A 576,716-nucleotide genomic window follows, 5' to 3' on the forward strand; every position below is an offset into this window, starting at 1 on the left:
GGCTGTGTAGTCGTGGCACCAGTGCTGGGAGAGAGCTCTCCTAGCGCTATAAAAAAACCCAGCCCCACGAGGAGAGTAGCTACCAGCGCTGGTGCACTGTCTACACTGCCACTTTACAGCGCTGAAACTTGCATCACTCGGGTGTGTGTGTGTGTGTTTTCACACCCCTGAGCAAGAAAGTTTCAGGGCTGTAAAGTGGCAGTGTAGACAAGGCCTAAGTATTGCTCTCCACCAGGCACTAGGAAAGCAAATATGCTGCACCATCTGGGTTTGATGGAAAAGAGGCATAGAACTGTGTGTGCCATGTGCATTTTGATAGAACTACAGCCCAAATTGTTTTATTTTTTTCCTCAGCATGACATACAAGCAATTGATCAAAATCACATTCTCTGATCTCTTGGGGCCAAATCCTGTTCCCACTGAATTCAAAAGAAGTTTTTCTATTGAGTTCAATGGGAACAGCCTTTGACATTTGAAGAGGAAAGAACAAAACCACTCAAGCAAGGGCTATATTGCGTATACCACTGGCATCAAAGGCTGCTGACTCATGTCAGAAAGTCAGCAGAGATCTGGTCTTTGTCCATTACAAGGGAGAAATCAGAAATCAATGAGGCTAGAACAGTCTTTGTACCATATACAACTCATAAGTCCATCTGCAAAGGATCAAGGAAATATGAAGGCTCCAGATTACGTTAAAGTCCTCAGTTCCTTGGTTAGAATGCTTCCATCAGTATATGTTCATAGTCTAGAGGCTGGAGCAGGAATCAAAACCACTATTTAAACACCTTCCGTCCCCCCAACCCCTCCCTTCTTGAGGACTTCTGCCCAACTTAACAGCACAATATATCTGCTAACAAACTTAAACAAAGCCTTTAAGTTTGTTAGTATATGTATTGTGCTGTTAAACCCATATAAAGAATGAATACCCTCCCTAGCCCCGTTCTGCTCCTTTAAGGAGCAGAATGCAGCTCCACACACCCCCAGGGGGGGGCTGCTAGCTTCCCCAAATCTTTCTGGTACCCTGTACCTGCTAAAAATCTCTTGCTGGTACTGCGTACTGGAGCATACAACCCTACTTGCACTCCTGGTTCCAACTCAGGGCTCTCGAGCTAGGTAAGCAGAATCAGGATTCTTTGACTCTGACAATGCCCTGAGCTTTTTTCCCTATGTTCTCCTGAATCTCTGCAAGCTCTCCTGCCTGTCCCCTCCTGGGCTGTTGTCTTTGGGCAGCTCTTGAGTAGCTTGCTGGCAGGAGCTCCTTTCTCCATTCTGCTCACTCCTCTGGTAGCCACCATGCCTCTCTGCTTCCCAGCCCTTTTAGCCTCCCAGCTACAGTGAGGCTTCCAAATCAGCAGTGGCCAGCAGTGCCTGTATTAACCCTTTGGTGGTCCAGCGTGGGGTATATAAACCCCATGACACAGGGATATTAACAATCTTCACCAGCTATGGGTAGACCACAGCAATCGTCACCTCACAAACAGCCATCCATCACACCACCAATGGTTGGTTTAATATCCAACTGGTTAGCCACCAACTTGTAGAAGTTTGGGGCAGCCTGCTTCCAGATGCCAATGGCAACCACTTCTGGATTGGTATGGGTGCCCCCATGTGTCTCCTGGTGCTGAAGGGTCAGGCCAAGCTCCTCATGTAGCTCCATGAAGGTGTCCTTCCTCTTGCAGAAGTTCTGGAGCCACTACTGGTCATCCCCATATGCATTACAAGGTATTCCCACCACTCTATGCCTGTGGTTCTGCTCCAGAACCACTGGTCAGCATGGGAATTCCATAGCTATTAAGCTCACATTAGATGTCTCTGCTCCACCATGTCTGCATGCAGCCCGCATGATCTCCTAACCAAGACTTGCTGCTTCCTTCTCAGGCAACTGCAGAAGTCACTGCAAGTCACTGCAGAAATGCCTTCTCTCTGCCTCCAGTTGTAAAAACAGATGTTGCATTAATGCCAACAGCTAGAATAGGTCATGGTCCTGAGCTGGAGCCATGACTTGGCATCTGCTGGAATGGTGGCTGCTGACAGAAGTGAGGATCATACAGTGGTGGAAGTACTTTAGTTACTGCATTTGTGGCTATGAATTCTTATGCACAGGAGCCCAGGGAGGATACAAGTCCTCTCACAATACACTGGGAAAAAATTCATAAAGCGGAGCAGACTAGGGCAGCACTAAGAACCATGGGATATGCCCCCAGAAATACTAGCATCTAGCCTGGGTTAGTGCAGTGCCAATGTGGACACAGATATGTAGGTATTATTCAAGTGTTGCTTAGCAGCATGGACACGCCACATCCAGGCTTCTCATATCTTGCTGCTCAGACCCAGGTGAACTGCAGTGAAGACATACCCTTAGACTCCAGAGAGGCAATAAGAACATCTATTCTGTTGCTTTAAGGAAAGTAAGGAGGAAATTAAGAGAGAGGGACATAAGATATGGGGGGAGGCAAAGGGTAGAGAGGGTCCCGCATCAAAGTACATGATCAGACCAGAAATTTCTCATCAAAGATCTCTGAGAAGGGTTGGAAGTAATCTGGGAGCATTTGAATGAAAGAGAAGACTAATACTGTTTCTACAGCAAACTTACAGTTGACAGAGCACAAATGGAAGCAACTGCTAGAGAACAAAAAAAGAACGGTGAAGCTACATTTGGTTTTTTTGTTTCTTTGTTTTAGAGATGTCATGAGAAAATATTAAGGGAGTTAAATAAACAAACAAACAAACAAACTGATTTGCAGTTCCATTAGCATGCAGACAGAGGTGGGATGGGTTTCCTTTAAAAACAAATATATGCTTAAGCACTTTGCTGGATTAGGGATCATAGTCTTGAGCACCTTGTAGGACTGAGACCATGTAACGTCTCCTGTGTAAAAAGAAAAGGAGTACTTGTGGCCACTCTATGCCTGCGGGAGAGCTCTCCTGCTGGCATAATGAACCCCCCACGAACAAGCGGCAGTAGCTATGTCGGCGGGAGAGCGTCTCCCTCCAACATAGTGCTGTCCACACCGGCATGTGCTTTTTCACACCCCTGACTGACAAAAGTTTTACCAACAAAAATGCCAGGTATTCTTATATCTCATGTGCGTACTTTTCTATAGATTATCATGACCTTGCCATTGCAGAATTCAAAAAGCCTAAAATGTCTAATAAGAACATATACACATTGTTAGTTACCATAAAAAGCATCCTTACATCTTTACTTTTTTCTTATTTCAACCTCATTTCCACCTAGCACAAGAGAAGAATGTTGTCCACTAGGACAAAGTGTGAATAAGTAAGCAGGACTTTGCTTGAAAACATAATTTGTCTATAGTGCAAAGAAACCCAAATATTTCTTACGTTCTGAAGCCTGTTCCGTCAGCAAAACACTCGACAGTAAGACAATGAGAGGTAAGAAGTCGCTGAAATTGGGCATTGTGAAGCTGTTACAGTAAGAGATGACTCAAATTCTTCTCCTCTATTTGTTGAGCAGCTGTTAAAGGTAATAGCTGTTACTTTTGTTTATATCATAGCAGATCAAAGATCATGGATTTTGAACTTGTTTTACAGCATCCTTCCCTGTACATAATTACTAATTAACCTCTCTCTAATAAATTTACTGGCATTTTTTCTAGCATATACATCTTCTATGGTTACTAAATAGGTCAATAAAAATCTTTACTATTAACCCCTTTCTTTCTGAACTCTTGAAATCATATGTAAATAAAATCACGTTAGTGGCATAAAGGGTTAAAGAGATTCAATAAGAACATTTATTTGTTTAGCTTTGTTCTTTCTTTAATGTAGCTTTTCACAACAATTTAGTTTTTTGAGGACTGAAATACCATGGGTGAAATTTAATGGCCTATGATATGCAGGAGGTCAGAGTAGATAATCTAATGGTCCCTTCTGGCCTTAAACTTTATGAAATCTATGAAACTGAAGCCTTATTAACACCATGAATATAAAGCATTTCATTAGTAAACATTTTTAGAATTGACAAAAAGATGTAAAATGACTGTAGGAAAAAAAAAATCTATCTTCTTCCTATTTGGCACAACTTCTGTTTAGCAGTTATCAAATAAGAGAAGAGAAAAAGAAAAAAAACAATGTCAAACCTAAAACATTCAGTAACACATTTTAGTATATAATATTTCATTTTATGATTAATATTTGTATGGCAAAGATTCATGTATCTTACTTCACTGACACAAAGGCACCCAAAAAGTCTGTAATATTTAATTTCATTGGACTGGAAGAAGAAGAACACTGAAAGAATATCGTGGCCTGCACCTATCAAGACATCTTGATGTTAGCTATAGAGCTAAGGTGATTCTGGAGGTCATTGATCAAAAAGCCATTTACGCAGGAATAAATGCACTAACATGGCACTGCTGTCAAGCCAATAATGGGTTCCAAACATTTTCCCACTTGGAGTTTAGAAATGCTGAGAAATTTTCATGTAATTATATTTAAAGGAAGTGGGCTAGCTCTTTAGGTGCAATTGAGCTCTGCTTGATGCAGTACCCAGGGGAAATAAAGGTGGCTTTACTTTATCTTTTAAAGCACACTCCTTTCAATCTTGGGTTGGCTGGGCTCATTTTGGCCCCGAGCACAACTTAGAGCAGCTCAAGGTTGCTCTCATATGTACCTTACTGTAATGGTCCTTAAAGGACCTTTCTGGATGCCAAGCATTGTTGGAGTATAGTACCACTCTATCCATATCTTCTTCCCCTGGCCATACTGAAGGACATAAATCCACACCGTGTAGAGGTCAAACATAGGAGTTTATTACGTACAGCGCTGACGGAGTGTCACCTCACTTATTAGGCTCAGAGACACCATCAATCAATTGATTACAATGGAATGTATGGATTTTCCATGGGTGGGGAAAGTGACAGGGTATGCAGTCCCACACCCCCGGATAGGTTTAGCTGCAAGACATGATAGCACAGTAACCAATGGTCAAAAGGTTACATATGTTGGATTCAATTTGGGGTCCATAGGAACGAAGTAGCTCCTTTGATTGTCCAAAAGATACATATCTAGGGGTAAAAGCAAAGAAAAAGTGAAAGTATATGGCAATAAAGATTGTCTTTCAAGTTGCTTATTTGTGTTTTAAGGCAGGCATTGGTGCCATGTGAAAGGGAGGTGGAAGGAGGCCATATCTTATACTGACATGCTTGAACCTTTCATAAACTCAAGGATGGATGTGTGGGAAGAACATCTCCCTACAGAAGAAACTGACACAACAGAAACAGGGCTTCTTTGTTCTATTTGCAACTTTGAATAAGACACAATTATTGCCCCCAACATCTGGCATTTTGCTGACCAGGCATATCTTAGCAAAAGCAAGGTTATCTTTAGTTATTCTGCTTTCTCTTAGCTATTGCTAGGCCTCTGACCTCTTGACCAAACTCTGGACTTTGGGCCTGTACACAAATCCATATACCAGGTTATTACATCAGCAATGGATTTTAACCCTTCACACACCATAGTTTGGTTATAAAACATGTTCATGACATGTTCAATTTTTTGCTACGATTTCTATGGCTGACAATATTTGCACTTCGATTTTACCATCACTTCTCCCAAAGTTTAAAATGAAACACCTACATCTTTACTTTCTAATGCACATACTATCATCCAAGTTTATACATCTTCAATTCTATTTCTGAAGGGAGGTATTTACAATTCCATGTTCTTTGCCCTGAAGTTTCCAGTAAGAGAAGTTGATAATTTCTGTTGCGTAAGAATTTCCCCTGAACTTTGTTCTTTCTGTACATGAGGAAATAAACTTAGATTTATTTCAGACTGAACTTTAGCTTTATTCAGGTCACTGTCCCAACACTGTAGCCCTATTGACTTCAGATGGAATAAACAAAGATCTTACACTTATAATATGCCTTTCATCTCACAGGTTCACATAGCACTTAAACTGACATGCAAACTATAGAGAGGGATCATTTATCCTGCACTGAAAAGCAGCCACAATTTTAGCAGCACACAAAGACACTATATAAAAGTGAGTGACAGTAGGCCACTACTGAGCCTGAAGTGCAGAGGGAATGCAGGGAGGCAGAATGGACCAAGGCAGAATGGAACCAGATACACCTGCAGGAAAACTGGAAGGACACACTCATGATTTTCCTGGGTTTCTCTTTTGGAAAAGTTAATGCAGGGGTTGGGCCAAGGGGAGTTGTACCAAGAAAGATAAAGGTGTCGATGCAAGGGTTCTCATAGGGTATGTCTATACTGCAATAAAACACCTGCGGTTGGCCTATGTCAGCTAACTTGGGCTCACAGGACACAGACTGTGCCGCTATAAAATTGTAGTGGGGACATTTGGGCTCAGGCTGAAACCTGGGGTCTGGAACCCTCTGTCCAGCCCAGAGCCTGGGCTCCAGCCTGAGCCCAAACATCCCCATTGAAATTTGATAGCACCACAGTCTGAGACATGTGAGACCAAGTCAGCTGAATCAGCCAACCGCAGGTGTTTTATTGCACAGTAGACATAACTAAAGAAGTCTGATCAGACCCAATGTAACATCCTTAAGTGAAATTTGGTCTGGACTCTGGGATTAACAGTCTTACATGATAAAAAAATGCCATGGAATCTTTAATGGTCACAAGTGGTCAGGAACTTGATTTCATAAATCCCATCTGCAAGACAGAACCTCTTGCTACACAATGCCTCCTAACCTCCATCCCAGCACATTGGTTCAATAGCAAATAAGAGAAAATGTGCCAGCTACAGTGTGGACTGTACCAACACTACTTCCTGCAGTTTCCTGGCATTCCTGTTAGGCCTCTTATCCAAGAACTGAGCCAGCTTAATGTGGTTTAACATGTGAGATCTGATGGGATCACATCACAAATGGGAATTGATTGGGTGTCCTCTAGACTGAGTTTGTTTTCTAAATTTGAGGAATTAAAGTCTCTCTAAAAGAAGAAAAAATATATAGTTGATGGGGAAAAAAATTTAGCAACTATTCAGAAATACATTTACTTTGGCCCAATGATACAAGCTGCTCTAACCAGGAAAGTGGTGTGCAAAGAATGATCACAACTTGGCAGAGACCCTTTGGCAGTCTGAAAAAAAATCTCTTGAAGGGCAAATTCTCTTAATTCAAAAAAGTTGCAGAGATGTGCATACTGCAGCAAATAGAGGAAGCAGAAGCTAAAAATCTGCACAAAGACACATGGAAAGATGTATACTCGGTATGAAATAGAAAAGAGAGGAAAACAAGCAGAGAACTTTAAGACCGAGAAAAGCTAATTGCCTGATCAGGCTGCAGGGAGGAAAGACAGATGTTGGACTGCCCTTATTGTCCTTTTCCTCCCACACCTCCTGGCCAGCCATACTCTCCCTTTCCATACATCTCCTCTTCTCCGAGCCCTGAATCATCTTGCACACCCAAGACATCACTGCTCTCCCCTTCATGCCTAATGCTCCCAACATACTGGCATGTCTCCCAATTCACTTATCTTTGTGATAGAGTCTATCCCCTCCCCAAAGAAATTACAGGAGACAACACTGGGGACAGCCTCTGGTATCCCCTTCTGGGCAGAGAACACAGAGCTGGTACGACGGAAAGCAACTGCTCCCCGTAAATCAACTGAGTCTAGCTTCCCTGTGTCTTTCTTTTTCCAGTTTCAATGACTGATTTCAGTGATCCCAACAGCCTACTATGGCCATGAACCTGAGGCAGGGGAAATGTGAGTATTGTGATGATGATTTCCATTGTGACTACCCATCTGCTCAGGGGCTGTTGGTTTAAACGAAAGTAGTAGGTCACAAGGATAAGTAGGGGTAGGATGTAACTAAGGCAGAGCAAGGAGTGGAGGCTAAATTACCACTTTAGTGAAGGAAAGAAAGAGGAGGAGGAAGAAACATTTTTGTTTCTTCCCTGTCCCAAAGTGCTTTTTGAAATGGTGAATGAGGAGGAATATCTCCCAAACAGCGGCCCAGCAGTGTTCCATCTCCCTCCTGGGAAGTAATCAATTCTCTGCCTCCTGCTTTCCACAGGTCTCGCCTTGGCGCTGGCGTCATGAGCTGTTTCCGAATCCGCCCGGCAGAGCCCCGGGACTGTCCTGAAATCCTGCGCCTCATCAAAGTAAGAGAGGGACAGAAGTGTGCAGGCATCTTTCCCTCAGTCAGTGTCTTTCCAAGTTTCCTTTTTAAAGCTTACTACTATTTCCTGTGCTAGGCGTAAACCCCAGTGAGCATGTTTATTAGCTACTTGTGTTAATGTGCTGGTGGATAATGGTACATAAGATAAATTAGATAGATGTCTCAGACAGTTAGAAGTAGAAGCATGAGGTGTAGACGTAACTCTTGCCTATCCTCTCTGATACCCTGTCTTTTTGTTCCCCCAATCCATTTTCCCTTTTCACTCCATCCAAACCACATGACCACCTGCCCCCTTCATGTGTTTCTCTCGGTCCTGTTTCCCATCCTTCCTCCAAGCTGCACCCTCCCGATCCTGGTCTGCCATGCTTTAATCCTCTCTGCCTTCAGCTCCTTTCATTTCTTCCAAAAGACCATAAACCATAATCCTCCCTACAAGATAAGTGACCTGTTAATGAGACTGGGAAAAAAAAATCAAACTATAATCATGGAGCTACCAAGACATACAGCCCTATGCTAAACTTCACCCATTCACTCATACTGCTTTTCATTACATCTGGCCCCTTACAATGATTACTATGCTATATCTTTACACTGTAAACTCTGAGATAGGGGCCTCATCTCTAAACACCTAGCAGACTGTTGGCTCTGTACAAATACTGTAATCAATTATGATAAAGAATGGGAAGAAATTCAGTTTTCCCTGACAGGTAGACTATAGAGATGATGTTCGCTTATGTTGATATAGAAATTTGCTGAAATGTAAGTTGGCCGAAAAATCTATTTCCTAAAAATACACTTGATGATAGCTCGGCAAGGCCTGGTAAAATACGAGTAACGTGAAGTAAAGTGAGACAATTTAGAAAAGCAAGCTAGAGATAAGTTATGGCCTAAACCTAGGTCATGCTGTAAATGTATTTTGGTTCCAACTGGTTTTTACAAGTATTTTAGATAAATTGTTAATGTTTTGAACAATGCAATCTATATTGTTAGTTATGGGTATGGTATTTACGCAAATATTAATTAAAACAATGCTTCATGTTAACTAGCCAATGAGAAAGTAGAAAATATTTAATTATAGTAGTGGAAATACAGATATGGTAAAAGGTGGATTTAATGTTAATTAAGTGCCATTATTATAGTTGATTATGAAAAGGATAGCACACTATTTTTATATTAGAGGTGACCATCCTCCATCAAGGTTACAGAAAGGATTATGCCTCGTTTAGGAACTAATCACCCTAAATGCATCAATTCATTTTAGAATACAAGTATAAATGCATTGCAGGGTTATAACGTAATGCCTGTTTGCTTAACTATTTTATATTAAATAAAGTTTTTAATTTTATCACTCATTGTGCCATTCACAGTCCGCCCTTAAATTATATTTTCTGTAACCACCTTGGAGGCTTGAACCTTAAAGAATTCAGTTTGATTTTATTCTTTATTTTTAAATTACTAATTATGAACACATACATCAAAGGTTACATATGTGAGATTCATTAGTTGTTAGTCTCCCAAGGAGAGTAATAGAAACCTCATCACTTGGCATTTTAAAATGCAGACTGGATAAAGCCCTTAGGATGGAATTCACTTCTTCGCGGATGGCCTATACCAGCCCCTCTGTGCTGTCAATGTCCCATGTTAACCGAGTGTGTGAAGGCAAAGTGACTCAGAGGAGTCCTTCTCTATCTGCTGTATACCATGCAGATGGGCTCCATGACAACTCTAAACATACCAGAATAGAGAAGCAGCCTGGGGTTTGGGTGTGTCTCTTGGATCCACACTTATGTGGACCAGTAGATAGGACCAATTACCAGGTGCCAACAGATTGCACTGCAGCTCTGAGTCTTGCCCATGTGCTGGAGGTGATGATAGATTCCATGTCCTCAATCCTACACACCTAGCTCCCCCTAAAAAGCTTGTTTATTCACCTTCTGCATTGATCTTCTTTACAAGACTGCACAATGTACTCAATTTAATTCAGAGTTTGATTTTTTTTAACTGCCCTTCCTAAGATCTGTGCTTTATATATATTTATAAAATCTATACAGGTTTACCAATGCCATAAAAATATTTCTCAAATAAAATACCCAATGCCCACAAAAAATATGTTCCCCTGACTACTTCTCTGTTCCCCTTTCTTTTTGATCACTCCTGAACATGGTTATTCTACCTATGCTGCACAACAAACTGCCCTTCATTTCCTTCTCTGTGCCTTACTCCAGGATACCTGCAATTACCTCCCATATCTGGTCGGAAATGCCTGCACTCTCTTCACAGACCTCTTTAAAAGTCCTTTCAACATGTTGAAAGCTATGGTGTTCTTCTGACAGAAACATTAAAAAAAAAGGGGGGGGGAAAAGGAAGGGCAAAAGGGGCACTAACAAGAGTCCTGGTTAGCTTCAAACACAACCATCTTTCTTCTTGTTTCATACCATTTCCCATCCCTCAGTTGCACATTTTCTCACTAGATTGTAAACTATTTGGGACAGACCTTGTCTTCTTCCTCATATGTAAAGTTCCTAACACATTTTGGCTGATAAATAATTAGTAGTACTAATACTCTGGCTTTGGGCATGGAGTGATGAGTTTCACTTTAAGATTGTGGCAGGTCCTGACTGGTGCATTAAGAAATGAGAGCCTGCAATATCCCCACCCTCTTTGTGCCCCTCTGGAAGGGCTAGTCTCAGTTATTGTGGATAGAATTGGCCACTGTGGGAAGAGCTGAGGTGGGGACACAACCATGTCCCTGTCCCTTCCTACCAGTTGAGTTGACCCACTGTGAGTGCAAAAGCATATACTATCCCATTTCAAAGACCAGAGTAACTTCAACTTCAGTGTGTGATACCCCTTAGACACAGAAGGAGTTAGGTAGAATTCGCACAGTGACAACCACTGCACGATAGCCCAAGTACAATCCCCACAATGTGGCCAATGGCTTACAGGCACAATATGGCCCTTACTATTCATATTTCTCTCTTCTATCAGGCCTTTAAAGACATCCTCTTCTCCAGAGGTGATGTGTCTAAGACTTACATCTAGGGAAAAAAAAAACCTGATCTTGTTCCCAACTGAGTCCTCCAGTTGCCATTTTAACTTTTTGTATTTATTCCCTATCTTCCCTTTCTAGTTTTTGACTGCATCTCACCTGCAAGCCAGGGAGGATATTACATCACGTACCCACAAAACAATGAAGGGCTAGTAAGGTTAACATGCAAAGGAATGATATAACATTCCTCTATGCAAGAAATAAGGCCAGATACTTGTAGGCTAAGCTAATATGCTTCTACACCTGTTGGAACAGTAATCAGACTTATGAAGTCAGCGCAAGTGATACAGCAATCCTTCCCACAGATAAAAGTTTGCCACCTTTACAAAGTGTTCATTCCTCAATGGTCCAAGAGGAGAGTTTCCTAATCAGTTCTGAAATTCAGGTCTTCTGCAGGGGTAGCTAAAATACTGCCATCTTTTGGAGTTAATTTTCACTAATATGGCAGCAGGTTTCCGGAAAATACTGAGCCAGCCTTAACAGCAGCAATTTTTCATCATCATCATCTATAGAGTTCTGCTGATGTGATAAGACAGCATGCTACATCCTTCACAAAATACTTAGGAATGTTCTTTCTAACAACAAACAAAAAGTTCCACTAATCTGCTCAACTGCTAGTGATAACTGGGACCCCTGTATCGTGTTTCTATCCAACTTACTTCAAGACCGTTGAAGTCTTGGATGTAACTACTCTTTCCTTCCATTTACCTGTCTCACAAGTGTTGTGAAACATCATTAGTCAAAGGGACATCATCAAGTTAAAAAAAGTCACAAAGTTTTTACCACCTACATGCCGTAAAAGTGACACCTAAAGTTACTATAAAACAAACTAAAGAAAAATATTTTCTTTATTTTCCCAGGTAGTGTATAGTCAGTATCACTATTTCTTATATGTAGTTCTCCTGTTTGTTTATGTCTTTCAAACAAGGGAGATTTTGTTTAACAAAAAAATAAAAATGGAATTGTAAAATCACAAAAATTGGAAGGGGGATTTGGGATGGGGTACTCCATGAAACTGCTTCTCTTTTTAAAGCTGACTAGATTTCAAGTTGACATCCTTTAATAATAAAAAGTGCTTTACTATTCTGATAAAATGGTGCTATGTAAGTGTAAAAGTATTATTATGGTCAGATTGTGCTCAGTTTACAGGATAACACATATGCTGCAGTTTTTTTCATTTCCATAGTGAATTAGAACATAGCAGATATAGAACAATAGTTTCTGCCTACCTCATTTGCAGAGCTCATGGCAGGATTGGGGCCTAAGGTAGCATTTTGCATCGAAATCCAAGTGTAGCCTAAACATTAATATTTTGCATAGTATTCTGTAAAGACTGCAACTATTGATGAAACCTCAAACTCCAATTTGTTCATCTGACAGGAACTAGCCGCATATGAAAATATGCCAAATGCAGTAAAACTAACAGAAAAAGGTAAGATTATACTCTAAATAAAAACACCTATGGAAACCCATACATTATACAGTAGAACACCAGAGTTACGAACACTAGAGTTACGAACTGACCGGTCAATCACAGACCTCATTTGGAATTAGAAGTACACAATAAGGCAGCAGCAGAGAAACATGCCCCCCCTCAAAAAAAAAAAAAACAACAAAACCCAACAGTACTGGGTTAAACGTAAACTACTAAAAAAAAAATAAAGGGAAAGTTTAAAAAAAGATTTGTCAGGGTAAGGAAACTGTTTTTGTGCTTGTTTCAATTCAAATTAAGATTTAGCTGCATTTTTTTCTTCTCCATAGTAAAGTTTCAAAGCTGTAGTAAGTCAAAAGTTCAGTTGTGAACTTTTGAAAGAACCACCATAACATTTTGTTCAGAGTTATGAACATTTCAGAGTTACAAACAACCTCCATTCCCAATGTGTACGTAATTCTGAAGTTTGACTGTATATAAAACAACTATGTACTGTATATTTCTGAAAGATTATGATGAATATTGCTGTTGGAGGCAAAGTGTTATAGTAGTTAGGACAGACAGAAAAAACTAAGTTCTATTCCCATCTCTGCCATTAGCTTACTGCTACTTGCAGTTACACTTAGGCTATGTCTACACTAATACCTATGTTGGCAAAACTTATGTCACACAGGGGTGTTAATATTCCACCCTACTTGAGCGACATAAGTTACGCTGACATAAGCCCAAGTGTGCACAGCGCTACGTTGCTAGGAGAGTTTCTTCCGCTGACATAGCTACCGCCACTCATTGGGGGTGGGTTAATTTTGTCAACGGGGCATAATTATGTCTCCCGTGGGCATAGAGCGGCTACATGAGAAATCTTACAGCAGTGCAGCTGCATCGATACAGCTGTGCCACTGTAAGCTCTCTACTGTAGACACAGCCGTAGTCACACAGTCTGTCTCCTCATCTGTTAATGGAGAAAAACACTTACCTCATTTAAAAGCTGCAAGATCTTCAGCTGCAAGATTCTTAAAAGTGCTGCATAAGTGTAAAGTATTTTATCCCTTCCATGTACTTTTCTTTTTGCAATTGGCTTTGTTTCCCCTGTCTGGTTCCATACTGAATTTGTACCAAGAGAACTGGAAATAAAAATTGAATGCTAACTTTTAAAACACAGAAATTTAAGTTTTATGTTATGTGACAAATGGCATTTCTTCATCTGCCTCAGCCTAGTTATTTCTGGCCTTGATTAAAGGAGAGGACAGCAAACTAGGGTCCTGATCTTGTAGCCTTTACTCATGTGAGGAGTTCTACTGAAGTAAGCAGGAGTACTCATATGAGCAAGGGTTGCAGGATTGTTAACACTAGTTTAGGAAAATATCTTCCAACTTAGTTGCTAACTGAAACAGTAGGTGAAATAGTCAAACTACTTTTAAAGCTCCAGTTCCAGGTCAGAAGTGAAGTGCAAAAATTGAGTTTTTATATTTAACACTTTACTGCTCTAAACAAACTACCCCAAACCATGACCCTTTAATGTTTCTTTGAAGCACTGTTGCAGCAGAATTGGAACTGCTCATCGTGGGCCTGATCCAAAGTTCACTGAAGTCAACAGAAAGAATCCTATTGCCTTCAATAGGTTTTGGATCAGGCCTCATGGAAGGGCCAGTTCAGCTGTAAATTATAGTTTCTCATATGTATGTTTTGATAGTCCAAGAGCAGACACATGTTAGTACTTCCCACCCCAAATATTGATGTTTGAACATTTTCCATTTCATAACCTTAAATTTTTCTTTAGCTTTATGCTTTTTTATTAAAGATTTTTACAAATACAATCTAGTGCATTAATATCTTGACTCATGCTCCTAAATAGCTTCTATTCTCACCCTACCATACCTATTTCTTTCTTCTCTTATTCCAAGCTACCCCTTTTGAACACTCCATGCATTTTTCCGGAAAAGGCTGATGGACTGTAATTGTACAGCCAGCAGTAACTATTTCCAAGTACTCCCTCAGATGGAAAGCTACTTTACAAATATTCTTATTTACTATTTTTTTTTAATGTGGTAAGCCTGCCATTAACTTACAGGTTTTAATTTTAATTTTAGATTTGCTTGAAGATGGCTTTGGAGAACATCCTTTCTACCACTGTCTAATAGCAGAAGTGCCAAAGGAGGGAAAAACAGGAAGTAAGCTAAACATGTTTTAAATATTTATCAATTGATTACCTCTAGCAATCCCTGATTACACAAAGAGTGACATAAGGGATAACAATACTGAGACAGCTGAGGCTGCCTATGGACCCTTAGCTGACCACAGCAAGGGAACTTCATGGATTTTTCTTCTAGATATTTTAATAAAAAGTTCACTGCCATCAATGGATGAATGAACAGAGACTGAATTATCTTCTCTATCTAAAAGGTGTTCCCTGCCTGTCATAGCTGAGGCACACTGGTGATGTGATGTTCATCCACAATCCACATTCCACTTTGTTGGTCTTTAGAGATTGACAAGAGTGCCAGTTAGTGGTACTAATTCTGTGGATGTGATCAAATGGTAATAGAGATTAGAGTATTGTTAGTAAGGCAAATGAATTTAATCTGAAACCTGTTCCTTATGAAGAACCCCTTCACCCAGTACCTCCATTACCTTTGATAATACATTCTGCCTTCTTGATTACACCTTAGTATCAGTAAGTATCTGAAGTTTCCTTCCTAGTTTCTCAGATTTTAGAAGTGCCTTCTGCGTGAAAAATACCCAAGACTTTTAAAAAATCCTGCAGTTTGGAGTGCATGCCTTTCGATACTATTAAAACAAATAATGGCTTTGTGGTGCTTGTTTGGTCTGAAATCTATGTTTGTTGCATTTTAACATGATTCAGTATGCAGGGATTTTCACTGAGAGCTATCTGAGTTTATATCAAAAGTTTCCTTTAAAAGGTTGAAGGATAGCTATAAAGAATTGTATTGATATACTTTACATAAGCTAGCCAGGTTTCAGAGCAGCAGCCATGTTAGTCTGTATTCGCAAAAAGAAAAGGAGTACTTGTGGCACCTTAGAGACTAAAACTTATTGGAGCAAAAAATTTCATGAGCTACAGCTCACTTCAATGGATGCATTCAGTGGAAAATACAGTGGGGAGATTTATATACATAGAGAACATGAAACAGTGGGTGTTACCATACACACTGTAACAAGAGAGAGTGATCACTTAAGGTGAGCTATTACCAGGAGAGCAGGGGGGAAAAAAACTTTTGTAGTGATAATCAAGGTGGGCCATTTCCAGCAGTTGACAAGAACTTCTGAGGAACAGTGGGGAGTGGAGTGGGGAGGGAATAAACATGGGAAAATTGTTTTACTTTGTGTAATGACCCATCCGCTCCCAGTCTCTATTCAAGCCTAAGTTAATTGTATCCAGTTTGCAAATTAATTCCAATTCAGCAGTCTCTAGTTGGAGTCTGTTTTTGAAGTTTTTTTGTTGAAGAATTGCAACTTTTAGGTCTGTAATGGAGTGACCAAAGAGATTGAAGTGTTCTCCAACTGGTTTTTGAATGTTATAATTCTTAACGTCTGATTTGTGTCCATTTATTCTTTTACGTAAAGACTGTCCAGTTTGACCAATGTACATGGCAGAGGGGCATTGCTGGCACATGATGGCATATATCATATTGGTAGATGTGCAGGTGAACGAGCCTCTGATAGTGTGGCTGATGTGATTAGGCCCTATGATGGCGTCCCCTGAATAGATATGTGGACACAGTTGGCAACGGGCTTTGTTGCAAAGATAGGTTCCTGGGTTAGTGGTTCTGTTGTGTGGTTGCTGGTGAGTATTTGCTTCAGGTTGGGGAGCTGTCTGTAAGCAAGGACTGGCCTGTCTCCCAAGATCTGTGAGAGTGATGGGTCATCCTTCAGGATAGGTTGTAGATCCTTGATGATGCGTTGGAGAGGTTTTAGTTGGGGGCTGAAGGTGATGGCTAGTGGCATTCTGTTATTTTCTTTGTTGGGCCTGTCCTGTAGTAGGTGACTTCTGGGTACTCTTCTGGCTTTGTCAATCTGTTTCTTCACTTCAGCAGGTGGGTACTGTAGTTGTAAGAATGCTTGATAGAGATCTTGTAGGTGTTTGTCTCTGTCTGAAGGGTTGGAGCAAATGCGGTTGTATCGTAGAGCTTGGCTGTAGACAATGGATCATGTGGTGTGGTCAGGGTGAAAGCTGGAGGCATGTAGGTAGGAATAGCGGTCAGTAGGTTTCTGGTATAGGGTGGTGTTTATGTGACCATCGCTTGTTAGCACCGTAGTGTGCAGGAAGTGGATCTCTTGTGTGGACTGCTCCAGGCTGAGGTTGATGGTGGGATGGAAACTGTTGAAATCATGGTGGAATTCCTTAAAGGGTTCTTTTCCATGGGTCCAGATGATGAAGATGTCATCAATGTAGCGCAAGTAGAGTAAGGGTATTAGGGGATGAGAGCTGAGGAAGCGTTGTTCTAAGTCAGCCATAAAAATGTTGGCATACTGTGGTGCCATGCGGGTACCAATAGCAGTGCCGCTGATTTGAAGGTATACATTGTCCCCAAATGTGAAAAAGTTATGGGTGAGGACAAAGTCACAAAGTTCAGCCACCAGGTTTGCCGTGACATTATCGGGGATACTGTTCCTGACGGCTTGTAGTCCATCTTTGTGTGTTGGTGTAGAGGGCTTCTACATCCATAGTGGCCAGGATGGTGTTTTCAGGAAGATCACTGATGGATTGTACTTTCCTCAGGAAGTCAATGGTGTCTCGAAGGTAGCTGGGAGTGCTGGTAGCGTAGGGCCTGAGGAGGGAGTCTAGATAGCCAGATAATCCTGCTATCAGGGTGCCAATGCCTGAGATGATGGGGCGTCCAGGATTTCCAGGTTTATGGATCTTGGGTAGCAGATAGAATACCCCAGGTCGGGGTTCCAGGGGTGTGTCTGTGCGGATTTGTTCTTCTGCTTTTCAGGGAGTTTCCTGAGCAAATGGTGTAGTTTCTTTTGGTAACCCTCAGTGGGATCAGAGGGTAATGGCTTGTAGAAAGTGGTGTTGGAGAGCTGCCTAGCAGCCTCTTGTTCATATTCCGACCTATTCATGATGATGACAGCACCTCCTTTGTCAGCCTTTTTGATTAAGATGTCAGAGTTGTTTCTGAGACTGTGGATGGCATTATGTTCTGCACGGCTGCAGTTATGGGGAAAGTGATGCTGCTTTTCCACAATTTCAGCCTGTGCACGTCAGCGGAAGCACTCTATGTAGAAGTCCAGTCTGTTGTTTCGACCTTTGGGAGGAGACCACCCAGAATCCCCCTTTTTGTAGTCTTGGTAGGAAGCTCTCTGTGGGTTAGTATGTTGTTCAGAGGTGTGTTGGAAATATTCTTTGAGTCGGAGGCGTCGAAAATAGGATTCCAGGTCACCACAGAACTGTATCATGTACTTGGGTGGAGGGGCAGAAGGCGAGGCCCCGAGATGGGACAGATTCTTCTGCTGGGCTAAGAGTATAGTTGGATAGATTAACAATATTGCTGGGTGGGTTAAGGGAACCACTGTTGTGGCCCCTTGTGGCATGTAATAGTTTAGAGAGTTTAGTGTCCTTTTTCTTTTGTAGAGAAGCAAAGTGTGTGTTCCTGAAGCAAATACTCACCAGCAACCACACAACAGAACCACTAACCCAGGAACCTATCTTTGCAACAAAGCCCGTTGCCAACTGTGTCCACATATCTATTCAGGGGATGCCATCATAGGGCCTGATCACATCAGCCACACTATCAGAGGCTCGTTCATCTGCACATCTACCAATGTGATATATGCCATCATGTGCCAGCAATGCCCCTCTGCCATGTACATTGGCCAAACTGGATAGTCTCTATGTAAAAGAATAAATGGACACAAATCAGACGTCAAGAGTTATAAACATTCAAAAACCAGTTGGAGAACACTTCAATCTCTTTGGTCAGTCCATTACAGACCTAAAAGTTGCAATTCTTCAACAAAAAAAACTTCAAAAACAGACTCCAACTAGAGACTGCTGAATTGGAATTAATTTGCAAACTGGATACAATTAACTTAGGCTTGAATAGAGACTGGGAGTGAATGGGTCATTACACAAAGTAAAACGATTTCCCCATGTTTATTCCCTCCCCACTGTTCCTCAGAAGTTCTTGTCAACTGCTGGAAATGGCCCATCTTGATTATCACTACAAAAGGTTTTTCCACCCCCCGGCCCCGCCTCTCCTGCTGGTAATAGCTCACCTTAAGTGATCACTCTCTCTTGTTACAGTGTGTATGGTAACACCCACTGTTTCATGTTCTCTATGTATATAAATCTCCCCACTGTATTTTCCACTGAATGCATCCGATGAAGTGAGCTGTAGCTCACGAAAACTTATGCTCAAATAAATTTGTTAGTCTCTAAAGGTGCCACAAGTACTCTTTTTCTTTAAGCTAGCCAGTTATTTCACTTTTTATGTTCTTTCTTTTCAGGTAGTTGCATTGTAGGCTATGCTATGTATTACTTTACATATGACCCTTGGATCGGCAAGTTACTTTACCTGGAAGACTTCTATGTCATGGAACCGTATAGAGGTAACAAACAAGCTCGTTAACAAGCCTCACTCTTGATAAAAAAAAAACAAATAATTACTCGTTTACTCTTTCAGTATGAATTAGCTTCCAGCTTTCTCTTTCAATACCTCTAGGCAATATAGTTCTGTAAATAAATATCCTGCAAGTTTTATAAGGGAACAAAGCATGAATGTGTTTCCAACCGTTAGAGGACTTTGTCTTCTGAAACATAATATACTTGAATACTATTATTAATACATTCTGTGCATGATTCTGAGAACTCTTCAAAGAAATTATGTTGCAGAATTTTTAAACTTTTAAGGTGAAGCTAATATTGTTTTCTAATGTCAGTGAAAAAAGTATATTTTAATTTCTTATGTTTAAAAGTAAATTTTAATGCCTTTAAATTTAATGTAATAAAAGGATTAAGAGCTTGACCTGCAATAGAAGTGATATTGACACAAAATATAAAATAATTAACTTTTTAAAAAATTTCTCATGCTATCCCTTTATTTCAAGTACTTATGAAAGTGCTAAAATATATCACAATTACTCACAAATAAAAAAAATCAACAAATTTAAACAAATTCCAAAATTTCATAGAAGTACAAGTAATATCAAATGAAAATATTTTATGCAATAGTTTAAAAGTAGTACTACTTCACTGTAAATCAACATTTCCTTATGATCCAGTCAAAACACACATAGCTTAGTTCAATATATTTATATTATATATATTAAATATAAAATTATGATACAAAAATGTATATTTGCTCATTTCCAATGACATTTATTAGAAAAGTAATTCTATTTTCAATATAAAAGTTAAATTAATTTGAATTTCCAGTTAAGTATTTTAAAATGTCCAACTACAATTTCATAAAAATATATCTTGCTATGAAACTGTGTGTGTGTACTGATATTTTTAATGTTTGCACTATTTAATAGGCTTGGGCATTGGCTCGGAAATCTTAAAGAGATTAAGCCAGGTATGTATCATTTAAAACAAAGACTTACAAACACTACATAATTTAAATGGTCATCTCCCTCATTTTATGACCTATGACAGTGTAAGATTTTGATTCACAAAGTCACTGTAGAGTATGCTTACTACATATGATCAATTAATGTAACACAAACATGTAGACTTGTTTTCATATATATTTTTTTTCCTGCCAATGCAAGTCTGTTCTCAGCAAAATTTTATCAAGTGATTTTTTTGTTTGGTCTAGTGGTAAATGGACTCTTAAAGCAGTAGGACTTCTACATCTTCCACAGGGAGATTTTCCCTTAACTAAATAGACTCTCACAGTTCAGTTAGGACAAGCCTTCTGATATTTTGCTTAAGTTTCCCTATGCTCAATTTCACACTGTTATATACCCTGTTGTACCTCTTTAGGAGCACACTAAGTAATTCTTCTCTGGCCTTCATACTTACTTTCAAATAATGAGGGGAAAAATCTTACCCCCTGCTCAGTGTGTAAAAAGGTCCCAGTAGGCAGCAGAGCTTGTGTGATTATGCTGGAATACAAGAAGCCCTTCAAGGCGTCTCCATTTATTGTGTTCCAATGACCTGGTCTGCAGAACAAGAGGGGTCTTAGATATGTGTCTAATGAGCAGACTAGGCAGAGTTTAATGGGTAAACTAAGCACCCCTGTGGAAATCAGAAGAGCAGCTGCAGCTTTCCCATTGTAGTAATAGATGTGGATATGCTCCAAGGCTTATGTTGGAATATGTCCCTACACTAACTAGGAGCAAGCCTCCCAGCTTGGGTAGACATGCTTGTGCTAGTGGGGCTTGCACTACCATGTTAAAAATAGGTGTGTGAATGTTACAGCACCAATGGAGGCACGGGCTAGCCATGAGAGCTCAAGCGACTAGCCTGAGCCTTCACCAGTGCTGCAACATCCACACAGCTATTTTTAGCACACTAGCACAAGCCCTTCTAATACAAATCTGCCTATGCTGGCTGGGAGACTTGCTCCAAGCTGTCATGTAGACATACCCTTGGAGTTGCCATCCCTGGCCACCTGAGAATCCCTCTGCCAAGCCCATATACTAGTGTATTGCAGAGTTTCCAGGAATTGGACCATAGACTAGTTACACTGCCTTTTTTCCCTCAGTTTAACTAAGAGTGATCTAATCTAGCAGACTACTCACTTGTTGGTCCTGTGAATGTCACGATGACAAAAGAGGGTAAGGCATCTCTGCGGAGAATTTTGGCTCAAACTGTTGCTATTTTCTTGAGTTCATCACTATAACATGTGCAAAAAGGCACTAGCTTGTTAGAGAACATGAACTGCTCTGGCATCTACTGTGTGTGCAGTGGCCTTTTGCAATGGTACCACTGGCCCTTTTCATAGATTGCTCTTTCTATTTGTAGATGAGTATCTGAACTAGTATTGGAGAAGGCATCCCAAAATAATACCTTGCAAGTAATACAGAATGTTTACTTTTCAACAGATAGCAATCAAAACAAACTGTAGCTGCATGCATTTCCTTGTAGTCATTTGGAACAAGCCATCTATAGAGTACTATATGAGACGTGGAGCTTTAGACCTTTCCACTGAAGAGGGCTGGCATCTCTTCAGATTTAACAAAGAGAATCTTCTCAGAATGGCATCTGGAGAATGAAGGAAGTTCCCATTCACCATTCCAAGATTTGTGAGAGATTAGATTTTTAATCTGCAATCAGTTTGTTCTGCTTTTGGTTTGGCACAATACAACATCTGCTGCTTACACCCTGAAGTTCTAGTTTGTTATTCATTGAACAAGATTAATCAAGTTTATGTAACTTCTCTGTTTTATGACCAGAAGCCTTTATTACTATTAGGTACTATTAGATTTACTAAAGTTTCTTTCATTGGTTTGTTACATAGCTGGACACTATTCAAAGAGACCCCATGTTTCATCTCCCCACCTCACATTAAATATAAATAAGCCTGTGATACAATGCATACAGTACAGTAACACTTTAACAAATAGATGTATATGTTAAAGTGATCCTGCCTGCTACAAAAACAAGTCTTATGTTACTAACCTTTTCCATGATGTGACATTATCAGTTTGATGAATGATTGTGTCCTCATCTTTCAGGCAGGTAATAGCCAATCAGAATTAGAATTTTTCACCCAGTTCTTCCTCATCTGGGGGGTGCAAGTAGGCATCCCCTGTTAATGAGCAATGTAGCCAGAGAACATGATCACCATCTAAGCTAGTCACTTTGTCTGAAACTGGTCATTCACTGTGGCATTCATGGTTGGTTTTCATACTGGTGCTGCTACATCACAGAGAGCAAGGCGAGAGACATTTTTTTTCTTGTGATGCTGGTGCTACCATTAACGAATGATGAATGGATCCAGTTACCAAGGAGGAAGGAGTAACTAAGGAGAAGTTAAGATAGACTAGGCTAAAGTGACAAGAGGAGAAGATAATCATGAAGAGCCTATTAAGATGAGCAAACCTCCTGAAGGTAACCTTTTAGAAACTGCTGAGGAAGGACCACTATGGGAACTTGACGATCGAAGGCTTCTTCAGCAGACGCAACTCCAGCCAGTACTGTCTCAAACAAGTAGCAGCATGAAAAAGTTCCTCAACTAAGGCCTCCCGCAACTCTGCCCAGGACATGGCCACAGTTAGGATACAGTGAACTCAAAGCTCCTCTGGGGTAAGAAGTGAGGCATGGAAGGGAGCTGAAGTGCTGCATGCAAGTTTGGATCCTACAGAAAAATATATATTTACATACCTTCTCCTCTTTATGAGCCCCTCCAAACAGCATGAATGGAGACCTGGACTTGGGGAATATTTTAGATAAGGTAATGCATATCTCAAACTCTAGGGAGATCCAGGTACTGCCACCACACCAAGTCTTGGAGTCATGGCAGAAGTTGGGAAGCAAGATCTCATTGCTAAGGATGAAGGCTGAGAGGCCATCTTGAAGAGAAAACTGGGGTACATCCAGAGAACGTTTCCCCCTGCAGAAGATTACATATGAGGGATTGCAAGCTACGGCTGCAAGTTTCCTGACTCTTTGGGCTGAGAGCATGACAACCATAAAGGCCACTTTCCTTGTCAGGAAGACCATTCAGAATGGTAAAGATATGTTCCAACAGGTCAGAGTAGATGATCTATGGAGGGGAACTGCAGACTTTAAAGTAAGAGACTGCTTTCAGGAAACTGGCTAACACAGGGTGGGACCCCACTGGGAACCCTTTGATGGAACTTCTGAGGACACTACAGGAGGAGGCCTGGACCCTAGGGCAGCGAGTAGAGAACCTTTTGTCAAACCCATTCTGAAATAATTTCTGATTGGAAGGGATATTGGATTTCCTGGTCAAGTTTCCATTGGATATGCAATACTAGGAAAAAGATAGACCACACAGCTATAAGCAGACATACCACTCTTCTTTCAGGAATAGATGAGGCAACACAAAACCAGTCGGAAATCCCTAGCTTTGAGGAGCCATCTCAGCCACTCCGTGGCTATGACAACAGGAAGACATTGATCTCTTTCTGCTTTTTCCCCTTTTACCTAATTCTACAAAACACTTAAATAATTCTTTTACAATTGGATAATGCATTGAATTTAGTAGGAAAGACAACTTAGTTTATTTTAAAATAAGATTTGTAGAGAAAAGGCAATCTGTAATCCTTTGTGTTAGCTTCACACTTTTTCATAATCAAAAGGATTAAGAAGCGAATGAATGATGGTGAATTGTGTAGGATCCAAATGCAGATTCTTTCCTCATAAGCCATTGATTTGATTCAGGGTAAACTTTCAAAGTGTCTTTTTTGTGAGTGTTACATGGTACCTGGGGACATAAGCATATGACTCCCAGTGACACTAATGGATATCTTGCAGCTAAATCACTATCTCTTTAAAAATTTAACTCTAAGTTTCACATAGAAAATTGAACTGCATTTCTTGCACTCTTCTAATCTATTATTTCCCTCAGTTAGGTGAGATTCAATTTCAGAAGACCAAGAATAATATATATCTTGTATCATCCCACTGATGTAGACTCTTAGGGCCTGAGAATGCAAAGACACATGAATAACTTTATGACTTTGAGTAGTCCCAATAAATTCATCTGATCCTTGCCTAGCCAGATATTGAAATCACTACACTTTCATGTTGGATTCAGTGGGAATACTCATGGTTTGTAAGTTATGCACACAAAACAGCTTGCAGGATTGAGACCTTAGTCACTTAACAGGAACTCAGTATTTTAGGTATTTTTGTTTTCTTTACTGAAACAGCCATGTTGTTTGTTTAAAAAGAGGCTGCTATCCACAGGCACAAATTACTTTTCACATTTTTTTAAAACTATATGTTGATATAGTTGCTGTGACGTTGCCATAACTACTAATAACTAGTTCAAGAGGCAAAGAATTGTGTATATGTTCTGCTCCAAAAATGATAGCAATAGCGGTATTGTGCCAGAACATGCTATTCTTCAAAAGTCAAACAAACAGTCCTTAAAAAGGATTTCCAGTTTGTCTCAAATCACTTTATGTCATGTCAAAATTTTATCAGAATGAAAAATTCACTCTAAATATTTGCTCATTCTTATGTTCACAGAAATCCCATTGAAGGCAATGGGCTCTGGGTATACATGCTTCAAGACAGACTCTGGACCTTGGTTTTATCCCTACTAACCTCCACAACTTTTTATTCTTTTTTTTAAGTTAAGCTATGAGAGCACTTTCATCCAATAGTATAACTGTCTCCTTTAACCTCTGTGTCACTAAAATGCCCAACTTTCCTGCCATAATTTGCTAATAAATTCCACATGAGCACAAACAGTACCAGTAACATGGGTTAGAGCTGATGGAGCTGAAAAGAAACTAAATAAACTATGTTATTAAAGGTTGACTGAAAACTAATGTGTGGTCTACAAGGGATGCTTTGAAGACTAGCTCCAATTTTTCCTTTTCATTTTAAATGGTTACTTTTAAATTAGGAAAGCTACACACATACAGAGCAAAATTTATTTTCTATTCTAGTTACCTTGGTGGAAGAGGTTAACAGCAGTGATTTTTACAAAAAGAGTTAGCTTACATAAATCTTAAAGCAACTGAAATTGAGAGAGTACAATTATCACAGCTGGTTTCTTTTATCTTATGAGCGCTCAGACTAATAAGATATTTGAGCCAACATAGATGCCAAATACTATCATTTGCCCATAACATTCCAGAGCTGGGAGTGAGTGAGAAGGGGGACAACAATCAAAAGATGACCAGATTTCTCTTTTACTGTCTTTGAACAACTAAGGACCTGAAGGACAGAAATACATTTACACTTTCAAACAGTCCCTTATAAAAGTGATTTATGTTTATTAACAACTTGACACTGACAATCTTGATACACCCCACTGCAAGCACATATTGAGAGAAATACAATTCTCAGTGTCAAACAGCTAATTATTATTCAAAGAAATGAAAATATTTAATTGCTTATAGGTAGTAAGAAACAATATACAATAAACAACAAGGACAAAGTAGATTGACTGTACATATTGGGATTTAAGAAAATACCTGATTAAATTATACCACATTTGGTACAATCATACATTGCATAATCCATTTTTCTTTGCTATTGTTAGTACTTCCCAATATTTGTAAATTGGTGCCTTAGCTTCTAGTACTGTACATATCCACATCCTCTGGGTTGGACTGACCATGGTCCATAAGTCTGGGGTCAAGCTTAAATTTTGTTGTCTTCGCTACATCTGTTAAAGATATTAAAATGAAATAAAATGATAATAAAGGCATAAAAGCTTTTTTTAAAAAAAGCTAATGCTTATTCAGAAGTTATACATACTGATAGTGTGAAAATTCAAGCATTATAATAAAGTACTCTACGGTTATAAATTAACTGTAAATTACATTGGTGGGAATAGTGCAGGGAAGTTGTTGCCGCGCAGTGAAAAGTCGCATCAAGTAAGAAAAACATTTGAAAGATCTACAACCTCTCACAAACTCATCACTAAATTGTTTTCACAATTAAAAAGTAATCTATTAAAAGCCTGATCATGGCATGCCCTGAGCACTGGCACAAGGGAGAAGGGGGTAGTGCGTAAGGCTCTCCTTTACACCATACTGTTGCTTCCTGGGTCAGCAGGCTCTGCAGAGCTGCTACATCCCTCCCTCCTGCAGGTGGGAAGTAATAAATGAGAAACTGGGAAGCAGGCAGAACCTTGACTCTCCCCCCAGCAGCACAGTTAGATCAGCACACTGTGCAGAGTATGCAGTGACAGGATCACAGTTTAGTACCTTTCCAGAGCAGTGGGGAGACAGAGAAGCAGATAGTGACTGAGTCACTATCTCCCTCACAGCTGGTCCAGGGGGCAAGCTGAACTCACTGCACCATACTATGAGCTAGATCACAGATGGATTATCTGGGCCTAAATTAGTGCAAATAAATTCACACCATTTGACTTTATTGGTGATTTCATACGTTTATTAAAATGTGGAGGCAACACACACAGTACAGGGAGGTGAGGCAAAGGGAATGCCTTGTATGAAGTGACTCTCCCAAACAATGTGTAGAGTTTATGGGAAGTGAACCCCATCCAGCCCCTCTGAGCCAAAAAGATAGAAATCTGTTGGCTCCACTGGGGACACGGAACGGCTTCCACCTGGAAATATGGTGACAAATAGGAAAAACTTTATTTTACCTTCTATAAGTATTTATGTTTAATATGAAAGGAGAAGTGGGGGCTGAAGGGACTGAGAAAGTTATGTATAAAGAGACCCAATAATTCCACAAACTAAAAAAGAAAAAATAAGGGAGCAACGGGATTAAAAAAAGGATTCATATGTTAAAGATTGTATAGCAGGAGATGTCACCCAGGGACATCCTGGTGCCAACTAACAGAGGGCACAGGGGTGCACAGGAGTACATAGATCCCATGGTTCCAAATCTCTACATAACAGTTCATCAAAGAGAGTCATGTAAAATCTCTACTGAAAGCTTATGTCACATTGATCACTGTAATCACTGTGGAATGTACGTACAGATAACATATAAAGACTTATGTATATATACACAAGCAAAGTTATGCTCTTAGGTATGCGAGTTGGGGCTGGTCACCAGAAGGCAATAAATAAGTTTCTTTCAGGCAGAGATGCTTATCTACCTGTCCGGCTTTATAGGATTGAGTATTGTATACTTCACAATGAAAGCCTATTTGCAGTCTGATCAAGGGAAGAAAAGTCTCCAGGGGAGATGCTAGACAGGAAAAAATAAGCAGCAGGGGATACCCTGTTTACAAGTGAAGACAATGGATCACTGGACATGTCTAGGGGTGCAGAGGTACACCCTATTATGCTTCACCTAGGCTGACAGTATATTTGCTTCATGAAAAAAGGATCACAACCAAGTCTGGCTGAAAAGACTTTAGGGTGACCTAAACTTGATTTGACAAGGGTGTGTTTTGTTAATTAAATCTAGGCTCTAGAATGCGTGTTAGGATTTTGTTTTATATGTAACCATTTCTCTCCAATAATGCTACTTGCTATCACTTGAATCTTTGCTCTTTGTTAAATAAATCTTGCTATCACTTAAATCTTTGCTCTTTGTCTTGTTTTTACCATAAACATATCTAAGTGCTGTGTGTTAAGCGGAGCTGTGATAGGGTATAACTGTTAAGCTGAGTGTACTGTTCCTTTCGGTAGCAGAGGGTCTGGGAATCCTGTAAGTGTCCACTGGGTCAGGGGATGGGCACGCCAGGGAGATGCTCGGAGGACTCAGAGGTTGGAGTGTGCCTACTGTTAACCTGTAAAGAAAGAGTGGGTCATGCAGAGGCCTGGAAGGCAGTGCTTGTGGTGTGAGAGGCTGAACCACAGGAGTCACAGACCAGGCTTCCTCACACTGAGGACAGCTGATAGCAACGTGCCTCAAAACCATGGGTATCCCTGCGAATGTAATGGGGATAAAAACAAACAACAAAAATACACTTTAATAGTAAGCCCCTAACATGTTATGTTTGGTTATATAAAGACAGATGGGCATGCATAAAAGGTGATTGGAGGATATTGGAAGAACTTAATATAATATTTTCAAATTAAAATTAATGTTATCAGTGGTAGGGGAAGCTCTGTTTTACTAGATAAGGCCAATACCACTTTTCGTGATTACTAGGGAAACTATTGTTACTGACAGAAGGACATGAAAATTTCACTTAAATGTCACTATATAGATTAAGTTGTTAATTAAGAGCACATTCAAAGATTTTTCATTATCAGCATGCCATGCAATGGATCCCTTATTGATCACTTAAGATGCATGAAAAGCAACACAGTAAAGAACTAGTGAAAATAAAATACAGTGCTTCACATACAAATTGTGTGTGCTTTGTCAATGCCCTGGGCTAGTACCTCTCAAACCTGTGGCCCCTAGACAGATGGCTAATCACCTGGTGCTGGATCTCCTCTTTGTTTCCAGCTGCTTTTACAGATACCTAGATTTCACACTACAGGAGAGCCAGGATGCCTGTAAAAGCAACTGGAAAAAAGGAGAAGCCACACTAGTTGCCTTCACAAGTAAGCTGATGCTATATGTGAGGAAACAGACGTTACCTTCAAGGAATATGATCCTTTAACAAAAGCAAATGCTGCAGTTTCCATAGAGAAGATGTGCAACTGACAGCAAGAAGGATCCATGTGATTGGGAATGGGAAGATAAGTGGTCCACAATACATATTCTTTATTGAGGTGTGGTCTACGGTATGGGATCCCCTATCACCTCTTTGGGCTCTTGATATAGCATACTAAATTGTATGAAGTTTACCACTCTAGGAAGCTAAATTTGACAGCTAGATTTCTAAAGCTAAATTTGACAGGCCTGCTAGAGTTGCTTTTTAAAAAAAGAATAATGAAAAATAATATTAAATAATTCACAATTCACTGCAGTTGATGCTAATTTGAGTTTCGTACCTGAGATGACATTTGGCACTTTTATTTCTGCTGGCAAAGGCACCAGACCTTTCGAACTCTGAATCTTCATTACAGGAGAATCTGTTACAGCAAGTGGTTTTGACTTAACCTCAGATTCAGGGGTTGTTTTATGAATCTCTGCACTTTTATCGTCTCTTACAGCTGGTTCTGGAACTTGTTGCAGGTGTGAACTAGGCTAAATTGCAAATGAACCAAACAAACAAAATAGAACAGTATTTATGTGTATGTTTATTACATTGTTGATAAAGGAAACTACAAAAGAGCTGTCACATTTTAATAAATGATTTCCAGATATTCATTCAGTGTGTACAAAGTTTCATAGTGGATACACAGAAATATGCCAGAAGAAATTAGTGTACTATATGCCTCAATTCACTTCATGTTAGATTCAAATAATTGACAATATTTCCTGATGATGTTGAGATTGTTTGCATAAAATAGGCACCACAATAAGGGGACAGAAGATGCATTTCCTTATACTATCAAGATACAAGGAACTTCAATTTGGACATATAGAAGCTTGTTTAATGGTTAATGAATACTACTACTAAGTTTTGATATACCTCTTTTTATCCAAGATATTCAAAAGACTTTACAAAAAAGGGTACAGGTCATTATCTCCTTTTACAGAAGGGAAAACTGAAGCACAGAACAAGGTTAAAGGAATAGGTGGATTTACAGGATAATTGTCAGCCTTATCAAAGTTATTAAGAGACTTGGAGTTTGAATTATCACTAACCACTTTGACCAAGATAACTAACAAACCTCCTGCAGATTATTCTTGATTAGTGATGAGCAACTGTTTAGTTTGGGGCAGGTCTACACTATGGGAGGGATCGACGCTCTGAGATTGATCCACTGGTGGTCGATTCATAGATATTTAGGTCAGAAGGGACCATTATGATCATCTAGTCTGACCTCCTGCACAACGCAGGCCACAGAATTTCACCCACCACTCCTACAAAAAAACCTTCACACCTATATCTGTGCTATTGAAGTCCTCAAATCGTAGTTTAAAGACTTCAAGGAGCAGAGAATCCTCCAGCAAGTGACCCGTGCCCCATGCTACAGAGGAAGGCGAAAAACCTCCAGGGCCTCTTGGGCTAGTAAAGACCCGCCAAATCGACTGCAGATCGCTCTCCAGTTGACCTCTGTACTCTACCCCAGATGAGAAGAGTAAGGTAAGTTGACAGGAGATTTTCTCCCATCGACCCCGCCCACAGTGCAGACCTCATGGTAACTCAACTTAAGGTATGTTGACTCCAGCTACGTTATTGACGTAGCTGGAGTTGCGTAGCATAGGTCGACTTACCACGGTAGTGTAGACATAGCCTAGGAAACAACTGATCTTATTTAGCAAACTCTGACAGTTTATAATTCTTCTTACCACCCAGTTCTTATTTCCCTAACAGTTTCTCATTATTCAACTGAAATAAAATACTCTTCAGTCAGAATTCTGCTCTTGGTTCTTAATGGAAATAAAACTGAGGATTAACAAAAATGTCAAAATATATCAGTGTTTTAATAGATATATCAAAATATTTGTTTGCTGGAGTAAACCGAAATGTTTAATTTCTAATCAATTAAACATTCAACTGTATTTCCATATAGTAATTCGATGCCTCACGGAAGTTGTAGTTTGGGCATCTTGTGCCTGCACTTTCTCCTACTGGCTTGACTCTCTAACCGTCTGAAGTGGGTTTTTTACCCACGAAAGCTTATGCCCAAATAAATCTGTTAGTCTTTAAGGTGCCACCAGACTTCTCGTTGTTTTTGTGGATACAGAGACTAACACGGCTACCCCCCTGATACTTGTTAACCAGACTACATCTCCCATGATGCAGTGTGGTCTCCTCCTTTGACTGAGCCATGTGGTGCACCAGCAGAAATATAGTCTGGACAGTGAGCTGGGTGCACTGCAGAAAATGGAGCACGAGATGTCCAAAACTATAAGTTTCCTGTGTCTGTGTTCTCATAGGGAAATGCAGTTTCATGTTGAACTGATTCAAAATGTTTTGTTTCTATCAAAAATGCTGAAATGAAATATTTCACCATTTCTGAATCAAAAATTTGTTTTGAACTTTTCATTTGTGAAAAATATTGCTTTCAACTTTTCATCCTAATTCAGGATTTTTTCTTTTTTTTTTTTTTAAATGTTGAAATATCAACATTTCCCTCAGGATAGAAATTCCAATTTTTGCTCACATCTAATTCTTTATTTATTATTATTATTATTATTAAGGTATACAGAAATATTCTCATAAGATTTTTTAAATTGTAAACTGGCATTCAGAACACGCATGTTTCCAAACTAGAGTAAGTCAAATTCACGAGTACCTGGAATCTTCAGAACCAATGGAAAAATCTGTATCTTTTTATTCACTAAAATGAAATGTCTTATTTATACTTTGTAATCACAATAAAATAGGTGTGTTCTCGCCAGCTGCCACTTGATTGCCATCCACATGCTAAAAAGCATCACATTTTTCATAAACTGGCAATCATGTTAACAATATCAACAGAGGTGCCAATAGGGTGACCAGACAGCAAGTGTGAAAAATCGGGACAGGGTGGAGGTGGGGGGTAATAGGTGCCTATATAAGACAAATCCCCAAATAGAGGGACGGTCCCTATAAAATTGGGACATCTGGTCACTCTAGGTGCCAAGGACTTATCCTGCAAACATTTACACATGTTCTTAACTATATTACCATGAGTAGTCCTACTGAAATCAATGAGGCCACTTATAGATAGAAAAGATAAGCATGTCTAAGTGTTTGCAGGTCCATGGCCTAAATAAGGAAAATTAACTATTTTCTTATGGTTGCATCTCCAGATCAATGAGGTGTATTAAAAAGGCAGTAGAGGGAAGCTCACCTAGCTGTTGTGCATGCTGAATATGTTGTATGAGTAAACAGATATCAAGGTCTATAAATCTGAGATTTGTCACAAACACTACAGTCAAACAAAATTTTTTTTAAAAAAATCACTCTGACTGTAAGCTCTTGGGGCAGGGACTGTCTTTTTGTTCTGTGTTTGTACAGCACCGGGCATAATGGAGTCCTGGTCCAGGACTGGGACTCCTAGGTTCTACAATAATACAAATAAATAACAATGGCAATAAAATATGAGGACCTTTGTGCCTCCTAACACACTTCATTGTGATATTAAATAATATCAACAAACACACCTGTATCTTTTTGCTTAAATTTGCATTTCAAAAATCAATCCAAGGTATTGAACTGAATGACTTAAGTGATCATTCCTTGGAAAAACCTACCTTGGTATCTTCTTTCTGTGTGAGTAGCACTTCTTTCATAGAGGAGTTTTTTGTCCATAGTGATCCTATTGCTTCATAGGTTTGATGGCTTGTGACATATACCTTTTTCCCTGTTATCTAATTTAATTAGTTAAAATGTATTATTTTAACAAGAAGCTTTAAAAATGGTAGGGTTCACAGAACATTTCAAGTAAAGCAAATATTCTCCTTTAATAAACTGTATATTAGCTCCAATACTGGAAGACAGAAAATCTGCATTTCACAAATTTGATGCATCTCAGATCTCCCCCCACTCCCAATCTTATATTATAAATCATGTTTAAATTGTAAATCTGCTGCAGTGTATCCATTTACACAAAATGGATTTAAAACTTAACAAGGGAATAGTGGTTTGAATAAATGAATGCACTAGAAGCTGGAAAAGCAAGAAAAGTCAGACATATCATATGCTACAAACTTGAAACAAAAACGTGACTCATTTAGCTAGATTTTTTTCATTCATGCAAAGACAATCACAGCTAAATTTATGCCCCGTTAAAACAAATCCCATGGTGAGGAAAGATACAACCAAGAAATAAAAGGACCTGACTGAAAGTCGCGAACATTGCTGTTTTGCTTCACATAGGTCTGAATTTATAAATTCTTATTCAGCCCGTAATTATTCAAACTCTGTGAGGTTGCAGCAACATCTGTGGAGCGGCTCTGTAGATAAGCTGCAGCCAGGGAGGATTCTATTTCCTCATTCACAGAGAGCTATGCACAAAGTTTTGGTACTATGGCTATGTATACACTATCCTGCCGTTCGGACTATAAAAGAGCGTAAACAGCAGTGTGCACCAAAGTGCTGTGCTGAAACTCCCCCATGTGGTCACTGAGTGCACAAACTAAAAGGTTCCTCGTTCGCTTTAACATAGTCTTGTCTAAAGGGGACATTTATGCAAACTAGGAACATTTTAGTTCACGCCTACAGCATCCATGCAGGGGAATCACAGTGCAGCACTTTGGTGCACACTGCTATTCACACCCTTGTAGCTGAATTGCGGGGCAGCGTAGTTAAGCCTATAAAAATCAGTATTTTAAGTAGCTAGCAAACAAGCTAACTTCAAGATCACAGTCACAAGAAAAGAGTGAGGGGGATTCCCTGTTTCACATGGATCCAGCACTGGACGTACATTAAAAGAAAGAGCTTCAGAAATGTCACCTGTGTATCCATTGGGCAGTTTCTTGTACAGTATTATTTTAATGCACTGAAATGAGCAGATGTTAAAAAAATGCAATTTTCTGTTAATTAAAAATGTTATTGTATTGTATCTAAAAATGAAACTCTCCTTTCTCCAACTAAGAATTAAATATGGAAAGTAATATTGTATAGGTCAAGTAAATTCAGCCATATTATTTGTTTCTGATGGACATGTAATTAACAACTGTGATGCATCACACACACATAGCGTATAAACTGATGCCAACTCCAAAACCCTGGAAATTAAATACTGCAGATGTGTTGAATATTTCAGTCTCACTCAGTTTAAATATTAATATGTTGATATTTTCACCCTATGAAAGAACAAAACAAAACTTACCTTAGCAAGTACTACTGACTGAGCTGGGTAACAAACGGATACTGCTAAAGTGGCAAGCCCCAGCGGGTAAGCAGTTTTCTTAACTCTAGAACCTGTGTAAACAACACAAATAATTTAAACAGGTACTAGATACAAATGGAACATAGTATTGGATAGCTATATAATTTTAACCTCCGACTCTTGGCAACTACCTAGATCAAAATCTATCGCAGGTCTGATTGGCGTAGAGTTGTGTCTGTATTCCAATGGGTCAACTGATGTTTCAGTAAAATTTACTGAATTAAAAAAAATGAGGATATATCTTCAATTATGAAATATTATTAAAATCTTCTATATAACTAGTTCAAATTCCAATGTGTATTATCTTGCATTTATTAAAGAGTTTCCTCTGCTATCATGCTACCCAACTGCCAGGCTCTCTCAGGTTTCTGTGAATACTCATACCCTTCTATGCTCCTCACTATCCTACATAATTTTGTGTTATCTGTTAATTTTACCACCATCACTGTTCCCCCCACCTTTTCCAGGTCACTAATGAATGTATTACACATTTGTCCTATTCCATATCTTTGAGGCAATCTATTGTTAACACTGATCACTAATCCCTACTCTTTGTTTACAGTCTCTTAGCCAATTTCTAATCTATGACAGTTCTTTCATACCAGGACTACTTAAGTTTACTTTAAGTTTCTTTGAAAGCCCAAATAAATTATATCTGTTAGTTCTCTTTTACCCACTATTTTGTTGACACACTTAAAATCTAGCAGACAACAGAAGGACAACATTTTCTTGAATGAACTGTACTGTTTTGTCTGTATCATATTCACCTACTTGTAGATGTCATATAACTCTATGTAAGTACTGTTTCAAGTATTTTACCTGGTACTGAAGTAAAAATAATTTGTCAGTAACACACCCCAACACCTGTTTTAAAAGTAAGTACTTGCTACCCTTCAGTGCATAGTACATTACATTAATGAGGCTGCATATTTTAGCTAGCAGCTTAACAATTTCAGTTCACCCTTGGATCTACACTATCCACCCCAGTGATTTGTTGTCCTTTAAGGACTCGATCCTGCCAGCTGTTTCACATGGAACACGGTCTGATTTATCAGTTTGTTCTAGCACTTTTTCTTTTGACCCTTCAAACACTCACAGTGGCTCATTTTTATTACCCATTACCTGTCATTCTATTGTGTTTTAAAAATGCCTTTTTTCCCCAAGATCACCTTCCATTGCCAAGCATTTTGGTTCACCGGTTTTGCTTTTAACCTCTATATATCTGATTCCCCTCTGAAATCCCACCCTTAGGTCTAGGCTGTCCTTTCCCCAATTCATTTTGTGGTGCTTAATGCATTTAAATCCCTCTTTTTTATTATACTACCATTGTATAATTCAAACTGTGGGGAATGATTTAGATTTGGGGCTATTTAAAAATCCAAGGAAATAAAGATCATTTGCAAACGTGATGTTCCAGTTATGCCCAGTATTCTCTTTTAATTTGTTGGCGGCTTTACCTAAAAATCACGTTGCTGTAAATTTCTACAATTTAAATCATTATTTTCCCTGACATTATTCTTATGAAAATTTCAGAAGGAAAGATTTGTAAATTCTACAGTACTATAATGAAATACAAAGCCTACAATATTATTTCATAATTTTACAAAAATTAAGTCTGGTGATTTTGAATATATATTTCATAATTTTATGAAAATTAAATCCAATGATTGTGGAATACATCACTTTTCTCAAGCACATCTCTGTTCCTGTGTCAGAGCACCCAATTCCCCACTGTCTTATACAGCTCCATTTCAACATTCCATATCACAACTACCATCACTCTGGTTCAGGAGCACTGAGAGAGACTCTTCAGTGTTCACTAGAAATACTTCTCTATTGGCCAGGAGGTTCACTGAGAAGTTTGAAGTGCTCCTTCCTCCAGGAAGACACCTACAACTTATACTGATCCTTTTAAGGAATGGGAGAGGTACTATGTGATGCAGAGAGTATTGAATCTTTTTCATGTGGCTCTAGATTTGCATACCTTTCCCCTGACTGTAGAAACTGTGAATATCATCATTTACATTGTGTGCTGATTTAAATTAATTATCAAATAATAAATTACCAAAGAAAATTAAGGCATTTCTGATGGCACCAAAGGATCCTATATTTCCAATAAAATAATTCTTAAATGATAGAATTAAATATAAAATTGTTATTTTAAATGAATAAATTAAACAAAGCTGAAAAAATAAATGAAAAAAAAAGTCTGTTGGTATCCCCTCTACATAATATAAAGATCTGAAATCTTGGCTTGTTTGTTTTTAAAACTACGTAACTGTTCACAAGTGTTCAAAAGGTTTGTTACCAAAACTTAAGTGAAAATTTCAGAAAGCACAAAATAAAGTATTGTTAAATTAAAGACGTGTCATACAATTACCAATCTGACAGTGTTTGAAAAAACAAAAAACAAAAAACCATACCTTTTCTTGCCAGAACTAAACCAGTTAAACCTGAAATTGTAATTACAGCAACTTTTGGAAGAAATTCTGGAGGTGGATTCTTCAGATAAACGTACGTATCTTTAAAAAAAAATGAATCAAAACAGCTATGATATAACAATTGAAGATTAGTCAATTTGTTCTCTCCCCCCCCCATTTTAAGAGAGAGCAGTAAAGTCATGTCTATGAAAATCCGAATGCTGAGGTAGCTCCATCTCACAACTGGATCTGCTACTGCGGATACGTGCATCCGTGTCAAGCTCCACTGACTTATTTTGCAGGTGCACACATGGGAGTCAGCACTGCAGTATCAGGATACCGATGTGTCATTCATAAAATATACATTTTACAAAGTTCACAGTCATGCTCTTTAGATACCTTTTTGTATTTACTAAAATGTTAGCACTTGTTTCTAATGCAAGTGACAAAGTTTTTAGTTTTCAATGCATGTTAAAAATGTATTTAAAAATTGGTGAAAGGAGATGCCACTATGCTGGTGTTTCTTGATTTTTTAAATAATACTACTACTTGTATATAGCGCTTTTCATCAGTAGATCTCAAAATCTTTCACAATCTTTAACGTATGGATTCTTGCAATGCCCCTTTGACATAGGGAAGTTTCATTATCCCCATTTTTACAGAACTGAAGCCCAGAGAGACTTGCCCAAGGTCACATAGGAGGTCTCCAGTGGAGCAGGGAACTGAACTGTGCTCGTCCAAATCCTAAGCTAGTGCCCATAGGTGCCGACTCCGTGGGTGCTCTGGGGCCAGAGCACCCACGGGGAAAAATTGGTGGGTGCTCTGAACCCACTGGCAGCCAAGCTCCCCGCCCCAGCTCACCTCAGCCTCTGCCTCCTACCCTGAGCGTGCCACGTCCCTGCTTCTCCTCCGAGCGCTTGCCGCCGCAAACAGCTGTTCCACAACATAACAAGCTCTGGGAGGGAGGGGGAAGGAGTGGCAATGTGGCACGCTCAGGGGAGGAGGCGGGAAAGAGGCAGGGCCTGGGCGGGGATTTGGGGAAGGGGTTGGAATATGGGCAGGGAGTAAGCGGAGTTGGGGCGTGGACGCTGGGGAAGGGGTTGGAACGGGGGCGGGGGAAGGTCAAGCACCCACCGGCGCCAGCACAAGTTGGCGCGTATGCTAATAGTGCCCTAACCACTGGACCATCTTTTGTTTCTTTTTAATGAAACTTATTTTCCACGGGTAATTTCAGAAATGCATCTTTAATACAAAGAGTATTTTTTAATCTTCAATGCCAGAATTAGGACCAAACTGTGAAGTGTAAATGAGAACTAAAATAAGGAAGCAAGGGAAAGGAATTCTTCTCACTTATACAGCAGTTTGGTGTACAGCAACTGTGTAGCCTCCTCCCTGCTGCTTACGGTTGCCAGGTGTCCGGTTTTTGAATGGAACACGTGGTCGAAAAGGGACCCTGGTAGGTCTAGTCAGCACCACCGACTGGGCCATTAAAAGTCCAGTCGGCAGTGCTGCAGGGCTAAGGCAGGCTAGTCTGTACCTGTCCTGGCACCGCACTGCACCCCGGAAGTGGCCAGCAGGTCCAGCTCCTAGGCAGGGCGGCCACGGGGCTCCACGCGCTGCCCTTGCCCCGAGCACCAGCTCTGCAATCCCACTGGCTGGGAATTGTGGCCAATAGGAGCTGGTGGGGCAGTGTCTGCGGGCGAGAGCAGTGCGGGGAGCCTCCTGGCCTGCCCGCCAAGGAGCCAGACCTGCTGGCTGCTTCAGGGGCACAACATAGAGCCAGGACAGACAGGGAGCCTGCCTTAGCCCCACTGCACCACTGACTGGGAGCCACCCAAGGTAAGCCCGCACCCCAACCCTGAGCCCCAACCCTGGAGCCCTCTCCTGCACCCCAACCCCCTCATCCCCGGCCCCAGTCCAGAGCCCACACCCACTGTCCGTACCCCCTCTTACACCCCAACCCCCTGCTTCAACCCGCAGCCCCCTCTCCTATTGCAAATCCCTTAGCCCCACGCCCCAGCCTGGAGGCCCGCCACCCCCCTCCGCACCACAGACCGCTCATCTCCAGCCCCACTCCATAGCCTGCACCCCCAGCCGGAGTGCTCACCCCATCCCACACTCCAACTCCCTACCCCACCCTGGACCCCCCTCCCGCACCCTGAACCCCTCATTCCTGGGCCTACCCGAGAGCCCGCACCCTCAGTTAGAGTCTTCACTCCCTCCCACACCCCAACCCTCTGTCCCAGCCCAGTGAAAGTGAGTGAGGGTGGGGGAGAGCGAGCCTCTGAGGGAGGGGGAATGTAGTGAGTGGGGGACGGGACCTCAGGGAAGTAGTGGGCAAGGGTGTTCAGTTTTGTGCAATTAGGAAGTTGGCAACCCTACTGCTGCTATCACAGCTATGGATTGTAATAAGAATTGGACTACTTATACACCACCTATGTGGAGGTTTACACATGTGATGCCACTCCCCAAACCATGCTCTGTGCTGCTAAGAGAAAGCACTAAGAAGAAAAGTTCTTCAGCATGTAGCACACTGGGGATATAGAGACACTCGGGACGTAGAGACACACTGTATCATCAGCTTCTTGCTCCATTCCCCTTTTATCCAACCCTGCAGTAGAATCATGAAAGTTCTATGATATTTAGAAGCTTCTGAACCTACTGAGGGATTGGGTAGCATTTGGCCTCAAAATGTCATCTAATATTAAAATCAAAGGAATTACAGACAAGCTAAGTTGGTTGAGTCATAATTACAAAATGACATTCGGAACTTCCTTTTCATTTTCAAACAAGAGACTATGGTAAATAGCATGAAGCCAGCTTCTAGGGAAGGCATGTGTGCCCCTTCTGTTTTATTGATTCTTGTGTTTGCTCTAGTACAATATCAATATTTTTGATAGAATTTGCTGTTCTCCAGTATAAACCAGCTTTGTAACTTTCATAGCCAAACAATGAGCAAGAAGAGACTAGTTTTAAATTTTGACTATATGACTCACCTACCTTTTCCAAACTGTATGGAATCCATTATCCCATTTTTAACAAAGACATAGGCATCCTACACAAAAGAAAATTTAGATAAAGTGAACTCTGTTTTTGAGTCAAAGTCTTCAATGCCATTGATACAACACTAACACACTGGACTACATACTTTTCCACTCTGGCCAAAGAGAATTGAGTAATTACATAACACATAAAAGAAACAGATCACTCAAAAAGCTTTTAGAACAAAAAAACGTAGAGATACATTGTCTGTACTGGGAGCAAAGTAGAAATGTATGTTTAAATTATATATGGATGGTGTGACAGATATTGCAACCATGTGGAATATCTTTGAGGACCACATTGTATTAAGCATATGAATGGTTTATATATATCACTGTGGGCCAGGGACTGAATTCAGCTCCAGGGGGAAACGGTTGCTACAGCTCTGTCAGGACCAGAGCATGTCCAAGCATGTGAACAAGAGGGATCCAGTGGATATAGTGTATTTAGATTTTCAGAAAGCCTTTGACAAGGTCCTCACCAAAGCCTCTTAAGCAAAGTAAGCAGTCATAGGATAAGAGGGAAGGTTTTCTCATGGACTGGTAACTGGTTAAAAGTTAGGAAACAAAGGGTAGGAATAAATGGTCAGTTTTCAGAATTGAGAAAGGTAAATAGTGGTGTCCCCCAGGGGTCTGTACTGGCCCCAGTCCTATTTAACATATTCATAAATGATCTGGAAAAAGGGGTAAACAGTGAGGTGGCAAAATTTGCAGATGATACAAAACTACTCAAGATAGTTAAGTCCCAGGCAGACTGCGAAGAGCTACAATAGGATCTCTCAAAACTGGGTAACTGGGCAACAAAATGGCACATAAACAACAAGGAGTCCAGTGGCATCGTAAAGACTAACAGATTTATTTGAGCATAAGCTTTCGTGGGTAAAAATCCACTTCTTCAGATGCCCATGAAAGCTTATGCTCAAATAAATCTGTTAGTCTTTAAGGTGCCACCGGACTCCTTGTTGTTTTTGTGGATACAGACTAAACCAGCTACCCTCTGATACTTGTCACCATAAAATGGCACATGAAATTCAATGTTGATAAATGCAAATTAATGCACATTGGAAAACATAATCCCACCTATAATATAAAATGATGGGGTCTAAAGTAGCTGTTACCATTCAAGAAAGAGATCGTGGAGTCATTGTGGATAGTTCTCTGAAAACATCCACTCAATGTGCAGCGGCAGTCAAAAAAGTGAACAGAATGTTAGGAATTATTAGGAAAGGGATAGATAATAAAACAGAAAATATCATCTTGCTTCTATATAAATCCATGGTATGCCCACATCTTGAATACTGCGTGCAGATGTGGTCACCACATCTCAAAGAAGATATATTGGACTTGGAAAAGTTCAGAAAAGGGTAACATAAATGATTAGGGGTATGGAACGGCTGCCATATGAGGAGAGATTAATAAGACTGGGACTTTTGAGCTTGGAAAAGAGATAACTAAGGTGTGATATGATAGAGGTCTATAAAATCATGACTGGTGTGGAGAAAGTAAGTAAAGAAGTGTTATTTACTCCTTCTCATAAACACAAGAACTAGGGGCCACCAAATGAAATTAATAGGCAGCAGGTCTAAAACAAAGAAAAGGAAATCAACCTGTGGAACTCTTTGCCAGAAGATGTTGTGAAGGCCAAGACTATAACTGGGTTCAAAAAAGAACTATACAAGTTCCTGGAGGATAGGTCCGTCAACAGCTATTAGCCAGGATGGGCAGGAATGGTGTCCCTACCCTCTGTTTGCCAGAAGCTGGGAATGGACGACAGGGGATTCAACACTTGGTGATTACCTGTTCTGTTCATTCCCTCTAGAGCACCTGGCATTGGCCACTATTGGAAGACAGGATACTGGGCTAGATGGACCTTTGCTCTGACCCAGTATGGCCGTTCTTATTTTCTTAACTAAGAACAGTGTGTGTGTGTGTGTGGGGGGGGGGGGTTAAAGGTGAATCACACAGTTTATAAACACCTCCAGAGAGGTACCACCCATTGGGAGGCTTCCACATACTGGTTACAACTGGGTTTTCCAGAGTCCCACAGATAGGACCTACTGTCCTGTAGGGGCCCTAATCCTTGTAGTAAGATTAGAAAGACTTTGGCCGATGCAGGCCCCAAAATGCTGATGGGCGACTACTGGTAGATTTAATCACACACTAAACATATTTATTGGGTTTTTTATGCTTTCTCCTTAAGAATAAATGGGCTTGCTTAGAAAGAGTGGTGTGGTAGCTTGTGACAGCTGGCAATACCCCGTTCATAGCCCTGAGAGAGAAAACACCACACAAGTGCTGGCCTTTAGGCTGACTGCCTTGCTAGGGATATTGCAGTGTAAGGCAGGGAGCTGTGCAGCTTAAAACTTCACAGTCAGAAAGGAATGGGACAAAGATCCCTGCCCAGAGATAGGTAACAGGAGACTTGACTGGGCACTCATGAAATGGACCACAGATGGGGATACACAGGCACTTTCCCTGAAACCACGAAAGATAGTACCTTTTAAAATACCCACACACATACACACACAATAGCTCTTGTACATACTGAAAGTTTTTCCAAATTTCACCACAACCAAGGTATTCTTTAAAAAAAAAAATTGTACAGTAATTAAAAAAAAAAATCTAGGGAGCAAAAAATAGAGCACCAACTGTAAAAAGTTATTCTTCATTGAATTTGAAATATGTAATATTATTCAATATAATAGTATTCAAAATTGATTTTTCCCCATATAGTAAAATTATGCTGGTAGGGAAAAATTCCAACTTTTCTATGTGCAGTTATACCTAATGTTTAACTCCTCTATAAACTTAAAGATTATATGATGTACAATAGTGATTCGTATTGAGTTATTTGTGTTCAGTGATATAGCCTAGTCAGATGTGCAACCTAGCCTCAGAAAGTAATTTACCAGTTAATTCTGTTGACATCCAACAAGAGAACAATTCAAATGTACTAGTCCACAGCAAAATTTCAGCTTGGTCAAAAGTCATATTTAAGATTTTTCTTGAAGTAATAAAGGAAAATATAGTCCGACAGCCTATAGTTTGAATCATCATAGTGATACTTACTAAGCATAGCAAGAATTAGTATACTGCACATGCTTCAGAACATCGATTAACTTCAGATTGTAAGGTATAATTCTATTTCTTTTATGAGAAATTTTGTTGCAATCAATTTTTGAATTTATACCACAGGGGGTCACTGCTATTCAAGTGCTGAAATATTAAAAACCACTTTAGAAACCTTTTAATCTAATATATAGAAAAAGTTTGATATTTTAATTGTGAATGTTTTAGGACCAAATCCTTGTTTCAGTGAAATCTCCCATTGATTTAAATGGAATGGGGATTTGACCTTGAGTAAGTACTCAAGACAACGATTATGGTTACATTTTCCAAAGTGCCTACATGATTTAGAGGCTTTTTGAACATGGGACTTGTCATGTAGATGCTTTTGAAAATTTTGCCCCAAGAATCTAAATAAAAAAATAATATATATCAAATGGAAGAAAGGGGGAGTTGATAGTAATGAATATAAATCAGAAGTTAGGAATTGCAGAAAATTGATAAGGGAAGTCAAGGGACACAAGAAGAAATTTATTACCAGTAGACTTAGGGACAATAAGGAGTTTTTAAAATATATTAGGAACAAAAAGAATCTGACAATGACATTAGTCCATTACTAGATGGGAATGGTAGAATTATCAATAATAATCATTTGTTCTGCATTTGGGGAAACACAGATGACACAGTTTCATCATATAGTTATAACATACTTTCCATTCCACCAGCATATCTGGAGAACGTTAAACAGAACCTACTAAAGTTAGACTTTTTAAAATCAGCAGGTCCAAATAACTAACATCCAAGAGTTTTAAAAGTGATAGTTGAGCAGCTCACTGGACCATTAACGCTAATTTTCAATAAGTCTTGCAGCACCACAGTTGTTCCAGAAAACTGGAAGAAAGCCAGTGTTGTACCCATTTTTAAAAAGAGTAAATGGGATGATCCAGGTAATTACCGGACAGTCAGCTTAACATTGATCTTTGGCAAGATAACGGAGCGGCTGATACGGGACACGATTAATGAAGAATTAAAGGAGAGTAATGTGATTAATGTAAATCATTATGGGTTTAAAAAAACTAGAACCTGCCAAACTTACTTAATATCTTTTTTTAAACGAGATTACAAGCTTGGTTGATAAAGTTAATAGTGTTGTCATAATACACTTCTTTAACAGGTTTGACTTGGTACCATGCACCATCTTGATTCACAAACTAGAATGATGTAAAATTAACATGGCACACATTAAATGGATTAAAAACAGGCTAACTAATAGGTCTCAAAATGTAACTGTAAATGAGGAAATCATCATCAAGTAGGATTGTTTCCAGTGTGGATCCTGCAGGGGATTGGCTTTTGGCCCTATATTATTAAACATTTTTAACAAGGACCTGGAAGAAAACAAAATCATCACTAAAAAATCTGATTAGAAAAATTGTGAGAGTGGTAAATAATGAAGAGAAGAGCTCACTGACTCAGAGCAATGTGGATCGCTTGGTAAACTGGGTGCAACCAAACAATTTGTGTTTTAATATGGTGAAATATAATGTATACATCTAAACAAAGAATGTAGGTCAAACTTACTTGATGGGGGACTCTATCCTGGGAAGCAATGACTCTGAACGACATCTGGGAGTTGTGGTGAAAAATCAGCTCAACATGAGCTCCCAGTGCTAATCTGTGGCCAAAAAAGCTAATGCAATCCTGGGATACATACACAGGGGAATCTCAGGTAGGAGTAGAGAGGTTATTTTACCTCTTTATTTGGCTCTGGCAATTGCTGCTGGAATACTAAGTCCAGGTCTGGCACCCACAATTCCAGAAGGATGTTGATAAATAGGAGAGTGTTGAGAGAAGAGCCATGAGAACGATTAAAGGATTAGAAAACCAGCTTTACAGTTACAGTGTCATGGATATAGGGGGAAGGATAGCAACCTTTATGCATCCTTGGCAGCTTTACTGGATTGCCTTACCCGTAAAGGGTTAAGCAGTTCAAAGAAACTAGCTGGCACCTGACCAGAAGGACCAATGAGAAAAGAAGACACTTTCAAACCTGAGGAGGAAGGATTTGTTTTTGTTCTGTGTGTTGTTCCCTCTCTGGGCAGAGGGAGAAGCCAAGCAGGTACAATGTCTCCTGAAAAAATATACCTGGAATAATCCATGTAAAACCACAGAAACTGTGAGTAGGGCAAGGAAATGCATTAGGTTATCTTTTGTTTGGCTTGTGAATTTTCCTATGCTACAGAGGTAGTTTCATTCCTGTTTCTGGAACTGTGAAGCTGAGCCCAGAGGGGAATCCTCTGTGTTTTAAATCTTTTTATTACCCTGTAAAGTTACCTTCCATCCTGATTTTCCAGGTGTGATTCTTTTACTTTTTTCTTTATAAATAAAGTTCTTCTTTTAAGAACCTGATTGATTTCAGTGTCCTGAAGACAAAGGGTCTGGTCTGTGCTCACACTGCTAAGGCAACTGGTTGGTATATTATTCTCAAGCCTCCCCAGGAAAAGGGGTGAAGGGACTTGCGTGGATAGGGATTCCAAGTGACCCTTCCCTGAATTGTTGTGTGAACCACTTGGTGGTGGCAGCAATACTGTCCAAGGACAAGGAAAGGAATTTCTGCCTTGGGGAAGTTTTAACCTAAGATGGTAGAATATAAGTTTAGCCTAAGATGGTAGAATATAAGTTTAGGGGGTCTTTCATGGGGTCCCCAAATCTGTACCCCAAGAGTTCAGAGTGTGTGTGTGGAGGAACCCTGACAGACCATCTCAAAGAGCTCATTATATTTAGCTTAACAAAGAGAAGGTTAACAGGTGCCTGGATTACAGTTTATAGATATCTACATGGAGAACAAATATTAAATAATGGACTCTTCAATCTAGCTGAGCAAGGTACAACATGTTCCAGTGGCTGGAAGCTGAAGATCAACAAATTCATACTGGAAATAAAACGTACATTTTTAACAGTGAGGGTAATTAACCACTGGAACAATTTACCAAGGGCTTTGGCAGATTATTCATCACTGACAAAATTTTAAATCAAGATTGGATTTTTTTCTGAAAGATATGCCCTAGCACAAGGGTGGGCAAACTTTTTGGCCCGAGGGCCACATTGCGATTGCAAAACTGTATTGAGCGCCGGGGAGGGAAAGCTGTGCCTCCCCAAACAGCCTGGCCCCCATCCCCTATCCTCCTCCTCCACCTTCCCACCCCTGACTGCCCCCCTCAGAACCCCCAACCCATCCAACCCCCTCTGCTCCTTGTCCCCTGACCACCCACTCCTGGGATCCCCTGCCCCTGACCACGCCCCTGGGACCCCACCCCCTATCCAACCCCCCATTCAACCCCCCTTGCTCCCTGTCCCCTGACTGCCCCAAATCCTATCCACACCCCCACCCCCTGACAGGCCCCCCAGGACTCCCATGCCTATCCAACTCCCCCTCCCGACTGTCCCGACCCCTATCCAAACCCCCGGCTCCTGACAGCCCTCCCCCCCAGGACTCCCATACATATCCAACCCCCCTGTTCCCCATCCCCTGACCGCCTCCCCAGGACTCCCACGCCTGTTCAACCCCCCCGTTCCCCACCCCATGTCTGGCCCCCATCCAATGCCACCGCTCCCCACCCCCTTACCATGCCGTTCAGAGTGGCAGGAGCTCGCAGCCCTGCCGCCCGGCCAGAGCCAGCCACGTCGCCCGGCAAGAGCGGTGGGCCAGAGCACTGGCAGCGCAGCAAGTGGAGGCTGCGGGGGAGCGGGGACAGCAGGGGAGGGGCCAGGAGCTAGCCTCCCAGTCCGGGAGCTCAGGGGCCAGGCACGAGGGACCCATGGGCTGTAGTTTGCCCATCTCTGCCCTAGGAACGATTTGAGGCCATTCTAGACATGTATTATACAGGCGGTCAGACTAGATGATTAGAATGGTCCAATCTGGCCTTGGAATCTACGAATTATCCCTACGTACATGAATAACCATACTCAGTAGTACTCATAGGTATACGTGTTTACACAACTGGGGCTTAAAAGTAACAACACTTACGAAATGTAAGAAAACTCTACTTTGCACAGTTTCTTCAGGTTATTTACTTCCCTTCCTTTAACCTGATTATTTAGTATCAAAGATTGTTTTGGCTGATTTACTTATTATGGAATCTTTCTTTGTCTTAAAATAGAATCATACTTAAAGCATATCAGAGGTAGTTCATGTTGTGCTATAAATGCAAACAAAATTTACATACCTTAAATAAAATAATCTTGCACTACTTTATAAATATTAATTAAAAATCCTCATGACAACAGCCCTGTGGTGATGAGAAAATGGAACATATTTTATAAAATAAGCAATATATTTATTGGCATTTAATGTATATTTACACTAGAAGATCACGAGATCATATCATATTGCCAAAGTTAACATCCACCGTTAATTTGGTTAAGGGACACTGTGACACTCTGAACCTCAAAGTAGCACCCTGGAACCCCCATATTCACCGCTGTAATAGTATTATCCTATGTTTTGAACAAAGTATGCCTTGTATGGTATCATTTTGTAAGTCTTGAGATGTTGAATAATAATAAACTGTTGAATTGTACATACTATCATTGTATGTGAAGTTATGAAGTATTTCTGTGTGTGTTATTGAAATACGTTATGAGGTTGGGAACACCCAAAACCAGCCTTTAAATTACAAAGGAATAGTTATCAATAGCCAGACAGTTGTTAACGGCTCATCAGTACACAATCTGCTATCCCAGAGGCTTCTTGGAGGCGGCATGTACATAATAGAGACTGCTTGACCAATGGGGATTGCCTGACCCCCACATCAGAGCAAGAATCTTTTCAGCAAGCTAGAAGTACAAAAGAGACACGGTGACATCACTTGGCCTCCCCCCTCCAACTCAACTTCTGGAAGACAAAGACTTTGAACTGGGAAAGTTCGGTCTTAGGCTGGAAGGGAGTCCCAGTCTGTGTATTGAGGAACTGTAACCTACTTGTACCATCTGTCAGAGTGAGAAAAGCTGTTTGATTCAGACCTCCCTTAGACTGAAAGTTTAGGATTTAGAATGCATATTTACTTTTTATTTTCTTAAGTTAATGATCTCTGACCTTTATGCCTACTACTTATAATAATTCAAAATCTACCTTTCCGCAGTTAATAAACTTATTTTAAAGTTTTATCTTACCAGTGAGTTTGTCTAAAGTGCTTGGGAAATTTCAGCTCAAAATGACAAAGGCTGGTGCATGTCCACTTTCCTATGAAGAAGTGGCAAACTAAGTAATGAACCTACACTGGTCATGCTTCTGACCAGTGCAAGACAGAACAATTCTGGGGTGCAAGACTGGGGAACAGGAAGAAATTGGCTGGAGCCTCTCTATTGATGGTTCATGAGTGACTGGGAGATCATTCATGTAACAGAGTTGGGTGTGTCCCTGCCTATGATGTCTGTGTAAGTGCAGTGCAAATCAGAGGCTTGTAGCTTGACATCAGCATCACAGTGTGAGAAGCAACCCAGGTTGGTGGGACACAGGGCTCAGTAGTCCCACAATACAGGTTTCAACCCAGGGACCCCGTCACAGTACACACTCCCATATCAAATGGCACGAGGGAACCAATTTAAAGCTTTAGCAGCTTTTTACCTTTTGGCATGCATTGTACACAACTTGAAAGCAAGGAGTGCTGTGGTTTCCACAAAGTGCTCAGCAAAACATCCTGAAGCTATATCTATGGGAAAACTACAAATTATGGAGGATTACATGGATTCACTGAGAGTTAGACCTGGTGTACACTAGGAACTATTGCCAGTATAGTAATGTTGCTTAGGGATGTGATTATTTTTATTACATTTTTATGCTGGCAAACCTCCTAATGGAGATGCAGCTTATACCAGCAAACAAGTGCTTCTGATGGTATTGCTTATGCTGATTTCCCAAGCAAAATAAACTATGCCAGCAAATTCACATTTTGCCAGAATAACTGCATCTACAGTAGAGTTTTTCCAGTCCAGAAGTGTCATAAAAAAATAAATAACCCAAGCAACATTTCTATAGCAGCAAAACCTTAAATATACACCTGGGCCTGGGTCACTAGTTTAGATCCAACTCAGGTCAGTGTTATTGAAAAGATATTAAGAGTTCTGATAGTTGTTCAGTATCTTTATCCAAGATCAGTTGGTGGTTTCAGTCTAGCTGCTAAAGGACCAGGGTGCACTTCAGAAAAACTACCATAAAAATTGTCACCTTTGTGGTTCACTGACACCTTCATTTCTAGAAGTGGTTGCAAGGACGTGGGGAAAACTCATACTGAGGTACCTCCCATGCTATAACTGTTATATGGATTAATTGATGAGAGGACTTTAACTTCCAGGACTATCAATCTGATGTATTTTATGAGCACTACACTCACTTGAAATGCCTGCAGGCTATTCTTTAGCTGATAGAGTTATATATATATATGATATCTTGCTGTACAAGTGTCTGTTCCTTTTTGATCTAGATTCTAAACAGCAGAGGCAAATCTCAAAGTGGCTAGCGAAAGCCCTCTTATTAAGGTAAAAAAAAATGTAAAACATGAGAACAAATATCAAAACAACAGTGTTCACCATTAAGAGTTATTATTTTTGTTAATGGGAGACCATCATAGCTAAGATACTACAGTTTTACTCTATACTTAAAATATTAAGCAGCTCTGGTAACTATCTGGTATTTATCACCAAATTATTACTTTGTTTTGGAAATCACTACATGTTTCAGGGATTCTAACAACTTAACCCCTTCTGTCACTGTTTCTTAAGTTACATAAACCAGTGTAATACTGACTGGCAGCAACAGAGAATTATTCAGGAGTAGTATGTGAAATGCAGTTGCTCTTAAGTGTTAAAGATGAAAATGACAAGGTGATCAAGTCAAATCTGAGTATCACCATTACCGTCTGTTGAAATAACATGCCTTCTCCAGATTCCTTCCAAAAGGGTGAAGTTTTTGTTTTATTTTTAATACAAAAAAGCACTACACGGTGACTGATGACACGCCTCTTAAAGGGACAGTCAGCTTGAAATCTAACCAATTTTAAAAGTGTTTGAAATATTTTCACGTACAACATTCATCCTTAAAATCTGCCAGTTTTTGTATTTTATAATCATGTTTTCCTGTTTGTAAATATTTTCTCTTCCCTCTTGCTATATGAAAGGTCCACACAAACAAAAAGGAAAACAAATTGACTATATAGGGGGAAGTTGTGAAGTTGGCTATATACAAAATGCTGTCAAATCCATAAAGTAAACAACCCCCAGGTGTTCGGTTTTCAACCGGAACACCCAGCCAAAAAGGGACCCTCCACAGTCCAGTGAAAATGAGCGAGTGCGTGAGGGTGGGGGAGAGCAAGCAACGGAGGGAGGGGGGGTGGCGTGAGCGGGGCGGGGCCTAGGAAAAAGGGCAGGGCAAGGGTGTTCGGTTTTGTGTGATTAGAAAGTTGGCAACCCCAGAGTCCAAAAAAGATACATCTTTGCTAACTCTCAGTTGTTATAAGCGAGATGTTAAAATTAGCCAGAGTATAAATCTTAAGTCAGTGTCCCTTGAAGAGACATACAAAGGACACTAACATATAGAAAAGAACAAGACAAAGAAACATCCCTACGCCACACAAACAAAAGTGACTGTGGGAAAACGGGGCACTCAGATATATAACTTGCACCACCAGTCCTCCTGTGATGCTATACAAAGACAAAACTATTTAGGAAATGTAAAGCTAGAACTCCATATTATGTAGACTAACAAATCATGTAATGAAATTTTAGCTAACTCTGAGTAACCCCTCAAGTGTGTCCCTTGGTCTTACTGTACTGTACTCTTACCTACCCCACTGATCATTCAGCTCATCCAATCTCCGCATCACTGAATTTCCTTCTCTTAAATCTTTTTTTCCTCGTTAGCTAACATTGCACTTTTATCTAGCATGGGGCTAGAATGTGCATGAAAATGAAAGCCAAGGCAATCTTCTACATAAAGTGTATGAATGTGCAAAAAATATATCGTAGTTTGATGAGGACCATACCAAAGACAGTAATAACACAGATTCTTTAAATAGTGAGGTCATGAGGTTAATGGACGAAAAATTATTTTAAAATGTCAAGAGCTCCAAGGTAGACATCATAAGAAATCATACAGCTTAACTGTACTAACAATGGCAGCTGAAATAACAATGGTATTAAATATAGTTCCTTGGATCCAATTAGAAATCTGAATTATTAGCTTCTTAAACTGTAAAACAGGCTTTATTCTAATGAAAAAAAAACACAAGAGAAAATGTTTTATTCCTTTTATTTTATTGAGCTAAAACAATTTGCAATGCTGAACATAAGAACATAAGAATGGCCATACTGGGTCAGACCAAAGGTCCATCCAGCCCAGTAAACTGTCTATAGACAGTGGCCAATGCCAGGTGCCACAGAGGGAGTAAACCGAACAGGTAATGATCAAGTGATCTCTCTCCTGCCATCCATCTCCACTCTTTGACAAATAGAGGCTAGGGACACCATTCCTTGCCCATCCTGGCTAATAGCCATTAATGGACTTAATCTCCATGAATTTATCCAGTTCTTATTTAAACCCTGTTATAATCCTAACCTTCACAACCTCCTCAGGCAAGGAGTTCCACAGGTTGACTGTGCGCTGAGTGAAGAAGAACTTCCTTTTATTTGTTTTAAACCTGCTGCCCATTAATTTCATTTGATGGCCCCTACTTCTTATATTATGGGAACAAGTAAATAACTTTTCCTTATTCACTTCCTCCACAACACTCATGATTTTATATACCTCCATTATATCTCCCCTTAGTCTTTTCCAAGCTGAAAAGTCCTAGCCTCTTTAGTCTCTCCTCATATGGGACCCATTCCAAACCCCTAATCATTTTAGTTGCCCTTTTCCGAACCTTTTCTAATGCTAGTATCTTTTTTGAGATGAGGGGACCACATCTGTACGCAGTATTCAAGATGTGGGCGTACCATGGATTTATATAAGGGCAATAAGATATTCTCCATCTTATTCTCTATCCCTTTTTTAAATGTTTTTTCCTAACATCCCGTCTGCTTTTTGGACTGCCACTGCACACTGCATGGACGTCTTCAGAGAACTATCCACAACGATTCCAAGATCTTTCTCCTGATTAGTTGTAGCTAAATTAGCCCCCCATCATATTGTATGTATAGTTGGGGTTATTTTTTCCAATGTGCATTACTTTATATTTATCCACATTAAAATTCGTTCGGCATTTTGTTGCCCCATCACTTAGTTTTGTGAGATCTTTTTCAAGTTCTTCACAGTCTGCTTTGGTCTTGACTATATCTTGAGCAGTTTAGTATCATCTGCAAACTTTGCCACATCACCGTTTACCCTTTTCTCCAGATCATTTATGAAGTAACTCTTATTACTCTAAATTTCTTAACACTGACATCTGTAGTTTGAGATGTGAACTTTTAAAAATATGGAACTGACCATGTGGTCTTAGGAGTTAGTATTACTATTTAATGACTGTGTTCATTGTGTAAAATATCGCTATTTGAATGATTTAATCAAGCAAACCATTGGAAGTCCTAGAACTTGCATATTCCCAGGCGTTCCATTTTTCCACAAATCCATTTCAACCAATGCAGTTGGGGAAAAGTAAAGTTACAATGTAAATTCAAAATTGGGCCCCATTCCAGCAAAGACTTATGCCTCAGTGAATATGCCTATTCAGTGACGGTGGACATAATACTTTATTTTTAAAAGTCATTTAGATTAGAGAGACAAAAAGTAAAATGTAATAGCATTGGAAAAACAATATATTAACATATTCCACTCTTGTTTCAACCAAGTAGTGATTCTGAATGCTGCCATTAGATGCTGTCATAATTGTGAAATCCAGGGGCAGAAGGAAAGGGACCTGTTCGGGGTCACTGCTGTTTGGTTTGGACTGCAGGGAGAATGAATAGGTCATCTCTCTCTCTGAACACCTTTCTTGGCTCCCTGCTAAGCTTAGGCCAAGCATATCATTCATACTTGTCCCCTACATACCATGGCAATTCTGATTTAATGAAGTGCCCAACAAATTGGATGGAATATGCTGTACTTTAATGTTGAACTCAAGTGTTAAATCAGGAATTCCAGAAGATTTTGTCTTCAAGCATTAATCAAACTATATTTCTTACCTTGCACCACTCAACATAATGACTAGTTGTCTTTCTTAATGTAGAAAACCCCACCTGCAAACGACCAGGGTCTTCTTCAACGTATCTAGATTTCAGAGGTGGCACACAATAAATGGGAAGCTGAAAGGAAAAAGAATCTATTCTAGTGAGCTAGTTTCAGAAACATATAAAAGTCATTAGATATAAATACTAAATTTTAAAAACAACTTTAAAGAAAATAGCAAATGCTCTTTGTTCCCATAATACAACAAAGCCTCCATATCATGTTATATCTATAAACCTACAAAACTGTGGTGCGGATTAATTCTTATAAAGTTCTTGGAGATGAGAAGAATTATATAAGCGTTAATTAGTAGCCTTATTACTGAGTATGATATAGTCTCTCTCTCTCACACACACACCCCTACTTTAGAAAATGAGGGGGCAAGAATTGGAAAACCAGTCTTTTTAATATTAATACATATATATCTAAGTGTGTGATATTACTTAAAATTGAACTTTAGAGCAATAGTAACATGCAAGTCTCAGTAAATACTGTTGTGATGAATTGAGGCTACATCTGTGCAACTTATAACTTCTGGTTGATATTGTGAAGCTGTATTATGAAAAAATGGGGGCCTATATGTACGTAGTTCCATCAATGCTGACACGTCCTGTAGCTTATACACACCAGATACGGACAATGGAATATACTTGAGGTTAATGACAGTATTACAGCCACACCAAAAAGTTATAGAGAAACACAGCTGTATCCTTGGAAATCAAGTTTAGTGGACTCCTCTGAAGGTGGGGGGTGGGGGGGGAGGAAGGAGGGAGGGAAGATAGGAGCAGTGGAAAGTTACCCAAAAGACAAAACAAAGGCAGTGGGGCGGGGAAGGTTAATAACGAGCCAAATGAGAAGAGGAAACAGGGAGGCAGGAAACAGCAAGGTCACAGAAACTGAGTAAGGTACTTCACGAGAGGGAGAGCGCCTCTATGAAGCAGGAGACTTCCTGCCTGCCTGCTTTTCTGAACATCTGTGATCATAGAATCCCCAATGACCCGCTAGAAAGTGAAGGACACTGCAGTTTAAGATGTTTATTGTTCTGTATGAGCTGTACTCGTCTGTGTTTTATATGATTAAGTAAAAAAACAAATGTGTTAGACTCTGTGCAAAGTGTGCGTGCAAATTAACTGCTTCACAACTGCTGCATCCCCCTGAGAATTAACCACGAACCAGAAGCTTCACACATTTTGGGTGGAGTTTTGGGAGAGGATGTGTTTAAGTACAAGGGAGTTTGGAAGAGCCAGTATTAGCCCAAGGGGCCAGGCAGATGGACAACGCCTTCCAGTTCTCTGAAAGGGATGCCACATAAAAGGTCTGTGCCCTGACAGTGCGACTAAAGTTCCCAAGATTGGGGCAGTGGCTGGACTCTGTTCAGACTCCAGGGGCTTAACACAACTTGGGAACCCAAGGACAGAGAGGCTTGGATTCCCCTCATAGCAATCCTAGTGAGTGGCCAGGAGGGGTTACTTGCTAGGATCTGTGACAACTGTATTCCCGCCTGCTTGGCCTACATCTGTAAAATCTATTATTATATTAAACTTTAAAACTATTTTTTCTGTAATTCTGGCTATATTTTGATCATTTGTAGCAGCATATAAAGCAGTGCTATAGCATTCCAAAACATCTTCTAAATATTATTATTATGTTTTCTCTAGGATATAGTGTACAATAAAGATTCACTGGTGTTTGTATACATCCACTTATTGTTAAAAAATGCATGAGACAATAGCAAGAATCTTACCTGATTTGGCTTCACTGACTGGGCTTTTGATTCTTCTTCTGTTGCAGCATATATATTAATAGACACAAATGCCAGACCAGCAGGGATAGCTGCTAGCTTTGCCATCTGGGAGAGAGACAAAGATTAAAATATATATCTATATATCCTTATTTGGAAACTCTTTTCTCCTCTTCACTAAAATCCAGAGGTCATTCTAGTAACACTGATGTGACTGATCTAATAACAGACCAAGCATGTCAAATGATTTTAAATTAAAAACCATATGAAGAAAGTACCCCTTAAAATCCACTTCTATCACACAAAAAACATCAGAAACCTTTTTGATACAACAAAAGTACAAGAGCATTCACTTTGAAAGAGCTCCAGAGCCTGAAAAGTGCAGTCCACTGTATCGGTATGGCCCTACTACTAGTTTTTTAGCAGTTTTTTATTTATCAGAATTACCTCTGAGATGCAGTTTAAGATTGCACTGTTATATCAGCTAGTTCAGTTTCAGAAAGCAGCAATACTGTTTCCCACAGCTATTATTACGGACAGTACCATAATGCTGTGTTTGGGTACTTCTCACTATACTCATCTTATTTAAAGTAACATTGACAGAATGATTTTGTCAAACAAAATCAATAATACATCAGAAAGAATATGTATTGCAGTAGCATGTAGGAGACCAAGTCATGGTTCAGCCTCATTTTGCTACGCGCTGTATAAACAAAGAAGAAAGAGGTGGTGCTAAAGAATATATATTTCCCTCACCGCAAAGGCTTTCTATTTAAAGACAGCTCATACCATGTATATTAATAAACTCTGCTTCTCAAATATTGGATTTTACTAGTAAAATCTCAGTGTTACAATACATACACAAGTAAATACTAAGAAGAATTTTATGGAGAAGGTACGTTTTCTTTTTGAGTTCTATTTCAGATTCTGCCATATACTGGCTGTGTGACCATGGGCATGTCACTTGTGCCAAAATTTATAGTTTAGGCCTGATTTTCTGAGGTGCTGAACACCCACATCTCTAATGTAAGTCAATGGGAACTGCAAGTGGTTGGCACCTCAGAAAATTAGGCCCAGTATATCCAAGACAGATATCCAAAAGTCACTGGCCACTTTGAAAATCTTGGCCTTAAATCTCTAACAGTAAAAGGTTAATACTTGCCTGTCTCACGGTTGTGTTGGGTTGCTTAATGTTTTAGATACATGTTAAACACTGACTTATGTAACTCAAAGTGGGTTGCTGTAATCTCCACTCCCAGTAGCCTACCGGCCTGGTTTTGTTTAATGCTTAAGTAAAATATGGAAGGTGGCATAAGCAAACAGATAACATTTTTCTTTTTGCAAATGTTGTTGACAATATTAGATAATTCTGTTCAAATACAATACATTTTCAACTGACTCTTGGGAGATAATAGTATAGTCTGTTTACTGTTTTACAGTAAGAAAAAAAGAATTTAAAAAGGAATGTGCATATAGCATCTTGAATACCTGTTCACTCTCAGTGCCACTGGCTTAATTTATTAACTATCCTTTTCATTTTAGCATTTGTTTCATTTGATATTCATCTTCACATGACTCTGTTGATGTCTGGTTCAGTCAGCCTATGTACTTTCTTTGAAAAATCAGTTTGAAAAAAATACAGATGTCACTATACAAACACACACTCAAATATGGGTGCAGCTCTACCAGTAGAAACCTACTCTATACAAGAAACACTACACTGACCATAATATAAGGAACAGGAAAAGGCTTTTGATTTCAATTTCTTTATTGAAATTGTCCATAAAAGTTATAAAGCATTCCAGAACAGAAAAACAGACATTTAATTTATTGTAGCGGGGTGGTCACCCCACTCCGGCCCTGAAGGGGTTAAAAGCAGCCCTGGAGAGGGCTGCGGCTGGGAAAAGCTGAGTGAGTAGCTGACCACAGGACCCACGTAGATGTTCTCCACTGAGTGAAGATGTTCTTCATTACTAAACTGTGTAACTTCCACTCATAGTCAGTGACAAAGTGCCTGCTGAGGCTGTCCACCAACAAATTCTGGGTTCCTGGGAGGTACAATGCTGATATGGTTCTTGATACACCAGTTCCATAAATTGACCACTTCTGTACACAGAGGAATGGGTCTTACTCCTTCCTGTTTGTTTACATCAGATATGATTGTCATATTGTCTGACATTATGAGAATGTGATGAGACTGGATTAATGGTAAGACTGCTCTGAATCTTTCTTGGGCTGCTCTGAATTCCAGGATGTTTGGATGCCCTAGGAAACTAGAATGCATATAATCACCCTGTACTGTGTGACTGTCCATATGAGTGCCCCAAACTAACAAGGAAGAGTCCATGATTACTGTGCTGTCAGGGATGGAGCACAGGAAAGGAACTTGTGCAGGAGCTTTCCACCAAGTCAGAGAATCCCTTATCTTGATGGGAAGTGCCACTATAATGTTCATGCTGGGTTTGCTCAGTATATGTACTGTTCGAAGCCAAGCCTGCAGGCAGCACAGGTGGAATGTGGCAAATGGCATTACACAGGTACACGACACCATGTGACCCAGTACAGTAAGGTAGATCCAGACCCATGTCCAAAGGTTGTATATAACCTGATCTACCAGGTTTCCCATGGCTAGGAATCTATACATAAGGAGATACTCCGTTGTTCTGACTGAATCTGTGGTCACCCTATAGAGGTCATTTTGGGGACTAGAACATGTTTGGAATAAAATCCTTTTTTCGTTGATGCTGTAGATGTACTCACACCATTGCAGAGACTGGAGAAAGGAGTCTCCCTACTGAAGGAGGACCTCCTCATGAGAGTGGTCTCTGAAGAGGAACAAGAAAGTGGGTTTGGAGGCGGTGGGGAAGGAAACTCGATGATAGAGCCGGAATGGATGATATCCAGCATCCACCTGTCCACAGTCATTGCCCTTCAGTCATGGGGAAATTGTACTAGGTGTCCACCACAGCATATCTCGGAATTAGGTGGGGATGGAATCAACACTGGTACCATGGACGGGATGAGAGATGGGCTTCTCCCTAAATCCATGTCCTCTACTGATACAAACTCCCTGCTACGATTGGTCCCAACAACAAGGCAGATTGCAGGTCTGGAAGGATGAAGATATCCTCTGGAGTTCTGCAAGATACTGGAACGTCTGAAAGCTGCATCACATCAACTTGTGCCATCAGAGTCAGTGTAAAGGGACTCTTAGTAATCCTTATAGGGCTGTGATGGTACCTCCAGTAAAGAAGTGTCTGACTACATGGTCTTTGTCTGTACCAACCATGCCCGGTCCCTCAGCTCCGATGCTTTGTTTTAGTTGGTACTATGGTCAGCATCAGTGGCGATGCAAGGAATGGCACTGATAGAGCCTTCCTCCTGTGCACCTTCTAATCAACAGTCATGAAGCTTAGGAGAACCTAAATCCTTGTGCTCTAGGCACGAAGTCTTGCTTTACCTGGACAGGATCAGGGAGGGATCTCTTCTCTTAGCAGAGGATCTGCTCTTCTGTTTATGAGTGTCTCTTACTCCTATGAGAAAGTCCAGATGAAGGGTCCTTCACTCTAGTCATTACATTCCTGAGTCAAACATCAAGTTGGGAGGAGTACTCCTCTAGGGCTCAGGCCAAGGTACAGGGGGGATCTCTGTAACCTGGATCTGAGTGAGGCCTCATGGTGTTCCATAGGTGCTTTTGAAGTTGACCTTCTTATGCCTGCCATGTTCAGCTGGGGAAGGCGAGGCAGACACTGAATTTAACATAGATATGAGCTTTTCTGAGGAAGTACAGGCAGCCCTGGTGTCACTGCTGACTGAAAAGGAGCAATAGCAGAAGACGTGGTTCCTGAAGCCAGGGCATAATCTAATTCCCCCATTTAAGAGACTCTGCTGGCATAGCCACCTCCTGTGCCAACCCTTTCCCACAGTTCTGGAGTAGACGGACAAATGGGGCTTAGCATAGCAAAGCACACCTATCCTCCACTGGCTTAAGGTCACTAGAGTATGTCTACATGGAGATAAAATACCTGCAGCTGACCCCGGTCAGCCATAGCCATGCTCTGGGGGCTTTTATCCCTGTGTAGGCATACACTTATGCTAGTGGTATAATTAGGCAAGGGCCATGCAACACAGGATTGGAAAACTGTAACCAACTCCTTAATGTCCATCCCCCCACGCCTAACAGAAATCTGGCATGGAAGTGAATTAAATACTCTATCTTTTTGTTCCTGATTTTTTAAAATAAATTAATTTTCTTCCCCCGTCCCTGCTTTTAATAATCGTATCAATTTTCTTCCAGAATTGAGGGTATAATGCATGACCCTATCCAAAGGCACCATCAATATTATACTCATTAAAAAGTAGTTTGAAAAATAGTGCAGCCTGTAACCTTCTAGTACCACTTCCACACTGTCTACCTATCACTGGTTTTCTGCTTAAAAGCATTCACCCAGCAGAGCAATCCAAAGGCCCAAGAGTTTTGCTGTCACTACTGAAAACCATCAGAAAAATGTTCCTTCCATACTCCCAAATCTCACAGTCGTTGTAAAAATAGTCCTGAAAAACATATATTTTGAACTACATAAAAGCAATGTCATGGCTACGAGATTAATCATAAGGTAGATCTGAATTTAACATTAATTAAAATTTAGCATGTATTTCTGATATATAACAAGCCAATGACAAACTGCAATTAGTCATCAAAATACTACAAGTGGGACAGTCATTAGTGCCTTAATAGAACTTTTCACACTCCACTGTTCTTTGATTAGTTAGCCCATAATCTGATTTTACAATAATTTGCAAGTAAATACATATTTCTGACCTAAGCATCTCTCTAGAAATCACAGATAGAGGAAAAGCTTGTAGTATCCTTTTCAATGACATCAGTGAAAACCATATGCTCAGGTTGAAATATCTAGAGCTCTCAGATCATCATAATCAAATCAAAACAAGGTTGATTTCTCCTTTAGACTTCTGAGTGAGGTAAATTATGTCCTATGCAATTTATTGTATGGATGTTTCAAGTGCATGAGGTCCTCTCTATTCTGTTTAAACAATAAAGTTTTCACAGCATTATTTGTAAGAACAGGAGATTTCTCTCATGTCACTGGCCAAAATTTCTTCTTCTCCTCACACCACTGTGCAATGAACTACAATACTGTTGGTTTAAAGAAGCTGCCTTTTATTAGCAAATGAGTGACAGAGCAAGGATTTGAATTTAGGATTGTGTGATTTCCAACTTCATGCTCATCCCTCCAAATTATGAAACTTACCATATAATTGATACTGTTCATAGATATGATTAGAATGGCAAGACAATTTGTTCTGAAAAATATATATTGCATTCAGCTTAAGTCCAAATACAGCTGAATATTCTAATAATCAAGAGTATTATTATTTAGCATTTGTATTGCAATAGCACGTAAAGGATACAATCAGGACTCGGGATTCATTGTGTTAAGCACTGCACAAACATGAAATGACACTGTCCGTGTGTCAAGGTGTTTATAATATAAGATAGCTGAGGAAATATAAGGAACAGCAAGAACTCTGATTCTAAAACTGACATTTTTAGATCATGATGGTACTGTAATAGCACACATTATTCAATCAATTTTAACTCTAAATCTAACTTATTTTTTCTTTCCCTTTCTTTTTCATTATTGCATCCTTTCATTGTCACCCAACTGTAAACTGTCTGCTATAATATTTACTATACTTTTGTTTGTGTCTGATCTTTTTACTTCTCCTCCATTTCCTTTTCTCCTACCAGTCACTTTCCCCAACTCTGTAAAGGGTTCACCAAAAGCATATTTGATTCTTTATAAATATGAAGAAAAATATGATAATGTAATATACAGTATTCCTGACATCTACATTTGAAAGACAATGCAGGTGAGGTAATATCTTTTACTGAACCAACTTCTCTTGGTGGAAGGAACAAGCTTTTGAGTTACACAGAGTTCTTCTTTAGGTTTGCAGACGGTAACCAAGGGGTCTGAGATAAATACAAGGTGGGACAGATCATTAAGCATAAGAGATTCACACATGCTGTAGGAGACCACTTAAATGAAGTGGGCAACTAAGACATTTGATACATGCTTGGATGCCGTGAGTAGTGGCAGAATGTCTGATTTCAATTCCCTAAAATAAATTAATAGTACATACTCCTCGTCTGTTGTCTTGAATTCCAAATGGCATAATTCAACACATAATTATTTTCAATGGCATGGATTTGTTCCACAGCATTTTTTTGAACTGCTATTGGAAAAACAGTTTAAGAATTCACGTTGATCGTGAGCACAAAGCCAATAATTTTAATTAATTTGGACAACTGTTTATTCAAATACAGAACACAGTGCTTACAATACAGCACAATCTATTTTTTGTATAGTATGCTACACCCACCACTTTAGAAAGAGTCAATATATCCAGAACAAAAATCAAAGTAATAAGCCAACAGATAAAGACATGAACTGACTCACTGTATTGGAAGACAGGTAAAGAGCTGCTAGGCAGATGAGGCAGGCACAAATGTAAGAGAAGAATGCAAAGGTTAAAAGTGTATAGTGAGCAGAGAGGGCAAGAGGATATAAGGCTAGAGAGCTAAAGGATGGTAAAAGCTCAAGGAAATTTAAAAAAAAAATGGTAAGCCTTTTTCAGTTGTGTTCCAATGACAGACAGTGGTGGTGGTGGAGGAGGAGAAAATAATATGGTCTCACTTTCTGAAACCTTGTGAAGTATTGAGAGTAAAGATTTAGGGAGACTATCAAGAGAAAGAGTGGCAGCAATCAAAACATGAAACAAACACCACATGAATAACTGTCTTTGTTATAACAAGTCCTGGAATAAAATGCCATGGTCTGAGATACAGAAGATAGTTTATGAAAGGTTGTGAACCTCTAAAAAGTGTATACATATTTCTATTCAGCCATTGTAGATATGCTACATTAAAACAAACTTTCTTTAAATTATTATATTTATTATTACCAGTGGAACATTCTCAGAATTTGTTTTAATTGTTTCAGAGTAACAGCCGTGTTAGTCTGTATTCGCAAAAAGAAAAGGAGTACTTGTGGCACCTCAGAGACTAACCAATTTATTTGAGCATAAGCTTTCGTGAGCTACAGATGCATCCGATGAAGTGAGCTGTAGCTCACAAAAGCTTATGCTCAAATAAATTGGTTAGTCTCTAAGGTGCCACAAGTACTCCTTTTCTTTTTGTTTTAATTGTGACATTCTATTCCAGGACTAGTGATAGTAGGTTGCAATACAGAGGAAAGGGGAACCACAGTCAAATATTAACGTAAGTGAGAAGGGTGTAGAGAGGATACTGTTCATTAAATAAAGCTAGTTTTGTTTAATTCAGTACGTATACCATTGTGTTTACTGTGGTAAATTAAAAAGGAGAGTGTTATATAGTGAATAGTGAAAATAATCCAATTCTTGAATGGCACTAACTGCTTTACTTTGGATGCCTATTAAAGACAACTGTATAATTACTCACAAAATGTAACTGATAATCACTTTACTGTCCAATAATTATTATTAAGAATAATTGAATCAAATGACAACAGCAAAAAAACATCATGCTTGTGCTATATTTAAGAGACTTCACCATATCCACTGATTAGTTTGTCCTCCTCTTGAAGCCTAATAATTAGGTCAAATATAGTAAAATAAAAATTATTGATAATTTCAAAGCATAATTAAACAAAGTAAAACACAATTAAGATGAAATGGAGTAAGATATGCAAATGAGCCCTAGAACTTTCATATTACACTGGTAAAGTCAAAACATTTCTGGCTTCTTTAGGATTTTACATCTTCTCCTATAATAAGTTATTAAAAATAGAAAGAAAGTATGATCATGAAGTCTCTTCAGCTCTTGCAGACTTGCTAAAAGCAGTACAGAGGGAAACTTCTGTACACAAGTCAAGGCCATAAAAATCAAATTGGAATTTCATTGTTAATCTGGAGAATGACTTCAGAAAAGCAGTAAAGTGCCTGTGTCTGATTTTATGCCAGTCTTGTTCTATTTCAAAGAACTAATCACAAGAATTGCAAGAAATGCATTTATATTGAAAAATATCCCTTGTCATGGAAAAGCATGAAATTCTAAAATAAGAATTCAGTTACTCCACATTTGCAATGCATTTTTGTGTGTGCTCTTTTTTATTTTTACTAAGGGTCTGATCCAACACAAAGTCAGTGGAAATCTTCCCACGGGCTTCAATGGAATCAGGCCATAAATGAAAAGCAGCATCTAGTGAACAATTGCTCACAGTGAACAACTTCTAATAGTTCCTAAAGCAACACTTTATAAAAGGAATGAATTCAAACACTATTTTCTAGAGATGAATACGGGGTGAGTATTGATCCAAATTTCACTAGGATTATAGGGTATTCAGAGCCACTATTTTTGGTTCCTGAGTTTTTCAGTGACTTTGGCATTCTAGACTGAAAGCTGGTCACTGAAAACAATCAGAAAGTGTTTCCCTACAATGCCATCCAGCAAGCTGGCAAAAGGAGATCTCAGTACTGTGTAGTACATCACAGTGTTCTTCTTAGCCTGCATTAAATTCTTTAAATTTTTTAATTTGCAGGGAATTTTGTTTTATTGTGGGAGGGCTGGGGGCAGCAGTAGGTTCTGCCTCTAGGAGTGGGGGCCTGTGGGAGGCCATGGGAAGGAGAATGGGTGACCCCCCGGGTGGGTGCGAGGGACGAGGGATCAGGTCCTGCTCCCAGGGTCGAAGGGGTGACCCTGGGGGAGGGTAAAGGGTCATGCCTATGGGGATGTGTGTGTGAGGCCCAGAGGAGGTATCAGGTCGGGTCCTTCCCCTGGTGGTGGTGGTGTGTGTGGAGGGGGGAGAGTTGGGAGGCAGGTCCCGTCCCTAGGAAGAGATAGGGGGAATCCCTGGGGGATGAAGTCCTGCTCCCAGGGGACTTGGGGGGAGGACACGAAGAGGAGGTGGTTGGGTCCTGTGCCCAGGGGGTAGGAGGGGTTTGCAGAGTGAGCCTGCTTGTACTCAACCTGTAGCAATGGCTCCTGTCCCACAGGGCTAGGCTTAGCCTCCTGCTCCAGGTATTGCATAAGAACATAGAGTATTGCATAAGAGCAGCCATACTGGGTCAGAGCAAAGGTCCATCTAGGCCAGTATCCTGTCTTCCAACAATGGCCAATGCCAGGTGCCCAGGAGGGAACGAACAGAACAGGTAATCATCAAGTGATCCATTCCCTGTCACCCATTCCCAGCTTCCGGCAAAAATAGGCTAGGAAAACCATCCCCACCTGATGCACAGGGTTGCGGCGCTGCTCAAGTTTGGCCCAGCCACCTCTCCTTCATGACCAATGGAGCAGGGTTCAGATGGGCCAAATTTGAGTGAGTGGTACTGCGACTCTGTGCACCGGGTCACAAAGCCTGGAATGGGGGACTAGGCCCAGCCCTGTGGGACAGGAGCTACTGCTGCAGGCTAAGTTTTTCCTTTTTATAGGTTGTTTTTGTTTCATTTTGTGTTATTTTGCATTTGCAAAAAATCACGGGGCTCTAGATGTCTCTTATATAGATAAAAAGCAGATCAGCCATCTCATTCCAAAGGACTAAACTATTTTTATAAAACAGAACAGACTGACAGTCTTGACGTTATTTTTGGTCACAGAACCATGAATAGCAGATATTTTGCTTAAGTGGAAAAATTCTGGCATAGCTATATTTTCCAGGGGAAAAAACTGTTAAAAGCATAATTTCTACAATAGAAGACCTGGGGTAAAACACATCAAAGTATAATAATAAAGCTGTCAAAATATACCTACAACATTTGGGCTTTAAGTCTCTGCATTTCAAACAATCTACTTCCAAGTGCTGGAATAATATCAGATCAAAAATACAGATTCTGCAAAAAAGTATGAAAATTAAAGAGCTACAGGACTACAAAGCATACAGTGCCTTACTACTCAAAGACTTAGGACTCCATTATGCTTTAATCTATGTTCCACATTTATGCGACTCTCCTGGAAGAGCGTTCTTCTCATTAAAACTCTGCAAACTTGGTGTTCTCCCTCCAAAAATGTGGTGTAAAGCTAAGGAAACATACCCAGCAAGTAGGGATAAATCTCAAGTGAGAAAAGGTAAAAGACTCAAATAAGCAGGTTACACACTGAAATCCTAAACGTTACTTTTAAAAAAGTGTCTGTCTTTAATAAAGTTGCCTTCAGCAGCTCTCTCTCACAAAACCAGCACTTAACAACCAGATCAAGATAGGTCTAATTTTAGCAACTGTTGCTTGGGTCGTAATTTCACATAGGTGAACTCTTCTTAAAGCGGCATATCTTTATATCAAGCACGGATGCCTTCCATGACCACTTAAGTTTTCTATATCTAACATATAGCCATATCCTACCTTCAAACTCTGTGCAGATATCTTGCTGCTTTAAACAGGGATTCGAGTGCTATCGGCCACCCCTGACCTAAGGGAGGGCGTGAAACTGGAAGGGCCTGGTGTAACTCCTACCAAGGAATGGGAGAGATGCTGGGGCATCCATGGGAACGTTGGTGGCTTCGAACTTCCCCAGGTCACCGGCTAAAGTGACCCCGCTCAGTTCGATCTCGAAGTGGGGAGAGATGTGACGAAGTGGGACTGTTCTTAATGTTTCCTCTGAATAGTGTGGGGGTGCCTCAGTTTCCTCTAGGCAGTTCTTAAGTATCTAGGGGGTGGGGTAAGGGTGTATGATCATTGCAGAGCCCTAGAGGGCAGGTGTGTGCAGGAGTCTGGACACAGAGAATGGCCGACACCCTGTTTCCTGGCAACTGATGGCCTGGGCCCTTCCCCCCCTGCAAGGTGAGAGCTGAAGGGTTGGAGAACAAAGGAATCAGGTGACCACCTGGCCCGGGAAAGGAACAAAGCCCAGAGGAGGAGGGGCTGGAGGGGGTTTTCAGTTTGGGGCTGGCTGGGACATGGAGTGAAGGGCAGACGTGGTTGTCTGGCTCACTGCCCCCCAAAATGGACCCAGCTGAGGGGTCCCGTTCTCTGCACCTGCAAGCTCTGTGTTAGACCATGTTCCTGTCGTCTAATAAACCTTCTGTTTTACTGGCTGTCTGAGAGTCACGTCTGACTGCGAAGTTGGGGTGCAGGACCCTCTGGCTTCCCCAGGAGCCCCGCCTGAGTGGACTCGCTGGGGGGAAGCGCACGGAGGGGCAGAGGATGCTGAATGCTCTGAGGTCAGACCCAGGAAGGTGGAAGCTGTGTGAGCTGTGTGTCCTGAAGACAGGCTGCTCACAGAAAGGCGACTGCCCCAGAGTCCTGACTGGCTTCATGGGGAGCAGTTCCAGAGCATCGCCCAGGGACTCCGTGACTATACAATTTGATCAATTGCAGAATAGTGGCCTTAGATTTTTTTTTTTCACTAACACTTCAAAACCCCTTATCCTTTTGAAAGTATCTCAAGGGAACAGACTGAAGATGTTATTCCACACCCATATGAGGTCTGTTTGGTTCTCTTAATAACTACAGTGCAAAAAAACAAATGATACGATTTATTATTATTTTACCAACAGCAGTTGTGTTTTTGAAGGCAAATCAATTCAGAATGTTCCCATCTCCGTACAATGCATATGGACACAAGCCGTACATGTGGAAGAAAGCAAATTTTACAGGAATTGGGAGTGGTAGAGACAGGAGAACAAACAATGAACTAGAAAGTTCGGCAGCTTATTTACCATGCATTCAAGTAGTCCTTGCACACCACACTACTTGAGGCCCTCTGGTTAAGACAGTAAAATAAGAGCTAAGTGCTAAGAGCGCCTGCAGTCTATGCATTCAACCTGCTCCACAAACACTTTACATGAACAAAATACACAGACACATGTAAGCCATAGATAGGACATGCATAAAAACTATGGTGGCAAGCTCTTCAAAAATACATTAGCAGGGTGGATAAAAATCAATTCTTTAAAAAAAAAAATTGGATTTTTTAACTTTTAAAAAATAAAGCCATTTAAATTAAATTTGAAATTATGACCTGTTTTAAGACCTAAACTTACTATACTGTAATAAAATAAATAAAACAAATAGTATTAAGCAATACATTTGCTACCAAGTTTTAAAGAAAGCCAAACCACCTATCTGGTAGAAGTCCCTGGCTGAGCAGCTGAACCAGAATTTGCTGGAGTGCTAAACTAGCTTTTAACAGCAATAGTCTCTTCTATAGGGGCAGAGTGAATATTTTCTTCATTCCGTTGAAGTTAAGAAACTAGTGGGAGTTGAAAAAAAGCAAAAAAGATTGTTTTCTAATCTCTGAATAAAAACAAGGTGTGAGAGGATGAGATCTGCTAATTCTAAAATCCTGAAGGGCATGGTGACCACAAACTGTTTAGTTCACTAACATATGATACTTTCTTTGTTTAATAAATCTGTTAGTTTTAAATTCAAAACATGCTTTGATAATTTTTGTTTAATGTATTCAGGAGTTTTTTTAAAAAAATAAAAATATTTTAAAATGCTGTTTTTGTGCATTTAAATTGAATTTCCATCCAAACAGAGCTTGACACAAAACACTAGCAAAACAATTAATCAGCTAGTAAATAAGAAATGCATCCTTCACCATTTTCAAACATTAGAAAAGTGTGAAAATTAAGAATCCAAATAAACATAAGCAATCTAATGGCTTAAATAAATATGCATACACATAGTGTATCCTCCTGGTTGGCAAAAAGAAGCAAATTTAGTGTAAAATCTATATTTAGCTGCAAATCAATGTATTTTAATTGTTATGAATCAGTTTGTTTACAAAAATAGCAAAATTGACTAATGCTAAACAAGATTAAAATCAGTGATTTAAATAACTGATTTAAATCAATCCATCCTGTACATTAACTTTTTCTTTTAAATAAAGAAAACAGAACTCTGGGCCAAATTCTGCCTTTACACACAATCACATACCACCCTCTGACTTCTATGGAAGATGCACTGCGCACACACACACACACACATATGAAGGCAGAATTTGGCTCAGAGGATTTTATATTCAGAAAGACTCCAATTTTGCATCTGGAATTAACTACAGGTGAACATGACAGCCGTTAGATAATTCTAATTACCATAGCACACCTGCAAAATTGGAAGCGGTGTTGGAAAAATTAAGTCAGAGGCACAGTGTCCACTGACAAAAACTGAAAAGTTATCATTCTTATATGGGTCTTTGACAAATAAAATTCAAAGCAAACGTTTTCCTTTATAATGAATCTTTTCATCCACCAACATACTATTTACATATTTGGATTCTCAAACTATGCATATCCACATTTTGTGTGTGTCTGTACAATATAACTACTACAAATATTATAGAAAGTAAATTAATAAAAAGTGAAAGACTTTAGCATGAACAATAACCCATCCAGATTAGTAGTACATGCTACTCCCAAACACTCTGGTAACCTTTTCACTTCTAAATAGCCTGGGATAACAGGAAAGTCAGAGGATCAGGAGAAGCGGAAATAAAAAGACCTTCAGTTACAATCCTAGCCAGGTAAACCAAGGGACTGAAAGTTTGTGCTCTTCCACGGTTCTCGGACAGACAGATCATTTAGGGCAGGGGATCTCAACCATTTTCTTTCTGAGCTCCCCCCTCCCACCCCCACACGCTATAAAAACTCCATGGCCCACTTACGTCACAATAACTGGTTTTCTGCATATAAAAGCCAGGGCTGGTGTTATGGGGTAGCAAGCAGGGCAGTTGCTTGGGACCCCAAGCCAGAGGGATTCCTGCAAAACTACATTGCTCAGGCTTCAGCCCCGGCCCTGGGCTTCAGCCCCACGTGGTGGGGCTGTGGCTTTCTGTCCTGGGCCCCAGCAAGTCTAAACCACTAGCCCTGCTTGGCGGACCCCCTGAAACCTGCTTCTGGCCCCCAAGGGGCCCCAGACCCCTGGTTGAGAACCACTGATTTAGTGTTCTGTGATTCAAACCAACATCTTGAATTCCATATGGAAACAAATCAGAAAGTAGAGCAAACTTTGGAGCACTGATGCTCCAACGTTATGGAGGATAGGTCCATCAATGGCTATTAGCCAAGACAGTCAGGGATGGAACTCCATGCTCTGGGTATCCCTAAACCTCATAAGCTGGGACTGTACTAGCAAGGGATGGATCAGTTGATAATTGCCCTGACTTTTCATTCCCTTTGAAGCATCTGGCACTAGCCGCTGCAGGACGACAGGATACTACGCTAGATGGACCACTGATCTGACCCACTATAGCTATTCTTATGATGCTTTATGGAAGGATCCACATTACACCACTAACCTGTCAGTCTCATAAGCAGACTTTGCACCTCAGTCATATTCATATACCAAATACTGTTGAGACAACACGACCCATGTACACAGGCTAGCTGTACACAGATCCTTTTTAAGAAAATGCATCTTAACTGAATTTTAGGTAACAAACCTGATTTTCATCCCATTGACTAAACCTGTATGAATATGCACAGTAAGGGTGCACGTATGCATGCACACATTTGCTTCAATGATTTTGTAGGGTCAAACAACCCTTGCATGTGAGCAGGTACAAGAACTATGCAACAGTTTGATTCATGCTTGTACTGAAAAGTGTTCACACATTTGTTTGCACACCTGAATGGAAGCCTAGCTGAGGCCTTTAGGTATAGTTTATGTCTCATGTAAAATTATGCAGCATTTAACATCTGTTGTCTACAATATATTGTATGTATTTAAAACATTAATTTAATTACTTATAATATAGCATGTTTTAATGTCATGTTTTCTTATGTGTAATTGCATCTTCCAAACATTACTTCAACTATTTATAAGGAACCCATTTCTATTGTACTTATAGGCTGTTCATAAAAATATTAATCTTGTTTGTATACTTTTATGAATGCAAAGTGAATATGTTATGTGAAATGCTGTAGTTATTCCATGGTACTGTACATCTCTTTTAAATTAAGTAAAAGTCAAGCTGCACAGGGCATGCATAACAGGTTGGGAATGGCCAGGGTGTGAAACAGACAATCTTACTGGTAAAATTGTGTGTGATTATACTTGCTCAACTGCATACGGACAGGTTTTAAATTTGCTGATAGTCCATTTGTTATTTACTTATCAAGCATTTTATCAAAATAATGTTTTTATTTCTTAATACATCACTGTACTCTGTGTTTTAATTTCAAAGTAAAAAGGGTGCAACACACCCTTTCAACACACGAGTGGGAGCCAGGAACTTTGGAGTGCCAAACCTGGCTCTTAGAATGATTTCTTCTGTAGCTTTGGGCAAGGCATATTGGGTTTGACTGCAAGTATCAGCATCTTGCATGATCAAGTTCTTAACCTCTGCTTTGATTTCACCTATCTCACAGGGGTGTTGTGGGGATTAATTTAGTCAACATCTGCAAAATGTTGTTAAGGTGAAAAGGACTGTAAAAGAATAATTATTAACAAAGCTAATTTTCTCTGCAGTCTTTTTTCATATTTTAATCAGACACCACTTCACTTTTGTCAAGAAGCAAGGCTAGCAGCCCTCAAAGTGCAGAAACCAATGTTACTGAGCAGATAAGAGGGGCTAGCTAATAGCTGGAACTCTACCCTTGAGAGGGGAAGGGTAATCACAGTTTACTGCTGTCAATCTGGAATAACTCCATTGAAGCAAGTGCCTCAGTTACAATCAGATGTCAGATTACATTCCCATTTTAAGTAAGACTACACATTGTAAATTCATTTCCTCCCACTGTTCCTCCAATAAGTAAGTGTACTTTGCTTCAAGTTTTATTAAGAATAATTATTTAACGGCTAGATACGATTATATGAAACATGGCTGACAAGAGGTAGGTATTATATTTTTAATATAGAGGATTTTTTCTTCTCAATTTTCTCAACAACAAAATTTTAAAAATAATAATCCATTAAACGAAACCTGCCCGTCAAAATTATCAAGGAGCAGATTCCAAAATAGCAAATAGTATTTCTAAGCTCTCTTAAAATTCCTGTTCGCTTCCACATTAAAACATACAAAGTGTTTAAAGAGAAATGAGCACTAAACCTCAAGAATTTTCAGAATCACTTTGATATTACTCTTTTAAAACCTTTATTTCAACTTTACCTTTGTAATTCAAAAGAGAATCTTTTGTATACTTGTAACAAGGGAACATTATGACAGGCAACGTATGCTCTATAACTGAGGACAGAGAAAACATGAAGTAATTTAGTAAAAGAAAAAAATTCAGAGTATCGGGAATATTACTCTGTTAAACATCTATGATGCAAGAACATCAGCATTACTAATTATATACAATAGTGCATCAACTGATAACTTTATTCCTGCCCTCCATTTAGAATGTGTATATACTGGTTGAGTTAAATTTTTAGAAATCAGGACTCGTGTGTCTATACCCAGAGATGCCATTATCTTGTTGTGATACCTTGGTCGTGTCACTTTACATCTCTGATGCCTCAATTTAAAAAAACAGCATTAGAAATATTTTATCTACTTTACAGGTTGTTGTGATGCTCCATGATGTCATTATGGAAGCTTCTGTCTCAACTCCACTTAATGGTTAGGTTTAGACATTGTTCTAAGCTCTATTTTGCATTGCCCTCTAAGTTTTGATAGAAGTAACTGATTAGTATGCAAATTGGAATGTTTAAAAAGGACGGTAGAATTATTTTTTGGAGAATTTGAAAAGTGAAGGAGTCTTTCTGCTATTTAATCAAAAAATTAATATGTTTTACATTCTTCCTCAGTACCTCAAGCTTTTTTGGCACAGTAGTGGTAGATTAAAACTTCACACTCAAGAGTCAGTTCCTTACCCACTTGTGAAGGGGGAAGTTTCAATTGGTAGGGCATTTTTAAAGAAACAATTATCTAGCAGTATGTAGTCCTTAGGAGCTGAGCCATAGACAATAGAAGAGTCTGCAGCATCCACATTCAACCCACACTGTCGTCAAAGGGGCTCCATGTGGGCATAGCAGTCCATCCCCATGCAATATACTGCAGGATCTAGGGCTTACATTTGTATTTGACACCTATTGCTTTTACACCTGACCAGCCGTTAAACACTAGACCTTAAACAACATTTTTAAGGCCATCTTAATTCCCACACTTCACTCTGTGACATGCTTTTAGCACCCAATATCTTACAAACCAATTTAAGCATAGAACAGAGAGGTGTGCAAGATCAGAGGTGGGGTTTTTTATTTTAAAGTTAGTATACAAGCTTTCATAGGGAACAAAACTATAACATTGGTTTCCACTAGCCATTTAATTGGGCTTTGGTCGAATGATGCAATATAAACGTGAAGTTTCATTTTTATTTTCTTGTGGCAATGGGGGGAGGTTATCTGAAATGACTATCAGCTGTTATTTTTAATCACTAATATTTAAAATTGGTGTGTACACAAATGCTGCATTAAATGCATTATTAAACAGAACATAAGAGGAAAGCCAATATTTCCCTGCGGATATAAACTCAATACAAGACACCTACAAGCAGAGTTACATTTTAAAATGTTAAGAAAAAATGTGACTCAGTGACTCCAACAGATAATTTTGGCACACCCTAAGAGATACACAGATAATCATGAGTAAGGAATCCGTGTCTTCTGCAGACCTCCATGACTTCAGCCTGCAGCCACTGGGAGCTTCAGGTTATCCCCACTACCCATGTTGGTCGGGAGATGCAGGATACCCCTGCTGCCCGGAGTGGCGGGTCCCCAGCTGCCTGCGGGGGGGGAGGAATCCCCCAGAGCTCCCCAGTCCCCACAGGCACTGGGGGATCCCTGGCATGTCCTCAGCCACAGCAGGGGGTCCCTCCCAGCCACTGGACACAGGTCGCAACTCCCAGCCATAGCAGGGCAGGGTGCTGGGCCCTCCTCCCTCCCCATTTTGTCATGGACATTTTTGTAAAAGTCAGGGACAGGTCACTGCTTCCGAGAATTTATTTATTGCCCATGACTTTTATTAAAAATATCCATGACAAAATCGTAGCCTTAATCATGAATGAGCAGGACAAGTCTACAACACTGAACCCCATACATCTGTCATCAAGACAACGTTAACCACCGTAAGGCAGGGGCTACAAGTGGCCAAGGCGGAGACACAATCGGTGCGTGGAGAGAGCCAATGAAAAAGTGCAGTGACTATGACTACACAGACCCACGTCATGCCATCTGCGCGCCCTAGGGTGCAGGGCCCCACCGTCCCCATGGTGGGTACTCCACCCAGCCACAGGCCCTGGGCCATCGGTACGAACTAGCCCCCATGGGCCTCTTCCGCCCGTGCTGGAGGCTCAGAGACCATCCCAGGCCGGTGCCGTGCAGACCAGCCAGGGCAATGGCAATGCTTCTCCCAGCCGCACGCCCCTGTCGACTGGGGGCCCCATTCCGCAGCACCGTAGGAAGGAGCGTGCGGCTCCCCGCGCAGCCAGGAACCCCGAGAGGAAGCGTCGGCGCAGCAGGCCGGCTAGGATCCCTGGCGAGAGGCCGCGCCCCCGGGCTCTGAGGGGAGGGCTGGCGGCAGACAACGGCTGTGGGAGGGAGTCGGGGGGCACTGCTGTCCCCGTCCGATCCGCTCTCGCCTCTAACGTGTCCCGGGGGAAGAACAGCTGCCCCCGCCCCTCGGCAGTTAGAGCGGGGACGGACGCTCACCTTAGCCGCCATTTTAGTGACCCCTCCTCCTCCTGGCCTGTCCCCCAGCAGCGAGTTTGTACGGCACGCGAGGAGGCCAAAATAGTGCTCGTCTTCCGCGGGGCTGGCACCCCTCCCCTGAGCGTGAGAGACGGGGGCGGGGCTAGAGACACCGCTCGCCAGAGTCTCCCTCTCAGACTTGGGTGTGAAGCGCGCCCAAGGCAGCGAGCTGAGCGCTTCGTCTCGAGAGGCTGTAATAAGGTTTTGATCATCGTTTCTAATCGCTTGGCCGTTCCCCATCTGCTAGCCTGGAGTTCGCCAGGTTTCCACTTCAAAAGATTATGTAGCAACGCAACACGCTCATGCACTAGCTGCAGGGGCTCAGCGTGACACCTAAAAATAGCGGGGTTTTGCTACAACATTTTCCAGTGGAGGTAAAGAAGCTAACGGGAAAATGAAGGGCAGCTTCTGACCCCTCCCCCTCCCCCCCCAAAAAAAAACAGGCGTGGGAAAGAAAAGGTCATCCATTTACCAAACGTATGTCCTCTGTGAAAGGGAACCCGGAGCAGGGATACGTTTTTGAACAGTCGACCAAGTCCCTCATGACCCTGAGACATGGTGGCAGAAGCTCTGAAAGTGACTGGACTGATTAATATGAGCGTGTCTTCTCCCACTGAAATAGGAAACTTTAATCATTCATGTTTCTGGGGAGCAACAGAGCTGGAAATATAATTCAAGCTTCTGGGAAGGAATAACGTAGATAAAGCTGTTTCAGGATTCTTAGAAGTTATGTGCTACTGACATGCATCATTTCAAAGGGGGCGATTTTCTGGAGGAAATTAGTCAGAGAAAAAGGAAACTGGGTGTTCCAGTCTGAGCTGGCTGCTTTGTGCTGAGCCAATGAAGCAAAACAGCCAGGAAACCAGCTTAATCTGTGTAGGAATCCTGAGATGGGGTAAAATTGCTGTAATGACTTGGTTTGTATGCCACTCCCCTTCCCAGCCTCTACCATAACAATGCTCAGTGTTGTCATACCTAACTTATAGGCACCTTTAAAATCAATACTATTCACAAAACCTGAGTTAGGTTTCCTACAAAATAAATGTCCGGAGATAGGCACCTATGAATGGGATTCATAAAAACCAAAATGCTAGGGGGCACCATGCCTAAACTTCAATAGCTCAGACATAGGGGAGAGGTTTATTGCAGGAGTGGGTGGGTGAGATTCTGTGGCCTGCATTGTGCAGGAGGTCCGACTAGGTGATCATAATGGTCCCTTCTGACCTTAATAGCTATGAGATGCCAAAGGGAGGAGTGTGTGATCAACCCCACCGCTCTCACGGGGTTCAGTCTCTAAATCTAGGCTGGAAGCAGTTGCCTGTCTCTGGTTAAGATTCGCAGCTGTGAACCCGAAGCCAGGTGCCTAAGGTGTTTCTTGCAGTAAGCTATGGGGGAGGAGGACCTTCCTCATAACTTTTAGTGATTAAGGAATTTACCTGGGATGTGGAAGACCCTCCCACCCCCCCTTCAATTCCCTCCTCTGCCTGAGAGGGAGAAGGGAGATGCTGCCTCTCGGGAGAGTACCTTAATGACTGGGGTATGGTATATTCTGAAGGGGGAAGATGATGCCCTCAGTCTCTGCTGTTAAATCTGTTCCACTTTGGACAAATAATTGGAGAATCATTGTAGCCAAGGGATGGGATCCTGGGTCTCCCACATGCTGGGTGGGTGCTGTCAGCACAAGGCTATGGAGTCTTTCTTGTGCATATGCCAAGTTGGCAACCTTATACTATACCATTCCAAAGAGCATGCAGTAAACTAATAAAACTGTTTTACATAAATGAGAGAATGTTGGAATAATAGAGTTTTATTAACTAATGAGAAATGATGATGAGGCTGGTCATGAACTTGAAGCTGTGTGTGAGCTTGCATGTACACACACAGCTGAAAAGTAACTGAGTACATTTTAGATATGGTCCCTTATGCATTCTTAGAAATTATAAAAATGTGCTTCAATTCTTGGTATAGTTTTTCTCAATAATGTGTATTGACTGAAACTGAAATATTGATAATAGGGCTGTTAATTGCAGTTAACTCACATAATTAACCCAAAACAATTAATCACGATTAATTGCAGTTTTAATTGTACTGTTAAACAATAGAATACCAACTGAAATTTATTAAATATTTTTGGATGTTTTTCTACATTTTCATATATATTGATTTCAATTACAACATAGAATACAAAATGTACAGTGTTCACTTTTTTATTTATATTATTTTTTATTACAAATATTTGCACTGTAAAAATGATAGATAAAAGAAATTCAGCCAATAGCTAAGACAAACAACTTTGTTTACATTTACAAGAAATAATGCTGCCCACTTCTTATTTACAATGTCACCTGAAAGTGAGAACAGGCGTTCACATGGCACTTTTGTAACCGGCATTGCAAGGTATTTACATGCCAGATATGCTAAACATTCATATGCCCCATCATGCTTTGGTCACCATTCCAGAGACATGTTTCCATGTTGATGACACTCGTAAAAAAATAATGTGTTAATTAAATTTGTGACTGAACTCCTTGGGGGAGAATTGTACGTCCCCTGTTCTGTTTTACCCGCATTCTGCCATACATTTCATGTTATAGCCATCTCGGATGATGATCCAACACATGTTGTTCATTTTAAGAACACTTTCACTGCAGATTTGACAAAATGCAAAGAAAGTACCAATGCGAGATTTCTAAAGCTAGCTACAGCACTCAATCCAAAGTTTAAGAATCTGAAGTGCCTTCCAAAATCTGCGAGGGATGAGGTGTGGAGCATTCTTTCAGAAGTCTTAAAAGAGCAACACTCCGATGCGGAAACTACAGAATCTGAACCACTAAAAAAGAAAATCAACCTTCTGCTGGTGGCATCTGATTCGGATGATGAAAATGAACATGTGTCGGTCTGCAGTGCTTTGGATCATTATTGAGCAGAACCCATCCTCAGCATGGACGCATGCCTTTTGGAATGGTGCTCGAAGCATGAAGGGAAATATTAATCTTTAGCACATCTGGCACATAAATATCTTGCGAAGCTGGTTTCAACAGTGCCATGCGAAAGCCTGTTCTCACTTTCAGATGACACTGTAAACAAGAAGCGGGCAGCATTATCTCCTGTAAATGTAAACAAACTTGTTTGCCTGAGTGATTGGCTGAACAAGAAATAGGACTGAGTGGACTTGTAGGCTCTAAAGTTGTACACTGTTTTATTTTTGAATGCAGTTATTTTTTGTTCATAATTCTACATTTATAAGTTATTATTCACCCAGATTATGATTCGTTGACCATTCTTCATTTTAAGGACAGTATTCTGTGCTTCATTAGCCTTTGAGATGTTCTAATTCCCATTGTTTTTTGGTGGCACTGCTTTGGGAGATTGCTTCCTTCTCTCCGATAAAAGTTGTGTATCATTTTGTTTCGAATTAATGTATCTAGGGCAGGGGTGGGCAAACTACGGCCCAGATCCGGCCCCTCAGGGCATTGGATCCGGCCTGTGGGATTGCCCCCCTTGATGCCGCAGGCCCCGTGCCACTCTCAGAAGCGGCTGGCACCACGTCCCTGCGGCCTGGGGTGGGGGGGAGGGCAGAGGGCCCCATGCATTGCTCTTGCCTCCAGGCACCGCCCCCCGCAGCTCCCATTGGCTGGGAACGGGGAACTGTGGCCAATAGGAGCTTCGGGGAAGGTACCTGGAGGTGCGGCAAGGGCAGCATGTGGAGCCTTGTGTCCCCCCGCCCCCAGGGGCTGCGCAGGGACGTGGTTCTGGCCGCTTTCTGGAGCGGCGCCGCATGGGGCCAGGGCAGGTATGCAGGGAGCCTGCCCTGGCCTCGGTGTGCGCTGCTGCCACCCCAGAGCCGCTTTAGGTAAGCAGCACTGGGCCGGAGCCCAAACCCCTCCTGCATCCTGCCCCCCAACTCCTTGCCTGCACCTCGCACCCCCCTGCACCCCAACCTCTGCCCTGAGCCCCCTGCCGCACCCCTCCTGCACCCCAACCCCCTGAGCCCCCTGCTGCACCCCCGTGCACCCCAACCCCCTGCCCTGAGCCCCCTGCCGCACCCCATACCCGTGCACCCAAGCCCCCTTCCCTGAGCCACCGCCGCACCCCTGTGCACCCCAACCCCCTGCGCTGAGCCCCCTGCTGCACCCCACACGCCTGCTGCACCCCAACTCCCTGCCCTGAGCCCCCATCACACCCCGCACCCCTCCTGCATCCCAACCCCCTTCCCTGAGCCCCCTGCTGCACCCCCGTGCATCCCAACCCCCTGCCCTGAGCCCCCTGCTGCACCCCATACCCCGTGCACCCAAGCCCCCTTCCCTGAGCCACCGCCGCACCCCTGTGCACCCCAACCCCCTGCGCTGAGCCCCCTGCCACACCCCACACGCCTGCTGCACCCCAACTCCCTGCCCTGAGCCCCCGTCACACCCCGCACCCCTCCTGCATCCCAACCCCCTTCCCTGAGCCCCCTGCTGCACCCCCGTGCACCCCAACCCCCTGCCCTGAGCCCCCTGCCGCACCCCATACCCCGTGCACCCAAGCCCCCTTCCCTGAGCCACCGCCGCACCCCTGTGCACCCCAACCCCCTGCGCTGAGCCCCCTGCCGCACCCCACACGCCTGCTGCACCCCAACTCCCTGCCCTGAGCCCCCGTCACACCCCGCACCCCTCCTGCATCCCAACCCCCTTCCCTGAGCCCCCTGCTGCACCCCCGTGCACCCCAACCCCCTGCCCTGAGCCCCCTGCTCCACCCCATATCCCGTGCACCCAAGCCCCCTTCCCTGAGCCACCGCCGCACCCCTGTGCACCCCAACCCCCTGCGCTGAGCCCCCTGCCGCACCCCACACGCCTGCTGCACCCCAACTCCCTGCCCTGAGCCCCCTGTCACACCCCGCACCCCTCCTGCATCCCAACCCCCTTCCCTGAGCCTCCCATACACCCCGCACCGCTCCTCTGCCCCAATCCCTTGCCCTGAGCCCATTCCTGCACACTGCACCCCCTCCTATACCCTGCACTCCCTCCCGCACCCCAACTCCCTGCCCTGGCCCTTCATACAATTTCCCCATCCAGATGTGGCCCTTGGTCCAAAAAGTTTGCCCATCCCTGATCTAGGGAGTCTGTCATTCTTTCTGAACAGGGCATAGCCAAATGTGACTCCAACCTTGACTGGGGTGTCTAGCTGCTACTGCAATACAAATAGAAAATAACAATAAATAATAAAGTGCTAACTCACCTTGTTTACGAGAGGAATCTGGTGTCATATGCTAATCAGTGTCAAAGTTAATTGGAAACTGATTAATGTGTGTCAAGGTTCCTCCCCCACTCTGAACTCTAGGGTACAGATGTGGGGACCTGCATGAAAAACCTCCTAAGCTTATCTTTACCAGCTTAGGTCAAAACTTCCCCAAGGTACAAAATATTCCACCCATCGTCCTTGGATTGGCCGCTACCACCACCAAACTAATACTGGTTACTGGGGAAGAGCTGTTTGGACGCGTCTTTCCCCCCAAAATACTTCCCAAAACCTTGCACCCCACTTCCTGGGCAAGGTTTGGTAAAAAGCCTCACCAATTTGCATAGGTGACCACAGACCCAAACCCTTGGATCTGAGAACAAAGAAAAAGCATTCAGTTTCTTACAAGAAGACTAATAAAAATAGAAGTAAATAGAAATAAAGAAATCCCCCCTGTAAAATCAGGATGGTAGATATCTTACAGGGTAATTAGATTCAAAAACATAGAGAACCCCTCTAGGCAAAACCTTAAGTTACAAAAAAGATACACAGAAATAGTTATTCTATTCAGCACAATTCTTTTCTCAGCCATTTAAAGAAATCATAATCTAACACATACCTAGCTAGATTACTTACTAAAAGTTCTAAGACTCCATTCCTGGTCTATCCCCAGCAGAAACCAGCATATAGACAGACACACAGACCCTTTGTTTCTCTCCCTCCTCCCAGCTTTTGAAAGTATCTTGTCTCCTCATTGGTCATTTTGGTCAGGTGCCAGCGAGGTTACCTTTAGCTTCTTAACCCTTTACAGGTGAGAGGAGCTTTCCCCTGGCCAGGAGGGATTTCAAAGGGGTTTACCCTTCCCTTTATATTTATGACAATGTGAGATGCAATTTTGTGTAAAATTGAAAATCATAGTATAATCATAGAATCTCAGGGTTGGAAGGGACCTCAGGAGGTCATCTAGTCCAACCCCCTGCTCAAAGCAGGACCAATCCCTCAATTTTTGTCCCAGATCCCTAAATGGCCCCCTCAAGGATTGAACTCACAACCCTGGGTTTAGCAGGCCAATACTCAAACCAAAATATGCTTTAGTATTCCCCAATGACCTTTAAGGTGGCAGACCTAATATGCTTTTATGGTCTCTTCCCACCATCACTCATACTTAAAAAAATTCTTCTCTCTTTCTCCTTTAACAGCTGTAGGGTTTGATTCTGCGAACAACTGACAATCATGGGTAACTTTACTCACCAGAATAGTTCCATTGTACTTAGTGAACTACTCTTGTGCATAAGTGTTTGCAGGATCAGGCCCTTAGATAACACCAAATTAAACATTAAGGTGTATTTTTCACATACAATTTCTTCCCTTCTGTTCTGGAGCATGCAATAAGACCGTTTGATGACTTTTTTTCTGAACTAATTTAAGTAAGTGGGTAGTATCTCTCACTTGAAAGGAATGGAAAAGCTGATTAAATTAGAATAGCTTTGGCCAAAAAGCTTGTTTAAACAGTCGCCTCAGGGGTGCCTAATAGTAACCACACAAAGTTTCAGATAATAGCTAACAAAATGAGGCTCAGTGCTACACCTGAATCCACACAGGATCCTTATGCCTGCACAAATCCTCTTGCGGGACTGAGACCTAGGTTGAGTAACCCATTTAAATTACATTATAGGACACAAAGATAAAAGAAGAGAGAAGCACAAAATTAAGTGCAGAGAATTCAGTTTATTGAAGTCCAAATTTACAACTGAAATTTACAACTTATTTCCCCCAAAACAAAAGCTACTTTTGAATTTAGGAGGAATAAATGTCCTTTTCATAATGTACAGACTATATCTTTTAAATAAGTTAATATCTTTGAAAAAAGAGCAATATGTTCCTTTTTTAATGTTGCAGTGCAACTTACAACTTACACGTCTGTGCAATGTACCATGAGGTATATGCCCAGTGAGCAACACACAGTGAAATTTTCCATTCATAAATTCTCATTGTAGACACACAAAAAGATAACCTGTGATAGAAAAAATGCAGCCAATTACAATAATTCACACAGAACTAATCTGAAAAGAGAAAAGAAAAATAAACTAACATTCATAGCCTATATAAATTAGTGGATCACTTCCCAACATAGGACAAGTATAAAATTAAGTATACTGTTGGGAAACGGGAAAAGTACTGTATTATCCAGGGGTTGAAATTTAGTTTTAACTGTATGAGTCCAGAGTAATTCACTTTCTATCTCTGTAGCATCAATGAGCTGAAGGACTTTATCTACTACAGAATCTAAATGGTGTCTACTCATAAAAGGGACCTTCAGATATAAATATGATGGTAATTATTATATTGCAGTCTCAAAATATCCAACCATGTATAAACTGTAACACAATCCAGGATTCTTCCCTGGCTCAGATAGACATTTTATCATCACCTCTCAGTTTTATTTCACAGCTAATTATGAAAACATACAGCAGGTGGGGCTGAAACATCTGTAATGTGGACATACTGGTATTTGAAGCTTTGAATCTTCAAACTTCTTTTCAGGATGGCTCCCATAAAATACTTTTTTTCTCTTTATGACAGAAAACATACATTTTCTTTTAGAAATAATCAACCACAACATAGCTTTGTGATAAATAACAGTTCTGCCTCTAATACATATATATACATTGTCTGTAAACAAAAATGCCCACAAATCATGTAGTCTCCATGATTTTTATACAAGGCGCTATAGAATTTTTTGTTGTTGAAAACAGTCCTAGTGAAAGTTTGGTTTATAACCTCCTATTGCTACAGAAATAGTAAGAGTGTTCGTATTTACAAAAGAAAGACCATGGAGACTCCATAGCATTATTTGCTAATGATCATAAGTTAGCAGGATTTTCAAAATACACTTTGTGAGCTTGTTCAGATTAGATTAACAGTACAGGTTGAACACCAGCATTATAATACTCTAGTGATTTGGTATTTCAACCCCTGAATATACAAAGACATTATTACTACAGCCTACTTCACAGTTTATATGCAAGTAAAGTGCAAGCCATAGTACAAGGGTGTCATACATTTAAGCATTATCTAAAATAGGCTCTCTATTTGTACAAGTTTTAATATCTACTTTAGTAAACTAGACAGATGTCATCTATGACCCAGCAATTAATGGTGTTACGAGAATATTTTCTTTGTAATTAATACAGCGTCAGTGTCAAATGCAAAAGGATCCTTAATACTACTGCCTTCCTCTTATTGTCTATACTTTTCTCTTCCTAGCTTCTTAGACTGAAATGCTTCAATTTCTTGGTGAAACAGAAGTCCTTACTGGATACTAAGCCTAATTTAGCATTTATAACAGGTCTCACTGTTACTTTGACCAGTGAACAGAATTTGTTGGTTAAGACGTGTTTTGTAGTTGCTAGTGACAAAACGCAAGAGAGACTCAAGATAATACGGAAATGTAAGTTATTTGCAACATTCTGCCAGATGCATTTACAATACGTAAAAACAGCTGAATTGAGACCCCACAAATGCCTCAGACTGTATAATACTCTAGAAGCTTGGGGACAGAAGTTTATTGGGCATTTCCAGTCAAGTAACATAGTTCTCTACCTATTTTCTCTCTCCTATAACATCAGCACTTACATCAAGTACTGCATATAGAGTGGCTGTAATGCACACTGTACAGTACTCAGCTGTCACGTTTAGTGCATGCAGTGCACGTACATATTTTAATAAAAACAGACAGTTCAATTTGTTTATTCCAGCACTGGCCTGTATTAAGAATGACTATAAATATTTTCTGAATAGAGTGAATATAGTCAGTATTCTTTTTAATGAGGTGTGTAACATATTCATTAACACCAGATTGCAGTAGTATATGAGCCATCTCAAAATCAGACAAAAGTTAAACAATATTAATTTTAATCTTCCTTCCAAATATGGAAGTATGGCATAAATTGTAACATGTAGAAAATAAGTTTAATCTATTAGTTATATTAAGATTAGAGAATCAGATGCCTATACATTAATAAATAGAGCTGATCATAATTAAAATACTGGTTCTGCTTATAAGAAGCTAAGGAAATAAAATCTTTTAAAAATCAACCATAAAAATATTATATTTCAGTAGCAGTTACTTAAATAATAAGAAATATAAAACAAATTTCCATTCACTAATGGATAACATGGCTGAGATTAGATTTAGATACTAAGTGGTATGTGTTAAGACAACATCTTTGCAGGGCCTAAACTACAGTATGTAAATTTATTTGGGTGGAAAAGGAGATAAAAGACAAAAGCAAAGAGAAATCTAGGACACCTATGAAAGCTTCTTCGCAGCTGAGGTTTAATGAGAAAAATCTGAAGAAGAAGTAAAAGCAGGCAGTTTAATAAGATCTGATGGGTCAAAAAGGAGCTATAATGCTTCTCCTCACATAAAAGTAACAGTCCACAAAAAATCTAAGGCCCCAGCACAGCGATTAACCACAGGGTAAACCTTACACAAGTGCGTAGTTCCACTGACTCCAGTGGGACTTCGCATGTGCTAAAAGTTAAGCACCTGCTTAAATGTTTTTATAGATCAAGGCCAGAGTGCTCAGCACCTTGCCCAAGTTATCTCGAGCTGAGTTAATATTGCTATCGCCACTGTTATCCAGTTTTTGCATTCCCCTCTTGTGGGGTCCCAGAGTCTGGGCTCCAGCTCGAGCCCGAATGTCTACTCCGCAATTTTATAGTCCTGTAGCCTGAGCCTCACAAGCCTAAGTCAGTTGACATGGGCCAGCCACAGTTGACATGGGCCATACCCCTTATGTCTTCCCTACAAATGCCTAGTTTCCATATTTTGAAACTTAAGCCAATTAAATGCCACTTTAGGAAGTTCTCCCTTGTAGATATTACACTAACATTTGCACAGTTTGAATTGTGGTGTGCTGTGGCGGACATTTTAGAGGCACAGGTCCCCAATCCTGCAGAACAAACCAGGCAGGCAGATCCCTGGTATCCTTGCTGACCCTTTTCAGGATTGGGTTCATGATAGTAGCCCAGTTTTCTGATTTACCTGCATCAGTAAATTGGTGTTTAGTCTGAAAATTAAATTATACTTCATATACCATTGGTCAATTGACCTCATATAGTCTCAAGTCTCACAGGTCTTTCTGGGACACTTGTGTCATGGGACAACTAAGCCTTTGGGCTCAGATTCTCTGGAGCAGCTGAGTGGCATCTGGCACAAATCCAGTATGTTTAAAGGGAGCAAAAATTGCTTTCTCATCTTTGTGACTCCCTGACCCTAAAGCCATTAAATGTTGACTGAAACTTTAGGCATTCAGCTCTCACAGTGACTTCCAACAGCTCCAAGAGGCTGACAGCCAGGGTTTTCCAGGATGTAAGAAAGCCCCAGCTATGTACCCTTTCTCACATGCACATGCACTGTGTTGATAAGTGAGAGGGCTTTACACATCCTTCATGCCACTGGAAGATTGCAGGAGATTGCATGTTGAGATAGTACTCAGAGACCCAGATCAGATGGTCTTAAGTGTGCTTTGTGTCACTGGAGAAGCACAAAAGCAGATTTAATGGATCTGAGTTTAATGGCCCTTGGAGTTTAATAATTTTCCTCAGAGATGTACTGTACTTTAGGCACATGATATGGAGTTTCTGCCAGAATCTTAATTTTGATGTCAACACTTTTGTCACCACTGAAACATTCCCAGTTTCTATGCTATCAACAGTCCAGTCTAAATTCCCTTTAAGTCAATAGTAAGACACCTATTGACTCCAATGAGAGGTTGGTCAGGACTCAAGATTTCTGGAGAATAACTGGAGAACTTCCTTAGTAAAAGCTTTCAAATGGTACCCTTCCCCAAACTGCAATACTTTGACCTAGAAAACTATAATTAAAGAGGAGAGTTGGGGTAAAGTTAAGTTTTCATCTAAGGTTCTTCAGAACTGAGAACTCCCTGCATCAGTTGTATGGATGCTATTCCCTCCCCTGCTTCTCTTGTCACCTCCGCTCAAAAAAAAAAAAAAGAAAAAGAAAAAAGAAAAGAAAAGAAAAGACAAATGGTGCACCAGTTTTCCAGTTTAATGGGTAGTGGCCCAGCTCTGACAATGGACTGATGATCAACATTCCAAGTTCAAAATTCTCTGTTTGGCACAGTGGCCACCTGAGTCTTTTGATAACAAATGATCAGGGCTGCCTTGTGGCAATAAGACCTATCCTAATCCAAGAGCTGCTTATGGGCGGGCTATTTGGGAAAGAAGGACCATAAAGTTGGCACGAGAGCAAGATGATTCTTAATCCTAAAGAGAAAGAAAGAAACAGTCTCCTGTCAGTGTTTGAGAAAGTGCAGCCCAGGGGGATGTGGGGCAAAGATGACTTTAAATCATCTTTGAACCCTCAGGATTGCAGGTTACTTTGGGGTCAGTGCAGGCCCCAAAGCAAATTAGAGCTGCCAAGCGCTACTCTAATTTACAGCAGCCTCCTGATGGCTTGTCTAGCAGCTGTGTCACAGCCCAGAATCTTCATTGCACTATGGAGATAATGCCTCTGATACCCATGATGACAGCTCTACACTATTGTGTCCACCCTTTGTGTGACAGCTATGGCCCGTATTTGCTTTTGCATGTAGGAACTGGGATAAGGGATAGAATCTGACTCAGCATCTCTGCCACATGATGATAATAAAGAATACTGATGCTGCAACTTGTTAGAGCTTCTCTTTTCCTTTGATTATTTCTTTTTATTAAATAGAATGAATTCAGGGACATTTTCATTTGATAATATGACAAAATAAAAAATGTCTCAAACCCTTCAGGAAACGCTACTGAGATAGATATTGGGATCATCAAAGGACTGTATTTAGAGGAAATGGAAGAATAACAATAATAAAAAAAGAGGGTGGCTGGTGAAAAGCATACAATCAGTTGCAAAAAGAGCATCTAGCAACAAAAAGACTTACTGAAGTTTGTGGAGTTGCAGGAAAGCCATGCTGATTGAGTGACGTCTTTGGTTAAAAATATTACTGGCAGAAAGTCTGAATAAAGGCTCAAAGTGTTTGAATAACTCTGAAGACATCTGAATAAATAAAATACATCCAAACACATTGTTTATGTGGTTGAAGATAATACAAATACAGGATTTATCTGAGTATTCAGGCAGGAATTCTATTGAACTAATAAATATTATATATTTCTTCTGGGCTTGATTTTGCTCCACCACTGAAGTCAAGGGAGCGCCATTCCTGCCCTTACTCATGTGCAACCATGTTGATTTCAGGAGGACTATATTGGCTGTTAGGGCAAATTTGGATCAGGAAATTTTGCCACTGATTTCAATGAAAATATGATCAGGACCATTGTTTATAAATTAAATCTTTGGATCACAACTTGCATTCCAATTGGCTTACAAGCCACAAACCCCAAAACAATTTGTGCTAATGCAGGTTTGTGCACCATTTGTATAATATATAAGATCTACAACAGTATCTGTAGATGGATACTGTGGAAGCTGGATTTATTTATTCATCCGAGACAGACTATGGACTCCAAACTTCATTGCACTGGAGCAGAGCTTGGCACAGCTGAAGCAGTGGGGAGGCACATAGCTCAGTCTAAGGCATCTTTTGTCTTCCCTGAACCTCACGGCTGGCTAGGAGCTAAGCCAACTATGAGCACAAATTTCAACAGCCTCAGTGCCATTATGCCACAAGGTTCACTGAAATGCTGTGTTCCCTAGCCCTGCCCTTATGACACCTTTTACACTGGGAGCAAGAGCTGGTGGAGTAGATCTGTCTATATTGTTTTCTTCCGAGATTCTTCTATGCCAAGATAAATCTCTAACAGCCTCTTTTTGGGTAGCTTTTTGACTTTCTTGCACAGCCTGAGAAGGCAAAATAGGCAGAAACAGAGCCAAATATCTGACCTCATATGTCAAACAAAATGTCTAGATTAACCAGCCTATTCATTTATTTTATCCATGAGAAAAGATGGAGGCTATTTTTAAAATGTAGGATGTATAATTCACATTTTTAAAACAATTTCTTGTTTTAACTTAAAGAACTCCACATCTTTATTCTCAAGTGTTTTTTTTTTAAACCTAAATACAGAAAGTCTTGTCTTGTTTGGTTTAGAAAGTTAAACTCTGCTTCTCCTAATATTAAACAGAAATTGAGAGGCATACATTAGTTGACATTTTCTTAGGAAATCAGTTTTAACCGATTCTTATTTATTGTACAGACTTTTGTATGCATGTAAGTAAATATGTCAAAATTATTCTGAAAATACTTTGTCTCTATTGACATGTTAGTGATATTTGTAAAAGCTAAAAGAATAAAAATACTGTTTTAGACTTAGAAATAATTTTTTTGTTGTTCTAGGGGCTAAGCTTTGCTCCAAACCTATCTCCCAGTTTGTCTCAACCCCAGCCATGAGAAACCTGTCCAATGTATACTAAAAGGAAAAACAGTTCATTTTCCTTATTAGCTCACTTTTTTAATCCTGAATAACCAAAACACATTTTAGCTTCTTTAATGGGGATGGCTCTCCAAGAGTAAAATACAGACTCATATCACTAGAACTTCAAAATGAATAGACTCATGCCAAGGAAAGCTTTTTAAGAAAATATGATCAAAAGAAGTTGTGATCTCTTAGCCATGGGAGGGATTAGTTTTATGGCCCAGACTAATCTCAGCCACTCATTAGCTTTCAGAAATATCTTTGATTATTTTTCTTTTAATTATACTAAACCCTCTGAGAAATGAAGGTTGCGATCCAGTCTTTTTAGCTACCATTTTTGTTTATTTTTGGAGGCACATATCCACTAGAAAAAAAATATTCTTTCTATTTTAGCTCTATCCAATTAATATTTGAGAAGAAGAGTGTAAGTTCACTTTTGAATGTTTACCAAAGACTTCATTTAACATATTCTCCAGTCAAGTGGCATTTTCCGATCTTTGGGTTACAATACAATGGAATCCCTCTTGAGCATTGTTTTAAAATCTTAGTACAAAAGCACAGACTGTGGTTTGGGTTTGAACCAAAATGCAGATGAGAAAATCTCAGTAAGAACACCAAAAGCACAATCCATTTAATTAGTATTTTGTGACCATCTATAGCTTCTTGTTAATGCACGTACAGTATGCAGTACAGTTTCAAAGTGGCTTTTCCACCTTACACCATTGCTTATTTCAATACATAATACTCCTCCCACACCATATGGAGGACAGGAATAAAAAAATAGTGAGATACATATTTATATCTATATTTATAGATCTGATATGAACAAAAGTTAGAAAGATAAGAACTCTCTTCTCATGCTCTTTCTATTCAGTGGTGCACTAATTAAAATGTTCACATAGTAAATACATTCAGATTTGTGTTTACTGTTTGCATGAATATCACAACTCTGATTTTGGTGAATGTATGATGGCAAGTTTTTCTCTGTCTATTCCCTGCACCTTCATTATTGCTGCAATTCAGCAAAGCACTTAGGCACAGGATTAACTTTAAGTGCATGCTTAAATCCATCACTATTCAGCAGAGCATTTAGGGTTTAATCCTGCTCCTCTGAAGACAATGGGAATTTTGCCATTAATTTAAACAGGAGCAAGATCATACCCTTTTAAGCCCATGCTTACGGGCCCATTGACCTGAATGGGACCAAGCATGGACTTAATTGCTATGCACTTATTTTGTATGTTCTATCCAAATGTAATTATAACTGTAGTGCAATGATTTCATGATTCAAGAGCTGGTGTGATGCCGAGAACCCAATATAAAGGTCAGTAATATTCTTCTACTAATATAACTATATCCTGGAATTATTTCAGGGTGAATTTTTTTACCACTGTGTCCACTATGGTTCAAATAAATGGTGGTATAATAGTGATAGAAAAATAAGTCTGAGTAGCATTCCTTTTTTTCAGGTACTGTATCATAAATGAACCAAACAAAAGGATGCTCTCTCACTAAATTCTTGTCTCTATAAAGTAAATTTATCTCCTAGAGCCATCTTTTTCCATTTCATATCACAACAAATAATTTGAACTTTACACTTTGATTCCCTCTGTGAAACTAGAACTGGGCAAATACATTTTTCTGCAAATATTTATTCAAATGTATATATGAAATTGCTTTCTGAGAATATTCTAATAAATAAGTTTACTATCAGGAATGTTTGCAGAAACTTGAGTTTTAAGTGCGTATTTGAGAATATTTATGGAAAGCAGATTTTGTTTTCATAAATGCAAATATTCACTCCAAAAACCTGAATCTTCAAGTTTCTAAGCAGAGAACAGAAAGAAACCATGTGATTTTATGCATCCATTTAAAACTAATTAATACAAATTGAGTTTCAAATACTGAATTGAACACTTGCAATTAACTTGTTCATGAAGTATCTACAGATAAAGAATTATATGGTGAATAATTTTGAACAATATGAATTCTTTACCCAGCTCTATATGACAGTCTGATATACAAACAACTGATCAGTTCAAGAATCTTTTACTTAATTCTCAGTCTTGAAGCATCAGATAACAATATTTTAATAATTTTATGACTCACAGGTTTGTGGCACTAAATTCACAGTGGTGCGATTTTGAAAACTGCCATAGCTACCATCTTCAGAAGCAGATGTTTTTCTTTTTCCACAAAACACTTCAAAGTAGATAGAAAAGTCAGTTCAAGTGACAGCATCAGTGAACAACCAGCTTTGTTCTACTTGTGTCTTAACCTCTTCTGTGCCACGCTTGCGTGCCTATGGCCACTCCTTTTAAAGGAAAGCTCATTGTTTTAAAAATAAGCACAACATCAAAGTGGCATGTACAGTATGCTCATAGGGCCAAAGGAGAGTCTATTTGCTGGATATATACACTATACATTGTAAGGCACCCGAAAGTGGTTAAGTTTACTTTTTTTATTACTCTGGTCTTCTCTAATTTCATAAAGATGGTAGCTACCACTGCTTGGAAAGGCTGGAAAAAAATGTGCACCCCTAAGAGTGGCCAGTGTATTTTTTTTTTTATATATTTCCTTCAAGAAAAACTTGTGAAAAGGTGAATTTTAGGGTATTTTAAAAAATAAATATAAACTACTATGTTACCTTTTATATACGTAGATATGTTTACATATAATATATATCTAAATATATAAAATGGTTGTAAGAACTCATTACTATAAGCTTAGCTTTAGTACAGTCCTTAAATAAATATACTGGTATATATTTTCCATTACACTCCTGCACTGCTTCTTTCTAATGCAGAACTTGATAAGCATGTTGGTTGATAATAGCAAACAAAGTAATTCAGAACAGAATAATATTTCTCATGCAATGTAGTAGGCATCCTGTGGCACTATTCTCTTATCCAAGTTATTTACAATACCGCTGAGTACATTTACAAATATTACAGTGTTTGCCATATTGGATTTCTCATGGCACCCAGCAAGGGTTCACGGTGCTACTCCTGTCAGACATGTGTTTCAATGAATGAATGTGTGTGTGTCAGCAGCGGTGCAGGGGTTACAAGTTCAGCGGCTCCATTTTGAGGTTTCAGAGCAGCGCTGTACTCACAAATGTCCAGGAAAAATTCATAGTTCTTTAGCTTCCACTCTTTGAACTTCTTTGATGTCAAGTTGGGATCATCCAGAAGATTGTTGATAGTTACCAGGTCCCCTTCCTTTGCCTGTCAAATGCCAAAAAAACCACAGCACATTTCAGAAATACAATTTAAGTGACATGTTATACTGGGCCTTTTATTTGTCCTTGAGTGCTAACAAAAGGTGCTAGAGCAACTGCAATGCACACTAAGGTCCTTCATCTATACCCAGAACTGTTACAGCTCACACAGTGCAAGGCAATCTTCCCTATATCCATTGGCATGATTCCACAGTGACCATCTGTAATTGTAAAAGCGTAGTAAATGAGGTCTTCTTGACAATTCAGTCCTTGGCATCCTCCATGACACAGGAAACAAGAGTGTCAAATACTGGCAATGGTTGTGAGGTTGGCAACTGTCCCCTATCTTCTGTTTCTCTCAGTACGGCCAAAGTTTCCTTGTGACCTAATTCTCTCTCTAAAATAAAAGTCCATACACTGAAAATTTTAAGAAGCTATACTGTTACAATTTCATGTTGAACATAAACATTAATGGTAACAGCTTACTTTTAAAGTGCTCTTGAGAACTCTGATGTGATGAAGTTTTTCATTGATAATTGGATCATTGCACCTCTTTACAAAAGACTTCCGGAATTCCTGCTTGGTAGAAGGACGCTGCTCTCCAAAGGCTGACAAGCTGGCTTGTTCCAAAGACTTGTACAGCTCTTGCAGACCATCTGTACTTTCCCTGATTTCCTTTATGTTTTCTGGAAAAAAAATTATAATTTTTTTAACAATCCAGGAAACTTTGGATGGGAGGGTAATGAAAGATCCTGAAAAGCTCAAGAATTCTGAAAGTTTCCTATGGAATAACCACCTAATATCCTTTCCCGATTTGAGAATTGATAAAACCAAAACATTCTGATCAACAATAAAGTTGGAATCAGAATGTACATACACTTTCTGAACCAAAATTACGGTGTAGTAACTAATGCAATCTCCATATTTTCATTTTTCTTGGAAATTATAATTCTGCCACAAAGATACTCATATAAAGCCTGATCATTCATCAATGAGGTCAATGGCAAAGCTCCCATTGAGGTCAGTGGTGAGTACTGGTGCCAGAGTCCCTTCAAAATCTTACCTTCTTCACAGAAATTATTTTGCTTTTTAATAAGAAGTTTCTCTTCAGGCTTCTCTTCTGTTATGCCTGAAGACTTTACACGCCCTTTGCCCCTGACATCTCTGTTTCGTGGAAGGCTTTGACTACGTTGCTTCTGGGGCCTGTTATGTGAACTATATCCCCTTTGCCACTCCACCAAAGGGAAAGGTCCATCTCGTTCATGATTGTGATGTCTTTGGACTGGTAATGTTGCCTGTCTTCGCCTCTCTGGTGACATTCCAGGTCGGCCACTCACATATTCTGGTTCAGGAGGAACAGTCTGAAGAAAATGGAGGCCAGAACTGGTTAAAGGGGTCTCTATCAGGTCCTGCCATGAGCGCCTTTCTCGATAGGGAGGTCTGCATCCTGATGAGTGTGTACTTCCTGTGGCATCTTGTCGGGAATCCTCCGCAGAAGAATAGGAGTAGGTAGATTCGCTTGAAAAGTGTCGACCATGTTTCAGTTCAGGGAATGGACTTGAAGAATTCACCTAAGAAGGAATGAAAATATCTGATTATAAAGACATAATTGTGACTAGACATTGACAAACCACAACAGATACAGTTCAGTATATGATTAGTACTAACCAAATGATCTGATTTGTATATTTTGGTATGTCACACTATAAACTCTTAGCAAGCAAGACATAACTAACTGTGTAATACTTTATGTAAGCACTACATTTTTAACCACTCCCTATTCTTGTTTTGACACATTCTCTGCCCAAGAGTAACTCCTGCTGGAAAGGACAGGATAGCACTGGTATAGGTTTTGCAAAGACCTACCCAGCTTACACCCAGTCCAGCGGTGTGTTGTGAGAAAGACATGGAAGCCCTCAAAAGAAACCATAACTGGATTTCCTTTCTTTTCAAAGGGCAGATGTTCCAGCCAAACAGGGGAAAAAAAAAAAGAGACACTTCAGCACCCAAGAAAACATTTAAATTTTAGGGAACTGCTGAGCTTATCCAAATTATTTTAATTAAATTCTGCTTGGTCTTTGTACTATTTTAATTTAAAAAAAAGAGAAAGGCAAAAAAGTGGAAAAACAGAAAGGGAGGGGCTTAACCTGTATCCCGGTTGATAAAACAGCATCACATGGGTGAAAATCAGTCTGAACTTCACCCATGTGATGCTGTTGCCTCAGTCACTCTTTCTTTGGTTCTGGTTGTGTGTGGATCATGTCATTCACGCTGAAGAAAAATCTGAAAGAAAAATAGAGAACAGTCCTATCTGCACTTAGAAACAAAGGTTAAATATCACAGCCTACCCATGTACTGTATAGCAGCAATGCTTTTATCAGCTACCAGAACCTGCCCATACACTGTACACAACTTTTATCAGCTATTTTTTGCTTTAAAACACCTCTTAAGAAAAATATTGCAAATACCATGGGTATTTTACACAATGCTATATACTGAAAGAAACTTGTCTTTAAAGATATGTTTCTAATAAATAAAATATTTTTCCTCCAGATGACTATTGTATGAATACAATCTAAAAATCTTAATTTCCAGTAAATATGGAACACTGTAGATACAGTATAAACTCTCAGTTAATAGAGATGACCCAAGTACAAAACATTTTATTCATAATGGAGTCAAAATCTATATATTCCTTTCATATTGGATTTTTTTTTTAAGAAAAAATTGACTTAAACACACTAGGTAAACACAGCAGAGTAAGACGGCAGTAGCCTCTTCTTTCTATGTGCTTCCATTTCTTATTTTCAGAACATTCACTCCAGCTCTTAGCCATTAGAAATGATAATATTCTCATAATTTACAGCTGAGAACCACCTCTGTTCTGCTCATGATGTAATTAGATGCCATTACAAAGCAAGCAAAATACTAATCAAAGAAGCATGGAAATGTATTTCTTGGCCTTATACAGCATGTACTATTCATGACTTACTGAGGGTTTTCGATGGTAGGTGTCACATAGTGTTGAAGGACCTTCCTGTTTCAGGGTTAAAGAGCCATCAATATCATCCTGGTCACTTTCACTCCAGTAATCTGGTAACAAAATGTTCTCTGTTTCATTGCAATATTTACTCATAAGATAGTATTGGCAACATTTTCAAAGCATAAATGACACACTTTTTCTCTGATATAGACAAGGTAAGTCCCATTCTCTGAAGTGTCTAAGAGGTGGATTTTCTAAGATATTTAGATGCCTTAAGACAGTGGTCTCCAACCTCTCTATGCACAAGATCACTTTTTGAATTTAAGTGCAACCCAGGATCTACCCCGCCTCTTCCCTGAAGCCCGCCCCACTCAGGCCATCCCCACTTCTCTATTGTTCGCTCTCTCCCACCCTCACTCACTTTCACCAGGCTGGGGCAGGGGTGTGGGCTCTGGACTGGGGCTGAGAGGTTCGGAGTGTAGAGGGGCTCTGGGATGAGCCTGGGGCAGGGTGTTGGGGTGCAGGAAGGAGTGAAGGGAACAAGCTCTGGGAGGAAGTTTGGGTGCAGGAGGGGGTTTCGGGCTGGGGCAGAGTGTTGGGGTGCAAGAGTGGATATGGGGTGCTGGCTCCAGGAGGGGGCTCAGGGCCGAGGGCTGGGGTGCAGGAGGAGTCGGGCTCCCTCCAGGTGGCACTTACCTCAGGTAGTGGCACAGCAGGGCTAACACAAGCTCCCTGCCTTCCTCGGCCCAACACCGCTCCCGGAAGTGGCCATCGCATCCCTGTGGCCTCTGGTGGTGGGGGAAGAGGTCTTCGCATGGTGCCCGTCTCTGCAGGCATGGCCCCCGCAGCTCCCATTGGCTGCAGTTCCCAGTTCTTGGCTAATGGGAGCAGTTCCCCTTTCTCAGCAAATGGGAGCTGTGGGGGCAGTGCCTGCAGGCAGGAGCGGCGCGTGGAGACCTTTGTCCCCCCTCAGGAGTGTGATGGTCACTTCTGGGAGTGGCGCAGGGCCACGGCAGGCACGGAGCCTGCCTTAGCCCCGCTGCACCACCGGACTTTTAGCGGCCAGAGATTGCGATCGACTACCAGAGGCTCCAGGATCAACCAGTCGATCACAATCTACCGGTTGGTGACCACTCCCTTAAGACATGGATAGGTGCCTGGTGCAATTTTCAAAAGAGCCGAGGCAGGTTAAGCCCCAAATCCCATTGATTTCACAGGGAGTTAAGTACATAACCCACTCAAGCACTTTTGAAAATCCCACTAGTTACCAATCTGCATCTTCAAGCCCCTAAGCACCTTTGAAAATCTGGTCCTCAGACACTTATGGCACATTTATATTGCAAAAAATCCCCTACAGCAGTGAGTCACAGAGCCTGGTTCATCTGATTTGGGCTCTGGGGGCTTGAACTATAGAACTAAAAATAGCAGTGTAGGCCTGGAGTGGAGCCTGGGCTTTGAGACCCACCTGCCTTGCCACGTCTCAGAGCCCAGGCTCCAGCATAAGCAGGAATGTCTATACTTCTATTTTTAGCCCCATAGCGCAAGCCCCACAAGCCCAAGTCAGTTGACCATGGCTCTGAGACTTGCTGCCATGAGATTTCTTTTGCAGTGTAGGCATAACCTTAGGAACCTCAGTCCCACTGACTTCCAGTGAGACTTGGGCCCTGCAGTGACTAGGTCACTTTGGAAAATGGAATTCAAGCTCCTAAGTTACTTAGGTACTTTTGAAAATTTTACCCCTAGACATATACACAAGCAAGCATAAACATTTCAAAAGTGTTTTTTAAAAATGCTGGCTTGAGTTTTTTCTTTTAAAAAAGCAATTTATAATGAATGAGCCATATTGTGTGTATCACTGTGTTCATTAGCTGGCTATGGACATACTTCGTGGATAGTTGAAAGGCACTTCACTTTCAGCCCAATGCCTCAAAACTCACCCAAGGAGTATACCAGTAGCCTGTCAAATCAGGCAGTCCATGTTGTACTTATAGTAGAATTCTCTTCCCCAACAGTAATAATCAGAAAGGAGTTCCATATTCCTCCACAGAAGACAAAAGCATTTACAAACTGCAATATCAAAATATTCAGTTAATCAATCAAGTCATTCTATTGTCGAAATGTTCCTTCCTGGGTATTTTATCATAATCTGTACGTGATGATATAAAAGACTGTATCTGGACTGCATAATGTAAAAACAAAGTACACTTTTTCTCCATTCATTTTTCTCTCCTGTTTACTATTTTCTCTTTAAATGAGTACATTCTCCTCACCCCATCTGTGTGTGACCTGTTCTGCTGGCTGATGGAGAAATGGGGGGCAGGGCTACTACTCTGTCTCTCTGTGGAGAATGAGGGAGTTGTTTGTATTATTTTTAATGAAGATCATATGTGCTTGCATCTGAGTTTATTGGCTTGATATTATCCTGCCTAATTTTGAGGAGTTAACTTAAAGAAGACTGTTAGGGGGGAAACAAACAAGAAATGAAACAATGGCAAAAATAAGGTACTGTCAGAGAGCAAGGTTTATTCTTCTCAGGCCCAAACCTGAGACCAAAGGGGATACTAAACCACCAATGTCTCAGCCTCGGGAGGAAGAGGCGGCTGGGCGGCAGCAGTGGCAGGAGGTGAGCCTCTGACAGAGAGACAGACACACACAGAGAATACTGCAAAGGCGATCGTCTATCACTCCCAGCCAGGAGTAGGAATGGCTGGGTTGAGTGGATCTTACCCAGCACTTGCAAGGAAAGAATAAAGTGATGTAAGAATGAGGTATATAGACCTTTTGTTGTTTTATCCTTCTTACTATGTATCTTTGGGTGAACAAAAATATGTTTGTTTTGATGCAACTTTTTAAGCCTCTTTAATCAGTTGCTGATCACAGACTCCTAAAGAGAAAATTCCTTGCAGGTGCCAAGTACATTTAGGCCTGCTGTGTTTACACAGTTTGGAATCAGGGCTGCAACCCAGAAATCTAGTCCAAGGGTGGTTGGACTTTGGGGTTCCACCCCAAGAGAGGTGAAGGAGTCACCTGAAGAGTGCACTCAAGAGGAACTAAAAGGAGTTTAAAGTGCAACTTGCCCTATGCCCATGTCACTCTCCCATTAGGGATTAGCACAGCTGATGGCACTAACAGAGACCTATGCAGAGCCATCTGCTTTCACTTAGCATTCTTATACTAAATGTAAAATAGCAATTCTATTAATCATGCTTGTTTTCCTAAAGACTGCCTTAAGACTGTGTTCTTTGCTTTTTCAAATGATCATTCTGGATTTCATTTTTTCTTCTGTTTGCACAGTTAAATGTATTTTCTAAGGGATTACACATATCTATGAAAACAAATAGTTAAAAGGTACTGCCTACATTAATGAAGAACTCATGAGATATCTGTGATTTATGACCAAATCATGAGTTGACTCAATAAACAGAAGCATTTTTGGAGCCTTTCTTTCTTCTCAGACCTCTCTAAGTCAATTTTGATTAAAATCACGGAAGCCGTACCTTCATCTGGCCGAATATCCTTGTCATCAGGTGTATAACCAATGGCTGCAAGTCCCAGACGGTTCATCCATCTAATAAAATAATAGACAAGGAAGAAGAATATTTAAAGGACTCTTCAGTGGTAAATGCTGTGGCCTACATTCTCTTATAATGTAGAAAAAACAGAGGAAAGAGAAGTAGTAGTGTAAAAACCAATGGTTTTCAAACTGAGAAAAACTTGACTTATACTTTCATCAGAGTAATGAGGTTACATGGAGGATGCAGCCACTGAAGTACACAGAGTCCGAGGAGCCATGGAGAAATCTGATCTCAATCCACAGCTCATGGAGAACCAGAGCCTCTATGCGTCTCTCTGTAACTCAAACTGTGCCAGCCTAGCACTGTTGAGAGCCAGGATGCCAATGGTCTATCACGCCACCAAAATGGAGCAGCAAACACACAGCGCACCAGCTAACACTGCAAATAGCAGAATTAATTAACACCTCCTTTTTTATACATATTTCCATTGGATACTTAGGGGAGCATGCTGTATAGAGCAGAGGCTTCCTAAGTTTGCCCCCCTTCAAGTGTAATCAAATATCCATTGAATCCTAACTGCATAGTGCTTGTGTGGAAGGGCTTCCATGGTTTCGGGGAGGGGAACATACTACATTGGTTCTGAGGCCCCCTCTGCTTGTTTCTGGGCCTTTGCATCCCTTTATGGCCCCACAGAACTGGCTCAAAGACAGATCAATTGCTGGTGCACCTACTGCCAAAGTAATAATTACTTCAGAAACCAACAACAGTATTTTCCATGGTGACATCCATGGTACATTCATGGTGATAATACAAGACAGTATTAAAATAAAAACAGAAAGATGCTCATGATTTCATACAGACATAAATTATGAAAGAAAATTCTGTACTTGTAGAATCAGAAAGCTAAAAGTGAAAATGAGACTGTAGTATATGATTGACTTCTGAAGTATCAGTCTAGGTGTACATACGATTGGAATCATGGAAGAAAATTTTGATCTCTGTTATCTTCTGTGATTATGGCTTTGCTTTTATCCAGAAAGAAATATACCCTGACAGCATCAATAATAATATAATCTATAAAGGGATATTACCCTGACAACATGCTACAATTTTGCACACACATTTACTCTTTTATCCCTGAGCAGCTCCTTATTTAACAAGATGATCTGGTATTTTCAAAACCAGACCATTAGATAAAGCATATTTTGGGACTAATTCTCCAAACTCCATCCTCGCTGAAATACACTAAGTTTGTATTTATACAATATATTTACTTGAATCGTATAAAAAGAAAAAAATGAACAGAATTAGAGAGAAGGTAAAGATACTTGATTGAAACAGACTTCCTTCTGGAGAGTTCTATCAAGTGTAATTCATTTCTTTTTGCCTGCATATAGAATGATCATGTTACACTGAATGAATCAGCCAATTTTCAGCAATAATGAAACATCAGGATCACAATGGATGAAGCAAAAACCCTAATATGAACATCAGTGTTTTCTATGCCAGATTTCTCTTGATAACTAAAAAGCATTCTCTCATTCAGAAATATTAAAAATGTGTTCATAATAGAAATTGAGAACAATCAGGCTGCAGCCTCAAATATTTCCTTAATCAACAAAGACTTAACAGCTGTCTAAAAGATAGCAGTTTCCTTATACAGTGAGATTACATGCTTTTTGGAAGCAATTCTGCCCTTTTTTAAATAGCACAACTTGACACTGATACAGTTAATCAACCAAGGATAAAATTATTAGCCATGTGACAAGATTACCCTTCAAGGGCTTCTCATAAGACAAACGTTCATGAATAACATATGTATTACAAGAACGTTGATTTTTGTGTAAGTTACATGAAGAAAGATAGTTTAATATACTTCTTTCCTATTTAAATGTGAACAATTTTCAACAATAAATTTCTAACTCACTGAATCTGTGAGTATTCTGATGGTACAGCATATGAAAGGGGATATAAAATGAGGGAAAAGTCATTGCTACCATAAAAAGAAGGCAATGTAGAAGTGAGATAAAATGGTCTAATGGTTTAAGCAAGGACTTGTAAGTCAGAATGCTTTTGTTCTAATACTGGATCTGTCACTGACTTACTATGTGGTCCTCAGCAAACCACTTAATTTAGCTGAATCACAGCTTTCTCAGGTATACAATAAGGACAATGACCAACTTAATTTTCAGACTTACAGGGGTGTTGTGAAAATTAATTTGTTTGTAGACCTGTGAAGATATGAAAAACTACCTACTAAAACGTTAAGTATTATTGTTATTAAATGAAAAAAGGTGGAAAATTTAGAAATAGGAATGAAAATGCAGATCACTTTTCACAAACATCAGGTGCAAATGTTAAAACTGCCTACAGAGATCTAATTTATTTGCTTTGCCATCCCAAATAACTGATCTCAAGAACATACAGAAGTAATTTTTAAACAATGAACAGTTCTTTAACATTTTCTCCACTATAATACCCAGCAATACAAGTTCATTCAACAAAAGGCATGTTTATAATTTGTGAGATACTTGCTTTTCTTGACAAAAGCTATTATTTATCGCAATAACTGAAATCACATTTCCCCTTGTTTACTAATAATTAGTGTTGGTAATTTTAAAATTGTGTTCCTGAATCGTGAAATTACATATCATAATATGGCACTGACTGTGAATATAAAAGTTCTCACTTATGTAATTATATGAGAGGTTTGTCACGTTTCTTTTCCTTTAAAAATTTTATTGGTGTCTTGCTTTAGAAAAATACTGTTACTGTTTGTCTTTAGACACTTATGACCTGATACTGATCTCATTTTTTTGCTAGCTAAGTATAAATTATCATCCATCAGTCCTTACTCAAGCAAAATGACCACTCACTTCAGTTGGAGTTTCACCTGAATAAGGACTGCAGGACCAGGAAATATAATTGATATGACTCAGAGAAGGAAAATTATTCAGTCACAAAGGCATAATAATTTATTTTTGTTGACATTTACCAAAACTTTAAACTTACGTTAAATTCACAGGAACACCATGAATGTACTGAATAAAGTTACTAATATGAATATGTATAGTCTATGCAAAACTGGCTATGTGAAGGAGCAGAGAGGCAGCTGCCAGGCACAGCAGGGATTAAAGAAAACCTTTGCGTTCAGTTAGCCTCACCCGTTATACCTGAAGCCAATGCCAGGCCTGGAAGGGGGAGAAAAGAAGGTAGCCTGGCTCAGTTAGGGGCTGACTGGTGAAGAGGTAGGAGCTCTCTGTGTGTCTGCCTGAAGGCACAGATGCAACCTCCCTGCCAATGCAGCCACTGGAAGCAAGTAAGTCTTCCCCTGCCAAGGGGGATCTCTACTGCCAATCGCCAACCATGGGGAAACTGGACTAGCAGGGCCATGCCCCAAACTAAAGGATTTACAACAGGTCCTGAGCCTCCCACTCATGGCTGGGAGCAAGATCCAGCTCCCCTGTCTAGGGGTGTGAGTGGCCCAGGACTCTAAGCCAGGACCTCAGGGAAAGGAGGGCAGGTTCTGCCCTCCAGCCCCTATCCAAATGCTAGGCTGCCCGGCCACTGAAGGCCCTATCACAGGCTACAAACATGATGATAGTGAAGATCATGCAGAGGCATTAAAATTTCCAAAAGAACTGTAAGAAAACTGAAAAATTTTCTCTTAAATTGACAGAAGCAAAACTGTAGTTACAGATGTTACCCCATTCTACCTCAATAATCTAAACATTGGAAGGACTGCCATTTTATTCTTTTGTAGTCTGAATAAAATTAGGTTTTTAGATTCAATATGAGTAGATATGAAACAACTTACATTATTTAATATTATAGAATATATCAATTTTTTTTAATATTTTGGGACTAATTTTGAATTAAGACAGTATGACCATCAAGTTTATCAAAAGTACTGTATTTAGATATATTCTATTACAGACCATGTCACTATATATAATTCCAAAGAAAATTGAGAGATTTCTAAAGAGAAAATTTAGACAATTTAAGCAATTCAGTTTTATTTGTACTACAGAATTACAAAATTGAAAGAATTAGAATAAAAAGTTATCAAGGAGTAGTCTATCATTTGCTAGCTACATGCATTAGATTTGAGGTAAAAATGATGTTAGTGAAAGTGGACTATAGCTTCAGTCTGATTAACTTCCTTAGTATGCAGTGTGTACTAGTGTCAAAGATAATCATGAAGGGGAATTTCCATAATTCTTATTAATGAGACAGTGTTCCAGCATCTGATTTTATCAACCTCCCCCATCCTCCACAATAAGAAAAGGTTACTGAACTGGTGGAATGCTATTTATTTATTACACCACAAAATCCCTAGTTCCAAAACTTTGCAACTAAGTCAAACTGGCTGTGCAGTGGCAACCTTTACAAACTGTGTATGATAAGTGGCAACTGCCTGAGGTGCCTCTGTGCTATGGGTAGCAGCATTTCCATGAGTTACCTGCTGCCTGTTCTCACTCAGCATAGGGCATTTATTCCTCAGGTGCTCCGTGGAATTACAATGATAGCACCTTCTGTGGCTCTTCTGCTTTTACAGGAGATTTGGGACAAGGACTGGAGGAGTTAACGTGGGGAGGTGAGTGTCCAGCCTCCCATCCACCTTCCCTCTTCCCAGTGGAAAATTGGGAACCTTGCTTCCCACCAACTAAAACCCCTCTGCCTGTGATTTATTCCAACTAGGTGCTTGAGATTGTTCACATTTATCTGCAAAAGTTGCAAGTTCTTCAATCATCTCTACCTTTTTATCCCCTAAACACTGTTTTACATCATCATTAGACATACTCAGGAACTGTTCCTGAGCAACCAAATCACACATTGCTTCAAAGCTTGTAATACCTTTTCCCCTTGCCCACTTATCCAGCAGATCTCTCATTTGATTCACATAAACCGCATTACTTAAACCAGACTCTCTCTTAAGTCTTCTAAATTTTACTACTAAATTTTGTATGTTTCAGGTGTAATCTGAAACCATTTTAAAACCAATTCCTTAAATTTACCATAATCCGCAGCATCACCAATTGGCATCTTATTGATTATGTCCAGACCTCTCCCAGTCAACTTTGCAACCCAAGTGATCACCTGTTGATCCTCAGGAATCACATGGAGCATACACAGTCTCTCAAAGGTGATGAAATATTCAGCAATGTCCCCAGACTCACTGTATGGAGGTGTAATGCGGCTGGATGCACCACTGCAGTGCTTCCTGCTGGCCGTCTGGGGAATTAGCTTGGGGATTGCCAGTACGCCCTTCTCAGGTGGTGTCTCATCCATCATCTCATCTGTCTCCACCTCCAAGACCAGGGTCACGCCCCGGACCACGTCATCCTCTTCTGGACACAGCCCTCCAGTGGTGTCCAGGTCGGTCCTTTCCCCCCTTACAGGGGACCGACAGTCCTTAGTCCAACGACTTGCCTCAGTGGCAAACCGCAGTTCCAACTCTAGCCGCTTGTCTCAGTGGCAAACTACAGTCCATTCACTGGCCACTCCCCTCAGTGGCAAGTGGGGGCAACGGGGAAGGGGGGGAAGACACCCGGGCCTACCCGCTACTCTGGAACTTGACCCAGGGACCCTATAGCTGGCCACCATGTGTTGCCCCTCCTCCAACTCTGTTGTCTCCTTCCCTGGGCCACTTCCCCCGCAGCCCCAGAACCAACTCTGCCCTTGTATCAGGGCCTCAGCTTGGCAGCCATCAGCCTGGAGCTGTCTCATACTCTGCTGACCCTACCCAGCACTGCTCTGTCCATGGTCCTCCTCCCTCAAACTCCAGGGAGTTTTCTCTGCCCTCTGCTCTGCTCAGCAGCACCTTCTTATATGGGCCAGCCTGGCCCTGATTGGCTGTTCCAATAAAGCGTCTTCTGATTGGCTGGCACTATAAGCCTTTTAGTCATTGGCTGCCTCCTGTGCAGCCTCCCCAGGGTGGCTTTAACCCCTTACCTACCAGTGATGGGCAGCCATCCATCAAAGGAGGGCACAGCTTCTCCCATTGGGGATTTTTGGAGAGGTGGAGCTCGCTGGTGTAGGGTTCTGTCTCTTCCACTCCATCATAGCCAGTTGATGCTTTTCCTCTTTTTCTTTTTCCTTCAGTTCTTTGTCTTTCAGTTCCAGGGCTCTCTGATGTGCTGTCTTTTGTCTGGTATTTTCTGCTTCCCATTCTTTGTCATCCTCCAGCTTTCTCCATTCTCGGGCTTCCTCAGCCTCTAGCTGTCTCAGTTCCATGGCTCTCTCGTAAGCTAACTTCTGCCTGGTTGCTTCTGCTTCAGTTTCCATCTGTTTTAATTCCACCTGTCTCTTATGCATTTCCTCATTTTCTTCTACTTGCAATCTGTAGAGCTCCAACTTTTTGGTAGCTTGACTTTCACTCTTCTTACTTTTCTGCCCCTATTTCCCTTACCCAAAATAAGCAAACAGAAAATAACAAACCAGTAACCACTTTGTCTGTTCTCCAGCCAACACACTTAAAACTCACTTAAAATCTACACCAGTATTTCAAAGCAATAAGCTGTACACATTACCCTGCTTGACTATGCTGCTGTGACAGGTTAGACCCCCCCCCCCCAGCTTCTGGGTTGCCACCTGAGGTACTGGGGTTTCACTAAGGCCCTCTTGCTCCACCAGCCTGGACTCCCTCTTCCTGTTTTGCTGAATTAGGCTCTCTGGCCTCTTGAGCACACACACAGGTAGGGCCACACCCAACTACAAACACAGACTGAAGTCATCTGTGTGAGAGAGGATTCGCCCAGTGCTCATGGGCACACCCCTTTTGGGGAATAAACCCAAAACAATACTGTCTTGTGCTGTATAAAAAGATTTGCACAGCACAAGCTCATAAAAATTCGCCCTCTCCCTCAAAATGAAGAGAGATATGCACAACTTCTTACCCCTGCCCCAGTTAGAAATTTCACAAACTGGGTTTAATAATAAACAAAACAAATTTATTAACGATAAAAGGCAGATTTTAAGTGATTATAAGGGATAGCAAACAGGACAAAACAGATTACTGAGCTAATAAAACAACACATGCATACTAAGCTTAAGATCTTAAAGAGTCTGGTTTCAAGAAGTAATTTCTTACCCTAAATGTTATTTTAGGTAAGTTGCAGAGTTTCAGTAGCTTAGAGTTGCAGTTATTTTTCTTATAGACTGGACCCCCGTCTCAGTCTGGACTCACCCCTGCTTTTCCCTTCAGGTTAGTTCCTTTGTCCCTTCAGGCTCTTTAAGAAAGTCCTTCTTCTTGGTTAGGCAATGGAGGAGAGTCCAGATTTACCCCCTCCCCAGCCTTGAAAAGGATTTACCTAAGGTGGGAAACCTTTGTTTCATCCCCATCCGCCTACAGAGAAAAAGTTCCAGCAATGTCCAAGGTGGTATTTTGTATCAAGTGACAGGACCACCTGACCTGGTAGTGTCACAGCTACATCCGAGGACATCTCTCAGGAAAGAGAGAGATTAGTATCTTTAGAGTTCTATTGTTCTTCTTAAATGGGTCATTCAGGAGGCAATTGCCTATGGCCTGGTGAGTGTTCCCCCAAGTACACAGACAGTTGTAATTGTTACATAGTCAATATTCCTAACTTTAGATACAGAAATGACACATGTATACAAATTGAATAATCACATTCAGTAAATCATAACCATTCCAATTATATCTTACATGAGCCATCTTGCATGAAATATATCATAGTTATGCCATATTCATATCATAACCATATTTCTATGAAGAATATGGGGTGTAACGTCACAATATGCTCTAAGAATTATTTTAGCGATGTTCTATGGCCTGTGTTATACAGGAGGTCAGATAGATTAGATAATCACAATGGTCCAATCTGGCCTTGGAATCTATTAATCACTTAAAAATTCTTCTTGCCAAATTTATCACATTGTCCATGCCTCATAATACAATATAACCTGAGGTGGGTGAAAAGAAGAACAGTAAATACAGTAAATTCTAGGAACAAAGGTGCAAAATGCATACATCTGAAATATTCTAGGTATTTCAGTTATTCTTATAAACAATACAACTTTCCTCAGTTGACACAAAGTATTAGATTATTATGGCTAGTCTGTCAAAGCCTTTACTTAGCTACAGAGGGGAATAGGGGTGAACAAGGCTGCCATTACTCTTTTGCTAGGCCCCCTGCTCTGATTGTGACTTTGGCCATGCTGGGGAGAGCAGGGACTCTTTGCCTTCTACTCCTTTCAGCAAGCAAGTGGGGTGGGGAGGTGGAGAAGAGAAGCAGGAAGTGGGAGGAGCCCAGATTCCCTCTTTCTTTCAGCCCACTTGCCAACTAGAATAGCTCAGAGGAAAGCAAGCTGCTCCATGGAAATAAGTGAATTTACTCCTCCCCCAGAGCAAAGGGTGCCCAGGGCCACTTTGCAGACCTCGTGAAAAAATATAGATATAGAGATAAAACTTGTTGAATGTGTTCTGAGACTTGAAGATGGTGTATTTCCAGCCTTTATATAACCTTCTAAATTAGCATATCTTATCCATTTGAAAATGGTTGTATTAGATGTTTTGAGGCTTTTTTCATGCCAAGATTAAGAGATGAACATGGCATCTGACTTCCTAAAGGATTTTGTCCTGTCTAGAAAGAATTTGATGATTCTGTAGACAACCAGACAAAGCCATTGGGACTCTTGAGGATGAGCAGGTTTAGACAAAAGATGTTTTGATTGAAATTGTAAAGAGAAACTACTTTTGGCAGGAATTCTGGGGTAGACCTGAGTACTAGATGATATAAAGGAAGTTAAAGAAAAAGGCGTTTTGATACAGAATGCAATCAACTCATGGATCCTTCTGGTGAAGATGATTGCATTTTAAAAAGTAACCTACATTGAAAGAGACAGAAGGTCTTCCAGATATGATCCACACTCTTGGAGGTTCACCCTCTCAAGTTCCAATCTGTCAACAGGAATTTGACTGGATCCTGCACTTTTGGACCCTGCACAGTAAGATCGTCTTTGGTCTTCCCAGGAACACACAGAGGCATCTCTTGTAGATGAGAGAACCAGAGCCAAAAGAGAGCTATAAGAATTTACCTTGCCCTACCTCACCTGATTTTATTGGCTTTTCTGGCACAGAAAGTCAAATCATGTATCAGATGGCCAGTCCATCTGAATGAGATGTAGGAGTTGCAAGATATTTCTTCTGGTGTCTGGAGCAGAAGAGATCCATTTTTAAAAATTATTTTTGGCTCAGTTTTAATGATGCTCCACCAGAGGAGAAACAGATAAAGAGAAAACAAGGAAGCTGGAAAAGAGGAGAGGAGTAAGTGTGATCCCTATGGCTCTCGGATCCATCCCCTTGAGGCTCCTCAATTCTGCTGGAGGAGACCACTTGCCTTGATATAAGAGCAGTGCTTTTAAGATACACTAATTCAGGAGCTGGTTTTTCAATTTCTAAGTTAAGGGTAATAAAAAGACTGCAAGGAATGGCCCTGCCAGCAATCAAAAGAAAACAATGAAGTAGAGAAAATCAGAGACATTTAATGAACAATTTCTGGTAGGTCCAATTATTCAGTCCTAAAGGAGATATCAGAATCAAGGAGAAATTTTACTATGTCATTTTATAGCTTAAGGGGAGTTATGACAAAATCAATTACTATAAGATGGTTCTTTCTCCTGATTCAAAAAAAAAGCTCAGTGACCTGGAGCTTTAATGCTGGTGGGATAAATCCCACCTTCAGGTTACAATGCAGTACGAGAAAAGTCACTGACATACAGAATTACCATTACTCATGGAAACAAACTACCACTGACATTTTTAGAATCCTCTTTTCTTCCTTTGGGGTTTGAACAAATTCACTATATAAGCTATTAAACTGTCAGCAGGGGACTGGACGAAACAGTCCTCTATGTATGGGTCACTAGTTTATATTTGGCTCCAGCTGGTAGTGACCGATAGCCATTGCCTTCTGATAGCTGTTTTAGTGGGCCACAATGAGTGGATGGTCTCAGTCCAATTCTTAGTGGATAGCTTTATAAATAAAGCATCCATATATTCTTCACTTTTTACTTCAAGTGCACTCAAGATGCTACATTAGTAATAAAATCCATCTCTCTACATTTTAATAAATTTCATTCCTATGGTATCTGAGCACCAGATACAATGTAATACTCCTGATACAATACAAGATAAATGATCATAAAATAGAAAATTTAAAACCAAATAAAACACCAGAAAGTTGTCATAAAAATGACCATCACCATTGGGACTAATTGTCATACTTTTGAGCATTTTCTCAATAGCAGCCAATAAGTGAATGGAAATAAAATCTGAACAATTAGAAATGTTCTTTTTGACTATTAGAAATGGTTCCTTTTGGTCTGGGAAGAGACAACATTGGGCTAACATTTTAGAAGTTTAAAAAACAAATATTTTAATGGTACATATCTGAACATGAGCTATTTTCTTTTAAACTTGAATAGCAAGAGCTATTAACAGCAAATTTTGACAAACATAATGTATAAATATGGTCTAGGACTCTATGAGTACTACACACTGTGTCCTCTTCAGATAATTCTATCCTTTGAAATCACCATTTTTATGTTTCATAGTCACTTTATAACATGGAAGACTGTGACAATTTCATTAGGGTAGGAAGGAATGATGAGTGTATTTGGCAGTGAATGTTAGTGTTTCAGTGTAGTTGCTGGTTATTGTGTTTTAAAAACTGGAAGAAGTGCACAGATCATGGGATGGACACTCCTAGTTAGGTATGTTTTAAAAATGGAAATAAATAATTCTTCCAAATGACAAACCATCTCCTGAGAAACAAAACTAATTTCCAAGAACAGTATTACTATATTTGAAGAAGGTGTGGTATTCTTAACTATAATGACCTGTTTGAAATTTGCAGCTAGTACCTTTAATTAAAAATTTAAAAAATTTAAAAAATAATGTGTTCCTTGAAACTTTATAAAATAAACTACCTTTCTGGTTACTAGATTTCTGAATCTGTTTCTAGTTTACTCATTACAAAAATATGCAGGGTCTGCACCAGAGACTAAGTGAAGCTGGTCTTCAGCTGGTACTGAAGTGTGGACACTGGGGATCTTTTCGGTGCCTGAGGGACCTAAGTCATCCTTGTGCTGCCCTTAACTGAGGTAGGATGAGGCAATGTCTCCCTCTTTTTCTTGCTAGGTACCTCAGATGGTGACCTGTGATTGTTCTTTTTAGAAGAGTGGTGCTGAGCCTTACCCCGTCAGCCAGTGAAGAGGACTTGAAACGAGGAAACATAAAGGAATGCTTTGAAGCAGCTGGAATCCTGGTACTGGCTGCAGAGCCAGTGCTCATCACAGCAATTCTCGAGGACTGTTCAGATCTGGGCAGATTTTGTTTACCCAGATTAGAAGTGGTTTCATAGACTTGTCCAGAAGAAAAAGTTTTAGGAGAGTCTCTCTTCTCTGTTGTGGGTTTTTAAAAAAATATGAACAGCAAATTGAACATTTGTCCATGATGTGCCCCTTACCAAGGCAAAATAAGCATTTTGAGTGACTGTCATTGAGGGTCATACCTGCTTCACATGAGGCGTGATACTTAGAATCTGGAGTTTGTTGTTCAGTTATGAAGGCTGAAGAAGCTTGGTAACCAAAAAATGGAAACTTAAGAAAAAATCCTACACTAACCTAAGTACTAAACTAGCCTAAAGGAACAACTGTTTACAAAACTTTTTAAATTCACAAGTGCACAAGAGTAAAAACACTGCTCACAGTTCCATCTCATGGCCACAGGTGGTAAGAAGGAATGGAAGGATGTTGACCCTGCTCTACCCTTTATGCAGGTGAATGGCATAAAGGCACTCTGTATGCAGGTGTGGTCCGATGGACACTGCTGACCAAAAGATTCTGCTCTTGATGCATGGGCCACATGCAAACCAAGAGTGGAATATATATGGCTAATCACTTGTAGAAGAAACAAACATTTTCAGATTACAAGGGTTTCCTTCAACGCCAATTACACAGTTGCTAAGAAATGTGAGATGCTGGAAGTTTTCCTTCTTATTATAGAAATATATATTCCTCATTATAAGTCTCCTGGGAATCTTCCCCACCCCCCACTACCTTAGAGAGACTTAGGGTATGTCTTCACCACCTGCCGGATCGGCGGGCAGCGATCAATCCAGCGGGGATTGATTTATTGTGTCTAGTCTAGATGAGATAGATTGCCCCCCCCCCCAGAGTGCTCTCCCGTCGTGTCCTGTACTCCAGCACCATGAGAGGCGCAGGCAGAGTCGATGGGGGAGTGGCAGCAGTTGACTCACCGCGGTGGAGACACCACAGTAAGTAGATCTAAGTACGTCGACTTCAGCTACGTTATTCACGTAGCTGAAGTTGCGTAACTTAGATCTATCTCCTCCTCTGTCCCGCCCCCCCCTCCCCCAGTGTAGACCAGGGCTTAGAGTAAAGTGATTTAACTGATTCTGTCCAGGTTCTTATTTTTTAAAGGTTCATAGTAATGATGGACAATTTGTTGTCAAAAGCATTATTTATACATCACACTATAGTAGAGTAAAATGGGTTGTAGGCTGTATTTGACTCATTGACTAAAGTATTGCATAACATAGTAAGTCATCCGAAAAAACCCAAAATCTGAATGCATATAATCACAAAACATAATTCCCTCACAAAGGAATATAACTAAAAAAACTATAAAATACATCAAGGTTTTTTCTGAAGCTTAGCTTACAACCTATTATGCTGCTTGAGTGATTTCAAGACAACAATATAAATTAACAAAATATTGCACCTTCTGCATATTTCGAAAGCAGCAGCCAGTGAATCAAAACAAAGAGAATAACTGATCACCGGAAGGCTCTCAAAGCAATAGCAACACACACACACATATGAAAGGCAAAGATAAATAATTTAAGATGGAATCATTTATGTAATAGGAAAGCTTATACAACATGATGAATTTAGTGTGGTAAATTTCTTATTTCAGTCTAAGTAAAGATTCAAGTTCTGCAACACAAAGCTGTAAAATAATACTGGAGAATATAGTGTACTAATATACAATTTGTAAAAAATAGCCTGTGCTAGTCATTGTTAGATTTCTAAACTATAAAGTCCCTGACAGCAGTTCACAGTGATTTTTATCATTTATTTTTTCAGATACATATGGTGCACAGATGATAGCTTGTTTTACAACATAATGGCAGCATCAGTCTTTCATTATAAATAATTAATTGTCAAACTCTTAAGGGATAAAAAGTAGTACATGCTTTGTTTTTCCTTAGTATTTTAACCTATTAAAAAGCATATAGCTAATACCTTAAAGAGATAAACATATATAAGAAGTTAGGGCAAATGCTGCAAAGAAAATTTGACTCTACTGCTAACATTTGTTAGTTCTTTCACAATAAATATAAATCAAAATCAGCTCAAACAACCTATTGAATAGGTCAATAAGAGCTTCTTTAACTCTCTTTCACCTCACACATGCATCTTGCTTTTTCCTAATAATGTTAAAGAATGCCCTTTATGTAACACAGCTGATGAATAGCCTTTAATCTTCTTGACAGGATCAGTTCATTCCCTTAGTCCATTGAATTCAGTCAGTAAATCCAGGGTTGCAATGTGTATGTTTGATAGAGATGTTACAGGAACAGGCCTCTACAGGAAACAGTAAATGTGAATGGTATTAAAATTTTCCTAGAATCCCAGTATTGTGTATTTCCACTGTAATGTTAGTTACCTACAGGGCACTGGAATCTACAGCATGAAAACGATAGAATTCTGAAGAATTTAGAGAGGCTGATGTGTCTTGGAAATTAAAAAATAAACTGTATTTGGAAAAAATTCATTGAATAAATCATTGGTTTACTCTGGGCAAAATTCAGGCTCTTATGTGTACTTCCCTTCGAACAGGTGGAAAAATGTAACAGGGGAATCCCAGATTCAATACCATCATGTTACTGTTGTGGTACAGGTCACAGGTAAAGTAGGAGGAAGTAGATGCATTCTTGCTTCTCTGTGTGGGAAACACTGTTCCAAAAAAGTGTTCCCTCTGGAGTTCTGCTCCACGCAAAGTTTCTTTCATTACTTCCTTTGTGTTTCTGACACAACCCAGTTGTGAATGTAAAATTAGTTCCTCCCCTTCTAAACCACGAACATAAAACTAATCCGATTCAGAATGAAGTCAGGATATAATGATCTCATCGTCATTTTTATCTTTTGGTTTTGACAGCTGTGTTGGCTCTCCTCCTTGCTGAAGTTTGAACTTTTCTGGAAGCTTGGAAGCTATGGGGTCTTGCTTTCGAACTCTCCTCATTGCACATTTTGTACAAAAATGGCAGGTCTTAAAAATGCAGAGGGAATATATGTCAGAATTCAAATCTCTAGGGAATAGCTGGTTGCATGTCTAATCAAAGATCAGGCAATGAAATTATCTATGCTATACCTGTCAAACAGCCACAATAAAAAACCAGGAGATAGTTTATTCCACTTGCTTAATATGGGTGCTTCTCAACTGGGCCCAGAATTCTATGTGATCACAGGAAGAAGAGAAGTGTTTTGACAGGTCTGCATATGTCAAACATACATGTGTCTGTCTGAATCTCAGCTCTCTGAAGCACAGACGTTCACCTAAACAATGAGGAGTCCCGTGTCACTTTCAAGACTAACAGATTTATTTGAGCATAAGCTTTTGTGGGTAAAAAACCCCACTTCTTCAGATGCATGGAGTGAAAATTACAGATACAGGCATAGATATACTGGCACACGAAGAGAAGGGAGTTACCATACACCTCTCTTCCTCCACAAAAGCTAGTTGGGTTTTATTGTTCTCTTTGATTCGCTTTTCATCCCACAGGATAGACAGAGTTCAACATACACCTTGTACCGTGCAGGGCACACACTTTTCTATGCTATTGAGAATTTATGTCTATGCCACTCTGTGTCATACAGTCTGTGTTCAGGTCACCAGTCTGCTGTGTCTGCCTTCTGAAGGCCCACATAGGGGAAGAGACTGCCCAGGTTGCCAATTAAGGGTTAATTAGTAAATGTACACTGGACCTAATAAAGGTCACCCAAGTTTAGTTAGAGATGGCACTCCTGAGGAGAGAGGAAACTTCTGAGAAGGGGAGCTAAGTTGAAGGTATGCTCCAAGAGACAGCAAGCTCTCTGGGCACCTAGAAGGGATGCTCCTAGAAATGGGAGAATTCTACAGAGAGAGCTGCAGTTGGAACCCCCAAGCAACAGCCAGAAGCCTGGCCTGCCAGAGGTATGAGGTCTCATGGGGAAGAGCTGTCCTGGGGAAGAACTACTCTTGACAGACCTCCATAAACCCCCCTGGACTCCAGACGAAGACTCTAGCCCAGAAGCAGCAAGAGACCTGACTCCAGAGTTGGTGACCTGAGCTGAGTGAACCCCAGGTGAAGAGCCTGGATGGAGATGAGTAGTGGAGTAGATGGATTGGGACTGATTTGGTCTCTCAGCTTGGAAGCTGGGATGAAGGTTTTGTTTAAGCTTTGTGGTGGACTGTCTGTTAAATAAATAAGACCCTCCAAAGAGGGTCCTCCTTAATTTCTAATGCCTTCTTGGACTTGTTTATACTTGGAGTGAAGGGAAACTGAGGCAAGCTTCATCAAGCAGCATCATGCCTGACTATGATAGATATACACAGAGGATAATAACTGAAAAACTGAATTACATAATAACTGAATTAACTGATAATAACTGAATTACATCTCCCCTCCTCCCTTAGCTTTCCTTTCTATCTATTTTCCTGAGACTCTTCCTGCCTCCTCCTTTCCCCCAGCCCTAAGAAAACACTCAGCTTTCCCTCGCCCAATCTTCCTACCTTAACATGAGTTGGTTAAATACATATATACACACATATATAGGCTGTGTTTAAATAATTTTGTGAAAAAAGGAAAATGTATATTGACCATATATTGTTATATCATTACCAATATGTGGCTTAATATCGGTAATTCTGTATTAAGATATGTATCTATACATGTCAAGACCAATGTAATTGCAATGTTTTATTGTAAATTACCCAAGATAGCAATACATAAAATCTTTCCCCAGAACAACAAAATTATGAAGATTGTATATCCTGTCTCCAATGACGATACATGCCTTGTTTTGCCAACCTGGGAGCCCAAGACCAATGGAACACTAAACAGTTAAAAAGCCCTTTTCTGTAAGGAAAGAGGGCACGGGGGTCAATTGTCAGGAGCTGTCCAAGAAGACAGGCTCACACAGAGAATCTGTGGAGGGAATCTTAAGAAGTTGGAACTTCCCCCCTCCAGATCCAGGGAACAGTAAGCCTTAGGGAAAGCCAGGCATGCACATATCCCAATTTTGGATGTACTTACATTAAACAATGGATAGTGGGAATATAGAAGAAAGAGTTTAAGTCAGCTAAAAAAAGTAATTAGTAGACATAAATTAAAGAAAGATCTAAATTCAAGAAATAGTCCCTTCCTCCTTTAATTGCTTCTTGCTTTTAGAATGCTAATTGCTTCAGAATGGAAGCCTGCAAATAAAATTTCAGTCAATAAATAGTCTATCAAATTTTGGGGTATGTAATGTAAGGATAAACTCACTAGCCTTAAATACCTCTACATCATCATGCCTCCTAGCTTCATCCTCCTTACTTTTACATCTCCATCTACCCTGACCCTCCACACCCTTCTCTTCCTCCTCACACCTGCTGCATTTCTCTGTCTGCTATCTCCTATTTTCACACATTCCCCCTACTGCCTCACTCATAGCACCATAATTCTTTCTTTCCAAAACGTACACATCTAAAAACCAATATAATTGGTAAAAGTACCTACATACATATTGCTACATATCATGGGATTCCAAGACATGCACATGATATACCTAAGTAACCACATATCTGTATATTCTCAACCCATGTGTTTTGTTCCCCAATTCCCCTTACACTGATTGCAACTCACTTGTGTGGCTTATCTCGTATTTGCATTGTAAACTAGCTCTTTAGGGAAGATAATACATCTGTTTTATTTGTTTGTGAAGTGCCTACCTTGCTTTGGTGTGTTTAAAAAAAATTCACAGAAAGTTAGAATGGAAAAAAATAAACATGAGTAAAGCCAAATAAATACATCTTTAGTATCATAAGGATTCCCTTGATTCATTTATTTAGTAGTTGTAATTTATTCTATACATTTTATACTGCCACTTTGACGAAACTTTATATTGCATCCTTGCACTACAGCAAGGTACTTAAGTACAATATGGTGTTAACTACAATGATCTATATGATATAGCAGCACTTTAAAATAATTGATTGTGTATTGTGTGTCCTGGCTTGTCACTAAAATGTTCTTTTTTTTACTTGAGATTAAAATATACATTCAACAAATGCATGTCAGGAAATTAGGCAAATATTATTTTGACCATTTCTATAGGTTGTTTATACATTTGGTTGAATTAGCATTCATGTAATATGTAAGGCTAACCTGGACACGTCTTACAAATATTCAGTCCTTTGTTTTCCTTGAAGGAAAAAAAAAATCATAACTGACTTTCCACTCAGAAATAAAGGGGTAAACAGACTCGCATTAATGAGCTCATCTATCCAAATACATCAACTCTCAGTATGCAGCATTTTTGCTATTGTATCTGTCACAGTTGCTTGATTTTGATAAGTAAAGTCACTCATGGGATAAAACTAAGTATTCTCTCCGATTTGATAATTTCACATGAGTCTGTTGATCTTGTTTCATGCAGTGTCTACTTAAATTTGTCAGGCCAGCAACAGATGAATAAGACCCAGACAGCTTAACAGATGACAAGTGAACCATAACAATTCATGGTCTCTTTGTGTGTGCGCATCTATTTTATGCATTAAATAGGAATCTTTTTTAAATTTCACCCAACAAATGAAGGCACAGTTATGTTGTTTTAGTCAGAAGCCTGTTTTCCTTCCCTGCTGGCACTATTAAGCCCATTATCTCTATAGGGGAAATTACTGCTTTGATAGCACAAAAACATCTTCATATTGCACAAAAATCACAAGTGTGCCACAGAAAATACACTAAAAGTAATTTTCTAACAAACTGTGGCTTTAAAAATCTGACAACAGTCACGTGGCACTAAATCAACTGGGATCTCATTATTATTATTAATATTTATATATTTGTTTTGGTAGAACTCACAATGTACTGTGCACTTTCAGGACATCCAAGAAAGAATGGTCACTACCCCATGGGGCAGGACTCTAAGAAACATGAGCTGTTCCTTAAAAAGAATTTGTTAAGATAATTTTTTTTATATTTTTAAAAGTCCTTATCTGTACTCCTAAATAACAACTTGGACTCCAATGGGAAACTGCTGAGCTTGAATTAATATGCAAACTAGATACCATTAACTTGGGTTTGAATAGAGACTGGGAGTAGCTGGGTCATTACACATATTGAATCTACTTCCCTAAATTAAGTATCCTCACACCTCCTTGTCAACTGTCTAAATGGGCCATCTTGATTATCACTAGGAAAGGTTTTTTCTCCTGCTGATAATAGCCTCTTACAGTTTGTATGGCAACTTCCACCTTTTCTGTATATCTATATCTATATCTTCTTACTATATGTTCCATTCTATACATCTGATGAAGTGGGCTGTAGCCCATGAAAGCTTATGCTCTAATAAATTTGTTAGTCTCTAAGGTGCCACAAGTACTCCTGTTCTTTTGCGGATACAGACTAACACGGCTGCTAATCTGAAACTGAAATTAAATAACAGCAGCTTTAAAAATGAAAAAAAAAATCACTTATTCTGTTTGGTTTTGCATTTCACTTTGATTAGATTGGCCAGTTCTATTCTGATTTTCATTACCACAATAGGGGAAATGCTTAATTTAAAATACAAGTAAAAACAAACATCACCACCATTCACCTGATTAAATATTTCTGTTACCCCATTTTATTTTATATCACCAAAGCACCAAAATTAAATTTTGGGTTTAAGGTACTTGACGCAGTCCCTTTTACAAAATTCTTCCATATGTTTTTTTTTTCACTTTACTGACATGAAACACTTTCAGGCACTCAGAATGCAGAGATATTGTTTAGTTACAGAAACATAGCTATATTTTCCCCTTATTTATGCAATTTTGTGCCCTCTCATTCATTACAGGGTGTTATTTATATAATCACTTTGTTTTATTTTCAGTTAATTCCTCAATATCTATGCAGTTTACTATGACTGGCTCGCAAAATAACTCGATGGTTACTACTCAGTAACTATACTCTGAATATACACATTTCTCTCCTCTGACTATAATTGCTCAGCTTTGTTTCCTGTATTCAGTTCTTTAAAACTGTTTGCCAGCAACAAAGATGTTACCTCAGCTTCTCACTGCCTTCAGCTGAAGCAGCAAAGACTCCAATATTTGCATAAAAAAGAAAAATGTTTATAAAACAATGTTCAAAAACTCAAGACTTATTCACTTCCCTTTTCCTTGCCTAATTACACTTCATGTGAAGTCAATGGGAGTTTTGTCTACACATAAAACTGGTGCAAACCCCGTTATGACACACTGAAGCCAGTTATAAACTGAGTGAAATCGATGTAGCTTAATTCAGTAACAAAATACGTGGTGATTTCATTAAATTAATTTTAGTTAAACCAGTGCAAGTTTTGTATGCAGCTCAGCCCTCATATGGAAGCAGGATAGGACCTTTCTTGTCATCCTACTTCCACACACAATCCTTCTTTCCTCTCTACAAGCTAAGAAGGGACCTTGTTCCCACAACATTAAATATTTATGTACTGGGAGTCTGTCTACTTCAAAGTCTCCATGATTACCTATTGGTCGCGTAAGGACTCTAGCTGTCAAAGAAGACCTGGAACTGTATAAAAATGTCTTAGGGTCCTGATCCTTTTTATCTCAGATCTGCCTGATGCTTCATGCATGGAAAGCGTAAGTCCTAAAACTGAGATCTCCAGTCCTAATCTGGATCACCCTCAATATGAATTTTGGACTATAACCTATGGACTAATTCTGAAAGAACTCTTTGGAACTACAAAGGTCACCATCTCTACTATGAATCTAATCTCAGAACTGTACTCATGTCTGTATGTATACTGATCTCTTTCTCTTTTCTTTTAAAATACATTTTAGTTTAATTAGTAAGAATTGGCTGTAAGCGTGTATTTGGGTAAAATCTGGAATACTCTTTAATCTGTGAGGTAATATGTCCGATTCTTTGGGATTGGTAGAACTTTCTTATATGATCAATAAGATTTTCAGTAATCCTCATTATATCTGACTTGGGTGTCTGGGTGGAGGCCTCAGGCTGGGTTGCTTTGAGGGAACTGTGTTGCTGGCTTCTGGATAACCAGTGAGGTATTATAGAAGCTGTTTTGTGCTGGCTTGGTAAATCAAAGTGTTGGAATATCCACCAGCTTTGGGGTGGATGGCCTGCCCCATTCTTTGCAGTTCATCCTAACAGAGTGACATCAGCGTGGCTCCCTGGGATCCTGGTCACAGGGATACATCCTGAATATAATGAAATATCATAGAAAATAGCTCATTTAGCAAACGTAAGAGAATCTCAGTTTCAATATAGTAGGGCTAAATGGAGCACTAATAAATATCTGCAGGTGTTACATAACGTGCAGGCTACTAAGACAGTACATCTAAACGAATACACTAAATTTAGAGTTAAAAAGAAGATACATCAATAACAGGCTTTTTTGCAAGTGAAACCTTTCATGCTGCTCAGTGCTTTGCGTAAAACCAGTGTGTGTGGAAGCCATAATTTGGGGCAGAAAGCTGTTGTATATTTCCTCTCCACATTGAGGGAGGGGGTAAATTTCATGAGCTTACGCTGTATTGTTCTCTGTGCAGCGCAAGATGGTATAATTTTGTGTTTACTTTCCAGAAAGGAGGTGTGTGCCTTAGGAACTGGGAGATGCTCTAGCTATGCCTCCCCATGCAGAGCTGAGCATCTGTATGCACTGCAGTTGGGTGTGTCCCTACCTGTATGCGGGCTGGTAAAGTGCAGGCTGGAGCCTGGGAGAGGGCTTGGCAGGCTGGTCATAGCAGTACAGTGTAAAGGGAGCCCAAGCTGGTGGTCCAGGGAGGGGCTCAGTTCCAGGTGGCACCCTGAGGGGAACCCGTCACACATACATCACACAAGGTGTATTAAGAGTTATGAATATATGTTGGCATTATGACTCAAGTGTGTGTAAACCAGGTATGTAAGGGGGAGTTGGTAAACATGTCTATCCAAAACAAAGGAATGTGTGTTCCCCTCAATTTACATGTAAACAGGACCATCAAGATAGCAGTGGGCGGAGATGGCAGGAAACAGAACAATCGCGGCTCCACTAAATAGGTGGGTGGCCCTTCAGTCTCTTGAATGTGGCCACCCAGGTGCGCACCTTAGAGAGAACTATCCGCGGACCACCTGAATGGAACTCATGGACCACTGGTGGTCCACGGACCACAGTTTGAGAACCTCTGACTTAAACTATGTCCTATTGTTCATAAATTTGTTTTATTTTTACTGTAAACCAAGTCAATGCTGTTTTTAAATGAAAGTTAAGTTAATAAGTTTGTGACTCTAGAGGAACAAATGGACCATATGTCTTTGAACTGTCCAGGAAAGAGGTGGACATTACAGAGTGCATGGTTTTGAAAAATTTGGGATTGGCAGTGTGTTCGGTCACCTCATTGGTTGTCACCAAGGCTAGTGGAAGCCAGAGAGGGGCTGTAGACAGGCTGCTTGGGTCAGAGCTGCTGAACCAGGGCTGTCTAAGCACACAGACACTTGTAAGCTAGTTCGGAGCATCCCAGGCTGGGAGCTACAGGAGCAAAGCATTGTGAGGCATCCAAGGCTACAGGGCTAGTGGTGACAAAACCCCCTCACTTATCTGGATTGCACCCTTGAATCATCACTGTGGCATGAGGCTTTTATCAATCTATAAGCCACCAAGTAACCAAGCCAAGTGAGAGATGCGTTAATTAATTTCATTAATTCATTTTTAAGAACACAAGTGTACTCATGTAGACCTGACAAAACTGCATGTACGCATTAATTTTGCAAAGCAAAGTCTGTCTGCAACAAGTGACACAGCAGGAACAATTAATCAGCAACAGAACAACTCTATGTGCTGCAAACAAGTCAATCATTACTGATCAGTACATAACTCTTTCAGGAAATTAGGACATGGTATTAAAGAGAAATTGAATAATTGCAGTGTGTAAAAAATACATTAATTGCTTTTCAAGTGAATAAATACTGAATCTGGAGTGAGAACCTGAAGTAAAATTAACTGTCAATGAGAGCCCATGCTAACAGCCATTGACTAAAGTGGATGTATTTTCTATGTTTTGGATACAGAAATTCTATTTTCATGTTTTTCAAATAAGAGAATCTCAAATGATATGGTTAGATTGTTCCTTCTGCCTCCATGAAAAACTCAATGGAATCCTACAGGTATAGCAGGAGTGGGTAGTGATAACTCTGTAAGATAATACTTCCTCATATTTCATGGAAGCCCCTTTGTTGATGGTGAAGGAATAGAGCTGAGGGGATAGATATTTGCTGTGCACTAACCTTAGTCAGCTCCAAGCCCTCTCAAGAATACCCTCTAAGTCTGTGGTGAAGAGAGAGAGAGAGTGTGTGTGTGTGCGTGTGTGTGTCGGGGGGCATAGAGTCACCTAAGCCAGTTTTTGTCCATAGTTGGAATTCCCAACCTGGCATAATAGGTATAGAGCTAGGGTTAGCATGTGAGCCAATAACTGCTCCTTTCGTAAGAATGGAGCATCAACTCTGAAGGCAGTTAAGTGTTAGATGAGTTACATGTCAACATTGTTAACTATTTCATTGTTGTTAACTCCAGCTGAAATTTTGCATTATTCTGGGAACATGGACAGAGTTTGAGCAGAGTACTATTATTTTCCTCTCCAAAACTGATCCCACTGCTTTTATCAAAGGAGCTGAGTCTGAAATTTCAACTACAAAAGCAGTAACAGTGAATTCAAGTTTTGAAATAAAATTTCAACCATGGCATGCAGAGATTCCTTGAGCATTATATTTTAAGCATGATTGTTAAAGTGAGACTAGAATTTTGGTGTTAGTACCAACAAAAACATAGCAGCAAAGCAAGAAAACAAAACATCTTGTCTAGCCACAAAATTTGGAATTATACTGGGAATTACGAGGATAGGAAAGATCTTGAAATAAAGGAAAGGCTTGACATTTTAATAACTTATACAGTGCAGCTGTTTAGAGACTTTTTAAAGCCTCATGGGAAACTTTAAGACATATTCAATTTAGAGAAAATTCTGTTAATATAATGTATACTTTTCACTTAAATTATTTTAATCTCCTGCACAAAAAGTGCCATTTGACCTTTTTGCTGGAGCTTTCTATAGACAATTTTAATCAAATACACACAATTTCATTTGGATGACTTTGTTAAAAATTCATTAACAAAAGGAGATTTTTCAGACACTACTTTTAAGAATGTGACGATTACAATGGAAGTACAATGGCAGAACCTATCACTATACTCTGAACATTTGCAATGAGAGTAGATCATCAGGCAGGCCGATGTAGAAGAGCTCTGCTGTTAGTACTTGCCCATTGCAGACTATTATCTAACTGGGAGTATATTTTTATATTCATTTCATGTGTATGTTTAACTTTGGAACTGAGAGACAGTTTTGGCACAGGAGTGCCTACATTTGTGGGGGAGCCAGGAACCAGGCTGGTGCTCACCTCTCTTATTACCAATGTGCAAGTCTTATGCAGCATATTAGTGTAAAAAAATTGCTGAATTATAACACAATATATATAGTATACATTCATCTGTCTGTATCCCTGACTCTTGAGGTTTTCAAATATTATTGCATTATTTTAAACGTCTTGTTCACTGCCTTTTTAAAATGTCTTTCTTTACAGTCTGCTGCTACTGTAATAGGTGATGTTTGTCAGAGGAAGGTGAGGAAATAATTGAGCATATGGAACATCAGCAGTTTAAGATTGAGATGGAATCCAATTTGTTCCCAAAATGAAAACGGGGGCATATCCTCTATGTTTTCTCCTTGTGAAGATGCTCTCCAATTGTGTAAGCTAGTGTGGTTTCAACAATAAAGTTACCTTTTGAGGCTGTGGAGGAAGCTTCTCATCTTGTATTTGATATTTTGGGAACTTCCTCAAAAATAGTTTCTTTCCCTATTTTGGATTTAAAAAAACAAACAAACAAAAAACAGCCTGCAAAATCTAGTTGGGCCAATCCAGCTTCTTGTCCACCCATTCTAAGAAATCTGATAAACTGTACCAGGCCGTCATATCCCATTACCATTTTATTTACGTGATAAGACAGAGAAGGTTCTACCATTTAGTCTGAATCAGGTGGCACATTCCCAGGAGTGGGAATATGCAGAGGCCACTCAAAGAAGAACCTGGGGTACACCGTATCCATAGTTCACAGGCACATAAAGGTATAATACATTAGTGCTCCAGTCCTGGTCTATGGACTTTAATGGAAGAGTCAGTATCTGTAATATACATGGCCCTAGTTTTCAAAGATGTGCATGTTTAAGTGGCCACATCCAATCTGGGCATATGAATCCTTATTGTATGCAAACAAGGAGGGATTACACACACACACACACAACAGAATGTGCAATAACAATCCCCAGCTGTTGTGCATGCACCAGGGATGTGTACACCAAGGTCTGCACACTCATAAGGCAAACTCACCTTTGAGAGTTTGGATCAAAATATGTTGTTCTAAATTGTTAAGTGTCAGTTGTAAAGATTAGGGAGGACAAAAGTGACATTAAACACAATTATAAAATAGCATTTGTTGGGGAAGCAATCACATTTGCTGACAAATGATCTGAAATGTGTGGTTTTTAATGCACAGGGCAAATTTTGTTTTCAGGTACACATTTGTAGCCCCACTGAACTATATGGGGTTGTATGCATGAAACTGACAACTGAGTTCAGATACACACCTATGTATTTTAAGACTCAGGTAAAACATTAAACACTGTAGGTGAAATTTTCAAATATGAAAATCCCAGACACTTATAATTGTGATAATTGTGATAATAGCAGCACAGTTATGGAGTGGTATGGTCTCTAAGTGTACAGTTTTGGTTTAAGATATACAGTTCTTGGGCACTGGAAGCATTTGGCCTTGAAATGTTGGCCTTAGTATTTATATGCCTAATCCTGCAAAATTTATGCACAGAAGACACTTTACTCATGTGAGAAGGTTCATGCACTTAAATGAGATCACCTCATAGAAGCAAAGTTACTAACATGCATATTTAGAGGATCAGGCCCTGTGGCATTGCAAAGACCCTTTCACATGTATTGTTTCAAGCACCACATAAAGAATAAACTGAAGAATGAGGCATACATTATAACACTACAGGCAAAGGCATGAAGTCACATAAATCAGTAGCAGTCAGGAGCATATATTAAAAGCGCTATATATTAAAAGGAAACATTATGATGTTTCCTAAGTGACATGCGTGTTCCTAGAAGAGCTGATATAGTATTTTCCTTACATTGTGCTATTCCACATATCTCAGTAAAATTATTAGGGTAGTCCTATGAAGAATAGAAGTAACTTACCTATTCATTTCTTCAAGACAGTCAGTTGCAAAGTAAAAGCTCTTAATTTTTGGGTGGCATGCTTTGAAGGCACTGTAAAACAAGCAAAGGAGAAAAATGTAGTTTTTTTTTCAAATAGTTTGTCTATAATGACTTTATTCCCCTTTGTTGATAAATTTACATGATGAGGTTGAAAAGTCCTCCTTAGACTTACTTGCTCTTGGGTACTTTAGAATGTTTTAGAGTTACACATACATTTTTCTATGTGAGTTCAATGAAAAATGATAAAAGAGAAAAACACCTTGTCATCTATGGATGAAAACATTTCAAAGTGCTCACTCTTTAACTGACCTCTCAAGTCCTCATCCTCAAAGATAACCAGAACAACACCTTCAAAAGATGAGCCTGGGAGCTTAAATTCATAACTTTGATAGACACTAAAAACCATGGACTTGATAAAGACACTGGATTTATGGCTCATTACAACAATCTGTAAAATCATTAACCACCCTTTTCCCCCTATGACTGCAGAGGTATTAACTTGAATGTTCTCCTACAATATGTATTACTACTGCTGATGGTTCCAATGTGTGGAACTAAACAATCAGTTCCACCTTATATTTAGCTGTGACACTGAGTACATTTCCCAGGCCTGACGGAGAGCTCTGTGTAAACTTGGAAGCTTGTCTCTTTAACCAAGATAACTTGGTCCAATAAAATACATTACCTTGCCCATCTTGTCTCTCTAATATCCTGGGACCAACATGGCTACAACAACACTGCAAAACAGATCCGGTAGCACCCAGAATAAATTTACCAATTCCCTTCTGCATTTGTTCTGTCTCTCTAATCAGGGACTTTTCATTCAAATTGAACTTGATGGCAGCAACCTTGTCACTCTGGGGGGACATAAGACATAGAACTGCTTCACTGACAAGTGAACAAAAATGTGGAAGCTCTCATTAGTGGGGGCTACCACTCCTGAGTTCAGAAACAGCTTCTAAGAGTGAAACTGAAACCAGTCAAACCTCAAGTGGTCTTGGGGTTTGTAATTTATTAGCTTTGATATTTTTGTTTGTTTCTTGTAGTCACAATGGGCCCAATTAACCCCTGGTATAACTTCATGTAAGTCAGTGGAGTTACATCAAGGGTGAATCTGACTTGATTTCTGAAGCTATCATCAGCTGTGTGGTCAATGTCTTATCTTTCACATACAACTTTTTCATAGCTGAGTTTTCTTGCTGTGCTTAGTGTCTAGATTATTTACCATTTCTTCAGTTTTGGGACCAACCTCTGGCTAGTGGTTCAGGATGTGTATATCTCTTTGCATCTATTGTAGCATCACTCTCTTATAAAACTCCTGGGAAGGCATTCAGCCAACAGTTTTCTGTTCTTTCACTAAAGAACTCATCCCAGGTCACTGCAGAGCCATAGATAATATCCCGCAACTTGTAATCTTTCATTTCCTGAAAGGCTGTCGTTTCGGAGTAGGTATCCATGTTCGTGTTGGGTATTTTTTGTAAAAAAGTCACTTCCTCTGTTACAATTGCTCTGGCATTAGTTAGCAGAAAAATGAAAGAAATATCTTAGTCTGTAGTTTTCACTAATAAAATGGATAAGATGAAGAGTTGTCCACCAGCAAAATAACTTTGGAGGGTAGAATAGGTGATGATTCTGCAGGTGAGTATGTGACTACAGAGACAAAACTCTGTACTTTACATAATTTATTAACCCTATCTTCAGTTATTGATATGCTTGTTGAGTTTACATACTTTGCTGACAGTATTATGTGCTTAAAGCATGTGGGATTTGCATACAGAAATAATAATCTCATTTTATTATTATCAATACAATCTGCACTAGCCTTAGGCATCATTATGAACAGTCCATGCAAGCACTGATCTTGGATCCAGTTTATGAGGACTTCTGTGAATCCTGTTTTGGACTTCATACGCAATAAACTGTGGAAGTAACATTTTGTCCATGATAGTTAATAAATATAAGAAGTGTGTTTGTCTTAACAATACTATATACTGTATGTTATTCCATAAAATTCCCCTTAAATATGTGCCTTCCCCATAAAAAAAAAGTGTGTGTAGAGGCAGAGATTGCAACTGTTGATTTAGAAAAAAAGAATCATGCTGATATTTTCATTTTTAAAACACTATCTTAGCTCTATTTTAATAGAAACTCAAGGTGCTGTGAAAGAAACAAGACTGACAATGTTACAGACTGACACCCTCTAATTATCTACAGAACAGGCAAGCTTCTTGCACCCAGCACTAAAAATATATCTCAGATGTGGTCTATGGGATCATCTCTTGAAGTGGGACAGTAGATCATTATTCTTGCTTATTCAGCCCTTGGCTTATGTTTTGACACTGCCAGCATGGGTGCCAATAACATGGACAGCTGTCCACTGGGAATTGGATTGAGAACCCCAAATTATTTTTCACGCAGGTCCTTAACACAGGTATTTGATAAAAATAAGTAGACTATAAACCTAGAGATGAATGGCTTTGCATCCTATTATTCATTTCAAAATCAATTATGTGGAAAACCATGGGGAGGCTTAGTCCTTCAAAGTTAACGGATTCTTATCTAAAAGCACCCATTAAAATGATGTATTTTGGATATGCTCCCTAACTTGAAAAGTGTTCTTCTGCCAATGTCCTGATCCATCTACCAGAGTCACAGGCAAGCATCATGCTCCAGAACAGCATTTATCAAACTGTTGTCTGCGGAGCACTGGTGGTCTGCAGAGAGCTGGGTGGTTACATGGAGCTCCTTTTTTCTAGCTGCTTTTACAGGCTAAAAGTGCCCACTTCACTTGTCCATGTACTTCACTGAAAGAACAGCTTAGATGCCTAAAAAAAGAGTTGGAAAGAAGGAGTCCTCGTATTTGTTGCTGTGTAAGAGGATGCAAAGAAAGAGGAACTGCTGTCAGGAAGCAAAGACACCCATGGGACAATAAAAATTAGCTAAATACTCTATTATTTGTTACCACAGGCGTGTTGCACAGTAAAAATTGGAAGGCAAGTGGTCTGCCCAAGTTAAGGGGCAGGTGGCTTGCACAATATTCATCTGAGGTGCCCATCCGAATGGGAGAAGTGGTGGTTCACAAGACACTGTCATTCACACTACGAAATTATGTGACAAACCCTGGTAGTAGCATGTGTTCAAGGCTAGGAGCTAAGACTGCTTAGTTCTAATTCATTCTCTGCCATTTACTATGCAGCCTTCGGCAAATCATAAACCTCTCTGCCTCAGTTTCTCTGTCTACAAAAAAGGGATATTTACCTCACTTGATTCTTGCAATTAGATAACATTTGTAAAGTGCTATATAAGTCCTAAGTGTTCTTATCATAGTCATACCTCCACATCGTCCCACTTCCTTCATATTACCGGATAATTCTTTCATTACTGATTATCGTTAATAGCTGGATTCTGGGTTAATGGCTTTGAAATTGTTTCTACAACATCTGGACCAGAATTAATTTTATATTTAATTTGTCTATTTAATTAATTTATATTTAGGCTCCCCATTTTTATTTTTAGTAAGATGTCCAAGGACATGATTTTGATTTTATGTCTGCAGGTATGTCTTCACAAACACTAGCAGCTCCTGTATGTATTCAAACTTAATGTTAGAAGATATGCAGGAAAATGCCTGTGACATTAATCAAGCCTAGCCTGATTAAAAGATCCAGTAATACTGCACATGTGGAAAGATGGCTGAAACCAAAATTCACACAAGGGGACTAATTCATATTACCACTTAAATAAATGGAGTTACCCCAAGGAATAATTTGGCCCACTATCTCATATGTATTTTGTACAATTAACTGAATAAAATTTTTAATAAAAGCAAAGCAGTCTATTTACACTTTAACAAGAGGAAATCTCCTTTCCTTCTGTCCTCTTCAGAATCTGATCTTATATCTGATATCGTATTTGTTACTTCCAATGTTATTTCATTGACACGAAGGGGAGTTGTATTAGGCCTTGCAATAATGCCATTTATGATGCATTTTGATGGTTCCAGATATATTTAGCCTCTTTTATTAACAGTTTCCCAGTATCAGTGTGGGGGTTATGTGTATGCACATGTGTACATTTTACTGCAGCTCTATTTATGTGATGTTATTTCTTTAGCAAATATATATGCTCATTGTTGAACTCCTATAATGGTTCATCATAATCTGTACTGTAGTGTATCTAGAAAAAGTTCCTTTAATAAATATGGTAAAAAACCAAGCAAACAAAATGAAATTACTATTACTTTATAGCTACATTATAATTTATTACGGGCTTTATCACAGAATTTACTACCATAATAGTGAGTTTCATGTCTTTTTACCGAGTTTCTGGTATCATAGACATCCTCTTGCCCTCTGAGGAAGACTGAATGTATTTTTTCTGGCTCCAGGTTTGTGCAGTGTGCAACTTCCAGGTCTTTACTGAACTACAGAACAAGTTTCTTTTAGAAGTGTGTGCCAAACTCTTTTGTTTGGGAAAGCCATTGGTGTGGCATTAAAGGAGTGTCTTAATATTTGTACTTGTTTTATATAAGTGGAATTTTAAATAGAATTTTGGCTGCACTGTTTTACTGTGAGATGCCTAGATGGCATGAGGGAAAAGCAGCTGTAAGATTACAGGCTCTGTCCTATATTCCTAGATCTCTCTCAACTCCCATTAAAGAAAATGGCCCCAGCTCCTTGGCTAGTGTATGTCAGCCATGCTTCATTGACTTCAGTGGACTGAGAGATTTATATTAGGCAAGGACTGTAGTCAGTAGGTCTGATTCTCATATCATGTTGGCATCAGACGGATTTAACTCCATTGATTTAAATGGAATAACTCTCCTGAGGTCACAATCAGGCCCAATGGGAATTGTGAACATTCAGCACCTTGCAAGACTGGGCCAATATAATACATATAGGTATGCATCTTTAAAAAAAAAAACCTCTGTTTTTCCTGAGTCATCCTCTTTTGAACTGCAATAAAATAGCTGTTGAGAGCGATACTAGGTTTGTCTAGCTCACATTTCTATAGCTGTACGATAGGGGATATTCTTGACAAAGAAACCAAGTCCTCAGGGAATGAAGGCTTCTATTATTTTGATTGTTTATGATATATTCCCTGATTAATAATATTTTGCAATATCTAAATTAGAATACCCATCCTTGCATGATAATTAATAGATGTAAGAATTGGATCAGGAAACAGTAAACATAGAGTTATGAAAAAAGCAGAAATGAACACTTGTGCTATTAATATCCTGAATGTAAATCACACTGTAATATTTACCATTATGATTTATTCGGACTTTCAGAGACACAAATCATAGCTATGGAAATCCCAGTTTGGCTGATTTCTTTTACACCCCATCATTAACATTAATACATACAGTAACAGAATTTTCCAAGACAAATGCATTCAGAAGAGGTAAATGTGGAAACAGCGTAAGAATACAAAATCCTCTGCCTGTACAGTTTCCTCTCTGTTGGCAAATTAATTATTCATTGGGGTGACTGGGCAATGGCTCAGCATAAAGCCAACTTAAGTCTCACTTCAGCCTATGAAATAGGACTTAAGTGATTTACAGGCCTTGAAGTAAGTGTTCCTTTCACCCATAGACATTTTATACTCTCATCTCACTGACTGATTACTGGTTTCAGAGTGGATGGGTCATTACACAAAGTAAAACTATTTCCCCATGTTTATTCCCCCCCTACCCCCCACTGTTCCTCAGACGTTCCTGTTAACTGCTGGAAATGACCCACCTTGATTATCACTACAAAAAGTTTTCTTGCTCTCCCCCCCCCCGCTCTCCTGCTGGTAATAGTTCATCTTAAGTGATTACTCTCCTTACAGTGTGTATGGTAACACCCATTTTTTCATGTTCTGTGTGTATATAAATCTTCTCACTGTATTTTCCACTGAATGCATCTGATGAAGTGAGCTGTAGCTCACGAAAACTTATGCTCAAATAAATTGGTTAGTCTCTAAGGGTGCCACTAGTACTCCTTTTCTTTTTGATCATTTGCTGATGATTTAATTGTATCACAATCTGTTATTACCAGAATTTGATGTTTTAATGAAGTTATGAGGACAAAACAGCCCAGAGAAACGAGTTATTAATACCAGTTGGGGAGATGATGTAAAAGTTAAAGTAAATAAGCCAAAGGACAAAAATACTGTTAATATTGTAATTGTTATAAATATTACTTGCGAATTGAATTAACTGGAAAAATTCTGTTTTGCAAATGTAAATAGTGAATTCCAGGACAACCTCTGAAAAGAAATGGAACATTCTTCTGGTGCCCCACTAGATGGCGCACACCGACTAATTATATGTATTATAAGTCCTCGGACTTACGATGCCAGACTTACGTCGGATGCCACTTACGACGCTTTTCAATTGACTGCTCGTTTCACCCCTAGGTTAATCGATTTGTATAAAGTTGGCTTGAAATCACTTCCTGATTGCGTTATGCTGGTAAGCAGTTGGAAGGGGTTGCTTCTGATTGGCTTCTAGGCAGCAGGGTAGCTTGTCGCCAGGTAGGGTTGCTGCTTGCTTTTGATTGGCTCCCGGCCCCGGGCTCAGCCAATCAGAAAGCTTGAACAGTGATTGGCTGAGGCTCAGCACGTGTGCCATTCTCCTTGGCTTTCTGAGCCTGTGTTGCTGGCATTCTGAGCAGCATATGTGAGTTTATGTGTTTATTTGAATGCTGTTTACAAAACACAGTGTACAGTAAATACATTGATGTTGCCACATGAGTCATCTATAATTCATTTAGTACAAAACTATGGGTTATTGTGGTGAAAATAGTGTATCGAGCCTTGGTTCAGGAACCAATCCCACCTTCATACCATTGATTCCTATGGGAAAAGTAGTTTCGACTTACAGCGTTTTGACTTACAAAGCAATTCTGAGGAACGAATTGTGTCGTAAGTCCAAGGACTCCCTGTATATTAAAAATAAGGTTCCAGTGCAATGGCTTTTTGGTTCTCGTTACATATAAGAAATTATAGGTGGCCTGTGATCCATCTGTTGACTGCTGTGGTGTTTTTAGTTTAATATTTTTAGTGGCAAGTGGCCTAGCTTCAGAGCACTGGAAATGTCCAGGTTATTAATCTTTGGCTATATCTTTCACTCTCTTCCATGCCAAATGACTACCAGAATTCCTATGCATCTCTGGTAAGATAGATGGGACTTGTACCTTTCTGGGGTCCAGATATCAAATGCATGTGTATATATATAGTGGTGCTCAAAAATCTGCAATTAATGGGCCATTAAAATGTGGATAATGCCACTCCCTCACCTCACAAGGGTGATGTGGAGAAAAATTAATGTTTTTGAAGCAAGGTGGGTGAGATAATATCTTTTATTGGACCAACTACTGTCGGTGAGAAAGAAGCTTTTGAGCTTACACAGAGCTCTTCTTCAGGTTTTGAAGCACTCAGATATTCTAGTGGTGAGCACGATAGAGAAGCCCATGAGGAAATTAATAATTGTCTTCAGAACAGGGTTTGAATAATGCAGAAGGGTATTTTTCATTCTGTGGCTTCAGGTTAGTGCAGTGCCAGAAGTCAGTATCTGTTAGAATTGTGTTCAGAGTCTCTTGGTGTGGCATCCAAGGTGTATATTTTTACTTATTATGTTACATAGGTAGAATTTTAAATAGAATTTTGACTGTACTGTTTCATTTTGAGGTGTCAAGAATACTCTGGCAATAAACTTCCATTAGATAAAATGCCCAAACCTGTAATTCTTACATATTCAAAACTCATACTGAATTGAACGGCACTTTTGGGTCCACAGGGAATGTAAGATTGAGACCTCCAATGTTTTAGCATTATTCTGATCAACAGTGATTCATTACAGATGGATCCCCACTAATCCCAGCTCTCAGAATTAGTTTTATCAAAGGCCACCATGAAGTAGCAGCATATTTAGATTATTTACAAGAAACTTATAATAACTGAGAAACTGCTGACACTAAGCCTACTAAACACACTGGCAAACTTCATGTCTTATGTGAACATAGAAGTACATTTTTTATTAAACTGGGTGGGAAAAGTGCAAAATAAATCCGATGAAGTGCTTATACTTGGAAAAGTAACATGAATATATGAATGATACATACCTGGCAAACAAAATGACTAGTATACTAGCATATATTATGTTTAGAATTAAATGTTATTAAATTTTTAGAACATGATCCTGCCCCCATTGAAGGCAATGGGTTTAACTTTTTTGTCATTGATTTTAATTGAAGAAGGATCAGGCAGCCTTATGCATTTACCCTTTACCACAGAACTGACAGTGTCTTTGAAAAAAGAGCATTTAAACAGGTGATATTTGTACTACCTCATATGAAGATTTAAACTACTTCGGTTTCTGTTTGGGTTCTTATATTTCTGCTTACTCTTAAAAAATTTTTTTTTTAAATATGGTGATGGCGATACTGCCTAAAATCAATGGAACATCTTTCAGTGACATCAGCTATCCAAACTCCATTGGTAGCACCCAGGACATCTTAGCACTCAAATATAGTGCCTGAAATCATTACTTTTACTCTGGAGGAGAGCTAAACCTTGGTGAGATAATGCCATGACTCCTATTTATAAAATTAAGTACCTTCATTAATGGTATGAGTGAGACAATTATTCAAATCACATAGGACATAGTAGTCTAACAATTACGCATTTTTGTCAAAGTTTCTCAAGGGTATTCCGTTCAATGTGTAACATGGGCAGCAGTAACAATTATTCAGTAAAGCAGCTTCCCCATGATTGATAAGAATACTGGAAAGAGAGACACCTATTTATTTTTGCTGTTGGACCCAAGTTTCCTTTGTTCACGTAACAAAGGTCCAAATCCTGCACTCCTTACTCTTTGAAAACTCTGCATTATGGCAATAGGTGCTTTGAGAGAAGTGCAGGATCAGCTCCTCAATGACTGACCCTACTAGTTTTGTCTGTGCTCTGAGATAGAGGAAGCAAAATTAGTGTTGTTATCTCAGCTACAGCGATTTATACACTAACACTAAGAACTCTTTTTAAGACCATTTTTCTTCTGTTTCCTTAAAATAAATTGAAACCACAAAACAAACAATTGATCAAATAGTTCTTTGAGCACTTGTTCATGTCCATTCCAATTAGGTGTGCATGTGTGCACGGCAGCCAGAATTTTTTTCCCATAGCAGCATCCACTGGGTCGGCACCAATGGTGCAAGTAGAAATCATTTCTTGCTGGTACTGCCCTCATGGGAGAGACACAAGGGGGGGCACGTGACCTCCCCAGGTGACCTTCCATGTGACGCCTCCCTGCCCTGCCCCCAGCGCAGGCCATCCACTCTCTCCCTGTCCCTTCCGACACCCTCCTTTGTATATACAAACATGAACATGCTTAACTATTCACTTTCCCCCTAAATATGTAGTATTCAGTCGGTCTATATGGAATATGAGAATTGGGTGAGGAGCCATTGCAGCATACATATGATTTATTAAAAGACAAATTTTAAGTAGAACTATATCCTAAACTTCTTTATGGTATTGTACCCAAACATTTCATTTTAATGGGGGATTCAACTTCCTTTATAGGAACAGACTTCTGAAACTCTTACCAGTCCATAAAAGTGGTCCATAGTCATGCAAATAGTTCCATTGTCTTCAGTGGGATTGATCAAATGATTAAGGGTTTACAGGATTAGGTTCCACGTTTGGAAATTGTTCTGGACGAAACTGACAATGTCTGAGCTGTCAGATCAGAAGGAGCTTCATTCAAATAAAGGTGAGCAGATGTGTGATAAGTCTTAGCTCTGTTGCTAAGATGAGAAACATATTTTCAGCAAAGTTCTTGGCAGATTCCTGAGGCAGCTGGTTTAAGACCGTCAGTGTCCAGCATTATAATCTTCACTTATAATTCTCTCACCCACGAAGCTGGAAAATGAGGCATTTGTTTTCTTTGTTTTGCTGCTCCAGTTCCAGTTAACAAAATGCATGTTAGACTAGTTTGGCTGCAAAGAATAATTCTGTGTACACTGGGGACAATACCTGATTCCCACCAGGATTCAGAACTGAGCTGACATCAGAATCCAAACATCCTCTGGTCAGTACAAGCAGAGGCATTCTTCTAATGATTTGGACTTGATGTGATGCAGTATTGATGTCATGGATAATTCAGAACAATGGGGAGAAACAGAATAAAAAAACACTGCTTAAACACCTTCTGTCTCCCCTTCCCCTCTCCTCTTGAGGACTCCTGACCAAGGTAACAGCACAATACGTATGCTAACAAACTTAAACAAAGCCTTTGTTTAAGTTTGTTAGCATACGTATTGTGCTGTTAAAGCGATATAAAGAATGAATGCCCTCCCTAGACATGTTCTGCTCCTTTAAGGAGCAGAGCGCAGCCCCACACCCTCCCTGGAGTGGGGGGCGAGGGCTAGCCCCAACTCTTTCTGGTACCCCGTACCTACTAAAAATTTCTTGCCGGTACTGTGTACGGGAGGGTACCACCCTACTTGCACTCCTGGTTGGCATGTGCCCCCTCTGGAGTCATGCCTTCATGGCACTCAATATAGAGCCCTGCCGACCTGTGAGGGGCTTGTTGACTCCTGACCCAGAAGGGCGGTTGAGTCCGGCCCCACCCTGCTTGGCGGATATCAGGAGTCAGCAGCTGCAGCTCCCATCAACCCCGTAGGCGTTTAATGCGGCTCAGGACTTGTTGCACCTCATACCTGCGTCGACAGCACTGGTCCGCCCTGCAGTACAATAAAGAAGGAAACCAGCTATGCTATCCCAGTGCTTGCATTCTCCACAGTGCCCTCTGACACCAGTCGTTCAGGAACGAGAGGCCAGTCGGTCCTCTAGCTCCTGATGCTCGGTGCCCCGAAGTGCAGCTCCTCTGTGGTGTTCCTTCTTGGAGACCTCAGGGTCAGAGTCCAACTCCTATTGCTCCAGCACAACCAGGAGCAGGAGGTCCAGGTCACAACGGGAGAGATGAGCTTACCTGGCACTGTGGCCCCTGCAGCGGCAGAACCCAGTGCAGTGGTGCTAGACTTGACCCAGGCCAGGGCATACCTCCCAGAGGTGAGGTGCAAGCTCTCAGCAACATCATTTGAGGTCTCAGGCAGTTCCCCACCACTACAGCAAAGAACTGCCTGAAACTTCTAGGACATATGGCAGCCTGTATGTATGTGGTGCAGCATGCCAGGCTCAGACTTCGGCCTCTTCAGTCATGGCTAGCATTGGTGTATCAGTCAGTCTGGGACAATTTGGACCGGGTCATAACCCTGCCACACCAGGTTCTCGACTCCCTTCTGTGGTGGCTCAACCCATAGGTAGTATGTGTAGGGGTCCCCTTCTCCAGCCCTTAGCCGCCTCTCTCCCTAGTGATGGACACATCAGCTCTGGGCTAAGGAGCACATCTGGGGGACCTCAGGACTTAAGGCATCTGGGCTCAGGCAGAGCTTGCTCTCCACATCCATGTCAGAGAACTGAGAGCAGTGTGCCTGGCATGCAGCCAGGGAAATGTGTATCGGTGATGACAGACAACACCACGGCGATGTTCTATACCAACAAGGGGAGGGGGATGCACGCTCCTCTCCTCTGTGCCAGGAAGCCCTCATGTTGTGGGACTTCTGCATAGAGCATTCAATACACCTGCAAGCATCATACCTCCGAGGGGTACAAAACGAGTTGGCGGACTATCTCAGCAGGTCGTTCCACGGCCACAAGTGGTTCTTACGCCCGGACATCACAAATTCCATCTTCCATCTGTGGGGCTTTCCCCAGATAGACCTGTTCACCACATGGCACAACAGGAAGTGTCAGCAGTTTTGCTCCTTCCTGAGTCACAGTCCAGGTTCCATCGCGGACACATTTCTCCTCTCATGGGGAGACCATCTCCTTTACAAGTTCCTGCCCATTCTGCTCGTTCACAAGGTACTCCTCAAGATATGTAGGGAACAAGCTTTGGTGATATTGATAACTCCAGCCTGGCCCCACCAGCACTGGTACGCATCACTCCTGCAAATGTCTGTGGAAACCACGGTCACCTTGCTGCTCTTCCCGGACTTATTGACCCAGGATCACGGTAGTCTCCTGCACCCGAACCTCGAGTCACTACACCTCATGGCATGGAAGCTCCATGACTGAATCCAATGGAGCTTTCCTGTTCAGACCCAGTCAGACAAGTCCTCCTTGGCAGTAGAAAGCCCTCCACCAGGGTTACCTACCTAGCCAAGTGGAAGAGATTCCCAATCTGATCGATGCAACATAGTTTGTCACCCACTCTCACCTCTATACCGTGTATATTGGACTAACTTCTCCACCTTAAGCAGCAGGGGCTGTCCATGTCATGAATAAGGGTTCACTTGTCCGCTATCTTGGCCTTTCATCCAGGTGCTGAGAACCAGTCCGTCTTTGGCAACCCTATGGTTAGCCGTTTCCTCAAGGGTCTCAACAGGCTATACCCGCATTTCCGACAGCCGGTCCCAGCCTGGGACCTCAATCTGGTCCTTTCCAGGTTGACGGGGCCATCCTTTGAACTACTGGTGACATACTCCCTGCTCTCTCTCTTGTACAAGGTGGCGTTTCTGGTGGTGATAACCTCAGCCAGGAGGGTGTCTGAGCTCAGAGTCCTAACATCAGAGCCTCCCTACATCATGTTCTATAAGGACAAGGTTCAACTCAGACCACATCCAGCTTTCCTCCCGAAGGTGGTTTCCCAATTCCACATCAACCAGGACATTTTCCTCCCAGTGTTCTATCCTAAACCACATTCAAGCGGCAGGGAGCAGAAGCTGCACTCATTGGATGTTCACAGAACATTAGCCTTCTACATTGAGAGAACAAAGCCGTTCTGGAAGTCTATTCAACTCTTTGTAGCTGTGGCAGACAGGATGAAAGGTCTACCAGTCTCCTCCCACCATATTTCATCGTGGATCACATCCTACATCCAGGAGTGCTACAACTTGGCAGGGGTGCCTGCTCCTCCGCTCACAGCATGCTCTACCCGAGCGCAGGCTTCCTTGGCAGCATTCCTGGCACAGGTTCCCACCCACGACAAATGCAGAGCGGCGACATGGCCCTCCATACACACATTTACTGCACATTATGCGATCACCCAGCAGGCCAGAGACGATGCGGCCTTCGGTAGAGCAGTACTCCAATCAATAGTCAACTCCGACCCTGCCTCCAGAATTTAGGCTTGGAAGTCACCTAATTGGAGTGGACATGAACAAGCAGTCGAAGAAAAAATGGTTACTCACCTTCTTGTAACTGTTGTTCTTTGAGATGTGTTGTTGATGTCCATTCCAATACCTACCCCTCTGTTGGAGTAGTCAGCAAGAAGAAACTGAGGGGGTCAGGAGGGCTCTATATTGAGCGCTGTGAAGGCATGGTTCCCGCGAAAGCCCAGGCCGACATGACGGACGCAGCTATGGGAAAAAATTATTTCCGGCTGCTGTGCATGCGCTCACACAGACACCTAGTTGGAATGGACATGAACAACACATCTCAAAGAACAACAGTTACGAGAAGCTGAGTAACCGTTTTTTTTCCATCCACGACCAAGTCCCCAATGAAGTGATCAGACAGCAGAGTGGCGTGCAAGATGTCGTTGTTGAAAGCACGTACAGTAAAATGTGATGGCTTAGGCATATAGCTAGGCTCACTGACAGTCAATGGGCTACAGCTGTCATTGAGTGGTATCCACGGAAACTGAAAAGATCACTTGGTCAACCTCCAAAGAGATGGGAAGATTTTATTGTGAAAAGGCATGGCTGCACATGAAGAAGGAAGGCAAGGATAAGAGAAAAATGGAAGATGTGTTGTGACTGGCATAATCTATATGAAGGCTGAAGGACCGATTGATCAAGCTGATCAAGGTGAGTTAGTTTTCTTCTTCCCTGTCCTTATTTACATCACATAGGCCTGATGCTCTTCTTACTTAAAACAGTTAGCAGTAGTGTAGTTTCAATATGCTCACTGGAGTTACTCATGAAATACAACAGTGTGAGAGGAGGATCAGGTGCTGATTTTTTCAGGTTTCTTGGTTCTGGGCTGAACTTAAAACAAGTCTCAAAGATCTCTCGTGAAAAAAGCCCCATCTAGTGAAAAAGATCTCCTGAAGTAGAGGGAAGCAAAAGCAAGTCCTGTGAGGGCTACCTTCCTTAATCCCTCCTGAGTGAGATGCTGACCTTATGCTGGAGCTGAAGCCATAAGCCTTAGCAAGAAGCAGGTCCTCAGTGGTGGACTCAACACTGTGAACGTGTCTGTCACCACTGATAGACATGAAGGGAAGGGATTTGGACATATGAGATAGTGCCTTAGCTTCCTCCAGGCCTCCCCTGGGTGATGGTGACCCCAAAGGGGGCATTTTTGAAACTCACGCTCTATGAAGGTAATAGTGCAACAGCAGGGAAGGTATAGAGGACTTTTGGCACAACAAGTGGGCTTATCCTTTTGATGACAACACCCCCAAGATGGGGCTTTGTAGGGTACTGCATCCCTATGTGTGATGGTGGCTCAGTGGGTGAGTGCTCTGGGGGCCTCCCACTCTGGATAAGTATATTCAGAGGGGAGGCTTTCCCCAGGCTTACATTATATGGGAAGCCACAATAGATTGGTTCTGCTAAAGGCCCTCAATGTGCTTGAACCATCCATGCTCCAGAAGGAGAAGGAAGGGAAGTCAGCCATGAAAGCAGAGTTTACTGGCACCCCATGGAGCCTGGGACTTATTGTCTTTTAATCTTTTTTCATTTAATATTTCAGAATAATTTTCAGATTGTAAACTAACAACAGATTCTAGCTGCCTACAGATGTTATCACACAATCAGAAATGCTGAGAAATGATTCTGACCCTTCAGGTTTATAAGCATGCACTACTATCTGGATGGACATGAAGGACCAGCCTTCTGCTTTTTTACTGAAGACAAAGACAGTTTGCTACTGATGTCACTGAGGCAGGAACAGACCCTAAATCTGATTAATTTAATAAAAATATGGGGAAAACTGGAATTTAGAGTCAGAATCTCTCTCTCTCTTTTCTATGGGAATTGTTCCCTGGGAAATGTTCTGGAAGTGTTCTCGTGTTTAGACCAGGGGACTGGAAGCCATTCCCAGTTCTGCACACTGACTCACTGACACCATCTGTAAACTGGGTATTATCCTGCCCATATTTTGGCTAAGTATTGTTGTTAGTAGTTACTATCTTCTCTCATAGGGGTATTATGAGTAGACCTAGGCAAAAGTTTTGAATCCAAACTTTTTTCAGTGAAAAAAAGCAGATTCAATCACACTGAAATTCATGTCAGTTTTGCCAAATTGTTCATTTTGAAACCTCACCCCCAAAATTGAAACATTATGTGTTGACACTTTTTAATGAAACATTTTGATTTTTCCATTCAAAGAAACTTTTTGTTTAGAAATTTCCTTTAATTGTATTTTAAAAGAATAAAAATAGTTTAAAATGCTCAAAATTGAATTCATTTTTTTTCAACTTTTCAGATCATTTGAAAATCTCAACAACAAAAAAGAAGGTTTTGGTTCAACCTGAAATGTAATTTTTTCTTCAGAATTGGCAGCAAACTGAAAAATCTATAATACCTGGCTGTAATTGTGAGACTCAGCTAAATTTTAATTTAATGCACCCTGAGATCCTCAGAGGAAAGGAGAAATAAAAGTGCAAGTTGTAGATCTGGCTTCTGTTTATGAGACTTTAATAATATCATGAGATTATAATAAAAGTGACTAAGGAAAACTTTTATCCTGATCAACATTCCTTGTCCTAATGAATATTACCAGTGGTTTATTATTCATATGATCACAGTTGTATGAAGCCTGCTTTTGAGAGACCAATGCCATGTTCATCATTTGAAGAGGCATGACAAACAAACAATACAGGACATTAAATTATAACTAGGAAAGCTTTAGTAAGAGAATATAATTAATGCTGCTCTCTTCAATTCCCAAAGGCAGAGGATTTTCAATATTTTACAGGGAGTGTGAAAAAAAAGTGATGGGAATAAATCAGGACTTCTTGAGATGTGTTAGTCTCAAAGCACTAGAATTGTTGTGTTAAACCTGCTGTATTCAGCAGCTGTTAGTTCCAAATGCAGCACTGCTGGCCAGATAGAATTTTCAAGTTCTGTCAATAAGTATCTAGCATTAAATATGCCACAAAGATGGGTAAATTTATCATATGCTTTGTGCCAGGAGCACAAGCCACTAATAGTGATGAACAGATGGCCAGTGGAGAGGCTGAGATACCCAAGCTTCAACCCATTAACCTTTGGAACCTAAATATTATAACAGCTGGGAATACCTTTCTCCCCTAAAATAGGGTGAAAAATTACCACTTTCAGCATATTAGCACTCTCTCCAAATTAACAAGGATAGCAAGTGATATGATTCTACTCTGGGACACTATTTGCTCTGCAGAAGGTGGTCCCATTCTTAAAGACTAAATTGAATGTCAGTCGATAGCCAGCTGGCCTAGTAGTCAGGCAGTAGCTCCACAATACTTCCTGTCCTGGTCATTCTTGAAGGGGCTTCATCCAGGTCATATGCAGTGGGCCTCAATCCCTCCTGAGTGTTTCTTCCCCTCCTCTTAGTGTTCTGTCATAGGAGAAGTACAGGGGAGCAAGGTTAGGGGACCCAAGTCCCCCCACTCCACTGGGTTCCAACACAGACCCCCAGAGAAGCATTACAGTGTCTGGACCACTCGTTGGTCCACCCCAAGTTATACTATCCCCTGGGTTGCTTCCTGTCGGGCTGTGTATCCTCTGTTTGAGGCATGGTCACAGACTTAGAAATAGCCACTTAATTTGCCAGTGGGACAATGTCCCATTCTTTGTAGTCTTTTGGGAGTTTTCAACTCCCAAAGAGAGGGGGAGAATCTGGATCACCGCTTCCCGGAAAGTCTTAACAATGCTGTAGCCACTCCTCATAGCACCAGGCACCAGCCTCACTTCCTGGTGCAGCCTGTAGCTCCTTTCCCACTTCCCCTGGGCTACCAGTTTCCTTTTAAGCTATCCCTCCACCTAGGGCATGCCCTGCAGCAGCTGGGGAATGGGGCATCCCAAGCCCACTGCTGTCTGTGCCTTGCCCTGGTTTAGTGTGGGGTTGGATGATCGAGATGCTAAAGGAGCATTCAAGGATGATAAGGCCACTGTGGAGAAACTAAATGAATTCTTTGCATCGGTCTTCACAGCTGAGGATGTGAGGGAGATTCCCAAACCTGAGCCATTCTTTTTAGGTGACAGATCTGAGGAACTGTACCAGATTGAGGTGTCGTCAGAAGAGATTTTGGAACAAATTGACAAACTAAAGAGTAATAAGTCAACAGGACCAGATGGTATTTACCCAAGAGTTCTGAAGGAACACAAATGTGAAATTGCAGAACTACTAACTGTAGTCTGTAACCTATCATTTAAATCAGTTTCTGTACCAAATGACTGGAGGATAGCTAATGTGACGCCAATTTTTAAAAAGGGCTCCAGAGGTGATCCCGGCAATTACAGGCTGGTAAGTCTGACTTCAGTACCGGAGAAACTGGTTGAAACTATAGTAACAAACACACAGATGAACATAATTTGTTGGGGAAGAGTCAACATGGTTTTTGTAAAGGGAAATCATGCCTCACCAATCTACTAGACTTCTTTGAGGGGGTCAACAAGCATGTGAACAAAGGGGATCCAGTGGATATAGTGTACTTAGATTTTCAGAAAGCCTTTGACAAGATCCCTCACCAAAGGCTCTTAAGCAAAGTAAGTTGTCATGGGATAAGAAGGAAGGTCCTCTCATGGATTAGTAACTGGGTAAAATATAGGAAACAAAGGGTAGGAATAAATGGTCAGTTTTCAGAATGGATAGAGGTAAATAGTGGTGTCTCCCAGGGGTGTCTGCTGGGCCCAGTCCTATTTAATATATTCATAAATGATCTGGGAAAAGGGATAAACAGTGAAGTGGCAAAATTTGCAGATAATACAAAATTGCTCAAGATAGTTAAGTCCCAGGCAGACTGCGAAGAACTACAAAAGGATCTCTCAAAACTGGGTGACTGGGCAACAAAATGGCAGATGAAATTCAATGTTGATAAATGCAAAATAACGTACATTGGAAAACATAATCCCAACTATAATACAGGGTATTTTCATCTTGGAAAAGAGACGACTAACGGGGGATATAATAGAGGTCTATAAAATCATGACTGATGTGGAGAAAGTAAATAAGGAAGTGTTATTTACTCCTTCTCATAACACAAGAACTAAGGGTCCCCAAATGAAATTATTTGGCAGCAGTTTTAAAACAAACAAAAGGAAGTATTTTTTCACATAACGCATAGTCAACCTGTGGAACTCCTTGTCAGAGGATGTTGTGAAGGCCAAGAGTGTAATAGGGTTAAAAAAAGAACTAGATAAATTCATGGACGATAGATCCATCAATGGCTACTAGCCAGGATGGACAGGGATGGTGTCCCTAGCCTCTGTTTGCCAGAATCTGGGAATGGGCAATAGGGGATGGATCACTTGGCGATTACCTGTTCTGTTCATTCCCTCTGGAGCACCTGGCATTGGCCACTGTCAGAAGACAGAATACTGGGCTAGACGGACCTTTGGTCCGAATAAGTATTGCCATTTTTATGTTCTGTAAATCCCATCACAGTAAGAAATCTTTATCTACTTCCTAATTAATATACTTTCCCCCGGGATTCTTTCATTTCATTAAAATAGGAATTAGGTATCTGGATAGCTAAGAAAGAGTTTTCTAATTGTTTGTATTTGCATTACAGTTTATGCCACTTAATTCAAGTTAATTTTTTTAAGTAAATAAGAAACACTGGTGCCCATGAGGCTGTAAAACAGTATCGGTCTGTTTTAGGGTTTTCTATATAACTCCTTTTCTGGAACTTTTTGCATTCTAGATAAAGACAGACAGACTGCTTTCCCCAGAGCCATACTTTACACGATATCCTTACAAAGGTGATCCTTTCATTTGTAGAACAGTGTGATTCATACTCACTGTTTCCTTCTGCATTCAATGGCTCTATCTATCCTGAACTCAGGTAAACTGATGAATCCTTCTGCTTTTTCATCCTATCACAAGAGAAGAGGAAGTGCAGGTGAAGATGAGTACATTATTGAGGAAGAGAGAAACAGGAGATGAAAACTGGACAGCTGTGACTTATGGTCAAAAGCCAGGTCAAGTCCAATGAATAAAGATAAAGAATACATTGTTCCCACACTGTTAATTCATGAAGATAGTTTACTTAAACATATGCTGTTGACAGTTTTTTATAAAGTGACCGACTTGTCAGTTCACTAACACCAGTAACCACAGTAACACCAGTCCTTCTGTGTTAAAGACAATACAAAGCACATTCAAATGTGAAAATTACTTTCAACATCATAGCAGGAATCTGAACCCATTTGTTTAAAGAGTATATTACATCTTAACAGTTATTGTATTGCGGACACCTCCCTTCCTAATGGTGACTGAAAACATTACTGTGGCAATTTCAACAATTGTTTGCATGGAAAAGTAATATTAGGAAAATATTTCATGTAATTTTCATTTCCTTAAATGTCATTTAACAGTGGAAGAAGACAACCGGCACAATATGACAGGCCAGCTTTCTGAAGACCACCCGTAAGTGCTGCGCAGATCACTGGTGGTTTACGTACCACACAGCCTGGGAACCACTGGCACACATAAGGAGTACCATCTGACATTTGCAGACACATCAATAAATATATTGGTATACACACAACACAAGCATACACTCACACTGTTTTATTATTACCCCCAACATAATCATACATACAAGCATACATTCAAACAGTTTTATTATTGCCCTCAGCATAATCTAAGAAAATAAGTCTCCATGACTCAAATCAACTGCTCCTCTGAGTCAGGTTTTCACTTTGGTTTAATTTTTAGACTGTAGGGATGAACTCATCCCAGGTGTAACTCATGGCTGAATTTCCCCACACTGTTGATAGTAGGGCAAGATGACAGCGAACATCTTGTTAACCTAATGAATAACAAATATGGAAAAGAAGTACTGTTTATTTCTGACACTTGTAGTTCTTGAAGAATGCCATGTAACTATTTTATTGTTAGACTTGCACATAGATGATTGAAGACTTCAACTGAATCATTGCAGCTGAATTTTTTCCCATCCAGACCCATGTATCACAGACCCATGTCCAAGTAAACTCTGCGTATTTAACTACTAATTGGTAAATATTAGCTTCCTTTATTTAAAAAGTAGCAAAATTTAATTTAGGCTGTTTTTTCTTTCTTTCCAGTGTAGCATATACTTACATTCTGGTTTGTGTACCAGTACAATGAAGAATCCTTCAGAATAAACCAGTATTTTTTCCATTTCTGTGTAAAGTATCCTTTGGCATCTTTTTTCTTCCACAGCCAGCCCTCACAATCTCCATGGCCCAAGTCTTTGCAGGAAATCCGTCTCCTGCTCCCACTAGTCAGAGAGCTCCCTGTAAATGGGAAGATAACATGAGAGACTGAGGGATCCTATTGCTACAAAAATAAATACAATAACTTACTTTTTAAAACTAGTGATGAGCCAAAACAGGAACCTCTAAACTGAAACCCTTCAAATTTCAGGGTGGAGGGTGGTTCAGATTATAATTCCTGAATCTAGACATGTCCTATGATTTTGGTTTCCAGATGGATGCAAAGATAGAAGAGGCGTGGTTTGTAATTCTGGTTTGGATTGAATAAAATCTTATCCAATTATTTATTCTCAAAGGAGTTCTGCCATATGGGGCCGAAATCTCATTAAAATAGTTTGTGATATTTTGGCATCATCAAATCCAAACCAAAAACCTAGTCCTGATTTGGTCTTTAAGTGGCATAAACTTAAATCTTGATCCAAATCCAAACACCACTTCCTCAGTCCGTTTTTAGCTCTTAATTTTAGCTGCCCTAAAATAAGTCAAATTCTGGTAAGGAAGTTTATTGTCAAGAAAAAAGGGAGTATCATCATTCCATAAGAATCATGGAGCAGTATATGCCCACAATACTTGTACTCTGATTTTAATTCATCAACAATATTTTAGATTTACTGAACTTAGTTTAAATGCTCTGTAACAGGAAAATACTTTGTCTTCATTACTTCAACACATCCTAGTTGATAACCCTGAAATGTCACTCTGTCTTACAGATATCACTATCAAACAGAATTTTTTCTTAATATTGTATAATTTTTCCTTAAAAGCCTACTGCAAAGTTAATTAAAACATTAGATGTTTTACTGTGAAAAATCAAGTTTACATTGTTACATACATTATATTTGTCTGACAGCTGTGAAGCAGTGCCAGAAGGTTAGATCACATTAAATTACTACCCTTTTCTTGATAGTATTCCATTGATCTTAACATTTTCTTCTTTTCAAAAGAAGATACTGCATCCTGCATACAGCTTTAGAAATACTATAAATTTATTGACTGAGTAAAGGAGAAGTCTTTAGGCAGTGAGTTAAAACTGCGAACAGAATAAAAAGACCAGTTTGCATGTACTATGTATAAATTATACCAGATTATAGAATGACAAAAGAAGTGCCTTTTTATTTTATAACTTTTTATCAAAAGATTGTTTTCTTGATATTCACAAATTGTTTGTTTTTTTTAAAAGAATAAAGTGGTAAGAAATGGCATAATAGATGTCTTTCTGCCACTGAAATCAAGGGAAGTTTTAACACCTATTTTAATGGGATAACAGGTCCACAGTACGGTCCCCTTGAGTATTTACAAGCAAACTTGTAGATAAATGTATATGATATCTGGAAATACATGAATTAGGTCTGATCCCGACAGTGGATCTGTATACGTGACCCACACTCCTCCCATTGCCATAATAGGGCCTTCATTTTCTAAAGCCATAATAGGGCCTTCATTTTCTAAATTTTGAATATTTATCAACTGAAATGGTTTACCTTTTGACCATTTTTTGGTTTTTACCCTCAGGGAAGCGTAGTGGAAAGACTATAAGGAGAGAAAAAAATATGGATGAGTACCAGTCCATGCAGTATTAAACCATGTTATTCTGTTGATATACAGTAATCTCTTCATTAATGATTGTCTGTGTCCATGATCTTCTTATCTTTGCCATTTCAAGCACGAGAAAATCTTAATTTTTAATAATCATATTATAAAATATTGTAATAAAAGTAACACAAATTGTAGTTATTAGGCAGCAAAAAACGGTAGTAATCATTGGTGGTACTGAGCAATCACAATAATCTCCTTTGGTGTTATTTTGTTTTATAATAATAGGAGGATAAAAACAAACAACAAACAAGCAGAACAATGCAATGCTAAATAAATAAACTAACATCTGTATTTTCACAGAGCTACCTGGAGTATTTAGCCACATGCTTCCCTATCAAGTCAACAGGAGCTCTTGACTGAATCCTTATGAAGTAGTGAGGAGATCATTTCATGGGGGTTTCACAGGCATTATATAATAACAAAAAGTCACATAATCATTCATTTTAAAAATAAATTAAACTGTAACACACAACTAATCAATTCAAGGGGAAATTTCTGTCCTGAATCTTATAAAGTTAATATGTGACTTTAGTCTTTGTTTAATGCCATATTAGTGGGAACTCATATACAAGTCCTCTAATTATATCCAGGTACATGCCTGCTGTAGCAATGAAATTACACCCAAAATTTAGTAACATTCTTTTGTGATCGCAGAATATACCATTAATTCGGAAAACAATGGAAAGTAAGTCATTTTTATTCATTTTAAAACATAAGTATTATTTAATGGAGAGTGGGGAGATTTTTTATGCATGGGAATGGCACGGGAGAAAGAACAGGCCAGCTTGAAGGAGAAGTGGACTGCTGGCTGCTGCGGCTGTAGTCATTAGCAGAGCAAAGGCAAGGAGCTTGTGGCATTGCAGACACATATGTAGGGCAGGTTTCAGAGTGGCAGCCGTGTTAGTCTGTATCAGCAAAAAGAACAAGGAGTACTTGTGGCACCTTAAAGACTAACAAATTTATTTGAGCATAAGCTTTCGTGGGCTAAAACCCACATCACCAGATGCATGCAGTGGAAAATACAGTAGGAAGATATATATATACACAGAGAACATGAAAAAATGGGTGTTGCCATACTCACTATAACGAGAGTGATCAATTAAGGTGAAAAGAAAAGGAGTACTTGTGGCGCCTTAGAGACTAACAAATTAAGGTGAGCTATTATCAGCAGGAGAAAAAAAAATCTTTTGTAGTGATAATCAGGATGGCTCATTTCCAACAGTTGACAAGCAGGTGAGAGTAAAAGTGGGGGAGGGGGGGAATAAGCATGCGGAAATAGTTTTACTCTGTGTAATGACCCATCCACTCCCAGTCTTTATTCAAGCCTAATTTAATGGTGTCCAGTTAGCAAATGAATTCCAATTCAGCAGTCTCTCATTGGAGTCCGTTTTTGAAGTTTTTTTGTTGTAATATTGCAACTTTTAGGTCTGTAATTGAGTGACCAGGGAGATTGAAGTGTTCTCCAACTGGTTTTTGAATGTAGGGCAGCATCGCATGGTGAATGAAAGGCATACTTTTTCATCTGTTTTGTCCTGTCTGACATCTAGATTGTGAGCTCTCTGGATCAGGGACTGTCATCTTTGATATTTGTCTGTATAGTGCCTAGCACACTGTGGTCCTAATCCTTAACAGGGGGTTCTAGCTGGTACCATAATACAAATAAATAAAAAAATAATATAATGTCTACATCCATCACATAAATGTACACAGTATTTCAGGTGTTTTTACCATATTAAACATCTATCTGTAACACTCTAGTAACTAGAAGTTACTGTGGTTAAGCAGCAGTTTTTTTAAGGAAGTTGATCATAACCATAAGCAATAGATACAATAATGTAAGCAAATCAGAGTACAAGAAACTCTACAGCTATTGAGACTTAACTGTACAGTGGTTGTTTCCCTTTTAGTACAACTCTTTGTGCTCTGCTTGCCTCCAAGGGGTTGATTTGTCTCTGTAGGCCTATTTCTCAATAACCACACAGTGTGTGAATTCTTGTACTGGGTGAAACCCCTTCCTGTCAGCTGTGCAGGTATTTGCATAATCCCACTGTAGTTATTTCTCAATGACCACACTGCACTGATCTTTGCTCTGATTTGCTGCTATAATCCCTTTCTGCCCAGACTGGTTCTTGTTCTCAGGATTTTCAAGCTGATTACCAGCAAAAATGACACCACCTTAGCTTTTTATTTCCTTCACATGAAACAGAAAAACATCACTACTAATATGAAAAGGAGAAAAAACAAAGAAATTCACCTTTTCCAAAAACAAATCAAAGAAACCACTCAAATGCAAAGAGAATGGGGGCTGAGAAAATGTTTAAAGGGAAACTGTTTTCTAAATATTTTTAAAAACCAAACCCCAATCCCTTTGGATCATTACCCTCCCTCAGGCTGCATTCTGCTCCCACTGAAGTCAATGGGAACTTTGCTACTGTTCAATGGGAGCAGTTTGGGGTCTTTCATCTCATTTCTATTCCTATCTCACCCTACAGGTCAGCAGGGCTCTTCTTGTTGGTTTACATAGTCTCTTCCTCCTAGTTTAATTCTGGAACAAAATGAAAACAAAATATACTACAATCTGAGAGGCAAAGAGCCTGGCTGGAACACAGAAAGAAAAGGGAGTGAGGAGAGGAAAAAAGATCTGCTGAAGGCTAAAGGGAGAGAAGGGGGATGGGTTGGAAGAAAGACTCAGACATCAGGATGATGACCATGATATGCATGCCTAGACGTGAATTATATAATTAGTACAGTATTCCAGCCCAGTTATTTATTTTGATATTAAATTAATTTTATGTCTTCACATTTTCATTTTCAACGTGAATATTTTTGAATTGATAATGCCTTATTTCATCTCAGAAATTATCATAGGGCTAGATGACATTTTTGCAGATGGGTAGGACATGGCTATGACTTCTGGTCCCTAGACAAGTATGGGAAGAAGTTTGAGATTGTGAGAAAAGCACATTAACTGGATATTTCTCCTAAAATGATAATCAGTGAGACAGTTATTGTTAATATTAAAATGTTGTCCTTAAGCTTCAGAGTTAACAACCAAGTGGAATACATGGGGCAAATATTACCTAAGACTACAGTTTCAGCCTATATGCATATGCAGGCAGACATCAGTGTGTACTCCATCCTGTTTTCAATGTTATCTCTGCAACCAGTATGGGCTAAAAATATGGGGTTTTTTAAAAAGAAAATTTAGATTCTGAAGCTCAATTGTGCACAGCAAGTTCCGTAGCCATGAATTGCAGAACACACAAAGCTCTGAATATAATATTAGATCATAATAATAAACAAATGTTTAATTTAGACGAACTGCTTGCCATTTTATATGTTTTAGACCACAGTGAAAAGTTTAAGATAGTACTCTAAATTGGTGAACTTATATTTTTATTTCCACACAACCAATTTAAACATACAAAACTGAGTATTCTTAAATTTGTTGCAAAAATATTGCTTTTGGGTTGAAACTTTGTGCTGAATTTCAGTATTCATAAAATTCTCTCTGTTCAGTTATTTCCCCCTGAAAATAGACATTTATTACAGGAAAACTGGCAGAACTCGAACTATATGGCCCAGATTCCTTCCATTACCATTTCTTCTCTATTATAAAAATTATATAAAATGAGACATGGGCATTTGGTGCTTTTATTAGCTTAGCAAGATCTTTCTGTTCAGGGAGGACATTCTGTAAAAGTAGCATTTTTCTGAATAAGTAGACCACATAAAAGGCCAAACAAATACCACTGCAAATATACCCCGTTATGCTGTTCTTTTCATCAGAAATTCCCCTGACAGTGTAGCCTGAAATGAGAGACAAAAATAGCTGAAAAGTTACTCAATAGTGCAAGACTGTTTGCAGATACATCAGATATTCTGAGTTAGCTCAGCACAAAGCAAAGATTAAGTATAAATCCCAGCAAGATGGCATTATTAGACTGTGACTATAGTTTGGGCCACAGAGGGAAGCTGTAAATACCAACAGTCCTTTGTAGATATGAAATAACAATGAGAACCTGAAAAAAATTGTGCAGTTACAGTGTTATGATAAGTGCAACAATATTTTACTACTTTAAAAATTTATGATTTTATTCGTTAGACAGGGGTTTAGTTACAGAGGCAACTGCAATTTAGTGGTTAGAGCAGAGGACTGGGCATAAGGGACTTGGGTTCAACTGACGATTCTATCAGTGACTCATTGTGTAACCTTGTACGAGTCACTTTTCTATGTGTCTCAGTTTATCCATATGTAAAATCAGAATAATGCTTACTTATTTTTGTAAAGGGCTTTGAGTTTCTATGAGAGAAGGTGCTGTAATAAGTGCATAGTCTAATTATTATTCATTAAGGAACATCCTTCTTATGAGTAAGGGTTGAATGTGGAATATAGATTATAAAATGTACAATAATTCATTTAAAGATATGCAACGAGGGTTATAATTTAAACACTGCACAAGCATACCACATAATAGGAGCATCTGAAGAGAGGACTCTGAATGCTGGAGAGGCTTAAGCAAGGCATAATTTTAAATGACAGTGGTGGATGGGAGGGATTGTCTCAGTATCATCGTAGGCCTGCTCGTTGTCCCCTTAAAATTCAGCCAGAAGTGACCTGCCATATTTGGCAGCATGAGCACTTTCTGGCCCCGAATCTCTCGCAGGAATCAGCTACGCCGTACTCTTGTGAAGCCTGGCTCACTGCACACCAGACCGAGTACCCACAGACTGCCACTGTCTATAGCAATGCTCCAGGGGCAGCTGTACACTAACGTGTGTCCAGAAATTCTTCTAGCCTCTGAGTCATTCTCCCATTTTTCTAGGCCTGCTCCATTCTCTCTTCTGTTCTGGCCACTCTCCCAGCCAACAACAGTACAATGTTTGACGTGCTGCAGATAGATAGAGTTGAACTCTGAGACTGACAAAATCCATAAATGTAACAGGTATGATATCATGCAAAGACTTAGTAAATTCTCTCCATCTGCTGGATGGGGGACCTGTATTTCAAGCCTGTGGAGTGGCATGGAAGATTGAAGAGAGAAAGGCCAGCAGTCTGTTGCTGTTTGTAGGAGAAATATTGGAAACGAGGACATAGAATGGCTGTTAAATGGGAAAAAGTGGCAAAAAAATTAAACAATGTATTGTGGCTTTTACGTATTTATTTTAAACCAGAGCAGCGAGTAAGATGTGCTGTGCAACCAGACTGCCCAAAGAATGATTATGCTTCTTGTGAATGGGGATGAATCAGAATGGAGCAGGCTGCTCCCTCTAACACAGTGGTTCTCAGCCAGGGGTCGAGGATCTCCTGGGGGTCATGAATAGGTTTCAGGGGGTTCACCAAGCAGGACGAGTGGTGGACTCATGGGGGCCCAGGGCAGAAAGGCTAAGCCCTGTCATGCAGGACCGAAGCCCAGGGCCCTGAGCCCTGTTAACCAGAGCTGAAGCAGAAGCTTGAGCAAATTAGCTTCATGGAGGCCCCAGGCAATTGACCTGCTTGCTACCTTCTAATGCTGGCCCTGGCTTTTATATGCAGAAAACAGTTGTTGTGGCACAGGTGGGCTGTGGAAATTTTATAGCAGGGAGGCTCAGAAAGAAAAAGGTTGAGAACTCCTGCTCTAATACACTGTCCCTTCTCTGTGGGCCATTGCAGGTGACTGTCTCATAGCCCTTGCTCCTCTCCATCACATTTTCAGGACCCAGAGTGTGCAATCCCCAATCTGCTGAGTGCTGGGAGCACAATGACTGCTATTTATAGAAGCCTTTTCACAGCCATGTAGCGGTGACATAATGACCCTGGGTGGGTCATATACAGTAAGGAATAAATCTTTTATCTCAAAATTTGTAGCAGACACATAAATCTGTAAGTGGTCTAGTCACTAGAGTTAGGGGAGTGTGTGTGCAGAGGGGCGGGGGGAAGAGCCATACTCTGTAAGCATAGGTTACAAAGTTTGAGCTGAAATGTACATTGATAAGACATGACATTTAAAATGAATAAATGATATCGTCAGAACATTTTTAGAAATAGCTTGACTGCTTACAATTCCTTAAAAATTCAAACAGAACAGGTTGAGAAGTAGAGTAGTAGTTCCTTAGAATGAGCTGGAGAATGCCTATATCAAATTATTCATAATACATTACAAATCTCTAGATCTGATTCAACATAAAAATGGTGAGAATAGAAGCACAATAGATCAGAGAACAGAAGAGACTTGCAATTTTAAATTATGAGTCAATCAGCCTCATTCTCCTACTTCTGTGTATTGAACAGCATATAAAATTATGCCAGTTAAAAGAACAAGGAAAAAAGGGCATGAGTGAATACACTGAGCAATGAATGCTTTGGTAACTTACAAAACTCTAGATTCAAATTTTAAGATGCAATGGAACCAAATAATCCACTTTAGGCTACACAGTATAAGTAGGTTTCAGAGTAGCAGCCATGTTAGTCTGTATCCAGAAAAAGAAAAGGAGTACTTGTGGCACCTTAGAAATGAACAAATTTACTTGAGCATAAGCTTTCGTGAAATACAGCTCACTTCATCAGGTGCATGCAGTGGAAAATCCAGTAGGGAGATTTTATATTCACAGAAAACATGAAACAATGGGTGTATGGTAACACCCATTGTTTCAAGCTGTAGCTCAACGAAAGCTTATGCTCAAATAAATTTGTTAGTCTCAAAGGTGCCACAAGTACTCCTTTTCTTTTTACAGTATAAGTAAACATTTTACACTTGCAACTTCAAAATGATTCATAGAGTGGCTATGGGAACCAGCCAGAAGATGAGAGAATGTACCATGGTTGTCAGCATTTATGGCCTCTTCTCAAAACCACAGCATGAAGTGTGATGTTAAAAGAGTAGCACAAAACATAGGCTGACAACAGTCTGCATTCGTGAAGTTCCAGCAGCGACACAAACCTCAGCATAACCACAGAGAGGAACATGTTTAGCTGACACAAAATTACCTAACTGAAAAGTTGCACCTATGTTTAAATAATACAACAGAGATCAGTGATTTAGACTAGCTGAAAAGATTTAAGGAAACTAATATGTTGAAGAAAATCTGGTTGTTTACACCTCAGCTATTCTCACCCTCAAGGGTTTTTACCTTAATCCAATAACTGAGCGCAATAAAAACATTGAAAACACACAAGTAGATGCTCCCACCTGCAGTGCAGCCTTAGAGTAAGTATGTGTACATTATAGTGCCATATGCCTGGGGAGCAGCAGTAGAAGTGCTGGCTAACCTAGTGAGGAGGGCTTTAAACTAGGTTCACCGGGGGAAGGAGACCAAAGCCCTGAGGTAAGTGGGGAAGTGGGATACCGGGAGGAAGCACGAGCAGGAGCGCACAAGGGGGCAGGGCTCCTGCTTCATACTGAGAAAGAGGGACGATCAGCGAGTTATCTCAAGTGCCTATACATAAATGCAAGAAGCCTGGGAAACAAGCAGGGAGAACTGGAAGTCCTGCACCTGGCACAGTCAAGGAATTATGATGTGATTGGAATAACAGAGACTTGGTGGGATAACTCACATGACTGGAGTACTGTCATGGATGGATATAAACTGTTCAGGAAGGACAGGCAGGGCAGAAAAGATGGGGGAGTTACACTATATGTAAGAAAGCAGTATGACTGCTCAGAGCTCAAGTATGAAACTGCAAAAAAACCCGAGTGTCTCTGGATTAAGTTTAGAAGTGTGAGCAACAAGGGTGATGTCGTGGTGGGAGTCTTCTGTAGACCACTGGACTAGGGGGATGAGGTGGACGAGGCTTTCTTCCGGCAACTCACAGAAGTTACTAGATCGCAGGCCCTGGTTCTCATGGGAGACTTCAATCACCCTGATATCTGCTGGGAGAGCAATACAGCGGTGCACAGACAATCCAGGAAGTTTTTGGAAAGTGTAGGGGACAATTTCCTGGTGCAAGTGCTGGAGGAATCAACTAGGGGCAGAGCTCTTCTTGACCTGCTGCTCACAAACCGGGAAGAATTAGTAGGGGAAGAAAAAGTGGATGGGAACCTGGGAGGCAGTGACCATGAGATGGTCGAGTTCAGGATCCTGACGCAGGGAAGAAAGGACAGCAGCAGAATACGGATCCGGGACTTCAGAAAAGCAGACTTTGACTCCCTCAGGGAACTGATGGGCAGGATCCCCTGGGAGAATAACATGAGGGGGAAAGGAGTCCAGGAGAGCTGGCTGTATTTTAAAGAATCCTTATTGAGGTTACAGGGACAAACCATCCCAACATGTAGAAAGAATAGTAAATATGGCAGGTGACCAGCTTGGCTTAACAGTGAAATCCTTGCTGATCTTAAACACAAAAAAGAAGCTTACAAGAAGTGGAAGATTGGACAAATGACTAGGAAGGAGTATAAAAATATTGCTCGGGCATGCAGGAGTGAAATCAGGAAGGCCAAATCACACCTGGAGTTGCAGCTAGCAAGGGATGTTAAGAGTAACAAGAAGGGTTTCTTCAGGTATGTTAGCAACAAGAAGAAAGTCAAGGAAAGTGTGGGCTCCTTACTGAATGAGGGAGGCAACCTAATGACAGAGGATGTAGAAAAAGCGAATGTACTCAATGCTTTTTTTGCCTCTGTCTTCACGACCAGCACAGCATGGGGAAGAGGTGACCAGCCCTCTGTGAAGAAAGAAGTGGTTCGGGACTATTTGGAAAAGCGGGACGAGCACAAGTTCATGGGGCCGGATGCACTGCATCCGAGAGTGCTAAAGGAGTTGGCAGATGTGATTGCAGAGCCATCGGCCATTATCTTTGAAAACTCATGGTGATCGGGGGAAGTCCCGGACGACTGGAAAAAGGCTAATGTAGTGCCCATCTTTAAAAAAGGGAAGAAGGAGGATCCCGGGAACTACAGGCCAGTCAGCCTCACCTCAGTCCCTGGAAAAATCATAGAGCAGGTCCTCAAGGAATCTATTCTGAAGCACTTAGAGGAGAGGAAAGTGATCAGGAACAGTCAGCACGGATTCACCAAAGGCAAGTCATGTCTGACTAATCTAATTGCCTTCTATGACGAGATAACTGGCTCTCTGGATGAGGGGAAAGCAGTGGACGTGCTGTTCCCGGACTTTAGCAAAGCTTTTCATACAATCTCCCACAGTATTCTTGCCAGCAAGTTAAAGAAGTATGGGCTGGATGAATGGACTATAAGGTGGATAGAAAGTTGGCTAGATTGTCGGGCTCAACGGGATATGATCAATGGCTCCATGTCTAGTTGGCAGCCGGCATCAAGTGGAGTGCCCCAAGGGTCGGTCCTGGGACTGGTTTTGTTCCATATCTTCATAAATGATCTGGAGGATGGTGTGGATTGCACCCTCAGCAAGTTTGCAGATGATACTAAACTGGGAGGAAAGGTAGATACGCTGGAGGGTAGGGATAGGATACAGAGGGACCTAGACAAATTAGAGGATTGGGCCAAAAGAAATCTGATGAGGTTCAACAAGGACAAGTGCAGAGTCCTGCACTTAGGACGGAAGAATCCCATGCATCACTACAGACTAGGGACCGAATGGCTCGGCAGCAGTTCTGCAGAAAAGGACCGAGGGGTTACAGTGGACGAGAAGCTGGATATGAGTCAACAGTGTGCCCTTGTTGCCTAGAAGGCTAATGGCATTTTGGGATGTATATGTAGGGGCATTGCCAGCAGATTGAGGGATGTGATCGTTCCCCTCTATTCAACATTGGTGAGGCCTCATCTGGAGTACTGTGTCCAGTTTTGGGCCCCACACTACAAGAAGAATGTGGAAAAATTGGAAAGAGTTCGGCAGAGGGCAACAAAAATGATTAGGGGAGTGGAACACATGACTTATGAGGAGAGGCTGAGGGAACTGGGATTGTTTAGTCTACGGAAGAGAAGAATGAGGGGGGATTTGATAGCTGCTTTCAACTACCTGAAAGGGGGTTCCAAAGAGGATGGATCTAGACTGTTCTCAGTGGTAGCAGATGACAGAACAAGGAGTAATGGTCTCAAGTTGCAGTGGGGGAGGTTTAGATTGGATATTAGGAAAAACTTTTTCACTAGGTGGGTGGTGAAACACTGGAATGCGTTACCTAGGGAGGTGGTGGAATCTTCTTCCTTAAATATTTTTAAGGTCAGGCTTGACAAAGCCCTGGCTGGGATGATTTAGTTGGGGATTGGTCCTGCTTTGAGCAGGGGGTTGGACTAGATGACCTCCTGAGGTCCCTTCCAACCCTGATATTCTATGATTCTAAGCGGGGGATCAAGTGTTTGTCAGCAGTGGTGATATTTAAGCTGGAGGGTAGGGGTGAGAAAGGAGGAGGTGTAGTGAGAGTTCTTTGTAGACTGTATGGAAGGTAGTGATGCACCATCAAGGGAAGCTCCTTCCAGCATTTCTTACCTTCCTTAGCTTGACTGGGGAGATAGCAAGCAGGTGGAAGTGACACCTGGAAACAATTTGTCAATAGCACAGGTTTATGCCTTTAGTGAGCAGAGGTCTAATTTCCTCAGTGCAGTAGGTAGCAGCAGGAATGGGCTTCTGGGCCAGGAAGAGAGAACGAAAAAAAGAGAGGGTTCAAGAGGTCAACCCATCATTCCCACCCATCTCAAACATGTTCCACATGAAAGATTTTCTAAGAACATGTACTTCAAGGGGAGGCCTATAAATCACCGCAGTTAGTTCTCCTCCTGTATTTGTGTACTATCTCAGTCACTGGAATGGATGTTTCATTATGCATACTGTGATAGGGTCGTGCCAGATGGCTATCGGAGAGTAATAGAAGGCAGATATATTAGCCCCAGGCTAAGTAGGTCCCTTTTCCCTGGGTAAGATAACAGGGAAGGTTCCAGAACAATCAGGAACCTTCTGGAGACAATTAAGACAGGCTGATTAGAACACCTGCAGCCAATCAAGAAGCTGCTAGAATCAATAAAAGCAGGCTAATCAGGGCACCTGGGTTTTAAAGAGGAGCTCACGTCAGTTTGTGGTGTGCATGTGAGGACTTGGGAGCAAGAGGCACTAGGAGCTGAGAGTGAGAACGCGGACTGTTGGAGGACTGAGGTGTACAAGCATTATCAGACACCAGGAGGAAGGTCCTATGGTGAGGATAAAGAAGGTGTTGGGAAGAGGCCATGGGGAAGTAGCCCAGGGAGTTATAGCTGTCGCACAGCTGTTCCAGGAGGAACTCTAGACAGCTGCATTTCACAGGGCCCTGAGCTGGAACCTGGAGTAGAGGGCGGGCCCGGGTTCCCCCCAGATCCTCTCAACTCCTGGTCAGACACAGGAGGAGTCGACCTGGACTGTGAATTCAGAAAAACGGCCAAGCTGAGGGCTGCCGTGAAGCTCCAAGACGAGCAAATCCGCCAATAAGCGCAAGACCCACCAAGGTAGAGCAGGAACTTTGTCACAGTACCAATAGCTTGTGCATAGCTGTCACTGTAGAAGGGAGCCTCTACTGCTACTATATCAGCAACAGCACAGCTACCCGGGGGACAGATCAGTACCGGTAAGAAGTGCTCCAGCATTTATCAAGGGCCAGGCATATGATGCTGAGAGAGTTCTGTTTGGAGGAAGTTCAAGTGGCCTACCAGGTCCAGGAATCACAGCAAGTACCTCTCATCACATATTTATCTGCCATCTGACAACAGAATAGGTGTTTCATGAAAGATCAGTGTTTGCTCCACATGCATCTCATTTCAAACACCTATTTGTTTACTTCTTCCTTCAGTTGGACAATTAGATGTAATGAAAACTTTTCAATCAGTACAGTTGTTTGATAAACTTTCCTAGCTTTCCCCCTATTTTATCACAAGTGGCATCTCACTTCTAACAGACGAGAGAAAGACTCACTGGACAGCTTCATGTGAGAGGAGGCCAGTATGATGCTGTCCAAAGTCAAATGTAAGCAATTTCATTCATAACTGTGAAAGCCAATCAGCACTGAGTTTTTGAAAAGTGTGGAGTGGGTTCAAATTGATATAATTTCCCATTCTGATTGTCTATTCAATACTCTTTTGAGGAACTAAAATTTTGTCTTGCAGAAGAGGTAGTACTCTTCTCTCCCACTGTCTTCTCTGGTGCATAAAGTGTCAAGAACATGCTGGAGGCTAAGGTTTTACACAATTTTTAAAATGGCTAGTTTAATGTAGGGTTATTATTCCTAAATTCAGGAGTTAATATCTCATTGGTACTAGAGACAAGAGTGCCTGAGTAAGTCCCACAAAGATTTATACATGTGATTAACTTTATGCACTATGAGCAGATATATAACAACACTCAGTCAAATACACATTCACCATATGGGCAGGATTGCTGCCTAAGTTAGGAATTTCAGACAGTAAACTATCAATTATGTTTACATCTTACCAACATGGAACAGCTTGAGCAGCTTCTATCATGAACTAGACAGATACTCAGATATAGCTCCTCAGCTTCACTGGAGCTACACCAGTTTACACTAGCAGAGGACCTGTCTGCAAAACCCTGATTCTATACTGTTAAAAACTGGAAATCTGGCCACAAAAAAACATGTCATCTATTTATAATCTTCTAGCTACTTGCATACATGCCTATCCTTGCAGATGGCATGTCCTCTCTCAGGTTTTTCTAATCCTCATTCTGAGATACAGATATTAAGCAACAATGAGTTTAATTGGGAAGTCTTTCATTCTTATAAATGGTCAACATACTTACAGAAAATCCCATTTACAGGGACTAGCCCTTTATACCTTTTCACAGGCCTTATCTAGACTCAGATTTAAAGGTGTGATATTATCAGTCAATTCGTAGGAGCCTTTAAAAGTCTGTTTCTTGTTTCAAAGCTTTAAGAGAACTTTAATCACCAAATCCACTTGCTTATACAATTTGATACAAATGTTCATCTTAATTTGAACAGAATGCAAATTCAGGTAATAAGCAAAAAGTGACTGGACACCAAGGCATTTTGTCCAGCGCATTTCAGTTCTGTTTATTAAGAATGTGTGCTACGCAGCGCATACCCAGAAGGAAATGGAAATTCATAGCAGTCTGTCAGAAGACTATATTCTGCCCTCAGTTACGTGGATGCAACTTCCATTGAGTTCAACAGCATTTTTGCATGTTGTATATGAAAGTTGAATTCTGTCCAAAGAAACCATGGACAAAAATCAACAAAGAAAATCAAATATAATTTTCTCTTATGTAGACATAATTTTAAAGCTACATAGGTGGATTAAAACTAAAGTGTTTTAAAAGAATATATGTAGCCTAGTGGACAGATTACTGGACTAGAAATCAAGAGAACTGGGTTCTATTCCTGGCTTTGCCACTAATCTGCTGGGTGACCTGGGTCAAGTAGCCTCATTGCTCTATGCCATTGTATAGTTTCCCTGTCTGTAAAATGGGATAATGATACTGACCTCCTTTGTAAAGCACTTTGAGATTTACAGATGAAGTAAGTACCATTATTTAAATTCAACCCTATTATCTGTTTATTACATTTAAGTAATTAATAAACAAAATAAACAATGTAGGGCTTGATTGTATAGTTACCACAAGGTCTGGGGCAGCATAATTACGTTAACCCAGAAAGAGACTTGGAACTGAATTGTGATGCAAAGTCAAAATTTCCTCTTCTTCATTGCTCCTGGAGGAAGTAACTGGGCACAGATGTGCCAGCTGGTGTGTTAGGAGGAAGAGTTAGGGTTTCTCTTATTTGCAACCCTCTTTTGCACGGGGTGGGAGTGGTGAATAGTGGTCTTGCAGGAGCTGCTCCCCAGCCCTGCACAGTAATCTGCAAGGCAGATAGATAGTGTAGGGGACGGAGGGGTCGTTTTTTGTTTCCTGAGTCCCTGGCAGGGCATACAGGGCAAGCCAAAACTTTGGCCTAAAGAAGGGAAGAGACACATTTTGATATAAAAATCCTGTCATTGTTTAAAAATCATACACAGTGGAGATTCTTAGAAATATAAGGACAAAATAAAGTAAACCCCTCTCCCAATACTCATGTGTGCCTTGGAAAATTTACAAGATTCCTTCCAATGCCTAATCCACCATCTTTGCAGGTAATTTGAATGCACTTTCAATGCTTTGAGCTTTAAAGCATGCCTTGGACTACTCTTTTTTGTAAATATAATGTTGTCCATTGTTTCTGTATTACTTGAGAAATCTTGAAATTTCAGGTCTTTCATCAGGATAGACAAACCTCAAAGACTATAATATCCTGAGTATCCTTTACATCAAGATATGACTGTGAAACTTAGATTGTAAGATCTTTGTGGCAGGGACTGTCTTTTTTGTTCTGGGTTTGTACAGCGCCTAGAACAATGGGGTCCTAGACCATGACTGGGGCTCTTAGGCATTATTATAATACAAACAAACAAATAAATACTACATAATAATGAAATTAGATTGGTTGGCATTTTTTTTTTTGTTTTTAAAGTAGTGCAATAATTATTTACCTTCCTCATGGATGTGCTCCCTTGACGGTCACTGGCAGAACTAGCGTACCTATGACAGAGATGAAGAAGATTTTAGAGTATAAAAGAAAACAAATAGAATCCGAATAAAAATGACATATATTCAGGCATGCTTAGTGATTTAACTGAATGACTCCCAGTGATGGTAAATGCAAATCATGTAGCTAAATTCCTGTGCAGCACTTTGAAAATATACCTAATATGTGCACTTTATACAACTGAAGTATTAAAAATGGATCCAGGTCCATCTTCAACATTCTGATTTACAAACAGACAAATTCAGTGTAAGAAAGTCTGATCCCTTTGCAAGTCTTTGTCCTAACAATCTTCAAAGTTAATTAGCTGAAGTCTAGCTAATGCAAATATTGACAAAAATAGATTTAAAAAAATGATTTGAAGTGATTCTTTCCTCTGTGTCTTTAGGGAGTCTTGTATGTCCTAGGTTGCAAGTTCTTTGTAGTATGCATCACCTTGATATCTGTCTTGTATCAATGGGAATTTATATGGCTGGAAGAGGGCCATACCAACCATTGCAACCTTCAGGCCGAAAGAGGGCACCAGATGATATAGTTGGTAGGTTAGTGTGATGCTGGCAGACCAGGTTCCAGCTCATGACAAGGCTCCAGGCCTCACTGAACACTTGCAAATGCCTTGCTTACCTGTGTGTTAGCGTTATCAAAATAGATATTAGATAAACACATTCTGATCAATGTAACAGTGTTTAGACTTGATAAAATACTTGTAGGATGCGGCATGTATTAATCTCATTTATAATCTCTATAGCCCATTGTATAAAATTATATTGAGAGTTTGCATTGTAAACCTCTGATATTGTGTAACTCACTGAACAGGAAAAGAAGTACTAATGTAAAGGGCTCATCCTTCGTACAAGATGGCCTATTGAAGGCAAATGAGGGATGGTGTAGCATCAAAGAAGAGAGTCCCTGTTGACTGCGTTCCTAATTACCTCCAAGGAGGACAGACCTATGCATGAACTCATCCCATCAGTTTTGCCCCTGGAGTGGAGGGGATAAAAATCCCTGACTCGGAGAAACTGAATCTCTTTTATGCTGTCTGTACTGGGAGGGGCAAAGATTTCTAGACATAAGCAAAGAGATCCCCATGCTGCTTGGCATGGGTTAGTCCTGAAATAAATTTTGAACTGACAGATTACTACAACTGTTACCTTTAGAATCACAGACTGAAACTCATTGTATATATATGCTTGCTTGCTTGAACCTATAAATAACTTTTTCTTTTTCCTAGTTAATAACTTTTTACTTAGTTTACCACAGGATTGGCTACAAGCGTTGTCTTTGCTGTGAGATCTAAAGAGATCAAATTGAGCTGGAGTAAATGACTGATCTTTGGGATTGGGAGCAATCTGAACATTTTGTGGTCTTTGGTGTAAGTGACAATTTATCACATAGTCCATTTTACCTGGGTGGCAAGATAGCCTGGAGTATCAAAGGGGACTGTTTGTGACTCCATTATAAGGCTACTGTAGTACTTCAGGAGTTCACATTTGTTACTGGGTTGGTGAAATCTAATTATAGAACATGCAATCAGTTTGGGGTGTCTGTCCTGCTTTTTGACAGTCTTCCCTGAGGTTGGCACTCTCAGTTATGAACTATTCCAGACATCATGACAGGTAGATAGAACATTTTTATTCACATAAAACAGCATTTTCTTGGCTTCTTCAGAAAAAATACAGTAATATCAGTTGAAATTGTGAGTTTTGCTTTAAATGTCACCTATGTTTTATGACGTGTTAGTTTGTAGACGTGTGTTTGAATTGTGCCCTGTACAAGTAATTTATTCAACACACTAATCTGTGTAAATTTGTCATTTTCTCCCGTATAATTATACAGTCATAACAAGGATAATTTGTGTTATTTCCTGTGCCTTTATTTTAGCAACATGTAAGGACACTTACATATACACTGATACTAGCGATTGTGGTGCCAAAACACTAATCTGACAGGATTGGTAGGTACCACTTTTGTCACTGAAAGGAGATCCTTAACCTTTTCTCTCATTCTTATCATCCTGTGTCATAAACCCTCATAATCTGTTAGAGAGTCGATACTTCTCTAATGTGCCATTCAGCAACTCTTCCCTCACGTTATAGCTGCTAAACCACTGCTTAGTAGGACATGTAATGACACAGATGGTGACTGTCATAAATGTAAAGGGAAGGGTAAACCCCTTTAAAATCCCTCCTGGCCAGAGGAAAAATCCTCTCACCTGTAAAGGGTTAAGAAGCTAAAGGTAACCTTGCTGGCACCTGACCAAAATGACCAATGAGGAGACAAGATACTTTCAAAAGCTGGGAGGAGGGAGAGAAACAAAGGGTCTGTGTCTGTCTATATGCTGCTTTTGCTGGGGATAGACCAGGAATGGAGTCTTAGAACTTTAGTAAGTAATCTATCTAGGTATGTGTTAGATTATGATTTCTTTAAATGGCTGAGAAAAGAATTGTGCTGAATAGAATGACTATTTCTATCTGTGTGTCTTTTTTGTAACTTAAGGTTTTGCCTAGAGGGATTCTCTATGTTTTGAATCTAATTACCCTGTAAGGTACCTACCATCCTGATTTTACAGGGGTGATTCCTTTACTTCTATTTACTTCTATTTCTATTAAAAGTCTTCTTGTAAGAAAACTGAATGCTTTTTCATTGTTCTCAGATCCAAGGGTTTGGGTCTGTGGTCACCTATGCAAATTGGTGAGGATTTTTACCAAACCTTTCCCAGGAAGTGGGGTGCAAGGATTGGGAGGATTTGGGGGGGAAAGACGTGTCCAAACTACGTTTCCCAGTAAACCCAGTTAGAGTTTGGTGGTGGCAGTGGTTATTCCAAGGACAAAGGATAAAATTAATTTGTACCTTGGGGAAGTTTTAACCTAAGCTGGTAAAAGTAAGCTTAGGAGGTTTTCATGCAGGTCCCCACATCTGTACCCTGGAGTTCAGAGTGGGGGAGGAACCTTGACAGTGACCTCTCTGACTTTTTCTCTCTAAATCTTTCAGTTTGACTTTTCCAGAGAATCATATTATCACACCAACAAGACACGTAAAAAGCACTGACATATACCTAAAATAAGTTCTCTGTTCTTTCCCTTTTCATAGTAAATAAACAAGAATCTGTGTATGCCTCTCAACTCCTTGATAGAGAAATTGGCAATAATGTAAAACAGAGAAATCAGAATAAGGAAGTCCAGAGAGGGAAGAAAAATCTAGAGATTCAGAAAGCCCTAAACGTACTCTACCACTGATGAGCTATTACCAGCAGGAGAGCGGGGTGGGGGGGGGCGGGGGGACAGGACTTTTTGTAGTGATAATCAAGGTGGGCCATTTCCGGCAGTTGACAAGAACATCTGGGGGGGTGGGGGCGGGAAAATAGACGTTCTTGTCAACTGCTGGAAATGGCCCACCTTGATTATCACTACAAAAGGTTCCCCCTCCGCCCTCCACCCCCCCGCTCTCCTGCTGGTAATAGCTCACCTTACCTGATCACTCTCTTGTTACAGTGTGTATGGTAACACCCATTGTTTCATGTTTTCTGTGTATATAAATCTCCCCACTGTATTTTCCTCTGAATGCATCCGATGAAGTGAGCTGTAGCTCATGAAAGCTTATGCTCAAATAAATTTGTTAGTCTCTAAGGTGCCACAAGTACTCCTTTTCTTTTTAATTGGTATTCAGTATCAGTTAGGATCCTGACAAGGATCTGGCAACAACAAACAAAGCCAAATCATTCACAGAATTAGGATTTAAGCATGCTGTCAGTCACTCATGCTTTACTACTTGGGATGGCATTGAAAAAGAAACTGACTAACATGAAAATATGCAATACCTGGTGGTCTGTGCCCTCAAATATCCACATATACATGGGCATTTTAAATAGCCATGTTTTCATGCCCTTCCTGGAAGCATCACTTCCAGAAAGAGATGCTTTCAGTTAGGTTATTGCAGTGCTAGCCAAAAAACGTTTTTACGCTGCTTCCCTAAGAATCCCTATCAGCAGCAATATTTTTATGAACGACATAAACAAATAGAAGCCTATGGTAGGTGGTGCAGATAGTTTTCTGATTTGATGAATTCAGCTGTTATGAGAAGACAAATTTACCAATCAGAACAAAATTATCCAGTTCTTGTAGATAGGGATCCATCAGTCCTGAATCACTAATGGAAACTGGCAGGCAGTAGTCAAAAGTGACATGGGGTAGTTTGACTTCTATATTTCGGGGAGGGCGGGGAGAGGAAGGCTCCAGTCAGGACAATGGAGCTGCACGCAGGGATGCAAATTCTGCGCTTGCCCAAAGATTGCAGTTTAGGGTGGGCAACGCTCCCGCCAAACTACTCCCATGAGTGGGAAGGTTGAATACGAACAAAATTTTTGATAAAAAGAAATGGAAGTGTAAAGGAAAGACTCAGGAGATCAGAGCAGCCTGCAGATTTTGGGGGTTGAAAGAGGCACCTGGAAACGAGGAAATGCTCAACGTGTGGTATTTGATAAAGGAATGTGCAGGAGCCCAAACTGCACATAGCACATTTTGTCTTAAAATGCTTCTCTTCTCTCTACCCATGAGACTGCTATAAAATACTTCAGTCCTGCTGGGAAAAGTTTCCCCTGACTTCTGGATTGTTTTTTAAAGTCACTGCTTTGACCCATCTGGAAAATGTCAGTGTCAATATTTTATCTCCTCTTATGGACAACATACAATATGAATAATGAATCTGTTTCTTGAACTGAGGAGTCCTGTTCAAGTAAAGTTTTAGAGTGTCATACAACCAGAAAATAAAGCTGGACCTTCTTAGAGTGATTTTAGGAATATTATCTGAAGGCACCTTGTGAAGTTTTAGGGCAAGTCTATAAACAGATGTTTTTAGGTGCTAGCTGTCCAGGGTCTACAATATCCTCTCAGGTTCAGGAATACTTGGTCATCATATAGGTGCCGACTCCGTGGGTGCTCCGGGACTAGAGCACCCATGGAAAAAAATAGTGGGTGCTCAGCACCCACCGGCAGCCCCACTGATCAGCTCCTCCCTCTCCCTCCCAGCACCTTCTGCCTGCTGTTATCAGCTGTTCAGTAGCATGCAGGAGGCACTGGGGGGAAAGGAGTAGGAATAGGGGTGGAGTGGGAGTGGGAAGAGGTGGGACGGGGGCAGGGTGGGAAGAGGCAGGTTGGAGGTGGGGCCTTGGGAGAAGGGGTGGAGTGGGGTTGGGTCCTGGGGCAGAATTGGGGAGGTTGAGCACCCCCCAGCAAATCACAAAGTCAGTGCCTCTGGCTGGTCAACCTTTTTTTTCTTTTGTTTTCATTTTTGAAGGGTCTTCTTTGGTACCTTATCAAATTCGCCCTCAGAGTCAATTTCTAGGGCTTTAATAATCTGCAGGATAATTATTTAAGGTCTTATGTGTATGAAATAATTTTCCTCCAATTAAAATGATTCCTCAGACATTCTTATCCAGGGATCACATTGGAAGAAGAGGTGGCCTGACTTCTCCTCCACTTCAGAGGAGGAAATTCTCTCCATAGAAGTTAGGGAATCAAGGAAGTTAGAGATGAAAGAGACCTACTATGTTAACTAGTTCAGATTCAAGTAATCTATATAATCTCATTTTGGTTGAGTTCTTCTTAGTCTTCCTTTTTCTGAGGACAGTTGTCAAATAAGAGAAGGAGGAAGAGTTGAGGGGGAAGATATCCTTATTTTAGCCTGGAATCATTTTTCTAGCGTATTGAAAACAGCTGCTCTTCTAATTAGTACACTGAGTGCTTAACTTCCTTTCTTGTTCAAAGTGTCAAACTGTTTAATTACAGTGCAAACAGGAAACACTTGGATCTAGAAAAGAACATCAGATGTTCCAGTCAGTAATAAGTAGCACCTGCTTTTATGGATTTTAAAAATAAAATAAACAGAACATCATATGATGTCTCCTTATGCACTACTACTACTGGTATGGCATTAAATAATGTAAAAATAAAATATAAAAAAATTGAAAATAAAAATGGTTTTAAAATGAATTTTCCACATTTTTCTGAAATAACATTTTGTAAAATTTCTATTTTGCAGAAAATTTCAGAAATATTTTGTTCGGTTCCAATTCTGAATAAAAACAAATATTGTATTGAAATTTCAAATTTCCCAGGAAATTCCGAGTTTCAACTAGCTCTAGCCAGCATACCAATGGTACAGAAGGGGTGGTGTCCAGCTAAGGATCTGTTGTGATAAAGTGGAAGGAACTGGAGATGGGATGAAGAGTGGAGATGCTGAGAAAGATGGAGGCTCACAGGGGTAAAAGGTAGACCTAATCTTGAAGCCTCAGAAGGGATATGAAGGACAAGACACATACCCCCTGGTCTTGAAGCTCCAGAAGGACTCCTCAATAGTAAATGTCTTCCTGCAGGAGGCACATCCTCTACTTATGACTAGCAAAAATGTCTCTCTTTTAAGTGGGTCCATTGATTGCAATGGTGGGAGTACTGGGGCATACTATGACAAAATTAGGCTAGACATTTCTTAAGAGGGGGAGCCGATGCAAGAAGTCTGCATCCCACTTCTCTCCTCTGGCAAGGAGTCAGTAGCTGAAGACCAGGCCTGATGCTGACTTGGCTGCAGCCAATGCTCTTTCGGGTTATGAGCCTGAGGCATTAGTGGAGGTAACCCAGATGTGCTTGCCACAGCTCTTTTCCTCCAAGTTAGTTCCTGCTCCTCTTGAGTCTGATGTTGCTGAGGAGACAGACTATAGGCTTTTAATTTGATGGATTTCTGTGCATGAAAAATTGGAGCAGTAAATGCTGTGGCTTTTCCCCACAGGTTGTACTGTTAAATTTGGTTTCCAAAATAGTGACTTTGTTAATTATTGTTATTATATTAAATGTTTATTAAAAATGTTTAATACAATTTGTCTACATAAAGCACAGACACAAATTTGCCTTACACAGGAAAAATACCATCCTGCAACACAGTCTTATGTGGAGATTAAGAATCTTTTCTTAGATTCTTGACTGGATTCAGCTTGAACTCCTTGAAAGATCTTTGATCATGTTCAGCCTCACAAGTTATATAAGAAACTGGAATAAAAACTTAGGGCCAAATTTTACTCTCACTGAATTCAGTAGGCTTCCACCAGTGTGAGAACAGAATTAGTCCCTTCACCTTTATCTCATTGAGTTGTTTCTACATGTTGCAATGCATTTAATTGCGTGACGCCTTTGAAGACAGTTTATGTGGATCTAATCTATACCTTCAGGAGTATATTGAGAATGGAGTCCTGGATCTATTCCATTCCTTTAATTCCTTTTTGACTTTGGAGTTTTGATGATCTCAGTGGAAGTGTTTAAGAAACTCTGTTATTTGAAAGTACAGTTCTTCCCTGAAAAAGTGACTAATCAATCTGCTCTCTGTGCATACTTAGAAATATATCTACCTATTTTATAATTATTTGTATTATGATTAAGATAATTTTGACTACGAATTAATTCTACAGACTGACCTAGATTCTCTTTTGGCTTGCATATCAACAGTATTTCTAACTAAATTCTGATGGCAAAATCTTTATTGTTGGTAATGTATGAACCAGAAACAACTCATTTTGGCGTTCAGATTATAGCTTGAACCTGCAAAACTGGCATTTAGAAAAAACATCTCTTCATGAAGCAGGTTTTTAATAAAGTTACTTTTCAGAGTAGAACTATACTTGAGGGATGTTTCTTTGAGATCTCATAAAGGACACCTCTTTCACAACAAGAAAAGGAGTACTTGTGGCACCTTAGAGACTAACCAATTTATTTGAGCATAAGCTTTCGTGAGCTACAGCTCACTTCATCGGATGCATACCGTGGAAACTGCAGCAGAGTTTATATATACACAGAGAATATGAAACAATACCTCCTCCCACCCCACTGTCCTGCTGGTAATAGCTTATCTAAAGTGATCATCAGGTGGGCCTCTTTCACAACTGAAGTCAGTCTTACATCACACTGCATTGCTAACCTTTAGTCTTGTAATTTTGCTTTCACCTACAGTAACAATTATTTTACATCTGAAAACTTAATGTGATAAAATACTTTGAAAAACAGTCAATTCACACATGAACTAACCACTCCTTATTAGTTTATATTGTCCATGTTAAAAGCAGGGTATAGCCATGAGTATGCCTGGTGGGCCATTCGTTAACATTTTTTTTTAACAATGCACCCTGGGGTGCAGTGCTACCAAAGCAGTCTGGAGCATTGCTCTGGCACCTAAAATCCAGGATGGAGCTATGCTCCAGTCCTTTGGAAAGCTACTCTCTGGCAGCTCTGCCAGATCCTTCCTACCCACAGAATCCTTTGGCAGCGTGAGCCCAAGGAGAGCTAGAACCTTGGCAGCAGCCCCTGGCTGCTTCCTCCCTCGTAGGCAGCGTGTGTGCATGCGTTGTCCCTGTAAGTATGTGTGTATGAGCTGTCCATGTATTTGTGTGTGCATTCTCCCTGCATGTGACACAGAGCTGTCCCTGTGTGTGTGCATGTTTTCCCTGTATGCGTGTCAGCTGTGTGCATGTGTGTATGTGTTTTCACTGTACGTGTGTGCATGCCACCTGCCCTGTGTATGTGTGTGTCGTGTGTGTGTGTGTGCGCGTGTGTGTCCCTGTCCATCTCTACGATGTGGTGGGAGGGACACTAGCTAGGCAATGTAAGTTCTTTATGGACTTTCATTTAATTTAGTAATTGGTTAAAATTTGATCTGATGACACCGCTTGCTTGACTTTTCTAAGTACATTTACTGCAGATTTATATAGATGCTACTTTATGTTATGTTAAATGGCTGTGCATGGACAATATTTAATGCATGTGGAGATTTAATTGTTTTAAGTCACTTACAACATAAATGATTTGCTGTGACATCAGACCTTTGGTCACTACCCATCCACCATAAATTGGGGCCCACCTAATTTTCCATTTCTAGCTACGTCACTGATTAAAAGTAATTTCTTTTCACATTCAGTGGCAAAGAGACTCATTCACTTTAACGACCAGGGTGAACAGTTTCAAAAATATATGTAGCATGAATTCTACATAAGTCCTGAAAATTTACCATCACGTACAATTATGTAGGTGAAGTTTCAAATTGTTTTTTTTCTTTCCTTTTGGCAACTGTTCCTTAGTCACAACACTGCTTATAGTGAAAACAGTACTATCTTCTCTCCTAAAGTCAGATTATTATGAGTGTAGAGAGCCCTGTAAGAAAAAAACCCTACACTTTGGAAACGAAACCAAAAGCATATGTAATGTATTGGCGAGAAAAATAGAAATGGCAGAAGCTTAGCTACATAGGACATAGGACATAAATTTCTTACAAAGAAAGCACATATAAGGCAAATTGCAGAGACAACTCTCACAGTATGTAAAATTCACATACTCTGAAGCAAAACATCCATAGATAAGCTGAAGAAAATAGAAAAGCAGAGGAATAAAGGTAAAAGGAAAATTATTTCTGATATTTAAACTTGATAAATTAACAACATTTTGACTCATACATGTACTAACAGCAGCTTGGGATAGACAGAAGCAGAGGATAATCCTTATTAGAAAGTCATATAGTAACATTACATCCAGTTACAAAGTACTATTTTTAAAGTAAATGGTTTAGAACAGAATTTTGTAACTTTAAAGAAAATGTCCTAAATCCATTTAGTCACAAAATTTAATCTTTCATTTTTATAGCAAATACTCATGGAAAGATACTGAATTAACTAGTTAGGGGACTGAAATCTTCCATGTATTCACAGAACCTAATACAACTTGGGCAGGAGCAATAAAAGCTTCCCTTACCATAGCTCACTAATGTGCCTAATCCCTTCTCCATACAGATTGCTGTTCAGTCTCTATTACTGGGCCTCTCTGCTGAGACTTACAAGGGTACCATTTCTGATGATGACCAGTGCTGGTGCTAGCCCACTGGGGGCCCTAAGCAGGAATAGTTTTGCTACCCTAATACTAAAACAGGCAAGTTCTTATAATAAAAAGCTAATGGGGGCCAATGAGCTGCTTGGGGCCCCTAAGCAATTGCTTAATCTGCTATTGCCTACCGTCGGCTTTGGTGATGACCCCTGTCCACTACAAACTGGACTAAGACCACAAACACTTTTCACATAATCCTCCAAAACTCAGGCAATGGTGAGATCTTTCAGTACATGTTGCTGGGTGAGCTTTAAATGTTTTGAATGTTTAGTACAGGAAAGCCCCCTAAAACATGGATCTGAGGCTAGTCATAAAGGAAACGCCACTAATTCATTAAATTTATTCTAGTGTATTGCCACCAGTTTTATAGACAACACCAGTGTCATCAATGATGGCAATAGAGTTCTAGGAACCGTGTTCGTTGGCATTTTAAAAAAAGTGTTGTGGGAGCAAAGGAAAGAAGAGGGATGGAAGAAGGAAGTGGTTAGGTGAGGAGGACGAGTGATAAGTGGCCATACAAATAACTATGTCAAAAACAAGAGAAAAAGCAGAGAGTAGGCCTCAAAAGATATAGCTATATTACTGTATAAGCACCCAAAATTTTACAGGATCTATTAGAGCGATACATCCAAACCATGTGATTTTCACCCACAGCTAATAAATATACCCAAACATATTGAATCCAGGAGCTAGATTGCCAACTTTAGATATAAATGTTTTCATACAGACCAAGTTACATGCAGCTCTCCTATAAAGGAAGGATGTAACTTCGTCCACAGCTTCTATAAACACACAGGACACAATGCTACAATCACATTTGGCTTCAGTTTCAGTTTTGCCTAAGTAATGAGTGTAGGATTGGATCTGCAGTTTTTAATGCTGATGATTTAAAAACTATTCTATCAATTGTGTCCTCTTTAATCCGTGGTAGTGACCAAGTCAGTTCTGTTGCTTTGTGAGCCAAAACTTAGCACATCCCTGAGGCAGGTTAATGAAGTAAACAGTCACAAATAGTTATGTAAATTGCTAACAGGATTAGTTCAAATGACTCCGGCCATCTGAGCTTTCACCTAGTAAAATTTAGGATATAACTGAATTAGTAGTAGTAGGGATTTTTCAGACTTCTGCAATATTATGTTTATTATGATTAAATAACAACATTTGATGGGCTCCAGTTGTGTTCCATTCCTTCTGAGATGAAGGAATAATTAGTGACACAAAGCCATAAATGGACTAATAAAAAAGAAAAAGTTGTGAGGATCCTCCTGAGCTTCTGTGATTAAGAGAAAATGACAGCCTAATTTGGGTCAAGTCAGCATGATTTTAGCTTTCTTCTACTATATCTTATTCTCCACATAATATTGCAGAAGTCTGAAAAACATCCCTACTACTAATTCAGTTCTACCATTTATCTAGTATTGGTATGTAGATTGGATGATGGTAACAATTTATCTTGTTGAATATACATTTTTTTATACCTCTGGTTAGCTACTGCCTACTCCACTGGTAATGGATAGAAGGTTAAATGATTATTAATTATTGTCAGTAGTAAAAAAAAATTGTGGTGCATTACAAACAGATAAGATATGTTCTCCATTAACTCTGGGATCAAACTGGAGGCTAATCCTTTCTCTTATTTTTATTAAATTATTTGACCAATGAGCAAGATCCAAAAGTATTTGCTGATGACTCCACCTTGTAGTTTTCTCTTATTTATGAAAGTCACAAGGAGAAAAAAAAAGGGGATTTTACATTTGTCAAAAGCTGCTACTGGAGGTGAAGGTGACTAAATGTTATGTGATCAGCTTTTTAAAGATACTGGTTTTGTTGCATAGTTTCTGAATGGCAACACTATAGTACAGGGGGCATCTGTTGGAAGAGAGAGAATGGAAAATTGGCACACGAAACTGAAATATTTCAGAGTAACAGCCGTGTTAGTCTGTATTTGCAAAAAGAAAAGGAGTACTTGTGGCACTTTAGAGACTAACCAATTTATTTATAGTTTCTAAGGGCAATGTTGGTGAAAAAGCAATCTTGGGTCAGTGGACCCATCACCTTTCTAGCTTTTATTTATACAATTCTATGTTCTTGAAGCTCGATGTATCATATCTGGGTGTGGTTGCAATAATTTCAGATAAAAGCTGACAAGATTTTTGAATAGAAGAATTCAGTAATTTTTAAAAATGGAGTCAGTGAGCACTTTTAAACATTTTCCAGATCTGATAGCATATGGGGGGTTTCAAGTTCTCATGGACAAGTAGGCAATCATTTCAGACCAGTCTCTGATAATAGAATTGGCTATAAAAATATTGGTTTCACAGGAAGAGTCATAGCACAATGGTAAGATATGGATGATTCAGAGGAAGACTTAGATATTATTGATAAAATATGGTTGACTGTAGTGAGGGCTGCACCCAAAAGAATATGCATTCTTGGCCACTACTGCTACCTGGGCATTTAAAGAACTAAAACATGGAGGGCAAACTTCCTCAAACAATGGAGGTAAAATAAGACTACAAGCTTTATCACGGTCTAATCCAGGTTGAGTCTCAACCCAGTGACCACCATCTAGGACAGACAAAACAGAGATGTTGAAAAGGGTAACAGACACACACTGAAGGCAGAAGAACCACTTCCTTATATCATAATAGCCTCATATTGTCATGACTTGGAAGGGTTACAGAACAGATTCCTGTAAAACCCACCATAAGATAACCCCTAGGGCAGGTGACTAATTGCCTAAAACTACTCTGGGTTCTATCAAAAAACAAAGGTCAGAGCCAATAAAAAGCTAATGTCAAGAGATGGTTTCTTGAGAAGAGACCTAATAATTGCTGCTTTAAGAGATGCTGGCATCTTGTTCTCCCAAAGAGAGGCAATGACAATCTCCTCCAATGGTGGATTCAGTACATTCCACCTACAGGCCTTCACTAAGTGAAGACGTTCATGGGTCCTTGCTGAACAGGCCTGCATGCGTTCCTGTTGTTTGTATGCAGGTGGCTGTTATGCAAAGGTGAAAGTAAGCCAGCACGGTACAGCGTACTCGCAAGAGCGGGTACACAGCCAATCGTACCAGCATGGGGCAGCTTCTAGGCCCTTTAAATCGCTGCCAAAGCCCTGCTGCCGGAGCCCTGGGGTAGCAGTGGTAGCCGGGAGCCCCGGGGCTCCAGCTGCGAATCAAAGGGCCCGGGGCTCCACTATGGTAGTGGCAGCTGGAGCCCTGGGCCCTTTAAATTGCCACCGGAGCCCCGCTGCCAGAGCCCCGGAGTAGTGGCAGCAGCTGGGAGCCCTGGGGCTCGGACGGCAATTTAAAGGGCCTGGGCCACTGCCGGGAACCCCAAGCCCTTCAAATTGCCGTCTGAGTCCCGGGGCTCCTGCCTGCCGCAGCTACCACTACCATGGGGCTCCTGCGATGATTTAAAGAGCCCGGGGCTCCCAGCCGCTGCTACTGCAGCCGGAGCCCTGGGCCCTTTAAATCTTGATTTAAAGGCCCTGCCCCTTCCGGTTGAGGCCCCGCTCCCTTGCTCAGGACTCCAGCATACCAGTAAGTCCTTTAAGTTACTTTCATCCCTGCTGTTATGTGTCTTCCTTCTCTACAAGACATCAGCTATATCAATGGCTAATACAAGTTGGAAATAAAAACTTGCCTTTTGATCTGAAAATATATATCAGATGGCCAGCAAGTTAAATGCTGGTGACCAACAGAAGGTAGGCTTTAAATTTCAAATCGGGGAACAAAATGGTGCAATGTGACTTCTGATCTGGCAATGGGAAGTTGTTAGGGTTTATCAATATTAACTGTGAAAATCAATGTTTTTTCCCTTTAACTTGGTATGAAAATTAAAATCAAGTGACAGGAAACAAACTGTAACAAAGGAAAATCAGAGCACCTATTTATATATGATGTGGAAAAATTCAACTGCATTAAAACTGGCAGAACAATATACATCTCTGGGCCAGATCCTCTGGTTCGGTAAGGCTGCTTGTGCTGTTCCAAGAGCAAAAGGCAACACTCATGCTGGCTTAACTGGCAGTTCAGGATTCCCCATCAGTGGGAATCCTTAAGTGGCACACAGTCACCATAAGATGGGTATGGCTGAGTTGTCCCTGAGCCCTGGTGATCCGCTGATGCCAGAACACCCCGTCCCTTGAGGCTATCGGAAACCAATGTAAAATTGTGCATCTCTGAGTGTACTCTTTTATACAAGGGACCAGACTTGTGACCAGATGGCCCCAGGTTAAGGGTGTGTGTGCAAAAGCATTCTCCAGCTTTTGTGCCTCATCTCCAAAGCTATACCAAGTGCAGTTTGGTCCCAGCTGAAGATTAAGACCCTTAAATTTAAGTTAAGAGATGTACAGATAGGTTAATATGCACTTTCAGTTTTTCATTTCCTGTGTAAACTTTGCTCTAGTCAGATATAAAACTGACAAGGGATCTAAGAAGAAAAATTAACCTTTTAACATTAGGTTTATTTGTGCCAGAAGTCACAAGCAGGGCCGGATTTAGGGGCAGGTGACCAAGGCAACCGCTTGGGGAGCAGGGCTTGGAGTGCTGTTTTTGTTGTTAGCGACAAAAGGGAAAATAGAATGTTTGAAGGAAAATATTTCCAGTATTCCATATGTGGATTAATTTTTCACTATCCTTCTAGAATGTTCTAGACCTATATTAAGTCTTGTGGAACCTTCCAGACTTGGAGAACTACATTTTCCTCGAACCTTCTAACATGTTGTCATCCATGCCCCCGCAGGTATATAAGGGGCAGGGCGTCGGAACTCAGTCAGTGAGATATAAGAATGAAGTGAAGTTAAGTGAGAGGCCAGCTGTGATATTGTGAACCTTGTTTTATTGTGTAATTGTGAAAGTGTAAATTTATCGTCTTATATGACAGGGATAGATCATGCATGCCAATAGTGCATCAAAGTCATGAAATGGGCTACAAATGCAATAAAAATAAGGTATTCAAAAGTTTAACAAATGGAGGGGGGAGGCGCCGAAGATGCTCCTCACCTGGGGCACCATTTGGTCTAGGGCCCTGGTCACAAGCACAATCTTAAATAATTTAAAACTGCTAAAAATATCTGAAAGGACATAGAAGATACAACTTTGTCATTTAAAACCTTCATTGCAGCCTATATTTCAGGTTTTCAACTTTTGACATTGAACGTAAGTAGTAACATATTGCCCACAGCACTTGATACCAAATGTTTTCTTTCTGCCTTAATGGATCTATGATTGACTGCACCAGTCATTCTAAAGTGGTGAAGTGGAACCCATTAAAGTACAGACAAAAGGGACCAAATTCATCACTGGTGTGACTCCCTTGACTTCAAATTTCATTATACAAATAAATGTTTGTAATGAGAGATACTGTACTGTATGAAATTTTACTTCTTGCTCGGAGGAACAGAAAATAGCAAAGGTGCCTCATTTTTAAAATGCAAATATAAGAAAATACATGTAAAAAAAGGCTACAAAATATTTCTCCCTGTTTTTCTCCTGAACATTAACTACAATGATTTAAATAACTTATTTTTTTAAGCATGCAATATTTACTGAGGATATGATTAATACCATTTTTAGATGAACACCAGTGAGTAGTTACTGATATTCACTGAATACAAACACTAAGAACAGTTGCTATGGAACTTCTTGCTGGCAATGATTTTCCAACACAACTGAGCATTCCTTTCCCCAATAAACAAGATTCCTTGTGTGTGGAATGACAGTTCATGAGAGCTTTTTGGAGACTGTGGCATCTAATTCTATAGCTGAAATTGGAAAATGGGGATTCCACTGCACTTTTGTTATTTGCAGCTACATTGATCTGTAACATCCCCATGCAATTTCATGGACAATACAATTTTGTTTCCTTTTGGTTTGAATACTTGGGCAACAAATAAAGGAGCATCTTCTGCTTTTCTATCTGGGTGTTTAGCAGCATGAAGAAACAGAGGAGAATGATGATGGAGGATGAGGAGAATCATAGTCTCAACGATCCAGACATAAAAAAACAAGACCATATGTAACTTTCCACTATACTCTGCAAAGAGCAGCAAAATGAGGCAGGAAAGCCTCTCAATAGGTGGAATGGGGAGCTAGGTGAAATGGTAGAGCTAGGAGTAAGAGGGAATGGAGACAAGAAGGAATTCCTAGTGAGAAATGTTCTATAGTTTTTATTTCTCTAAGTAGAAATAACTGTTCCTCTGTGCCTTCTATAACCCTAACAGGGGAGACAAGCAAAATAGCTCTGAGGGGCTCTTTGCCTATACTCTTTGTAGTGATGATGGCATGGCTCTGTGGTCACATTGCTCACAGAGCACTAGGATACACAGAAACTGAGGATTCCATTCCCTATCCTCTCAATGGACATGCAAATTTCTCCCCTTTGAAAAAAGAACTAGGTAGGACCTCTGAGTTACATTCAGTGTTTTCTACTGGGTTTTTACCCTCCTACAGTTTTTTCCCAGGGAGATTATTTTGTGGCCTCATGTCTGCATCAGCCTCTTTCTGTCAACAATCACAGCTAGAAAAAAAGAGCAACCCAGGATCAACCACAAGGAACTGCAGCCTTCTCCCTTGGGCCTCTGGCTTCCACAAATTGGCTGTTATATAGATATCCACACATAGGGTTCCAAAGCTACAAGAAATAGCAACAAAAGGGTCAGAGCACTTTCCCAGGCCCTTCTTGTCAAGGGAAATCAGCAACTTAGGCTCACTTGACAGCCTACTTACTTGAAATTGTTTTCTTTAATGGATATATAGTGCACTATATTGTAATGAGTCTCATATTTTGCACATAACAGGAGTGTTTTTCAACATATTTGCATGTGGGTTTTTTAATATGTACCTACTCTGTTATATATTATAAACAATTTGTTATAAAGGTCAAAGATCTGCCTGGGCAGATGTCTATGACTGCGCAGAGCCCAAGTGAAGTCAATGATGCTTTCCCAAGGAGCCTGGGTCTCATCAGGCAGTTGTCTTTGAAAGATCTGACCCATAGTTTATATAGCAGATGAGCAGATAGTTTTGAATATATTTGGGGATGGGCTTGTCATTTGTAATAATTATAGGAGGAGCCGGTAGTGCTGCTGGAAGGTAAGGGTGCCTGACACTTTCCATTATAAAATGACTCAAGTTGGGCGTCAGTATAGTTCCATGTGATAGAGGTTTTATTTTTGTTTTAAAATAATCACATTAAAAAAAAAACTTTGTTCAAAGAATGTTAAGTTGCAAGGTCAAGCACCAAAAAGTTAGGAAATGCCACTATAAAGGTTACCTGTGTAACCTTAAGTTGGCCACTTTGTGTGTATGCATTATGATACAGTCTTTAATTCCATGATCGTAGTTTTTTTTTTATCACAAGTCCTGTCTCATTCAGTGCACAGAATGGACAGTGCTCTGGAATGAAGCAGGGTATGTAGTGAATGAGATTCTTTTCTGTCCCATTTGTTGCAGAAGTTGGAAGGCAATGAGGCAGGGGACTGCACTAGAGAAAGGACAGCCTCCTAATTAAGGAGGCTGAATGCCACCTTAGAGAACTGGAGTCTATCCCTGCCACAGAGTTCCTATTTGATGCTAGACTTAACCACTTATGCCAAACATTTACACCACAGTTGGTGACAAATTATGCGTTCTTCCTTTTATGAGTGTATAATGTGAGACAGCTGAGGCCAGGCTTGTAGAAGTGCTAAGTGCTCATAACTGCCATTGAAGTTGTCTTGGAGCTGTGCTTTGAGCAGAGAAAGTGCTAAAAAGAACTCTGAAAAGTGTCTCAAGTTAGGAACCCCAAATTAGTGGGTACTTTTGACATTAATATTTCTGTGCTTCAGTACTCAAACTGTAAAATGGGGATAGGAATACCACCAAATCTAACACGGGTGTTGTGAAAATAAATTCTTTAGTGCTTATTAGTGAAGCATTTGTATACTATTTTGAAAGCACCATTGAAACACCCATGAGAAAATTAATTATTTTTTATTCAGCGGAAGGTTTGGATGGTTAAAAAAGGCTTAGTGGCACGCAATGAATGAGAAGGATAAAAAGAAACACTGAATAATTATCCATAGGCTGAGTGAGGCAGTGTTTCTATGGAAAAAAATAGGATGTGATCATATAATTAAAGACTATCATAATGCATATGCAGAAGGGGACCTCAATTAATGTCACATGGACAACCTTAATTCTGGCATTTTCTAATGTTCAAGTATCTGACTTTGCAAACAATGTTATTTTAATGTAGTTTACTGGATGTAATCTATTATATATTTTGTGCATAATCAGTCTAATTGTAAATGAATCAGAGATATTGCCACTATTATTTGTGTTTCTCTGTATTCTATTTGACCAAATACAAACACTAAAGAGCAAATTGAACAATAATTGCTTAGCCCTAGTATATTTATTAAATAGATACTAAGAAAGATAAACATTAGTTTACATATTTGTGCAGATGGGGTTAGCATTTTAAAAATGTTGATGGAACAAAAATATTCACAGAAAGGACTATTTCATTGTTGATTTCCAAAAATACTACTACTAAACATTTATGTGACACTTTTCATCTTCAAAGTGCTTTTGAAATGTTAATCCTTATAAATAAGGAATGAGAAAAAGAAAGGAAAGGGGAAGACATTTGCTCTCTCAACTTTGTATTACAGCTTTAATTTATTTTCATTTATATCTGATACTATTTTAGTTTAAAAAAAAGTTCAAGAAACCCTTTAAGTCTAAAACCTATGTTCATACTTGAAGCAAAAGGGGAAGCCATTAAATATATTCACTGAGATCAATGTTTTTCTCACTAAAATCTGGAAATTACTTCAGTCTCTCAGAAAAACAAAACAAACTATACCCCTACAAAAGTGAAAAGCACAACTAATTTCTTAAAATATAATGAATATGAACGCAACAGTTTTGTACATTCAAATGCAAGATGACAAAAAAGAAATTACCTTTCAGAATCTCCACCGATTGTCTCCCCTGCTCTCTGTAGAGAAGAATAAAAAGTAGTATTTAATATCTGGCTTGAAAAAAATACTTCCTTCTGTGATCAAAACCACACTATCTGTAGGAAAATGAGGTCACAGATATAAACCATAACAGCAGCTCAGTAACTCTAAGAGAAAGGAAACTGAAAACTTAGTTAAATTTCAACTAAAAGTGATTTCACCACAGAGATATAATGTTAAAAAATTCTGCATTTATCAAATAAACCTCAGCTGATGAGGTTATTGTAATGAAGGCTCTTTAAAATACATAATGTGCTTTAGGATTAAGAAATTGTATTTTCTTCAGAATAGGGCATATACTATAATATTTGCATTTCCAATTAACTGAGTGGGGATTTTAAGGAAAAGGAGGAAACTGTCAATTTAACTTACTTTGCTGCACAGAAATCACCCATATGAGGATTTAGATAACTATTTATATTCCAGAAGTAAGTGATCCGTGGATTAAAAAGAACACCTTTTGCGAAATGTTTTGTTTAGTAGAACTTAAACCAAGTTTCCCTGAGGGGGAAGAAGTTTTCTCACCAGTTAAGAAACCAATAAAATAATTTATTCTCATGAAATCAACCAAACAGCTTGAAACCACAAACATATACATTCTAAATTTTTCATACCATTTATGTATTTGGAAACACAGATATTATGTGAAAGTTTTAAAAAATGAACCCTGAAAACTTTTACCATTTAATCAGCAACAGTGACAAACAGTATACTGTAAGAGCCTAGGCACGTACTAGTTTTCTTCCTCTGAATTTCCTATGTAGGAAGATGTGTATGCATCTTAATACCATTACATTAAAGTTTTACCATGACGATACCAAGCATACATGGGCTCAGAGAGGAAAGAAATTTTTAATCTGTCCTGTGTGCATATTTCAAGTGTAGGGACAGGAAGTCTTCAAGTGCAAGGCATATTTCTTTGACCTTGCCTTCCTGAACGTAAATACATAGCAATATGAATATTTAAAAAACAAACAAACCAACCAAACTAACCTACCAAGACAAGACATTCCACAGCATATGCAGTGGGAAGAAGAAGAGAGAACAAACAACAAGTGACAGATGTGTAGTCATGTTGCTAAATGCCTTACTGGAAGGCACTCACATGCTATGGTCATGAGCACCGCATAACAATCTACACAGAATAAAACAAAGTCTATTGGTTTTCTTTAACTATCTAGGTTATGAACAAAAATGTCAAAGAGAATTTTTGAATAATAACCTTGCTCCTATATATATCCTACATATATAGGATTTATATGTAGAAGCAAAGTTGAGGAATTTGTGCAAGCTATAAAACCTACACCACATTGAAGGAGAATCTAGTTTTGTGTTGAAACTACACAAAGTTTCACAGGATTTTGATACAAAATTCTAAAGGAACAAATCCTGCTCTTTTCACCTAGCTATGCTGGACCAGATGCTGACTTCTGTTACACCAGTATAAATCTGGAGTAATTCCACTGAATTAATAGAGTTACTCCAGATTTACACGGGTGTATCTTAGATGTGAAGATATTCCTTTAGGTCTGCTCTGCTTTTTAAACTCTACATAAGGGGACTTCCCTGGAAGCACAGAGCAGACACAGTGGCTGTCCTTGTCCCTGGATACAGGGGAACTGCCTGAGTGCCTCTGCACTCCAGCCATTCCCAGCTGATGGAATGGCCTTCTGGAGCTAGAGGCAGCCAAGCATAAATTAAAAGAGCCTTCAGACTGCTGTAACTTACCCACAGAATCCAGGGGATACAAGGGTGACATACAGCCAACTTTGCCCTACCACCTTGAGCTGGGCTGTGCACTCTTTGGATGCAGCTTAAAATCTGGGCCAATGCCTACCAAGGCTCCCACAGGAAAAGTGCTCTTAACAGGAACCATGGGTCACCCAATGAAATTAATAGGCAGCAGGTTTAAAACAAACAAAAGGAAGTACTTCATCACACAACACACAGTCAACCTATGGAACTCATTGCCAGGGGATATTGTGAAGTGCAAAACTATAACTGCCTTCAAAAAAGAATTAGATAAGTTCATGAAGCATAGGTCCATCAATGGCTATTAGTTAAAATGGTCAGGGATGCAACTCCGTGCTCTGGGCATCCCTAAGCCTCTGACTACCAGATGATGTGCCTGGATGACAGGAGTGGATCACTTGATGATTACCTGTTCTGTTCATTTCCTATGAAGCACCTGACATTGGCCGCTGTCAGTGGCCATAAGAAAGGATACTGGGCTAGATGGACCATTGGTCTGACCCAGTATGGCCATTCTTATGTTCTCCCTGACTCTCCTGTAGTGCAGCACAGCCTGATAATGACTTAATATAGCCATAAGAGCTCAATTCTGTCCTCAGTTAAATTGGTGGGACAAATGATAAAACTAGACTCTTAGATCTTTATTAACATCTTTGAGCCCAGTGTGACAGAGTGCTGGGAGCTAACAGATGAGCCAGTGCTCTGATCTCTTAAGCATTAGTCAGCTCCACTGGAGAAGGCTGATTGGGGATATGCAGCTAATTAGCTGATAAGGTTGGGAGGGCTGATGAACCAATTAGCCATCATCTGAGGGGGTATAAAAAGGAGAATCTGGGCTAGCTGAGTCCAGTAGCTATGAGATCTCAAGGCAGGGAGACCTCTGTTCCCCCCCGGGCTGTGTGCTAAAGGACAAAAACACTATAAATATTGTGTTGGTGGTGGAGATGGATATATAAATAAATTCACATGAAGTTGCCACTTACTGGAGAGACTAAGAGGTTTCTGGGACATCAGAGGATAGTGATGGAGTTTCCCCATTTACACCCAGCTATCAGTAGTTTTATAGCTTTATAAGTACCTAACACAGTATAAGATGAATTTACAAAAATGGATGAGCAGATTATTTTAAAATGTTACAAAACATCATAATTTATGGTTCATAAAATTGTATTTAACAAACAGCAAATTGTGCCATTATTTACACAGAATGGGGCATGGTTCCGATCTCACTTACACAGTCTATGTCAAATGGAATAATGCTAGTCTGACTGAGCTACACCTACACACAGAGAGAGCTCTATATTATTGCAATTTCTAATGATTTGCTTAAATTCAAAAGTAGGTGAATAATGAATGGGATTGCCATTTGAGTTCCAATGTCAATTTGATATTTAAAAATGGGCTTGTCTATTCTAAACAGTTTTTATACTGATTAAATATATGGAAATAAGCTTCCCATAAAGCAGTAAAAGCTTTAAAAGCACCTTTATACAGGTATTACTGCACACACACTATGAGGGTTGCACCAATTTAGCTAAATGGGTTTCTAAACTGGTATAAAAAGTGAGTGTAAACCAGCTCAAAGACAGATGATGGTTCTTGGTGAGATCTATAATTACCCACTTCATTACATTCAGGCATTCCTTGGGCCTGACTCTCCACTACTCTGTTGCTGCTTTGAATATGGAAGGATTCTACCAGGATTTATGGATTTATTAAAAGAATAAGCCAACAAATATGTCACTAATTAATTTCCTTCTAATTTCTCTGAACTAATCAAATGATCAAATTAAGGTTACAACTGAAATTCAATCAATAAATGAATGATTCAATTCATCTGGCTTGTCAATTAGTACACTCAATAATTAAATCAATGTATAAGATGAACACAAGAATTATTTTAATACTTTGCAGGAAAGTTAAAGAAGAAGAAGAGTCTGTTAAAGACACAAGCTGTCCCTTGCCTTTCTTTTAAGGAAGTCCAGCTCTTAAAATTATCTTTATGGCATCCCATTTTGGTGTCCACCTTAAGTTTCTCTGAACATATTGTCTATATTAGACTATTTACTTAGCTTATTTCTCATCCCATATTAATATGTCTGCATCTTTCTGACACACTTACACAGATGCAGAAGTGATTAAGTGAAGTACATAGTTTTGAAATAACACACTTTTAACCCAAAATAATTTCTTACAAATTAGATAAAAGACTTTGGGAGTTTTAGTGCCTACCTGGGGAAACAGTAGCATACAAAACTGCACAATCAGGGGTGCAGTGGTAGAGGTAGGGGTGACACAGGTGCACCCGACTCCACTGCGTCCCGGCCCAGGGCCCTAACAGTGGCGGGATCCTGACCACAACGCGCTGACCTTATCTCAGGCAGTGCTGCAGCCAGACTAGGGTCAGCTGCCCCTGCGCCACTTCCTATCTCCCACTCGGGATGTACCTGGATCTGTAGGGGGTCCTCTGGGTCATCAGGGTAGAAAGCCCATGGCAGTCCTGGCAACTCCTCCGTGGCTTGGCCAGTGGGTGGCTCTGGCAGCTCTGGCCAGTCCTCAGCTGCGCAGAGGTCTGCAGTAGTCTCTCAGCTTGGGAGCAGCCGGAAGGCGTCTGTCTCCTTTGGCAGCTGCAGCCTGACTGAGCTCCAGGCCCCACCCTTAATACTTCCTGTTCCGCTCTCTGACTTCCGAGGGGCAGGCACGGCTCAGTGGGAGGCCATGGCTTCCTGCCCCTCAAATTCCTCTGCTGCCCTTAAGTCTGCCTCCAGCTCCCCACTCAGTCTCCCCATTCACATTTTACAGTGCTCAGCCTGCTCCTCACAGTCCCAGTGTCCTAACAGTGTCTTGTCTAGCCCTCACAAAAATAGAGTGGCAGCCATTTTGCTGTGGTCATGGTTTCTGTCTCATTGAAAAGAGTAGTCATTGGCAGTTATCTTTATTGGGGCAGCCTCACGTCCACATAGATTGTAAGGAAATAGCAGTCATCTTGCTGGCTTCAGCTTCATTGAGAGTAATGGGAGATTGCAGCCATTCTGAATAACGGAAAATCCACAACTTGGCAGCCTTTCATTGCGTTTTCATGAGACAGATAAACAAACAACCGAACATCACTACACTCAGAAAAACATCGTGAGAGTTTGCAACAATGTGTTACAATTTTGAGTGTCTAAAGTTAGCCAAAATGGATTTGGATGTCTAATATGTTTTGCATTTCTATAACACCTTCCATTTGAGAATCTCCATATTCTTTTCAGACTTTAAATAATTTAAGCTCACAATATTTCAGTGAGGTTGGTAGTATTATTTCCAACTTACAGATGAGGAAACTTAGCCACAAAGAAGTTAAGTGATTTGCAAAAACTGGAATAAAATTGAGGTATCAAAACTTCTTATTCTCACCTTTAAGTCTCTTCTGTCTACATCTCATCTCCCACATTCTCCTAACTTGTCATGCCACTTTGCTCTACTCCTCTCACCAGCAACTACAACTTTCTCATGCTATTCCCTAAGCTGGCAAAATCTTTTCAGATCCTTTGTACCGTTCATTCTCCTTCATTCTTCAAAAGTAACTTTACTTAGCTTTCCAAAGCTAACCTCCTCTCCACAGCTCCTGCCCCACTTTACTGTCTCAAACTACAAACATATTATATTAATGTACAAAAAATAGGAAACTACAATGTCTACCCTCATAAAATTCTAAAATGTTCAAGTAAAAAAATCACGTAACACAATCCTTTACACTTGTAACTCTTTTTGTTCATATAACCCATCATCATCCACCCACCCAACCATCCTTTGTTTGTTACCCTTTACTGTGCCATTTCTACTAGTAAATTTTAGATGAAGTTGCTCAGGAAAAGGAACTTTCTTTTATTATTTATCTGTAAAGCACCATGTTTATCTATCGTTCTATGTAAGAAATAAATAGCAATAAATAATAAAAAGCTACAAGACTGTCCTTCATCCCTGTATGATATTGTTTTAAATTTCAATTAAACATTAAGAAATGGAAATGATAAATCAAATATGATTCTTGAGCCTGAGTTAGGAATGTGTTAATATTACGTTATGAATCCAATATAGATCCAGGCTACAGATCTGTAAAATTATTTTTTTAAAGGAACACCAAAGCTCAAATACATCCTATGTATACACTTTCAAAAAAGTCATTCATTCTAGTGATATCCAAGTAGGGTTTAAATATTCCAGACATGTATTGCAAGTTGTCACTATCTAGAAAGATATCAGTCTGAGGCTATCCTGATGTTAGATGTAAGAATTTGTATACTATATCTATTGGAATTGGGTGCCAATTAGGTTCATTAATTTTCCTTTCTGACTGTTTACTTTGGTAAGGTTTGAAAGATTTCAGCGGGGAGATATTTGCATTAGATATATATTTTTTGCAGTGGCTCTACTCACCACCATTTTTCTTAATTACTCCTCCTGTCATGTCCATAATACTTCAGACAGACAGTCTCCTTCAAGAGCAAAGTGTGCAATGAATACACATATAAATGGCACTTGCTATCACGAAGGCATTAACGACATTGCCATTGCACTTGTTTAAAATATGAGAGTTGACAGTCCATACCAAAGACATGCTTGGGGTTCTAAATCAGCATGTGAAGTTTCACAAAGGTTGCACAAAGGTTATCAGGATTAATAAAATGTATCCATCTTGGAAAATTTACATCTTTCCAAGCTGGAATGTTCTCTTAATGATTAGCACATAGGACCGGGAATTAAGAGTCCTGAGCACTATTGCTGGATCTGCCACTGCTGAACTCTAAGACCTTGCATAAGTTACTTATGCCAAAAATACCAAACTTTTGGTGTATAAAGTTAAGCACCTAAGACATTATTTAGGCACCAAAATAAGTTGCCTGATTTTTACAGTGACTTCAGTTACTTCAATGGTAGCTGCAGATGATCAGCATCTCTGAAAAAAGAAAGACATTTATTTAGGTTCTTAACTATAAGTACACAATGTTAAGTTTTCAGCCCTGAACTCTGTCCTTTGCTTTCCCCATTTTTAAAGTGCAGCCAAAAAACTGACTTCCTTACCTCACAAAGGTGTTATTAAACTCTATTAATGTTTGTAAAGAGTGCTTGGAGATCCTCAGATGAAAAATAATACATAATTGCAAAGTATTATTGTCATTCTGTACCTACATTTAAATAAGAAATCATACTCACCCTCTGATAAGGTGTCCATTTCACAAAATGAGAGTGAGGATTGTGCTATTTACCTTTACATAGGTAGTGCGTTATGGTGAGCAGAAGGATACTTTTTGCCACCTGCATGCTACATGTATAAAGCATTTTAAAAAGTCTTAAATCTTTGTTCAGTAAAGCAAGAGAGACAATTTTGCTGAACCCTCCAAAGACGCCAAGTCACATGTAAATGTCTCTAGAAATTGCATGGAAAAGATGTTAAATTTAAATGTTAATTTCTTGCACATCTATTTCCATTGATTGACACAACCACCTTTGAGAGAACAAGCAGGACGATTGCAATCAGTGACTGGTATTGATACTCTATATTTCAACTGCACATTCTGCTTCAGATGTGATTGACTGACATTCAGAATACATGGTAGTGACAAATGTAGCTGCATACTTTGCCAAGATGTTTCAAATATTCTGAGGAGATCCTGTGTAATTATTATACATTAGTTTTCATATTTGATTTATGGAATGACTTTTGGATTAAAATGTTGCTATGGTAAATATGTATTTTTAATCAAAACCAGAATACATGCCAGTATAACAACATCTGTAATACAATGTAAATGGCAAGACAGTAAGTATCATCTTTATTTTATATCCTTTCCCCCCTCTTAGCTTCCTAGCCATTTTGCATTATATATTGTTAAGAGTGATGGGTCTGTTTCCTCTTGTTGCTGCACACAATGCCACTCTCTCTCACTGATCCAGTTACAGTAACTTATCTAATGCTGATATCAAAGACGGCCTCCCTTCAAATAAGATTTTATAGCGGATGAAAAGTATGTCTATGATAACAATGTTGCACCCTTGCCCTAGGACGTGAGGGAATTTCATTGTCTGAAATGATTGCTTAGTAATAATGTATGAGCCGCCACTCAGCATAAAATTCTTTAATAGGTTTTCCATTTTAAGCAGGTGAATACTAAAAGTGACTTCATTCCTCCTCCTCCCCCCACCCCAAGTAAATTAGGAGGCACAAGCCTCAGTGCCTACCAGAAAAGAAAACTTATGTTGGAGCTATCTATAGGAAGAGTAAAGTATTCATCTACATTTTCTTGAAACAATGTGAAAAACCATTCAGCATACCATACCTGTCAGCAGCACAGTATCAGTTAAAAGCGTTACAATAAAATCCTGATTAATAAATGTCAGAATTTCTACTGCAGTAAAGTGTTATTAAAATATGAATGAACCAAGCTGATCTCCCTAGAATTATACTGGACAGCTAAAGCAACCTAGTAAAAGAACTTTTAGAGACAGCGGCATCATCGTTTCAACCACACTACTGCCATCCATCTATGATTTATTCATATTAAAAGATGAAACGATTTTTTTCCCTCACATGCCTCTTCATTCTGGAGTTATTAATTCAAGACACTGAAAAATGGAAAACTCGTTCAGTCCGTTTAACTGTTTCCTACTCTATATAATAATCAATGAAGCATTTTTTCCAGAAGTGTTCCCAATGTACACAAAGCATGTACATGCTGGGATGGTAAGGTCCCAGCAATGGGTTGGTTGGGGGACATGGATGGAAAAAGAGGGGGGCTGGCGGAAGCCCCCCGGCTAGATATGAATGAACATGGGGTATCTGCATTTCTAGATTTAGAAACACATTGAAATATTGAACAAGAAAGTAAGAATATTACAAGTAATGAGGACGGCCTCAGTGAAATAGATCACCCTGGAGCAAACCACCTCTGATAAATCAACTGGTATGTGGGTGTGCTGCTGACATACCTACAAAGAGCATACCGCTGTACACAAGCAATGCTTCCTGCACCTGTAATATGTATGTATTTCTTATTTATTACAGGATTCATATGGTTTTTACAATAATAAGGAGCTCATCATACACTCATTGACATTGATGACAACACTCCTGTTGATGTCAGTGGGTACAGGATCAACATCTACATATGAAATATGCACCTAACTTTCAACATAAGCACCACATCACTACACCATGTCTCTCCTTACTTTGAGATAAGAATTTATTGTCATTTTGGTGAAGCACTGCTTTAATCTGTAAATGAACAATCCATCTCAGGTCACAGAAAATGATGGTACAATGAAGTGCTGGCTGTACTGTTCACTACAAATAAACACATGTATAAATGGGCCCTAACTAGAACTCCTTTGAACTTTTGGAAAATTGAATCTGCATCTGAGCTTTGCAGCCCAGGCTAAACTTTCAGAAATTGCTGTACACTAGACCACACCACACCTTTAAGCAGAGCAGAGAGGCGTTGTCCGGATTTCAGGGGAGAGGGAATAGCTCCTTACAGCCAGAAGGGGTGTGAGGTTCAGAAACTGATGCAAAGTGGGGGAGTGGGTCAGCGTTGCAACGCTGACTCATCCCCGGGACTGGAATGGCTGGGGAGTTCAAAAGGGGCAAGGCCAGGGGGGAGAAACCCTTTTCCCTGGACCAGGAGGAGCAGCACCCACCTTCCCTCCCCTTGAGGTGTCAAAATAACAGGTTTGGTAAGGACCTACTGTGGGCACTGTGCTAGCCACTCCTTTCTAGGGGGGCTGGGAAGGAATTTTTCCCTCACCACTAGATTGGCCTAGGTGGAGTGTTTTTTTTTGTTTTTGTTTTGCTTTTCCCACAGTGGGTTCAGGGAGAGCTTTGTTATAGTGAGTAGGGAAGGATGTTAAGTTATGATATCACAGCTCATTATTTAAGTGTGTGGCAGAGGTCCAGTGCAAGTACTCCATAGGGAAGGGATACAGTGACTGGACAAATGGCTTGATTAAAGGACTTCAAAAGGAGGTGTTGGTTAAAGGAGGGGAATGCGGGGGTGGGGGGGAGGCGGGGGGCAGAGTTGGGCTCCTATGACTGGTACAGCAAGGAGCCAACCTCCCTTTCTTATAGTCTACCTTAACCCTTGTTTGGGGTTGGGGGGTGGGAATGGTAAGGTCCTAGCAATGGGTTGGCTGGGGTCCTAGATGCAAAAAGAGGGGAGGTGGCGGAAGCCCTCTGGCTAGATACTGAATGAACATGGAATTACCTGCATTGTACATTTTTATCTGCCAGGTAGTCCCAGACATCTAATAATAAAGTTGCAGCCTGATTAAAACCATATCTAGTGTTTCCTGCCCTTCTTTCGGTAGAGCCAGACAATGAGGATGCATCCTCTAGCATAACATACATTTCTCACCCACGTATTACCTGGTCTATAATTTTGAAAAAAAAAACCCTGCATAAATTATGTTTTATTTCCATGATCCAGAACTAGTGATCTAACTGGTGACATTCAAACTTTACATCAGATACAAGAATGCACTGTAAAATTGAAGTCAATGGATGTGTACCAATCTAACACATAATTCACTTGCATTGAAATGCTGCATGCATATGAAACCCCTTTTCTCCATGTGCACAAAACCAAATCGAATTGGTGACAATCCAGGTAAAAAGCCCTACATTTCACAAGAGTGGGTGTTTTGAAGTAAAATTAGATATGACTAGCTATACCTATAGCAACCAGAAAAAAAACTTCATGTAATGCACATGTGAGCTATTAAATGTAGGCGCTATTAAATGTTTGCTTCACAATTATTAAAAAAAGCATATACAAAATAAGAATCACAATGATGAAAATTTAATCCCATGCAAGTTTCTCTACAGCAGATGAAAGATCAAGATTGACAATAGGGAAAGCAGGTCTGTGCAGGGAAAATCGTGTTTTAAAATGCACTCTACTACTTTCCCTTGAGATACCAAATGTTCTAAAGGGCACATTATCACCTAATTCTAATCAATCTTTTAAACTAGAATTGAGTACAAATAACTTTTTCACAGCTCAAGCTTAAAGTTTTTAAATTCTGGGGAACAAAATAGTAGATAGTACCCAAGCTTACAGAAAAGTCTGCAAATGAAAACCATCAGTTTTATTCAGTCAGCAGTCAATGAGATAAATTAAACCAAGTTTGAAAATGAACATGGGGAACAGGATAGAACAGGATTGGTAACAATACAGTCTTTAGTCTTGCGGTCACCAGTTCAAATACAGCTAATGGTGATTAGGGCTCCGTCCTGCATAGATGTATGCATAGTTTGTGCTTAACTTTACATGGCTGTGAGCAGTATGTAAAGTTAAGCACTTGCTTAAGCCTTTGCAGGATCAGGGCCTAAAAATTATTTTAGTCAAAAGGTTGTTTGGTAGTTTATACAATTCAGTCCATTTTTTAGTGGTTTTTTAATCTGGTCACATCCACCAGCACAGCTGGCACTAACTAGAATCCTTTTTGGTTACGGTTTGACTTAATTTGGAACCCTCTATCATTTCAGGGTGTGTTGACACTGCAAAAAACGTGAGTTATTAACTTGGGTTAGCTAACCTGAATTAGCTAATTTGGGTTACAACAGAAATGAAGACATGGCAACTCAGATTTTAATTTGGGTTAGCAACATGCATTCACCTCAGGCTGACATATAGGCTCTCTCTGACACTGCTAATCTGCTATTTTAACTGGATTTGGCTAACTTGGATTAGCTAACCTGAGTAAAGACGACACTTTTTTTTTGTATTGGAGACATATGCTTAGAGATAGTCCTCCCAGAACACGATGGAGACACATTGATGGTTCAGCGTAAGGTAGATGGCACTGTAGCTACCTGTGCTGTAATCTTTTTTTAACAGATTTCATTTTCCAGCACTATCTGTCACCTTTCACAAGTACTAAACTCTCTTTTAAAGAGAGATTAGTGTAACAGAAATTGGGACATTACACTCAAAACACCAAGCTTTTTTAGTTGTTCTGCATAGTCCTAATCACTTGAACATTACATAAAGAAATCATTTTAATGTTAATAAGTGCATTATTTGTGGAGAATAATAGGTAAAATGTTAGGAAATAGACAAAAACCATAGATTAGGCTTTTATTATTATTATTAGGCTTTTAATTTTCTATTATTTAAATGAGAAAAAAAACTAAGTTCAATATGTAAAGTTTGTATGCACTTGAATATTATCAAAATAATTTGCATTGCTAGAGCACCTTCCATCTTACATTAAAAAAACATTTTATTGATACCAGCAATTTAACCCCAGGATGCCCTGTGAAGAAGGTATTCCAATTTTATATGTGAAGAAACTGACACAGAAAGAGATTATGAGGAAGGCTAAGGCAGAGCTAGGTAAAGAACCCTCCTGCCTCCCACTGTTGTGTCTTACCCACAAAGTCTACCTTTCTTCCATTGGTATGAATGAGGAAATAGGCTTTGTTTGACCACATATTAAAACATAAATAATGGCAGCTCTATCCTGATTATTTTATTTATGTTTCTATTGAGTTTAGAGAACAGAGTAGTTCTCCCATAACTCATTTAACATATGTAATTTCCCACAAGTCAAAATTAAAAATGATGCATGCTAGTAGAAACATAATTGCCTTGTGGTTTGGCAGAACATGGACCTATGATTCTGGGGATCAAGAGAAGTGGTTTCAAACCCTGTGGTGGGTCGTATATTTATATTATTCATATATTGTCTAATTTTCAAAAGGTCCTGAGAATTCACCACACACATCGAAGTCAGAGCCAAAAGCACACCACAACTCTGAAAATCAAGCCAATATTTTATCTCATTGTCAAAAGAATCAGTCTATTTCTATTTGGTTGTACCTCATAATTTAAATGGCTCCCACTTGTTTAATGTTGCTGATATTCTAGATATCACTTCTTCATATGGATGATTGACTCTTTGCTTACGTTGGCTTCTCCACTCCACTGCAAGTTAATTGTTTTTATTTCATATAACCTCAGCCACTGAAAAAATAAAATACGGTACTACATTTTTAACATACGTTCAGATTTTTTAATAAACTACTACTAGTCTTGATCAATATTAATATGACTGTTCTATTATTAATTAAAAATGTAAACTTCTGTTCTAATCAGGTTCTTATACAGCCCCAGCACTGTAACAGCTCTGTGTCTTGAAGCAATATGACCAAGCTGAGCAATATGACTAAGCTGTCACATTTGTTCCCTCATCCTCTCCCCAAAAAGAAATTGTGTGGAGTTTGTTTGGAGTTTTATTTCAATAAAATTTTTCTTAAATTATAATTTAATATATTATATGTACCATGTGCTACCTGTTTACATTAGCAAAAGCAAAGTCCAGGAAGTGCACCTTGCACTTTGAGCAAAAGGTGATGAGGTTTGTGATGGTCCTTATTTCCAGTGTGAGTTTGTTCCACAGACTTGGAATATTCCCAGAGAAAGCTCTGTCTCCTGCACAGGCAAAATTTGTCCTTACAATGGACAAATTTTAGGGAGGGGGGAATGTGCCTGAGGAGCACAGTTGTCTTCTGTGGTCCTTGTCATGGAGCTTTATCAATTAGGTAACCTGGACGCAGACAGCTGCCTGCCTTGAAGATAAGAATGAACACCCTGAATTTAACCTGGGAAGGAAAGACAGTGTAAAAAGCAGAGGACAGATATGATGTGTTCATGGTAGCCTGAGTTATTAAGGAACTAGGCTGCCATGTTCTGTAAGGCATACATTTTTAACAGTGAGGGTAATTAACCATTGGAACAATTTACCAACCATCACAGTAGATTCTCCATCACTGACAATTCTGAAATCAAGATTGAATGTTTTTCTAAAAGATCTGCTTTAGGAATTATTTTGGGGACATTCTATGACTGGTGTTACATATGAGGTCAGACTAGATGATCACAATGGTCCATTCTTTGGAATCTATGTATTAGTTTGAGTTTTCTAAGAACGGCTGGTTTCATGACCAGGTAAATAGCATTGCTCTAGTTCAGATGAGAGGTGACAAGAGTGGATATAAACTGAGGTTAGGTCATCGTCTGCCAGGATGGGATGCAGTGTCCTGGTTTGCTGTAGATGACAGAATGCATTACTTGCAGATACACATCGCTGAGGAATGCAGGAGCACTCAAACTGCAGATTGAGCTGACAACTGTGGTTGTGCATCTTCAACCAATGGAAACACATTGAAAAATCTGTGCCACATCTGAAAAATGCTCAAAGTGCTTCCATCTTGCTTATATTCAGTTTTAGCCAGCTGTTTTTCATCCATAAGCTGATCTCATCTAAGCACTATGCCAGGTTAGTGGTGCTGTAATATGCTGTGAAGGATAGGTATAACAATGAGTCATCTGCATATTGTTGGCTCTTGGGTTCACAACATCTCCCCAGTTCTCTCAGTGGCTGGATTTAGATGTTGAAATAAAATTAAAAAGGTCGTAGAGCAGTTTTAAAATTAAGGACAGGGGGAAAGCCAACAAGTGCGGAGGAGCACATGGTTCAGACAGCAACATCCCTTCGGGGAGGATCTATAAATGGAGATTCTCTATGTCCTAGTAAGGAGGAGAGGATGGAAGATGATAAAATACAGGTAGGATCTGATGAGAAACAGTCAAATGAAAAAAAGTCCTACTCAATTACATCATGTAATGGCAGACAGCTAAAAAGTGACAAATTTTCAAAGTGCTTATATACCAATGCTAGAAGTCTAAATAATAAGATGGGTGAACTAGAGTGCCTCATATTAAATAGGATATTGATATAATAGGCATCACAGAAACTTGGTGGAATGAGGATCATCAATGGGACAGTAATATCAGGGTACAAAATATATCAGAAGGACAGAACAGGTCATGCTGGTGGGTGAATGGCACTATATGTGAAAGAAAGTATAGAATCAAATGAAGTAAAAATCTTAAATGAACTATACTGTACCACAGAAACTCTATAGATAGTAATTCCATGCTCTAATAGTAAGAATATAGCAGAAGGGATATATTACTGACTATCTGACGAGGATGGTGATTGTGACTGTGAAATGCTCAGGGAGATAAAAACGGCTATTATAATAAAAAACGCAATAATAATGGAAGATTTCAACCGTCCCCATATTGTACCATCAGGACGGGATGCAGTCACCTCAGGACGGGATGCAGAGATAAAGTTTCTTGACACCTTAAATGACTGCTTCTTGGAGAAGATGAACATAATTTGTTGGGGAAGAGTCAACATGGTTTTTGTAAAGGGAAATCACCAATCTACTAGAATTCTTTGAGGGGTCAACAAGCATGTGGACAAAGGGGACCCAGTGCATATAGTGTACTTAGATTTCCAGAAAGCCTTTGACAAGGTCCCTCACCAAAGGCTCTTAAGCAAAGTAAGCTGCCATGGAATAAGAGGGAAGGTCCTCTTATGGACTGGTAACTGGTTAAAAGACAGGAAACAAAGGGTAGGAATAAATCATCAGTTTTCAGAATGGAGAGAGGTAAATAGTGGTGTCCCACAGGGGTCTGTACTGGGCCCAGTCCTACTCAACATATTCATAAATGATCTGGGAAAAGGGGTAAACAGTGAGGTGTCAAAATTTGCAGATGGTACAAAAACTACTCAAGATAATTAAGTCCCAGGCAGACTGTGAAGGGCTACAAAAGGATCTCTCAAAACTGGGTGACTGGGCAACAAAATGGCAGATGAAATTCAATGTTGATAAATGCAAAGTAATGCACATTGGAAAGCATAATCCCAACTATACATATAAAATGATGGGATCTAAATTTGCAGATGATTACATGTTCTGTTCATTCCCTCTGGGGCACCTGGCGTTGGACACTGTCGGAAGACAGGATATTGGGTTAGATGGACCTTTGATCTGACCCGGTATGGCCTTTCTTATGAATAGAGCCAGAGAGAGAACTGATCCTTGTAAAACTCAACAGTGTGTGTGGAGGGGATGGGGGTGTCTAATAGTGGAGTTTCCCATATTACTCCTTGGGTATCTGCCTACAGGAAGGACTCAGATCATCTTAGCACATTCCTCTGAAACCCTGCTACTTACCTCCAGTGGGAAGGCAATATCTCATAATGCTCTGTATCAGATGCTGCATGGGTTCAAGAATATGAGAACTGATCTCTGCTCTTTGTCCACCGATATAAGAAATCATCCATTAGTGCCACCAATGATATTTCCATTCCATGTCCTGGTCTGAATTGTGCTGGTTCTAGGATATTTGCTGTAGCAAGATGAGTTTGAAAGTGGCTTTTGTTCAGCTTCTCTGCGAGTTTGCTCAAGAATGGGAGGTTTGTGAGCATTAATTAGCTAGGTCAAATATATCCAGGGTGAATTTCTTAAGTGTTGGTCAGATTATTGCTGGAAGAAAGGAAGGAAGATTCCTTCACAAAATGAGGCACTGTCTATTTCAGTCATGAGTGACCAAAGTTGCTTCTGACTCTCTTTCACCAACCAGCAACAGTATATATAATTGAGACTCACAGGTATTTGATCAAGTCCTCTTTAGATGCCCTATAGGTCTTATGGAGTAAATGGACCAAACTCAAGGAGTGAAGTGTAATTGGATCCACATGTCTTGCGAAATCATCCCAAACATGGGTGATCTCATCAATAAAGTAGAAATGACAGTTCTTGTAGTGCTTAGATTCAAAAAGCCAGATTTTTCATATTAATGTATCATTTGAGAAAGATTAGTGCACTAAAAGTTTTTGACAGCGCATTAACATTAGAAATGTTGGCATTTAAAATAATTATGTAATGACCTGATCCTGCTCTCTCTGAACTCAATGGCATAAAACCTTTTGCTTCAGTAAGGGCAGAATTGAGCCTAAATTGTAATTTACTAGGGTAATGAGCTTCATGCATCCGATGAAGTGAGCTGTAGCTCATGAAAGCTTATGCTCAAATAAATTTGTTAGTCCCTAAGGTGCCACAAGTACTCCTTTTCTTTTTGAGAATACAGACTAACACGGCTGCTACTCTGAAAAAGGTTAAACAGTGTCTTTTGAGATCAGATCTAAGCAGTATGGCTTTGATCTGTAAATCATGGCAGTAAATTGAAAGAGTATCACCTGTACCGGGAAATAATTACAGTTATGTGAGTTTAGTCCAAAAATACTGAGATTTACATTGAGGGATCAAGGGGTTTCAAGTCAGATTGATCCAGGTTTCCAGATACAAGTTAATGCATTTCAAAAGGATTTAGAGTGAATGTTTTACTCCCCGTTTAGAATTTGAAAGAGAAGAGAGCTGGAATAATTGACCCTCCACAGCTGTATTCACCAGGGGGATGTCAGCCCATGAGTGGGGCAGAATGTATGTATGTATCACATGTGAGTTGGCTATTCTGAACACTATTTGCTAGCTGTCAACCTGATAACCTAACACCACTAACATTCTTTCCTTAACTGCTCATCTCCCTCCTATGGACAGATTCTCTTCAACAGTCTTTTAACCCATATTTACCCAGTGAATCTGCTCCCATTCTTTCCAAGGTAGCCTTGGCTGACTGCCTCCCCTTCTCTCCCAGACAAAACTTTTCCAGCCCCACTCTTCAGACAGGGTTAACCTGCTCCTCTCCCTTGGTACAGGGCTAGCCAGCTTCCTCTATTTACACAGAAGAAGTGTTCATTGCCATTGTGAATTGATCCATTTATTTATTGAGTTCACTTTTTAATTTCAAAGAGCACCTACACATAGCAGTTCCAGGCTCCCGTTTGACTAAAGATATTAAATTCTTAGGATAATTAACCAATTCTTTGGATAAAGTAACAGAACTTAGACATGCAGAAGACAGAATGTAATATGAAATGTGTTGATATTAACAATACTTTTTTATTTCTGTAAGTATTTCCTTGAACTCTTTGTAATCTTTTTCATAGTGAAGATCAAATATTATTTTTAAAATGTTTGGTGCTTTGAACAGTGTAATTTAATTAAAAACTGGCTGTACTAGAGAAGTACTGAAGTCAACATTTTCCACCTAAATATATGAGTGCTGAGCCCTCACAATGTGCACTGATTTTAATAGGACATGCAGAATCTCAGTGCCTCTGAAAAACATGTATTTAGGGACCTAAAAATGGATTTATGTGGCCAACTAAAAGTTCTCAATGTGCTTAAAGTTAAGAGCAGACTGGGGTCCAAGTCTGTATACATCTGAGTATTTAAAGATTACTAGTTCTTAAAGCCTAGAGCAGTGGTTCTCAAACTGTGGGTCAGGACCCCAAAGTGGGTCGCAACCCCGTTTTAATGGGGTTGCCAGGGCTGGTGTTAGACTTGCTGGGGCCCGGGGCTGTAGCTGAGGCCCAAGGGCTTCAGCCCTGGGTGGCAGGGCTCAGGTTACAAGGCCCCTGCCTGGGGCTGAACTTCTTGGGCTTCGACTTTGGCCCTCCCACCCGGGGCGGTAGGGCTTGGGCTTTGCCCCCCTCCCTTGCCTGGGGTGGCAGGGCTCAGGCTTTGGTCCCTCCTCGTGGGGTTGTGTAGTAATTTTTGTTGTCAGAAGGGGATTGCGGTGCAATGAAGTTTGAGAACCCCTGGCCTAGAGACTCCACTCTTCTACTGCTCAGGAGTGGGTGCACCAGTACGTAGGCCATTAAAAAGGCACAAAAGGTTATATGTGGTCCGAGAAAAAATGAAGCAGAATTTCTTGAATGGAATAAGGAACACTGTACATACATCACAAGGACTTCTTCATGTGTACCTAATAGACTTCTGCATGAACATATTCTCTCTCAAATCTGACTATTGATCACAGACTTAGTATAAGGAAATGAGTTTTTAGAAGTAGTGGAAGGAAATATGTTTTTTTTTTCAACCAGTTTTTTCATATCAGTTACAAAAAGGAAAATTATTTAAAAAATATATAGCAAGGTCATTCTTGCCTTAGATAAGAATTCCATGAAAAAGCAAATACTATTTGTATTAAAGATCTACACAGTTAAGCTTTAAATTGCTGAGTTTCTAACTGGCAGTTGAGTGAACCCAAGATGTGTACAATTAAAAAAAAAATCCAGTTTCAAATAATGAATCAGATTCTGAATTCACTTACATTTGTGTAAATTGAGAGTAACTCTTCTGACTAACAGAGTTATGCAGGTATGTAGCTGAGATAAAAATTTCACGCAATGACTACAAGATGACATTTTGTAATTTTTTTGTTCTGCCAACATTAGGATAATTCTTGTCCAAGTGTTAATTAAGAGCACAAGTCTTCACACACGTATCTGAAAATACAATACAGAGCTTAATCAGAGGTGAAAGTAAGCCGGCCCGGTCTGGTCCGGAGTATCGGCAAGAGCCGGGGTGCCATACCAGACCGGCTTGCCCAGGCAGCCTTTTAAAGGGCCTGGGCAGTAGCGGTGGCCGGAGACCTGAGCCCTTTAAATCGCCGTCCGAGCCCCGCTGCTGGAGCCCTGAGGCAGCGGTGGCAGCCGGAAGCCCCCGGGGGTCCTTCAGCAATTTAAAGGGTCTGGGGCTCCGCTGTGGGTAGCGGCGGCTGGGAGCCCCTGGCCCTTTAAATCACCACCAGAGCCCTCGGCTGCTGCTGCTACCCCAGGGGCTCTGGCAGCAGAGCTTGGGCAGTGCTTTAAAGGGCCCAGGGCTCCAGCCGCTGCTACCACAGCAGAGCCCTGGACCCTTTAAATCGCCGATGGCTCTGGCAGTGGGGCTCCAGCAGTGATTTAAAGGGCCCGGAGTTGTAGCAGTGGCAGCTGGGAGCCCAGGGGTTCCTTTGGCAATTTAAAGGGCCTGGGGCTCCGCTGAGGGTAGCGGCGGCCAGGAGTCCCTGGCTCTTTAAATCACCGCTGGAGCCTTTGGTCGCTGCTGCTACCCCAGCGCTCTGGCAGCAGGGCTCGGGCAGCGATTTAAAGGGCCTGGGGCTCCACAGTGGTAGCGGCAGCCGGAGCCCCGGGCCCTTTAAATGCCCCCAAACCCCGGGGCTGGTAGCTCCGGTGGTGATTTAAAGGGCCTGGGGCTCTAAAGGCCCCACCTCTTCCGGTTAAGGCCCCACCCCTTGCTCAGGACGCCGGCATACCCAGTAAGTCCTTTAAATTACTTTCACCCCTGAGCTTAATTCTTATTTGAGGAGACTGGTCCAGAAACTGGGAAGATGCTCAAGAAGGTGTGTTTGGAAGCACAATTATTTCTCTGTGTATTGCAAAGTGCATTCAGATATCTTGTATGCTCAAGAAAATTTAATCAAAATTACCCAATAACTTACTGGTAGGCCTGTAAATGTGTATACACCACCATTGGTTCATCCTGGTCCCAAAATCAGGTAAGATTAGAAGGGAGATAAAGATATTATTGACAGGATAACAGCAGAATGGAGTTCTGCCATTTGGAATAAAGGGCTTACTGCTCAGCTAATTCATGGAACTAGAAATAGCTCTATTCTAGAAGTCTGAGACAGAGACTTGACCTGGGCTCTGATCCTGCTCCCACTAAAGGCAATCACAAAAATCCCATCGAGTTCAATGGTACAAGGTAACCTTTGGAAAAACTAATAGCCAGTCTTCAAAGAAAATAAGAGAACCATGACCTTCAATGGTAACACTATGGATTAAAGTAAAGCACAAGAATATGCCCCCATCTACAAGGGCTTACTACACCTATCTTTGATAGTTGCCTCTTGTACTTCATTGGTGCTTGCTGTAATTTGATAGGTTTTCGGATGCTGAATCAGGACATATTCTCTTTGGTTTTGTTTGCTCAGTTTGTTTCCTCTGATTTATTGAAAGTTAAAGTTTTATTTTTAAACATGACCAAGTAATTATAAAGTCTTGCTGTTTGTCCTGTAAATACTGTAACACATACAAAATAAAATGTTTAGTTTATCGTAATCCCAAATTTTTGCCTCTCTAATTGAAGCCTACTTTTTGTACAATAGTAATATTGGGAGTGGGGCAGAAAATCACTTTAATTGTTGTAACTTACATTTTTGCTCTTAAGAGATCCTAAACAAACTTAGGGATTGTTCTTGAACAAGGAATTGATGGTATAAACTACATAATATCTGGTCATTTGACTTCTGCCATTTAAAAGACAAAGACTACGTATAAATCAATAGACGTTACATATGGTGGATGTGACTGTTATAAGTATACCCTTGTATTTGTGTTGATATTTGCATAACTGATTCTACCTTTTTTACTGGCTTCTAAATTTCTAACACTATATTTTCATGTATTTTAAGAGGATTCTGAAATTGTATTTCTGTATCTGAAGAGAGGATTCTGATTCAGTTGCTAACCCACAAACTACTAACCATATAAAGAAATGGCCTCTGATTACATATGTCCATACATCCATCCAAATATATTTACACAAACATGTGTGTGTACAATTGTACACTTAATTTGCATGTGCAATTATGGCAACAGCATGTAGAAATTTGGTATTTGTACATACTAATGACCAATTAGAAATCTGTCTAATTGTATGACCATATTATGTGAGCAACTGTGAGCACATTTTTATTTGTGGTCCTACATTTCTGATCTTTTGAAAATAAGAAATAGCTCATCCTAGTTCCCCCACTGTATTTTGAACTCCGCCCATCTTTCCAAAGAGGCCAGTCTGGGGATCAGTGGCCACCAGGAAGCCCATGGGAACACAATTCCTGCATAAATCATGCTGCCATGAGGATTAGGGCACTAATCCCTCACCATCCAAATTAATGGGAGTTTTGCTATTGACTTTAATGGTTGTGGGATAAGACCCTTGGGTGATAGGGAGGCAGTGGCATTTTAATATGAATATTAGGGCCGTCAAGCGATTAAAAAAAATCAATCATGATTAATCACACTGTTAAACAATAATAGAATACCATTTATTTAAATATTTTTGGATGTTTTCTACATTTCCAAACATATTGATTTAAATTACAACACAGAATACAAAGTGTCCAGTGCTCACTTTATGTTTATTTTTTATTACAAGTATTGCACTGTAAAAAAACCAACAGAAATAGTATTTTTTAATTCACCTAATGAAAGTACTATAGTGCAATCTCTTTATCATGAAAGTTCAACTTATAAATGTAGAATTATGTACAAAAAAAAACTGTATTCAAAAATAAAACAAGGTGAAATTGTAGAGCCTGCAAGTCTACTCAGTCCTGCTTCTTGTTAAGCCAATCGCTCAAACAAGTTTGTTTACAATTGCAGGAGATAATACTGATGGTTCTTGTTTACAATGTCACCTGACAGTGAGAACAGGGGTTCTCATGGCACTGTTGTAGCCGGAGTCGCAAGATATTTATGTGCCAGATGTCATATGTCCCTTCATGCTTCAACCACCATTCCAGGAGACATGCATCCATGCTGATGACAGGTGCTGCTCAATAAGAATCCAAAGCAGTGCAGACTGACGCATGTTCATTTTCATTATCTGAGTCAGACGCCACCAGCACAAGGTTGATTTTTTTTTGGTGGTTCAGGTTCTGTAGTTTCCGCATTGGAGTATTGCTCTTTTAAGACTTCTGAAAGCATGTTCTACACCTCATCCCTCTCAGATTTTGGAAGGCACTTCAGATTCTTAAACCTTGGGTCAAGTGCTATCTTTAGAAATCTCACATTGGTACCTTCTTTGTGTTTTGTCAAATCTGCAGTGAAAGTGTTCTTAAAATGAATCATGTGCTGGGTCATGATCCAAGACTGCTATAACATGAAATATATGGCAGAATGTGGATAAAACACAGAAGGGGAAATACAATTCTCCCCCAAGGAGTTTAGTCACAGATTTAATTAACACATTATTTTTTTAATGAGCATCATCAGCATGGAAGCATGTCCTCTGGAATGATGGCCAAAGCATGAAGGGGCATACAAATGTTTAGCATACCTGGCATGTAAATACCTTGCAATGCTGGCTACAAAAGTGGCATGCAAATGCCTGTTCTCACTTTCTGGTGACATTGTAAATAAGAAGAGGGCAGCATTATCTCCTGTAAATGCAGACAAACTTATTTGTCTTAGCGATTGGCTGAACAAGAATTAGGACTGAGTGGACTTGTAGGCTCTGAAGTTTTACATTGTTTTGTTTTTTGAATGCAGTTATATAACAAAAAAAATCTACATTTGTAAGTTGCACTTTCACAACAAAGAGATTGCACTACAGTACTTATATGAGGTGAGCTGAAAAATACTATTTCTTTTATCATTTTTACAGTGCAAATATTTGTAATAAAAATAATATACACTTTGATTTCAATTACAGCACAGAATACAATATATATCAAAATGTAGAAAAACATCCAAAATATTTAATAAATTGGTATTCTATTGTTTAACAGTGAAATTAAAACTGCAATTAATTGCGATTAATTTTTTTAATCGCGATTAATTTTTTCAAGTTAATTGTGTGAGTTAACTGAGATGAATCAACAGGCCTAATAAATATTAAAAGTTCTGCAAAAATGATAACATTTACTATACTTATCAAAATACTATACCCTTACAATATCATTATAAATGAACTGTTTCCTTCCCACAATATTAATTATTATTAATAGTAAATTGATATGGAATCGCACCATGCCTCCAGTCAGGCTAGGAGTCCCATTGCGTTGAATGCTGTAAAGACACTAATGAAAAAGACAGTCCTGCTCTGGACAATCTCTGGTTAAAAGCCTCATGACTGGTACAGCAGCTACAGGCCTGATTCTCTCTCCACAACAGTTTCACATCAGTGTCGCTTTATTGATTTCAATGAATTTACCTCTTCTTTACACCACTATAAGTGAGAGGAGATTTAGGCCTTACATTTTCCTCTATGTGAGCCTAGCAACTAGAGTTGTTTGTGGTGTTCTAGTCAAAGCCTGTGAGAATTCTAATCTGCCTGACACGTCTGTAAATTATTAACATCCCTTACACTCATCACGTAAATTACAAGGATTTTTATGAAAAAAATAAATGTCCATGCTAAGAAAAAAAAAGTAACCCCATCATAAAATAAAGAGCTGAACCTTAGAGATGACCTTCCATGGTCCATTCCCTGCTCACAAAAACTAGAATTCTATGGAAATGAAAATTTGCTAGCAAAAAGCATCTTGATCTGCCATACAGACAATCTGAAATGCAATATATTCTATCTAGATATGTCCTTTGCTTTAGATGCAGATGTAGCTTTGCTACATCTTTATATACTCACTGTTCTGCTAGACTTTGGCAATACATGCTCTACAAAAATACTTTTTTTATTGCTTTGAAACCCGTGTGTTCTTTCTCCTAAGCATTTTCTAAAGTAGACTTGTTCAAAAGTGAAGCAGCAGCTTTAGTCCCAGAAGCTTTACATATCTCTCTGGTTCAGTAAGCTGATGCTTAACCCATCAAAGATACAACACTGGCAAATGTATTATGCTCAGCTAAAAATAAAAGCTGCCTTTGAGGTTTTTCTTCTACTCGCTCATGTAGAGGGGTTGGGGTGGAGACAGGAAGATACTTTCCCGCAAGTTGCATATATCTACAATTCAAAGAGGCACTTAGTTCTTTTTGCTACATTTCTATTTTTTAGCATAGAAATTAAGAAAAGAACAAAAGAAAAGGATCCTTTAAAAATTCCTAATTATCAGATATTTTATACATATTATGTTAGTCTACAGTAGGTAATAGATTCACCAGACGGAAGCATCAAAAAAGAAATATTTAATTTCTTTTGATTTTTAAAAATGCACTCCATCCAGTTCTCTGGGTAAATTCACACTTAAAGCATAGCAACTATTTAGGATCAAACTAATTATTCCCAATAACTTTATCTCCCATAACCCTCCTGCCCCCACAAAAATTATTTCACCCCATCCACTAGCTCAGCCTTCTTCCCCTATATCTCAGGAAAAACATGAAAGAACACATGAGATTCACAATGTGATCTATAACAACAAACTAGGGCTTTGGTGAACCAAAGAAGGAAATGCATTACACAGCCAAGAAGAACTGTGAGAACACACTGAGAACACACAGCTCCCAACCTTATCCAGTATTATCACACTTAAACTAGGGATTAATTTGCCCCAGATGATGGCAATCGTCACAGTCTCTCACAGGGATATAGATGGGATCTGAAGAAATCAGGATGCAACTCATCTAAAACATTTTAAAATAATTTTGCTCTAATGAAGTCAAACTTTTCTTTGTCACCACAAAATATCATCTCATGTGCCTGGTTTTGATTACATTCTATTATTCATCAGAACTTCCCACAAATAAATACATATTTTTCTGGGCTATGGAGATCCTCGAAAATTTCCCACCTCTGTTCCATTTTTAATCTGATTTAAGATGTACCTGAAGATTCCAAGCATCTGTTTTATGGTTGGAGATTGCACTTCTGGCAGAATATGCTCTCAAAAGTATTTCAAACCTTCGTTATGAAGGGGGTGGTGTGCATTGAGAGTTCAGAACACTTGGTTTGGAAGGTCATTGCTAGAATTATATTCCATTTTCTTCACCTCAATCCACTGATTCGAACATGCAAAGCCATTGTGACACATCTAGGTCTCCCCTTAATAGTTTTTATTTTGAAACATCACATCATGATCCACCCTACTACCTGCTATATTTTTTCATGGTAGGAAAAGTTGATACAGTACATGGGCAACAAATAGATATTATCTCAAATAATAAGTATGGATATGGAAAATGAAACAATAATTAAAAAAGGGTTAAAGGAGGAGTGGACACCAATGTCTACCCAAATTAGTAAAATGTATGCAGATCATGAAAAAATGCCTAAAATAAGACAGAGAGAACAGGCAGGATACTTCCCAGCAATGGTTAAACTTCATTTTACAGTAAGCAAAAGCCTAGTTTAGTCACTGATAACCAGAAACACTGTTTTAAACAAATTCATGTGCATATGAGGTCTGGAAACATGAGTTTTGACTCCCTTCTTCAGGGAACAATGATAAAGAATGCATTCCCAAATAACAGACATGCCAGGCTGGGTTGTTTTGGGCAGCTGGAAATGGCACAAGAACTTGTAACCTGGTCTCAAGTCTGTTCTTTAACATGATTGGAACAGATAAGAGACATGTTTGTGTTACAGCAAATTCAGCAATGCACCAGTGTTTTGTGAAATTCACAGTCTATCAATAGAGTATATTATCAAAATAAACCCCCGCAAAGATTGAGGAGGAAAGGAAAAATAAAGATTATTCATCCCTGGTGAAAGCCACAGATATTTGCATTTAATTGAAAACCTAACAAATTATCTGAATCTGTAAATGGAAGCCAAAAGACACTTTTATAGTGCTCATATGAAATATTCATCAGAATTTCGAGAACAGGCTGTGGCTTGATCAGAGAAAAGTTAATAGGTGGAATTTAGTGTCCCTTGGTAAGATGCAGTAAAATGAACACACAAGCTGAAGGAAGAGAGATATTACACATGGAAAATGGAGAGCAGAGCTTTTCAACAGAATTTATTGCCATACATGGGAACCTTAAGCATATAGGTGCTCTAAGTAAAGACTGCTCTTGGAAGCTCAGCCACATGGGATGTTGCTGATACTTACTGTTACTAATGGAATAAGCCTCTGAACTGCACCTGCACACAATCACACTCGCAAGAAACATGCGTTTTACTTTGTGAATGGGATTAACAAGAGCCAAACATGCAGCAGTCATACTTGTATTTCTTTTGGGTATTGGGCCCAGTTCGGCTTAATTTTATTGTGTACGCTGTCCCTGCTGCTAAATGCTTCATGAATTAATCAGTCGACAAAATATGAAACTGAAATTTGTTGTTAGACCCATATGATAGCTGGCATTTGCTTTCTTCGATTTTAAGGTTTAGGACAATTTTAAAAGTACTACAGCGTCTAGACTTCCATCACTTGCAATGTCAGGTTTTATTTTTAGGTACATATGTAAAATAAGACCTACAGGGGAATGATAGTGTGCCTGTACTTGTAATTTAAGTATTATTAACAAACATTTAGATTACTTCATGTGGCTTATGGCTGCCCTTTAGCCTGTTTATAGATAGTGAAGTTCAAATGTATACTTTCACTTTCAGCTTGCCTTTTGTAGCCTGAGGTAGGAAATAATAAAACCGATTAAACATTTTATTAGCCTGCTAACATAATATACAGTAAATCTCAGAGATCTATAGACACTTTCATCCCAAAGGGCTCTACAATGCTTGCCACCTCTAGGGTGGAATACAACAATTGTTGGCACTGCTCAGCAACACTGCTCTACAGTTTGGGATGGGAAGCAAAGAACAATTATAAAATCAGATCTGCCACAGAGTTCTCTCACCATTTAAGAAATCAACATATTATAGGCATTCACAAAAACAGTTTTGTGTTCAATCTAGAAAAAGTGAAAGATCTTTTCTCAATCTGTATTGCACTGTATTTCTCTGATTCTCAAGTTAGTCTTTAATGCTCCGATTCAGCAATTAGACTACTTAAATGTTCAAGTTACGCAAAGTGCTATGCTTAAGTGCTATGCTGAATTGGTGCCACAGTCATTTTTAAAATGTAGACTTCCCCAGCACATTAAATCAAATTTTAAAAACAAGTTTATCACCTATCCCCCTTACAAAAAAGGAGTATTTATCAAAAGCTACCAAAAGATTTTTCTGCTTAAAAAAGATTTAATTCTAAGCGTGTGGAGACTGAAAGCTTTCTCAGACTGCAATGGTTGCATTAAGGAATCTAAAGAATATATGCTAAAACAGAACCTAGAACTCCCCCACTGCAACTTGTTCTGTCATCTGCCACCACTGAGAACAGCCTAGCTCCATCCTCTTTGGAACCCCCTTTCGGGTAGTTGAAGTCTGCTATTAAATCCCCATTCACTCACTCTTCTCTTCTGCAGACTAAATAACCGCAGTTCCCTCAACTTCTCCTTGTAAGTCACGTGCCCCAGCCCCATAATCGTTTTCGTTGCCCTCCTCTGGAGTCTCTCCAATTTGTCGACATCCCTTCTGTAGTGGGGGGGACCAAAACTGGACACAATACTCCAGGTGTGACCTCACCAGTGCCAAATAGAGGGGAATAATCACTTCCCTCGATCTGCTGGCAATGCTCCTACTAATAGAGTCCTATATGTCGTAGGCCTTCTAGGCAACAAGGGCGCACTGCTGACTCATATCCAGCTTCTTGTCCACTGTAATCCCCAGGTCCTTTTCTGCAAACTACTGCTTAGCCAGTCGGTCCCCAGCCTGTAGCAGTGTATGGGATTCTTCCTTCCTAAGTGCAGGACTCTGCACTTGTCCTTGTTGAACCTCATCAGATTTCTTTTGGCCCAATCCTCCAATTTGTCTAGGTCACTCTGGACCCTATCTCTATCCTCCAGCGTATCTACCTCTCGTCACAGCTTAGTGTCATCTGCGAACTTGCTGAGGGTGCAATTCACCCCATCATCCAGATCATTGATAAAAATGTTGAACAAAACCAGCCCCAGGACTGACCCCTGGGGCACTCCGCTTGAGACTGTTATCAAAAGCTTTGCTAAAGTCAAGATATATCACATCCATGCTTTCCCCATATCCACAGAGCCAGTTATTTCATGATAGAAGATTGGTCAGGCATGACTTGCCCTTGGTGAATCCATGGTGACTTTCCTGATCACCTTCCTCTCCTCCAAGAGCTTCAAAATGGATTCTTTGAGGACTTGCTCCATGATTTTGCCGGTGACTGAAGTGAGTCTTTAGTTTCTCGGGTTCTCTTTCTTCCCTTTTAAAAATCTGGGCACTATATTTGCCTTTTTCCAATCGTCCGGGACCGCCCCCGATCACCACAAAGTGCCTAGGCTCCTCTATATTCTGGGAGCGTCCCAAGCTTCAGCGACTTCCCATTGAAATCCTGGCTGAGCCATCACTTCTAACACCAACAGACCCCAGTTGTGGGCGGGTGGGATTGAACCTGGGACCTTAGGAGCTTAGTGCATGAACCTCTACCGCATGAGCTAAAAGCCAACTGGTTGTTAGCTAAGGGTATAGAGCAGACTCATATAACTCTAAATGGTCTCAGCGCCACTAGATGGGACAGAACGCCACATCCAGGAGGTGTGTAGGTTACAAATATTCACGATTAATTAAAATCCATTTATAGTGACTTTAAGGATTAAAAATCTGCCCTAATCATTTCAAATTCACTCAGAGACTGTTACCATCAATGCTTTATGGAAGAGGGTGGCTAACCTTCTGGATGTGGATGATAAGCAACAATAAGACACTGCTTTTCCTACCCAGTCAAATTCTAATTTAGCAGCCTCATTTGAGGTCAAGTGTGTCTCCTGCAAAAGCTCTTAACATCCTTTTGAGCTTTCTTTCAAAGATTTTTAGAAGAACTGAACACTAAATGTCTTGAAGATGAAATAAGACAGCAAAATTACTTATGAAAATATGGCATAAGTTTGGATCAAGGCAGATTCACATTTTATGTGTTGCAATGTATTTTTCCAAGTTAGCATTGCCTGATAAACAAGGTATATCCTACAGGACTGAAAATAAGGAAAACTAGATAACCTCTATTATTGTAGCAAAGTGGCCAAAGCAGGGGACCTTCCATTTTGTTGCTCAAAAGAAAGTAACTCAGTCCAAATAAACTATTTTCTTTTGAAGTCAAGGATGGGTATATTTCTGAATTAGCATTGTCTAGGGCTTTCTCTCACTAGACAGATGATGATGATCAAACTTCTGACCATTTTACAGATATAATATCACGGTAATTGCCATTGATTAAAAATTATACTTTTCACTTCTGCCATACAAGTCATCAAGGATCTCCAAAAGAAAGTGAATGCATGCAGACATTTAAAGATTGTTGATTGTATTCAGCTAGCCCTAATCACTTTACTTCTTTCTCTTTCCTTTCCCTAATATTATAAAGGGTGAAAATTATTTCCCTTTCACGTCTAAGCATTTGTAATTTCATGCAGAGTCTGATTAATAAAATGACATTTTTAGCTAAGTTGCAAGGGGGCTCTGTGTTATGGAACAGGCTGAATGGAGGTACCACCTTACTAAATTGAGCCAAATCTCTGAAGGCTTGTACTCCTGCTAATTCAAGCTCTCATTGACACAGTCATGGTGCTCTACAAATGTAAAATAGGATCATCATGTCATAGTCAAAACAGCCAGTAAGAGTCACCTTTTGATTTAGTTGCGGATTGGTCCTGCTTTGAGCATTGGGTTGGATTAGATGACCTCCTGAAGTCCCTTCCAACCCTGATATTCTATGACCTTGTAGTTATAGGGCCTGGAAAAACTCACATTAATTTAAGCGGGCTGTAGATCAGGCTCCTAACCACCTTCTAGAACACATGGGATATGATGGATAGATGAACTTCAAATCTCAGCAATTTAGGAAAGTGGTATTAGCCATGTTATAGAGAGTTTAACTAAGGCACAGAAAGGTTAAGTGGTTACCTGAGGCCATAAAACAAGTTCCCAATTAAACTTGAAATAAAACTTAGAAGTGACTCTCAGTCCCAAGCTTTGACAATGAGACAGTTCTCACTTCTTTTGTGAAACAAGAAGTAAGAAATGAAGGGCCAGCACTTTTCCAATCACATGGAGCTGAACACACGAATATGTGATTTCCTTAGCCCATCTTATTATTATAATATATATTATGGTAGTGCTCAGGGTTCCCATCACCCAAAAGAGATGTTTGGCGCAGCTGGGACATCCCAAATTGCACATGTGAAGACAAGACCGAATTCTAATTTTTTTTCAACTATTTTACTGTACATGTTTTTTGCTCTCAGCATGTGCCATTAAACTGTATACCGTTTGTCAAATTGGCTTCCGGCAGCTCCAGAAATAGTTTTGTAGCTTTTACTCCATTCATCTATAAAAGCTCTGTGCTAATGGGCATGTATTAACAGTTCTGCTTGGTCAGCAGACAGAAAATAAATTGGAAGTTAAGCAAGTGCAGTGAAACAATGATAAGCCCTAAACCATTTTAATACTGTGACACACTTAAAAAATTAACAAAGGCATTTCTGATGTACTATTTACAGCAGGGGTTCTCAAACTGGGGGTTGGGACCCCTCAGGGGGACACAAGGTTATTACATGGGGGGTCAGGAGTTGTCAGCATCCACCCAAAACCCCGCTTTGCCTCCAGCATTTATAATGATGTTAAATATATAAAAAGCTGTTTTTAATTTATAAGGGGGGGTCGCACTCAGAGGCTTGCTATGTGAAAGGGGTCACCAGTACAAAAGTTTGAGAACCACTGATTTACAGTGACTCTGTCCTAGAATGGACATACTCTCAATTTCACTGTGTAGGGAGAATAGTGAAAGTATCTGTCGTAAAATCTGTCAGTAGCCGAAATCATCTTCCACACATTACATATATAAATCAAAAACATGGGAAGTTTTCATTTTTTAGGAGCTGGTTTCTTTATTATGAAATACAAGTAAAGTGTTACTCGGTGGATACTGAGCACAGATATTGTATTGTGAAATGAAAACTTGTGACCCCTCAACCTTCTTATTTAGGGGCTTGATGCCAGAACAACTCAATGAAATTCTATAGTCTCTGTTATGCAGGAGATGAGACTAGGCGATCATAATGGTGCTTTCTGGCCTTAAACTGTGAATCTATGAAAAAAAACTTCAGCAATTCCAATATAAATGTTTTAAAGGGTACTCATTCACTTTGTGGTTAACCTTCTGTCTGTGCTCTCTCTTGCCTTGTCTTACTGTTCAAATTTTTGCCTAGCACCTTTTTCTTTCTGCTGCTGTTTGTTTACTTGCTGTTTCTTGATGCCACACTATTCTTCTCTGTACTGCAGCATATCTTTGCTTTCTCCCAGTCTCTGGAGCCCAGTCCCATTATTACTACTCTTTTTGCTGCAGACCCACAACATGACCAGTGTGTTCTTAAAACCCACTTTAACGTAAAGGAGATGAAACAGTTTTAAAATAATTAAGTAATATGAAGTACTCAGACCTTCAAAACTAGCTCATCTTGAAAACTGATCCAATTAATCAAGGAACTGATCACTACTTTAAGATACGCAATGAGTGACTTCCAACTGAGACAAACCTTCCTTTTAGTTTTCCTGGTAGAATTGTAAGAATCAATAAAATTAATTAATAAATAAGAATATAATTTAAAATCATTCTTCAGAAAAAAATCAGAAATTCCTGCCCCTTTTTCAAATATCTCCATAGCTAAAAATGGTGCTGCCTCCATTTTGTAATTCTCTCCAGGAAGTCCAGGGTGATGACAGTTGTTCTTGACAATTAGCTCAACATTTTTCTGTTTCAAACTATGTCAAACTGTCAACGTGGGAACTTCCTCTTTCATTGTCATTGTTATAGAAGATGGTTCAAACATTTTTTAGGCATTTAATATTAATAATTAATTAACTGTAATGACTAGAAAGTATTTTATTTCACATAGCAGTTTTCTTTTAAAGATACTGAAACTTCTCAAAGCACTGATCTAGAGAAATCAATTAGGTCTATTGAAAGAGGAATACAGTGACACTAAAAACCCCAAATAAAAACCCAACAAAAAAACCTCCATCCAAGCACACATTGTGAAAACCCTGAAATTAGAATTCTAAATTTGCACTGAAGTGGTAGTGTTTCCTGACATATTCCAGTTAGCACAATCCTGGGCACCATTTTATAATCTGGGTATCCTACAATATTATATTACTTACCTTTCCATTTTATACAGCTAACTCTGCATCCTCACAGCTTTTTACGAAACCACTTAATGTTTAGGTTCCAGTTCCACATAGCTTCGTAAACATCTATGTGGCATGATCGGCCTGTGTAATTATCAATTTTGTAAGACTATATCTATGCTTAGTAGTCACAGCTACTGTTAAATAAGTGTAATTTTGTTTACTTCTATGTAAATGTAGTAAGGAGGTAGTAGTGGGGCAGCCAAATAATACTGGGTCCCTTGTTTTCTTATTTGATCATACTATATTTTATTATACCGAACACCGGTCATCACCCATGTTCATTAAGGGTGCATAACAGTATCCATTATCACACTGTCATTCCAACTTTCCAAAATATTTACCTTGACTGAAATTTTCTAAATCTGGGTCTTTGTCTAAAAGTGATTTTGGAATGTGTGCGTGGCTGAAGGGAGGGGGAAAGCAGAAATGTAAATTTGATCAAAATTGCTTCAGCAGTTTTGAGTTCAGTAAGCTTTCCTATTTTTTTTTAAATGTTATTTAGGGCCTGATCCTGATACCTTCAAACATTTCAGACACCAGGGAAAACACAGACAGAGAGACAAATGAAAGAGAGAAGAACCACTTAGCAGTATCCAAAACTAACGATTTATGTATTTTTATAAGCCAGTAGCACACGTTAGTTTCACAACAAATTCCGTTTGGTAAAACCTCATAGTCACAGTATCTGGTTGTCCTTCATACAGTCTACTGTAAACGCTAAGTCTTGCTAACCTGAAGTCTCATTATATAGATGGCTGTGGGTAGCATAATACTAAAAAGCAGAAGGAAAATTCACAAAACATTATTATACAATAAGGAAAGAAGACAGTTTGCTCAGAGAAACTAAGCCTCTATTCAAAAATATAACCTTGTGTAATTTCCCCTTTCTTTTTGACACCAAAATGTCATTAAATGTTTTCAGGTCCCTTTGGATAGCTATATTTCCGGGCAGTTTTGTCAACCAAAAGGTTCTTGCCAGGGTTCTTGTCAATGGTCAAGGTGGCAAGATCAGGGTGACCCACACCATGCTGTCTGGTAAGAACCTACATAATATGATACAGCAGAGAATTCAATTACTTCTGAACATCACAACAGGAGGGAATCAACAGAGCTGCAAATGGCTTGGATATTTTCATTCATGTACATATACCTCTGAGTGAGGGAAAGTTCTGTCTCTAGAAGGCAGTACCTCACAGAGAGAGTTACATTGATATAATGCTGATTTATACTCCTATATCAGTCCTAGAATGTTTATCTTCCAGATATTTTTTTCACATTATGACAGGTTCTGTATGTGGATATTATATATTGGGATTGGAAAAGGTTCAGAAAAGGGCAACAAAAATTATTAGGATTATGGAACGGCTGCCATGTGAGAACAGATTAATAAGACTGGGTCAGCTTGGAAAAGAGACGACTAAAGGGGGATATGATAGAGGTCTATAAAATCATGACTGGTGTGAAGAAAGTAAATAAGGAAGTGTTATTTACTCCTTCTCATAACACAAGAACTAGGGGTGACCAAATGAAATTAATAGGCAGCAGGTTTAAAACATACAAAAGGAAGTATTTTTCACACAACACACAGTCAACCTGTGGAACTCTTTGCCAGAGGATGTTGTGAAGGTCAAGACTATAACAGTATTTAAAAAAAAAACCTAGATAAATTCATGGAGGATAGATCCAACAATGGCTATTAGCCAGGATGGGCAGGGATGGTGTGCCTAGCCTCTGTCTGCCAGAAGCTGGGAATGGGCAACGGGATGGATCACTTGATAATTACCTGTTCTGTTCATTCCCTTGGGGGCACCTGGCATTAGTGACTGTCAGAAGACAGGATAGGATACCGTACTAGATGGACCTTTGGTCTGACCCAGTATGGCCATTCTTATGTTCTTACTGTGATTCTTATGAACAGACCTGAGCGCTGTATGTAGTATGATTGCCCATAATTTCCTCAATTTCTTCCAGCCCATTCTACCTCACAGTTGACAAAATGTTATCTTATCGTCTTATGAATTTAAAATTGTTGTAGCCAGGCAGTACAAAGTGCAGGCCACCATTTTTTACTCAAGGAGTGAATCCCCATGTCTTTTTTAAATGTTTAAAAATGTTTTGTGTTGAAAAAGTATGTGAGCTTTGGAAATGTCAAATATGCTTTAGAATGCAAATCAAGACTTGTAAAGCTATGAACGCCTTCAGAAGATTCACACCTTAGGTGGAATGAATCCAAAATGTCAGTCACAGCAAAATAATTTTGTTACCATTCTAAAAGGTTTTTTAAAATAATTTTAAAATAAAGCCATTGAAAGCTTTTAAACTGGCCAGGATAGAGTGAACTGGATAGTTTTCACATACAGTGAATCCAAGCAGGTGTGGCAGAATTCCATGTCTAACATAAATTTCATGCCATTGTCTGCATTTGAAATGCTACAGCAACAAGCTGCAGCCATGCCACTGTAGCGCTTCAGTGTACACACTACATATACTGATGAGAGAGGTTCTCCCATTGGTGTAGGTAATCCATACAGCCCTGCGTGGATAAAAGTTTATATCTGTGGATGATATCTGATATCCGCAGATATAAATCGGTATCCGTGGAACCGCAGGGTTGTCCCAGGATCTGCAGTGGCGAGAGAAACAGACCACGTCCCTGGTTGCACTCTTGTGTTCAAGTGGCACTCATGCCCCCAGACAAGAGACAAAGAGAGCTGTGTGGAAGTGATGGGGGCAGGGCTACAGGTGGGGCAGCCGTGCCGGAGGAGCTGCCGGCACAGGGCACTGGCTCCTGGGAGAGGCGGCCCCTCACTCTGCTCCTTTCAACGCTGTGGTTCCCGGGAGAGCCCTGTGGTTCTAACTCAATGGAAAAATTCTTTCACCAACCTAGTGCTGTCTACACTGGGGGGTTAGATCACGTTAACTACGTCGCTTGGGGATGTGGATTTTTCACACCTCTGAGCAATGTAGTTGGACTGACCTAATTTTTAATGTAGACCAGGCTGCAGGGACTAAGCCACAGGAGTTCATAGTTCTGCATGCTATAAAAATGACAGCTAGTCAATCAGCAAAAATGTTATGATACTGAAAATGGACATTTTACTGTACATATAACTCAAACAATTATTGTTCTGGCCCTAGAAGTAAAAGAATATTCCACTGTAACCATCTAACACTATAGCTTGCTATATAGTGTTACAGGCCATTAGCTAATAATCATTTTATAAACAGCGGATGCTTTTCCTTTTATTATAGTAATTGGTAAGATTATATATGAAACAGATTGTGTGACACAGTGTGGCAGGATTATAAAATGATGTAGTCCCTTTAGGTTTGAAGCCACACAAGATGACTATCATGCATACTAGTGACAAGCAGTTATTTGTCCATGGTTTCAAGCTGTACCAAATCACAACCGTATACTGTGAAAATGAATTAACTCTTGGATTTCTATATCCATTGTTAAATTAGCTGTTTAAACTTTTAACTTGTGTAATTTAGGAAACTGTGGCTTCCAAATGCAATGTACAGTTGCTTCTAACCAACTGCTGTAAACTTATTTACTCAGTGTATTTTCTTATTATACTATTGCCCAGCTTTGGTTAACTACAGAACATTTCTCACTATGAATATGATGAAAATGGGGATTTCCAAAAGGCCAAACTGTAAAGAGACAGAGGAAGGAATAAAAGAAACTCAGCTGGAATATGAAGGCTTTCTAGTGGACAGTTACTTCTGGTCATTCACTTAAAATGACTTGCTGTAAGTGACAGCTTTTCTTAAAGCCTTCCAGATCTAGTATGATGTACCAGCCTGCATATGACTTTTTCCAGTACATGCTTATTGAAATATTAAATCATAAAAACCTATTTTCAAATAACATGAGTCTAATTTAAACCCGTAACATGGTTGTCACATTCCTATACACTATGGACACAAGGAACTTCAAAGTAGAATGAAATGCGGAACTCCTCCCTGCTCCATAAACACTGACCCCTAAAGCCATAAGCTTTTAGCTATAAGTATGACTGGGCCTGTGTCACACATATACACAGTTCTGTTCCCACGGAGCAGATTGCAGTAGTACAAACACACCTGCTAATACAAGACATTATATAAGATAGCTCTCTTATTGGGAACACTCTGGTATTTGTGTTTAAGAATAAATGACTCAAGAACACAGCATATTTCAAGGGTCCTTACTGACTCAGCCCAGGTTGCTTTACAGGGTTTGCATGGCTTGCAAAGTTTTCAAACTTTCCAATTAATTATTGCAAACTTTTCAAACTTTCCAATTAATTATTTCCCCTCATATTCAGGTAAAACTCATGTAATTCCCTACCACACTGCCATTCATGGGACTGTGCTGCTGGGAAAGGGAATTGCTAATGTACCAACACAATATTGGTTACAGTACCAACCAGCTCCATTTCAGGGGTTGGGCAGGAAGAGAGCAACAGGAGCTATGTAACCTAAAGATTGTCAAAGACTGTGAAAAGGAGAATAGATCAAAATACCATCACTATGGTAAGGCAGGAGGACCACTACAGCACAGGTTATGACAAGGCAAGTTCCTGAGCCACCATATCTGAATTTCAAACTCCAAAAAGTATGGAATTGTTTCTGGGATTCTGCTTTGGCCTATTATGGATACAGCTGGGTAACCTGCATTCACCCTTATGTGCATGGTTTGGGTAAAAATACTTGTAAATTAATACACTGATTTACATGAAAGTCCAAAATTACTGTAGAAAGGAATCGAGTGAGGCCCAAAGACCTTTGTCCTTACAAAAACAGTATGGCAAGGGGGGAGTGGCCATGAGAGCATGTAGTTCACTAATCCTTCTAGCAGATGTGACTGCTATTATGTATGCTATCTTTATAGAAAGATGAAACCAGGAACACTCAGAGAGGTTCAAAGGGAGGAGATAAATTTAAAGGAGCTGGGTTTCATCGTGGCGGGTACAAATTCAATAAACTTTTAAAAAATCTTTTGACTAAGGAGTGTGAGAAAACAAATTTACTGTCAATATGAATATGAAAAGCTGCTATCACTGCTAAATGGACCTTACGTGGAGAGACAGACAAACCCATAGTTTTTAAGTGCAATAAATATTTTAAAGTGTAATGAATAGAAGCCAAGACTGGGACAACACCCTTATTAGACACCCATATAACATTTTTTTCCACTTCAAGCTATAACATTTTCTAGCAGTCTGCTTCCTAGAATTAAAACACGTTGCACCTCAACAGAACAAGAATTTTCTAAACCTGTCATATTTCTATCGCCCAAACCATTAGATGAAATGACTGGGGTTCTGGGTACCAATGCTGTTTTGGCCACGCAGAATCAAGTAAGATCCTCTTGGCCGAGTCCTGTTTTGTTTTCTTAACTACCTTTAATAGTAATGGGAATGGAGGAAAGGCATGCATTAGGCCTCTCTCCAACTGAGGAGGAACACATCTTGAACAAACTTGAGGGCACTTGATATTGAACCTGATAGCAAAGCAGGTCTATGGCCAGAAAGACCTAAAGCTAAAAAAAAGTGCTGAATCACCAAATGTTTTGGAGACCACTAGTGTATCTGCGAGCATCCCTGCTCATCTGATCCACACTCTCAACAATCAAATAAATGTTAAAGATACACCATAAAGATACACCAGTTCCAAAGTTTTATTACCTCCTTGCAGAGTCGAGGCAACATTGTTTGTTTATGTAGTACATTACAGACATATTGTCTATTGCTACTTGAATTCTGTAATTGTGGAAGGAAGGATAGGAAGATTAATGAAGGAGATTTTTTGAGAAGGAGATAGGAGAGACTTCTTTTAATCTATTAAAAGACAGTTTCTCAAACAGAAAATCAGTAATTTGAGTGACACTTTTCAATTCCTCTTCAGAGGAAGTCTTTAGAAGCCAGTCTTTAGAAGTCATCTAAGTATGGGAAAATAAAAATTCCTTGTCTCCTCAGATATGTGCTACAAGAGACAGGCATTGGTAAAGACTCTGGGTGCAGGGGAGAGGTCAAATGGCAACACTCTGTATCGGAAATGATATTGACCAAGTGTAAAGCAAAGATATTTGTGATGAGAAGGTCTTGTAGAAATAAGGAAGTACACATCCTTGAGATCAAGAGCAGCAAGCCAAACTAGAGTAGAAAGGAAGGGGGATAATTGATTACAAAGGTTAGCGTTCTGAACTGAAACGTTCTGATGTATCTATTCAGTCTTCTGAGACCAAGAAGTGGTTTGAGTCCTCCGTCCAATGGGATCAGAAAATAATGAGTATTAAAATTCCCTGCTTTGGGAACTTACTGGGAATTCCTCTGTTGCTCCTGCTTGTAATAGAGCTTTTATTTTACTCTGGGTATCTTCTTGTAGAATGGTCTCTGATAAAGGAGAGGGGAAGGGGATTGTATGGAGGAAGGGATTTAAACTGAATGGTATAACCTTCCTTCTTTGTGTCTAAAACGCATCTATCTAAGGTAACTGTTTTCCATACATTGTAAATATGAGACAAATGGTCTCTAAAGATATGGATGGCATTTTCTAAGACTGCTTCAAAGCTCTTGACTGGTATGTCAAACCTTGGTCTGATGCTGGGTAATGAGAATATACCTGAAGAATTTTTATCGCCCCTTCAATATAAGAGATCTGGACTTGGATCTTTGTACCACTGCTACCACAACAAGTGAATCAGAGGGAGGTGAACATGAAAACAAGAAAACCCTGTTTATGGAATCTGGTATAGTTTGTCGCCTTTTTTGAAATTGGCTGACACAAAGATGGATTGGACCAGACTGCTTTTGCTGGTTGTCAAAGCCCTTCTAATATTGGTAAAGATATTTTATTTCTTGTAGAACCTAATATTTTGAAAACCAGGATGGTTATTTTAAAATTGACGCTATTCTGGCTACTAGTTCAAGGAACTGAATAGCATTTTCTGAAGGAGAACACACTCCTACATTCTTGGCCAGAGATGAACCACTTTCTAATTCAATTTCTTATTTTTGAAATTCAACTGGAGGGGATGTATCTCCCTCTTCTTCCAAAAGTGTATCTTGTACTAAGTTACTGTATCTATTGGTTCTGATTGTATAGGACCCAATCACCTCAGATTCACAGATTTAAGCTGTCCTTTATCAGGAACCAAACAGTCAGACTTTCCTATAGGGCAAGGATAAGTGGGAATTGGTCAGTATGGCCAAGGCATCTATAGTGGCATGTGCCAGTTCTGCCAGTTGCTCCAGTCCAGCATCATATCATGTGCCTGTTGCATAGAAGGTCCTGGAGTGTCCATCTAGGGAGGAAAACCCTGCCTCAGGGAAGTTTGTTGAACTTTGGGTAACATTACCGGATCCAATTCCTGAGTGCGAATCTGATCCTGGATCTATTGTTCTTCATGTCCACTGGGGAAAGTAATCAGCTTAATCTGCAGCAAGGGAAATTTAGATTCAATATTAGGAAAACTTTCTAACCTTAAGGATAGAAAAGTACAGAAATAAGTTACCAAGAAAGGCTGTGGAATCCCTGTCAGTTGAGGTTTTAAAGAATATGTTGGACAAACACCTGTCAGGGATGGTCTAGGTCAGTGGTTCTCAGCTGTGTGCTAAAGGCCACAGGGCCCACATGGCTGGGGTCCAGGCCGCCAGGGCTGCCTGGCCTTGTGGGGCCCAGGGCTGCTGGGGCTGCTCTGCCTCGCCGCATGGTGGGGCCTGGGGCTGCTCTGCTGCCCAGCTCTGCAGTGGAGTCCGCTCCTGGCCCCGCTCTGTTGAGCGGTCTCTGGGTTGGGGCAGGCACTGGGCATAGAGGAGCGCAATGGTTCTCAACCTGTGGCCCAGGCAACACACTGTGGGCCGCATATGTGGCCCACAATGATAAGTAGGTTGAGAACCACTGGTCTAGGTATACTTAGTCCTGCCTCATCATGGGGAGATGGACTAGACGACATCTTGAGGTTCCTTCCAGCCCTACATTTTTATGATTCTACAGTGGCCAGTCAAAGTCTTCCATTAAGCCATGAGGTAGACGGAAACATATACAATGAATATGGCGGGATCCCAGTGAATGGTCGAACATCACAACACAAAGCCTTCTAGAAAATCTTTCATATTATTTTCTTTGGGCCCGAGCACACATGGTCAGGCCTTGATGTCATTTTCTTCCAGGTAGAAATAGCTGTTTGCAAACATCAAAAGCAGCATTTTTTATTACTCAAAAATATCCTGGTCAATTTTGCATTTGAGCAGAAATGGTAACCACTCTCCTCCTCCCTTCCCCACCAAAAAACCCACCCCAAAACAAAATATAAACAAAGCAGGGATAGCTCAGTGCTTTGAGCATTAGCCTGCTAAACTCAGGGTTGTGAGTTCAATCCTTGAGGGGGGCGTTTAGGGATCTATCTGGGGCAAAAATTGGGGATTGGTCCTGCTTTGAGCAGGGGGTTGGACTAGATGACCTCATGAGGTCCCTTCCAACCCTGATATTCTATGATTCTATGATTCTATTTGCACTCTGGTTCTAAATATTTTTTAACAACTTAGAACATATTTTAAGATTACAATTACATGTTCCAGTGGAAAACAAAAATATCGTTTTGAGTTGCATATTCATGCATGTAGACACTATAGACTTAATTAAATGTCTTTTGTTTACCAAGACTATTGAAGTGTAACAAAGCTAAATCCAATGCATAACAACTTAATTATGTCTCAGAGGTAACCATTTTGCCCAGTTTCAGTGAGCAAGAGTATTTATTTGTGCTGACAAAAACAGTCCACTAATACTGAATACTCTGCTGGAGCACTTCAGAGTAATATATTGGGAAACTGATAAAGTAGGTAGATGTAATGGAGTTAAGATTAAATAAAAATAAAAATATATTAACTAAAATAGTGTTTTGGGAGAATAGTTTTACCAAAAAAAAAAAAAAGTTATAATGCCACAGTAACTTCACTTTCAACATTACATAACACAGGGCTAGATTTGTCCCTGGTATATCATCACTGATGTCAGTGAGGTTAAATCAGTGATGAGTGTGGTCCACTCTGGATACCTACTAATTTTTCTCTCAGACACATGTACAACAAAGGAGATTTTGGTTTTACCTTGAATACTGAATTTCTGCATAGTGGGCTAACTAATCTGAAATGGGCTTCTCCCTAGTTATCTCCTAATGGTGAGTCCCATCCGAATGGTTGTTAGGCTTTTCAGGTTCTAGCCTCCTCCCATGTAGAACAGCCTGACTAAAGAACAAGTTGATAACTTTCTCTGCACCTATAGCAAATAACTCCGGAATAAAAACAACCACAATTTGAGCAATATCTACATTGCTGAGGCTTCCAGATTGTTGGTCCCATTCTGCAGAAATTCAGTTAAGAACCAAAATGCCTTTTTTGCTAAGCTGGAAACCCATCTGAAATGGGCTATAAACAGCAGTACCCTGTTCTTCCTGCACCATAATATAAGAACAAGGGGACAGTCAATAACATAAAAAGGTGAGAAATTCAAAACAGATAAAAGGAAATACTTTTTCAAACAATGTGTAATTGGGCCATGGGACTGATTGCCATATGAAATCATTAAATCCAGAAACTTAACAAGATTTGAAAAGAGATTGGGCATTCATATACATATCAAGAATATTCAGAGTTACCATAATTAATGGCAACAAAATGTTGTGGAAAGCATATTAAACCCCATGTTATAGGGAGTAAGCCAATCTTTGACTACAAAAAATAAGCATGAGATCTATTATGGGGCATACTCTAAAGTTCTTATATGTTCCTCTGAAGCCCCTGGTATTGGCCACTGTTGTTAACAGGATATTGGACTAGATGGACTCCAAGTCTGATCCAGCATGACAATTCATATATTTCTTGTACTTAAATTCCAAGGTGAAATCCGGACACCATTTAAATACATCTAAATTTCTCCGTTAAACTTAACAGGACTACGATTACACCCCAAGATTTTAGAAAGAGCCTGCTTGAATGACTGAACCACTGGGTCTCAGGAGAGCAGAGCTGCAATTTGGAGCAGGTCCAAAGGGACCCAACCAACAAGGTTAACAGCAGTAAGTAATCACGACCTGAGTAGGCAAATAGTATCAGGGATCCTAGGACCAATTTTTCCTTCCTCAAAAGATAGGTAACGTGTATGTGAGGGGACATGCCCCTCAACCTCCCATGGTTGAGAATGCTTCCATGGTCCAAGCAATGAGCTCCTTGTATCGACTGCAGAAACTCAGAACATGGTGAGGCTTACACTCTCTGATATTGCAAAAAGTCATTATTGGATTCACCCAATGATTACAGGCCAAATTGAGGATCTCCTGGTTTGGCATCAGTTGTTCTGGGAGCAGAGTCTGGGATTTAGCCAATCCACTTGGAAATGAAGAGATCCCACCAAGTGAGTCACACTGGCCTCATCTTCACAAGGAATAAAGGTGTGTTTTTAATATGTGTTAACTGATAGAAGTCAACTAATGTGCTAAAATCTTAGTGAAAACAGGCAATTAATATTTTTTCACGTTAGCTGGTTGAAGGAAACCCTAGACTCTCCTCTGTGCTTTACCTTCACCATCTTACATGTTAAAACTTACAACTCACCAACCGTAATCAGGATACAGGAGAATGTGACCTTTGTTGTCACAGTCTTCCTTCATTGCCTCCCCTTTGCCAGAGTCTTTCACTGTGGCATGAAAAGGCTCTTGCACCAGGACACCACACTGCTAAAAACAGTAGAGTTGATATGGGAGGCACTACTGAGGATGCAGAGATCCATGCAGAGTACTGGCCTATCTCTACTATACTCACCTAAGCTGGGGCTCACTTTCTACATTGCTGTTTATACCCATGCTAGCTGGGTGAGCACTGTCTGCAGTCTACATGCTGTGTGCGTGAGTAGACCTACCCATAGTGGACAAGTGTTCTGTGTATTATGTACTGAACTTTTTCATAATATCCAGATGGTTTTCAGATTTGCTCTGTATCTTATGGTATGGATGTGAAAATTGAACTGTAGGACCCTGCCATGCAACATGATACTGTAAGATATAAGATCATATTTCTGCTGTGCCAATCCTAGTTCCAATGGCTATTAAGAAAAAAGAATTAAAACTTCAAATTTTTATGAACTTACGTGATACAGTGGAACAGTGTTGCTTTCAGCTAGTGAGAAATTCAAGACATCTTGCTGCCCAGGTTCCAGCCTAACGCTAACAGTAGATGTCAACATAGATGGGCTAATTGGATAGTTCGGGCTACTTGTGTTTTTGCCCTTTTTCCTTGACCTGCGGCCTGTGTCTCTCTTGTTGTCTTTCTGTGTCATAGGCTCTTCTTGGATCACCAAGATCTTGTCATCACTCAGGTATCGCAGGAGTGAATTCTCCGAATCAGTTGTTGAAGGAAGAAGAAAAGAAATATGAATAAGACAAAAAAACAAACACACAAAATATAACCAGGCTACACTTTTATACTTACCCACTCAAGCACACGTCTGTGCAAAAATAAAGCCGCACCTTAAACAGGGTAATAATGGGTGTTGCAATATGACATTTCAAATGGAGACTACAACCTGCAGTCTTTTATTCACGTGGGTGTTGTCTAGAGAGTGTTTTACTAAGACATGGTAAATGGAACACAGCTATTATCTCAATCTTTCATAGCCCTTTGATCCAAAATGCTTGCTGCTCTTGAGAAAAGCAGTCCTTACTAATTCAGAGTTCACTAGCATACAGGGGGCCACATAAAGCTATTGTTCTATAATGGCATGGTAACTACAAGTGAACATTACCTTGTTTCTTTCCCCCTGGAAACAGGTGGAGACAACAGTAATTGATTCTGCGGTTTCATTTACAGCACAAAGCCTCAAAAAATCTTGACTTTTTTTTGAGTTAACAAATACGCTGGACTTTGTGCATTAAAGCTGTGAATCACTGAGACGCCTACTCCGATAGTTTTTCTCAAACTGTAAGCCCTTATCAGCTCTCGGCTGAACAATTCTGGAGCCCCGTCTTTTTCAATTTTTTTGGCTATGCAGTTTAGTTAACTCTTTCAGTACATTTTAGACTACAGCATAATATATGCCCACAGATACTCTAACGAAAGCAAATGTGCCATCACCTAGCAATGAGGTTCTCTGATGGTTCTCTTTTAGGTTTCTATAGCTGACAGATCCAAAATCCTGCCTAGCGGATTCTAGAATGTTGGTCATGAAGACATTTGACTACAAGATTTTGAGAAGGGTATTTGGTAGAGCTGGTCAGAAGTTTTCTGATGGAATGTTTTTCTGCTGGAAAATGTTTCGATCAACCCCAAATGAATTTTTTTAATTTTGTTTTTCAGGAAATTTTAAATATTTTTGTTTTCATTGTGTTTCATAATGCAGATTCACCTTTGAAATGCCCGCCCAGCTCTACTGTTTTGGAAAAGTATGGCTTCCTGTACTTGGATCAACAGTAATTAATAAAAGTTAACAAGTAAATCAGAACAGTAACTGAGCTTAAGATAACTGTGCATGGAGGAAATAATCATTCTATAGGCTTCCACAGACTTCCATCATAGTTCCCCTCCCATTGTTTGTCCCTGTCTGCCTGCACAGTGTCGAAAGGCAACTAACACCGCCAGGCTGCTGCTGGCCACCAACATAACGCAGCCGCCTCCTGTTTCCCAGCTACAGCATGGGCAGGAAGGGGTTAACACTTAGGGCCCAGAGAACCTGACTGCAGAGGTTTCAGCAGCCACAGACCCTGGCCAGAGAGATGGCTCAGCAGGGGAAGGTGCCTAGAGGATGGAGCAGCCCTGCGCTCCCTGGGGACAGGACCTAGGGCGGTGGGGGTGGAGACGGGCAAAGAGGGTGCTGATCCCCTGCCCAGGGGGCTGCTGTGGAGCCCACAGGGTCGGGGTGGGACCAGGCTGGAAATTGCTTCCCCCCCACTCCAAAGCTTAGCGCAGGGCTTTGGCGCATGCAGGGCTCAGCTCCTCCTGGCCAGCAAACCGGGCCTGAGGGTCTTGGGCTTTCCCAGGGTGCCACCCCAGCCAGAGGCAGTGGAGGAAGGAAGGAGCCGGCCAGCCAGCTGAGCTGAGCGCTCCAACCCGGGGCTGGTTCTCTGCTCAGCGCTGGGAGCAGGACGCGCCCTGCTGGGGGGATATGGAGGAACAGCGGGGCTGAGGAGGGGGTGAAGGGGCAAAGCAGGGAGAGGACAGCAAGAGGGGAAGCACAAAAGGGGCCGATGGGTGGGCAGCAGAGATGACACCTAACCAACCACTGCCTGGCACTCATCAGATGCCCCAGCTTGCAGTGTGCAGCCAGAGCCATCTGGAAAGGGGACAGGGTCCTGCTGGTTGAGAGCTAGGGTTGCCAGGTGTCCGGTTTTCAACCGGAACGCATGGTCGAAAAGGGACCCTGGTGGCTACAAAGTCAGCACCACTGACTAGACTGCTAAAAGTCCAGTCGGCAGCGCAGTGGGGCAAAAGCAGGCTCCCATCCCTATGTGGCTCCCAGAAGCAGCAACATGTCCCTCTGGCCGAGGGGCAGCCACGGGGACTCCGTGTGCTGTCCCCGCCCTGAGTGCTGGCTCCTCAGCTCCCATTGGCCAGGAACCATGGCCAAGGGGAGCTGCGGGAGTTGCGCCTGTGGGTCCAGGAAGTGTGCAGAGCCCCCTGGCCCCTCCACCTAGGAGCTGAACATGCCGCCACTTCTGAGAGCTGCCTGAGGTAAGCACTAACTGGCCGGAGCCAGCATCCTACACCCTCTCCCGCACCCCAACCCCTTGCCCCAGCCCTGAGCCCCCTCCCACATCCAAACTCCCTCCCAGAGCCTACACCCAACATCCTCTTCCCACACCCCAACCTCCTGTCCCAGGCCTGAGCCCACTCCTGCACCCAAACTCCCTCCCATAGCCCTCACCCCCTCCCACATCCCAACCTCCTGTCCCTGCCCTGAGCCCCCTCCTGCGTTCCAAACTCTTCATTTCTGGCCCTACCCTGGAGCCTGCACCCCCTCCCACATCCCAACCCTCTGCCCCAGCCTGGTGAAAGTGAGTGAGGGTGGGGGAGAGCAAGCAATGGAGGGGGGATGGAGTGAGCAGGGGTGGGGCCTCAGAAAGGGGCAGGGCAGGGAGCAGGGCAAAGGTGTTCAGTTTTGTGTGATTAGAAAGTTGGCAATCCTACTGAGAGCCTGCATGCAGCAGGGGCTGCGCTGAGAGACTGGCAGGTGGAGGGGCCGAGCCCTGCATGCTGCAGCTTCACTCCACCACCAGCCTTGCACACTCACCCACATCATCAGTCACTGGACCGCCTCACTCACTACAGGTGGGTGAGCAGCTGGCGAGCAGGGATCCTCATGGCGGGGAAGCAGAAAATATAGGACAATTTACCCACTTTTAAGAAATGTTGGGACACCTGCAGGAGGGCTTAAAAATTTGACTGTCCTGTTAAAAATGGGATATCTGGTCACCCTACCACTAACAGCTAAGAGAGATGAGGAACAGTCGGCAAGTTTCATCCACCACCAATCAAAGCTGAAACGTGACAAATACATTCTTTTAGCTATTGGTACTATTTCTACCACCAACCTTCTTCCCGAAGGCCCAACCCTGAATCCTTTTTTCTCCAAAATACTCACTGAAATCAGTGGCAGCTTGAACACTCAGGGACTGCCAGACTGAGCCTTGATGTTGCAGTTTCATGACTAGGTCATCAAAGTGGACTCTAAGTACATCAGTTTGTATGTATAATGTGGGTATGGAATCATACTGAATGAATATATTTTAAAGTTTTATATATCATTCGCAATTATCTGAGCCATATAGTCACTCGGGCATTTGGAAAGGTATTTCATTTTTTATTACAATTAAAGAGACTAGAACGCCTTAACTGACAGAATTCTATTTTAATTTTCAGGAAAGCAGAAGTAACAGGACAGTTAGTAGACCCTTCCATACTCTCCATGGCACTCATGAGAACTACAGCAGGTGTCTGTGATGCATATTTTCATCTTTTTTAAAGAACAGAGAGAAAAATCTTGGATCACAGCAGTGGAGAAGGTACTCACCTCGACTGCCTCTCTTGTACATGTTTGGTTCTTTTGACTCTCCAATCCAGCTGAACTCTGTAGGCATAGAAACAGGCCTCAAGTCACCTGGAAACAATCAAAGAGGAACCATTTTAATTTTTGCAACTCATTAATAAAAGGTTGTTGTATGATAGAATAATTAATACCTGTAAACTGGTTAAAAAAATCACCCTCCAGTTTTATTAGCATCCATTTATTAAGGTTACAGCTCCCTGAAGCTTTTAAATATCATGGGTCAGATTCTGCTTTTTGTTATGATGATTTAAATGTAAACTCCACTGATTTCAGTGCAGTTATTCCTTATTGTAATTGAGATTAGAGTTTTGCTGTATAGCTATCTCCTGCAAGAGAGTTCCCAGCTCAGCAAGCAGATGATTTTGAATGAAGGAAAAAAAGCTTTCTGAAGTGGCTAACATGCTTTGATAAAATTAGAAAGGTCACTGATTCACCCACAATAATTCAGAGCTCTCAGTCTAAAAACAGTAACATCAATCTTGTAACACATATCTGACTCTGAAAGGTACATGCTGGCTGATGCGTGCATCTTTTACCTACATAGAAAGTGGACTAACTGCAAACGCCTTGAGGAAAACAAAGGACACCTTGTTAAAAACAGAGATTCAGAAATGGTGGTTTCCACTAGTCTGACCTTTACTGTAATATCTGCACTACAACCATGCTGAATGAACCAGTAGTAGTTATGGTAGCAAGGCCATTAAATTAGGAATACTGACTACGGGGGGATAATCTTTTTTGACCTTGATTATCATCATTGAACACACAGAACCACCCTCTAGATCAGGGGTGGCCAATCTGTGGCTCCAGAGCCACATGCGGCTCTTCTGAAGTTAATATGCGGCTCCTTGTACAGGCACCGACTCCGGGACTGGAGCTACAGGCGCCAACTTTCCAATGTGCCCCAGGGGGTGCTCACTGCTCAACCCCTGGCTCTGCCACAGGCCCTGCCCGCAATCCACCCCTTCCCGTCCCCTCCCCTGAGCCTGCTGTGCCCTTGCTCCTCCCCCTTCCCCCAGAGCCTCCTGCATGCCACGAAACTGCCGATCAGGAGGTGCAGGAAGGGAGAGGGAGGTGCTGATCAGTGGGGCTGCTGGTGGGTGGGAGGCTCTAGGAGCTGGTGGGGGAGATGATGGGGAGCTGCTGATGTATTACTGTGGCTCTTTGGTAATGTACATTGGTAAATTCTGGCTCCTTCTCAGGCTCAGACTGACCACCCCTGCTCTAGATCATGAGTCAACTCCTCATGTGTTAGGATTTAGATATTCAGGCCTGTCTGTAAAGGCCTATACTCTAAGAATTTAGGTGTATTCTTATCTCTTAGCTAGTTCTAGAAGTATAAAAGAAAGAATCAAAATCACTGTCTGCCGCTTTAAAGGCCCTTTCTCACTGACAGTCTGAGGCCCTGTTCTTAGGCTAAGATCTTTGGCTAAGCAGCAGAGGTAGCCATAAGCTGGGAAGCGACTGGTCACATCCTCACATTCCGAACTAGTCACACTGAAAGAAGGTGCTATTGGGCTGTTAGGAATACAATCCTGTCCTGATAGTGCCTGTCACCTCCAGAGAAAGGGAAGTGCCTAGAAGATGTAAAAGGAAACTTAGTTTGAGAGCATCGTGTCTGGCAAGAACTCACTTATCGATAGACACAGCTGGGAAACCCTTATGTCTTTATAGATGTAGTTGTGAAATCCTCACTTCTGTATTGCTTTGTCATTATAGTTCCCACTTTGCTATTGTTTATTTGCATGGTCTCTGTCTGGTTCTGTGATTGTTTCTGTCTGCTGTACAATTAATTTTGCTGGGTGTAAACTAATTAAGGTAATGGGATATAAGTGGTTAAATAATCATGTTACAATATGTTAGGATTGGTTAGTTAAATTTCAGTAAAATGATAGGTTAAGGTATAGCTAAGCAGAACTCAAGTTTTACTATATAGTCTGCAGTCAATCAGGAAGTAAGGGGGGAAATGGGAACAGGGAATGGGAGTGGCGAATTGGAATCAGGTTTTGCTAAGGGGGGATGGGAACAGGGAATGGGCATGGGGAAATTGGAATCATGTTTTGCTAAGGGGGGGGAATGGGAACAGGGACACAGGTAAGGCTCTGTGGTGTCAGAGCTGGGAAGGTGGACACTAAGGAAGGAAACTGGAATTGTGCTTGCTGGAAGTTCACCCCAATAAATGTTGAATTGTTTGCACCTTTGGACTTCGGGTATTGTTGCTCTCTGTTCATGCGAGAAGGACCAGGGAAGTAAGTGGGTGAAGGAATAAGCCCCCTAGCATCATGGAATGAAAAAAAACATTCCAAAAGCCAAGCTGAGTCTAGTTCTGTGGTCTGCTTGTTTCAGAATCAAGTTATTTTCTGAAACATTAAACATTGCCCAACTATCTTGTTCCTAAAATAATCACATATCTGAAAACACTGTACATAAAAGTTTCTTTTCTTGTTTCCAGTAGCTCATTTCCTCAATTCTACTGTTCATTACTGAAAAAAAGCACTTATGGTGCATAGCTACTGTACTGATGGATGAATGGACTTTGTTATTTATGGATATGTGAAACATCTTCACTGAATGGTCTATATTAACTAAGCTGTCACTAATTTATAATATTACAACATAATAATTAATAATTTATTTTTATAGGAAGATTTCTTTCATAATAATCCTGTCCTATAAATAATAAGATATTATTTACCTTTCTCCATTGTTCTAATGGCACTTTCCCTTAACCATCTTTTTAAAAATATAATTATAATAAAAGGCATTTTGAGTATTTCTTATTTGGATTTTCTCTGACTTGGATTTTTCCTGTTATATTTTCTTAAATACCTTTGGTTTCAGTTTTATGTGTAATGCCTTTCAACATTTGTAAAGACTGGATTGGGCACTGCACCTTAGAAGAACTGAACAAGATTAAGCAGATTGTCCATCAAAATTAATTAAAAGGATACAGGTAGGCCAAACTTGACAGCAAGTTTTAGATTTTGTAATAATAAACTTTTACAAAACTTGAGATCAATAAAAATCCTTCTGTGAAGTTAAAAGAAATCATTCAAACTGCAAACATTTTTAAAAAAACAAATAATCATTCTCTTCCAGGGTTTGCAACTCAAACATGGCAGCACTATGCTAAGTGTATAAGATCCTGAAAGTAAAATGGACTAGAAACTGATTCATAATAACTATGAATGCAGTGTCAAATTTGTGTGATAATGCTTTATAGTTATTATTTCTTACCTAGTACCATATGTGAGAGGTAATCCTCCAGTGCAAGGGCGGTGAGTTATATGGGCCCATGGTGCCCGGGCTCCAGAAAATTCAGGGCCCGTGGGGTTTGGTTTCACCAATGTTCAGGGCCAGGTCTTTCCCCCAGCCCCGCCTTCCACCCCTGCGTGCTTCCCCCAACCGTCCCTGCCTGCCCTGGGCAGCAGGCGGCTGCCCCTGCAGCTCTGCACTGTGCTCCCTCGCCAACTGCTGCTGCTGCCAGCTACAACTTAGGGAGCAGCACTGGGGGCAGGCTGAGATGGCTGCTGTACTTGCGGAGGGAGGAGGTGCATGGCAGCCCTCACCCACCTCAGCAGGCAACTCTGAGTCAACTCTGGGGGGCGACTTATCCTGGCTGGACCTCCTGAGCAGCAGCCTGGGGGGGCTTGGGTGAGTGTCATGCTGGGGGGGCTAGGGAGGCCCCCCCCCTCGGCTCGCTGCTGCCGGCGGGGAGAGGGCTGAGGGAAGTCCTCCTGTCTGAACCCCTGCCCCAGGCCTGGGGCAGCCTGCCTGCTGCACCCTAAACTCTTCATCCCCGGCCCAGTCCCACACCTCACATCCGAACCCTCTGCCCCAGTCCAGAGCCTGCACCCAGCACCCAACCCCCCTCCCACACCCAAACTCTCTCCCAGAGCTTGCACCTCAAACCCCCTCCTGCACCCAAACTCCCTCCCAGAGCCCTCCCCCCACATACAACCCCAGTGCCCCAGCCCAGAGCCTGTACCTAGCACCCAAACTCCATCCCAGAGCCCACACCCAAACTTCCTCCCAGAGCCTGAACCCCGAACTCCCTCCTTTACCCAAACTCCTTTCCAGAGCCTTAGGAAGGTGTGTGTGTGTGTGTGTGGTGGTGGATGGAGTTGGACCCGTTCTGGGCACCACCAAAAATTATACAAACCTGCCACCCCTGCTCCAGTGGTAGATCTAACTTTCATAAACAGACTCACAGGTACCTCTCTTTTTTGAGGGTTAAACAAAAGTTTTATTTGTCCTTCTGTGAGATGGAAAAGGATATGCACAAAACACTGCAGGTTTAGCCTCAGCACATGGAGCTTAGCATTCAGGTTCAGGCCACCAGAAGCTTCCAGTGTATAAATTACCCACACTCAAACTCAGGAACTGTTTTTTCTGGCCCATCTCCTGTTCTGACTGGTCCCAGATTCTGCCTTCTTAACAACTTAGTCCAATAAAAGATATCTCTCCCACCTTGTCTCGCTAATATCCTGAGATCAACATGGCTACCACAACCCTGCAAGAGTAAATCAGGGAAATTATTCCCTGAGTTTTCTACCTAATTGTTGTTAAGGCAACCCAACTGATTCCCAGGTGTCAGTATTCTCTGCTGCTCTGTTCAACTGAGAGGAAGAAAGCATGAAAGGAACTAGAATAGAAAAATGCTGCAGCGTAAACAAATATAATAGGGGTTGGGGGAAGACAAAACAAGACAATCTTTTCATACTCTATTTGTATCACATTCAGTCCCTTAATCATTCCACAACACAAGAGTCTTATAAACTACAGAAACCTCCTGTAATGGATCCAACCCCACAAAGCACCAGATAACTCTCTCACAATGTGCACGTACTTTACAATACTGATAAAGACAGATTGTAATTTCTTAGGTGCAGGCAAGCTAAATTAAAATGAGGATCCCTATATAGTCTCCCAATAACAGAATTTCTTTCCTTTTTGTTTCTCTTCTTTCCTCTCCACACTTATGTTATTTTATCATTTCTCATTGTATTATCTTTGCCACACGAGACTGTAAATATCATAGGGCAGGACCTTATTCTCTTTAATGTCTGCATAGCACCCATAGCAAAATATATTCAAATAATAGTGAGTGTTGATTTGGCAGAACATAAAACCGCAGATCTGCTAATTTCTACTTGTGTATAAACTTTGTGCAAGATGGTCTCTCAGTTTTCACTAAATATAAGTTCTTTAGACTTGGAGAGAATGCCAAAGAGGAAAGGACTCTGACCTTCCAATTTATTGCTGAGCAAGCCCATGCTGAGATTTGGAGAGCATTAGTGCGAACCAGCACAGAGCAATCAGCATAAAAGACAGGAACTTGTGATGGGAGACAAACACAGCTCCAACAAAACAAATTGCTGATTTTGCATACTAATTCTCATAATACAAAGCTCCAAACAAAAGCAAAAACTGTCAAGGTGTACAAAAAAAGTCATGCTGAAATGTTCTCTGAATACCAGGAGTCAATACTGGATTGATAGCAATCCTAGCTATGACTTTAAAAAGGCTTCACTTATGTATGTCATGTGTATCAGCCAACATTAGTATTAGCCATTCACAAAGGTGTTACGGCACTGCTCTGCAGTTAAAAATAAAATCAGACATTTCCTGATTTAGACAGGACACCAGGCTGCTGTATGAAGGAGCTGATTGTTCCTTAGACAGCTTTTAAAATGGAACCAAACATTTTGGAACCAAACATTTCCAAACCAAAATGGAACCAAACTTAGTTTAATTTTTTCTCGTCTTCCTTCCAAATATGTGCCTACTCCCTTTTTAGGGGCTTTAGGAGTCTCATACATTTTGGATTTTAACACTTTGGCCAGGAGGAGGTGGTTGGATATAGATCTGTTCTGGTAAACAAGTCATAACTAGGGTTCAGAGTCAAGAGTACAGAAATATTATGAAATTTGGAGTCAAAATGGAAGAAATTTCACCATATTAGCTGTTATCAAATTTGTATCAGGACTCTTGTCTGAAATTATAAGGGGTTCAAATCTAATTATTTTGGCTTACCCCTTATTTATAAAAGAACTGTAAAACTATATTGTTACTTCAAGGATATACAAGGTGGGTTTAAACAAAATGAAATTTAAATTTAAACTAGAGATGGAAAGTGATCGTTTTTGTCTGATTACAGTTGTTTTGTACAACTCAATATATAGAAAGATTTTTAAAATATTGTAACTTTTATACTAGAATTCTCATGTCAGGTAAAATGCTTTGAGCAAAAATCTGTACTTAAAGATGATTAAAATTGTGAGACATACTTTTCCCCATAAAAAGGACATTTACCTATTGAAAAAATCCTCCAGTAATGAGCTAGAATAGGATATAAACGGACAGTGTAAAAGGTCATGCTCTGCTATAGCTGATTCTCAAATCATGACAAATACAAGAAAAAACAATTACATGCTCATGCTTCTGAGTCATATACTTATAGATTTTTGTTTATGGGGCAAAAAGCATAGCAATTTACTATAAAACCTCCACATTTTTACCTAGGTTAAATCTCCTATTTGGTATGGGTGGCATACCAGTTTACAACATAAAAATGGCCCTGTGCAGAAGATCTGCAAAAGAGGCCTGGATTGTCCTCTCCTATGGGGAAAACCTCTCTTGAAAATGCAAGGTTGAATTCTGAGTTTCTTTCCAGTTTATACTTTGAGGGGCAGTTGTTTCTAACCTTTTGTTGGATGAAACAGCTGTGGCTAGGAAGCCATGAAAATCCTTAAACTTCATAGCGAAGCCAAACTTCTATCCGGAAGATTCTGGCGTGGAGCAGTACTGCCATAGTCTCTCTGATTCGAATACATTTGGTTTACTCTGAATTCCAAGAGACTTATAAAAAGGACATAAATGGCCATTCAGGACCATGGGCCAGATCTGCTCTGGCCCTTTTGTGTCAGTTGGCAGCACAAAGGGGCCCGAAAACTAGCTAGCACAAAGTAAATAAATCAGTCTGTCTGAAGGAGTTTGAATGAATGCAAAAATACATATTGCTGGAATAGGGTTTGGAAAAAGGTGTATGTTACACCAGTTAAGGCTGCCTAGATTCCATTCTGAATTCGGTTCAGATTGTCTAGGGATATTAGGAACAATACAATATTCAAGTATAATATATATCCTAATAGAGAAATTAAAAGTGAAAGGAAAATTGCATCTAGAAAAGCCATCTAGCATGTGGAGAAAAGCAGCATTTTGACAGTCAGGCTGCTTTACACAACCTTCCAGAGTCATAAGCTGAGTCAGCAACTAAGCATTCAGCAACTGCAGAATAATTACATTAAAGGAGTTAGACTAAGATCAATGCACAAGAAAACAGCTCTCAAACTTGGCCCCTACAGCTGTTAAGCATGCTTTTTATGCATATTGTATGGGGCTGCAGCCCTGTAACTCAAGACAGATGACAATTAAGGAGCACTAGGCACAACCAGAGGCAAGTTTAAATGTAAATGTAATACGGATTGTCTGTCCCCTTCAAGGGCAGTAGAAACTAGGTGTCAGTCAACCCATGTTCCATGGCATGACCCTTTAAGGTTCCAGGAGTTTTGGGGTACTTGGGAGCCTAGTGAATGGCAGAGGCAAATACTGGGAAAGAGGGAATTAGTATATGGGGAAAATTCATGCTATGGCTTCTTTAAAGTCCCAGGAACTCTTGTAGAACAGGGTGGGAGCAAAGCTGGCACAAATCCTGGGAAGGAGGGTTGCATATAGGCTGAATCCTCCCTCATAAAAGGAGAGACGCTAGCAGGAGAAGAACTGCTTCCTGCTAAGCTTTCCCAATGCAAGGATGGAAGGACTGAACTGAAAAAATAGCCAGCTGAGAGATGCTGGTTTAAGACTGCAGCTGGCCTGAATTAGCACAGCCCCAGAAGGAAGGTTAAGGGAATCCTGATCCCAGAGGAAGAAACTTGTGTGGCTTATAGCACACAGGCTCCAGAAGGAGGGTTGTGGAACTCTTGAATAAAACTCTATCTGAATTATTACACAGGTCCAGAAGGAAGCTGTGGGACTCTAGAATTTAGGCCTGTCTGAATTAGCACACAGGCTCTAATCAGAAGGGGCAACAAACTTTGTACATGGAGTCATATACCAGATATGGACTGGTTACAGAGCTTCCAACCCAGAGGGAAACACATCTGGTTTCTTAAGATCCTTTAATGAACTGCCAGGTATAGCTGTTGTATGCTCAAACAAAGTATGCAGTGTTGCTTGAAGCCGTGTTGGTCCCAGAATATTAGAGACCCAAGGTGGATGAGGTAATATCTTTTATTGGACCAACTTCTGTTGATGAGACAGAAAAGCTTTTGAGCTACACAGAGCTCTTCCTCAGGTCCAGGAAAGGTATTCAGGGAGTCACAGCTAAACTATCTGTTCAACCTTGTATTTAGCTGTGACACACTTTGTGCAGCTCAAAAGCTTGTCTTGATCACCAACAGAAGTTGGTCCAATAAAAGTTCAGTATGGACCAGTCAGTTTAGTGTCTCTCAATTGTACTGAGTTGCTAATTACACCATCTGAATACCTAACAATTTGGTCATTTGTCTGTCCATTAGTTACAACAACAGGCTGTGGCTGGTTTGGAATCCTTGAGTCATCTTCTTGTTCTTCATCCGCCATCTGTAGAGTTTGTTCTGCTGATTGTTCTTTCTGAGGAACAAACTATAGATGTGACAGTTTCTGTTGAACTCTCCCCTGTCGGTCTCAATTACATATGATCTGGGTGATCAATTATTTTACTTTCCAACACCTGGCATTCTCCATCCTTTTTCTCCATCCAGTTGGATGTCACTATATTCTAGACCTGTCAGTTTTCTGAGTGATGTCTGTTGTACAAGTGTTTATAAGCTCTTTTTGCCTTTTTATCTGATTTGGCTACTCTGTTCACATCTGGCTACTTTAGAGATAGACTATTTTCCAAAGACGAAGCAGTAGTTCTGAGTTGTCTTCCCATCTGGAGTTGGGCTAGGCTATATCTAGTAACTGTTATCAGTGATGATCTGTAACTCAAAATAGCAAAGAATGGATCTTCTTGCTGTAGGACTTCCTTGGCTGTCTGTACAGCTCTCTCAACCTCTTCTGTGGGCTGCTAATAATACAACCAAAATCATATTTAGTTTGGAATGACAAATTCCACTCCAGTGAATTGTGGTCTGTTGTCCTTCACTAGTTGTTCTGTAATGGTAGAAATGGCAAAAGTGCACTTCAGTTTCTCAATAACACTGTGAGACATATGTCTTTCAGATACGTTATTTCTATACTTGGAAAAATAGTTCACTCCAACCTGGTAATAATGTCCTTTGAATTCACATAAATCTGCAACTAGTCTTTTCCAAGGTCTGTCTGGTAGAGGTTTTGTTATTAAAGGATCTTTGCATTGTGTTGGTCTGATATATCTTCATGTGAACATGGCAGAACTTTTATTCTTTACGTCCTTGCTGATGCCCAGCCACCATACTGACTGGTTAGCCTGTTAATGACATTTAGTTAGTTTCACTTTCTTAGTCTCCTTTAGATACTTGGGCCAGTTGGCCCTAAAGTAATTTAGAACTTCTTGAAGTTGTGTATCTGTCATGGTTGCTTGTTGTAACTGATGCAGTCTCTTTTCTGACACTGGTCGGTATGTGTCCACAGAATCTATGTATACCTTTCCATCATCTTCGAGTGGATTTTGGGAAATTCCTTTAGCCAAAGGAAGTGCTAAACTGACAACATTTATCACAACCTTTGGGATATTTTGCTTCTGAAGATTACCTTTGGGATTTACCAGTGCACCTGAAATTTTCCAAAGAAAGATGGTAGAACCGTTAATAAACTCAAATGGAGTTTCAGAGTAACAGCCGTGTTAGTCTGTATTTGTAAAAAGAAAAGGAGTACTTGTGGCACCTTAGAGACTAACCAATTTATTTGAGCATAAGCTCATAACCAAATAAATTGGTTAGTCTCTAAGGTGCCACAAGTACTTCAAATGGAGTTGTAGTTTTCATGGACAATATTTTGATAAATGGATCATCAACCAAAGAATATAACAAAACCTCTAACATTTAATCAGTCAGTCTGGACTGGAGCTACATAAGGATAAGTATGTTTTCTGTCTATACCAAATTGAGTTTTTGGGACAGACAATAAAAATACATGGAATCAGTCCTACATCTGAGAAAGTAAAAGCAATTCAGGAGTTGAAAACACCAATAAATATACTAGAACCGAGACATGTACTGGGCGGGTAAATTACCTTGGTCAATACCCACAAGATCTTTCTATAGTGACAAAACCACGGAATGAACTATTAAAGTCCAACACAGTGCGGCTATGGGGTCACATCAAGAAATTGACTTCAAGAAGGAGATAATCTCAACAGCTCCAATTCTCAAGTACTGTGATGTGAACAAACCCACAATGGTCAGGGTGGATGTAAACATCTATAGTCTAGGTGGCATATTGCTGCAACAAGGATCTGAGTGGAAGCCAATTATATTTTTCTCTTGCATGCTCACAGAAACAGAAAAACTACATGCACAGATTGAAAATGAGTTGCCTGGCAAGCATATGGACATGTCAGAACTTTTACAAATATCTGTGAAGACTGGATTCTTTTACACTGATAACAGACCATAAACCACTTATAGCCCTCACCAACAGAAAAGACCTAGATCAAGCACTGCTGAGATGCCAATCTCTATTGATAAGGTTAATGGATTTAACTTACATTCCTGGGAAAAATCTATTCGTAGCAGACACTCTTTTACAGACCCCAGCATCACAGCTTATAGATTCTATGCATCTGTTGTATGCTCAGATACAATAACTCCAAGAAAAACACTACAACCTCTTTCCTCACAAACTCACCCCAGGGACCTTTTACATGTTTCCCAAGTTAGACAAACAATGGAACCACGGCAGACCCATCACATCAGGCCACTCTTACTGAAGAAATATCAGGAGGCATAGAAACTGTCCTCAAACCACTTACTACACAAAAGGGCAGTTTCCACCAAGACACTACCAACTTCTCCCAGAAACTTTGCAACATTAACACCCCCCCCCAATCGCCCCCGTACACCATCTTTGCCACCATGGATGTCACCTCCCTACACAACAACATCCCTCACTATGACAGGAACGATGCCTGCCTCAAATACTCACAAGATAATGAACAATGCTCAGAAATCTACCCCAAACACATTGCCAAACTCATCCATTTCATCCTCACCCTCAACAACTTTACATTTAACAACAAACACTTTGTCCAAACCATGGAAACAGCCTTGGGTATTAGGATGGCTCCCCATTATGCCAACTTCTTCAAAGGCCATTTCAAGGAAGAATTTCTGGAAAAACTTACCACAAACCAATGATATATCTGAGGTACATCAATGATATTTTCGTCCTCTGGACAGACAACCTAAGCTCCCTCATAGATTTCCACCACAATTTTAACAATCGCTACCCATCCATCAAACTCTCTCTGAACATTCCCTCACCAGTGTCAACTTCCCTGACACCACAATCAGCTTCAACAATGGAACCCTATAAATGACTATATACAAAAAAAACCCACAAATCACCACACAACCTCCATAGATCCAGCAGCCATGTCATGAAAGAAATATTTCCTGAACTCCCTCTTCTGGCCTTCAAACAACACTTCAGCCTCACCAAGCACATCATCAGAAGCAAGCTTCACACAGACCAGAACACACCAACTCAAAGCAGCAACAGATCCTGCCATCATAACAGATACAAAACCTGCAGACATATCTCCACTGCTGTGATGATCAACACCACCCCAACATACCTTTCAAGATCCATGGGTCCTACACATGCCTATTACAACATGTGGTGTACCGCATTAGTGCATCAAATGCCTCAGCTACAGCTATGTGGGTGAAACCAGAAAATCACTATGTTCTCGAATGAACTCACACATAAAATGATAAAAGATACAAAAACACCGTATCATGGGTGAACACTTTTCACAAGATGATCACTCTCCATATTTCACTTCTCAGTCTTTGTCCTCAAAGGAAACCTGCAGAGCACCTTCAAAAGACAAGTCTGGAAACTTAAATTCATAACTCAACAGGTAGTGATCAATGGCTCCATGTCTAGTTGGCAGCCGGCATCAAGTGGAGTGCCCCAAGGGTCGGTCCTGGGGCCGGTTTTGTTCAATATCTTCATAAATGATCTGTAGGATGGTGTGGATTGCACTCTCAGCAAGTTTGCAGATGACACTAACCTGGGAGGAGAGGTAGATACGCTGGAGGGTAGGGATAGGATACCGAGGGACCTAGACAAATTGGAGGATTGGGCCAAAAGAAATTTGATGAGGTTCAACAAGGACAAGTGCAGAGTCCTGCACTTAGGATGGAAGAATCCAATGCACTGCTAGAGACTAGGGACCGAATGGCTAGGCAGCAGTTCTGCAGAAAAGGACCTGCAGTGGACGAAAAACTGGATATGAGTCAACAGTGTGCTCTTGTTCCCAAGAAGGCCAATGGCATTTTGGGATCTATAAGTAGGGGCATTGCCAGCAGATCGAGGGATGGAATCGTTCCCCTCTATTCGACACTGGTGAGGCCTCATCTGGAGTACTGTGTCCAGTTTTGGGCCCCACACTACAAGAAGGATGTGGAAAAATTGGAAAGAGTCCAGCGGAGAGCAACAAAAATGATTAGGGGACTGGAACACATGGGTTATGAGGAGAGGCTGAGGGAACTGGGGATGTTTAGTCTACGGAAGAGAAGAATGAGGGGGGATTTGATAGCTGCTTTCAACTACCTGAAAGGGGGTTCCAAAGAATCATAGAATATCAGGGTTGGAAGGGACCTCAGAAGGTCATCTAGTCCAACCCCCTGCTCAAAGTAGGACCAATCCCCAATTAAATCATCCCAGCCAGGGCTTTGTCAAGCCTGACCTTAAAAACTTCTAAGGAAGGAGATTCTACCACCTCCCTAGTTAACGCATTCCAGTGTTTTACCACCCTCCTAGTGAAAAAGTTTTTCCTAATATCCAACCTAAACCTCCCCCACTGTAACTTGAGACCATTACTCCTTGTCCTGTCCTCTTCTACCACTGAGAATAGTCTAGAACCATACTCTCTGGAATCACCTCTCAGGTAGTTGAAAGCAGCTATCAAATCCCCCCTCATTCTTCTCTTCTGCAGACTAAACAATCCCGGTTCCCTCAGCCTCTCCTCAAAAGTCATGTGTTCCAGACCCCTAATCATTTTTGTTGCCCTTCGCCCGACTCTCTCCAATTTATCCACATCCTTCTTGAAGTGTGGGGCCCAAAACTGGACACAGTACTCCAGATGAGGCCTCACCAATGTCGAATAGAGGGGGACGATCACGTCCCTCGATCTGCTCGCTATGCCCCTACTTATACATCCCAAAATGGCATTGGCCTTCTTGGCAACAAGGGCACACTGCTGACTCATATCCAGCTTCTCGTCCACTGTCACCCCTAGGTCCTTTTCTGCAGAACTGCTGCCTAGCCATTCGGTCCCTAGTCTGTAGCTGTGTATTGGGTTCTTCCATCCTAAGTGCAGGACCCTGCACTTATCCTTATTGAACCTCATCAGATTTCTTTCGGCCCAATCCTCCAATTTGTCTAGGTCCCTCTGTATCCTATCCCTGCCCTCCAGCGTATCTACCACTCCTCCCAGTTTAGTATCATCCGCAAATTTGATGAGAGTGCAATCCACACCATCCCCCAGATCATTTATGAAGATATTGAACAAAACTGGCCCCAGGACCGACCCCTGGGGCACTCCACTTGATGCAGGCTGCCAACTAGACATGGAGCCATTGATCACTACCCGTTGTGCCTGACAATCTAGCCAACTTTCTACCCACCTTATAGTGCATTCATCCAGCCCATACTTCTTTAACTTGCTGACAAGAATACTGTGGGAGACCGTGTCAAAAGCTTTGCTAAAGTCAAGAAACAATACATCCACTGCTTTCCCTTCATCCACAGAACCAGTAATCTCATCATAGAAGGCGATTAGACCTTCCCTTGGTGAATCCATGCTGACTGTTCCTGATCACTTTCCTCTCATGTAAGTGCTTCAGGATTGATTCTTTGAGGACCTGCTCCATAATTTTTCCGGGGACTGAGGTGAGGCTGACTGACCTGTAGTTCCCACAATCCTCCTTCTTCCCTTTTTTAAAGATTGGCACTGCATTAGCCTTTTTCCAGTCATCCGGGACTTCCCCCGTTCGCCACGAGTTTTCAAAGATAATGGCCAATGGCTCTGCAATCACAGCTGCCAATTCCTTTAGCACTCTCGGATGCAACTCGTCCAGCCCCATGGACTTGTGCACGTCCAGCTTTTCCAAATAGTCCCTAACCACCTCTTTCTCCAAAGAGGGCTGGCCATCTATTCCCCATGTTGTGATGCCCAGCGCAGCAGTCTGGGAGCTGACCTTGTTCGTGAAAACAGAGGCAAAAAAAGCATTGAGTACATTAGCTTTTTCCACATCCTCTGTCACTAGGTTGCCTCCCTCATTCATTAAGGGGCCCACACTTTCCTTGGCTTTCTTCTTGTTGCCAACATACCTGAAGAAACCCTTCTTGTTACTCTTGACATCTCTGGCTAGCTGCAGCTCCAGGTGCGATTTGGCCCTCCTGATTTCATTCCTACATGCCCGAGCAATATTTTTATACTCTTCCCTAGTCATATGTCCAACCTTCCACTTCTTGTAAGCTTCTTTTTTATGTTTAAGATCCGCTAGGATTTCACTGTTAAGCCAAGCTGGTCGCCTGCCATATTTACTATTCTTTCGACACATTGGGATGGTTTGTCCCTGTAACCTCAGTAGGGATTCCTTGAAATACAGCCAGCTCTCCTGGACTCCTTTCCCCTTCATGTTAGTCCCCCAGGGGATCCTACCCATCTGTTCCCTGAGGGAGTCGAAGTCTGCTTTCCTGAAGTCCAGAGTCCGTATCCTGCTGCTTAACTTTCTTCCCTGTATCAGGATCCTGAACTCAACCAACTCATGGTCACTGCCTCCCAGATTCCCATCCACTTTTGCTTCCCCCAATAATTCTTCCTGGTTTGTGAGCAGCAGGTCAAGAAAAGCTCCCGCCCTAGTTGGGTCCTCTAGCACTTGCAGCAGGAAGTTGTCCCCTACGCTTTCCAAAAACTTCCTGGATTGTCTATGCACCGCTGTATTGCTCTCCCAGCAGATATCAGGAAAATTAAAGTCACCCATGAGAACCAGGGCATGTGATCTAGTAGCTTCTGCGAGCTGCCGGAAGAAAGCCTCATTCACCTCATCCCCCTGGTCCGGTGGTCTATAGCAGACTCCCACCACTACATCACTCTTGTTGCTCACACTTCTAAAGAGGATGGATCTACACTGTTCTCAGTGGTAGCAGATGACAGAACAAGGAGTAATGGTCTCAAGTTGCAGTGGGGGAGGTTTAGGTTGGATATTAGGAAAAACTTTTTCACTAGGAGGGTGGTGAAACACTGGAATGCGTTACTTAGGGAGGTGGTGGAATCTCCTTCCTTAGAAGTTTTTAAGGTCAGGCTTGACAAAGCCCTGGCTGGGATGATTTAATTGGGGATCGGTCCTGCTTTGAGCAGGGGGTTGGACTAGATGACCTCCTGAAGTCCCTTCCAACCCTGATATTCTATGATTCTGTGAACTCTATTGGACACTAAAAACCATTGACTAAAAAGACACACCAGTTTTACAGTTCATTACAACAATTTGCAATATATCGTACTACCTGCTAAACCTTAGCTACCCACTCTATTTGAAGTGGTGTCCTACAGCATGTGTGAAACCCTTATGCTTAATAACCTTTCCCATTTTATATATAGTTCTGACACTCTGGCTACTTTCTCCATACCTGAAGAAGAACTGCAGGGACTTCTGGCAGATTCATTAAATCTACCAGCTGTGATAGGCACTAGATTATGACCATCATTCGTATTTTGGCAAATCCCCTGTAGGAATTTCTGAACTGCAGTTTGTATGAACCCCACAAACACTGTGAACAGACTATTTAACTAGGAAAGTGATTTAAAATATATTTAATTTTTAAAATATTATTTTTTCCTCTTTACCCTGGGTATTCAGCTCCAGCAACAGTCCCAAGCTTCTAGATATTGAACCAAAGATAAACCATAGCTTGAAAGCATAAACACAATCATTTATCATAATTCTTGAAGCTTACAAAAGTGGCTCTTTAAAACGAGAGATTTAAAACACACTATAAAAATAAAACTAAAAAGTTCTTCTCAGGGTTAGAAAGCTTAGCTTCCTTTTAACAACACGTGTTTAAAACTTCTTGCTTTACTAATTTCTCCTACAAGCACCAGAGGTAAATACAAATGTGCTTTCTGTTTGTTTTCACTTTTTCTTTACTTTGCAAGGCCTTTTCCTGCGCTGCTGCTTTATTTTTTATTTTTTTTAAATTTTCATTCTAAGTTTTCAAACAATTTCTCAAAGCTGTGGAAAGCAGACACAATGGTCCCATCATGAGCGTAAGAAGAAAGTTTAAATGGTACTGGGATCTGGCGTGCACACACACATTGCCTGATGTTCTAACTACAGGTCATTGAACAGTATGAGTTTATGAAAGCAAGCCAAATCCATATTACTGGCTCACATTTCAAACACAATTCAGGTTTCTCTTTGATTCTATATTAAGGTAAAAGCCTGTGGGATTTACTTGCTCAGGGAGATGATAAAAACTGAATGATAACAGTATTAATATGGAGTCTTACTCTTCAGTTTTAATTTGGTGACTACTCTTTCGAGCATTGTGCAGGTTATAGTGTCTGATTGTACAGTATACTGGAAATATGCTACAGAGACAAATGATCTACTAAGGTTTCTCCAATCTTATCAGGAAACAGAATGACATTTAACTAAGGCCCTGTCCATATCATGGTTGAAACTGTGCCACCTACCACCATATTTAAATACCATTGTTGCTGGCAAGCCCTAGTACTGTTTACTTGATTAGCATGGACTGGGAATTTTTTTGAGGACTGTTCTTGAAACAAAAGCAATGCAAAGCATTTGGAAACCTGAATGCCCCTTGCCTGGGAGATCTCTGGATTGCAGAGAGTAGCAGGCTCTGTCTCTTCCCCACTCCCAGTCCTGATGTAGGGGGCATACTGGGAACATTTCTGGGGAGGGGTGTGGTCATGACATCATATACTTCAGCAAGCCCCAGCTGTTGAAATCCCTTTGACGATCATCATTGCAGTGTGGCATAATTTAGAGAACGCCTCAATCTGACTTTTGTAGTTCCAGGAATCACTGGGGAATGCAAAGATGGCTTGTCTTCTTCTCTGTGCAGTTCCACCGAGAAGACCACTGATTCAGCTAAGGACCTAAACCTGCTTCTCTACGTATAGTATACAATGGAGTTCTAACATGATTGTAACATGCTCTTCAGAGGCAAAATATACCCTGTCTACATTGTAAGAGAAAAGCATGCTTATAAATAATTGCTGGTATGGATTCAACATAAACAGAAAGAGAGGCACTAATAATGATACTCTTTTCTTCTCCAACTGTTGCCTTCTATCAGAGTGTCTCAAAGCACGATACAAAATCCCCCCCTCTCATTTTTTAACTTGTGTAGTCTAGAAAAAAATATAGCATATGCATATTTACTTATGCAGAAATTGTGACCACAGAACTTATTCCACTGAGAAGTTGGATGTGATGTTTAAATCTTTATCAGAACATATGTGAATTCTGCAAGAATTTTTCACTCACATTAAAACAATACACCAAATGAAACAAGCTTTTCTCACGTGCTTGTAAGTTTACTTCAAAAAATATTACAAACCTAGATGAAGTTCCCTATTCTTTGGGTGGTATTTCTAATACAAAACTTAATTTTGCAAATGAACCCTATCTTTATAATGAGCCAAATCAAAACCTCAAGTCCAATTATCGCCAAACAAAGTTTGAAATCTCCATCTGGACTTCTGCCGCTAGTCTAAAATCGGAGTAGTACTAAGATATTTCCTGAAATATCTTGAGGAACCAAGTGAAGGCACTTTCCGAAGATTAAGAGTGAGACAGAAAAGGAGATGCATTTTGATCAATATTTTCCTATTATCCTAGAAGACTAACTTAGGTATGGAAATACTTCTGTGAGGGAAGGAAAAACGAGAACATGAAACAATGTCTTTTAAAAAAGTAGTATTCTATAGGTTTAAGTTTCTCCTCCAAATATCTTGGATTTAAGGGCTTTCCAGATTTGCTCTCTTTGAGAAAGTCAAAGAAGAGAAATTTCTCAAGGTTGCCCTCAACGGCCTAGTAAATTCTGTGCTGCCTAGTCCTGTCTCTAAAGAGATTGTGTACATATCTGGAGATATGCCAGTCCCATTTTAAGGTTTTTAGACATACCAGTTGTGCAGTTAGTCAGGCTTGCATAGAAACCAGTTCTTATACTTAACCATAGATGGCTTGTGGTATCCACTGACTTTGTAGCAAAAATCCTGCTTCTGTAGTGTAGCCAGTTATGCGGTCATATTCTTATTAGTCCTTTGTTCATATATTACAAATAAATGCCACATATCAACCAGATTCACCAGTGAGCATCCTTAATTTCCAAAAACAAATTCGCTGGCAATTCTAATGTTTTTTCCTATGGGAGTAAAAGTCATGTAGAGTGGGTGCATCCAGGCTATGTGTCCTCCCAACAGCCAACTAAGCCCCAAACACGCAGGAATGCCAGGAGTTTAGGGAAAGCAGGCCATATTGGATCCTCTCTCCTCTTTCATTAACTTCGGGATTATCTTCATGAGTGGCATTGGTTTAATGCTTTCTATGGAGAAGAAGAGGTGGCAGCATTAAGTCCCAGAAATGCATTTTTCCGAAATCTCATTTAAAATTCAGCACCTTGCTGTTAGTTTCTGCTAGTGCTTTACATGGGGGCTGCACAAACTAAATTAGTATAAGATAAGCACAGTAGGAGAGAAACAACACAGAAGAGAACCTCTCCAAGATGCACAGTGTACACCTTATTTACTATTAAAGTTAGTTCCTGAGCAGCAAAATTGTCATCAGGTAAAGAATAGCATGTGCTTAGGTTTACAAAGTTATATATATCACCTAAAAAAATCATTAGTGGAAGATTCTTGTGTTTTTACAGTTTCCCAGAGGAATGCAAGTACGTTGCACAGATTCCAACTCTGCTTTTAATGAGTTTGCCAGAAGCCATTTCTTACAGTGTTTATCATAATTTCTTTCAACAATAATTCAAATGCATGATGGGAAGTGGAAGTCAGAAAGTTGAAGCAGAAGGGACAAACCTGATACTTGTGATTAATTCCTGACAGTAATCGGTGCAACTATTTAGAATTATTCCAAGTGAAACAAAAGACTAAGGATCAAATTGAGCCCCAAACATTCATATGGGCTGCTGACTGACTTCAGTGGGAAGTGTATGCATGTCTCAGAGGACAGAACCAGCCTCTTAGGGAGTGCCCTGTCTGACAGAAAGGGTAATTCTTTTCACTGGTGACAATGACAGGGAAATGTTGTCACTCTCTCAACCAAACAAAAATAAAAATCAATACAAAGTATTACAAGTTACATATAAGTATATATCTATTTATAAATATGCTCAGGACATACCATCTTAAAGATGTGTGACCCCAACAAGAAAATAATCTCTACTGCACTGAAAAGAAAAATACCACAAATACAAGAGTAAATTGGCTTCCAGTATGTTTCAGTAATGTTATTCTAAAGTTCACTGATCATCAATGTTCATCTTTAATAGATACAAATATATTTATAGCTCAGCAACTCTTTTACAATGTATTATGTACAATACTTGATTTCTACATAAAAACTAGAGTTTATTATTGTTACAATATCCTGCAATCATATTTAGCACTAACCATCCTAGGATCTGAAATTGCATTGCAAGCATTAACTAACTAATCCGCACAATACCTTTCAAGGTACTAAGTGATTATTTACTTTAATACAAGGTTAAATTAGGGATAACATTTCATTTTGCAGATGCTTTCATCTTCTTACAATGCCTTTTCAGGCAATTCCATAATATTTTAGTAATTCTGCAAGTTGCAGGTAGGAATCTCTCTAAGAGACTGTAGGTAGAGACTAATAAGTGAAAGTAGGCTCTATCTCCCCATCCATTAAATTTTTTTAAAATAATTTTTACACACAATCTTGTGGCTTTGAAGTAGATAATGTATTAAAAAAAATCTTGTACCTTGATCCTGAACATTTAATAATACTAACATCCAGTTACTATTCAAAGCAAAAGCATATTTCTATCAACTTTTGGTCCCAAACAGGTCACAGAGTGATTGTGAGTTGGTAAATAATAAAGGGATACAATTTGTTAATCCAGTCAACTTCTGAAGACCAAAGCAATCAAACATACCGTGAGTTGGTGTCTTTTCTCGTCTCCGAACTCCTGTGGTTCTGCCTCTCTCATACTCAGAGACCATTGGATGGCCCTCATCTTCAATTAATGTGTAATACTTCCCACTTTCATGCTCCAGAAAGTAGCTAGGTGACTCGGAGCCTTTCATTCCAGACTTTCCATATTTGCTGATGTCATCACAAGACATTATTCCAATTTCATCCCTAAAAATATTGACATAAAATAATAATCCAAAGAGATATGGGGAAAGGATCACTTAATGATGAAGACCTAAAGTGGACGTTCTACTTCCCACTCTGTTCTAAACAATGGTGCGTTGTCATTAGGATACCATTTATTATGTGAATGAGAAATTTGATATTTTGCACTATTTGGCAGTAACTGAAAAAAAAAGTGACTGTACCTGCTGCCAAAATAGAAAGCAGTGCTGACCATTTTTTTTTATTTTCTTTGAAAGCAAAATAATTCATTTCAGCTAATTATTTTAGTGTTTATCAGACTTACGGGACAAGAAGTACTCATTTTTACAAAACATAGTATAGGCATTGACTATAATCATAAAAGAAAAAACTTTGTTTCCAATATAAATTCCTAATGTGCTGATCATCAAAGACTCTGTACTTAAATTTTACACCAAGTTAAAGAGGCAACAAATCTCAACATTGTCACTGTGGAATAAGAATAGTTTTTTACCCGACATTAACCATGTTTCTCCGAGATATTGCAGTTGGTGTGAATCCCACTAAAGATCTGCAGGTGCCTCGAAGACCCGAGATAAAATTATTTTGAACAGCAGGATCTGTTGTGGCCATACGTGCAACATGTGCATCCTCACGCTCATATGTGAGGGCATAAAAGGTGGAGTGATGCAACCCTTCCTCAGGTCCCTCACAATTCCTGTGACAGCTGAGGATTCAGAGAGTGGGGATAGAGGGTGGGTCAAGGCATTCACGTTGACATTATCTTGGATAACCCATTACCGTAGGGTAAGTAATAGTTCTTTCTTCTTCAAGTATATGTCAGTGTGGATCCTACTGTAGGTGACTGGCAAGTAGTGTCCCCTCTGGATGATGGGTGAGGAGTTTCAGCTGCGTTAGTCAAACACATATTGTAGTACCACCCTCCTGAACTTGGCATCTACCCTGGTGGGTAAATCCACTGCATAGTGCTGTGGTCCTTGAACTGGGGGGCACAGAGGAATGTTTTGGGCTGAGTGCACTGGGGTTCTGTTGATGTAAGCCTCTGAAAACACCCAGCATATGTAACTTCTGTATATCCCCAGGATTGCAGAGTGGCCTATGAGTCTTTTAGTGAATGGAATGTTCCATGAGTTCTGCTACTAAAGAACTCCATCCTTCAAAGGGCAGGTCCTGCAGGGCTGGCCCACAACATTTTGGCACCTGAGGCAGGGAGCTCAAATGATGCCCCCATGCTCCCTCACTTGGGCCAAAACTTTGAAAAGTCTCAATTCTGCCTTCTTCCTATTCTACCCCTCGCATGGTACTGCTCTGCTACCTACCCCAATAAAGAAGAACTAACAACTCAAAATGACTTGTTCAAAAATTTTAAGTAACTCTTAACTTCCAAACGCCTGAACAGCAAATGTAACTTTTCTTGTCTGCATAGTAAACACTGGCATTTGTATCTGTTTGAATAATCAAAGTGGTGCTTTCTGTGCCTTCTTGGTTGCAAAGATTTGAACTGCTTCCTGAAGGTCCACAGTCTGGACCAGCTCATGCTCTACTGAAATGGTTGCAAGGCCGACCAGCCTCTCCTGTGTCATTGTGGAGCATAGATGTGTTTTTATTAACTTCAGCTTGGAGAAGCTGCGTTCTCCACTGGCAACTGTTACAGGAAGTGTTAGACGTATGCACAGAGCAACAGTGTATCTTGAAAGGGCTTTCAGTTCATCACCTAAATCACTCGCATCAATATCGAGCATATCATCATGTGTCAACACTCTCTCTAGTGCCCTGCATTGCTGGTGTAGGTCTTCTTCTGGTATAGTGAGGAGTTTTGGAATATCATACAACATCCAAAATATACTGCTGTGTTCCTTGAGCTGCATGAAACGTTCTTCAATGGACTGTATTGCACAATCTAGCACCTGGTTAAAGAATTCAACTTCGAATGATTGTTTGGGGTCTCTTATGGGATTATCCCATGCCTCATAATCAAAGTGTCTTCTTCGGTGACTCTTGTATTCTTGAATGGGTGGGAAAATAGCTTCAGTGTGAAGTTCCTCTGTCAACTTCTGTGTACTCTTCAGAACGTTTTGAAATCCTTCACCTGATCGGTAGGACTGTAGGTATGACTTTGCTTTGTCCAGTTGTTCTATTGCTCCAGATATATCAAGGTCAACACGTTGGAGTCTCTTGCTTACAACATTTATTTCAAACAGTATGTCATGCCACAACACTAAGCCACACAGAAATTTGAAGTTATGTATGTTTCTGGTGATTCCATTTCCCTCTGCCATTGTTCTCCCATGAACAGTTACTGTCATAGCATTATCCTCAATAATGGCAACTATGGCATCATCTATGTTCCCAATTTGGCGTTTGATAGGCTTTATCGCCTCCACTTGACTTTCCCATCATGTGGCACTCAGTGCTTTCAGTGTCAGAGAGGATGTTCCCAGATGTTGCTTCCCCGCACAACACAGGTTTGTCATGTCCACTCCATACCCTCCAACATCTTCAGAGTTCACTTAACTCTCTCACGCTTCTCACTCTTCAAGCCATGGGTAGGTGACCTACTCCCAATATTACCACTATCTTCTATCTTCAGGAAGAGCATCAAAGTAAAGCTGTTGTTCTCACAATCCATAGGAAACTTCTGCAGAACATCAGATTTCCTGCCCAGTCCAATTCAGAAACAGTGGGGTCCTCAACACTGCAAGTTTATCTTTCTGCTAATGACTGAGCTAGCTTCTAACTCATTCTAGAGCTGAGAGATGCCTTAGAATGCACTGGTACTATCTGAAGGTATTTTCTGTGGATGGGGAAAGGGAGATTTACCCTTCCTGGTCCCCTGAAAACAAAAGATGAGGAATCATACCAGCTGGTCATCCCTGAAAAGCCAGAAAGGGCTTATCTGGCTGCCTCCTTAAAGGCGGCAGACAGGGGTTGAGGGACTACTACATCACTACTAAAAGTGCAAGCCTCTGAGTAAGACATAAGAGTCTCACCAAAGTCAATGAGACTTCTCACATGATTAAACCTATGCTCCTGCTTAAGTGCTTTTCTGGACCAGGGTCTAAAACAGTGTCATCTCCCAGTCAGTTGTTTAAGTGGAAACAAAAGGTGCTATGACATTATTAAAAACAAAAGTCACTCCGAATTTTGGTATCCTGGCTAACATATTCCTTCCTCTTAATTCTGCTGCACATTAGCTAGCAATTCAGAATAGTGCTAGACTTTCATGGCTGCATGGAGGATGATAGTTATGACATTTCCTATATATAGCCACTCCTTTACAGCTTTTTATTTTAATTAAACGCCTTGTACAACATCTTGAAATATTTGATTATACATAAAGTGGAAGGAAAGAGTAAATTGTTTCTGTTTTAACATTGTCTGAGAATGCTCAGATTCACTGGGAGATTTACCTTGGACCATAAAGTCCTGACATGGGAGAGAGGATGAAAATGTCCTGGAGAGCAGAGCTGTCAATTTTTGAGGACATGCCCATTGTGCTGGTTGGAGTTGTGGAGCTGCTTGTTGGACTGGTTGGAATCACGGGCTGTGAAAGAGAAACAAACAAATTAAAAATGAAACTCATCATTTCCATGCTACATTTCAGTGGTGCTCTCACAAAGCTAAACTGTGTTTTCTTAGCGGGGATCACCATTCTCTTGGCTGCTCTCTCTTTTGGATTAGCCATAATTACAGCTTCTTGCAGAAGGGATGTTTGTTGAAATTTCCCCCTGCTTTTGTAAGCATTGCAAGACCAAAGTTATTTGGTGGAAGAGGCTGAACTAAAGCAAACATATCTGTATTAGAGTAGCAGCCGTGTTAGTCTGTATTCACAAAAAGAAAAGGAGTATTTGTGGCACCTTAGAGACTAACACTGTATTAGTGTTCAAGATGTCTTATGGAAAGTTTTAAAAATTGTAAGTCAAAGAAGTATGATCTTTAAACTTCAAAACAAGCAGCAACAGATTAGAGAATACTTAGAACACTGGGGTATGTTAAATCCACTCAGTGTTGCACTGTGGGATAGCCATTATTAAAATACAAGTAAGTTGCACGTGGTTTATGTTCTCCAACTGATCACCCCCCCGTACTAATTAGGGTGGCCACTGGTGCATACCCAGAACACTGGACATTCTGGTACTTCTGAAAACGGCATTGACTCTCCCCTGTCTTCATGACCCCATCCCTGCTGTCATGATCTCGCATGCATGGTTCGTGCAAGTTCACACCAGTGGGGCAGAGTGGCATGCTCTTCAAAATGACAGCCTCCGTCTTATGAGGCAAAACCAAATACAGTTTTATACCAGCACTGGACAGGGGACAAACCTGGGGGGGAAAAACAGGACTGTCCGATTTAAAACTGGAGAAATGGCCTGCCTATTACTAATTCAAGCAGATATTTCTGCACTTTCAATAGCTCTCCTCTCTATTCCTGTGGGAACACAACACCCATAAGTTTAATGTATAGTATTTATTCCCTGCTAAAAGGGGTGGAGTTGCTCCAAAAGTTGAGATTTGTCAGTGGGAATGGAATTAATTATATACAGAAGCTAGTTGTTTCCAAATAGGATTTTCTCTTGGCTGTATCTGAAGAGGGAATTTCTATAGTGGAAATGCTTTAATTGTATCCCATGCTTTAATTGTATTTAATTATAGACTGTACAATACGGATGCTAAATGAAAGAGTTCAGAACCATAATATTGGGGGATGGGAGGGAAGGCTTCTTACTACTCCTACCTCTCCCTTTGGGACATAACTACAGGATTCCTATGGAAACCGGATCTTTGGCCCATCCACTCCAGCTGCTCCTTATTCTTTATCTGAAAGCCTAATCATGTCTGTGACATTTGTGGCTCCATGCCAACTGATTGTGAGGCCACAATTAATGAAATATAAATTAATCTGAGGAATAAGCAGAAACATCACCAGCACACATCTTATTTAAAAAAAGTGAAGTTCATCCCTGGTTGGAAGGATAGTATCAGATAATGTTCTGAATGGGCTCTCTGTGGGAGGTCAACTGTCTGCATGCCCATACAGGGCACTGCACACTTCCTGTATGACACAGAAATGGGCTCAGCACCACCCCTGCATTATACTGATGCACAGAGGCCATTTAGCAGTCCAAGGGCATTTCAAGATGAGCCAGAGAAGGATCCCTGGATTTGTGTTTATATTGATCTAGTGGCCTCTGTACCCCATGCAATTGGCATGGAAGGTCTACAGCTGTTAGTCCAGCCTAAGGGCTGGGGAGATGGACTACACCTCCCTTACTGCTCTTCACTGTGTCTGCATAGAGCCCAGACACTTTGGATGAAATTGATTCCATCCACATAGAGCCCAAGATACTGTTTTCATGCAAATGTTTTTATTATAGTATAAAAAGGGAAGAGAAATACAGACATTATATAGATCTGTACACTATTGAGATGTGTCACTACACAGAACTTTTCAGAGACAACTTTATGGCTCAAGGGATTGGTAATGGAATACACACCAGTCACTTGTGTGATCATTCATTAATTCACAGCACTAGTCATTGTTGGTTACTGCTAGCAGATTGCTGCTTTAAGTAATCTGTTGATGGTTTCACTCCAGTTGCTAGTGGACAGATGTGCACATAACTAAAACCACCATCATAACTGATAAACCTTTTTGGCAGTATCAGCAGAGAAATTAAGAGTTCACTAGCCTGGACACTGAACTACCCTCTCACCCCTAAAAGAATGGCTCCTCCAGCTCAGTGTTCAGGAATACGGGTGGTATACTCTAGAAAACTCTATGATTGTTCATACTAGTCTTTATATAGACAGAAGAGGTCAGCATTCTTCTTGTCAGTTCTCTCTCCAAAAGTTAATTTAGAGCAATGCTGGAGATGGGAGGGGAATTAAAAAAAATGTGGAACCTGCAGTCTTTAAACTTGTAATTTTTTCTCGAAGTGTTTTTTCTGTTTCTAATTTTAGCTTTTCTAGGACTATATTATTTTTTAGGATTAGGACATCTGGCTACTTACACTACTTGCCCCTGTTTCACATACACTGATAATAGATGATGCAAAATGATTTAACACTGGCAAAAATGTAACATGAAGCCAGCAAACACAGTAAACTACAAAGCTCTTGTCTAATACAATTTGACTCATATTAGAGCACAGAAATAGGGGAAATATAGAAATGAACAAACAATATGTTAAATAATAGGCTGACTATATTACAAATGTCAGTGCAAAGGTCCCACTCACAGTTGTGATATTATTGAACTGATGTTGTGATATAAATCACTATTTGAGAAACCAAGCTAGATTTTTTATTCACAATATAAAAAGGTACAGGTTACTACCAGTCACAGTAATCAGCAATGACTTGTCTTCTCACATCTGTTTTGGGAGCCACACCCTGCAATATTACTGTTAACAGGCATTACAAGTAGTTAGAATGAGCTAATCATGCTGAATTGAGATATTATGTTAATGTCCTAACCTTATATGACACCTGCATATAGAAGCATCAAAGACTGACCCTGTGGGTGTTGCTATAGGTAATTAATTAATACAGAAGGGCTATGAAAAAGGTAAATATAATATAAATGAATTTTAAAGTACAAAAAGTTAAGGACATATTTTAATCAAACAATTACTGGCTCCTAGATATAAGGATACATTTTCATTGTAACTGTGTTTTTCATAGATGCAATATAGTATCTCTATCTACAGACCATTGTATATGTATTTAGGGCATGGAGATATATATATATTTGGGCAGGTTGTATAGATTATTTATGTGGAAGCCTCTAGTTTGAAGACACACAAATGTGATTAAATACATGCAGCTAGTTTTCTAGCAGGCTAGAAGGAAAACCAAGTGAATCTAGGAATCAGGTGGGGAATACCAGAATTATCTAGAACCACATCTTTGAATCCTGACTAAGCACTTAATCTTTCAGATGCAGATAATTTGAACACCGTGTAGTTTCATTTGTGGGGGTATTTTCAATGATATGCTAAAAATTCCATCCCCCATTAGTAAACACAAAAGATCCCATAACACTTTTCACAAGAGTGAGGATTTCACTCAGTGTCCTTAGCCAAAAATGTCCCCCACCCCAACTGCTGTGCAGCCTAAAACACGACCAGATTTTATGTTTACTACTCCACCATTATTTCAATAGCTTTGTTTGTACACTCTATGATCAGTAATTCTTTCAGGATTGTGAAGTATGCTACGATCTTTCAGGATGGAAGGTGATAAACAAGGATCCTAATTTTCTGTGATAACCCCCCCCCCCAAATTCTGATAAAAAACCCCCATAAAAATCCACGTTTTTCCATGATTAAAATTAAATGCTGAACTTTAGTTTCTCTAGCCACAATATATATAGGAATCAGTTGAACACAATGTTTTATTGATATACAGTAGAACCCCATTTATCAAAGTCTCCATTATCGAGCTCTTTCTACTAAATGAATCACCAGACACCTGGGGCTGAAACTGGCAGAGCTTGGGTGTTCAGTCCCAGCCTGAGCTGCCTAGGGCTGACCGCCCGAGCCCCAGCCAGGCATTGAATAAGTGACACTGGTACGTCCAGTAAAATTTAGTTAATATTTAATACATGTTTTTATTTTTTCCTCTGTAAAAATGCAAATTCTGTGTTTTTCTGTGACAAACTGATTTCTAGGATCTCTGGTGACAAACAGATGTAATTAATATTTATCTGCAAGAGGTATCAGGTTTTTTAATGTCATAAGGAGAATTAACACCACGAGAGCCATACTTTTAGAACTGATCTTCTAGCTTTAGAAAACTGACTGCTCTGAAGAATTGCTTTCCAGGTGTTGTACATTCAATAATTATCAGTGATGGGTTAATAAAGGAAGTCATCACACATATGCAGAGATTGTGGGGTTACTCATGAATATTGATGGGCAGCCAATATTTTCATGCTTCCATATCTCCAAAAGACCATCTATAAATATAGACTCTGATTTTGGTCTCACTTCAGTGTAAATTAGGAAAAACTCAACTGAAATCAATGGGGTTATATTGGTTTAGAAGTTGTGTAAGCAAGAGAGGAATCAATCTGATCGGATATGTCTATGCTACAGCAGGCCCGCTGGCAGGGAGGCAAAGGGAGGAATTGCCCAGGGGCCTGGGTGATTTAAAAGTGCCCGGGCGCCCCTGGCCCTTTTAAATTGCCCAGGCAGGCTGCAGGGCTCCTAGGCGCATGAGGGATGGTACCAGCTGTCAAGGTTCCTTCCCCACTCTGAACTCTAGGGTACAGATGTGGGACCTGCATGAAAGACCCCCTAAGCTTATTCTTACCAGCTTAGGTTAAAAACTTCCCCAAGGTACAAACTTTGCCTTGTCCTTGAACAGTATGCTGCCACCACCAAGCATTTTAAACAAAGAACAGGGAAAGAGACCACTTGGAGACGTCTTCCCCCAAATATTCCCCCCCTCCCTCCAAGCCCTATACCCCCTTTCCTGGGGAAGGCTTGATAAAAATCCTCACCAATTGGTACAGGTGAACACAGACCCAAACCCTTGGATCTTAAGAACAATGAAAAATCAATCAGGTTCTTATAAGAAGAATTTTATTTAAAGAAAAGGTAAAAGAATCACCTCTGTAAAATCAGGATGGTAAATACTTTACAGGGTAATCAGATTCAAAACATAGAGAATCCTTCTAGGCAAAACCTTAAGTTACAAAAAGACACAAAAACAGAAATATACATTCCCTCCAGCACAGTTTATTTTACAAGCCATTAAACAAAAGAAAATCTAACGCATTTTCTAGCTAGATTACTTACTACCTTTACAGGAGTTGTAAGGCTTGCATTCCTGATCTGTTCCCAGCAAAAGCATCACACAGATAGCCCAAACCCTTTGTTCCCCCCCTCCAGATTTGAAAGAATCTTGTTTCTTCATTGGCCATTTTGGGTCAGGTGCCAGCGGGGTTACCTTAGCTTCTTAACCTTTTACAGGTGAAAGGATTTTGCCTCTGGCCAGGAGAGATTTTATAGCACTGTATACAGAAAGGTGGTTACTCTTAGCTTTATATTTATGAAACCAGCGGTGGCAAAGGCAGCCAGGTGGGCATGTGGAAGCCCTGGCAGTGCCGGAAGGGAGCACCCAGCAGTGCAGCCGGCAGCTCGCTGGCCACCAGCCAGCGCAGGTGCACACACACAATTCAGAGAAATACCATTGTCACCTCACATAATTGTATCTTAAAAAAGTATCTAACAATATTCAGGAAGGCATCTTTGGCTTGTTTTCAGGTAGTTCAGTATATCACTTTCAAGAAGACTGGTCTCTGTCCAAAGATACAAAGCCCCACATTTAGCACATGCATACAAATGACTTTTCCTCTCAAGATCAGATAAAGTCCAATATTTTTCCTAGCAATGAAAATTTGTGTTGTATGTTTTATTTCAACTTCCTCTTCCATAGCATATGTACTGTAGGCGATCCTTGGTATCCTGTAAAGAATTAATTTCTTACCAGGTAGTTGAAGGCTGCTATCAACTCCCCAGTCATTCTTCTCGTCTGCAGACTAAATAAACCCAGTTCCCTCAGCCTCTCCTCATACGTCATGTGCTCCAGCCCCCTCATCATTTTCGTTGCCCTCTGATGGAAACTCTCCAATTTCAATCCATAATGTATTTATTTAATTTAAATATATAGTTCAAAATAACAAATTCTACATCTTACATTTAGGCTCACAATTTGTTTAATACTGGTGCTGTAACTGGAAAAAAATTAACTACATCAAGCAACGCCACCACTTACGTATATTGGGTTCTAATTTGTTATCAATAGGATAAAAAGTAGTGTCATAAACCTCAGCCATCCCTTTCTACAGGGCCCATTGACTGTTCTGCTCTGGGGCCTGGAATTGCTGTCGGCAGGCCTGCACTACAATCAGGAGGTGTGACTGCAGCTTGTGTAGGCATGCCTGAGCTAGCTTTGATTTAGCTAGTAACAGCAGCAGTGTAGCCATGGCAGCATGGGCAGCAGCATGGGCTACCCGGGATCCTAGTGGGGGCTTGTATAAAGAAGGCTAACCCATGCTGCTGCCATGCTGCTGCTATTACACTGCTATTATAACTCACGCTAGCTGTGATCTAACTGGATCAAAGTTAGCTCAGGTATGTCTACATGAGCTACAATCACAACTCCTGATTTCAGTGTAGATACCCCCATAGAGGTTTTTTTCCCCGATCCACACTACCCTTTGATTCTTTCCTATGAAATCAGTGTTTCCATCTCTGGAACTATCAAAAGAGAATTTGCCTTCCTGTAACTAATATGACTTTAATAAAATCTGCTGAAAAGAAAATTATAGCATGAGAATTTGCTTCTCAGCATATGTTGCTATACAATGAAAAAACGTAGTGTATAGGAATTTAAATGAGAGAAAACTTGGAAATTATAATTACAACCAAGTGGTTGTATCAAATTTAAACAGTTTTGTCAGTTCAGTTATTTATACCCTTATCTGACAAAGTATTATCAGGTCCCCCATCAGTCCTCATTTCTCAAAACTAAACATACCCATATTTTTAAACCTTTCCTCATAGGTTAGGTTTTCTAAACCTTTTATCATTTTGTTGCTCTCCTCTCTCCAGTTTATATACATCTTTCCTAAAGTGTGCCACCCAGAATTGGTCACAATATGCCAGTTGAGGCCTCACCAGTTCTGAATAGAGCGAAACAATTACCTCCCATGTCTTACATACAACACTCTTGTTAATATACCCCAGAATGATATTGGCCTTTTTTGCAACAGTATCACATTGTTGACTTATATTCAATTTGTGATCCACTGTAACCCCCAGATCCTTTTCAGCAGCACTACCTCCTACCCAGTTATTCCCCATTTTGTAGTTGTGTATTTGATTTTTCCTTCCTAAGTGTAGTACTTTGTACTTGTCTTTACTGAATTTCATCCTGCTGATTTCAGACCAATTCTCCAAGTCATTTTGAATTCTAATCCTGTCCTCCGAAGTGCTCGCAACCACGCCCAGCTTGGTGTCCTCTGCAAATTTTATGAGCCTACTTGCTATCCACGTCATTAGTAAAAATATTGACTAGTACTGGACTCAGGAGTGACCCCTGCAGGAGCCCACTAGATCCACCCATGGTTTGATAGCAAACCATTGATAACGATTCTTTGAGTATAGTCTTTCTATCAGTTGTGCATCCACCTTATAGTAAGAGCACTGCAGTGTAGGGTCAGCAGGAAGCTGGTAAAGCCCAGTAGTGCAGAGACAAAAACCTTGAGATTATCCCTTATCTTTTCGGGGGGGTTATGTACACTTAGGGTGAGGTACTGAATCTCTGGTTTCTTCCCTGGATGGAGTAAACATAACTCCTTCATGAGTAAATTACCCAATGTAGAGGAGTGGCAGTGGTGAGTTTTCTGATAATTTACACATGAGGTCCCAAGAGAAGGTAGCTTCATGCCTTGATACTTCCTCTACAGGAAGGCCATTTTAAATTTTTGATCAATGATTTTTTCCCAGGTGGACAGTGGGAACCCAGTCTTTCCCTCTAAGTGTCATGGATCTCACCTGACATATTGTATTGTGTTTTAAAAATGTTGACTGCTTGATGCCAGGACTTACTTCCTATGCTGTATTATTGAATACAAAGGACTAAACTATTCAGTACAGACTTCCTAATCAACCATTTTCTTTCCTATTCATTTATTTTATGTTAGCAAAAAGATATACAAAACTACTTCCTTTTTTACTTCATTTTTAGGTTTTTCTTCAAATATTCATGCTCAAATTTTGCAAACTTACAGCAAGATTTGTGAAACTTAACTCAAATGAAATCTGTAAGTTTTTATACCACAACTAAAGCAAAAAAAGAAAAGAAGCAGCACAAATGGTGAGACCTAGATTAGATTTTAAAAATTCTATCTGGGCTATTAAGGTAAGATAATTTGTTTTTTAAAAATATTATTTTTTTACTTGACAGATTTCAGAGTAACAGCCGTGTTAGTCTGTATTCGCAAAAAGAAAAGGAGTACTTGTGGCACCTTAGAGACTAACCAATTTATTTGAGCATGAGCTTTCGTGAGCTACAGCTCACTTCATCGGATGCATACCGTGGAAACTACAGCAGACTTTATATATACACAGAGAATATGAAACAATACCTCCTCCCACCCCACTGTCCTGCTGGTAATAGCTTATCTAAAGTGATCATCAGGTGGGCCATTTCCAGCACAAATCCAGGTTTTCTCACCCTCCACCCCCCCACACAAATTCACTCTCCAGTGGTCAGTTTGGATGAGCTATTACCAGCAGGAGAGTGAGTTTGTGTGTGTATGGGGGTGGGGGGGATGTGAGAAAACCTGGATTTGTGCAGGAAATAGCCCAACTTGATTATCATGCACATTGTGTAAAGAGTTGTCACTTTGGATGGGCTATCACCAGCAGGAGAGTGAATTTGTGTGGGGGGTGGAGGGTGAGAAAACCTGGATTTGTGCTGGAAATGGCCCACCTGATGATCACTTTAGATAAGCTATTACCAGCAGGACAGTGGGGTGGGAGGAGGTATTGTTTCATATTCTCTGTGTATATATAAAGTCTGCTGTAGTTTCCACGGTATGCATCCGATGAAGTGAGCTGCAGCTCACGAAAGCTCATGCTCAAATAAATTGGTTAGTCTCTAAGGTGCCACAAGTACTCCTTTTCTTTTTACTTGACAGAGTGACTCTGAGTGTCTGAAACCTTTTGAGATGGAAAGTTCTTTGCAGGTTTTTTTAAAGAGAGTTTCTGCACAGAGAATATAATTTTTTTGTTTCTCCTGGGAATATGTTCAGAGTCTACTGGTACATTTCAATTAAATAATCAAACAATTATTCCAGCACTTCATGAATATTTACTTTTTTCCCTTTGATTACTTTATTTACTTGCTGCATTTCATTGCATTCTCAGTGCCAAGTAATCTAGGGACCAAATTCATATTTACACATAAAAAGGCATATACTTAAAATTGAAGTGATTTATAAATGCATAGGACTTGCAAATATTATAATTATACCTGCTGTTTTTCAGTCATGTACTACATCAATGAATATTTACCAGCTTCATAGGAATGATTCAGCAATATTCACAAGGTGTTCTAATCCTTTCTCACGGGTGTTCTTTTTTGTATAGTTATTTGTTACTTTTACTAATATGGGGCCTGGCCCAGTAAACCCTACTCATGTGAGTAGTCCCATTGAAAACTGAATGGGTCTACTTGGATAAGAGCTACACATAGAAGTAAGGGTTTACAGAGTCAGACCCAGTTATGAAACCACTGATAAAAAATCAGAAAAAAAGGCTTTCCTGTAGAGGAAATGTTAAGGCATAAAACTGCTTTTTATTGTGAGTCTCACTAGTTACAAATGTCCAATAGGATGGAAGTTAAAACAGTGGGTCCCTTTCCACCCTCTTGTGTAGCAAGTATAAAAAAACCCTGTTGGCTGTTAGGGCTCTAAACACTGCTGAGGTACCATGTAGCTATGTGGCTTTCAACAAACACAAACTGCTATTTTAATTAGTTCTTTTTTCTACATTTATATTTTTATGCTGATAAAATAAATGATAGAAACTGAGCCAGCCCCTCAACTTGTGTAAATTAGTGTTCTAATATCAACTGAGTTATGCTAATTCACATCAGCTGATGATCTAGTCACTGTCTTCCATAAATTCTATCACCACTATTGAAACTCTGTGAATTAACAGTAAACATAACTAGCTTAACAGTGCTTCAGCTTTAAACAAAAATGAGACCAAACTATGAACCCAAAGAGAGCAAACCCATCTCTTCCCGGCCATGGCACATATTCACCCATCCACCCACACAGAATGAAATCTGTAGTTGAAACCACTTCTTATTTTTCTTATGTGCAGTAATTAAAATTCATTTTCATTATGCTGGAGTTTTCCTTTAAGCAACCACTTTCAATTAGTTGTAAGATTTCCCTAAAAATATTTTCACCTAAGATACGTTTAATGAGGTATATCCATTAGTCCTCATCCATTTTCTACAGTTGGCGTCACAGCCCAGGTTGTCTCACGATGAAGACAGAATAAATTTTCTATTGTAAAATAATCTACAGTGCCACACTAAGTATGACTGCGGCACTACCAGTGTCCTGACAAGTTGTATTAAACTCACTGCGGCAGCCACTGAATGAAAATAGTTCCTGTCTTATACCGCCACCGTTTAAAAATTTATTACATAGAAAGAATTTCTCCACTTGCATCATCATAAAACAGGGAGAGTTTAGAGGAGAGGAAATTTATGAGGATATCTGGAGAGAAAAAACCCAAGCATCAGTGCTTAATGTAGTAGTATCTTCTTTGGGTCAAATTTCCACTACCAAATGTTACTGGGGCTGAATACTGCTCAGAACAGTCATGTCAAGCGACACAATGCTGAACAGGGTTCATCCTAGTCCACACTGACTTCTAAATGGTATTCAGCATTGTGCTTGTTAACACAATTGCTAGCAAGAGTTCTCAGGCATAGTAACATTATGTAGAGTAGGCTTTTTTTCTTTGCTTTTTCCGTCTTTGCCTACTTATCTTGGTTGAGAGAAGTTTGGGCAAATATACAGAATATATGATTGCAAAGTAAAGCTGTCTGGATACCGTATCTGAACAGTGAATTAAAAAACCCTCTAATACAAAGAGAAGTAATCTCAGAGAGCTGCACAAGAACCATCAACTTGTCATTTGCCCATCCACATTGCTCCCAGGCCTGTTCTTACAACATTGCAGAAATTATCCATTACAAAAGGCACCCTGTAGCCAAATTCATATGGTTAAGGATATTCAGCTAATTAAGCCATATGACAGAGAATATCCCTAAGTGCTTACCATATTACATAGAATAGGAACTAATTATTTGTAACACAGAAGTTTCATTATGCAACTTTCCCTATTGCTGAAAGTTTTACTAGTCAGACAATGGGCTGCAATATGGAGTTCTATATTTCAAGCACAACTGACAGTAAGGTCTGTGTGCTGGGCCTAGTGCCTGCAGTTGGAAGGATGATTCCACTTAGAAATAATCCTCTACATTTAAAAATATATATATAAAGTATTGTTTTAAAACTGAGTGAAGTTATCAGGGTTTATTTTTCGTGAAAAAATAGAGAACTATTTGTTTTATCTTTCTTGATAAACACAGAGCTGAAACACCTGAAATTTGGGTCAAATAGGGAAACAACATGTGGAAGCAAAGACAAATTCTTCATTAGTTTGTGAAATTTTAGATCTTCCTGAAATAAACTGAGACTCAAGAGGCACATTTTGATAACTTTGGTTTCCTCTTAGACATATGAGAGAGATGTGGATTTTTAAAACGTTATGCTAATTGAGAAACTAGCATTTTTGCTTTTAAAAACACATATTCCTTCATATATAGGGAAAACCCTTAATGATGATAAATAATAAGAATGCTTATTGTTTATACAGCACTTAAAACATTTTAAGTGCACAAGACTTAGGGCTCGATTAAGCCTTGAAGGCAGAATGGGTGCAATTTGCCTTCCCCTGTACCTGTATGTAGGTAACGGTGTGTGAGGGAGAATGGCAAGCAGCAGCATTATAGGAGCAGTCCTGACAGAAGCTGCCCAAGAGAAAAGCTGGAGCCTGGCCTTCTCTGCTCTGCAGACTACACTGTTGAGCGTCACTGGGTTGCAGGTGAACTTTCCACCATCAATGCCTATTGGGGACAATTTAGGCCTAAAGTCACTGTTTCATGTTTTATAATCAAGAAATATAAGATCTCAAAACTGCATTTTACATGTTGTTTGGCTAAAAACATCAGGTAAAAATTTAGGGGTTTGCATCTTTTTTGACCAATATAACAGTGCTATGGAAGAGTAAGCTGGACTCAGTTATGCTTTGTGCAACACCAACAAAATTGTCAACTAAGGAAAGAAAGGGTAATTGAACAATTTTCACAGTGGAGAGGTAAATAGTGGGGTCCCCCAACGATCTATACTGGGACCTGTGCTGTTCAACATATTCATAAATGATCTGGAGAAAGGGGTAAACAATGAGGTGGCAAAGTTTGTAGATGATTCAAAATTACTCAAGCTAGTTAAGTCCAAAGCACACTGCAAAGAATTACAAAGGAATCTCATCAAATTGGGTGACTGGGCAACAAAATGGCAGATGAAATGCAATGTTGATAAATGCAAAGTAATTCATATTGGAAAACATAATCCCAACTATACATACAAAATGAATGGGTCTAAATTAGCTGTTAACACTCAAGAAAAAGATCTGGGAATCATTGTGGATAGTTCTCTGAAAATATCTGCTCAATGTGCAGCAGCATTCAAAAAAGCTAATAGCATGTTAGGAACAATTAGGAAAAGGATAGATATTAAGATAGAAAAAAATCATAATGCCACTATAGAAATACATGGTACGTCCACACCTTGAATAATGCACGCAGTTCTGGTCTCACCATCTCAATAAAGGTATATTAGAATTGGAAAAGTACTGAGATGGGTGACAAAAATTATTAGGAGTACGGGACAGCTTCCATATGAGGACAGATTAAAAAGGACTGGGCCTGTTCAACTTGGAAAAGAGATGACTAAGTGGGGGATATGATAGGGGTCTATAAAATCATCAAGGGTGGGGAGAAAGCAAATAAGCAAGTGTTATTTACCCCTTCACAGAACACAAGAGCCTGCGGTCACCCAAAAAATTAATAGGCAGCAGGTTTAAAACAAACATAAGGAAGTACTTCTTCACACAACACACAGCCAACCTGTGGAACTCATTGCCAAGGGAGGTTGTTAAGGCCACAACTATAACAGGATTCAAAAAAGAATTAGATAATTTCATGGAGGATAGGCCCATGAATGGCTATTAGCCAGGTTGGGGACGCAAACCTGTGCTCTGGGTGTCCCTAAACCTCTGACTGCCAGCAGGTATGACTGGATGACAGGGGATGGATCACTCAATAAATTCCCCATTCTGTTCATTCCCTTTGAAGCATCAAGCACTTATCACTGATGGAAAACAGGATACTGAGCTAGATGGACCATAGGTCTGACACAGTATGGCCATTCTTATGTTCTTAAATTCTAAATTACAGAATCTGTATTACTAAATTGAAAGAGGAATTATTATTTGTATTAAAGCACTGGCTAGATGTCTTACCTGAGATTGGAGCCTAATTATACTAGGTTCTATACAAACAGCGAGAGACAGTCCATGCCTCTCTGGTGCTATCTGCCCTCACTTTTGTCATTGTTTTGTATGAATGACCCCGTGAATTCCTTGGGCAAGAACACTGCCATTGTTTACAGCTGTGATTTACTATGTGCACATGACATTATGTAAATAGACAAGAGTTATATGATTCCATTATAATTATGATAAAATAACTACGATGATGCAAAATAAACATTTTAGATTTTAGATACTAGGCTAAGTATGCATTGTTGGCAGTTTTAAGAAAATCATCTTTTGATTTTTTTCATTGAATAAAGCTGATTTAGTCATTGGCAGGGGGAAAATACTGATCTCCACAATGAGTTTTTAATAATTCCCCGTAAGTATATCCATTCTTTAAATAATGAGCTCTTATATAGCTCTTTATACCTGCAGAGTATTTTCCAATAATTAATTACTCTCCATAACATCCCACTACAGCACCTCTGAGTGGCAGAGGTATTAGTATGCCCCAAACAGAAATGGAACATAGAGAGGTCACATGAATCAGCCACAGTCACAGAAAGAGTTAGTGTCAAGACCCAGAATTAGAGCCTAGGGTTTCTTGACTCCAAAAGCCAGTGGTCAGTTTATAAAAGCATACCTCTTGCTTGGAGGATTCTTCAGTGCATTAAAGGTGTAATGTCTACCTTGTCCACTACTCATAAAACAATAGCGAACTGGAAAAGGAACAAGGGTCGGGGAGACAGAATCCAGCCCTTTAATTCATCGGCAAGGCATCACACACTCCTGCACGTTTGCTAATTCAGACCCTGGGTTCGTATAGAAAAATCACCACCTTTGTCCTGTATGTGGGTGTATGTGGCTACTGGATCTGTATGATCATGAACCATTTTCCCAATCCTCTTCATGACAGCCTATGCAGAACTGGTCCAGATAGTACAGAATCTCAGCCAACAGTATGAAAATATGAAAACAGTATGTTAGGCACTCAGATATGACAGTGATGGGTAACTCATTAGACAGAGATAGCTACTGCACTGATTGATGAACTTAAAAGTACACAACATTTATTTTATAAATGTTCAACTTTTCACATACTTGCAGTAAAAGTTTTAAATTCAAGGCCTCTGGTTTCACTGATTTCTTACATTGACCATTACATTAAAGGTGACTAAAAATGCTCACAAATTTTTACATCATTTATTTATTGCAGATTTACAGATATAAACAAGGCAACAAGGTTCAATTCCACCCATCAAATATAAGTAGTTATCCCTTAGAAAAGTTGGGAGAATAGACAGAAAATATTTATTTTACTGTACTACTCAATGAAAAGGCTCTGGTGCTTACAGAAAACAGAAGAATATGGCATAAATTATATATTATAAAGGGTACTTTTGAGGTGGCATTTCATTTTATCTAGCCCATTTGCCAGTGGTTAATAATTAAGGAACAGCTTTCTGATCCCAATGTATTCACCTGCAATTTTGTTAGTGATTTCAATGGGAGCGTGGCTGTGTGATGAGAACATAAAATATAAAACTTTTAAATTAATGGAAGTTTAGGTAAAAAAAGGTTTTAACACTTCTAACATTTTTAGATGTTCTGACATGTCATGTGAATTATTTATGTTTAATATGGGCCAATACACTTACGTGTATACAATTTTATTGATTCAGTTATATAGGGCCAAAGCCCACCAACCTTACTGAAGTGAATAATCTCATTGGAGTCTATGAAATTACTTTCTGAAGTAAGGTACTACTAAGGTGAGTGAAGGTGGCAGAATGAGCCACAAATAATATATTTTTTCCGGAAAAGAACAAGAGGAAGGTATGTAATTTTTTATTTATATGGCTGTTGAAACTGTTTTATTCTGATCTATCATATCCAGAACCTGATTAGAAGCATGGTGATGTTTATCTCACTGAAGAGAGCATGTCTGAAATCTCAGTGAATGTGAAGTTCTTGTTCTAGTCATAGAAAGAAAGAGCACTCATTACAACTAACTGATCTGGTGATTTCGCAGATTAACAAGGGTACAGCCTATAGGAGATTAAAGTTCATATTCTGTACTGGAACTCTAATTTGCTGGTCTCATGGATTTATAAATTATGGAGATGGTATGTTTGTATTTCAGGGAATAACGCAACTAAATTATACACTTATATTGATCCCTTCTAGATAAACAATGGGATATCATGAACAGCAGCTCTTGATAAAGCCTTCCATCCTCACAGCCATGGGGAAAAATTGTCTTCATGGGCAATTCTGAGAGAGAGAGGTATGGGAGCAACAGAAATGATCAACCTCAGAATATGATAGGAACCCTGAGCCCCCCACTTCTAAAACCTTAATCTATGAGGTAGAAGAAGACATTAGAGTTGCATGACACCGAGTTAAAAAAAATGTTTCTCTCTCTCTGAGTGGTTTCATATCAGCATCAAGCAGCAGGTTTATACCACTTGCAGCCATAAAGAGTGTTAGCCAGTAAGCTGTTCAACCTACCAAATATTACCTCGTTCATGTAGAGCCTGATCCAGCTCCCACTGTGACCAAAAATGGGGTAAATGCACATGTTACATCAAATATTTCTGAAGGAGATGATTTGAGCTGGTGAGAATGAATATGTAGATTAAATATCAATGTCACCAACCTCAAGCATTCAAAAATCTGAGTAAGGCTCCCCAGAATCTTTAGATATGATTTGAAATCAATTTTTTTTTTAAATTTTGATTCATGTCTGCAAGCTTTTCTCCGCAACCATGAGGGCTACAAACTTCCTTTTTTAAAATGTAAGAAGAGATTTTTTTTCACCTAACCACAAGCCTCCAGGAGCTCAGGCTTTAAGAAAAACATCAGTTATTGTGAGATTCCCAAGAAAATCTTGAGAGTTGGTAACACTGCAATATTTGTCTTTCTGTTGTGCACTGTGAAAGGAGTAGTACCTGGGCCAAGTGTAGGTAAATCCATGATATGGTTTCATAATGTTTCATGATGGAAATGCAGATTTCTATATATCACTACAGTAGCTTAAAAGGATTCCCAAAAGGATTCATTTTGTGAGATTGACAAAAGGGCTCTGTGATGATTTGTGCATTTCTTGGGTTTAGTAAAGAGGAACTGTGTTTTAGAATCCTGTGTGAAATAAGTCTGTGTGTGATATGTGTTACACCTACCACCACATGCCTCTGGAAGAGGTAAACCATGGGCCCAGAACATGCATACAGATGGAGCTCTGGGAAAAGGCAAGTTTCAGCTACAAGGGAGTCTGAGGAGTCAGCACTGATGCCAGGGGCTAGGCAGTGGGCCACGTAGTCACAGCTCTCATAAAGGGATACTCTGCACCTCAAGAGTGTGTCTAGAAGCCCCAAGGCCAGGGCAGAGCCTTTGTACAGGCTCCAGAGGCTTAAAACACTGAGGGATTCAGCTGCTAGATCCCCTCACAGCAGTTTGTGTCCTACAGGGAGAGTGTTCATCTGGATCTGTCACAGGATTCTATAAACAAATCATCTCTTTTATGCCTTGAGGTTTGTTTGAATTCCTGTTAACATGACCATGAGTCTCCATTAAACAGTTTCTTGGCAGAGAGATTACCTCTACAGTAGAATCTCACTGCATAATATTTAGTTTCCGTGAATCTTGGGAGGGAAGCAAGGTATTCTTCAAAAAAACAAAGAATTCTTCAGTTCATGAGAGAGTCAATTCACAAGACATAGTGTACAGTGCCACAGTTTCAGCCAGTGTACCGTATATTTTGTTCTCAAAATCCACTTCTGCACTTAAAGCCTGCATCTGTGCACAAAAGTAATCATTTATGTTCAGATTGGAAAGTTACTCTGGTGGCACAATTACCTAATTTACATATGCATAAAATATTTGCATCTGCATAAATCAAATGCCTGGAAAATATATCACAAGTTAGGACTGGCATTTTTTGGTGTCTCCTTGCAGTAAGAGATAGATGAAATAAAAAACTGGTATCTTGAAATCTATCTAGGCTCTTATACAGTCTTCATCACTGTGGCATCTATGTGCCTAAAAAAAGAAAGACACTGGGAGAAAAAAAAAAAGTTAAATCTAGCTTCAGTGGTTTCAGACATCTTGTTTGACAAAAATCTGCTCTTAGAGGGTACTCATGAAGAACAGTGGCATTACTCTGGAAAAAATGTGAGAAATAGCAATGTACAATTTTACTAATTTCCTTAATTTTTAATATTTCCTCCTTATTGGAGAAACATGGTCTAGTGGAGACAATGATAAATACAACATGCCTTGCTGGTCCCTAAGTGAAGAAAATGCATGGAATAACATAATATAAAATATTTAATTCTGGTTTCCTCAATGAGGCGCACCACAAAAGCAGAAACTACTGATCACTAGTGAACTAGCTTAATGTGCTCCCATTCATCCAACTATCATGGCTGTGGTAACAATGCAGCAACCCATTGTATCATAGAGGAAATTGGATGCTATATATACTAGCACTGATCACTTCCATTCTGACAGAGCTTCTTGGACCTGTGTTCTGTTTCTTTTCAAGTTCTTTAACAACATAATTAATGTGCTGGCACAAAGGAGGGATCTCTACTTGTCAACTCTATTTTGCTTTCCAAGAAGGTTCCAGATTAACTAAATGAATAGCTGCCTTTCTCTTTAGGTCTTCAAGCATTCTAGTGGATAGGGAAGTTTGATTTTTGTGACCTACTGTTAGAAAAATCTGCAATGTTTTGAATATTTTATGTGTCAGAAAGTCCCTCTTAGGGGCAGGTTACTCAGTCCAGGTGTTAGCTTTGAGAGGGAGAAAGGAACTGAACAAATGTCAGAGCTTCCAGACTGTGAGGATCAGCTAGAGAGCTAATGGGGATGTGATCATTGTTGAGAATAAAAGTTGGGAAAGATGTAGAGGCAGAAGGGAGGACACACTCTTTGGTTGTGATTAAGGAAAGAGAAATATGGGACATAATATTCAGACTGGATTAAGAAAACTATTCACTTTTTTTTGAATGATCCCGCAAAATCTCCAAACTTGGTTTGCACATCATAAAAGTGCAGAAACTTCTTAGTGAATCTTATACAATTTTAAAAGGTAGAGATAGGCAGCCATATCCATTTGCTTATTCAGGAAAGTTGCCTTTAGTAGTTTTCCTTTTAAGTTTTTTGGTGGGTCAGTTTCTACCACATATGTCAATGTTTTCCAGCTAGAAATCACGGGAAAGCATAGGAAACTTTTAGCATGTTGAGGAAAACCAAGCTGACAAGCAGACCAACCATTATTCTTTATAACTGCTTATTTTCATATTGGCAGGCTTCCATGGAACAAGTAAGCATAAAAGTATTACTGGCTCTGCAAATGAACCATAATCCTGTTGGCCAAAAATGTGGAAAATAAATAGACCATGTCAGAAATCCAAAGGGATTGGAATCCCCTCTTAAAAAGATTACAAAAGACTTGCTCGGATATGATGGAAATGCAGAATAATTGGAAGGGCTTTTGCTGGAGACAGTAAGCAACTGAGTTGGAGTTGGGTCAGAACGGTTAGATATATTGAATATATTATTGTTTGCAGCTGTTCTCTGTCTCTTTTGACTCCTTTGGTCCCCGCTCATACAAAGATATGGAGGAAAAACAATTAGGCTGGTTGTTCCAGAGTGCTGATCTTTGGTCCATGAGTGTGACCCAAAACCGTTTCACTAATTTTCTCAGACTGTCACAGGCTTACAGTACCAGTCATTATGTCATTATGAACTGTACTATAGTTATAACTGTAGCTTCTGTTTGGAAGGAATAACCACTCTACCACCTTGCTCTTTAACAAAAGATAGCATTTACTATAAAACACTACAGTTTCAACAATCTTCTTACCTGAAGTGCTAGAGGCTTCCACCTCACATTCTTCAGAAGTGCAGGAGCAGAAACCAGGGTGTTTTGAGGACGTTTCTTCAAGGTTAAGATCACTCCATTTGGGTCTTCCCGCAATGCATTTACAAGGTTCTTTAACTGCCAGCCAACCTGAGGAGACAGCCCATAATGGAACTTTGAAAGATTTCCACTTAACTTACTTAAACGTGAAGGAAGTCTTGTGTTAAACTGAGATGGTCTATTAAAATGGAACTGCATTACAGTCCATTCCTTGCAAATAGGAGCATCATTTATAAATTATATTTGATTTTTCTTGGACAGAAATCATGCTGCTGATGCAGTTATTTATTTATTTATTTAGCTTATTTTGTATAATGGAGATGAAATGCTTATTTTATTCCTAAAGATATAGAGTAACCAGAGAAATTTGAAAATACTAATGTAATGCTATAATTTTTCTTGTCTTCTAAACAAAATTGATAATTTTTAATTATCCTTGCCACTGAATTATCATTGCATTTCTCTGTAGGAAGAGAAATAATAGTCATGGAATAATTACAAACGGCATCCTCAGTGTTATAACTGCAACTGTTTAATTTTTGGGGGCAGGGGGATAGGAGAGACAATATCATTGGACAACAATAATGGGACATCTTTGAGGGATTAATTAAAGATAAAATATCATGTGTTTGAATTACCAATAGTTCCACTGAGAGGAACTGAAGTTCCCAAATTATTATAAATGATAATTAGAACACAAAGAACAGTATCACTAACTCTGAAGGGATTTCACTTGTGTCTCTTGTTGAAAATTGCTTAGAGATATTTTTCAGGATTCTTAGTTATTTTGCATACATTTTTTCCCTGCTTTTCCATTTGAGCATATAAGTTTAAAAAACAAGCTATGAATTTTCAATTTGTATTTATGAATATACCTTCTATCATCCTATAAAGCTAAATGCTAAAAGGGATTAAAAATTATATATAATGTAAACAATGGTCTCAATGTGCAAAAAATAGTGTATTATAGAATTTTTGAAATATTTATGTATTGTTTACATAATTTTTAGTAGATTTTATGCAATAAAAGAAGCATGAATTCTGCCACGAGTAAAGAACATTTTTTTTTGTATATCAGTATATCAATATCCACTGTTTACCAATAGGGACCTCTTCATGAAGTATCATAAAGGAGTGAAAGTACAAGACTGGATGAAGTCAAATATAGGGCTGTGGTTTCAGGTCCAAATATACAGTATAAGTTATTGTTTTTCCTCCAATACATTACAAAATGTAACTAATATCTGATGTCCTGGGCACCTTTGCCTGTATGGCATTAATTTATATGATTGTCATTCATGTTGAAGGTTGGTACTGTGTTGTAAATATCCCTTGATGAATTTCTATTTCCTATCAAGGGTAGCTGTGTTAGTCTGTATCCACAAAAGCAACGAGGAGTCCGGTGGCACCTTAAAGACTAACAGATTTATTTGGGCATAAGCTTTCGTGGGTAAAAAACCCAAAGTGGTTTTCTATTTCCTAGTAGTTCTTAATGAATATCAAACAGACTAGATCAGTAGAGAATATTGCCTAGAGGTTATCACACGCAACTTTGAATCAGGTTCTGTTCCCAGCTCTGACACCAACCTGCTTGTGTAAAGCTAATCAAAAGTCAGTTAATCTCTCTGGGCCTTAGTTTCCCATCTGTAAAACAGTTGTAACAATACTTACCTACCTCAGAGAGATATTATGGAACATAATGCATGTATGTTTGAGACGCTTGGGTAACAGGTACTATAGCACTCCACATTTACCAGTGTGTTATTCTATCATTTCTGTTAGATAGTATAAGCGTTTTAGAAGAAAATGAGATTCTGAGCATATTTTCTTCCCAGGAAAGGCTAAAAATCTCCAAATTCCATGACACTGTCAATCTTGTTGTCTTCGCTGTCAGTGTTATCATTCCCATGATAGCCACATATTGTGTTCCTCATCAAAAAACAGATCTGTAGAAACAATCTCCTTAAAAATCCTAGGAGGACTCTTCAGGGGAAGAGTTGGAGGGGAATGTATCTGAACAACACAGCACAAAAGAGCAGGGACCTTCTGAAGAGCAAGGACCTAGACTCTCAGACCATGGGATATTTAAGGCCCAAGAAAATACATAGGTTACAGAAAAGGCTCTTGTACCATGTTTTCATATATTTGTACAGTATCCTTGAAATAAAGAGAGAGCTTCAAGAATTATCTCCTAAGTTTCCTTAGCTAGCTTGAGTATTTACTCACCATTATTTACTCTGAAGGAAAATGTTTGGTATAGTCATCTATTCTATACTCAAAATTACCTTTTTCTGCACAACATTGTTCTCTAAACTTTGCTTCTCCTTATTTTACAAGGCAAGCAAAGCACACACTAGCATGGATCATCACATCACCTCATACACCTGGAAACTACTGTATGTTGATCACATCAGCATGCAAATTTCAGCGAAGGGGGGGCCTAAAAATAGGATTATTTTTCCATGTTGACAGTGTCAACAGTGCTGAGTATTTTAAAATTAGAATGCAGGCTGTTGTTTGTTTTAATGATAATAAATTGGAGACTTTTCCATTTCCCTATTCTATGACTCACCTGCTAAATGTTCATTTAGCTTCTCAGGACCTTGCTGTTTGCCTCTTAGTTCATTATTCCTGCTGCACAAATGAAGCTCTAAGCATTAAGGCAGTTCAGCATGACTACCTGCTCTCCTATCTCACTAGAAAAAGCAGTAATTATTTTTTCTTTAAACAATCTTTTAGTATTGTTGAATTTCTACACGCACATATGCACACACATTCAACTTGTGGCGAATGATTGTGGATTTCAGTTTGTCAATGTGTTTGCTTGCTGGTTTGCTTTCAGTTTGCAAAGTCTGATATGGAGCAACGTATTTTGCAAGAAGCAGACATTTTGATCACAGCTGAACCTTGATTAGGGGCAGGGCATCCCTAATCAGCAGGGCTATAAAAGCAGGCAGCTGGCCAGTCAGTAGCACAAGAGCCAGCAAACAGAGTTGAAAACAGGGGAGTTTGAATGGGAGTTTGTGGAAAGATGGGTATGGTGGTGTTTTTTTTCTACTTAACAGGAGTTCAGGAGGAAAGACTATGCCAGCTACAAAGGCAGTGATCTGAAGAATGGAAGAAACAATTAAATAGACTGGATGTGGAAGCCACGGGGTGTACATTATTTTGGATAGGGTACCTGAAAGGTGCTTCATTTGTATGAAGTGCTGCCTGATAGAGCTGATGGCATAGAAGAGAAGAAGTGTGAATATGCAGCTAGGAACTATGACTGAGTTTCACAGGGGATTTGAATGGATGGTGGAGGGAAGGAGAGAGGAGGCTGAAGGGAAACCTCAAACTTGCAGATGCATGCTGAACAAGAGAACGGTGAGAGTTGGATGGCTGGATGAGAAAGCAGCCAGTGGAAACATTTGACTACAAGAACAAGGCAGATGAAAAGTGAAGGAGAAGCAGAGCTGAGGAACAAGTTCGCTGAGTTGGAAAATGAAGGTGAGAGGAGACAGTTACAGGAGATGGGAGAACAAAGACGAAGAGAAGAACAGCTAGTCCTACAAGAAAGCCATTGTATGGAGCCCAGAAGGATAGAGGATGACTCTCAGAAGATTGCCAGTGAGAAAAGAAGACTAGATGACTTACAGCAAGAGATAACAGAAAGGGGATGGCCAGAGAATCACACCAACACCAGGAAGAGGCAGGTCTATGGGACTGGGGACTCCCTACAAAAAAGAACAGACAGGCCTGTCACCAGAGCTGTTGTCTGCTGGGACCCAAGATACAGGATGTAGACCTCAGGCTGAAGAGGATAATAATGGGAGCAGGAAAGAATCCACTGATTGTCCATCATGTGGGAACAAATGATACTACTAGATGGTCGCCGGGAGTCATCAAGACTACACCAGGCTGGGGAAGACATTTAAACAAATGGAGGTTTAGGTGATCTTCACTTGGATTCTACCTGTCCCTAGAGAAGAAAAGCGAAGGCGAGACAAGATTCTGATGATCAACAGGCAGTGGTGCTCTAAGAAAGGCTTTGGGATGTTTGACCACTGGGAGACATTCATGGACAGAGGATTGTTTTCATGGGATGGATTCTAGCTGAGGAGGGAGGGTAATAGAATTCTGGGATGGAGGTTGACACAACCTATTAAAAGAACTTTAAACTAGGAATTCAGGGGAGACAGTTGGGAGATGCATGTGTAATCTTCACACCTGATTCTAATTCCGAGCAGGAAGAAAAATCAAGTAAAAGAGGATACAGCAATGGAGAAAGGAATAACAGAGGGTAGGAGTAACAGTCAGGTAGGTGATGCTTGCAGTAAAATGACTGCATCTAATAGGGTGAAACATCTGGGTGAGGCCTAGTGGAAACAACTAAGATTTCTGTACATCAATGGAAGGAGCCTGGGTAACAGAATGGAGGAACTGGAACTACTGGTGCAGGAAGTGAAATCAGACACCAAAGGGATAATGGAAACATGGTGGAATAGCAGTCATCACAGGAATACACGTAATGAAGGGCATGTGCTGTTCAGGAAAGACAGAAATAAAGGTAAAGGTGGTGGAATACCATTGTATATTAATGATTGTAAAGAAAGTAGACAAATTTTCAAAGGCAAGGTATATTCGTTCTATGTCCCAGTACAGGTACCTTCAAGGGCAACTGGTTTAAAATGTAGTGTCTGAAACAGAGATAAGAGAAAGTACAGAACAACAAGCTAAGGAACTGGTAAAACTGGTGGTTTGGATCTTAAGGTGACATATAACATTCTTTCTCACTTGAAAGAAACCAAGAAGGTTGGTGGCGATTGGATGTCTAACATAGTGAATGCCAGTGAAAATGAGTTAGGATCAGAGTCTAAAATAGGGAAAAAACAAGTCAAAAATTACTTAGACAAGTTAGATGTCTTCAAATCACAAGGGCCTGATGAAATGCATCCTAGAATACTCAAGGAGCTGACTGAGGAGATATCTGAGCCATTAACAATTATCTTTGAAAAGTCATGGAAGACGGGAGACATTCCAAAAGACTGGAAAAGGGCAAATATAGTGCCCATCTATAAAAAGGGAAATAAGGACAACCCAGAGAATTACAGACCAGTCAGCTTAACTTCTGTACCCGGAAAGATAATGGAGCAAATAATTAAGCAATCAATTTGCAAACACCTAGAAGATAATGAGGTGATAAATAACAGTCAGCATGGATTTGTCAAGAACAAATCTTGTCAAACCAACCTGATAGCTTTCTTTGACAAGGTAACAAGCCTTGTGGATGGGGGAAGTGGTAGATGTGGTATATCTTGACTTTAGTAAGGCTTTTGATACTGTCTTGCATGACCTTCTCATAAACAAACTAAGGAAATACAACCTAGAGGGAGCTACTATAAGGTAGTGTGCATGACTGGTTGGAAAATCATTCCCAAAGTTATCAGTGGTTCACAGTCATGCTGGAGGGTATAATGAGTGGGGTCCCACAGGGATCGGTTCTGGGTCCTGTTCTGTTAATATATTCATCAATGATTTAGATAATAGCATAGAGAGTACACTTATAAAGTTTGTGGATGATACGAAGCTGGGAGGGGTTGCAAGTGCTTTGGAGAATAGGATTAAAATTCAAAATGAGAAGAGCAACAAAAATTATTAAAGTTCTAGAAAACATGACCTATGAGGGAAGATTGAAAAAATTGGGTTTGTTTAGTCTGGAGAAGAGAAGACTGAGAGGGGACATGATAACAGTTTTCAAGTACCTAAAAGGTTGTTACAAGGAGGAGGGAGAAAAATTGTTCTTCTTAACCTCTGAGGATAGAACAAGAAGCAATGGTCTTAAATTGCAGCAAGGGCGGTGTAGGTTGGACATTAGGAAAAACTTTGTCAGAGTGGTTAAGCACCGGAATAAATTGCCTAGGGAGGTTGTGGAATCTCCATCATTGGGGATTTTTAAGAGCAGGTTGGACAAACACCTGTCAGGGATGGTCTAGATAATACGCAGTCCTGCCTTGAGTGCAGGAGACTGCACTAGATGACCTCTCGAGGTCCCTTTCAGTTCTGATTCTATGAAATATAAGTGGTTTTGAGGACATATCTTTGAAGCACACCTGCATAAGGTGAACATGGTGAGATACGAATTGCTTCCCAGAAAGAGGGTATATATATATCTTTTTTGTATTGTATCATTTAGCCTGGTTATTTGGTCTCGAACATTTTTAACACTGAATCAAAAGTGTGATTGAGCAACTGGCTACACAGTTACACTAGAGCTGTGTTAGTGTTAATTACTTACATCAAATCTCATGCTACTCAAACTGAGTATTGGGTTGGACATCTGAGTCTGTGACTGTCAGTCTATGCACAAAAAAATTCTGCAACCTGCGTGGAGGTGACTTGCACAGCAAGGAAACTTCTTGGAAACTCTCCCCTCCCTTTCTCTAACAGCCACTTCCTTCCTGTCCCCAAAAAGCCATGTGGTCTCCTCTTCTTACCATGTTGGCTATTTTCAGAGAATAGGGTCAGGATCTTGTTGGAGTGATTTTGAGCTTGTGAGAGCAAGGGTGGGTAGCAAGGATCATTGCAAGAGGAGCAAGTTTGTTGCTGGGCATTTCTCTTTGTGGTTTGAGGTCAAACTCGAACCTTCCAAGTGACCCTTTAGCTGTTTGATTCACTTTCAACCCCTGCAAACTAAACTTCTGGGCTCAGTTTACAAAGTAGACAGAGCTCTTGAGTAAATTACATTTTAAAAATAATTATAAAGATAAGGACATTTTAAACATTTTTTAAAACCAGATATTGTACTTGATATCTATGCAAACTAACTATAATTCCATATGAACTGCTATATCTCTGTGCATTGCCTAGAAATTGACAAAGGCTAGTTTTATTATCACCTGGTTATGTCATGAAAAACTAATTACTTTTGATTTTCATAAATGGGTATATTTTTAGAATTCAGAAACCTCTGATTTCATGAGCTCCTTAGAGAAAAATGATTAATAATTAACTTGTTAATGATAAATTATTCGCAGGAGAAATCTTAATGACAAACCCATTAAAACAGTGAGAATATATGTTATTGAGGACAATGTGCAATCATTATCAGTTGACAGTGATATAAAAAGCTCTTAGAAATATGGATATTTTATTATAAATTGAACTACTAAAAATATCATTGAAAATCTAGCTAAGAACTGGTCCTTGAGAAAGGTTTTGTCATTTTTTTAAAGTAGTCAGCATTAAAAAACCTTGTGCTTCTATGGTGTAGTGCCATTTTAAAAGACATGCATCCCTACACAGGGAGAGAAGCGACTTTGTCTGTACAAAGTGCAAGCTGGTCTCCGTATTGGAAGAGAAGGTTCAAGGTCTGGAGAAACAAGTATCGACCCTGCGTTGCATAAGAGAAACTGAAGACTTCCTGGACAGATGTCAGGATATGCTTCTACGGACACAACATTCTGAAGATTCACAGCAGGCTGCACAGCAGGGACAGAAGGACAATGAAGAAATTTGGCAGCATGTGACCTCCAGCAGAAGAAAGGGGAGCATCCATGTACCAGCAACGCAGATACAGGTAAGCAATCGTTTTCATGTTCTCTCCACAGGTACTAATGCGGAGAGTGGACTAGATGATACATCTGAGGGAAGGGAACAGATGGAGACTCTGCCAACTGGAAGGCATGAGATGCACTGTCCTAGGGATAGGGGTTCCACGACCACCGCTCCCAAAAGAAGGAGGCGGGTGGTGGTTGTCGGGGACTCTCTCCTCAGGGGGACTGAGTCATCTATCTGCCGCCCCGACCAGGAAAACTGAGAATTCTGCTGCTTGCCAGGAGCTAGGATTCATGATGTGACAGAGAGACTGCCGAGACTCATCAAGCCCTCAGATCACTACCCCTTCCTGCTTCTCCATGTGGGCACCAATGATACTGCCAAGAATGACCTTGACCAGATCACTGCAGACTATGTGGCTCTGGGAAGAAGGAGAAAGGAGTTTGAGGCGCAAGTGGTGTTCTCGTCCATCCTCCCCGTGGAAGGAAAAGGCCTGGATAGAGACCGTCGAATCGTGGAAGTCAACGAATGGCTATGCAGGTGGTGTCGGAGAGAAGGCTTTGGATTCTTTGACCATGGGATGGTGTTCCAAGAAGGAGGAGTGCTAGGCAGAGACGGGCTCCACCTAATGAAGAGAGGGAAGAGCATCTTCGCAAGCAGGCTGGCTAACCTAGTGAGGAGGGCTTTAAACTAGGTTCACCGGGGGAAGGAGACCAAAGCCCTGAGGTAAGTGGGGAAGTGGGATACCGGGAGGAAGCACAAGCAGGAGCGCACGAGAGGGGAGGGCTCCTGCCCCATACTGAGAAAGAGGGATGATCAGCGAGTGATCTCAAGTGCCAAAACACAAATGCAAGAAGCCTGGGAAACAAGCAGGGAGAACTGGAAGTCCTGGCACAGTCAAGGAATTATGATGTGATTGGAATAACAGAGATTTGGTGGGATAACTCACATGACTGGAGTACTGTCATGGATGGATATAAACTGTTCAGGAAGGACAGGCAGGCAGAAAAGGTGGGGGAGTTGCATTGTATGTAAGAGAGCAGTATGAAACTGCAGAAAAACCTGAGAGTCCCTGGATTAAGTTTAGAAGTGTGAGCAACAAAGGTGATGTTGTGGTGGGAGTCTGCTGTAGACCACCGAACCAGGGGGATGAGGTGGACGAGGCTTTCTTCCGGCAACTAATGGAAGTTACTAGATCACAGACCCTGGTTCTCATGGGAGACTTCGAATCCTGGCATCTGCTGGGAGAGCAATACAGCGGTGCACAGACAATCCAGGAAGATTTTGGATAGTGTAGGGAACAATTTCCTGGTGCAAGTGCTGGAGGAATCAACTAGGGGCAGAGCTCTTCTTGACCTGCTGCTCACAATTAGTAGAATTAGTAGGGGAAGCTAAAGTGGATGGGAACTTAGGAGGCAGTGACCACAAGATGGTCTACTTCAGGATCCTGACACAAGGAAGAAAAGAGAGCAGCAGAATATGGACCCTGGACTTCAGAAAAGCAGACTTTGACTCCCTCAGGGAACTGAAGGTCAGGAGCCCCTGGGAGAAGAACATGAGGGGGAAAGGAGTCCAGGAGAGCTGGCTGTATTTTAAAGAATCCTTATTGAGATTACAGGGACAAACCATCCCAGTGTGTAGAAAGAATAGTAAATATGGCAGGCGACCATCTTGGCTTAACAGTGAAATCCTTGCTGATCTTAAACACAAAAAAGAAGCTTACAAGAAGTGGAAGATTGGACAAATGACTAGGAAGGAGTATAAAAATATTGCTCGGGCATGCAGGAGTGAAATCAGGGAGGCCAAATCACACCTGGAGTTGCAGCTAGCAAGAGATGTTAAGAGTAATAAGAAGGGTTTCTTCAGGTATGTTAGCAACAAGAAGAAAGTCAAAGAAAGTGTGGGCCCATTACCGAATGAGGGAGGCAACCTAGTGACAGAGGATGTAGAAAAAGCGAATGTACTCAATGCTTTTTTTTGCCTCTGTCTTCACGACCAAGGTCAGCTCCCAGACTAGTGCACTGGACAGCACAGCATGGGGAGGAAGTGACCAGCACTCTGTGGAGAAAGAAGTGGTTTGGGACTATTTAGAAAAACTGGACGAGCACAAGACCATGGGGCCGGACGCGCTGCATCCGAGAGTGCTAAAGGAGTTGGCAGATGTGATTGCAGAGCCATTGGCCATTATCTTTAAAAACTCATGGCTACCGAGGGAGGTCCCGGACAACTGGAAAAAGGCTAATGTAGTGCCCATCTTTTAAAAAGGGAAGGAGGAGGATCCAGGGAACTACAGGTCAGTCAGCCTCACCTGAGTCCCTGGAAAAATCATGGAGCAGGTCCTCAAGGAATCAATTCTGAAGCACTTAGAGAAGAGGAAAGTGATCAGGAACAGTCAGCATGGATTCACCAGGGCAAGTCATGCCTGATTAATCTAATTGCCTTCTATGATGAGATAACTGGCTCTCTGGATGGGGGGAAAGCAGTGAACATGTTATTCCTTGACTTTAGCAAAGCTTTTCACACAGTCTCCCACAGTATTCTTGCCAGCAAGTTAAAGAAGTATGGGTTGGATGAATGAACTACAGAAGAGAAGAATGAGGGACGATTTGATAGCTGCTTTCAACTACCTGAAAGGAGGTTCCAAAGAGGATGGATCTAGACTGTTCTCAGTAGTAGCTGATGACAGAATGAGGAGTAATGGTCTCAAGTTGCAGTGGGGGAGGTTTAGGTTGGATATTAGGAAAAACGTTTTCACTAGGAGGGTGGTGAAGCACTGGAATGCATTACCTAGGGAGATGGTGGAATCTCCTTCCTTTGAAGTTTTTCATGTCAGGCTTGACAAAGCCCTGGCTGGGATGATTTAGTTGGGGATTGGTCCTGCTTTGAGCAGGGGGTTGGACTAGATGACCTCCTGAGGTCCCTTCTAACCCTGATATTCTATGAGGGGATGCTACTCCTCTAGATTTTCTAAGGTGTATGTTCAGTTAATAATATAGACAAAAGGTAATTCACACAATAATGAAAGCTAACATTAAAATGATTCTAATCGAACAGAAAAGACCAGTGAGGATGTTGAATAATGTCTGTCTGCATAAATGAGAATAGAGCAATTAGAACCACCACTGAGCTCATATCACCAAATATAGCAGAACATTATTGTATCTGTTTTGCACAGCATAACTGAGCCTTTGTTAAGCTCTCAGCTAGACATATCTATATATTATGATACTGTGCACCAACTTTCTATCTTTGTGTTCTTCCCATTCCTAAAAAGAAATCTGATTAGGTAAAGACTAAGAGACAAAAGCTGAGGTATTTTATTCACAACCCCCCCCCCCCACAGTATCAAGAACCAGGCACAATCCCCGATTGGACTGGTCTTCCTGCTGAGATGCTTAACAGTGAAAGTATTAAAAATGTTGACATTTCAATTTTCCCATTAGGGTTCAGAGTTAATGATTATAGCCAACACTCTAACCTCAATCACCAAAGCACTGGTTGGGGATCTGCCCTTTTATGGCATCTTTATGTGTGGCAGAAATTATCACTTCACAAATGGGAGAAAAGGATGCCAAAATCAGGGTGCATTGGTTGGGAGCCCAGTACCAGGATAGCCTCATACAAGCAGCAGTGCTGCTTTCACAGGCAATTCAGGGATCATGCAAGGTATACTGAGGTGGCAGTAGTGAGAAGTGCTACCAACCATATTAACACCATGATTTTAAGTAATGTGAGCCTTGCTGGATAAAAGTATTCCAACCATCTTGTACTTTTAACTAGAACATTTTCTGCATGTTTAAAAGTAAAAACATGGAAAATCCTATAAAAACGTGGAAAAACTATCCCACAAATGGTAAAATACAGGCAAAACTTTTTAGGTTCTCTCATGGGTCACATTTAAACTGTTCAGAATCAAATTCTATAGGCTCATACATATTCAGTGTGAATAATAATGAAATAAAGAGACTTAAAAGGCCAAATTATTCAGTGATTTGACTGTTATATTAACATAAGATGGTGTGTGTGTGACGCATGGGATGAAAGTACTTCAGAAAGCTGGTGTAAGTGGCAAAGGAATGTAACTCTCAAAATAGCAGCTCTAAAAATACTGCTCCCCCAAAAACTAAAATTTGTAAATATGAAGATACTGTGATCTAAATGTTGTGCCACTTCTGTGCACCTAAAATCCCTCATTTTCAAATTTAGCACTGGAGAAAATGGGAGAGATTTGTCAGGAACCTATTTGTTCGGAAACACTTACTTGAAGAACTAAATAGGATTGTCACAATTAATTTTCATGAATCTGTGCTCAACTGGTTCTCCTTCTACCTCTCCAATCTTTCCTTGAATGTGTCCCCTTCCTCCTCTCTCTCTCTTTCTGTGGGTGCTCAGGGTCCCCTCTTCTATACTGCATCTCTGGAGGCATGGGAGTGGTTAAGGTCCCCCAATTACTATCTCTACTCTGACTCATCCCGTATCTTTCCCCAGTGTCTTCTCACTCCCCTCCAACATTTTTGCTTCTCTCTCAGTTGTCTCTTGTTGGATATCCAGCCACCAACTCAAACGGACTATGATAAAACACAAGTACTAATCTACTCTCACACTTCCTCCCATTTGTACCACCATCAACAATGTGGCCATCCTTCATTTTCCCTTGGAGTATGGACCTATACATGTATAATCTATGAATCTACCAGTGACAATTAAATCAATAAGTATTATTACGTAGACAATAAAATCAGATCTCAAAGTCACTTACTGCACTTATGAGCTTCCCACTTCCCAACATGCTAAAGGGGTTACTAGCTGTTTCGGGTACTTTTCGGGGTCAGAGTTCCCCTTCAGCTAAAATTCTTTAGGGAAGAAAAGAATTATGAGTAATTCTGTTTGACATAGTTTCTTCTGGAAAGAACAAATGACATTAAGGCTCCACCTGCTAAGAAGCAAGGAAGCAAAAGATTTGAGAGTTGGAACATTTCATATAAGATGACCTGTTCAGACCCCTCCCTTCGATACTTCCAAAGCAGAAATAAGGATAGACATAACAGAGAAAGAAAAGAATAAACAGCACTCCACTCCTTCCTCAGATGGGAAAATAGTGAGGAACAGAAAAGGAAAAGAGTTAGCCACAACAAATAGAACTACCTGCAAGAAATTTCCCTTTGTTATACATCTCTCTCATTTTCCTTTCTAGGAGTAAGCATTAAAGACAAAGGTAGCAAGCAGTACTTTAATGTGCCACTTTCAACATCTTTCTACTAATTTGGGCGTCCTGTGCAAACAGCAGATTCATTTGAGACTGAGATGAACATTTGCAGAGATGGCCAGGTTACAGCCTTGTACAACTCAGAGACAGACACCCCAGTCTGCCCACTCGTGGCACCATCTAAAAAGCAGTTGGCCTGCTCATAGGCTATACAAATACATTCTTTAATCCATCTAGCAATGGTAGTCTTTGAAGACAGAGTCCCCTTGAGGCAGCCTTCAAAACAGACAGAAGAAGGGTTACTTGCCAATAACAGTATAACTGCAGTATGCAGTAATGACTTTGCATGTGATTCTCCTGAGTCAGTAGTGCTGGGTCCTCAGCACCATATTCAATTAACCAGATCAGGGACACTCATGATGATTATTTTGGAGCACTAAACCACCATGGTCCATGGTGCTCAATCCTTAGCACTGGACAAGGTTGATCCAGATGTATTTATGATCTTATTACTAGTTAGTCTGATCATCAAACTACTTCATTCACAATTCAGAGTCAACAGCACCAGAATTAATCAGACGGAGGATATCAGGAACCTGGACTCTGTTTAAGCAAGGCTAGAGCCATTTTGAAGAGCCAATCTCAAAAGTTAATGCTGGACTTACATCACCAGACTTATTCAACTGGGCCTGAACAGCCACCATGTCAGTAAAGGTGTATTAGATGGTCTGCCCATTCCTACAAGTCAATCTCCAAAGACAATGCTGGATTTACACATTTATGACCATGCTTAAGGAGCCTTCTTGTCAGTAGGAGTGTGGCAACCATTCTCTGCAGATCCACATGATGCCCATGCCGGACAGTCACTTTTTCTCCTTTCTGAAATTAAGGAAAGGTGAGTAACTGACCAAAAAATCCCAAACCAAACCACTGCATGCAATCTGAGCTTGCTGCATGATCATCTATTAAGGAGGAACTGAAGGGCAACTATGGCTGGAGTGGTTTTATAACCTTAGAATCTTCTATGACGGAGGAGGGGAAGGGGTTAGTGAATGGTCCAAACTGACCCTGCTTGTCAGCTGATTCCAAGCACCAGTCCCACAAGTGCAGTGGCAACACTTTCAAAGAATAACTGGTTAACTTTCCTGAAGTCTTAGGAACAATACAAGTAAAATATCTGAAATCTTTTAACAGCTAAAAGAATGTAAACACTTGTCCTGAAGAAAAAAGGTAGCTAAAACAAATAAGATGTAACTCAGTGTTCACTGTGGAAATAAGCTCCAAAGGAAGCCAGAGTTCAGAGTTTATTGGAGAAAAACTGGAAGGAAGAAAAATAACCAAAGAACTTAATTCTCCAGTCCTCCTTTCAGAAATAACTATAAAAATGAAGTCGCTTTCAGAGTCAGGAATATGAAACAAACCTAGCTTATAGAATCAACAGGAGGTTCTGTGAGAACATGGAAAACTAAGGAACATTTTGGAGCGATAGGATTAAGTAAAGGTCTCTGTGACAGAAAGAAATGGAAAAGCTATTTGAAATAAGATAAAATCCATGTCAGTAATAGGGCCCTCAAAGGCCAAAATAGCAGAATCTTATACCCAGAGTACTCTGACTTAAAGCCCCCTCAAATCCTGCTTATATAAAAATCCAAAATATTCCTTATAGAAGAGGAACAGTTCATGATGTTTTGATCAGAAGCACAACCACAGAATGAGCCATCATGTTAGTGGAAGGTTTCTTATTCAAGAAACAATCTGCAACTTCCATGGCAGTCTTTTCTTGGAACCAGCACTACTCATATTTCCATATTCATCTCAAGTGATTGGATTAGGCCTGGAACAAATGAACTCCAAGATAAAAGGTTGGACGTCTTGAGAAGTGGTTAATTAAACAGGAGAATAAAGGCCATGGGCTCTAAGAAGCTAGCATAATCATCACTTCCTTGTCTTGCGGGCTATTTCTGTGACATTTTGAGTGGAGAGAGATTGGGGGAGGCAAGATGTCGCTTCATGCTCCAGTCCCAGAATTTTGGGTTTGGTATATCTTTATCAGAAACAAGGAAGTTTGGCATTTGTCAGACTGAGCTGAAATTAAATTTTAACTATATTTAACTGAAAAACCTGAATACTGGGGCTCCACTCCCAGGCAACTAACTGCTGATGACTGAGCTATTCTGCAAGAGAGTTGTCTTTCCATTGTTATTTGTAGGGAAAGCAAATGAGACTACATCCAGGAGGAGAGACTCTGACAGAAAAAAGGGAAGCCCAATTCCAGGAGTCGTAAGTTTGCATAAAAACAGGTACAGAGTTTGCTTGAGCACCCAAGAGATTGTTGGAAGCCCAGATAGAGAGGACAGAGTGAGCAGAATTGATGCTAGTGCCAAGGACTGTAGCAGTCTGGAGAAGAAAGGAACTACTATAGTGCTAGAAGGGCTACTATGCAGGGGAGGGTGAGGTGGGGAGAAGAGAATTCCCAAAATGCTGAGCTTACCAGCAGTCTGGGGTGATGGGTCTGGCTGACAGGCAAGGAACATAAATAAGCTGCATCTGCAAATACCAACAGTTTGGCAGGAGAGACAGAGTGGGGAGCTTATTGGGAAATGCCTGCTGTCTCCAGGTTGGACAAATAGCAAATAGTAGGAATAATACTGAGGGAAGAGGGCCCAGTGAAACCCACTTCCTATACATATGAAGTCAGATTTCTAGGATGGCCAGTATCAGGTCCATGAGATGTGGAGATAGCTGGATCCAGAGGTCTCTCCTGAGATGCAGGAGCAGCCTTGCCATCAGCAAGGGGTTCAACGGCAGAGCTTAAAGCTCTGTCATCCACATCCTCTCTGCAAGAAATTCACCTGAGCCTGAACCACTGGGGAGGGGATAATCAAAGCCTTGGTCTTTTCCAATATGTCCCTCTTCTTCTTTTCCTCCCTCTGGGGCCTAGTAATGAGTGGAGAAAAGGGTTTAGAAGAAATAGAGGAGGAAGGAACAGTGCAGGAGGATTCCCTGCTTATTTGATTGTGAAGAAGATAAAATGATCTGAGAGCGATCTGACTGGTGCTCTAACTCTGAACTCTTTTCCCTCCTTGCTTCCTATCATGTGGAACTGTAATACCATCTGTTCTTTACTCAGCATTGCCAAATCTAAGAGATCAAAATTCATGAGTTAGGCCCTGAAAAATCATGAGATTTTAAAAAATAATACATTTTGATCTTGTTATTTGCCTTCTGGATTTTGAGCTGTAAGGTTCATATTTTCAAGCATTTCTCCACAACCACGAGGGCTAGAAACTCACTTTAATTTTAAGCTGAAATTCTCATATATTATATTATTATTACCTAGCCCTTACAGAGCAATCAAATGTAATCAAAATAGTCCAAGAGTTGGAGCTTTAAAGAAAAACATCAAATATAGCAACATAGTGGTAAAACACTTTTTCCTGCCTCTTCTGAGGATGGTGTTAGAGATATGTACAGTCATCTATGCACACCGCCTTCCATGGCTTCTCAACTTACTGGCACAGTTTTATTCAGCAGAGTAAAATTCACTAACTATCTTAAGCAGTTTAATAATGTAATATGATCCCATGTTGCCCCTCACACCAGCTCCCTTCCCCTCCAACTCCTCCATTCCCCTTTGACTTTATCTTTCCTTTTCCTACCTTTCTTCCATTGATACCCAGCACCCAAAGTGAAGCTAAAGTCCTGTTAGATGAGCTATTATGAAACAGCTCTGCAAATGGTGCAGTTTGGTGCTACATTTATAGTTTTATCTTTACTTTTAAGTTGAACACTCATTAGGACTCAAATTGACAGTTCATTAAACATATTTCATATTAATGCAATAAACTCCATATCAACAAATGTTAAGACTGTGACAATTACTTCATTAAGTCAGGGTTCTTCCTACATTGAACTGTAATTTTAAGTATGCAATTAGCTGCACAATGAATATTAAGAAAGAGTGTTAACCAGCTGATCTTGCATTTGCATTTGATTTGCATTGATTCATCCGAAAGAATCCCAAAGCCTTCACAAACAGCAGCAAGGATCTCTATCAGTCATGAAAACACAACTACCTCAGGTGAAAACAGCAGTTGTTTATAAATACACCAAAGTTTAGAACAAAAAGCAAAAGAACATCTTTCCAACTGAAACTATAGGAAAATGAATTTAGGTAGAGAGAATCTAATTAATTAAGTTGGAATTAGACTAGGAGACAGGGTAAACACATCTAGGATATGTCTACACAGCACTAGACACCACTGCTGCACCATGCCCGCTGACTTGGGCTCACAGGACTTCGGCTGTGGGGCTGTTTCATTGCTCTGTAGACTTCCAGGCTCAGGGTGGGGCCTTGTCTCTAGGACCCTGTGAGGCTGGAGGGTCTCAGATCTCAGGCTGCAGCCCAAGCCCAGAAGTCTACACAGCAGCCCAAGGCTCGCAAGCCTGAGTAAGCGGTTGTGGGCCAGTTGTGGGTTTCTCTTTGCTGTGTAGACATACCATGCAATCTTCATTGACCACAACAGTCAGGACCTTGCTATTGCATCTTACCCATCAACACAGTGGTCTAACCTCTGTCTTAATTAAGATACTGATTAAGAGACAAGAGTGTCACCTACTGAATGATCATCACCTCTCTCAGTAGTACCTGCTTACTGAATGACAGCACAAGGTTATAGAGTGTCAGACTATTCACTAAATTACAGAATATGGGCTTGTCTATATGGGCAGTGCACAATAAGATGGGTGCAAATCTATAGGGCACTAGCCTGCCATACAGTAACTGGTCATGTGGACCCTGCTACCACTCACTGAAAGTTCCACAGTCCACTTTGATCTACTCCCATTTTAAAGCAGAGTGCATTATGGAACTTTCAGTGTGCAGTAGCTGGGTCCACACATGCAGCCAGGTAGTGTGCGGTAGATTTACACTTCAGTTACAGTGCACTACTGTCCATATAGTCAAGATCTGAGAAAAAGAAGATGAGGTCAGTGCTTTGCAAAAATTGGTGGAACTACAAATCTAAGAATTCAAATGAAATATTCAAGGCATATTTGCAAATTCAATTTCCATTTAAGCTGGGACTTTAAAAGACTCAAAGACTGGCAGTATAAAAACACCTTTTTTTAATAGACTTTTAAAAAAAATGTATCTGCCAGTGCCTCTCAAAGGCTCTTTAAGAAAACCTGACAGACATGTGTAATAGAATAAACCAAACCAAACGAGTTTGCAAATGTTATTTATCTTCCATCTTAAAATCTAGTTTGTGGCCAAAATATCAGTATTTTCAAATGGAAAATTAATAAGTGTCACCAATTTATTTGGTCTGCATTTTGGAGTATGGTGAACGATACTCCAGGAATCTGAACTTCATGCCACTGTAACACATGATTAAAAGAATCTGCCTTAAAATATTATTGTAAATTATAGCAGAAATGTCTGTAATGACCTGTTTGTCTGTAATCACCCATTTAATTGCTAAAATACTTTGAAAAGTTGTATTTAGAAGAAGGACCCTTACAAAGAAAAAAAAATAATCCCAAAGGGAAAATGAAGGAAATTCCTAACTGTACTTTGTATGTTAGTTCTAGGTAAACATATGATACAAAGGCCATATTTATCGATGTAAAATAGATTTAGCAAGTTAAATACAGAAGCTGCCTGTAACGGAAGTCTCATGATTTACAGCATTTTAAGCAACAGGTATATTCAATACAACATCAACTCAGATAAAAAACAAAACAAAACACCAAGGACTCTTTGTTTTCCTTTTGATGCAAAGCTGCAATACAAATATGCCATGATTTACCTCAGTTTTCATAGCCATTGAGTGAATCCATTAGATAATTTTCTCAAGTTCAAAATGGTTCAAGATGACAGAGAAATATGTAGGCCTAAATTTACTCCCTGGCCCACTGATCATAAGTAAAAAAGGAATTTGACCCTTTTCACAGAATAAAAGTTAGACCCTCTTGGCTCACAGGATGTCAGCAAGATAACATAGGAGGCAGACAGAGACGGGTTCAAGTGAATAAGAGGAAGGTGGAGTGGGGCACAGGGAGTTAAGGGTGAAAGAAGGAGAATGTGATAGAGGCAGAATACTGAGAGAAAAAGGGAGGGAAAATATGGGGACATGTGGATGACAAGAAATTATGCAGAGCATATAAGGAGAAAGTGAGTGGGGCAGGAGGTGGGGTGGCGGGAGGGAAGAAAGACTAGGAAGGAAAGGAGAAACGATAGTGGTAAAGGGAAAGGATAGAATGATATCACTCAATCCCAGGCATAAGAAAAGGCAGATGGAATTCCCCCTCCAAACAGCCAATGGGAAAGATTCACATTTTCATGCATGCTTAAAGGTTGAATTTGAGCCAGAAATGATAATTTTTGAAGAAGGGCTGTAGACTCAAAAATTAGAAGGCAGAAAAACCTATAATTTATTATTTTTAATTATGATTTTAAGACAGTTTATATCATGTGGATTCAAATATTATGACTTTTTAATGTTTGGGGTTAGGCAGAATGGCCTTTACATTTCCATTTTTATTGATTTTTCTGTTAAACTGACCAAAGAAGGCAGCATTTAACGGAATGCTTTAGACAGTTCTTTGATTATTTAATTTTCTTTACTTATTGTTAAAAACATATTTTATGTTTAAAAGTTTTGTTTTTTCTGTCCTGATGTATCTCTGTAAGAGATGTATCTGATGTATCTCTGTAAGATTATATCTGTAACTGGACTATATTCAAAATAAAATGATATTCAAAAATAGCAAGTACTGTGGATGGCCTGGTGCAACTATTAATATAATGTTTAGCAGAATACATTGTGACACAGTTAGCAATCCTAGCTCAATGCCTCCGAGAGGTTTTGGTACCGATGCTGAGAATGGTTTGAAGCAGAAATGGATAAAGAGGTGGAATTTCTCAGCATTGTCGGCAGAACTGATCAACAGAGTTGGCACAATGGAAATTTGGAACATACAGTTTGTATCTTTGGATGCAGCTTTTAGGGTGTTCTATTAAAATCTAATTAGCAAGAAGGATGAATGGAAAAGCAGATATTGAACCTAAATTCTAGCCTAAAATATTGCTTTTTCTTTCTTTGATCCTTGTAATGGTATTACAGCAAATTCCTTAGTCAGATCAATAGAACAGCTTAATATCTCCCTTCCCACCCCAGCTATTTCAGTGGTTGCTTCATACGGATACACAGGGTCATGAAACTGAGGATACAATTCAAAATGGGGATTCAGTAATGTGCTTTTCTTAGAAACAGGTTTTTTTTCACACACTCTTGCTTTGAACAGTACAACAGCTGCTCTATCTTTAATTTTCCTTATTTCTAGATACTGCTGTTTTTGTGAGGACAATTCTAATATAGCTACCTCACAGTTACTGTAAGGATTAATTAGCTATTGTAGTCAGTGCTCTGAACATAAAGAACAATGTAAGTGCTAAGTAATAATAGATATTCTTAAAACTATAGGCAAGACAATCTGGTCAAGAAGAACTTGAATGGGCTTTGGATCAGGCCCAAGCTGCATAACATAGAAAACAATGGCTTATTATGAAAGGTTTAATAATAAAGAAATTTGTAAGATTAGATTTTACATGAAAAGTTAAAGAATATAAAATTTATAAACTCTGCAAACAGATGTGCTAATATGGACCCGTGTGCCCACATGGAGTCCGATTGACTTCAGTGAAATTCCACACAGGTGCAGGGGTTTAAGCTAATTTTAGTGTTTTAGACACCTTTTAAGCATAAATGTAAATTTAGTGCTGACAAAGAATGCTGGCTATACAGTTTGGTCCAATTTCATCTCACACAAGTCTTCACAGTAACTCCTGATTTCAGCAGATACTTCTGATTAGAGCTGATCAAATTTTTTTTTGTTTAAAAAAAACTTTCAGTATAATTTGTTGACTTTTTTTAATTTCACAAAACAAATTCTTTTTTTCCATTCAGTAACTTGTGATTGGTGCACTCCAATTTTTGGTTAGTGACTGAGTTTTGTCACGTGTTGCCATAAAGTGTTACATATTTGGATGAGTGTTACCAAGAATACTGGGAGAGCATGTGTCTGGTGCAGTTGACCCACATATCACAGAGGTGAACTGCTGTTCCATTTGCGATGGAGTTTAAGATTCGGCTGGGATACAGTGTGTGGCTGGCTGTTTGTGGGTTTCCTCTGGTACTCCAATCTTTGAAATGGATTTGGGTTTGATGTTTGTCTCATTTGCCATTGCAATTTTCAGCTCTTTGGCTGGACTTTACAATGCATAAGAGTACTGGCCGGGCCTTACACAGTGCGGGTCTGACCTTCTGCCAGTGGGGTAGGACTAGTGGGCTTTTTAGGGGCAGGAAGAGGGATTTAGAACTGGTGTTTCTGCCATTGAACACGAAGGCTCTTTGGTGGAGTTTTCAATACAGTTAGTGGGGAGAATGGGGTGGCTCCTTGAGGTGCTTGCAGCATTCCTCTGTAACGCCCAGATATCTCCAGCCTCCCCAGAGTACTGATGCCTGATTCCTGTCCCCTGCTAATTCATGAAAGCTGCCCCCCCTTACTTTGAATGCAGGAGTCCGAATTTGGCTTCCCTACAGCCACAGAGAAATGCTCTCAAATGATGGAGAATAGCCATCTCCCTCCATCTTACTGCAGAGCAGTGCAGCCACTTTCCCCTGCCATCACCACTTCTGCACATCCTCCCTCTAATCAATCCTCCTTCCATTCTTTTGAGAGGGTTTTTTTTCCTTCTAAATGAAGAGTTGTTCAGGAATTCTGTTTCAAAATGTTTTTCTAATGGAAAAAATGCACTTTTTGTAAAACTAAGTTTTCAGCTATTCTGCTGAATTTTGCTGAAAATTTTTGATTTTTTTGTCAAAATAGCTCCCTGGGTGCCCACCTGGAAGGATGTTGTCAATTTCACTTGCCTGCAGGGAGAAACATGGAACATGTATTTGATACCTAGGTCTAAAAGTTCTCTCATATCACCATATTTTGCTTGAAGAACAGAAAGTGAGTTTAAAAATTAGTAGCCAGCAAATCCAGCCTTCCCTCAACTATGAAAAAACTCTTCATCCTTTTCGTTTAGGCAGAGCATTTTGTGCAATATGTTATTTGTCAAATATATTATTAATAACACCTTGTTAAAACGTCTGTCTCATCTGCAACCACTATTGTCTTGTCCTATGTACCCCTAAACACAAAACATTATACTCACTGCATTTCATGTTTCACTCAAAGTTAGACATGGGCCCAAGACACAACTCATATCTGAATCTGAAGTTTCACAAGTTCAAAGGTATTTGGATATGGGACTTTGATTTGGGCCCATCTTTATTCAAAACAGAACATTCTTAATAAATGAGAAAACAGGAGTTGGGTTCAAACATTATAAGGCCTTTAGTAACTACAATCTAAAGCAATAAATAGAAAAGAAAGATAAAAGAACTTCAAAAATCTCATAAAACTAAGTGATTGGGCAACAAAATGGCAAATGAAATTTAATGTGGATAAATGTAAAGTAATGCATATTGGAAAAAATAACCCCAACTATACATACAATATGATGGGGGCTAATTTAACTATAACTAATCAGGAGAAACATCTTGGAGTCATCGTGGATAGTTCTCTGAAGACGTCCATGCAGTGTGCAACGGCAGTCAAAAAAGCAAACGGGATGTTAGGAATCATTAAAAAAGGGTTAGAGAATAAGACAGAGAATATTTTATTGCCCTTATATAAATCCATGGTACACCCATATCTTGAATACTGCATACAGATGTGGTCCCCTCTGCTCAAAAAGATATTCTGGCGTTAGAAAAGGTTCAGAAAAGGGTAACTAAAATGATTAGGGGTTTCGAACGGATCCCATCTGAGGAGAGATTAAAGAGGCTAGGACTTTTCAGCTTGGAAAAGAGGAGACTAAGGGGCGATATGATAGAGGTATATAAAATCATGAGTGGTGTGGAGAAAGTGAATAAGGAAAAGTTATTTACTTGTTCCCATAATATAAGAACTAGGGGCCACCAAATGAAATTAATGGGTAGCAGGTTTAAAACATATGAGCGCACAGTCAACCTGTAGAACTCTTTGCCTGAGGAGGTTGTGAAGGCTAGGACTATAATAGGGTTTAAAAGAGAACTGGATAAATTCATGGAAGTTAAGTCCATTAATGGCTATTAGCCAGGATGGGTAAGGAATGGTGTCCCTAGCCTCTGTTTGTCAGAGGGTGGAGATGGATGGCAGGAGAGAGATCACTTGATCATTACCTGTTAAGTTCACTCCCTCTGGGGCACCTAGCATTGGCCACTGTCAGTAGACAGGATACTGGGCTGGATGGACCTTTGGTCTGACCCAGTATAGCCATTCTTATGTTCTTATATAAAAATACTTCTAGTGCAGATAGGAAATGGGACTTGTAAATCTATTTCTGTAACTAGTTACAAGAAACCCAGTAAAGCATGTTTATTCATTTGGGTTCAGAGTTTAAAACTGCACTTTATGTTCCCTTCTCAACACTTTTCCTAAAGTTGTTAATATTTTGAGATTAAAAAGTGTACTGTATTCTAAAATTGTTTTAAAACATTATTTTGGTTTGGGCTGCTTTGAGAATTAGTGAATTTAGTGGCATTTATTTATTATAAAAAGCACAGATTGAATATCTAGAGCTCAGACTAATGACTGACAACCAATCAGAAGAAAGTAATATGCCCCCTAAACTTTGGCAGTCATGCTTCATTACATCACTTTATTCGCTTACGGTCTGTTACACTGGGCCACACTAGCAGTTGGTGAACCTCCGAAGGGAGTGTGGTGCCAGATGGCACACAATGAATGCTACTTTTGCATAACTCAGTACATCTTCAAGATAAACGATAGAAGTAAAATTTAAGAAACCCAATATGCATAATGTAGCTAATACAACTGTTTTCAAACAAAATCCATTTGAATGAATTTCTTAACTGTTTTCAATATATCCCTTTCTTTAGGCATAAAACACAAATTTTCTGAGAGAGTATTTAAAGCACGAAGTATGGTGCTAGTAAGCATGAAACCTGCATGCACTAATAAAGTCCAACTTTTTAATTTCCTTTTTTCTGAGATTTGGGATCACACACTAAACACACATTGTGAACCTATGTTAGATACAGTGCTGTACACGAAAAATATGTTCAGAACAGGGAAAAGGTTGTGTGCTCTAAATTGCACACTAGCAACCACCGTTTGTTCATTATCAGCTATATTCATTCCTATTTCTGCCTCATTTGTACTGTGAGAACAGTTCCTAACTGTACCTTTTCCTTTCATTCATACAACGGTCATTATAAGCAAAGAAGAAAATGAGCAGCAGCTGAAAGTTCTGCCCATTGGTAAAATAGGCATAACTATAATTGCATATTGATTATACTAATTGTGTGTGAACTTGGACTCTGAGACAGATGGCCAGATCCTTCCCATAATCAGAGGTCCTATTATTCAGAATATTTTCAGGAATATTCAGATTTGGAAGCTGCATGCAATGGAAGTAGACCTGAAGAGTTCACAGCAATGGACAGAGGACTGACAGCAAAAACACCATCACAAGAGCAGGCTGAGAGGAGACAACAACTCAATTTTTCCTCGCTTGTATTATGGAGATATATATTTTCAGGAGATAGTCATGGCAGTAGTCGCAGATGCACTCAGGCCTGAGCAGGCAGAGAACAGTAACAGTGGGAATGAACAGAAGATGACCAGAAGCATATTGGTAAATGGGCATGATTTGCATGAATTCAGTAAACGCAGCTGAATCATAGAATCGTAGAATATCAGGGTTGGAAGAAACCTCAGGAGGTCATCTAGTCCATTCTCCTGCTCAAAGCAGGATCAATCCCCAACTAAATCTAAAGCTGAAGCAGAACCTGTGAATGGGAATGGCTAAAAAATCCAGGTAGCAGCATCACAATAGCAAGAACTAGACTGATATTTTTTTCTATTTTAGTTTGTTATTACTGTATCAGACAGATTAACCCAAGCATTACACCCTATCCCCACCCTGACTGTGCAGTCAGACAGAATGCATTCAGAGGAGAGTCTTTCTTCTGGCGTAGAAACCTGATCATGAGAACAGAAAAAACTCTTCTCCAGTACTGAGAGAGTTAGCCAGGGCTTCCAGGCACTCCAGGACCGTACTCCTCCAAGGAACAAATGAACAATAGCTCAGTTGCACAGAGTGCCTGAAAGAGCAAGAAATCACTGTTTGTCCATCAAAATGAGCTTCTAGTACAATCCTATGACTACAGTAACTAATGCAATCCACAGATGCATGAAAAGGGGAGTATTAAGTAGGAGACAGAGGTTATATTACCTCTGTACTTGGTATTGATTTGACTTCTGGAATACTGTGTCCAGTTCTGATGTCCACAATTCAAGAAGGATGTTGTAAACTGGAAAGGATTCAGAGAAGAACCAAGAGAATCATTAAATGATTGGAAAATTAAGGGTTACTTATCAGGAACAGCTATTCCTCCAGAGTTGCCTCTGTGCATTCACATTTATAGGACCTAGAACCTCTAATGTTGAGCTGCAGAAATGTATAGCAAACCTGTGTCTGCAGGGAGGGGGGATGCAGGAGCGCTCTTGTGCTAAGGGAATGCCATTTTCTCCATCTATATAAAGGAGCGCAACCTTCTCTCCTCCTTCTCCCTTTTTTGAGGGTCTTTGTGCATTCCCACTTATGGGACGCTAGCAAGCAGTGACCCCATCAGAGGACGGTGTGCAAGGCAAAAATGGATTGTAGCACCATCTTGCCCAATTGAGCATCAGAGCAGTGTCGAGTCCAATGGGCAATGCTTTGTGAAAGTATCAACAAAACGTCATGTTTTGCTTTGCAAATCTCTATAATGGGAACCTGTCTCAGACAAGCTTCAGAGGTAGCTGTGGCCCTAGTAGAGTGTTTCTAACTAAAGAGGTACTGGTTTTCTGACGAAAGTAGACCTATGCTCAATACATCTCTTAATTCAGTCGGAAAGAGTTTACTAACAGCCTCTCCCTGTATGTAACAAGCTACCTGTTCATTTTTCTGAAGGATTTAGTGCTGCCCAGGTAACAGCACAGGGATCTTTTCACATGTGTGGTGTGCTGGCAGGACTCCCCTGGGTCAGCATGTGGCCTGGGGCAGAAAATGGGGAGAGTAAATATACTGTGACCGATGAAAATCTGCAGCCATCTCAGTCATAAAGCAGGGGTAAAGTCTCAATCACTATGTCTTTATGTACTACTGTTGAGTGTGGAGAGGCCACTGCGCTGACTAAACCTCCCAGAAGTACAGATGGCTATTCAAAATTCCATTTTAATACACAGTTGTTTTAAGGAAGCTTGAGACAGGGGCTCTGAGGGTGGAACCATATTAAAACTAGAATAAAATCCCAAACTGGTGAAGGTCCTCTAGTAGTGTGAAAGGCATTAGTCATTCCCTTAGGAAACTTGGAGTCTATGGAGTGAGAAAATACAAAAATTATGATAGGAAGAAATAGTTGCTGAATGCCCTTTCAGGGAAGCTACTGAATAAACTTGTGATTCTAAATGCAAAAGATACATTAATACAACAGGGACTCCCACCCAGGATAAGGTCAACCCTTTACTTGTCACCCAGCACATAAACTGTGTCCAGTTTGTAAAGGTAGAGTTCTTTCTGGACTATAGCACTCTATGAACAGAAGTGGTGCGTGGTCAGCAAGTTATCCCCCATGCAGCTAAATGAGATAGTCTCTGGATTCAGATAAATATGCTCCTTTGCCATCAAGAGAGGCGGTCTGGGCACAGTGGAAGACCAACTGACATTCCTCTGGTATGCTGGAGAAGATTTGTGTACCAATAATTCTGAGGCCACATCAGTGCTAATAGTATGATATTGGCTCTGTCCTTGCTGATCTACCTTATCAATCTGGGAATCAGGGGAAGGGGAGAGAAGGTATGGACAGGCTAATTGCTTCAGTCCAGCACGAATACATACAGTAAATATTTCTTGTTCCTGTGAGCCTTGGTGCAGTACAGACCACATTTGGCATGCTGACAGGACACAAGAAGGTTGATTAGTGGATGACTCTACCTGACAAGAGTGAGGATATAATTGATTGGTTTAGGGACCATTTGCAGTCTCTACAGTCTATCCTTTCTCAATGGAGGAGTGAAGTCATGGCAGTGGGACGCTACATGAGCCTCTCCCAGGCACCCTAAGTGCTGAAAGTCAGAGTCTGTCTCTGGAAAAATGGCTGAGCAGGTTCCACACCTTTTGAGCCAGGTATGGATTTCAGGACCTGACACAGCCTCAGTGATAACCTGAAGCACACAGCCCCAACTATTCTAACTAACTCATCTATGAATAATTACGTAACTAGAACAATTACACGATAGGCTAACTCGCTTATAGTCATGACAGGTAGTTCCACTTAGCTTTCTGTGCAGCAGTGAAGGAACTGAGGCGGATGGGCATTGCCCTCCCTTTTACAGATGGAGTTGAAGATGTGCATGTGACATGCCACCTACCAGTGGACATAGCTTTGCTGCACAGTTCCACAGCTAGATGCTACAGATGTTAAATCCCATAAGTGGGAATGCACAGAGACCCTTGAAAGAAAATGTGTCTTTTAGTGAAAGATTCAAGGAGCTCAATCTATTTAGTTAATCATAAAGGGTGACAGGGTCAAGTGCCTAGATGGGGAACAGGTATTTGATAATATCAGGTACTTAAATCTAGCAGACAAAGGAATAACAGCCAATGGTTGGAAGTTGAAGCTAGGCAAATTGAGATGTGAAAAAAGGTGAACATTTTAAATAGTGCTGGTTAATTAACCACTGGAACAATTTAAAAAGGTTTGTGATAAATTCTCCCTCACTGCAAATTTTAAAATTAAGATTCAATATTTTTCTAATGGTTACGCTGTAGTTCAAACAGGAATTAAGTCAACGAAGTCCTATGACCTGGTTTTATAATCTGTGAAAATATGGAAAAAACTCCCTCTAATCACTAAAATATTTGTTATTATTGGATTTATGAATAACCAGTATCTGATGCCTGTCTTCTCACCACATTTTATTTACAAGCATGTGGCCTGCTAAATAAGAATCCTCCAACACTGGATTTTCCCAACCCTTAAAAAAAACTCTTTGTTTTAACAAACATGGTCAGACCAACAACGTGCAGGCTATAGAAATCTTTGTTTAGAGCACAGAAGCATCTGAAGAAAATACATTTCTGCATTGCAACAAAGATGGGGACTTATTGTAGACTCTCTCAGATTTGTCCTGCCTCTCTCATGAAAGAATGTAGACCTCAATTTTCAACGGAATTGAGCAAGACACTGGCAATGGAGGAGGAAGTAGGAGAAGGAAGAGAGGGAGAAGGTAAATGGAAATCAGAGGGGAACAGGATAAGAGAGAGAGGAGTACAGGAAAAAAAATGGAAAAAGTTGGGAGGTGTATAAAAAGAGAGCATGAGATGTGTTGTATTACTTTAGATGGAATATATAGGTCAAAAGAGTCAAAAGTGTTAACATAACCCAGTCACTGTCCAACTTTAAAAACTCTTTTAAACAAGGTTTGGTTTACAGAGACCTCAGCCTGTTTAATACCGTAGCCAACATACCATTAAAAATCCTTTTAACCTTTTCTTAAGATTAAAACAGGAAAAAGGGGGAAATATGTTAATATTAAATATGTTAATAAATATTCTTTTTGGGTAAAAGAGAAGAAGTTAGTTGAGATGGACTGGAGATGCACAAAAGGGGAGAGAAAAGAACAGTGGAGATAAAAAGTGCAGATTCTGTCTCTGGGGTTGACATTCATTTGCAACCTAACTTCTGGAAAAATATAGGCCCAACATATGGTCTGATCAACCACTCTGAGACCTGGCAAACTTGCACCAGCATCAGGCTGTTTAGAGCATTGCTTTTAGCTGTCTCTTTGGTCACAGGCTTACAGCAATATTGCAAAATAGACAGTCTTGGCCAACTAAGCCAGACTCTTATTAGATAGAAGGCAAAAGGTGTGAGCTAAGAAAGAAAAGTAATAAAGAAAGGAAGAAAAAGGATAAACATGAGGTGGAAGAGAGGAGATGAAGTCTCACATCCCAGATGGTGTTTGGGATTTAACCAGAGCAGGTGAAGGTGGCAGTGTCATCTTGGTCCCTCTTTCTGGCCTGGGCTGGCTAGGAAATCTCTCAGGCTGAGGACAAAAGTTCTGGGAACCCAGGAGACAGTGGCAGCCATGGTGTTGAAGCTCACTGCTTCCCCTTCTTTCAGTCAGTGTAACCAACCTCTTTTTGAGGACTGCTAAAGGGGAATATGGGCAGAACAGTCTGTCCTCTCATTATTTTTGCTTCACCAATTAGGCCTATTCTCTGAGCCCTGGTCTACACTAGGACTTTAGGTCGAATTTAGCAGCATTAAATCGATGTAAACCTGCACCTGTCCACACGATGAAGCCCTTTATTTTGACTTAAAGGGCTCTTAAAATCGATTTCCTTACTCCACCCCTGACAAGTGGATTAGCGCTTAAATCGGCCTTGCCAGCTCGAATCTGGGGTACTGTGGACACAATTCGACGGTATTGGCCTCCGCGAGCTATCCCAGAGTGCTCCATTGTGACCGCTCTGGACAGCACTCTCAACTCAGATGCACTGGCCAGGTAGACAGGAAAAGAACCGCAAACTTTTGAATCTCATTTCCTGTTTGGCCAGCGTGGCAAGCTGCAGGTGACCATGCAGAGCTCATCAGCAGAGGTGACCATGATGGAGTCCCAGAATCGCAAAAGAGCTCCAGCATGAACCGAACGGGAGGTACGGGATCTGATTGCTGTTTGGGGAGAGGAATCCATGCTATCAGAACTCCGTTCCAGTTTTCGAAATGCCAAAACCTTTGTCAAAATCTCCCAGGGCATGAAGGACAGAGGCCATAACAGGGACCCGAAGCAGTGCCGTGTGAAACTGAAGGAGCTGAGGCAAGTCTACCAGAAAACCAGAGGCGAACGGCCGCTCCGGGTCAGAGCCCCAAACATGCCGCTTCTATGATGAGCTGCATGCCATTTTAGGGGGTTCAGCTACCACTACCCCAGCCGTGTTGTTTGACTCCTTCAATGGAGATGGAGGCAATACGGAAGCAGGTTTTGGGGACGAAGAAGATGATGATGAGGAGGAGGTTGTAGATAGCTCACAGCAAGCAAGCGGAGAAACCGGTTTTCCCGACAGCCAGGAACTGTTTCTCACCCTGGACCTGGAGCCAGTACCCCCTGAACCCACCCAAGGCTGCCTCCTGGACCCAGCAGGCGGAGAAGGGACCTCCGGTGAGTGTACCTTTTAAAATACTATACATGGTTTAAAAGAAAGCATGTGAAAGGATTACTTTGCCCTGGCATTCGTGGCTCTCCTGGATGTACTCCCAAAGCCTTTGCAAAAGGTTTCTGGGGAAGGCAGCCTTATTGCGTCCTTCATGGTAGGACACTTTACCACTCCAGGCCAGTAACACGTACTCGGGAATCATTGTACAACAAAGCATTGCAGTCTATGTTTGCTGGCGTTCAAACAACATCCGTTCTTTATCTCTCTGTGTTATCCTCAGGACAGTGAGATATCATTCTGGGCACCTGGTTGAAATAGGGTGCTTTTCTTCAGGGGACACTCAGAGGAGCCCATTCCTGCTGGGCTGTTTGCCTGTGGCTAAACAGAAATGTTCCCTGCTGTTAGCCACAGGGAGGGGGGAGGGTTGAGGGGGTAGCCACGTGGTGGGGGGAGGCTAACTGCGACCTTGTAACGAAAGCACATGCGCTATGTATGTAATGTTAACAGCAAGGTTTACCCTGAAAGAGTGTAGCCACTGTTTTATAAAATGTGTCTTTTTAAATACCGCTGTCCCTTTTTTTTTTCTCCACCAGCTGCATGTGTTTCAATGATCACAGGATCTTCTCCTTCCCAGAGGCTAGTGAAGCTTAGAAAGAAAAAAAAACGCACTCGAGATGAAATGTTCTCCGAGCTCATGCTGTCCTCCCACACTGACAGAGCACAGACGAATGTGTGGAGGCAAATAATGTCAGAGTGCAGGAAAGCACAAAATGACCGGGAGGAGAGGTGGCGGGCTGAAGAGAGTAAGTGGCGGGCTGAAGACAGGGCCGAAGCTCAAATGTGGCGGCAGTGTGATGAGAGGAGGCAGGATTCAATGCTGAGGCTGCTGGATGAACAAACCAGTATGCTCCAGTGTATGGTTGAGCTGCAGCAAAGGCAGCTGGAGCACAGACTGCCACTACAGCCCCTGTGTAACCAACCGCCCTCCTCCCCAAGTTCCATAGCCTCCACACCCAGACGCCCAAGAACGCGGTGGGGGGGCCACCGGCCAACCAGCCACTCCGCCACAGAGGATTGCCCCAAAAAAAGAAGGCTGGCATTCAATAAATTTTAAAGTTGTAAACTTTTAAAGTGCTGTGTGGCATTTTCCTTCCCTCCTCCACCACCCCTCCTGGGCTACCTTGGTAGTCATCCCCCTATTTGTATGATGAATGAATAAAGAATGCATGAATGTGAAGCAACAATGACTTTATTGCCTCTGCAAGCGGTGATCGAAGGGAGGAGGGGAGGGTGGTTAGCTTACAGGGAAGTAGAGTGAACCAAGGGGCGGGGGGTTTCATCAAGGAGAAACAAACAGAACTTTCACACCGTAGCCTGGCCAGTCATGGAACTGGTTTTCAAAGCTTCTCTGATGCGTACCGCGCCCTCCTGTGCTCTTCTAACCGCCCTGGTGTCTGGCTGCGCGTAACCAGCAGCCAGGCGATTTGCCTCAACCTCCCACCCCGCCATAAACATCTCCCCCTTACTCTCACAGATATTGTGGAGCGCGCAGCAAGCAGTAATAACAGTGGGAATATTGGTTTCGCTGAGGTCTAAGTGAGTCAGTAAACTGCGCCAGCGCGCCTTTAAACGTCCAAATGCACATTCTACCACCATTCTGCACTTGCTCAGCCTGTAGTTGAACAGCTCCTGACGACTGTCCAGGCTGCCTGTGTACGGCTTCATGAGCCATGGCATTAAGGGGTAGGCTGGGTCCCCAAGGATACGTATAGGCATTTCAACATCCCCAACAGTTATTTTCTGGTCTGGGAATAAAGTCCCTTCCTGCAGCTTTTGAAACAGACCAGAGTTCCTGAAGATGCGTGAAACGTCCCTTGTGATCAACCAGAGCTTGCAGCACTATTGAAAAATACCCCTTGTGGTTTATGTACTCGGCGGCTTGGTGCTCCGGTGCCAAGATAGAGATATGGGTTCCGTCTATGGCCCCACCACAGTTAGGGAATCCCATTGCAGCGAAGCCATCCACTATGACCTGCACATTTCCCAGGGTCACTACCGTTGATATCAGCAGATCTTTGATTGTGTGGGCTACTTGCATCACAGCAGCCCCAACAGTAGATTTGCCCACTCCAAATTGATTCCCAACTGACTGGTAGCTGTCTGGCGTTGCAAGCTTCCACAGGGCTATCGCCACTCGCTTCTCAAGTGTGAGGGCTGCTCTCATCTTGGTATTCATGCGCCTCAGGGCAGGGGAAAGCAAGTCACAAAGTTCCATGAAAGTGCCCTTACGCATGCGAAAGTTTCGCAGCCACTGGGAGTCGTCCCAGACCTGCAACACTATGCGGTCCCACCAGTCTGTGCTTGTTTCCCGAGCCCAGAATTGGCGTTCCACAGCATGAACCTGCCCCATTAGCACCATGATGCATGCATTGTCAGGGCCCATACTTTCAGAGAAATCTGTGTCCATGTCCTGATCACTCACGTGACCACGCTGACGTCGCCTCCTTGCCCGGTATCGCTTTGCCAAGTTCTGGTGCTGCATATACTGCTAGATAATGCGTGTGGTGTTTAATGTGCTCCTAATTGCCAAAGTGAGCTGAGCGGCCTCCATGCTTGCCTTGGTATGGCGTCCACACAGAAAAAAGGCGCGGAACGATTGTCTGCCGTTGCTCTGACGGAGGGAGGGGCGACTGACGACACGGCTTACAGGGTTGGCTTCAGGGAGCTAAAATCAACAAAGTGGGTCGCTTTACATCAAGGAGTATTTCAGGCAGGACTTCACGGAGGGTTCCAATAAGAAATGGTGCACCTAAGTTATTGTTCTTATTGGAACAAGGAGGTTAGCCTGGCCTCTGATTGATACATGGCTAGATTTACCTCGCTGCACCTTCTCTGTGAGTGACTGCAGTGTGACCTAGAGGAATGAGTCCCCTAGATGGGGGAGGAGGCAAATGAATACAAAACAAATTTGGTCTATTTCTTGTTTTGATCCACTCCATCTACCTTTTACATCTTTGGCTGGCAGCAGACGGTGCAGAAGGACTGCATGCCATCCACATCTCATGGCTGCTCAGCAGAAGATGGTGCAGTAGGACTGCTAGCCATCCTCATCTCTTGCCTGCCCGGCAGAAGATGATGCAATAGGACTGCTAGCAATCCGTATTGCCTGCCTGCTCACCATAAGACAGTTCAATAGGACTGACTGCAGGACTAAAGAGAATGACCTGGTCAAGTCACTCCAAATTTAGTCCCTGCGCCAATGTCTGCCCAGGCGCTCCCAGCCGACGTGGCCAGGAGCACCTCGGACAGGACGAGGACGGCTACCAGTCGTACTGTACCGTCTGCTGCCACAAGGCAAGGGGTTGCTGCTACTGTGTAGCAATGCCGTACCGCGTCTGCCAGCACCCAGGAGACATACGGTGACGGTTACCTGAGCGGGCTCCATGCTTGCTGTGGTATGGCGTCTGCACAGGTAACTCAGGAAAAAAGGTGCGAAACGATTGTCTGCCCTTGCTTTCACGGAGGGAGAGAGGGAAGGGGGGCCTGACGATATGTACCCAGAACCACCCGCGACAATGTTTTAGCCCTATCAGGCATTGGGATCTCAACCCAGAATTCCAATGGGCAGCGGAGACTGCGGGAACTGTGGGATAGCTATCCACAGTGCAACGCTCCGGAAGTCGACTCTAGCCTCAGTACTGTGGAAGCACTCCACCGAGTTAATGCACTTAATGAGAGCATTTTCTGTGGGGGGACACACACTCGAATATATAAAACCGATTTCTAAAAAAACGACTTTTATAAATTCGACCTTATTCCGTAGTGTAGACATACCCTGACACACCAATTTTGGTTCACCTATTTTCTGTTTCATACTTTTCTTATTTACCAGGCATGATCTTAACACGAGTTATATCAGTGGGCTTTTTTGTTTGGACTAATTCAGACCTTCTGTCTTGCCTTTGCACTTTCCCGCCTTGTCCCCCATCAACATTTATGACGTTTTATAAACTTTCACTCACTTTTTACAGTTTAGCTCACAATTAGGGTAAATTTGTAGGCCCTGTAATCACAACGGGGGGAAGACAAATGACAAGATTTACAAAAGACTTTGGGATCATAATGGAAGTGGGAGGGAGAGAGAGACCACAGGTTAAGAGCTAGGGTCTGAGTTAAAAGAGGCAGATAAATGTGGCACAGGACTTTCTACTGTTCCTTGATGTCAGACATTTTCTTGGCAGTTCTGTTTGCACATATATAGATACTACTAAGAAAATATGTAGTTTTCCCTTTTATAATGTATTCACAACAACCAAGTTCTTACTTCAAATGCTCTTCTGCTCTATATGAAAGCTGCAGTTCACCAGGTGAATTGCTCATGCCAGTATTAGTGAATATATTGATTATATAGGAATTTACGGAGCTGTAACCAACAAATTATTCTACCTCACTAGTGGAAATAGTAATTTTAAGGACCATATTGATTCATGCCAACTTAGGATATCTAAAAAAGTAATAAAGTACTATATGTGGCTTTGAAGTTCAGCAACACTCTAGTAAATAATAGAATGTTTCGTCCTTCAAACTAGTCAAGGATAAAATTCCATTTACTTAACAGTGAAGTTGGAGCTTGCTCTATGAAGATAAAAATAAGCTTTTCTGAATGTCGTGTACTGGCTTTTTCAATTGCATCTATGCAAGAAAGGAAATAGATTATTAATTTTAATACATATGGGTGCAACAGCTTGAAATTAGGTCCCATTATTAAAAAGAATAACCAAATCCTGGCTTTTTTACAATTAGGTAATTAGATACTGAATGATGTTGAAGCTGGTACATGATCATGGCACTTTAATTCAGAAGATAGACTTACTTTATACAAATGCTAAATATATTTAATGAAGAATGAATTCATATATACATTTAATGAAAGTTTAAGCATTGCTTTTGTTCCCAGAATTGGCCTTAAGTTATCTGTTTAGCCTGTGCCCAAGTATCCATGTTCCGTTCCTTTTACCCTCTAATGCCCCTCCTTCCTTCTCTGGGCTTAGGAGAAGAGAGGAACTGAAGATTTCCCCTTGCTCAGACCTACAAATCCTCATGTATATGGGGTGGCTGAAGGAGAAAGTGGGATGTTTTTGAGAGTTGAATGAATGAGTGGTGGGGAGAGAAGTGGATGATGGGTGGGTGTGGGGGCAATAAGAGCTAATTATAAAGAGGTGGGTTAACTGGGGCAGGGATCACATGTGCTGGGAAAATGGCACCCCACTTGGGCAATTCTCACACTTTCTACACAAATTCACATGATGCTCATGAAGTGAGAGGTTAATAATACCAGCGATAACCAGTCACAGGGCTAAATTCTGCCTCTGTGTAGAAATGTCCTTAAATGGGTCCTTGTATAAACAACGTTAATATGCAACTACATTCAGATTGGCAAAAACCAAATTCACAGAGTCCCTATGCAGATTATTCCTGTTAGGAGCTTGAGACAACTGCCTAGCATTGGGTGTAGGTGCCTTTGACTATATCAGCAAAATCATGCTGATTTGGCCTGGATTTCTAGGCCCTTTCTAGAATGCTCCTCTGCAGCCGCATTCACAGAGGGCTTCTGAAGAGGATTTCCCATGGGGTTTTGTCATGCCTGGAGTGAGGCAGAAATATTCCGAGACACTGGAGCTAAATGTTCAAAGCGTGTAAGACTTGCAAGTTCATGAAATTAGGTTTTCTTAGCAGCTGGCTTATGCTACTGAACTCCCTTCCACAATGATATCAGACTGACCACAGATCTCTCCACCTTCAAAATAAAACGTAATAAATCATCCCTCTTTACATTAGCTTCCCGTCAATGACTGTCCTATACAGATAGTGCCAAAAAAGTCTACCAAGTACTTTATGTAACTGTGTTTGTGCTCTGATACCACAGTGATAGGTGCATTAAAATACAAAGATTAAATACATTAGATATATGGTCATTTTATTATGTGAATAAAATTTTCAGGGCACAAGACAAAAACCACTACATTCGTTTTTTTACTTGTTATCTACGCAGGATTTGAACCATGGGAGAAATCCATCTGAAAGGTAACAGGTAGGTTTTATTTATTTATTTTACAAATTTCTGTGAGGGAAGTAGCATTCTTGTTTGTTAATATTCAAATAGACACACTTAATTATTAATTTTAGTAATAATTGCTGAATTTGAAAACTGGAATAAAACAACCTGCATCAGGGGAGTTATTCAGTACTTATACAGAAGTGTTGTAAAGTGCTCTAAAGATATGACAGAGTCCATGTGCAAAAGAGCTTACTGGTCTAAAGATACAAGAAGGTACAGTTGCATCCAAAAGCAAACAGGAGAGGCAGTGTGGGGAGTGATTTGCCTGGCTGGAACGATTCACAGACCAAAAGGACTTGGCACTAAACTTGAATTGGGAGGGTGTCTGAGAATTAGGGGCAGCTGATAGAGGTCAGCAAGGTCTCTCTAGCCTCCTTTTGACCTTTAACAAATTAGCTTCATTAACCAAGATGGCAGGGTCTTCCACACTGAGTGCTTCTTCCCCTTTCCCACAGGAAGGGAATAAGGAGGACTCTACAACATGAAAAGGAAAGTAGGTAAACCAAAGTAAGGTTTGTGCCCTTAAAAACACAATCTAGCTCTTAAAGACCTTACCCACTGAGTATCCTTTCTCTCTCTTGTATTCTTAAGATTTTCCCTTATATAGTTTTTCTTCTGGGAAAAAGTATCATTCTGCTGCAATTTATATTACTGTTTAAGAAAAAAGGTACCTTTGCTAGCTACAGTGAATATCAACTCATACTTACAAAACAATTTTTTTAGGACATAGTAAACAGAGTATTGTAGCTAAAATGTAGAACTTATCTGAAAAGGTGGGCAATATTTTATGCTAAATACACCAGAGGATATTATGTTGAGGACCTAACATGAAATTAAAAATGTAGAAATGGCTCCATAAAGCTTCCACAGGCTGAGGGCTAACCACCACAGAAGGATTATATGAAAAAAATCTGGTCATTTTAGTTTTCAGACATCTGTGGTAACTATGTCCCTCAGGTTTCTCGAAGGCTAAAATATCAACCAAATTAGGAAAAATAGATAGCTTTGAAGGGTACTGATTTAAGTGGCCATTAAAGTGAGCTGCTAAATAAACAAGCAAGAGCAGCAGTTTATAATATTTCAAGTAGCAATTTATGAGGCATATTATACATTTTTCACATTGATTTAAAGATAGGTCCAATAATGATACTGATAATTAAACTCATAAAAGTAGCAAAAGGTTTCAAATTATTACATATCTTTAGCCTGGACATTTTAAGATAAATTATTCAATAATTAGGTAAATATTAGGTAAATATTATTCAAGCACTACTGTTATGAACAACCACACATCTGACAGTTGAAGGGTCACAATTGAGAGCATTATGAAGATTTGCTCAGCATGCAGACAGGTTTACAGCCAGGACCATGAATAGTATTCTAATTGGTAAGGAAAATATCCCCTATGTAATGAGTGGAGATAAGATGACTGAATGGAGGGACTAATTTATACTATGCCCTTCAGAAAGACGCTCAAGTTTGCCAAATGCTCAGTCTATTGCAACCTGCAAATCTAAACTAAAAGGACGTCTGCCACATACTGAAAATTTCTGCACTGGAACATAGAAAATGACATACTGGCTCAAACCAGTGGTCTATCTAATCCAGTATCCTGTCTCTGATAGTCACCAGTTCCAAAGAAAGAAGGATAAACTTCATTACCAGCAAGTATGGAATAATTTAAGAGGAAATGGAGCCAGCCATACTTGTGCCATAAATAATTAGCTGATTCCAGCCTAAGGCAGCAGGACTGAGGAGGATCAGGTGATATCTTAAGGGACACCTGGGCCTTATAAAAGTACAAAGAATTCTGGGTGTGAGTAGGCTCCTGTGGAAGGCCATGACTCCCACAGTCTGCAGGGGAAAGGGTCCTCCAGGAGAACCAGCCTGGGGGTCCAGTGCTCTATCCCAGAGCCAGAAAGACTTGTATAGGTAGCTCAGAAAAGGGACAGGAATAGGGCCCAAAGGGTGGGCTGAAAAGAAGCCCTATAGGACAGAAGAACCTTTTTGTTTGTGACTTTTTAGTTTGGGACTTGTCTATCACGTGGCCGGAGGACTAAGCCACATCTCCAGCACACACTGGTGTTTGCAAAGCTGAGTAGACAAACCTCAGGCAAGGAAAGTGCGGCAGGGAGTCCCCAGCCATTGCATGCTCTGCCAGCAGGAGGCTCTATGGGGCAACTAGTCCCCACAACAACTACCCATAGCAGAAGTTACTTCCTAACCCGCCTAATTTAGTAGTTCCCTTAAGCACGAGGGTTTCTATCACTTCTGGAAAAAAAACAAAACCTATTTATTCTGTATCTAATGCAGCTGTTAATTAAAAAGACAGAATCCAGTCCCATGTCAGTTATGTTTATGTGAAGCATCCCAGGATATCCCTGTGAAGGACACTACGTACATGCATTTTGTTGTTATTCCTGTTTGTTGCAATGAAGTCTTGCAAAAATATTTTAAAAATGTAAAAGTACCAAGTTCATCTATGGCATTGTCAAGGTTCCTTCCCCACTCTGAACTTTAGGGTACAGATGTGGGGACCTGCATGAAAATCTCCTAAGCTTACTTTTACCAGCTTAGGTTAAAACTTCCCCAAGGTACAAACTATTTTACCTTTTACCCTTGGACTTTATCGCTGCCACCACCAAACATCTAACCGGTATATAATTCGGAAAGAGCCCGTTTGGAAACCTCTTTCCCCCCAAAATCCTCCCAAACCTTACACACCCTTTCCTGGGGAAGGTTTGATAAAAATCCTCACCAATTTGCATAGGTGAACACAGACCCAAACCCTTGGATCTTAAGAACAATGAAAAAGCATTCAGATTCTTAAAAGAAGAATTTTAATAGAAGTAAAAAGAATCACCTATGTAAAAACAGGATGGTAAATACCTTACAGGGTAATCAGATTCAAAACATAGAGAATTCCTCTAGGCAAAACCTTAAGTTACAAAAAGACACAAAAAACAGGAATCTACATCCCATTCAGTACAGCTTATTTTCTCAGCCATTTAAAGAAATCAGAATCTAACGCATATGTAGCTAGATTACTTACTAAATTCTAAGACTCCATTCCTGTTCTATCCCCCACAAAAGCATCACACAGACAGAGAGAGCCTTTGTTTCTCCCTTCTCCAGCTTTTGAAAGTATCTTGTCTCCTCATTGGTCATTTTGGTCAGGTGCCACTGAGGTTATCTTAGCTTCTTATCCCTTTAGAGGTGAAAGAGTTTTTCCTCTGGCCAGGAGGGATTTTAAAGGTGTTTACCCTTCCCTTTATATTTATGACAGGCATAATGCCAGTGAGGTCAACAAAACTACATCAAGCATGAATTTGGTCCTGTTTGTTTCTAGTTAGCTTCTAGCATCAGAATTTTAATGGTCTAGAAAGCCACAAAACGTTAAAAGAAATTATGCCAGTATCTTAAACAGTGGAGCAAATTCTAACTTCATTACTGTCATGTAACGGAAGTAAAAACAAAAAGTTTATTGAAGTGGATTTTTTTCTCCCAGTTTCAGCAGTTTATAAATGTGTATATACCCACTGTGCACCCACATACACCCACTGTGCACACAAAAATGGATAATTGCATATGCAACTAGAGATCTTCAGAACTGGCTCAGACAATTCCTAGTACCAAACAAAAGTCTGCTTGGGAGTGCATATGGTGTTGGTCTAAAACTATCCACTATAAACCACAGATGGTATTGCAAAAAGAGATCTCTCTTTTCTCTGGTTTCAGAGTGGTAGCCATGTTAGTCTGTATCAGCAAAAAGAACGAGGAGTACTTGTGGCACCTTAGAGACTAACAAATTTATTTGAGCATAAGCTTTCGTGGGCTAAAACCCACTTCACTAGATGCATGAAGTGGGTTTTAGCCCACGAAAGCTTATGCTCAAAATAAATTTGTTAGTCTTAAGGTGCCACAAGTACTCCTCGTTCTTTTTTCTGTGTTTCCAATTATAGTTAATGCAGCAGACTTTACATCATATCAGAGTACCTACTCTCAGGATCCTAAATAGCTAAATATGTGACAATATATAAAAAAGAATGCCTGGAATGTTAGTGGTGCATGCTTCACAAACTCTTAATACAAGTAATTAACCAATTACATATAAATATACACACACACACAAAGTATAAAGATTTATTGTTTTGCAAAATTAAAATCAAGAAAATATAATTCTGTCAGCTCTAATAAAAAAATTAAAACAAAAGCCTGTCTTCTTTTCTTTCTCTTCCCTTCTACGATATGAATGTTTTCTATAACTGTTTAAAACAGCTGGATTTTGTCAACTGTAACTCCATTCTTCTCATCACTTATTTATTATAGATTTCTTTTTTTATTCCCTCTGTTTTCCCTTAAGTTTCCTATTTTTTCATCTCTCGCCCCCACTGTTTTTTTCCTCTTAATTTTACATTAACTGCTTTAATACGCATTTTTTTCATGTGTACTATTCTCTTATTCTTCATGTCCATCCTCTTCTTCTTTAGGCCTCCTCCTTTCCTTTTCTCACCAGAAAAACATGAACAGAGGTTTCGTGCCTATTAAGGTGACCATTCATGTTTCAAAGATAAAAAAGGAATTATCTGAAATATAAATGACAAAGCTCATGTTTAAGTTACTGCACTCTATAATGTTTTATTCCTGGCACAAAATAGAATGCATACATGAGTATATTGTACAATAACTGTGTCATAAATATAAAGGGAAGGGTAAACCCCTTTGAAATCCCTCCTGGCCAGGGGAAAGCTCCTCTCACCTGTAAAGGGTTAAGAAGCTAAAGGTAACCTCGCTGGTACCTGACCAAAATGACCAATGAGGAGACAAGATACTTTCAAAAGCTGGGAGGAGGGAGAGAAACAAAGGGTCTGGGTCTGTCTGTAGTCGTCTTGGCCAGGGACAGAACAGGAATGGAGTCTTAGAACTTTTAGTAAGTAATCTAGCTAGGTATGTGTTAGATTATGATTTCTTTAAATGGCTGAGAAAAGAATTGTGCTGAATAGAATAACTATTTCTGTCTGTGTATCTTTTTTGTAACTTAAGGTTTTGCCTAGAGGGGTTCTCTATGTTTTTGAATCTAATTACCCTGTAAGATATCTACCATCCTGATTTTACAGGGGGGATTTCTTTATTTCTATTTACTTCTATTTTTTATTAAAAGTCTTCTTGTAAAACACTGAATGCTTTTTCATTGTTCTCAGATCCAAGGGTTTGGGTCTGTGGTCACCTATGCAAATTGGTGAGGCTTTTTATCCAACATTTCCCAGGAAAGGGGGGGTGCAAGTCTTGGGAGGATTGTTCATTGTTCTTAAGATCCAAGGGTCTGGGTCTGTAGTCACCTAGGCAAATTGGTGAGGCTTTTTACCAAACCTTGTCCAGGAAGTGGGGTGCAAGGTTTTGGGAAGTATTTTGGGGGGAAGGACGCGTCCAAACAGCTCTTCCCCAGTAACCAGTATTAGTTTGGTGGTGGTAGCGGCCAGTCCAAGGATAACGGGGGTAATATTTTGTACCTTGGGGAAGTTTTGACCTAAGCTGGTAAAGATAAGCTTAGGAGGTTTTTCATGCAGGTCCCCACATCTGTACCCTAGAGTTCAGAGTGGGGAAGGAACCGTGACAAACTGCTTGGAAACATTTTTCATCTGACCAAATACTTCTTAGTAGCTTTAAAAAAACAGTCAACTCATGTTTCCTCTAGCACCAAATAAAGGATATCCCTTAAAATACAGTCTCTTATTTCCTGCTCTCGTCTTCTTTCATTTTCCCTAACACTTTCTTCTCTACCTCTTGCTGCCCAACTCTATCTTTTCCTTCCATCATCTCTTTTTTCTCCCTGTACTCTCATCAGTTTATAGTACTCCTGTATACGTGGTATTCCCAGAATTTCTCCTACATCTCCTTGTTTGCATAGCAGGTGTTCTCTTCTCCTGATCAGCCCCATCACTAGCCAAATGTATCCTGTGACAGCCAGTGTTTCTTCCTGATTCTACCAGAGACAGCAGCCAATGCTGCAAAAAGAAGAAATAATGTAGAGCAAGTGAGAGAGAGGAGCACTGATCAGTACAAGAGTGCTCAGCTAGATTTATCTTTCTCAATCAGAGAAAGCAAAGCAGTGAAACAATGGTTGTTATCCCTATGCTGCAGCCAACTGGGAAATCCATGAACAGGCAACTCAATTCGGCCCTGATTGAACTCTCCTGTGGGCCCAGGGCTATTAGATTTTGTGGGGCTCCTGTATACAAGTCATTTTCCTGGGAGGGAGTTTGGTGCAGGAGAGAGCTGGAGCAGGGGATTGCGATGCAGGAGGAGGTGCAGGGTCTGGGAGGGAGTTTGGGTTTAGGAGGGGGAATTATGATCTGGGGCAGGTGGCTGGGGTGAAGGAGGAGGTGTGAGATGCAGGCTCTGGCCAGGAGGCGCTTACCACAGGTGGCTCCCAACCAGCGGCGCAGCAGGGCTCAGGCAGGCTGCCTGCATGCTGTGGCCCCACGCTGCTCCCAGAAGTGACTGACTGCTAGCATGTCTCTATGGCCCGAGGGGAGGGAGACAGTGTGTCTCCATGCGCTGCCCGGATCCTCAAGCACCACCCCCGCAGCTGGGGACTTTTAGTGGCCCAGAGTTGGAGATTGCTGCCTGTCATTTATTTTTGTGGGGCCCCCCTTGAGCCGGGGCCCTGGGCTGCAGTCCCTAAAACCCCTGCCTTAATCCAGCCCTTACTCCAATGCAGGAACCTGGAAGCTGCTCCCCAAAATCAGAACCATCAGAAGAACCCAGGGTTTTGAGAAGTGCTAGGGCTGAGCTGTTGCTTCTTTAAACTACATACAGATGACCCAATCCAAAATCCCACATCCAAACCACCTCACACTTTGTGACATTTGAAATACAGATTCAAATTTTGCCATGAGCCTCTCCTCTGCTTTAAACCATTCAGAGAAAATCCCAAACCAGATTAAAACAGAGGATTTGAGGTTTTTGCTCAGGACTGTAACGAGAAGTATTTGAGTCAAAATAATCTGGTTTCAGTCATAGAAATTTATTTGAGGAATAAAGAATCCTATTTAGGCCGGTGTGCATTTTCCTCAGAACTGGTTATCCAGCAGCAGAAAATACTGTCAAACGTTTAAGAGCGACCAGTAGGTTTTTTTTGCCAAAATTTCCCACAGTTGCTAACAATGCTACTACTCCAGAGCGGGTGCACTAGAGCAGAAAGGGCTCCAGACAGCCATTAACATTTCAATCATCTTATTGTCTAACACTGTCCAGAGTAGGTCTACATGATATGGGTACAAGTCCTCACTTGGTGTAAATTGGCTCCTCCAAAGAAAATGGAACTATGCCAACATACACCATCTGAGGATCTGGCCCCTGGTGCTTAAAATGCCAGCATCTACTAGCTCCTTTGTCTACATTAGCACACCTAGTGTTGCTCCCAGCAGTAGAGGGGCATTGGTATTAGCAACTGTGGGATATGTTAGTATAAAAATAAAATGTAAAAATAAAAATAAAAGTATGGACACAGACTTACAGTGCTGTTTTAGCAAAAATGATCCTAGTTTAGAGATGACCTAAGACTATCATCCATTCCACATCAGTGAAGCACAGAGTAAGAGAATACGATTTTAGCTGTCTATATTTAGTTACTAAATAAATTGTACTGAGATTTTGCTGTGCACATTGTTTCACATCACTCCATTGGTTATCATTCCTTTTGTTTATTAGTATCCATTGAAAGAATGAAATGATTAACTATAGCATTCATTAAAGAATTAGAAAACAGAGACCCATTGTATTATCCAGGAAACAGGCACAATACACACTGCTAAACACTCACTGCAATATCATCAGCCCTGAGAGAGACCATCCTTTCCGGATTCAATATCTATTTTACAGTAAAACTGGAACTTTTTTGTATTTTAAAATATAAATCAATGTGGAAGGCAGTGTATGCTTGTTGGTAGATGTGTGTGACTGCTCCATATAATACAACTTATCCTGGACAGCAGGGTCTTGAATTGAAAATCTTTAGTGGAGTTTTGTTGTTCCAAATATATTTGCTTATTAAAAATGTTAAGCTATTATTGGAACGTGAAGTGATGAAAGACAGAAGATTAAACCTTTCCCAGTATATTAAGTAACTTAAAGCAGTGCAAAATTAGTTCTTTAGACTGACTTCACCTCTCTTGTAATAGGCACCCACGGAAATTCAAATTTGGGCAACTGCAGAATGATATCAAAAGAGACATTGGTGACACAGACTCCGAAGGCAAGAGTCTCTGGAATGACACGCTATACTAACAATCAGCATGGGGAGATCTTACTAGAATCTCCATATTTGGCCCTTATCAGGCTGGAACAGAAGTTGGATGCTACCCATATTTTGATGATTTGAACAGAAATTAAACTGGAACAAAAGACTGGCTGTGTAGGGAAATACAGTGAGGGAACACCACAAAAAATCATTACGCTGAAGCTCAAACAGATCTGTTAATGAAGGGTAACAACCACCAATTAGGAAGGAAAATACCATATCTGGAGAACACTCCAAACTATACCAATTTATGGTTAGTGAATTTCCCTAAATGGGGATGGTGAATTAATTAGTAAAATTAAGCTTGAGCTGTTCAAACTGTACTTGACAGAAGGCTTTGATATTTCTGGAGACTGCTTCCCATTTACTGGAATGAGCTGTTCTAACTAATTAGAAATCTATGTATTGAACTTAACTAAAGACATACAACTGAGTTACTGCAATGTTAAGGTTGCTCAGTTACAATCATAAAAATGCAGGAAATGCAAAAGTTAAGGTACCAACAGCAATGTTAACTTTGCTCTATTACACATCCTGTATGTACTGTAGTCAAACCCAGACAAAGGCAATCTAGAGTCACCATGACATCAGGGTCATTTTATGACTTTTTAATAATAAAAAGTAACACTCAACACATATATAGCACTTTTTATTCTGTAGATCTCAACAAACTTTACAAAGGTGGAGAAATAGCATCTTTATTTTACTAATGGGGAACATAGAGGTGCAGTGACTTGCACTGGGTCATTCAGCAAGTCAACGGCAGAGGTGGGATAGTTAATTTAACTAGGCAATATTAGGCCATACCCATATAATTGCCAACCTTGGAAACCCTAGAGCAGATGGTTGTCTGACTCCAGCAGCCATTTGCAGCACTAACTCAATTAACCTCTGGTAAGAATGAGGGAGTTATGTCTATTTTTATAAATATCATATGCACCCCAGGTTACCAGCTTAATATTATCCTGCCTGGCTGCAAGGAGTTAAATCAAAGGAGATTGTTAAAGGGAAAAACAGAAATATGAAACAGTGACAAATCAGGTACTAACACACATGATATCAAGGTTCCTTGAGGAAACACTGGAGAAGCTATTAATTGGGGAATAGCCACCTGCCTGGCTCCAGCTAGGCTAGCAAGGTTTATTCTTCCCAGGCCCAAATCTAGGATCAAAGGGGATACTAAAACCCTAAAATGCCAACTTAGGGAGGAATGGAGGTTGAATGGGCAGCAGTAGCTGGAGATGAGTTTCTGATAGACCAAGAATGCCAGAAGGGCTTTCTGACTCTCCCAGTCTGAGCTCAGTAGAATTCACCCAAAACTTGCAAAGAAAGACTAAAGTTTATGTAAGAACTTGGTGTACAGGCCTTTTGGTGTTTTATCTCTTTTCTCTGCTTGAGTGAATAATCAAAGCTTTGTTTTGAAGATGTTTTTGAGTTAGTTATTTAGCCAGCTGCTGGTCACTGGCTCCTGTGGAAGAGATTATTCACTTTCTCACTTTTATAGTATTTCTGTATTTTGAGTATAAATTCTAGATTATAAACAATTTAAACTCCATTTTTAAATAGTTGTATTAAATTAGTGGATTTATTTATTATGAAAACCAAAGTGTAAGAATTAGAGTTTTTGCAATGAATATATTTATAGATAATATGTTTCTGGATCTCCTTATATAATATGACAGCATACAGCAAATACAGAAATATACAAATTTATCTCAATACCTAGAAGAGCAGTTGATCAATCAATCAGACCATAGCTTTAATATTTTCTGGATAACTTTTACTCTTTCAACTTTTTTAAATGCATAAATAATTTAGATTGCACAAAGCTAACCACTAAGTGGAATATTTTTCATAGTGCTGGGAACAGAACAAACCCACACCGCAGTATCTACTAAGTACTCACCACAGTTTGATGATTGACCTGGATCACCTCATCCCCTGCATGGATCTTCTTACACTGGTCTGCAGGAGACTAAAGCCAAGAGATAACAGTTAATTTGGCAACTGTGAAGGACCAAGAACTAGTAGGGAAAAAAAGACAATAGGCCCTACCCAAGGAAACTCAGTTCTAATAACAATAGTAAATTGTATTTATAAGATGCTGTGTTACCTTTCCCAACCACAGTATACATATTAGTATTGTGACTGGGTACTTTAGATTCCCTATCCCTGCATTAGTGATCATCTTCTCCACTGAGCCCTGGTGCACTCTTTTGCCCACCTCCCATGCAATTTAACTTGTAGCTGTATTACCGTTCTTGCAAATATGAGATTAGGGTGTCAAGCAGCCCAAACTCTATGGGTACGAGTGCACACAGCTGAATGGAAGGTGCCAGGCACCAGCAGGTACAGCTGAGGTCTTGCATTGTTAAATCAATAGTTATCCAAAAATGTTGGAGAGCACCAGAAATATAGCCAAGAAAACAAAGCAACTAGCCAAATAAACAATCCATTGAAATTTTAGGTTTGCAGCCAGTATGAAACCTGAAATATCAATAAATTTGCCCCTTTCATTTGACAAGGGTGATTTGAAATTAGAGGTATCCTTCGAGCGTTTGACTCTGTTCTTCAGTGATGGATAATGGCCTTGATAGGTGATTTTCTTAAACTTATTTAAGAGCAGTTCATCTACTTCAGTCTAGACCTTCAAGATGAAATATCCTTAATTGTCATAACTTTGGTTGCTTTGGGCTGGACGATAATCTTTATTTCAGTGTAACCCAGCAGTTTACAATAAAGCAAATATAGACTCAGGCTCTGGATTGGACAGAGCACTGGGACTCCAGTGAGTTCTAAGTATGTGCCTCAGTCCTCTGAGAAATAATGAGGGACTTGAGCACCCGTGTAAGAGCTTTACTGAATCAGGGCCTAAAACAGAAACAAGATTAATTCTACCATTAAAACTAGACTAAAACTACAAAGAAAACCAGCATGTTGTGACCCAGATCTTCTGAATTAAATACATAAATTAAAACAAAGAGGTGGGATGGGCTATTTTCAGAAGAGCCCTGATTATGAAAAGGAATGTAGTGTTGTGTTATCAGAGCAGTAAATCTAGAAGTAAAGTGAGCTTTTTTCACTTTCCCAGAAAAACTTCTCAGTAAACCTACTAAAAAACACTAGGAATATCCTTGTTGAAATAATAACGTATAATAACTCTAAAAACTTCATTCAGAAAAGCGCTGAGGACACGTGTAGTTGGAAATGTTTTAAACCTTTTATTTCTTAAATGTTGAAATGGCAAATACCTTTATGAAACGCATACTTGCAAAGACGTTCTATAAACACACAATTCCTAATAGAGCTCCTAATATCATTCCTATGTAAATAGTAAAATGTTTAAAGATTAGATTTAAAAGCTCTTGTAATAATTTTATGGGAATATTGAAATAAAATTAACTTAAAATATGTTAATCTCCTGTTAATCACCAAATGATTAGAGCATGTATTCTTGGAGAGATGATAGAAAGTTAAATATTGGTAAATTAACTAATTTGATTAAAAATTCTTAATATTCCTTAATTGGCCTGTTTTAAGACAGCTCCTTAAATGGCGAATGGCTTCTTCCAAGTTATTGATTTAGATATTTTCTTCCATTTCATAGAATTTAATTAAATAGCTTTGCCGAATTATAAACTGTCTGGTTGTTCTTGTAAATAACCAACAAGAGCCACCTTTCCTTAAACAAAAGTATTTTGCCCATTCATAAATATTTTAAGTTATCTAAGGGACAGGCTAAGACTGGCTTCCCAATAATTTTGGGAAATAAGACCTTGGTCTCCATTTAACAAAAGAAAAGTGCCCCAGCAAATGCAGGCCCACTCTCAGAAGTATAAACCCTGTTAAAAAGCTCTGCACAGAGAGATGTACAGAAGACATTGTAATGGAAGTAAGCAGTTTGTCATTTGTGTTGTGTTTTTTTTAACATTTTCTTTTTCTTTCTTTAATACTAAAATAGCCAGGGCTGTTAATTGTAATTATTTTTCTTGATCTCAATCATGATGTCCCAGGAGGTGGAACAGGAACAGAAAAGAACCCATCACTAAAATACTAGGAGTCACACCCCTGAGTTGGCAGTTAGAGAAACAATTAGTAAGAGCTGGCTTACCATTCCTTGCTTTGCTAAATTTTCAGTATTTTTAAAATAAAATTAATTGGCATTCAACAATTTAAAATTGCCCTATTTTACCATACCCTCCTTACCATTGCATGCTTCAGGTGTTGACAGTCACATGCTCTTGGACCTCAGTGAGAGTAATGGTATATAGCAGCCAAGAGTTCAGAAAATGTGAAAATCCATAATTTATACAGAGTTTCAAACATCACTGAAATCCCAATCCTTTCTCCCTGAGAAAGCTGGCCTTTGATCTAATGTCACCGGAAGGCATAACAGGCTTTCTCAGTAAAATTCTTGTGAACTAAACATACTAACTAAGGTAGACATTGTATGGTTTAAGTGACATATTCAGCACATGGATTAAAAAATTGCTGTCTATGGCCACCTTTTCAGTGTTACTGCAGGGTGTGGCGAAAGCTGATCAAATCTATATTTTTATTGTGAATAAACAAAAGGCATTTCCATTCATCAGTCAAGGGAGTTACAGGCATGAGCAATTATTATGACGGTTATTTTTGATAAAACACTTGATATAATTTTCAGGAGTGAAGAATAATCATTTAAGGGAAGTGTACTTAATAAGAGAGTGTCATATGGTGTATTTCCTTTTTTGGTTGTAGTTATAAGAAAATGATTTAAGTAGGAATACAAATGAATTAATATCCCAGTCCTTCACACTTCCTCTCTGCAGCCACATGCACAGCTGGCTAAACAAGGTTAAAGACAAACTAAAAGAAGATATATTTATGGGAGCTCACTGTTAAAATACTGACAGAACAAGTTTATGGTTTTTATTAAGACTTCTGTTTTTCACTAGTATATAATATTTCAGATCTAAAACACTTTATAGTATTATTGGATTAAGGTCACAACATCCTGAGAGAGATGTAGGTAAATATTTCTATTTTACAAATGTGGAATGGAAAGAGAGTTTATTCTGCATCTTACACTGAGCAGTAGCTTATTCGGTATGTAGTTGCACTGGTTTCAGTGGGACTACTAAAGGAACGAGAAGCCACTCAATGAGTTAATAAGGGTGACAGAAAAAGGCTGTAAGCAAATTTGACCAAAAACTTGTATACCAAGTTGATAGCAGCCAAGGAGAGAATACCATGATTTCTTACTGCACTAACTGCTGGGCCACCAGTCTTCCCACTTTCTGAATGCTGAGGCAAAATGTAATCCATCTCTAGGCAGGCATTATCTAGTAATTACTTGGAGTACTCAACTATCCCAGTTTCTATATCTTGTTATGTTGAGGGTTTGGAAAAAACTTGCTAGAGCTGGTGGATACAACAGGCACCTGCCATTCAGGCAAAATGAGGGGCTATTCTTCACTACAGGGAGATTGACACTGCTGCAATCGATGAAGCTGGGGTCAATTAAGCAGGTCTAGTGAAGGCCCACTAAATCAACGGCAGAGCGCTCTCCGGTCGACCCTGATACTCCACCTCTCCAAAAAGAGTAAGGGAAGTCGACCAGAGAGCGTCTCCCCTTGATGCAGTGCAGTGAAGACACTGGGGTAGGTTGACCTAAGCTACGTTGACTCCAGCTACATTATTCATGTAGCTTGAGTAGTGTAACTTAGGTCAACTTAAACCGGTAGTGAAGACAAGCCCAAGAAAATAATTAAATTACACTTTGTTTAAAGATAGCTGAAACAATAAGAGCCACCACCCAAAACACAGACGGTATGCAAGGCCACTCAGGAATCTGAACTGTATGGATGGAAGGGTTTTACTGTGGACTGAATGTAAAAGCAAGAGAAGAGGACTGATTTGACTGAAGCTGTGAGTAAGAGAGAAAAGAGGCAGAAGCACCACGAAAGCACACCGACAGGAGCAAAGCCTGAGATGCAGCCAGAGAAGCCCTGGGTAGCATGACCCTAACAAATTGCTAGGCGAGAGAGCTTTTGCATGTCCCTGTGGCCCGCACATCCCTGCGGCCCGCACCGCTTCCCACAGCTCCCATTGGCCAGGAACGGCGAATCGCAGCCACTGGAAACTGCAGGCAGCCGTGCCTGCGGACGGTCACTGTCTCGTGGGCCGCCAGTGGATTACCCTGATGGGCCACATGCTGATATAGAGCAGCATAAACAAGTCATTGTCTGTATGAAATTTTAGCTTGTACTGACTTCGCTAGTGCTTTTTATGTAGCCTGTTGTAAAACAAGGCAAATATCTAAATGAGTTAAAATACCCTTTGGAAGATCTCTGCATGCCCCCAGAGGTACACGTACCCCTGGCTGAGAACCATTGTGCTAGATCCTGGATTTTGGCTAACTACTCAAATCAAAATGGGTAACAGTATTATTAGTCTACTTATTGGGTCACTCGTAAGAGCTTTTAGGACATTTGCAGATACAGGGTATTTCATCTCCATTTCTAGACCATAAAGTCATTGTGCATTAAATTGCTACACCCACAATGAATAGGAGGTGGATATGGAAGAGACAGAAATACTGTTGTTCCCAATTTGTTAGATTTCAATTAACATTAGCTGTAAAAGTTAAGATTTGGCTCTTGTTCCTTTTAAGTTCTTTTTCTGACTTTGAAAAAGCCGAGTTATTTATTATCTTTTAAAATTAAATTGTGGCTTTGGGGTCAATGATCCCTTCAAAAGGGATGATAAATCAATTTACTGAAATGATGGGAATAAAGGTCTTTGAAATTGCTTTATTTCATGAAACATTTTTTAGCAGAAATAAAGAACTAACTCTTAGTGGTGTCCTGCTTCCTTATGCTAGCAACACAGCAGTTTGCAAATTGGAAATTAGCCTCTAAAATATTTATGGTTTTCACTTGGTCTACTGACAATTTTTCTTTTTAAAGAGCTTGTGCCTTGTTTAATCAGAAACACTTTTCCCCTTCAAAAGTATATTTTTGTTAAAAAATCTTTAATAAGGAAATATACAAATGATTTCTTTTCATTCACTACAAAGTTAGTTTCTGAACATGAAAGACAATGTGCACTACATTCAGCCACCAACAGCATATCACTAACAGGAAACGCTTTGAGAAGCCATCTCAGTGCTATTATGTTTATCATAAACCAGAAGACACAGAAAATTGGTTCGCAGCTTAAACTCGGAAAGGCAGACTCTTTTTAAAAAAAAACAAAAAATCTGATCCAAGCTTCACAAACCAAACACCAAGTCATAAAGAATAAAGAAACATGAAAGAACAGGATCACTGAGGAATTTTAACTAACGAGGGATTTTTTTTAAGTCAGTACAATACTTGACTAGAAACCACTGACTTGAATGATCATATTGAAACAACAGTGAAACAATACATACAGATGCACTGAATTAACTGAAAATAAATCAGAGAAAGGAACTGCATCAGAACAATAGGAGAAATATCAAATATTTTATGTGAATTAGGACATTTGCCACATTAGAAGTATACACTGGTACAGGCCATGGCCCAAACTACAGAAATGAGAAGTCTGATGATTTCAGCTGAACAGCACTAGGAACAGTCCTATTTCTCCACTTATCCACCTTGGCTGCATCGCTAGGGCTTACGAGTGCTAGCTCACACATGTGTTAGGCACATAGGTTGAAAATTCATCCATCATAATAAGGGCTACATTGGGAGCAGGTGGCTGAACAGCAGGCTTGCAGGGGAAATCCACAGCCACTGTACACAATGGAATTGAGTTTCATTCCAGTTGCAATGGCCAGTGAGGAGAGGTATTTCACAGGAGTTCCATGAAGGGCTGCTGCGTACATGATTATGTATATCCAAATGTCCACTAATCCTCTATATAGATAGCACAGAGGTATCATAGCCCCCATTTCATAACAGGGGATGCAGAAGTGGCAGCAGAGGACTGCTGAGTTAACCCAGGCTCTGTTTACACACTGGGGTATGTATTATATCCCCCAAAACCTCACATAGTTCTCTTACACAAAGTCAGTTTATTCTGCCTTTTCCACAATGAAAAGCAAGTTGGGCCTGGGATAAGCTTAATGGTCTATATTATGGCCAAGAAAACCCTGTATAGCTTGTGTTTGTTTTGATTTCAGCATAATTATTAGGTATTATTTGTATTACCATACTGCCTAGGAGCCTAGGCCTGGACCAGGACTCTATTGTGTGAGGCGCAGTACAATCACAGAACAAAAAGATAGTCCCTGCATTTGCTCCAACCCCTCAGACAGAGGCAAACAACTACAAGATCTCTATCAAGCATTCTTACAACTACAATACCCACCTGCTGAAGTGAAGAAACAGACTGACAGAGCCAGAAGAGTACCCAGAAGTTACCTACTACAGGACAGGCCCAACAAAGAAAATAACAGAACGCCACTAGCCGTCACCTTCAGCCCCCAACTAAAACCTCTCCAACGCATCATCAAGGATTTACAACCTATCCTGAAGGATGACTCATCACTCTCACAGATCTTGGGAGACAGGCCAGTCCTTGCCTACAGACAGCCCCCCAACCTGAAGCAAATACTCACCAGCAACCACACACCACACAACAGAACCACTAACCCAGGAACCTATCCTTGCAACAAAGCCCATTGCCAACTGTGTCCACATACCTATTCAGGGGACACCATCATAGGGCCTAATCACATCAGCCACACTATCAGAGGCTCGTTCACCTGCACATCTATCAATGCGATATATGCCATCATGTGCCAGCAATGCCCCCCTGCCATGTACATTGGCCAAACTGGACAGTCTCTACGTAAAAGAATAAATGGACACAAATCAGACGTCAAGGATTATAACATTCAAAAACCAGTTGGAGAACACTTCAATCTCTCTGGTCACTCGATTACAGACCTAAAATTGGCAATTCTTCAACAAAAAAACTTCAAAAACAGACTCCAACGAGAGATTGCTGAATTGGAATAATTTGCAAACTGGATACAATTAACTTAGGCTTGAATAGAGACTGGGAGTGGATGGGTCATTGCACAAAGTAAAACTATTTCCCCATGTTTATCCCCCTCTCCCACTCCCCACTGTTCCTCAGACGTTCTTGTCAACTGCTGGAAATGGCCCACCTTGATTATCACCACAAAAGGTTCCTCCCCCGCCCCCCCCTGCCCCCGCTCTCCTGCTAGTAATAGCTCACCTTAAGTGATCACTCTGGTTACAGTCTGTATGGTAACACCCATTGTTTCATGTTCTCTATGTATATAAATCTCCTCACTGTATTATCCACTGAATGCATCCAATGAAGTGAGCTGTAGCTCACGAAAGCTTATGCTCAAATAAATTTTTTAGTCTCTAAGGTGCCACAAGTACTCCTTTTCTCCCTGCCCCAAAGAATTTACAGCCTAAGTAGATGACAAGAGACAACAAATGGATACAGACAAACAACGTGAGAGTACAAGAGAACACTGAAACAATACTGGGCAGTATGCTAGGTGGTGGACTCCAGACACCAACAGCCTACCTGTTGTCAAGCATTTTGTAGGCCTCATGGCAAAGGAGAGTTTTGAAGGAGGATAGTGAATTAGTTTTGTGGATGATTATGGGGAACTTCTTCCAAAGGTGAGCGCCAGTGTGGGAGAAACACAAAGGTACTTTTTTGAAAGTGAGCGATGGAGGCAGACATCGTAGGCTGATCAGAGGCAGGAATCAACCTTTTGATATTGACATCAGCCTCCTAATATCAGAATAGATCTGTTCTTGGCTGTTCTCTTCTTGGACTCAAACAAGTGCCTCTTTCACAGCTTTCTTTTCTTTCTCTCCCAATTCCTACCTCCCTTATTCTCCATCTGCCTCTCACTTTCCTTCACCCTGCTCACACCCTTCCCTCACTATCCTCACTCCATCTCTGCCCCATCCCTTGCTTTTCCTCTATTCAACTCCTCCATTGCACTGCTGTTCATTCTCTTTCCATGCCCAGGTGCTCATGTCCTCCAATACCTCCTGCACTCCCAAATAAAGCCCATTAACCACTTTAGTTCATTACACCATATTACACTATATTTTAAACTAAAGAAAACATAACTGTATGGTATGCGCACCAAGTTAAGTACTCTAATGATCTTATCACTATAACTTCTTCTTCTGTGTCTCCAATGCAGTTGTGTCTTTCCTATGAATTCCCCTCTGAACCACCCAACTTCCGTGTCCATCTTCTGTTCTTGCACACCAGTCTCTTTCCCCTTCTGTGGGCACACAGAGGTGAACTAGACTTTTGAAAGGCAGGGAAGAAAAACAGAGGTGAGGAGCTCATGGGACTAAGAGGAGAAAGAGAGGGAATCAGAATCTTTAGGGGTTTGGAAAAGGGGATCTTCAAGGACACAGAAGAGGGAAACTTCAGGGGAAGGAAAGAAGGGTGTGTTCTAATTCAATCACAAGAATTCTTGCTCATCAAGCAGAATGAAAACAGCAGGCATAGAAAACTCTTGCACACTAATTCCTCATTTACCCTGCATTCCTGACTATGTCCAGAGAGGTTACCAAATTATTTTTCAAAATGACTGTGATAGCAACCTTCAGCCTTCTTACTTCATTACTCAAAGTATTACAAATTCTTTCAGCTTTTCACACCTCAATCAAGCACCTTGCTGTAAATAATTCTTCTCCCTTAGGCGGTTGATAGTCATATTATTAAATATAATGTTTACTGAAAATAAAAAGATCATTTTGACCTTCTGTACTAAAAAGTACAACTGTGTCATCTCTGCATAGCTAGCTATACATGTTCCTCCTAAAAAATTTAAAAATACTTCCTAAATGTTTTATGAACCATCCAAGGAAGACTGAAATTGGCCTGATGCTATTAATTTCTTGACTGTACAATGGGATGCACATTAACGTGGTTTTACATAAAAATACAGAAACAACTGTTGTGAACTAGATACATTTCCAGTGAAAATGTTCCTTTTATTTCTATGCTGAAAAATAACACCCCCCAAAAATCTCCCTTAACTGTGAAATCTCCATCTTCGTGCTTCTTTTACATCTACCTCCATCTTCCTCATGGATTTGTCTCCCAAAACATTAAAAGCTAATGAAGACAGTGAAAGCTTGTTGGCATCGCTTTGCAAAAGCCTGCACTTTAAGCTACAATTCCCCAAGAGACAGCAATGTGCTTTATACAAAGGTTAGTTTGCTCCTAAACTTCTCTTTCTTAAAGGATGTGCCTCACTTGAAGATGAAGCAGCAGCACGTATCAGAGATTTTCTCCCATCATTTTGGACTTGGATGGTAAACATTAGATAATTTACCAAGATATTTCACATCTTACAGCTCAGGTTGCTGTATGTACAGCTTTCTTCTACAACATTAGTTAATAACTACAATTTGTACTAATTTTTCTACCTAGGTGAATACAGATGATATGTGACTACTCATGCCGGCATAGTGATAGATTTTAGTACATCAAGTTTCATCAAGGGAAAATCCTATGAAAAGCTCCAAACAAAATGTTTCTTAGAGCACAGAACATTGAAATGAATGTAGTAGTTTAATGGTTAAATGGCCATTAAAAAAATTCTTATTAAAAAAATAGAGAGTTTTTCAAATGGGAAGAGGGTATACAACATATTCCAACCCTCAGGAAAGACACACCACCATGGTTTGCTAAGTGGTTCTTCTCTATGAACAAGTTTCAACTTCAATTAAAGAGGCAGATCCAGCAGAGAGAGGGAAACCTGCCACCAAAAATAAAGCAGAAGCATTAAAAAAAAGGGAGAGAAAGGTGAATAAAGTAACCCAGCTGGAAGGGTTTATTGATATGCTTGCTCTATTATTTGAGGTCTAATAACTTCTGTATTATTTGAAGACAACAATGATGCAAACCTAACCAAATCCTCTTCTCTATGTATCCATCAGTAATCTAGATGGAACATCGCCGTAGTATCTAAGCAGCTCCACTAAAATTTTAGGCCCTGAACTTGCAGAGAGCTTTGCATAGGTAAATGGATCTGTCTGGGGAGAGCTCTTTACAAGATTAAGGTCTTAAACCACACGCGTGCTGTCAAGGTTCCTCCCCCACTCTGAACTCTAGGGTACAGATGTGGGGACCTGCATGAAAAACCTCCTAAGCTTATCTTCACCAGCTTAGGTCAAAACTTCCCCAAGGTACAAAATATTCCACCCGTTGTCCTTGGACTGGCCGCTACCACCACCAAACTAATACTGGTTACTGGGGAAGAGCTGTTTGGACGCGTCCTTCCCCCCAAAATACTTCCCAAAACCTTGCACCCCACTTCCTGGACAAGGTTTGGTAAAAAGCCTCACCAATTTGCCTAGGTGACTACAGACCCAGACCCTTGGATCTTAAGAACAATGAACAATCCTCCCAAGACTTGCACCCCCCCTTTCCTGGGAAATGTTGGATAAAAAGCCTCACCAATTTGCATAGGTGATCACAGACCCAAACCCTTGGATCTGAGAACAATGAAAAAACATTCAGTTTCTTACAAGAAGACTTTTAATAAAAATAGAAGTAAATAGAAATAAAGAAATCCCCCCTGTAAAATCAGGATGGTAGATATCTTACAGGGTAATTAGATTCAAAAACATAGAGAACCCCTCTAGGCAAAACCTTAAGTTACAAAAAAGATACACAGACAGAAATAGTTATTCTATTCAGCACAATTCTTTTCTCAGCCATTTAAAGAAATCATAATCTAACACATACCTAGCTAGATTACTTACTAAAAGTTCTAAGACTCCATTCCTGGTCTATCCCCGGTAAAGACCAGCATATAGACAGACACAGACCCTTTGTTTCTCTCCCTCCTCCCAGCTTTTGAAAGTATCTTGTCTCCTCGTTGGTCATTTTGGTCAGGTGCCAGCAAGGTTACCTTTAGCTTCTTAACCCTTTACAGGTGAGAGGAGCTTTCCCCTGGCCAGGAGGGATTTCAAAGGGGTTTACCCTTCCCTTTATATTTATGACACGTGCACACACACCCCGATATATATTGTGGCAAATTGCCGGCACTACTATAATGGGTCTTGCGCTCTCTCTTCTTGGGGGGTTTGGGAGGGTGTGTGTTTCAGGGCACCGTTTCTTGCCCCTGAACTGGGGTATTAACTGCCCCACTCGTGTCCTAGAGGAGGGGAGTGCGGAGAGAGGGACCTGGGCCCACCCACTACTCCGGGTCCCAGCTCAGGGCCCCTAGGAATAGCGGTAAACCACTAGAACTAGTGGTTCCTTCCCCTGGGCTACTTCCCTCTCCTGCCCTTCAGCTTGTGGGGCTTCCTGCCCTCCCTCTGCACAAACCAGGTGTCCCTTTACCCAGGGTCTTGGTCTTCTTAGCCCACCACAGCACTTCTCCAAACTCTCCTCTGCTTCAACTCCTCCAAACTGCTCTGTGCTCCAACACCAATTCACTCTGCTTCAACTTCTCCTCTTGTCTGATTGAAACAGGGAGTTATCATCATGTGACTGGCTTCAGGTGCTTTAATTAATTTATAGCAAACTTTCTTCCCTCTACAGGGAATAAGGCTCCCTTCTAACACTCTCCTGCTGCCCTCTGGCCATGCTGTATCACATATTCCGCCCCCCTACCCCCGCTCAACACTATGGGGTTGGGCTACTTGGGACGAGAGGCAGTGCTGTCGTGATAGGCCATCAGCGTTGCCGTGTTGGCTTCCGGCCCTATGCTGTATGTGGAAATGGAAGGGCTGCAGGGATAGGAACCACCTAGTCACTCTTGTGTTCTTCTTGTTTCTGTGCATCCACTGGAGCGGGGCGTGGTCTGTCACGAGGGTAAACTGCCATCCCAGTAGGCAGTAGCGGAGAGTCTCCATAGCCCATTTTACCGCCAGACATTCCTTTTCAACGACGGCATACTTTTGTTCTCGGGAGAGGAGTTTCCGGCTGAGGTACAAGATAGGGTGTTCCTCCTTGCCTACCATCTGCGAAAGGACGGCTCCTAGCCCTACCTCTGAGGCATCTGTTTGTAGGATGAATTCCTTCTCGAAGTCTGGGACTATGAGTATTGGATGGCAGCAAAGGGCTGTCCTTAAATCTACAAATGCTCCTTCTGCTGCATCAGTCCACTCTACTATCTCAGGGCCCTAAGCCTTTATAAAATCAGTCAATGGCCCTGCTCTTGTGGCAAAATGAGGGATGAATCTCCGATAGTATCCTACTATCCCTAGAAATGCTCTGACCTGCTTTTTGCAGACTGGTCGAGGCCAACCTAGTATTGCCTCCACTTTATTCCACTGGGGTTTCACCAAACCTCTCCCTACTACATACCCGAGGTATCTGGCCTCAGCTGTCCTATCACACACTTGAGAGGGTTGGCAGTGAGGCTGGCCTTCCGCGGGGCATTTAGCACCGCTTCTACTTTTCCTAGGTGCGTTTCCCAGTCAGGGCTATGGATCACTATGTCATCTAGATAGGCGGCGGCATACTTGGCATGGGGTCACAGCAATTTGTCCATAAGTCGTTGGAATGTTGCAGGAGCCCCATGGAGTCCAAAGGGAGGACAGTGTATTGGAACAGGCCATCGGGTGTAGAGAAGGCTGTCTTTTCCTTAGCATTCTCAGCCAGGGGAATTTGCCAATATCCTTTGGTCAGGTCCAGGGTGGTTAGGTATCGGGCCTTGCCGAACTGATCAACTAGCTCGTCAATGCGTGGTATCGGATAGGCATCGAATTGGGATACTTCACTCAACTTCCGGAAGTTGCTGCAAAACCTCAGGGTGCCGTCAGGCTTGGGGACTAGGACGATAGGGCTGGACCACTGTCTCTGGGATTCTTCAATAACCCCAAGTTCCAGAATCTTCTTCACATCTGTCCTAATTTCTTCCCTTTTAGCTTCCAGTACCAGGTACGGTCTTATCATCACCCTTACTCCGGGCCTGGTGACAATATGATGTTGGACCAGTGTCGTATGGCCTGGCTGTGCATAGAACACGTCCTGGTTCCGTTGGATCATATCAATGACCTCTGTTCGTTTTTCTGGAGTTAACTCAGGAGATATCTTCACCTTCCCCTTTGGGTCATCTGTCTGGAGTGGAGCTCCCCGAATGACTAGGCATGTCTCTCAGTCACGCCAGGGCTTCAGTAAGTTGATGTGGTAGATTTGCTCTGGCCTTCGGCGGTCTGGTAGTCTGACCTTATAGTCCACCTCCCCAGTGGCTTCCACTACCTCATATGGTCCATGCCAGCTGGCCAGGAGTTTGCTTTCCGCTGTCGGCACTAGCACCATCACCCGCTCCCCTGGCTGAAATCTCCGTACTTTCGCCCGACGGTTGTAATATGTTTGCTGGGCCTCTTGTGCTTTTTCCATATGTTCTCATACCATAGGGGTTACTCGAGTTATTCGCGCTCTCATCTGTGTCACGTCTTCAGTGACATTCTTTCCTGCGTTGGGTTGTTCTTCCCAATCTTCCTTGGCAATATTCCACATGGGTGACATCCGTATAGTAGTTCAAAGGGAGAGAAACCAGTGGACGCCTGGGGGACTTCCCGTATAGCAAACATTAGATACGGTAGAAGGGTATCCCAGTCTTTTCCATCCTGAGATACCACCTTCTGGATCATACTTTTAAGGGTATGGTTAAACTGCTCGACCAGTCCATCTGTTTGTGGATGGTAGACTGAGGTCTGTATGGCCTGGATGCGGAGTAGGGTACATAAGTCTTTTATTAATTTTGACATGAAAGGGGTTCCTTGATCTGTCAGGATCTCCTTAGGGATGCCCACTCTGGCAAAAACCTGGAGTAGTTCTTTTGCTATTGCCTTGGATGTGGGGTTTCTTAAAGGAATGGCTTCTGGATACCGTGTGGCAAATTGCCGACACTACTATGATGGGTCTCGCACTTTCTCTTTTGGGGGGGCAGGGGTTTAAGGGCACTGTTTTCTTGCCCCTGAACTGAGGTATTAATTGCCCAACTAGTGTCGTAGAGGAGGGAAGTGGAGAGGGTGGGACCTGGGCCCACCCTCTACTCCGGGTCCCAGCCCAGGGGTCCTAGGGATAGCAGTAAACCACTAGAACTAGTGGTTCCTTCCCCGGGCTACTTCCCTCTCCTGCCCTTCAGCTTGTGGGGCTTTCTGCCCTCTCTCTGCACAAACCAGGTGTCCCTTTACCTAGGGTCTTCGTCTTCTTAGCCCACCACAGCACTTCTCCAAACTCTCCTCTGCTTCCCTCCAAACTGCTCTCTGCTCCAACACCAATCCACTCTGCTTCAACTCCTCCTGTTGTCCGATTGAAGCAGGGAGTTTTTATCATGTGACTGGCTTTAGGTGCTTTAATTGGCTTCAGGTGCTTTAATTAATTTATAGCAAACTTTCTTCCCTCTACAGGGAAGAAGGCTCCCTTCTAACACTCTCCTGCTGTCTGGCCTGGGCTTTCCTTGCTTTTTGCCCCGCTTTAGTTCCCCCCACCCCCCGACTAGGCCAGACGCTTTTTCTTCGGGGGTTTGTTTTTTTTTTGCTGTTTTTCTTTGCTGCTGTTCGAGTGCTGGTCGGCTGCCAGCTTGCCTGCCAGCCCCCCCCCCCCCATGCCTGCCCTTGGACGCTGCTACTGCTTCAGCTGCAACCGCTTCAGCTGCAACCCCCGGAGGAGGGGGGGGAGGACTGCCGACCCGCTCCCCGGAGGAGGGGAGTGGAAGCCCCCAGACCCAGCCGTTTGCTGTTTTTGTGCACCTGTAATTAATCACTTCTTATCTGCTTGGCATTTCTGGAATGCTCCACAAAGCCCGGGAGAGAAGACAGCTGACAAAGACATCGCCCAGGGAAGCTACAAATCATCGTGGAGGGGGCCATAAGACTGAGTAACTTTTGAACTGTACTCTCGTGTGGGGGGAGTTTGACTGTGTCTTAACTGCGTTTGTAGAGGCACAGGGGTGTGGCACGGAACTGCCCCCGATCCATCGGTGCCCCCCACAACACTACTACAACCGTCATGGCCACCCCACCGTCCGTAGCGGTGGGGGGGCGTAGCGAAAGCAATTTCGCTGCGGCTAGGGTCTGTGATGGCGGACGTGATCCACCCAGACCAGACCTATACTGACCCGGGCGGCAGCATTTTTGACAACCTATTTCTAGTCCGAGACCTTTTGGAACTCGGGTGTAGAGATGGTCTGTCGTTCGCCCTTCTGTCGCTTGATCAGGAGAAGGCGTTCGATAGAGTGGACCATAGGTACCTCCTGGGCACTCTGCAGGCGTTTGGATTCGGACCTCAGTTTGTGAGTTTTCTCTGGGTGCTGTACGCTTCCGCGTAGTGTCTGGTTAGGCTCAACAGGACCCTGACCGAACCGGTCAGCTTCAGGCGAGGAGTACGGCAAGGGTGCCCCCTCTTGGGCCAGCTGTACGCTCTGGCGATCGAGCCCTTCCTCTGTCTCCTCCGAAGGAGGTTGACAGGGTTGGTGCTATGGGAGCCGGAGCTGCGGCTGGTTCTGTCAGCATACGCCGATGACGTGCTCCTCATGGTCCAGGACCCGGGCGACTTGGCGCGGGTGGAGGCTTGCCAGGCCATCTATTCGGCAGCCTCCTCCGCCCGAGAGCTCTGGCTTGGCGGTGGGGGACTGGCGGCGGGTGAGCTCCCTCCCACCCTTCAGACCATTCAGTGGAGTGTGGGTCCACTGCTCTACCTAGGTGTTTACCTCTCTGCCACGCACCCTTCTCCGCCGCAAAATTTAGAAGGCGGGGTGATACAGCGGCTCCGGAAATGGACAAGGCTACTCCGATGTCTCTCCCTCCGAGGGAGAGCACTGGTGCTTGATCAACTAGTCCTGTCCAAGCTCTGGTACCAGCTCAACACCCTGGTCCCGGCCCCGGGTTTCCTGACCGACCTCTGGACATTGATTCTAGAGTTCTTTTGGTCAGGAACGCACTGGGCCCCTGTTGGGGTTCTTCATCTACCCCTGAAGGAAAGAGGGCAGGGCCTGAAGTGTCTGCACACTCAGGTCCGTGTCTTCCGCCTCCAGGCCCTGCAGAGGCTCCTTTATAGTGCAGGTAGTTCGACGTGGTACATACTGGCGCACGCCTTCCTGCGCCGCTTCCAAGGGCTCCAATACGACCGGCAGCTCTTTTATCTCTGTCCGAGAGGTTTTCTGCGAGACCTCTCCGGGCTGCTGGTCTTCTACCAGGACCTCCTCCAGACCTGGAAACTGTTTTCAACGACCAGGTCCATGGCGGCCGCCGTGGGAGCAGATCTCCTTGCGGAGCCTCTGCTACTCAACCCCCAGCTCCGTGTGCAGGTGGCAGAGTCCCGCTCGGTGCGCCAGAGTTTGGTCCTGGAGAAAGTCACGAGAGTCGGAGACCTCCTGGACTACAACCGGGGAGACTGGCTGGATCCCCTGACGCTTGCTCGGTGCATGGGGCTCTCCAGACCTCATACCCCCCGGCGCGTACTTCAGGAGGTGAAGGCCGCCTTGACGCCCGCTGCTCGGGCTTATCTCAACCGAGCCCTGCGTGAGCGCGCACCCCGCCCACCCTCTACCCCAGGCCCGCTGGACCTTTCAATTGGGCCCCTACCCCGTAGATCCCAACAAACCCCTCACCCTTTCACTGCGAGCCGGCTGCATGAACTGCAGCCGGTCAGCTTCCAAACTGCGCCACGGAAATATCTATACACACTCACGCTTCACACCCTTCACGCCCACACCCTGGTGTTCCGCCCCGATACAAAGTGGTGGGACCTCCTGCCACCTTTAGAGGGTGAGCAATCCCGGTGGGCCAGCCTGTATTCCACCTTGGTCCCGAGGCCCGTCGGGGACATTAGTTGGCGGCTCCTTCAGAGCTGTGAGCAAGGGCGTGTTTTTGATGTGGTTCACCCCCATCCCAGAAACTTGCCCTTTTTGCAACGTGAGGGAAACCCTGGCGCACGTATATATAGAGTATGCCAGGCTGCAGCCCCTTTTCTGGCTCCTCACAAATATTTTATTACGCTTTTGGCTATACTTTTCCCCTCATCTTTTTATCTACACACTCCCCATCCGTGGCCCCACAAAATCGCGAGATCTCCTGGTTAACCTCCTCCTAGCCCTAGCTAAAACAGCCATTTATAAAACCATAGAGGGGAGGTTGGCTAATGAAGCGTCCTGCGATTGTAGGGCCGTTTTCCAATCCTCAGTACATTCATGTATCCGGGCGGAGTTCCTCTGGGCGGCGTCCACTGACTCCCTTGGCGCCTTCGAGGAGCGGTGGGCGCTGTCCGAGGTTCTCTGCTCGGTGACCCCGTCCGGTTCCCTCCATCTGACCCTTTGATTGAGGGGAAGGGCGAGAGACTCCAGCCCCAGCCGTTGCCGCTGTGTATACCATCATCACTGTCACCTAGGAAGGATCCTATCACATGTGAGTGTAGGTCCCCCCACACCCCTAAACCGTCACCCCGCAGCCGTGCCCATCTTGTCGGGCACTCTCAGGAGAGGAATGATTGGTGACACTGGGCGTGGCACTAGGTAACTCGAGGGGGTGGAAGACCATGAGTGTCGAGGAAGCCCCCCCACTCTAGGCCACCAGGTAACTCAGGAGGGTGGAAGACCACGAGTGTCGAGGAAGCCCCTGCCATGCCCAGGCTAGCCTGAACACTTCTCCCTCCTGAAGGCTGCTGTGTTATACCTTGTGTTTGCTTTTGTTTTGTTGCATAGTTTTGCTTCATCCTTTTTGGTGATTCTTGTAAGTGTTACACAAATAAAATTCTTTTCTCCTTCAAAAAAACAAAACAAAAACAAAACAAAACACTCTCCTGCTGCCCTCTGGCCATGCTGTATCACAATATCTAAAGACTCAGAGAAACGACTCACAAAATATAATACCCATAAAAACCAACCTGTGATAGTCTGGTCAGAACACAAGCAACTGAAAAGAGAAGTTTTGTGTCCCCAGTTTCTTGGGGGTCAACACAGATACAACTCACTGAAAAAAGGAGTATAAGCACTGGATGATGCAATAAGCTCTAAATGAGGAATCAAAGTGGTCTTGAACATTTAAGCAGGATCTAAAGTCCCAGTGAAGAAGTAAGAAATGAGTAATTTTCTCACCTATGCTTCAGCCTAATTAGAATTCAGATAGGAAGAAGACAGACTTAGCCAGGTATGGGGAAACACCTGTCTGTCTTCAAAACTACACCAATTAATCAGTCCATCTCATTCTCTCCCTCTTAACTCCTTTTGGCTGTTTTCTATCCCCCCTAGCCCATCAGCTATGTGCTGCCAACTAGAGTAACTGGTATCCTTCTATACAGCTCTTGATGATCTACCTATTCATTAGTTAGTGGCTCACAGGCACTCAGGTGGTTCCCATCCCCACATAATCCAGGGTGCTTTTGTAGACTGTTTGCAACATTAAATCTTAAGAAACATGAGAGAATTCATTATATTCAACTCCATTATTGTAGTGGTGAAATTCACCTGCCAGAGTTTGTATGTGCATATGCATGTGGTTTTCATTCAGTATGAATTCTCATGACAAAAGGCTTTGTATTTGTGTCATTTAGGCTGGCCTCATTGTAAGAGATACAGGATCTACTCAAGATACTACAGTCATCACTTATAACCCTGCCAATTGCCTTAAATAACAAAATAGCATTACCTCAGTATCTGTAGTATTCTCTATAGTATATGTTGAGAATTTAAGCTAATACTGCAAAATAATGGGTGACTTTATCCATCTAAGGTGAAAATGGAAATTACAAGGGTGATCACTAAAGGAATTGGCCAGCATATGGAAGCCATACTTGCTTTTCAGCAAACAGAAAGTTAACTGCTTGTTAATTTAGACTTTCTATTCAAGTTTTACAACATGCTTATCACCATAATATCTGAGTATCCAGTATCCATAAGTGATGAGGGCAAGCAATATAGCATAGCTGGGGACTAACAGAATATTCCATTAGAACAGCTACCTGATATTTTGAAAGTGGAAGACTATGCCCCCAGAGGTACACGTACCTATTTTGGAAGACTATTGAGAAGGTAAAACTCACCACACCTAGTTATTACAGGAATGGGTTATAAGAGATGCTGGGAGATGAGGATTTTAGTTATGTAAATTAATTTATTTTTTATTTGTATTCCCCCCCAGGCCTGAGCAGTTAACCAATATTCAGGGCCTTGCAGGTTGTTTCTGTTAAGAGGAGAAATTGATGAGAGAGTCAAGTATTTCTTTGGTACAAACCTATTTTCTACAAAGACTGTACACAAAGTCCTGTTACCCTGAACACAGCGGAAATGAACAACAGGAGGCAGTTTCTTTGCTCAAAATTTCTAGGCTCTTTTCAGCTGCCCAAAAGAAGCTCTCTCTCTCGGCTTCCTCCTAGAGCTATGTTACCAGTACTTTTCTGGATGTCTCCTGAATTTCCTGGCAACTCTCTCTTGGCTTTCTGCTAATTTCTGCTTCTTTTCTGGATGCTTCTGACACACACAGACCCTGCATTCACAATCAGCCCCCAGGGAAAACCTCTCCACCCAGATAATTCAGGTTCTGATCAACCTTGCATGTGGCTTAGTCTCTTTGGCATTGTTTTCTATTGTTTCAAACTATCTTATTCCAGACAGGAGTTTACAGGCTTCTTACATTTATCCTGAATAAAGGATGGCTAGTCCCCCCCGGCATCAGCTTCAACAAGGTCTGTGATTGCCTAAAGATCAAAATTTGCCTCCTGGCAGCCACCAATGCGCTCCAGTATAACGCTATCATTATAATCGATGCGCTCTAAAAAACCCCCAAAAATAAACTTTGAGGAGAAAATTTGTGGACTGACAACAATTTGTTGCTGAACCAGCACTTCACCAGCTCAGAAACCTCTTGCATAATACCACTATATTAGCCCTACGGATTACCACTCGCCATCTAATAATTCCATTGTTTTACAAAAGTATAGTTCATTGACTTAGCTTACAGCACTGTTGCCACTGCTTCAGAGGTTGTCCAGTCTCCTATTTACTTCAGTAAATATCTGCTCTCATTAGGTCTAGGAATATGATATGGCAAACCATCTAACCTAGACTAAATCAAAGGTTTCGTATTGTTATAATGGGAACATATCTCTTTTTATGTTCAGAGCTTGTCCGGTCCTTTATTATTACATCTTATTGGCTACATAAAGTCAACCCCAAACAGCAGTCACTGAACAAATGAGCCAGGATTTTTCTCTGATTCTTAGGAGTGGATTTGGACAGGGCACCTTTTTCATAGTGTTCAGCTGTTCTGTAACATGTATGTAGTCTTTAGTCTACAAAGTCTCCTTAGATAAGAGTCTCCTCCACTTTCCTTTATTTCTCACTGCTTCCGGACTACAGCACATCTGATTAGATACATCAAACATCCACAATTAGTAGGATGGTGATATAGTGAAGGGAGTATTGAGCAAGAGAAAGTTGAGGAGTAGTCTGGTGTGATGGGAGGGTAGTTTGGTAAAGGAGACCCTCAGGGGGCAGAGTTAAGGTTGCTGTGGATGTTGAACAAGTGGTAATGGTAAGATGTGTGCCTGTGAGTGGAGGTTATGTACTGCCAGTAGAGAGTATGTATTTGCTTAACTTTTCATTTCCTTATTTTTTAGTTCAGTGTCAAGCATGTTGTGTGTGTGTAGCAAACTAAACTGTTTAACAACAATGTTTTTGTGTATTAACACATATTCTCAGATACCAATACTATGTTAAGATGAAGTAAAGGCTGAGAGAACTTATCAGTAATTTAGAGTAAAATTCATTAACAGGGATAACAACGAGGAGTCCTTGTGGCACATTAGAGACTAACACATTTATTTGGGCATAAGATTTCATGGGTTATAACCCACCTCATCAGATGCATGGAGTGAAAAAAAGTAGGCAGGTATAAATATACAGCACTTGAAAAGATGGGAGTTGCCTTACCAAGTGTGGGGGTCAGTGCTAATGAGGCCAATTAAATTACGATGGATGTGGCCCATTCCCACCAGTTGACAAGAAGATGTGAGTATCAACAGAGGGAAAATGATTTTTTGTAGTGACCCAGCCACTCCCAGTCTTTATTCAAGCCTAATTTGATGATGTCAATTTTGTAAATTAATTCCAGTTCTGCAGTTTCATGTTGTCCCTCTTTCATGTTGTCCCTTTGATTTAGACTCTCTGCTCAATGCTGCTTGACAAGCCTTATTTAAATCACACTTAAAGACTAACTCTGCTGTCTCACCTCTTTGAAGTGTGTGTGTGGAGGAGAAAATATAAATAAAACATCAAAACAAATCACCTCCTGAGTCACAATGTGATCTTAAAAAGAAAAGGAGTACTTGTGGCACCTTAGAGACTAACCAATTTATTTGAGCATAAGCTTTTGTGAGCTACAACTCACTTCATCGGATGCATACTGATGAAGTGAGTTGTAGCTCACGAAAGCTTATGCTCAAATAAATTGGTTAGTCTCTAAGGTGCCACAAGTACTCCTTTTCTTTTTGCGAATACAGACTAACACAGCTGTTACTCTAAAATGTGTCACATTTACCCTCTCTGATGCCCTTCTTCCTTGTCTGTAGATGACTCCCACTTCTTGTATCATATCAAATTTAGACTGTATGCTCTTCAAGATAGGGTCCAAATCTTTGTTTTGTGAGGTGCCTAGTACAATTTTTGAAACTTGACAAGTAATAAATAAATTAAAAGTTATTCAAAATAATAATGACCTCCCATTAGTTAGATTCAGAGTTAGATTCAGAGTTTGCCAGCATGCTGTTTGGTCTTTCTTAGTTTAAGAATTACAGGATTCATATGTAGAGAAAAAGGTGGGTGAGGTAATATATTTTATTGGACCAACTTCTGTTGTTGAGAGAGACAAGCTTTCGCGCTTACACAGAACTCTTCTTCAGGTTGCTCTCTGTGCAAACTCAAAAGCTCGTCTCTCTCACCAGCAGAAATTGGTCGAATAAAAAATTATTACCTTACCCACCTTGTCTCTCTAATATTCTGGGTCCAATATGGCTATAACAACACTGCATGTAGGATTCATACATACAGTGTAGATTAGAACGCTGTATAAATAAATTACACCATACAGGCTCTATGATATCAATATCTTTCCAACAATGGAAACTGAGCTGCTGCAAGGCCTCTGAAATTTGCCTTTGTTCAGCCAACGGGCAATAATATTTTGCTTTTGTGTATGTGTGAATATAAAACTTATTTTAATGAAAAATCATTAACTCGTGAAGTGTAAGGGTCTGAAGCAAGTTACTCTACTATCACGAGGAAAGAGCTGAAACAAGGAGCAGGATTTGAAAACTTCATTACTATTTCTTCCCCTTCCCTCCTCCCTGTCACCTTTCCCCCCACCCCCCGATTATACCACAAACAAGTTGCTTACAGAGAAATTTTCTCTTTAGCCTTTTGTTTACTAGAAAGTTGCTAATTTTACATTAACAAATGTATTTTAAATATAAAAGGCTTTTCTTTAAAAAATTCCAAAATGACAGGGATCATTTAAGCTTAGTATGATTTCCCTACACCCTACATTTTAGCTCTAAAATCTATTCTAATTTTATTTGTCATGAAACTCAGTCTTTGAATTTAGCTTAATTAAGCATTTTTAGGTCCAAGCAATTAAACAGCAATATAAAATTAATCCATAAAATGCAGAGTAATAGAAAATAGAGATGGAGAAGTCCAGTTAGTTCACATGGTCTATCTCCCTACTAGTGCACAGTACAGTAATTTCCTACAGTTTTATTAAGGCCAGTTTTAAACGATTCAAGCAACGAGGCTTTCACTAGTTCCCTTGGGAGATTATCCAATGTTAGAATAAATCTCACACCACTAGGAAAATTTTCCTGATATTCAATCAAAGGTTTCCTTTGCTCATTTTCACTGTATTAATTCCTTGTTCTGTTGCTTTTCCTCCCTATTTTAGGAGTCAGTTTCTCCCCTTTGCCAAGGGCTCCTGGATGGGGAAGAAGCTGGTTATAGCTGCCTGATTCTCAAGCTGCCCTGACCTCAGGTCTCATGCAGCTTTGAGACAACAGCTGGCTCTGCTTCCTAAGGGACCACACATCAACTAAGAACTATCCTCCTGACACACCCTCTATGCTGCGGTAATGGGGGAGATTGGTATAGGTGCACAGTACACAGAGTACTGTTATGGGTAAAAAATTAAAATTTAATCTTTAAACTACAATTTTCTTTGCTCTTGTGGATTTCTCTGACAATCCACTACTTAATGTCACATTAAAAATTAACCAATGCTGTGTAGAATTACACTGGTATGGGACAGCGTGCCACACTGGCCTTTGCCCTACTGTCTTCAGCTAATTATTAGCAGCATTTTTATTTTTCCAGTCTGAGCACTAATTAGGCATAACTTCAATAATTGCTCTATAGAGTTTGAATACTGTTGTTCAGGGCTTTACACAGCTGTATGTCGGCAGAAGGATTTGTGACTGATGCTATTCTAAAGTATTAACTAACTGAACGACGGGAGAGATGGCTCCTCATCAGTCATAATTCGAAAGGTCTATCACATTCATTAGGATTTCATGGTTGAAACCATGCTCCTTTCTGAAACCTTTAATTATAAATTATGAGGTAAGCAACAGGTAGGAATTTGGAAGCTACACATTTTTCTGACTTCATCTTAATTATTGCAGGCCAGATTGTCATCTTTAGTCATGTTCAACAGCGTCTCATTCCATGATTAGTTCCATTGATTTACACAGATGTGTTTTTCAAAAGCATTCAACTATATCTCTGTGTACCTTTTTCTGATGGGTCTAATATTGCTGAGAATACAGTAAGATGAGATTTAATTAATTCATTACAACATTCCCTCTCACCTCTCTCATATCTTTATGGCAGTTGATGGACAAAGCGAGGATACAATGGTGCCTATTTGAGGGCAAGCTTAACTTCACCTCCACCTAATCCAGTTTTATCAGGAATGGTTCACTTCATAAAGGAAGTACACACAGCTTACTGCAGGTAAAATTTTCTTTGGAACTTTCTGTAAGCAATTAAACAACAATCTTCTCCACCCATACAACTTGCCATTTTATCACTGCCTTTCCCATGACAAATGAGAGGAATTAATTTCCAGCATTCAATTCAGAATCATCCTACTTTGTTATAACATCTTCTGCATCCCTCCTTGAATAGTTCCATTCCTATCATGCACTCTTTATCAGTCTTCAGTTGGTGACTTCATAAATTGTGTAAAGATTTTTGGAGTCCCATAAATTTCAGTTTTCACATGTCTGCTCTTCTCAGTCTACCCTCTCTCTAAACCATCTTATTATGATCTTCAAACTTTAAATACCTTGAGTACATGGATAGCTTTCCCCTCACATATCTTTAAATGCCTTAAATAATTCATTCTTATACACCTTTTCTGCTTGTCTATTGCAAAGAAACTATGGCTTCATCTCAACTGACCTCGGTCATATTTCTCGAAAACAGAAATACTTCTCTCAGGAAAAAGGAGCAAAACAAATTCCATCTACTCTCTCTACCTCCCTCCCATACAGATACATACACCAAGTATCGCCCTTTTTATCCTTTACCAACCCTAAACTAAACATCAACTAGTTTAGTATTCTACTTTACCTTATTCTCCTCTATCTGTAAATATGCCTCAATATTTTCACAACATTGCCTGGATACACAACTGACCTGATTCCCTCCCTGCCGCAATCCCAGTTCATGACTTCATTTCCTTTCTTCTTGATAATGTAATATGCTCCTCAATGCCCTCCACAGGCCTCAGCTCTTCAAACTCCAGAATGTATAGAATTCTGCAGGCTACTTTCTCACATATACCAAAGAGTGGGAATTCCCACTTCCATCCTCAAATAACTGTACTAGCTAACCATCTATTTTTGTATTGAGTTCAAAATTGCCTTGCCTTGTTTTTATTTTTCCCCCATAGATTTTTGTCTTCCTATTCCTTTCCAACTCTCCCTTCTCATATAGTCCCGGTCTCAGTTTTCCCTTTCCCACAATCTTTCCACTGTTAGCATGATCGTTTTCTCCTCAGCAGTGCCTATCACCTCAGACCTCCTTCTATATCTGTGCATCACTGACTACTTTTCAAATCTCTTCTTTAAATGTATCTTCCACTATTGCCTATGCCTGTCAAATTTTCTTCTGGGCATATGTCTGTTTGCTTCAATTATCTATACCACTACACACACACACACAATTAGATTTCTTTTATGACCTAATTCTGTAAAGAGTTTAAGATACAGTTTCTATGAGTCAATCCTAGCAAATGTAGTATGACAGAGTGAAAGGTGTACACATTTGCCTGATATCTCCTCTAAAAGTCAACAGTGGTCATTTTTCTGCCGTGGTTAATAAAGCCTGTTAACCTTTAGATTAGATTAGGTTGGCTAAGACTAGTTCTAGCACATTTTTACAATCCATTCTGATTACACAAGGAAGCAAAAGAACATTTAACAGAAAATTATTCACCATTGCATAGCAATGTTAGTATATAAATAGCACCATTGTAGTATATTAAGGGCTGCCAAACAGCAAATGCTCTCATCTTTGACTCTGTAATGTTATGAATGCCTGTTCTACCCAATTCTGGCAGTTGAAGGTGCTTGGCACTTTTCAGCATCATTCATGGACACTGTATGTACATGCAAAACCTTCCTGTTGTGTCTGAGGCAGCACAACTAAACAGGTATTAGGTGGATATACATTCACAAATAAACTGCCTGTAAAAAGGCAGGGCTTCTCCCCAGCTGGCAAAGCATCAACTGGCATGCCCACAGTTTCTTCTGGGGAGTTTTATTTCTCAAACATAGGCAAAGCAAACAAAAAGAGTTTTTCAACTCATCCTTGGCTACAGTCCCCAGGGGACTTTCCCCCCCTTTAGCTCTCAGGCTCTCACTGCCTCCCCTTTCCAGGGACCCTGGCAGGTGGGCCTGCTTCTGTGCCCTGTTCCCTGAGCACCATCACCCAAGGCCTTTCTCCCTGGATACCATTTTACGAACAGTTCCTCTCAGGTTCTCACTCACTCGCCTCTTAGGCTGCTCCTGTTTTCTGCAGTATTTCCCAGGCACTCACTGCCTGCCCTCCCAGAAAATTCTGGAAGTCCTGCTGCTTCTACACCCTGCAGCTTCCTAGTTCTGACTCACCAGGTGACAGTCTCTCTCTCACTGGATCTTCCTCTGGCCCAGATGCCTGCTTTTAAACTGAACTGGGGTCAGCTAACTAGGCACAGGTACTCTGGTGCTGCTCCCTCTTAAAGGGCCAGGGTCACCCTGTGACTGCCCCATATTACAGTTGGCCTTCTTAAAGGCCAGGAAAAGATATATTTGTGCCTCATCTTAGTTGTGAAAAAGAGAGATACTCATTTATCTTTTTTCAGTAGTTTAGGAAATACCAGTCTACAGTAGGGTTGCCAACCCTCCAGGATTGGCCTAGAATCTCCCAGAATCAGCATCGATCTCCCAGTGACTATTGAAAGCAATCTTGGAGATTTTAATAGGATATTTTAATAAAATTACATTATGTCATGTTGGGGAAAACATCTCCCAGAATAGCTTCAGTCAGACTTGGCAACCCTAGTCTACAGCATATCATTACTAAGTTTAGAAATAATTATGATCTAATATATACATTAATACTAGCCTACAGTACATCACTACTAAATATAGAGTAAGACATATGCCAAATTCTTAGCATGAAGTCTCTATATAAAAATAGCCAACTTACACAAAACTCACAGGAGAGATTCACTGGGAAAATTAACTAACAATGTAAGAAATGTACTAAATATTAATATGAAAAGTACGTGATACACTCCACTCTGTTTTAGCTAACTCTCTGAATATAATGATGTTTACTAAGTAGAATATTTTTCATATATTATTAATATTTAACCTTTTTAATGCCATATTGTCTAGGTGTCTGGTTATGGCCCTACTGTGCTATGGGCTGTACAAATATAGAAAGTGAAAGTCCCTGTCTCAAAGAGCTTACAATCGAAAGGACAACACATAATAGGTGGAAACAACAAATGGTGGGTCAAGTTGTGGAGCAGGAGAGAAAGGGTTAAAAAAAAGAGGATGTGTGCAATGATTCTCAGACAATCAGCAACAACAATCACAACTCTCCACCTGCCAAGCCATTCCTGATGCACTATGGAAGAAGCAGGTTTAGAGGAGGGACATGAAGGAGGCTTATGTGCTGGCTTTATCGATTTTGACTGGGAGTTTCTCTCATTTGTAAGGAGCAGCATGGGAGAAAATGTGAAGGTGCTTGTAAGAGAAATGGAGAATCAGAGGCTCACACCATTAATAAACCGAAGGCAGGAGTCAATCTTATGATAATATAAAAGGTAGGATAGGAAGGGGAGAGCTAAGTTGTGGAGGGCTTTGTAAGTTGGGACAAAAAATTGTGTTTGACATAGTGAAAGACAGAGAGGGGGAGAGAGTCAGAATGACAGACTAGGAAAATGATTTTAGCAGCCTGTTGAATGGACTTGACGGGGGGAAGAATGCAGGCATTAAGCCCAGAGAAGGTGATTACAGTAGTCCAGGTGTGTGATGATCAGTGCTTGGACAGTTATAATATATTAAAATTATATTTTTTTAAGAAACAGTGCAGGTTAGTATTTGGACACATTAAGAAATGACCTAAGAGACATTTCTACCAAAATTGATAAAGTCTATAAAATACAGAATCAGAAATTACCGAGTCTGACTTATATTTACTACATGCTTTTCTATCGACACATGAGATAAAAAAAGTCTTTAAAAATTGATAGCAATTGCCTTTGATTATGCATAGAAATTGATCCAGAACAGGCGGAATATCTCTTTAGTCATGATTTAGAAGACTGACATTTTGACATGACAGAAATTATATAAGATTAATGACAACAATGAACAATATCATGTGCGAAAAATTTATCTCCTATAAAAGCAAAAATTTGCAAGTGGGAAATTGTGTACACGAGCTCATTAGGGAAGTGTGGTGGGGTCAACGTGTGGGATTTTGGTTTTTTAAGGCCTTTGTTGCTCTTCATTTTATTTTGTTTCTATGTATATAATGTTAATGGTTTTAAAATCAGTAAATAGATACTATTAAAAGGATGTACATCTTTTAAGGAAGAAACACAGTGGATTCTGCTTATTAGCAGCCTGTTGGTTCTCAGAAAAGAGTTGCTATTATTTGAAGTGCCTTCTTAGGCTGCAGCCCTCCAAACCTGCCTACAGATGGTGCTCAGCACATCCTAGCTCTTCCTACCCTGGTTGCAGAATGGCAACACTGGGGCTTTGTGGGAAGGAAGGAAGCACTGAGATGGTGCCAGGACAGGGCACAACCCAAAGAGCACGAGGAGAGGTACCCTGCAGCCCTCCAGCACCCCTGCTCCCCATGGAAAGTCTTGGCAGCTGGGCTGCAGTGTCCTCCCTCCTGCTGCCCCCTCACAGAAGCCTCCCCTCCCAGCTGCAGACAGGTTTGTGGGGCGGCAGCCAGGGAAGACATAGAATCATAGAATCTCAGGGTTGGAAGGGACCTCAGGAGGTCATCTAGTCCAACCCCCTGCTCAAAGCAGGGCCAATCCCCAATTATTGCCCCAGATCCCTAAGTGGCCCCCTCAAGGATTGAACTCACAAGCCTGGGTTTAGCAGGCCAATGCTCAAACCACTGAGCTATCCCTCCATGTCTAAAAGCTGTCAATAAGTGGCATGCCTGTTGCCAATATCCAAATCCTACTAATATTAAAGTCAATGGGACAGGACTGGCACCCAGCAAAACACTGCTATTAACTAGAAGTTGTTGATATCAGCATTGCTATTCAACGGCATCTGCTGTATATATATATTTTTACATAATAATGAAGATACTAAAAAAATTAAAGCATTAATAAAAAGTGGCTTGATTTAAAACAAATCTTCATAATGTGAAATATACTGTTGATACATGTCTTTTACGAACTGTAGGTGTAATAAACAAGTCTCATTGGAATAAAGCATCTTACATTTTCAGTAGTCCCAGTGATAACATGCAGCCCATCGTATGTTGACTTGATATACATCCCCTAAAGAAATGGCAAGAGAAGGAATAATTAGCATCTGTGAGTAGTTACTGCGACAAAAAACTAGCTCTCTAATACTGCAGTAAACAAACTAGTGATGTTGGAAGAACGCTTGTTCTGGATTAAAGTCAAAGGCATTTCAGCTGATTAGAGCAAAGTATGGTTGAATAAAATTTGCAAAACAAAATTAAAACAAAAACATCTTAAGAGTCAGTATAAAAATACATGCTTCCTTTGGATGCATCTCCATTAATTCCAGCATCAGCAGATAAGAAATCTTTTGGACAGGATTTAACAAACTAACATGATAGGAGAAGCTGGACTCATTTTGGCATCTGAAATGCACAGATGTTTATTACTTTACTAATCTCAGAAAAAGAACTAAAGTTGTCAGAACCTAGGTAAAGTACAGAAATAGAGGCTTTAAACTTAAATAGCCCATACTCCAGAGGTCTATTGAGTCAGTAAAAAATAAAACTAGATAAAGCCTGGTGTGTCAGTAAGGTTCAGCAGCTAGCACTCTTGCCTCTTAATAGAAGTGTCACGTACCACCCCAAGACTTGAGCTTTCAGTTTAATGCTGACAAGGTAGAAATGTGCTGTTAAATCATCCTCTTTTGAAGGATTCTGAAGTCCCTTCTACTGTACATAAATGTTGCAAAATCATTCTAAAGTACCTAGCATATTTTACTTGCTTTAAAAACAAAACAAAAACAGTTCATAGTTTACCAAGATGTCGATCATGAATTTGATACTTTTGTCAAAGAAGTTTTGCTTGCATAAAATATTTATTAATCACAAGTTACACTTTTAGGAGAGGAAATGATATCAACAGCAGCTGAACTGTTGCCAACTGATGCGGTTTGCAAACTTCTTGTAATGCCCAGTGGCCAAGGTGGGTAAGGGGGCAGTCCAGAGCTGTAGTCAAGTGTGCATGAGTCATTGGATAGCCAACAGGTTAATCTGTATTGGAGGCAGCCTGGGGCAATTGTCGTCGTTCTTGCAGGGGTCAGCAGCCAGAAGATCCAATCCAAGGGGCTGGGTCAGTGAGCTGGGGAGTCGAGGTCAGGCAACATGGCAACATTGTTCTTTAAAACAGCAAAGCAACAAGTTGGCTCAGGCAGAGAAGCATGGCAAGGTGGTCTAATCAGCAGGCAATGGTCTGTCACTCAGACAGTTTCCTCTTCCTGTTGGGGTGTTTATATAGCCCAGGCACCCAATGAGAGTAGTGCCTGTCCATCCAATCAGAGGCCTGGCTGCTGTGGGCCTGTAAGCCTTTAGGACTAAGGCTGTTGGTTGGGGCAGCAGTTTGATGCATTGCCATGGCACAATGGCTAAAGATACCATCTGAGAGACCTGGGTTCAATGCTAGGGTCCTGACACTGCAATTTTTCCATTGAATGTCTTGAATGTTAGGAAGACTAACAATTATAGTTTCTTTGCTATCCAATATCCACTATCGCAAGCCCTTATTCTTACTGATTTATGTAGTTCTATTGACTTCAACAGAATTAATCTCATTAGTAAGGATTACTCAATATAGTAAAGACTGTCAGATTAGGAACTAGGGATTCACTTTCAAACTACAAATGAGCACCAGAAAAAGGATGATATTCTGTTGTATTAAACTTTCTTTAAAAACGAAAGAAATAGGTTAATTTAACTGGGTTAAATATATATTGATATGGTACTGCAAAACACTCTGATTCACAGAAACACTATTTCCATTTCATGTTTGTGATAGACTGTCAACTCCTCTGCTTGGCTACTGACAAACAGAAAAAGTAGAAAGAATGCTCTGGTATTTGGAATTCTGCTTCAGGATCAATTCTCACTGAGACCAATTCTTCCCTTGGAACATCACAGCATAAATGTCAACATGTTGCAACATACTGTTAGAACATGACGACAATTGGTGGGCTCCAAAAAGTAATTTTGAGACCCCTATCCTTATTAGCAGAGGTTGCAGACCACTGATTTACCCAAGAAAAACTGCTATGATACTGCAAGTTCGCTGGTGGATGGTTTAGCACTGCCTGGGTTAGCTGTACAAACAAAGTGTGTCTACACAGGGATAAAAAAATCCACAGCTGGCCTGGGTCAGCTGACTTGAGCTCACTGGGCTTTGGCTCCAGTGCTGAAAAAGTGCTATGTGGATGTTCAGGCTTGGTCTGAAGCCTGAACTCTGGAACTCTGTGAGCCCCAACCCAAACATCTACAGAGCAATTTTTAGCCCCACAGCTAGCCTTCACAAGCCCGATTCAGCTCACCCAGGCCAGCTGTGGCCATGCCGTGTGGCTTTTATCACCAGGGAGATGTACTCACAGACACCAGGAACTCTGGGTTCTGGTTTACAGCCAACTCTTCCTATTTCTGGGGTTCTATATTTAAAAGATCTCTTAAAGAACAAAATGCAACTAAAACATATTAGGTCAAGGCTTAGTGCTTCCTTCTGTCAGTAAGAGTAGAAAGAAAAATAAGAAAGAAAGTGTTAAAAGAGATAAAGATATACTTCCTCCACCTATTTGGACAAGACACCTTCCTCTAGGCTCTGAAGTTTGTGCCTCTGACCTCCCATTGTCCTTCCACGAGAAGATCAGCAGGCTGTTGAGCTTAAGGCATTGTAATGAAGACAATCTTTCACGTCACCCAGTTTATTAATTTCTGTTGAATCTGACTATATACCTGTTGTAGATATAATTGCAATGTTTTGCGTTTTTTTTCTTGAGAGCAGTTTGGTATGGAGTACTTCAAGTCCATATGATTTCTGTGCCTGAAACCTGGAAGGGCAGTACACCATCTCACAAAGGGCAGATAGATAGGTCGACCTGTCTGCTCTTGCTTCTGAAACTATCTATCTACTTCTAATACTCGTTCTTATTTCCTAAGAAATACAAAAGTTTTTTTCCTCTTTTTTCTTTATGAATAGCATCATGTATTTTTACTGGACCACACTTATTTAAAGCTTAAAAGCCAAGCTTAGTCTTGATATAATTAATGGAAACTGACATTTTCTACAAAGATTTATAGATGTAGAGACCAGAAGGGACCATTATGATCATCTATTCTAAGTTGACTATTTGCATAACACACAGAATTTTATCCATTAATTTTTACATCAAGCCTATAAGTTTGATCAGGTTGAACTAAAGCACACTTTTGAGAAAGACACGAAATAAGGATTTAAAGACCAATGCCACGTAAAAAGGTAATAACTTCACCATACTTCTACTCAATATTCTCCTGTTTCTACTTACAAATTTCACATTAGCTCTCTTAGCCACATCATCACACGGGGAGCTCATGTCCAGTTGCTTATTCGCTATAATCCTTAAGTCCTCTTAAGAGTCACTACTTTTTAGGATTTTTTTCCCATTTATTTAGATTTACTCAAGATGCCTATCCAAGACACTAGGTGCCTTAACAAAATTAATTATACAGTAAATACAATTAAATGAAATCAGTTCCACAGGAATACAGTCAGCCAGCCACCTGTCCACTTCGTCATCTAGAAAACATACCCTCGGCCATTTCCTGATGATGGGTGAGCAAGTTCCAGAGTCTCAGAGCTCTCACAGAAAACTCCCTACCATCTGCCCCTTCTCTTTGATAACTAGGGAGATCCAGCTCAAGTGCACCCTCCTGACTGTGGCTGAGCAGTATGGCCTGAGGAGAGAGGCAGTCTATCAGCAAGGCCAGTTGTATGTCATTTAGTGATTTATAGGTCACAAACCAACATCTTAAACTCCATCCAGAGACCAGAGATGACCCGTGCCTGCTGATAATGGTGGTGCAGAGTAAGGGCAGCTGGCTTCAGCAGTGCTACTGAGCATGCTCAGTACAAACCAAGCAACGAATCTGGAGGGCACATGACCCAGCATGCCCCCCACGGATCACCTCTGCCGGAGACCAATGGGCTGCCAGTACAGATCCCAGAGCACTGGTGTCATGTGCTCCCAGTGAGATGCCCTGCTCAATAAGCGAGCTTATTGATATAGTCCCCCATCCTGTATGTGTGACCCACATTCTTTGTTCCTAGATGTTGGACTGTAAATTTGGCTATATGAAATGCATATTGTTTGAATGAACCCAGCTTATCATCAATCCATATCATTCTATATAACTGACCTGTCACTATTATTTACTACCTTACTAATATTTGTGTTATCTGCAAACCCAACCAGCAAAGATTTTATAATTTCCTCTCTGATCATTGAAAAAGATCATGAATATCACTGGGCCAAGAACAGATTCCAGAGAGACCTAACTAGAAACACTATGATGATTCTTTGTTAACAATTTTACTTTTATATCAGTTAGGCAGTTTTTAATCTATTTAGGAAGTGCTTCATTGATTTTGTATACTGCTAATTTTTTTAAATCAGATCAGGAAGTTTAAAGTCACATGTCTTACAGAAGTCTCAGTATATTTTGTCAACACATAATAGACTTAAACACACCATTATCAACCAAAATTGTAATCTCATCAAAAAATGATATACTGTAAAATCTGTTTGACAAGACCTACTTCCCACAGAACTATGTCCACAGACTCTCAGATTTAAAGGCCAGCCCCTACCATTCTGATCATCAGGCTAACCTCCTACATAACATAAAGCATAAGTATCACCCAGCATTTTCTACATCAAACTCATAACTTTGTGTTGAGCTAAAGTACATCTTAAAGAAGGACATCCAATCTTGATTTAAAAGACTTCCAGTGATGGAAATCCTCTCATCCCTAAGTAAGCTGTTCCAAAAGTAAAATTACCTTTACTATTAAAATGTGTGCCTTATTTCTAGCCTAAATATGTTGACTGTTGAGTCACATTAATTATGTTACCATCCTTTAATTCTTTATGATAGAATCCTGTATCAGTCATTCCATGATATTTCCCAGCATTAGTCAGACTAATTAGCTTATAATTACCCTGATCATCCTATTTATGCTTTTTCCTAAAAAGTATGGTCACAATGTTAGCTTATATCTCCTCTGGAACTTCTCCAGCATACCAAGATTTATTAAAAATCAGCATCAATAGTTCAAAGAGCTCCTCAGCCAATTGTTTTGAAACTCTTAGGTACAAGTTATTCAGCCTTGCAGATTTAAAAGTTAGTAGATACTGTTTTTATCATGCCAATGTTTGCCTGACATTAAGTAAAGCATCACAAAATCTTGTTGTTATCCTCTATTTTCATGGATCTGGGTCTTTAAAAAAAATTGCTCTTCCAGAATTTGAATAAATTTGTATGTCAAACTCCCAAATACAACCATCAGACATTATGCACATGCCTGCTGCACCTCTACATTTCCATACCTATGACCTAGATCTAATCAATTCCATGTGAGTGAGATGTAATTTGTTTGACTGATTTTTTTATATCTTGCATATACTGTTTTTGCTACAAAATCTGCACAAATTTGAACTAATTGTGCGGCTAGGTAGAACAAGAATGTATCTTTTGATATCTGCAATTCTCTTTAACTTGGTGAGTCTGGGAATAAAAAAAATGAATACAGGCTCTTCTCTGTGCTTGAGGAGTTACATGCATGAACCCCCAAACACTGAAATGAGGCTGTATTATAAAAAGTTTTGATCCCTTGTCTCCACAAAAGAAAAATGAGCTTGCACCTGTTTTTGTAAACTATTATCACAAGATGTGAAGACAAAGAGAATTTTTAAAATTGTACTTCAGAAAGAATAATACAAATGTGAATAAAATTAAACTACAAAGAACAACACTTTTATCATGGCAATCTATTTTTATAAGTTTATGTATAGTAATACATGGTACCTATTTATCTACATAATAAGATTCTAGGATTGTCACTGTATATGTCTCTCTGAAGCCTAGAATGTCTGTTGAGTCCGTGATAGAAACAGCTACAAACATGGTTGAGAGCTCTTTTTGTTTAGAACATCACCAGGTTCAATAATCCCTGGGATTCATGGTCTGTTACTGTCCAATGTTTAAGTTCACAGCCATTTTCAGCTTATACACTTTACAAATTACACTCCTATGACAACAAGGACTTTCATTTAGTAAAGCCATAAAAGACTCCTCTTTTTATTCAGTTTTTCTTTTTTTACATACTTTGGTATGTAGAATGTGATAGGTGCAACTGTATTTTTCCATTGGGGAGAAAGTTTTGACTAGAACACTGAAAAATATCAGCACTTTTTTGTAGTAATTGTCTCTTTCTTTTGTCCGGGGCATGTATTGTCAAATGTGTTCCACTTAAAAGATGGCACTTCAAATCACCCTTTGCAGTACTATAAACATTTTTCATGAAATACCCTGTCCTTGATATGCAGACTGTCAGTGTTTGTCTGTCCTGTTATGCAGTGAACACACAGTTCAATTCAGCTCTCGGCTGCTCTCTCTGGAAGGAAGATCCTTAAAAGGTAATTTACCCTTCAGTGTAAAATGACACTGAGAATTGGAAATATATTGTTTCTAAAGGACAATTTAAGGCAATACACTTTAGGGATTGCGCTGCATTATTTTAAATCAAGTTTTGTAAAGAGGAAGAATTGAACTTCTAAATTCAATTTTAAACGATACTGAAATATGTTTAGCCCAAGCCTCCAAACCTCCTGTTTATAACGTGGATCCTAAAGTGTGCCAGAGATAAACAAAAGATTTTCAGAGAGAATTTTCTTTCCACTATCTACTAAAAGCAGAATAATCTACCTTTGGCTCTGAGTGTAGCTCCATTTGAAAGTTTGTATATGACTGCAAAATTTTTGGTCTCTTAGACACAGTGCTTGAATCATGCCATAACACACTGAAATTCTGTGCCGGTGCTTTTTTAACGAGCCACAGTGGTGTTCCAGTACTTCTGCTGGTCCTGGGACAGGTGGCTCCTTTCTGTCCTATGTGGGAAGCAGGAGCCGAACACAGTTAGAGAGAAGGCAAGGAAGAAGTGGTCTCCACAGGGAGTCATTCTTTGCTCCCATGGGCCTCCTGCAGGAGCCCCCCTGCTTGCTCCCTCCGAGGGTTTCTGACTGCCCTGTGTTCAGGCACTTCTTTTTTTAAAGGACTCCAGAACTGCTGAGAAACTTTCTGTTAACATGTTGTAAACCCAATAAAAAGCACCTAGTTAAACTGACATTCATAGGTAGAATTAGGCAGAACAGCTGGACCTTGCTCTAGATGTAACAGGCCATCTGTTTTCATTGAGTTTATCACTGCTTTACCACTGAGATGTTCCCACATAAAGCACATTCTATAATGAAGAAGCCTAGTTAAAATAGAAATATATTTCTAAAAAAATTCTTACAATTAATACCTATATATACCATGCCAAAATATAGTATTAATGAAATATGATAGTTGAGCAATTGAACCATCAAGCATCCTTCCCCACCGACCTTGCTTGTTTTGTAGATCTCACTGTAACTCTTGCTAATACTTCTGGAGTTGAAGAAGTGTGAACAATGGTGGAAATTCTTTGTAAAATGTTTCCACTGTAAGCAAGGTTTAAAGAAGCCATATTGACTCAGTAACCCAAAATTGAGTGTACTGCAATAATATTTTACATTTATACAGAAAAACATTCATCTTAAAACATTTTATAAATTTCATACAGAGGGCACCCAGTCCTGCATTATTACAGTTAATAGAAGTTTTGTTATGCATTTTAATGGAAGCAACATCACATCCTTACAGAATACAGGACGCTTCACAGCAGTAACAGGAAGGGAATATTCATATGACACTGGCACAAATCCCTGTTCTTTCAAAATGCATCATGGGCTCATTAATGTCCACAGAGAGCAGACAGTACTTTATAGTTGAGATTTTGCCTGAAAATCTACTGTAAACAGCTTGGAGTTCAGTTTATTAACCTTTGAGGAATGCAGAACTGAGCAAATCCTCCATAGCTTTGAACCTGTGCTCCAGGAAAACAAAATGCTCCAAAACTAGCATTTAGATCTGTAAGTCGTGCCCTCCAGCAGAGCCTAAAATCCCATAGAACATGTTTCTGCTAGGCTTGGGTTTTTTCATAGATCTATAAGGATTGTTAAGTCTGGTGTTCCCTGGCTTTGCTGGATGGATTGTTGGGGGCCTCTGGTGTGGATTGAGAGATTTCAGATCCAATAAAAATGAAGAAGCAGGCTTGATAAATCTTTCAGAAAGTCTGCTTGTCTCCCAACTATTCATTTGGGGCTTGAGATAGATAGATATAAACATAAACAAACAAAATATAAACTGTTATGATGCCCTCATTCACACCAAGGCCTTCTTACACTGCTCTTGAAATCATAATGTATATGCACATGGGTGACAAATTAAGGTTGCATAAGTAACCTTAATTCTGCTATTTCCTAACTTTTGGGTGCTTGACTTTGCAACCTTAAAAATGTTTTTTTAATGTAGCTTTTGTATATATTGTTTCCCATGTTTGTTTGTTTTTTAAAATATCAAAACTGGAAAAAAATATCATGTAGCATATTGACACCCACATGAGTTATCAGCAGGGTTGGATCCACCACACAAACCTCTGACACTGAGCTAACTGAGTAACTGCTAACACAGTAGGTTGTCATCCTTTGTGCGGCCCAGCAACAGATGGGGATGAAGCCCACAAGTCGCCCATAGAAGAATGGTGGTACTCAAGAATCTTGACTTCCATTTACATAAGAATAGCCATACTGGGTCAGACCAATGATTCATCTAGCCCAGTATCCTGTCTTCCAACAGCAGCCAATGCCAGGTGCTTCAGAGGGAATGAACCAAACAGGCAATCATCAAGTGATCCATCATGCCCTGCTGTCCACTCTCAGCTTCTGGCACTCAGACTAGGGACACCCAGAGCATGGGGTTACATCCCTGAACATCTTGGCTAATAGCCATTGATTGACCTATCCTCCACGAACTTATCAAATTCTTTTTTGAAACCTGTTATACTTGTGGCCTTCACAACATTCCCTGGCAACAAGTTCCACAGGGTGCCTGTGTGTTGTGTGAAGAAGTACTTCCTTTTGTTTGTTTTAAACCTGCTGCCTACTAATTTCATTTGGTGACCCCCACTTCTTCTGTAATGTGAAGGATAAATAACACTTCCTTATTTACTTTCTTCACACCATTCAAGATTTTATAGACCTCTTTCATATCCTCCTTTAGTTGTCTCTTTTTCAAGCTGAAAAGTCCCAGTCTTTTTAATCTCTCCTCATATGGAAGCTGTTCCATACCCTTAATAATTGTTGTTGCCTTTCTCTATACCTTTTCCAATTCTAATATATCTTTTTTTGAGATGGGACAACCAGAACTGCATGCAGTGTTCAAGGTGTGGGTGTACCATGGATTTATATAGTGATAATAACATAGAAAATGTCATAATATCTATTCCTTTCCTAATGGTTCCATTTCAGGTTCTGAAGGATAATTTACTGTTTTGGGCACAGTTTCTTCTGCCTGTCCTCCCCAAGCTTGAGTCCTTGTGTCCCATCCCCCCACCCCCACCCCGAACCTGTCCCTGTCCTAATTCTGTCTCTTCCCCATCCCTGGTTCCACTCCCATTCCCCTTGCCTACCCAGTGCCAACTCTCATCCAATTTCAGTGTTTCCAACCCCCTCTGTCATTTCCCTCACAGGCTTCAAGTTCCAGCCCCCACCAATCAACAAGTCACATCCTCCCCATCCCCACCAGTTCCCAGTCTCCACTCCCCCTGACTGGATCACCATCCCATTTTCATTGCCGAGCCATTCCCAAGCTCACTAGACAACTTTTTCCAATCTACTCATTTCCCAGTCTAGCTTTTTCCCCTTGTTCAAATCAGACAGACAGTCTCCTCCTCCATGCTGCCAGGGTGCGAGCCAGAGGAGTGGTCACTCAGCATAGGAGAGGCTCTCCCTGGTCCCAGTTTTAGTGCCTGGTCCCACCCTCATAGTCTCATGGATTTTAAGGCCAGACGGAACCATCATGATCACCTAGTCTGACCTCCTGCACATTGCAGGCCACAAAACCTCACCCTCCCACTCCTGTAATAGACCCCTAACCTCTGAGAAAGTGAAGCTGGCAGTGAAGGAACCATCATGGGGAGAGGCAGAAGATGACTGGCTCTTTGCCCCAAATCAGCAGACAACGGTGTAATTTTATTGACAATGTAAAATATGGCTTCAGGTTGCTGACAATTTAGTGGTCAAGAAAATTGGGAAGAAAAATGTGTTTGCAGGAGGAGAACTCCAGTTAGATGCATAATTCCTAAAATGGGAATTGCAAATGCCATCTTTAAAAAATTGATCCAGAAACTAGAGACAGCTTCTTCACAGTGCTAGCTAGTTAATTACTACCAAGCCATTCTCCAGTTGCATTATATATGAGGAATACCTTTCCTAAGAAAAAGCTAGCAAAACGGGATTTTATGATATGTATATTTTTAAAATACTCTTCCCCTTACACACGTCAGAGTATTAAAATACTACAAAAACAGGTTTATATTAACAAAAAAGCACATCCATTAAAAAGTCTCTCTTGCTAAATATCATTTAGAAGAAAAAACCCCACAGAGCTTACTACAGTTACTCCATTATTTCAAGTGGTAAATGTCTATGCTGTGGATCTAAAAGCTCCAACTCCATTGGTGACCCAGAAGGAGGCAATATGGCTCCAAATGAGAACACTTCTTTTTCAGTTTGCTTTTTTTAAGAAGTGTAGGAAATTTCTTTTAAAAGAACTATGTTAAAAGAACATTAAGGTTGTAAAGTCAAGTACTCAAAAGTTAGGAAATACCAGAATTAAAGTGCCTATTGACCCTTGAAGTCTTTAAACCAGGAGTGGCCAACCTGAGCCTGAGAAGGAGCCAGAATTTACCAGTGTGCATTGCCAAAGAGCCACAGTAATACATCAGCAGCCCCCCAATCAGTGCTTCCCCCTCCCTGCTCCTCCTGATCAGCTGTTTCTTGGTGTGCAGGACACTCTGGGAGGGAGGGGAAGGAGCGAGGGCAGGGCAGGCTATGGGGAGGGGAAGGAAAGGGGTGGAGTGGGGGCAGAGACCGTGGCAAGCGAGGGGTTGAGCAGTGAGCACCTATTGGAAAGTTGGCGCCTGTAGCGCCAGCCCCGGAGTTGGTGCCTAGACAAGGAGCCGCGTATTAACTTCTGAAGAGCCGCATGTGGCTCCTGAGCCACAGGTTGGCCACCCCTGCTTTAAACCATAATTTGAGGACTTCAGTAACTCAGCCAAAAATTAGGGGTCTATTATAGAAGTGGGTGGGTGAGGTTCTGGGGCCTGCAATGTGCAGGAGGTCACACTAGATAATCATGATGGTCCCTTCTGACCTTAAAGTCTGTGAGTCTTGTTCAGCTTCCTTGTGAATGTGCATTATGACACAATCTTTTAATTACATGAGCACATGCTATTTTTCCCACAACCCCTGCCTCATTCAGTGCACAGCATGGACCTGCTCTGGGGATAAATCAGGGCTGTGTTGTGAAGGAGGCTGTTGTCTGTAGGACCCCTGTCTCATTTGGTGCAGAAGTTGAAAGCCCTTTAGGGAAAGGGGCAGAGGACTGCAGGAAGAGAAATGATAGTCTCATGGTTAATACAGTTGAACATCACTGTGTCCCTGAGAGCACCCCCAATGCAGAGGGCTCTCTGGTGTCTAGCACTGAGCCTCAGCAGGCCTGAGCAGCTGAGTGTACTCTAACTCACTGTTGTCATAATCTGTATCTACAAGGTGTCATGTAGGGAATCACATATGAACTGGGTAACACACTGGGCTGTTAATATTATTGTGTGGTGTATGTATGGATGATATATATGAAAAGTTATAAATATGTGCTGGAAATATGTTCTTAAAATGTCTTAAGTCACTCTGCCCTAGACAAAGGAATGTGGCCCTGCCTGCTTGAAAGGGTCTCCTATGTAAATTGAGAAGATGCAATAGAAGTACATTTACATAAAAGTTAAAGCCATCACATTAGCGAATGGGGAAGGCAGCCACCTAACTACTGGGGGAGGAGACTGCAAAAATTAACCTGGCATCAGTTCTCTGGTGGACATAGCAAGCTGAGGCTTCAGGAGGGCTTCTTGTCTTTGAGAACAGAGACAAAAAACTTTGAGGATCTGAGCAAAGAGAAAAAGCCATTTTGGCATCCTTCACCTGAAGAGACAAAGAAACCAAGCGCTTTAAGGTCTGTATTGGACCTTGGCTAAGAACTGACCAGCCATGCTGGAAGAACAATTGTCATGAGAAATCTATGTTGAACAAAAAACTCTGGTTTGTTAAGCTAGGTTTTAGTTTTAGAATAATAATTTTACTTTGGTTTGTTTGTAACCATCTCTATCTCAATTCCTTCTACTTGGTATCACTTAAATATCTGTTCCTTATTAATTTACCCTTGTTTTATTATACAGCCATCTCAGGGCAGTGCTACTTGATGCACAAATGGAAAATTAAAAACTCTCCAGTGTGGGACTGTGGTCACCCAGAACAGACAATGGAACATGTAATGACTCAATGGCTGGTTCTCAAATATGAAAGAGGCATCACAGCGTTACACTCCGCTACTCCTCATGCAATTGTCTGGCTTAATCATCTAAATAGAAAATTATAGTTGTTGCTCCACATCTATATCAGCCATACGAAGAAGAAGTGCAGTGTTTCAAACTGAAGGATAAAATCCTCAGCCTGGACTGGTGTTGTGTACTGTCTCTTTAAAGGAGCAGGGAAATTGATAAGGAACTATAGTGAGAGGAGCTGAGCACTGCAGGGGAGATGATTTTGGAGAGACTCAAGGCTGGAAGAACTGTTGGTGTCACCCTGCAAGGAAAAACAAGGTTGGTGGAAGCCAGGGTGAGGTCATTGTGCTGTAAGCAGGCTGCTGGTGTCAGGAATCTGAGCCAAAGCTGCACAGCACAGAAACACCCTGTGTTACAGGACAGGTAATGAACAAACTCTTAGTGGTCTGGGTGAATCCCCGAAGTGTCAGAGTCACCTTGGAAAAAAGAATTCCATCTCTGCCTCAGAGACAGAGGTCCTAAGAGAGGCTGAGCAAGTCACAAAACATATTTTTCATAGATTACCACTAATTTTCTGGGTGCTCAGATGCCTGGAGTCAGATCTGCGGAAGTGCTGAGCACTCACAGCTGCAACTGAAATCAATAGAAGCTGTGCTTTAAATAGGTCTATAAAAACTTAAAATACTCTGCAAAATCAAGCCCTCAGCATCTCAAGCTGGGCATCCAAAATTAATGGACACTTTTGACAATTTTAACCTTAATCTCTCTGTGCCTGAGTTCCCTTCCTATAAAACTGGGATAATAATACCACCTTACCACACAAGGGTGTTGTGACGATAAACTTATTACTGTCTGTGAAGCATACAGATACTACAGTGAAGAGTGCCATAAAAATGCCCATCAAGAAATCAGTAACTCACTGCAGTACAGAACTTGGTTAGTATGTAGTAAGTAGTGCCTGGGAACCCACATGCATATGTGCATTGACTGAGACAGGGGTCCTGTGGAAAATACGATGTGATCATGTACTTAAAGATTCTAACAACAATTTGTAATCTGTTCTCTACTCTATTTTTCATCCTATATTTTCGTAAAGGACTTTTCCTTTCTGCTCTTTCACTGTTCCTTTTTTCTGATCTTTTCTAAGAATATGGACCCAGGAATGTTGAAGTTTCCAAACCTATAATATTCCAGTGCCTTCAGAATTAGGCAAAATGAGCTCAACCATCCAATTTACCTACCTATATTCTCACTATCTGTTTTGATTACAGAATTCTTTAACTTCTCCCCTAAAGTATGTATTGTATTGTTATGCCCAATAATGATTTCACCATATAGAAGGCTGCATTTCAGTGATGGGTGAAGTGTTTTTTGTTTATAACATTTGTAAAAAAAAATCTTTGGCATTATTTTGGTTTAAATATGCTATTTGTTAATTCAGACTTGCACAGTTCCTCACTAGAAACTACCATTCTACAATATTGTGAGGTGGCTGCATAATTTAGGTAAATGACAGGAATTATAATGAAACTGCCAAATCAGGATTTGAATTCAGGTTTCAAGAAGTGAAAAAGCCAATTTGTTAGTCCATGCTGACCTCTACAAAAATCATCGGTAACAAGAATCATACTTATTTAAAATAGCTTTTTATTTAACTTCAACTGGAAAATAACCAACTTGTGACACCAGCAGCAATTCACTGATGTGAATTTCTTATTAAATACATTTCTGCAATGAAAATGAACCAAAAAGTATTTTTGTGATACTTTAAAACTCTAACTATCCAGTCGAAATTCCCTATTGTGTACTATTACCATATGAGGGGAGATGCTTTTTATTTTAAAATTTGAAACACTGAGTTCTTCCAAATGGTGTAGTTCTTTATTTTTATTTGAATGAGAAATATTAAATATGCACATATCTGTCAATCTGATCATCAATGTATCCAAAAAACACTTCCAGTTAAAATTATTACTTTAAAGAATCTTATTTGAAAAACTTGGCTGTTAAAGAATTCCCCCTAAGGAAAGGGGTGGCCTGAAATGCACAGAGTAGATCTTGGCCCAGCAGAAAGCTAGTAATGCACAGTGGAGCCACAGAGTAACTGAATGGCTGTTTAGTAGCATTAAGAGATCTACATGAAATAAGCATTTAACAAAAAAAGTAATGGTGGCTTAGCCTGCAAACTAGTAGCCAGATACTGGAGTAGACTCAACTAATTAGCAGAATTACCTACCTTGAGACTGTATGGGTCTCTCCTGCTCACTCCTGTAGATAGGACATGAACTGGACCCATGTGATATATAAGCAGCCTTCTCGCACAAGAGATGCGGTCAGATAAGCCTGTCTGACCCTTAAATCAACCAGAGGTCTGCTAATTGGTCTCATCTTGCTGCCAATGTTTCTATATCCGGTATGGTCTCCTTCCCAATAATTCATTATTGCAATATAAGGTATCTTCTATATATAGTTTTTCAATTAATTTTTTCAGGCATTATAATTGTCATGGTCACTGGGCTAGCTGCACTTAAGTCTCTCTGAGTCATGCCCCTCAGGTGTTAGACCTTTAGCCTTTACCTGTCCTGTGCATGTGTGTGTGCGGGGGTGGGGGGTGGGTTTGGAAGCCTGTGATTTTCCCATTCTTAGACTAGGTCTCGGACTATAGCCTCAGCGTCTACACAGCAGGACTGGATTTGACAGAGTTTTTAACTGTTTAACATCCTTTTGAACTGTGTGGTCTCAGCCTTCGTAAAACAGCTGTATAACTTTGGCTGGAGCCTGGAAGTAGCATCTTCACAGCTAATAGCTCAGGTATTGTTTCTTAACCTCCTAATCTGTTAACCAGGAGGTGTTTTATCTGGATTCATTGTTTTACCCTCCTGCTTGATTCCCAAGATCCCTACTATTAACTAAACCAGTCCATGCAAACAGTGAATTAACTCCATATAGCAAACATTCTCATAACCTAATATATCCATATATTATTCATAAATGAATATATACCAGCCCCACATCCTTCACAATAATCACATTATGTAATCTGCAGATTATCATTACTACTCAGCATCAGGTTTCAAAATGCAAAGATGTTGAGAGACTAAGATTTTATTATTAGCAGAAATGGAAGAAATGTGGATTATAACTGAGAAATATAATACAATCTCTATAAAGAGACATGGGGCCAGATTCACTAGTATACTCTGACTGCTTTTGTGCTTCTCTGTTGATGTAAGATAGCTACAGACCTGGCTTAACTGACCAGATAAACTGGATTTACAGCTGATTTGTAACTGTGGAATGGTGCAATGCAGCTGCACATATGGGTGAATCTGTCCCAATGTCTGTTCTGTAAATATCATCTACAAATCTTCAGGGTTTTTTTGGTTGGTTGGTTGGTTTTGGTCTTCCTTAATAAAGTAATCTTGCTGAAATTTGAAGTAAAATCAATAAAAGCCTTTTAACTAAATATTAAGAAAAATAATATGATCACTTTCCTTTAAACTTCTAGCACCATCTCTTACATTTATTTTATGCAGCTGATTAACTTCTATATTGGAGCCCAATATTTTTTATACATAAAAATAAAATCAATAATTTTGCTGTTGTCCAAAACAGCTACATTACAGCTCACGACAGATTACAATGCTCTACTTTTGCTGCCAGTACATTTTCTGGTTACGTCTGTTGCTTTAAGTACTGCAGATGTTTTATTTTATTTTAACACAGATAAAGACTGTAGTTAAACCACTTCTAGAAATCAGCTGAAGCTTGCACTAGTATAAAGAGCTGGAAACTGCATAAAACAAATGCACTTTGGTTTCTTGGCAAGTAAAAACAAAACAAAACACAACACTCTAAAGGACAGATGCTTGAGTTTAATATTCAAATGGAATTAGCTATATTCTTACTTACCAAGCCCTCACTGGGCATAATGCTAGTAAGGTGAACTACTTCAAGGTGTGCTGACTGAGACACCAGAGAGTCAGATGAAAGAGAGATGATGTGGTCACAGATTCCAGACAAAGTTTTACACTAGAAAAAGCAAACAAAAATAATCATAAACCCTTGTGTTGAAGTGACAAACTGTTGGTATTAAAGCACAGTTCAAGGGCAATATTGTTTACATCATGTTTACTTTACATGGTATATATATTTGAGCAGCAGTAGCTTTTCATTCGTACTGTCATAAGAACACAGAGCTGAAGTTCTATATTAATCACAAGGCCAACTACAAGAGGGCCAAGGAAAATAAAATTCCTATCAATGCCATAACAAGTGATCGTGAATTTACAGCACAGAAGCCCAAAAGAATCTTCTTGTGAAATAATAACCTAAGCATGTGTGCTTGAATCACCTTATTCATTCAAGCAGCCACCCCTAACAAACATGCCTGATAAACTTGATTTTACTTGTTGCTGTACATGGCATTATTAAACACAGATTCAATTAAAGCAAAATATGTAAATAGTAATTACTTTACACATTAATTTAATTACTTTTTTGGCCAACAAATGAGAAGGGTAATTTATAAAGTCAAGTGTTTATTTAAGGTGTCAATTCCACAATACAAAAACATAGTGAGGTCATTCCACAGAATGGGGAAGTGAGATAAAGGGATGAAAGTTATTTGTCCCGGGTCAAACAAAACAACAGAAGGAAACAGAACCCAGACACCTGAAACAAGGGCCCAAAATAAGGGATTTGTCCCCATATTTTTTTCATGTTTTTTAAATTTTACTTTCAGACATAGTATGCCTAAAAATATTTGTACTTAATTTGCAACCATCCATTTAGATGCATTTCAGAATGCTCTTCTGGTGGGAATTCTGTTGTGTGCTCTCATTTTTCTTCAGGGACTACACTGTCATTTACTTTAATTACATTAAATGGTGGTGAAATCCCTTAAGGGAAGTTATACTTCATATATTTTCAAATGCATGATGAATTCTAATATCCCATTTGACACTACATATATAAGCAGAAGCAGCAGTGAATAACTCCTTTGTCTAAATACATAAACAGTGTTCAGAATTACTTCATCTTTACTCATTTAGAAACCAGGGTAAAGCTCTGGAGTACTGGATGTTGCATTTGGATCTCTGTATCAGTTGAAACATGTGCAAAATCACATGTATGTATGCAGCTCCCTATTGACTATGCATTTGAGCCTCTATCAAATGGCCACTGAAGAAAACACATTTTTCCATTTACTTCAGTCGGCTTTGGATCAGGGCCTTGAAGAGGAATATATGCATTGTCCACTACACCTATACCCTACACATTAAATGTATTCAGATACTTTACATATGCATATGTGGCTGGCATGTAGAATAAAAATGTAATCAAAGCATATCCCTTTCTTGGGATCTGTAGTATGGATGTATTAGCCATGTGGCTGTGTTCCAACCTGACTTTTTGATGCTGTAGTACCCCTATACAATTATCATTTAGAATCAAGCCCACCACTACCCTTTAAAATTATTTTTATGCCACACATACAGACTAGATATCGGAAGCAATTCACATTGAATCCTTTGAATTGTTTGGAGACACATCTAAGGTTTCCTCTTGACCAATGTTTAATGGGGGGGGGGTGAGAAATCTAGTAAGTAAACATTAGAACTGAATACATGTTAGGAAAAAGTGCTCAATGAGCAAGATTATGATGATAGCTCACCAAGTCCCCACCAAAGTTCAGAAATTACAATCAATGGAGAATTTTAACATCAGGAAAAAATATTAAAGAGCAATAAATAAAATAATAAGAAATACCTGGCCACTCTAAAGTAGCTCAACAGACAATAGAGAGACCAGATGCCCATAATAAATGATGCAAAGGCTGGGACTGCAAAGGATGGGACTTGTCGTGTGAGAACACCCAGGAGACAATAATGAGAGAGTAAATAATGCTCTGTCTGGCACTATCAATAATACAAACTGTACCCGCATCTGTTGCTGCATCTTTTGGATAAAAACAAGGCGAGATTAAAGGCAAACAGAGAGGGGGAAAAGGTTTCTTAAGTTTGCTCCAAATTTTGTCATTTCTAACAGATCACCTTTCCAAACTACCATCAAGAAATTATAATTAATGATGATACTTTGTTCTTATATCACATTCTAGTCAAAAATCTCAAAGCATTTTACAAACAAGTCATTGTGAGAGTGAGAAGTATTAACCCCATTTTAGAGATGACACTGTCGAGTGAGAAACAGATTTAAAGTGACTTGAACATGGTCATTTTTCAAATCCATGTCAGACACCACCAGCAATAGGATCTAGGATCCCTGTGCTTTTGTCATGACGCTATATTAAAATAACAGACACATTCTCCGGATGGGCTAATGCCACCACAGAAAGCTAGATTGAACATCACCACAAAATTGTCCGAAAAAAATTGATCTTCCAGGTAGTTCAGTAACTGCTGCAGAGAGAAACTATATGCACTTAAGCTGCCCAAGACTTAGTTTTCTTATAAACAATTTATTGAAATCCTATCACTGGGGCTTGACAAGAAAAGCACTTCCTCAAAATCACTTTAAACCCCGGACATACAACTCAGCATGTGTCACATAGGGTGTTTTTATTTTTAAAAAATAGCCACTTTCAGATTGGTACCATAGGTATCTGCAGTTATTGCGCACAGAGGAAGAGGTGTTTTGGTATTGTTCAGGATGGTATCAGTAGGTGTCTTGATCTGGTATTAAGAATTGATACTATAGCTGCTGTCCAGGTAATAGCATTTTACTGAGCACTTACCTAAATGTGGGAAAACTTGGCCCTCAGGGTTGCTTTGCAGACGCATGCCTCCAAGATGCTGTTTCAAGGTTTCTCTTTTGTAATTTTTCCTTTCCATTATGCACTTTCAATCAGCCACTGAGAATTGATCAAGCCTTAGCATTTTAAAAGTTTCTCTCTCTCTCTCGTTTGAAGTAACATTACTGTAGCTCACGAAAGCTTATGCTCAAATAAATTGGTTAGTCTCTAAGGTGCCACAAGTACTCCTTTTCTTTTTGTGAATACAGACTAACACGGCTGCTACTCCAAAAATTACATAAATATACACTTCTACCCCAATATAACGCAGGTTCGCATACAGCGCGGTAAAGCTCTGACACGCTGCTCTGAGCAGTGTGTTAAGGGTGCCTTGCTGGGCCAGGGCCTAGGGGTTGGATAACAGGCAGAGAGTCTCGGGGGCAGTCAGGGACTCCCCCTCCCCACCCGAGGGTCTGGGAGGCAGGAGCTGTGGGGGGGCACTTTTGAGGGACCCGCAGTCCCAGAGCGGCCCGGGGATTAGTGGGGAGCTGGAAGCAGCCCGCTCCGCTTCCCTCGCCCTGTCCCCAGCCGTGTCGCTCGGGGGAGGGGACTTGGGGGAAGGGATCCTCCCTGGCACTCACCAGCAGTGGCGGAAGCAGAGCAGCCCGGCCCCAGCCTGCTCCACTCCGCCAGCTCCCAGCCTCAGCGCTCTGCTTCCAGACGCAAGTGAGTGCAGGACCTTTCCCCAACCCCTGCCCCCAGCGACACAGCTGGGGCCATGGCAAGGAAAGCAGAGCAGGCTGGGGCCATGTCCTTCCGCTTCCCACCTCCAGTGAGAGTGGGGGGTATCCTTTCCCCAAACTCCCAGCACTCACCAGCGGCGGGAAGCAGAGCACCGTGGCTAGGAGGTGGCGGAGTGGAGCGGGCTGGGGCAGTGTTGCTCCATTTTCCACCGCTGCCGGTGAGCGCCTGTCATGGGGCGAGAGGTGTGGATAGGGTCGGAGCAGTCAGGGAACAGGGGGGTTGGATAGGAGGTGGGGTCCTGGGGGTGATTAGGGATGGGGGTCTCTAGAGGGGGCAGTCAGGGAACAAGGAACGGGGGGGGCCAAAGCAAGTTTGATATAACGCGGTCTCACCTATAACAAGGTGAGATTTTTTGCCTCCCAAGGACCGCACTATAGTGGGGTAGAGGTGTACCTCTCTTACTCTCTTGGCTGCTTTCCCAAAATAAAAATAAAAGCACTTACACAACTTTGAAGTGCTGTTTTGGGGCTATCCCTTCTCCTCCCTTTTCACACATGTACATTTTTATTTTTAAAGCACTTATAAGTGAGCTTTTGGACTCCAAGTTCCCTTCTCCCTGGTCTCCTCTCAATTTTCTGTTTTCTTCATATGAACAAGACAGAAGCATTTAGGGAAGATGAAATAGAGCCATGACCCCCATTCCCACACTCTCTACCATGTGGTATCTTTTGTGAAATTGAGCCATGCAAGGAATGCAACATATACAAAAATAGCCATGTGCGCAGGTTAAAATTCTGTACCTAAGGAAACAAGTTTGTTTAACAAAACACAATCTGAATACAGTTGATTCAGTCCTCTTCCCTAATTCAGAGGTCCCATGTATGGTTTTATGACTAGAGTTATGCAAGATAATGCACTTTCAGGTCACAGGGGATTGATTTAATTGTGTTGGGTTTTTTTTGGTTAGTGGGGGTTTCCATCCCAAGGTTTGCTTTGTGTTTCAGTTTCAAGTGAAACCAAAATCTCACAGAAATTCAGCTGAAACCTCTGAGTTTTACCAGGTTTCCGGTCAACATCATGGGTAATAACTGCACTTTGCTTACTTTCCGTTCAAATCCATAACTCCTGAGGGGGTTATAACAAATGAGATCTGGCAAGTCACGACAAACTGATTGTCAATCTGCTGGAGGCATCTCTTTAAAACAGGGTATTTGTGGGGCTATAATTCAATGCAAGGAGTCTAGTGAAGTAAAGTACATAGATGAAGTGCTCTGCAGTCATCAGAAAACAGAATTTTAACTCAAAATTTGACTATTGTTTATTTTATAAAATATGTATAATAGTTCTGAAATCTGGATCCAGGCCTTGTACAAATACCAGAGAGCTCCCATTTCATCCCTGTCCCGACTTCTCAAAATTCCATATCAACTTCAGACTCAATCACCCCCTCTATCTCATTAGTCAAATTAAAGAAAGCAAATTTCTCTGAACAGCAACATTAATCCTCTGCTATTGTACATTATTTCTGTGCATATATTATTGTATGATTTTACTCTAAAGAGTAACTGTGTAACAATGTTCTTCTCTTACACAATGGACATCCTCTCTGTGGGCGAAATCTTGATGATTGACTTCATAGGACCAGGATTTCACCCTGGATATATCAGTTGGACTCATATACAATATACAGATTTTAGTTTTTACTGGTTTTTTAGTCCTGTAACCCTATAAAACCAACACAACCAGTACAGAGTGAGCTGGTTTCTATTCCTTTTCACATGATATCAATAGAATTGTTTACTAAGTTCTAGGAAGATATGCCTGTGCAAACCCACTGATGGTCAGAGATGAACATGTGTTACCAAAGACATAATTTGGCATGCAGAACCTTCATTATTAGTGATATGCTAAAAGGGAATACCCAGATTGACTATCAGGCCCCAAGTTGAGTTTGCAGGGTCATTACTTAGGGAAAAATATTTTATTTGTAAATTGAGTGCATATGGAAATCATTAAAAATGGACCCTGATAATGCCATTTGTACAGTCACTTGTCAAAACAGATTTCAGAGTAGCAGCCATGTTATTCTGTATCAGCAAAAAGAAAAGGAGTACTTGTGGCTTAGAGACTAACAAATTTATTTGAGCATAAGCTTTTGTGAGCTACAGCTCACTTCATCAGATACATACAGTGGAAAATACAGTGGGGAGATTTTATATACACAGAGAACATGAAACAATGGGTGTTACCATACACACTGTAACAAGAGCAATCAGGTGAGGTAAGCTATTACCAGCAGGAGAGCGGCGGGGGGAGGGGGTGGTGGTGGTAAAAAACCTTTTGTAGTGATAATCAAGGTGGGCCATTTCCAGCAGTTGACAAGAATATGTGAGGAACAGTTGGGGGGGGGGAGAGGGGAGATAAACTTGGAGAAATTGTTTTACTTTGTTTAATGACCCATCCACTCCCAGTCTCTATTCAAGCCTAAATTAATTGTATCCAGTTTGCAAATTAATTCCAATTCAGCAGTCTCTCATTGGAGTCTGTTTTTGAAGTTTTTTTGTTGAAGAATTGCCACTTTTAAGTCTGTAATCGAGTGACCAAAGAGATTGAAGTGTTCTCCAACTGGTTTTTGAATGTTTTAATTCTTGACATCTGATTTGTGTCCATTTATTCTTTTACGTAGAGACTATCCAGTTTGGCCAATGTACATGGCAGGGGGGCATTGCTGGCACATGATGACATATATCACATTGGTAGATGTGCAGGTGAACGAGCCTCTGATAGCGTGGCTGATGTGATTAGGTCCTATGATAGTGTCCCCTCAGTAGATATGTGGACACAGCTGGCAATGGGCTTTGTTGCAAGGATAGGTTCCTGGGTTAGCGGTTCTGTTGTGTGGTGTGGTTGCTGGTGAGTATTTATTTGCTTCAGGTTGGGGGAGCTGTCTGTAAGCAAGGACTGGCCTGTCTCCCAAGATCTGTGAGAGTGATGAGTCGTCCTTCAGAATAGGTTGTAGATCCTTGATGATGCGTTGGAGAGGTTTTAGTTGGGGGCTGAAGGTGATGGCTAGTGGCGTTCTGTTATTTTCTTTGTTGGGCCTGTCCTGTAGTAGGTAACTTCTGGGTACTCTTCTGGCTCTGTCAATCTGTTTCTTCACTTCAGTAGGTGGGTACTGTAGTTGTAAGAATACTAGATAGAGATCTTGTAGGTGTTTGTCTCTGTCTGAGGGGTTGGAGCAAATGCGGTTGTATCGTAGAGCTTGGCTGTAGAGCTATTAATGTAGATCAGTCTCCTATAGAGAAGTACCTTGATGTCACTGTACTTTCCTCATTTTAAAACACATAGTATAAGCAAGCACAGCAGTAAGGGTTATATTGTCGTCATTACCACTGTATTAAGAGAACGGGGGTTCCTATGGATTTGTGACACTGACAATGAAACTCTGAGAAACTAGGCAAGATTTCAAAATCTTGTTAGCAAGCTTCCACATCTAACTGCATATTGGTAATCTCAGTAGTGTGTAACAGTTCATATAGTGTTTTTGTCTTACAGAATTACAGAATGGAGATAGAAAACTATTTCAGTTGACCTGGCTCCATGCAGTTTGACATTTGTGGCAGCGTTTTGAATTTTCTTAACAGCGGCATCAGCTAGCCAGGGGAAAAGGGTAATAGATCTGCAGGAACATGTGTTGAAGACTCTATAAAGAGATGCAAGCATTTTTTCTTTAATTTTCTCATCTATTGAATCTGTTTCAGACATATATATATGCGCATGTGCTTAAGGTTCTCAATTTATATTACCCTTCCATTAACATTTACTATTGTTCAGTTTACAATGATACGTCATAACATTCTTTACAATTTTGTGAGGATCAGATTTCTCTTAAGGGGGAAGGTTTTTGTTTGTTTTTACAAGGGTTGTTTGTAAAGATGATTAAATCAACCCTATCTATCATTCATTCCTACAAATATCTGTTCTCAACCTTCTCACCATGTTTCAATCCTCTAGCATACCATACTTTGTACCCAGAGTAGAGCTGGGTGGATAATCCAACTTTTTAGACAAGAACTTCTAAAACCACCCTATTTTACGTTTCAGAGTAGCAGCTGTGTTAGTCTGTATTCACAAAAAGAAAAGGAGTACTTGTGGCACGTTAGAGACTAACAAATTTATTTGAGCATAAACTCACGAAAGCTTATGCTCAAATAAATTTGTTAGTCTCAAAGGTGCCACAAGTACTCCTTTTCTTTTCACCCTATTTAGCCACTTTTAATTTCCCCTTCAAAACTTTATTTTTAAATCCTCAATTTTCTAATAGCTAGCTTTCTAGTAAAGACAGAATCTCTATACTTAAGAATTGTCTAATAGTTCATCATGATTCCCAGATCTTTGCATCTAACATTATTATATTCTTCTACCTGATTTGGTTGCTTTTATACTAGTTATTGTAGTGAGCGCATTAAACAACAACAAAATACAAAATAGATGCATTTTAACATCCCAAAATCAAGACTGAAAGATTGTACGCTCTTTTCATGGTAGGGAAGGTATTTTTCCTCCCCTCAGGAACCCCTTCGACCTTTAATTGCTGGTGGGGTACATACACCCCTCCACAGTCTTCAATAAAGATTTTTGGTTTTGATTAAATTTTGTTGGCAAAAGCATACTGTGTAGTGCTTGCCTTTGACTTTTTCCCTTGAGAAGCAATTTAAGTGCACAAATCACTTAAGGAATATACAAATTAAAAGCAGACGCCATATCCACAATCATTAAGGTAAAAGTGATAGTATAACCTACATACATGAGAGAACATTTTTTGTACTTATCAGTGCAAGCACCCAGCAAATCTTTTTGTGAAGTGAAATGAATACAAAGCAGTCTTCACAGTCCCAAAATAGCCAGTGCAAACAGTTAGGGTAGCAAGCAGGACACAGACAACAAATTGTATACAACTAAAAATAAACTCATTTAAAAACATTTTGAAATGCAAGGGTAGGGAGTGAGAAAAAATTAACAAGTGAACAAGGGTTTTTTGCACTGGTAAATTCTATTTTGCACCACAGACTTTAAAATTTAAACCACATACTACAGTAACAAATAGAAAATTGGCATTCAAAGTTTTGTCTGTGCACATGGTAAAATCCTGTGCCACTGAAGTAAATGACATTTTTTTCTGTCACTGACTTCAACCTAGCTATGATTTCACCCATGCTGTCATTTGTTTTTTACATTAAATTAATGGGAATACAAAGGGTTCTCACTCACCCTAAAACTAGTTACCATATATTAACTTAAATACATTAGCAGTTGCTTAGTTAAAATATCTAAACAAATCTCTTTTTCTTTGATGCAGATATATTTCATAAAGTTTGTAGGGAAAAGCACACATCTAGAATTAACATACAACTGAGCGGAAGCAGTCTGATTTCTATATCTTGAGTTTATTTCTCATGAAAGGATTTTACATTGTGTTTCTGTTGAACAAAATGTAAATACTATGAATGATTTCCCAAACTGTTTTCCTTCGTACACTGTGACTAGAACAAAGAGCTAAAAAGTTGGTAATTTCTGCAGCCAATCAGACTGATTAATGGAAAAAACAGTTTATAAAAGTAACAAATTTGTGGACACTAAAGATCTGCATGGTTGTAACTGTGTTGCACATTATGGCTACTCAGAACTTCTCTCAGATAGCAAGAATAGAACTTAGATCTATCTAGATGAAGGGCAGGTCCTTATTAGAGTTAGAGGAGATTCTCCCTGAAGTATTAGCAGTATAGTTGCTATGACATCCAGTAGAGGGCAGTGGTACAACTACACAGCTTATCACAGAATTTGTAGCTAAATCTACAGAAGGAATGTACCTTATAAATTTTAGTAATTTTAGTGTCAGTGATACTAACTAATGTATATAAAAGAAAAATACTTAATTGCAGGCTAATTTAAATCACATCCATAAGATTAAAACCGGAGACTGCAGATATGACTTAATACAATTCACTACTGCTTTAAAACATTGTTTGAAATGTACTTCAACAGTAGCAAACGACAATGAGTTATATATTTTCATCTCATCTTTGTCCTACCAAAATTAAACATACAAACGATCTGATGTACCTGTTACATATGATGATTTATTATTTTATGATAAAGAACTGGTAAAAGTTATTTTAAATTCAAATTTTAAATTGTGGAATTAGAGCAACTAGCACAGTTTAGACAGACCACAGAAGCAAGTATGTCTCAGAAACTATTTTTAACAAACTTCAAAACCAGTCTTCCTTTAAATGATCATATGCATATTTGACAAAAACAACATTTTAGAGGGTTAAGATATCAAAATCCCAGACCAAAAAATTAATTGAAATAAATCTGTTATTTAGAAATTCATGTTTAGAAAATAATGCCATATGACTAGGCTTCAAAGGATTTTTTCCAGCAAATGCCAATTTCATGATACACACACAAATCAACAAAAATATTTCCAGTGATAATTGAAATTTACAGGTAGGCAAAGACAGACAAATGCTGCTTGAGAACTTTAAGGATATTTACTTTGTATATTTTGATGTGATGTTGACCGTTCATATTTTAATGGTTATAAAAATTTAACTTCTTGAATCTCAATGTCTATCATTAAATAATTATTGCCTGATCGCCCCCCATAATTTCCCACAACTGTGAACATTTAAATAGATAAAAATAAAAAAGTTCAAACCCCATAATTTTGCACAACTGTTATATTTTTAAATGCTTACAAATAAACATCAATATTATGTCTATTGGAAGGACATAACTAGTGGGGTCCTGCAGGGATCAGTTCTGCGTCTGGTTCTGTTCAATATCTTCATCAATGATTTAGATAACAGCATACAGAGTATACTTATAAAGTTTGCAGATGATACGACGAAGCTGAGAGGGGTTGCAAGTGCTTTGGAGGATAGGATTAAAATTTAAAATGATCTGGACAAACTGGAGAATGGCCTGAAGTAAACAGGATGAAATTCAAGAAGGACAAATGCAAAGTACTCCATTTAGGAAGGAACAATCAATTGCACACATACAAAATGGGAAATGATTGCCTAGAAAGGAGTATTGCGGAAAGGGATTTGGGGGGCATAGTGGACCAGAAGCTAAGTATGTTGCAAAAAAGGTGAACATCACTCTGGGATGTTTTAGCAGGAGTGTTGTAAGCAAGACATGAGAAAAAAGAAAAGGAGTACTTGTGGCACCTTAGAGACTAACCAATTTATTTGAGCATAAGCTTTCGTGAGCTACAGCTCACTTAGAATCACAGAATCATAGAATATCAGGGTTGGAAGGGACCTCAGGAGGTCATCTAGTCCAACCCCCTGCTCAAAACAGGACCAATCCCCAATTAAATCATCCCAGCCAGGGCTTTGTCGAGCCTGACCTTAAAAACTTCTAAGGAAGGAGATTCTACCACCTCCCTAGGTAACACATTCCAGTGTTTCACCACCCTCCTAGTGAAAAAGTTTTTCCTAATATCCAACCTAAACCTCCCCCACTGCAACTTGAGACCATTACTCCTTGTCCTGTCCTCTTCTACCACTGAGAATAGTCTAGAACCATTCTCTCTGGAACCACCTCTCAGGTAGTTGAAAGCAGCTATCAAATCCCCCCTCATTCTTCTCTTCTGCAGACTAAACAATCCCAGTTCCCTCAGCTTCTCCTCGTAAGTCATGTGTTCCAGACCCCTAATCACTTTTGTTGCCCTTCGCTGGACTCTCTCCAATTTATCCACATCCTTCTTGTAGTGTGGGGCCCAAAACTGGACACAGTACTCCAGATGAGGCCTCACCAATGTCGAATAGAGGGGGACGATCACGTCCCTCGATCTGCTCGCTATGCCCCTACTTATACATCCCAAAATGCCATTGGCCTTCTTGGCAACAAGGGCACACTGCTGACTCATATCCAGCTTCTCGTCCACTGTAACCCCTAGGTCCTTTTCCGCAGAACTGCTGCCTAGCCATTCGGTCCCTAGTCTGTAGCTGTGCATTGGGTTCTTCCGTCCTAAGTGCAGGACCCTGCACTTATCCTTATTGAACCTCATCAGATTTCTTTTGGCCCAATCCTCCAATTTGTCTAGGTCCCGCTGTATCCTATCCCTGCCCTCCAGCGTATCTACCACTCCTCCTAGCTTAGTATCATCCGCAAATTTGCTGAGAGTGCAATCCACACCATCCTCCAGATCATTTATGAAGATATTGAACAAAACCGGCCCCAGGACCGACCCCTGGGGCACTCCACTTGACACCGGCTGCCAGCTAGACATGGAGCCATTCATCACTACCCGTTGAGCCCAACAATCTAGCCAACTTTCTACCCACCTTATAGTGCATTCATCTAGCCCACACTTCTTTAACTTGCTGACAAGAATACTGTGGGAGACAGTGTCAAAAGCTTTGCTAAAGTCAAGAAACAATACATCCGCTGCTTTCCCTTCATCCACAGAACCAGTAATCTCATCCAACTTCATCAGATGCATACTGTGGAAACTGCAGAAGACATTATATACACAGAGACCATGAAACAATACCTCCTCCCACCCCACTCTCCTGCTGGTAATAGCTTATCTAAAGTGATCGCTCTCCTTACAATGTGTATGATAATCAAGTGCTACCAGCACTCCCAGCTACCTTCGAGACACCACTTACTTCCTGAGGAAACTACAATCCATCAGTGATCGTCCTGATAACACCATCCTGGCCACTATGGATGTAGAAGCCCACTACACCAACATTCCACACAAAGATGGACTACAAGCCATCAAGAACACTATCCCCAATAATGTCACGGCTAACCTGGTGGCTGAACTTTGTGACTTTGTCCTTACCCATAACTATTTTACATTTGGGGACAATGTATACCTTCAGATCAGCAGCACTGCTATGGGTACCCGCATGGCCCCACAGTATGCCAACATTTTTATGGCTGATTTAGAACAACGTTTCCTCAGCTCTCGTCCCCTAACGCCCCTACTCTACTTGCGCTATATCGATGACATCTTCATCACCTGGACCCATGGAAAAGAAGCTCTTGAGGAATTCCACCATGATTTCAACAATTTCCATCCCACCATCAACCTCAGCCTGGTCCAGTCCACACAAGAGATCCACTTCCTGGACACTACAGTGCTAATAAACAATGGTCACATAAACACCACCCTATACCGGAAACCTACTGACCGCTATTCCTACCTACATGCCTCCAGCTTTCACCCTGACCACACCACACGATCCATCGTCTACAGCCAAGCTCTGCGATACAACCGCATTTGCTCCAACCCCTCAGACAGAGACAAACGCCTACAAGATCTCTATCAAGCATTCTTACAACTACAATACCCACCCGTGGAAGTGAAGAAACAGATTGATAGAGCCAGAAGAGTTCCCAGAAGTCACCTACTACAGGACAGGCCTAACAAAGAAAATAACAGAATGCCACTAGCCGTCACCTTCAGCCCCCAACTAAAACCCCCCCAACACATTATTAAGGATCTACAACCTATCCTGAAGGATGACCCAACACTCTCACAAATCTTGGGAGACAGGCCAGTCCTTGCCTACAGACAGCCCCCCAACCTGAAGCAAATACTCACCAACAACCACATACCACACAACAGAACCACTAACCCAGGAACCTATCCTTGCAACAAAGCCCGTTGCCAACTGTGCCCACATATCTATTCAGGGGACACATCACAGGGCCTAATAACATCAGCCACACTATCAGAGGCTCGTTCACCTGCACATCCACCAATGTGATATATGCCATCATGTGCCAGCAATGCCCCTCTGCCATGTACATTGGTCAAACTGGACAGTCTCTACGTAAAAGAATAAATGGACACAAATCAGATGTCAAGAATTAGAACATTCATAAACCAGTCGGAGAACACTTCAATCTCTCTGGTCACGCAATAACAGACATGAAGGTTGCTATCTTAAAACAAAAAAACTTCAAATCCAGACTCCAAGGAGAAACTGCTGAATTGGAATTCATTTGCAAATTGGATACTATTAATTTAGGCTTAAATAGAGACTGGGAGTGGCTAAGTCATTATGCAAGGTAGCCTATTTCCCCTTGTTTTTTCCTCCCCCGACGTTCTGGTTAAACTTGGATTTATGCTGGAAATGGCCCACTTTGATTATCATACACACTGTAAAGAGAGTGGTCACTTTGGATGGGCTATTACCAGCAGGAGAGTGAGTTTGTGTGTGTGGGGGGGTGAGGGTGAGAAAACCTGGATTTGTGCTGGAAATGGCCCACCTTGATTATCATACACATTGTAAGGAGAGTGATCACTTTAGATAAGCTATTACCAGCTGGAGAGGGGGGTGGGAGGAGGTATTGTTTCATCGTCTCTGTGTATATAATGTCTTCTGCAGTTTCCACAGTATGCATCCGATGAAGTGAGCTGTAGCTCACGAAAGCTTATGCTCAAATAAATTGGTTAGTCTCTAAGGTGCCACAAGTACTCCTTTTCTTTTTGCGAATACAGACTAACACGGCTGTTACTCTGAAGACATGAGAAGTAATTCTTCTGCTCTACTCTGTGCTGATTAAGCATCATTTGGAGTATTGTATCAAGTTCTGGGCACCACATTTCAAGAAGGATATGGACAAATTGGAGAGTGTCCAGAGAAGAAAAACAAAAATAATTAAAGGTCCAGAAAACCTTTAATATATGAGCAAAGATTGAAAAAATTGGGTTTGTTTCGTCTGGAGAAGAGAAGACTGAGAGGGGACATGATAACAGTTTTCAAGTAGGTAAAGGGTTGTTACAAGGAGGAGGGAGAAGAATTGTTGTTCTTAACCTCTGAGGATAGGACAAGAAGCAATGGGCTTAAATTGCAGCAAGGGATATTTAAGTTGGACATTAGGAAAAACTTCCTATCTGTCAGGGTGGTTAAGCACAGGAAAAAATTGCCTCAGGAGGTTGTGGAATTTCCATCATTGGAGATTTTTAAGAGCAGGTTAGATGAACACCTGTCAGGAACGGTCTAGATAATACTTAGTCCTGCCAGGAGTGCAGGGGACTAGACTAGATGATTTCTCAAGGTCCCTTCCAGTCCTATGATTCTATGATTATAGAATAATTATGATTATTGATTGTATTATTCAATGAATAATATGATATTATCAATGGATAATATGAATGTATGATTATTGAATATAGAATGATTATAGTCCTATGATTCTATGATTATTCATAGAAATTATAAAAAAATATAAATCTCATTCTATCAAACAGACATAGGATATGCTAATTAAGTTGTGGTTGTGAAAAATGCCAAATGAATTCTGAACCACCGATGTTAAGTGCTGTTCAAAGGGTCGGCTTCATTAAATATTGATTTGATATTAGCATAGAATTTTAAGTAACAATTCATTTTGTGAATCCAGAATTGCTTTAACTTAGAAAGCAAGGAATCCTTGAATGCCTTCAAACAAAGCTGTTCTTTCCTACATAAGTTAACGATCTGGCCCCTTCTCTCTTTTTTGGTAAACTGACGGTATATCTACACTACGAAATTAGGTCGATTTTATAGAAGTTGATCATAAGATAGTCAATTTTGTATGTCCTCACTAAACGCAGTAGGTTGGTGGAGTGTGTTCTCAACACCGTGGCTAGCATCGACTCATGGAGTGGTGCAATGTGGGTAGCTATCCCATAGTCCCCGCTGCCCATTGGCATTCTGGGTTAAGCTCCGAATGCCTGATGGGGTGGTTTTGAGTATATGTCATCAGTCTCCCCTCCCTTCCTCCCTCCTTGAAAGCAATGGCAAACAATCTTTTCGTGCCTTTTTTCCTGGATTACCCATGCAGATGCCATAGCACTGCAAGCATCGAGCCCACACAACTCACCGCGACTGTTGTGAGCATTGTAAACACCTCGCACATTATCCTGCAGTATGTGCAGAACCTGGCTAGGAGATGCCAGCACGAGGACGATTGTGAGAGAAGCTGGACACAGACATTCCTGAAAGCATGGACTGTGGCAATTGGGACATCATGGTGGCAGTGGGGCAGGTTGATACAGTGGAACACCGATTCTGGGCCTGGCAAACAAGCACAGACTGGTGGGACCGCATAGTGTTGCGGGTTTGGGATGATTCCCAGTGGCTGTGAAACTTTCGCATGCGTAAGGCCACTTTCCTTGAACTTTGTGAGTTGCTTTCCCCTGCCCTGAAGTGCAGGAATACCAAGATGAGACCTGCCCTGACAGTTGAGAAGCAAGTGGTGATAGCCCTGTGGAAGCTTGCAATGCCTGACTGCTAACGGTCAGTCGGGAATCAATTTGGAGTGGGCAAATCTACTGTGGGGGCTGCTGTGATCCAAGTAGCCAAGGCAATCAGTGACCTTCTGCTAGCAAGGGTAATGACTCGGGTAAATGTGCAGGTCATAGTGGATGGCTTTGCTGCAATGGGGTTCCCTAACTGTGGTGGGGCGACAGACAGAACGCATATCCCTATCTTGGCACCAGACCACCTTGCCAACCAGTACATAAACCACAAGGGGTACTCCTCAATGGTGCTGCAAGCACTGGTGGATCACAAGGGATGTTTCACCGACATCAACATGGGATGGCCGGGAAAGGTGCATGACGCTCACCTCTTTAGGAACTCTGGGCCGTTTGAGCAGTTGCAAGAAGGGACTTACTTCCCAGACCAGAAAAGTACCACTGGGGATGCTGAAATGTCAATAGTTATCCTTGGGGACCCAGCCTACCCCTTGCTCATGAAGCCGCACACAAGCAGCCTGGACAGTAGTAAGGAGCAGTTCAACTATAGGCTGAGCAAGTGCAGAATGGTGGTAAAATGTGCCTTTGGACATTTAAAAGCTCGCTGGCACTGTTTGCTGACTAGGTTAGACCTCAGTGCAACCAATATTCCCATTGTTATTGCTGCTTGCTGTGTGGTCCATAATACCTGTGAGAGTAAGGGGGAGACATTTATGAAGGGGTGGGAGATGGAGGCAAATTGCCTGGTGGCCAGTTTTGAGCAGCCAGACACCAGGGCGATTAGAAGAGCACAGCTAGGCATGCTGTGCATCAGAGAGGCTTTGAAAACCAGTTTCATGACTGGCCAGGCTACGGTGTGACAGTTGTGTGTGTTTCTCCTTGCTGCAAACCCACCCCCTTTGTTGAATTTACTTCCCTGTAAGCCAATCCTCCTACCCTCTTTGAGCACAGCTGGCAAAGAAAATAAAGTCCCTATTGTTTTGAATCCATGCATTCTTTATTTATTAAAAGAAAAAAAAGGGAGATCACTGACAATGTAGTCCGGGTGGGGTGCAGGAGGAGGGAAGGACAAGGCCACATTGCTTATTGTAGCCACACTACAAATCAAAGCTGTTTGAATGACAGCCTTCTGTTGCTTGGACCATCCTCTGGAATGGAGTGGCTGGGTGCCCAGAGCCTCCCCACCGCGTTCTTGGGCGTCAGGGTGAGGAGGATATGGAACTTGGGGAGGAGAGCAGGCAGTTATACAATGGATGCAACGGCAGTCTGTGCTCTTGTTGCCTTTCCTGCAGCTCCACCAGATGCCTGATCATGTCCGTTTGCTCCCCCATTAGCCTGAGCAGCTCCTCCTGCATGTTCTGATCACACTCACTGAATGCTTTCCTGGCCTCTGCCACCGAATGCCTCCATGGAGGAGGCCTGCATGAGCTCGGAAAACATGTAATTGCGAGTGCATTTTTTTCGCCTTCTAATCTGCGATAACCTTAGGGACAGAGTTGATACAGGGAGCATAGAAACATTTGCACCTGCAGGAGGGATGAAAAGGGAGAGTAAAATTTAAGAAGACACAGTTCTGAGAACAAAAGGGAGACTTTCACACTGAATCAATCAATTCACAGCAGACAGCATATGTGCTTTAGGTACAAGGTCGCATTTTGCCTTTTATATTGAGCGCCCACCAGTATGGTGACACATCACACACAGCTGGGTAACAGAATTCGGTTTCCAGGCAGCCATGGTAAGCCAAAGGCTATGCGGGGTTGGCTTCTTCTGCCTTCATAACATGTGGGAATTGTTTCAAACTGCAGCACCCTCCTTTCCCACAGTAAGCAATGCTGGTTGGGTTTGCCATTTAAAAGGAGGGGCTGTGGTTTTGGGTTGGATGTGCAGCACACCCCTCCTCCCACTGCATGGCTATTCTCTGGGATCATAGAATATCAGATTGGAAGGGACCTCAGGAGGTCATCTAGTCCAACCCCCTGCTCAAAGCAGGACCAATCCCCAACTGAATCATCCCAGCCAGGGCTTTGTCAAGCCTGACATGAAAAACTTCTAAGGAAGGAGATTCCACCACCTCCCTAGGTAACGCATTCCAGTGCTTCACCACCCTCCTAGTGAAAACATTTTTCCTAATATCCAACCTCAACCTCCCCCACTGCAACTTGAGACCATTACTCCTCGTTCTGTCATCTGCTACCACTGAGAACAGTCTAGATCCATCCTCTTAGGAACCCCCTTTCAGGTAGTTGAAAGCAATCCCCCCTCATTCTTCTCTTCCGCAGACTAAACAATCCCAGTTCCCTCAGCCTCTCCTCATAAGTCATGTGTTGCAGTCCCCTAATAATTTGTTGCCCTCCGCTGGACGTTTTCCAATTTTTCCACATCCTTCTTGTAGTGTGGGGCCCAAAACTAGACACAGTACTCCAGATGAGGCCACACCAATGTCAAATAGAGGGGAACGATCACGTCCCTCGATCTGATGGCAATGCCTCTACTTATACATCCCAAAATGCCATTGGCCTTCTTGGCAACAAGGGCACACTGTTGACTCATATCCAGCTTCTCATCCACTGTAACCCCTCGGTCCTTTTCTGCAGAACTGCTGCCTAGCCATGTGGTCCCTAGTCTGTAGCGGTGCATGGGATTATTCCATCCTAAGTGCAGGACTCTGCACTTGTCCTTGTTGAACCTCATCAGATTTCTTTTGGCCCAATCCTCTAATTTATCTAGGGCCCTCTGTATCGTATCCCTACCCTCCAGTGTATCTACCTCTCCTCCCAGTTTAGTGTCATCTGCAAACTTCCTGAGGGTGCAATCCACGCCATCCTTCAGATCATTAATGAAGATATTGAACAAAACAGGCCCCAGAACCGACCCTTGGGGCACTCCACTTGATACCGACTGCCAGCTAGATGTGGAGCCATTGATCACTACCCGTTGAGCCCAACAATCTAGCTAGCTTTCTATCCACCTTATAGTCCATTCCTCCAACCCATACTTCTTTAACTTGCTGGTAAGAATACTGTGGGAGACTGTGTGAAAAGCTTTGCTAAAGTCAAGGAATAACATGTCCACTGCTTTCCCCTCATCCAGAGAGCCAGTTATCTCGTCATAAAAGGCAATTAGATTAGTCAGGCACGACTTGCCCTTGGTGAATCCATGCTGACTGTTCCTGATCACTTTCCTCTTCTCTAAGTGCTTCAGAATTGATTCCTTGAGGACCTGCTCCATGATTTTTCCAGGGACTCAGGTGAGGCTGACTGACCTGTAGTTGCCTGGATCCTCCTCCTTCCCTTTTTTAAAGATGGGCACTACATTAGCCTTTTTCCAGTCATCCGGGACCTCCCCCAATAGCCATGAGTTTTCAAAGATAATGGCCAATGGCTCTGCAATCACATCCGCCAACTCCTTTAGCACTCTCATATGCAGCACATCCTGCCCCATGGACTTGTGCTTGTCCAGCTTTTCTAAACAGTCCCGAACCACTTCCTTCTCCACAGAGGGCTGGTCACCTCCTCGCCATGCTGTGCTGCCCAGTGCACTAGTCTGGGAGCTGACCTTGGTCGTGAAGACAGAGGCAAAAAAAGCATCAAGTACATTAGCTTTTTCCACATCCTCTATCACTAGGTTGCCTCCCTCATTCAATAAGGGGCCCACACTTTCCTTGACTTTCTTCTTGTTGCTAACATACCTGAAGAAACCCTTCTTGTTACTCTTAACATCTCTTTCTAGCTGCACCTCCAGGTGTGATTTGGCCTTCCTGATTTCACTCCTGCATGCCTGAGCAATATTTTTGTAATCTTCCCTGGTCATTTGTCCAATCTTCCACTTCTTGTAAGCTTCTTTTTTGTGTTTAAGATCAGCAAGGATTTCACTGTTACGCCAAGCTGGTCACCTGCCATATTTACTACTCTTTCTACACATTGGGATGGTTTGTCCCTGTAACGTCAATAAGGATTCTTTAAAATACAGCCAGCTCTCCTGGACTCCTTTCCCCCTCATGTTATTCTCCCAGGGGATCCTGCCCATCAGTTCCCTGAGGTTGTCAAAGTCTGCTTTTCTGAAGTCCAGGGTCCGTGATGATCTCTTTTAGCCAAGCGCAAACAGCCCATCATGAACGGGGTTCTTTTACTGTTCCCTTACAAAAATTCCCCTATTTCAACCAGGTGACCATGAATGATATCACTCTCCTGAGGCTGACACAGAAAGATAAAGACCAAATGTTGGATTAATGTGACCAAAATCCAGGACCATTCGCTGCCATGCTTTGTGCTGCAATTATTACAGACTACTTGCTACTGGCTTGGCGTGGTAAAGTGTCCTACTGTGGAGGATGAAATAAGGCAGCCCTCCCCAGAAACCTTCTGCAAAAGCCTTCAGAGTACCTCCAGGAGAGGTTCATGGAGATGTCCCTGGAGGATTCCTTCTCCATCCCAGACACGTTAACAGACTTTTCCAGTAGCTGTACTGGCCGTGAATGCATCCCAATTCTTCAGGGCAAATCAAACATTAAACACAATTGCTTTTAACCCGTCGTGTAGTTACAAATGTGCACTCAGCAGAGGTGCCTTCTCCGCCTTCAGGGTCCAGGAACCTGCCTTGGGAGCGTATTGGCTCCACGGTGATAAAAAGGTCCTGGCTGGCTGCCAGGGAGAATGGATTCTCCGCTTGCCTGCTGCGCATTCTCCTCCTCCTCTTTCTCATCCACAAAATCCTCCTCTGTGTTGCATGAGACTCCTCCCTTGCAGGTGTCCACGGACAGTGATGTTGTAGCGGTAGGTTCCCCCCCTAGAATGCCATGCAGCTGATCATAGAAGCAGCATGTATGGGGCTCTGATCCAGAGCGACTGTTTGCCTCTTTTGTCTTGTAGTAGGCTTACCTGAGCTCCTTAACTTTCACATGGTACTGCTGTGTGTCCCTGGTGTAGCCTCTCTCCACTGTGCCCTGTGCGATTTTGGGATATATATTAGCATTTCTTCTTTTTGTTTGGAGTTCTGCCTGCACAGATTCTTCTAGCCAAACAGAAATCAGATCCAATGTCTCCCATTTGCTCCATGCTGGAGCTCGTTTGCGATTCTGGGACTACATGGTCACCTGTGCTGCTGAGCTCGCCACGCTGACCAGACAGGATATGCAATTCAAAAGTTCCTTGGGCTTTTCCTGTGTACCTAGCTAGTGCATCGGAGTTGAAAGTGCTGTCCAGAGCAGTCACATTGGAGCACTCTGGGATAGCTCCCGGAGGCTAATACCGTCAAATTGCACAACACTGCACCTGCACTAACCCAAAAAGGTCAATTTTAGCGCTACTCCCCTCGTCAGGGAGGAGTACAGCAGTTGATTTTAAGAGCCCTTTAGGTCGACGGAATGGGGTTGGTTGTGTAGCCAAATTGCTTATAAAATCAACCTAACGTGGCTAAATTCGACCTAACTAGTAGTGTAGACCAGGGCTGAGACAAAGAATAGACTCTGCAATTAATTTCTTCCATTTTAACCCAAAATAGACAGGAGAGGGAAAGTAGGCTAACAAAGGTGAATGTTTGTGATCACTAAGATTAGAATTAGCAATACTTCTACATTTTTCTACCTCACAGGGATTTTGGTAAGAACTAGACTCACTGAGAAGCTTAAGTTACTTATATCTTTAGAATAATTTTCTTAGGAAGTAACAAACAAATCTCTGCTCTGGAAAAGCCTGTAACCTTGTGTGTGACTCAGTTGTGACTTATTTAAATAACAAATTTTGGATACTGCAATTAGTGAATTGATTTATCTATGATAAGCAAACAGGATTCCCTTTATGTTTACTACTTGGGCAAATAAAAATACATGCAATACAAATAAAAAATTAATAAGGTATATAACCATCATCACCCAGACCATTTTGCTTGCAGGTTATATCATTTCTCTGCCCCTCCCTTATTGGTATGACGACAATATAAATAATAATTGCAACCTTAACATTCTTAATATAGCTTTTTGTGTGTAAAGTCAAGCACTCAAAAGTTAAGAAATACCAGAAGCGGATCATGCCCAAGAAATTAATCAGATTTGTCTAGTGAATGTATTGTCTGTAAGACCTTTGCCCCATTTCTTGCAGAAGTTGGAAGAACTGATAATGGCCAATGCCACATGCTTCTGAGAGTTGGAAATATAGGGACACTGCGAACATAGGGTTGTACCCCTGACCATCTTGGCCATTAGCCATGCATGGACCTATGCTCCATGAATTTACCTAATTCTTTTTTGAACCCATTTATACACATCCTATGTGATCATGTAACTAAAGATAATCATAACGCACATGCACAGGGGTGTTGAATTAAAGTTGCACACACAACCTTATGGGGTCCAGCATAGTTTGAACATTTTGTCAATGGCTGTCACAGTATTTGCTGACCACAGAGTAATGAATGTTGATATTCAGAAATCTTGGATTCAGTTCCAGGTTCAGTAGGGGAGTAGGCTCTAGTGGTTATAATTCTTCTGTCACAGTCCCCCTGTGGTTTCTGTTCCGCCCCTCCAACCTAGGACTTCAGCCCCCAGCACTCACCTATAGCACCCCTCACTCCTGCCCCCATACTCTGGTTTGTGGCCCCCTCCCTACTCTTATCCACCACCACCCTCCTCCTCCCAAGCTATCTGTATCTGTTCCAGCTCAGCTTCAGTTCTTTCTCCTACACCTTTATCCCTTTTCTTCTCCTTCCCCCAGCTACTGTCTCCCTCCATTTGCCCCATCCCATAACTCCTGAAATCTCTTCCCCTGCTATTTCCTATCCCTCCCCTCTTTCACCTTCACCCCTCACATTCCAGTAAGGTGGCTTCCTTCTTTTCCTCCACATTGCATTGGCACCAGAGCACATGAGAGACCATCTCCCCGCTCTCAGTTCTTGTGCCTAATGCCACAATGGCCTCAGGCAACCAGGAAAAGCAATTGTAGGAAAGGTCTGCTCAGACCCTGGAGCCTCAGGCTGACAGATGGTCCTTTTGGATAATATTGCTGCCAAACTCTAACAAGCCTCTATTGATCATGTGGCAACTGAGATTTTTTTCATAGGCCTATAACTTGGCTAAAATTGGGAAGATTTTCATAGGGACGATAAAAGGCCCATCTCTGAAACTAGGATGAGCTCCCTGCAAAATTTCAACTCCCAGCTGCAAAGGATGTATGTGCTTCAGCTTCTGAAATCATGATAAGAATTTTTTTTAAATGGACAAAATATAATATTTTCCTTAATTCTGTTCTCAGAAACAGCTGAAGCATTTTATATGAAATTTTTAAAAAATTCAGTGTGAGCCAGACTGGCATGGGAAATTTGGGCCTGAATGGTTAAAGTTTGGAAAACTGAAAAGCTTTTGCAATAGAAAGTGTTAGGCAACCTTAACTACCAACTCCACAAATAATAAATAAAATGAAATGAAATAAATTAAAATAATAGAGTTCCTGTTTTAGCACTTTCAAAGAACCAGGCCTGACATCTTAGTGGGCGAGGTGCTTTCACAGAGTAAAAGTTAGTTAGTTAGGATCCCCAATCAGGTGCAGCCAGAGAAATTGCCCTTGAAATTGTGAAAGTGATGAACGGAACAATATGTATTTATTGTTTCCTTCATAACTTTGTTTTTCCCCAACAGAACTGTTTTGTTGACCTTTTTTTTAGGTCTTCATTTTAAGTTTTGTGAAATAAAATTAATTAAAACATGTTTACTCCTCTGTTGCTTTAATTCTCAAAGTAGTATTTTTAAGTTAAATGTATATATTGCTAAAATTCTACTACTAATTAATTGTATCTACAATTATCTTAATTTCATTAAATTGTATTTTTATTTTACGTGGAATTGTCTGGTATCCAAAACACTAATTCAGATTTGTGACATGCCCTTTCCTACTTACAATACAGGAACTCCTCACTTAAAGTCAGGTTTCAGAATAGCAGCCGTGTTCGTCTGTATCCGCAAAAAAGAAAAGGAGTACTTGTGGCACCTTAGACTCTAACAAATTTATTTGAGCATAAACTTTCGTGAGCTACAGCTCACTTCATTGGATGCAACTTAAAAGTCTTAACTTAAAGTCATCTGGGTTAAGTTGCTGATCAATTAGGGAACAAGCTTGTTTAAGGTTGTACAATGCTCCCTTCTAACATCCTACCTGCTTTGTCCACTGCTTGCAAGAAGAGCAGCCCATTGCAGCTAGCTGGTGGGTGACTGGAACCAGGGTGGACCGGCAGCCCCCCTATAAGCTCCCCCAAGTTCCCTGTGCAGCAGCTGCCCAGCAGGCTATCAATTGCCGGCAGTTCAGCTGTCCCTCTCCCCACTGCCATGTGCTGCTCCTGCCCTCTCTGCCTTGGAGCTGCTCCCCAAGACTCTTGCTTGCTGTGGTGGGGGGAGGGGAAGAAGAGAGGGGCCTAATATCAGGGTGTCCCCCTGCTCCTGCACCCTGCTTACCCCATCTTCCATAGAGCAGGGGAAGGGAGGACAGGGACGGAGGGAGCTGCTGCCTTAGACAGCAGCTGCAGCCAGGTCTCAGCTTGCTGATCTAATTAACAAGGCAGTGTACTTCTGACCCACTCTTCACACTTAAAGGGGAAATGCGCATCTCTATCTCTCAAAAAACAGACTAACAGGGCTGCTACTCTGAAACCTGTCATTATACAGGGTGTGTCTCTGTCTGCCCTCCTTTCCTGCTGCCTTGTAGAGTGTGAGAGTTAACCCTTGATGGCTCAGCCAATTGCTAATTCATCATTTAGCAGTAAGGCTTTCCCTGGGCAATATCCCACCCTCTGACTCCTCCACCTCAACCAAGCTTCATAATCATCATCACTGTGTACCAGTATTAAATTGTTTGTTTAAAATTTATACGGTGTGTGTATAAAATATAGACTTTTGTCTGGTGAAAAAATTTTTCCTGGAACTTAACCCCCTCATTTACATTAAGCCTTATGGGGAAGTCGGATTTGCTTAACATCGTTTTGCTTAAAGTCGCATTTTTCAGGAAAATAACTACAACGTTAAGTGAGGAGTTCCTGTACATGCAACAAATTACACAAGGAAGATTATTACTATCATCATATGAATTACAATGGCACTTAGAGACTACAACCAAGATTAGAGTCCCATTGCGCTGGGCACTGGACAAAGAGTGAGAAACAGTCCCTGCCCGAAGAGATCACAATTAGAGCTGGTCAGGAATTTTGTGACAACACAGTTTTTCTATCAGAAAATGATGAGCCACTGAAACCGAAACCTTTTCCAGGAACATACCAGTTGCAGTGAAACTTAAGTCGTGAAAAGTTTCACAGTTCCAGGATGGAATCTCTCACCAAAACCAGAGGGAGAGATAAAAAGAGGCCAACAGCCCCATGGTTAGGGCACTTGCCTAGAATGCGGGAGATCAAGGTTCAAGTCCCTGCTCTGCCCGAGTAAGACCAGGGAATTGAATATCTTGGTATCCCACATACTAGATGAGTGCCCTAATGAAACACTATTGGGTATACTGAGATGGGTCTTTTCCATTGGAGCTATTCCACTTTGTAATAATTAAATGCTCGTTGGCCGAGTGACAGAGAAATTAGCTTTGTTGCCCAGTGGTTATGCAACTCATTTGAGAGGTGGGAGACCAGTACTAGATTGCCAATGGTGCCATATCCACAAACAAAGGTGGCCCTGGTGCCCGGATCGTCACTCCGCCCCAAGCCCCCACCTTCACTTGGTCTCTCCACCGATCCCCCCATGCAAGCAGCAAGCGGGGCCGTGGGGGGAAAAGGCTGAGTGGGGGCGGGGCCTCGGGGCAGAGAATGGGTACAGTGCAGGTGCCAGGGCCCACACAAGGTTAATCTGGCTCTGTGGAAGACCCAGAGTTTTTAGACAAATTGCAACACCACGTTCCAGTGAAGATATTGTGCTGGGGTGCATGGTAACTAGCAATATCGGTTTGTAAACTTGATGAAGAGTAGCTCTTTCTGAAAATAAAACTAATTTTTTATATCTTTGTCCTTTGGAGTTGTTTTCAGTGGCCCTTGCTCTCTGGATTATTCAGGTACAGCAGCTACTAACAAGATACTTGGACTGGATGTGTGTAGAAATGTTTGAAACCATTTAAGGTACTTGATAGCTCCTGGCTGTGTTCTTTGAAGTAAGAGCCACAGATGAATCATAGAATCATAGAATATCAGGGTTGGAAGGGACCCCAGAAGGTCATCTAGTCCAACCCCCTGCTCAAAGCAGGACCAATTCCCAGTTAAATCATCCCAGCCAGGGCTTTGTCAAGCCTGACCTTAAAAACCTCTAAGGAAGGAGATTCTACCACCTCCCTAGGTAACGCATTCCAGTGTTTCACCACCCTCTTAGTGAAAAAGTTTTTCCTAATATCCAATCTAAACCTCCCCCACTGCAACTTGAGACCATTACTCCTCGTTCTGTCATCTGCTACCATTGAGAACAGTCTAGAGCCATCCTCTTTGGAACCCCCTTTCAGGTAGTTGAAAGCAGCTATCAAATCCCCCCTCATTCTTCTCTTCTGCAGGCTAAACAATCCCAGCTCCCTCAGCCTCTCCTCATAACTCATGTGTTCCAGTCCCCTAATAATTTTTGTTGCCCTTCGCTGGACTCTCTCCAATTTATCCACATCCTTCTTGAAGTGTGGGGCCCAAAACTGGACACAGTACTCCAGATGAGGCCTCACCAATGTCGAATAGAGGGGAACGATCACATCCCTCGATCTGCTCGCTATGCCCCTACTTATACATCCCAAAATGCCATTGGCCTTCTTGGCAACAAGGGCACACTGCTGACTCATATCCAGCTTCTCGTCCACTGTCACCCCTAGGTCCTTTTCTGCAGAACTGCTGCCTAGCCATTCGGTCCCTAGTCTGTAGCTGTGCATTGGGTTCTTCCGTCCTAAGTGCAGGACCCTGCACTTATCCTTATTGAACCTCATCAGATTCCTTTTGGCCCAATCCTCCAATTTGTCTAGGTCCTTCTGTATCCTATCCCTCCCCTCCAGCGTATCTACCACTCCTCCCAGTTTAGTATCATCCGCAAATTTGCTGAGAGTGCAATCCACACCATCCTCCAGATCATTTATGAAGATATTGAATAAAACTGGCCCCAGGACCGACCCCTGGGGCACTCCACTTGATACCGGCTGCCAACTAGACATGGAGCCATTGATCACTACCCGTTGAGCCCGACAATTTAGCCAGCTTTCTACCCACCTTATAGTGCATTCATCCAGCCCATACTTCCTTAACTTGCTGACAAGAATACTATGGGAGACCGTGTCAAAAGCTTTGCTAAAGTCAAGAAACAATACATCCACTGCTTTCCCTTCATCCACAGAACCAGTAATCTCATCATAAAAGGCGATTAGATTAGTCAGGCATGACCTTCCCTTGGTGAATCCATGCTGGCTGTTCCTGATCACTTTCCTCTCATGCAAGTGCTTCAGGATTGATTCTTTGAGGACCTGCTCCATGATTTTTCCAGGGACTGAGGTGAGGCTGACTGGCCTGTAGTTCCCAGGATCTTCCTTCTTCCCTTTTTTAAAGATTGGCACTACATTAGCCTTTTTCCAGTCATCCGGGACTTCCCCGGTTCGCCACGAGTTTTCAAAGATAATGGCCAGTGGCTCTGCAATCACAGCCGCCAATTCCTTCAGCACTCTCGGATGCAACTCGTCCGGCCCCATGGACTTGTGCACGTCCAGCTTTTCTAAATAGTCCCTAACCGCCTCTATCTCCACAGAGGGCTGGCCATCTCTTCCGCATTTTGTGATGCCCAGCGCAGCAGTCTGGGAGCTGACCTTGTTAGTGAAAACAGAGGCAAAAAAAGCATTGAGTACATTAGCTTTTTCCACATCCTCTGTCACTAGGTTGCCTCCCTCATTCAGTAAGGGGCCCACACATTCCTTGGCTTTCTTCTTGTTGCCAACATACCTGAAGAAACCCTTCTTGTTACTCTTGACATCTCTGGCTAGCTGCAGCTCCAGGTGCGATTTGGCCCTCCTGATAACATTCCTACATGCCCGAGCAATATTTTTATACTCTTCCCTGGTCATATGTCCAACCTTCCACTTCTTGTAAGCTTCTTTTTTATGTTTAAGATCCGCTAGGATTTCACCATTAAGCCAAGTTGGTCGCCTGCCATATTTACTATTCTTTCGACTCATCGGGATGGTTTGTCCCTGTAACCTCAACAGGGATTCCTTGAAATACAGCCAGCTCTCCTGGACTCCTTTCCCCTTCAAGTTAGTCCCCCAGGGGATCCTGGCCATCCGTTCCCTGAGGGAGTCGAAGTCTGCTTTCCTGAAGTCCAGAGTCCGTATCCTGCTGCTTACCTTTGTTCCCTGCGTCAGGATCCTGAACTCAACCAACTCATGGTCACTGCCTCCCAGATTCCCATCCACTTTTGCTTCCCCCACTAATTCTACCCGGTTTGTGAGCAGCAGGTCAAGAAAAGCACCCCCCCTAGTTGGCTCCTCTAGCACTTGCGCCAGGAAATTGTCCCCTACGCTTTCCAAAAACTTCCTGGATTGTCTATGCACCGCTGTATTGCTCTCCCAGCAGATATCAGGAAAATTAAAGTCACCCATGAGAATCAGGGCATGCGATCTAGTAGCTTCCGTGAGCTGCCGGAAGAAAGCCTCATCCACCTCATCCCCCTGGTCCGGTGGTCTATAGCAGACTCCCACCACTACATCACTCTTGTTGCACACACTTCTAAACTTAATCCAGAGACACTCAGGTTTTTCTGCAGTTTCGTACCGGAGCTCTGAGCAGTCATACTGCTCCCTTACATACAGTGCTACTCCCCCACCTTTTCTGCCCTGCCTGTCCTTCCTGAACAGTTTATAACCATCCATGACAGTACTCCAGTCATGTGAGTTATCCCACCAAGTCTCTGTTATTCCGATCACGTCATAGTTCCTTGACATCACCAGGACCTCCAGTTCTCCCTGCTTGTTTCCAAGGCTTTGTGCATTTGTATATAAGCACTTGAGATAACCTGTTGATCGCCCCTCATTGCCAGTATGAGGCAGGAGCCCTCCCTTCACAGACATTCCTGCCTGTGCTTCCTCCCGGTATCCTGCTTTCCCACTTACCTCAGGGCTTTGGTCTCCTTCCCCCGGTGAACCTAGTTTAAAGCCCTCCTCACTAGGTTAGCCAGCCTGCTGGCAAAGATGCTCTTCCCTCTCTTCGTAAGATGGAGCCCGTCTCTACCCAGCACTCCTCCTTCATGGAACACCATCCCATGGTCAAAGAATCCAAAGCCTTCTCTCCGACACCATCTGCGTAGCCATTCGTTGACTTCCACGATTCGACGCTCCCTACCTAGGCCTTTTCCTTCCACGGGGAGGATGGACGAGAACACCACTTGCGCCTCCAACTCCTTTATTCTTCTTCCTAGAGCCACATAGTCCGCAGTGATCCGCTCAAGGTCATTCTTGGCAGTATCATTGGTGCCCACGTGGAGAAGCAGGAAGGGGTAGCGATCCGAGGGCTTGATGAGTCTCGGCAGTCTCTCCGTCACATCACGAATCTTAGCCCCTGGCAAGCAGCAGACTTCTCGGTTTTCCCGGTCAGGGCGGCAGATAGATGACTCAGTCCCCCGGAGGAGAGAGTCCCCGACCACCACCACCCGCCTTCTCCTCTTGGGGGTGGTGGTCGTGGAACCCCCAACCTCAGGACAGCGCATCTCATGCCTTCCAACCAGCGGAGTCTCCTTCTGCTTTCTCGCCCCAGACATATCATCTGGGATGATGGGGTTTGCCAAAGAGATCTTGCTGGCTCTCAAACCCCTCGTTAATTGGCATGGACAATTTTCCAGGCATCGACATGCATAAGTAGTCAACCAGCTTGTGGGATTTTTTCTCTGCTACCTCCAAAGTACCTCAAGAGTGTCTGCCATTCAGCACAGAAGTTCTATAGAAGACATCACCAGGTGTCCTACTGTTGATACCAATGTACCACATGAAGTATGGAGCTCCATGTGGGACAGTGCTTTTGCTCGGTGACTAGGCTCTCTGAGGATGTCAAAAGGACCTGATTTGGGCTGTGAACTACCCTTTGGTTGAGTACCTTGAGGAAATCTATCCCTCTTTTTACTAGATCACAGAGAGCATGATCTACACCTGTGCACACTGTGGGAAAGGTGTTTCTCTCTATCCTTTCCAGATGACTAAGTAGAGGCAGAATTAGCCACTCTCTGTTGGTCTCAGGAAGTGATGTGTTCTTTGAAGACTGAGCTCAGAGTTGAGCCACTGCTCACAGGTGCATGTAGGGAAGAAGCCTGATAGGACCCTTTTCCTCTCCCGCTTTGAGGAAGCTTTCATTGAGCACTCCAGGAGAAATAGCCTAAGGTGAGACTTTTTCACTTTCTGCATCCTCTTAGCAAAGGTATGGCAGATGGAGCCAAATACTGAGTATGTGGCCCTCTCCAAGGCAAACAGGGCACTTCTGGATGCCTGTTGTTCAGAGGAATAGCTGCATCACAAGAGGAGCACGTTCAGCCATCTCAGCTAGCTTCAAGTACCAGGGAATTGCATAACACTAAAAGTTCTTTTTTTTTTTTTTTAAATAGAGCCAATGGACATGAAAAAAATATGAAAAACTACACTCAGCACTATACTAACTACATAGACAAAAAGGATTTAAGTTGCACAGTGTGAAAGAGAACTGGACACTGTCAAGGATTCTGTCTTGGAACCAGGGATGGTGAAAAGGAACTGAGGGAAGGTTGGGCCTACTCTACCATTTATACCCTTGGATAGGGGGTACAAAGGCACCGACTGCACAGGCATGACCACAGCAGACATTGCTAGCCAAATAAATAAATCTCATACACATGGGGCACATGGGTACCAAAAGCAGAAAATGTGTGGACAGTTACCTGAGGATGACTGTACTTTGCAATTTCTCTGAAGCCAAAGGTTTCTAATGGTAATATACTGACAGAAGTGGGCATTTTGCTAGTTACCAGACCTGTTAGCACCTTTGCATAGTGTATGAGCTCTCTTCCACTATGCTCTTCACTGGCACTAATAGGGCACTGACATGTTACTATGGGATAATTCTAAGAGACAGATTTCAGCATAGAGACTCAGACTGAAATCCTGGCCCTATTGAAGTCAATGGAAAAATTCTCATTGACTTCACTGGAGCCACAAAGCAAGTACAGACGGGTAACAGCATACTAATCAGAGGATGCATTTTCGTACAGGCGTATCTCAAATGTAGTCTCCCTTTATACTCAGCTATGATTTTACAGTCCCCCAAATTATTTTATACAGTTAATGAAAATATAAAAATGAAATATCTTGACTTTCTATTATAAAAGAAATGGTATAAATAGTCAAAGTAGCCTCAGCCTGACCTCTTTCTGTATACACAATATTTTATACACTTAATTCTGCACATTCAATGCAAACCCAAGTGTTCTTGGATTTAAAAATAGTTCTTAGCAAAAAGCAGTTCAAAAGATCAATGATTATTTGTTTTCACTCAGATCTCATGCAAAAGTGGGTTTAAAAAAAAATCAATGTGTAAGTCACTAATGCCCTGACTTGTGTTTTATTTCATTATGGTTCTTTGAAAAAAGACCTTTAAGTTTAGTTTGCATTTCAGCATGATGCAGTGCACACAAGTATGTTTTCCCTTCATCTTCTCCATATAAACATTCACCACCTTTGGACTTTTAATTGTTATGTACTGTAGATATCAGCTGGGTCAAGAGCTATAATTGCTCTTGAAAATGTACTCAAATTTTCAGAAATTAATATGTTAATATTCCTTTAAGTGAGCTCTCTTGTAATTTATGACAAACACAATGAACATTCAAGCTGATATAGAGGAAACATCAAAGGCTGATAGCATCACATTAGGTTAGCAATGAAAAGCAAACCTAAAAGTTGCTAATATTCACACACTATGCCCATTTCTATATTAACAGAGTAAGACTGTTTAGAGAAAGCCTTTTTGCATCTAGACTGAAGTAACTCTATGCATTTAGAAATTTTAGATGTTTAATTATGTTTCTTGGTGAATTTGTTTTAAACTTTAATTAAACTGTGGCTAGACTGCCAACCTTATCCTTTTTAATGAATTTGTTCTTCAGGTGGAGGTTTCCAAATTCTCACTGTTCTAGCTATGACCATGTAAAATTTGGCATTTTACATTGAAATAAAGAAAAAAAATCTGTAAAACCTTTAGGCTACGGTCTACACTACCAGCCTTACAGCGTCACAGTTGTGCCTCTGTAAGGTCTCCTGACCACTCTATGCCGGTGGGAGACAGCTCTCCCACCAGCATAATTAAACACTCCCAATGAGTGGCAGTAGCTATGTCAGCTGCAGATGCTCTCCCACCATCATAGCGCTGCCCACACCAGCACCTTTTGTTGGTGAAACTTGTGTCAGTCAGGGGTATATTTTTTTGGTGTAGACAAAGCCTCAGTTTATCAGAATAATTTCAGTTGCTCGTACACTGCAGTAACCTCATACTCACAGTCCATTGTAATTTTGACTTTGACTTCAACAGGAGTGGGAACAAATCCATTGTGGATCTCAAATGTATATAAATTAAAATGGAAAGGAGCTTGGCATACTCATGAAGTCAGTCTTCAACAGGCTGAGAGAAGCCAGTGTGAATACATTAGCAACTGACCATGTACAGGATCCATAAAAGCAAAGGGAATCAAAAACAAGGACCTTGAATGTTTTAAGTAGGATTTTATATGGTTGCCAACTCAAAGCTAAAATATACTGATAAGATTTTTACTGAATGTTTTTTCATTGACAAAACAAATATATAATTATACATTAAATATAATTTCATATCTACTTTTTATTTCATTGTAAAATTTCTCTGTGGTTATAGGTCAATTTTTATCAAACCATTTTAAAAAGGAAAAATGTAGCTAGATAAATATACTCTATTAAATAACTTAATTTTTATTTAATTTGTTGAAATACAAAATCAATTACAACTCATTTTAAAAAAGTGAAGGCCTTTATGGTTTTAAAATACACTTATATTTATAGATAATTAGCAAACTTGTCATATTTGCAGACCAGACATACAGCAATGGGATGTTAATTAAACTGGTAGCTCTGGCAGGGACATTTTGGTTAAACTACAATATGACTGATATACCTCCCTCTACATTCAGATGTTCTTATATGTATTAAAAATGAACAAACAAAAGGACTTTCTTTTCTACATACCTCTCCCTAATCCACAACAAAGGAAGGAGAAAATCTGTCTCACTTACCTGGAAATTTTCATTCTGGGTAGGTGGATGGGTCCATAAATTCAGTAGTGATAGGTTCTTCAGTTTCCATACAGACTGCTACAAGAGGCAGAATCAGATATTTTGATTGGCTTGGCTAACTTTCCAGATAGCTCCTCTCACTGAAGAGCCCCTCCAGAGAGTCACTTCCAAAGCTTCTGTTATATCTGAATGAAACACCCCTTCTCGTATTAACAATAGCAGAAAATCTGCCCAACAACTACGAAGCAGAATTGCCCAACCTGACAAACATATAAACTGGGATAACCTTTAAGGTAATTGATAAACGGTAAGAATAGGGGTATCCATCAGTTCTTCCCTAAAAAAACCACAAACACAGTACTATTGAGCAATCACCCCAGAGAAGGAATAAAAAAAAAGTACACAGTGGGATGAATTTATGAACCTGTTCTTCTACCCATAACAAAAATTTGCTGGTAAGTGATACAAATTTTCTCATTCTCACTTCAGAGGATGGGTCCATAAATTTAGTAGTGATGGGATTTCTGTAGCAGTACCCCTGCCATCAAATAGTTGGGTGGGCTAAGGGTGAGCTACAGCTTGCAGAACTTGCCTGCTGAAGTCTGCTTCATCTGACTGAAGACTATCAGTCTTGTAAAATTCAGTGAACTTATGCACCCAGCAAAACTGTCCATATGGTGCACTGGACCCATTTGTCCACGAGACTGCTGTTGCCTTAGCGGAATGGGCTGTAAGCTTGAAGGGACAGGGGAGAATTATTCCTTAGCTTTACATTCCTTGGAAATTCCCTCCTGCACGGCCAACCTTCCCCCACCCCCACAATATACCTTGATGTAGAGCACCTGGAAGTTTTCTGTCCCCTAACCCTGTCGTGGATTAGAACAAACAAAGCAGAAGTTTTACTGAAGGACTTTGTTCTCTAACGCAAATCTTAATTGCCCTCCACAAGCCTAAGGTGTGTCAAACCTTTTTTTTCGGATGGGCTGGATTTGGGCAAAAAGCCGGGAGCAAAATCTCCTGGGATTAGTGGTGGAAGAAAATTATTGCAGGGATGGATGAAGGGTATATCTGTAGTACCACCCTTTCACTATGGGGAAATACCTGCCCCCACACATGCACACAATTCTGAGGGAGGACAGAGAGGGGGTTCCTAACAATGATACCCCTCACACAGGAGTCATGACCACTAGAAACCTTAATTATTAGGAAATATAGTGACATTTTGGAAAGAGCTTAGAAAACAGGACGTGAATACACATATAATGTTAGAAAAGATCCCATGGAGCTATGTTGTGAATGGAAGGAGGTCTGATTAAGGCAGGAGGTTTGAGGATTGTTTTTAAGTGACCTCTCAAAAACCAGGGAGCGAGGTTGAGAGATGCCAGGTTGCGATGGAACAGGTGGCCCTGTAATAGTAGATCCAGAGTGGTTCGTACTGTTGGTGGAGGGGACACAGATACCCGAGGTCTGAAAACCAGGGATGTCTGCACCAATGCAGAGCGATCAGAATCTCTTTAGTCTGTTGCCCTCATATCTATTAGATGGTGTGTGTTATCTTGGGGAAAAGAGGAAATGCATATAGCAGAGCTCTTGGCCATACCTGGCAAAAGCGTCAATTCCCTTAGCCGGACAATCTCTCCTCCTGGCATAGGAGCTGCTTGTCTTGGCATTGGAGCTGGATGCACAGAGATCCCAAGCTGGTTTCCCAGAGGTCTGGGATACACAGTTGAATACCTCTGGTGGAGGCACCATACCCCCTCGCCTCTGTTTTTGCAGCTGAGCTAATCCACTGTGGCATTCAGTTTCATTTTGATACACATGGTTTTAATTGACAAAATGTTTTTCTTTGCCTAACTGAAGAAGTTTATAGCTTCCACTTGGAACAAGCTCAACTGTGTGTCCCGCCCCCATCCATTTACATATGCCATGGCAGTCATGCTGACTGTGAATAAAGTATGTGTCTGGAGTTTAAGGTGTGTGCCTGCAGGTCTAGCCAAATTGCCCACAGTTCCAAAAAAGTTTATGGTGCAGTGAGATTCTGTTTGTAACCATTGATCTTTTACCATGTGTGATCTCTCCAGCCTGTAAGCTGGTGTCTCTCGATAGTTCTGCCAGGTAGATACCGTCCATGAATCATCCAGGATGTAACAATCACCTGACGGACCTGTTATTGTGGAGGGAAGACTTACAGTGTAAGAGTTGGAATTGCAAATGTGAAGAGGGAAGGTAAGTAGGTAGTACTGCAGACAACTGAGATGAAATTTTGCACATAAGAATAGGTATATGCATGAAATGAACCTGCCTAGAAGTCACAGTAAAACCTTCATGCAGGAGTGTGGACTATGAAGGATCTTGTATGTTTGCCTGTTTCTGGAGAGAAAGGCCCTGCAGAGCACGGTGTCCAGCCAAACTCCCAGGTGTGCTATTGTCTGTGCAGGGACGAGCTGGCTTTCCTCCAGATTGATTATAAGAACGCTTTGTTGAAGGATGTGTACTATCACTTGGGTATTCCCAACTGACTTCTGTAGGAAGGGGGCTATCAAAATGTCATTGAGGAAAATGGTATTAATGTACCCCTTTAACACAGGCTATTACACCCAAGATGTGTGACTACGTGGGGTCAGTGGCCATGCCAAAATGAAGGACTTCATACTGCATGTGCAGACTGCTGTAAGCAAACTTCAGAGGCAGTCTGTGGCCAAAGGATGAGAATGTGGAGACACGCCTCCTTCAGGTCCACAGAGATGAGGATATCCCCTGGGTGATAGCCTCCATGGTGAGCATGAGCAGTGTCCATATGGAACTTGTGGAAAGAGGGAGGAGTTATCTAGAGATTTAGCCCTGCAAATCAAAAACATCCAACTCTGCTTGCTATAAGATGGAGACTGAAGAATCCATCACTACTGAATTTATGGATCCATCCCACAAAGTGAGAACAATCCATGGCTACAATTGCAGGCAGCAGCATTTCTTCATTAAAAGAGAGTTTAGTGTACAAATTAAATTTGGGAGTGGAGTGGGGAGGGAGAATGCTGTCTGGCCTTATTAAAAATACATAACTTCACATTCCATTCAAAGTTTGTAGCATTTAATTTCTTTTGCTTTGGTTCTCAACTGAAGAAAAACATTATTGCAAGTATGTATGAGAAACTGCCATTTAAACTATTACAGTCCTTTCATATCACTGACATGACAGACCGGTAAAGACTACTGTCAGTACAATTTATTAGAGATTATAAATCTACCCATTAATTTTTGATACAGGAGAACATAATGATCCCCAAGGGAATTTTCAATCTGAAAAGCATCAAAGTGATGTGTTTTTGGAAACTCCTAATCCATAGATTGACAAAATCCACAACTTCTCTGGAGCTACAGTCTATATTAAGTCATTACCTACTTTGGGAGTTTTAACCTGTGGATTATTGATATGTTACAAAGTTAAATAGCCTCTAAAGTAAATTGTGACAATGACAGTTCATACAGTATACTTTAAAAATATTTGATAATCCACTTAATTACAACACAAAAGAAAATATTTAAACCTAGTAAGCAATAATATGAAGATAGTTAATGAGCATTTACAATAGCCACTTTTAAACCTGAATTTCTCAGCAGTTTTGCTTTTTTCTAATACTCTGAACTCAAAAGACACTAGGCCACATGATGGAATAGAATCTTGTATATTTTCATGTTTTAGATCAAAGCTGTCTGTGTGTGATACTGGTTCAGCACACATCCAAGACCATTATTTTAGATTATGGTCCTTTAAGGATGACTTTTTAAAAAAAACAGTATTGGAAAGTTAAAATGTAATGTTTTGGATTAATATTCTTTAATGATTCTATTTCTATTTCAGTAGCTCCCTCTTATGCTAGGCACTGTACAGAACAGAATGAGACAGTTCCTGCCACAAAAGGGTGCAGTCTAAAGCCCTGATTCCTGCAAGTGCACTTCACAGAATCAGGGCCAAAGAGGGAAAGTGGCATAATAAAGGTGGAGACAGAGAATCAAGTATCAGTTAAATAAAAAAAAAATCAGTTCTCCTATGCATATAAACATTGTTTTCCCCCTTGTTGGAGTATTTCGTAATGGTTACTACCTCAATTCTCGGTCCTCAGAATAGGATTCCATCCTTCACACTCAGCTCATCTTTGATTTGAAAAAATGGTTCTGCTCCTACTGGTACTTGGCTTTTGTCTTTTAGCCACCCTCCTAATATCCCTCTCAACTGCCTGTCCTTTGATGTTCTTTTCCATTGCCTCTTTGATTCCCAGCAGCTTTGCTGTTGAAACTAGGGGATTAAATCGATTAACATGCTGCACTATGTCCTGATCCCCTTCTCCCAACTCGCTGATGCTAGGTATATACGCCCTGCTCAGGCTGTCAGCTAACACCAATGATCATCCTGGACAATATCTTATCTCTACCTGATAGCGCTTCAGGTTCATCAACATGTGCTGCAATCTCTTTGGAGCACAAAGAAGGGGCTTTGCCTTGATTGTCTCTAGAGGTTTGTGGTCTGATGTCACTATTACTAGCTGATCATGGGTGAACTGATGGAACAATTCCACTCCAAATACCACAGCCAGAAGCTCTTATTCTATTTGGGCATACCTCTGTTCAGTCTCTGACAGGGCTCTGACTGCTGGCATAAGCTACCCACTGCTCCTGCAAAAGAGCTACACCAAATACTTTCTCTGATGCATCACACTGGAGTGTCAGCGGCTCTTCTGACTGGTAATACTTCAGAACAGGGGCATTCGTTAGCATCTGTTTCAGCATGTCAAATGCTTGTGGTTGGGAACCTGACTAGTCCCACTCAAAATCCTGCCTTGTGAGTGGACAAATGGATTCCACTTCTGCAGCCAGGTGTGACAGAACTTGGACAGAAAATGTAACACTCCTACGAAGGGCTATATTGCTTTCGCATCCACTGCAGTTAGCATGCCTCTGGCTGCCTTTGTCTTGCTGGGATCTCCTTGCAGTTCTGCTGCTGAGAATTCAATGTATGGTCACCTCATGCTGACTGAGTTACATTTTTTCTGGGTTGAGTTTTATATTCTTGCCCTGCAACACTGTAGAAAACCTTGTAGTTTTCAGCTATATTTTCACTTGGCTTCTGTATCACTGCTACCTTCAACTACCAATGACGATATCATCTGCAATTATTTTCATCCCATACAGCCCTTGGGTGAGTCTTCTTTAGAACAGCTTCTGTGCTCGGTTTCTGCATGTGCAGCCACCTGTAGCAACCAAATGGGTGTTGCAAAGGCTGTCAAGCATGCTGGATTCTTTATCCAGGGTTATGTGCCAAAAACCATTTTTCATATCACGGACAGCAAAGATTCTGCTTTCGAAAGTTCTTTCAAGATATCTTCAATGGTGCGCAGTGAACAGTAGCATCTTGTCAATGCCTCGTTCAGTGGCTTTGGAGCTATGCAGATGTGTAATTTCCCTGATGGCTTCTTTATCATCATTATGCTGCTTTCCAAGGCTGTACTGATCTCTACAAGTACTATACCACCTCTGCTCTGCAGAGTTTTGAGCTTCCTGAGTGCTGGATTACATAGTGGCACTGGAATTTTCCTTTACAGCAAGCACACAGATTGCACTGTGAAGTGTACTTCCAGTTGCAGTTTTCCTTCGAGGCACTGGCCACCTTTGAAAACATCCCTGTGTGCTTTTAAAATTATCTCCATTGTCTATGGGAACTTCCTCTTTTGCTTCTTACACTGCAACTATAACATTCTGATGCCCCACCCTGATCAGATCCCTGGCTTGTATGGCCATATCCCCCAAGAGAGCTGTGTAATGCTCACCATCCACCACCACAAAGTTCAATTGGTACGGTCATTTATTTAAACCCTGTGCACTGCTCTATGTGGTTGAGTTGCTTCCAGACTAACTTCACCTATTCCCTGTTCCCCTGGTGTCCCCTCAATAATAGCCCATCCAGGGAACATGACCCAAGTTTCGCTGATCATGATACACCATCCTCCACACAGTTTTATTTTCAACAAATACAGCTACACGCAGACTACTGAACATGTGCCATAGCCATGGCACTCGCCTGTACCTCCATGATTCATTCACCAAACTGCATGAGACTCATGGGAACCTCTGCATGCTGCAATGCCCTATGGTCATGACACTTCACACTAATTCCACTATGTAACCCACATGCACCCCACATTCCTGATTTGCTGACCCTTGATTGCATCAAGAGACTCACACACCATGTCACCTGACCTCAATACCATGATGCTCTCCCATATACTCTTCACCAAAACTACTCAGGTGCATTTTACCACACAGTTATGACACATGGCCCAAGCCAGTTATCCCCACACAATTCAGGTGCATAATACCTTCTTCAATGATGCACTCCGTGAACCCCCTCTGCTCCCTTTGCCCCATGGCTTGATGTACCCCCATGCCGTCAGCCCCCTTTACACTATGATGCACCGCCATCCCCATTATATGCCCTCAGTGCCCTCTGGTATACCCACAGTCCCTATGGTGCACCCCCATGGCTGCTTGCCCTATTTATTACATGACGCACTTCCCTTCTGTTCCCTGTAATGCAACACATACCTAACAATTGTCCACCAATCCCATACAATCCATAATCCCATGATACTCCCCTATATTGCCTTGCACAGGCTACAGCATAGTCCTTGTCAATTATCATGTGAGTTAGGGTGCCCTGCCCAGGGGGTGGCAGAGGAGTCAGAGCACCCTTCTTTGGAGATGGAAGGTTGAGCTCCCTGTGAGAGATTCCTTCCCATCCCAGTGCACTACTCAGTACAATCTCCTCTTTAGAAAAAATCAGTCACACGTCTGCTTTTGAATTATCACATTCCATCTCAATTTCCAGGTGGAGTGGTCTAGTTCTGGTCATGTTAATATGGAGTTATGTGGCTAACAAAGAAAAGCTAGCTTCAAATGTATCTGTTGTAAGACTAGTGTCTTTCCTCTGGTACAATATCATTCATACTAAGATTTAGGTCAGGCATATGCAGAGTACCAAAACACTTTACTAAGACAGGGAATAAAGAGAGAATGATCTAGCACAGCTTTCATTAAGAACAGGGCAAATTTGAGCATTATCATTTAAAAGGCATATAAAAATGTAGGTACTGGTTTTTGCATTTAACAATTTGCTGACTCCCCAGAGTCAGGGCACACTGAAATTAACATTTACACTTCAGCTCCACCTTTATGTATAACTATTCACCTGGAACGGAAGATCAGAATTATGTATCATTTCATGTTCCTGTCCTATTCCTCAACAAAGTAATAAGCATGAAGATTGTAATCGGATTACATTTCATGGCTCATTCTTGCCATACTGCTTGACTTATTCTATCTACATATGCCTTTGCTTTTTTTTTTTTCCTATGAAAGTCAGTTTAAAGAAAAATATCTTAATTAAAAACGCCTTCACACACCTTATGGAAGAGTCCTGTAGAATTTCACTGAGATCAGAACAATAGGGTCCACAGAAATTTAATATTACTTTAAAAAAACCTATTGAATTTAACAAGAGAATACATTTTTTTCTGTAGAAGATTTTAAACCATCCCATAGAATTTAAATGATAATTATCTCTCTGCTATAGAGAATTCTACAAGTTATTTTTTTTAATTAGGAAAAAATTATCACATGCTATTAAATCTTATAGGACTTTTCCATACTGCATATCTGGCTATCTATACACTACATATTTTTGCAAGGAGCTACATACAGCAAGGGATGGACATCTGCAGGCTAATAATTTACTGACATCATGTGCCCAGATGAAAAATCCAAAATTACTATATCCCTACAATGCATGGGCAAAAGCCAGTGTATACAGAAAATGAATTCAATTGGCTGCTTAAAGAACAAAACTATATATTCAAATTTATTATAATTTTCATTAGAAAGGTATTGTCATTTTGTGGAAGTTATTCTGGTGAAGCCATAAGGAAAAAAGAGGGGGCCTGCCATTATCAAATCAGGATATTATCCCTTAATGCATCCTCCTCAAAGGCCAAAGTTATAATAACTGAATACTAAAGAGATTACAATTCAAGAAACAAACAAATATCTAATACTGTAGTTCATAAGACATGTTCACATTTTCTTTGATATCATAAAAGTATGTACCTAATGATAGGATAGTAATGTATTTGACTTTTATTATCTGCAATGAATTATTTTAATCCCTTGCTTCCAGGGACACATCTCTCTTTCTTGCCTAGCTGTCTCTCAATTTACAATATTTCCAGAGTATTTTTTCTCCTCCACACACTAAAAAAGAACATGTGATGCTTCCTAAGGGTCAGGGAGATGGCATTTTAGAAGCAGAGAAACAAATGAGCGCTTAAGTGTTTTGGGGGTGAGGGGACCCCTGTAATGGTCTACTTTCCTAAGCTAAACCATGCTAAATTTTAGCATCTGTCAACATCTGCAAAACACCACCACATCATCTAAACTCTCCTCTTTGTTTTTTTCAACTATAGCTGAAGGACAACAAAAATACTTAAGATGTGGCAGGATTTATGGATGATGCGAGACTGCAAAAACTAAGATAATTTAGCCTAGAAAGGAGAAGTGTTAGAGGGGATTTACTTCAGATATTGAAAGCTATGGTGACTACTCTTCAGTCCCTCATTTTCATGTTGCCTATAATGCAAAAAAAGTATCAGTTGAGGAAATGAATGGTTGGGAAATGTAGAACAAATGAAAGTGATATCGGACATCACCCCATGGAATTCATTGCTGCACAAGGTCACTAAGTCAGATAACGTGATTGCATTTTTTAAAAGGCTACTGTAGAACCTCAGAGTTATGAGCACCTCAGGAATGGAGGTTGTTCGTAACTATGAAATGTTCGTAACTCTGAACAAAATGTTATGGTTGTTCTTTTAAAAGTTTACAGCTGAATATTAACTAAATGTAGCATTTTTCTTCTGCATAATAATAAAGCGGTTTTCCTTTTTTTTTCAGTTGTTTATATTTAGACACATTACTGAACTGTATTTGCCTTTTGGGGGGGGGGGGGCAGGCGTTCCTGCTGCTGCCTGATTGTGTACTGCTGGTTCCAAATGTGGTGTGTGGTTGACTGGTCAGTTCGCAACTCTGATGTTCGTAACTCTGAGGTTCTATTGTACATCGTTTTATAACCTGTAATCTATAATAATTAGCACTGTCGAACAATTACAAAAATTTAACTGTGATTAACTGCACAATTAATTGCACTGTTAAACAACAGAGTACCATTTATTTAAATATTTTTGGATGTTTTCTACGTTTTCAAATATATTGATTTCAATTACAACACAGAATACAAAGTGTACAGTGCTCACTTCATATTTATTTTTGATTACAAGTATTTGCACAATGTAAAAAAAACAAAAGGAATAGTATTTTGCAATTCACCTAAGTAGTGCAATTTCTTTATCATGAAAATTGCACTTACAAATGGAGAACTATGTACAAAAAAACTTGCATTCAAAAATACAACTATGTAAAATTTTAAACCCTGTAAGTCCACTCAGTCCTACTTCTTGTTCAGCCAATCACTTAGACAAACGAGTTTGTTTACATTTGCAGGAGATAATACTGCCAGCTTCTTGTTTATAATGTCACCTGAAAGTGGGAAGAGAGGTTCTCCTGGCACTATTGTAGACGGTGTTGCAAGATATTTGTGTGCGCGAAGCACTAAAGATTCACATGTCCCTTCATGCTTCAACCACCATTCCAGAAGACATGAGTCCATGCTGATGACGGGTTCTGCTTGATAACAATCCAAAGCAGTGCGGACTGACACATGTTCGTTTTCATTATCCGAGTCAGATGCCACCAGCAGAAAGTTGATTTTCTTTTTTGGTGGTTCAGGTTCTGTAGTTTCTGCATTGGAGTGTTGCTCTTTTAAGACTTCTGAAAGCATGCTCCTCATCCCTCTCAGATTTTGGAAGGCGCTTCAGATTCTTAAACCTTGGGTCAAGTGCTGTAGCTATCTTTAGAAATCTCACATTGGTACCTTCTTTGCGTTGTGTCAAATCTGCCGTGAAAGTGTTCTTAAAATGAACAACATGTGCCAGGTCATCATCTGAGACTGCTATAACATGAAATATGTGGCAGAATGCGAGTAAAACAGAGCAGGGGACATATAGTTCTGCCCCAAGGAGTTCAGTCCAAAATTTAATTAACACTTATTTTTTTTAAATGAGCATCATCAGCATGGAAGCATGTCCTCTGAAATGGTGGCCAAAGGATGAAGGGACATACGAATGTTTAGCATATCTGGCACATAAATACCTTGCAATGCCAGCTACAAAAGTGTGTGCAAATGCCTATTCTCACTTTTTGGTGATATTGTAAATAAAAAGAGGGCGGCATTATCTCACTTAAATATAAACAAACTTGTTTGTCTTAGCAATTGGCTGAACAAGAATTAGGACTGAGTGGACTTGTAGGCTCTGAAGTTTTACATTGTTTTGCTTTTGAGTGCAGTCATGTAACAAAAAAAAATCTACATTTGTAAGTTGCACTTTCATGACAAAGATTGCACTACAGTACTTGTATGAGATGAATTGAAAAATACTATTTCTTTTGTTTATCATTTTTACAGTGCAAATATTTGTAAGCAAAAACAACATACACTTTGATTTCAGTTATAACACAGAATACAATATATATGAAAATGTAGAAAAAATATCCAAAACATTTAATAAATTTCAATTGGTATGCTATTTAACAGTGCAATTAAAACTGTGATTACTCGTGATTAATATTTTTTATTGTGACTAATTTTTTTGAGTTAATCGTGTGAGTTAACTGCAATTAATCAACAGCCCTAATAATAATTAGTTGCCCAAAAGATTTATCAGAGTTAAGGTTGCCCAGTGCTGCCTTGTGCCATTCCAGAATGTCAAGTGAACCTATACTTAAACCTCTTAAAGCAGGAAATGTATGGTTAACATAGCACAAATGTAAACCTCTGAAAACCAGAAGGTACAAAGTTAAGGTACACATCAGCCCCACAAAATAAACCTAACTCTGCCCTCTGGAGCTGGAAATAACCACTGAGAATGGTTCAGTAAGGGTGGTGCCATATTAAGACGACATGAGGAACAACAAAGGGTATGTCTACACTGCCTGTCGGATCAGCAGGCAGCGATCGCTCCAGAGGGATTGATTTATTGCATCTAGTCTAGACATGATAAATCAACCCCCGAGCACTCTCCTGTCGACTCCTGGACTCCACTGCCATGAGAGGTGCAGGCGGAGTCAACAGGGGAGCGGAAGCAGTCGACTCACCGCGGTGAAGACACCATGGTAAGTCAATCTAAGTACGTCGACTTCAGCTACATTATTCACGTAGCTGAAGTTCCATAACTTAGATATATCCATCCCTCCAGTGTAGACCAGGACTAAGAGAATGTGCCATTATTTGTACTGTGTTGTATTCCACAGATTGGAATTCCAGCATGTATCTGCATGCACTCCAAGTGCCATTCATGGTGTTAGGTGCGGCTATACCGAATAATTGAGTTACTAGTTGGAGCAGGTTAGCAGAGTTGTCACTGTGATAATGAAGAGAGATGTTTGTATACCTTGAAGGATCAAGTATGCCTCATTTCTGCACTGAGTTCTGTACATTGTTAAAGCAGAAGACCACAGGGATGTTTTCTTGCCAATGGAGATTATCAGCTGTTAATTGTGGATATGACAGTGGTCTCCAGGATGCAGTGAGGTGTAAGTAAAGGCAAAATACCAAAAGGAACCCTTCCTCAAGGCCTAAGTGAAGGAGTGTTAACATTTAACAAGTCTGGGGTGGTTTGTTTGGAGCAGGCTCAGTGTTTGAGTGTAGGCCAGGCGTAGGTAGTTCCCGTTCTTACGGCAATATTCTGCCATAGCAAAGAGAAGGCGTTAGACTTTATCCTACATTCTTCATATGCTCTGTTCCTGAAGTGTCTTGTGGCATCAGAAAGGGTAGAGTGCTAGTACATGTATTATAGGTATGTTGGGGTGTCACTTAACGAAGTCATAAGGCAGTGCTGGGTAACCTTAACTTTGCATTAATAATGATTTTTGGCATGTTTTAGTGGGGGTTGAAGTGGGTGCACAAAGGCACAACAGGTTGTGTGTGTGCTGGCAGTAAAGGGAACGTGAAGGACTGATTTCGGTATGTGTTTTTGTGGAGTAGGTTGTCCCTGTATGGCATCTTTTGGTTCTACTCAGTGTTTATGTGAGGGTACATTTACCCCTCAAATTAAGGTGCAATTGCAGCATGGGCAGGTATACACTAACTTTAATCTAACTAGCATGGATAACAATAGCAGTGAAGATGCGGCAGCAAGGACCCCAGCAGAGGCTAGCAATTGCAATATGTACACCAGAGCTCCCAGCTGACTTGTACCAGGTGGCCAGCCCATGCTGAAACCTATGTTGCCACGTCTTCACTCCTTTTGTTACCCATGCCAGCTAGATTAAAGCTCGCATGTGTATGCCTATCCATGCTACAATTACATTTTAATTTGGGTGTAGATGTATCCTGTGTGTTGTAGACATAGTTCAGCCCAGCGTGTTGTGTGGCACCTGTATGAGAGGTAGTTAAAGGTTGGGTATAACCACTAGGTCCTTGGGAATTGCTGAAACAGACTTAGTGGGTGTGACTGGTGTTTTTACTGACTGTATAGTGTACTTGCCACTGAGTGGTTTGTTTGGCTTCCTAGGTCCATTTCAAGAGAACGTTGTATTCACCAGTGGCATTCTTTGCCTAAGCATACCTGTAGTTGTAGTATGTTGCCTGGAAGCATTTGAATTTTCCCTGTAAGGACAGGGTCCTCCTACTCCCCCTTAGATCTGAGTCCTCCAAATTCCTCCCGTCTGCACAGTAAGCTCAGTTTCTACACACTCCCTCTACAAGACATCCCACTATCAAGCAAACTTGCTTAGGAACACTTCCTATAACTGATGACACATGGGGCGTCACCAGTCATCCAAGGTAATCCTGGATGAGTGGAAGGGGGCTCACGATCTCTATTGGGGAATGGAGGAAGTGGTTCTAGCTATCAGACTGCTCCCCATCCCCACAGTCAGCTCCTGAAGCTTCTGCAACCTCCTCCCCAAGTTCCTTATTACTAGGATGACCATATTTTTTCCTATGCTGAATACGGGATACCTGCTAAAATTACTCATATTCAAGCGAGTTGAACGGCAATCAGTCAGAACTATGCAGTACAAACGTTTAAATTAACATCAAGTTGATTGAGCCCCTGTTAAAAAGAAACACTGTGTAGTTTGATTCTTTTTATTTACCTTCTAATCTTTAAGGCTTTAGGGTTCACAGAGGGAGAGTTCACACACACACTTACTTCTGTACACCTCTCACACTCCTTGTTCCTGGAACTGTGGTCTTCCCGATGCAACAGGTAGTGGCGGAGGGCACATGTGGTCACATTCCATTTTCTGCTAGGGTTCACACCAGAATGTGGCCAGTAACAGCCTTTCGGCACTGTGCAGGAGGGAAGGAATGGGAGCTGCAGGAGCGGAGGGGAAGGGGAAGGGCTGACCTGGCCCATATCTTTGCAGAGCTCATCTCTTTCCCCCGCCCCTTCCCTGTGGCTGGAAGCAGCTTGTCCCTTCCTGCCCACACAGTATCGAAAACCAGCTGACACCTTCAGGCTGCTGCTGGCCACCAACTTAACCCAGCTGCCTCCTGTCCCCCAGCTACAGGGTGGGCAGGAAGGGATTAAGCCCTAAGGATGCATTGTGCATCAGGTCCCAGGGAACCTGATTGTAGGAACTTCAGTGAATCCCACCAGAGATGTGCCTCAGCAGGAGAGGGTGCCTAGGCAACAGAGCAGGCCTGTGCTCCCTGGCAGCAGGCCCAGGGCTGGGGGAGGAGTGCGTATGTGAAGAGGGTGCTAAGCCCCTGCCTAGGGGCCTGCTGTGGCACCTGCAGGGTTGAGGCGTGAACAGGCTGAAAATCGCTTCCCCACCCCCTCTCCAGAGCTTAGCTGATGGGTGGAGAGGCTTCCCCGTGCCAGCTTTGTGCGGGGCTTTGGCACATGCAGGGCTCAGCCTCTCCTGGCCAGCGCACTGGGCCGGAGGTTCTTGGGCTTTCCCAGGGCACCAGCCCAGCCAGAGGCAATGGGGGAAGGAAGGCGCCTGCTGGCCATGTTGTTGGTGAGCTGAGCACTCCGACCAGTGGCTGGTACTCCACACAGTACTCCCCACAGCCTTGCACACCCACCCCCGTTGTCGGCCACTGGACCCCTGCACTCACCACTCTTAGGTGGAAGGCTGGTGAGCAGGGATCCGGCCAGCAGCAGGACCCACTAGTACCGGTGGTGGAGAGACAAAAGATACGGGACAATTTGCCCATTTTTTAAAAAAAAGTTGTGACACTCGCAGGAAGGCTTAAATATGGGACTCTCCCTTTAAAAATGGGATGTCTGCTCACCCTACTCATTACCCCTCTGTACTTCACAAAGAGAATCCATTGGGTGCTCATGGCCTCCTTTCTCTCGGCCACATCCCCTGCGAGATACCCAGGAGTTCCTGCACTATCCTCAGAATTGGGTTCCTGGCCACTTTCAACCCTGAATGCTTTAGCCTCATCCACTAGGTCCTTATTCTTATCCTCCAGGGCATGGTGAATATCACATTCTGCTTTTTCAACCATAGTCTGAACATTAGGACAACCCCAATCAATCAAACACTATTTTAACTGCCTCCCTCCACTCTGGAAGTAGCCCATCTGTAACAAGCTCTGGGGAGCCTGGATCACCATGGGCTGGATTATTCGTGACTAGAGAATAAGCAAGAAAAAGTCAGTCACTCTTCATATTCTGCAGAGGGCTCCTTATGCTTCTGCTTAACAGCACTGACACTGGTGATTGCTCTGTCAGACCCAAATAAAACTCAGATAATCTAACACACAGGGATTGACCCATATAGCCCTGTGGAATATGCAGCTAAACCCCAGAGCCAACTCCTTTCTGCAAAATTCTCTCCCAGTCCCCTCTAATCAGTTCACAAAATACAACCTGCTCCCTAGTTTTCATAAGCCACTTTAACACTTCCTCTAGGACAAGGACCTATTTCTTTCATTATAGTTGATATCTCCTCTGGTGAAAGGTTTTTAAACCTTCACCTCTGTATGTGTATCACTCTGATTGTTTTGGACTGTGGACATGATTATAAACTCCATAGGGTCATCTTTAGAGTCCAAATTGCTCAAGGAAGGAAAAATGGATTCTAAGGATGTAGAGTTTCAGACGACAATATTAATGCCTCTCTTTCCAAAAGTTTCACTGTCTGATTAAGAGTGCTTGTCAGTTCTGTACTCTCCAATTGCACTGCTTCTAGCTGTGCTTGCAGAACACCATACTGCTCCTCGAGAGGTTCACATTCCTGAGCTCTCTCAGTCAATACCTCAGAATACTTAACACACTTGTAGCTCAGCGACCTTGTCTCTCAGGTTTATATTTATATTTTACATTCTAGTTTCAGGGATTCATTTTGTTTCACAAAAGCTCTGGCTGCTACTATCAAACCCTGAACCATCACAGCTTTTACCCTTTTCTTAGCTAAGGAAGTTGCTTTCCAGCAGATTAGCCACCTCAAGTGGATTCTAGCTTCCTCAGATGTCCACCACCTTAAGAGGACCCACATTATGTAGATAATTATCTACATAGATCACCAGTGACTCCATTGTCTCTTTAAAATGCCTTAAACCCCTCAATACCCTTAGGTAATGGTCCCTGGGATACTGGCTGTCAGCCCAATCTGCAAACTTCCTGGCTTGCCAGAATATTGGATTGGGGTTCACTTACTCAGCAGATGGATCTAACAAATATTTATTAAAGCAAAACACTCATTGAGTAGTGATCAATTACTCACGAGTGGGAAGCTTATCAGGACGATCTCATCACATTCGCCTCCAGCACTGGACAAAATAGCTTTAACCTCCATTTTTTATGCAAACTTATTTATAACTTTTTGTCATCTTTTCTTGCACATATATATTAGTCTGTCAGTACAGGTTTAGAATTAGTTCAAACCAGTCTTTTCTAGCTGTTTAAAAAAGGAGTACTTGTGGCACCTTAGAGACTAACCAATTTATTTGAGCATAAGCTGAGTGAGCTGTAGCTTCCTTTTCTTTTTGCGAATACAGACTAACACGGCTGCTACTCTGAAATATAGCTTTTCAGTTACTTCATCTTTTCTTGTTCTCTCAAACATGATTACTGTGCGATTTCTTACGCAGATGCAACACTAAACATGATTATTCTGCAATTTTTACACATACGCAGTTCTACTTACGCTTACACTATTAAATGTTATCATAACAGTCTCTTAAAATCCACAGCAGACTTCTGTCGGGCCTAAATGCGTCTTCACTCCTAACATACTGAACCTGTGCTCTGGGAGTCTGCCAAAAGTATCCCATGGACCGACTTTCTTTGTCCTCTGAGCAGTCAAGTTTGGTGGACAGTCAAGTTTTCCCACACTGCACCATGAACAAAGGGCTAAAGCAATCATGTTTTAGGAGGGTGCTAGGAAATCTGGGATATGAGTAGTTGGACTCAAGCCCTTATAATGCAGTGTAGATGCTGGAGCCTTAGGTTGGGAACCAGGGGTCAAAAATTCCTAAACTGGATTTACAAATGAGTGTAGATGCTCATGCCAGAGGTTAACTCAAATTCTACATGCCCTGTGCTTACATTGCAGCGCAGACATACCCTAAGAGACTGTGCCATTGTTTGTGTTGTATTCCACAGATTTGCATTCTAGCATTTAGCTCCACTGATTTTTGGGTGAGAGGGGAAGGGTGGGCTGTATTTCAGGAACTCTATGCTCAAACAACCCCACATTTGGGCCACTAATCTTACTCCAGCCCCTCTCATGCACTGCAATTTTCAAGACAATAGAAGGAAGCACATGAATTTAGAATACTCAGAAAAATCAGCTGTTAAACAGCAAGTTCATGTTAACCTTAACTATAATGGTGTTGCCACCCCATTATAACAACTGTAATTATGCAAACTAAAATAAGGGTAAATCAGATTTCAACGCAAAAGCTAATTCCTTTGACCATTGTACAGAACTGCACAATTGCCTAGGGGTCTTATGTGGCTTTTTTGTTGTGTCTTACTCCAATTCATCAGGTACTGACCGCTGGTAGAAGACAAAAGATTGGATTTACACGATTGACCAGTACTCTAACCAAGAAAGATAAAACCTGTGGAAAATTAGTCCTAGGTGGTGGAAATGCAGCAGACATTATATAATCTGTGTAAATACTAAGACTGTGGGCTTCTCTGCATTCTTTTCTACATGCCCAAGCATCCATCTGAGTAGTGACAAAAGCAGCAAATGCAAGATTTCTGCTGAGTAAGCATATTTGGAAGGCACCTGCAGCTGGAATTGCAAATTGCGTGCAAAGAGACTTTTCAAACCACATAAGACTTCAGGTCCTTTTAAAAGTCCCCCTCCAGAAACAGGTTTACAACAGTAAACTCATTTCTAAGAAGTCATTGCACAATTTCTGAATCTAACTGCACATTAATGGTTTACTACATATTTTAATTCTCGTTGGAAGCAGTGTACGTAACAGAGGATTTAAAAAAAAAAAACAGACCTTTTGGTTAGAACCTCTCAAAAGCATACCAAAGCCTGCAAATCCTCTGAAAATGTCCCCTAATCCATAGGATGCAACTCTTTCTGTGCCATCACAACTTTTCTTTTCCTATATCTTGAGGAAAGAGAGAGCACCCTTGACCACCAGAGCACCATGCATCTTTAGGGGAGATGATGTACTCTCTTTAAGCAGCAGACTTTCACACATGTCTCTTCCCCCCATACCCCTCCAGCCATTGAACTTGTTTGGATAAAACCTGTGGGGTACTCTACGTGCTAACTGGCAAGGTATCAACAGGTAAAGTGCCAGATTCTCTGCTGTGCTTCCATGACACTATGTTTAAATCTCCTAGGCTCAGAAGCCCCAGAGTGCACTATCCTCAGTGCAGTGCAATACTTCTAAATGGATTTGACACCAAAATTAAGTATTGGTGATTAGTTCTAGGATCAAACTTTTCAAAACATCTAAAGGTTTGGGTTTGATTTGCTTCAAAGAATAGGAAATTGTTCAGTCTGATTCTTATCTGCTCCTAACTAATCCAGCCAGCTCTAATTATTTTTCATTTGTTTCCATGTTTGTTTTTGTATTAAACAGCATAAAATAAGAAAATATGCATTTGCATGCTGAAGTTATATAAAAATGTTCTGAGAGCTTCTAGTATCAAAAATGTTATATAAATGGTATTATCTTGTTATTTTCTGGATTGTTTTTAAAAATATCAAGTTAACATTGTTGATTATTTCCAGCCCTTTGAAATAGAACACTTAAAAAGAACATTTAAACCACTCTATATGGCTGGAGACAGACAAGGATGGGCAGACTGTGACAACTAGAGAGAAAAGAACCAGGAGGAATTCCAAACAGCCATAAGTTTCCAATCCTTGCTGTGTCCTCAGTGTGGAAACTACAGAAGATATCTCTGACCATCCAGCTGTTTGATTGGAACAGAGAGATGTTCGCCACACACCTGTGGATGACTAGTCAGTCCAACCTATAGGAAACATCAAGCATGTCCACAAAGAGATATCCAACCATTCAAGAATACAGACAATACTGGTTGGAGATTCTATATCAAGAAGAATGGGAAAACATTTTGCAAAAGACAGGCAGACAACAGAACAGTGAGCTGTCTTCCAGGAGCCAAGACACGAGACATGACTAAGATTGCACCGCCTTCTGAAGCGTGTGGGGAAGTAAGAATCTGATGGTGATGGTGAATATGGATACTAATGATGCTGCCTCACAGGATACCTCACAGATTACAGATGACTTTAAGGGAACTCGGAAAGGTGCTGAAGAAGAACGTCCAAGTGATCTTCTTGGAGATCCTTCACTCCCAGGACAGGAATTAAGAGAGAAGATTCTGGAAGTGAACCACTGGCAAGGTAACCAGTGTCAGGTGGAGGATTTTGGTTTTGTGGAACATTAGTCCACCTTCTGTGGGAAGAGAAAAGTTTGAATGGCTTCCATCTCAGTAGCAGGGAAACCAATCTTCATGGAGACAGGATGGCTAGACTATTAGGAAGACATAAAATTAACAATAAAAGGGGAGGGTGAAAAGAGTGGGCAAAAGAGGAGGGGGACTAGTACTATGTCAAAAATGGCATTACCGGTTTCCAAGCTCCTGACAACTTGGAAACAAATGATGTTGAATGCTTATGGATCATAAGTTTTAACTGATACATTACAAGATGGAGTGTTAGTTGGTGTCTGCTACATACCACTAAATCACACTAGAGAATAAGATGACCTATCTATAAAGCACCTGTTCATTATGTGGGTAGGAAAAAAAGCTGCACTACCATAGACTTCAATCTGAGTGACTGCTGCCAGTATGACAATGAGGACATGGAGGACTTTTACATTAGATCTCATCTTGACAGATAAAGAGGAATTGATCACAAAACTAAAAATTAGTGGCAGCATATGTACCAGTGATTTTGACTTGGTTACACTTGCAATAGAATCCAAACCAAAACATATATACTTGGTGCTTTAAAATGGTCAATTCATAAAGCTGAAAACAAGTATAAGCAGATCAATTGAGAGAAGGAATTTAAACCAAAAAAAATGTCAATGTTAATTGGGAACTGTCTCAGAACATTTTACTAGAGGCCCAAACAGGCATGATCCCATAACGGAGAAAAAAACCAATAAACCTGGCTTACAGGAGAAGTGAAAGCAGCTCATAATTTTATATAAATAAATAAAACAAACGGAAGAAAGAAGTTGATGGTGATGAATATAAATCAGAAGCTAGCAAAAGGACCGAAAGAGAAACCTATGGCAAGCAGAGTTAAGAACCATAGGAATGCTACTGGTCCATTATTAAATGAAATGGTAGAACTGTCAATAATAAAGCAGAAAAGGCAGAACTGTTCAATAAATATTTCTGTTCTGTATTTGGGAAAAAAAGTCAGAGGATATATTCAGATCATATATTGTGGATGAAATACTTTCCTTTTCAACAGTCACTACAGAGGGTGATACACAGCACTTACTGAAGCTAGACATTTTAAAATCAGCAGGTCTGAATAACTTGTATCTGAGAGTTTTAAAAAAACTGACCACGAAATTCTGTAGACCATCAGCATTGCTTTTCAATAAGTCTTGGAACACTGGGAAAGTTCCAGAGGCCTGGAAGAAAACTAATGTGTGCCAATATTTAAAAAGGATACCTGGAAAAAGCTGGATAATTGTAGACCCATCAGCCTGACATAGGTCCCAGGCAAAATATGGGAATGGCTGTTACATGACTCAATAAAGAATTAAAAGAAGATAATGTAATAAATGCCAATCAACATGGGTTTATGGAAAACAGACCTTGTCAAACTAACTAGCTTTTTTTGAGAAGGTTACAAATTTTGCTGATAAAGGTAATACTTAGGAGTATTGTAAGTCATTTGACTGGGTATCATGACATTTTGAAAAAGAAAATAGAATGATACAAAAATCAGTGTGACACATTAAATGGATTAAATAGTGGCTAACTATTAAATCTCAAAATGTAACTGTAAATAGCGAATCATTATCGAGTGTTTCTAGTGGGTCCGGAAGGGATCAGTTCTTGGCCCTATTCTATAACTTTTTTTTAATCAATTATCTGGAAGAAAACATTGCATCATTACTGATAAAGTGTGCATATGACAAAGATTGGAGAAGTGGTAAATACTGAAGATGACTGGTCACTGTTAAAGAGCAATCTGGATGGTGGGTGCAAGCAAACAATACACATTTGAAATGCAGGCAAATGTAAAGTCACATCTAGGAACAAAGAATGTCAGCCATATTTATGGGAAGGCAGAGTCTACACTGGGAAGCAGCGACTCTGAAAAGGATTTCAGGGTCCTGGTGGATAATCACCTGAACATGAGCTGTGGCCAAAAAGATTAATGTGATTCTTAGATACATAAATAGGGGAATATCAAGTAGAAATAGAGAGTTTATATTACATCTGTATTTGGCACTGGTGCAACTGCTACTGGAATACTGTGCCCACAGTTTTGGCATCACAATTCAAGAAGGATGTTGATAAATTGGACACAGATTTTTAGAGAGTCATGATATTGCCTTCTGACCTTAGTTTAACCTCTTGCACATTGCAGGCCACACAATTTAGCTCAACCACTCCTTTAATCGACCCTTAACTTCTGGCTAAGTAACTGAAGACCTCACATCATGATTTAAAGACTTAAAGTTACAGAGAATTTACATTAGTTTAAAACTGCAAGTGACCCCGTGGCCCATGCTGCAGAGGAAGATGATGGTGAAAAAGACTGTTCAGAGGAGAACCACAAGAATGTTTAAAGCACTGGAAAACATACCTCTCAGTGATCGTCTTAAGGAGCTCAATCTGTCTAATTTAACAAAGAGAAAATTAAGGGGTAAGATGGTCACAGGATCTATATGGGGAGCGATCTATAAGGGAAATATAAATTCGATAACCGAGGGCGCTTCAGTCCAAGAGTCAAAAATAACACAACAAGATCTAATTTCTGGAAGCTGAAGCTAGCCAAGTGCAGACGAGAAATAAGGTACAAATTTTTAAACAGTGAAGGTAAGTAACTATTGGAACAAATTTACCCAGGGTTGTAGTGGATTATCCACCAATGGAAATTTTAAAATCTAATCAAGATTGCATGCTTTTCTGAAACATATGCTCTAGTTCAAACAGAAATTCAGGGAAGTCCTATGGCCTGGGTTACACAGGTCAGATTAGAGGATTATAATGATCCCTTTTGATTTTATAATCTACAAAACTCTTAGCGACTAGTGTCATCCATTACCATTTGCCACTGCCAAATTCCTTATTTTCCTACACTAGATTTAAAAATGTACTGTAAGTCTTGGAAATGAAGAGATATATAGCTGCACATAGTTTAAAAGAGGAACAATAAGATTACTTACCACATGAAGAATTTTATTTTCTGTTTCGTATACTGTGCAATCCTATAGCAAAGAAAAAAAAACCATGTGTGAGATTTAAAATGTTAGCCCTACACACATGAACTATTATTTTTCTTTTTAGTAATAATTTAACACTTTACACTGTTAGAATATGTCTCTTGCATTCACACACACACACAGAGCGAAGTCATCTCTCCAGGCTTTACATGAATGTCTAAAGGTTGTTCTGTTTTCTCTGGGAAACTTCACTGCAGTAACTTCTCATTAACCTTAGGGATCTATTCTATTTATAGGGCTATAGTTTTTGTTCTTTGTAATGGGAACTATGCACCTGTATCGGGGGAAAAGAGATCATTAATATAAGCAGAGAGATGTACGCAGAAATGCACTATCATGTAAATGTTAGTGACCATTTAGACCTAGACAGACATGGCCTAGTCCTAAAGTTCTCAATCAGGCAAAAAAAAGTTGACGACTTTAATACTTTTTCTTTAGTAAAGACTATAGTGTCAGGTCCCCAGCCAGTGAGTACCCCCCACCCCGCCCACTTTTTATTTATTTATTATTAAATATGTACCAGATGGCATGACTGAATGATGGGAAGACAAGGTATTTCAGGGAATAGACATAATTTTTTAAGTCTTGTTTGACCTTCACCAGATTGCAGGTACCATATTTGACAATCAGGGGTCTTCTGCTTTGAGCTCAAATGCATTATATATCACAACAAGTTTGTTATATTTTTGGACATTTACAAGTGAAAAGGCAGATATCCCATCTTGAGTTATATTTACAGATTTCTGTGAAACAAAAGCAGATTATTATTGTTATTCATTATTTATATTAACATAGCTGCTAGGAGCCCTTGTCAGGGACTAGGATCACATCTTGCTAGGCACTATTCAAACACTGAACAAAAAGATGGCCCCTGCCCCCACGACCTTATAACCTAATTATGTCAAAGAAACTCATACCACAGATATTATAGTACAATATAAAAACCACCCCACATTACTTCTAAGGTCAGTTTTTCAAAAAAAGCCATAATTTTTTTGCCCATCGTTTTGGGTACACAAGGGTTTCTCAATCCTTTTTCTTAGCAAGAACTACATTTTAATAGAGAGATTGTCTCACAGATAATTCTTCACAAACCACAGTAAGTATCTAAGCTTGAGTTTAGCATACAGTGAGGCAAACTATGTTGGAAAGACATGTGACGCTGCTGAGATAAGAGTAATCTATTTTTATGTACTTATTACTGTTAGGGACTCTTTTTAGTGGCCTCTAATTTTGCATTTAAAACTCAATCATTTGCTCCTGGAAAAGATAAAATGTGTGTGAAAACGTATTTGTTCTTCCAAATCTAGCCCTCCATCTTCTATGTGGTTTGTGCATATTAAAACTGTTTTTGTGAACAACTGGTCTTTTGCAAAAGAAATATTTGTGAAGGCAAAGTTGTGGGCACACATTTAGATGACACACTTCCTCTACTTAGAAAATGTTGCTCTTACAAGTCAAAATGTAGCACAACCATACTATCTTATGATTGATGTAACCTATTTTATTCTGGAAAAAAAAAGAAAGAAAATCTTTAATGCACTCAACCATAAACATAGCACAGTGGAATTACTTGCACCTGGATTTGTGATGCTCTTCATTTAGAAGAGAGTTGCATTTCTCTGTCATTTCCCTGACAGCAGAGATGTTATGGTTTACAAAGCCAGCAGGATTTGCTCGCACTGGAATTGAGGTTGCCACTGAAAATAGTGACAACAGGGATTAGTTTTCATATTTCTTGTTGACAGATTTTTTTTCTAATAGAATCCATGAATTCTCCACCATCTTATTTTAGGGTAGGTGAAATGCTGACCCTAATTAAACTACTTGGCATTGCCTCTTAAATGGTAAATGGATAGGAAAGAAGGGGACTGACAGCTTTATTCAGTGCAAAGATGTTATAATTGCAAATGACCACAAAGAGGTAAATAAAATGTACCTATTTATTTTTTGGGTGGATGGGAGTTGCTTACAGGAAGAGAATAGATTATCTTGGATATGAAAAGGAAATAAAGATCCAAAACGTTCCTGTCTCTTGTTCAGTTATACAGGAAGGGCTTGTGGAGCCTCTTCATGGATCAGAAACAGTTGTAGTCCCATCACTTAGGGCCCACAGAAAGGAGCAGGCTTCTCCTTCCCAAGGGCTAGTGCAACATGTGCACACATCAGGGATCAGGCCCCCTAAAGAGCAATCCCTCCCCAAGCTCCCTGTGACAGAGTGGCTCCATGTTACTCTAACAAATGCCTGAACACCACAATCTGGATCAAAATCTGTATTGACAGTAGATTTCTAAATACTTAAGAAGTGCATTCACACTTCTTAGCTCATTTATCATAGCAAGGAAAATGAAACTTGTCACTCTTGGTCAAAGGCTACTACTCCTTCAGCTCGCACTTTGATTGCATTCCATTACAGGTGGTTGGTCTGTTAAGTGTTTTTCACTAGACCAAGCACATACTTTGATTTCCAAGAGTAGAGCTTAGGGAGAACATAAGCCCTAATTATAAAAAAATAAAATATTGAATATTTGCAGGTCAGATCAAATTATCCATCACCATAACAATGAAACAGCCCTGTCTTCACCTCTCTTTTCATGACAATACGCTTCAGAGCAACCAGATTTCTGCCCAACAGAGTTACATACAATATTAATACCAGGCAGTTACGTGCTCAGCTTGTGAAGCTGAAGACATTGGTTTTAGATAGTAATGTTGAACAGCATGGCATAAAGATATATGGACACAGGCATGCTGCACAAGCCATAAAATACCATTTTATATCCTACTGATAGGACAAGCAAAACATTTGGGGTCAGATAAGACTATACACGTTTCAAAACCAATTTTTTCCCCTCTGGTGTAATTAGACCAGTTTTGAAAATGTCACCTCATGAAGGTTCCCCAAAAAGAGAGAGAAGCAATTGTGGAATGAAGATGGCATAGATAAAATCTGAGAAAGAGAAAGAAATTTTGCTACTATACAGCTGAAGTAAATTGGGATTCTGGGGAAGCATGAAGGGGCCTGGGATGCCTCAACATGGCTGGCAACTCATCTGAATTTTTCATTCTCCAGCAGAAAAGGTCAGTCCAACAGCTACATAATCAGCTCTGCATATAATTTCTTGAAAGTAGTCAGATATATTTCCTTGAATGTAAACTTTATTCTTTTACTACACTGACACCCACTTCAAGGTCCCTTTACTCTAGGAGGATGGTGTAAAGGACCTTCAGCGTAAACAAGTGGTAGGCCCAAACTGCTGTATCCCGTTAGAAAGAGGAGATTACCACTTCCTTATTACTAACACTGATGGTTCACTAAACGTGGGCCCTTAAATCTGTCACTGGTCAAGATGTGACTATTGTTCATCCTGTACTTTAGCCCAGTAACATGATTTGGGAAAATAATATTTTCTTTGCTTGAAACTTCTGGTGATTTAGAATGTTGATAGAGATAAATTTGTGAGCAGACTGTAGAGGTAAGAGATGGTTACTCACCTTGTACAATAATGGAGGTACTTGGAGATGTGAGTCCCTGTGGGTACTCCACTTGAGCTGATTGTACACCCTTTGCCCCTAGTTGGATAATTTTGACAGCAGTAACTGGCTGGGCCACACATGCGCTCTCCCCATCTCGGACCTGCAGCAGCAATTAACTAGCGCTGCATCCCCCATCTGCATGCCCCAGTTCCTTCTCTACCGCAGAGGAATTAATTAGAACTCCGAAGTAGAGAAGAGGAAGGTGGGTACAGGAGCACCCACAAGGGCTCACATTTCAAAGAACCTCAGTTACTGCACAAGTTGAGTAACCCTCTCTTCTTCAAGTGGAGTCCCTGTGGGGTATATAGGCGGGGGTGCATGCCATGGTATGAAAAGTGCGTCGTCACTGAATCCTGATCCCAAAAGACCCACACTGGAGCAAAAAGCTGGACATTTGTTTTGTTTTGTGGCAAATAGGTCTATTGCGGGGAACCCCCATAATTGAAATATGCTCTGGATAATGCAGGTGTCGATTTCCCACTATGGTCATTTGAGAACCTTCGACTTAATGTGTCAGCCATGACATTCTGAGACCCCAGCAGGTAGGTGGCTGATATGGTTATGTTGTGTTGTATGCACTATGTCTAGAATTTTATGAAGTCCATCCATAGGGAGTGTGATCTCGCTCCTCCCTGCTTGTTTATGTGGAACATGCAGGCTACTTTGTCCGTCATGATCTGTACGTTTTTGTCTTTGATCAGAGGCATGAAATGTGCACAGACATTGCAGACTGCGTGTCGTTCCAGTACATTGACGTGGAGTGTTGATTCAGAAGGAGACCCTCTTCCCTGTACTGTGAGCTTGACTAAGTGGGTACCCAACCTCAGTAGAGAGGCATCCCTTGTGATTATCAATTCTGGAGGAGGTTGAAGGAAAGGGACAGCAGCACAGATATTGTGTGGTTGAGTCCACCATTGTAATGAGTCCTTGACCTTCATTGGCATACTCAGAAGTTTGTTTGGATTGTGTTTGTGTGGTGTGAACACCATCCTGAGCCAACCCTGCAAACAGCATAAGTGTAGTCTGGCATGTTTCACCACATATGTGGTCGCTGCCACGTGACCTAGTAGCTGAAGACAGGTCCTGGCTGATATCCTTGGGCTGTGCACTGAGGTATTGATGAGGTTCATTAGAACAGTGAATCTCTGAAGAGGTTTTGATGCTGTTGCTTCTAGATAATTTACATACATGCCGATTAAGTCTAGTTTCTGGATTGGAGTCAGTGTGGGCTTTTCGGAGTTTATTTGTAGGCCGAGACTGGTGAAGAGCGACATTGTCTGGTGCGTAACTGCAACAGCTTCTGCCTGAGTGTGAGCCTTGATTAGACAGTCGTCTAAGTAGAGATATATCATGACCCCATGCTTGCGAAGATGGGCTGCCACCACAGTAAGGACTTTGGAAAACACTCGGTGGGTTCGTGGAGAGGTCAAAGGGTAGTAGTGTATATTGAAAATGATCCTGTCCCAGTACAAACTGAAGAAATGTCCTGTACATAGTGCGTATACTAATGTGAAAATATGCGTCTTGCAGGTCGAGGGCTGGAAAAAGCTTGGTTTTTTTAAAAACCTAAATAAAGCTTACAACTGGCAGAATGAAATGAAACCTGAAACAGGGGATCCAGGGATTTTTTTTCCAGTGCCTATGATTTTCTCCTATCTGTGACATTGCTGGTTTTCACATTTGCAGGATTTAGGTGTCTTTCAATAAGATGAATGAGGGAAGTTAAAAGTAATTTGTCCCAGAAGCAAAACAGCTACCTTAGTCAGGTCACATCAAGCAGGGAGAATGTGCACCGTGCTGTCACAGAGAAGACAGGGTACTTAAAAATAAATAACCTCTTCCACTCCCCAAATACTCGGCAGTTGCCTAGTGAGTATAATAACTATTATTTTTTCAGTTGCTTATAACAATATCTCCATCTCCAACCCTATTCAAATTAAGCAATGCAAACACTTCAATGTGTGATTGTGCAAAATTTCAAGTTTCAAAATTCAGTCTTTTTTTTCCTGTAGTCCTCTTCCAATGACAATAATAGTCTTTTCCTACACTCCTATGACTCAAAAGTGACTCAAGACCTTTTGCTCAAACTTTAAAAAAAATAAATAGTGACAGCCCAAAGATGAAAAATTGCAGCCCAAGGGCTAATGTTGCAGAAAACGTGAATACCTGGAATTACAGTACTTTTTGCAGTGTTGGATTAGATTAATCAGTATGCTCTGGAGTCACAAAGGAGCCATATGCCTAGATGATTTGACTGAGTTTATGGCTGCTTTGCTTTGCTAGAGCAGCACAAAGCAGCTGGAACTCACTGGTGAATCAATAGCATTTTTTTTTCCAAGCGTGTACTACCTATATTTGCTTTAATAAATATTCAGTATGCAGGATGGAGTACATATCCACATGCACACTTATATCTTAATATACCACGTCTCTGACTCAGAGAGGTAATGATGTACCTTTAAAGTATGTATATTAATGAACTGACTTGCTGGAACAGATGGACAACATGAAAAATGCTGGTTTTAAAAAGAATTTTACGCATACGCCCAGTAGACCTGAACAGTTTTCTTTAGCTGTGCTTCGTCACACTAAAATAAGGTCAGTTTTTCATCTTTTAGAACAATGAATGTGTATATATATATATTAAATCAAAGTTATTTGCTTGGGAGATCTACATAACTAACTATTCATTAGTGTCCTTTATTCTGAAGAGGAATTTGTGCAGTTCCCACGTTGGTATTAATATAGGTTTTAAATCCCCATAGAAAGTTACATTATTTTTCATTTCTTGTTCTGACATGCTGTGTAGAGTTTCTGTGCTCTGTGCCATATTTTGCGACAGAGATGGCAGTATTTCATTGGTGGATCTTTGTATAATCAGTTTGCTTTGGGGCACAGCTCTTTCTGGAGCTCCCAAATGGGAAGGTGATGTTGGGATACCGCTGCACCCCTTAAGGAGGAGGTGGAGCCTGAGCTCCCTTCCCCTGGGTGGTGTAAGTGCAGTAAAAAGGGATATTTCCCTGTTGCCCTTCCTGAGTTGGCTTGTATTGCTAGTGAATGTGTAACCCCAACGGACCCTGGATCGAACCGAGGACCTCAGGAGCTTAGTACATGAGCCTCTACCCCATGAGCTAAAAGCCAAGTGACTCTTAGTTAAGGCTCTAGAGCAGAATCATTTAACTCTAAGTGGTCTTGGTGCCACTAGATGCGACAGAACACCACACCCAGAAGACGTGTGGGTTACAAATGCAGTGATGACAACTGTGGCTGGCCTCTGCTCTGGGAACTCTCCCCTTTTGCACCTACACAAGGGCCAGTCAAAATCAGCAAAATTAAGTGTTTTGGTATCCTTCAGGAAGAAAAGATACAGTTATATGTCTAGTTTTTAGATCAGAGTTTTAAAAAAATAGCTATATGCAATTGATTCTCTTAAAAATACAATAGCTAAGTAACTTATGACAGCTTTCCACAAAATACCAATCTTATCCCCATTATAGACCTTAGCTTCAAGCTTTACGTTTCAATCAAAACACTACAGAAATGTGTTTGCACTCACTACCTTCTAATAAAGAATTTAAAGGGAAAAATGGGACAACCTTAATTATAGTGGTGACATTGCTGGTTGTAGCAAGAGAAGTTACATTCTTATTCATGCAGCCTGTAAATTCTATGTTAAAGGTTTGAGACCAAATATATGTTTTTCAAGATTGTATGTGCCTGGGGAAGATGCCCCCATTTGCCAGCAGAAGTCAGAAGCATGTTTTTTTTATGCACAGTAAAACTGAAGGCTGAATTCGCTGAATCTTTGAACTTTACTATCTTAAACACACACACTTTGGTACAACGAAGGCTTGTGTGTGAATGCAGTTATTCCAAAAGAGTCTATTTCAACTTCCACACAAAGAGTTATTTCAAATAGTTATACCTGCCAAGACATCTGCCTCAAACATAAAATTTCTAAATAACATTTTCCTTTTCCTTAAACTTTAAATGATATATTCTTTGGGTTGAAATGTCAGCACGTTGCTTATGAATGAACCAACAGCCTGACATAATCACACATTGTCAATTTTGTGTGTGACAGAAGGCAATCAAATACATGTTTTGAACATGGCTTTATGTGGCTGCACCAACTGCACAGAATTTTTATGGAAAATAAAAGTGCTGTCCATTTAAAAGTGCAATGGTGAATACATATTTTTAAAAGAAATCTACCATTTTGCTTTGTTAATTACATAAATGCTGTGTGAGATTCAATCACCTGTGAGAACTGCTTTGACTTGTATCAACTGCACTTTTTAAAAAAATGGCCTACTTCTCATTCAGTCCCAAATCTATACTTTACAATATGATTTCTATAAAATTTGATTTTTACTCTGCTTATATATTTTAAATAGGTCTGCTAAATTTTTTATATTTATTGAAAATTTGGTGTGATTTTCTTAACTTAACTGCTTTTGCCCTCTACAGTTCTGTAAATGAAAGAAACCTCATGAGAATCATTGATTTTATATGACTGTGCACGTCACAAAGACTTAAGTAGTGGGAGGCTCAGGCAAGCTTCTTAAGCCAAAGAAACTGGACTAGAAAGAATATGAAAACAGTCATTAAAATTCCACCTCTTCCCACTTTTGGTCAGAGCATAAATTCTGCAAAAACAGTCACCCTGTCTTGGTCTGTACTTTACTAAACGTGCTCCTGGCTCCAGCCTGAGCCAGGAATTGTGAACATAGATGAAAGTGATTATTTTTTAATTTCAACCACACAGTTTGAAACTACAAAAAAGCTCACTATGAATTCTGAGCAACAATTTAGGAGGCTCTTATTTTAAGCCAAACCATGCATTTAAATCAAACCATTACATTCATGCAGTTGGTTTGCATCTTTTCACTGAGATTTCCTTTTGTGGGTCTCTTTTTCTGGAGGGAATCCAAGTACTGTTTGAGAAATGAAAAGAGCTCAGTACGACAACACTATATGCAAGCAAGCAACAGAAACTTTATAAATAGAATTGTAATACTACCCAAGATGATTAAATTGGAAAATTCTCCCTCAACAATTTCTGTTGTCTTACTATATATTGTTTTGAAACATGTAGCGCTATGGCCAGTCAGCTGTCAAGGCAATATTTAGCTATGCTGTAGAACCAGATTCAGAAGGAATAAAAGTATGGTGTATTCAGTTATGTAAATGTCATGATTCTGTGTTCTGTCTGCTATACCTTTAAATGCAGGAACTTTTCTGCTTGCTTGCCCAGAAGTGGGGAAGGGAAACAGTACTGACAGGCGTCTTAAAATGATTACTACAGAAAGTAATATATTGTGTGCTCTCTCTTTGTAGCAGTCATCTTAAACTGGCATTCCACATTGCTCCCAACAGGCAAGTAGAAGGCTCCCTACCTTTAAAAGTGAAGCACAAAGAAAGTAGAAATCACATGGGACTGAACCTCATCTCAGTTACCTGAGTATAAATCACGAATTACCCCATTATTTTCGATGGAGCTGCACAAGGTTCAAACCAATCAGAGAAGAATCAAGCTCAATACCTCCCTGAAGTGGGTCAATTCAACAGTCAGCTAGTCTAGTGATCACACAGTGGCTCCTCCGTTCTTTTCCATAGGCTTGTTCTAGAGTGGGCCCGGATGAGTCATATACAGGAGAGCCTCTCCCTCCTGTGTATTCCTTCTTCTCCCATTGGGGTTCTGTCATGACAGCATTGTGGGGGGGAGCAGGGCCCTCCCATTCCACTGGATCCTGACTCAGGATCCTAAAGAGATGTTGCAGTGTCTGGACCACTTGTTGGTCCATCTCAAGTTACACGCCCCGGGTTACTTCCTTCTGGGCTATAGCTCCTTTAGGGGTGTGGTCACAGTTTTCGCAGTATCAGCATAGTCTGCCAGAGGGACAACGTCCCCTCCTTTGAAGTCGTTCTTCGATTCCCAACTCAAACCGGGAAGCGGGGGGGGGGAGGGAGGTATATGGATCACAGCTTCCAGAGTGCCTTACCAAGTCTGTAATCACTCTTCCCATAGCTCCAGGTATTAGCCCCACTTGCTGGTACAGCCTGTAACTCCTTTTCCCCCTGCCCCTGGGTTTCCAGTGTCCTTTTAACTGTCCTACCACTGGAACAGGCCTGCAACTGCTGAGGGGCGGAGTCTCCCTGGCCTAGTACTGCCCCATGCCTTGCTCCAATTTAGTGTCTGGTCTTTGAACTCCCTCTGTTTACAAAGCTAAATACATCATAAGAACATCAGAAATTTTAGGAACAGCAAAATGTCATTATGGACCTACAAAAATCAGTGTTTCCAGAGGAAGTTTGTTTTTCACAAAAATCTCATTTTCTAACAGAAGACTGCTCCATGAACATTTTTGACCAGCTCTAACACAAAATAATTTGTTCTAAATTCTTTATCAAAACCAAATATCTAGATAATATTCCATAACTTAGCTAATAACAACATAATATTCCACCTGTTAGCATCAGAAACTTCCTTCCTTTCCAAATTTTGAATTCTTCTATTGAGTTAGTCTGACATTTCCTCTTTTCCAATAACAAACAGCTAAAACTTCTTACTCATCTAGATTCTTGAGACCTACGAGGCACAGCAAAGAAACCATAGCACAGATAGCCCAATTCTGGGCTGCTCCAGGGACCACAGCAGACCCCAGCAAAGTGTAGGGACAGCCATGGAAGCCTGTCTAAAGCTTGGTCTACGCTACATACTTTGGTATAGCTATGTCACTCAGGGGTGTGAAAAATCCACATCACTGAGCGATGTAGCTATACCAACCCTATTTCCCATCTCCCCCCCATTAGTTTTGAGAAAAAATTAGTTTCAGTACAAGAAAAAAAAAAGGTTAAAACTGGAAGATGAGAACCAAAGAACTTAGGGATATAGAAGAATTTCTATTTGCACTTCATGGTCAAGTATCCCTTTGATGTTTTTTCTGTATTCATACTGGCTTTTTTTTTCTACGGTACAAAAAGTATTCAATTAGTGTGGCTGGCAGTGCCTAAGGCAGTTTTTTCCTACCAGTTTAAACATACTTCAAACAGAATATCCATTTTATTAAATACTGCCTCCCTTTAACCCTTCAAGTACCAAGACAACAAAATGATCAGAGCAAGGCTTAGAGTTTCACTTTAGAGCTAATGTTCCAATAAAAATTATTCCTTTAATTTAGGTGTCAGAAATACAATGTAAGCTTCACTCTGAGTAAACAATTATTTCAGGTCAAAGACTAAAGGACTTGTATGTATAGTAAACCTGAAAATTTCTCTGTTTTGTAGAGCAGAATGAATTAATTTTAGAGAAAAAAAAAAAGAGTCTATGCTTATGTTGCATACTGAAGTTTATATTAGAATTTAAAGATGTTCTTTTTTTAATAGTGATTGGGATATATGTATATCTTCTAAAATGTAAGGCTTTTTCTACATCTGTCTGGTTTAAATAAGCATTTAAGACCACTGAGAGCATTACACTTAGAATATTATGGTGAATTATTTTCTTTTTGACCACAAGGTTTAACATGCACAGGGTTTCAGTCTATTTATTTTACTTAGGAAATAAATGATAGCTAAAGTGTCACATTTATCTCTTGTCAAAAAACGGATTAGAGACATGCTTAAAGGTGGAGTTTTAACTTGGGGCTTTTATATCATAGAATACCCATTATTTAGTTCTGTTCTATAAAATGGTAAAGTAAAGAGAACTACAAAATAGTAGTAGTGTTATATGTCCACATTCAAACAAGGTATCAACCAGCTCTTGCATCATGCAGAATACCCCTGCCAAAGTACCTCATGCCATCACCATTCTAATTGATTAAAATACTGAATTTATTTAAAATAAATAAATAAATAAATAAATAAATAAATAAAGAGAAAAGGCAAGTTACAAATAAGATGAACAACTCTATTTCGTCCTGAATCTACAAATACACATGCTTAGAACAAAATGTTTTTCATTTCAAAATGTGATTGTTAATGGGGATTCTTCAGCAAGTGTGTGTGTGTGTGTGTTGGGGGTAGGGGGCGGGGGGAGGTTCCTCATAGGGCACACAAGGATTGATGCTCAGCCAAACGCTAATCAATTTTTTAAATCAATAATCTGGAAGAAATGTACAATTATGGTGATAAAGTTTGCAGATGACATAAAGACTGGTTGTGTGATAAATAATAAGGACAGGCAACTGATAGCGTGCTCTAGACCCTTTGCAAGCTTGGAACAATCAAGTAGCATGCATTAATACAGCCAAAGGCAAGGTCACTCATCTAAGAATAAAGAATGTGGGGCATTTTTTTACGGTATAGAGGATTGTATCCTGGAAAACAGTGACTCTAAAAAGTACTTAGGGATCACTGTTAATTAACTGAACAGAAGCTCCCATTTTGATATTGTGACTAAGAGGGTTAACACAATTTTTGCATGTCTAGAATGGGGGTATATTAAGTAGGTGTACAAAAGTGATATTACCTGTGTATACTGTATTAGTGAGACCACAACAAGAATACTTGTCCAGTTTTGGTATCCACCCCCCCCCTTTTTTTTTTTTTGGGTAAAAGTTGCAACTTGGAGAGGACTCCACAATGAGCTAAATGAATGGTTCATGACATGGAACACACACACCAGTTACTGAAGTAGCTCAATCTACTTAACTTATCTAGGGGCTTTACTACAGGGTGGGGTAGTGATCACCATGGGAGTGATTTCTAAAGTACGCTAACGTGCTGCACGTTAATTGTTCTGTGTAGACCCTCCTGGGGTACACTAAAAGTTCCTTAGTGTGCTTTAACAACATACTATTTCGAACAGCACTTTGTTTATTTTAATTAAAATAAACATGAAAAGCACCTATTGTGGGCTCTAAGCAACTTTAAGATATCTTACTGCTGTACACGAACAATAAAACTATACTGGATCCAGTAGGACCTACAAAGCCCAAAGGAAAATTAACTAACCAGAACGTTGAAAAAAATACATAAATACCCTTTCTTCCCTAAGAATATGAGCTGTTATACCCTTGTCCCACACTAACATTAAAGAAAATAGATAGGCTTTGCAGTATGCCTTCCAGGTCAACAGATTTGGATTAATTTGGTGGATTCATTTTTCTAGAGCTATGGCAGTCTGCTTTGTAAAGATAAAGTGTTACTGAGTCACTGGAGAGCCATAAAATATTATCAACACTGTGTCCTAATAGTGTGTTATGATATTTATATAAGATTGTGTTTTTCTGATGCATCATCTTCACATATTAACACAACAATGGGATCTCAATAGCAAGATATTCAGCTATGATTATTTTGTGGATCTGTGCAATGCTATTTTCCACTATCTCCCTCCTCCTTGGTGCTAATAGAGAATTAGTGAGACCAAGGAAGAGTGAGATGAGCACTAAATCAGATTTATGCACTCAGACTTTACTCTAGAGCAGAGGTCTTCAATCTGTGGGGCACGCCCCCCTAGGAGGTGTGGAGGAACATTTGGGGTGGCGCAGCTGGGCCCAGACCAACGCCCACAGGGGGTGGAGAGGGAGCAGCACCCAGCTCTGCTCCTGCCCCAGTCCCGGGTGCTGGGCTTGTGCCCAGGGATCTGCTCTTGGCCGCGGCTGCTAGCCTTGTGCCCGAGGTCCTGGCTGATGGCCCCATGCCCAGGGCTCCACACCTGGCTGCAGCTGCAGGCCTCAGTTCCCAGCCGAGGGTCTTTTCTGCCCCCACTACCAGCTGTGGCCCCAGCCCCCTTACCCCTATACACATCCCCCCTCCCAGAGCCCTGTCCCTGCTCCCGATTAAAAGTTTGGGGACCACTGCTCTAGAGCTTCAGTGTTCCTGCTGCACTTGTATATCAAGAGGATACCAATTATTTTCAGAGGGGAAACAGCATTTAATCACAAGCATATGATTGCCATGGAAACAAGGCACAACATTGCAATCCACATATTTTCTAAGTTTAAATAATGACTGTTGATCTCCATATTTTATTAATCACTTCCAGAATGACTGTAGAACTGTGTTTGTATACAAACACACTTACTTTTCTGTATCTAGCTATGACATCCTAGGTTATGTCAACCAGGTACCAACAAAATTTATCAGTGTGTCTGAAAAGCTGTTGTATCACCCAGTCAGATGACTTCCTTGTGTGGTTTTAGCAGTGCAACTCTTTAAATCTGTTCTTGCTTATTTAATCAATTTGAATTTTAAGGAGAGAAAGTCAATAGTGCATTTTATTAAATAAATCTCAGAGGTTAAGAGTACATGAGCCCTTTCTAAAATCTTTACATTTACATCAGAAATATACCTTTTCTACAGATTTTATTTAATTTAGATTAGACACTTTTGAACTGCTAGGCTCCAAGTGACAATCTCTTGCTGTCCATATGCCAGTATGACACTCATCTTCTAACTATATAACATTTTCTGCAGCTGCTTTGCCCTCTCCAATCAGGTATGGACAAGGCAAAATGTGCATCCTCCTTTGCTATCTGTGCTCTCTGCCTGCTCTGGTGATGCTGCATTAGTAATCATGATGCTTTCACTGTCTATGAACATTCTTGGAAATTTTGTCTTGCTCACAGGAATACTTCAAATTGCAAATGAAAGGGTCATGAATATCAATGAAGTGAATTGGCAGGTTTCATTTACAATGACTTTTATAAATATATACTTCTACTGTATTTGTCTATCTCTTGTCTATGCATCCACTTTTAGCTTATCTTTGACAACATTTAGCAGGGAACATGCAATGGTGTGTGTTACATTCTAGACACCTTATTAGAAATATATTGACTAATTGCTGGGACTTCAGAGAACAACAACAAAATGATTAGGGGTCTAGTGGCCATCTGATTTATGATGAAAAACTTCAAGTCTAATATGTATCAGTTGGGTAAGCAACAAGAAAGCATACAGCAAGGAATCATATGCTGGAAATCAGGGAAAGAGGGGAATAGAATATGTTGGGGGAGGAAAATGTGAAGATGAACTGAGGATCAACTGGAGATACCGCAATAATTTGTATTTACTTTTTGGGAGAGAAAACCCATCAATATCCTTGAAAACAATTAAAATACAAAAATTCTTTCCCAATATTACTGGTAAATAATTACTGTAGTTGCAACTGAGATGTTGCACACACATACCTCCTCCCTCCACCCGCACCTTCCCCCAAAACGCATACAAATTCTCCTGATGAGGTGACACATTTCTAACAATTTTTGTAATATTTTATAATTTCTTCAGCAATGTGGAAGTGATTTAGGTATGGCACACAATAAACCTGTTCTTACCTGTTGCACAATGGTTGTTAATTCCAGGCACAGTTGAACAATATTGTTTTTCAGCAGTGAGTATTCTGTCACACTGACAAATGGAGACCTGCCAGAGAGGGACAAAAAATTTGTAGGAGACCTCATCAATCTGTGTTACTGAGCTGTACCTCTTGTAATGTATATTTACAGTCAACACAACACTAAATAATGCACTTGAGAAGCTGGGATGTTGTTAATTCGAAATGGTACAACAATGAATTCCAACAGAAACTTCAAGAGTCAGTCAGATTTAGACAGTCACTATATCACATTAAAAAGAATTAAGATTTTTATTCTCTGTGAGTTAACTTGTACTATAGCTGCCATATTGGTCAGTGCTGTCATCATCAACCTGTGTATTTTACATATGGTAACAAATTCAGAAATTGCTGTCTTCACCTACTGGAATGGATGTTACACCAAAGAGGGTATGATGCTAAAAATGACAATGATCTTATAGTCACACAGCAACTGAAAATTAGTAGCAGTATTTATTTTTTTTTAAATTTCATCTAAAGGAAATGTCACACCTAAAACTGCCCATGCAAAGCCCTGGACATTCTTGACATCCATTTAAAAACACAGTAATATCAGGTCATTGTAGTATTTGCTCTGATTATTTCAATTTGAAATATTTGACAATATGCAACTTCAAGCTGGGCTTTTTGCTTGCAAGACAAACAGCTTTTAAAACAGACTGTTAGGGTTGGTAACTTTACTTGATTAAACTAGACTGAACCAGGTCAGCTAATTTCTTTGTATTGTATATAAAATGAAGCTGCTTATAATACCCCTTCCTTTTCTTTGGGTCCCAGACCCCTTTAGAAGACATATTTGTTGTAGAGGTAAACTCATTTATCATGGAAATGCCAATCACCTCACAATAATCATGCCATTCTGCACCAGCAACACTGAACAACAACTTTTAGGAGGGGAAGTGAATAATGTATGCATTTGAAATAACTATAGGTAGTAAGAACATAAATTATTTGAAGTTGGATTTTGGGCAGGACACCAGAGTTAACATCCCTATTTTTGGAGAAAGTGCAACACGATCTCTCAAATGAGCACAAGTAGAGTAATATATCTACTAAACAGGAGACTAGGATTTCAACCATCCACCTTTCCAGTGCAAATCCCCTTCCTCCTGGCCAGGTAAGAGAAGGGGGAACCCCTCAGACAGAGACAAACACCTACAAGATCTCTGTCAAGCTTTCTTACAACTACAATACCCACCTGCAGAAGTAAAGAAACAGATTGATAGAGCCAGAAGAGTTCCCAGAAGTCACCTACTACAGGACAGGCCTAACAAAGAAAATAACAGAACGCCACTAGCCGTCACCTTCAGCCCCCAACTAAAACCCCTCCAACGCATTATTAAGGATCTACAACCTATCCTGAAGGATGACCCAACACTCTCACAAATCTTGGGAGACAGGCCAGTCCTTGCCTACAGACAGCCCCGCAACCTGAAGCAAATACTCACCAACAACCACATACCACACAACAGAATCACTAACCCAGGAACTTATCCTTGCAACAAAGCCCGTTGTCAATTGTGCCCACATATCTATTCAGGGGACACCATCACAGGGCCTAATAACATCAGCCACACTATCAGAGGCTCGTTCACCTGCACATCCACCAATGTGATATATGCCATCATGTGCCAGCAATGCCCCTCTGCCATGTACATTGGTCAAACTGGACAGTCTCTACGTAAAAGAATAAATGGACACAAATCAGATGTCAAGAATTATAACATTCATAAACCAGTCGGAGAACACTTCAATCTCTCTGGTCACGCAATCACAGACATGAAGGTCGCTATCTTAAAACAAAAAAACTTCAAATCCAGACTCCAGCGAGAAACTGCTGAATTGGAATTCATTTGCAAATTGGATACTATTAATTTAGGCTTAAATAGAGACTGGGAGTGGCTAAGTCATTATGCAAGGTAGCCTGTTTCCTCTTGTTTTTTCCTACCCCCCCCCCCCAGATGTTCTGGTTTAACTTGGATTTTAACTTGAAGAGTGGTCAGTTTGGATGAGCTATTACCAGCAGGAGAGTGAGTTTGTGTGTGTATGGGGGTGGGGGGGATGTGAGAAAACCTGGATTTGTGCAGGAAATAGCCCAACTTGATTATCATGCACATTGTGTAAAGAGTTGTCACTTTGGATGGGCTATCACCAGCAGGAGAGTGAATTTGTGTGGGGGGGGTGGAGGGTGAGAAAACCTGGATTTGTGCTGGAAATGGCCCACCTGATGATCACTTTAGATAAGCTATTGCCAGCAGGACAGTGGGGTGGGAGGAGGTATTGTTTCATATTCTCTGTGTATATATAAAGTCTGCTGCAGTTTCCACGATATGCATCTGATGAAGTGAGCTGTAGCTCACGAAAGCTTATGCTCTAATAAATTGGTTAGTCTCTAAGGTGCCACAAGTCCTCCTTTTCTTTTTGCGAATACAGACTAACACGGCTGTTACTCTGAAACCTCACAAAAAGACCACGAACCATGAAGAACTAGGCACTTTGGGGATCAGATACAGAGCGAAACACTCCGGATTTATGTACCGTGCAGGCTGTGCAGAAACTGAGGAACCCCATGTAGAACAGTGTGTGACTACAGGATGTACCTGGCATGCTTCTAGTACCTTAGATGTTTGATATGCCTCAGCACTGAGCAGATATAATAAGTACAGCAGTCAAGTCCTCAGTTTTATGGCTTATCCAAAAGATAGCACATCAAGCAGCATACTGCTCCTTAAGAGCAAACTATAGCCTTAGTTCAGTATTAACTAAGAGGGATGAGTGCCATTTACTGAGCCACTAACTCAACTCCTGCGGGACCTGGGTTTTCCCTGGAATCTCCAAGTACTGTCTGGATCTGACCCATTTGGCTTATAAGGACTGATGAGATTACATCCCAGGAGATCCTGATTGCTAGCATTAGGTCAGAGAAGGTCATCAGGGTCACAACAAGCTTTGTGAAGAATGGTCATGTCATTCATTTATATGCACAATAGTTTCAGATTTCAATTAAGCTATTCACTTCTAGAGAGAAATGCAGTGTGTGCATAAAATATAGTATTTCATACATAATATTTTAAAACACAGTTCATGCAGAGAGTTACTTTGTAAACTGATTCCTAATTCATCAATGAGGAATCATAGCATTCTCTCACCAAGCAGTAATTAATGTGACAAGAGTGACTAATGTATGAACCTGCCCCCTACTGTTAACAAAAAGTCAACTAGTAAGCTCTGAGTTTCCAGGGATAAGCAAGTGGTATAATTTCTTTTAGAAATTATCCAATAACAAGTATGCAGCAGGATAACAGCAAGTCAAATTTCCCTATACTCCTCTTAATTTGCATCAGCCCTGAATGGTCAGAACCACTCTTTGCTCTGGATATAAGGAAACTCAGTTTCAATGTTAATTTATCCCTTATACTCCCTTCTGAAATAGAAATGATCCTGCCATCTGTGGTGGCAATTTTTGTCATTCACGAGGAACATTCACTAGTGACATTCACTAGGAACAAGACTGAAACTGCTAATTTCACAGAGGTCACCGTCAACCTGGGGTGACCCAAAAGAGACTCCAAAAATCCCACAGCTGGCTCCGGACCCAGGCCTAGTCAGCCTGGAACTCAAGTATATAACAACATTTACAAAGTAAAACCTATAATTACAGTTCTAATATTAGAACAAGAGAAAGAGAAAAGAACAAGAGAAAAAGAAACAAACAGGGCAAAAGAATTACTGGGGGCGGGGGGAGGGAGTAAGAATTAAAAAGCTCTAAATTACCTGTCCAGCCAGGCTAGCAAGTTCTTGGCAGCACCAATCAGGTCAACAACAGAGGTAAGAAAATCATTTGGCAGTCGTCTGGAGGCCCTGCCGTCATAATGGCCACTCCTCCTTCTACCCGTTATAAAGTTCTGAAGATTTTTGGCTGAGGCATTCAGCTTGTGAGAGAGTGTTCTCAGATTTTCTGTCTCTAAACCATAGTTCTGAAAGAAAGAAAAAAATAGATCACACAACATGTTTAAAGCAGATAGCTAAGCCACAGAATATGGAGCTGAAACATTTGCAGCTTGCATTGATTCACTCAATTCTTGAACACAGCAAAATCAAGGCAAGTCAGGACTTGATGAACTGTCCCAGTAGATCATGAGTATTTAACAGCTGACCTTTCAGGGCCCTTCCTTTCCAAGCACTTCAGCCACAAGAATCATTTAAGTCCACAGCCTCTCTCCAAGGTAGGTAAGTAATAAATGCATTATTCCCATTTTACAGAGGTGGAAATAGAGGGTCAAAGACATTAATTTATTTAGGATGACATAAGATAGAATCATAGGACAGGAAGGGACCTCAAGAGGTCATCTATTCCAGTCCTCTGCACTCATGGCAGGACTAAGTATTATCTAGACAATTCCTGACAGGTGTTTGTCTAACCTGCTCTTAAAAATCTCCAATGATGGAGATTCCATAACCTCCCTAAGCAATTTATTCCAGTGCGTAACCACCCTGACAGGAAATTTTTCCTAACTTCCAACCTACACCTCCTTTGCTGCAATTTAAGCCCATTGCTTCTTGTCCGTTCCTTAGAGTTTAAGAACAATTATTCTTTTCCCTCCTCCTTGTCCCCTCCTCTTTTCCAGACTAAACAAACCCAATTTTTTCAGTCTTCCCTCATAGGTCATGTTTTCTAGACCTTTAATAATTTTTGTTGCTTTTCTCTGGACTTTCTCCAATTTGTCCACATCCTTCCTGAATGGACACAATGCTCCAGTTGAGGCCTTATCAGCATGGAGTAGAGAGGAAGAATTACTTCTTGTGTCTTGCTTACGACACTCCTGCTAATACATCCCAGAATTATGTTCACTTCTTTTGCAACAGAGTTACACTGTTGACTCATATTAAGCTTGTGGTCCACTATGACCCCCAGATCCATTTCCGCAGTAATTCTTCCTACGCAGTCATTTCCCATATTGTATGTGACACTACAGCTGGTTAAACTGCTCACTGCAAATAATCTGATTAATTTAGCTTTTTTTGTTGTAATTCAGACTTTTCTTCTTACAAGTTAATTTGCTATTCAGGACCGTTTAAACTGTTTTTGTGAACAAATTTCAGAACATCGATTGATTATCCACTGTTAATTCCAACTATTCATCATGTATAGTGTATGACTGGTCCTCTATGTCATGTGGCATTATTATCCACTCAGAGAGCAGAAACAAACTTTTAAACCAGGAACACAGATACTAATGCACAGTTAATAATGTATAGCTTGTTTGCATGAGAATAGACACATTTGTACAAATATTTCCCAAACATTAGTGAGAACAGAAACCTGTTTGTGTGAATATTCATAGCTAGGGTAAAAGCACAAAAGAAGTCTGGACCAAACAGACATGTGGAATCCAAACAAATGTTTGTGAACACTGTTTTGTAAGATTCAACTAGGTTTACTTGGATGTTCAGGCCTGTGCCTTAACTGCAAGACCATCCTTCCTCAGAAAGTTGACTGTTAGAAAAGGGATTTGAACTGCTGGGGTGGACTGCAACCTAAATGGAGAGGGAATACTTTATCTTGGTAGTCAGCTTTTTGCAATGTGCTCCGATTTAAAAAAAAAAAAAAAAAACACACACACACACACACACCACACACAAATTGTTGGGCGACAGAATGCATTCTTTTCACCCAGACCCACCCTGCAAGAATGTCAAAATACACAACGGGATATGGATAAACATTAAAGATTAACTAGCAAAATAGACAAATTAAAAAAAGATGTTTGCAGTGGTGCCGTAGCTGTGCCGGTCCCAGGATACGAGACACAAGGTAAGTGAACAGTGTCAGAGTAGCAGCCGTGTTAGTCTGTATCCGTAAAAAGAAAAGGAGAACTTGTGGCACCTTAGAGACTAACACATTTATTTGAGCATAAGCTTTTGTGAGCTACAGCTCACTTCATCGGATGCATACAGTGGAAAATACAGTGGGGAGATTTTATATACACAGAGAACATGAAACAGTGGGTGTTACCATACAGACTGTAACAAGAGTGATCAGGAAAGGTGAGCTATTACCAGCAGGATAGCAAGGGGGGGGGGGAGGGGAACCTTTTGTAGTGATGATCAAGCTGGACCATTTCCAGCAGTTTACAAGAACAGTAGGAGGGGAAATAAACAAGGGGAAATAGTTTCACTTAGTTTTACTTTGTGTAATGACTACCATGGCAACAGATTCATAAGAATGACCTGAAGACACCTAGACTGACAAACTAGGTAAGAGCTCTTATTCTGATGTTTGAGAATTCCCTCCATCAAAAACAGAATGAAAAAATCCACATCCAACATTGATCATTCACTCAGAAACTAAAATTCAGAACTAGAAATCTGTACGTGAAATCTGACACCTTTTCTGAATGGCAGAAATGGGAGGATGATTACATTAAAATGCAGGCTTTGACAATGCTCAATGAAATGTAGAAAACTCTACGAAACAGTAAAAGCGAGCTTCAGGGAGCCTTATGTCAGGTAATAATTCACACAATCACTGCACAGTGGTGTTTTAATTAACTAATGATCCTAATCACATATTCTCTGGTCACAGGAATGAGATAAGAGAGTCAATTGAACCCAACATGACCTAATTTTCAGATGGCTTTATCACAGAAACCTACCACCACACAATTTAACTTATCATTTTGTAGCAACTGTCTGGTGGAATTATTATAATGACTGTTACAGTATCATAAGGAAGTATTGTGTTGTGAAAATCCCAATATACTAACTCATACAATTCAATTTATTCTGATCTTAAATTGGGATCACTGTGCCAGAATACACCAAAAAACCAGGTGCATCAATTAATTCATTCATTAAATGAAACTCATTGGCTCTGCTCTTCATTAAGGAAAGAAAAAAACACTCATATGGCCCATCTCTATGTACACTGCTAAAACCAAATTATGCCATTTTACACTGTGTGCAACTTTAAAGAATCTGACTTTAGTGTTTTGTAAACAGCAAACCATTCCCATTAATAAAAAGGGCCTCCAGATAAGACTAATAGTATATACTATTTTCGTGCATTTCCATGAGCATTATTAGGTCTATAGTTATGGCTAGATCGGTACTGCTGCAATCGATGCAGTGGTATTGATTTAGCGGGTCTGGTGAAGACCCCCTAAGTCGATGGCAGAGCGCTCTCTCATCGACTCCTGTACTCCAGCTCCCTGAGAAAAGTACGGTAAGTCGGCGGGAGAGCATCTCCCATGGACACAGGGAGGTGTAGACACGGCTGTAAGTCAACCTACATTATGTTATCTACATAATTGAAGTAGTATACACTACAGCTGTAAGTTGACCTAAGTTAGACCAGCCCTGAGATATATCTTGATTCTAAACTCTGAAGTATCCCTCCCTTCCTTCTTTAAATTTAAAAATATATCAATTTCAACTGGAAATAATTTTATGCTATTGCTGCGAAGACTAAAAACGGGAGCTGAAAGATCACAGGTTAAAGAACTTCTAGACCAAAATGTGTTCAGTTACCCTTGATCAATCCCATTCACTGATATAAAAGAGAGCAGAATATGATCCTGTTTCAAGAACTATGCCAGCACACCATTGATAATTATCAGCAAAGATCATGATATAAGGAAGTAAAAGCTACACAGTCCATTCTGGCATGTGCTCCATAGGGGAAAGGAAAAAAGGAAAAAGTAACTGCGTGAAGATGAGCATTGATGCTGCAGCTGTGATCTGCATCAAAAATAGCAATCAGTACCAAAGACAGTATCTGTTCCAACAAGCCCGTCAGTACTGAGGAAGCCAAAGTCAGGTCTGCATTCTGGTGTCGGCAGTAGTGAATACTCTGCAACCAGTCCAGGCAGCGCTGAGAACACAAAATAAATCACAGCAGCTCCTGAATTAAAGGAGAGTTAGGAACAGAGAATCAGAGCAAATCTGATACCGCCTAATACACCAGTGGAGCGGAAACAGTCAAGTGCTGACACTGCTCTCATCTGGACTGGATTCAACAGATGCCCAATGGAGGGTACCAGATAGATGATACAGTGACTCTTGTTCCTGTCTCGGTACCAGAGAGCAGTTAAATGACACATCTCTATCCTGCATACTGAACGACTTCTGGTGCTGGGCTGCACTTCTGTTACAGGAGGAGAAAGAAGAATCTCTCCAAGCTTTCGAGTGGCCTCAGTCTGTTTTGAGAGTCCTTTTCCTTGGAAGACCACAGGGAAGAGAATGATCTCTCTTCCTCCTCAGAGGGACATCGGAGTCTGGCTATGGAACAACAGACTCCACCAGCTCCAAAGTTCTCTGAGGGACTGGACCTATTGTGGGGAGAGGCGAGCCATTTTTTTTTAAACCCTAGTGAGGACATCACAACAGGCTAACTCCTGCTGAACTAAATTACTACTAAATAACTAACTAAACATTCCAGGTACTACTACAACTAGCCAACTGTACACACGAGTTCACAACAAAGCACTATGACAGTGAAGCGTGAGGTAAGATACCACACAGAATGCTCCAACTCAAACCATGGCTGGTGACAAGAAACTGAGGCAGTCAGTATGGCACCACACTTAAAATAGCCATGCCAGGGGCTATGAGGGCCAGAGATCATGTGGTCCACCCTGACAGGTACTGCTAAACAAAAGTTCTCTGGCTTCGATGTACTGGACATGCACTTCCTGAGTAAGTCTGCAACCTTTCAAAGAACCATCAACTCATTTCTCATAGGCCACCTGACAGACAATATACGGTAACCTTTTTGGGGGGGTAGGGGGGTTAAGGAGTTGAACAGGTGACCAAAAAGTGAAATATTCTATATACTATTACCAAGTATATTCTTTTTAAAACTACATTTTCAATTAGTAGAAGAAGAGTTATTTTTGATATAATGGCGAAGAGATCAGCTCTATTTATTTTTGTTCCAGACATCAAGTTCTGTATCCTCTTAGTAGAAAAAAATAAGTCCATTTAACCATGTGATATAGACACATATGGATGAATCAATATTCCATTTGCTGGAGCTGTTCAATGCAGTGACTTTCACCCACTGTGTACTCCAATTGTGAGCCTCTGATTGCTGAAAAGCCGCTGGTTTATTAAACTACCAATAACTGAATTCACTAATTATGGAATTTAGGGATGCTAGTATACTGGTAACCAAACTGAGATACCTACACATGTTATATAAAATTGTGCGGGGCGGGGGGAGGATGGTAGAGGAGATAAAAAAGTATGCATTGTTAACTAAATAAAGCTCCCACATATATACTGTAATAGGGTGACCAGATGTCCCGATTTTATAGGGAGAGTCCCAATTTTGGGGTCTTTTTCTTATACAGGCTCCTATTATCTCCCACCCTCTGTCCTGATTTATCACATTTGCTGTCTGGTCACCCTGTGCTGAAACAAGGTGTCTTGCTATCTCCCATGAGTAACCAAAAGAATACCACTAGTGCCTGGGAAATGACTGTTAAATTATTTAGATCCCCATCTAATGTAAAGGTCTGATCTAAAGTCTATTGAAGTTAATGGTAAGAGTCCCATCAACTTGAAAAGGCTTTGAATCAGGCCCCAAGTGTTTTAACTTTAACATAAAAATTGTTCCACATAGATAAATTAATGAGGTACTTGGTATTTAACAATATTTTATTGTATTCTACCAGTACATAGCATTGCAATTAACAAAATATATAGTGGACGCTGATAAAAGCCACAAAAGTCCCAATTTATTTAAACAAAAAACAAAAAAAAATAACCTGTAGCACAGACAGATGTTCTGGAACCTGGACATTCTGGCAAAAGATAATGATTTTTTTTTATTGTGTAATTTGAGCACTTCAGAATTTAGAACCACTCCTATATAAATATGGTTGCTTCACTGCTCCATTTTCTTTCTCTGCTCTGCACAAGGCTGGAGATTTAACCCATTCTACATGACAAGGCAGCACATTCAGAAAGATTTCTACTTTTATAGTTTATGAATGCAGCACTGAACTTTTAGGCGTCATGACTAAGGCCACCAGTTTTCAGGCAAATTCATTGTAATTAATATAATTATATGATTTACAATCTGCATTAATTGCACACTATTCGATATTCATTGAACAACCATGAAGATGCAATAATGTATCTGCCAATAAAGCATGCAACTTAATAATAGTTATTAATACTGAAACTGCATTTTAATAATTTTTCACTGCTGCTACTTCACCTTCTCTTTATACTTACAGGCATCCAACAAGAAGGAGCACTATCAAAGAAGAAAAGCTAACTAAAGCATTGACATAATAATTCTTGGTTTATATATGAGTCAGTGCACATCTGGCAAAGTGCACGCAGTAAATTAATTTGGATACGCATCAACAGACAGTAATCAAGTTTTATGTCAGCCAACAAAGAAAAATAGAATAGTGGGCTTACAGCACCAAAGCTGCATTACACTGAACTGCTAAAGTTTTATCAGCTATAGACCTTAGTTCACTAATCAAGAGACCACATACACTGCAAACGGATCACCATGAAACCTCAGAAATGGGTGCTTTCTTAACTGGAATTATAGCTCTGTATCTTGAGTGATGTTTCTGTTCTGTCCAGGCTTAATGATATTTCTGTATCACACAGATGAAAAAGTACTCACATAAAATTTCATTTGCCAAAAGGCAATTATCTAAACTAGTTGCTATAAAAAGCGCCACTATATTTGCTATATTTCTGGCATACACATTGACATTCATAATCAGAATTGTTGGCTGCAAAGCCTTGGCGGCACAAAGTGGAGTCTTGGATAAGGATTCGGACCGTTCCTCTTTTAAATAAAAATAAGAAAAAGAATAGCACGAGGAGAAGAACATTATTGGCACCTGTTTAATTATAGCATATTGAACAAAGAAAAAGATACACTCCTTTTTCAATATCATATGTTGCAACGCTATGGCATAAAAGCACATTTATTCAAATGATTAGACGCTATAGCCTCAGATATTCATGGGGTCCTATGTCACAGTAGGAACTCATAACAAACAAAGGCAGCTGACCTGTTAGGTAAATGCGCTTTTCATTACACAATAGCAATTAATACTATAATTAATACAATCAATGCCATAACAAAAGTCAGGATGATCTAAACAAGGTCAATCAACTTGCCTGGAATCATACACCACAATTCAGACTAGGACCCAGGCATTTCAGGACAAACAGTACTTTGCTAGACCCTCTAGGTAACACAGCCAGAAAGTTTTCATTTTCTTGTCTTTCAAAAAGTAAAGGAAATTCACAATTCCCCTCTGGAGCTAAGAACATTAATGCTTCTGCAAATTTCAAAATACTGAAATATATGGTATGGGAATATGAACATGGAAAATAAAGCACTGCTTTGCTCCATGGTGACCAATATTTGTTCCAGCTCTACTATAATCTTTCATAGTCTTGTTTATGGAAAGCCTTTAGCAAATGCATCGCTTCCACTATCAATATCACTACAGAAAACAAAGCAAACTACTGTAGCAATATATCATCTACCAACTAATGACACAGGACACCAAAACATTACAGGTATTTCTTTTTTCCTCCTTCCAGGCAGAGAGAAATAATGAAAAAGGAAATACGTGCCTCCCTTCCCACAACATACACTCTTCATTCTAGCTAACACACAGATTCACAGACATTAATTACAGGTGTTAGCTCAAGTTGGCCCACAGGGCTCAGAGAAGTTTCTTTAGGAGATTCCAAGATACCTCCAAAATAGCAGCAGATAAAGCATAGGTTCTTTGATTCAGGGGCTGTGGAACACCATTTAAACGGAGGGGGGCACAGAGGGACGGAGGGGGGCACAGATTTGCCCAACTACACCTGATTCTCCTCTTCTCCACTCAATGGCCCCCTCCCCACCAACAGCCCGACTCCTCTGGCCAATAACATCCTACACATACACCCTCCCAAGAGCCTCAGCCCTGGAGAGAGCCCCCACTATCATCCCCTCCCAGGAGACCAAGCTTCCCCCCTCCCTCTCTTTATCTTCCCCCTCCCTAGTGTTGAGCCTCACTCTCAGGTGATGGGTTCGTCTTGCTTCTGAGCCAGTCCCCAGCACTAAGAGTAGCCACTGTAGTTCTGACAGCCGGCCGGTGAGGGCCTGCCCCACCGTGTGGGACTCAGGTGCCAGCCACAGCATGCTCCCAGCTGTAATGTGTGCAGCTGCTAGTTACAAGATCACTGCATGTGTGGCCACACATGTACACAGCAAAAGTGGTTGGGCCATGCCCGCTCCAAACTCTGTGGCCTATGTTTTGATCTGTGGATCCAGGCCCTGGCTTGCATGTGTCCCAGGACTCGAGAACCTATGGCACAAAGCTATCCGAGACCCCCTGCCCCCTACTGGAGAAGACTGAGGCAAGGATAATGGGGATTTGGGTAGGAGCAGGAGCACTGGCTGCCTTCTGTAGCTTCCTGTTTTTGAATGTGGCACACTACTCTACTATGCAATGAGGGGTGATCTGAAACACTGTACTAAATTTAAGCACAAAAGACAGCAAACAGTAGGATGATGGTGCATGTGATGCACTGAGGCTGTTGATCCCATCAGACATTTATAACATCAAGTAGGGGGTAGTGGTGCTTCCACACAATCCTTGTCAGGGTCTGTGGAGGACCGGTACCAGTGACTGGGACATAGGCAGTCTGGCCTGGTGATCTATGCTGTATTCAGGAACCCCAGGATAATGGGCAGATCTGGGGTCAGGAACAGGAGCTGAAATCAGAGCTTGGGTCAGACAGGAAACGGGAGACGAAGGTCAGAGCTGAGTAGCCTAAGGTTGGACCTGGAGTAGTCAGACACCAGGGCAATAGGGTTTAGAGACCAAAATGAGGCTGAGGACAAGACCTTGCAAGAGGACAGAGCTGAAGTCAGGAACCGGGGATGAGGCTGAGAGTTAAGTAGCAGATGGCAGGGTCTGTAGCATAACCAAGCCAGGATCCACTTTGTTGCATAGACAACTTCCTTTGTCTCTTTCTAGCTTAAATAGTGTACCTGTTCCAATCAGAGGCTCTGGAGCACCTCCGTTCCGGTCCCTGTGAGAGGTACCTTTAGTGGAGAGTAAGGCCTCAGAGCTCCCAATTATCCAGCCACTAAAAGAGCCTTTGGGTGTTGCTGTGGATACAATAGCAGACCATGAGCTTGAGGATCCTCACAGTCCCCCTCCTTTATCTGAGGGAGAAGAGACCATCTCCATCCTGTGAAACCTAGCAGTGGTTGTAAAAAGACTAAGCACAAGTCATCAATGCCCAGACCACCATCACTCCAGGCCATTGTTTCCTTAATCCAACACTGCAGAGATGGAGCCTACTGCATCAGCAATTTCAGTTGAAACAGCTGAAATTCTTAAGAAAAAAAAAAGTTTTCAAACCTACTTTTAGACCTTCCAAAAACATCTAAAAATCCTAATTCAGATATTAAAACAAATGCCTCAAAAATCCCCAGAACATATGCAAAAGTATACACAGAAGCTATAACATATACAGACATTAGACATTGCCTTTGGATTCAGTGCATCCAGTCTTTTCCCTCCAGCTCTAGACACGGATATTGGATCAGCCTATGTGAAGTTTTCAGCAGGGCGTTACCACACAGTCCTTCCCTACTCATTTATATAAATTTCTGCTACAGCATTGCTCTAAAGCAGTGGCTCTCAACCAGGGGTCTGGAAGCCCCTGAGGGGCCACAAGCAGGTTTCAGGGAATCCGCCAAGCAGGACCAGTGTTAGACTTGCTGGGGTCCAGGGCAGAAAACTGAAGTCCCACTGCATGGGGCTGAAGTCTGGGGCCCTGAGCAACTTAGTTTCATGGTTCCCCCTGTGGCGTGGGGTCCTGGGCATTTGCCCTGCTTGCTGCCCCTTAACACTGGCCCTGGTTTTTATATGCAGAAAACCAGTTATTGTGGCACAGTTGGGTCGTGGACTTTTTATAGCATGTTTGGGGAGGGCCTCAGAAAGGTTGAGAACCCCTGCTCTAAAGCAAAAAGAAAAGGAGTACTTGTGGCACCTTAGAGACTAACCAATTTATTTGAGCATAAGCTTTCGTGAGCTACAGCTCACTTCATTGGATGCACACTGTGGAAAGTGTAGATCTTTTTATACACACAAAGCATGAAAAAACACGTCCCCCCCCACCCCACTCTCCTGCTGGTAATAGCTTATCTAAAGTGATCACTCTCTTTACAATGTGTATGATAATCAAGTTGGGCCATTTCCAGCACAAATCCAGGTTTTCTCCCCCCCCACCCCAAACACACACAAACCCACTCTCCTGTTGGTAATAGCTTATCTAAAGTGACCACTCTCCTTACAATGTGTATGATAATGAAGGTGGGCCACTTCCAGCACAAATCCAGGGTTTAACAAGAACGTCTCTAAAGCAGCAACGCAGGACAAGCATTCACTATGGTCTGCTATTCCCCATCAATGAGTGCAGGTAAATCTTAGTAGTAATGGGAGTGACACCCATACTGAGTGAGTGAGATCCCACTGAGTTTTACCATGCTACATAACAGGATATAATATGAAGTGATGGATTGTGTTAGTCCAGCTTATATTTTCTTTTCAAAAGTGGCTACTCTTCCTTGACATGACTTATCACCTTCATAACTTGTAGGTAGTGTAGGTTCTTCATGTTCACAGTTACTTAAATGCATCAATTTCATTTGGAAAAACTGTCACTCTCTACTGATAGACTTTAACACTTGTAGAGAATGTGTCTCCTTAAACTGTCTCAAAGAAGGACTATGAGACTGGGAAATCTTTCAAATGTGTCACATATAATACAAAACAGAAATCCATTTGCCTTTCACTAGTTTGTCAAAAATGTTCTTAACACATACGCAATTTTCCTTCAACAATTAAAAGAATTAAAAGAGAAGATTCACACCATAACTCTCTTTGTATGTGGGTGATGTTATAATGTTATTGGACCTGCAAAAGTCTGACAGAATTAGCAATAAAAAATATTGAAGAATTTGGAAAAGCTTCTGATTTGAAAGTAAATTATATTAAAACTGAAATTCTGGCAATTGATATTATGTAGAAAAAGTAAATTCATATAGGCTAAAATTTTCAAAAAGACAAGTCCCGCCTTCAAAAGTGACTTAGGCACTTAGGGGCTGTTGTATTGATCTAAATGAAATATATAAGCCCAAAGGTGTTAACATAACCCAAATACTTGGAGTTTAATCTACAAAATCTTCTGCCTGCTTAGTATCATGGCAAAGATAATTAAACATCCTTTTTAACCTTCAGGGGCATGCGCAAGTGGGGGCAAGCAGGAGCACAAGCCCTGTAATAATCGGCAAGGGGCGCAGAACTCGTCCTGCTCCTGGGCTACTGCAGGGAAAGCAAGAGAGCTCCCCGCTCTGTCCCCAGGCTGTGGCAGGGAAAGCAAACTTCTCCAGCCTCTGAGCTGTGTTGGGGAGCGTTCTCTCCCCGTTGCAGCCCTGGGGCTGAAGGAGGTCTGCTCTCCCCACCGGAGCCCAGGAGTAGGAGGAGTTCTGTGCCCCTTGCTGGGGCCCCGGAGGTGGAGGAGTTTGCTCCCCCCCCATTCCGCCAGAGGAGTTCTGCATCCCCTACCAGTGCACTCCCCCCCACCCCAAAGCAGTAAAATTTAAATTTCTGGCACATCTCCGCTAACCTTTTATTAAAATACTATAAAAGATAAAACATTTAAAACGTAAAATATTTAGCAAGATTTTCATTTAAACAATATCCCTTGATCCCTTTTCCTTTAGCTAAAAAAGATTTTAAAATGCCTTGTATAATCGACTCTCAAATAGTATCAGAATAATTGAACTTTTGAATAAATGAAAATATTAGTCAAAACGAGCTAGAGTTGTTGCTGCTGCTGTTAAACTCCGATCCTGCTTCATCTCACATGATGTTTGGAGTTCAGTTGAAGTAATGATGTCATCTGAATCTCTCTCTCTGGCCCAGTGAAATCAAAACATCTCTCAGACTGAAAACAATAAAAGCTCAGGGTTCCAAAAAATGGCAGGAGTGGCAGCCAGGATGGTAAAGCTTGCTTTAGTAAAGCTCGGTCTGTTCTTCTCTATCTTTTCCCAAAGTCTTTCTTTAAAGACCCCAAAAAAAGGAGTAATGGGTAAGATAGCCTATCCCTTCATTACTTTGTCCACCAATTAGGCTTAATATCCGACACACCAATTTTAATTCATTAATTTCTGGTTGCACATCATTTGGTTTTAGCAAACATAATTTCAACATAGTCCTTAAATTATATTAATGTGGCCTTTTTGTTGAGACTAATGTAGTCTACCTTTTTATATTATTAAAAGCGACTTGACCTACTTTCCATCTTCTTTTGTTATTATACATTGTTAGAACATCTTATACACTTTCACATGCTTTTTGTAATTGAGTTTACAATTGAAATAAATGTGTAGATCCAGTTATCACAATTGAGCGTAAGTCTTGCTAACACTCAACAAGACAAAGGTCTTCTAAGCCTTGGAGGCACTTTTTGAAATCTTACCAACAGACACTTCATACTGTCATAACTGGTATCACCACATGGCACTGCTACACATACTCTTCCAGTTTATTTTTCTTAAGTGTGCAAGCAAATATTCAATCTTGGGAAGACATGGTGTAGAGTCATTAGTTTTTGTTATGCAAGGTTTTGTTCTGAGGCAGGGGATTTTGGATATGGTGCTGTGTGAGCAGCAGGAAAGTTTGCTGTCTGTCACAGAAACTGACTCTACTCAAATACTAAAGCAGAGCTGCTCTCTGGGAACAGGGCACTGGAGCTTGGCTGGGATTCCTGGAAGAAGGGATTGCCTGCATGCTGTTTGTTTCTCCATTCCAGGACTGGTGTTTATTTGTAAATAAAACAAGTAACATTTAGAATATACCCAGACTATGGGTCACTGATTTCTCCTCCCCTCTGAAACCAAGCTCCAAGTCCCTCTCCCCCGACCCCCACATCTGCTGCTGGTTGTCAGAAGGGCAGCATTGGTATCACAGTCGGACAGTGGTATTGGAAGAAGAAGCAACCCTACGTTTAAATAAGTGTCTCTTTTTGTGCAATACTAACAAGTGAATTATTTGAAAAGTCTGGGGGAAAAAAAGGGGCCTTCACAGTAAGCCTAAAATAATTTATATATCAACTATAAAAAAGAAACACCCTTCCTAATATTTGCAAATAGTTTCCAAGCATGATGATTAACAGTGTTTATTGATTAGGCACACCATAAGAAGCATCTCTGGATAGTCATTGAATACCTGACTTCTCTTGCTGTAAAGATAGAGAAAACTATTGGGACATAAAAATTACATAAGTCTTATTGTCCTACTACTGTCACTGTAAAAATATGGGATTCCATCTCTTCTAGCACTGATATATGTAAGTGAGGCTTTCAATCTAGGCTAGTAAAAAGGAATTTTGAAGACTAGGGGAAAAAACACCACCACACCAGGTATGTGACTAAGTGTTCAGACTCACCCGGCGGCACCTCCTGCTAGTCATCCTTGGGAATTAGCTCACCAGCCATCAGAGCACCCTCTGCAGGCCAGTGCCCTGCTTATGCCAGGCCCCCATGTCCCTCCCACACCCAGTGCCCCTTTTACGCCAGGTGCTGCCCCCTGGTAGTAACCCCTCACTTGCAGGTTCTCCCCTCCCCAGGGAACCCCCACCCACTATCCCTACCTCACCTCAGTCGTAGGCTACTGCCAGTCACCAGCTAGCCCCCGCGCCTGGGGCAGACTGCAGTATAAGCCACTCATCACAGGCAAGGTTGGGTTTGGACCTGCTGCCTCTCTCTACCCTTGGGCTGTCCCCTGCAACCCCAGTACCTGTTGGGCCTAATACTAGGCCTGCAGGCTGGGGGGTTTCCAGGCCGGACCTCCCCAGCTCCTCTGGCCTGCCCCCAGTCCTGCTCCACCTTAGGTACTCTGCTTAGGTCCTTGGGGCTAGGTCCTTCCCTCTCAAAAGCTACAAAGGGTCTCTGTCAGTGCCTGGCCCACAGCCCTTTTATAAGGGCCAGCTGTGATCTGTTTGGGGCGTGGCCCCCAGCTGCAGCTGCTCTGCCAATCAGCCTAGCTTTCCCCCTGCCCCAACACTCTCCCAGGGCTGTGTTAGGCCTTTCCAGGCCAGAGCGAGTGACCACCCCTCTACAGTGACATATTCAATGATTTATTCTGAAATTTAACTTGATTAGATTTCAGATTTTAAAAGAAATACATTTCCAAGATTTTAAATATTCACAATATTTTCAGATCATTGAATATGTCAGCAAAGAGAAGACTTTAAAGATATTTAGAAAAACAGAAAAATGTATTACTCCAGATATGAGCATAAAGGAGTGAATTTGGTTTCTATAAAGCTTTGAACAGTTTTAATGCTAAAGAATAGATTTTCATGAAGAAGAAATGATGGAGAGGAGTGGAAACAGCTATGGAGATCAGATTCTTCATTTTCAATATGTGCTACTGCAGAAGTAATTATTGCAAATCACTACATCAATGTTACCTTACACTGGTCAGATTAGAAAACGATTTATGGCAAAGGAAGAGATGGCTGTTAAAAAATGCTGAGTGCAAAGGGATTTCATTTAATTTGGCAGCTATATCCTAAAAATAGAAAAAAACTGGAAATGAATGTATAAATTAAAGATACTGCCAGCTGTTACTAACTGTGGTCCTAGTGGTCTTTTTATAGGGTCTTCCACTGTAAAAAATATAATGCTCAAAATTAAGAGAATTAATAAGCCACTAATTAAGTGCTGCTAGATGTATTTCTGATACTTTCTAAACTTTTGTTTCCATCTAGCCATTAAGTCATTATTCACTGGATCATTTCTTTCACTTAGCTGAAGTTTATGAATACACAGTCGATTTTAATTACATTACATATTCTTTGCAATTAAGTATTATTTATTTTCTTTTTCCACTTCTGATTCTCCTAATCCTCCTCCTCAATAGACTGCTTATATTTTCTCATGTAGGCTGTCTGTAGCATCATAAAAATAATGGCCTCCAATATCTTTTCACTTGCTTAGACGTTACACGCATGAATTTTAATGGCAGTCTATGCTGGCTGATAGAATACATCCAATTTTTTCCCCTACTGATTTTCATACATTTTATAGAATTCCTTTCCCCAAGACACTCTGTATTCCTTCTTAAAGTCAAATATTTTCATGTAACTGTCCCCACCAGGACGTAGGCTCATTAGCAATTTACATCTAACAAAGATTACAAGCGGTGCCCTACATGCTCTCCACTTTCAAGCCTACATATCATACTTGGCTCATTTCCAGTGATTAGGTCCAGAGCAGGCCCTGACTATGAAGGATTGCTCAGCCAGCTCTGATAAGGAAGCAATCCTACACCATCTCTAGGAACTTGCAGATTCCCTTAGTTTTTTCCCCTGGCTATCATTCCAGTTATCTGAGTAATTAAAATACCTCTATGGTTTTTCAGGCCTATAAAATCCTCTCATGATTTGTATTTTCAGAATAGAGAAAGAACCAAAGCTGAGCCCATGGGTCATCTCATCACCTCTCACTGTACTTAACTTCAGCGCAAATGGTCTTTGCTGTCCATGCCAAAGTGCCACTATTAGTTCTCCCAGCACACGTAACCTCCTTCAAGCATTCTGTCTCTCACTCATGCATTTATTCCCCCTAACCACTCTAACCCTAGTATTTTAAATTCTCTCATTTTCTTACACACAGATTGTATACTTCTATATCAGCATATTATCACATGGGCTCTTCATAACAGTATCAAACAGATTCCCCCTCCCCCCATTAAATTTCCTCCTTTACTTTACCTTATTTTTACCTTCCACCTTTACATGTAGGATTCTCACAAGTGGTCAGTACCTATGTTACCGGATTTTTGGAGTTCAGATTTTTTTAAAGGAGAAATATGTTCCATGATCATGTATATTAGTGATGCTTTTCAGTTTTAAACCCGACATAATTTAGGGTTTGAAAACGATACATTATTATCTTAAGCAATGCACAGATGACACAGAGAAGACCACCCAGGGCTTGATTTTCCCATTACCTTTCAGCTATTGCAATAATTGTTAACTGCAAAGTGGATGTAAAATTCTATCAGAATGAGCGTCCATGTATTACAGACACCACAAGATACAAGGCAGTGGAGAAACATGTAAACTGCTTCTCCCTTAAATCACTTACAACTTAAAGGCCAGACTTTAGATGTCTCTGTGCAGATGAACAAGTGGGGAACACAAGAGGGTGTCACACCCCTCATGGTCCTGCGCAAGGGTCTGCCATGGTATAGATGGGAGGGAAGCCAACACTCGCTGGTAATGATAGCCATTGAAAAGGGAGAAGGGTGGGGTGCTGCCCAAACACCAGGGTGAGTGCATGCAGAAGAGATGCCTCTGCAATGTGAATTTCTAGGGAACTGCAAAAGTTCTGGTTGGGTGTCCCACATTGCCAATGCTGAGCTGAACCTATGAGGCACAATTTAGTCCTAAATAAGTCTAAGATAAATTTAGGTACTTTTTGAGTCTCTTCTGTTTAGTATATTGAACAATGTGCCTGAGTAGAGACAGAATGGAATGCCGCACTAATGCAGACTGCAAGCTATGGATCACACAGCATGGGCACTGCCAGCTTTTAAGCAGAAATCCCCACTGAAATCAATGAAGAATTCCATCTTTAAAAAAAAAAATCAATGGTCCGCAGTACAGCCCAGTGAATGGATGATGTACAGAATATAAAGTAGAACTGATGTTTATTGATGCATGGAATTTTAAGGCCAGATTGTACTCTGCTACATTACTGTTAGTTTGGAGTAGCTATACACAAGTTAGTGTATGCAGTGTTGTTGCAGCAGAATTGGTCACTGGACATTAGAGAGAAGGGGAGTGAGTTAATATCTTTTATTGGACCAACTTCCAAGGTATTAAAAGATATCACTTCACCCACCTTGTCTCTTTAAGGTCAATGTAGTAATTCAAGATATGCACAGATGTTACTGAGATCCGAATCTGTTCCTCGATGATTACATGAATTAAAAATGAAATAGCAAGAGTATACAGGAGTACTCATAATTGATAATGATAGTCTAATATAAGAATGTTTTATGCACAGAATGTTATGGGTTTTTTTGGTTTGATTAGTTTTTCTTATTCTGTTTCTCTCTTTTCTAAAGGATTATATATATTATGTTCTTTAGTATCAAGGTAGTGTAAGATACCCTTATTCAAAAAGCAATGTGGTACTATTTACCTGTAAGTAGTTAAATTTATAAATGACAGGGAATAACACTTGTAAGTATGCTTTTCTGAGCTTTATTTTAATTCATGCTCTTTAGCCATGCAATGAAGCATATTTAGAAAAATCATGTAATGTATTTGTGCATATGTCATGAGAGTTTTAGTTTTCAAAGATAGACAGCAAAGTGTACCTAGACATTTCAGATTAGAGCCATCAGAATACAAATTTTCCATTGTCCTCCAGCCATTATTGACATAGCTGTAGTTTTTGACCATTTGCCTTGTATTTAAATCCTAAACAGATGATTGAAGTGTAAAATGTCATCCTGTCCCTTTGAGACCATGCTCCTCTGTATGATTTTAAATCCTTGCCTATCTACATAAATATATAGTTCAACCCCCACATACTGGGCCAGATCATCAGAATGATAAAACAGCATAGTTCCCTATACTTCAGTGGAGCTCATTTTATTTACATCGGCTGATGATCTGATCCAACATTTCTAATTCCATCACTCTCTCCTGCTCACCTTGTTAATTTATAATGTATTATATAATAGTCCTCACTCCACATTCCTTCAGTCTCTTCTCTATACTTTTTTGTTTGACCTACTTCTTGTTTATATAGTGATAACTCAAGTTGCAAAATTTAGTTCCTGAAATTTTGATTCAGGCTGCTTTTAACAAGGTATCTCTTAACTGGTTGTTAACAAGTTTTCCACTTTTAGGGAGATGGTGTTCTCATCCACACTTTATACCTTTACAGTATTCAGAAACTATGGTCACGAAGGCTGTATAATAACCTATATAGCATAGCATAGTTTAGCTCCCAAATTCTTGTTAATTCGTAACAAAAATACATCAATGCACAGGTGTTCTACTGAGGCAGCAATTAAACTGAAACCACAGAAAAAAGAGAAGTTACAATCTCACACTGTAATAGTGTATTAAGGCAAAAACATGTGTGATAATTTAAGTGTAGTATGTAGACATTAAGGCCCCAATCCTGCAATAGGGTTCCAGTAACGTGGGCTGCTGCTACCCATATCTTATATGGTTTCAAAACAAGCACCAGTGAGGCTAAGGAGAAGTTCCCCAGAAGATGCCAGCAATAATTTAATTTGGACCTTCAGTACTAAAAGCACAGGATTATTGCTTTATCTATAAGATTACCTCTTTTAGTTGGTAGCAGCAGTAGGCTCTTTTCCTCTATATCAGTGGTTCCCAAACCGGGGTTCGCAGAACGTTACAGGGGGTTCGCCAGAAAAATTTCACTAATGGTGGCCAGAGGATCCCGGCCATTGGAGACAGCAGGTGGGACCCAGTTGCAGGGCAGACAGCCCGAGCCCCAGGGAAAGCGGGGCAAGGCCGTTGGGGCTGGCAGCCTGAGCCCTGCCCCCGTCAGCGGGGGAGCCGGCCACACAAACCCTAGCACTCCACGCGGGGCTGGTAGCCTGAACCCCAGGGAGAGCAGGGCAGGGCAGTTGAGGCTGGCAGCCTGAGCCCTGGCGGTCAGCGGGACCTGCAGCCCGAGCTCAGTGGAGCTCAGTTGACCGCGGCGGTCAATGGGGTCCAGCAGCAGGAGCCCCATGGAGTGCAGAGGAAATTTAAACTTAAATCCCTGGAAATATTCATTTTTAGGAGGAGGTTCACGAGATTTCACAATTTAGTGAAAGGGGTTCACGGGCTGTTAAAGTTTGGGAACCACTGCTCTCTATGGACTACCCAATAGAAGAACACATTTGGCCTGTGTGTTACACATCGAGATTTAATTAGGTACCCTGCTACTTTCCAGTTTCCCAATTTCATAGGCTGAGGAAGAACATCAGCATCCCAAAAGATCTAATTAGGAGATATAGTTGGAATTTAACTCTCCCTCACAACTTTATGTGGTATAGCAGGTGGCCTTTCATTCTCCCTCTGGTTCTTTGAAACTACTTGTCTGGTTCAGAAATACTTCCCAAATAGGTGACACTGGACCAGGCCCAAACGCCTTCTGATCCCAAAAGAGTTGTGAGACCTGGTCACTAAAAGAGTTTAGTGTAATATATGCTAATTTGCTTCATGCACCTAGTGCAAAACCCAAAATACATTTCTAATGCTACCCGTTTGTTACTGTATACACATGATGCCTCATACAGAAGATGTACAACACTTTTAACATTAAATCTACACCAAGCCCATGTCTCAGTTCTATCGTAGTATGGGAGAGTATTGCTGCACTATGCAATTTGATCTTTATATGAAGGGGTCATGTTGCTTTCACACATGTTCAAAAAGCAGGTGCATATTACAAAGCTAGCTTTTTAGCTATTAGAACACTGTTTGTGCAGACATTTCCATGGTGATTAACTTTTGTCACTATGCTGAGCACTGTACTATTAATTCTGATATATGGTTTAACATAAGGTTTGATGCTAGTTAGTACAAAACTTCGGTTTTTGAAATGTTAATTTTCAAGCCAAAATTTACAGAGATAGCAGCAAAATGAGATGTAATTATCTTGCTCTAAGTGGGCTAGAAGTTCACAGTCATCTACAAAGAGCAATTCTTTAATAAAAGCTTCCAACGGCTTCATTGATTAATGTCTCTTGTCTGCATGAGAGAGTTTGTATGAGAAAAATCTAACCTTTCCACCCAAGGGCAGGTTACAAGTTGTTTAATATAATAAGTCTGTAAAGAAAAGGCCAAATAGAGATTGGAGGATGATGCACCCCTTGCTTAATACAATTTGCAATGCTGAAAGAATCAGACTCTTCAGTTTGCACAGACTTGCCCAACTGTACGTTAATGGACTTGTCAGACAATGCTGGCCATCTGATCCAACCATTCACAATTTCTCAAAAGCTACAATAAACAAGGATGGTAAATTGTAGCAAAGGCATTTGGCAAGTCAGTAGAGACTATGTAAGCATTTTCCTATCATTCCCATAACATTCTTGAATGGCAAAAATTCATATCAGTAGTTGTTCATTAGAATTAAAGATTGCCCCATAACTCATAATAGAAGCCTCTTATTGAGTAAAATCTCTTGTTCACATTTAATACCTTTTATATGTGAGTTACAAAATGCACTACAGACTACATGATATAAAATACCTGGAAATAATACTACTAGCAGTGAAATCTAGTAGGTTCAGATAACAATTTATGAAGTGAAAACTTTGTGACTGTCATGTGGTAGTATGCATAGCATATACTGCCAACTCTCCTAATAAGGGTATTTGAATTTGTCCTGGACACACTGCATGAAAAAAAGACAAGACATCAAGAGTGTGGTTTAATTAGGCATCAATTTTATTAAGCAACACATCTGGCAACTATCTGCCAATAATTCATACAGTGCAGGTCCATCCTATTGCAATGTGTTCCTCCTGGTTTCAGCACCATTTCTGAGATCCCACCACCCTGCCTCATCAGAGTGGTAATGGATAAGGAAGAGGAGGTTGTCCTTCCACTGTACCAATCATTAGGGGCACCAACCCCATTCCCACCTTCTTCAGGAGATGTCATCCTCTGATCTGCTTCCAATTCCAGTTTTTTCATGTAACTGGACACTTATTGATTGATTACCTGTACTGGGCATCAACCAAGTTGTGAAAAAAGTGAACTTGACAACCTAATTTACCCATCAGGACCCTAAAAGTAAGGCCAAAATGCCACAGTGTCTAGGCCAATCTGGTAGTGAGGAAAAATTATTTCCTGGCGTCAAAAGGCAACTAGCACAATGCCAAGAGCAAAGCCCAAAAGACCAGGTCCATCCTTAATCCTGAGGGGAAGCTTTTCTTCCTGTGCAGAATGGTGCCCAGGGCTGGAGAAAGGGTTATAAATAATTCCATTAAGTGTACAGGGGCCAAAAGGCTTTGCTACACCCTTTTGTCCCACCAATCAGCCTAGAGAGCCAGCCCCACAAGACCACAAGTGCACTGAATGCCCACAAGGTGGGGAGTGGTGTGAACAGTTTAAAGGAGACATGGGTTTTCTTTTCCCTGTTGGCCCATACATCCCACCTCCACCCACCCACATCTGAGTCTGGGAGAAAGGGGGGATATTTTAATTGTTCCAGGCCCCATATACTTTTTGTTTAAGCAGGAGCGAGAAAGCTAAATGTTCCTGGTGTTTGCGGCGGCTTATTGAACTGTCATTTTCTCCTGCCTGTTTCCTAGCTTTGGCTTTAAGCAGAAGTAGTAAAAGGAAGCACAAGCAGTTATTTCTCAGAATAGTTTTGACCTGACTTCTCAACTAAAAGGGCTCAGACATGATTGATTAAAATAGTGGAGAAACATCGGGATACTCATCTGACTACATCTTTTCAGGTTTGTCCATCACTTAAAAAAAAATCACACTCTCACCGTAAAATTATAGAGCTAAAGAGGGAGGATGTGTTAGAATAAATAAAATCCACTTTAGCAAAATCAAAATTACATTTGTGTTATGAAGGAAGACAAAATACACAATTCCAAACTGAAATTCTGAATATTAAAACTTTAGCAATACAATAAATTCCTGTTGGAGAAGGATGAAGATATTAGGTATCTGGGTGACCAAACTTCTAGAGGCAGATCCTCAACTAATGTAAATTGTCATAGCTGCAGCTAATTGGTGATCTGTCTCCTAACGTGTAAGTTTTGTATTAATTTCTGTATTAATTTCTGTGTGTATAATGGAGGCTTTTGGCTTCTGAAGCTCATGGAGTGTTAAGCATCAACATTTTAATGTGTTTCACAGTACAAGTTTTTCATTCATATGGCTGCTTGGATGAGTTTTAGTAAGAAAATTCATTAAATCATTTAAAAGCTATTTCCCTTTCTTACATTAAGATATAAAGAGGGAACAGAAATGTTACTTTCTATTGACTGAATTCAAGGATATTGTTGACTCTTTTCTGACACATGGGAAAAAATCAGTTAAATCTCTCTGTGACCTACCTAGACAAACATCTCCTTATGAAACATGATGTGAAGAAACAAAATGACATTTCCTTATCCAGGAGTTTGTCAGTATACATGTACAGGCAGTCACCAGAAAATATTTTCAAATGAATAAAGCTGAACAGTAGACCTTTCAGAATCAGAGTGGATCACACTTTAACTTTAAGATTATGAATGTCCTCTGTTGGGACAGTGCCAAATTATTATGAATTACTGTGATTGTTACGAATGAATGTGGTGAACATGAGTTTGGTATGGCTTGGTACATCTGAATTTACTAGAGGATTCTGGGATCTGGGATCCGATCTGGATATGGATAGAGACCTCTTTAATGTTTTTAACGAAGTAAATACTAATGGGAATTGTGTGATCATGGGAGACTTCCCAGATATAGACTGGAGGACAAGTGTTAGTAATAATAACAGGGCTCAGATTTTCCTGGATGCAATAGCTGATGGATTCCTTCACCAAGTAGTTGCTGAACCAACAAGAGGGGATGCCATTTTAGATTTGATTTTGGTGAGCAGTGAGTACCTCATAGAAGAAATGGTTGTAGGGGACAACCTTGGTTCGAGCGATCATGAGCTAATTCAGTTCAAACTAAATGGAAGGATAAACAAAAATAGATCTGTGACTAGAGTTTTTTATTTCAAAAGAGCTAACTTTAAAAAATTAAGGAAATTAGTTAGGGAACTGAATTGGACTGAGGAACTTGTGGATCTAAAGGTGGAGGAGGCCTGGAATTACTTCAAGTCAAAGTTGCAGAAACTATCAGAAGCCTGGATCCCAAGAAAGGGGAAAAAATTCACAGGGAGGAGTTGTAGACCAAGCTGGATAAGCAAGCACCTTAGAGAGGTGATTAAGAAAAAGCAGAAAGCCTACAAGGAGTGGAAGATGGGAGGGATTAGCAAGGAAAGCTACCTTATTGAGGTCAGAACATGTAGGGAATAAAGTGAGAAAGGCCAAAAGCCATGTTGAGTTGGACCTTGCAAAGGGAATTAAAACCAATAGTAAAAGGTTCTATAGCCATATAAATAAGAAGAAAACAAAGAAGGAAGAAGTGGGACCGCTAAACACTGAGGATGGAGTGGAGGTTAAGGATAAGCTAGGCATGGCCCAATATCTAAACAAATATTTTGCCTCAGTCTTTAATGAGGCCAATGTGGAGCTTAGAGATAATGGCAGGATGACAAATGGGAAAGAGAATATGGAGGTAGATATTACCACATCCGAGGTAGAAGCCAAACTTGAACAGCTTAATGGGATTAAATCAGGGAGCCCAGATAATCTTCATCCAAGAATATTAAAGGAACTGGCACATGAAATTGCAAGCCCATTAGCAAAAATTTTCATGAATCTGTAAACTCAGGGGTTGTACTGTATGACTGGAGAATTGCTAACATAGTTCCTATTTTTAAAAAAGAAAAAAAAAGTGATCCAGGTAACGACAGGCCTGTTAGTTTGACATCTGTAGTATGCAAGGTCTTGGAAAAAATTTTGAAGGAGAAAGTAGTTAAGGACATTGAGGTCAATGGTAATTGGGACAAAAATACAATAATGGTTTTACAAAAGGTAGATCATGTCAAACCAACCTGTTCTCCTTCTTTGAAAAGGTAACAGATTTTTTAGACAAAGGAAACGCAGTGAATCTAATTTATCTCAATTTCAGATACAGTTGCACATGGGGAATTATTAGCTAAATTGGAAAAGATGGGGATCAATATGAAAACTGAAAGGTGGATAAGGAACTGGTTAAAGGGGAGACTTCAACGGGTCACACTGAAAGGTGAACTGTCAGGCTGGAAGGAGGTTACTAGTGGAGTTCCTCAGGGTTTTGGGACCAATCTTTTTATAATTGATTTTGACACAAAAAGCGGGAACATGCTAATAAAGTTTGTGGATGACACGAAGCTAGGAGGTATTGCCAATACAGAGAAGGACTGGGATATCATACAGGAAGATCTGGATGACCTTGTAAACTGGAGTAATAGTAATAGGATGAAATTTAATAGTGAAAAGTAGAAGGTCATGCATTTAGGGATTAATAACAAGAATTTTTGTTATAAACTGGGGACACATCACTTAGAAGTAACAGAGGAGGAGAAGGATCTCGGAGTATTGGTTGATCACAGGATGACTATGAGCCGCCAATGTGATATGGCCGTGAAAAAAAGCTAATGTGGTCTTGGGATGCATCAGTCAAGGTATTTCCAGTAGAGATAAGGAGGTGTTAGTATCATTATACAAGGAACTGGTGAGACCTCATCTGGAATATTGTGTGCAGTTCTGGTCTCCCATGTTTAAGAAAGATGAATTCAAACTGGAACAGGTACAGAGAAGGGCTACTAAGATGATCCGAGGAATGGAAAACCTGTTTTATGAAAGGAGACTCAAAGAGCTTGGCTTGTTTAGCCTAACCAAAAGAAGGCTGAGGGGAGATATGATTGCTCTCTATAAATATATCAGAAGGATAAATACCACGGAGGGAGAAGAGTTATTTAAGCTCAGTACCAATGTGGACACATGAACAAATGTATATAAACTAGCCATCAGGAAGTTTAGACTTGAAATTAGACAAAGGTTTCTAACCATCAGAGGAGTGAAATTCTGGAACAGCCTTCCAAGGGGAGCAGTGGGGGCAAAAGACATATCTCGCTTCAAGACTAAGCTTGATAAACTTATGGAAGGGATGATATGGTGGGATAATTTGGCAATTAATCGATCTTCAACTATTAGTGGTAGATATGCCCAATGGCCTGTGATGGGATGTTAGATGGGGTGGGATCTGAATTACTACAGAGAATTCTTTCCTTGGTGGCTGGCTGGCGAGTCTTGCCCATATGCTCAGGGTTTAGCTGATCACCATATTTGGGGTCGGGAAGGAATTTTCCTCCGGGGCAGATTGGCAGAGGCCCTGTGGGTTTTTCGCCTTCCTCTGCGGTGTGGGGCATGGGTCACTTGCTGGAAGATTCTCTGCACCTCAAAGTCTTTAAACCACAATTTGAGGACTTCAATACCTCAGATATAGGTTAGAGGTTTGTTACAGGAGTGGGTGGGTGAGATTCTGTGGCCTGCATTGTGCAGGAGCTCAGACTAGACGATCATAATGGTCCCTTCTGACCTTAAAGTCTATGATTCTATGATTCTAGTATCAGGTAGTTGATATGGAAATTTACTGAGTGTGCTGAGATTGCACTTGAATGGTTAATTGAGACTCTATCCATGTGTGTGTTTCAATATGAAACTTCGGAACATATCAGCCAATGACCAGATCACCAAGTAAAGAAAATGCAAAAACACATTATCTGTGAGCTTGGCACAGGATTACCTGGGTCAAAATGACCCTTTTGGATGACACCACACTAAGAGCTCAAGTGAATGATTGATGAGAGGATAAACACTGATTGATCTTTGGTTTCTGTTTTGCAGTCGCATCTAAAATATTAATAAGAAAAAACAGTGATGAAACACCTACAGGGCATAATTCTGGGTAATGTGACTCCTTTGAAAACAAGAGGTATATATGCTAAGCAGAGTTAATTAGTTAGTTCCCCAATTAACATCTGAAGAGGTCTGTGATGCTGTAAGACAGAGGGTCTCAAGGTAGCCAAGACCCTGCTTTGATAGACTTTTGAAGGACTTATGAACCAGAGGGTCTCAGGGTAACCAAGACTCTGCTTTGGGGGACATTTGACAGACCAAATACTTGGGAGGGGAAGAGAAGAAAATAACTCTATCTAGGATTGGTAGCTATACCTGCTTTGTTTGCCAATCAAGATACCGTGTAAGGCCAACACAATTACTGAGGGTTTAAGCTTGGGGAATTGAGGCTTATCAGAGAGATGCATTATAGAACCTCTTACTTCTTGTGTGATTCTTTCTCCCACGGAACTCCCAGCTTTTTATGTGCTGTATATTTATACCTGCCTACTGTATTTTTCACTCCATGCATCTGATGAAGTGGGTTATAGCCCACGAAAGCTTATGCCCAAATACATTTGTTAGTCTCTAAGGTGCCACAAGGATTCCTCATTTTAAATAGATTGAGTTTCTTAAGTCTCTCACTATTATCAGACCTCAAGTCAGTCTTGTAGCTCTTTCTTGAGCTCCATCCAATTTTTCCAACATCTTTTTTGAAGTGTTGACATCAGAACTGGACATGGTATTCCAGTAAAGGTCCCACCGATGCTATATGGAGTGGTAATATCACCTCACTACTACTAGATTACACATCCAAAGCTCATGTTTGCCCTCAGCTACAGCATCACACTGGGAGGTTATGTTCAGCTTGTTATCCATTATTACCCCCTAAGTTATTTTCATTGTGTGGCAAAATGGCAGATGTTGGTATGGTGGGTTCTGCGCTTTTCTTGGTGTATGTGTGGGGGGCTAGGAAGCCAACCCTTGCCCCTGCTCTTGGGGCGCCAAGGGCCCCACTAGTGTCCCAGGAAGTTGGTAGAGGAGGGAAGCAGAGAAGGGGTCTGGGTTTGCTCCTCACTCTGAGCTCCAGCCCCTCTCAAACCCTGTGGGTTTCTTACCCTCTTCCCCCTTGAGTAGGGTTACCCTTGGTCCTTCACGCTGTGGGAGGGAGTCTCCCTGCTCTGCTGGGGCAGGGTCTCCCTTCCTTCAGTCCTCTGGTCTTTTAAGTCTCAGCAACACACCTCCAAACTCCAGTCCTCCCTCCTTCTTCACACTCCTGTCTGCCTGAAGCGGCGGGTTTTATTAGATTCCTGACCGGGCCTTAATTGATTACAGGTGCTTCGATTAATCTGTAGCACCCCTCCCTAGTCTACAGGGAACCATGCTTTAATTAGCGTAAGGCTTATATATCTCCCCTCTACCACTCTCCCACTGCTCCCTGGCTTTGCTGTATCACAATTGTCACTGCACTTCAGGAAACCATCTCCTTTCTTGTAAGCGTGACCTATATTTTTTCTTCCTAGATGTATGACCAGCATGTTATTCAATTGAGCCCACCTAATCAGGTGATCCAGATGAGTCTTTATCACTGATTATGCCCATCATTATTTAGCCCCCTCTTTTTTTAAAACTAATGTGCGCGCCATCTGCAAATTTTATATTTTCTTCAAGATCATTGATAAAACTACTGAATAGCATTGGGCCAAGAACAGATCCCTGTGGGACCCCCACAAGAAACACCACAATATGATGATGATCACCCATTTAAAAATACTTTGAGATCTATCAGTTAACCAATTTTTAATCCATTTAATATGGAAAACACTGATTTTGTACAGTTCTAGGTGTTTTTTTTAAATCAGATGTTCATGTCTTATAGAACGCTAAGTATATTATATCAATACTTTTATCAGCCAAACATGTAATCTCAAAAAAAAATACTGTTTGACAAGACTTATTCTCCATAAAATAACATGGGAATGGCATCAATTATGCTACAATACTTTAATTCTTTACTGATGGTATCCCATATTATCTTTTCCATGATTTTGCCTGGGAGAGTTGAGAGGCTAACCAGCCTATAGTCATCCTGGCCCATTTATCCTTTTTATATTCTAGCACAACATTAGTTTTTTTCAGTTCACTTGAATTTTCCCAGTGTTCCAAAATTTGTTAAACAAACAAAAACAAATACATGATATTAATGGATTCAGAGAGCTCCTGGGCCATTTCCTTTAATACTTTTGGGTGCAAGTTATCTGGTCTTGCCACATTTAAAAATCCTTAACTTCAAAAAAAGAAAAGGAGTACTTGTGGCACCTTAGAGACTAACCAATTTATTTGAGCATAAGCTTTCATGAGCTACAGCTCACTTTATCGGATGCATACTATGGGAACTGCAGAAGACATTATATACACAGAGACCATGAAACAATACCTCCTCCCACCCCACTCTCCTGCTGGTAATAGCTTATCTAAAGTGATCACTCTCCTTACAATGTGTATGATAATCAAGGTGGGCCATTTCCAGCACAAATCCAGGTTTTCTCACCCTCCACCCCCCCCCCCCCACACACACACACAAACTCACTCTCCTGCTGGTAATAGCCCATCCAAAGTGACCACTCTCTTTACAATGTGTAAATCAAGGTGGGCCATTTCCAGCACAAATCCAGGTTTTCTCATCCCCCCCCCCCCCAAAAGAACACACACACACACACACAAACTCAATCTCCTGCTGGTAATACCTTATCCAAAGTGACCACTCTCCTTACAATGTGTATGAAAATCAAGGTGGGCCATTTCCAGCACAAATCCAGGTTTTCTTACCGCCACCGCCCCCCCCAACACACACACACACACACAAATTCACACTCCTGCTGGTAAAGTTACTGTTTCTATTCCATCAGAATGATTTTAAAGTATTTCCTTATCACTATAAGATAATAGATCATATTGCTTCTTTCTCGATACAGAACACAAATATTTACTGAATATTGAGCCTCTTCTGCATAATGCACACATTAGACCTATATCATTGTTAGAATGTCACTTTTTCCTGATATATTTAAAGGATTTCTTCTTGTTGTCCTTAATCCTGCTCACCACTGATTTTTTATTGACACTTTTAGCTTCCCTTACCAATTGTCTGTATTTTATAATTGCTGATTTGTACTCATTGCTCTCAACCTCCCCATTTTTCGATTTGTTATATATGGAGGGTGGTTTTTTTTATTTTTAATTGCTACTTTCCCTCTTAACTATTTATTTTTAACAGAAAAAGCTTTCTTACACAGTTGAAGAATTATGTGATTTTGGACATCTAATGAAAGCACTCAAACAATTCAATTATCATTAATATTTTTATGTTTACATTTTTTCTCACACTCAGTTTTGTTTAGAATTCATTTTAGCTTGGGAAATTGGTCATTTTAAAGGGGTGTGTGTGTGTGTGTGTATATATATATATATATAACACTAATATTACTGGTTGGAACTATATTATGCTTGCAGATAATTCAACTAGATTGTAATCACAGGCACTTAGGCATCCAATCAATCAAACATTTATGTTTGTCCCTTGAAATGATATCTAAGATGGAAACAACATGGAGAAATTCTAATACTTTCTGTGTCCTGTAAATGTAAACAAACTTGTTTGTCTTAGTGACTGGCTGAACAAGAAGTAGGATTGAGTGGACTTGTAGGCTCTAAAGTTTAACTTTTTTTTTTTTGAGTGCAGTTATTTAAAAAAATAATTATACATTTGTAAATTGCACTTTCATGATAAAAATGATTGCACTACAGTACTATGAGGTAAATTGAAAAATACTGTTTCTTTTCTTTTTTACAGTGCAAATATTTGTAATACAGATAATAATATAAAGTGAGCACTGTACACTTTGTATTCTATGTTGTAGTTGAAATCAATATATTTGAAAATGTAGAAAACACCCCAAAAATTAAATAAAATGGTATTCTATTATTAACAGTGCAATTAAAACTACAATTAATCCTGATTATTTTTTTAATCGTTTCATAGCCCTAATGAAAATATTTTAATAGCAGCATCCAATTGTGCCAGAATCACCTATTAAATGGAGTACAGTCTTTACTGTAATGAAAAATGTCAGCAAGATGTCTAGGACACTTGTCATCAAGACTACATCAAAATCTCGCACTGACATACCTTGCTCCAGCTTTACACCACCACATCCAGCTTTGATAAGTACCCAAGTGACACTTTATCAAAAAAACAGCTGTTTTCTGTACATGAGGTGCTACATAGCCAAAAATTTGCAGCCTGGGTTCCCAGACTATTCATCACATATAAAACATCCCCCTCTTTAATTACTATTTATACTCTCTTGTATCCAAGTCCCTCTGCCTCTGAGCCTTACCTGGACAACTTCAGACAACATTTGGTGGTGATAGTGGTGGTTTTTTTTAAGGATTGGTGCCATCGCATTTAATTTTATCAATGGGTAGGAGGCATTTTAAGAGGAAAAAAAAGGACAGTACGTTACTGGCACCCAGACTACTTGAACAGGGTGTATGTAACTCAGTAACTTTTCACCAGACAAAAAATAAGTTTGCTTCCAAACTTGACTCTTCTGCACAATAAAACTGTGCTATTACAAAGCTAGTAACCTGATCACACGGTGTCAGTATTTAATGTTTAGGGTAAAGTCTCTTGTGATTTTTGCAAAACTTGTTTAAAATTAATTTTAAAATCATCTTCCAGTCTAATTAACACTGCCTCTGCAATTTCTGCATTAATTCCTTGAATGCTGGCATGCCTTGCACATGCAGGAACTACATGGTTTACTGCACTATGGTAAAATTCAGTGGAACATGAGGGCATACATGACATACAATCATAGGACCATAAGGATGCCAGTGCTGATCATGCATGGCACATGAATACAGCACTCAAGAAGCTAAAAGGAAGACGACAAAGACAATCTATGGAAAAAGACTAAAAATAAATTTAAAGTTTTCAGAAGGCAAATGATTAATTCATTTGTACTTAGAGAGGCTTTTGTGAATACATCCTTTTTTGAAGTAATAAGGAATAATATTTAAGTGAGGCAGGAACTGGAGAAGGTGCTGTATTTGATGCAGCCTTCATTATCTGAGCTTTGGTTAGGAGATGCATAAACCTATATTATTAAAAGGAATGTCCCCAAAAAACAGCCTACTTACCAATGCACAGAGCAGATCAACTGCTTCTAAAATCAATTCTTGGTGTCCAATGCGAGTGACTCCCAGTTCTTCAAGTTCTTGATGAGTGATGTGCAACAGCTGTTCTCCATTGATTTTTTCCCTTTCAAAATTTTTAATGTATTGCTGGAGGCAGTCATCAAGGCCTAGTTAAAAAAACAAAACAAAACAAAAACATGTTCAGAAAATGATAGCCAAGAATGTCAAATCTGTAATTCAGTCAACGTACAAATTCCCTTTGGTGCTGAGAAACACTACAGTTTTGGGATTTTTAAGGATGAAAATGCTTTATAAATCTAACGTGAGTCATTGACCCTATAACATGGTGAATACCAGATACCAATATGTTTTTTCAGCCAGTAATACTTCCACCATTTTTATTTTGATTTAGATATAATTGAAAAATATCCATCGTGGGCTATAGGCACCTTAGCCCAAAATTAAAATTACAATCAAATCAAAAGCAAAACCAGCAGTTACTCCTAACTTACAAACAAGAAAATGACCAAATAAAAAATTAAGCTCAGAAATTATTCCTTTCCTCCATGAAACATCATCTTTTATAGGACTCTTGTGTCTTAGTAAGCAGATGGGCAATGTAGTATGTCCTGAAGGTCCAACTGTTATTTCTTTTCCAAATGATGGAAAAGCATTTCCAAAACTGAGAACCCTTTATGGAGGACACCTTGCCAGAAGTTCTTTCTCTTATGAACAAACAGAGCTCCAGCTCAATGCTGCTGCTAACTGCTTCTGTCTCAGTATCACACAGGGAGAGTCACAGTTTCACTTAAAGGCACTTGGGGTACATGGATAAAAATCAACAATTTAAATTCTAATGGAAACCAATAATGACATCACAGTATTCAAAAATATTATTTGCCAATTCTATTACATTACTCCCAGAAGTATAATTTTCAAGTATGATAATTCTATTAAAGAAAACATTTAACATTTGGAGGCAATGCTGTTGGGAGGTAGGCTTTCAGAGACCTTAACAGGCTATCCAAAGGCTAAGCCAAATCAGAGGCATATCCTTCCTGGGATCTCTTTTCTAAGGCTCTCTAATAGAGTTTGCACTTGAATCGTCTTTCTGTTCCTGAGACGGTGTTAGGAAGAACCCCATCATGCATATTCAGCCTATACAACAGTGTCACTATCTGCTGTGTTCAGAAATGCTTTAAAGTTCAACAGACTCATTTACCAGAACTCCCGTAGCAACACTTCAATGTTAAGGTCTCTGGCAAAGACCTAGATTCTTTAATTACACAAATACTTAAGAAAATATATGTGCCTAGAATTATGTTCTATTCCAAATTCAGAGTTTATCTAGCAAGAGTAATGGATTTAGTAGTAGCCATGGTATTCTAAAGCCTAGACCATCAAGAAATGAATAACTGAATCTAAGCATAAATACCTCTCAATCCTCCAAAAACAGTTTCACAGCAACACGTGCTTTAAATTTGAGGCCAGGACAGCTGTATGTATATGTAAAATGCATATGTAAAATGCTTGGAATATAAATCAGACCTATTTCTCATCTAGTGAAAGTTCAAATATCAGAGTTGCCTCAAGGACTGGACTTAGAATTAGGCCAGATGGAATGGTACACAGCCATTGGCCTACATTGTCCCCATGTTAGACAAATCTTTTTTTTCCCCCGCAAAGTCCACAAAACAATTTCAACCAGCAGAGTTTACCATAGTTCTCTCCATTAAGTTGAATGGATGTTTGCTTCTCATGCCTTCCTCCTACAATGGAACAGGCAGGGTCAAAACCCATCAAACCTGCCAATACAAAAAACCCCAGCAGGTCCTGGGCATCTAAGAAAGACAAAGTATCTCTCTACATTACCTTCCAGGTCCTATAGAATCCACAGAAGCATGGTGTTACCAGCATGGGTGAACTAACTAGAAGGGGAAAAGCACTGACGAAAATCAAGGTGGAGTATATGAAGGTAAGAAAATAAACATACATAAATAGTGGCTGAAAAAGCAAAGTAACAAATATGAGTCATTATCTGTCATTGTAGAAATGCTTTGAACTCTCTCACTAACACAATATAAAAGAAATAAAGAAGAACTTACAGGAGGCTTCAGTTCCATGATGTAATCATGTAAAGGGATGCAAAACTATAACTACCATGCTATTGGGTATCATTTTTTTAGGTGCCACTTTTTTTCCATAAACAACAAACTCATCTTTTAAGCAATTGGTTTTATTTTAGAAATCAGAAGATGCAGTTTGGCAATGATAACCAGAGACATGCATTGCTTGGTGGCAGCACAGGCATGCTGAATAGAATGATGAATGCACTTCTTTATGAACCTCCTAAAATGCTTCCAGCAATTGATTACTGTCCACTAGTCTATTAATCAGGCTGTTTAATCAGGCCCTTTCAAGCAATAGCTCTAATTGCATGTAGTAAACTCTAGTTCATATTTCCAGATTTTTACCATGCACCACATGTATCTTAATAGACAATATTTATTAGCATAAAACATTGTTGCAAGGTGCGATATAATACCAAGACATGACCAAATATCAGGGTAAGTTGACTTACCAAGAGGCGTTTCCCCTGAAATCACATCACCATTTGGTCAGAATTTACAAAAAAAGTTATGATCTAGAGGGATCTTCTGTTGAAAATATTAGCAGAAATCTGAAGTTTAAATCTACATCTCCATATCGCCTTTCAGCAAAAACAGCTCATGTTCTCCATTGTTTCCCCACGTACAGTATCATACCAGATCATAGTGTACTATTTTATTATGACCTCATCCAGACACATTGTAGCAAGAGGAATCTGCAAAGTCCACATGCAAGACTGATTATACACCAGGCCTTCTAAATTAATTCAAAAAAATCAGGCCAGAAATCTATACATTCATGCAGACAATTGTAGTATGGCTTAGATGTTAAACATACCTGAAGATTCTTCCATAAATAAAAGAAAGAGCTACTGCTCTTCCTAAAATGAAAAACCCTAATCCAAACTACCTCAGACTGCAGACACTTCCCAAAATTCTTATATTTATTGAATTACCAATAAGAGACAACAACTTCCACTAAAAGTCATCTTCAAAGCAACATGATTTAGTTGGGGTTGGTCCTGCTTTGAGAAGGGGGTTGGACATAACCTCTTGAGGTCTCTTCCAACCCTAATCGTCTATGATTCTATGTCTATTTGTCACACTCTGAGGTGCAGTCCAGACTAATGAGGAGTTGTGGCACCTCCTGCCCTATAACCTTGGGTGCCCTAAATGTTCCGCTGCAGTAGCTCACAGCCCGGACACCAACAGCCAGTAAACAAGCATGCAGTCCCCTGAGAACCTGCATGCTTTGCAGCTCTGATTCAATGCTCAGATCCCAACAACTGCCTATAACACAACAGACTCATTCTAGTCTCTATCGCCCAATTACCTTACGCACGGGTGACCCCAAACACATTCCCAGTCCCATATTTCTCCAAAACCATCTGCCCTAAAGCAGCCCTTTCCTGATACACTTAGAGAAATTATTAAGTTTGCTGTTTTCTTTAAAGTAACAGTACATCAACAGCTTACCACGTCACTGGAGTTAACTAGCACTTCATTCTAATCAAAGCAGTGGATTGGATTGGTTTATAGTAAGAAGTAAAACAAGATTATTAAACAAAGGTTATAGGTTAAGTGATACCAAGCAGCAGGAATAAAGGTCAGAAAGTGCTTCAAACAAACCAAAGTAGGAATACGCTTTTAAGAATAAAAGTTAATTTCAGCCAATTACAATCTTTACCTAAGCAGATTTCTTGCTTATAATCAATGTCCAGAGACTTCAACCTCCGTTGGCTGAAGGACCCATCCTTCTGTGACCTCAAGAGCTCTGGCCTCTTTGTGAGAAATGCTTTTCAAAAACTAAAGTTCATTGAGCCTGCTGCAAGAGGAAGTCTTCCAGGGGGTGCTGTCTCCATCCCCAGTAGAGATTGTTAAGTGGCCATCTTTCCCCACTTGCTCTCCTGATGGCTTTGTTTACCCTGCTTGTATTAATGCCTTCATTGTCTCTGCCTGATGACCAGGCTGGTCACACAAGCAAATACTCATTCCTTTGTGATCTGGACATACTGACTCTGTAGCTACCTTGTGAGCTTTCATGACTCTGTTTACCCTCTGTGTAAACTAAAATCCCACTGTCACTGGTCAAACCTGCTTCATTTGTATTCAAGAGCTGGGCAAACCTGTTATCTACTTCAAATTCATACTTTTAAAACATTATAAGAGAACATCTATAACTCCACATATAGTATGAATACGTATATTTCACAATGATACTAAATCACCAGTGTGTCATTAGTTTTCCAGTGATATATTACAGGGCACATTTTAAATACAGATCATGACACCAATGAATTGGTGTAGACTGGTCAAGACAGCTGAAATTCATTGCTCGATACCAGGGAGCCCCTTGCCCTCTGGCCTTGGGATGCTGTTGTGGTCACATTATTTTAACCATATGTGATTGAGTCTACTCACACTACAGAGTGAGGAAACCAGAAAGTTAGAAACAAACATACTATTTTTGAAGTGCAAAAACAAAGTAGTCAAGAATCGACCATCTTTCAGATCTTAGATAAAAAAAAATATATTTTGATGCTAAAAGGCCTCCAGATCAGTCCCCTCTGACAGCTATATTGTCTGTATATGTGTAGCCAGTGTTCATAATCAAAGGCTGAAAATAGTATGGAGATCTGATGTCCAAAATTCATGAAATAATGAAAATAAATTTGCTATGTGGAAAACCTCAGTATTGATGCCAGAATGGTTATTACATAAAATTATTATTTATTCTGATAATATTAGGTCATTACAAACTTGCTTGCACCTTCAATAAAGGAGGTACAAGTATTTTCATATACAATATACTTAGAGGATAACATGTTTGTTAAAAGAAATGTTCAGGCTAATTTAAAGAAACTGCTAGGAAATTTGCTTTTTTGTCATCTAGGTACAGACTTCAAGTGTCAAAGGGAAGTAACACTATATTTATTACCCCAAAGAATGTTTAGCAGGCTCTGAAATACAGTTTGTAACTTCTACTTTGCTTTAACATTATATATGATTTTCTTTTATGCTGTTTTGAAAGGCGTATATAAGTATTAGTTATTGTAACTGTGCTTTGTATAGATATTGGATAGGAATTTTTAACTGCAAGTTGTAAATGTTATAAACTGTAGATTATAAGTATGAAAATCAGTTGATCAAAGGGCAGGCAACTAATATGATTGCCTTGTCAAAAAACTGAAGACACACTAGTCTGGTGTAAGAGATCAGTTGGTACAGACAGGATTTTATCCCAAGTGACAAACTTCACAAAATATTTAAGTTTTAGAAAGAAGTCCTGACTTAAAAAAAAAAATGTAAGGATATTTTGTTTAGGACAAAAAGGAACATAGAGATGTTATCAGAAGTAATTAAACTGTGTTGTAAAAATGGTCTTTTTTGACCCCTTTTGCAAGAAAAGAGTCTTTGGTAAACATACCAAAAAGATGCTAAAAAATTTCCCAACTGAAAGTAATTTTTTATAAATATTCTAAAATCTTCATTTAACAAAAATACATATACATGAGAAATATTTTGGAAAAAACTTTTGTTTATTCCCTAAGTGTTTAAAAGGTGGCACCGACTTCTTTTGAGATGTATATTTGCAAATCTTATCTAAATGCAAAGCTTCTAATATAAGAACTTCCTAATATCATTGTTATATAAATGAAAAGATGCCTTATGTACTAACATGGAATCGAATAACCTTGCTAGATTGGTTACCAGTACCAGGAGCCATTTGTGTATAAAATTTTTGACATTTAATGGGGAAATGAATTAGTTATCTGGCAATACATAAGCAGTTTCCTTACCAACCACAGAAAGACAAGAATCACCTCTCCAAGAATTGTTAAAAATAAAACAAAGTTATCTGAGGACTCTTTAAAGTTAAATAGTTCTTAAAGTTTTTAAACCTAAAAAGACTATTTTGAGTGTTGGAAAATCTTTATATATGATATAAGGATGCTTAGACTTACTGGAAACAGAATTTCAGCGGATTTAAACCCTGATGAAACTAAAGGGATGTCTCAGAAAATGGACTGAATAGAAGAAAAAGTTAAAACCCCATCCATAAAAATGTTCTGAAAATTTGGCCTGGCCTACTCAACCAAGTTAGGTCGATGTATGTTGCTTTGCGTCAGTTTATTTGTGCATGTGTCTACAGTCAAATTTGTCTCCTACCCATATAAGCACCCCATTGCAGTGACGCAGTAACACCACCTCCCCGAACAGTGCTAAGCCATGGTTGATGTACTATGGTCGACACAGTGCAACTATAGATACTGCGTGTCCTGAATTGACCCTAACAGTCCTCCAATAGCTAGCTGTCCAACAGTACCGGACAATGACTGCTCTGGTCACAGTTCTGAACTCCATTGCCCAGGGTTACACAGCCCGGAAGAATTCCCTTCCTTTAAAGCCCTCATGTTTTTCTGATGCCTTTTCCTGATTGCCTAGCTTGGCGAGCACATTTAGGAACTCTCCTTTGTTGTGTGCAACTGCCCAACCAACCATGCTGACTACAAGCTTTAGACATTCTCCTACCTGGAGTAGACAAGAGATGTTGGATCTCCTGGACCTGTGGAGGAAGAGGCTGCACAGGCATGGCTATGGACCAGTCATAGAAACAGGGTCACCTACGAAAAGATTGCCCCGGAGGATGCAGGGGAAGGGGTACAACAGGCATCAACAGCAGCAGCGTGTGAAAGTGAAGGAACAGTGGCGGGGGGCCAACAGTTGCTCTGCTACCAAGCTGAAGACCTGCTACTTTTACAGTGATGTGTGTGCTGGCGAAGACCCCACCAGCACCCCGCAGACCACTGCAGATACCTCATTGGAGCCCAAGATGGAAACCTCTGCCATGAACAGTGAGGAGGAGGGACATGCAGTGGAGTGCAGGAAGGTCCAGCTATGCCCGAAGCCAGGATCTGTTTGACTCCAAAGCAGTCTAACCAGTCCCCATTAATGTCACTTGCATGACAACAGCCCCCACTGTGGATTTTTCAACTCCAAAGTCATTTTCCACTGACATTAGCAACCTAGCGTTGCAAGTTTTCACTGTGTGATCACCACTTATCTCTCAGCTATCAATCCAGCTCTCATTCTGGTGTCCCTGATCTGGAGGGCTGGTGTGAGCTTGGCACACAGATCCAGGAATGTGGCCTTTCACATCCAAAGGTTCTGCAGCCACTGCTCATCATCCCAACCTCCATTATGATGCCATCCCACCAGTCAGTGCTTGATTTTTGGGCCCCAAAGTGTCATTGCACCATCTGCAGCTGCTTCGTGATTGTCACCAACAACCTTAAGTTCTTTTTCACTAGGTCCCTCACCAACCAGTCCTTGAAGAAATCATCACATCCCCCCATTGTTGTGGTATGTCCTGTGGCTCTGCAAATATCACAGGATTCTTCATCCCATGTTTGCAATGTTCATGACAATAGTGCAGAGCTGTGCAAGCTCCATGCTTCTGTCAGAGATGGCAGACAGTGTGCGATTTTAAAAAAAAGGCATGAAAATTATGAGATAGGGATGGCATTATGGGATGGAGAAAGTTGTCTGATGGGTGTGATGGGTTTCCCCCCCATTCGGCGTGCCATCTGATGCACTGGGGTACCACTGAGCCCGCCTGTTCCACCAGCCTGGACTCCCTTACACTGTCCTGCTGAGCCAGGCCCTCAAGCCTCCTCCAGCACACACACAGCTAGGGACACACCCAGTTGCAGAAAAACAGAGACACTGAAATCAGCTCTGCATGTGAAGGCTCAGCTAGAGAACTGCCCAGCACTCAAGTGTATACCCCCTCTGGAGTGTAAACCCAAAACTGTATTGCCTTGCACTGCACAGATCGCTCCCTCCCTTGCACTGGGAGGAAGATATGCACAGCTTTTTGCCCCCCAGTTATGAATTCCACAAACTGGTTTCAGAGAATACAAAAACAAGTTTATTAACTACAAAAGATAGATTTTACATGATTATAAGGGATAGCAAACAGATCAAAGCAGATTACCCAGCAAATGAAACAAACACACAAGCTAATCTTAACACTAAAGAAAGTGGTTATAAGTAGTAATTTCTCACCCTAAATGTTGTTTTAGGGAGATTGTAGAGTTTCTTGAAGGCAAGCTGCTCTTGATTGCAGCTTAAAACTCCAGGTATTTCTTTCACAGGCCAGATACCTTTCTAGCCTGAGCTCAGCTCTTCTTTTGCCTATCTATAAAACTATTTTAGTATCTGTGATGCACTGAAACAGGATTAACTATTATTCAATCCACCTTGGCCAAAACCCCCACAGAGGGACTTCGGCCTTGTAATGCTGAGGAGGAGTTCCATAACCACTGGGCTAAAGGTTTAAGGGAGGCTACCTCCACTCACCCACCACACATACACCCTGACCATTTTGTGTGAAATTAGGCATGCTTTGAGAATGCTTATCGGATTGGGCCCTGCAGGTAAGATAGGCAGGGAAATGCCTATCTTTACCCAGTCTAAGGATCACACTGGGGTTTGACATGAGATAGGCTCCCAGGTGCTTAAACTGAGGCAGCAGTGCCAATTCCCAGATGCAGAAACTTAGGCACCTATGGGACTTCAGCTGTGGAAATGTAAGCACTGAGGGATTTTAGGCACCTCCAAAGTAAGATAGCAGTTTAACTGGGAGTCTGAAAACATCTGTGGTGCCTAAATTTTGGACTTGGGCATCTAATTCCCACTTTAGATGCCTAAGTCCTTTTGTGGATCTGAGTCTTTGGTCTTAAACTTACCAAGAGAAGGGTGTCCCACTGGAGGCAGTCCCATTCCCAGAAGCATAATATGTGTTTAAAGCTCTCCTCAGAGAAGCATTCAGAAGAGATTGTGACGGTGGTAACCATTATTGCTTGTTTGTGTTTTGCTTTATTTAATATTGTCTTTTCCTTTCTTTAACCGAGTAGTCATAGTAAACAACTAATTTTTTTAATCACAGTGTCCCCATGGCAAAAACCCCCATGTGACTAAAACAGTGGGAGTCATGTTCCTAAATTAACATTGAGAGGGTTATTCAGATTTGGACTACCATGTCTTGTTTCTCTAGACAACACATTTTTAGTATTTTTTTTTTTAGAATAAAAAATACTAAACTTGAAACACACCTTTGTACCCCACATTGCCTAAGAGTAGAATTTCACCAGTGACCCCCACACCCTATTTTAATGGAGCTGGGAGAGGGTAGGGAGAAAAATGGCCAGGAATACGCTCTAGGAGCAGAGCCCTCATCTATCTGCTCCTTCATAGTGCATGTGTGAGATGCAGCCCTATTCCTAGGTCTAGTTTGTTGCTCCTTTGTTGAGTTAGGTCAGGACTCAGGATGGTAGTGATGTCCCTGTCAGTAAAGGGAACCAGTGAGAGAGGAAGAGGCCCTACAATTACATAATGTTTATATGAGGAAGAGACCTGACAGTTATTGATGGATTTTTCTCAGAAAATTGGACAGTGGCAGCTAGCTGAAACAGACATTTAAACTTACCTCAAAGATCTAAATAAAATACCAAATGAGGGTAAGCCCAGCATTCAAATACCGAAAGACTAAAATCAGTTTTAAATTTTCCCTCCCAAACAAGCAGTTATAAAGGGGCAGATCTGAGAGTCAAAGTCTTTTTTAAAAATCATCTTTAACGTTAACAGTAAATGTAACTGTTAAGTAATTTAAACATATTGAACTTTTCCAAATATACATTAATTTTAAAAACTTCAAGTCAAACTTAATACCGGTAAACAGTGAATGGGAGACAGCCCCGGCGACTGACCTTTATTTATCCACACAGCGTGGATAATATAGGTACTGGCTGCTGGCAGTATCGCCACATCAGTAGGCCTCAAGCTGATCCTGAGGGAACTGCATCTGCACATTCCACAATTGGTCTTGTGAAATTTTTAATACGGACACCAGACAGGACAAGTTGTTATGGATGTGTCTGTGGTGACACAAAATTTAAGCATATCATTAATGACATAATATATTTGACAAATTTAGCTGCCTCCTAAATGTGCCAGTATATCACAGTTTCTTTGATTTATTATTGAAATTTAATTATTTTAAAAAAATCTTTATAGACTGATCATCAATTTTTGAAATTTCAGCTATGATGGTTAGTTGTCACTAATCAAATAATGCACATAGAAATATCATCAGTGTGTGTGTGTATACATGTAAATGGATGGGAACACTTAGCTAATCAAACGGTAGCTTTCATCAAACCTATTTTAGAAGGGTGATTATTCAGTTGAAAGCTATATAGAAGAAAAGATGATGGACTCAGACTACAGAACGTTATTGATTTAATCTGTCATAAAAGCAGTCTTATTGCAGGTTTATGTTGTACATCATGAAAAAGCGATATTTTCCATAAGCTCAGCAACACAGCAAACCATTTGTTTGATCGTACAGGGCAGTGATTTTGCCTCCTGTGGAGTAAGCTGTAAGAGAAACTAAGTGTAATGAGCAATTTAATTTGTTTAAAGGCAAACCCCACATTTTCACATTTCTTTCTCTATGTATAATCCTGCTTGCTGACCTGCATTCTGATCATTGAAGATCACAAGGAGGAAATGTAGGGAAACGAGAGAGTTGGAAAGGACAGGTATAGTTTCTTTCAGTATAACAACTAAAAAAAACATTAAAATGTGCAATGATGGTATCTTACCTAAGGCTATTTTAAGGAAGCAATATGCTATCTTTCATATAATTTGTAAATGTGATGTATTTTCTGTAAATACTTCCTATTTTAGTTTTTTGTAATTACATTTCTTTTTAATGTTATTATGTGTGTTATTATGCTCATTAAATTGGTGGTTTTATAGGGAAAATAAATTCAGTGTGACATTACTACTGAACCGGCATCTCTTGATACTTTGCTCCATTACTGAAAGAAAGTGTGTGCGTAGGGGAAGAACAGGGAGGCAGGCAAAGTGAAATGTTGTTTTTTCATTGTGGATATAAATAATATTCCATACAGAAAACTAGTTTAAGAGAACATTCAGTTGCTCTCAAAAGTTAGAAAATGCCAGAAATTGAGGTGGCCTGTGGCTTATAAATGAGCTGGTTGGATTTACGTGGAAACAGTGAAAGGCACTTTCCTGACCCTAGCAATATCTTCATTGGAAATTGCAAGTTCCTGCTCCATACCTGGAAGGCACAAGGGCCCTGATTCAGCAAAGTACTTACACACAAGCATAACTTTAATAGATGAGTAGGTCCATTCAATTCAAATGGACTACTGATGAGCTTAAAGTTAGGAGAAATATGCCTAAGTACTTTGCTGAATCAGGGCCTAGGCCTGTTAAATTATTGACAGAGCCACCTGTTTCTCCATTAACTTCATCATAGAAATGGCTTAACTATCTTGTGCTCAAATTTAAAAATAAAAAATGCACCTGAGGTAGGTAAGATTTCAGCACAAACATTAAAGTTTATCAAAATAATGGGCAGCTGAAGACTGATTTATAATGAAAGAATTGTGCAACCTTAACATTGCTCCACAAAGAGCAAAAATGTGCACTATGGTAACAGCAGTTTAAGGTGGGTAGGATTTGTTTTTCTCTCCTTGGGGACCTCCTGTCTTTAATGCAAGCAGAAGAAGAAAAACACAACAGTGAAAAGTGCGTGTAGTTAATTATATTTATTACCACTGATAAAAATAATTTAAAAGTTATATAGTGCCGTGCATCTGAAGACCCCTAGCCAGTTTATAATAGTCAATTAAGCTTAACAACACTTCTATGAGATAGGTATGTATCATTATTCCCATTTTACAGATGGGGAAAAGGTCTCCCAGGACACTGCTTTAACGTCCACTCACAATTTATTCTTAATTTGTGATAGACAGAATCAAAGGTTAGAATAACTTTCAGTTATCACTAAAAAATTCTATTTAGAGCAGTAATCAAACCTACAGTTTCAGCTGCAAAAACTTAATCCTTCTGGTTCTATTTATGGGTTTTTGGATTTGCTTGGAGTTACAGGTTCACGGAAAGTAGATACACCTTCCACTATTTTCCTAGGAAAGAGGCTGATCGAAACACCATGATTCTCCATTACTGTCCATTTCTAAATCAAAATTAGATGTTTTTGTAAAAGATATGGTCTAGTAATTATTTTGGGGAAATTCTATGGCCTGCTTTATCAAGAAGTTCAGACTAGATAATCACAATGGTCCTTTCTGGCCTTGGAATCTATTAATTTACAATTTAAAATCTCTTTCTAAATTACAGGTATGCAAAGTCTGAAACCAGAAATCTTGGGTAAAAATGCTACCATGAGCTTGGGTTCAGGAGTGCTAGTAGCTGCCACTAGTGAACAGTAATAACAGTAATTACTGAACAAAGCTTTAGATGAAATCTGTCATTCAAATTCAACAAAAGTTTATTTTAGGCAACATCAGATTTTTTATGTGGCATGCACAAGACTTACAATATTTGTTCTTTCATGTTTGTGGAAAGTAGGGAAGGGTTTGTGCACTAAAGAAATACAGTTAGTAAACTGTTCACAACAAATTATTAGTAGCAAAAAAAGCTTTTTTTTCCCTGTTCTTGAAATGTCTGCAAACAAATAATATTTCTCATGTATTTTGTTACTTTTTCTAAAATATCTGATCAATGTTTTATGTGAACGTATTTCAGCCTGTGGATTGCTCACAAACTATTCACTGCAAATATTGCACTGAACATTAAATATTCAAAATTCAAATGGTTTTAACTGGAAACATAGGTCACATGATATTTCTGTTCCCTGATTGGATAACTTTCAGTTAATAGTAGAATATTTGCTTAAAACTTACTCTTTTTGCAGAAAGAAAAGGAGTACTAGTGGCACCTTAGAGACTAACCAATTTACTCCTTTTCTTTTTGTGAATACAGACTAACACGGCTGCTACTCTGAAACCTGTCTTTTTGCAGACAAGCCTTCCAGGAATCTAAGTCACTAAAATAGGTGCTGAAAACAAAAGTGAGGTGAATGCAGTTTAAGCAAATGTATTTAAAAAAATCAAATCAGTGGTCACCAAAAGGTGAGTAGGGTTGGAGGTGTTGCTTTTTGCACACAGTTCTTGCTCTGTTCTAGGAAATACTGAACAAATGTGACACGTCATGATAAGGAAATTGTGTAGCTGGTTGCACTAAATGTGCCTTTATGCCAGGTACAATCTATGACAGAAAAGCAAAATCTGCTGTTTTTATGACTCATACTGCTCTGTAATAGCTCCCTGGGGCATGGTTTGGAAGACATTTACTTAATGGTGCAAACAATATGGCAGCTGACAATGGAGGAATACAGAAATTCACTGTCAAAGGACCAGACTGTCTCATAACATGACAGCATGTATCAAGCATACAAAAAAGAATTCCATCTGGGTGGCTCTCTGCTTTAACCATTCACCTAGGGATTGGCGTTTGAGTTCCATTTTTTTCTCTCCTGTACTGACATGAATTTTTCTGAGCATGGCATTTTAGAAAAATTAAGAATTCAGCTATCAGTAAACTAGTGCTTTATTATTGTGGTAATCACTAGTTCCTTCAAGAAATTGTGCATTACTGGGATGGCAGTGCTGAGAATAATAAAATAAATAATGATAGGCTTACACAGTGTAGATTGAGAACATAATTTGGTCCAAAAGGAGCCAAGTGGAAGCAAACAGGTGTTTTGTATGCTCATTGACTGCTGCATTAGGCCCTATAGTGCTTTCATGCAATGATCCATGAACCTTCTGAACATTATTTTATGAATACTCTCAATGCCCCACGGAAGGTAGTATTATCCCTATTTTGTATGTGGGAAAACAATCAAATTATTATCCTAAGGTCACACAGGGAGTTAGGGGCAGCGTTAAGAAACCCACAATTGTAATTCCTGACTCCTTGTACTCTGAGGTTCTGTTGTCTCACACCGTGGCTCCAGTTTGTAACAAGCCTGTATATTTCTTAGCAGCACTTTAAAATCAGTGAAGGGCATAAAACGGTTTAACTTTGCACATGTCATCTGAAAGATTGGACTAATGCCCATGATGAGATATAGTACCATGTCTGAAATGTGCTGCACTGTCTTCCTCTCTATTTTTAACTGCACCAAAAAAAAGTTCTCTCCCTTGCAGTTGGGCTGCACTGTGTCCTTGACTCAAAGAAGTGGAATCAGAGGGAAAAGAATTCTAGCTCAGGCATGTTCACTACTAATTGTGAGTATGAGAAGTTGTCCAACAGGTGGATGAGTTTCACAGCAAAAGAAACAGGGGAAAAAAAAAGTTAGTTAGTTCCAGCTAAGGCAATGGTGATTGCTTGAGCCACACACAAGGGAGCAAGAAGAGAGCTATTTCAAAAGAAAGGCCTGTTATGATAATTGGGCCTCAGCTGTGAGAAAGTGTCACAATAACCTAACACAATAAGTGTTGATGGGAAAAACAGCAAAAGAGACTGAAAGGTTATATATATAAAAAAAACAAAATCTTTTGGGGGAAATTAGCAACAGACAAAGCTGTCTGCCAACACTGCTGCAGCGAGTTTTACCATTACAGCTGTGTAACAGAGTGTTGAGATGTGACAGGTGGGTCAGCACCCTGATCACTGTCACCTCATTTCCCCCAGTGACAACTGATTGAATAATTAGCTAACCAGAAGGAGAGGCTGGGGAAAGTAAACAACTGATGAGCCCTCAGCTGAACAACCTGGTAGAAGTCAGGAAGGACATGTTTGTTATGAGGAAGAGGAGGCCAGGGAAAGATGAAAGAGCTTCCTAGAGCTGGAAGGGCTGAAAGATGTAGGGATTTAAAACTGTGATGTAGCATTGTACTGGTGTGGGTGGAAGGGTTTAGAATAAAATTCAACCTGAACACTAAAAAAGTGGGTCTGAGCAGTTTCTGCGGCATCAGAGGACTACGACAGAATATGGCCCCCTCCCTGACTGCCACACCTGTCTCCTGTGACCCCAGACCTTCATGTAAGCGAGGGAATAGTCTTGATATTGTGGGGAACTTTCCTGGCTTCTGCACTACCCCGGTGAAGTGGGCTAGAGAAAGCATCTGAGTCCTCGCTCCCAATTCCTTTACCCACTGGCCTCCCTGCCCTGGAGGACTCCCCTTCTACTCTTCTGTCTGGCAGAGTCCTCGTAACCCCAACAAGGCTGGGCCAGGATTCCTGGGGGAGCTCGACACCCAATCCTGCTGTGGTCACCTAGGGGACTAGGTGGGGACTCTCAGTCTCAGGGTCCTGGTTTCCCATAGACCCTTCCCCTTTTAGTACTGGGAGCTAGCCAACCAAAACACCCTCACTGAATGTTAGTAGGGGGGCAACCGTCCCCTTACATTCATCTTAATCCTTAGACATGTCCTGATCCAGCCAGGCCAAAGACAGGGACCCAGGGGACATTGCCACTTCACTGGTTCCAGCTAAATCCCACACACAACCTGGGACGTGAGACAGACAGACACACATGCTTTTGTCCTTTTCCCTCCCCACTTTATTTCTCTCTCTTTCCTATCCGTCTCCTTTTGCCTTCTGTCTAAATAAGAGTCTGGCGTAACCAAAAGACTGTATATTTTGCAATACTGCTGTAACCTGTGACCAGAGAGGCAGCTAAAAGCAATGCTTTAAACAGCTCTACGCTGGTAGAAGTTTCCCAGTCTTGGAGTGATAAAACCATGTGCTGTGGCCTATATTTTTCCAGCAGTGAGGCTGCAAGAAAAAAGAGTCAATACGAGAGACAGGAAATGTAACATCTATCTTTGCTATTCTTTTTTTTCTCCCTTTGTATCGGTTTGTCTTGTTTTGCTGTCTAGGAAATGGGACTGGACTTGAACAGCAACATTAATAGCTCCAGCCCATCTCAAATGAAATTCAGCAAGGATAGTTATTAACATCTGAGCAACTGTCAAATGCACTGGTTTCCTTCTGAAAACTCTCCAGCTAAAGGGAGAGAGCAAGGGATGTTAAAATGAAAGCCTTAGCTAACACTTTACATTTAAAATATTTTAACTGTTTTTCCTTCTTTTCTGTATCTTTACTAAAAGGTTTAAAAGGATTTATCATGCATTTGCCATGGTACTAAGCAGACTGAGGTCTCTGCATACCAAACCTGAAACCTTGTTTAAAGCTCTTTCATGTTGGACAGTTACAGGGTTGTGGTAATACCTTTGATTCTTTGGGTTCTTTATTCCATCTGAGAGTACGTCTACACTACAAGCACCACAGCAGCAAAGCTGCATCACTGTAGCTATGTTGCTGTGGTGTAGATACTACAGTAATATAAGGGTTTTTGCCACCACTGTAGTAAATCCACCTCCTCGAGAGGCAGTAGCTAGTTCTCTACACTAGGGGTTATGTATAAACTAGGCCTATGCACAATTCTTAGGTCACATAAGTCAGGAAGGAAAGTACAGTTCCTTAAGATGGGGATACTGAAAAAAATTATTCCAAAAACTACCTTTTTATAAGCATAAGCTTTTGACTTCTGTGAGGAAAGACCTTAAACAGATGATGGAAGCAAAGCCAGACAGGGTCTCAGAAGGAAGTGTGGAATGTAATGTAATGGCAATAACTCAGACAGGTCTGAGCATGATGCCAGGTTTACAGAATAGACATTTTGATACAAAGGAAATTTTTCAAAAAATGCCTGCGTGGTTTAGGAACCGGATTGCCGTTTTCAAAAGTGACTTAGGCACTTAGACGCCTACAGCCCTTTTACTTTTGAAAATAGGACTCACTTTCCTGAATCAATTAGGTGCTTTGAAAATTATACCCAGTGTCTAGCAAATCAGTATGGTTTGTCTACGCCCAGGAGACAAACCAGAGGCTGAGATTAGCTGTAATGAAGATATGCTCCAGTGAAAGAGAGGGATATCCTGGCTCAGTAAATAATGCATTTAGAAACTTGACTGTACACTGTACAGTAGGTGAAATGTGCCAAACATAAGCCCCTGCTCTGAAGACCTTGCAGTCTAACAGCATATGGGGTATAATAAAACCAAACAGAACAATTGCAGAAAGGGTATTTCAGCTGGAACACTTTAAATAGAGATGTTTATAAGGAATTTTTGAAAGCAGAGGTGGAAGGCACTTCGCACAGATTAACAGGGAGCATGTTCTAAGGCTATGAGGAAGCATGAAAATAGGTATGAACCAGGAACATACATAGGAGATGACAGGTGAGAAACATGGGTGGAAACAGAGAGCAGAACAGATTGCAGGAATAACGGGCGAAAATGTTAATGGGGATGGCATTACAGAGAACTTTGAAAAAGAAATTAGACAATTAAAATGAATACTTATTTTTTATTAAGCAGTCATTCCTGCAGGCATTAAACAAAGGAGATGAATGGAGTAAATCTTCAAATCCTTAGAGGAGAAGCAAATTCATAAGAAAAGAAATTAGGAGTTGTCTACATAGGGGGACACTCAGGAAAATTAACTGAAGGTGTGAATTTAAAGTGGATTAGTTAAACCACATTAAACCCCTGTGTGGATGCTCTTATTCAGAATTATAGTTGCCTTAAATTAGATTTATTTTAATGTTAAGCAAAATCAAATTAAGGCCACTTTAATTCTGAATAAAAATATCCACAGGGGTTTAATGTGATTTAACTAATCCACTTTAAATTCACACCTTTAACTAATTTGGATTAGCTTCCCTGAGTGTCCTCTTGTAGACAATAAACCCTTAGGTTGTCTGTTAGGACACCAATGGAGATGGACTGAGAAGAAAAGGATGGGGAAATCAACTCTATAAAACAAAGTCCTAAGTAAAAGTATGACATTTAAGGAACAGGAATTCCCGCTGGAGGTGATTCTGCAGACAGAAAACTGACTATAAAATGATATGTTCTGTTATTAAAATCCCTGCATTCAGTGTCTGTGCTTAAAGAGAGGGGAAGCTGCTCAATGGAACTGTATTTACAGCTTCTGGTTTACGCAAGTTAGCATTGATGCACGGAAATATCTAAGTCCAGTAACAGCATCCAAGCAAAATGCAGCAGTGGGAGGAGAGAGATCATCAATAATAAACACATTTTGCAGAACACAAATGTCTAGACAGCCATACGTTCTATTTTACTAAAATACCAAACAACCTAGATATTCTAGCAATGCCGCCTTTCCACTGCAGTGAAATACCCAATTGTTCAATGGAACATTAAATATAATGTCTACATTTGTTAAATCACCACACTTTGTCATTACAGTTTAAAGTAAACCAGCCTCTGTAACATGGAAACAAAGAGGATGGTTGCATTGTGTGTTTATTCTAAATCAGGGTATTTTTATAAATCTTAACTTTATTCTGAATGGATATGTTAAGATTATGCAGCACCACTAATCTATCAAGACATGACAGAAGTCAGAAGCATACTCAGTAAGAGTCTAGACGAGCCATGAAAAGGATGTTTAGCAACCATAAAAAGGACGTTTTTGATTGATTGATTGTTTTAATTTTAAGGTGAAATGTAACACTACATTGAAAATTAAGGATCCAATCGTGCAAATACTTAGGCGCTTCCATGGGACTACTAACATGATGGTATTTTCAGAATAAGGGACTAACCCTATTGCTATCAAAGTCAATGGAAAAGTTTCCATTGATTCAGGGGGACCACAATTTGATAATAAGTTTAGCCCCAAAATAGGTATTGAATACCCCTTTTAATGTAGCCTATCAGACCAGTACAAGTCATGGGGCAATGTAACATAGGACAATTGTAGCAATGTTCTTACAGAATGGTGAATTTTGTGATGTTTGTAGAAATCCAGGAAGTACTAGTAGGTTTCAAGGAGGGAAAAACTAAATTTAAACATATTTTAATTTTGTCACTGAAAGCAGTCTATCATCTGGTTAGAGTGGGGGAATTCAGCACACATTTCTGATTTTATCTTAATTTTCATTTTCTTCTTGCAGCCAACCTTAAACATGATCAGTGCTTAATAATATCTGGCAGCAATGTCCAATGGGTGACAATTACATAAAGTGAAAACTGTTTTCCAATCAAAAGATATTTTCAATAAAATACATTTCAGGAAAGTGTACTAGGGAACAACTGAATGTTTACACCTTTTTCAGTTATTAATGGGTTTTTCCCCAATTTAAATTTGCAACTTTAGATCAATCTTAAACTGATTTAAGGCTTTAGAATGGTTTTCAGTTAAATTTCTTTATAAAAAAATAGATAATTGGAGGAACAAGAAGAGATAAATTGGCGGGCATTTGGGTAGACTATAGTAGGTTAGAAAAAGACTTTTTAAAAATGCATTTTTATTAAGTGCATGCTTACAAAGTCACAAATGCATGAACATTTGACATGATGTATAGTCCATTGAAGTCAACAGAAAGACTTCCAGTGGATAAGGTCCATTGTGCCTATCTTTAAGTACTTACCTCCCAACAATAAAAAATACTGAATGAGTATTCAAGCTGTAATATTAAATGGCTTTAAGATTAATTAAATCAAAATAAGTTTTTTCCCAAACAAAGAAACGTCACAAATCCTCAATGAGGATTATGTCAATGCTAAACTTCATCTTTCAAACTTTTGCTTTTTGTGCATTAGTCCTCTTTGAAAACAAGTCCAATTTCTCATTCCAGCTCCAATCCCATCACAGAAAGTCCAAGTCTCCCCCACATTCTCAATCTCCTTGCCCAGCCAATCCCAGTTGCCCCTCTGGCCCTTAATCTGGCCCTTTCCTCCCTTCCTAGCCCTCCGTTCCACCACATTCCCCATCTCCACTGACAACCAGACCCAGTGCCCTTCCCAGCCTCCTCAACCAATCTCAGTGTCCTCCCCATGCCAGCTTCTTGTCCCAGTCTCTTTGCCCAGCCAGTCTCAGTTCTCTCTCTGGACCCTAGTTCCTCAAGACCTCGGTCTCCTCCTCCCTCCCACCCACAGGTTCCTAACCCCTTGCAATGCCAGCTCTAATCTTTGCTGCCCATTTCCCAGACTCCCACCCCCTGCCAGCCTCTAGTCCCACCCCCAGGCTCCTTGTCTCAGTCTACTTCCTCCACTATCTGGTCCAGCTCTTATCTTCTCTGCATCTGAATTAGCTTCCTCATCCATACTATCCGTGCCCACCAGAGGCATCATTGAAAGTGTAAGAAACACAAGCTCCCTGTTCTCAGTTCCAGGGCCCTGTCATGGCCATGTTTGGCAAAGTCATAAGCAACTGAAAACAGGATTATAATGGAACATGTTGGGGTGGTGTAACCAGCCCCACCTACAATCTAGCATTTGCTTTCAATAGTCTGATATATACAAATGTCAATTTTAAGTTGTGTAAGAAACAACTTTGTACAATTTCCTGTCACTTGTTCATAGGTACATGATTTACCTGGTATTATACAAGTGAAAAAATGAAGACTGAAGTGAATGAAGTCCTACCTTTTTTAAAATCAAAATGACAAGAGGAAGAAGCTACAGGTATTCTGAATTGTTGGGCCATGATGTATCATGACATTAATGAATAGCATTTCCAGAAAGTTTGCCAGAAATGAGAGCTGATCTTAAAGCTGGCTCTGGAAGAAAAATGTGACACATACAGGGTGCATCACATTTTCAGATACAAGTCTATACCCTTTGCTGAGTCACATTTCACAGCAATCTTAATCTGTAGTTTTGTGATCAGTGCTGCTACTGTTGTACCAGCTGCATTTTCCATACAAGTGATGAAATACAGAAGGGGCTGCACTTGCCCTTGGTAATAATAAAGGTTTTTAAACCTTTCAGAAGCCACATTTGTTTTCTCTTTGATAGAGACATAACAGCAGCCTGCAGCCATATTTGAAAGCTGAGGCATGAGCCAGCAATGCTACATGATTTTAAAAGCAAGCACGTACCAAGGTCCCATTTACTGGATTATGTGCTTTCAAGTTCCAGGAGATATTGTGGCAAAGTTGAGACTGCTTTGGCACTGACTCTGTGTCATAATGATATTTATTTTAAAGGGGCAAGGCTTCTGCCAACTGTGAGGCAAACACTTGTATCCTCACGCTGCGCCTGACTCACAACACACAACTGCTCTGTCTCTTCAGAGAGCCACATTGGGCACTACTCTATTCCATTTTCACTTCTACTTACCCAGGTGGCATTTTAAGATTACACTCCAAACACTTTTCTTAGAAAGTAGATATTGAAATCTTTCAAAAATTTAAAAATCAAAACAGAAAGGTAAATTGAATTGAAATAGCCTGGATCCCGATGTCTCCAGAATTTCTGGGCATTTCTTAATCCACTGTTTTGATTCAGGTCAGGTCCAACACAAACATAGGCTCACTAAAGAAAATCATGGGCCCTCTTTACACTGTTGTAAAATGAACTGGTACCCCATATGATAATGTAAACAAAGCTGACCAGTTCTGAGGATGGTTGAACCTGGTTCCTGAGGAAAGGAGAAGTGAAGTGTAGGTCTCCTTGCCAATGGGGAGCTCATGTAAATGGACTTTCCGCTCCTCCTCCCTGAGCTGACCTTGACCACATACCTTGATTCCCTCTTTCACCTTCCTGAGGCCAAGGAGATGGCATTAGCCACTGTACTACTGCCTCAGGTGAGAGAAGTACCGAAGTATTTTTTAAAAAGTCATATTTGGATGGGAGGAAGAATTTGGAAGGTTAAGGCGTGTCATTTCCCTCCCATCACTCCAAAACCCGGGTGGTGGGGGAGAGTGTTACATGGCACAATGGGCCTTGGGTCTGCTCCCAAATTACAGCTCCATTTCAGAACTGGAAGCCAGGAGATGTATACTGGTCTATTCACTCTTCTCAGCTTCCTGTTAGACAAGGAGTGGGAGAACGCATTCAGTATAGGAGGTGGGAAGCACTTTACGTGACCTTGGAGACAAGAATTGTCTTAGAAGTTGAAAGATGACTGGTTTATTAAAACAAACCATCACCCTTCCCTTCCCCCCAAAAACTGAAAGATCCCATGGCTGTTTTTGTTAAAACAGCCTTGAAAGGTTACATTCAAGTCTTTGTTAAAGACATAAGATGGGTCTGATGGTTGCTTCTCCTCTCCTGGCCTCAGCCTGTCTCTCTACCTCATAATTCCAAGAGAAGGTTGTGCTTGACTGCATCGAGACCTGACTCAAGAAATTGCAGTTTGGTGCCTTCCAAGAATCAGGCCACTTACAAGTGATTCCACACCAGCCTTCCCACAAACATGCAGTGAAATATAGGTGAGATGCAAGTCTTCGGTCCATATTTCAATTCCAAGAAAAATGGCACCATGCCTGCTGGAAAGTGGGCAGCCAGTTAACAGATTTTTCTGAGTCTTCATGATGCTGTTGCACTGAGGCTCGGTGTTAAATTTAGATGGGATTCAGTTGCTGAGGGATTCAGTCATAATGCCACAGATGGTAGATTCAGCCCACTGGCACCTCAGCCAAGAACTTATAGACATCGGAACCTGCATTGCTTGCACTGAGCAGGATTTACTATTGCAATACCAGTCATCACTGGGGCAAAACAAACCTGTAACAGGATGGTCTAAATCCAGGTTATGTTTTCTATTAGCAGGTGAACAATCCAATAGTTGGCAAATTCTGCTGTATGATAATAGAAACAGCTGACAGAGAGATCAAAAAGCAACATCACTATAAATGCTTTGATGCAACAGACTACTAAATCTTTGTGTTGACTTTGCTGACAATTACTACAAAAACCCCTAAAAGTCAGAAAGAGAGTAAAACCCACTCTATGTTCTTACCAAAAGGGAGTGAGATTTTGCCCTTCTGCTCTAGACAAGGTATCCATCCTTATATTTTACCACTCACCACTCTATCTAGGAGCTCACGTGAGGACACTTAGATGCCAACCCTACTGCCCAAGTAGGCCAGAAACTGTGAGACTCTCCTCAGCAAGGAGAGGCAACAGGAATCCACACAGTTCATATATTCTTCACCCCCAAATGCAGAATTCCTTAGATTTGCTTATACATCTTCAGAGGCTATTAGGAAGCTGTTGTAGTATCTGCAGCACAGATGCACGAATAGCCAGAATTTGGTCCTTATAGACTGCCTGCAATTTTATTTATAATAATTACTTGTCTACAATTTTGCTAACATTTTGGTATGATTAGCCACGTGATGCTCGCTTACAGATGATGCAGTTCCACTGATTTCAGTGAAATATGAAGGATATAATGCACACAGTCATAGACCACTGGTCATGTCACTAATGACCATACAAATTATAAAATATAATAAATAATAATAATAATAAAAGATCCCAAAGCCTGGGTAACTCTAGATTACATACTTTACTTAAAGCAGTTTGATGGAGTTAGTTCTGGCAGTTAATGATTGGCTTAGTTACGAGTCAAGACTCCTCCAAAAGTCATTAACTGCTAGGAAAAATCCCTAACCCAGGAGTAATTATTGTTGTTATTATAAACTGAATTAAATTAGTAAATCAAGACAATATGAAGTAATTACAGAAGAAATAAGAAACAACCAGAATCTGTTCCATGGAGAGAGAGGCGCTTTTTTGCTCTGTTTACAGTGACCCAGTTTTATCCTACTTCTTAAAGGCAAGCAAGATAGCCTCTGGAAAACCAGTACTTCATTCTGAACTCTATCAGGTTTATATTATATGTTGATGCCAAAGAAAATGGTTATGGCTGCCATTATTGAAATGGAATTATGGTTAGAAATCTTTATTGCCTACCACCTTAAGTGCAGTGTTAGATTCACATGGTTTAAACCTCTAAATAAAACTGCATGATGTAGAAGTGTTATTAGCATTTTTAGATTCTTATATTTGTCTTTTGAATCTTGATTGTAAATATGTTGGTGTTTGAGCTGAACTTCCCTTGCATGAGCCTAAATATTTATAGGAAATGACTAGAAACTAGCAAGAATTTCCTAATAAAAAAACAAAGTATATAGTGTTTCAATCTGAATAGATCTGGATTTGTTTACAGCTGCATGAGGTGCATTCATCTTTCTATTTTCAGCCAGTTAAGGAGCCAGACCTGTAATCTTTGGGAGTACTTGGTATAATTCAGAACAAAAGGATAAAGTCAACAGATTGTAAAATACGTCAAAAAATATTGTGTGTTACAAGTAGGATGCATTGAAATATCGAATTTTCATAAACGAAGACAATTAAACTTTTCACCAGAGGACTGAAGCTTTTTACAGCAGCACAAGAAGATAGTCAATCTAAAATGAGAATCCAAAATCTAAACCCTTTCAATTTCAAGAATGATATATATTGCATGTATATACAATATTATGATTCAGATCAGATTAATAACTAAAAGGGATATAATTCCAGTTGAAAAGGAGTTGAAGTCTTGAAAGAACAGTCACTTGTGAGATTTTGGCCCAAGATGGCAGAAATCTTGCAAATAAAGTTGGTCTTATGATATTTCTGCAGTGTTGGGCTGCAATCTTGTAAAAAGAGCTCATGAGGTTTTGGTGCCATCGAATGAGAATACCAAACTTTAGCCTAAATTAAATCCATAACAGAACACCTCCTCTACCTAAAACTGTGAAAACTGCTAAACCTAGACAGCCCATCATTGCCAGATGAGGAGTCAAATTTAAGACAATAATTTTAACTAGTAGAAATTTTCCAAGAACAATTATCTCCACTGCAAACTTTAAATAAAGCTGCAAAGCCAAAATTTATAATGTAATCTATTTATTTCACTGATAATACAGATGAGACAGACTGCAGCTATGGATTGACTGCTGAGTTAACTCGATTTATCTACCGTTAAGTTACTTCTTTTGAGTTTATCTACCTTCAGTGAAAGTGGCCACACGGTTGTAAGCGGGGGAATAGTCCCGCTATTGTGGGGAACTTTCTGGGCTTCTGCACTACCCCGGTGAAGTGGGCTAGAGAAAGCATCTGAGTCCTCGCTCCCAATTCCTTTACCCACTGGCCTCCCTGCCCTTGAGGACTCCCCTTCTACTCTTCTGTCTGGCAGAGTCCTCGTAACCCCAACAAGGCTGGGCCCAGGATTCCTGGAGGGGGGCTCGACCCCCAACCCTGCTGTGGTCACTTAGGATAGGGGCTAGGGTGTCCCCACTCCAGGGTACTCTCTCTGCACTGGGCACTTCTCTGACTCACTGACCATTATATACAAGTTAAAGCAAATGCAAGTTATTTAATCAACAATTAATTTTAAAAAGAATAAGGAAAAATGGGAAAGGTTAAAGGAAACATCAACCCGCTCTGTGGCAGGGAACATCACAAACAGTGTCTCTGGAATGCCAGGGCAGTTCACAGTCTGTTCCTTGTAAGTCCCAGGCCTCCTTCTCAGGCCCTGGCTGTGCCGCAGGGATGCTGTGGGTTGGACACTTGCTCTGGTGGTGGCCACAAGCTCTCAGGCTCTAAGTGGTAGGACCCTTCTTCCCAGGGTTGCCCCCAGCCTGTTGGGGTTACGATCCAAGCCTGGCCTGCAGAGCCTCTTGGCTGAGGCGTCTGCTTGTGCTGGGCCCGCTGCCCAGGGTCCCCCTCGCTCTCCCCAGCTGCTCACCGCACGCAGCTCCGGACTGCTGCAGCCCCAGCTCCACCACTCTGTCTCTGCACTGCTGCTTCTGCTCTGCCTCCAGCTCCCTGGGCTGTGTCTTTGGCCCCTCTGGCTCTGGTTGCTACAGCTCTGCTCCCAGGACAGGTCTGCTCTGCAGGCTGCTTCTGTGACTCTGCTCCCAGCACTGACCTGCTGCCTGGGCTGCTTTTCTGGCCCCTCTGGCTCTGGTTGCTGCAGCTCTCCTCCCAGGGCAAGTCTGCCCTCTCTGGGCTGTGCCTCTGGCTTTGGGGCTGCAGCTCTGCTCCCAGGACAGGGTCTGCTCTCTCTGGGCTGCTTTTCTGGCCCCTCTAGATCTGGCACAGCTCTGCTCCCCAGCTCAGCTTGGGCCCCTGCTCTGTCCTTAGCTCGGCCCCACTCTGACCCAGGGAAATCCAGCTCACATGGAGGACGGTACCCCCTGGCCTCCTGACTCCCTGATTAGCCTGCTCGCTCTGTCATTCAGACTGACCTGGAGCATTGGCCTCTCCCCATTGTTCCTGGGGACTCTCAGTCTCAGGGTCCTGGTTTCCCATAGACCCTTCCCCTTTAGTACTGGGAGCTAGCCAACCAAAACACCCACCCTGAAGTTAGTAAGGGGGTAACAGTTCCCTTACAATGTGAAACAACACTTTAGCTGCTGTGTCCACACTGGCACAGCACTGACTTAGGTGCAAAACTAAGAGTCCTGGAGCACATCCCATAGTTCTTTGTACTGCAGTAAGCTGAGCCACTGTATGAAATCTTTCCCAGTGAGTTGTGAAAGAACTTGTCTTTCCTTTCTGGGCACACGGCTGGAATGGGGGGCAGAATTGTAGGAAAGCATTAGAGAACTAACAGCACTTGAGTGGAGCTAGCCTGTGCCCACACTACAGAGTGGTTAGCAGCTGAAGAATTGTGTTAACTTGAGTTTTAACTTATGCCCCTTGACAGGCCGGCCAACTTGAGGTAAAAGCACCACCACACTTGAGTTAAGGATTTGTGTTTGGGATGGGACGCACACTAAGGACAACACCCAAGTTATAACTAAATTAACTCTATCATGAAAATAATCCCTTATTCATGAGTTCTCTAAAGTCTCCTTCCTCTAAGGGCTTATGTCTGAAGTAAGTCATAGTCACCGTGCCACAGGATGTAGAAGGCACAGCATAAGTTACCGGTACCTAGGAAATGGTTCATTATTAGATATGTGTCATAGTCACAAAGCAGGCTGCACTCTTAAACACATTTTTTGTCCCTCTCGAGTGCACCCCTCATGTGACAGACATGGCTTCCTTCAGTTCTCTGACAAATGGAACCCTGCAACCAACCACTCTGGGAATGGATCTCTAGAAGGCAGCCTCTGCTTCCCAACTGGGTTAACACAACAGGCTGTAACAGTCGCTGATTAGAATGATCATCTAATCTAAAAAATCATCATTTATTCTTTTACCCAAAAGTACATAACATGCAGAGCAGAGGGGTAAAACAGACAGACACATGGGTCTTACCTCACACGTTAATCTTTCCTTGCCAGCTTTTTTAAGCTTCCCTCAGCCCAGTAAACTCCATCTCTACCCCATCTCTGGCTGGAAGAGATGGATTTAACTGGGCTGGTGGGCATGCTCTCTATGACTTTCCCCCAGTATGTGTCTCTGTCAGCATGCTGACAACCCACTCTGCCCTCAACTCCCCCCACCTTCCTTTTTCTTTAGGCCAGCATCTTTGAATCTAGGTTTAGTCTAGAAACACTACACCTTCTCAGACTAACTGGAGCCAGGCAGGGGGTATTCCCCAATCAAAAACTTCCCCATTGTTTCCTCAAAAACCCTTGGCATTTTCTGGACTCTGCCTCATCTTTGCCATTGTTTCACTTCTTATTAGTTTCCCCCTTCCAGCCTCCTATGATTTTAACTCTATGTCAAGGCAGCATAATATCATGCAAGTAAACTGAGGTGCACCTGATATCTAAGAAAAGTTAACACAAATATTTCCCAATTCTCCACAGATGGGAACCTTCAGAGGGCACAGAAAAGCACAATACTGGTCCCACTTGTGAAAAATCAGTCAACCTAAACCGGCCAGTGATTCCCGCACAGAATTCCACAGATGTAGTGGGAATCTATGCTGGTGAAAATCTGACTGTGTAAACCTATGCAGCTGCCCCTAACTCCACCCTCCAGCATAAGCAGGAGAAAAGGTGTATTGTGGCAGGCTATCAGCATGTTGCAGCAGGATGTGGTGTGGTGCAGCTAATTCAACTATGCTGGATCCTGTGATGCTATAAAATCCGTTAGCTTACTTCTAACCTCCAGGCAGGGCCAAGCAGTTAAGAACCACAATCATCAGAACTGGGACCACAATCCTAACTGATACACACAAAAGATTGATGTGACCCTTCTGCCTCTCAGAGTTGGCAGCAACAAGGGCCGGGTTCAGTATCTAGGGGTTCCATTCCAATAACACAATGCAAACCGGCTCAAGCCCCCACCCAGTGACCTGGGACAAATATATACCACCCCCGCTGGGTGCCTCCAAGAGGCAATACTTCCCCTCTCGCAAGCACATAGTCTGAGTGTAGCAAAAAGTCTTTTAATAACAGAGAGAAACAATGTGGCATTATGTTGGGGAAACACCACCAACAGGATTCATAACACAACCCATGAGCAAAAAACCCACCCCAAGCAAATTGGGGCATGCCCTTTTCCCTTTGGTTCTTGAGTCCAGCAACCCCAAATCACCCAAAGTCCCACAAGTCCAACGACCCCAAAGTCTCTGTCCCTGGTCAGGGCAGCCCCAGAGTTCGAAAGTTTATCTGCAGAGTTTTACCTCCCAACCTGGGTGGAGATGGGGGGGGTCTAAGGGGCACCTTACATGGTCCAAAGCTGATGGCCCCACCTCTCCATGGGGCTCCACTCTACCAGCCACCCCATGAGCTGCTCTAGGCATCTGACAAACTGCTCTGCTCTGCTCCACCAGCTGCTCTGCTCCACAAGCTGTTCTGCTCGCCATCCCGCAAACTGCAATGCTCTGCTCTACCAGCCGTCCCGCAAACTGCTCCGCTCCACCAGCCGCTCTGCTCTGCCAGCCGTCCCGCAAACTGCTCCGCTCCACCAGCCGCTCTGCTCTGCCAGCCGTCCCACACACTGCTCTGCTCCACAAGCTGCTCTGCTCTGCTCACCGTCCCGCAAACTGCTCCACCATATATCTTCAGGCTCCCCCACTACTTAACACAACACTCAGTGATTTCAGCTCTTCGTAAGTTTATCTCTTTTGTGATTTCAGCTTGTAGTAGGGGAGCCTCAGTGCTGGTGCACCATTAGTCCAAAGTGAATTCAGCTCAGCACCTGTAACTAGACTCCTAATGGAATCAAAATTAGCTCTGATCTTCCACAGTGGAGAGAGGAGGAAGTGCAGTTAGCATGTAAGGCCCTCACCAAGGGGCCCATGCCACCAAGTATTAGTACTTGTCCCCAACCTCTCTCAATTCACAGAGTTTTGGAACCCATGACCCTTGCCTAGCGAGTGCTACTTAGTTGATGATGAGTCCCTCCATCATAACAAAAGGCCAAGTACAGTTTCAAGCACAGTTCCCATAATCAGGGTAATAACAATTTATTCTTCCTGCCCCAATAACAGAGACACTGGGGATCCCACAGCAGCCAAAGTGACCATTTGGGCAGCTATGACCTCATTCTAGGTGGGCTGGGTGTGCCTATGCAAATGAGATCGGCCCCTGAAGTTCTTTTCCACAACTTGCCACACCTCACCACCAGATGTCCAGGTGGAGCTCATCCTGACTCTGCTTACACTTCTAACCTCCAGACAGGGCCAAGCAGTTGGGAACCACAATCATCAGAACTGGGACCACAAACCTAACTGATACACACAAAAGATTGAAAGCAATAAATAAAAATAACTAATGCTGTCTTTGGGGTTAAAAAAAATCCAAGGAACCTTCTAAAAAGAAAAAAATAGATCAAACGGGAAACTTTTGCAGAACTATTTTATGCAAAGTGTGATAAACAAAATAAGTTATGAGAGGAGTGAGCAAAGCAAATGACAAATATAGTTAATCAACACAGATTTCTTTCAAGAGGAGGAGAAAAGGAGGAAAGCTGGATCAATATATTTCAAAGAGAACCAGGCATGGTGGGCTCTTCCTATTCTTAACAATTGTTTCACATTCTCAGTCTTGCAAGTATTACCTCAAAAGGAGCTGCTTCCATATTTTCTAAATCAGGAGTGGCCAACCTGAGCCTGAGAAGGAGCCAGAATTTACCAGTGTACATTGCCAAAGAGCCACAGTAATACGTCAGCAGCCCCCCAATCAGTTCCTCCCCCCGCCGCTCCCAGAGCCTCCCGCCCACTGGCAGCCCCACTAATCAGTGCCTCCCCCTCCTTCTCCCTCCCCACACCTCCCAATCAGCTGTTTCATGGCGTGTAGGAGGCTTGGAGGTGGAGGGGGAGGAGTGAGGGCACGGCAGGTTCAGGGGAGGGGGCAGGAAGGGGTGGAGTGGGGGCAGGGCACGTGGCAGAGCCAGGGGTTGAGCAGTGAGCACCCCCTGGCACATTGGAAAGTAGGTGCCTGTAGCTCCAGCCCCGGAGCCGGTACGTATACAAGGAGCCGCATATAAACTTCTGAAGATCCACATGTGGCTCCGGAGCCACAGGTTGGCCATCCCGTGCTAAAACGTTTGTATTTTTTAAAGCGGCAAAGAGTCCTGTGGCACCTTATAGACTAACAGATGTATTGGAGCATAAGCTTTCGTGGGTGAAAGCTTATGCTCCAATACGTCTGTTAGTCTATAAGGTGCCACAGGACTCTTTGCCGCTTTTACAGATCCAGACTAACACAGCTACCCCTCTGATATTTGTATTTTTAGTTGCTGCATGTTTGCAGCAATGTTGTAATTTTAGTAGCTCAGAATAGAGACAACTTGAGAGTAAATACATTTAGCAAAATGAAGCAGGATGTTATTGATTGGTTGAGGCTTGATGAAAATGCGTAATGTCATTTGTGATTGGAACTATTTCCTTCCAGTGATGGTACTCACAGAATTAGAATGTAAACATGGCTGCTTCCGCCTCTCTGAACATGTATCTGCAAATACCATTCCCTGTTGGCCAGAAGCCAGTCCTCCCCAGTCGTATATATTGTCATAGAGGATGAAAACACCAACAGCTTTTAGGCAAGTATCATGGTGACAAAGCTGTAAATGAAATGTTTTCTGTAACAGCAGCTTCCAGTCCACAAATTAATATCCTCATGAACTGAAATGAGTGTGAAATGGATTAGGTGGTTACAAAGATCTCCTATTAGTGGACTCTGCAGACTTGGGAAGTGCTAAATGAGCAGGACTGGTTGAAGTAATTAATTACACCACAGGCCCATGGCAAATTCAAGCAAAGGCAAGGCAAAGAACATATGTAGTTTATAGTAGTTAATTCTACAGACCACAGCAAAATTTCACACGCTGCTTCTTCACTAAGAGGATTTAACGAAGAGTGAGTTACAACTTGCCTCTTAATTATCCAGAAATGGAAGCCCAGTACTTCTATGCCAAGAGGTTTGTATAGGCAGAGTAGGTGGCAATTTGCATCTTCATTTTAGCCAGGACCCTAAACACTTTTTTTTTGGTGGGATAAGAGGATTTGTCGGGTAGCTTTAGTTACAGTCTGCACTTTAATTATGGATCATTGGAAAGCATACCATACTTCACAGCTTGGCTCAGCACGGATATAAAAAAAACTGTTGATCTACAAGTTGCACCTTGATTGACTCCAAAAAAGAAACCTAGCACTTGAAAGTCAGGAAAACGAATCCAGCTGCGTTAGCTGATTTATTTTGCACCATAATTTTAAATGGTCACAGTTACAGATCTTCATTACTAAAAAAGTAATTGATAAATATACTTATTTTATTAGTAGCAAACATAATAAACTGGTTGTTTCATATACATTTTGAAGATCATGTAAATGATTAAATACATATAAATTATGAGGCATGACTGAATTACAGAAAGTGTTTTGTGTGTGTTTTGTTTTCTACTTTGTGAAAATGCTTTAAAAGAATCTTCTCAGGACTGACTCCGTCCATAGATAACAAATCCCTACCACTGTGTCTACCAGCTGATAACCACATGAAGAGGTTTTAACTAATTTACAGCATATAAAGCCTAGAGTTGCTAACTGCTACCTACCTATTAGCCAACTTCAGAATCAAAGTAGGGCCCTTCAGGCCTCAGAGATAGCAGCTGTACCAAAAGACTGACATGGCTTGGCCAGAAAAATGGCCCAGCCACCAAAGAAATGAGCTGGGTTATTGTCAGCTAAATGATGCTCATTACATCCGACAGTATAAATTTTTAAAGCTATTTTATAACTTATCTGGATTGGAGGTTGTGACGGGTGGGATCACAGAAACCCCCTGGGAGTTGCCACCTGATGTGCCAAGACTACTTCTGCTCCTGCTTTCCTGCCCTGTCAGCTTAGGACTTCAGGGCCCTGCCTGGTTTGAACCAGACCCGCTAGCCTTCTGCAAACCCAGACCCAGGTCTGAACCACATCGCCTAACAGCTGTAGGCTTAACTGAAAGCAGCTTACAGAAGTGTTCCTGTCTCTAACACTCAGATGCCCAACTCCCAATGGGGTCCAAACCCCAAATAAATCTGTTTTACTGTAAACTCATAAATTGTTCACCCTATATAACACCTATAGAGAGAGATGCACAGCTGTTTGCCCCCCCCCCCCGTATTAATACATACTCTGGGTTAATTAATAAATAAAAAGTGATTTTATTAAATACAGAAAGTACGATTTAAGTGGTTCCAAGTAGTAACAGACAGAACAAAGTGAATTACCAAGCAAAATAAAATAAAACATGCAAGTCTATGTCTAGTACATTAATAAAAACTGAATACAGATGAAATCTCACCCTTTGAGATGTTTCAATAATTTTCTTTCATAAACCGGACACCTTTCTAGTTTGGGCACAATCCTTTCTCCTGGTACAGTCCTTGTTCTAGCTCAGGTGTAGCTAGGAAATTTCTCATGACTGCAGCCCCCTTTGTTCTGTTACACCCACTTATATATCTTTTGCATAAGGTGGGAATCCTTTGTCCCTCTCTGGGTTCTCACCCCCTCCTTCTCAGAGCACCAGGTTAAAGATGGATTCCAGTTCAGGCGACATGATCACATGGCCTGTGAGACCCCAAGCCTTCATTCCTCCCAGCCTGACTCACAGGAAGGCCTGTCTGCAAACAGAGCCATCCACAGTCAATTGTCCTGGTTGATGGGAGCCATAAAGATTCCAAACCACCATCAATGGTCCACACTTTGCATAATTACAATAGGCCCTCAGAGTTATATTTCATATTTCTAGTTTCAGATACAAGAGTGATACATTTATACAAATAGGATGACCACACTCAGTAGCTTATAAGATTTGTAATGATACCTTACAAGAGACCTTTTGCATGAAGAATATTTTAGTTACATTATAGTCACACTCATCAGCATACCTGTATAAAATCATATAGAGTGCGTCACAGAGGTATTATTCATATTCTCCTTTTTCACTGTGATAGTATAAAAAGGAGAGAGAAAATTTCATTATATTATTTGCTTCTTAATATCAACTCTCAAGTATAAATCAAACAAGCTATCAGAAATTATGTTAAAAAGAAGATAATTGGTACAGTGAGTTTTTTAAAGAAAAGTCTTACTAAAAGCCATCTTAGACTTAACTCACATCAACAGGTAAACTCTGGCTCTATATTTGGTCAGGGAGACTGGCACTATGGAATCAGGTTATTCCCTATACCTCCAGTAGGCACATCACAGAAGATGCAGCCCAAGGGAAAGGTTTTAAGCCACCTTTGTTCCGTCCTGACTCTGGGCTGCTTCTGGCATGATTGAGGAAGTCCAGAGGGCTACTCTAAGTTACAACAGCCAGTGCGGTACAAGCTGTAATGGAGTTAGCTGCATGCACTGCAGCGCTACACCTTACCATGCCCCAGTGCTGAGGCCTAACACAGTACCTGCACAAGGGGGAAATTCTCCTTTGGCCACTCACAGGCTGTCTTTAGCTACTATATCATGTCAGAGCAGCACATTGGAGCTATAGGAGGGGCAGAATCCCTGCCACGGTATGTTTTTATGCTCATCTTTCACAAGGTCAAGGTGATCTCTCCTACCAGGGTGAGATTAGAGTCTTCCCTTGGCCCTGCCACAGAATTGTAGGCTAGAGCCCTGCAGCAGGACCGAGATCCCATGATTCCTGCAGGACCCACTGCCATGATAGCGGGAGAGGGGAAAGCATACTTTGTTGTGGCCAGGATTGGGTGGCCAAAAAAAACAACATTGCGGTGATTTGGGGAAAAACACTAATTTTTTTTTTAAATAAAGATTTTAATACTTAAATTTAAATAAGGGATAGAAAGATTTGATGCGTATTATAACAGGAGTTAAAGTTTTGTGGCGGGGGGGGAATTTTACAAGATTTGTTTTATTCTTTTAGTGGTAAAAATTGTATCTGAATTCCATTTATACATTTAATATATTAACCGAACGTGGTGGTGGGGGGGGTATTTTAAAGTAGCATGGAGGAATGTCACTCTTGTGGGATTTTGGGATCTAAGGTTTTTGTGGGTGAGAGTAAGATAAAAATGCAAGAAACAATGTGGGAGTGGGTATTGTGGGGTGGGACGGGAGCGGGATTTAAAAAAATAGTCCTGCACAGGGCTCTAGCATGGGCCTGTTTTTTCTGGCCCAGAAGCTCCACAGTAATCAAATCTCAGAAATTCATTTGCAATCAGCCAGCAAAGCAAGAAAAAAAATTGTGTTTTTTATACTGGCAGAGCAGGAACTTTCTGCTATTAACATCCATTCCACAGCCCCTCCATCCTCAACTGGCATATATAAACAACCACTAGAAGTAGCACACCATGCACCTAAATAATGCAATGACAGTATATTCAACGGGAAAAAATATATCCATCTCCCTTGCCAAAGAAGCCCATCCAAACCCTAATTTTTGTCTAAAGATTCAAATACTCTGCGATAAGAGATCCATGTGACTGGCCTGGGTCAATTGACTTGGACTCATGGGACTCTGGCTGCAGAGCTAAAAATTGCAGGCTGGAGCCTGGGGCTGTGAAACCCAGTGAGTGGGGTGGGTCTCAGAGCCTAGGCTCCAGCCTGATCCCGAACATCTACACTGCAATTTTTAGCCCTGTAGCCTGAGCTCCATAAACCCGAGTCAATTGACCCAGGTTCTGAGATTTGGTGCCATGAGATTTTTACTGCAGTGTAGATATACCGTAAATGGCCACAGTATAGAAGATTACAATATTGTGCCACTTAACATTAAGTTCTACCCAAAAGAGATTAATATTTTCTACATTTTCATTAATAAAATTAAATAATTCAGTTCCTGTGACAATTACTCTTAAACAGTCGTCATAAACCAAAGTTTAATTTGTTTTGTGCGGGTTTTTTGCGTGTAATATCCCCAAAATGTCACAATGGTGCAATCCTAAACCATGAGAGATTTTCATGTCAAATATTTTGAAAATATGGGGGTACATTTTGCTACTATAAGCCTGGCACTTATGCCATATTTTGGATCTACTGTGAACACATTTTGATTTGATTCTGGCAGCCTCTCAGTTAAGACAACCTAAATTACAATTACAAGTTGAACGGTCAGTAAACACAAGCTCCAGTTTCTCGGGCAAATGGCTATGCTATTTACTTGCTTTATTCATTTGTAACCTATAGAGCTGAATTCAGCCATGAGTGTATGTATGGATGGCACTACACTGAAGTCAAGGAAGTCAATGGAACTACACCCACATACATTGAAGCTGGATTTGTCTGTGTGAGAAATTAATTCACTGTGTGAATCCGCAGTGTGGGTATACCAACTAGGGTGACCAGATGTCCCGATTTTATAGGGACAGTCCTGATTTTGGGGGCTTTTTCTTATATAGGCTCTTATTACCCCCCACCCCCATCCCGATTTTTCACACTTGCTGTCTGGTCACCCTAGGTCATCCTAATACCAACTAATGAATGAGAATGTCATTCAGAGGATCAGAAATAGATCAGAGAGCATAATCCTTCTGAGCCTTGCTCTCTATGGTCTTGATACTGCACCACTGAAGCTAATGGGAACTTTATCATTTGCTGCACTGGGGGCAGGATCAGGCCTCTGTTTCACACTACTGATTTTTGGTTTATGAAAACGCAGAGATTTTCAGAAGTATTGGTAAATTTAGATAAAGGCAAATTGGTAAAGGCACAAAACAGGTAAAGCATGGGCAGTAGGACTGCAAGGTCTTCTTCACTGCCCTGCCAATATAGTAATTCTGGCATGGCTGGGCCATTATAAGCATGATGGGTTAGCATTTATGTCCATACAGTTCTTGGCCTCTCTGATGAAACTACCTGTTGTTTTTACTAAACATTTTTAGAAAGTTTTTGAAAACAAAAAAGGTCAGATTTTATGTGGACATTTATTTTTTCTAGAGGTGATGCTGGGGCACAACCAGCATTTTCCTAAGGGGGCTCAAAGCTCTCTCTCCACCCCTCCTTCGCCCTTACATACATACATACACACACACTTCTTGCTGCCCTCACACCCAGACCAACACTCTACTCCTTGCACCGAGTTCCATACACACTCCCCTCTTGCTGCCCCATATCCAGCTTTTCTCCCCATATTGTCCCTCATCTAGCTCTGAGCTCTCTCCCTGCCCCACATCCAGCTGTGAGCTCTTACCCAGAAGAGTAGGGTCCCTACCTGTGGGCAGGCAGTTCCAGGGAGCCCCAGACTCCACCCTGCTCCTGCGTCTCCACTTCCCCAAGAAGTGCCAAAACCGCAGATCCAATCCTCCCACTCTCCCGTATTCTGTGAGTTCCCGGTGCCCCCTGCTTGGTTTCAAAATGAAGAACCCTAGACTTGGAAAACTGAGGAAGGCGGTGAAGTTTAAGTTTGCAGAACTGCATGTCAAAAGCCAAGAGGCCAACTTTCTGGTTTGTTGTTGAGTTTGGAGATCCATCCTAAAGAGCTGTAGTAGTGTCTTCTGAATCTTGAGAGTAACCTAGCATTCTACCAATTTGAGCAGCAGACTGGGAATCAGGACTTCTGGGTTTGTTCTCCTCTCTGCCATTGATTTGCTGTGCAACCTTGCACAAGTCACTCCTTCCCCCCAGCATTTCCCAATCTATAAAATTTTTATAATGATACTTACCTATCTCACAGGAATATTGTGAGGCTTCAAGTTTTTAAAATGCTCTGAGGTCCTTGAATGAAAACATATCTAATACCCAGCAAACCTTTTGCAATAATTATTATGATGGTACAAGCAGATGTGTTTTCACAACAGAAGCAGCACATTAAAAATGTTAAGTATGATGCTTTATAGTACATTTCAGATAATTTATTTGAAAAAACTGCTGCAGCGGCACCTTGGGGGCTGTTGGAGGCGGTCAAAAGTTAGAGAAAATGTGAAGCTGCTCTAATTTATGTTGGAAGCAAAATCAGGCATTGGGTAAGCACAGAAACACTTCTGTCCCTAGTCCCTGCACTGCAATCAGATCCTACACCTCAACCAGACCTCAAGGATCAGGGTATATGTACTCTGTCTGGTCATTCAACATATGGTACTTGCGTACGCCCAGTTACTGATTTTCCAGAATATCTCACCATCATCTGTGTTGAACCTAGTGGTAAACTGAGGCAGGCAATGCCAGTTGCAAAATGCATTGCTTTGTTATAAACTGGATGCTTGCTTCATATTCAGAGACAGACTGCCTAGGAGTGAGACATGGGTCTCCACCCAGGTGAGGTGATTGTGGGGAGCAGGGGACCTTTAAGTGGGTACCCTTGAGGGACCATGGAAGAGGAATATAGGTGCAGTTACCCTGAAAAGGTGACAGTGTAATTTTAATCAGTCATGTAAAAATATTTACAAGGCTAGCTGAAAAAAGCACTTTTTTTTTTTAAAATAAGGTCTGTTAGAACTTGATGCCTCTTTAGTTCACATGTTTATAATCAAGATCAATTCAACCAAACTGGTAAATGAGATGTAGGAAATTGCACAAATTAAATTATTTCCTACATCTAAATGGCATCTTTCATGCAAAAAAATCCCCAAGTACTTTATTCATTGTGTATTAATGCTTTTTAGCAATCACCAGCTCTCTCAACATTGCTCATTTTCCCATTCTCCTCTCTCCTCTTATTCATTCTGTGATCTCTATTCTCTATCTGCTGCTTTCAGCCTTTGCTCCCTTTTGTCAACTCCATTGTCCCTATTTTCAAGTCTACCCTCTTCTGTTTGACTCCTTTGTTGCATTCATTCCGCGCTGTCCATCACTCTGCTCCCACCTAGCAGTTGCTACCTCTATTCCTATTGCTCTACTGCTAAGTGCATATGGAGAGTCTAGTAACAATACAAACTTCTTCCAATTTCCACTCATTCTCTTTTTTCAAGGCTGCTCTATTCCCTTCTATGCAATTTTAATTCCACTCTGAAAGCCTGTGGTGTTTCCATTTTTCTCCAATGAATTTGCTGGGTTAGTTCAAAATGCAGCCTCTTCTCAACATTTGGCTTTGTTAACAGGTTAATGCAACACAAACATACTCCAGCCTATGCCTTCACCTGAGATTTTCCATTCCTAGAATCAGCCCCAAAACCTAGATTCCTGTGAGCAGAAGCGCTGTTCCCAATCCCTTTATAGCCAGGATATTTAATGAGTTGCACCTGCTATGATGAGTCAGCAGGATTCAGCATGTCCCTGTAGGTCTTCAATGGCTGATAACCTCAGAGGTCAATCAAAGAGCCCCGCAGTTACATACTCCCTAAATGATTCTTGTGCCAATTTACAATTAATCCTCTCTACTTTTGAGTCTCCACAGCCCCTCTGTTGCTTTAGCTTCCATCTGTGTCCTTGAACTCCTCAATTAAAGAAACAAAATTGAAGTGACCATCAGTTAGAAGTTTTCCCTTTCTCCTTGTCTCCCACTTCTAGTTCCACCCTCTCCTCCATCCCAGTCTTCTGTCCCTTGTAACTTCATAAGCATCCACCTCCCTCAGTCTCACACAAACACACACCTGTGACCTCACCTATTTCTTTTATTATGACCCTAGCTCTTCCTCCACTTTGTTCCCCAAATCTTACTATATGTTGTTATCTACCCCTCCTGCCTAAACTTCCGTTCTACAAACTTTCTCCTAAATGTTTCAGCATGACCTCTGCCTTCTTTTCCACTCAACCAAAACTGCTCCTTCTCACATTCAGGGCACTAGATGATCTTGCTCAAACTTCTTCATTTCAAAACCAGCATACACAATAACCCAAACACACACAGCCCCTCACTGCAACACGCCTCTCATTTGTTACTTGCACAAATCAACACAAATCTCCCAACACCACACACGCACATTCGTCCACCCTCATTTATGCTTACCATAAAACTATAAACTTGAGTGGCAAAGTTACTAGCGTATATTTATTTATTCCCCCCGCAAGTTAACACCAGTTATATGATTTTGGTAGAAGGATGTGAAACATTTATTTGACCTGTTAGATCTTTGAGATCAAAATCAAATCAGTAGACTACCTCTGGTACAATCCCATTTAGAAAAAATGATGAGTGCTGCCTTTAAGTTTCTTACCCACTGGATCACTCAATCACCTTTATTCAGGTTCTCATTTTCCAGAGAAAATAATGACTTAGATAATTATATTTGAAAGCATTCTCATTTTCTGCTCACTGAGCTGCAATTCTGTTTCAATTCAAAGCTGTCAGAAAGCTGCTGCCTGTTTTAACAACTAAGAGGTTAATAAATACAACTGAATAAGTGCTGCATTTTGTGTCAATCTTAAGCACTGTTGATTAGCAGGTTTTCTTACCTATAGTTATATCATAAAGTGGAGAGGCATTTATTAAGAAAGGTGCCCTGTGCGGGCAACATGACTTTTCTGACTACAATATTTGCTTATTTGAGCTTCCATAATGACTATCCTTTGTTAAGTCAGGTTTCAGTTGATTCAGGCCAGATTTAATTGGCTTCTATTGAATTTGGCACTTAAGCAACTATTAGTATGAGTTCTGTACTGACTAAAGAGATGCAAGTACACATTACAAATACAATGTGAGGACACAAACTGTAGGAAAATGGAATATTCAATTTTCAGTGTCATCACATTGTACTAATAAATCGTAATGCTTACAATATAACATGATTAATCACATGATGTGCAACAAAAAAATTGGAAGTAAAAAACTTCCATTTACTAAAACCTTAACTCGGAGTAGGTAAAATAGCTCTAAAAATCTCTATTTTCCAGGATTTGGACTCAGAATCTGGGGGCGGAGGGGGGGTCTCTCCTCCATTCTGCAGATCTGGAGCCCTGACATTCTATTCCCATCAACCTACACATATAGATGGTGAGCAGTGAGATTGTTACAGGTGGCAGAAAACTGGGAGGGGTTCCCTCACAGAAAATTTCAACAAAAAAATTCAGCTGAAAATTGCCCAACAAAACCCAACATTTTGGTTTTCAGCCCGCACATTTTCAGTTTTTCTGATGAAAAAAAATCTAAGTTTTAGCTTAAAGCAGACAATTTCCATGGAAATGTTTAGTTGAAGAACCAATATTCCATCCAAAACCAGGTAAGACCGAACATTTTTGACCAGCCCTACAGATAGTGCACATGAGTAGATGTTACCAGGAATGCTGTTACCTGGAGCCTGAGTAACTGAGTAGAAGGAGTAGCAGTACACTCCTGCTGCACTCGGCAACTTGCTGTTAGTGCATTTGTAGCTAGGGTTGCCAACTTTCTATTTGCAGAAAACTAAACACCCTTGCCCCACCCCCTGCCTGCCTTCTCCGAGGCCACGCCCACTGCTCACTCCATCCCCCCTCCCTCCATCGCTCACTCTCCCCCACCCTCAATCACTCGCTCATTTGCACTGGACTGGGGCAGGGGTTGGGGTGTGAGAAGGGTTGAGGGCTCTGGATGGGGGTGTGGGCCTCTGGGGTGGGGACAGAGATGAGGGGTTTGGGGTACAGGAGGGGTCTCCGGGCTGGGGCAGGGGTATGGGAGGGGATACAAACTGTGGACTGGGGGTCTGCGCTCTGGGGTGGGGCCAGAAATGAGGGGTTCAGGGTGCAGGAGGGGGATCCAGGCTGAGGAAGAGGGGTGAGGGCTCTGTCTGGGGGTTTGGGCTCTGGGGTGGGGCCAGGGTGTGTGTGTGCCATGTGCAGGAGGGATATCAGGATTGGGGCAGGGGGTTTGGGTGCGGGTTCAGGCAGCGCTTACCTCAGGCGACTCGCAGGAAGCTGCTGGCATCTCCCTCCAGCTCCTAGACGGAGGTGCGACCACATGACTCTGCGCACTGCCCATGCCTTCAGGTGCCACTCCCTCAGCTTCGATTGGCCGCTGTTCCTGGCCAATGGAAGCTGCTGAGCTGGCACTGGGGCAGCACGCAGAGCCCCCGTGGCTTTTGCTCCACCTAGGAGCCACAGGGCAATGCCGATAGCTTCCAGGGAGTCGCGTGGAGCTGGGTAGGGAGCCTACCTGTGCCGCCAACCAGACTTTTAACAGCCTGGTCAGCGGTGCTGACCGAAGCCACCAGGGTCCCTTTTTGACCTGGTGCTCCGGTCGAAAACCGGACACCTGGCAACCCTACTTGTAGCAGAAGGAGCAGACCAGTCCTTCAGCCAAAGGAAGCAGCTTGTTTGCTCAGCAGCACAGTCCGTGCTTGGATACCTAGATAATGTTGCACATCTGCAGCACCTTAGGTACTCCATACACTTACATGAAAAACACACAGGATGGTAAAAGGATATTGCTAAGTCAAGCACTCAAAAGGTAGGAAATGCCAGAATTAAGGGTATTCATGCAAACATAATCCCTCTCTCTTGGGTGTATGCATCATAATGATGTTTATTTACATGTTCCAAAAACAAAAACAAAAAATCAGTCTGAGGCAGACAGCATGCAAAATTTCAGATGTAATGGTTAAACTTCAGAAGGGACTGAAAACAGGGTTTTTATAATGCGAAGTGTCAGGCAACCTTAACTATAGGCAGAGATGGCTGGGCCGCCTACAATATAAACAATCCACCACTATGTAAAGTATAGGGAACACCTAGGAATACTCGCAACTGTTACAAATACTGGGGTGATGTTATTCAACTATCTAAGGCATTTTCAATGGTTTCAAAGGAGAACCACTGTACATAAACACAACATTATAATTATTATTATAATAATAATAATAATAAAAAATTATTATTATAATGGACTTCATCCAAATGGCATCTGATATCAAACCAAAACCAATTGAATAGGTTCAGATCCAGTTACTAGAATCCCACTTCTCCACAAATTGAGGGCCATTTCAAACACAGACACTCTTATTCTTGAAATATCCCTAGAATCCACTGCTGAGAAGACCATCTGCTGTTGCCAAATATTATTTTATTTAACTTTGATTTACTCTTCTTCATATCTGTGACAATCTGGCCATAGTGAGTAATGCTGTGGCTATGGTTCTGCATTAATAAGAGTGGGATCTTGCAAACTCAAAGGCAAAAGCTGTTGAGTTTGCAATTAACTTTGACTAGAGGGTTTAGTGTTTGCACAGAAGCAAAGTGCTTAAGAATTTATGACTTGCAATTTGCATGCATAGTGGAACAACTCCAAAGTTTGCAGAGTGCTGTGAAACAAGAATCAGAGGGAATTACCAAGTGTTTTATATATAATTAGTTTTAATCATTTGAAGGAGGGGAAGAAAGAAGAAGATTTCCTCTTACCAATATGAATTAAATATTATATACGTCTGTTGGACTTTTGTAGACAGCTAAACAATTCAAAGCTGTAGATCTCCAAGCATTACACATGAAGAGGGAAATACAGCATACTCCATAAATGCATTATAGAGTCTAAGGCTGTGTTTGGCGGATTGGTTTTTTTTCTGCACATACAGAATTAAAGTTATGATTAAGATTTATAACTGCCCTGAAGAATTTCAGAAAGAGCTATTCAATGGAATATATAAATTGTTGAGAAACTTACTGAATTATGAAACAGACTAGTGATGGACCCATGCCTTTGCCATTCAAGTTTAGAGCAATGGTGGGTGAACGTGTATGTTGTGCTAGGAAATTCATGTTGATTAGTGCAAGTGCCAAATGAGGTGTGTGTACTGACTGGAGCGAGGAGCTGTGTGTGCTTGGGGTTATGTGTCTGAAGCTTGTGTTGCTGTGTGGGTGGTTTTGGAGAACTCTGGCAGCTGGGCCAAGTAAGCCACCATCTGTGCAATCTCCCTCATACAACCAATGAAATTGTTGCCTGCAAATTAGCTGTAGAGTAAGCGTGCTGATATCACAATGGTATAGGACTCTTGGCATGGCATAGATACATGCCTTGCTTTTCACAGGAGTATACTTTGTAAAGGCAAAATGGCTGAGAATTTAAAAACTGGATGGCAACAGACCCGTAAAACCCAGCGCAGATTCAACCTGATAGTCTGAACCAAAAGAGCACTCAACCGTGCTTGTAGCTGCTCTACCGTTTCACACTGACTCAGACATCTTAGGCTTCATAGTGACCCACAATGATACTGCTGGACCTTATTATATAGATAATCACTCTGCAGCACTCACAGACGACTGGTGCCTACCCAGTAGGCTAAAGAGGAGGACACATGACTGCCCCACGTCTCCTCTGCCCAGTGATCCCAACATGTGCCCAGCCTGGGGCCGCAGTGCTCTCCCCACCCCACATTACCTGCAACGGGGGCGGGGGGTGGAGCTCTCTGTCGTCTCCCTGCGCTCTCCCCCCACACTCCATCCAGTGGGATGGAGCCGCGTCTGCCAGAGATTGCCTGGCTAGGAGGCTCACTCTCATATACACAAAAAGAAAAGGAGCACTTGTGGCACCTTAGAGACTAACCAATTTATTTAAGCATAAGCTTTCGTGAGCTAATGAGTTGTAGCTCATGAAAGCTTATGCTCAAATAAATTGGTTAGTCTCTAAGGTGCCACAAGTCCTCCTTTTCTTTTTGCGGCTACAGACTAACACAGCTGCTACTCTGAAACCTCTCATATACACACACACCTCCTAGCCAGGCTCTCTCAGGCAGAAGCTGCTCCATTCCGCCCCCCGCCCAGCTGCCAGGGAGAGCAGCTGAATGTATGGGTGGGGGGGCAAAACGCAAGGATAGAGGGACAGAGAACCTCTCCCTCCCTGCTCCCAGTAGGCCAATCTGGGGAGGCACTTGGCCCCTGCAATACCCACGCACACGTCACCTCTGGCAGCACTAACTGTAAAGAGCAGACTGCAATAAATGTCTCAAAGCAGGAAGCCATGTTTTGCTGCCATAAACTAGGAATCTGTATTTGTCTGCATCTATTATCATGGCAGCACAGAATTTGCCATACCATGCATACCAGTGGTCCATCTAATCCAGAATACTGTCTCTTTACAGTGGCCACTACCAGATTCTTCAGATTAAGCTGGAAGAAATTCCATGATGGACAATTATAGAATAATCTTTCCATAGTAGTGGCTTCTTTCTCACATGCATCTGTTAGAGGTTGGCTTATAAAGCCTAATCCTTCAAGTCATATTATTATTTTAACGAGTGTCATCAGCATGGGAGCATGTCCTCTGGAATGGTGGTTAAAGATGAAGGGACATATGAATCTTTAGCACATCTGGCACGTAAATATCTTGTAACGCCGGCTACAATGGTGCTATGTGAATGCCTGTTCTCACTTTCAGGTGACATTGTAAACAAGAAGCAGGCAGCATTATCTCCTTCAAATGTAAACAAACTGGTTTGTCTGAGCAATTGTCTGAACAAGAAATAGGACTGAGTGGACTTGTAAGCTCTAAAGTTTGACACTGTTTTAGTTTTGAATGCAGTTATTTTTTGTACATAATTCTACATTTGTAAGTTCAACTTTCATGATAAAGAGATTGCACTACAGTACTTGTATTAACTGAAAAATATTTTTTTTATTTTTACAGTGCAAATATTTATAATAAAAAATAAATGAAGTGAGCACTGTACACTTTGTATTCTGTGTTGTAACTGAAATCAGTATATTTGAAAATGTGGAAAACATCCACAAATATTTATATAAATAGTATTCTATTATTAACAGTGCGATTAATCCCAATTATTTTTTTTAATCACACAATTAATCATTATTACTTTTTTAATTGCTTGACAGCCCTATTAAATAATAATGTAATATTACTGTAGAAAGTAATTCACAGAAAGTGAAATGTTTTTATTGATACCAGCACCATTGTGTTACTGTTCCCCGTCATACTACTTCCAATGAGTGCAAGGGGTATCTACACAGAACCTTTACGGTCAGTGGACAATGAGCTGGCAACAATCCCAGTACGTACGCACGCACGCACACACACACACACGAGCACCAGCAGCTCTCATGGAGGAAAGGCACATCTCACTATCACTGTTAAGTGAAGTATCAAACCCCCAACCTTATTATCTGCTAGCATCATCAGTGTCTCTTGGTAACTCTATGCCTTCAGCCCAGCATGCTAGCATTTTTGCTCTGCTAATAACAGCTAGTCTATGCCCCAGTGGCAGCAGGGTCCTTTTTGCTCCCTAAACACTATGTATCTAGCAATGAGCTCCCACTGGAAGGCGCCATGTTTAGTCGAACTATCATTATGGAGGTTACTGTAATCATAGCTGCTTTCTTTAAATGATTACTGGTTTCACAGAAACAATCTAACATTTTTATGAGGGGGAGGAATGAATTAGATAGTTCAGGAAAACAGTGAAGAATGGGAAATTTTCATTCTTTGTTACCAATTCAAATCCAGCTCACGATGATAAAATACATTACTACCAGATAATTGTTCAGTGGTCTGTCTCTTTAAGAGGTAAGTGGTCATGGAGACTCTTGCCTCTAAAGGCAGTCCACTAGAACAGGTTGTGTCACTTTGGCAGCATGACTGGGTAAGCTTGCACTGCCAAGCTTCTCTACATATTTGTTTTGTGGAAAAGAGACTTGCCTATACCTCCAGAGCTGTCAGTGTGACCTTCCACCAACATACACACACCACAAACTCTCAAAAATCTAAAAGAAAAAATGTGGTCAATACGTAAATATCTAATTCAGATTGGAAGACTGCCCAGGGGCAAATGTGTCTGACACTATTTACTACCCACATTTTTCATAAATATAGTTTGAAATATGAACATTTGTGATATATGATTGTTCCTTTTGGGGGCAATGGCTGAATAATTACTTTTTTGTCTAACAATATAACTGATAAATAGTATATCTGCTGCCACTAATGCTGCATATTGTAAAGACATAACATAGATTCAGAGGAAGAAACAATGTGTTGAATGACAAGCAAATTGGATTCTGATTCAACAGACCCAATTTTGAATATATATCTTTATGATACAAGGCTATCAACAGAAACACCTTACAAGAACATTTCCTTTTCTCAACTTTCCATTTTCTCTTGGAGATGTGATAAAAATATTCTGTGGTCATTCACCTCACTTGGGGAAAAAAAAGGCTATTCATGCACTAGCTCCACAGAAGCCTGTCCTGAGACAAATTTAGCACTCATCTCTCTTGGGAAGTTCAAAAGCCTTAGTTTGGCACAATATACGGATTTATCCAGCATAGCTTATGATTTGTAAGTGTGCCAATTGCACTTGAATGCTTTCAAACTGCTACAGCATTCCAGAAAACCTTTTTTACTATCAATATTTAATGTATCTGGACTCTTTTGGTTGCATATGTGATTTAGTACTCTGCCACACCAAAATGGTTTTATTTTTCAAAATACAAATAAATATTTCACATTAGTTTTCTTCATAATTGATTAATTTTGGTCATGCACACCTATTTTGTTTTCTTCTAGCAACTTCTGAGCAGCCAGACACAGCTATTTCCTCTTGTGCCATGGGTAATAGCAAATAAGAGTCTGCAGGCAAGTTTGAAGACTGAGTGTTGCTCTCTGTTAAGAGATAAACTACAAGAACAAACTATGGAAGAGAGCTGGACTGTTCTGACTGAGACCAGTTTCAGAGAGACTCCACCCACCCACTCTCCACTGGATACTTAAACACTCAATCACCAAGACACAGGATAGAAATATTACATCGTCAGAACATTCAACAGCTGACCAATTAATCTGAAGTCTGGACATTATCTCCTAACAACCACTGAAACAATAACAGCCTGTGGGTATTAGTGGCCAGAAGGCAGAAGTTGAGACTTCTCATTAGAAAACTCAAAGTGCCAGATCCTCAGCTGGTGCAAACAGGTTAACAGGCATTAACTTCAACACCACACAAAATGGCAGCAGCAGAGGCTCCCTTTTCAACCTTTAGCCCAGTAATTAGGATACCCACCTAGATGTTTGATGAGGACAAAGGATTTGAAGAAGTGTTGCCCACATCCCAGGTATGCGCTCTCACCAAAGGTTATAAGAAGTCCTCCTCCTACCTCTTCCCCCTCAGCCATTTTGTATGGAGTTGGGCATGCTTTGAGCACATGTAGGCCCCACGCCAGTCAGTCTTATCAGAGCATACCAAAAACCCTCATGGGCCTGCTTCCAGCTCCCATCCTGTGTTCTCTTTTTCACTCCAAGCCCTTTAAGGGACAAGGCATAACCTTAAAGGGACAGGATGCAGATAAATATCACCCTGGCAGTAAAGAATCCTGACATTCTCTTATGAGTGTTACTCATGCCTACAGGATCAGACCCTGCAGGGAAGATAGACAGATGTTCCCCCATCTATCTTCCCCTGCTTTGAAGGGTGTATGGGGTTTAGACATGCGAGCCGTGTCTGGACACCTGCCTGAGGCAGCAGTGCATGAGCCAAGAGGCAGAAACTTAAGTGCCGAGGAAACTTTTACTCTGAAAATGTAGGCGCCAAGTGAGTTTAGGCAGCTACAGGGTTAGGTGGCTACAGAGCAAGCAGGTTTTACTTGCAGTAGCACCCAAATCTGGGATCTAAGTCCCTTTGTGGATCGGGGCAAAGTGCTTCTTGCTTTGCAGACATTGGAGAATATCTGCAATTATACATCCTGCCTCTGTATAATATTTTTAAATATTTACACATTTTTCCATGAGCAGCATCTCATGATTTAACAAACTTATGAACTGAAGTGATGTTAGGAGACTTCCATTCTGAGGCTGAGACATACTAATGCAAAAGATAACAAAAATGATCACTGTTTAAGTCATCATCACAGCCCAATGAAAACAAGTCCTGGAATAAGAGCATATTGTTCATTAAAAATATTACAGCAGTGAAATTACGTGTTTCCTCAAACGTTGGGATAGGCTTCTTAATGACAGGAGTGTTCCAGACCTAGCTTTTGTATGTTATCCAAAAAGTGGCACCCTCTACCCAACAGGATGGGGTGACCCAGCACAATGTGCAGGCATCAGTTCAGCACTGAGTGAAAGAGAGTAGTGTCACCTATTGAATTAATAACTCCATGGAACTTTTCCAGCAAAGTGGCTGGAATCCTGCTAAGACTACGAAGTTTGATGGGGTATCAGCCGAAAGTGGTATGGTTGCATGCCATAGGGAAACTACATGTTAGATGGTTTGATTTATTTTCCTGCACTGCTGAATCTTAACAATTAACAGATTCTGTCCTGGTCTTAGATAAAAATGTATAGATTTTTTTCAAGATACAGAGTGATCAGTCATAGAGTTTACATGCAAAGAAGTTGATTTTACTGGGGAAATGAAAATAGATCACATTCTTTGGTATATCTAACCTCATAATAAACCCTAAAATAAAAACAAAACACACACGCCAAGGAAAATAATGCAAAGCAGTTAAAAAGTAGTTATTAATGCAACATTTTGTTGCTACAGCTGTGATTCTGTACCAGAGTTACTTTACTAAAGATCTCCATGCTGATTTAATCTCCAAACGAAGGAGACGTGTTTAGAAACCAGTTTCTAAGAATACATTTGGAACCGTGCCACTAAAACAAGCAAAAGAGCTAAAAATTCTATAGTGCCACTAAAACACAAGCAAAATGGCTAAAAACAAACATGAAATCATCACATCCTCCTACATGTTGGAAGGGGGAGAAATCAGGAAACCTACTTAAAGATTATTCAGGAAACCCAAAACAAATATAAAAAAACCCCCAAACCAAAAAATAAATAAATAAAAAACAAAAACAAAAAACACCCCAACCCTGATGACAGCCATCCAACACAAAAACAAAAAGTGGAACCAACTACAAACAACTCCACAAAACACCACCTCCAGGAGAAACCAGGACTGAACACAGGGAAGATACATGGCACCCTATCATCATCATCCTATCAAGACTACCTCTAACAAGAGCAGAATTATCTGTACCCTCCAACGGACTGAACTTCTGCCCTACCACAGAAATGGATAACATACTAACATGTGGAGAACTAAAAGAATTATTTTTCCAACTCCGCAACAACCTCCACAGACAGTCATAAGAAAAAAAGAAAATCTGACTGGACAACCCCCCACCCCAATGGATGAAACCACACATTGATTGCTTCAGGGAGGGAGGAGGGAATCAACTGTGAAATCCTTAAACATCACATCCACCACAATCACTCCACTATGGACAGCATAGCTATACTGCCCCAGAAATCTAATGACCAGATAGCCATCAACCAAGCAGACAAAGGGGGTACCATCATAGTCATCAACTGTGATGACTGTCAACAAGGCCAACAGACAACTCTGACAGCACCCACTATAAAGAACTCAGAGAAGACTTCAAAGTACTTTTCACACAGGAATTTAAGGATATCATCAAATCCTTCCCCAAGCCACTCCTAGAGAAACTCTATAACCTCATCCCCCCTGAACCCACTCCAGGGACTTCTACACATTTCCAAAAAGAGATTTAATCCAGGCAAGGGAACCCAGGCAGAACCATCATATCTGGCCACAACACTTTTACTGAAGGAGTATCAGGCCTCATAAAAACAATTCTCAAACAACTCACTGCACACAAGGCCAGTTTGCTCCAGGACACAACCTACTTCCTCCAAAAACTCTGCTCTTAACATCCCTCAGAACACCATCCTTGCAACCATAGATGTCATCTTCCTATATGCTAACATCCCTTGCCATGACGTCATCACTGCCTACATCAAACTTCTACAAGACAATGAATAATACTCATATATCCACCCCAAACACATCCATAACAACTTTACATTTAACAAATTCGCACTTTGTCCAAACCATGGGATCAGCCACAGGTACTAGGATGGCTCCCCAAAACGTCAATCTCTTCATGGTCCACCTCAGAAGAAAAGTTTCTACAAAAATGCACCACAAAACCAATAATATACCTGAGCTATATCAATTATATTTTCATCCTCTGGACAGATTTGCACCACAACTTCAGCAAGTTTCATCAAACTCTCTCTTGAATACTTCCACACCAGCATCAATAACGGAACTCGACAGACAATTATATACAAGAAACCCACAGATCATCAATCTTACCTTCACAGATTCAGTAACCACCCCAGATACACCAAGAAGTCTGTTATCTACAGCCAGGCACTCAGAAACCACAGAATATGCTCCGAGGAAAAAGTAGGGGAAACACACTTTAAGACATTCCACCAGATAAGTAGATCACATCTTGAGAAGTGCCACCCAAATATCCTGAGAGAACCTTCTTCAATACAGGAAAAAGAACCCCTCACTGACCTCACAACCCTGCTTGTCACCTACCACCCCTCACTGGAACCCATATGGGGTATCATCAAACAACTACAACCTCATATTTCATGGGGGCTATACCCTGAAAGAAATTTCTTACAAATCCCCTCTTCTGGGCTTCATAACAACCCTCTAAACCTCACCATACTCGTCATCAGATGCAAGCTCCCCACAAACCACAACACACCACCTCAAAGTGGCACCAGAACCTGCCAGAACAACAGCTGCAACACCTGCAGATGTATCTCCATTGCTATGATGACCAATATCCCCCACAACTAGGGTTGCCAGGTGTCTGGTTTTGGACCGGAATGCCTGATCGAACAGGGACCCTGCCAGCTCTGCTTAGCATCACTGACCGGACCGTTAAAAGTCTGGTCCACAGTGGCTCTGCATGGCTCCTGGAAGCAGCGGCATGTCTCCCCTCTGACTTCCAGGCATAGGGGCAGCCAGGGGGCTCCACATGCTGCCCCTGCCCCAAGCACCAGTTCCACAGCTCCCATTGGCAGGGAACCCTGCTGCTTCCAGAAGCTGCTTGAGGTAAGCACTGCCCAGAGCCTGCACCCCCAACTGGAGCTCTCACCCCTCATGTGCCTTAAGTCCTTGCCGCAGCCCTGATCCCCCTCCCTCTCTCTGAACCCCTCGATCCCAGCCCAGAGCCCCCTTCTGCAACCAAACCCCTCATCCCCGGCCACACCCCAGAGCCTGCACCCCCAGCTGGAGTCCTCACCCCCTCCTGTACCCCAACCCCCAGAGCCAGCCTGGTGAAAATGAGCGAGTAAGGGTGGGGAGAGCAAGCGACAGAGGGAGGGGAATGGAGTGAGCCGGGGATGGGGCCTTGGAGACGAGGCGGGGCCTCAGAGGAGGGGCAGGGCAAGGGACAGAGGAAGGGTGTTTGGTTTTGTGGAAATATAAAGTTGACAACCCTACCCACACACCCCCTTCAATATTCATGGTCCTACGCATGCCTACCACAACAGGTGACCTACCTCATCCAATGCATCAAATGCCCCAACAACTATGTGGGTGAAACCAGACAATCACTACACTCTCGAATGAACTTGTACAGTAAAATGGTTGTTCCAGGCAGAGGAAGTGATGGTTGTTGAGGGGAGTGCAGAGAGGGAGAAGATGTGCGGGGGAGGTGTCTGTAGCTCTAGTGAGCAGACCCTCACAGAGTGAAGTGGCAAGAACCAGAGTGAAATGGCCAAGAACCAGCCCAAAGCCTGGGAGGGAGAGTGGCCAACAGGGGATGCCCCAGGCTGGGAGCCAGCAGGAGCATCCTGCTATGGAGGAATCATTTAAGAAGGACAAAACAGAACCAGTCCCAATATCTCTGTCACTCAGAGCTGTATTGGGCTGTGAGTACTGGGGCTTGTGACTTTGCTTCTGGAATAACATGGCAGGAGGGTGTCACTCTTTATGAGTTTGCAGACAGCAGCACAAGAGGGCACTGGAGGGATTTGTTGGGGAAAGTTGACTGGTGCTGAAGATGACCAGGTGCACTCGAGACTCACTGTCGAACTGGAACTCTGCTAAGGATTCCTGAACACTGCTCAGTGTCTGCCCTTTCATATTGTGGCACCACTGGGCCTACTGGTCCTCATGTTGGATGTAGCCCTGTTTTACCACTCCCTCTATGTCCCCACATTGTTTTTCTTAATCCCTCTGTAAATAAATAATTTTCATTTCACTTTCATTGTACTATTCTGGAGCATGTGTGTGTATTTACTCTGGGGCACTTGGAACAGGTGCTCCTGGGGTGGAAAGGAATTTCCCTGCTGCATTTCTGCACACACCTTTTCTTGGCTGGAGCCATCAGCCAAGTGAACTCTATAGCAGGCTTGTGGCCAAGATGTTTACAAAAAACACAACACCTTTGGATAAACACTTTTCACACAGCGGTCACTCCATATCTGAGCTGTCAGTCCTCATCCTCACAGGAAATCTGCACCACACCTTCCAAAGATGAGCATGGGAGCTTAAATTCATGACTCTGCCGGACAATAAAGCTCATAGACTAAACAAAGACATTAGCTTTATGTCTCATTACAACAATTTGTAACCTGCTAACTGCCCTATGACTGCAGAGGTGTTAATTGCCAATTTCATTGTAAGCAGTTTTTTTGCCACTTGTGTTAACTTGCTATGCTTAACAATCTGTCCCACTTTATATTTAGCTCTGGTTATCTTTTTCCAGACAGGAAGAAGAGCTCTGAAGCTTGAAAGCTTGTCTCTACCACTAACAGAAGCTGGTTCAGTAAATGATATTGTCTTACTCACCTTGTCTCTCTCAAAAATTCTCCCCTCCGTCTTATTTTACATTCCACTGATAAGGAGACGTAGGCAATGTAACTTACATAGAACCAAATGTTAAAGCTGGTAGAGGGTGGAACTGGCACTTACTGCCATGGTAATTGGCTGCATTGAAAGACAGAAAGAGATGCAGTTGTGACATTGACTGCTCCTTTGAGAGCAAGATAATTTGTTTAACTTAATGTACATTTCAGATAGTTGCACAGACATCTCCGAGGGAAGCATTTTTTTTTGGTAACAATAATGAGGTTGATCCTTTCCTCAAGGAGATAAATCACAGAGAGGGTACACAAGCACTAATGATCTGAGTCAAAGACAAAGTAAATTCCTGATAAAAGGAAAGCTAGACACAAATGCAGAATCATCAGAAACTTACAAGTCTCACTTCAACAAAAAGTAACTACATAGTCGGAAAGTAGGGCCACTGGAAATATAATTCTAGGAGATTCTGCAATGTGGGCTCCTCAAATCAGGGAGCAAAGCTTTAAGTTTAGTGCTGGGGGGGAAAACTGTTTTGATAAACAGCTCTATTCTGTATCAGACTTCCCTATGAAATCCATGCTATGTAACATTATAAGTAACCAATGAACCCTACCAAATGCTCAAAAGGCCGAGAGATCTGTATTTAATGACAAACTATCTATCTATCTTAAGTACTCTACATATTTTCCTCCTTTCATCTTTATGGAAGACAATAGGATAAAATTATGAATCTCTGGCAGTATAAAATATTTGGGAAGAACTCAACTAAAATTGGCACAGTCCCCCAACAGCTAATCATTAACTGCACTTGCTGTGATCCATCTGCAAATACATATCAAAAGCCTTCCTATAGAATGGTTTCCATGAGCGAATTCAGTTATTTCCAAGCCAAGGCTGTGCAGCTTTTTTTAATATCCAATGGCAGACACATGCTTAAATGGTTGGTGCTGTCAATAGCTCACAGTTGTCTGAAGCTGTTCTTTTATTGCATGTGCCTTTCAGTATTTATCTGCTGATTTCCTTTTGAAGCCCTGCCAAAATCATTCATTGGCAGTATGTTACAATCCGATAATATGTTAGCAGTAGTGAGCCAAACTGGAGATTCAGTTGGAAGATTTGTAGAAAGCAAGCACTTTTTTTTTTTTTTTTTACAACGGATAATATTTCATTTTCAAGATTTTAATGCCCATTCATCTCTAGGATAAAAGTAGCTTAAAGCACTACTGTTGAAAATGCCTAGAGATTCAACAATACTGTCAAGTCTTGTACTAATCTCATTTCATGTTTACTCCCACACACTGCCACCCAAACCTCATTAACATAAACAAACATATCAGATCTCAAAAGTTAAAGTTAAACATAAGAATCCCCCAAATAGATATATACACCTTGGGGAAGTGAAATTTAAGAGAGTCTTGTGGTTTACGAGTCTTCCATTCAAAATCAATAAAAGATGTGAAATACAAAATTAAAGTTTCAGAGCTAGCTTTGAAGAAATAGAAATGTTTCTTTTGGCATTCCTAAAGAATGAGGCTAGGAAGCAGCTTTACATGTATCTGTTAATTAAACCAAATCCTAATAAAACTCAATTTACTCTTCCACTAAGCTATTAAAGATTTTTCTTGTGTTGAATAGTTATTTGCTTCAAAATTATTGTTTGCACAAGACAAGAGAAATGAAAAATGTGTGAAAATGCAGTTTAAAAGAGGAATACATAACCCTGATATTAGCCAATCATTGCCTGAAACAATTATGACGAACTTGGCGCTATAACTTGGTGGCAAAGAGCATGCTTGTTTCTCCTTTAGATTCTCTGTGCCAGAATTTCCTAAATAGATGTAGATGCCCAAATGCTGAATTGATTCATCAGCAGATTAAACAAACTGGTTACCAAAGTAGAACTCTGTTATCTACAAATGAAAAATGGGTAGCTCAACTGATTGCCAGCAGGGAAATCCAATAATAATTAATCTAGATGACCTGCCATCTTTCCTTTGCATAATATTTAACAAGGACCTCTACTCACCAATTTATTCTGTAATTAGATTCTTTTACATGACTCTAGTCATTCCAAGGCTCATCTATGTATTGTATCATTTTCTAAATGTTAATTTTTGTATTAACAGACATACTCCTGTGTGACAGGTTTTCCCCCAGAGTGCCACCTGGAACTGGGGTACCACTGAGGCCACCTGACCCATCAGTGCAGTCTCCCTTAACACTGTATTGCTGAGGCAAGCCAGCCAAGCCCTCCCTCAGGCTTCAAACTGCACTTAACCAGCACACATGCAGGTAGGGACACACCCAGCTGCAGCTTTACATACAGATGTTGAGCTCAGCATGGGAAGGCTCAGCTAAGAAACAGCCCATTACTCAAGTGCCCACCCCCCTCTGGAGTTCAAACCCAAAATTATGCCATCTTGCGCTGCACAGAGAATTGTACAAAGTACACTCATTAAATTCGCCCCCTCTCTCAATGTGGAGAGAGATATGCAAGAGCTTTTTACCCCCCAGTTATGAATTCCACACACTGGATTTTAGACAAAACAAAAACAAGCTTATTAACTTTAAAAAAAGATAGATTTTAAGTGATTAAAAGGGATAGCAAACAGATCAAAGCAGATTACCTAGCAAATAAAACCAACACCCAATCTAACGTGAATATACTATAGAAACTAGTTATAAACAGCAAATTCTCACCCTAAATGTTGCTCTAGGCAGATTGCAGAGATTCTTGAAGGCAAGCTTAAAACTCCAGATAGTCCTTTCACAAGCCAGACACCCTCTAGCCTGGGCTCAGCCCCTGCCCCCCACCTCAGTCTCTTTGTTTCTCAGGTGTTTCCAGCAGCCTTCTTTTTTGGGAGGGGAGTTAGTGAAGAACAAACCACGATGATGTCACTCCCCTGCCTTAAATAGTTTTTGCATATGGTGGGAATTCTGTGTGTCCCAGTGTGGTTCCCACCCCTGGTTAGTGGAAAAATTATCATGGAGTCCAGTACCCAGGTGACTTGATCACATGACCCTGCAGCCATAACTCAGAGGCTGTTTGTAGCATCCCCAGAAGATTGCTCAGTGGGTGATTAGCATCTTCAAAGATCTATTGTTTTCCCTAATGGCCCTTCCCAACCGGCCATCCAGACTGATTGCATTCTGTCTAGTGGGCATTTCCCAGGTGTAAACACATTTGTAACAGATTCCTAGACAATATTCCTAACTTCAGATACAAAAACAATACATGTATACAAATAGAATAATCATATTCAGTAAATTATAACCTTTTCAGTGATATTTCACATGACTGATCTGATATAAAATACATCATAGTTTTGCCATAATTATATCATAACAATATCTCTATGAAGAATATGGGGCATAGCGTCACATCCTGATCACAGGTTTCAGAGTAACAGCCGTGTTAGTCTGTATTCGCAAAAAGAAAAGGAGTACTTGTGGCACCTTAGAGACTAACCAATTTATTAGAGCATAAGCTTTCGTGAGCTACAGCTCACTTCATCAGATGCATATCGTGGAAACTGCAGCAGACTTTATATATACACAGAGAATATGAAACAATACCTCCTCCCACCCCACTGTCCTGCTCACAGTTTATTTATTTAGCACAAGTAATACTTCTGTGAAGCACAGAACAGCTCATTGAAAGATTTATTTCCTGTATAAACTTGTGTCATTTCAAAAGAGTTACTCCTCAAATTATTTTACTAGGTCACCACCAGGAATAAGAAAGTATGCATCTCAATGGGTGTTGCCCTGGTACACAAATACTTCCTCTGGGCAATCAAAGGTCATTCCTTCAATATAATCTCGTTGCTGTATGGAGTAAGAGGCTTTAGGGACAAAGAGCCAGCATAGTGCACTCACCTAAAGCAGAGCAACAGGAAAGTCAGTATGAAAAACAAACATCCACACTGCTAACATGAGTTCTTATTAGTCACTTTTAGTGACATGAATGGGTACTTGGAGAGTAATGGCTCACAAGTCTCATGCTGCTGGTGCTATTCACAGCAGTTTTCTACTATCTGTCATTTTGGCAAAGAGACTGTCACACTGTGCACCTGCATTTTGGGAGACGTTCCATTTTTCATTACTTCTTTTTTATGTTGTGGTGGCTTAAAGTTACTGACCTTAATTACTCGTTCTTAACTCTCTTTTCTCTCACTAATCTTCAGTCCAGCATAGTCCACATCTACATTACACAAGTGCTATGGCTAAAATCAAGAGACAATAACTTCCCTCAACAAAATGTCTACCTCTGTCCCAAACTAACACTGAAGCAATTTTCCAAATTTCACCAAAGCACCATAGCGTTCTTAAAATGTAAGCTTTCATTTTACTGGATTCTGAGGGCAACATATGATCCCATGGGGAGGAGATTCCTCAAAGAGGAATTTACTAACAATAAAATTAGGCATTAGGTGGCTTAAACAGGAATTTTGCCTGAATAAGAACTCCAGGATTGGGCCTAGATGGGGAGAGGGTGTTATACCAATAAAATAAAAACCAGCAGGATCTTATTAAAAGGAATAAGGCAAAATGCCACATTTATTGTGAATGCAGAAAGAATCATAGTAAGCAGTTAGTTATAGCTATAACATTACATTCAATTTCATATTTATTTACACATTCATTCATACACACACACACACACACACACAGGTTCTGCAAGGTTGTTATCATAGTTATCAGCCTTAGAATTGCTCGTGCCAAGCCACTGGCCAGGTGGCCTGGACACGAGGATTGAGCAGGGTCTTGTCAGATGCTCATCTGATGCTCCTGGAAGTTGGTTTGCAGAATCAGACCCCAAAAGTTCTCAGTTTCTAGAGTCCATTTTTATAGGAATTTATTCCTATGCCAGTCTATGGGAATTGCTTCATCATGTTGTTGCTGAATCAATCAGCAGATGGCACATTCCTGACGGCTCTGTGCTGCCAGATGTTACCTTGTTCTTCAGTTCTCCCATCCTTGAGGCTGTTGGGTGGATTCCAGTCTGCCCTCCGGGAGCCCTCTGGTTGTTTCCACTTGACGCCTTCTTCGGCCGATTGACACTGAATTCTTAGGCTGGCACCTCCCTCATCGTTCATTTATTATCCACACCAAGCATCCATCCACATACATCCTCTATCTCTATTTAATCACAATTGTTAACAAAGTGAGATGAATACAACAAAAGGGCGGGGAGTCTCTGTGTGCTGTTTCTGTTGTTACAAAGTATCGCTTTGAGTCTCTCTCTGTCTTAGGATGTACTAACACAATTAGCAGCTTGCAAGTTGCACAGAGAGAGGGAGAGAAACAGTAAAAATAAGAGACCAAAAACCAAGAGACCTCTTAATTAGTAATACCCTCGAATTTAAACTATGGGGAATCAAACTCATTTGTGATATTAATACAGAACTGCTTTAATATGATCCACCATAACAAGGGTATATAAATGCAAGAGGCAAGTCATCAAGGGGTTTTAAAATAAGATATTTCACTGCCCAGTAGAACTTTGTAGCTTATTTATTGTGAGCAATTTTCCTTGAAAATTTAGGCATTTTTCCATCAAATAATTATTCACAAAGATGTTTCCATCATCCAACCAGCTCTAATGTCCAAATATCCCACTGGAAAATATTAGGATGTGTATATACACACACACACACACAATAATAAAAGTTCAGATAGGATTTTTAATGGAATATACAAATTTCCCAGGTAAGATCTTTTCATAATTCCTGTGCAAGTTGCTTCTCTCAAATAAACTCAAGACAATTGTTTATGTCCATCATTCAGATGAGGAGCTACTCTAGATGTTTGAGTGTCATCTGAGGTCTTGTCTACACTGGCAAGTTTCGGCACATTAAAGCAGCTTTCTGCGTTGTAACTCCCGAGGTGTACACACTGCCAAGCAGAAACCGCGCAGTTGCAGCACTGTAAAAAAAAAACAAAAAAAAAAACACACATCCCGACGAGAGGCGTACAACTTTCTGCACTGGGGGTACAGTGCCACGGTGCCAGTGTAGACACTCTGGTTGATTACAGTGCTGCAATTGGCCTCCAGGAGGTGACCCACAATGCTTGTTCTGGCCTCCCTAGTCATCGATCTGAACTCTACTGCCATGCCCTCAGGTGACCAACTGCCAACCCCACCCCGTAAATTCCTTTGGAATTTTGAAAGTCCCCTTCCTGTTTGCTCGGTGATGCATGCAGTGGTCTCAGTGCATCTTTCCAGGTGGCTATACCTGCTTCACGCACCAGGCGACCTCCTGCTTGAAGCAATGCTGAGCTGCTGGACCTCATCAGCATTTGGGGAGAGGAGTCTGTCCAATCATAGAATCATAGAATCATAGAATATCAGGGTTGGAAGGGACCCCAGAAGGTCATCTAGTCCAACCCCCTGCTCAAAGCAGGACCAATTCCCAGTTAAATCATCCCAGCCAGGGCTTTGTCAAGCCTGACCTTAAAAACCTCTAAGGAAGGAGATTCTACTACCTCCCTAGGTAATGCATTCCAGTGTTTCACCACCCTCTTAGTGAAAAAGTTTTTCCTAATATCCAATCTAAACCTCCCCCACTGCAACTTGAGACCATTACTCCTCGTTCTGTCATCTGCTACCATTGAGAACAGTCTAGAGCCATCCTCTTTGGAACCCCCTTTCAGGTAGTTGAAAGCAGCTATCAAATCCCCCCTCATTCTTCTCTTCTGCAGGCTAAACAATCCCAGCTCCCTCAGTCTCTCCTCATAACTCATGTGTTCCAGTCCCCTAATCATTTTTGTTGCCCTTCGCTGGACTCTCTCCAATTTATCCACATCCTTCTTGTAGTGTGGGGCCCAAAACTGGACACAGTACTCCAGATGAGGCCTCACCAATGTCGAATCCCAGCTGTGCTCCAGCCGTAGGAATTATGATACCTACGGACAGATTTCATGACACATGACCAGAAAGTGGCCATGACTGGGAAACACTGCAGTGCAGGGTCAAAGTGAAAGAGCTGCAGAATGCCTACCACAAAGCGTGGAGGCGACCCGCTGCTCCGGTGCTGCACCCACGAGCTGCCAGTTCTACAAAGAACTGGATGTGATACTCGGCGGCGACCCCACCTCCACTGTGAAGTCCACTGTGGATAGTTGGTGGCTCACGTGCAGTCAAGAGTGTACCGAGCCAGGCGGAGGAAATCTTGGATGAGGATGTGGAGGGGGACCCAGAGGCAGAGGATGACTCAGATGTCAGAGGTGCATGCAGCCAGAAGCTCTTTTCTACCTTGGAGGAGGCTAGCCAGTCACAGCTGTCAGATGCTGGTAAAGCACAAACAGGAGAGGAGGCCCCTGATAAGGGAATTTGATTTTGGGAATCGCTGAATCGAGTTGTTGGGGGCAGAAGGGTTGCAGAAAGCAGGCTTGTGTCTGTATGATGTGCGTACTACCACGTGCCTAGTCTGAGTGGTGGAACAGGCTGTTGATTGACTCCCCCACTTCATGGGAATCTGCCTCAGAGATCTCCAGGAAACTCTCATGGAGATACTGGGCAATCTGCTGCTGCAGGTTCTTTGGCAGAGCTGCTTTGTTTTTTGCCCCATTAACAGTAACTTTCCCACGCCACTCTGCCATCACGGGGTGGATGGGGGCGGGGACACCATTGCTGCACACAGGCAAGCCACATAAGGGCTAGGGTGGAAGTCACAGTCTTGGAGAAGACCCTCCCTTGATTCCCTGCTCACCCTCAGCAGCAAGGTATCTTCCATAATGAACACAGCCTGTGGAAAATGTGGGGACATGTGCCCTTCCCCTCCCCCCAGTATTGGCTCTCCTCAAGAGCCATGTATGTGCCCAGTGTATAGTAGGGTCCGGAAACACTGATTTACCCTGTCTCTGCGGCTACTCACCATTTTGGGGATCTTGCGGCTCACGTGTGCTTGCCTGGGGTCAGGTATGTGAATAGTGACTGTGTTTTAAACCACTGAATCAGTATTCTGTGTGTTGCAAACAATACTGTTTCTGTAAAATGTTGCGTTTTGGCTTCACTGAGATGACCTTGGGAGCCCAGCCTCCCTCTTTGTTATCGCCAGCTGAATGGCTGCGCAGAATTAGAAAGCGGCTATGAAGAACTAAGGAGGACTTCCTGCATGATGTTATGATGCACTCTGCCGCCGAGAAACAGGAATTGAAGGAGTGTCAGAACAGCAAGAAGAGGGACCAAAAGGAGAACACACCACACCAGAATGAAGCCACAGAGCGGCTCTTAAACATTATGGAGCACCAAGCGGACATGCTCCAGGTGATACTAGCACTGCAAACCGAGCAGCTTCGTGCCCGCCCTCTCCTGCGGCCACTGTCACAAAACCCTTTCCCATGCACCCCCCAGACACCACCAACACACTCTTATCAAGCTCCTGGCTCCAGTCTGTACCCGTGACATTCCACTCCACCCCGTCACAGTCCACCACTGCTGACTCCCAGTAACCACTGCACTCAACACCCATCCCTCTGCAGTTTAGCCCTGCAGAAGTACAGTACCCGCTGCACTGTACTCCAAAGGAGAAGGTTAGATATGACCCCTGGACATTCACAAATTTTTAACTGTCCCAGGACCTCTCCTCCGCTTGGGACCTTCCCTTCCCCCATCCTCCTCTGTGCTGATCTGTTTTTTGTTTGACTCTCTTCTCCAGTTGTTGTTTTTTAATAAAAAAAATTGTGTTGGTTTGAAAGCAATCTTTATTCTATTAATTGAAAGCAAACAGAGCCCTGCAAAGCAACAGACAATTATCTTAAGCCTTCATATTGCATCATCTGCACCAATCATAATCGCCTCCTAGCATTACAAGCATGGCACTCTTGAGCATAGCAACAAATAGTAGTGGCTTTCAAGCTTCAAATTGCTGCCTCAAGGCATCCCTGAACCTTATGGCCCCGCACTGCGCCCCTCTAATAGCCCTAGTCTTTGGCTGTTTAAATTCAGCCTCCAGGCACTGAACCTCCACGGTCCATCCCTGAGTGAAGCTTTCACCCTTCCCTTCACAATAATTATGGAGCATACAGCACACGGCTGTAAGTATAGGAATATTGTAATATGCCAGGTCCAGCTTCCCATATAAGCAGCATAAGTGGGCCTTTAAATGGGCCAAAAGCACACACAGTCAGTCATTCTGCACTCGCTCAGCCTGTTGTTGAACCGCTCCTTGCTGCTGTCAAGGTGTCTGGTGTATAGCTTCATAAGCCACAGCATTAAGGGGTAGGCAGAGTCTCTCATGATCACAATGGGCATTTTGACTTCCCCTACGGTGATCTTCTGGTCCAGGAAGAAAGTCCCTGCTTGCAGCTTCCTGAACAGGCCAGTGTTCCAAAAGATGCATGAGTCATGCACCTTACCAGACCAGCCAACATTAATTCTGTGAAACGTTCATGGTGATCCACAAGCGCCTGGAGAACTGTTGAGAAATATCCCTTGCAATTAATGTACTCGGAGGCTAGGTGGTCTGGTGCCAGAATTGGAATATGCGTGCCATCTAGCGCCCCTCCACAGTTAGGGAAGCCCATTTGTGCAAAGCCATCCACAATGTCATGCACATTGCCCAGAGTCACGGTCTTTCAGAGCAGGATGCAATTAATGGCCCTGCATACTTCCATCAATATGAGTCTAACGGTTGACTTTCCCACTCTGAACTGGTTAGCGACCTATCAGTAGCAGTCTGGAGTAGCCAGTTTCCACAGTGCAATCGTCATGCACTTCTCCAATGGCAGGGCAGTTCTCATTCTCATGTCCTTGTGCCACAGGGATGGGGCAAGCTCATCACACTGTCCCATGAATGTGATGGCTTTCATTCATGGGACAGTGTAATGATGGCTTTCATTATCCAAAAGTTCTGCAGCCACTGCTAATCATCCCAGACGTGCATGATGATGTAATCCCACTACTCAGAGCTCGTTTCCCTGAGCCCAAAAGTGGCGTTCCACTGTGGTCAGCACCTCCATGAATGCCACAGGTGATCTCGTGTCGTACCTAGTACGCGTGGCAAGGTCAATGTCGTACTCCTCTTGCCTTTCTAGTTTAAGGAATAACTCTACTGCCACTCATGACATGTTGGTTAGAGCGAGCAGCATTCTGGTCAACAGCTCAGGATCCATTCCTGCAGACCGAAGAGTCAGAGCACACAGTACACAAACCATTCAAAGATGGTGCCATATGTGGATGGAAGCACAGGGATTGCCAGGATGCGAAGCAATGGATCATGGGGCATTGGGACAGGACCCAGGGTGCCCCACGACCCCACAACTCTTAGCGGCAGAAGAGGAAGAGGTGCTCTGTGGGATAGCTGCCCAGAGTGCACCACTCCAAATATCGCTGCAAGTGCCACAAGTGTGAACATGGTATTCTGCAGGCAGCTGACAGTGTGAACACACAACAGCGGTTTCCCTTCGGCGCTCTCTGAGCGGCACTGTAACTGCCGGTGCTGTAACTCTGACAATGTAGACATACCCTAAGACAAGTATTGTGGAAAGCAGTATTCCAGGTCCTGGCCCTTTTTACTCTATAATGACATGATCTTTGCATGTCTAACATTTCCTCATATCATTCTTCAACGAAAAGCTCTAACTCTCCCATCTTCCCACCCCACCAGAAACTAGAGCATTCATTATGTTCTCTGAACACTGCCTGCTCTGAATATTAAGAACCCTACATAATAACAGGGGGAAATTAATCACAAAAGGTTTGGTTTAGATGCATATCTAAACCTTTTGAATTCATAAAACGGGTTTGAAAATCTTGAAGATTAGGCTCTCTCAGGATATTACTAACACTTTCTGCCTTCTTTCAGGCCGAACACCTTGCAAGAACAGCCTATTTGGGGTTCTACAACACTCATACTGCCTGAAGAAACCAAAAAGTGCCAGGGGGCAGGTGAAGGTGAAAGATAATTTGAAAATTTTCTCTGAATTTTCCTGATTCTCCAACAGCAGCCTCATCTTCCATAATGAGTGAGGCAGAGGTCCTGTGAAAAGGTAAAATTTTATATATATTATACACACACACACACACACACACCCATGTAGTTAAACTGACTAGACATATGTGGGGGCAAAAATAACGTTGCATATACATCCTTCTTTCTGACATCCCCTAACACTGCAGTGTGTGACTCTGCAACCTTAACATTCCTTGAATGTGTGTTTGTATGGAATAAGAATAAAAAAGTACTATATATTTATTAAATGCACAATTGGAAAGACTATAATAAAATGGTAAGTTATATACAAATATTGGAAGCAATGTCTATCAGGTTCGCAGCTACAAGCATATGATTGGTGCTGTCTTTACGAGAACAATTAAAACATGCTGTCCATTTATGAGGCAACACAATACCATTGAATTAACTTATATGAGCAAACTCCCCCTATTCTCCCTGGAGTCCTACCCCATTTTGGTGACCTGCTAGTAGCTTTCTATATGTGACCATAAGTGCTTTTGAAAATTTTACTCAAGTCTCATTGACTCTCTTAAATGCCTAAGTCACTTTTGAAATGGTATTTAAGCTCCTAAATCAATTGGACACTTGAATAGGGCACCCCTTGACTTATGTGCATATTTCCCAGTAGAAGAATTTGCATGATTGTATGTTAACATATATAAAAAAAAGATAACTTAGATCATGTCCTTCAAATAAATTAGCCAGAAAATATCCCTCTGATCCTCAGTATATACAGTAAGGATTGAGTAAGGATTCTGGGATTACATTAATCAGAAGTTTGCCCATGACAATTGTTGATGATGAACTTTTTAATAAGCCTTTTAAAAAACTATCAACATCTGTTTTTATTTTATAGCATATGGGAATGTTCCATATATCCCAAATTGCTCCAATGGCATCCAAGCGATTCAGTCTAACTGGAAAGAGAGACAATGTCAAGTACAGAGAGCAATATACAGTATAAAAGTGTTTAATTTGCTTATTTTAAAAGGTACATTAGACTACTCTGCACTTTGCATTATTCTTCAAGGTAGGTTAGGATTTTTAAAAGGTATTGATTCTCCACAAGACCTCAGTCTTGCAAATGCCTATGTTCATGAATAACTTTATGCACGTGAGTTCATTATGGAGGGGATAGTGTAAAGTAACTCTTGCAGGTAACCGTTTGTAGGGATTCGGGCCCAAATATTTCAAGTTACATGTTGATGAGAAACTTTCAGTGGGTATCAGAGTAACAGCCGTGTTAGTCTGTATTCGCAAAAAGAAAAGGAGTACTTGTGGCACCTTAGAGACTAACCAATTTATTTGAGCATGAGCTTTCGTGAGCTACAGCTCACTCAATATGCATATTACTCAAGTGTTTCTATACCAGTAATTGCTGAACTTTCTTTTTACCCACTGAAAGAAAAGGAGTACTTGTGGCACCTTAGAAACTAACCTATTTATTTGAGCATGAGCATTACTCAAGTGTTTCTATACCAGTAATTGCTGAACTTTCTTTTTACCCACTGAAAGAAAAGGAGTACTTGTGGCACCTTAGAGACTAACCTATTTATTTGAGCATGAGCTTTCACTCAAGCTCATGCTCAAATAAATAGGTTAGTCTCTAAGGTGCCACAAGTACTCCTTTTCTTTCAGTGGGTAAAAAGAAAGTTCAGCAATTACTGGTATAGAAACACTTGAGTAATATGCATATTAATGGTGTCACATAATGAGATGTTCAGCTTTCTAGAGAACACAAACACGTCTTGGGCACATGTAGTGTATTAAAATCAATTCTAATAATGTACTCGTACACACCAAAAAATCCTTGTAATTAGAATCACAGCTGGTAGCTGGCATCAATACCAGGGAGAAAATGACAAATTCAAAAAAAGAAACACTACACAATGAAAAGTAAAACATCTCTGAACAAATATCAGAGGAATAATAAATCTTCTGATAATAACAGAGAGCCTCAGTTGTAGAAATCATTATTAATGTGAGCAAAATCCTCTTATGAAGATTGTCTGCATTTTGCTTCAAAAAGAATCTGCATTCTGTGAGGAAACCTCCAAAGTGTTCCATTTTCCGCTTTCAGTCAGCAACCTCCTGCTGACAGTTTTTACAAGCCAAAGCCATCCAGTACAGTAAAAAAAAAAGACTTCCACAGGGCTTTTTTTCAGGAGAGGAAAAAATAAATCACAAAAGCATACTCTCTTTATTTATGGTCCACTCTCTTATCCCAATTGCACAATCTTCAGATCCATGGTTCAAAGCACAATGCTTGTCCCCACTAGTTTGAGGACTGTTGCTTTTTAACGTAAGTAAGTATCTTTAAAAGATTTCTTCCTATTAGCTGCAAAATATTTTGATCCAACTTCAATAATCTTCAACAAACTCTCCCCACTATTTCACATTATGAACATTTCAGAAGTGTAATCATTTTTCAACCTCCACAAAGACCTCACTCCAGTGCAGGCATTGAAGTAATTGAGTGCACAATATGGACAGTTTTAATACATCACAGTTACCTGCAGGTTATTTCTTTGTATAGATTTTTTTCTTTTAAATAATGTTATTTTATATAAAGTATTTATTAAGTTCAGATTTCACAGCTTTAAGTTTATGATTAAAACATCAAATGGTAATTGTTTTCACCATAAGACTAAGAGAAACCATTAGTATGAATTGAAATTGTATAACCAGCATTCACACTCAACAATACAATTCAGTCTGACTCATTCCCTGGCCAGACTAATTAACTTCCAAAACAAAGCCAGGGGATTCCTGTTGGAGTGATAACATTACAGAGACATTATGCAAACGTCACCTCTAGGAAACTATCTTCCAAACAATGCAGAAAGCTTTCCTATTTTGTTGTGAATAGAATGTAATTACTCAGTTTCTTTGCAAAAATCAGGGGAAATGTTTGTATGCTTTCACACTACTTTAACTTATAAAAAGAAAAAAAAATGAAAATGAGATGATCAGTAAGATAAGTTATAGGTGTATGTTAGTTTAAATATATTTTGAATCGATATACTACATTATGTGATTCAAATTCAGAGATGAAAATAGCTACCCTTTCACCACCTACCAAACTCATAAGGGTAAAGAATAAGCTGATGAAGCCACCAACAGGAGATGGTATTCCTTCATTATTGGGGAACAAATAATCTAACGCTGCCTAACAGAATAATGGAATCAAAATGCACAAAGACTTGCAAAATATTTTCAAACTACAACAATGAAGCAGGGTAACAAAATGGACTTCAAGAGCTACAGACTTTTGAAGCCTCTTTTTTTTTTTTTAAACACACATATTTACTAAAGTGCTGCTTACATAAAGTTTATATATGTGAGTATGTGTCAGAAAAGAGCAAGTTTGTTATCTAATTACTTCTCCGCTCCACAGTCTGTCTAAAATACTGCCACTGAAGTCGCTTTCCTCTCCAATATCAACGTGATCTATATAAGCTTTTTGTCTCTTACTGCATCAGATTCAAATTCCTTATTCTTACCGTCAAGGCCATGCACATTTGTCTATTTGTAACACCAATCTAAATTTTCTTTTCCTCCCACTATGATCTTCTCAATCCTCTCTTCTTACTGCTCCCTTTATACCAGTGGTGGGAAACCTGCAGCCCGTGGGCCTCACGCAGCCCATCAGGATAATCCACTGGCCGGCTGTGAGAGAGTTTGTTTACATGGATTGTCCGCAGGCACGGCTGTCCGCAGCTCCCAGTGGCCACAGTTCGCCATTCCCAGCCAATGGGAACTGTGGGAGGTGGCGGCCAGCATGTCTCTGAGGCCTGCACCGCTTCCCGCGGCTCCCATTGGCAGGGAACAGCGAACCGTGGCCACTGGGAGCTGCGGGTCACAGTGCCTGCGGACAGCCAATGTAAACACTGTCTCTCAGGTTGCCCAACACTGCTTTAGATACTCATTTTTACACATCCTTCTTTTTGCAACCCTACCCTAGGAACAGTCTTCCTGTCTGCAAAGCTCCCCTCTCCCTTATTTCTAATCTATCCTTAATTAAAACCTGATCTAGAAGTAATTATAAAATCACTGCTGATGAAATTTGTAGATGCCACAAATGTTAGTGGAGATAATAATATAATAATCATGAGGACAGGGCAGTCATATAGAGTGATCTGGATTGCTTCCTAAACTAGGCTCATTAAAACAAAATTCATTTGAATATAGTCAAATACAAGGATGTATATCCAGGAACAAAAAATGCAGACTTTACCTCCAGAATGGAAGAAGATTGTATTCTGGAAAGTAGTAACTCAAGCAACAGAACATGAGCTCCCAGTACAATGTTGCAGCAAAAAGGGATAATAGGATACTTGAATGTATAAATACAGGAATGGCAATAGGAGTAGAAATAGGGTTGCCAATTTTGGTTGAACATATTTCTGGAGGTTTCGTCACATGACAATCTTTAATTAGAAGATTAATCTTTAATTCCTGCAGACTCCTGGAGAATCCTGGAGGGTTGGCGACCCTAAGAAGTAGCGATTTTACCTTTGTGAGCGGCACTAGTGATACGTATACTAGACTGTTGCATACAATTCTGGAGTCCACATTTTTAAAAGGATGTTGAAAAATTGGAGAGGGTACAGAAGAGAGCCACAGAAATTGATTCAAGGGCTGGAGAAAATGCCTTACAGTGAGAGACTTAAAGAACTTGATATGTTTTGTTAATCAGAGAGAAGACTGAGAGGTGACATGATCACAGTATATAAACACTCACACAGGGAAAAAATACCAGATAATAAATGACTCTTTAATCTAGTGGAGAAAGGCATAACTAGAACCAATGCCTGGAAGTTAAAGGCAGACAAATTAAAATTTGAAATAAAGTACATATTTTTATAAGTGATGGTACACAGGAATGAACTACCAAGGGAAGTGGTCGATTCTTGATCTCTTCAAAACAACACTCAATTTCTTTTGGAAGGTAGGCTTTAGTCAAACAAGTTATTGGACTCAGTAGGGTAATGTGGAGAATTCTATGGCCTGTGTTATACGGGAGGTCAGACTGATAATGGGTCCCTTCTGGCTTTAAAAATCTATTAATCTATGCCTCAGACCTGGAAACCTTACAATTTAAATAGGAAAACAGATGAAACATGAAGGGAGATGGATAAGAGGTGCAGCATACAAATAAATGATTGAGTGGTGGTGTTTGGCACACGTTTGGTTAGTGCCACTTTGGGTTTTGTTTTTTTAGTTTTGTAAACATTTTATTTTGCTTACATAACACTGTAAGTTAAGTAAACTCTGTCTTCTCCTCTCACTTTTGCTTCTGACCAGTTTCCTCAACTCTGGAAAGCTCCCCGCAATGCCATTAAAAAACAAAACAAAAACACCCTTCTCCCTCTGACAGACTTTGACATAGTTATGACTAGGCAGGCACATGTCGTTGCTGGTTATGACACAGAGCCCAATAAGAAAACAGTTAGCTAAAATCTATGGACATCTCAAGTGTCTAAAAGGAGCCTCCGGGTTTCATAATAGGGTATGTCTACACTACGAAATTAGGTCGAATTTATAGAAGTCGTTTTTTTAGAAATCGGTTTTATATATTCAAGTGTGTGTGTCCCCACAGAAAATGCTCTAAGTGCATTAACTCGGCAGAGTGCTTCCACAGTACCGAGGCTAGAGTCGACTTCCGGAGCGTTGCACTGTGGGTAGCTATCCCACAGTTCTCGCAGTCTCCGCTGCCCACTGGAATTCTGGGTTGAGATCCCAATGCCTGATGGGGCTAAAACATTGTCGCGGGTGGTTCTGGGTACATATCATCAGGCCCCCGTTCCCTCCCTCCCTCCGTGAAAGCAAGGGCAGACAATCATTTCGCGCCTTTTTTCCCTGAGTTACCTGTGCAGACGCCATACCACGGCAAGCATGGAGCCAGCTCAGCTCACTGTCACCGTATATCTCCTGGGTGCTGGCAGACGCGGTACTGCATTGCTACACAGCAGCAGCAACCCATTGCCTTGTGGCAGCAGACGGTGCAATAGGACTGGTAGCCGTCATTGTCATGTCCGAGGTGCTCCTGGTCGCCTCTGTGAGGTCGATCAGGAGCGCCTGGGCGGACATGGGCACACAGACTAAATTTGGAGTGACTTGATCAAGTCATTCTCTTTAGTCCTGCGGTCAGTCCTATTGAACCATCTTATGGTGAGCAGGCAGGTGATATGGATTGCTAGCAGTCCTATTGCATCATCTTCTGCCGGGCAGGCAAGAGATGAGGATGGCTAGCAGTTGTACTGTACCATCTTCTGCCGGGCAGCCATGAGATGTGGATGGCATGCAGTCCTTCTGCACTGTCTGCTGCCAGCCAAAGATGTAAAAGATAGATGGAGTGGATCAAAACAAGAAATAGACCAGATTTGTTTTGTACTCATTTGCAACCCCAATCCCCCCCCGCCCAGGGGACTCATTCCTCTAGGTCACACTGCAGTCACTCACAGAGAAGGTATAGCGAGGTAAATCTAGCCATGTATCAATCAGAAGCCAGACTAACCTCCTTGTTCCAATAAGGACAATAACTTAGGTGCACAATTTCTTATTGGAACCCTCCGTGAAGTCCTGCCTGAAATACTCCTTGATGTAAAGCCACCCCCTTTGTTGATTTTAGCTCCCTGTAAGCCAACCCTGTAAGCCGTGTCATCAGTCGCCCCTCCCTGCGTCAGAGCAACGGCAAACAATTGTGCATGTGAGTTGAGAGTGCTGTCCAGAGCAGTCACAATGGAGCACTCTGGGATAGCTCCCGGAGGCCAATACCGTCAAATTGTGTCCACAGTACCCCAAATTCGACCCGGCAAGGCCGATTTAAGCGCTAATCTACTTGTCGGGGTGGAGTAAGGAAATCGATTTTAAGAGCCCTTTAAGTCGAAATAAAGGGCTTCATCGTGTGGACAGGTGCAGGTTTACACTGATTTAAAGCTGCTAAATTCGACCTAAAGTCCTAGTGTAGACCAGGGCATAGAAGAAGCAGGCCTTGGTATTCTAGCCTCTTTTGTCACAATCAATTCAGAAAATATTAGCCTTTTCTTATGCCAATTTGATCTCCACTGTTCTGAAATATTCCAAGGCTGCCCTCTTTTACTTAAATAAATTTAAGAATTTAGATTTTCAATGTCCATGCTACCATAATCTGTAATTTAATGTGTCAAGAGATTGTGAAAGTGAAGAATCAAAAAAACCTTCTTTGCTATTTTCTTGTTTTTTGGAGAAGTGTGGAAAAAATGAGAACAAAGAAGGAAGAACAGACTGAAGTATAAAATGTGTCTATTTGTTAATCAAAATGTTTTTTCTTCACTCATTATCATTTACATATATTTTAAAAGATGAATTTTCTGCTTGTTTCAGAGTAACAGCCGTGTTAGTCTGTATTCGCAAAAAGAAAAAGGAGTACTTGTGGCACCTTAGAGACTAACCAATTTATTTGAGCATGAGCTTTCGTGAGCTACAGCTCACTTCATCGGATGCAACCAATTTATTTGAGCATGAGCTTTCGTGAGCTACAGCTCACTTCATCGGATGCATCCGATGAAGTGAGCTGTAGCTCACGAAAGCTCATGCTCAAATAAATTGGTTAGTCTCTAAGGTGCCACAAGTACTCCTTTTCTTTTTTCTGCTTGTGTTACCATTGTAGTAGTCCCTTTGTTTGCTTTCCAACATAATAGGGGTTTATTCCAATTCTGGTTCCTAGAAACTTATTCTTTTGTCAAACCACTACTTAAGGAGCCCAGAATGCTAACTAAGTGTGGTTCCAATTTCTAGCAAGCAGATATCAGTATATCTACACTGTTTACATACTTTGCTGAAGATTTGACTTTTTCAGAGAGAATTTGCCATATGGTTTGAATTGGAGCCTGCTGCTTAAAAAAACTGTAGCTTGAAATTGTTTTGCTGGTGCAGCCTCCAATTTCATAGACTTCAAGATTCCTGAAGTGGACAGTCTTCCCTATAATTAACTCCTCAGGTATTGTGTAGAAATATCAGTTGACAAGAAGAATTGTGTAAAAAAAAAAAAAAAAATCAGATGATGTTTTCAATGGATTCAAAAATATGGTGTTTTTTCTGGCAAAATCTGCTTTTTCCAACCTCCCACAATGTATTGAAAAAATTCCTATTAAATATCCAGACCACATTAACCCATGCACAAATAAAATTTTAGGGAAAAGAAACACCACAACTCTGGTTGGAGTATTTTATCATCCCAGACTATTACCTTGCCTTTGTAGATGGTACCCAACTCCATGAATGAGTAGTCCAATACACTGAAACACAGAGTTGCCTACAGTCTAAATTAATGTAATTCTAACAACTAATTAACATAATATCACTACAACAGAGAACAGTCACATGATCAATTAATGTTATATGCTTTGAAATGTGTTTCCCTTATTTGTTTATTAGCAAGAGAATGCCAATAGGCTTTTCCATGAATGTTCTGCTCTCAGCCACACACCTAAAACCCATTAGTTACAATGGGCTATAGATGTGTAATTGAGAATGGAATTTAGCCTTATTTCTGTTATTGTACAGTAACTAGGCTGTCTAAAAAAAGGCAACTAATCAGGTTCCCAGCTTTGGAAATATTAAGAAATTCTTTTGCTTAGCTTCACCCATGTCAGTGACAGCACAATTTGGCCAATCAAATTTTAAAGGCAGACCAAACTTTCCTTCGGAATATTTAGATTCTATGCATATAGTAAAATGATTAATGGCGTTTTTTTTATTTCACACAAAAGTGCAGAAGACAACATAATTTCTCATCTTACTTTCGATAGATACTTAAAATGGAAAGTATTTTATACAGTATTTGTACAGCGGTTTGAAGATGTAAATAATCACTGTGTAAATGCTAAGTGTTAAAACATTAACAACAACAATTGGAACATAATTAGGCACATTCTCAGTAAAATATCACATTATATGCACATTTTTCACTTACAAAGTGTGAAATATCAAACAATAGATTTTGGCCAATTTCTTCTAGTGTGACTCACATACAGGACTACCAGTATGAGTGAAATGAGCAAGATTTGGCTATGCAGCTAGATGTAACTACATTGAACACATACTTTATTATGAAGTGGTTTGATTTAGTGATTCGCACTTGTTCACAGAAGACTTGAAAGTAATAAGTGTAGTAAATAAGGAGGCTATGAAACCTAAAAACATCTCGATTACAGCACTGCTTGCTCAGAAGTGCATGTGTGTGTCACAAACTAAGAGTGGCAACAAGCAGGGCCGGCTCTAGGTTTTTTGCTGCCCCAAGCAAAAAATTTGCCACCCCAAGCTCCGAGCACGCAACGGCCCAACCACAAAAAAAGGGTGGCCGGAATGCCGCCCCTGGAATTGTGCTGCCCCCACGCCCCAAGCACGTGCTTGCTTTGATAGTGCCTAGAGCCAGTCCTGGCAAGAAGATCTTTTTTACTTTATAAGAAAGATTCAGGAAACACGTATTCAGTTGTAAACAACCATTCCTAGAATGCTGGTAATGTTTAGATCTTAGAACAAGTGAAGGAGCAAACTCTTTAATGGCTGTGGTTTAGAATGGTTTGGAAGTTATGCTGTAAAATCAATCTTAACTGTGTCTAAAAATTGAAAAATATTAAAAAGTTGAGAAAGGAAACAGAAAATTCTCTTCAGTGCAACTGTTTGATTCCTGGTTATGAAGTCAGTAGTCTCTAATGCCCTTCTGCCTTACCTTTGTCATTCACTTGTACAGCATTTAACTGCTATAGCACCACCTTTATTCTGTAGAATAAATCCTGCACATCTGCCATGAACATATCCCATAGCCAACCAAGAAAATACCATAAAAAAGTGTAGCATTAATTCTCAAAGAAGTAAGGCAGCTACCTCTAGGTTAAAATGTAATGTTAGACACTGCAATCTCTATATGTGCCTGATCTGATCCCACTGAAGTCAATGAGAGTTTAACCATTGACTTAAAATGGTGCAGGATCTAGCCCTGAAAGCACAGGAACTGATGACATAAAAGCCCCTGTCATACGCAAACATGAAAGAACTGTGATTATATAGGTAAACTTGATTATCTGGATTGTCCAAAATATTTTTTCCTTTAAATCTCAAATTAATTTACACACCTAGGTTCAGCTCCTCAGATGGTGGAAATCAGTGTAGATCCAAATATCGTTATCGGAATGAAGAGAATTTATGCCATCTGAAGATCTTCCCCCTTGTTTTATTTATCCAACTCTCTAATTACCTCAAGGTTTTGGATGTCCCTGAGACAGTTATATAATTTGAGTAATAGCTATACTGTACATAGAAAGATCTTAGGAAATATTTCCTATGTTTTCTGTTATCAGATATATGTTTCCAGCTCGCATCAAAAATATTCCAAACTGGCAATTCATCTGAAAAACATTGGCTCAGCAAATTTGTACTTCTTTCCACCATATTATTAATAGTAACTGCTTTAAGTATTCTTCCTCCCCCCACCCTACTTGCTGGACTTCAGGGAAGCAAAATAATTTCTAAAAGACTGTATCAAATTAAAAATAAAGTTAATTCAAATAATTGGCTACATGTATGATTTAGAGACTTAAGACTAAATGTTTGAACAGAGCAGTCGGGTTGAGCCAGATCTAAGTCAGGGCATAATAGAACCCAGTGAGTTTACAGAAAAACAGTTATAGAATTTAAGTCTTTCAGTTTTCTATCAGACACTGGCTGGATGGGTTAGAAAAATGCTTTTAATATCTCTAGAAGCAGAGAAAAAAATGGAAATATATGGGTCAAGTGGATATTTTTATTATCCAACCAAACCTTATCTGGAGAATTGCGGGTGCTGTCTTTTTGGATTCTGATGTTCCAAAAGCATGATATCCAGAAGTATTACTTGCTAGAGTGTCATCACAATGACATCAAAGATAACTAGGGTTGTGAATTTATACTTTTGGAAGTGGCTTTTCTGAGACTGATGAAATATGGCAGCCTCAGCCTGCCAGAAAAGCTGGATGGGTTTGGGGAGATTATTTTCAAGCAACTGGGCAGGTATGATGTATCAGTACACATCCAGCCCTATCTTTTTACGATTTGTAAATCTGCAAAATTGTTTGAAAGCATTTTATTAGCCCTCGCCCCCTCCCCAATAAAAAACCCTGAGCAACTAAAAGCAAAAATATAAAATGACAGTGAGCAGATAAGCTTCCAGAAGTCTTATTTTTGTGAACACTATAGCCATTGAGTCATGTTAGACTGTAAGTATACACATTCATTTTCATTTGTGGTGAGAGAAAGGGAAGTGCCAGAACACAGATTTTTGCTTCTTCAGTATTTCTAACTCTGCTGAACTTCTCCATTAAAACCAACCTACTTTATCAGTCCTCTCACCACTTGGCTGGTTTTCTTTTTGTCAGCATTTTAATTTAGCTCTCAGTCCACTAAAGTGAAAAAAAATGCTTCTATGTGCCATATACTGTTTGCAGCAACAATAAATGAAATAAAATCCCCCAGTCAAACTGAACAGAAGATACTGAACAATAAATTCCAGTAAGTCCAACAGTCAGGAGTTACAATCCTTCTAAACACCAGTTGACTTGTCACTCGCAGTTAGTGAGAATGTGGAGAATATCCCCATTACTGGTTCCTAGAGATTAGTAAGCAAGCTAAATTCCTGCTAATTGGCCCTTGCCAAAAAAAAAAAAAAATCCACTCTGTAGTTTGTTTATTCAATCATGGCTATAATTTCAAATGGAGATATACTCTGGTGAAGTTAGGACTCCAATTCAGATCTAAACTTTGGTTGAAAATGGGATGGGATTGAGTTGCAATTAGATTCTTCCATTTCTCATCTCACTGTAATTATTTGCTCAGGTAGATGTCATAACATTGGTGTTGCAAAAAATGTGAAGGTTCTGTAGAATATTCCCCCCCAATAGCTGGAATTGTGTGATGTACTGATGATGCTCCTTGAAATGCAATACTAATTTCTGAGAACATATTGGTAACCAGTGTAAAATGTTAGGGACCCAACATAACTTGCTGATCTCTGTAAAGGAAGGGATTTGGTGGAGTTCATAACATCAGCATATGGGATTTCCCATGCCAGTGAAATGATTTTTTTTTTTAAAGTGTGGGACAGAACAATAGCTCTTAGGATGCCATGCGATTCCACTATGGTAAGTGGACAGACTGTGCTTTGATGAACACCATAGGGAGCAGAATGTATCACAGTTTTTACCCACCCCCCCACCCCGCATCCACAAAAAAAAAAAAGAAAGAAAGTTTAGCCAAAATTATTTGACGTTTCAGTAAGACTTTCCTGAGGAAAACCTAAACCATAAAGATGGGTGCCAGAAAGTAGTTGAATGTTTTATCCTTTCTTATCATGATGTACTCACCCATTTGTTGCTAATAATTGCTACATAAACCAGAGCACTCCCACAGTGAAGGATCAGATTAACAGTAAGGAGCACATACATGTTCTGAAAAACTATTGGTTGGTTACTGAATAGGTTACTGAAGTAGAAAGGTCATTTTGGTGCAAGTGATATATTGCCTAGGGTAAAATGAAGACTCAGTTTCTAATTTCATCAGCAAAATCAGCAGTCACTCTGGTTTGAAAAATGACATTTACAATGGTGATTATATAGAATTCTTAGATATTATTTTAAGTCCTCAGCTTTAGGAAGTTATTTATGCTTGTAGAGAAAAGAGAAGTATCAGCATCAAAAGGAATTACTGTATGTGTGCTCATCAAAAGAGCAGACAGTCTCCATTTAGCAGGATGACTGTATGTTCACTAAAATGATGAGCTGTCTCTCTGAGTCACAAGCCAGCTGAGAAGGTTTTTTAGAATATCGTATGTTGGGTTTTTTAAAATGTTCCAAATTTCAACACTTGAATGATTCTGTGTAGAATTAATTGTAGTTGATAATGTAGAGGTAGCTACTGATCCATAGAACTATAATATTTGACACAGTGAATCCTCAAATTTAAGTGGTCATGAAATTTCCACATTTTACGTCAAGAAATTATGCACCAGATTTTTGTAAAGTAGGGTTGCCAACTTTCTAATTGCACAAAACTAAAACCCTTGCCCTGCCCATGCCCCACCCCCACTCACTCCAGCCCCACCCCCTCACTTTCACTGGGCTGGGGTAGGGCGTTGTGGGAGGAGGTGAGGGCTTCAGCTGGGGGTGCAGGTTCTGGGGTATGGCCAGAAATGAGGGATTCAGGGTGCAGGAGGGGGCTCAGGGCTGGGAAAGGGGGTTGGCGTGCAGGACGGGGTTCAGGGTGCAGGCTCCAGGAGGGAGTTTGGGTGCAGGAGGGGGTTCCAAGCTGGGGCAGGGGGTTTGGGGTGTGGGCTCTGGCCAGGCGGCGCTTACCTCAGGCGGCTCCCAGTCTGTGACGCAACGGGCCTAAAGCAGGCTCCCTGCCTGCCCTGGATCCACCCTGTTCCTGGAAGCAGCTGCCATGTCCGGCCCCTAGGCGGAGGTGTGGTCAGGGGGTTCTGTGCCGTGCATGCTGCGCGTGCCGGCAGGCACAGCCCATGCAGCTCCCACTGGCCACAGGGACAACATGCGGAGCTTCCCTGATCGCAGCTGCGCCTAGGGGCTGCAGGGGGATGCCAGCCGCTTCCAGGAGCTGCGTGGAAGCAAGGCAGGTAGGGAGCCTGCCTTAGTCCTGATACGCTACCAGCTGGACACCTGGCAACCCTATTGCAAAGTAGGCATCCATTGTGATATGATTGTGTAAAACTGTCCATAGTACACAGCACTATTTAGTAATGTTAGTATGTGTCAGGTTAGCCACAAAGACAGAGGCAAAATGGGCATTAGCAACAACAACTTTATTGTAAAAATATATTAAAAAAAGCATGTCCCCAGCACTCCCTGAAGATGTGCTGCAGTATTCTTCACACAATGCCACCTACTGACAAAACATTATATTGCAGTTTAATCTTTCCATCACAGCATACGATTTAAAATAATAATACAAATTATACTTTTATTTGTTAAAATACTCAAAATCATTGAAAACAGGTCCACATAGCCATGCAAAAGCACTCAAATATGATACTAGGTGTGTGAGACTTGTCACAAATAATACATTAATTTCTTTTTTTAGCGGGAGCCGGGGAAGTAATTGCAAGCATTTAAATGCAGATTTATAATTAGTACCCCACCTAAGCTTAAGGTAAAGTCATTTGCAACATTTGAAACAAGAGAGTAAGAGCTATATTGTTTTGTCCCAGGAATACAGATCTCCTACTTAAGAACACATCTGTGTATACAAGCAGGCCAGCAGAAATTAATCCAATGCTCTTCTACCTAAAATGAGGATTATATTCTGGGAGGAGCCGAAAGGTTTACATTACCTAAAAAAACAATAGCTAGCTTCACATATTAGATTGTACATTTTATTTTACCATGTGTTATTGGTTTAAAAAGTACTTTCTTCAAGCTGCTGAAAGCAGTGTGCTCCTTAATAATTCTAAAGCTTGAATTTATAGAATACAGCCATGAATAGCATAAGTAAAAAGGATAGGAGATGATTTGAAAATTTACTGAATGACAGATTATCTATGAAAATGCTTTTCAGAACTGTACCTTTGTACTTGAAACAACTTTTAATTTCAGTCAACTTTTAGAGCAAGATACTTGTTCAGCACTCTGGCCCCAGTCCACCTAAGCACATGCTTAATTTGCCTCCGCTGAGTAATCACCAGTCATAGCTAGATCAGGATCAGATTGTTCAACATTTTGCAGGTGGGAGCCCTTAACGCAGTAGGCTAGATGCCCCTTGTGGGTGATCTGGCAATGAGGAAGGAGTGTGCAGGTGGCCTAAACCCATAGTTGGTCATTTATAACCATATAGTGGAGCAAAAAAATTGCCTTTAAACAAGTTAATCCTTCTTGATTATTTCTATTGCTTATTTGAGATCTGCCTAGCAAAGCAGATAAAAGGATTTTGACATTACCATACCACCTCTCACAAAATTAATGAAGTAACAGGTCTAAAAAAAATCCTACCCAGACTTCTAATAGAAAGGGTGTTTATCAACTTGGCAAGCAGCCTCTCTTTTGCATTGTTAGCAAACTGATTATTTCTGTTTACACTTCAGGAACATAATTTTTCTTTTCTTAGTGGCAGATTGATCAATAATGGACCACTGCATTCTGCAGCTGCAGTATTTATGGCTGCATTCTTATAGCTAACTGTGTGCAAAGCCAACTTTGCAATTTTTTCTAAGATAAATAGACATGTTCATGGGAACATGAAAGAGTGGTTATTGTATTCAAAACAAATCAAGGCTCAGTTCTGTATCTAAAAAAGCACAGAAAGGAGTAATATGTAATATAATGATAAATTGGTAAATTATACGGGATCCTCCTAACTATAGAGGGAAACATTGTATACACATAATTGTACAATTCTCCAAAGTATAATGCTTTATAACTTACGAGTTAAAAGTAACATCCAGCAAAATTTCACAAATTTGGGATATAAATGTCAGCGGATTTTGCCAAAATTGTCTGCTGATGTCCGTTGGCCCTGCAGTCATGTAGTAAAATGGCATATAAGGCTGCCATGAAAAATCAATTACACTGGAACCCTATCTTGTGCCATTTAAATATATATATATAGCAAAATTCCTGATGTTTTGCTGTCTGCTCCCCGCTCCAATTTCTCAGAAGCCTCGAAGAGAACTGATTTTCCAACTATAATTTCTCTTTATTTCATTAGATCTGACCAGAGTTCTTTACTTACAGCTAATCAAGTTATGATTGTAGATCCTACAGTGTACAGATGATTTTTGTAAGTACTATTATAAAACTGCCTATAGCCTTTATATCGATCAGTATGTTTTGTCCCCATTGTACATATTTATATTTAGTCACGTAGGCAAACATTACAGTTACATTTCAAGAAGAAAATTTTGTTCATGGTCATTAAGCTTTGTAGTTCTTATGTCTAACTGTAAAAGGAGGAGACAGACAATCAGTAACCTAGTGATGCATATAAATTTATAATAATTTTACCTTGTGGAAAATACAATACTGCACTGCTAACATTGCTACAAGAAACCAATAAAGCTTTTCCAAGAAAACCACATAGCATAATTATTCTATCCTGTTTTGATTTTAAAACAACTAATTGATACCAGTAAAATTAACATTTCTTCAATGCCCTATGGAAATACAATGTGGTATAATGTATGTTCATAAAAATAAATTGTACATTCTTACATTCTGTGAAAGTTAAGGGCCACAGTAAACGAGTCTGTAACTAGGCACTCAAAAGATTTGTATGAAATATTTACACTGACAGAAATATTGGGTAGCTTATATCCAGGGCTATTGAGGTGGTAGAACTCAAAAGTATTATTTTGTAAAGAGCTATTAACATACTGTGGTATGTTAGCAGTGTTTTCCAGATTGGTATAAATGATTTATCTAAGACTGATGGTGCCTTGTGTTACAAATCTTATAACAAAGGAAATGTAATATTGTTTCCAGTAGCACAAAATAAAAATTCCTACAATAAGTCCTAGAGACTTTGGAGAGGGCAGTAGTAATGCTGCTATGAAAACAGTCTTTAACCATAATAATAACATTCAAGTGAAATAACTGGTGCATAGAAGGCCTGCAGCAAATTAGTATGCTTGGGTTAGAAACACAGTTGTGTGGAGGCAGAAATCAATTTAGCTCAGGACTAAAACAGCCTTTCAGGACACACGTACATTATGGCTATTGAGGATTTTTTCACCTTTTCACATTCCAGGAATTCAGATGAAAGCCTAACATTTTTAGGCTCTAGTATTTAGAAATTTTCTGAAAAATGCAGCCATTCAAGTTCAGTCAACATACTGCTGGGCTCAGTAAGCCATCTGCTCTGCGCTCCAAATGTGCACTGTAATTAAGAGAGCAGATATCACCTTAAAATAATTTTTAATATCATGTTTTCAACAAAAGCCCTTAACATTCCAGATGTCCTGTTTTCATTATCAAAAGCCATCAATTTTCTCAGGATTTCCCTAGAGATGGCTTGACTGAGAGCAAGTAGGGTGGTGGGAGAATTTTAATGTGGGTGGAGCAGGAAGGTTTTTATATGGACATTAGTCCTAGGGTGACTGATATGAATATATTTTTTCATAAATTGTTTACACTTTGTATCTTAAGTTTTAGATAGGAGCACTTTCAGAAAATGAAATGACAGAAGTAACTACATATTCACAAGTTATTATCCCAGAATTTCTGAAACCTACAGGGTCAAGCCAAAATATACAGAATACTCCTCCCTTCCTATAATAGATCAGGTACAATGAACAGAGAGATGTGACATGTTGACAAAGCTATACACCCAAAGCTATATGGAACTCATCTGGTCTCTTATTCCATTACAAGTCTTATATTCAGACCTTTTTTGACAAAGGGTCCACTAAGAATTACAAAGCTTTCAACCTCAGTATAGGTAGCAACCAAATTATAGTGTTATATTGAAGTCATGTGAAGTTTGCATTTTCACAACATGCATGAGAAAACATATGGAACTCAATTGAGATTTTGAGTTTGTTCAAACCTGACACTCAAAGTAAAACTTGGGGAAAATCCACACAGATCAAAACCAAAGAAAGGTGTGCCCAAGCTGTGGCATAGTGAAACTACCCAAGTTTCCACATTGCAATGCAAATAAATTCATTATATTTTCCCTTGGTTAAAACAGATACAAATTTTACTTAGAGTGGACACTTTCCTGGTATTGTACTGACATTACAAAAAGGACATAGGCAGAAGAAAAGATGTACAGAAATGCTTATTTAGCAAAGAGTTTTCTTAGGGTTGTACAAAACTCGGAGCAAGTCCCCAGGACCCTTACATGCTGAAAAGGTAAATACGACAAGGCAAATGAATACAGCTCTCGATAATCTGAAGATATATTGATCATCAGACATCTTAAGGGTTGTTTCTTTTTTTAAAAATATACAAACATGACCCTTCAAGAAATGAAAAACTATTGTGAAAGGCTTATCGAAAGTACTTTTTCCACAAGAGACTTGAAAGGAGATTCAATTTATTATAGAACAAATCTCTATTAAAATATTCCTAAAAAGAAAAAAAAAATTATATTGCCAATGAAAATGTTCTCAAGAGACATGTTGACTGTCCAAAACCCTCAAAAATTAAAAGATTTACAATCCTTTTCTCCATGTTACCTTCACTGATAAATATGCTGCTTAAATACACAATACCATACTCCTTTAAAATTTAATTTAAAATAATTCTAGGTAAATTTATATGTGTCTTACAAATATTTTAAAAACCACAGATAAAACAGAACAAAATGTAGAGTTATTTCATCTCTTACAATGAAGTCCTGCTCCAAACACACCTACATTTAATCAAATACTTGTGTTTGCTGAAAAGCCCTGCTCACAGAATACTTATGCTACATTGCTTAGCACGAACAGAGGAGAAAAAAATTGGAGCATGAATAACTCCTTTAGAATCAAAAAGCCATTAAGACATCTCCATCATCTACTAACCAGGAGCAAATTTCAGAATACATATAGGTCAGCATCTGTCCTTCAGACTTCCAATTCCTTACTTCACAAAGCTCCTCTAGATACCAGTTAAAATATTGTAAAGCAAGTCTGTCAAATTTGGACAGTTGCTGTATGCATCAAGCAGCATAGGGTACAGTTGTTCAGACTCTGGTAAACTACCTTTCACTTGACTTTTCTGGAAGCAAGTTATAGATCACTCACAAACAAATTTACACAAAGACTGCAAGATTAGAAGTGAAATTATTTACTATAAAGGAATAGACTGATAACATCTAGTAGTATTATTTTAGAAAACTAGAAAGGCTTTCTGGTTACATATTTATCACTGGATGCATTCTGTCCTTCACATATAAATGTGAGAAGGTTTATGCTTCTGAATGTAACAGAATTAAATCTTTTTAGCACCTGGAACCTAGTGAATAACTAAAATGCTGGTCTGCTCTTCAAAGTGACTCTGCAAAAATGGCATCACGGGGTTCCATGTTTGCTTAGTCTCACTAATTCCATACAAGTAAAAATATGTTTTTTTCTAAGTGTTAGGCCTGCAAACTCTGATTTGACACTGCAATACATAATATTCTCACATACACTCACAGGTTTAACCCTTTGCCAAACATGGTGCCAGCAGACTATAGAAGTGTTTTTTCACAAATTTTCTTTAGGTTGAGTTGGTAAGTGGGGTAAGGATCATCAATATTTGTCATCTTTGGCCCCATGAAGGCTAATCTGTCACTGCTAACATCTGTGGAGTTTGTATTGTCTATACCTGCGGATTCTCAATCTATGAATGTTTTGTTCCCCCCACTCTGTGCTTTACCTATTCCGCCACAGCTCCTACTTCATCAAAGTGATGACACAATGAAGCTTGTGAGACACAAAAATCACGGATTTTGTTCAGGAGGGGAAGATTCACTCACCTTTACTGTATGGAAGAGTCCTATTTTTAATTAGAATATTTAAAGGAATGTATGGAATTCTATAGCAGGACGTAAATCTCTATCCAATTCTATATGTTTGTTCAAATATTCTATAGAAAGATATAATTCCCTATTAAGTTACATGGGATGGAAGATTAATTTCTACTGAATTGTACTGGTTTCTTCCCTGTTAAATTCTACAGGATTTTCCTATAAAAGAATAGGTACTTTTCCCATCTTCCATTCTCTTTCACTTTCTCTCAATATGTTGGGCTCAGTTCTCATTCAGATACGTAGGTGTGTATCTTTGAGTGATCTTTGAGGATCAGATTTCATAAGCCCACCAAAGTCAATGGGAGTCTTTCCATTGACTTCAGCGTGCTTTGGATCAGACCCTCAGCTATGCTGCTTGCTTTATACACATTTTTAATTAGAGTTATTTATTTTAAAACATTTATTAATCAAATGTGCCCAGTTATATATCTTGGTACACAGGTACATTTCATACCTAAAATAGGTATGAAGTCCACAATCACTTGTTTTCTGATCTGTGTTTGTCTCCATGCAAGTCACTAAGCAGTTTTCTGTATTGATTACCTATATTTCTTCCTAAATGCTTTCGTCTTTATACATTTAGAAAGTTTACTTCAAATAGTTTTTGAACTACAGGGTAAAATTTAGAGATATAATACAGGAAATAATTTACCAAACACATGTCCCAATTAAGTGTCTCTATTAAACAGTACCAACAGTACAATTTTATTTGAATTAAATAAAACTAATATAATTTATGCATTTCCCCCCCAGCACGAAACAGGCAAACAAAAATCTAGAGATGAAAATTGGGTTATGATTCCAGCCAACAAAAGGGATTTAAACATACTAAGAGACGGAAAAACCCCAAACCCCACAGATATGTACATTATTTTCCTTACAGGGAAGTATATAATTTATATTGTAATTAGAAATGTTGTGTTATGTTGAATATGCAAATTTTATTCCTTAATTGACACAAATCTGGTCTTGGGTCAATTCCAAAAGATCTTTCTATTCTCGATCTAGCTCTAAGAGAATATCTGTAAAGTTCATTTTAGAATATGACTTTAAACATCTACTATGTAACTATGTTCATGAAAGATTTCAGAGTAGCAGCCGTGTTAGTCTGTATTCGCAAAAAGAAAAGGAGTATCCGATGAAGTGAGCTGTAGCTCACGAAAGCTCATGCTCAAATAAATTTGTTAGTCTCTAAGATGCCACAAGTACTCCTTTTCTTTATGTTCATGAAAGAAGCACATTTTTCACTTACATCACAATCAGCCATAATCAATACTAAAATGATAACGCAAGTAGCATGATGCAAAGTTGATACTATACAAAGATTCTGACATTGTACCACATGATGGCAGGGAAGGAAGACAGAGAAAGCGTTGTCATCTTTTAATTTACGGGAGATTCTGAGGACAAGTATCTAGATGAAAGAGAGATAGTACTGATAGAATGATGCTGTTCAAGATAAATTTCTAGTCTACATAAGAGCATGAACATTTTTACATTAGTGAGATTCCACTCCAAATGAATTTATATAAGTGGAAAGACTAAGTCAGCTAGGGGTTGGTAGTAGTGGTACTGAAATGTACTGGCTTTGAGACCATCACTGAGTAAAATTGCGCTCTAGAGACTAGCCCATGGGGAGGATGTGAAACCTACTAGTGTGGTAAACTAAAGGAGTTCTCCTTTAATTCAGGTGGTAGAGGCCTGTGTTTTAAGAACTGATGAATCAGGAGTCCCTATCATGTGAGCACACATGGATGATTTATATAACTATTTGCATCACAGTGTGCTACCTATACTTTGTTTACAATCTCTAACTCCACTCAATCCCAGAATAGCTGGATTTTTTATGACTAAAATGATCATTAGATATAGTTAACACTGAGATTTAACATGGGTTCACAAGGCTTCAGAGTTAGTACTTTTTATTGAGACAGACTGGGTAGTCTCCACCTTTCTAAGAGCTATTGTTTCAAGCTGGATGGTTACAGACTCAGTATGAAAGCACTGTATTCAGTCACATTTTGGAGATTTTCATAACAGCTTTTTTAAAAAAAAAAAAATCATGCTTAAATTCTGCATAAGTGCCCTTACTTCAGTCCAATCCCTGACTGAAAGGGTTGTTTCAAGACAAATGCCGACCAGTTACGCCACATGTAATTTCTGAGTAGCCTAAGACCTGGTTCACCCAAAGCTTTTGAACCGTTATAACTATTTTGGTTAGGAGTGTGATTTATTTTAATGAAACCGTTATGCTGGTCCAACCCTTAATGTGGGCAGAGTTATATCAGTGTAAAAGCACTTAGACAGGTAGGTATAAGCTTATTCCCATTCCCATACAGGAATATGCTGTACGAGTAAAAACACTTTTTTACCACTATAAAGGTATAGCACTAATACCACACTGAAGTAGTTATGTGGTCTTAATTATACAGGTAAAGAGATACAAGTTGTGTGTGTTGTAGACAATGCCTTAGTGGAGCTGAGTTCACTAATAAAATCAGCAATGTGTATGCACTGAAAATTGCTATTTAGTCAATATGTAAATTAAAGCTTTTGTTTGATCTTATTTTTCTCTTTTTTCCTCCCAAGTCTCCTTTCAAGTGTCAGACAAATCTCCTCGAGTCTAACATCAAAACACACCGACAGCAATAAGAGTGCAAGGCTGCTAGCTTCTCTCAAGTAATGCCACCCATTGATCTGTGAATAAATGTTCCAGTTTCAAGGCACATCACTGCTGTAAAGCTATCCCTTTGAGTTTCAAAGAAGAGCTCCCTGTCTGGTGCCCTCAGATCTGAAAACCTGCTGTAGTTAGAGTGGGAGTCAGAAACTGAAATCATGGTTTTCAGGAAGACTTACAACCTCCCTCTTTTTTTTCCTCTCGCTTTTATAAATTAACACCAAAGAGCATAGGAGTTTTAGAGGATTATGGGTATTGTTCATGCATTTTTATTCTAGACTTTTAAAATTCTGTTGCAGGAATTTTTCCCTTCAGTGGTTAAGTAAAAACAGCACACAATTTGTTTTTATAACTATGCAATCAGGAGCCTTAAAAAAATACACGAGGAATAAAATCCTAAAACAGGCTAATTCATAGATTTTTTTTAACCTCTATATCATCTGCTTTCAATTTTGTTTTCAGCCACTGATGATATTACTGATAATTACTATGAGCACTGATGACTTCCTGCAGAATACTCCAGAATTTTCTTCTGGGATATGTGGTAAACAAAGACTAATGCAGGCTTACAGCAAGGGGAGGGTTCCCTCAACCCAGGCTCACCTCAGAGCTTCTTACTGAGCTGCTGGCTCCTCCCATCTATATCCTCCCAATTACCTGATGAGCTCAGTGATTACCACCCCGGTGCTCACAATCCCCCCCTACAGAAAATGTATAATTGGCTTCCATTTGCTCTTCCCAGTACTTCAACAAATCCAGGTGACCCAGATGCTACTAAGAGTACCTTGTCATACCATCACTCTGACCATATCTGTTTAGTCTTTAAATCCCTGGTCTTTCCCTAGATCAGTTGCTGGCAACCCATACCTCCAGTGTTGGAAGACAAATGTTCCTTGATAATTCTGTTCTTGAAATTGCCCCATGAATTAAACCTGTCTGCACCTCTGTGACTTTCAGACCCCCTTAAAACTTATTACTGCAGAGAACATGTAGGCCCAAATATCATCAGATGGGGGAAAGTATCAACATTCACACCTAAGTTTTGATAGGGTAGTATATAAACATCTTTTATCCTACATTTTCCAAATTCTCAGGAAAAGTTCTTCTCTTGCCCTAATCTAAGCATTCCAGTTCGTAAACAAATCCAAAAAGTAACAGAAGTTATCAAATCAAAAGCAAAAAATAGGATTGGTAATTGAAATCCTGACTCAATCTTATCTGAAGAGTCCTGACCAATGCCTCTATATCACAGCAGATACCAGATAACAATGGTGTACCACAAATAGGTTGGTGTTCAGGCATATCTTCTCCTCAAGTCATTCTTGGCATATGTACAAAGTCTGATTCAGCCCAGGAATATCTGTATCACTTGCTGCAGTCACAGTAACACATACTGCTGTCTATTAATAGCCCACTTACTTTAAACAAACATTTTTTCTGCAGAACATTGTTTTCTTTTATTTTGATAGAGGATTTAAAAAAAAATTAAAAAAGGAGAGAGAACAATTTGTAAACATTACTGGCTTGTAAAGAAGAACCTTTTCCCACCATTATGTCTTGGTGAGTAGCAGCATGTTGTAGCTCAACAACATTCAAATTTATCCAAGGTAAAGAGTTTAATTGAATTCTTAACAAGCTATTGTCAGAGATTCTATCCCTAATGAAACGTCTCAATTCCCTCAAACCTACAGTGCAAACACTCCTACATTTACCAGCACTCACATTAGATTTTCAGTGAAAAGTGATCATGAAATTTGTTCCAAAAGGACACCCTCCTGCCAGAAACCCAACTGGCTGGCAGCAAGGGAGCCAAAAAAGCTTTTACCTCTTTGCAGAGACATTCATCACAAAAATCTTAACTGAATTCAATGCAGCTTAGATTTAAGAGACTATAGAAGGTGATGACGGGAAAAATGGGTGGGCACTTTTCCAGTTTCAGTTAATCCCCGCATCTCTCCTCTACCTAGGAGGTGCTGTGCAGCAAACATATTCATAAATTTACAAACCATGTGTAATTTATTATTTTATTGAACTCGAGAGTATGATTCAGTAAACATGTTATCTAACTAATCTGATGGCTAAAGAGAGATGATCCTGTGACATGGTACAGAGACCACTTTGTCCAAGGCAAACAGAATTACTGAGGTTAATAAAAACTCAGGTTTACACAGGTGCTCCAGAGTGGGAACACATAATCAGCTGCTTTGGGAACAAGAGGATGAGACTGCCTGGAAGAAGGCAGGGCTTGGAAATCAGGCTGTGGGGGTTAGGTCAGAAACTCCAAAATAGATGTTAGGGTTTTTTTGTTGTTAAATTTCTAGTGTTTACTCAACTGATGTGCTTTGCTTGATACATATAGTTGTCCCTGGGAAAGGGACATGGCTGGCTGACTCTATGGGTTTGTTTTCTACCTGCCAGTGTTTGCAAACAAAAAGGCTACATACATTTGATGCATACATTTTCATCAACTTGCAGACACATTGCTCATTTGTCCTTCTCATGCCCACTCCATGCATTCATTCCACACCTGCTTTTATTCCATCCTGCCTTTCCACACACATGCTTATTCCACACATACTACCCACTACTCCACTACTTACACCTATCCACTCCACACTGACCCACCCAGCCACTCATTCAGCATGCACATACTGAACATGTATAGCCACTCATATTATACCCCCATCCTGACACCGAGACCTTACCTATGCTCCCATACCCACTCCACTCTCCCCATTCATTTCATGTGTGCACACACACTTATTTCACTCCCATTAATTCTGTGCATATACCCCATCACCCCAATGCACAGTTCAGCCGTTGCTTCCGGCAAACCAAATCCCAAGCTACACACAGGGAGGGAAAGCACAGCCATATGACCTATCCTTTACAGGTAAAGCTTAGAGGAAGGATGGGGATTCCAAGTGTTCAGTAAAGCCCCATTCTTCCTAGTAAACATCCCCAGTTAATTCCTGCACCTAGTCCTGAGCACTCTCTTTCCTTGGGCACTCCCTACTTCTCACGTCACCAGTTCTCCTGCAATACCTGGTCCCCCATTTCTAATGCCTGGCTCCCCACTCCTTAGCCAGACAATCATCCTTCCAAAATCCCCAACTTTCCAGTTTCCACAAAGTCCTTGCTCTCTCCTCCAGGGGTTCTCAACCTTTCCAGACTACTGTACCCCTTTCAGGAGTCTGATTTGTCTTGCATACCCCCCCAAGTTTCATCTCACTTAAAAACTACTTGCTTACAGAATCAGACATAAAAATACAAAAATGTCACAGCACACTATAATTGAAAGTTTGTTTACTTTCTCATTTTTAACATATAATTATAAAATAAATCAATTGGAATATAAATATTGTACTTACATTTCAGTGTGTAATATGTAGAACAATATAAACAAGTCATTGTCTGTATAAAATTTTAGTTTACACTTACTTTGCTAGTGCCTTTTATGTAGCCTGTTGTAAATCTCAGCAAATATCTAGATGAGTTGATGTACCCCCTGAAAGACCTCTGCGTACCTCCAGGAGTACATATATCCCTGGTTGAGAACCACTGCTCTACTCTATTCACACTGGAGGTCCTTAGACTTTACCAACAAGGCCTCTCTACATCTGGGGGGTGAGGCCTACAGAGTCCTCCAGCCCCATCTGGAAGTGACTGGTGCCAGGTACCCCCAACACTTGATTCCCTCCATATACCTCTGAACATCCTCTTCAGTGTTCCATGTGTCTGTGTTGCCATTCTGAATCTTGATTTGCCTGACCCACTCCTCTACACACTCTCTCTCATACACCTCAGTTCCCCTCATAGGCCTCTGCTACCCTTCCCAATTCCCACCAAGTATCTCTAACCCCATACCAATCTCCACCACTTACCTTCTGATGCCCCAATTTCCCCTTCCATTGCAGAGACTTCTAGAAGGGACCCAAGGCTCCACATGGTGTTCAGTGATCATTAATGCTTCAGGTGCTTGCAAAAGATCTCTGTGTCCCATTCCAATTGACTGTGCATAAGACCTTCCCCCACCCACAACTTTGTTTGGAAAGCTCAGCCCTTAAAGGCACAATCCTCAATATCACCCATTGTACCCTAAACTTCAGGGAATGCCCCCCCCCATCTCCAGTGCTCCTGGGTTACAGGCCTCCCCTACACAGATACCAGGTGCAAGCCATGATCTACAGGGTAGGGACTCAGTTCCCACCACCAGGCAGGGCCCAGCCTTATTTGCAGACTGATCCCTTTGTACCATTAACACTCTATAAGGTTCAGTATAAATTTAGACTACTTTTTGGTGTAAGAATTAGTTGGAACACTAGGCTACATTTGCCAGCATATGGTCTCTTTAAGGTTTGGAACTCTGCTACAGAGAGGAGAGGGGGACATGTCTACAGCAGAGTTTGGTGCTCCTGGAAATCTCTCCAGCAATGGGGCTTGTGCAAGCTGCTGGTGGATGACAGATTCTGATAAGTATTTTAATAAAATGCTGCAGTTTAAAACAGCATGCCGGTCAGGGAGTATAACACTTCCCAGCTCCTCCAACATTATGCAGTGTTCAAAGGTGCTGGGTATGCAGCTGCACCCCCTGGCTTCAAGTGGTGTCTATCATATACAGGATTTACAGTTTGGTTCAATGGCTCCTAGTACTCCTGGCAGCGTTTCTCCCCTCCCTAAAACTGGAGAATTCCCTACCACCAGCACTAGCAAACCCCTCCCTCATATGCACCCCTATGGAACTGTTTGTGAATGAGGCTGGGGGGTGTGCAATGTGGAAATGAAGAGCCTAAATATCTTTGTGGATCTGAGCCTGCATCCCCTCCTATTCTGGGGTGTGCAAACACTCTCCCTCCTTCCTGTGGATAGGGGGAAGGAGCAGCCTCACCACCCACCGCACAACTGCGGATAGGGTGACCAGACAGCAAGTGTGAAAAATCAGGATAGCAGGTGTGGGGTAATAGGAAACTATATAAGAAAAAGATCCAAAAACCAGGACAGTCCCTATAAAATTGGGACATCTGGTCACCCTAACTGCAGATGCAGAGGTAGGTAGTCAGACAATGAACCCTGAAGCCGGGGGGCGGGGGTGGTTAGGCAGTCATGTCTAACCTACCATGTCAAGGTTCCTCCCCCACTCTGAACTCTAGGGTACAGATGTGGGGACCTGCATGAAAAACCTCCTAAGCTTATCTTTACCAGCTTAGGTCAAAACTTCCCCAAGGTACAAAATATTACACCCGTTATCCTTGAACTAATACTGGTTACTGGGGAAGAGCTGTTTGGACACGTCCTTCCCCCCCAAAATACTTCCCAAAACCTTGCACCCCACTTCCTGGACAAGGTTTGGTAAAAAGCCTCACCAATTTGCCTAGGTGACTACAGACCCAGACCCTTGGATCTTAAGAACAATGAACAATCCTCCCAACACTTGCACCCCCCCTTTCCTGGGAAATGTTGGATAAAAAGCCTCACCAATTTGCATAGGTGACCACAGACCCAAATCCTTGAATCTGAGAACAATAAAAAAGCATTCAGTGTTTTACAAGAAGACTTTTAATAAAAAATAGAAGTAAATAGAAATAAAGAAATCCCCCCTGTAAAATCAGGATGGTAGATATCTTACAGGGTAATTAGATTCAAAAACATAGAGAACCCCTCTAGGCAAAACCTTAAGTTACAAAAAAGATACACAGACAGAAATAGTTATTCTATTCAGCACAATTCTTTTCTCAGCCATTTAAAGAAATCATAATCTAACACATACCTAGCTAGATTACTTACTAAAAGTTCTAAGGCTCCATTGCTGGTCTATCCCTGGCAGAAACTAGCATACAGACAAAAAGAAAAGGAGGACTTGTGGCACCTTAGAGACTAACCAATTTATTAGAGCATAAGCTTTCGTGAGCTACAGCTCACTTCCTCAGATGCATATCGTGGAAACTGCAGCAGGCTTTATATATACACAGAGAATATGAAACAATACCTATTCCCACCCCACTGTCCTGCTGGTAATAGCTTATCTAAAGTGATTTCCAGCACAAATCCAGGTTTTCTCACCCTCCACCCCCCCACACAAATTCACTCTCCTGCTGGTGATAGCCCATCCAAAGTGACAACTCTTTACACAATGTGCATGACAATCAAGCTGGGCTATTTCCTGCATAAATCCAGGTTCTCACATCCCCCCCCCCACCCCCATACACACACAAACTCACTCTCCTGCTGGTAATAGCTCATCCAAACTGACTGATTTCAACAATTTCCATCCCACCACCAACCTCAGCCTGGTCCAGTCCACACAAGAGATCCACTTCCTGGACACTACAGTGCTAATAAACAATGGTCACATAAACACCACCCTATACCGGAAACCTACCGACCGCTATTCCTACCTGCATGCCTCCAGCTTTCACCCTGACCACACCACACGATCCATCGTCTACAGCCAAGCTCTGCAATACAACCGCATTTGCTCCAACCCCTCAGACAGAGACAAACACCTACAAGATCTCTGTCAAGCTTTCTTACAACTACAATACCCACCTGCAGAAGTAAAGAAACAGATTGATAGAGCCAGAAGAGTTCCCAGAAGTTACCTACTACAGGACAGGCCTAACAAAGAAAATAACAGAACGCCACTAGCCGTCACCTTCAGCCCCCAACTAAAACCCCTCCAACGCATTATTAAGGATCTACAACCTATCCTAAAGGATGACCCAACACTCTCACAAATCTTGGGAGACAGGCCAGTCCTTGCCTACAGACAGCCCTGCAACCTGAAGCAAATACTCACCAACAACCACATACCACACAACAGAACCACTAACCCAGGAACTTATCCTTGCAACAAAGCCCGTTGCCAACTGTGCCCACATATCTATTCAGGGGACACCATCACAGGGCCTAATAACATCAGCCACACTATCAGAGGCTCGTTCACCTGCACATCCACCAATGTGATATATGCCATCATGTGCCAGCAATGCCCCTCTGCCATGTACATTGGTCAAACTGGACAGTCTCTACGTAAAAGAATAAATGGACACAAATCAGATGTCAAGAATTATAACATTCATAAACCAGTCGGAGAACACTTCAATCTCTCTGGTCATGCGATCACAGACATGAAGGTCGCTATCTTAAAACAAAAAAACTTCAAATCCAGACTCCAGCGAGAAACTGCTGAATTGGAATTCATTTGCAAATTGGATACTATTAATTTAGGCTTAAATAGAGACTTGGAGTGGCTAAGTCATTATGCAAGGTAGCCTGTTTCCTCTTGTTTTTTCCTACCCCCCCCCCCAGATGTTCTGGTTTAACTTGGATTTTAACTTGAAGAGTGGTCAGTTTGGATGAGCTATTACCAGCAGGAGAGTGAGTTTGTGTGTGTATGGGGGTGGGGGGGATGTGAGAACCTGGATTTATGCAGGAAATAGCCCAGCTTGATTGTCATGCACATTGTGTAAAGAGTTGTCACTTTGGATGGGCTATCACCAGCAGGAGAGTGAATTTGTGTGGGGGGGGTGGAGGGTGAGAAAACCTGGATTTGTGCTGGAAATCACTTTAGATAAGCTATTACCAGCAGGACAGTGGGGTGGGAATAGGTATTGTTTCATATTCTCTGTGTATATATAAAGCCTGCTGCAGTTTCCACGATATGCATCTGAGGAAGTGAGCTGTAGCTCACGAAAGCTTATGCTCTAATAAATTGGTTAGTCTCTAAGGTGCCACAAGTCCTCCTTTTCTTTTTGCGAATACAGACTAACACGGCTGTTACTCTGAAACCTAGCATACAGACAGACACAGACCCTTTGTTTCTCTCCCTCCTCCCAGCTTTTGAAAGTATCTTGTCTCCTCATTGGTCATTTTGGTCAGGTGCCAGCGAGGTTACCTTTAGCTTCTTAACCCTTTACAGGTGAGAGGAGCTTTCCCCTAGCCAGGAGGGATTTCAAAGGGGTTTACCCTTCCCTTTATATTTATGACAACTAGTTTATACATATTTCTCTACATTTTATGCTGACAAATTATAAATTTTCCTTTCCTCAGTGCTGTGGTGAACTGCCTTCAATATGCTTGCAAGTGGTTAAGAGCAGGAAGTACAGACTTTCTGGATTCACTTGTGGTCCATGCAATGTAAGTTGTGACTGTACTGAAATAAAAGCCTATTGTTTGGAAAATCCTTCCTGGGGTTCTGTGTTAATTACCGCTGTGTCTGTAAGGGACTGCACCAAATGAGACAGTATAAGCACCACTTTTTCTGGTCTTGTTCGTGATAGCACTATTCATAATAGAATTAAAAGGAAATATGTTTGTTTTGTATTATTCTTTTAACCTTATAAAACACAATATTTAGAAAGGAGTTTAAAAATAAGGTGAAATTTTGCCAGAAATGAGTTTAAAATGATGTTTTAAAATGTTGTTAGAATGCAGGTGTTTTTAACATTGTCGCCCTCACTGCATGAATGACCCCAATCACTTAGAAGAGACTGTTCATCAGATCAATCATATGTGCATGAAACATTTCATAAGTAGGTCTTGTTAGTACATTACTCTGAAGAGCAGTAAAGGGCTATCATGACCAGATCTGTGTTTAAATAGCTGTTTCGTAGTGTATTGTCCTAAGACAGTGAATATAATACATGCTAATATTTAGCATTTATATAGTGCTTTTAATCTTCTATCGCACATTACAAACATTACCAAAGTAATCTACATAACCTCCTGGGTGGTACATTTTTTTTTTAAGTTCCTAATTAGAGATTCATTGCAGAGTCTATTGTAACTCCAAAGGAATAATTGTTTAATTAGAAAGCATTTCAAAATGTTTAGAACTTTTTTAGCTATTTAAAAAAAAATGAATACTTTAAGTCTTACAAGAGGGAGGAAAATAACCTAAGGCTAAAAATATCAGGTGGATGCTCAAGTGTTTTCTAGAATTTTTGGCATAAAGTGGCAAACTCAGAACACCTTTTTTAAGAAATCAATACACAACCTCCTCTCAATAATAATTGCAATGTTATTAATATAGCAAGAAAGGTGCTGATCTATACCCCCAATTGTTTCTCTTTGTATTTTATATAACTTTCTGTCAGGGGAGACACATAGATCATGGTGTCAGCTTTGGGCTGGGAGTAAGGAACTTCTCAGTTCTAATCCTGACTCTGGCTACCTGTGACTTCAGACCACATAAACTCCCTGCCTCAGTTTTCCCAACTGCAAGATGAGATAATACAGTATGTACATCACAGGGGAGTAAAATACCTTGAACGCTGAATGCACCTTTTTTATAGGGAAGAAAAATGAAACTCTACATCACCTATAATGTTTTTAAAATATTTTGTGTTAAATCAGTTTAATTAGACTATTTGTAACCAAATTAGTTAAAAAACAGAATAGTTTCTTTGGATTCTCAGATTTTCAAATAGTGGGAAGCTATTGGGACATAATGCACTATGGTATATCTCTTTATTGTATATTGTGTACAAAATATTTATGGAGCGGTTTATATTTACAATAAGCAAAGGGGACCAGAAATGGCATAGCAAAAAAAAAAATGCAAAAGTTTTAATTTTTTTTCCAAAAAGAAACATCATGACAGATTATTTCAATTAATATTGAGTTGTTTAGCAAGGGAATTGTTCTCACCTGGGGAAAAATGAAAGTCATAGCATATATAAAGGTCATATTATTTTTAAGCAAAACACCCCTTATTTTACAGTCAAAATGTTTTAAATGATTTAATAATATTGAATATATTTTAAATCCATTAAAAAAATATGCAACTGCACACCTGATATAAATGTGTTTTAAAAAATAAATAAATACCCAGATCTGTAAAAATGTATGGACAAGACTTGCCTAGTAGTTTAACTTATAGCGAGGGCACTGGAGTGGTGCTCAGTACATCTGGGTCACATAAAGATAGCTTTATGTCACCCTATCTTCTCAATCCTGGGGCTAGTTTGGTCTCCAATTTGGCAAAATGCCCATTTCAAGTGTTTTATAAGATAATCATTAAGACTGGGATAGCGGAAGGGTCTACTTGAAAATGATATTGCCTAATATTCATACATGTTAGTGAAAACAAGGTAGAAGCCATAGCTACTAGACTCAAACAGGCTTCTACTATCATGTGTTTGATCTGTGGTGATGTAATAGTAGCATCCTTATGGAAACCTTAAGTACCAATATGCACACGTTCTATCTACAGGCTCTGCAGTAACACCGAGACGTGGAATTTTGGGATCCATGAGGCTTGGTAGCAAGGAAGCAGATTGATCTCACAGTAGGAGACATTCTTTTGTGATGAAAGCGGAAGATTTTGTTATGCTGCAGGTAATATTTCCCTACATTGGAATACGATTTGTGCACAGCACGTGGTGATTTTCATATATTGTTTGTTTATCTTGCATCCAAATTGCAGTTGGTGCTTTACAGACATAAAAGAAAAAGCCCCTGACCCAAAGATCTTACAGTATATTAAATAAAAAGGGGTGCGGGGCTAGAAGTGGCAGTGGGGAAGAAGGAATAAAAAATAAAAGCAATGTAGCTCTGTATGTCTTTTAATGTTATGGTTTTGCTGAATTTATATTTTGGCCTTTTTTATTATTTTTAAAGTTTGAAGTATGGACAAAATAAAATGCCTTTTTCTGACATATTTACGCTTATAATTTAAACTGCATAACCTGTCCCTTTTATAGCTTACATTTTTGTTTTACATATCCTTACTTCACACTAATGTCTTTGACACAATGGACTGCTTTTTGTTTTATATGGGTATCCTGTATGCATGTCTGATTCTAATCGGTTATTCCAGTTAGAGAGAATCAGGCAAGGAATAATCTTCACCCAGTCATACAATCCGATTCTAAAAAGAATTGCATCCCAACTAACACATTTCTTTTCTGGACTCTAACTGCCTATATATTCAGTTAAACAGAACTTGTAACGTTATTTGCAATAGAGCTACAGTACCAGTGACTACCGGTATTATTAGGTAGGCTACACCTTATCCTTACCCCTGTATGTGGTCCATGAATAGTCTCCAGGTGCATATTGGTAGTTCTGCTGATGTCAGTTTACTGGTAAAAAGTCACAGATGACTAAAACCATAAAAGGACTTTTAGAGATATGAGGCTGCTGCTGAGTCCTGCTTCGTGGAAAGCTGGAGTTTTAAAGGACTGGCCACTAGAAAGTGGCTTCACAAGACTGGGGAGTGATGAGGCTGTTGGGGCCTGGTGTCCCAGCAAGGGACCAGTGGAGAATGGTTAATATGTCTTAGAGTTTTCTCCTGCACGTATTGTTCCTTCTGTAGCTTTTTCTGAGTCTTTCTACCTGCCAGAGAGCTGGGATCTTAAAGGGATCTGATGTCGTACAGTAGGTTGCTCATGCTTCCCTTGTAGCAGCTCAACATTATCTGACTAGTTGTATTGATATCCATTTCTGTTTTTTATTTTCTCTCTATTGTGATAGTTTGCCAACATCTACTTATTATTTAACATTTATGGTAGTGCTTGCAGGCCAACCAAGTCAGGACCCCATTGTGCTGTACAAACAGAACTAGAAAAAGACAGTGCCTCACCCAGAGACCTTCTAGTTCTAATTAGAACATTACTTGGACATGGAGACTTACATTTGGGACACCTGCTGGACTCCAAACAAGAGAGTCTCTATGCATCACATCATTTGGTATGTGGTTTTAAAACAATATTTTTTTTTCCAATGTGCACTGAAGTAGGAAGTAATGAAGACTGACATTTATTTACTTCGTTTACATATGGTTTCATTTGCTTTCACACAAATTGGAGAAAAACAGACTGCACAAGAGAGCTGACAGAGGAACATACAGAAAGGAAGGGAAAAAAGAGCTGCAATTTCAGTTTCATCATCCTAGCATATCAGAACAGGGTCTGTACTGCAGCATTAGAGATGAAGAGTAAAAAACTACAAGATAAAATATTATAGTACATAGATGTACTGAAGATGAGTGAACAGCATGGAGCAAATACAAACCCACTTGGACCAGCACTGTTTGTTATAACAGAATGAAAATCCAGCTTCTTGGTTTTGAGTTTGGTGTATTCAAACAGTGTGGCAGCATCACAACACATCAAAAGGGTATATATATCTCAGCACCAACTCAAAAAGTTCCTGTTTTGGGAAACCAAAATTGTAAGGCTATGTAGCAAGTTATTAATACAGGCATGATTATGAAAATGAAATGTCACTCCCATGCTACTATGACTGGGCTATTACTGTGTTAAGCCTCTGAGCGTGCCCAGTGTAAATTAGATTTGTTATAGGATTTTTGTAAAACACTGCATAGACACAGACTGAGTTGCGTGCTCAAGCATTTAGTAAGTGTTTGGACCTCCTCTCCAGCCAGCCTGCCTCCTGAGTGCTTATTCAACATTTATATTGTGTCAGCAGTTACATCAAACCAAAGATGGAGTAGTTACTTACTTTGTTTACTAGCCTTGCAAGGAAATTTTGGAGAAAAAAATAATATACATTTAAACAGACAGTTTGATATTTTTCCCTTTGCCAAGGAAACTGCAGAGAAAGGACTTTAAGTTCAAGGCAATAATGTTTTTCATGCAGTGAAATGAGCAATTTTGTAGTTATCGATTGCTTTTACATGGAGCTTTTAGATAGCTGCTCCCATACTTTCCATATGTTTTCTCACTTACATAGGCAGTTCCATATCAGTAACTTCATACATATCCTCTAAAGTGCTATGCACTTGGAAGCCATCCATGGGACACAGGGAAAAAGAGAAGCCAACCATTTCCCCATACAATGAGTGTTCTATTCTGTCACCTAAAGACCATTCTGACCTTCTCTGGGCTATCTTTGCAACACAGTGACATCTGCATATTGTCCAGTTATACCAGAAGAACGACAGGAGACACTGGATGTGGTTTAATTAGGCCGCAACTTTATTATTAAGTGTCTGGGAGTATCGGCATATAAAAGTGTACAGTGAAGGTAACGCCATGATTATTTCAATATCTACCTGCGTCTATGTAATCTCCCCTCTCTTCTGAGTCACCTGGGGGGATGAGTCAACATCCCTATGCTGACCCGCTCTACCTCTGCAGCAACTGTCATTGTCTCTCTGTCCTTAAAGAGGTATACCCTTTCCACTGGCAAGCCAGACTGTGTCCCCATCCCCTGCTTAAGGTGCCGTCATTTGCCAAACTTTATGATTGAGTCCTAAATTAGAACCCAAAGCTTCTTGTTTAGCATTGCTACTAGTCACAATTCCTACTGTAGTTTAAGAAAGCTGTTTAAGCCACAGTCTTTTTTTTTTTTTAACTACAGTAACATCATTAACTTACAACTGGTGATTTTCCGAAATATGGTGGTCTTAAATAACCCATTTTTCTTCGTCCATTTCAACAATATTCACCTCTAGTTGCATGTTTTCCACAGAGTAATGAGCAAAATATTTCTTTAGCTATATTTGTGTGTATGTGAAATGAGAATGGATTGTGTGATTTTAGCAATATGAAGAATAACCTAAGTACTGATTTGGTTGTCTAAATACTGATGGTCTGCCATAGAATATATCAATGACTCCATTCCACCCAAATGTGAAAACATCACTTTGCAGTTCGTATATGAAATAGTGTTTCTTGGTGAAAAGACTGTTATGAAGTAATGAATCTGATTAATTATGTCATCTATCAGAATTTTGTGTGTGTGTGTGTGTGTAGATATACATAAATACATACACATATGTATGCTGCACTCTGTACAGGTCTGTTTCAAATTTTATACAGCGTTTAAGGCTAAGCTATAGATACTTCTATTTATATTTTAAAGTGTCTATGTCACCTGAATAATGTTCACATTCTCTTTCTCTCCTCTCCTTTTGCCTCCGATTTTACTTACGTAGAAATAGAAAGAAATCTGACCCAACATAGTTCATGAGTAAATAGCCAACTTGTAGAGATAAAAGATTTTCTAAAAAGTCATTTTAGAAAAGAATACACTATTTAAAAGGTCAAATTAAATAAGACACTGTTAGGACTAATTTTCTTCCTTTCCTAGGGTTTATAAACGAACATCTCATAGCTGTGAATTATGGAATATGTAACTGGGTCAATTTTTTCAGCCTGGCCTTAGCTGGATCTCGTCTTTATGGTCACAGATAATTATAGGTGTAATTTTATGCCCTCAATTATTTGCAACTGAATGAAGGCAAGTGTCTCAAAATCTGACCCATAATAGCTTCCCCTGTCACTGCCTCCATGCAGGTTTAATATGTTGTTTAAAAAGAACAAAATGTGAACTTCCTTGTCTTCTCCAAAACAGAAAGAAATAGTTTAATATTACAATCAATCTGAATTAATTAAAATATCTGCACAGTATATCAAAGCCAAAGTACCAGTCTGTTCATAAAACGCTATTTCCACATTAACAGAAACAAAGTTTTTCATTATCTGACTGAGAATAAAGAATTAGATTAGTAATTTTCTCTCTGCATCATTATCTCAGCCCTGCTGCACAAAGCTGTTGTAACCCAGATGGAATGATTCTTGTCACAATATTATGCCAGTGAGTTGCTCTCATTTAGTCATAAATTTAAAGTCATTATTGAGAAAATGAGATTGGTCTGTCTGTATGACGAATACCAATCTGTAGATAATTTCTCTCTTCATCAAAACAAATATAAAAAGCTTTCTATAGACCCACTTCTTTCAAGTAGATTTTCCAACAGTGAAACCCAGGCACTAATTTACAAAAAAAATAACCTTTTTTTTTTAAAAAATGGAAACCAGCATTCAGATTACTTCAAGATTTTATGTTGTGTTAATCTCCTTCCTCAACTCCATCCCTTTTTTTCTAATGCTCTCTCTCAGTAGGTCACACTTGGCTTATTACATCTTCCTTAAATCCATATGCTGCTATTCATGAAAAAATGAGACATAATGCATTTTTGTTATGAACTCTATTTTTGTACTTCACTTAGGCTCTGATCCTGTAAGGTGTGTGCCACATTGAGCCCCTTGACTACAGGTGTCCACTTGTGTGGCGAGTGCAGGAGTGGGAAGTTGGATCACCCCGATCCAGCAAAGCACTTAAGCATGTCCTGTGTAACCTCATTGACATCAATATTACTACACACGTGCTTAATATTATACATGTGCCTAAGTGCTCTGCTGGATAGCTTAGATATGAAGGCAGCAGGTGCCTTAAAAATACCAAGCTAAAGCCTCAGCTGGGGTAAATTACTTCAGTGGACCTATGTAGATTTACAGTAGCTGAGGGTCTACTCAACTGTCTCTTATTTGTGTCTATAGTGCTGTATAAATCTATTATCATTATTGATTTTTATTCATTTAAGTTGCCCAGAGGCATTCTAAATTGGTAGTGAAAATGTGTTTAATATCCATGGGCCAGATTCTGCCATGTTTACTTACACTAAGCAGTATCTTGTTCCATGAGTAGTTCCACTGAAATCAATTTGAGTAAGGTTGGGATAATCTGGCCATCAGTTGATACTGTTTGTCTGTGTTCTTACACCTAACCACATGAATAAAGGGAGCAGAATTTGGCTCACAGAAGTAGAACAGACTAATTCTAAAACAGAGGATTGGCAAGGTTCTTAAGAAGTTTTGCCTCAAAGTGGCTTAAGTCTAGAAACATGTTACCAAGGGCTTTGTGCATCCCCAATACCTAAAACTGTACATTAATAATTCATTTGAATGCTGTAGCAAATTTTAAAAATCTGACAGATTTTTAGTTCTACAATTTCTCTTCAAGTTTGTTGGCTGTATTTTTTTCATTAATATTTCTATTAACTGTTTTTGTCAATGTAAGTATAGATTAATTGTTACCACTTTTTAAAACCCAAAAATCCCTAACCCATGCATGCAAAAAAGCTGAATTAGCAAAGTAGTAGATCAGCCATATCAAGAAGTGATACCTAGAAAAATGGCCACGTGTCTTGGGGTATTAATATTTGCATTTAGAGCTGCTAGTTGTTAGAAGTTTTCAAACAGAAATTTGTATTTGTTTTTGTGACGTTAAATAACTGTCAGGATGTTCAGAGCCTATGTATGGGCCCTCTATATTATTATTCCAGCTGGAAAATACAGTAAGAAATAGATTAAATTAATGTACCTCACCAATTCAGCATTTCCATGTCTGTGTTTATTATTCTGAGTCAGTGTATAGGTATCTGTATGGATTTCATAACTGCAGGATAAGTTGATCATTTAAACTGTACAGCCTTTTCTAATTTATTAGCATTTACTGGCTTCACATCATTATAAGACCAAATATTTATTTTGCAAACTCTGGCCCCAATACTGCAGAAATGTACACAGGTGAATATTCCCATTGAACTCAATGAGACTACTCACCAACATAAAATTACATGTGTATTTGCAAGATGACTGCCTTAAGGCCTGGTTCTCTACTCACTCATTCTCTTGTAAATCAAGAGTAACACCACTTGAGTCAATTCTGTTACACTGGTGCAAATGAGAGGAGAATCAGGCAATTTATATTTTGCATATGAGAATGATCTTAGCTCATAAAATTACGAATCAAAAATTCGTAACTTTTTTTACTGTACTGAAATATCAGGAATTATTTTGGACTGTTTCTCTGATCTGCTTTTATTCCGTAGTGCTTCCATAATGCTGCACTTTTCCAGGTGCGGTCTTCTAGTCCTTCTGGATTCACTTGCATATGGATTCACTTGGATTCCAGTTCAGCAAAATAGTTAAGTATGTAGTTAAGAACTTCATTGAATTTGGGCCTATTGAAGCATATTGTTTGTTATCTTGTGTTATGCCTTTTCTGCTTCATAGGCTGTCTCTACAAATGTAATCGTTTTGTCCAGCTATATATAGCAGAAGGTGGTCCAAGAAGGGACAGTAAAAATTAATAAAATGTAATTCTTCAGTGGTACGTATCTTGTGCAAGTGTACCACATTGCTTTAGCTTTCTCATGTTTTGTTTCTGAGACACTTATGAAAGATAGACAGGAAGAGAGAGATATCCATCTCTATTTTAATCAGTCAAGCTTGTCTTTTTTAAAAAAACTTAAATTCAAAATGACACGGACGTGCATCACAATTCACTGTTAATTGTCCATACAGTTTAGTCTTTTATTTGGTGAGGAATTCCCCATGCAAACAGCTTTCACCAAACTGCTTTCATTGATGTTATTTTAATTAAGAGTACTTGGTCCCTAATTTGTTTTCTTGTAGGTTATGTAGCTGCTGAAAAACAGGTGCAAGACAAGTTAGCACTTGCCAGTTCTTGTTTGTTTTGTGTAGGTTTGGGGTGGGGTATTTTTTTTTAAGGTTTGGAAGCAAAACTGCATTTGTTTACAAGTTTGCTTAATGACAGCATTACAATATTTAGAGTTCTTAGCAATAAAAAAGGCATAAAAAGCTTCAAGATGTCATTTTTAAGGCAGCTGCAAAAACATATTTTTTGCTTTCCCACATTTACATAAGGCAATTTGAGATACCATGTTTAGCTTCATTGTAGAACTGTATTACACCTGCAAACAAGCAGGGTCTTACTTATTAGCTTTAATGAGTTTTCAGAAGATAGAGATGCTAACCTCTCCATTCAGTTGTGAGGTTTCCCAGTCCAATATAACTTCTATTTGGCTTCTCCATTGACTTACCCTCCTGACTTTCTAACACATTAGGTCCATTGCACCTAACCAGTCTTAGTTGTGAATCAGTTCTAGAGCCAAACCAGCAGAAGGTCCTTTAGCTTTTATGCTTCATGTGTGGTTGTCTGAGAGCAAAATACAGTATCTACAAACACCAAGGAGCAGTGGCTTTACAGTCTGCATACCTATGAAGGCTGAATGTATGGTAATCTGGAGATATTATGCAAATAACCCAATGCCCTAATATGTGTATCTGGTGAACCCACCCCAAAAAAGCCAATAGCTCAGCACATAGGGCACTTATGTGGGTCTCCCACATCACAGAAAAGTTTCCTAGCCACTAGCCAATTCTGGGCTGGGTTTCTCTCTCTCTCTTCCCCTCCCCACTTCCCCCCTTAAAAAAAAAAAAAGATTTCTGAAGGTTTCAGTTTTGTTCTGCACTGGAACAAAAACAAATTTTGACAGCAGTCATTTTTTGTGAAACAGCATTGTTGTTTTCTGGCCAGCACTGATTATTCCCTCAAGTCTATTACTTCTCCCCTCAGCTTTCCCATAGGTCCTTATTGCTGGCTCCCCTCTGGTGTTTCTCCATATCCCTAATCTGGCTACCTCTGTCCCACCTTGAATCCCCACCATTTCCCTCCTGGAGCAGCAGTACCTTTTCTATATATCCAGAATGGTGGCAGCTGTATCACCCTAAGGACCTGCACCATAAATCCTTTTCTCGACTGGAGTTTGCTATGATAGGACAGCAGAGCAGTCAACTTCATGGACAGTGTCCCTATAGCCTCGCTCCATGCTGCCTCGCAACCAGACTGGAACACGGAGACCAGGGCCTAGAATGTCATTCTGCTCTGCACTCCTAGGGATCCCTAGATCCCCTCCTAGAGACTCGGCTCAGAGCAATATCCCGAGTGGGCCTGTGGTCAAAGATACAGGGCTGCAGTGTTATACTACACAGTGCTGCTTTAGCCATTACATTGCTCAGCACCTCCTCCAGGACTCTTAACCATTCACATGCAGCCTAGAGGGTCTCCCTCACAAAGCCCGGTGGCTCCTCCAGGGAAACACAGGAGATCGGCATCTGCTCAGAAGCCTGAAAAAGAGTGCCTGTCATCAGGAGAAGTAATGGGCCAGGGTCTGGAGGGCAGCAAAGAGGTTTTTCACATTCTTCAACCGGCAGAGGCAAAATCTCTCAGTGCAGTTCTGCAATCTTCCTAGCTCCCACCAGACTGAGGTTCAGGACAGAGGGTGAGACTTCAGCTTGAACCTGCAGATTTGGGCTGGTAGGGCTCACACAAGTGACTATGAGCTGCCAATGTGATATGGCTGTGAAAAAAGCTAATGTCGTCTTGGGATGCATCAGGAGAGGTATTTCCAGTAGGGATAAGGAGGTTTTAGTACCGTTATATAAGGCACTGGTGAGACCTCACCTGGAATACTGTGTGCAGTTCTGGTCTCCCATGTTTAAGAAGGATGAATTCAAACTGGAACAGGTACAGAGAAGGGCTACTAGGATGATCCGAGGAATGGAAAACTTGTCTTATGAAAGGAGACTCAGGGAGCTTGGCTTGTTTAGCCTAACTAAAAGAAGGTTGAGGGGAGATATGATTGCTCTCTATAAATATATCAGAGGGATAAATACCAGAGAGGGAGAGAAATTATTTAAACTCAGTACCAATGTGGACACAAGAACAAATGGATATAAACTGGCCACTAGGAAATTTAGATTAGAAATTAGATGAAGGTTTCTAACCATCAGAGGAGTGAAGTTTTGGAATAGCCTTCCGAGGGAAGTAGTGGGGGCAAAAGATCTATCTTGCTTTAAGATTAAACTCGATAAGTTTATGGAGGAGATGGTATGATGGGATAACATGGTTTTAGTAATTAAATATTCATGGTAAATAGGCCCAATGGCCTGTGATGGGTTTTTAGATGGGGTAAGATCCAAGTTACCCGGGAAAGAATTTTCTGTAGTATCTGGCTGATGAATCTTGCCCATATGCTCAGGGTTTAGCTGATCGCCATATTTGGGGTCGGGAAGGAATTTTCCTCCAGGGCAGATTGGAAGGCCCTGGAGGTTTTTCGCCTTCCTCTGTAGCATGGGGCACGGGTCACTTGCTGGAGGATTCTCTGCTCCTTGAGGTCTTCAAACTACAATTTGAGGACTTCAATAGCACAGATATAGGTGTGAGGTCTTTTTTAGGAGTGGTGGGTGAAATTCTGTGGCCTGCATTGTGCAGGAGGTCAGACTAGATGATCATAATGCTCCCTTCTGGCCTAAATATCTATGAATCTATGAATCTATAAGTGTGCTGAAAATTGCTGTATAAACAGTGCTTTCAAGTTGCTGCCTGGGCTGGAGCTCCAAGCCCCACTCTGAGGCTTCAGAGCTTGAGCTCCACCTTGTTTTGGAACAGTATGACGTACATATTCTGAATTTACTAACCTGCGTTGGTTGTTATGAAATGCAACCACTTAAGTGACATTCTCTCCACAGACCAAAAATATGTTGACATTTTGATGTCTAGAGAGGTTTCCTCAGGCAATTAATTGTGGTGGAAGAAAATAACAGCAATGAAGTGTGTGGTTAACTAGTCAGAACTTGCAAAGTGCTAAAGCTAGTGATACTTTTAGTACATCACTCCTTTTAAGTTACCCTGGTCTGTGTCCACCTACCTCTCCTCCCCCTCTGGGACAAATATCCTATTTAGACCTCCCTCTCCAGTTTGTTGCATTATTTATAGAATGATGTGATAAAGCAACATGATTGTTTGTTACATTATAAATAGTATCTCAAATCATTGGGCAGAGTAATAAAAAGCAATTGAAAAATAAGGTTACTATGTCACTTTCATTTAAATCAGGCTAATCTGACCTTTAAACGTTGAGCAGTTTCACTAAAGAAAACAAAAATCCAAGAATTAAAAGAGGTCTTATTCTGAGCAGGAATTTTTGACACACAAATTTGGACAGGTATTTGATGACTAAAAAATACAGTTCATTAATAGATTTATAGATTCCAAGGCCAGAAGGAACTACTACAATCTAGTCCGACTTCCTGTATAATACAGGCCAAAATAATTCCTAGAACATCTCTTTTAGAAAAATATCCAGTCTTGATTTTAAAATTGTCAGTGATGGAGAATCCACTATGATCCATGGTAAACTGTTCCAATGGTTAATTACCCTCACTGTTAAAAAATTTATGCTTTATTTCCACTCTGAATTTGTCTAGCTTCAATTTCCAGCCACTGGTACATGTTACATGTTAAAGAGCCCATTATTAAATACTTGCTCCCCATATAGATACTTTTAGGCTGTAATCAAGTCACCCTTGACCTTCTCTCTGTTAAGCTAAATAGATTGAGCTCTTTGAGTCTGTCATTATAAGGCAGGTTTTCTAATCCTTTAATCGTTCTCGTGGCTCTTATGTGAACCCCCTCCAATTTATCAACATCCTTCTGGAATTGTGCACACCAGAACTAGTCAGAGTATTCCGGCAGTGCTTGACCAATGCCAAAGAGGTGCTTAATGAATTCATTGCTTCAGTTTTCACCAAGAAGGTTGGTAGTGATTAGACATCTAACATAATGAATGCCAGTGAAAATTAGGTAGGATCAGAAGAGGCTAAAATAGGGAAAGAACAAGTTAAAAATTACGTAGACAAATTAAATGTCTTCAAGTCACCAGGGCCTGATGAAGTGCATCTAGAACACTCAAGGAGCTGACTGAAGAGATCTCTGAGCCATTAGCAATTATCTTTGGAAAGTCATGGAAGACAGGAGAGATTCTGGAAGACTGGAAAAGGGCAAATATAGTGCCCATCTATAAAAAGGGAAATAAGGACAACCCAGGGAATTACAGACCAGTCATCTTAAATTCTGTACCTGAAAAGATAATGGAGCCAATAATCAAGCAATCAATTTGCAGACATCTAAACGATAATAAGGTGATAAGTAACAGACAGCAGGGATTTGTCAAGAACAAATTGTGTCAAACCAACCTGATAGCTTTCTTTGACAGGATAACAAACATTGTGAATAGGGGGGAAGTGGTTGATGTGGTATATTTTTATTTTAGTAAAGCTTTTGATATTGTCTCCCGTGACCTTCTCATAAACAAACTAGGGAAATCCAACCTTGATGGAACTACTATAAGGTGGGTGCATAATTGGTTGAAAACGACTCTCTGGGAACGGTTTATCAGTGGTTCACAGTCATGCTGGAAGGGCATAACGAGTGGGGTCCTGCAGGGATCAGTTCTGGGTCCGGTTCTGTTCAATATCTCCATCCATGATTTAGATAATGGCATAGAGAGTAAACTTGTAAAGTTTGCGGATGATACCAAGCTGGGAGGGGTTGCGAGTGGTTTGGAGGATAGGATAAAAATTCAAAATGAGCTGGATAAACTGGAGAAATGGTCTGAAGTAAATAGGATGAAATTCAATAAGGACAAATGCAAAGTTCTCCACAAACAAAATGGGAAATGACTGCCTAGGAAGGAGTACTGCAGAAAGGAATCTGGGGGTCATAGTAGACCACAAGCTAAATGAGTCAATAGTGTACCCTGTCACAACCCCCTCCCCCCCCCCAGTCATTCTGGGATGTATTAGCAGAAGTGTTGTAAGCAAGAGAAGTAATTCTTCTGCTCTACTCTGTGATGATTAGGCCTCATTTGGAGTAGTGTGTCCAGTTCTGGGCACCACATTTCAGGAAAGATGTGGACAAACTGGAGAAAGTCCAGAGAAGAAAACATGACCTATGAGGGAAAATTGAAAAAATTGGGTTTGTTTAGTCTGGAGAAGAGAAGACTGAGAGGGGACATAAGAGTTTTCAAGTACATAAAAGGTTGCTCCAAGGAGGAGGGAGAAAAATTGTTCTTTTTAACCTCTGAGGATAGCAGTGGGCTTAAATTGCAGCAAGGGATGTTTAGGTTGGACATTAGGAAAAACTTCCTAACTGTCAGAGTGGTTAAGCACTGGAATAAATGGCCTAGGGATGTTGTGGAATCTCCTTCATTGGAGATTTTTAAGAGCAGGTTAGAGAAATACCTGTTAGGAATGGTTAATACTTAGTCCTGCCATGAGTGCAGGGGACTGGACTAAATGACCTCTTGAGGTCCCTTCCAGTCCTATGATTCTGTGAAATACAGAAGCAAAACAATCTCTCTACTCCTACTCGACAGTCCCGTTTATGCATCCACGGATTGCATTAGCACTTTTGGCCACAGCATCAAAGTGGGAGCTCATGTTCAGCTGACGATCCACAATGACCCCAACTCTTTTTCAGAGTCACTGCTTCCCAAGATACAATCCCCTATTGTATACGTATGGCCTATGTTCTTTGTTCTTCGATGCATGCCTTTACATTTAGTCCTATTACAATTTTTAGCATATTGTTTTGCTTGTGCCTAGCTTATCAAGTGATCTAGAATGCTCTGTTTCAGTTATTTACCACTCAATTTGAATGATCAGATAATTTGATATGTTAACAGCTGGTATAGTATAAATACATGATACTACTAGAAAGACATTTATAAAATGCACTTCATGCACAGAGCACTGATCAAATTACTGATTGCTAGTCATTACCTACATTCTGAAACTAACAGCTGAGCCATTATGATGTGACAGAGCTGTTGCAAGCTGTAGCAGTATGTAACTTATTGGGTTGAATTTAAATAACCTATGAAAGCTACCTAAAATGATGCAATATGCTAAGGCTGATTGAAGGATACAAATGAGGGTTAGTAGTTGAATTTTGCTAAAATGTGTGCAGAGCATCTACGATAAGAAATAGGTTTGAAAACCCAGTATGCATTCTTTTTTTTTTTTTGTAGTCTGCAAAGAGAATACAGCACAATGAGTCTGTTCTCTACTGAGCTTAAGACTTTACATCAGTACACTTAACCTGGAATGCTGAAAGAAAAAAACAATGTAGATTCTGTCAGCTCTACCTTCTCCTTCTCCTTTGCTGCAGGTTTCCACACTTACCTCTAATATTTTATGTAAATATTACTGGTGCCAGTAATAACTTTCACCTCTTAGTCACTGGTTGCAGTAAGTCCTTGTGAGGGTAGATAAAAACTGATGATTCAAATTTTAAAAATCTGATTTTTAGTGTTTTAATTAAATAGATTTTTCTTTTTAAAATAGATCTATTGAAATCAGAAATTATGAGAACCTATATTAAGACCTAAACTTATTACTTTTTGTTTTTTTAAACAATTATAATAATATTCAAGTAGTACTTACTTGCTGTCACGTTTTAAAGAAAGTCACCCCACTGAACTGGTAGAATTCACTGGCTAAGCACCTGGAATCAGAGTTTGTTGAAGTGCTCAACCAGTTTTTGGCAGCAGTAGCTTCTTATGCAGATACAGAGAGAATATTTTCTTCATTTCAATTTATTCAACCAGCTCAGTTAAATAACTAAGGATTTGTCTACATCATGGGGTAATTCGCTCTACAGGGGTGTGATTTCTAAAGCACACTAATGTGTTGTCCATTAATTTGTCCATGTAGACCCTGCTGATGCTCACTGAAGGTTCCCTAATGTGCTTTAATGTATAAAAAGTAGGTGTGAAAAAATAAGGTCTACTAGTCCTAAAATCTTGAAGGACACGATGACCAGAAACAATCAGTTCAATTCGCTAACTACAAATAATATTTCCTTTGTTTAATAAAATAGTTTAAGTGCAAGTACTGTTTTGATAAACTTACTTTTTTCTTATGTATCCAGCACATTTAAGATACTTTTATTTAATTCATAAAAACAGTTTGAAAATGTTTTTGTGCATTTTTAATTGAGTTCTAATATCCAGCCAGATACAGCTTGACACAAATCATGAATAAACAAATTAATCATCTATTAAATAAGAAAAGTATAATTTACAATTTTCTAACAATAAAAAAAATTAAGAATCTTAATAAATGTGTGTTTTATTAAAGCAATTAAATAGCTTATTAATATAGTATATCCTCCTCATTAGCAAAAAAAAAAAAAAGTACCAAATATAGTGTAAAGACTATGTTTAGTTACAAAACATGTTTTAATGGTTAGCAACCAATGAGAATCAATGTTTCTTTATGAAAATAACAAGAAAGTACAAATGCAAAAGAAATCAAAATGATCTAAAATTCACCAATTTTCAATCTTAAGTCAATACACTTTGTTCCCTGCCTCTGTGAATTCAAAAGACACGTGTACTGGAAGATCTCAATATTTTCAGGAGACTATGTCCTTGCCAAATTTCAAGTTTCCATCCCCTAGATCAGGTACTTCAAGCAATTACACTTTTTAATTTTTTTAATCTAGCAGAAAGCCTGCAAGATGCTCTTCATACCTAAAACTAAACAAAAGATAATTGAGGTAAAATTTTCAAAAACACCTAAGTCCTATTTTCAAAAGTGAAATTCAAGGGAACTTAGGCTCTGAAGT

The 576,716-nt window shown here is 40.6% G+C and overlaps 3 protein-coding genes across 3 annotated transcripts; 1 reads left to right on the forward strand and 2 right to left on the reverse strand.

The window, feature by feature from the left end:
* Positions 1–7,689: 7,689 nt before the first annotated feature.
* On the forward strand, positions 7,690–23,595 carry SATL1 (spermidine/spermine N1-acetyl transferase like 1). The gene is made up of 7 exons (XM_084639059.1): positions 7,690–7,704; positions 8,015–8,102; positions 12,549–12,600; positions 14,691–14,771; positions 19,072–19,173; positions 20,101–20,141; positions 21,616–23,595. Coding segments are annotated over exons 1-7 (537 nt in total). The 5' UTR covers positions 7,690–7,702; the 3' UTR covers positions 21,787–23,595.
* Positions 23,596–25,129: 1,534 nt separating this feature from the next.
* APOOL (apolipoprotein O like) lies at positions 25,130–73,276 on the reverse strand. The gene is made up of 9 exons (XM_084639058.1): positions 73,171–73,276; positions 54,520–54,624; positions 52,733–52,852; positions 39,453–39,507; positions 36,456–36,554; positions 33,973–34,064; positions 32,393–32,509; positions 29,092–29,287; positions 25,130–25,883 (listed from the first exon to the last, which is right to left on the reverse strand). Exons 1-9 carry the CDS (start codon positions 73,180–73,182, stop codon positions 25,786–25,788), a joined length of 894 nt encoding a protein of 297 aa, XP_084495184.1. The 5' UTR covers positions 73,183–73,276; the 3' UTR covers positions 25,130–25,785.
* A 16,487-nt stretch (positions 73,277–89,763) lies between these two features.
* LOC311526311 (connector enhancer of kinase suppressor of ras 2-like) lies at positions 89,764–466,213 on the reverse strand (the record flags this gene model as incomplete). The annotated part of the gene is made up of 25 exons (XM_084639211.1): positions 89,764–90,101; positions 90,581–90,780; positions 91,158–91,665; positions 93,087–93,187; positions 96,575–96,645; positions 122,197–122,268; positions 141,217–141,290; positions 142,522–142,697; positions 144,158–144,206; positions 158,684–158,732; positions 177,600–177,634; positions 221,245–221,498; positions 225,160–225,246; positions 245,623–245,828; positions 249,236–249,369; positions 268,896–269,042; positions 315,347–315,415; positions 344,406–344,465; positions 360,843–360,962; positions 393,966–394,043; positions 416,020–416,061; positions 430,905–430,992; positions 434,738–434,940; positions 465,784–465,947; positions 466,168–466,213. 25 exons carry the CDS (start codon positions 466,211–466,213, stop codon positions 89,886–89,888), a joined length of 3,249 nt encoding a protein of 1,082 aa, XP_084495337.1. The 3' UTR covers positions 89,764–89,885.
* Positions 466,214–576,716: the final 110,503 nt, after the last annotated feature.

This window comes from Lepidochelys olivacea (assembly GCF_965140295.1).
Source record: "Lepidochelys olivacea isolate rLepOli2 genome assembly, chromosome: 9".
Classification (NCBI taxonomy): domain Eukaryota; kingdom Metazoa; phylum Chordata; order Testudines; family Cheloniidae; genus Lepidochelys; species Lepidochelys olivacea.

Excerpts from the sequence above, each read along its gene's own strand:
- APOOL (XM_084639058.1), bottom strand. Across the intron at positions 39,508-52,732 it reads ATTATGTTGAGTGGTGCAAG|GATGCCTATGTCTTTGTTAA; the intron begins GTAAGAAATATA and ends TCTTTTGTGTAG. Across the intron at positions 34,065-36,455 it reads TTTAGTTCTGGCAAGAAAAG|GTTCTAGAGTTAAGAAAACT; the intron begins GTATGGTTTTTT and ends TTGTTTACACAG.
- SATL1 (XM_084639059.1), top strand. Across the intron at positions 12,601-14,690 it reads AGTAAAACTAACAGAAAAAG|ATTTGCTTGAAGATGGCTTT; the intron begins GTAAGATTATAC and ends TTTTAATTTTAG. Across the intron at positions 14,772-19,071 it reads AAAGGAGGGAAAAACAGGAA|GTAGTTGCATTGTAGGCTAT; the intron begins GTAAGCTAAACA and ends CTTTCTTTTCAG.